The 447,265-nt window shown below is 40.3% G+C and overlaps 6 protein-coding genes and 2 long non-coding RNA genes across 32 annotated transcripts; 3 read left to right on the forward strand and 5 right to left on the reverse strand.

Annotated features, from left to right (window-relative positions):
- Positions 1–2,514: 2,514 nt before the first annotated feature.
- On the reverse strand, positions 2,515–92,831 carry ARHGAP25 (Rho GTPase activating protein 25). 4 transcript variants are annotated; one of them, XM_035272393.3, is made up of 11 exons: positions 92,409–92,831; positions 58,581–58,780; positions 51,577–51,664; positions 45,973–46,089; positions 21,047–21,251; positions 16,086–16,218; positions 13,221–13,294; positions 11,561–11,682; positions 10,228–10,424; positions 6,328–6,860; positions 2,515–3,371 (listed from the first exon to the last, which is right to left on the reverse strand). In XM_035272393.3, exons 1-11 carry the CDS (start codon positions 92,464–92,466, stop codon positions 3,161–3,163), a joined length of 1,938 nt encoding a protein of 645 aa, XP_035128284.3. In that variant the 5' UTR covers positions 92,467–92,831; the 3' UTR covers positions 2,515–3,160. The 4 variants fall into 4 exon arrangements, with proteins under 4 accessions (XP_035128284.3, XP_017819748.4, XP_035128286.3 ...); XM_017964259.4 differs by having other exon boundaries at positions 21,047–21,254; XM_035272395.3 differs by lacking the exon at positions 45,973–46,089 and having other exon boundaries at positions 21,047–21,254.
- Positions 92,832–144,190: 51,359 nt separating this feature from the next.
- On the reverse strand, positions 144,191–160,034 carry PROKR1 (prokineticin receptor 1). The gene is made up of 3 exons (XM_017964037.4): positions 159,472–160,034; positions 157,018–157,660; positions 144,191–147,862 (listed from the first exon to the last, which is right to left on the reverse strand). The coding sequence occupies exons 2-3, from the start codon at positions 157,500–157,502 to the stop codon at positions 147,169–147,171; spliced, it is 1,179 nt and encodes a 392-aa protein (XP_017819526.1). The 5' UTR covers positions 157,503–157,660; positions 159,472–160,034; the 3' UTR covers positions 144,191–147,168.
- On the forward strand, positions 158,699–171,761 carry LOC118147171 (uncharacterized). Its single transcript, XM_078348362.1, has 6 exons — positions 158,699–158,818; positions 158,908–159,060; positions 159,188–159,359; positions 159,478–160,401; positions 167,907–168,051; positions 171,635–171,761. The coding sequence occupies exons 1-5, from the start codon at positions 158,699–158,701 to the stop codon at positions 167,933–167,935; spliced, it is 1,398 nt and encodes a 465-aa protein (XP_078204488.1). The 3' UTR covers positions 167,936–168,051; positions 171,635–171,761.
- Positions 170,354–197,939, reverse strand: LOC144579276 (uncharacterized). 8 transcript variants are annotated; one of them, XR_013526533.1, is made up of 6 exons: positions 197,860–197,939; positions 195,198–195,301; positions 187,138–187,221; positions 183,991–184,077; positions 179,750–179,798; positions 170,354–174,394 (listed from the first exon to the last, which is right to left on the reverse strand). It is a non-coding gene; the product is annotated as an uncharacterized LOC144579276 (long non-coding RNA). The 8 variants fall into 8 exon arrangements; XR_013526532.1 differs by having other exon boundaries at positions 170,354–176,922; XR_013526537.1 differs by having other exon boundaries at positions 170,354–176,922; positions 197,580–197,939.
- Positions 197,940–198,348: 409 nt separating this feature from the next.
- On the forward strand, positions 198,349–237,122 carry LOC144579277 (uncharacterized). Its single transcript, XR_013526540.1, has 3 exons — positions 198,349–198,566; positions 232,434–232,633; positions 233,145–237,122. It is a non-coding gene; the product is annotated as an uncharacterized LOC144579277 (long non-coding RNA).
- A 6,758-nt stretch (positions 237,123–243,880) lies between these two features.
- APLF (aprataxin and PNKP like factor) lies at positions 243,881–365,558 on the reverse strand. Of its 10 annotated transcripts, none has more exons than XM_054244880.2 (12): positions 365,100–365,558; positions 309,010–309,081; positions 304,252–304,383; positions 298,241–298,413; positions 289,134–289,217; positions 287,607–287,754; positions 287,159–287,291; positions 277,068–277,249; positions 269,870–270,195; positions 264,388–264,513; positions 247,775–247,821; positions 243,881–247,059 (listed from the first exon to the last, which is right to left on the reverse strand). In XM_054244880.2, the coding sequence occupies exons 3-12, from the start codon at positions 304,330–304,332 to the stop codon at positions 246,839–246,841; spliced, it is 1,521 nt and encodes a 506-aa protein (XP_054100855.1). In that variant the 5' UTR covers positions 304,333–304,383; positions 309,010–309,081; positions 365,100–365,558; the 3' UTR covers positions 243,881–246,838. The 10 variants fall into 10 exon arrangements, with proteins under 10 accessions (XP_054100855.1, XP_054100854.1, XP_054100853.1 ...); XM_054244879.2 differs by lacking the exon at positions 365,100–365,558 and adding an exon at positions 326,850–326,925; XM_054244878.2 differs by lacking the exon at positions 365,100–365,558 and adding an exon at positions 326,473–326,525.
- FBXO48 (F-box protein 48) lies at positions 326,996–335,907 on the forward strand. Of its 5 annotated transcripts, none has more exons than XM_035272401.3 (4): positions 326,996–327,646; positions 327,853–328,098; positions 329,173–329,514; positions 330,013–335,907. In XM_035272401.3, exons 3-4 carry the CDS (start codon positions 329,209–329,211, stop codon positions 330,172–330,174), a joined length of 468 nt encoding a protein of 155 aa, XP_035128292.1. In that variant the 5' UTR covers positions 326,996–327,646; positions 327,853–328,098; positions 329,173–329,208; the 3' UTR covers positions 330,175–335,907. The 5 variants fall into 5 exon arrangements, with proteins under 5 accessions (XP_035128292.1, XP_035128290.1, XP_078205294.1 ...); XM_035272399.3 differs by having other exon boundaries at positions 326,996–327,087; positions 327,820–328,098; XM_078349168.1 differs by having other exon boundaries at positions 326,996–327,087.
- Positions 365,559–375,566: 10,008 nt separating the features above from the next.
- On the reverse strand, positions 375,567–446,467 carry PLEK (pleckstrin). Of its 2 annotated transcripts, none has more exons than XM_035272403.3 (9): positions 446,370–446,467; positions 394,899–395,054; positions 394,480–394,661; positions 392,302–392,393; positions 386,215–386,399; positions 384,446–384,550; positions 379,723–379,806; positions 378,793–378,862; positions 375,567–377,333 (listed from the first exon to the last, which is right to left on the reverse strand). In XM_035272403.3, the coding sequence occupies exons 1-9, from the start codon at positions 446,370–446,372 to the stop codon at positions 377,197–377,199; spliced, it is 1,014 nt and encodes a 337-aa protein (XP_035128294.1). In that variant the 5' UTR covers positions 446,373–446,467; the 3' UTR covers positions 375,567–377,196. The 2 variants fall into 2 exon arrangements, with proteins under 2 accessions (XP_035128294.1, XP_035128293.1); XM_035272402.3 differs by lacking the exon at positions 446,370–446,467 and adding an exon at positions 410,477–410,588.
- Positions 446,468–447,265: the final 798 nt, after the last annotated feature.

Genomic DNA, 447,265 nt, shown 5'->3' on the forward strand with positions numbered 1-447,265 from the left:
GTGTACATGCATCTTCTGGTCCAGAGCCTGTGGAATCCAGCCAGCAGTTGCTGTGCCACTGTGTTCTCTGGCCTCCCCCTCTCAGCAGCCTTGAGCAGCCTGGGAGGGAGTCTTCTGCTTCATTCTTTTCTGAGGGGACAGGACTTTGAGCAGTTTTAGGAAGTTGGTCAAAACAACAACATATTTTTAGTTTACATCCTATGCAGCTGTCTCTGCACTAGGAGTGCTGCACATAGTCTCTCCAGACTGCAGACTCTGACCAGAACCCCCTGGAAGGGAATCATCCCAGCCAATCCTCTAGTACGAATCGTCCTATCCAGTGTACAGTCTTACTGGAAAACCATCATATCTGCCCCAAACTTAAGATAAGAGTACCCTGATAAGGGGCAGGCTTGAGGTTCTAACAGAAAAGGAGTTTGAAGGGAAGAGGGCAAGGGGTTTTCAAATGCACTTTGAAGACCTTTCTAGGTTCTTAGCCCATGAGCAGAGAGAAGAGTGGGTAACTTAGAGGTAAGGGTGTGGCTGGGAAAAAGGCAGATTTGATAGAGTCCTGTCCATGGAAATACAGGTAGGAGCTGCAGAGTCCAATAGCACACCTGACACAGGTCAGTCTCCAGGTTTTGCCTTCTAGAACCTGGCCCTTTTGTTCAGGTGAGGCCTGGAGCTACCCTGTCATGCAATCATATGCATGCCTTCTGAGGGCATTAAAACAGTGCCATCAGATCCCGGATCTTCTTTTCTGGCCCTCAGGGACTCCTTCCTCCCAGCCTTTCCCAGCAGGATGGAGGGGTTCTCATGTGACTCTTGGACTCATAAGGTCCCAGGGTCCTAGAAAACCCCTGTTTCTTGTGTTCTCCTTGTATGCAAGGTGGCATAGGAGCAACTAGTGGCAACTTAAGCGAGCCAGACTCTTCTCTTGATTGTGAAGAGAGACTGACACTTGCAGTGCTTCCAAGGCCAACAGCTCATAATAATAATACCGGTGAAAAAAATAGAATGAGAGACACTGGCAAACCAGGAGGTAGTTGGGATCCAAAGGTTCCCACTCAGCGTGAGCTCTGGCTCCTGGACCCAGCAAGGTCCAATGACAGGGACCTCAAAACAGACTTGAGAACCTCCTCTTTGTACCTTCAGACAAATGCTTCCTTTGGAAATTGTGACAGCAGCCACTTCCTTGTTCAACTCTGTTTTAGCCCACAAAGAGCCAGTGTGAGGAATCTGTGGGAGAACACAAGGATATGTGCCTCGCAGAAATGCAGGCACTCACAAACGTAAATCGGGTGGTCAGTAAGTGTTTCCATGTTTGCTATTCTGTAATTTAAAAACACTGAAAACTTAGGAAACCAAGTTTTTTATTGCTTTTCTTATGAATATTCAGGTTAATTTCCCCTCAATCTTCTGCAAGCAGGCCTAGATGGGAATACTGTTAAGAGTCACCCTCCCTCTCCATCAATCTGGTCCTCAAAAAGGCTGTTGCGTTGGTGGAGCAGGGCCTGAGTATAAGAAACACGGACGCTCCTGTCCGTATTTTCACTCTGTTGGTAATAAGTCATGGCCATAGGAAGGAAAGACTAACTAGAGTGAAGAAGAGAGAGAAAAAAAGGAATGACAGAGGAGGTGCATGTGCTGGGGAAGGCTAAACTCACTGCAGTAACCATAGATTCCAAACCACTATTTAAGCCTCGGGGCTTCAAGAGTTCAAGTACATTTGTGGGAGCAATAGGATGAACGATATGAATTTGGTACAGGTAATACTTGCTGGGGAACTGGGTCGGGGTCTCCAGAGCTGACAGTACACTTGGGAACATCTATCAGTCTTTGTTTTTAACTCATCATTATTCAGTTACTGTTCTGTGTGTTTTATAATAAAAATGTGGAGTACTATAGCAGTACATGTATATAATTTATAAATAAATAAATAAATATATTGGGGGTTGTATGCTCAAACATTTTCTGTTGACGAGGTACCCAGTCAAAAGAGCTGGGAGACCATCTAATTAGAATGGTAACAACAGCCTACCTACCTAGAGGTTTGGGATCTGACCAGGGCCTCTGCCAGGCTGGCTTGACATAGAAGGGGAAGAATCAGTTGTCCATTGGGAAAGCCCCTCTCCCACCTATGGTCTAGTGCCTGTTGCCCCTATAAAGGGTAAAATCACTTGCATTTTGGTGAAATAGGAAAAAAGAAACTACTATCATGACAATTACTACCTAAACCCACAACAAACCTATAAAGAGGTCATATCATAGTAGGAAGCCTTTGTTCCCAGGCCGTCCATAGACAATTAAAAGGCAAGTAGGGACTAGATTATATCTTCTCATATAAATCCCACAATAATTGTGTGAAACACAGAAAAAAATGGGGGCTCAGGAAGTACAGAAATACCTCTCCCTGAAAGGCAAGTCAGGACCGAAATCCAGCCCATGTCCTGGTGACCAACTCATCTGCTCCAAGGAAGGAGTGTCTTCTGCTAATTCTCACAAAAGTGCTGTGTGGATGAGCAATAGCCTTGCTTTTTTTTTTTTTTTTTTTTTTTTGCTTTATTCTAACATAATTTTCTCATCATTTTGCTTTTATAAATACAGTTTGTTGCTTGTTCTGGTTTAGTCTAATAATAAGTTGGAGAACCCTGGAGAATGGGCATCATGGTGGGGTAGCCGAATGGGGTTCTGGCTTCAGCAGATGCAGCCCCCAACAACACGGTATTACACAGATGAGGACTCAAAAGCTGAATGTCATTTTCTGCCCCTGTGTCTCAGAGATGCCCTGAGGCTGTCTGACAAGGTGAGCTGTTCCATACAAAAAACAAAGAATTAATCACACCTCAGCTCAGCCCTTGTTGGGGCCAGTCTATCGCCTGGGTCCTGAGATGTGACCTGCTTCAAACGTCTTTGCTGGACATGGTCATGCCTGAGACCAGAATGAAATAACACGATCCCTTTGAACATAGCAATGGACGGTCAGAGATGTCCGCACACATCTTTGCTCACCCTCCCCTTCCTGCAAACTCCATTCTTTTATTTATGAGGAAAGTTGACGTCTCCTTCAAAATGTCCCTTCCCTCTTAGAGAGTAATTTTGTTTCCCCATCATCAGGTAGCACTGAGAAAGGAGTCAGAGATGGGTCTCTCAGGCTATCCTTGCGGTACTCTTGAGACCCTTAAGCCTCCTCAGTCTTGGATTCCTTCATGGATTTGACAAATTCCTTGACTTCTTCTTCCAAGGCCTTGTTCCTCTTCTCAACATCCTCCCGGGAGCGCTCCACGTTGTGGAGGCTGATCTCTAAGGCTGCAAACTTCTTCTTTTCCTTCTCCAGTTCTTCATTGAGCCTCACCACCTTAGCCCAAACTTCATAATTCTCCTTCTCAAGGCTACAGGGAAGGAAAGAAAAGAATGAAAGAATATGGCATTCATTCTAGGCTCTTCCTTCACCCTTGCTCACAACCTTCTGCTCATTTTCCTTTTCAAATCATAAGACCCTTATCCAACCTCTCAGATATGTCCCTCTTCCCACATGAAGATGTCCCAAGAAACCTGAATTCCCACAGCACTTCTGAGCCCCTCCTTTGTCATTTAACACTATCTTGTGACATGTATTCTGTTTTTTTTAATATCATTTTGTTTTGTATCTTCTACCAGGTAACAAAGTCTTTGAAAGAAGAGACCAGTTCTAATAGATCAGTATATTCACTCCCACAGCACCTTGTATCAGTCCTGGAAGCCCATCTGTATTCCAGATTTCTCACACTCTGTGCTCTTGAGTGCCTCCTCATCCTGTGTCCATGGAGAGCATAGACTGGCACCCTCTCTTATTAAGGATTTCCTGAGAACCAAGATTTGGAGAAACAGAGGGACCTGCCCTTAGGGGAGCAGTGGTCCTGGCAGTCTCACTCGCATTTCTGAATTCCATGCCAGATGAAGAATCTGTGGGATTCCTGCATTGCCAGGATTTTTGTTGGTATTTGCCCAAATCCTAATGTAGTGCCAGGTACCGCCCTACCAGAGTGTGCTGAATTGACCCTTAGGAATGAGTGTACATATGCTGATTGTGTGACTGAAAATTTGTTTCAGAATTTCATTCGGTAGAGTGTGCCTCCCTTCTCCCCCAGTGGCCTACCCATTTGCACAAGGGAAACTTGAGCCTTCATGTGAGCTCATAACTTGGTTCTATCTTCAAAGGCCTTGGCCTATTCTGTGGGTAAAAATTCATCTTCAGAACTTTGCCTACCCCCGCCTATCTCTTCTTTTTTTTTTTTTGAGACAGAGTCTCATTCTGTCGCCAGGCGCCAGGCTGGAGTGCAGTGGCACAATCTCGGCTCACTGCAACCTCCGCTTCCTGGGTTCAAGCAATTCTCCTGCCTCAGCCTCCCAAGTAGCTGGGACTACAGGCGCATGTCACCGTACCCAGCTAATTTTTGTATTTTTAGTAGAGACGGGGTTTCACCATGGTAGCCAGGATGCTCTCGATCTCTTGACCTTGCGATCAGCCCACCTCAGCCTCCCAAAGTGCTGGGATTACAGGCTTGAGCCACCATGCCCAGCCCTCTTCTTAAAGCTAAATTGATCTCATTCCTTTGGCCCTCTCATTACAAATCTACTTTTTTCCTCCAAGTTTTCTGTACCCCTCTGGCTCTGGAAGAAATTCCATGTAAGGCATTGTGCTAGGTCCTGTTGATGGGTTCCAGTGGGGAGGCAGAATCTCTGTAGGCTCAGAAGCCTGGGATGGGAGGCTTCCCCAACAGCTGGATTCAGAAGACTCTGTTCCATTCAGGAGGAGCAGCCACCTCTGTGGCAGCCAGTTCTTTTCCTATCTTGTTGAAGATACTCATGTCTTCAACAGGGTAGGAAACTGGCTACCTCTGTGACAGCCAGTTCTTTTCCTACCCCATTGAAGATACCCACTTTATTTTTCTCCACAGCACTTGCCATCATGTCTGAGTATCTTCAACAGGGTATCAGAGAAGTGTGAGACTTCTCTGGTCTCACACTGCTTCAATCCCTGCCAAGGCGTCACAGAAATCTTTAATTCTACAAAAAATTGGTTTCAGGTTCTTAGACAAAAAAGTTACATTTTGCTTCTAGATGGCAGCTTTCTATGTGGAACAGTGAATGAGGGTTCACAGAAGCCTTCCCTTCAGATACCTGAATCTGCTGGACTAAGATGTATCCATAAATCTAAGAGCCCACTAATTCACATTTCACTGCCTCATGACTAGTGCTGATATGAGCACAGCTAGATCAAGGTTTTCTTTCCTGAAAACAAATTTGCCAGCCAATCAGTAGTGTGAAAAAGATTTCAAGAAAATACTTTACCTAACCAGGAGAACAAATTGTGTGCATGGATCTTGGGAATTTGCATGTGACAGTGGCAACAGCTGCCTAACTGGCCTCCCATTTCTGTTTGCCCCCCTGTAGCTGGTGCTCAGGAAGCCAGGGACCCAGTGAAGAATAAACCAGGTTGAAACCACCCAGAAGCTTCCGTCTTACTCAGGCTTTCCAGTGGCTGACAAAACCCTCCTGTGTCCTGGCCTCCTGTACTTCTCCACCTCATCTCCTTCTAATCATTCTCCCTAGCCCCAGGCAGCTTCCACTCTTCCTGGGTGGAACCATGGGGGCCTGCTCCTTTCTCACAGCCTCAGCACCAGCCATGATCATCTCCTATCTAGGCACCTGACTCACTCCTCATCTCCTTCAGGCCTTTACTTACCTGCTGCCTTTCTCAGGGAGGCCTTCCCTGACCCCCTTCCCTGACCAGAACTCATTTTACACTGGAACCCATTCCTTGAAATTTCCAACCTCCTGACCCACTTAATTTTTCTCCTGCCATCAGCTGACATAACATATATTTCATTATATATTTGTATTGTCCATCTGTCCCCACTAGAAAAAAGTTCTGAAAGTACAGGGAATTTTGTCTCTTTCGTTCATTGCTATTCCCTAATAACCGGAATGTGGCTTGCACAGAGGAGGGGCTCAAGGAATGTTTGCAGAATCAATGAATGAACTTAACATAAAAAATTATTTTTAAGTTTCTTTAAATTAATTAACACATGTTGATTCTTAAAGAACCACTGTTTGGAAATTGTTGATTAGGCTACTTAAGCTAGATATTTATATTTCCCAAATCTAGTCTAAAATTTAGAGTATTCACCCATTTAGTTGTCTCACTGTTTCCTTTGCTCTTTCCTTCCTAGGCATGTTATAGATTACTGTTTTTCCAAAAATGGAAGCTCTATGATGTGACTTCTCTGGCGGATGAGAACAATCCCTCTTGTCTCTAAAGATGGAAGTCAAGTGCCTACCAGTGCCCCTCTGTCTGTGACTTACTTTTTAATCTGTTCCTCATACATTTGCTTCTGTGTTTCTATTTCCTTCTGTAAGTCCTGGACCGTCCTCTGCAAAGAATCAAGCTCCTCTTCTCCAGAGTTCTTTTTTCCAGGCCCAGTTTCAGAGTTTGGACTGGCAAGAGTATCTCCCTTGGAGTCACAGGCTTGGGAAGAGAGTGCATTGGCTTCCTCCCCAGGGGACCCTGGCAGGGAAGGGACGTTATCATAGGTAGAAGTCCGCTGGGAGTCAGAAAGTTGGTGCAAGTCTTGAGACATCGTTCTCCTGTGCCCTTCCCCTGCCTTTGCCTCTGAAGAAGGTGACCAGAACTCATTTTTAAAGATTTCCATTTTGCTGCTGTTGGCACCTTGAAAAGCTGATGTCAAGAAACATTTCCGGTTAGGGAGTGTTTGTGTCCTTTTTCGAGACTGCATCTTCCAATCTCCTGGCTTCTCCCTGGGTGCTCTGCTGCTGTCCTCCAGAAACCCATCCCTTGGCTGCTGTCCGGTGGGGCTGGTTGTGTCAGAGTCACTTGTCTAGAAAAGAAATGGCCACGGATGTCACATGGGGTTTTCACCTCTGTGTGTCATGCTCCCAAGAAGGATTAGAGACCCCAAAACCAATGTTTCCTGGTAGCATACCGATGAAACTCTTAATATACCACATTAGTTGATTATCTGCATTGGCATTTTTTCCAAAACGATACTGCACTAAAGGAACCATGTTCTAGAGATGAAGTGCTGACCAAAATCAAGTGTTTGTTTGTGGTTAAAGAGTCCTAAAGTGGGATCTTTGGGTAATCTTAGAATGGGTGGTCTGTGTAAATATGACTGAAAACCCAGAAGCCGTAAAAGTTTGATAAATTTGACCTTTGATTTCCATGACCTAAAAAATTAAAAGGAACAAAAATAAAACAAAGAAACAAATCACCACATACCAAACTAAAAAAGCAAATAACTGGCAAAAAATATTTGCAATGCATATCAGACAACTGGTTACTCTCCTTAATAGATAAAGTTCATAAAAATTGAGAAGAAAAAGATTAAAAACCAATATAATTATGGTCAAAGGACAAGATTAGGCAGCTCACAGTGGAAAAAATAAAACTGGCCCTTGTACCTAAGAAAAGGTGTTCAGCCTCTCTCATAATACGAGAAACTCAAAATTAAAATTAAAACTACTGAAAGGCCAGTTCTCACTTATCACATGAGCAAACTCCTAAAATTTGACAACATGCTGTGCTGGTGGAAGTGTGGGAAAACAGTTCTTTCATGCATTGCTTCTGGAAGCATAAAATGACACAAACTCCAACAATAATTTATTTTAAAATCACACAGTCAAATCGATTTACCCTCTGACCCATCAAGCCCACTTCTGAAAATGTATGTGAGAGGTACATCTACCTGAGTACAAAAGAAGGTCTGTTCAAGGTTATTTATTACAGCTTGATTTGTAGTCTAAGGAACTGAAAGTCTGGGTGCAGGGGCTGATGCCTATAATCCCAGCACTTTGGGAAGCCGAGGAGGGTGGATTGCTTGAGCTCAGGAGTTTGAGGCCAGCCTGGACAACATGGTGAAACCCTGTCTCTACAAAAAATACACAAAAATATTTAGCTCAGCATGGTAGTATGCACTCACAGTCCCAGCTACTTGGGAGGCTGAGGCCATAGAATCACTTCAGCAGGAGGTCTAGGCTGCAGTGAGCTGTGATCACACCACTGCACTCCAGTTTAGGTGATAAAGTGAGACCTTGTCTCAAAAAAAAAAAAAAAAAAAACCACAAAGAACTGAAGGCAGTCTGTTTATCTATAGGGATTGGTACAACTACAGAATGGGACACTATGTACCTCTTGAAAAGATGAGGTCATATGAGGTAGTTGTCTGGGCATTGACATGAAAAAGTCTCCAGGATATACTGCTAAGTACAAAAATTCAAGATACAAAGTTATATGTGAGAGTGCATGTGTGAATGTGTGTGTATGTATGTGACTGGAGAGAGAGAGAGAGAATTATACTACATTTGTGTAAAAAAGGAGGTAAATTACACTCATGTTTTCTTGTATTTTGAAAAATGAACAATGAACATTGGAAGGATAAGAAGATAATGAAGGCAATGAAGGATGGGGTGGGTGAGAATACGGGAGGGAGTAGAACTTCTCAATGTATACTTTTTTCTATCTTTTTGATTATTTGAATCATGTGCATATATTATATATTTTTTAATGAAATCATAAAGAAAAAGGAGAGAGAATATGAGACCTAAACATAAAATCAATTGCTTCTTAGCTCCTCTTGGCTAAGATCAAGTGAGACCTAAACATAAAATCAGACAATCGGGTTCGAGCCCTCCCTTTGACCTTGGTAGCCAATCATTTGCTTCAGAAACCCCATCTGGAGTTAGAAGCACCTGGGTCCTGAAGGAAGAACTGGATCTGAGTCCTCCTCTATAACAAGTTAGTGCAACTATGTTGGGCCAGCTGCTCAACCTCTCTGAGTTTCTGCTCCTCAATAACATAATACAAATGCTAAATTCTGCCCTACAATGTTATGTAATTTGAGGACCCTAGAAGTGATCAGTATAAATTTCCCAGCATAGTTCCTGCCCACAGAAATCTATAAACACCAGAAATCTGTTAAATGAGTACAATAATGGCTATTCTCAAGGACTCTGGGATGATCTTGTTACATGAAGCATGAGCATTTTAAAATTTTATTTTAGTGTTAGAGTGTTAGTAAAATGCATTGCAGCCAGAAATACCTATCCTAAGAAAAATCACAACCACTACTCATTATCTGCCTTTTAAAAAAATCTTTAGGGTTCACAGTACGGTAGGTAACTTGAATCATCTGGTCAACTAGAAATCTTAAATCCATTTTTTTGCCACACGTAAAGACCAAGCTATTATATAAAGTCCACATGTTATTTGTAAAAATATTTGTTCCTATAAATATATAAAAATATTTGACCTTTGTAAATTATTGCCCTCACATAGTCTACATTTCAGAGTCAGCAGAGCTTTTGGACACTGGGAACGTGAGTTTCAACCCTTCAGCACAAACGTGGGGGCTGACACGGCTGAGACAGCTTATCGAGGAATGAGAAATATTACACAAACACATCACATACTCTGAGAAAGGAATCACGTTTCATGGGTTAGCAGGAAACCAGTTTTCTTTGGACGTTCACCCAGAATTTTCAACGATTCTCATAAAAACATTTGCAATGTGATATACATTTTTTCCATTGAACTTCTCTGGGCTTCATTTGAGTCTCTCTTTTAGAGTAGGCTTCAGTGAGGACTCTCATTGCTCAGTCACTGGGCAATTGGCACACTTGTCACTCACACCCCTCAAGAACACCAATAGAAACTAGATTTGGAGGCCAGGCATGGTGGCTCATGCCTATAATCCCAGCACTTTGGGAGGCTGAGACAGGCAGATCACAAGGTCAGGAGATCGAGACCATCCTGGCTAACATGGTGAAACCCTGTTTCTATTAAAAATACAAAAAATTAGCTGGGTGTGGTGGCATGTGCCTGTAGTCCCAGCTACGCAGGAGGCTGAGGCAGGAGAGTTGCTTGAACCTGGGAGGCAGAGGTTGCAGTGAGCCAAGACTGTTACACTCCAGCCTGGGCGACAGAGTGATACTCCATCTCAAAAAAAAAAAAAAAAAGAAGAAGAAAGAAAGAAAGAAAAGAAAGAAAGAAATAAAGAAAGAAAGAAAGAACTAGATTTGGAAAGAGGCCAGGCTTTCTAGGTATGTTCAGATGAGTCTGTATCAGTTGTGTCCACTGCCACTGCCTCATCTAAAACTCCCCAAATTGCTACCCCAGAGCAGGCCTTACATGGAATCGCCTGGACTAAAGGAAAAACCCAATGAAAGCAGACGGTTCTCTGCACTTACCATGCTACTGAAGCTGTCTGTCCTAGAAATTCGGGGGTCTTCAGTGGCATCCCAGCCCACAGAGCTTCGGGCCACTGGAGCTTTCTTGGGGTCATTTTTCTGGGCAGGGGGTGACAGGGGTACATCCTTGGACTTGGGGAAAAGGACTGCATGATCTCTAATCATCATAGTCATCACTCTTTGGATCTGAGGAGTCCCTGAAAGAAGAAAAAGATATGTAGTGTAGTGTAGGAGGCAGGTAGTCAGTCCTCAAGGATCTCCACTTGTGGATGTCCCCAGACTCGGTTCTACAACTACAGGGCCCAGAAGGGCCTAATTTACCTTGTCAAAAGACCCTTTTTAATTGCTTGGAGTTGGAGATTATGTTGAAAGGGATGGAATAAAAGGACATGGGAGTAGAATGAAAGAGGGAGCTGTTTTAGAGGGAGCCAATAGTCCACTGGATTAGTTTTTGATCAGGAAAGTAGGCAATAAAACAGAAGAAAAAATGAAAACAGCTTTCTCTCATGATGTGGTCCTCATTATGACATCTGGTTCTTATCAGACACACAGCAAATACGTGCCAGGCTTACTGCCCCTGGCCCACATCCATGGCAGATATCAGTACTCTATGCCAGGACTTTTGTTCATTGAACCAAAACACAACCTCAGAAGCCTGCCCAGCACAGTTTCATATGCAGCCTCTTTGTGAGCTGGCTTATAAAATAAAACCTGGCATGGCACGGTGGCTCATGCCTGTAATCCCAGCACTTTGGGAGGCTGAGGCAGGAAGATCACTTCAGGTCAGGAGTTCGAGACCAGCCTGGCTACATGGGGAAACCCTGTCTCTGTTAAAATCACAAAGATTATCCAGGTGTTGAGGTATGTGCCTGTAGTCCCAATTACTCAGGAGGCTGAGGCAGGAGAATCACTTGAACCCAGGAGAGGGAGGTTGCAGTGAGCTGAGGTCGCACCACTGCACTCCAGCCTCAGCAACAGAGTGAGGCTCCATCTCGGTAAATAAATAAGTAAATACAATGAAACCTGCTTGCTTGATCTGGCTAAGGGTATTTAAAAGTAATGAAAGACTAAGAAATACAAGCTAGCTATTTTTGTGCTAGCCTACTGTACTCTGGGACCACTGGGCAAACCCTTGACCTCTGTCTTTTGTTGTGATCTGGAAAATGGACACAATTCCTGCCCTGCCTACCTCACAAGGCTACTGCATAATTCAGATGAGAAAGATAGCCAGCTGAAAATGCTTGACAAACTGTAGAGCAATACACAAATATCAGGGGGAGTGCTATATTTGTTACTTCCTGTGCACCTGCTTTCATTACGCGACCAGCCATACCTCTCATGATCACAGCAGGGTCTTCAACCTTCGACCTGATGAGATTCACACCAATCACAGTAGCCAGGTTGTCCACGCTCATCTTATTAACAGCACAGTTCAGCTGTATTTCATGCAGGAACCTGGAGGCAGCCAAAAAATCCCATGGCAGAAAGCAGGTAGTAGCCAGGAGGAAGCACCACACAGTTCCAATGAGAACTCTGGGTTCGATCTCAATGCTTTCCTCCTAGTCTCAGGAATGAGACCAGCCTGCTCTGCCCACAAGAATTTAGACTCATCCTGAAAGATCCAAGACCAAGGAAGGAAGAGAAACCAGGAGAGTCCTGCCCACCTGCTGGGATGTTGTATTGGGGAGTTGGGTGGAATCATATAAGCAGGAGGTAAGAGCCACTTCAGGAGCTAAGAGTGGACTAGAAAAGGTAAAATGGATATCTGACCATATCCACGTCTTGCCTTGATAGGCTTATAACCCAGCTCTCAGCACCCATCCCACCCAAGTCTCCAGAGAGAAACACTTTATCAGTAAGAATGTCTCAGGGCTAGGGAATCCATGGTACCTCCTTGCTCTCATCCTCTGATTAGAGCATAAGCATTGCTAATTCTCAGCAGGTGCTCCATAACACTGAATTTTTACTAAAATTCCACCCCTTTGAGGCACAAAGCTCTTAGATTCACTGTAAAAGTAGGGAATTTCTAAATACTCTAAGAACCATTTAAAAATTGATAGAATGAAGCAATAAAATTTCAACTACAGAGCAATTATTAAATAAATGGTAATGTGTCCAAATGATGGAACATTATGAAATACTATGAAGTTATTTATAATCTAATTCTGTGACAAAGGGAAATGCTCACAATAAAAAATTAAACCAAAAAAGCAGGATACAATCTTTTATATATATATATATATATATATACACATATATAAAAATACATATGGTATAATTTTGATTTAGTATAGAATATTGTTACCCTATATTTATACTGAGGTATGAAAAGATCTATCATGAAGGAGGAAACACCCAGAAGGAAAAACGCAAGTGTTAATAGTACTTATTGCTAGGTGAGGGGATTGTGGGTCCTTTTTATTTCTCATTAACCATTTGCTATATCTTCCTGGTTTCCAAGTCAAGCAAGTATGACTTTTATAATTTAGGAACTACAACAAACTATTAAAAAAAAATAAAAGACATAATTCAGGTCTGTCTGGGATGAATATCCTAGTTCCCAGCCCAGCCAGATCTGGGTCAATCCACAGCTAGAGTTGCCACAGGGATGGTGCACAGCAGGTCTCCAGAAAGTGCTGAAGGAGAATAACAAGGGCGACCCAGAATGAATGTCTCCCCGGCACACAGTCACGAAGATGGGAGATCATTCTGGAAACATTATAAGGATTCTGGGTTCTCTTGCATGTCCCAGTACTCTGGGCAGTGCTGAGGCAGGCCTAAAGTGGGGAGCATGTTCATTTAATTGGTCAACCAGGTTTTCAGAATCCTGGAAATTATACAGGAAGCTACTTTAGTGTTATGTGAATGGAGCTGATATTCCAAAGTGCTGGACCAGAATCTCTGTGTTCATAAAAGTAGTCCCTCCTCTTCTAACTAGGAGCTTCTTTCTGATGGGGTTGAAAACCATAGAGTTGATACCAGGGGCCTCTCACCTGCAGATGTAGCTCAGGAGACTATAGTTGTCACGAGGAAGGATGGAGAGCTGCTTCATCAACTCCTGCTGAGCCTGGGAAGAGATGTACACAAGCAAATCATTTACCGGTAAATGACCCTGCCCACGTGCCAGCAAGAAGACCCTGGAACGGAATTGCTGTATCTGTGTAGAAACGGCACTTTGGCAGTCATTCCTGCCCCTGTAGTTTTACGGATTAAAAAAAATGAAAATAGCTCTAAATTATCATAGAATTTCAAAAAAAAGGTTCATAGTTTTTGTTAAGCATATTTTTTATTTATCTGTGATTATGCCACTGCACCCTACCCTTGACCCTGAGCTACTCTAAGGAAGGACCGTTTAACAACTCATACGATAATTGTTTGCTTAATGAATGCTTGAGATGTAACAACTCAATAAAGAAAAAGAGCATAATAAGCTATCTCAGAATTACTTTAAGACTGGTGAGAAAAGGAGGATACTTCTGAGAAGGATTTCAAGCACTATGGCCTAGCTGAGACCTGCTGGGAGACAGACAGGCAGAAGATGCTGGAGGGCAGTGCACGGTGAGACTGTTCATGCTCTGCAGTGGATGGCTGTGGATGTCAGGCAAGGTCTACAAGGAATGCATGTGCCAGAGAGATGAGGGAAGGGAGCTTTTCTGTATTATCAACCACAGCTGCCTACAGAGTCTGTAATCACCATCTGCAACGTGGTGCTTGTGAGAGTACATGATTCGCTAGCTGAGTGTGGTGGTGTGCACCTGTAATCCCAGCTACTCGGGAGGCTGAGGCAGGAGAATCGCTTGAAACCATGAGGCGGAGGTTGCAGTAAGCTGAGATCAAGCCATTGCATGCCAGCCTGGATGAAAAAGCAAAACTCTGTCTCCAAAACAAAACAAAAAGAGGGTACACAATTTCCATGCGGCATGCAGGCACTCCTCAAACCTGAGCAGCTCTCCTGCAGAAAACGCACCCTCCAGCCTTGTCAGCCCACAGGTGGCACCTCCTGTAGATGTAGACCTTCTTAGTGCAGTGTCAGCTTCATGCTGAGATCCCTTCTTCAGCTGAGTCAAGTAAAAGGTTGCAAAGGTTGCTACAGACTCACCCCTCCCAGCTGCCACCTCTGCCATGTTTTCACCATTGAGAAAGACCTTGGTCCCTGTGTGTAGACATGCACTGCCACAGAGGTGGAAACTCTCAGAGACCCTGAGATTGAAAAAAGCTGGGAGAAGCAGGTCTAAAGTGAGTGCAGGGGTGGGAATCTTATTGTCAGAACAGTATCTAGGTGCCTCCTTTACTTTCCCCAGAACCCAGGGATGAGATGCCATCTGAAACATTTACCTTTTTAGCTGCCTTTTAAACCTTACTCCATACAATGTTATTACTTTCACAATGTTGAGCAGATATACCATATAAGTTAAGATTTTTCATATCCCTTTCTCCCTCCCCCAATAAAATTCGTAAGTTATGCACAAAATATCATACCTCAGATCATGCAACCTAATTTTTGTTTGGAAAAGAGCTACAAAACCTGTATCATGTTAGCCGTATCATTATTGTTCTCTTCCTTTCTTAATTCTGAAATATAAAGTCAGCTTTTCTCTTATGTCAGGACCTATTCAAATCATGATGCTCCCCGTACTGTCTGTCAGGGATGGAAGTTCTCACAGTTGTGTTTTCTTACAGGGCTAGGGTGCTATTTCTTCATTCATTTTAAGTGAATATATTCTATGGAGCAGACTATCTAATAAATTCTGAAGCATGGAAGATAATAAACCTCCCCTTATATTGAAAACATTTTTAAGTCACCCACTGTTATCATATTCCTGAGTCCTCAAAACAATCCTAGGCATGGCTGATATTATTATGAAAATTATCTAAGTTTGTGCTGTCCAATAGAGCAGTTACTTCCCACAGGTAGCTACTCAAATTTAACTAAATCAAAATTAAATAAAATTAGGAATTTGGCTTCTTCTCAGGTGCACTAGCCACATTTTAGATGCCCAAAAAATCAAAGTTAAATCTAGGTCTTCATTATAGATTTTTTCTGTGCACCACTTTGCCAGAGAGGGCTTTTAACATAGTCATTGATATTAACCAACCTACTTGAAGAGGCTAAACCCTCATATGAACAGTGTGACATAAACTTCTTCTTGGATCACTTGGATTTGAAAATCTTGTTTAAAAATCATCAAGAATTGTTGTTGTTGGTTGGGTTTCATCAGTTTCCTTCGTTGGTTGGTTGGCTCTTTATAGTAACATGACTATAGTGTGGCCATTGTTGACTATGAGGCCTTTCTAGAAATAATTTATACAGGATCAGAAATCCTGCTGGTCAGCTTGTATACTCTCACAAGCACGATGTTGCAGATGGTGATAACAGACTCTACACGTAGCTGTGGCCGAAAAGAATGACAATCAAAAAACCTTCCCTGTCCTTCTTCTCCCTAGCACATGCATTCCTTGAACGACCATGCCTGACACCCAAAGCTGCTGTAGAGCTGGAACTATGTGACCTCACACTTGCCTTCCAGCCTGTCCTTGTGTCCCAGCAAGTCTCAGCAGGGCCATAGTGCTTGAAATCCTCCTTCAATGTATCCTCCTTTTCTTACTACTTTTAATATGACCCAGTAGTATTTGATTATGGGCCAATTCTTTATTGGATTCTTACATCTCATGAAGGCTGTGGTTTGCCAGTCATTATGATTGAGTTCATATGACTTTTGTTACTGAGGAAGTTTCATTTGGACTATCTTACCAAAAAGTATGGGCCCCTTGACCCACTGTTGCCTAGTGGAATCCTGTCCAGAAAACCAATCACTTGCTTCTAAAGCAGGACAACTAACTCTTAAGAAGATGCAAACCTTTGCCTCGTCCGCATTCATGAGCTGCCCACAGAGCAGGAACCCTTCATACTGGCTCCAGGGAACCACGGGCTCTGGGAGGTCTCGGAGGTAGAGCTTTAACAGGGAAGCCACAGTGTGCACATCTGTGTCTCTGGAAGAAAATAAGCAACACTCTTTGAAACTCTTTGGAAAAAAAGAAAAAATTAGGATGTTCCTCACTTCCATCCTGGTGATTCAGTGACTAGAACCATAAATTACAAAGGGGAATTCTGCAGGAGTTGAGTCTGATAAAGAAGAATCAGAGCAAAACATTTTTGCTAATTCACCCTTCTGGAACAACAATACTAATACATTTTCCTCTGTCCCTTTCACCCAACTACCTCAAAGGTAAGTTCAAGGTCCACATTTTTACTAAACCTTCCTTAATGATTTTAGTCTTTATTGCATTCTTCTTTCTTCAACTCATTAAGTGCCTCACAGTTAGCATTGTCTAATTAGTGTATAATTTTGTATGTGTTAACTCCTTTATATCCTTGGTCCATTCATCTCTTTAATCTTCCAGAGTGCCTAAAATAGTGCTGAGATTCATTAATGCAATCAATCAATAAGCATTGAGAAAACCTGCCAGGTGCAAGATACTTGTCAAGCACTGGGATTTCAGTAACCAATCCGAGGGACATGCAGGAGCCCTGACCCCATTGAGCCACAGAGCTATGGGGACTCAAGCATTACAAGGTCCTTACAATACTGTATGGCTAATGCCATGTTATGGAAAACCCAGGATTCAGGATCCTATGGAAGTGTGGAAAAAGAACACCCAAGGCAGAGATGGGAACACATAAGTGACTTCTCAGACGAAAGAGTACCCCAAATGAGCTCTGAAAAGTGGTAAGGAGTTAGGGCATGAGGCAGGCAGCAAGTGTGTCAGCCTGGAACATAAGGAGAGGAGGCCTCACCATGGGCCTGATTGACTGAAAGAGGCACTGCTTTTCAGTTCAGCTTCTCCATCTATAGGAGGGCTTCACAAGCACGGGCCAGGAGGCAGATTTGTCCCACTGCCTCTACTTGTACAGCCTGTCAACAAATAATGATCTTTACATTTTTAATAGCTGAGGGTAAAATCATAAGAACAAGAGTGTTTCCTGATGTAAAAATTATAGGACATTCAGATGTCAGCATCCGTAAGCAAAATTATGGAAGAACACCACCACGTTTGTTCATTTATGTGCTGAGCAGCGTATTGTGGTTGCAGCAGAGACCACCTGGCCTGCAAAGCCTAAATATTTAATATGTGGCCCATTAAATTTGCTGACCCCGGCTTACAAGGCGATCGCATTGATTCTGCAATGCTACAAGAGAAAATAAGATTCACTACCATATTCCTGAAGCTAATTACTGAAGAAATGTTTATTTCATACTTATAAAACCTGGTGTTCTTAGGCAGCAGCCATGGTAGCATCATGAAAAGGATGTGACAAGAGGTCCAGAACAACCTGGGAATCTTCTTTATTTCAGTGATGAGAAATATAGAATAGGCTGGAGGACATGCCTCCTGGTCCTAGGAGGGAAGGGAGGGGTGGATCTGGACAAGAGGAGGGGAAGGAAAGCATCTGAGGCAACAGAAACAAGAACACTGGGCCTTGATTGTAAAGCTCTGTCTTGGTGCTTTGTGTGCGTTTGGTTTTGGTTTTGACAGCCATTTGTTGGAGCTGTCTTCTGAAAAGTCTCCCGCTTTGCAGCCTGTGAACTTTACCTGAATAGGAAAACACAGGCTGGCACGGAGCCCTCTCTATGGTCCATGGCTTGCCCTCAGGAAATCTGGGGTGAGAACCACTCATTTAACATGAGGATTCTGGAAAATCCTTCTCTGCTGAGTCACTGCCTAAAAATACCCAAGGCAAAGCCAGACTAGGAAAAGTACTCTTGTCAAAATACATTAGAAGAAATTCCTGAGAAGTGGCAGAAAGACAGTCAGCTGACAATTTGCAGGGGCAGAATCCTCCCAAAGTCCAAAAGTTGCATCCCCCAAAAGTCCCCCCACTTGTCTCTATCAGCATCCTGGGACTCCCATCTGATTGGGGCCTCTCCTTCCACACTCCATCCACTTGGCCTTCCAAATTTCTTCAATTCTATTATCCTAAAGTGAGGCTGATCCCTGTAATCCCCTCCCCTCCTTTCACTACCCTATGCCTCCAGTATTCTATGCTTTGTCCACTGCAGGGCACAGCTCTCAACACTGAAACACACCAATGGAATGAGTGAAGAAAACACGGTTTGAAATGGAAAAAACAGCATAAATGATTAAGTCAAGAAATTGGATCCTGGCTGGGAGCAGTGGCTCACGGCTGTAGTCCCAGCACTTTGGGAGGCTGAGGCGGGTAGATTACTTGAGGTCAGGAGTTTGAGACCAGCCTGGCCAACCTTGCAAATCCCCATCTCTACTAAAAATACGAAAACATGGTGGCAGATGCCTGTAATCCCAGCTACTCAGGAGGCTGAGGCAGGAGAATCACTTGAACCCCAAGGCAGAGGCTGCAGTGAGCCAAGATTGCAGCACTGCACTCCAGCCTAGGTGACAGAGTGAGACCCCATCTCAAGAAAGAAAGAAAAGAAAGAAAGAAAGAAAGAAAGAAAGAAAGAAAGAAAGAAAGAAAGAAAGAAAGAAACTGGATCTTTTGAAGAGAAACAATAAAAAAGACAGCTAGACAGTTTAATCAGGAGAAATTTAGACAGCAAAAACATCCATCATTAGAAAAGAGAAAGGGGTTATAAACACAGCTACTGAATGGACACCAGTTATGCCCACTGCTGGGCCTAGCTAATTTCTCATTCTTGTTTATTGGGTCTCAAGTTTAAATGTCATTTTCTTGGGGACCTCCCTAAATCCATCAGACAATGTGAAAAGCCCCTGTTCTAAGTTTTCAGAGTACTGAGTTTCCTTTTTAGCACTTAACACCATGTAACTTGTACAATTATTTCTATAAATTTTTGTTTTAATGTAAGCACCCCATTCTACTAGGGCTAATTCAGATGTCTATTTTATGGTCTAAATTTGTAGCATTATTTTTTTCTGAGTTTGCTGTTCTTCTAACCCAATAGAACAACTTTAAATCATTCTTTTTTTAAAAAAAAAAAAATCAAGGGCTAAGAGTAAGTCAGGAGCCAAGCGGCTTCTGAGTTCAACGGCTAATGTGCTAGGGATTACCCAAGACTCCTCAGATGGCTCTGATGCTTGTAATGTGGCATGCCTGTAAGTACATTTCTCACAGACACATAGGGGTAAGAAGCACATTGGCTTTGTAGCCAGGCAGTGTCCATCCAGGTAGAAACTTGGCAAGAGATTTTAAAATTCACATTTATGTATCTAAGGACACCAGGTACACCTGCACTAGCCTCGCCAAACAGCAACTCCTTTGCTCACCTTTATTCTAGTGTGGTAATGGGTAGGGCATCTTGGGGTGGAACCCAGCACATGACCAATGCAGGGGATCTGGATCTGGGTGAGTTCCCATAGGTGTGAAGTTGGGGACACCAGTAGGGGACTCCTTGCTCTCCCAAATATCCCTTCTTCTACCCACTGACTCCTAAAATTCCTTTAATAGGAGGCAGAAAAGCTACAACCATAGCTTCTCTCTCCTGGTCCACTCATGACCCTGAAAACCCTGCCTTAACCTTCAACACCAAAACACACCCATGGAATGAGAAGTGGGGAATAAGACAAGGTGTGGAGAGAGGGCAGGAAAAGGAGAAAAAGAGGGTTTTCAGAATCATGAGTGAAACCAGAGAGAGAGAGAAGACCTGGTCACTCCTAAACATGCTCAAATGTAACTAAATAATAATCAAATAAGAGCCAGTCACACCTCCCAAATCAGACTTGTCCTCTCAAGGGTTATGTGGACCTAAGAGCTGCCCCTGGGAAGCCCCTGAAAAGCCCCTGATGACCTTCCTATTTCTGGATGTGTAAATTTTACCCTTCAGTTCTAGGGGTGGAGCTGTCATGACAAGATAAGGTAATTTTCCTCCTTCCAGCCCCAAATATTCCAAAATAATCAAAGATTCCCACACTACCACCCATGCCGACTCTATAGTGCATAGGATAAAGCCTAAGGCAGTTATTTGGCAAATCCCAGCAATCGCATCTATTTGTTTTGGCACACCATATGTCATTGCTCTAGCAAGCACCCACCTGTATCTTTCATCAGGTCAAGGCTAACAAAAACATAAAAAGAAACTGAATATAAAGGTGGTGAGCATAATGAAACAGGTGCCTGATAACAAAATGCATTTGTGGCTGCTGAAAGGTCCCTGTGCTTGATGTCCATAACCTGCTATTGTTCCAGTAACAACTGTATCTCTTGCTTCCCTCGGAGATCCTAGGGTGCTAAAATATAGCACCCTTGGGAAATTAACTTATTACTTATTAAGGGCAGGAAAGATGCCCATATGGTGGTCCAAACTACGACTGTGGCCATAAGGGATCTCAGAGAGGCTTGGAGGAAAAATGGGCAGCACTGGTGATTAGTCCTAATTCTGGCCACTCCTGGAATGCTAACGAAGGCTGCTGGTGCCCTTGGATATAGATCTGGTGCACTCTCCACCACACCGAGTGTTTTTACAGTCAGTTCAGCTCTTCCATGTTCCTCATCTGACCTGAAGGGTGAGCCTCAGGCTAGGACCCATCTTTCTCCCCTCCTCTGCATGTCCTCTTCTCCTGTGTCCTAAACATCACCTGAATCTGCCCAGCAGGGTTCCAGTTCTGGTTCACATCATCACTCACATAAACTATCTGCACACTCTCTTAACTGCTCCAGTCTCCCAAACTCCCAATCAGGAGCAAAACAAAGGCTTTTTCTGTTGCAAGCCAGGGCTCTTAGAAGTGTCTATGCAAGTCCCATGGCTCCACTGGAATGTAGAGGCCCTCCCAGCCAAGCCAGGCTGAGGGGTGGGCAGAGGCAGGACACTGCAGTGGGGCAATGTACCTGTCAAAGGAGGGCCGCTCCCCGGCATCGAAGGCATCTCTCAGCTGCTTCACCAGGTTGTCCTGCCCAGGCAGACGGAAGATGCCCTCTTCATTCCGACCGTGCTCCAGGATGAAGTCTGCACATTTCTCCACCAGGATGGGCACCAGATGGGGGCCAAATTTCTGTTCATAGGCCACAGTCTCATCCAAGCGCTGGCCAAACACTGCTGAGGAGAGAGCAAACAGAGCCTGCCCGTCATTCTGTCGTTCATTGGACGAACTATTTCTTGACTTTCTGTGTCACCTATGACTTCACAGGTTTTATTGCAATGATACTAGACAAAATGTGGGAGACAAATCACACATAATATTTCCTGAAGCTATAAATAGGGGCCTGTAAATTTGAGGCAGTTTTTGCCAGTCTTTTCATATTGACCCACATTTCATACATATTTAAAACAACGATTGGCTTTTACTGAGTACTTTTTGCTAGGAATCACACACTCTTTGTCCTCTAATCTTGACAGCAACCCCATGAGGTGGTATTAATGTCACACCCACCTTACTGTTAAAGACACTGAGCCTTAGACACTTGCCAAGGTCAGGCAGCTGGGAGCATGGCCCAGGTGGGATTCAAGCCCAGGCAGGGAACTCCTGAGAATGTGCCCTAACCATGGCAGCAAGCGGGCTATCTGAGTTCCACTCGTAACACAGAGTAGTAAAGCAGAATGCAATATGGCACCCCCCTTATCCATGGTCAACTGCAGTCTGAAAACATTAAATGCAAAATTCCAGAAACAAACAATTCATAAGTTTTAAATTGCGTGTCATTCTGAGTAGCATGATGAAACCTCTCGTGGTCCCGCTTGGTGCAGCCTGAGATATGAATCATCCCTTTGTTTAAAGTATCCACGTTGTATATACTACTTGCCCAGGAGTCACTTAGTAGTTGCATCGGTTATAAGACTGAAAAGACATAGTATATATAAGGCTCAGTACTATCTGAGGTCTCAGGCATCCACTGCTATCTTGAAATATGTCCCCTAAGGATAAAGAGGGACTACTGTGGTCTATCACATAGATGTCTCATAGTACGAAAACCTTGTAGCATTTAAAATAATTTGGATTGTTTACTATTATAAATAAATCGTTTACTATTATAAATAATTTACTATTTAAAATAATTTGGATTGTCCTGATTATAAACATTGCCACAGCAAACATGTTCATTGACCTGGCAGAGATCCTGGAATGTATGCAGTACAATGCATAATTTCTAATTAATTGTTTAATTAATGAATTAACATTTGGATTGTTAACAAAAAGCGTTTCAGTCTTTTGAACTATTTCCTTATAACGATTTCCTTCCCATGTGTAAAATTACTGGGCCAAGAAGTTTGAACATTTTTATAGCTTGATGGTATGCAAATTGCTTTCCAAAAATATTTCCCCAAATTACCCTGCCTCCAGCAAAGCAAGTGTGGGCCAGCTCTACCCCAGCTCTGTCCACGTGGACAAATTTGTGTCTCCACAGTTTCCCTGCTCCGGCAGTGTGACAAGACAAGTTTACAAATCAGGGCAACCACTGCCTACCCATTCTCCCACCAGGCTTCCATGCCCTGGAGTTTCAGAAAACAAGCCATGGCTTCCATCCTGTTCTGCCTGACTTTCCCTCTGCCATCATCAGGGCTCTGCTGCACCCAGCACTTCAATCCTTAGGACACCGTTTGCAAAGTCACTTGACTCTCCCCATGACTCTCTCGGGTTGCTGTGGATTCCACCCTTATTGAGCTCTGCCACCTTTCATCGAGGATGATGCCTTCCTGAACTGTGGGTTCCATTTCTTCCATCTCTTCCAGTACTTACACTTTCTCTTTGTATCTTAAAAGTTTCTTTTAATTGAAAGATCCCACGTGAGTCTATGTCTTTGCCATTGTTGAAAGATTAATCTCCCACCTCAGCTCTCATGTTCTTTCCACTCCCACCCACTATCCAGGCTAGGCCAGCCTCCTCTCTCACCTGTAACCGCTGCAGTCTCTTCTCTCTACCATGTTCGAAACCCTCCTGCCACTTGCCTTTCTAAAGCACCACTCTGCATAACCCCCAGCATAAGGCAGAGAGTCAACACATTTTGCTGAAGCATTTAGGGAATGAATTTGTCTTTAAGCAAGTATTTTCCATGACTAATGGTTATTTCGGCATTTCTTAAGTGTAAAAACTAGTAGGAGTCTCCTTGGTATATGAATTCAGCTTCACACTAGCATGCATTAAGTGCCCTGCCATGTGCCAGCAGCAGGCCCCATGGGATGGGCTGTGCAGACAAGGGGCATGGAAGACCTGGTTCCTGCTTTTAATGAGTTTATCATCAAGTTATGAAAATAACAGTACCACACAAAACACGGTGAGAAACAATTAAAAACCTTCAATAACCATATGGAATTAGGTTTCTATTTGTCTATAAAAGGAGCTGGACAGATCTTTTCACTAAACTGATAGAACATGATTGAAACAGTCTGACTTAAAGCGGACCACACAGCATCTGGAAAATTCTCTTTGAGAGGTCCAGAGAGGGGCCCCTCAATGGGAGAGGCAGATGTCTGTTGAAGCAGTTGAAACTCAGGCTACAGAGGTCCACTGGACTTGATGGGGAAAGATACCCCAAATACAAGGTAAGGATATGTACAGAGAAGTCAAAGCTTTCAAATTCAGGCTCCATATCTGAGGTCTCAAAGCAGATGCTCCATTTTACATCTCTCTGTATATCTAGTCCTCTAGCTTTTTCCATCATCCTGGTCTATCAGCCTTGTCCTGCCTTCATCCTCTGTGCCTCTCATGCCTTAAATGCAGCCCTTTCAATATTAATCTCACCCATGCCCTGCTGCTTCCTACTACCCTCTGCATGCCTTCAACACACCACTAAGAGACACAAGAGACCAGGCATAACCACATTGTGAAAATCTATCCTTCCAATCTCTGCAAGACATTAGTTCCAAATTTTCACCACTCCTCTTGAGTTCCCCACCCATTCCCTCCCTTCTCTGTCTCAACAGGTGATCTTGGCTCCTCTTTCCCTCCATTACCAAATGGAAGGCTATAAGTGAACTCCCTCATCTCCAGTCCCTTCCTTTCCCATCCTTCTTCCTCTGTGATCCTGTTTTCTCCCAGAGGAAGTAAAGGGCCCTACCTTTCATCTAGGATGATGCCTTCCTGAAGTGTGGGTTTCATTTTTCCCATCTCTTCCAGTACATCTCTTCCATCTCTTTCTCTTAGTATTTTAAAATTTTCTCTTTCAACTGAAAGATCCCACATGAGTCTAGGTCTTTGCCATTTTTGAAAGAATTGTCTCCCACCTCAGCTCTCATGCAAACGACCAACATTTGCCTTCCTTCTTTTCGCCACATACTTGTAGAAAAATGTGTCTACTTCTAGAGAGATGTCTGCCCCACTTCCTCATTTGTCAGTCACTACTCAGCCTCTCAACTCATCACAATCTTGTTTCATTAGCCTGCACCTTTTCACTTAATCTGCTCACTAAGATTTCTAGTGCCCTCCTAATGTTCATTCCACACCCTGCTTACTGGTCTCCTCTGAAGACTGATGTTGTTAATTCTCCTTCCTTTTCAATACATTCTCCCTACATTGCAATAAATCCAACCACTCTTGTTCTATTCCTGTCTCACTGATGACTCCTTTCAGCCTCTTTGACTGTGCTCCATCTTTCACCTGCTCCTTTGGTGCATCATTTCCTGTGATTCCAACTCAGACTTGTTTTCTTCTCACTCTAGTATTCTCCTTAGGAAAGTGCATATGATTCCACACATTTAGATATCTCCTATAAACTTATAACTTATTAATCTGCATATCTGGTCTGGATCTCTCTCTCTTTTTCTATATATGTATACACACACACAGACACACACACACACACTACATGCACACATACATGCATACATATGGATAGATAGATATAATTTATGAAAGAATAATCCCCCACCTCAGCTCTCATGCAAATGACCAACATTTGCTTTATTATATGATTATATGTAATTATTCCATACCTATTTCCATCTTCTCTCTTTCTTTCCTCTATTCCCATAAGTTTAGTGTCTATTGGCAATTCTCCCAGTATTTTTTCTAATCTCAGTCTCATCCCACTCTTAAATCACTGCTTCTCCTGTAGCTTTCCTTAAAGGCAATAGCATTCATTCCATCAGTCAAGAAAAGGTACTCTCCTAGGCACTGAGAATACAAAGCCATTAGCACAAGTACCTTCACTTAACTAACACAGTTAGCAAAACTGTGAGCATTAGGATTATCTGTAACACCCTTCACTCTCTCCAAATAGTTTGGTACATTCTAAGCATGCTTTAAACCAGCTCTCTATTCTCACTGCTGCTGCCTATATCATTATAATGGCTTGCTTTGCAACTCTATTTCTCGCAAATTCCTTCTACCAGAATTCACAAAGTCATTCAACAAATGTAGGCTGAGCATTTGCTGTGGGTCAGGCTCTTCGATAGCTGGAGAGTATGATAGAATTAATGAAAAATGGCCTTTGCTCTTAAAACTTCTCAAGAGAATGCCTTTCCTCCTACTCTCCTCCTGGAAACCCAGTCTTCCTGAATTTGGATGTCTTCTCAGAGAAAACTGGGCACTCTTCACTCTTTCCTCTATTTACAGAGCTCCCTGTGTGTTCCTCAATGTTATCACTTCTCATGTAACTTTATGATGATTTTTAAACATCCCTCTCTTCCACTGGACTGTGGACCCCTCAAAGGCAGACAGTCCATCTGGCTCTGCATCTATTTTCAAAGCCTGGTACATGATGGACTAGCCCTCAGAGAGCTGTCACTATCTGCTGCCTCCCATTCCTCCCATTCTTTGCCCCTTTTCTGTGCTCAGTACTTCCCCAAACCTGCTCTTATCAAGGAGATCAATGGCCTCTACATTTTAAAACCTGGGGTTACATACTCTGTCTTCATTTTAACTGCTCTATCAGCAGCATGTGACACAGCAAACCACCCTCTCCTTCTTGGGACACTTTCTCACATGGCTTTTGGTACACCAGACTCTCTTGGTTCTCCATGTGTCTCATGAGATGCTCTTAACCTCCTCTGAGGATTCTTGCTTTTCTTGCTGTCCTCTAAATGTTGGAGGGTCCCAGGGCCTCCCTTTCTCATCTGTACACACTTTCTCATAGTCTCACCACTTGAAATTACACCTGTATGATGAAGACTCCGAACTTGACATCTGCAGCCTAGAAATCAGTCAAAGCTATTCTCTCAACAAGAACCAACCACTGGATGCTCTGGAGACATTAGAACCAACAGTGTCCCTTCTTACATGAGAGAAAAATCATCTTTGTTTATTGTTGTTGTTGTTTTTATTGTTTTAAGACAGTCTTGCTCTGTCACCCAGGCTGGAGTGCAGTGGCACAATCTCGGCTCACTGCAACCTCCTCTTCCGGGGTTCAAAGATTCTCCTGCCTTAGCCTCCTGAGTAGCTGGAACTACAGGCATGCACCACCACATCTGGCTAATTTTTTTGTATTTTCAGTAGAAATGGGGTTTCACTATGGTAGCCAGGCTGGTCTAGAAATCCTGACTGCAGGTGATCCACCTACTTGAGCCCATCTTTGTTTTTTGTTTGTTTGTTTTAGCTTGGCTAGGTCAGGTTTTGTCACTCTTAATCTCAGATCACACAAGGAGTCTGTAATCAGAAACATCCTTGGAATCTCCAAAACCCTGGTCCTGAGTTCTACCAGTGTCTAACCTCTGGGTCCTAATTGTCACGCCTTGGGCCATTAGCAGAGCATTTCCATCTTAATAGTATAAATTTTCATAAACTAATTTTAATAATTATATGAAATATAATTACCATAATGTAATTATAATAGATGTAATATAATAATTATAACTATTAACCAATGGAATTAATTATGCTGAGAACTGACCCCAGAGACTTTCACAAGTGTTATCTCATTTCGTTCTCATAAGAACTTTACAAAGTAAATATTATTCCATTTTACAGGTGAGAAAACAGATTTGGATCAGGAATTTTTCCAAGGTCATATTTACCCTGTGATTCTATATCAGAGCTTTAATTCCTTCTAAAGTTTAAAGACAATGTAATAAAAGTTCAGAGATCAAGTCTCAAGGGGAAGGACTAGGGGGTAAGGGTCCTCTAATGCCAGCCCCGCCTTCCCTCATATCACGTCTGCCTTGTCTCCAGCACCCAGACCTAAAGTTCTGGACCCCATCCTGAGCAACCACAGAAAGGTGAGACCTCACTACCAAACTGGTAACTGCCCTACCTCTTCCCACAGTTCATCCTCTACCTCTTACCCTTCAACCCCTTCCTTAGATTTGCTGGAAAACTCCAGGACACTGGGTTGATTTGGGGAAGTAGAAATAGAAAGAGCAGCTGTCACCTCCCTCTCCAACTTGTTACTCCTTTGTCAGCACTGGAACGCTCCTAGGATCAGGACAAGAGCCCCTCCCACCCCGCCTCTAGCCCAGCCCAAGTCTCCGGGAGAGCACCCCACCCCCATACACGCTTCGCAGGCCAGCCCAGCACTGATACCTGCTTCCCAGGGGCTCAGTTCCAGAAGCGCTGCCCACTCCTGACAGGAGAGCGCATAGGCACTGGGAAACGTGTCTTTTAGTGGAAGAAGTCAATCACAAAATAAGGAAGAAATACCTTTCTTTCGGAGCTTGGGGGTTTTCCTCCTGAAATCCCAGCAAACAAGCAGTGCCAGGGCAGGAAAGCCACAGCCCAGTTCCCACCGCGGCATCCTGGGGATGTGAGGCATGGCAGGCCGAAGACTCACGCTTCCGATAAGCCAGCCTCAGCCCTTCCCTCCTCCCCAGGCTGGAATAACCCTCTTCTCTCACTTCCAGGTCAACACATGCTTGCAACTGCTCAGGTTCTGACTCCAAAAAGGAAACCGTGGATCTGTCCGTACCTGCCCCAGCCCTCTGGGCCCTCCTTCCCCCAGCACTTCCCCTCCCCACTCACCTTTACACACAGGACTCTTGGCTTTTAAACAGTGAACATAAAGCTGTCAAGGCCCGCAATAAAAATAAGTGCCTCCTTTTACTTAGCAGCTAATTGTCAACTGCCATTCAGGGGATACCTCCGAGGTGGGTTGAAAAAAAAATTCCACACGGGAACCCTTACCAGCACTGCTCCATATATCAAAGTGTCTGGCAGAAACACAGAATTTCACTTAGTGTTTATGAAGCCAGCCCACCATTCCCTAGAAATGCTTTCAGAGTTGCACATGGCTCCGTGGGGGCCTTCAGAGATAATGATCTTGAAGGTAGGTTGCTGGGTACACTGAGATGATTTTGTCCTACTGATGAGCAGATACAGTAAATAGTGCAGCAACCCTATGAGACATGCTCAGGAGAAGGCAAATGGGCTCTCAGCAGTCAGGAGAGACAGGCAGGAGCAAGGTTGTCAGGAAGGGCCCTGGGGCAGTCTCATGCTGCCAACCCAGTGTTCATTCTCCTTTCACTCATAGGCCAAGAATCACAGACTCCTCTGACTCCACATTTTCTCTGCATGTCAAATTCACTCCCACACCCTGAACATCCAGAACATTTTGCAAACCTGTTTGCTTTTCTGCATCTCTACTGGGGATCTCTACCACCCACCATCTGTCCTCTCTGCCTGGACAATGGCTTGAGTTTCATATCTGGTCTCCTGCTTTCATTCTGATCTACCACCTCCAGCCCAATCCTTTTTCCATACAGCAACTAGAATAATCTTTTAAATAGAATCTGCTCTTTTTTCACCTTCTTGCTTGAAATCCCCAATGATTACCTATTGCTGTTAGAATGAAGATCAACATCCTTAACAAAGCTATCTCCTCTGTTATTAACCTCCCCTCACTCCAGAGCCTGTTCTTTCTGTCTCAGGATCTTTGCACATGCTATTCCCTGTGACTGAGACACCATTCTGCTCCCCCGTTCTCTGTCTAGTTAGCTTCTGCTGGGCTTTCAGAGTTAAGCTCAATCATCATTAGTTCAAGGAAGCCTTCCTTGACCTACTTGACAAAGATATTTTTCCCCATATGGAATCATGTGTTTTCCTACATGGCTCTTTTCACAGTTGTAACTATGTTTTTCCTTGGCTCTTTAAAAGTAATTTCTGTGTCTTCTCCTAGTTTGTGAGCTCCTTGAGAAAAAGGACTTTGGCCTCTCTCTCTCTCTCTCTCTCTCTCTCTCTCTCTCTCTCTCTCTCTCTCTTTCTCACTGTTGAGGCCCTGTGTTAGCATAGAACTGGGCACATGCCACATACTCAAGAAAGAGTTGTTGACCAAATGAATAAATAAGTATCTGTCTGTTGTCAGCAGCTGGGGGCAGGGGAGATGAAGGAATTTATGGAAATAAGTAAAAATAATCTCTTTTAATATCCAGTGTAGCTGGTGAGAAAGACCAGAGCACATGGAATAATAATGACTGCACACTCCATCAGACTAAATTATGCTGTGGATTATGAAATTATGCTCAGAAGGGTGCAGAGAACTTAAAAGAAGGAAAGGAAAAAAGAAATCCAAGGTATATAGCAATTCAATATTTACATACTGTATGTCTCCTGTTGGCAAACACACAATGATGCTTAAAACACAGAATGTTCTTTTCCACGATGGCTGACTACAAGCATTTCCAATAATCTCATCGACTTAGAGGAATCAAACTAGTGTGCAGACAACCACACCTTAAACACAGTATTCAAGAAGGAACTTGGGAGTACAACAAAAAAGCGAGAGGAAGCTTTGAAATCGAGGAAGAAGGAAAACAGGAAGGCTGTGTGGCTGAGGCCAGCTGGGAACGGGGAGCGAATCCCCCACATGGGAGATGGTGAGTGAGTGCCTTTCTGCTCTCCACTTTCCCTGTGGGGAATCATGCAATCCAGGCCATGAGAGAGCACCTTGACTTCCCCACACCATGAATCTAACTTGAGGAGTGGCAAGAAGACTGTGATAAGGAAGTGCTCCAAGGAACGTCCTATACCCTCTTTGAAACCTAGCTGGCTGCTGTGGGACAACATTCTGGATCAGAGTTCTTAGCAGACTGTGCATGGGGATCGTGGGTGGTGCTTGCAGGACTGGGGCTTGAGTGGGGGATAAACTCCTGCAGCCAATCCTGAGAAGCAAGTGAGGAGTAGGCTCCAGCCACTGGCATTGGAACTGGGCACACCACCGTCCCAGGTCCTAAGCAAGCAGAGAGTTGCTGGGGAGGCTTGGTCTTAAGCTGAGTGGCATCTCCTATGGCTTAGAGCTAAGTTGTGGATTAGGTACAGCCTGCCAGGACTGACTGGGTGGCAAGGTTGGCTTCCATAGTCAGAATGGAGGAGGGAACCCTGCTGGGACTGGGGTGTGAGACAAATGCAAGTCTTATTCCCATGGGCCAAAGCGGTGGGCACTGGGACAGCCCCAACCTATGCTAAGACTTCAGGACAGCAATAGTTGCCCCTCACCAAGGGGCCTAAGGACTTCCTCTACCCCCAGTCAAGGCTGATGTATACATATGCCATTGGAGAGCCTCAGTACAAGCTTGCTTGGTCCTCCACCCAACTTTGCCCCCTCCTCCAAGACTGAGTGTGGGATCCAGGCTCCTGGGTGTTCCAACGACCACCTGGGCCACCCAAATACCTCTCCTGGGGAACAGAGGTCAGGCATAAATTGCCATGCTACCCCCACAGCTGGTTCTTACTTGCAAGCACCATCTACTAGCCTGGAGGCTGGCCCGTACAGCCAATTGCAACAACTGCTAACACAAAAGCATGGTGGTTGAGAACTAGAAGAACATTTCATGACCACTACTATGGTCACTGCCCCCACCATCCCAGTCGCCCAAAAGGTCAAAAGCTCACTTACTACTACAATCAGCATCCAAAAAAGCCCCCACAGGCCTGCCTGGAACTGCCAAACAGGTGCCAGCATATGCTTGCTGCCTGAAGTCACAAGGAGAAGCACACTTGGCCCCCCACTGCTACCACTGAAACCTGAAAAAGTAACCAATAACTTCACCCTAACACACTAAGGAATCAACAGATACCACTAAGGCTATTTATGACCAAGGAAATCATACAGAGTCTTCACCACTGCATACACTAAGAAGCAAAGCCAAATGACCCTACCCAACAAACATCGTAGTCACATCTTCAAGAAAAAAGTACCCCCACCCCACAATGAATGTAAATTCAAAAATAAGAGGAAGTGACTGTTGCTTCAGATGTGCAGAAATCAATGTAACAATACAGGAAGCATGAAAAAGCAATGCAATATGACACCCTCAAGGAAGACAATAATTCTCTAGCAATAGCTTCTAACAACAACAAAAAAATCTTCAAAATGCCAGATAAAGAAATCAAAATATCGATTTTTAAGGAAGCCTAATTAGATGCAAAAGAAATCTAAAATCAATACAAAGAAATCAGAAAATCAATTCAGGATATGAATGAGAAATTTACCAAGAAGATAGATATCTTTTAAAACATCCAAACAGAAATGGTGGAACAAAAAAAATTTATTGAAGTGATTACAAAAAACATTCGAAAGCTACAGCTTTCTCCCATTAGACCACGCAAAAGGTCAGAACTTCGGAGCTTGAATAAAAGTATTTTGAAATAATCAGTACCCAGATCATCTAGACAGAAGATCAATTTAAAAATTGGTCTTAAATTAGACTTTACACCAAATGGGCTGAACAGATATTTACGGAACATTCTATACAACAATTGCAGAATAATACATTCTTCTCAACAACACAAGGAACATTCTCCAAGACAGATCATATATCAAGCTACAAAACAAGTCTCAACAAATATTTAAAAACTGCAATCATATCAAGTATTTTCTCAGACTACAATGGAATAAAACTAGAATTCAATACCAAGAGGTGCTTCAAAAACGACACAAATACATGGAAAATAAACAGCATGCTACTACTGAGTGATCATTGGGTCAATGAAGAAATTAAGATGGAAATCTAAAAATTTTTTAAACAAATGAAAATATAAACGCAACATACCCAAACCTGTAGGATACATCAAAAGCAAAGAGGGATGTTAATAGCATTAAATACCAACATCAAAAGGTAGAAAGAGTACAAATTAACAACCTAACTTCACACCTCAAGGAACTAGAAAAGCAAGAACAAACCAAACTCAAAATTAGCAGAAGAAAAGAAAAAACAAAGATCAGAGCAGAACTAAATAAAATAGAAACCAAAGAAACAATACAAGGATTCAACAAAAAGCTGGCTTTTTGAAAAGATAAACATAAGTGTTAAACTTCTAGTTAGACTAACCAAGAAAAAGAAAAAAAGAGATCCAAATAAATCAAATCAGAAATGAAAAATGAAACATTACAACTGATACCATCCAGATACAAAAGATCATCAGAGATTATTACTAACAACTAACTGCTCACAAACTAGAAAACCTAGAGGAAATGGATAATTTCCTTGAAAATATACCTCCCAAGATTGAAGCAGGAAGAAATAGAAAGCCTGAAATGACCAACAAAGAGTAGTGAGATTGCATCAGTAATAATAAATCTCCCAAAAAAGAAAAGCCCAGGACCAGGTGGATTTACAGTTGAATTCTACCAAACATACAAAGAAGATCTAATACAAATCCTCCTGAAACTGTCCCCAAAAAATGAAAAGGAGAGAATTCTCCCTAACTCATTCTACAGGGCCAGTATCACTCTGATACCAAAACCAGACAAGTACATAACAACAACCAAAAATAAAACTAATATCCCTGATGAATATACACTCAAAAATTCTCAACAAAATACTAACAAACCAAATCCAACAGCACATCAAAAAGATAATACACCATGATCAAACAGGTTTTATATCAGGAATGTAAGGATGATTCAATATACACAAATCAATAAATGTGATACATCAAACAAACAGAATTAAGGCAAAAACCACATGATCATCTCAACAGACATAGAAAAAGCATATGATAAAATTCAGCATCTGTTCATAATAAAAACTTTCAACAAACTGGGCATAGGAGAAACGTGCCTCAAAATAATATGGGTCATATGCAACAAATGCACAGCCAACATCACACTGAATAGGAGAAAGTTGATAGTACTCCCTCTAAGAACTAGAACAAAACAAGTATGTCAACTTCACCATTCCTGCTCAATAGAAGTCATACTCAGAGTAATCAGGCAAGAGAAAGGAATAAATGGCATCTAAACTGGAAAAGAGAAGGTCAAATTATCCCTATTTGCTGATGATGTGATCTTATATCTAGAAAAACCTAAGGACTCCACCAAAAAACTCTTAGATTTGATACATGTATTTAGTAAAGTTTCAGGATACAAAATCAACATACAAAAATCAATAGCATTTCTATACACCACTAATGATCTAGCTGAAAACAAAATCAAGAAGGCATTCTGATTTACAATAGCTATAAAAAAATAAAATACCTAGGAATAGGATGACTCAAGATGGCGCTGTGAGAACAACCCAGGATTGAGGCTCTCGCTGGATGCGCGGAGTAGGTGAGTCAGGGACGCATTTCCAGACGGACCTTTGTTGCCCACAGAACGGGGAAATTCCCAGATATAAAACAAAGGCGGGACGCCAGCTAGAGATCTTGACTGGTGTAGCCAGCAGCCGTTGCGGCTGAGGCCCGCGCTGGAGCGCAGAGGCGCTCCACAGAGGTCCGCACAAAAGCGCACTGTTCCGGGTGCCCTGTTGAACTGGCAACCTGAGACCTGAGAGGGCTGAACTTGAGACTGAACGGGACTTGAACAGTGAGCCAGCCCAGGACAAAGCGTTAGGGGTAGCGCAGTGCGACAAACAAAACGGGATTCCAAACGCTCCCTGTTAGGAGGTTACCTTAAGGCGCAGCTCCGTGCGGGAGGGGCGTCCGCCATTACCGAGGCAATCAGCCCCTACTGAGGTACACGCCCATTGCTGACGCAGCCTGCCGTTGCCGAGGCAACCCAGTACAACTGAGAGACTCCGCCGCAGGGCGGAGCCCGCGGCTGCAGGGCGGAGACCACAGAAACAGGGTAAACCTCACACCAGCAGGGCGGAGCCCCGGCAGGACAAGACTGCCTCCTAGCTGGGCAGGACAACCCGGCAGACACTCAAAGATAAAGCACCAACCCCTTCAGAAAGAGCTGCCGAGAAAAAAAGGGCTTTTTTTGAGTTCTGTTGCAGCAGAACTAAACATAGCAGCCTAACAGCCCTGAATGAACATCAGAGCTCACAGCTCAGCACTTGAGCTACTATAAAGTACGGACTGTCTCCTCAAGCAGCTCCCTGACCCCTCTATATCCAAAAGGCTGACATTTGGCAGACATCATTCTGGGACAAAGATAGCAGTAAAAGAAACTGGTAGCATCCCTACTGTTCCGCAGCTGCTATAGGTGTACCCCAGACAAGCAGGGCCTGGAATGGACCTCTGCAGTCGTACAGCAAAGGGGCTAGACTGGTAGAAGGAAAACCAAGTAACAGAAATACTTCATCATCAACAATCTGGGGGTCCACCCAGAGACCCAATCGAAAAGTCAGCAACTACACAGACGACAGGTGGATAAATCCACAAAGATGGGAAGAAACCAGCACAAAAAGGAGGAAAACACCCGAAACCAGAACACCTCACCTCCTAGAAAGGAACAAAACTCCTCACCAGCAAGGGAACAAAGCTGGATGGAGAATGACTGTGACGAAATGACGGAATTAGACTTCAGAAGGTGGATAGTGAGAAACTTTTGTGAGCTAAAAGAACATGTTTCAAATCAATGCAAAGAAACTAAGAACCTTGAAAAAAGATTCGAGGAAATGATAACAAGAATGGATAACTTAGAGAGGAATATGAATGAATTAAAGGAGATGAAAAACACAATACGAGAACTTCGCGAAGCATGCACAAGCTTCAATAGCCGAATTGACCAAGCAGAAGAAAGAATTTCAGAAGTCGAAGATCAACTCAATGAAATAAAACAAGAAACCAAGATCAGAGAAAAAAGCGCAAAAAGGAATGAACAAAGTCTCCGAGAAATGTGGGACTATGTGAAGAGACCTAACCTACGTTTGATAGGTGTACCAGAATGTGACAAAGAGAATGAATCCAAGTTGGAAAATACTCTTCAGGACATTATCCAGGAAAATTTCCCCCACCTAGCAAGACAGGCCAACACTCAACTGCAGGAAATACAGAGAACACCACGAAGATATTCCGCAAGAAGAGCAACCCCAAGGCACATAATCGTCAGATTCAACAAGGTTGAAATGAAGGAGAAAATACTAAGGGCAGCCAGAGAGAAAGGTCGGGTCACCCACAAAGGAAAGCCCATCAGACTCACAGCAGATCTCTCGGCAGAAACTCTGCAAGCCAGAAGAGAGTGGGGGCCAATATTCAACATCCTTAAAGAAAAGAACTTTCAACCCAGAATTTCATATCCAGCCAAACTGAGCTTCAGAAGTGAAGGAAAAATAAAATCCTTTGTGAACAAGCAAGTACTCAGAGATTTTTGTCACCACCAGGCCTCCTTTACAAGAGCTCCTGAAAGAGGCACTACACATAGAAAGGAACAGCCAGTACCAGCCATTCCAAAATCACACTAAATGCTAAAGAGCATCAACATAATGAAGAATCTACAACTAACAGGCAAAACAGCCAGCTAGCATCAAAATGGCAGTATCAAATTCACACATAACAATACTAACCCTAAATGTAAATGGACTAAATGCACCAATCAAAAGACACAGACTGGCAAATTGGATAAAAATCCAAAACCCATCAGTGTGCTATATCCAGGAAACCCATCTCGCATGCAAGGATACACAAAGGCTCAAAATAAAGGGATGGAGGAAGATTTACCAAGCAAATGGAGAGCAAAAAAAAGCAGGAGTTGCAATTCTCATCTCTGATAAAATAGACTTTAAAGCAACAAAGATCAAAAGAGACAAAGAAGGCCATTACATAATGGTAAAAGGATCGATACAACAAGAAGAGCTAACGATCCTAAACATATATGGACCCAACACAGGAGCACCCAGATACATAAGGCAAGTTCTTAACGACTTACAAAGAGACTTAGACTCCCACACAATTATAGAGGGAGACTTTAACACCCCACTGTCAATATTAAACAGATCAACCAGACAGAAAATAACAAGGATATCCAGGGCTTGAACTCAGACCTGGAGCAAGCAAACCTGATAGACATTTACAGAACTCTCCACCCCAAATCCACAGAATATACGTTCTTCTCAGCACCACATCACACCTACTCTAAAATTGACCACATAATTGGAAGTAAAGCACTGCTCAGCAAATGCAAAACAACTGAAATCATAACAAACAGCCTCTCAGACCATAGTGCAATCAAGTTAGAACTCAGAATTCAGAAACCAACCCAGAACCGCACAGCTTCATGGAAACTGAACAACTGGCTCTTGAATGTTGACTGGATAAACAACGAAATGAAGGCAGAAATAAAGAAGTTCTTCGAAACCAAGGAGAACGAAGACACAACATGCCAGAATCTCTGGGACACATTTAAAGCAGTCTCTAGAGGAAAGTATATAGCAATAAGTGCCCATATGAGAAGAATGGAGAGATCCAAAATTGACACCCTATCATCAAAATTGAAAGAGCTAGAGGAGCAAGATCAAAAAAACTCAAAACCCAGCAGAAGACAAGAAATAACTAAGATCAGAGCTGAACTGAAGGAGATTGAGACACGAAAAACCCTCCAAAAAATCAATAAATCCAAGAGCTGGTTTTTTGAAAAGATCAACAAAATAGACAGACCACTAGCCAGATTGATTAAAAAGAAAAGAGAGAACAACCAAATAGATGCAATAAAAAATGATAAAGGGGAAATCACCACAGATTCCACAGAAATTCAAACCATCGTAAGAGAATATTACAAACAACTCTACGCACATAAGCTAGCAAACCTGGAAGAAATGAATAAATTCCTGGACTCCTGTGTCCTCCCAAGCCTAAACCAGGAGGAAGCTGAAACTATGAATAGACCAATAACAAGGGCAGAAGTCAAGGCAGCAATTAAGAGTCTACCACACAAAAAAAGCCCAGGTCAAGACGGATTCACAGCCGAATTCTACCAGACACACAAAGAGGAGCTGGTACCATTCCTTCTGAAACTATTCCAAATAATCCAAAAAGAAGGAATCCTTCCCAAATCATTCTATGAGACCAATATCATCCTGATACCAAAACCCGGCAGAGACCCAACAAGAAAAGAAAACTTCAGGCCAATATCCATGATGAACATAGATGCGAAAATCTTCAATAAAATATTGGCAAGCCGATTGCAACAGCAAATCAAGAAACTTATCCATCATGATCAAGTAGGATTCATCCTGGGGATGCAAGGCTGGTTCAACATACGCAAGTCTATAAATGTAATTCACCACATAAACAGAACCATAAACAAAAACCACATGATTATCTCAATTGACGCAGAGAAGGCATTCGACAAAATTCAACAGCCCTTTATGCTAAAAACCCTCAATAAACTCGGTATTGATGGAACATATCTCAAAGTAATAAAAGCTATTTATGACAAACCAACAGCCAATATCATACTGAATGGGCAAAAACTGGAAGCATTCCTTTTGAAATCCGGCACTAGACAAGGATGCCCTCTTTCACCACTCCTATTCAATATAGTACTGGAAGTTCTAGCCAGAGCAATCAGGCAAGAAAAAGAAATAAAGGGTATTCAAATAGGAAAGGAGGAAACCAAATTGTCTCTCTTTGCAGACAACATGATAGTATACCTAGAAGACCCCATCGCCTCAGCCCAAAAACTCCTGAAACTGATAAGCAACTTCAGCAAAGTCTCAGGATATAAAATCAATGTGCAAAAATCACAAGCCTTCCTCTATACCAATAACAGACTTAAAGAAAGCCAAATCAAGAACGAACTGCCATTCACAATTGCTAAAAAAAGAATAAAATACCTTGGAATACAACTCACAAGGAACGTAAGGGACCTCTTCAAGGAAAACTACAAATCACTGCTCAACGAAGTCAGAGAGGACACAAACAGATGGAGAAACATTCCATGTTCATGGTTAGGAAGAATTAATATCGTGAAAATGGCTATACTGCCCAAAGTAATTTACAGAATCAATGCTATCCCCATCAAGCTACCATTGACTTTCTTCACAGAACTGGAGAAAACCACCACGAACTTCATATGGAACCAAAAGAGAGCCCGCATAGCCAAGTCAATTCTAAGCAAAAAGAATACAGCGGGGGGCATCACACTACCGGATTTCAAACTATACTACAAGGCTACAGTAATCAAAACAGCATGGTACTGGTACCAAAACAGAGATATAGACCAATGGAACAGAACAGAGGCAACACAGCATATCTACAACCACACAATCTTTGATAAACCTGTCAAAAACAAGCAATGGGGAAAGGATTCCCTGTTCAACAAATGGTGTTGGGAAAACTGGCTAGCCATGTGCAGAAAGCAGAAACTGGACCCCTTCCTGACACCTTACACTAAAATTAACTCCAGATGGATTAAAGACTTAAACATAAGACCTGGCACCATAAAAACCCTAGAAGGAAATCTAGGCAAAACTATCCAGGACATAGGAGCAGGCAAGGACTTCATGAACAAAACACCAAAAGCATTGGCAACAAAAGCCAAAATAGACAAATGGGACCTAATGAAACTCCACAGCTTCTGCACGGCAAAAGAAACAGTCAATAGAGTGGATCGGCAACCAACAGAATGGGAAAAAATTTTTGCAGTTTACCCATCTGACCAAGGACTGATATCCAGAATTTACAAAGAACTCAAACAGATTTACAGGAAAAAAACAAACAAGCCCATTCAAAAGTGGGCAAAGGATATGAACAGACACTTTATGAAAGAAGACATATATGAGGCCAACAATCATATGAAAAAATGCTCATCGTCACTGGTCATTAGAGAGATGCAAATCAAAACCACATTGAGATACCATCTCACGCCAGTTAGAATGGCGATCATTAAAAAATCTGGAGACAACAGATGCTGGAGAGGATGTGGAGAAAAAGGAACACTTTTACACTGTTGGTGGGAGTGTAAATTAGTTCAACCACTGTGGAAGTCAGTGTGGCGATTCCTCAAGGCCTTAGACATAGAAATTCCATTTGACCCAGCAATCCCATTACTGGGTATATATCCAAAAGGCTATAAGTCGTTCTACTATAAGGACACATGTACACGAATGTTCATTGCAGCACTGTTTACAATAGCAAAGACTTGGAATCAACCCAAATGCCCATTGATGATAGACTGGATTGGAAAAATGTGGCACATATACACCATGGAATATTATGCAGCAATCAGAAATGATGAGTTTGTGTCATTTGTAGGGACATGGATGAATCTGGAGAACATCATCCTCAGCAAACTGACACAAGAACAGAAAACGAAACACCGCATATTCTCACTCATAGGTGGGTGATGAAAAATGACAAAGCATGGACACAGAGAGAAGAGTACTAAACACTGGGGTCTATTGGGGGGAAATGGGGAGGGCCAGTGGGAGGGGGAGGTGGGGAGGGATAGCCTGGGGAGAAATGCCAAATGTGGGTGAAGGGGAGAAAGAAAGCAAAACACACTGCCATGTGTGTACCTATGCAACTGTCTTGCATGTTCTGCACATGTACCCCCAAACCTAAAATGCAATAAAAATTAAAAAAAAAAATACCTAGGAATATATTTAACCGAGGAGGTGAAAGATCTCATTAGGGAAAACTACAAAACACTGGCAAAAGAAATTATAAATGACACAAACAAATACAAAAAAATCTCATACTCATGCATCAGAAAAATCAATATCATTAAAATGATCATGTTGCCCAAAGCAATCTACAGATTCAGTACAATTCCTATTAAAATACCAATGTCAGTCATTTCTTCACAGAACTAGGAAAAGAATCCTAAAATTTATATATAACCGAAAAGAGCTGAAATAGGCAAAGTAACCCTCTGAAAAAAACAAACAAAAAACAAGCCTGGAGGCATCATATTACTTGACTTCAAATTATACTACAAGGCTATGATAAGCAAAACAGCATGTTACAGGTATAAAAACAGACACATAGATCAAGGGAACAGAACAGATAGCCTAGAAATACAGCCACATATTTACAGCCAATTGATCTTTGACAAAGTCTATAAGAACATACCCTGGAGAAAAGACACCCTTTTCAATAAGTGGTGCTGGGAAAATCTGATTGCCAAATGCTGAAGAATGAAACTGGAGCCCTATCTCTCACCATATATAAAAATCATTCAAGATGATTAAAAACTTAAATGTAAGATCTGAAACTATAAAAATGCTAGAATAGAACCAAGGGAAAAGTCTTCTGGACATTGGTCTAGGCAAAGAATTCATGACTAAGGCCTCAAAAGCACAGGCCACAAAAATAAAAATAAACAAATAGGACTTAATTAAGCTAATAAGTTCCTGTACAGCAAAAGAAATGATCAACAGAGTGAACAGACAACCTACTGAATGGGAGAAAATAGTTACAAACTATGCAGATGATAAAGGACTAATTTATCCAGAATCTACAAGGAGCTCAAATAATTAAACAACAATAAAAAATCCTGAACATTACTAATCATCAGAGAAATGCAAATGAAAACCTTAATGAGATAGCATCTTACACCAGTCTGACTGGCTATTATCAAATAGTAAAAACATAACAGATGTTGGTCAAGACGCAGAGAAAACACTTACACTGTTGGCTGGAATGTAAATTAGTTCAACCTCTATGGAAGGCAGTATGGAGATTTCTCAGAAAACTAAAAATAAAACTATTATTTGATCCAGCAATCCCACTATTGGGTAACTACCCAAAGGAAAGGAAATCATTATGACAAGAAGATTATTTCACTTGTATGTTTCTCATAGGATTATTCACAATAACAAAGACATGGAATCAACCTAACTGTCCATCAACAGATGATTGGATAAAGAAAATATGGTATATAGACACAGTGGAATACTTACTATTCAGCCAAAGACTAGTAAATATGAAATTTCTAAGTAAATATGAAATTTGCAGCAACGTCGATGGAACTAGAAGCCATTTTTAAGTGAAACGAGTCAGACACAGAAAGACAGATATCACACGTTCTGACTTACAAGTGGAAGCTAAATAATGTGTACACGCAGACATAGAGTATGGAATTACGGAAAACAGAAACTTGGAAGGATGAGGGGATGGAAGAGGAAGTATTATGAGAAATTACCTAATTAGTACAATGTGTGTTATCTGGAAGATGGTACCCTAAAAGCCCTGGCCACTACTACACAATCTATGCATGTAACAAAATTGCACCTGTACTCCAAAATTTGTAGAAATTAATAATAATTTCAAAAACATAGGACTTGCTTCAGGACCTTAAATTTGGGTTGGGTAGAGCAGGACAATGTAATGCATTGTTTCCTCATTCAGCAATGGCCTGAGCAAAACCTCAGGTGGCTCATCTCTGGAGGAAGAGGACAAAAGCAGGTCTGGACAGAGTGACGATTTGCAATTTGAACTGCTTGCTCCCTGGAGATGGGACAGGGACCTAGTTTCAGTGTGGAGATCCAGAGAAGGCATGGATGTCTTACTAAAAGCAAGGAGTAGTTTAGAGAAAATGGGCAGGAGTAAGCTGAGAGTGAGTTGTCAGAAGTCACAAGCCCTTAGGAAAGGGTTGTAAGAAATTAGCCCACTGAGAACAAAAAGACTGAAATACCAATGTGCTGCTTCTAAGGTGAGAGGAATGCTCAGAGCCAATTACAGGCAGGAGAAGCCCTGAGGAAGGAGTGAGGAAGGAGTTAGGAATGTTGTGAAAACCATGTGGGTCATCTCTCCAGTAAAGGGAGAAAAGGAGCCCAAAAGGGGACTGTGGGCCAAAAGAGGTATCAGCTCTGCAGAATTGTCATCAGAATAACTTCTAAAATTGAAAATTGAGATTCATTCCCTAGGGTGTATCGATGGGCTACAGGTGTCTGAAAATATTTTGCTGTTGAAAGAAAAATTGCTTTTGTCTAGGTATTTTTTTCTGGGGAGAGTTTCTATAGCTTTCATCGGATTCTCCAAGAGGGTCTTTGCACCAGCAAGAGCTTCACCAAGATTCACCACTGACATACTTGAAGGAAGACAGTATACTTCTAGAGGACACAAGCCATTTACTGAACAATCTCTCAAATAATCTGATCATCATCTAACCAAGAAAAGCTTATTGAGGGAGCAGAACATAGTGCTACTATGGGAAAATGAGGTCATTCTTTCACCCATTCTATTAATAAATCTTCGTTAAGTACTGTTTAGATTCTTGGATATGGTACAAGAAAAAAAAAAGAGAAAAACAATTCCTGCCAAGTAGATTGAAACTTTTGTTGCAGTAAGGGGAGTCTAGTTAGAAACAAAACAAATGAATAAAATACTTAGCATGTTAGAGGGGTTCAATGTTAAACTGAATGATACAGGAAGGCTTACAGGAAGGCTTACTGAAGTGATGTTTGAGCAAAGACCTGAAGATAGTTAAGGGACCAAGCCATGCAGCTACCTGGGGATAAAGGATTCCAAGCAGAGGAAACAGCAAGTGCAAGGGCCTGAAGGCAGGAACAAGGCTAGGATGTCTGAAGAGGCTGGTGAAGCTAGTGAAATGAACATGGGAGAGGGTTCTAGAAAACAAATTCAGAGGGCAAATGCGGGGAAGGGGGACAGACTGTGTGCTATAAGATTATTATAAGGCTTTTGACTTTTACTCTGAGTGAGGAAGGAAGCTACTGGAGGATAATGAGCTGAGAAGAATCTTGGTATGACAGGTTTACCCAGCTCACTCCGGCTGCTCTGTTGAAAACAGACTGTAAGATGGCAGGGGTGAATGTGTGGAGATGAGTTTGAAGGCTAGTACTGTAATTTGACAAGAAAGGATTCCGATTGCATCAGGGTGGTAGTGAAGGTGGTGGCAAGGGTACAGGCTCTGGGTGGAAAAACCACAGAAAGTTTCATAAAGGGCAAGAAAGAGGTGGCAGCAACACGTCTCAGTGACTTCACAATAATTGGGAGGCAGACTTTGCTGTGGAAAGAGAAAAGTTCCTCTTCAAAGTTTCCTTGCTTGTTAAATAACAAATCCTTCTTGCTTTTCGCTAATAACTCTTTGTTAAGTCCTATCCTATATAGTTGTTAAACATGTTTACACATGTTTACAGGCACGTAGTACATTCTATGTCCTTGTACTTTAACCAAGATTATCTGTGCTGGATGCGCTCACAGGCATGTCCCAGCTTATAGCCTATGCCCCTTCCTTATTTGGACTTCCTTTTTGTTCTCCATTGCTTTTACTTGTTTAGAAAAGTTTTGAGTTCTTAGCCATTTAGGTTTTAGTTTAGATTGTGAGGTCTGGCTCCAGCCGACACTGGAGATCAAACATGGCAGTAAGGACAGTCCCCAAATATGTAAGGGATAAATACGTCTGCTTTTCCTTTGTTCATAGTACTCTCGTGGCAAGATGGCTGGTGAGGGTACCCTTCCTGCAGAAAGTAAACATTGCTTTGCTGAGTGATCCTTTGTTTCAGTGCTAATTTTTTTTTGTGGCACTGAGCACCTGTTTCCAACACTTGCCCATCTAGTCAACCCATGTTAGAAGTGCTTTCCAAGTGGTAATGTGCTGTGGTAAAGCCCTGGCCTTGCCCCTCACCTGCTGGGCCCGTAGGACAGGTCATTTGTCCCTTTAAGACCAACATTCCCTAACGTACAAACAGTAAGAACAAATTTCTGATTAGCCCAGTGGCCTAAAATGAGACTCTATACTGTCTTAAAAATTCCCTCACATTCTGGAATCTATGATTTTGGTTAGTAACTTTAAAAATGTCTGCACATGGGGCTCATGCCTGTAATCCCAGCACTTTGGGAAGCCGAGGCAGGTGGATCAGCTGAAATCAGGAGTTCGAGACCAGCCTGGCCAACAAGGCGAAACCCAGTCTTTATTAAAAATTAGCTGGGTGTGGTGGCACACGCCTGTAATCCCAACTACTTGGGAAGCTGAAGTAGGAGAATCGCCTAAACCCAGGAAGCCAAGGTTGCAGTGAGCCGAGATTGCACCACTACACTCCAGTGTGAGAGACAGACTGAGACTCCATCTCAAAAAAAAAAAAAAAAATTCTGAGATACCCTATCAGAGGCAACAGTTTTTTGAATACGTAAGTGGTATTGCACTCTGATTTTCCCTCCCCTGGACTTTCCACCGCCTACAGCACTTATGCTTGACTTGCTTCTCAGGGTGGTGGTCTTGGGGAGTGGTAAAATCCCCATGTGTATCATGACAGAGTACAACAGTTCACTATGGCAAGGCTCAGCCAAGCATCACAGCAGCCACAGAACCTAGTGAAAGTACACGGATACCATTTTGACTCAGAGCAGGTGCATGATTAGGCAACATCCACTACCCTTGTCTATACAGATAACTTAAAGCACTGAACTTTTTTGGAGAAAACAAAAAAGGGTGGCTCACAATCTCAAAATCCAGCACAATAAAGAATGTCACAGCTAAGATTTTCCGGCATGTTGCCTAATTATGTACCTGCTGGTCATTTGCTCCCTGAGAAAAAGACAGGGTAAAATCAATGCTGATGTCCCCTTTCTTGGTCCCAGACTCTTGTAAGACCTCTTGGCAGTTCCTGCTCTTAGTTTCTTTGAGAAGCTAATCTATCTAACCAGCAAATTTCTCTTGATTGCTTGATGTTATTCGATATGATTTCTATTTGTAACCAAATAAACTCTGAAATGTATCAATTAAGATTCCATAGCAACTTGGGGGAAATGCTTAAGCCATAAAATTTTTTTTTAAGTGTGTAGATGTAAACAGCAGATGAAAGAAAAACACAAAAGTGCCTCTGGTGGAGTATTTTTTCTTTACTTTTCGTAAAATTATTGTGCTATTCTTGGAATTTCTGAAAGAAGCTGTTGGGCAGCCAATAAATATCTAACATTCAAACTATGAAAGCCTCCCTAAATGATATCCAAAATAATGTGCCACACAGTCAATACATAATTATATATTTAAGGTTGTCTGGAGTTGACCCAAGTAGGCCTGCTCCTAAAAAGTTGAAGGAAAATGTTAGCTTGAGAACTCATATATGTCAGTTCTTTCATACTTTTATAAAAGGAGAGAAACATACTAGATTCACGTGTTTGTTAATTTCAGATGGTTTTTGCATCCGTTTTCTTTAGTCAGGACCCTCTGCAAATGTAGAAACATCACCAGGATTCCCAGAGAGTTCAAATTCTTAAGCTGTGAAACCCAGAAAAGTGTTGAATGCTTGCAGGTGTACAGAAATCAGCATTTCACTGTATACCTGCAAGATGCCAGACACAATTCCTGAGCCCTCCCCAGTCTGACCATCCCTCTTTTGGACAGCAGCTTTATTTTCCTGTGCTGACTTATGCAGCCTAACTCATGCTTTCAACATAGCTCTTCCCATAAGCTCCCAGAACTAGGCAGACTCACGGTGCTGCATGAGCCAGTGCTGCTGGGGACCCAGGGTCAGCTCATCCAACCCATTCATTTTACAGACGATAGTACTTTGGCCCAGAGCGGAGAAAAAACTGCTCCCAGATATCATGCACATTTACTCAGTGCAAAGGACTTGCTTTCCCTCCAGTTAATTTGGAGATGGATCTTTGAGATGACCTGGGTGGGGCAGGGGGTGGGAAGCTAGAAGCTCTGAGTCCACTTTTTCTCCACATTTGACAGAGGACTTGGCCATAGGCATGCCCAGAACTGTTTTCTGGTTGTCTCTCTTGAGCACTGCTGAAGGAGCTATCACATCTGGAGCTACTTCCTACTCCCTGAGATGTCATAGGTGCCTGCCCACGAAAGCCTACAGGGGTCCTTACCTCCAGAGGGTGCGCCAGCAACTCTCCTGAGGAATTTAACCCACTCCTCCATCTCCGCCTGGGAGCTGGCCATGAGGACATAGGAGTCCTGTCCCATGCGATTCTGGTCCCATGAGGCTGGAGGAAGAAGTAGCACTTGTGAAGGTCTTAGAGCAATAAGAGCATGAAAGCAAGGGGAAGGGAACCAGACCTGAACTGATTTCTTGGTTCAGTGAAGCACTACCAGGCAAACAACACAATGCATTGTCTAATTATCCTCAGTAGAACTGGATATTTGGGCACTCCTACTGTTTTTGCTGAAGCTGTAACTCTACAGACAAATCATTGAACATAATGGATTGTAATTGGGATGGCTTGGGCTGAGAGTTGCTTTCATTAAGAGGACAGAAGTCACTTCTTACCAAAAGGAAAAGGAGGTTTGTGGTGCAGTTTCAGCACAGATGAGTCACGGTGAGCACATAAAAGTTAGAATACTTTAGATCATCACGCCAATCATTGATACTTTCCTAAGCTAGCCCTGAGCTCAGTTGTGGGGGTAGCGAAGGGATGAAAACCTCAGGTGGGAGTGAGAGTGAGCACATATGTGCTCTTTTCACAAAACTGGTGCTTGATGACCATATTTCCACTCTCCTGACCACACATGACCTTGCAAATGAAGGTTCTCAATACTCAGGTAATGGATACATGAAACTTGTTAGAACTTTCTTTACCATTTCAGATAGGTGAACTGTTTCCTTGGTTGGTGTTCTCAAATGTACAAAAAGTGTAGGTGAAATCGAAGGGGACAGGGAGCAGGGAGGAGATCAAGAGAAAGAATGTGGGAAAGTGAAAAATAGGGAGAAAGAAGCAAGAGAGGAGAAAAGAGAGTATCAAACACAGGTCTTAGACCATGCAGTTAGTATCAGATCTGAGACTTGAACTCTAACTTCATCCGTGGACCTCCTTGCAAATGGAAATCCTCAAAGTTGGGATTTTCTTTAGTTGATCAAAATAAAAAGTTCTTAAAGGGGACAAGAAAATAATAGCTATCCATTTCCATTATGGGATACTATAAATATCAAAGTGCCTTTGTAAGCATCAATCCATTCTCCTCACAATGGCAGGCCAACTCCCTCAGAGAGCTTGCTCTAGCTGAGCAGTTGTGCCTAACCCTGTATTTTCCTGCAGGGTAGCAAAAGAGTTTCACGTCCCCCTTGGTTCTGGTCTCTTGAACCTATCTTAGTATCACCAAGCCTCACCTCCTTTCACCCTTTGGGATGACCTGATTCTGAATCCATCTTGTCATTGGGTCATCATCAGCTTTTCTGACCAGAAGGGTCAGTTCATTAAGGCCCTGGCCATTAGGAGTATCCTGAGACCTGTATGTTTTCAGAAGTAAAATGATAAGTTAAAAATACTCAGGGAAGGATGAAAAGACCCTATAGGAATTACAATATCCCTTTGAAATAGAATAAGGAGTTAGTATTACTGCCATTTTATACATAATAGAACTGAATCCCAGAGACGCAAAAGCACCAATCCATCAGTATCCAGTGAGTTGCTGCCAAACGCAGGGCAAGACCTTCGGTCTCCTTACTCCCACAAAAGATTCCACTGGCCTATACTGGTTCTAAATTTGACCTTGGGACAGAATGTATCTGGTGTCCTTCCCCTTCCTTCTCTATCACGCCTGAACTCCAGTCTACTATGTTGTTAAAACATGCCTTCTCAGTTTACCCTGATTCCTGGGAGGTCCTTTTGTTCTATTATGAGCAACCCCACTGGGAAACACCAAAGTCTCAAGATATTTCTGAATGAGGAGGACTTCCATGAACTAACTCTTCTGGTTGGAAGAGCTGATGGCCTGATGACAGGATGATTGAGAAACAGGTTGTCCCAACAGGTAAAAGGTGAAGCTTAATGACATTAAGATAAATCCAAGAGACCAGAACTAAAGGAGACTTAAAAGTCTTCTGTTTTCCTACAAAAAAAGTAAATATTTGGGCATGATTGGGTTGTAGGACAGACTTTCACTAAGAGAAAGTGCCTGACATAAATGCAAAGGTCATGAAAAGCTACTCTGACCTCAGACACATCATTTCTCTGACTTAAACATAGTCTATTCAACATGTGTTACCCACTGGGCTGTTTCTCTTGTTGAAAATGGACCTCTCTTCTTTTCTTAATCTGTCTAGGGAACTCCTATCCATTCTTTAAAACCCAGCTGAAATGTTATCTTTTCTAGGGACCTTTTCTTTCCCCTACTCCAAATTGAGTGGGGAGTCCTTATTCTATAATCCCCTGATATCTTGTCCTTACCTCTATCATTGCAGTAGCTAAATTATCTTGAGCAACAGTTTTCTTATCAGTACAATGGAGATGTTACTTAATATGTCCAAAACTAATGCTCTTATCCTCAACCCTAGAAAAACTTGCTACATGCACAAATCTCAGCAAAGCTTAGCAAATCCATGTTTTCCATTGTTTAGGCCAAAACCTTGGAGTCAACGTTGATTTCTCTTTCCCACATCCAATTCACTAGCAAATGAATCCCTCTATACCTTCAAAATGTAATCAGAAATTGCTTACTTCTCAAACCCTTCATCATTGCTATCTCTGACTTGGATTCTTGCAAAAGCCTCCTCACTGGTCTCCTTGCTCTCTCCTTGCCCCTGCTACTTACTTTTATTTTCAATTCAAAAGAATTTTAAAACATGAGTCATGTCATGTCACACCTCTGCTCAAAACTTTTCAGTGGCTTCCCATCGTTCTAGCAGAAAAGCTAAAATTCTCACATTGCCTGCAAGTGCTTGTGAAATCTGTGCCTCTTCTTATTCTTGTCTCCCGCCATCATTTCACTCTAATCACACTGGCCTCCTTGACCTTCCTTGAACATATGAAATAGGCTCAGAGACTTTGCACTGGTCACTTCCACTTCCTGGAATGCTCTTTCTCCAGCTGTGCTCTTGGCTGACTCCCTCACTGCCTTCAGATCTGTGCCCCAAAATCACCTTCTCAATGACACAAACTCTGCTGGCTCTGTTCACAATAACCAATCAACCACCTCAGCCAGCACCTTCTCTCTCTTTGGTTTAATTTTCCCCATAATTGTTATCCTATCAAAAAAAACTATATAATTTGCCCATGTATTTGGTTTGCTGCTAGTCTCTTCCCACTAGACTGCAAGGTGCATACAGGCTGCTTTGTTCTTTGCTACATTCCCAGTCCTACAATAGGACTTGGCTCACAGGAGGTGGTCAGTGAATTTGTTGTATAAATGAGTGACAAGAGATCATAAAGTGGTATGAGGACTAAATAAGACAACATATGCAACAGAAGGAAAAACCCCTTATCCAGGTGATTTCCTGGGAATCAGGGAGGAGAATAGTTACTCTATGAGAGGTCAGTAGGGATAGGGATGCCTACCCTAAATTGTCACCTGCCCCCAATTAAAAAAAGTCGAGCATGACTACAATTAAAGGTTTCCGAGTGGCCTTTGTTCAGCTAAAACTGGTGATCACAAAGAGAGAATCCTACCTAGGAAGCCCATTTCTTATACCAACACTAGCTCCTGAGAATCATCTTGCAAAAGAGGATGATAAAAAGAGGAACTAAAAATTCTCTATGTTATAACGTGAAGGATGTCTCACTTTAGGGTTGGGTAGAACCTTGGAAGATGATGGTACCTTTAGGAAAATTCTTACTATTACTTTAGAATTATTTGTCTTTATAAGATGCATTTGTGTGGGGGTGGGGTGAGGGAGAGACAGGAGAGAAAGAATTTGTTTGAGAATTCCTCTAGCAGCCCAGGAGACTGCTGCAAACATGAGTGATAATAAGAGAAAAAACTTTCCTCCTGCACTGGTATAGCAATGTTGAAGAGTAGGTATTTTTGGTGCAAAGCCCACAGTGAATTTTCAGCTGGATTTCTCAGTAGGATTTCTTTAGGTTGAAAATCCAGACTTTAGGATACACATGTTACCGTGGATGGATGTGTCCCATGAATTGCACTGGGAGAGGAATCCTAAGAATAAAACAACCATTGTGGAAAGGGAGAGAGATTTTCCTAGCTAGGAGAGACTGAAGAAGCAGACTTTCCTGATTTTCCTCTGAAGAGAAAGAGAGGAAGATAGACTTTCAGATAAAAAAGGAAGGGAGGCTGGGCACGGTGGCTCACACCTGTAATCCCAGCACTTCAGGAGACTGATGCAGGTGGATAACCTGAGGTCAGAAGTTTGAGAACAGCCTGGCCAACATGTGAAACCCCGTCTCTACTAAAAATACAAAAATTAGCTGGGCATGGTGGCACACACCTGTAGTCCCAGCTGCTCAGGATGCTGAGGCACGAGAATTGCTTGAACTGGGGAGACAGAGACTGCAGTAAACCCAGATCGAACCATTGCACTCCAGCCTGGGTGACAGAGCCAGTCTCCATCTCAAAAAAAAAAAATTAAAAAAAGCAAGCAAGAGAGTGCCCTGAGGGAACCATCTAGGAACTTCAAAACTTTTTTATTTGTATTCTATAAATAGTCATAGCCAAGTTTGGGATTTTTCTGCATTATAATTATCTCTAGATTATTCCCAAATTTCAAACACTGATATGATATGCACTGTACCAAGTTTCATATCAATTTATTTATTTAATCCTCACTATCATCATTATTGTCCCCATTTTATAGACAAAAAATCAGAGGCAGGGAGATATTAAGTACCTCTTACACAAATAGTAAGTGCCAGGATCAGAGCAGGCTGGCTCCAGACTGGAGACTGCTAACCTCTATGCTACGCTGCCTTCTCCATCAACCTTCTTATGTACATAGTCACCTTGTGTGAGTTAGGAGTGAGTGAAGAAAAGGGGCACTCAGGGGCCATGTGGCCTCCTCTGCTGTGGTCAGTATAGTAGTAGCAGCAAGGCGACACAGACAGATCAGTCACTAGTTCTGGAGCCCCTGGCAGGGCTAGGGCTAGCACAGGAGCAAGAGACAGGGAGAAGGGTAGAAGCATCTCGGTGTGGAAGATCCAGGAGCATGACCCAAACTCCCCTTGGTCCAAATGCATTCGAGGAAGGAAACTCTTGATTTGGAAGAACACCCTCCAATGTGCCAGTCATGTATGCAATAGGTGGCATGCAGCACCTGACATGTGCTGAGTGCTCAGGAAGTTGGAGCTGTCATTTCTCATTAGGTCCATGGAACCACCTGAGGCTGCTGACTTTTTACAATTTTTGACCCACAGAATGGCAATTTCACATGGTCCCATTTATATTTTAACTGAAATCTAATGACCTACTCACCATCTAGACTGAGTTCATTTTAGTGAGTAGAGAAAGTGCACTTTTCAAGTGAGTGGCTCAGTTCCTGGTACAGTACTTGGCTCCTAGCACACAGCGTTGAACAAAATGCTCACCTATTTATTTCATGGACATTATTCAAGCACTTTATACTAGTTGATAAATGAGGATAGCTTCATTAACTGTATACAGAACCACTGTATGCTCTTAATGACTCTCCTAGTATAGCTTTGACTTCTAGGATCCAGAAGTAAAGTTTTACTTCTGTAAAGAATTTTACTTCCGTAAGACTTTTACTTCTGTACTGTTCCTGTGTCCTACCTGTTATGGCCTACCTGGAATGATTTCAAAGACAAACTTCCCAGCTTCTTCTGGGTTTGTGGCGATCTCCTTGATTGTACTTCCTGGAAGATATATGCAGCCCTGAAAGATGAAAAGTCAGGCTTTAAGAATAAGCAGAAATTTAACACCGATGAACTAAAATTGAGTTGGAGCACAGATAGGATAATGATGGGATGTGGAGGAGAGAAGGAGGAGAGGGACATGGGAAGCTAGCCTCTCAGTTTTAAAGGGGCCCCTTCATCTACTCAGGCATTGGGCAACTTAAAGGGCAGCTATTCGAGAGCAAAGCAGGTTCCCAGAGAGAAAAGACAGGGTTCTGATATAAGAATGAGCTAAGAGGCTGCCATCACCAATACTTGCCTCTTCCCACTTTTCCAAGGACCCAAATTCATGGCCAAATGAGACACTTGGTCTTTGTGAAGGCAATGCTGAGGCTAGGGAGACCATATTATCTGCCAGCCTGCCAGAGGGGTTTGGTGAGGACTGAACTACTCAGGCCATCATTTGAGGCGATGGGGTATTGAGTAGCAAGTGCCCGTACCTTTGCTAGCCACCTTGAATGTTTGATTCATTTAGTCCTTCCAGCAGTCCTCCAAGCAAAGTATCATGCACACTTTACAGGCGAGGAAAAGAGATCAGAAAGCATCTGTAATCTACCCAAAGTCATAGAACTAGTGAGTGTCAGAATGGTAGTTCATCTCAGAAGTCAGTCCAAAGCCAGTGATCCTCACCATCACAGCTAAGGTGGTGGGAAACGGTCAGATGACCCTAACTCCAAGCCCAGATCCATGGAGGGGGACTGAGGGTTTAGTAGGATTTGTTATCCCTTATACACAGATTTGTTATCAGAAAAACAAGCTGCTTCCATCATGTGTCTGCATGGTGCTTGATCACTTGTGCATTTCACTTGAGATAATTCTTTTTTTTTTTTTTTGAAACAGAGTCTTACTCTGTTGCCCAGGCTAGAGTGCAGTGGCGTGATCTTAGCTCACTGCAACCTCTGCCTCCCGGGTTCAAGCAACTCTCCAGTCTCAGGCTCTGGAACAGCTGGGACTACAGGCTCACACCACCATGCCTGGCTAATTTTTGTATTTTTAGTAGAGACAGGGTTTCACCATATTGGTCAGGCTGAACTCATGGCCTCAGGTGATCCACCCACCTCAGCCTCCCAAAGTGTTGAGATTACAGTCATGAGCCACCGCGCCTGGCCCACTTAAGATAATTCATTAGACCCCATACAACAGTTCCATATCTAGAGAACAGCAAGATTTCTCACTACTCCTTTGCAGAAGAGGAAATTGACACTTCGAATGTGTAAATGACTGCACAAAGTGACATCGTTAATTTGCACTGGAGATAGTTATTTGTAATTTACACCTCGCTGGCTGTTGAAGGTAGCAGGTCTGATTCTGAGTTGAATAAACACGTGTTTTTATTTCAAAACGAAGTGTGGATGGAGATGACGTGGCAGAGAACACTATAAAGGCAAAAAAGTCTTAAGGAAATCTCAGAAGTAAGATCTAGTCAAGAGCCTAAGAAAATAAATGTTTCCTGAGGGCCTAGAAATAAAAATGCCTAAGGCTGAGGGAGAACAAGACAAGAAAAGGAGGAGGAGGAGAAGGAACAGAATGGGCAGGAGAAGGAGGAGGAGAAAGAACAAATGGAGGAAGAGAATGAGAAAGAAAGGCAAGGAAAGGGAGAAAATGGAAGTGGAAGGAGGAGAAGAAAATCAGTCTAGAAAATGGAATTCTGCAATTCCTCTACATTCCTCTAATTTTATTATTTAAAAATAACCTCCACCTACACAGTCCTCACCATCTTCAATAAATCACATCAATGCCTTCGGAAAAAACGACCCTGAGGTTGTACTGCTGAGCTACTTTGAATGAGTTATGGCACCAGAATAAAAGGCCATGTTTCTTTTAGACAGGGCAGAGCACTGTCTGGTAAGAGAAGGAAAGGGAAATTGCAGAGGTGTCTGCCTCCTCTAAGTACCTCTCTAAACTGTCATTTGATACTCAAAATCATTTCCTCAGAAACTGTAGCAATAAAATACTAAAAGTATATACGCCATTTATTGAGCAGTTCCTAGGTGTCCGACTCTATGTTAATTGCCCTGAATATATCAGCACATCTAATCTTCATAAGAAGTCTAGGAGGGAAGGACCATTATTGTCCCCCATTGGAGAAACGAAGAAGTAAATCTCAAAGAAGTTAATTAGCTGACCCAGGATCGCAAAAGCTAGATAAGAAATCTACGATTCCAGCCTCTGTCGATGTGATTCCAGAATTACAAATAAGGCTTTACTTACAAGTCCCACTTGCTGAAAGAACTTAACAATCATGGAATGATTGATGGAAGGATGGAAATATTTATGCAGGAGGCCATAAGTTTTTCAGCAGTAAAGCAGTGGAGATAGCTATGACAGTGAGGTGCCAGAATATCTAGAATTCTCTAGCTGTTAACTTTTAAATCCAATTATAAGTTCATTTAGAACTAAATTTCAGCCCAATTCCTTGTTAAGGCATTTTTCAAAATGCTTATATTCGCTCATGAAAACTTAACTATTGCATTTTAAGCCAGTTAAACATAGCTATTACTAAAACTGAGATTCTATAAGCTTACAACGAAGTACTTTCTATTAAAAAGGTAAAGATACTCAAAACTGACAACTTTCTGATTCTTTGCTATATTTTGCTATCATTTCTGCTGTTGTGGTTACTTCCATCTATTCTATCTGTGTGGTGGAAATCCTATATAATGTGGTGTTATTGCATGTCTCTTCTCAATTCTGAGTTCAGTGTTCAAGCTATCATGTTGGTAGCTTGCATCAGTCATGACCAGAGTATCTGCAGCACAGAAATTAGCAAATGTTGCACTTCAATCAACTGTCCCATCAGAGGGTTGATTGTTAACTAATTACCAGTGCACCGCTGGTAGACAATCACTGTGGCAAAGTCTCAGAAAACAGATGGGACCATGGGTCGACCTTACTACTAGGATTGTCTGACACCATCATTGTAACAGAAACTTGAGGGCGATAAGGTGAGATTCTGTTTGAAACAACTTCCCTGACAAAGAACTTTTTAGAATGGTTTATATAAAGCTAGTTCACTGACTTACACAGCCTTATCATGTTGAAACTGGACAGGATCTTTCTGAGATCTCAGAGAAAAAAATGCACAGACTGTCTTCTATAGGGCCACAAGATTCCCCAAAAGCGCATACAGAAAAGTCTATCATACACGGTTCCATAATTTATTTACATTCTCCTTTGTCAGATGCTAGGTTCGATGTTTCTCATTATGAATATCAGTAAGGCTAGGCGTGGTGGCTTACGCCTGTAATCCCAGCACTTTGGGAGGTCAAGGTGGGCCAATTGCCTGAACTCAGGAGTTTGAGACCAGTCTGGGCAATATGGTGAAACCCATCTCTACTAAAAATACGAAAAATTAGCCGGGTGTGGCAGCATGCCCCTGTAGTCCCAGCCACTTAGGAGGCTGTGGTAGAAGAATTGCTTGAACCTAGGAGGCGAAGGTTGCAGTGAGCCAAGATCGTGCCACTGCACTCCAGCCTGGTTGATATAATGAGACTCTGTCTCCTTAAAAAAAAGTTTTAAAAAGCACTGAATATTCTTATTATTTCTTTTGGAACTTTGTAGACCCATAATCACTGTGTCTAAGGGTATGACAATTTTTTCATGTTTAGTAAATCTAGCCAAATGACTTTCTAGAAAGCTTGTACAATGGACACACACATCATCACTGTATGTGAGGGCTCTTACACCTGATTGCTCCAAGATTATTGTGCTGTTTCTGTGTTTTGGTATCTTGGGGGATATATTGGATGATTGTGTGCATTCCTTTTAAATTTATAACTATTATCCTTTAATTATAAAAATATTTTAAAAGAAACATTAAAACTTGTATGTGTAACCCCAGTATTCAGAGATAACCATGGTTAATACTTCTGTGTATGTCTTTCTAGGCTTTTTTCCATAAATACAAATTCATAATTTTTTTTCAAGAATGGGATTAGTATATACATCATATTCTGTTGTAAACTGCTTTTTAAAGACAATAATACTATGGACATATTTCCTTTTCAAAAAGTATTAATTAGGATCATCAATGTCTGAATTGTGTTCTACATATAGACATATAAACGTAGCCTAATATAAGTTAACCCCTACCAGTGGTCATTGTTTTTACATCACTAATATAAACAATGCTGTAGGGAATCTACTTAATTGTTATTTGTGATAATAGTATGAACATCAGCCCAAATTCCCTAAAGTGGAAAATTTAAATAAATTATAGAAAGTTCTTGATTGATTTGACATAATTAGAAATTACATTGTAGAATAATATTTAATGTTAGGAGGCAAAATTCATGATATATTGTTAATTTTTTCATTAAATAATATTTATTATACTTATTTTGCATTTATAATAGATGAGTTCCTAAACACATATGTATAGGGAAGGCTGAACGTGGAGGGGATATAGGTGGCTATTTCTTACTGATGGGATTGTGAATGATTTTTATTTTCTACTTTGTGCTTTTCTGCTTCTTCCAAATTTCCTACCATGCAAAAGCTTTTGTAATCAAAATATATATGTCAACATGCAGTAAAATAGACTATTCTTTCTAAGGAATTATGATTTATTCCTAAAAGTTTTATTTTTCTCTTTTTCATAACTGAAATAAGTGTTGGTTTTTATCAACACGTTTTTCAGCCATCTATTGAAGGGTTGTGTGGTTTTGCTTACTTGACCTATTGATCCGAAATCAATAGATTTCCCCAAAATAAATTACCCTGTCATCCTAGAAGTGCTACCTAATTATCTCAGGCTAATTTAGTCCTGAGAAGGCTTTGGCTTTCTTTCCCCCAGAAGTAAAGAGGAGAAGCAAGAACCTTTAGGTATTTATTTTACTCTTTGACATTAGCTTATATTTTTATAAAACAGTTTTTTATACCTGCTTCATATCATTTGATCCTGTGACAAATGAGGGCCAGGTAGTATTGTCTGATTTTATAAAAGAATAAATAGGAGTCCAGAAAAATTAAATAATTACAGGGCCAAACAGTGGTGGAACCAGGGAAAGAGCACATGATCTGATATAAAGTAGCTCTGACCCTCTATACTTCATACAAACACACTCAGCTGCCCCTTTCATTGATTTGGGGTGGCCAAATAAAGCCTTTTTGCCATCTTCCTTACACTCTACAGATAGGAAGGTTTCCTCTATTGTCTTAACACGTCAACCACCACCTTAGCCTGGATTGCTTGGCTTTAATAAGGTCTGGGGTGTTTATAAAGAGAAGGAAGTCTGGTTACCATGCACAGAACAGTAGGCAAGAGTCAAGTCTGTGGTGGGGTTCCTGTGATCTCTCCCTGGCCTCTGCAGTGACAAACACTCAGAGTTCAGAGCTCCTAAGTAGAGAAACTGATTAACTAAGTCCCACTGATATGTAATGGATCCTCAAGCCTGCCCTTGAAGAAAACTGTCTTCTTCCAAAATGACCTTTTCATTTTGGTCCCATCTACCCCCAATATCTACACACTTCTTGTCCTTACCTTTCTTGGGATTTTGTTCTGGCTACAGAAGGTTCTAAAGTCTGTCTTCCTGAATAAGCTCCTTCTGGCCAAGCCCACCCTTCCATCTCCACAGGCATGAGTTCTAGGTGGGTGACCAGCTGTGCTGGATGCCCTGAGACATCCAGTTTGCACCTGAGGTCCTGGGGTAACTGTTCACCATGTCCTCTTTGATTCTCGCATACCACAATGGCCAAAAAAGCTATGCGGTCGGGTGGGTGAAGAGACCTAGGCCCAAGATTTAGGGTGAAAGCCCATTCTCACAGGCTTAGCCACTGCATCAGGAAGTCTCATTTCGTCTACTTTCAAAGTATATCCAGAAGCTGACCATTTTCCTCCAGACCACAACTCCCACTGAGATCCTAAACATCATAACTCCTTACCTAGATTACTTGCGTCTTCCCCCGCCAATCTATTTTTCAGTACAGGAGCCAGAGCTGTCTTTTCACAGTGTAAACAAGACTGTCAGTCTCTGCGCAGAGCCCTGCAATGCCTCCCTGTGGCCCTCAGTGTGAATGCTCAAGTCCTTACAGCAGCCTGCAGTGCCCCAGCAGTCTGCGCCCTGACCCCTGACTGCCCTCTAGCTTCTCAGACCTCATTCCCTCTGATTCCTACCCGCTAGCTCTGCTCCCACCACAGTGCCCTCCTTGCTATTCCCCACTCAGGCTAGACGTGCTCCCTTAGGAGCCTCAGCACCGGCTGTTCTCTCTGCCTGGAACAGTCTTCCCCAGAGATCTAACCAGCTTGTTTCCTCTCCTCTTCAGTCTTGGCCCCAGTGTCACCCCCTTCCTGAGTTCACTTGACCTTCCTTTTTAAAATTGCATCTTCCCTTAACTCTTGATACCTGTTAGCTTATCCTGCTTTTTTTCTAATAGAACTAATCTTTTTCCTACAAACTACATACTTTTCTTATTTGTTATGTTTATGTGTCTTTTCCTCCATTCCAAGCTCCATATGATAGAGAATTTTATCTATTTTGCTCATAGTTTATTTCAAGTACCTAGAACAGTGTCTGGCATATAATTAATGCTCAAAAAATACTTACTGAACAAACAAATCAATGTGCCCCAGAATCGGTTTTCCTGAACCCAAATCCACTCTCTCTAAGCCCTTAGCTGAGTGTCACCACCATCGCCGCCCTTTGCCAGTCTTGACTTAGAGCCCTGAGTAGGAAATGCCACAGTGACCGTCCTGGTGCTCCCTGAAGGGCCACCCTGTCATCTTTGCAACTCAGTTTATGTATCTAGGAAATGGTGTAAAGGAAAAAGCAATCTCCTCTCCAATGGGTGTGTCTAGTCCTAATGAGAAGGCCCCTGTGAGTTTAAGTGCAATCCCAGCGGGCTCCAGGCCCACCTCCTCTGCACCTCATGAACGGGACAAACGGCCTGGCTGGTACCTGGGGCTTCGTGTCCTCTTCGTCCTTGTAGTAGTAGAGCTGCTGCGCCCTCAGCACAAAGTACCTCTGCTGCCAGTTCTTCACGATGGACCTTTGCTTCTTCAGCCAGCCCATCTTGATGGGCCTCTCCAGCGGGTTGGGGGTGGACGATGAATGTAAGGCCGCCATCTGCTCGCCGGTCATCACGCTCCTTGACCGAGCTATAGAGAGGAAGAGACAGGCGGACTGACTGAGGGACATGTGGCAGTGAGCAAAGAGGCGGAGAGGAACCCAGAGAGGGCTGAGAAGCGGGGGAGACCACAGCCAGGTCCAGTTCAGGGGTCCAGATCTGAATCACAGAAAATCCCCCCTGAGCCAGAGAAGCAGCCGAGGGCCCAGCTCCCGGTCAGGGCCAGGCCGGGAACAAAACCCTGGCGGCCTGTGGCTCGCTGCACAGGCAGTCCGGCAGCGCCGCGGGCCCCGTCATTCTGCAAAGCGAAAGGTTGGCTGGAGACTTCTGAAGAGGAAGTGGCCGCAGCATCTGACAAAGGTGCTTCCTTTTTCCTGCGTGGGAGTTAGTATCTGTCAAGAGAGAGGAGAAAATAATGCCTCCGTCTGAGGGCTCGGGGTGAGTCCACGCAGCTGCAGAGGCCGCCGGAAGCCGCCTGGGCACTCTTCCACAGCGGCCGGCTAGAGGAGGGGCCGCGCGCCGCACGCTGTGTGAGCTCCGGCCTTGCTGTGGAAAGCAGGCCTCCTGCAGCCGGCCCGACTCAAACCCCAGCCCCGGGCCACAGGGCCAGCCTGCAGGGAGATGGCACCTTCTGAATTCTCCCACCCAGTGTCATTAGTGCAGTTCCGGCCCGGGGAGAGTAACCCAGCCCTTTCTGCTGTGCGAGGACCTCACCGCAGCTGCCTTCCTATTACCTTTACAGTTAGGTTGTCGCTGCCAATAGAACTCAGAAGCCGGATTTGAAGCCAGAGCCCCTTGAACCTGCTACTTGGTTATAAACTGGCTTTTGTTTTCACACAGTTCTGCCCGCCACTGGATTAAGTGAGGCCTGTACCACACATCTTTTCTCCACGGTAACTCCCACCCAGGACCACTCTCCCCTTTCCTTGCCTCCACAGCACTCTGTCAATCACCCTGGTCCCCAGTCAACACCTCCTTCTGAGCCCCATTTTCCTTCTTTCCCAGCCAGTTCAATGATGCCCTTGTCCCCTTGGCCTGTGCTGCTGTCCACACTTGCTAATACCCAGTGTCTGCATTCCTCTCCTTCTGCCAAGTGTTGCTGGAGGGACCCCAGAGAAGGCTGAGAAGGCGAAGGCGGGGCAGGAGTACAATGGGGAGGGAGGAATTTGAGGACTGTATGCAGCTCTGTTTCTCTCTAAGTTAGAGACTGTACCTTGCAAGGACTCTTATCTGTCCTAGAAAGAGGGCAGAGAGTAGGCAAAAATGAAAAGGATAGTTTACACACAAAACTTTTGAAGAAAATGGAAGAGTGAGGCATCCCAGCAGATGCAGAGACATTCTTTCCCACCTCAGTAGCCTCAGTGAAGTCCATCCCCATGTGGCTTTTGTGACCATTCAACTGAAGCAACATCAGACATGAGAGGGAGGACCCCCTTCTAGCAGTGGCATATGAGGAACCTTTACTTGGCTTCTGGGGTGATGCCACCAAATGGAGCCAACTCTAGAGAGGGGGAAATCAGGGAGGTGCCACATGGTGGCTAGAAGGGCTCAGGCCCCTTGGGCCACCCCTAGAGGCCCATAGACATCGTTAGGACCACTGTGGGAGACAGAAGAAACTGAAGGTCTCCAACAGCATTGAAGAAGTGGGAAGGAGGGAGCAGAAGTCAAAAAGATACTGTAGACTGGAGAGAATTTGCTCAGCATAGAAGAAATTACTTGCTAGTATTTTGTTCATAGTTCTGTGAGATTTTTCATGCTTTGTTGCAGCAAAAACAACAATAAGAAAAACAAACAAACAAAAAACCCTCCTAGGAGCATGTGTGCATGGCAGAATGATCTGACAAAGGCAGGAGTAAGAGTGAGCATCTTATGTTCTTAGACCTGGCCAAGAGGACCTTTGACGCTCTTGTGGCAGAAAGGCAACCACCTTGTCTGCCTATATCTCATCAAGGCTCTGCCTGGTCATGTTTTATATCCATAAATGATACCACTCACTTTATATACAGCCAATGTTTCTTTAGTGCCTGTTAATATCCCACCATAATTGGTGTGACTATGGGCACTGGGCCACCCGTTACAAGCTAGAGAGTGGGGATGGCTCAGTACAGACTTCCACACTGCTGGAAATAGGCCCAAACCCTGGAGGAGGGAGACAGCTGGGGTCTCAGATGAACTAGGTATTAAGCAGGGGCACTTTCTAGCCCATGTGCAGAGCCATCTCCCTCCTTAGCCCACAGTGTTGCTCACCAGCCAGGCCTAGCATGAGATGATTAAAATATCTAAGAAGAAAGTCTGGGGGCCTTGAGTTTGTCTTGGTTTTGATTAACTTTCCTTGTTAGGTTCTTTGAACAGTCTCTCTTCTTTGTGGGTGTGACTTGTTCCAGATAAAGTAAACAAAGAGATCTGTTACTATTAATGGAGCTGTTTCTCATAATGAAAATAATAACCATGATAAACTTCACTTGTAAGCCAGTCATTGTACCCTGAGTGCATGTTCCCAGCCCTTTAGGAAGGAGATCTGAACCAGACTGAGGGTTGGAGAGGGGGCTGCAGGCAGACCAGGGGCGAAAGGTAGGAAAACAGAACACTTTGGGGCAAGTGAGAAATGAGGGCCTCAATGAGGTTAGAAACCTCACCTTACCATAGTAGAGAGATGAGCACACCCCTAGCACTGCACTGTTCAGTACAGTAGCTACTAACCATGAGTGGCTGTATATATGTAAATGAATTAAACAGATTAAGTTTAAATTGAGTTCCTCTGTCATACTAGCCATGTTTTAAGTACTCAGTAACCCTATGTGTTTTGTGGCTACAGTACTGGTCAACACAGATAGAGAACATTTCCACTATCACAGAAAGTTCTGCTGGTCCGCACTTCCTAGAACCGGAGTGCTGTCATTACAAAGTGTGGGATGGAAATGGGCCATAAAGGTAAGGTAGCATTTTACCAAACAGAGAAATCAAGCTGGAGAACCCAGAGAAGAAGATGCTTTAGGTGAGTGAGGCATTCAACCTTGATTAGAGAGGTAGTATGGAGCTATTTCATATTACTGAGCAAGGGAGGATCATGATAAAATATAGTTGTATGCTTGGACTGTCCATGCTGAATTGTAGTCTGCAGGCGAGAGAGAGTACTGGAAGGTAAAGAAGAGAAACAGAAGTGCCGCATGCCTAGGGATGTTGTTTCTGCAAGAGAAGTTAGCAGCTTTTTGCCCCAAGAAGGAAATATGAACAGAGAAGTCAGCTGAGAAATATTATCACTTCCTTTCTTCATCTTCTCATCTTCTGCCCTCTAACCCTTAAAATAATCTGCTCTCAGTCTAGATTCTACTTTGGATGGCTGTAAATGTGTGGGTGAGGTGTGAATAGTTCTTTCAGAGCTGGGGAAACAATTTCAGATATTTCCTCAGTATGTTGATATGAGACATGCATTTGTTTGGGAACCATGTTTAAATGGATTTGAAAAGGGTGGAGAATTTACATGACTTCCCCCCAACCCTCTCTTCTGAGCTATAGACCCATCCATCCAGCTTCTGAATGCACCTCCGTGAGAATGTCAAGCTCATCTTGCTTACCACTTCATCAAACTTACCACCTTCCTCCTTCTCACCTCTATAATTCCCCTGGCTAGCACTGACACACACACCCAAACCTGCTTTACCTCTGCTGGTCTCTCTGCTGTACTTGAGTGACATTCTCCCAGCCAACCAATCAATACAGAAAGCAGCCTGTTCCTTATATTGAGCAAAGACAACATTGCTTATGACATGAGCCTTCTAAAACACAAGTCTGATCATGTTACTCCCCTGCCTAAAAGCCTCTGATGACCCCCAACACCTCCTTCCTAAAAGGTAAAGGCTAAACTGCCATGGAGCTGGAGTCCTTTGTGGCTTTTTCTACTACATTTCCTGCTCTTTCTCCATACCCATCCTGTACTTTCTCCAGGACAGTATGTTAGTCTCTTTGCTAGAATGTCCTCCCTACCCACCCCCACCTACATTTAATTCCACCTCTTGGAAAACTCTTACTTACCCTTCAAGAGTCCCTTCAGGCCCCACTTCCTGTGAGAAGTGCCAAACTTAGTTGCTCCATGGCTCTGGACCCTTGTCAGTGGGGACATATGTTCATCATAGCCCACATCACCTTGCTTGGTACTTTTTTCTTACCTTATTTTCCCCCTCCACTTGCACTCTAAGAAGACAGGGGTACTGCCTTGATGTTTTGGCCTTGCTCATCCTTGTATCCTGCATCTAACACAGTGCCTAACACAGAGAAGGAAGGAGAAAGTAGCAGAAGCTCACAGGCTTCTACATACACAGCCTTGGGTAAGCCACGTCCTATCTCTGAGGGCCAGTTTCCTCCTCTGTAAAACTGTGATAATCACAGGTATCTTGTGGGGTGATTAATCCACAGGGATTAGTAAGGTTAGGTGTACAGGTCCCAGCCAGTGCCTGCTTCTTAAAACATGGACATTAAATGAAAGCAATTATTACCATAGTATGGACATAATTTTATACTAAATGAGAGAAAAGAAAGAAGATATTAAGGAGGGGAGGGACGAAAAGAGGGCGAGAGATGGAATAGAGAAAGAGTAGCTAGACATTGCACAATAACCCAGGTGCAAAGCCAGGGGCCTGGATTAGAATGGAAGAGGAAACTATATGAGAGGCTAATACCAACAGGACTCAGCCACCTGCTGAACAAGGAGGATCAGAGGACAAAGATTTTTGTGAGATTTGGGGTTTGAGTGGCTCAAGTAAAATAGCCTTCCCCATTCGTTTGTTTCATTCATTCATTCATTCATTCATTCATTCATTCATGGTTGAGCACTTGACATGCACCAGAACCATTTTGGATCCTAAGGATATGAAATCAGCCAGACATAGCCCTGACAGATCTGGGAGACCCATTCATGGAAGCAAGGAAGGAAATCAGAGAACAAGGCCAGTCTGAAGAGGCAGGTGAGTCCAGGTCTGGACATGATAAAGTGTGAGCATGGACTGAGAGCTTCAAACTTCTGATGAGTTTTGGTTTTGATAAGTAAGGCTTATGAATTAAGAAAGAGATTAGGGGGAGAAAAGAGGTACAAGTGAAAGCCAGGAGATTTGAATGACACGAAAATCTCCCACCAGAAAAATATTTGCATAGATGATCAGAAACCAAAGAAAAGACAGCACAGAGGAAGACATTACTGAGGGAAGCATTTCTAACTCAAGGCTATGGGGATAGACCGAGATGCAAGACAGAAAAGGGTGCTGTTTTCCTCAGGATTTTTAGTAGAGCTCCATGCCACCTCGAAAAGCATCTGGCAATTGAAGTATCTTGATAAATATTTGCTGAGTTAATAAAATAAATCTTTTAGAATGAAATGTGAGACACCATGCAGGCATTTTGCATTTGCAAGAAATATTGGCCAATTTACCTACTCGTGGGATTTCTGGACATGTTCACTATACCCACTCGAGCAAAGTGGCCAATGGAAGGTATAATCCCTGATCTAACAGTAAGGAATACCAATAGTTACTTATGTATTGAGTACTTACCATGAGCCAGCCACAGTGCAGACACTTTTTACTGCTGTGTCATTTAATGCTCATGCTCTTCATGGTAAGCACCATGTTGTCACCCTCATTTTTCAGACAAGGAATTGAAGCTCACAGGGGTGAAATGATCTGATTAAGTTAATAGTTGGAAATCTTATTTCAAAGCCCAATATCCATACCTAAGCCACAACTCAGAAAGGAGCATGTGTTTTTGTGGTAAAGAGAGGCATTCACATTGGAGATGGAATCCATGTCTAGTCATTAATTCACAGTGTTAAAGAATACATAGTAACGAGAACAGGAGAGATCATGCCACCCTTCACTGATCTGGGAACAAAGCCACTATTTCTTTTTTTTTTTTTTGAGATGGAGTTTCGCTCTTGTTACCCAGGTTGGAGTGCAATGGTGCGATCTCGGCTCACCGCAACCTCCGCCTCCTGGGTTCAGGCAATTCTCCTGCCTCAGCCTCCTGAGTAGCTGGGATTACAGGCACGCACCACCATGCCCAGCTAATTTTTTGTATTTTTAGTAGAGACAGGGTTTCACCATGTTGACCAGGATGGTCTCGATCTCTTAACCTCGTGATCCACCTGCCTCGGCCCCCCAAAGTGCTGGGATTACAGGCTGGAGCCACCACGCCCAGCCCCAAAGCCACTATTTCTAACCTATCATGTGAAGCAGCTGCCTTGGCCCCACCCATTTTACCTCTATATTGTGCATAAAAAACTTTGTGCCACTATTTCCGCCAGCGTATGCTTTGCAAGGCTCAGCAGGCCTTGAAAAAACAGTGACAGAAAAAACAGCCTCAGGCCCACCACTGAGGCTGTGCTGACACCCCAACAAGAAAACGGACATATTAGGTAATCCTGCCACGTCTTACCAGCTGCTACCCAAGCTCACGTGACGAGACCTAGGGATTCTGAGCAAGACCTAGTGTGGCCGAGGCATCGGGGGCAGGGAGACTGAGCTAAGCTGCTGTGGGCTGGCAGTCAGGCCCACATCGCAGCTGAGGAGGGAACCTGCCGGGGAGACCTCTGAAACAGCAGACTTGGCATGGCTGCCACCTGAAAATTATAAAAAGATTCATATGTCCTTGCCCACACCTTGCACACACACACACACACACACACACACACATGCAATGCCTCCACCACATTCACACACACATACATGCGGTCCCTCCACCTATCCTGTTATCAGACTGTGGGATGGTAGCTCTCAGTTTCCACCCAGAAGGAAATTAGGATGTTTGACTTCGGAGACTTCAGGCTCACTTTCTGCATCCCTTTTCTGTCTTCAAAGGAAACAACCCTCCATTGAAAAGCACCCATCATTCAGGGATTAGGAGGACTTGTACAACTTTTCCACTTTTAAAACCAGGCATTGAGACTAAGGATGAATTTATCCTGTGACTCCTTTTCTGGATTTTTCTTTTAATTCTGAGTTTCATTTTTAACTTTGGTATGAAAAGCACTGCCCCTTCAAAAGGCATCTTTACTGTGAGACTGATGACAGCAAACGAGCTTTCTCTCTGTACCCTGAAATTAAACCACACGGGTCTTCCCAGGGCACTCTGCTTTGGAAAAAGGCTTGGCACCAATAGCTATGTCTTCTACAGGAAGAGGTAAAAATGCTGTCTCAGTAGCAATATGAGACAGAGAGAAATTATCTCTGTGTGTGAGAGAGAGAGAGAGAAAGAGAGAGGGAGAGAGAATGCCACAGAACGAGAGCAAGAGAGAGAGAGAGAGAAAGGGTCGGGGGTGGAGAACTGGCTTTCTGTTTCTTCTTTCTCATCAGCAGCTCTGGAAACCTGAGCCAGCAACAAGTCTTGCAAGGTTTTTCTGTACTCCAACAAATTTGTTTGAGGGTGCTTCTCCAGGGCCACCCCACCAGTGTTCATGTTGTGTGGCTTTTGTGTTTCTTAGGAATTTCTAATGCAGTTGCCTCTTGTGAGTCTGTGTGTGTCCATCAGTTGCAACACCTTACCCCGCCCTCTCTGCCTATCTCTGCATAACAGGAAGCCACGTGTAATAACAAGAAGCTTGCAGAATTATGAACATTTCCTACTGAACACTGCCCCAGAGCTGCCTTTTCCTCAGCACAAGGCAAAATGGAGATTTGGCAATCAGATGGTGACTTTTCTGTGTGGCGACACTGTAGTTAGTTAACTGCATATGCAAGTTACCTGCTTTCCCAGGCATGAATGTAAGGAAGAGCAATTCTCATCAGGTAGGACTGCAGGATAATTAGTGCAGTAAGCACTGCCCAGCACCCAGTAGTGTGTTAAATTAGGAAGAGCAATCGAAGTACTGACCCCTCCTTTGTCAAAACTAGTCATTCATTTTTGAAGCAAAAGGTAAGAGCTTTTGCTTCACTGGTCACTAGCATTCATAAATAAATAAGTGCATTAGGATGCTTGAAATATTTGTATTGCATAAGCATGGATGAATTATATGCCCTGAGTATAATGACCCTTCCAGTACAATGCTTAAGTACTAGCACTGGTCCTTGGGGAGGCTACAAGCCTTTACAGCCTAACAGACATCACTCCAGTCAGTTTCTGGGCCACTACAGGTCTTAGGGAACAGTGATTTTAAAGTTTAACTCTACTGAGAGTTAAAGTGACCAATGAATAATGCTAGCAGTGGGGTGGGACCAGGAAACAAGTCATAATATGTTTCTCCTATTCGACAACCTGATAAAAAGATTCCATTAAAAACTGAGACAATTTTATCACGGATAGAGGATAGATGATACCAATGAATTATTGATTAGTTTTGTTAGTTATGATCAGGACTGTGTGGTTAGAAAATAAAATTTCTGGCTGGGCGCGGTTGCTCAAGCCTGTAATCCCAGCACTTTGGGAGGCCGAGGCTGGTGGATCACGAGGTTAAGAGATCGAGACCATCCTGGTCAACATGGTGAAACCCCGTCTCTATAAAAATACAAAAAATTAGCTGGGCATGGTGGCACGTGCCTGTAATCCCAGCTACTCAGGAGGCTGAGGTAGGAGAATTGCCTGAACCCAGGAGGCGGAGGTTGCGGTGAGCCGAGATCGCGCCATTGCACTCCAGCCTGGGTAACAAGAGCGAAAATCTGTCTCAAAAAAAAAAAAAAAAAGAAAAGAAAATTTCCATATTTTTAAGCATGCATACTTAAGCATGGGGAAAAATGTGTCTGGGATTTGTTTTTAAAAATCTTAGCAAAAAAAGGGAATAAAAGAAAAAGAAACGGATAGATAAAGCAATGTGACAAAATCTTTTGTTGAATTTCAGTAGTGAAGGGTTCATTCTATTTTCTCTGTTGATGTTTGGAATGTTGATATAATAAATAATCTTTTTCAAGATTCTATTAGGCTTAAAAATAAATTCTATAAGCTTGTTGGGTTTTTTTTCACATGTCAGCTATTGCTCTGAACTTCAACTTGTCCATTTTCCAAGGCCTGCATTTCAGACCCGTTACTCCTCAGAGCACAGTGGAATGACACTGCACAGATGTTACACCACTCACGTACACATTCCCTCACAGACAGATCCGCCCTCCATGCCCCTGCACTGTCACTTTATCAGCTGATGAATGGTGAATGGGAAGAACTGAGGGACTCCCGAGGCTTCCAGTATGGGTAGTATTTCCTGCTAAGTCTGCCTTTACCCCAACACTTAGCAGAGTGGGAGAAAGGACAGCAGGAACTGGAGGGAGTCAAGGGTGGCCTGTGAGGGAACTCAGGAAGGAATGACTACCTAGAATTCTAGGTGACCTCATGGCAAGAGCTTCCATTTCCAAATTTCCATGAAAATGACAAAGGGACTAGCTCAGTAATAGAGGGGAAATCTGAAATGAAAGTAAAAGTAAAGAAGGATGCTGTCTACATGCCATTTTGGGGGAGGAACGATTTCTATAAGATGTAGGATAGGCAAGGCTAAACTGAAGAGAGCTGATGGTCCCATAACTCAATGCACACAGAACAGCCTGCCACAGAGGGAATGGAAAGGGCCCAAGAAAAATCTGCACTAACAATGCCTAGAGAGGAACAGTAGCAGTACTGGAGGCAGGGAACAGATAAAGACCTGAGAGCTACTTCCAAGTGCTCACAGAGGCCTGGCTGAGGCGTGTTATTTTCAGTTTACCCTGGGTGCCTAAAGTCAGGCCAGGCAAAAACTAACAGCTCTGTCCTGCTGGTTCCTCAATCAGGTCACAATACCAGTGAGAACAGAGGGTGACTTTCCAACTAACCTGGAGCTACACAAGAAGAAAACAAACTCTCTATCAACAGAGAGGGGGGCTACCCTCCCTTAGCCCCTTAACTGGATGCTTCTTAAAAAGCTACGCATAAGCTTACTGTACCACCTAGCAATTCCACTCCCGGAAATCTGTTCAGGGGATGTGAAAGCACATGTCCATAACATTTTTCGTATGTGAATGTCTCTAGCAGCATTATGGATGATGATCAAAACTGAAAACAATCCAGAAGCCATCAACAGGTAACTGGATAAACAAATCGTGGGAAAGCCAAACAATGTAATACTACTCGGCAACACCAAGGAGCAAAGGACTGATTCATGCCATACAATGAACCTCAGAAACATTCAGCTAAGTGAAAGAACGCAAATGCAAAAGACAACACATTATATGAGTCCATGTACAAGAAATACCCAGAAAAAGCAACTCTATAGAGACAGTGGTTGCCAGGACTGAGGGTGAGAGCAGGGATTGATTGCAAAAGGGCTGGAGAGAAATTTTTGGGGTAATGAAAATGTTCTAAAACTGGATTGTGGTAATCATCATGCAACCTTATAAATTTACTAAAAATCATTGAATTGTACACTTACAATGAAGGAATTTTATGGCATATAAATTATACCTCAATAAAGTTTTAAAAAGAAAGATTAAGAACTAACTGATATATATAGCTGCCATACACACAAAAATCTCACCATGAAAACAGTGAAGAGTAAAACAGTCTCTGCATAGAAAACATGAGAATAATTCCCTACACCTTTCATACAGTGAAGCATGCCAGAAACTCCACAGAGTTAGAGATTTTTGCCTGTTTTGTCACTCAGATGTCTAGAATATTCCAAGAATGCAAGGATACTTCAATATTTAAAAAACTAGTAAATGGTTTAGCCCATCAATAATTTAAAAAGTCATATTTTTTTCAAAGATTGTGAACTTGCTTTTGGTAAATTCAACATTAGTTAATATTAAATGTTAATTATGAAGAGCAGAACACTACATTCTTAGATGTTAAAAAGTATCTCAAACCAAAAAAAAACAAAGGGTGGGAGAGAATTGAAAGAATACTCTATATTGCCAAAAATTGAAAGAATTAAACATTTTTAGGATTCAGGCCAAATATTTGCTTTGTGTTTTAGCTGTATAGAAATTTTAGCAGAAAATTTCTAATACTTCTATGTGTCGTATAACTGAGAGCTGTGGAGTTTATGACATTTTCACTGCTCTGACACTTTCAATTCCACTAAAGATTTTTCAGAGTTTGATAAAGCATTCTAAAATTCATGAAAGGTAATCAAATACAACAAACAAACAAACAGTGTCTTGGTTACAGCTAGTGACTTGTGAAAAATTATCAAGATTTTACTTTTTCATAAAATTCTATTATTTACCAGCATTTCTATCAATTTTGGGCTACACTTCATCGTACTTGAGTAAGGCTTTGCAGAATGCAGTTTTCTCCCTGATTCTGCCACTGACATCCAGCAGTTCTGTTTCCTCTTCAAAGCTGTCAAACATTATCAGCTCCCTGAAAAATGCTTGAGGGGGATTCTCTTTTATCACCCAAGGTCCTCACAAAAAAGTCAGGACCTATTTTGTATGTAACTGTGAGCAACCGTAGTGCCTCTGTTTGACCTGGACTTTCTGGGCCCACACACTAGCCTCTGCTTGACATTTCTTTTTGGCTGGCCACTCCTTCACAGTTCTTATAGAAGAACTAGAAGTGCACCATTTTTGTTTCTTTTTGTGGTTGTTTTTAGCCAGTTGTCATTGAAGGACCAACTAAGCTTTTGTGCAGAGGCTGAAGAAGCAAGAACCAGAGATGCACAAACAGGAGGTAAAAGAAAGTGAACCATGAGTGGGTGACACAGCAGGCAAACACCAGAACAGCAGGACGCACTCCCAATTCCAAATCCCTCTGACTTAGCACATCTCATAGCATATGAGATCTTTTGAAGATGAAAAATGAGTTGTAATATTTGATTTGGGCTATTTTTCTCCAGTTATGACTTGAAATGTTTAATTTGATTTATGTTTTTCCCATTTATTGAAACATAAAAAAAAATTAAAGCAAACAACAAAAAATTAAAAAATCAAACAAAACATTTATTGAAATTTATTGACACTGATTTTTAAAATTTTTATTGTTTGGTTTGATTTAATTATTTGTATTGCAGCAAAACAAATGTAAAATTTACTATCTTAACTATTTTTGAGTGTACAGTTCAATAGTATTAAGTACATTTGCATTATTGTGCAACCATCACCATCCATTTTCAGAACTCTTTTCATCTTGAAAAACTGATATTCTGTACCCATTAAAGAGTAATTCCCTATTCCTTCTTCCCCTAGTCCCTAGTAACCGTCATTCTACTTTGTCTCTATGAATTTGTCTACTCTAACACCTCGTATACGTGGAATTATACAGTGTTTGTCTTTTTTCGATCAGTTTCTTAGTATAATGTCCTCAAGATTCATCCATGTTATAGCATGTTGCAGAATGTCCTTCCTTTTTAAGGCTGAATAATATTCCATTGAATGTATATACTACATTCTGTTTGTCCATTTATTTGTCAATGGACACCTGGGTTACCTTCATGCTTTAGTTACTACAAATAATGCTGCTATGAACTTGATATACAAATATCTCTTCAAGACTCTTTTTTCAATTATTTGAATGTATATTTTGAAATGGAATTGTGGGATCATATGGTAATTCTATTTTTAATTTTTTGAGGAACTGCTACACTGTTTTCCATAGCAGCTGTAACATTTAACATTTCCACCAACAGTGCAAAAGGGTTTCAATACCTCCACATCCTCACCGACATTTGTTATCTTCCAGTTTTTTAACAGCACCCATCAGAATGGGTGTGAGGTGCTATCTCACTGTACCTCCGGTTTGCATTTCCCTAATGATTACTAATATCGATAGCATCTTTTCATGTGTTTATTGTCCATTTGCATATCTTCTTTGGAGAAGTGTCAATTAAAGTCATTTGTTCATTTGTGAACTAAGTTGTTTGTGGGGTTTTGTTTTGTTTTGTAGAGTTTAGGAGTTCTTTATATATTCTGCATATCCATCCCCTGTTAGATATATGATTTGCAAATATTTTCTCCCATTCTGTTTTTGTTTTACTTTATTGGTAGTGTCTTTTGATACATAATTTTTAAAATTTTCATGAGGTTTAATCTGACTATTTTTTCTTCTGTTTCCTGTGCCTTTGGTGTTGAAACCAAGAAATCACTGCCAAATTCAATGTTGTGAAGTTTTTACCCTGTGTCTTCTTCCAAGCGTTTTATAGTTTTAGGTCTTAAATCCAGTTCATGGGTTCATTTGAAGTTAATTTTTGTATATATTATTAGGTAAGGGCCTAACTTTATTATTTTGCACGTGGATATCCAGTTTTCCTAGCACCATTTTTGAAAGACAATCTTTTCTCCATTAAATTATTTTGGCACCCTGTTGAAAATCATTCAACCATACACACATATGTGAGGGTTTATTTCTAGACACTGTATTCTATTCCATTGATCTACTTCTGTCTTTATGCCATTACTACACTGTTTTGGTTGACTGTAAGTTTTGTAAGTAATCACATAGTTTTTGAAATCAGGAAATGTGAGTTATCTAGCAACGTTCTTTTTCTTTCTTTTCTATCCAGGATCCCTTGAGACTCCATATAAAATCTAGGACGAGTTTTTCCATTTCTACCCCCCCAAAAAGTCACTGGTGTTTTGACAGGAATTGCATTAAATCTGCAGATTGCTTTGGATAGTATTAAGTCTTCCAACCTAGGGAGCCTGGAATGTCTTCCCATTATCTTGTTCTTTAATTTCTTTCAGAAATGTTTTGTAGTTTTTGTAGTTTTGTAGTACAAGTATTTCACCTCCTGGTTAGGTGAATTCCTAGTTAATTTATTCTTTTTGCTGGTATTTTAAATGGAATTGTTCTCTTAATTTTCTTTTCAAATTGATCACTGTTAGTGTATAGAAGTGCAACTAATTTTTGAGCTTTGACTTTGTATCTACTACTTTGCTGGAGTTATTAGTTCTAACAGCAATTTGGTCAAATCTTGAGGATTTTCTACATAAAGATTATATTATCTCTAAACAGAGTTAAGTGTATCTTTTCCTTTCTAATCTGGATACTCTCCCTTTCCTAGTTGCTCTGTCTAGGGCTTCAAGTATTATATACCACAGAGAAGTTGCAAAAGTCAGCATCTTTGCCTTGTTCCTGATCTCAGAGTAAAAGATTGGAGTCTTTCAATATTGAGTTTGATGTTCACTGTGAGTTATTACTTTCATTGCATTAAGGTAGATTCCTTCTATTCTTGGTTTGTTGAGTTTTTTCATAAAAGAATGTTGAATCTTGTCAGACACATGATTATCATTTGAGATGATCATATGTTTTTCCCCTTCATTCTGTTAATGAGATGTATTAATGACATTGATTAATTTTTGTATGTTGAATCACCCTTGCATTCCAGGAATAAATCCCATTTGGTCTGGATGTATAATCTTTTAATGTGTGGTTGCAGTCAGTTTTCCATTGCAGCATTTTACTGAGGATTTTTGCATCAGTGTTATAAGGGATATTGGTCTGCACTTTTCTTGTAATGTTGTTTTCTGGCTTTAATATCAAAGTAATGTAAAATGAGTTAGGAAGTTTTCCTTCTTTTTCAATTCTTTTAAAAAGTTTCGAAGAGACTGGTATTCTTCTTTAGATACTGGTATATCTTCTTTAGTTGAAGATATCAGGTCTTTATTTCATTAGGTGATTTTTTATTATTGACTGAATTGCCTTGGTTAGAGGTATATTTAGATTTTATTCTTTTTTAAACTAAAACTATTCTTCAATTTAGGCTTGATAGGTTTTGCGTTTCTAAGATTTTTTCCACTGAATCTAGATGATCAAATTTGTTGGTGTACAATTGCTCATTGTACTATTGTTAACTCTTTTTATTTCTGTAGAATAGGTAGTAATACCCCAATTTCATTTCTGAATTTAGTAATTTGAATCTTCTTTGTTTTCTCCGTGTTCCATCTACCTAAAGGTTTATAAATTTTGTTGAACTTTTTGAAAAACCAACTTTTGGGTTTGTTGACTCTCTTTTATTTTTATATTCCATGTTTCATTTATCTCTGTTCTAATCTTTATTATTTTCTTCTTTCTGCTAACTTCGGATTTAGTTTATCCTTTTTTTTTTCTAGTTCCTTAAATTATAAAGTCCGGTTGTTGATTTGGGATCTTTCTTCATTTTAATGTTAAGTATTTAAATCCATCAATTTCCCTCTTATTCCTGCTTTCTCTGTTTTCCACAGTTTTGACATGTAATGTTTTTAAAAAACACCTTTGTCTAGTAGATGTGCCATCAAGTCTTTGTGAGAAACAGTTTCTGTTGGTCTTAGTTTTCCCCTTCGAGTGGGTCACACTTTTTTGTTTCTTTTTGTGCCTCATATTTTTTTGCTAAAAACTAGATATCTGAACCTAATGATATGGCGACTCTATAAATCAGATTGTCCCCCTTCCTCCAGGATTTGCTGGATTTTGTTTGTTTGTTGTAATTGGTGTAGGTTGTCTCTGTGCTAAGGATCAGCCTGAGCTGCAAACTTAGGGTCTTCTTAGGTCTTTTCTAAGGCTGCAACTTCCCCTGGGGATGGTCAATATCTTTCTAACTTACCTCATATATGTGGTTACTTTTGAAGGTCTTAGCCTTCAATATCTGGCTCCCAAAAAGGGAAAAGGAGAAAAATAAAGGAGACAGGAAAAGGCACAAGCTCTTTAAATCCCCTGGAAGTCACTACAGCCAAAGTGGGAGGTGCTTGCAACAACAGGGAGCGGTACAAACACATGGTTGCCATTTCTTTGTCTGTACCTCTGTGATCAGAGGCAGCAATTAGTGACCATAACATAGATCCCTGTTATTTGTAGGACAGGGTTCATTTTTCCCACCTTGGCTCCTGCAAGTTGGGCACAAGCTGCTCCTGGAATGTATGCACATCTGGAAAGCCTGCCACAGGGCTAGGGGTAGAAGATGGGTATCCACTATTGTGTTAAGAGCTGAAATTCATTGAAATTAAGTACAACTCACTGTCCAAGCCTTCTTCTGGAAGTTGCCAGTTTTGATTAGACACCAGGGTTGCCAAATAGTTACAACAGACAGACTTGGAAAGAGTAATTGTTGTCTAGGTGGGGCGGGGGGAGGGGATAGATTCTGCCATCTTCACATAATCCTCTATGGGCTATGTTTTAAGGGTATAATTTTATTAAATTTGAGCATTTAATAAAGCATTTATATATTGAGCACTTCACATAATTTCCCTATGTCTTTATTTTCTCATTGTCTTAGTTAATATTTTGGTATATGTGCATATACCTTATAGAGATTCATCAAACATAAAATAACCTGTTTTATAATAAGCTGGTTTAAGATACATTTAGAAAAGAAATAGTAAATATCTTAAGGTAAAAGTGTAGAAATGGAAGAAAGGTATTTGCTTTGTGTGCTCAAGAACAAATAAAATTTTTCCTCTTTCAACTTTTTAAGTCAACCATTACACCCACTCCTCTTTCTTGGCATTTCCTTATTGTATCAGTTGTGAAGTGAGCCAACTTAACATCAGACCCAAGAGAAGTAGGTAGAAGTTGTACTCAGACACAAGAAAAAGCATACAAAATTTTCTGCTCCTTTTAACATATGGGAATATGTTTTAAAATACAAATAGATAAATGTAACTAATTAATGGACTTTAACATTAAATTCAATTAATACATAGCATGCATATGTTGTACCCGGGATAGATGTATTGGCAGGGGGTGGGGGCGAATTTTCAGAATGCCATTTTGAATTACCTTGCATAATTTTGAAAAAAGAGGATCCAGTATGATATTTTGGAGTGTTCTGCCATAAAAATAGCACTGCTCATTACAATCTTCCAGCACTTTTCTCTGAGTGATAAAAGATATTTCGGAAAATGTGGCTTTTATGATCTGTGGGAGGAGGCCTGGAAAAGGAGGGTTGAGGGTTCAGAGTAACACAGGAAATCTGTGTTTATAATGCTTAAGTGTGTGGGTGTGTTCACGTGGGAGGACTGGAGAGAAAAAAGAAAAGAAAATGTTTGCAAGTCATTGCAGGCAGGAGTTAAACAAAAGATTCAAAGAGCCTATAATATTTATGAAATGTATTCAATATTTACAGAATATACTGGATTGAGATTATCAAGAACAACTCTTGACACCAAAAGCACAATCCATAAAATAAATATTTGATATTTGACTTCATCAAAATTAAAACTAAGAGAATGAAAAGCAGGCACTGAGAGAGTGAAAAGCAAACCACGGACTGGAAGAAAACATTTGCAGGTCAGATGTCCGAAAAGGACAAAACTCAACAATAAGAAAACAAGAAAATGTTTTAACAAACAAAATATTTGTTCTGAGACTTTATCAAATGAAATTATGCCAAACAACATTAGTCATTAAGAAAATGTAAATTAAAACCACATTAAGATACTACTACAAATATATTAGAATAATGTAAAATTTTAAAAAACTAACAATATCAAGGATCAATGAGAATCAGAAACAGCTGGAACTTCTATACCTGGCAGGTAGGAACGTAAAATGATACAGCCCCTTTGGGAAACAAGTTGGTAGCGTCTCATAAAGTTAAATATATACTGCCATATGATCCAGCAGTAGCACTCCTCAATATTTACTCAAAAGAGATAAAACATTATGTTCACACAAAGTTATAAGCAAATATTTACAGTAGTTTATTCACAATCTCTAAAAATTAGAGACAAGCCCAGTATCTTTCAAGTGATGAATAAATACATCCATACAATGGAATACCACTCGACAATAAAAAGGACAAAACTGCCAATCCGAGTAATAACACAGATGAATCTCAAATGCATTAAGCTGAATAAAAGAGATGAAGCTTCAAAAACTACACATTGTAGTTTCATTTATATGGCATTTTGGAGAAAAGCAAAACCATAGGAACAGAGAACAGATAACTCATTGTCCACGTTTGGGTTGGGTGACAGGGGCTGACTAGAATAGATGGGCAGAGGAAACTTTTTACAGTGATGGAACTCTTGATTGTAGAGGTTGCTATGTGGTTCTATGTATTTAACAAAACCCATCTAGTTGCAGATTAAGATGAATACATTTTACTGAAAGACGATTTTAAAATATTGTTTTCATTTGCTCACATTTGTTGCACATTTGTTACATAGAGCTGACATTCTCACCTCTTCCTGACCTTCAAATGTTTCCACAGATCATGCAAGTTCTGAATTAAAAAAAACAAGTGATGTTTCTTACTCCACAGCCACTTGGTGGGGTAAGTAACCTGAAAAAACATGACGTGGGGAAGACTACATTCAAGTGAGACATCGAGCTAAATCTACCCCATTGATCTGGGAGTAACACCTCAGAGTGGACTGATAGCACCCCTTCATTTAGCTTGCGCTTTTAACAGGCGCTAGGGAAATCCATATGATGCCATCCCTGCTTCAGCTTCCTGTGAAGAAAGCCCTACCATGATCCTCAACCACATTACTTATTTTGGTCTCCTGAACAAATAAGAAAATGCAACCAGTAGTGTTTCCTTCCATAAGCCAAGTAGTACTGGGTTTTCATATAAAGGAAAGCCAGCTGCTGTGGTTAAAGACCCTATACAGGAGTTCCCTTGTGGAAAGTAGCAGAAAGCCCACTAATGTTCAGGAGCTCTGCTATCTAGTCTTGATTCTGCTACTAACTTGCTGTGTTACTATACGAGCATTTCACATAATTTCTCTATGTCTGTATCTTCTCATTGTCTTAGTTAATATTTTGGTTGCAAGAAACACATACGAAATCAAGTTGGTTTGATCTAGATACAGATAAATAGAAAGATAGATAGCTAATAGTTCTCAACTGGGGGATGGTTTTATCACCCACCCATCCACCCCAAGGGGACATTTGGCTATGTCTGGAGATACTTTTGGTTGTCATAACAGGGGGGACTGCTACTGTCATCAATTGAGTAAAGTCCAGGGACTGCCCTACAATGAATGGCCCCCAACAATAAAGAATTATCTGTGGCCGGTCGTGGTGTCTCACACCTGTAATCCCAGCACTTTGGGAGGCTGAGGTGGGTGGATCACCTGAGGTCGGGAGTTCGAGATCAGCCTGACCAACAAACCCTATCTCTACTAAAAATACAAAAAAAAAAAAAAAAAAAAAAAAACTAGCTGGGCATGGTGGTTCATGCCTGTAATCCAAGCTACTGGAGAGGCTGAGGCAGAAGAATCACTTAAACCTAGGAGACGGAGGTTGTGGTGAACCGAGATCTTGCAATTATACTCCAGCCTGGGCAACATGAGCAAAACTCTGTCTCAAAAAAAAAAAAAAAAGAATTATCTGAATTATCTGGATCAAAATAGTGATGAGATTGGGAAACCCCAATATCTATCTTTCTATCTATCTATCTATCTATCTATCTATCTATCTATCTGCTATCTCTTTATATATGTATTATATATAATATTTATGTATATGTAATTTTTGAAGCATAGTATATTATTTCACAATATCTAGGGAAATTTGGGGGGGTGGAAATCATGGCTCAGGAGGAGTAGAAATCAAGGCAGATTTTGCAGGTTTTGAGTTCTCAGCAGTTCAAAGGCCTTCCTCTTAGTGCCCTCTGATTTCCAGGACTCACTTACAAATGCCCATTCTCTGTGAATCTCAGACTGAGGGGGGAAATGAGACAGACACAGCTTGAGTCAGCTGTTTACTCTGCTCTAGTTGGCTATGTCCAAGGCGAAATGTTCAAGTCAAAGTTCAAGCCGGTGACTCTCCTTGGAGACTGGGTCAGGAGCCCTTAGAGAGGTGGAGTTGGGAAAACAGCCCTAAGGAGGCCTATTACATTTATCTGTAAAGTAGCAATAATGCCGCCTCTCCTCTGGAAGCCCACTACTAAATAAAAGGCTATGGGCCCCAGGGGAACTTGGAAACAGAAATGGCAGGTGTCTCCTTTACATGGAATTCATATTTCTGGGTTTTTTTTTTTTTCTTTCTTGAAGAACAGATTTCATTTTTCACAGTTCTATAAAACAAATGGAATCATGACTTATGTTCCACAATTTCCACAGCTGACTTCATGAACTTTAACAAGTTTTCCTTATTTATAGCAGTCCCAAGCTTTATTCCCTTGGAGATGTCAGGACGTGGAGGGTAATTTTGTTGCTTCCCCTCTGTGTTTTAAAGACCGAGTGAATTGAAAGGACAGTAAATCCCTACCCTACACAATAAGTGGGGTCCGAAGGATTTTACGTGGGGTCTAAAATTCAATCAACTATTCATGATCGCGTTATTTTGAAGCGAATGAAATGGCTGCCAGGAGCCTATGCAGCTGGCCAGTGGGTAGCGCCAACTGAAATCCGTCCCCTATCTTGGCTGAGTTTTGCCGCCATCTAGTGGCCACTTCCAGCTTCAGTTTGCACATCGCCGTGAACAGGATGCGGGTCCACAGCTGGCTGGCCAGGACCAGTGTTCAGCAGGCCATTCTAGGGATTTCCCCGTTAGTTGTCGCTCTTGGATCGGCCCAGACAGGGAAGACTAACATTACAGGATTACTGATAGAGGTGCTTTTCTGTACTTGGAAACACAAAGCAACAGTTTTAACCTTTGTGAGGTAACAGGCCCCTTTGAGAATCTGCCTATATACATATAATTTTTCATACAATTTTTAGAATATAGGCCTGACACAGATGTCAGCTAGGTATAATTTTAAGTCATTCTGAAGTTGTTTGGAACAGAAAGGAAAATGGCAAGGGCAGGTGTGAGAAAAAGGAGGAGGAATTCTACTGCTAACCGGAGGATTATAATCTTACTGTCCTCTAAAATGTGCCAAATGCCCGTGGCTCCTAAGTTGTGTTTATATATGCTGTGTATTTCCACCTTAGCTTTCCACTGTTAAAACTGGTTCCTGAGTTTTTCCTGGCCCCTTCTTTTCTCCTCTGGTTTCCATTCAAAGTCGCTGGCCGACCAACAATAGGTTTGGGTTGGGAGTGAGAAGACTGACTGGGATTAGGCCAGCACCTCCAATTGGCTGGGTGAGTGAGCAAGTCCTCCACCCTTCCTGGGGTCCACGTGAGGAGGAGCATCCCTTAACCCCTCTTAAGATGGAATGAGACTCTGTGTATAAGTGAAAAACACTGAAAGAGTCAGAAGCAGTATACAATTTCTGGAGTCTGCAATGTTATTCTAAACACAAGTCCTTCTAGGATACTCCACAGGCAATTCATGCTTAAAGCAGGTGAAATAAATGTCAGCTGGACTTGCTGGAAGAGAAAGGATGTCTTGTTCTAATTTCCATGGGCCTGTTGACAAGTGACATCAGTAACTATTATTCGTGCCTCCTCCCCACTACTTAAAAGCAAAAAACTTTCACCTTTGGTTTCAGTAACCTCCTAACACATCACTTTTATCTCATGGGCTGTTAATACCTTACTCAAAGCTGTACTCTAGAATATTAAATAATGTTTTAATGTATATTTTTGGAGAAGGAAGTTTTGCAAAACTCAAAACCACTACCATAAAGTAGCACAATTGCAAACATTTTGGGGATGTGCTGCCATTGTGCGGTGACTCTGGGTCTTAGCAACACTTATGGCAGCAGATCACAAACTTTGCTGTATATCCAGTCACTTGGGAGCTTAGAAAAGTTCGAATACCTAGACCACAGCCCCTGTTACTTAAATTGGTATCTCTTGAGTGGAACCTGAAGAGAGAGTTTTTTTAAACCTCCCCAGGACAGCCAAGTTTGGTAACCACTAACTTAGTGGAGGAGTTGAGAATGTTCAGCTCAAGAGCTGAGGCTGCCTTTGCACGATTCCCTTTTGCCTCCGGGTGACTACTGTGATCAACGAAACTATCGACACTTGCAGGCACTGCGGTGCTCGCAGAGAATAAAGGCCATGAAAAGTGCAAGATTGGAAATGGTTAAGAGGCTTACAGCGTAATCTAGGCTTGAAAGATGTGGGTGGGAAACCCTGTGGGAGATCCCGCAAGTGCCAAGGCAAGGGTCTGAAGCCTCAGCCGGTTCGCATATGAATATAGAATTAGAAAAGAATTAGAGATATAGTTACATAGTTATTCCTACATATAACCATGAAAAAAATCACATCGTTCTTCATATGTAATCACAGAAATATATATATACTCAATATAATCTTTTAATCTTACTAATGACTGTCAGGTTATGAAGCATGGAACTGAGGTGACATTGTAAACGAAGTGATCCTAAGGCAAGATGCTCTAAGCCCTCTGTCCCGCCTGCATAAGGGCTGCTGGAGGGCGCCTCGGCTGTGCGGCAGCGCCGGTGATGGGAAAGCGCCCGCTGTTTAGCCAGCTAGGGAAGGACATGTCCAAAACTTCTGAGACATCTCCTTCCTCAGGGGAGTTAGGAGACAACTCCGCTTCTCCAAGTTCTTGTGGTAGGCCTGATGGCTGTAAGGTAGGCCTGCAGACATCTGGGGGCTTAACTGTCTCTGTGTGATGCTGCGCCTCAGTGGTCATGTTCCAGATCTACTTTCATGCTCCGCTTCTGCACCTGGTCCCTCCCTTTCTTAAAAGATAAAATCAGTAATAGTAACATAAATCTTAATGTTTTTGTTCTTTCTTGACAAGTATGAGAAAAGTGCTGACACATTAGGTTTTCTCCTTGCCTCGGCTACTTGGAAGACCTGGGCCCCTATCTCCAAGGTATGTGATTTACCTCACCCTGTCACTGCCCACCATTACCTCACCCTACCTACCCTGCCCCCTGCGTTGTAGTCCAGGCACTCGGGGCCACTGCCAGACTCTGTGCTTTGCTTGACAGGGGGTCCCTGGGCCTAAACTCTCTTTTCTCTGTCTCTGTGTCTTGTGTCTTTTGTTCTTAGAGTTTCTCACCTCCACACCTGTAGAGAGGGGCTCACAGCTCTGCTCTGATGGATGGCAGGGAGGGGTAGAGTTGAAAGAGAAAAAAAAATCCAGAAAGCCAATATATAGGACCCACAGGGTAGGAATTCTTGTGCGATCCTAGAAGGAAGCACCTTGCAACACACTGACAGATGTGGCTCCTAATCTTTCTGGAGAAAAAGTGAGCAAAACTAAAAGATTAGGATCCTCTTAAAAGGGCTTGAGGGAGTGGGTTCGCCTTCTTCTGCTCTTTCATCATGTGATGGCACGGCACTCATCCCTTTTGCCCTTCCATCCCTTTCTGCCATGTGAGACCACTGAGAGAGCATCATCTACAAGGAATGAGCCTTCACCAGACACTAATCCTGTCAGCACCTTGATCTTGGACTTGCCAGCCTCCAGAACTGTAATAAATAAATGTTCCGTATAAATTGTCCAGTCTCAGGTATTTAGTTACAGCAGCACTGGTGGACTAAGACAGTAGGTGTAGTACGTTTGTCTGGCTCTGTTGAGTGCCCACCTCAGATGACTGGTCATAAATTCAAAGTGAATCCAGGCAGCTCAGGGGTGATTTTCTCCAGTGATGTTCAGCTGTCCAGGCACAGGCACCAAGAAGGTAGATTACTGGGTTTAAACAGGGTTAGGGGTTATGATGGGGAGAAATGGCCAGAGAAGTTAAGCGTGCATGTTCAGTAGTAGATTTAATGCGAGTTATGAATCTGTGGTAAGGAGGACTAATGGGGTAACTGATAGTGAAAAAATGGTGAGACCAGTGGATTGCTGGCTCACTGAGGTCATGTAAGAGAGTTGCTGGAGTGGGTGAGCTGGGCACATAGGATGTGGTGGGCATAGAGTGGGAAGTCTGAAAGTGAGATTTCAGAGATGGTACAATTATAGGGGGTGATGTGGTTTATTTATGACTATGAGTGAATGAGCTGGTTGGAGGAAGTATTATCTAACAACTCTTTACAGGGGGCAGAACTACTGGCCCCATTTTTCAGATGAGAAAACTGAGACACATAGACATTAAACTGACTTGCCCAAAGTCAAAGAAATGAGAAAAGACTGAGCTGGAAATCAAACCCAGGCTCATCTGCCTTCAAGGGCCTCATTCTCAAAGACTTCCTACCACATTCAGGTATGGCTTCCTAGTTAAGTCAAGTGTCTTTATTTTGTTTCTCTTTCAGGAAATGCTTTTTATCTGGAATCTTACTTTTTATCTGTGAAGACACAAAGTTGACTACATTATCAATCACTTTCATTACCATGCTGGGCATTTAAGGTCACAGAAGGATGAGACTGGGATAATTTTGTGCTGACCAGAAAACTGGTTAAATCCAGGGTTTCCTGGGGAGAAAATGAAAACACATCATATTTACTGGTGGAAATGCAACTGCGTTCTCTGCGGGCACTCTCTGTTGACTCTAAATCAGAATAACAATGTGGGATTAGAAGCTTGATTTGCGGCTTTTTGGAAGGAGAATATAGACTTGAATGAACATGTAAAAAACTTGCCCCTTCTAGATATCTAGGCTCAAATGGGCCAAGAAAAGCTTTTCTTACAGAACAAACTCTGTGTCAGCTTTTTAAATGTCACAGTCACAGTCACGCTGCATATGTCTAATTCCCTTCAGTGCGACAGCGCCACTTCCTCAGAGTGTCTCCAGTGAGACGGTTAGAATCTTAATCTTTTTCATTATCTTTCATTCTGAGCCTCGTAAACTGTCCAGCACATAGTAAGTGTCCAATAAATGTGTGTCAATTAGAATAGAAGAAAAAATGAGTAAAACAGAACAATCTCATGGAAGGGAGAGGGACTAACCATACCTGGGTAATTCAGGAAGCCTTCCCAGGAGATGGGTGGTGGCCATGGTAATGGGCGGGGAGGGGTAGAGTTGAAAGAGAAAAAAAAAAATCCAGAAAGCCTATATATAGAACCCATAGGGTAGGAATTTTTGTGTGATCCTAGAAAGAAGTACCTTGCAACACACTGACAGATGTGGCTCCTAATCTTTCTGGAGAAAAGGTGAGCAAAACTAAAAGATTTCATAAAAACAGATGGAGGAAGCTAGCATGACAGTTTCAATGAGGCTGAAAAAATGAACTTGGAAGGACTTCTAACCATGAGTACTAAAAAGAAAGAATAATGACTCCAGATTTGAAGATATTTTCTCCTAAATCAACTGTTACCACACATTGTGTGGCTTCTCAGGAAATTCAGTTCAAGAAATATACAGGGCACCTATCACAATTACAGCTTTGTTTTCCCGAGCCTAGAGAACTAACTCTAGGGTGACTTTCCTGGTTTTTACACTGAGTTCCATGTCCCAGGAACCCCCCAAGTCCCAGACAAACCAGGCCAGCTGTCACTCTACCTGGGAAGGAGAATGAGGAATGCTCGGAGAAAGAAGATCAGTGCCAAGATCAATATCAAACATGTTGGTCTCAAGACAGAGCACAAAGGCTGGGCTGAGAATGGACTGGAGGTGACAACTCTATATCTGCTATCATCCTAACTCTGAGTTGTCTGCATAAGAAGATTCCTCACCCACTAGCAAAGTGGATTTCTGGCTTCCATGAATGACCAGGTGCATGGAATCAAATGCAGAAGGACAGTCAAACGGGAAGAATGCATGCAAGGGAGTCCTTGGGTAGCAACAACAGAATTGAGGACAAGAAAGACAGGAGCCTCATTTTGAAGGTCCTGCTCTTCCCCCACAATTATATCTACAAATAATGATCTGAAAGAGAATGTTAGGCTGTTAGACTCTTACAGCAAATAGGAAACACTGCTCTGCCGCTGCTGTAACCCATATGTAAGTGATCACAAGCAGGTAAACACTGAGCCCCTGAAGCCCAAACTACAACTTCCAACCTCACTACAGCAGCCAGAGATACACATGACAGTAGGAGAGGGTCGGCAGCTCTAGGGGAGGAAGCACTAAGTCATGGAGGATAGTCTTCCATGCAGCAAACAACCCACAGTCACTCTTTGCCTACCAAAAGCAAGGAACGTTTGAGGAACTGCTCCTGCCATAGCACAGAGACAATGACATTTCTACAGCAGGAAACTTACCAGAAACTGTCATTATCCTTATTAAAAAGTCACAACTCAGGCCTTTTACTGATTTGGAAAAGAACTGGCAAAATCAGGCAAACAAAACAAAGCAAAAAGGAAGAAAACAAGAATAGTCATGCAGACAAAATTGATACAATTCATGCAAATTGAGACGGAAGTGAATATATGGCATTTGGAAGCATAAAGGGTAAGAAACAGAACATGACAAGTCAACTGCAGACCAGCATGTGTGCTGTGAGCCAGGGACAGACACCGGGCAGGAAAGGAGATGTGCAGATGTTGTAAAAACCGTATGTCTAGAAAAAAGAAAGAAGAACTAAACTTAACTGAGACAAACAAAACCCTGGCACTGCTGACCGTGGTTTTCACCAACAACTTGAGTCAAAGGAGTTGATATCAGACCTCCATTGTAGCTAATGTCCATGACAATAATGATAATTACTAGTGTTTATAAAGCACTTACCATATACCAGATCTTATGCTAAAGTTTGACATAGATCATCTTTTCTTCTCACAATAACCGCATGAGTTAGCACTGGGATTGCACTTATTTTACAGTTGGAAAAACCTAAGGACCAACGTCACACAGTGACCAATTGGTGATACTGGATTCAAATTCAGGCCATCTGGCCCCAGAGCCAGCTTTGCTTTTCTTTCTCTCTCTCTCTTTTCTTCTCTCTCTCTCTCTCTCCTTTCCTTCTTCCTTCCTTCCTTTCTTTCTTTCTTCCTTCCTTCCTTTCTTCCTTCCTTCCTTCCTTCCTTCCTTCCTTCCTTCCTTCCTTCCTTCCTTCCTTTCTTTCTTTCTTTCTTTCTTTCTTTCTTTCTTTCTTCTCTCTCTCTCTCTCTCCTTTCTTCTTTTTCTTTCTCTCTTTCTTTCTCTCGGCATGAAGTCTTGCTCTGTTTCCAGGCCTGGAGTGCACAGGCACAATCTCTGCTCACTGTAACTTCTGCCTCCTGGGTTCAAGCGGTTCTCTTGCCTCAGTCTCCCGAGTAGCTGGGACTACAGGTTCACACCACCACACCCAGCTAATTTTTGTATTTTTAACAGAGATGGGGTTTCACCATGTTGGCCAGGATGTATGATAGCTGGCTCATTCCATCATGGTTAGTTTATACTTTGTCAGAAAATTCTTTTTGTAAACTTTACAAAATTATTTTAAAATATTAAAAAGTATTTACATCAGACTCAGGAACTCTATCTCGTACTACTTCCTCTTTCACTTTGAAACTCCAAACCAACAAGGAAGCAAATGGTTCAGCAGACATAGGCCAGATTTCCAGCAGTGGGTATTGCCAGCCCCATCCAGAGCTGAGGTCCGTGTGTGCATGTTTTGCGGGTGAATGAGTAGTACAGGAAGGAAAGGAGAGAGTGCAGCAGCTCTCACCTTAGTCAGTCACAGCTCAAGGAGAGTAGATGGTGGTAGCAAAGTTGAGCATCACTTTCTTTAGAAAGATGAAAGGGCGGTGAGGGGTGCTCACAGGATGAGAGGCACAGCAGGGCAATGCTGCTTAAGTACCTATCACACACAGGTGAGCAAATACATGTTTTATGATGAGGTGAATCAATGAGTGAATAAATTAAATGACCAGTCTGAATGTACTGAAGATTTCATAATTTTATGTAACTCTAGGGAAGGAATATGTGTGGTCATAGAATTGCGTTTTACTTTATGAACTAAAGGAAATAACTTTCAGCATTTTAATGTTCCTTGAACTCTTCTTAGATAAATTGTAATGTTCAGTCACTACTAAAAACTATGAAATCTAAAGCTGAGTGTGGTGTTTTATGCCTGTAATCCCAGCACTTTGGGAGGATGAGACAGGTGGACTGCTTGAGCTCAGGAGTTCGAGATCAGCCTGGGCAACATAGTGACACCCACAGCCATCTGTATTTTTAAAAAATAAAATTTTTTAAAAGTATGGAAATGATTTGCAATGAACATATAGACTCTTATCAAATACAAAGACTAAAAATTTGCTAATCGAATGGGTGTTAGAAGTTGTGACTGAGCTTCAAATTTAGCTCAGCTTTCTGGCAGCCAAGACAAAGTGGAAAACACAGTAAATTGCACTCCTGTCTTACTAGAAAGGAGGAAGCACTGCAGTCCCTCAAAGAAGACAAAGTTATTTTCTGAGCACTGAATTCCCAAGTAACTTTCTCACGTAAAGGTATACATAGAAGTCTCCGGCATTGTTCATTCTTCATTCTAATTTTTTTTCAGTGCAATTAGGAGCAGATTTCATGAAATCATTACTTGCAGGAAAGATATAAACTGAGGATGTACCATTAAAGGACAACTTATGAGCCCTATTCTGTGAGGGTTGCGAGATGAAGTAGTCCAAGTACAGCCTCTAATCTGATCTGGGGTTGGAAATGAGACTTTCTACAAAGAAAGGAAACAGATGTTTGCTGAGCACCTAACATATGTAATATGCATGAAATATTTTCTTCCTCTCAGCATATGTGTTACTAGTCTCATCTGTAGAAGCTAAGCAACTTGCCCCAGATTCACTGCTGTTTAGAGAAGAGTCCCAAGCTCATGCCCACTTTCTTATACCACACCTCCTCTTCTGTTTCCCATTTTTATCAAGAAGAGGGAGTGGACAATTTAGCTCCTTTCTTCAGGCAATTTAAGGTTATTCTCCCCAATGAGGGCCTAGAGTGCTGGTGTTACATACTTTATTAAGAACAATTCATTTTGTTCAAAAGCCAAAGAATCAGTGGGTTGTGGGGTTGACTCATATCTGCATGTCCAGAAATGTTCATGTCTCTTATCTCAAAGGAAGTCCATAGTGTTGAGAGCTGTAAACTTCTCTGTTTAAATGACCTGGGAAAGAATTACTATACTTTCTCTTTAGTGATCAGAAGACCTAGAGACTCCCCATGGACAAGATGTTTACACTGTGATCAAACTTTGAGTAGGAACTGGGTGGTGGTAAGGGAGCCCCAGGTGGAGAAAGGGCTCCAGGCTGATGAGAAAGAGCTGGAAGCTGCAGAAGGGAGGACGTGGCTGAAGTCTCCAATGTGCATCAGGTGAAGGGGAGGTGGCAAGAGAGAGGTGGGCAGGTAAGCAGGGCCAGATCATAAAGACCTTCCATTTAATTCCATCATGCAGAGGAGCTATACATAGTACAAAGCGTTCTGCTTCTCCAAAAATGTAGACACAATGTGCAGGAAAATCACTGTGAGAAAGATGTGGGGCCCACTGGAGAACATCTGCACCTGTATCTTAAAGCTGAATGGCAGTAATGGGAGCAGGGGTGGCAGGGCCAGAATTCCTCTTAGGTACTATCTGGGGCTCCCATAGCTGTTCTCATCACAGCACCTCTCTCACCGCTTTGCAGTTTTATTTCCTTGTCTCTGCCCCCACTGAACCGTACGCCCAGCAGGACTGTCTTCATATTTGGCTGCCAGACCTATAATTTTTTTTTTGCAAAATGACTTTTGGTTTTTAAATAAGCTTTCAAAGAGAAAAAGGATGATGAGTAAAGCATAACACAAGAAATGTAAATTATTTTATCTCCTTGTAACTTTTGTATCTCGGTTCCTGTCTGGGGACTCTACAAAATTTCCATGCCATCCTCTGTGACAGAATCCCCACGATCTGCCTGGGCCTCACTGTGGCTCTCCCTGGCTCTTCCCAGGTACTATTAGATCTCAATTGCTGTGGTCACAACTGTGACTTTCTTCTGCTTTGTACTCCCTCCCATCTCTTGTATTTGAACACAAGTTCAAACAACTCAACCAGGGTGCACCCTCATACAACCTTCTTTCCTCAAGTGGCCTTGTGTGTGATAGGACCATTGTCATCAACTTGTTTCTCTCAACTGGTCCTAGCATCTTTCCAACACCCCTATAGTGGGCCTTACTCAAAAGGACTACACAGCTGGCAGAGTCTGCATAGAATTCTCCTATTGGATGCTATGTGAAGATGGTTCATAATTGTGAGTTGTGAGACAGGGCAGCACTACCACTACCGAAGCAACTTATAGTGATGTATACCCATGCCAGGGCCACAGGGCATTTCAACCTAGGACTAGTTTCAGACACATAGGCACCAAGAACCACCGAACTAGCCTCTGCCAATCCAAGTGCCCAGTCTCAGACAAAGTACAAAATCTAAGTTGAACTTGTCTAGCATGTACAGGGAGAATTTTGTGCATCAGTGGGTAGAAGACCAGGTCCTGTCTTCCCATCACCTCTTAACTTGCTCCCCACTCTGCTGCTGCTGCAGAAAGTCCGGAGGTGATATCAGTCCTTTTTCCCCCAAATGCCAGAAGTCTGTTGGCCTGGCTAGCAGGAAGCATGCACTTTGTGGAGATAATTTAATTTATGCCTAAATATTAAGTCAATAGCATCAGTGGGCAGATATTTTTACTTAAACAAGCAATAACAATGTAACCTCTGCATAAAAACAGAGTGAGCCCTGGAAGGAGCAGCTCCCTTGTGTAGCTATTCACTTTCTAAGAGAGGCATGTTCGTATTCTCTTTTTGAGAAGAAGTCTTGCTCTGTTGCCCAGGCTGGAGTGCAGTGGCATGATCTCGGCTTACTACAACCTCCACCTCCTGGGGTTCAAGCAATTCTTCTTCCTCAGTCTCCCAAGTAGCTGGGATTACAGGTGCCTGCCACCAAGCCCAGCTAATTTTTTTTTTTTTTGTATTTTTAGTAGAGACTCTACCTGCATATGTGGGGAAAGTTTATCAGGGACTAGGAACCACTCATGGAAAGCAAAGACTGTGGGCACAGCAAACAGACTACATTCAGTCTATAACCCAGGCTGGTCTGGTTAGCACACAGCAAGTTTGGTCATGAATTGTAAAGAAAGCTCTCGTCGCTTTCTTATGTTCAGAAAGCTGAACATCAAACAAGCACAGATCGATTCACCACGGGCTACATGGCTTCAGGATTCCCCAACCTGGGGAACCAGCATTTCGGTGTTCAAATAAGGTACAAAATGTGCTCATGTAGGCTGGCCTGGTCATTGGAAGCCATGTAGCTTTTTCAAGGAAGCCCTGTAACTTGGGACTGAAGGTCCAGACTTTCTGGACCTGTCCTCCAGTGATGACAGTTCAGTTAAAAGGATACATAAATTAAAGAGCAAAATATTGAGTAACGGCGTGAAGGCAGTGAAAGGCTGTCATGATTCTAAAACTGAAGATGATAAAGAACCAAAGGAAGAAGTGTGCGCTCTTGACTCCACCACAAGTCAAGACTATTTGCTCTGCGTTTTCCTTTTTCTTCCAATCCCTATTCTCATCAGGATCGATAGGTCAGATGCAGGAAGGTCCAAGACATTTTTTTATCACTTCATGAAAATCTGTCAGGCTCATAGTAGTGGATGCAGCAAGACCCCCTTCAGCTCTGAGATGGAAGTACAGTGGAGAATCCTTCCTGTAGCTCTCAGAGACTTTTGCTTTCACTCCAGCTCACAAGATTCTAGGGAAACTGGAAGCATAGTTCATCAAAAAAACCTAGGGCCCCCCTCCTGGGCCACATTCTGGGTCAGTGTCTTGCTGTTTTATCAAGTGCCCATTCTAGTGTCTTTCCTAAGCTATGGCCTGGCTCCCTGAGGACAGATCTCAATAAAAGCCTCCAAAAAATTGAGCTAGAGAGTGAATCATGGGTTAATATTTGGGTTCTATTCCCAAGTGACCTTATAATCCATCCTTTTGGTTATCATCTACTCCAAAAGTTCTCAATTCAAGAAGATAACACCATCATCCCCATCCCCAAGGAACACTTGGCTATGCCTAAAGACAGTTTTATTTGTCACAACTGGTAGTGGAAGCGGGTGTTACCACCATGTAGTGGGTAGAGGCCAAGGATTCTGCTAAACATCCTACAATGCACAGGACAGACCCCACAACAAAAAACTATCCAACCCAAAACATTAATGGGATCTAGGTTGAGAAAACATTAAAAACACAGATTGTCAACTTCCCTGACATAACTCCCAGTTGGGAAGAGCCCAATAGAGGTAGGTTTCTCTCATATATTGGTAAGCCAGTTCCTGTAGTTACACCTGGACACAGGAAGCTGAAGAGAGGACTGGAAGTCCTGTGACTGAGTCAGGGGCTCTCTCTCATCAGAGGACTCGGCTCATGATCCAAATTCTAGTTCACATGACACTTACAAATGTATTCTACTGTAGCCCAGTCCTTCAGGGTGACGAACTTGTAGACAGCATGGATAATGACAAGGGTTCTTGTGTATTTCATTATGTCCTTATTATTGTTTTTTCATTAAGTAATACTCAATAACATCATCTGCTTGTAGTTAAACATTCATTCAGCCAACAGATATTTATTGTGTGCCCAGTTAAGTCCAAGTCCTATGCTCTGTACTAGCTGGGTGGTAACTGTCTGAGGCTAGTGAACATAGACCTCAGTACCTACGGCAGGAGTTCCTCATCAGGTGGGGATGGAAGTTGGGGGTGTTTGTTGAGATGCAGGATCCTGGGCCTTCCTCTAGAGATTCTGATTTTGTAAGGATGTTGCCCAGAAATCTGCATTTTTAGCCAGCACTTGATGTGAGTCTGATGTAGGTTATCTATGGGAACACGCTTTAAGAAACATTGGTAAAAATCGTGAAATTCACCCAATCAAATCCTAGACCTGAATATATGCAGTCGTGAGCTCTAGTGTGGTAATTTCCTATATCTGTAAAAAAAAAAATCATTTAACTATGAATTGTCTCAATTTTTTTTGTTTTTTAAACCAAAGGAGAGTAAGACCTTAATAATCTGTGTTCCAACACAGGTGGAAAGAGGCTAGAATTACTTCATTTATATAGAAGCAGGACACTTTCAAAGGAACATAACCTTTGAATTTGTATGACATAAATTGAGCATTAGCCAAGCACATATACATCGGTGATAGTTAGGAGGAAAATCTCTTGCTTATGTAAGAGGTATGGACACTATCTTTTCTCTGAACTGACCTCAGCATACAATCATTCATCGCTTGATTAGGGAATGCTAATCTCCCCTGGCTATCAAGATAAATGACTTTTCTGATTACTCTGTTTTCTTTCCAATCCTTTCTCAGACCTACGTCATTAATGCTCTGCTTGTGACTTTTCAATGCAGCACTTATTTTAGTAGCACACTTAACCCCATTAGAGATTCAAATCTAAATAAACTTTGCTCCAAACAAAATTCCTCCAAGCTGTTAGAAACACCTTAATACTTATCTATGTCTAATATCAAGGAAATTATCTTATAATATGGGCAAGATACATAAATGTAGGCAATAGTTTTCAGCCCAATTGCTCTGCCGTAAATTACTGTGACCAATTTAATAATAGAAGAAATCTATATAAAGAACTTCTTAACAACTATATAGATTAAACTTAATGTATCACTGTCATCATTAGAAGGAAAGGGTAGGGATTAAAGGTCAGACTATCTCAGAAAATATGCCAGTCTCCCTTAAAATAATAAAAATTATGTCTCTTTTCCAACTCATCTAAGAATACCCTCCCATTCTGTCCCTTTAATTATATCTTTATTATGTAAGGTTTTTATTATCCTTTAATACTTTTAATGCTAATAACTCACAGTTCTGTTTGTGATCTGTAGCCTTAAATCATCCAAAGTACCCCAGATCATGCACACCAAGGAGTTCCATCCCACTGTTTCGTCCAAATGAAAGAGAACCTCCTCCCAACATTTTAGAACTTGGAGCTGGCATGCCAAGTTAAATGCAAATGGTCCCTCAAACTCAGGTTTGCTGCAAGATCCATTTTTAAGTAGACTGTGCTCCCTGCAGACCAACATGCAAATGGTGCTCGAAGTAAACGTAAGAATCACAGAAGCAACGAAAAGACACCAACCGTACCTATTTTCGCCTCCACTTTCAGGTTGAAATCCCAGGTCCTTGGCAATTTTAGGGACATTTTGCTTCCAGTTTAGGTGAGTAGTTAGTGAAGCAGTGAGTCTGTCACAGTTTGCGTCCTTCTTGCCTTTTCACTCTTTCCCTCTGTTTTTGTGTCTGTTTTTGTTCCTCCTTATGATTGCTTCACAAGCAATCTTAGGCTTGAGGTTGATTTGCCAACGTGTCTCCTCTCTTCTCTTAGATGAAAGGTCCATCCATCTATCACTTAAGGATGGCACCCAAACTCCCCCAGCCTGCACCCTTAGTCCCACAGGGGCTGGCACCCTGCTTTTCTTGCTTTCAGTTTTACCAGAAATGTCCCAGTTGACACTTCCCTCTGCGTCATGGGAAGCAAAACTCCTTTTCGAAAGAATCTCAGGCCTCACTGAGTTGAGGTTGTGATAAACAACTGCTGCCTCTCGGGTTTTTTTTTTTTTTAACTGTCTGCTTCCTTGCATTGGAGGAAGTGGGTGGCTCTTCAGTGAGGATGATACATTATGAGCACTCTGTTTTGAGAAAATAGTTTTTGGAAATGCTTGAAAAACTAGAATGGGTGCTTCTGTTATAAAATGCTACAGTTTTAATTAAAAGAAAATGTCAGACTCCCATCATATACCTCAACTCTAAGCTCTCCACTTCCTCACCTAATGGATCAAGAATCTAAAAATGGTCAGAAAAAAAACTAGCATTCCCCAAAAGTTATCTTCTTTTACATTCTTTCTGCTGTAAGGACCATGTCCCAAGCTCTCCAGCTGCTCAGGATGAAGTTTGCAAGTGATCTCAGCCTGATGTAGGGAGGGTTTTGATGTATTTGACTTAATGAATCAACCTAAGCTAGGTGTACCCACTCACATATGGTAAGCATTCTTTGGCATTGCACACAGGGCATGGGCTTTAGAATCAGGGTGTGTGGGCTGTATACAGCATGTGGGCTTCCATTTGCTAGCTCTTCAACTTTTAGCAAGCAACTGAATCTTTTGGGGCCTTAATGTCCTCATCAGTAAAATGGGGTTGATAATAACCACAACTCTAAGGGTTTTTGCTAAAGAATCTAGTGCAGAGCTTGACACAGAGTGGTTGCACCACAAACATTAATTCAACCTTTATTCTATTCTATTTAGTTCAGCTCCATGACAAGCTTTCACATGTTTAACTGGATCACCCTAACCTAGTGATTAAGGATTTGGGCCCTGGAAACAGATCACTGGTAGTCAAATCCTGGCTTTCTTGCTGTGGGACTATGGACAAGTTTTGTGACCACTTTGTGTTTCAATTCTTATCTGTAGGTGGGGTAAATAATAGCACTTACTTCATAGGCTGTCATGAGACTATTAGAAAAGCCAGTACAAAGTGCTCAGAACAGTCACTGCTAGCCAGCATCTAAGCCGCACACCTTGCTCCATTCATTCTCCAACTCTCCTAGATGACTCTGGCATACTTTCTTCATCACCTCCCACTTTCTTACTCTTGCTGATGACCTTGACTTCCTGTTTCATTGAGAAAATTGATGTAACTGGGAAAGAATGTCCCTAAGCTTCCCTCACTCTACCTGCTCACCTAGCTGCATGCAAGCTGTACCCCTGACCTTCTTCTTGGTACAGTGGGTGAACAGGCTGTTACCACTCTCCCATCCCTATTGCATCAGCAATTTTTTCTCTCTCTTGGATCCTTCCTGTCAGCATTCAAACTTATTACTTTTTTATTCCACATAAAATCTCTCTGGATGCCACCTCCCCCTTGGGTTAGAGCCCCATTTCTCTTCTTAGTTTCTGAAGCAAGCTTTGGTAAGAATTGTCTGACTTGCAAATATCTCTCCTCTTATTCTCTCCTGAATCCTTTAGTTGATGTTTTTGCCCCTATGACTCTCCACAAAATATATTCTTATCAAGGATACCAATGACTTCCCTGTTACTAAACTCACAGGTGAGTGCTCCATCCTCATTTCAAGGGCCCATCCGCAGTGTTGGACACATGTGATAGCTCTATCCAACTCTGAGCCCTCTGTTCATGAGGCTGCTGCGGCCCATGATTGGCCTTGGCTGTCTGCCTGTGGGCCTTTCTGGCTGTTCCATGTCTGTTTTCTTGCTAATTCTTTCTCATCTCTCTGACCTCTAAATATTGGAGAAAACTAAGACTCAACTCACACTCACACCTTGGTGAGCTCTTCTGTCTCAAGGATTTAAATGCCACGTAACTGCAGATGATTCCAAGGTGTATTTCCAGCCCAAAAGCCCTGGACTCCAAATCTCATGGATCTCTGCTTAGATCTATAGTAGCCATCTTAAACGTGTCCAAACTGTATATCCAGAGAAGGAGGCTGAAGGAACAGTGGTAACCTCTTTAGGAATGTGTACTCCCCTCTTTAGGAATGAAAGGAACCTAAGCAGGAAGAAACTAGCAAGTACATTCAACGCCTCTGCGCACATGCTGTCTGCTCGCATTCCATTGGCCAACACAGGTCACATGGCCACGCCCAAAGTCAGTGAGGCCGCAAGTACACCCAGCCGTCAGTGGAAGTGGGAGGGACAAGGGCCAGAGGGTTTGCTGATCGAGACTCCAATCCACCACGCCCGCCGGTTTACCAAGCTACCCAGCTCCAGCCCCCACCCCCACCCCCATCCCCCCCCCCCACCCCCGCCCAGGGAGCTGGATTCCACTGAACTTGACTTAGCCACTTGGAGACTTGGTACTACTGCCTGCCTGACCCAAACACTGCTGCTCTTTTTCGTATCCCGATTTCATGAAGTGGATGTGGCAGGGGTAGCCCTCTGGCCCTGGCCCAGCAGCATCTCCATGGGGAAATTCGACACCCATCTAAAATTTCAGTCCTGGGACCTTTAAACTCAAGAACTTTGAAAACATTTTGAATGTGGCATTAAGAAACACGCAGGGAACTTAAGGGTAGGTTCCTGTCAGCCTTGGAAAAGCTCGTGACCCATGGGGGAAGTTGGTCGTGCATATGTGGAAAGGCAGTCAGATGAAAAGCACACTCCCCACAAGAGCCCAACACAGAAGCCTTCCCCCACCACAAAGCTCTTTCTCGGGCAGGCAGCTGGGTACTGCTGCTCCCCCTCTCTGATCTTCATAAAACGAAGAGCCAGATGCCGTGCCTGGTCCCATAGTTTGAATTAGCATCTGTAGTAGTGTAAGCAAACATTCATCCATCTGTTGGCTTGTTGAATGCTGAGTGGTTTTATTAAGGACCAAATTTTTGCTGGACATTGGAGGAATGTTCATAAACAAGCAGACCTGGTTTCTGCTTCCTCACCTCACTGCCCTGCCACTCACTGTTGCCCCTTACAGCTGATGGGGGAGAAGAACAATTAAGTAAACAAATACAGTGTGAGAAGAGCTATGTTGGGAAAAGTGTAGGGAGCTATGGGGGTACATATGGGAGGGGTCTAACTGGACTTGGGAAGTAAAGGAAGGCTTCCTGGAAGAAGTCTTTTAAAGTACAGCTTGAGGAATGAGTTAGGGAGGCAAGAGAGTTGGAAAAAGGATTCCAGACAAAACAATATGAATGAGGCACAGCAGCAAGAAAGCTCTTCAGGTCACCCCTAAGAAAGATGAAAGGGATGGGGTTGAGGAGAGACGAAGCTGGAGAGATAGGCAGGGCTGAGGGGGGCTGCATCACACAGGGCAGGTAAGCCTTGGCAAAGAGTTCTGACTTTACCCTGGGAAAAGTGGAGGTCACTGGGGTATTTCAGCAGGGTAGAGGTGAGGAGGCTGTGGCAGATATCTAAGAGAGAGGAAGAGTGTGGGAGAGAGGTTGGCCGCATGGAAAGAAAGGAAAACAACACAGGAGTCATGTGAGAATTATTATGGCAGAAAAAAGAGACACCCATGACCCTGGCTCGTTACTGGAAGGGTGTAAGTTCCAGTCACAGAGATGGGGCACACACAAAAACAGTGAGGACTGGTAATGAGGGACAAGGAGAAAATGGAGGGCTTAGTTTGGGGCATGTTGATTTAGGGACCCAAGGGGTACTTGAGTGTGGATCTTCTGTACTCAAGGCTCATGTGAACCTAGAGCCCAGACTGACTCATTCATTCATTCACTCGTTTACTCCATAAACATTTATACAGGCCTGCGTTGGATCCTGAGTAAACAAGCATGATTAAGAACCTGGCCAAATCCTCAAATGACTCATGAGAGAGAAGTGTAAACATAACAGCAGTACCAGGAAAAATAGTGCACTCCTGGGATGAAGTGGGAGCAGGAAATGGTTAGCTCTGCTTGGGCAGCTTCCCAGGAAAGGTGACCCATGAGAGACAATAGTCAGGAAGCCAGGTTGGGGAGTGAGAGGAGAACGCCCCAGGCAAATGAAATGGCAGATCGCTGTTAAAACACAAATATGGCCCCCATTGAGGGAAGTATCAGAAATGATATATGGCCCCCAAAGAAGCCCCATGCCCAGTAATAGAAGTTGCAGGCGCTGCTGCAGTCAGGGTCTGATGCACTTGCTGGAAGGTTGGACTCTAGCCTGAGGAGAACTTATTTTGTTTTTTTTTTTAGATAGAGTCTCACTCTTGTTACCCAGGCTGGAATGCAGTGGCACTATCATGGCTCACTGCAGCCTTAACATCCTGGGCTTAAGCAATCCTCTCACCTTGGCCTACGGAGCAGGTGGGACTACAAGCACCAACTACCATGACTGGCTACTTTTTTTAGAAAATTGTTTTGTAGAGATGGGAGTCTCACTATGTTGCCCAGACTGGTCTCAAGCTCCTGGGTTCAGGTGATCCTTCTGCCTTGGCCTGCAAAGTGCTGAGATTACGAACATGAGCCACTGTGCCCGGCCTGGAGAACTTTTAAAACATCTTTCACTATTATTTTTACCATTATGAAAGTCTATGCATAATCACCATACAAGTTTTTAAAAGCATAAAGAAAATAAAAATTATTGTTACCATTTTATGTGTAGTAAGAACTTTTCCCATTCTTAGTTTCCTTCTTCTTTCTCACTTTCTACTCGTGTACATGTCATGTATGCATGCATGTCTTTTAAATTTTCTAAATGGTGCATATGCTGTTTTATAAACTATTGTCTTCCCTTGACAAAAAAATAAAAACATGAAAAAGTATCTTTCATTAAGCATTTTTTCATAACATCATCAATGGTCTCATGATTTTTAATTATATGATGAGAGCAAAATTAATTTTGCATATCCCTGTGTGATCAAGATTTGAGATGTGTATAAATTTTCATAATATACTTGTGGCTAAAAATCTGGATAAATCTAGTCTTTTTCCCCCCCTCAGGGGGAATTCTTAGAGGTGGAAATGCTGGGAAAGGGATTAAGAATATACTAAGATTTGCTATGTGCTCTCAAATTACCCTCCCAAAAGTTCTACAATTTATGTTTCCATTAACAATATATGGAGGGCCCAATTCCCTTATAGCCTCACTAACAATTGGTGTTATCATTGCTTTTATTATAAACCATTTTTGATTGAATAAGCAAATAATTTTTTATTAAATAGTGAAACTAAAGTTACTTTTTAAATGTGCTTATTGGTCATTTGTAGGGGTCAGACGTGTCTAAGTGTCAATGTGTCTGAGTGATTTTGCAAGGAATCAGTGCAGGGGGAGTTTCTATATCTTTATTTCTGATTTTCATCCCACTTGTTCCAGGATCTTCTTCAGGAGCTGAAGTTATCTGCCTGTTAGCTGTCTACTTTATCACCTCCTTGTCTTCCATTTCGTCATCTCTGTTACTGTCATCTGCATTTGGAGAGAGTTTCTCATGTTTCTTCTTCACCTGACTGCTCAGTTTTTACTACCTTTATTGATACATAATTCACATACCATGCAATTCACCCATTGAAATGTACAATTCAGTGATTTAGTATATTCACAGAGTTGTGCAACTATCACTACAATCAACTGTAGAACATTTTCATCTTCCACAGAAGAAACTCCATACCCATTAGCAGACCCTCCTTATTTTCCCCAATGCTAGGCAACCACTTTATGTCTCTATAGATTTGTCTATAGACAAAGGTGTCTATTGCGGACATTTCACATAATGGAATCACATACTGTAATATGTGATCTTTTGTGATGGGCTTTCCTACCTCTGCATGTTTTGAAATTTCATTCATATTGTAGCATGTATCAGAACTTTATCTCTTTTCATGGCCAATAATATTCCATGTAGGTATGGTTAGACCACACTTTACCTGTTCATTAGTTGGTGGACATTTGGATTGTTTCCACCTTTTGGCTATCATGAAAAATGATGCTATAAACATTTGTGCACAAGTTTTTAAAATTCTATTTATTTATTTTTATAAAGATGGGGTTCTCACTATGTTGTCCCTGCTGGTCTCAAACTACTGGGCTCAAGTGATTCTCCTGTCTTAACCTCTTGAAGTGCTGGAATTACAGGTGTGAGCCACCATGCCTGGCCTTGTGCACAAGTTTTTGTGTGAATCCATGCTTTCATCTCTCATGGGTATGGACACAGCAGTGGAGTTTCTGGGTTATAGAGTAACTTTATGTTTAAACTTTTGAGGAACTGCTAAAATGTTTTACAAAGTAGCTGCACCCCCATTTTACATTTCTACCAGAAATGTGTGAGGTTTTCCTTTTCTTCCACATATTCCCCAACACTTATTATTATCAGTCTTTTTTATTTTAGCCATCCTAGTGGATGGCTAGGATGAAATGTTGTTATCTCACTGGGGTTTTGATTTGCATTGCCCTGATGGCTAGTGATGTTGAGCATCTTTTCATTTGCTTGTTGGCTGGTTTGGTTTTCCAAAGCAGAATTCCTGCTTCGTGAAACATCCAGTGATGGAGTCCCACGGAACCTGCATCTTCTCAAGACCATATCAGCCAAAACTCAAGCCTTCAACTTTGACTGAAGCTCTCCTACTTTTGTCTTATTTCCATTTAATCCTTCTGATGTACCTAGTGCTCAGTGTCATTTCAAATTTCCAGCAGACTTTTTTCTATGTACTTCAGCTGCGTTTCCCCTCCCCCGTGCCTGGTTCTCTAGAACGTTTAAGTGGTGCTGTGCATAAAAAGGCATTCACATTTTCCTGGGAGTGATTAGATCTGCTGAAGACAGTTACTTGTCACCAGATCTCTCCCTCTCCTCCATCGAGCACTCCAGGTAGTGGTTGCCACAGTCATTCCTTATCACCATGAAGGTTGTAGCTGTTGTTTTCTGCAAGGATTTAAAACAATGCCTGGGGAGGGGATGGAGGACTCCTATTCCAACGGCCTCATATCAGAGAACTGAATGGAGGGAAAAGCAGAGTTCGGTTTTCTGAACTTGAGGCAATTTGAATCAGAGTGAAGAACAGACTCCAGGAAAGTCAGAATGTGGTGGTCTGGAGGCCTTTGTCAGGAGGTCCCTAGGCACAGAACGAAGCTAGGGGAGGTTTCTCTGAACCCAGGCCTTTGTGCAGTAGGGTGATACCCTGTTAATCAGCAGGCGGAGGCTCAGCAGAGGCAGATCTCCTGAGGCAGATCAGGTGCCCTAAATTGACGTAAGACTTTACATTCCTGGGAAACTGTGCCCGGTGCCATTGCAATCACACTTGCATTGTTATTTTCCTTCTAATAGATTTAAGAAGAAAAGCATGAGACTTTTTGTACCCACATCTTATCCAAAAGTGGGGAGGAAAAAATGTGGCCTGAGGTCAAGCAGGTTGGGAGGAAACACATTTCTTTGTGGCCATGAGTCAGCCAGTTTCACTCGCTTGCATTTCCCACCTGGCTCGTGCAGGCATTTGAATGTGGGGCCCCGTGTTGCAGGTGCACTCAACCAGTAATCATGCTTTTAGCAAATACTAAATGCATAGGCTGGATGGCTGCATCTTGTGGTCTTGACTGACAGATGCCTCAGCATGTATGTCCTGGAATGTGGCATTGGAGACACCAAATGTAAAAATGTTTTCTGTTTGGATTTTAATAGTCTATATCTTTTTTAAAGCTATTTTTACAAGGCACAAGATCAAGGTTTTATTCCCATTCCCTTGGCTATATCGAAAAAACAGAAAGAAAAAGGGGGGGAAAAGCTTTGTGCAATAGGAGGATGCCCTGTTGGAAGCTCAGCAGAGGCAGACCTGGCAGAGGAAGAGATTTCTGTGCTCTGAACACTCTGTGTGAGCCCAGTGGATGGGGTGCAGGCTCCTGAGCTCAAATCACAGAGCCTTGCTCCTCCCAGCCCTGAGCAGTGAGTTGGAGGCACCCCTTCTCATTACTGATGTCACCTTTGCCAACGTGACATTGGTCCCTGGCATTGAACCTAATGTCTAGCCACAGTTTGATAGTCTATTGATCTTCATTTTTTCTAAGTGATCCCATAGCCAAATTGTCCCATAGTCAGAAAATTTATATCTAGATGCCTTAAGGCCAAGACTGGCATTACCGCTGCTGAGCTCTGCCTGGAAGAAGGCTGCTCTGTGAATCGTGGGGTCAGGAAGGGAAATGTCTATTTAAATGGGAAATCAGTTACTGAGGGATTATAAACAGAACCTCGTGTTTTCCTATGGGAGCAGACTGAGCAAATCAGGAGCAAATATCCCTCACATAATACCTCCTTTTGGTCACTGTTCTGGATTATATTACATTAATTTGAACCACATGAAGCTGCCAATATTGACAGCTTTTGACTGGCAAGAGCAATTTCATATATTTCCATATAATGGGCCCACTCTGCTTCCCGCCACTCATTCATTCAGTAAGTATAAAATGAACCATTCAAACGTTAGGGATAGGCAGTGCTCTAGGTGCTGAGAACACAGCCAATAGCAGGACAGAAGGAAATGCCTGCTTTTGTGGAGTTTGTTCTAATAAGGAAAGACGGACAAGAAAATAAATACGTGAAATAAATGTAATAGTAATAAATAATATAGATGGTGGTAAGTGCTGTGAAGAAAAAGAAAAAGTGCTGTGGGAAGGGGTGAAAGACATGTCAGGTTGAGGGGGAGAGGGGAGGGAGATTGCAGTTTTAAATAGTTGGCCAGTGAAGGTGACATTTCACAGAGTAGGTGACATTTGAGTAAAGACCTGAGCCAGGCTGATGATGAGTCAGGTAAACCTGTGTGGAAGAACCTTCCAACGGAGGGAGGAGTGAGTGCAAGAGCTTGCCAGAGGTGAGAGGAAGCCTAACACTTCAAGAGACAGCAGGGAGGTCTTGCGTTCATAGCAAAGGGAGGAAGAGGAAGAGTTTGAGAGATGGAGCCGGCAAGGTAATACGGGACGAATTGTATGGGGCTTCATAGGACCTTGCTGGGACATTGGCTTTTGCTTAGAGTGAGGTTTATAGCAGAGGAGTGCCTTGATTTAATGTATACTTTTAAGTGATCAGGCTGGGTATGGTGGCTCATGCCTGTTATCCCAGCACTTTGGGAGGCTGAGGCAGGAGGATCACTTGAGCCCAGGACTTCTAAACCAGCCTGGTCAACATAATTTTGGCCCTATCTCTGAAAAAGAAAAGAAAAGAAAACAATTGGCCAGGCAGGATGGCACACACCTGTAATCCCAGCTACTCAGGAGGCTGAGATGGGAGGAATGCGTGAATCCAAGAGTTTGAGGCTACAGTGAGCCACAGTCGCACCACTGCACTCCAGCCTGGGTGGCAGAGAGAGACTCTGTTTCAATTATAATAATTATTATTATTGTAATTATAAAATAATCAAAGATCACTGTGGCCTCTGCATTGAGAACAGACTGGGAAGTGGCAGGGCAAGGGCAAAAGCAGAGACCTTGGAGCTGCCTGCAATGGTCTGGGTGAGTGAGGACAGCAGCTCCGCACCAGCAGGGCCGGCTCCGCACACTGCATGTGGTTGTGTGGGTGATGCACTGTGCAAGGCACCAGCCTCCTGGGTAAGTGGGGCTGGAATCCAGTCAGGGCACTGAACACCAACCCAGAGTCTAACTGTGGCACTTCAGCCATCCAAGGAAGGAGTACCATTCTCTACGCAAAGACTCTGCCACCTATTCAGTCATGGGGGTGATATCTTTCTAAATTGTACAAAAGCTGCACAATATAGACCAGCAAAGACTCTGCTGGTAGCCAGGGAGGTGGTGAGAAGTGGCTGAGACTTCACATGAATCCTGGATCGATCCTATCTGCTTTACCAATGGGTTGTATGACAGGCGTGATAGAAAAAGAGGAGTCAAGGGAAATGACAAGGTCAAGCATGGCCTGAGAAAATGGAAGGAAGAAGGTCCAATTTGCTGAGATGGGAAAGACAGGGAAGGAGCCGAGGGCTGGAGATTGGCCCATGTTAGGCCAAAGATGCCCAGTAAACATCTCCAAACAGAGATCCTACTGCCACTGGATCTGAGTCTGGTGTTTAGGGCGCAGGTCCATTGGAGTATAGTTAAATAATGTCAAAAGACTTCTTTCATTGACCTTAAATACTTTTTGACACTCAGAGTGGCTCAGGAAGAACATCAGCAAGTGCAATTGGTAATGGCCTGAGGGTCAGTAGGTGGCTATGGCTCCATCCTCAGCATCCCACAGAGGTCATGCATTGCAGAGCTTCCCTTCCCCAGTGAGGCAGCTGCCTGCCTTTGCAGGAGGGGCTAGAATGAGAGATGTTTTGCTCAGGATAAATAAACATTATGGATTTAGGTGTTGGGTAGCCTAAGCTTTGAGACAAGGTGTTTAGAGAGTTGGGGGAAAATATCAGCTCCCTAACACCTAGAGAGTTTGGGGCCCAGTCCGGTGTGAACTGTGGAGAGTTTAAGGCCCAGTCTAGAAGGGACTGAGGCTTTCTCCCTGGGAGAAAAGAAGCCACCCTTCCAGGCTGCCCAGAGAGCTCCAGGGGTCACTCATCTGATGGTTCTGCTCAGCTGCATGGTTCTGCTCTCTGGCCCAGTGTCTCATCAGTTGAGGCCATGGCTCTGTCATACTCGGGCCTTGAAGAAGGGAGACATTCTACAAAAATTAGCCGGGCATGGTGGTGCACACCTATAGTCCCAACTACTCAGGTAGCTGAGGTGGGAGAATCACTTGAGCCCGAAGGTCCAGGCTGCAGTGAGCTGAGATGGTGCTATTGCACTCCAGCCTGGTGACTGAGTGATGAGACCCTGCCGAGAGACAGAGAGAGAGAGAGAGAGAGAGAGAGAGAGAGAGAGAGATTGATTTACTCCCACTCCACCCATTTCCCAGTATCAGATGTATCTATACCTGAACAATTAGGGTCTCTCCTCTTCCTTCCAAAATGAAATAAGTTATTTATTCCTTTCTTTGGAGCAACAAGCTCTGCGGGGATCTGGGAGTCTCCATCTTGCCACAAGAGGTGACATCCAGGAACCAGGCAGTGTGTTGGCAAAACCACCCAGGGCATGCTCATATGTCCAATTTGAGTCTATTACAGACTGACTGGCCATATTACAGAGTGACAGAGCCTCCTTCCTCATTTCTACCCACGAGGCCTAGAGCCCTGGTGTCCTGTAGCAGAGGATGCCGCTGAGTGCTAACCCCCCCAGGATGGGAAGTCAGGACGGCCTGGCTGAGGAGGCCAGGTGAGCAAGGAGGTAGAGGGATAGCTTCTTGAGGCTCCCATCCCTCCACTCTCAGTGGTTCAGGAGTCTTCCTACTGTAGAGGAGTTCCTCATGGAGCCCTCTTTACAATCATTTCACAAGCACTCAGGTCATACCAGCCCCAAAAGATGGATGTCAGTGGCCAAGATGCCAAGAGTCAGTGCCCTTTTCTAACTGAAAGTCCCCTGAACGTAGTAGACTTGTTGCTAATCTCTGGAGAGAGCACCCTTCCTCCTCCTTGACTACTGTTTTGATGGCCACTTTCCTTCCAACAGCTGCTGTAGGTTTTCATCTGCCTCCCCTTATTCTGTCCCAGCCATTACAAAGAGCTGCAAGAGTTACAAATAGCTCCCTCTTCAAGTGAGCTATTTTGCAGCTGGTCCCCAAATAGGTCTACCAGCCTGGGCAGATTAGCTGAGGAGCCCTGCATGGGGGGATCCCCCAGAAGGCCCCTGTCTATCTCTGGATGACCACTCTACCTCCCTCATCTTGGCTCCACTGAGCCCTTTTTGCTCTCAGCTATCAGCTGCAGTGCATCACCTGGGTGGCTTCCCATAGGTCTCATAAGCCCGGATTTTTCCTCCTAGCCTTGAGCACTGTGCAGGCCAACCAAGACAAGTGCCAAGACAGCTTCCCATGCATTTGCCCTGGTTCTCACAGGATTGTGCTGAGCCTGCCTTTCCCTTTCAGGCTTTCAGTATTTTCCCTACTATTTATGAATTAGCAACTACTCTATTTCCCGTCTAACAAAAACATAGTTAGCCATCTTGCTTCAGACAGCTCCCACGGCAGATTTATCCTATCTACTTTTTCCTTTCTAGGCTCCTTCAAGGCTTTCTCTCCTAACTCTTTCCTGGGTGGGGACCCTGGGAGTTGTACTCATCCTGCCTGGGATCTTTCAGTTCATGGGGACAGAGCAAGCTGTGTCCAGGTGCCTTTGGACTTGGCAGGGGTGTTGGACTTTGCATCTGAGGTCCCTAGGAAGTCACGTACCTCACACAGGTGTGTCAGCTTATTTACTGTGAGTCCAGTTCAAGACTGAGGCAGGTGTGTCTGATCCCTTATGTCAGCCAGACTAGACACCTCATTCTGCAATAAAAGGCCCTCTATTAACCCCCTACTATCTGGCATGTGACTTCTTCAACTGCAAAGAGATTCCATCTAGAGTTTCTTGAGGAATGAGCCTTAGGAAACCCAGTTCTCTTTCCCCTGCAGGCCACAAGGGCATATATATACAGTAATTACTCCATCTTGGGACTCATCTTTGGTCCTATTATTCTCCTAGTCCTTTGTGCTATGAAAAAGAGCAAAATAATTGAATGCAGCAGTTTCCACGGCCCAGTTCCTCCCACCCCCACGTGGCTAATCTACCATGCCAGGGATCAGGAGGGACTTTCTTCTCAGGGCTTTCTTGGCCCACAGCTGACAGCATGGCCATCAGGCCACCATCCCTCCTTAGGGTCAGTAATCTGCCTTCTCAGGGTTTTATTGGCTCATATACAATGTGGCCAACCTGGTTACTGCTCTCCCCACCCTGCTAGCACCCTTGGGGTAGGGAGAGATGTCTTCCACCCTGAAGGGCCTCGTTGACCCCTTCTACAGGCCTAGTCAGGCATCGTTCATTCCACATTGGTATACTCTGCCAGGGAAAATACCAGCGCCATCATATCCACAGGCTGGGACCAGGGGAAGAAGAGTCAGCAGGTGTCTGCAATCCCCATCCTCTCAGCTAGCAGCTGAGTGGGACTGTGCTGCACAAAAGAGACCACTACAGAGCAAAGCATTTGGAATGAAGAAGGCCAAGAAGCCTCTGGATGCAGGAGTCATAATATTATATCTACAACAGATCACAGAGGCCTGCAGGACTCAGCATAGTCATAAAACAGCCACTAAGGACTGGGAAGCCCAAAGGTAATCTATGTGACATACAGAAGGACTGTTGGCAGCTAAGTGTCATGTGGTTGAGTGAGCTGGGCTCAATCCCACCAGGATTTGCATGGCCCACAACGAGAAGGCTAACTTTACAGGCTCCCTGCCCCTGAGGAAGGGTCTTCATTTTCTTGAACATGTTCTCAGGGCATGAAATTGTCTGTCTCTTCCAAGGGAATGATCACAGACTGCTATAATCATAGATGACTTCCTTGTCACGTTCTAGATTCCTGATTCCCTGACAATCCCATGGCAAGAACTTCATTTATGACCACTGCCTCCCATGACCACACCCAGCATTGTGGAATTTGCTGGATATTCCACACTCTTTACCAACCATCACCAGTGAACCTAAATGAGCACTGGAATGGCCAGTTCAAGAAGTAAAACAGAGGCACTGTCACTTTTGCCTTATAAGAAAAAAAGAGCAGAGAGGTGGTGGTAGCCATCTGCTGGAACACAGGCCCATGTGTTTCTAGCTGAATTCCAGAACAAGCACGCCTCTCCCCAGTTTGGAGAGTGGGAAGCATATGTGCCTGTTGACCTTGGCCTGAGGATGTCTGCACCAAGTGACACTCATGTTTGTCTCAGGTCCTTTGCATGATGCTTTGCAAAGCTGTCCTTGAGGGCTCATGTGCCCCCGCTTGATGGGGAAAGATGGGGAGGTTCAGGAGCCTGAGCTAGGGTGAGACAAGGGTCCTAGAGCCAGATTGGGTTCAAATCCTACCTACTCAGCTCACTGCCTGGGTGACGCTGAGCATGTTGCTTAACCTCTCTAAGCTTTATTTCTGATATATAAAAAGCACTCAATATAGTGCCTGGAATGTATCAAATTCTTTTTTCTTGTTGAGACAGGGTCTCAACAGGCTGGAGTGTCACCCAGGCTGGAGTGCAGTGGTACAATCTCGGCCCACTGCAGCCTCTGCCTCCCTGGTTCAAGCGATTCTCCTGCCTCAGCCTCCCGAATAGCTGGGATTACAGGCACGTGCCACCATGCCTGGCTAATTTTTGTATTTTTAGTAGAGTCAGGGTTTCAACATGTTGGCCAGGCTGGTCTTGAACCCCTGACCTCAAGTGATCCACCTGCCTTGACCTCCCAAAGTGCTGGGATTACAGACGTGAGCCATGGCGCCCGGCTGCAAATTCTTAATAAAGAGAAGAAAATAACTTCCACTGTTGAAGTTATGAGTTCCGAAGAGCCCTTAGAGCTCAATTCCATGTGACTTATTAAGAAAATAAGCTCAATAACTAGTAAGTTAAGATGTGCTGAGAGACCTTCCCTTCCTTGTTTAAAAGGCCTATCAGGCTGCAAGGCCAACTTACGCCAGTTGGGGAGAGTCACCCAAAGGAGTGAGAAAGGACATTGTTCTGTCCACAAAGCACTGCACGCTGAGATGCTGAGGGTGATGATGAATTCTGGACCACAAATGACTGATGTGGTTTAAGGAGCCCCTCCTTGCCTGCCCAGTGGCCCAGCAAGTGTGTGAACAACGACACACCCAGTTTGATCAGCTTGATTACAGTGGGTGGGAGGAAGTGGTGTCTTAGGAAGGGGCAGGTAGCAAAGGAGAGAGTTCTAATCCTGACACCTATTGAAGAGAAAGGAATCCAAGTTATGGAAAGGCAAACTTGTAATCCTCTGTTGACCTTAGGTTTCACTGAGAGGAAATCCAATGCAACAGTTGAACTGTATTTTTTATTTTTTTGAGATGGAGTCTAACTCTGTTGCCCTGGCTGGAGTGGTGCAATCTCAGCTCATGGCAACCTCCACCTCCCAGGTTCAAGTAATTCTCCTGCCTCAGCCTCCTGAGTAGCTGGGATTAGCAGTATGCGCCATCATGCCCAGCTAATTTTTGTATTTTCAGTAGAGATGGGGTTTCACCATGTTGGTCAGGCTGGTCTCGAACCCCTGACCTCACGACTCGCCCACCTTGGCCTATCAAATTGCTAGGATTACAGGCATGAGCCACCCTGCCTGGCCCTGAGAACTGTATTTTTAAGCCAAACCTGGACTGCTGTACCAGCCAGCTTCTATTCTCCTGAAATCATGAGATGCTTAGCAGGGTGCTGCCAGAAGAGGAAATGACTAAGGCAGCTGATTTCACTACTGATATGAAAGTCATGGTTCACCTTGAGTGATTACACATAGAACACCCAGACCTGCTGCGGGAGAGGAGGAGCTGGTGGGAATGTGTCACTTTGCTGTAAACTAAGTCCACACACAGGCAAAAAGAACACTGACTTTCATCGCCATTTCAAATCCACTTCCTTCTCATGACTCCCATCATGACTATGTATGTAAATAGGGCAGAAATTAAGTCATCCCATTTTACAGAAAAGAGGTGTGGAATGGAGGAATAATTTGCTTACTGGTCAGGTCAGAAATCCATACTTTATCCACGAGTTGTTGCAAACTGTAATGGTCAGAAAATATACAATATAATCATTAAAATAAAGTGTAGAATTCAAAATAAAACAAGGAGTTAATTTTTGATTGCTAGTTCTGATGGTACAAAGAGGAAATGAGTTTGGACCAGTTTCATAAAAGGTGTCACCATCCTTATGCAAAAAAGTTTTGTTTAGGAAATTGGAAGTAGCTAGTGCAATTAAGATTTGTGTATATTTTTCTTTGAAACATAACTATTTCCAGTGTTAATCTAGTTGGCATTAGTTGAAGTTGCCCCCAAGAAGTTTCATGTGTAGCTTCAGGTATATAAGGAGAGAAAAAGCAATGAGGATATGATGCCACAATAAGGCCTTGGAATCTGGGGGTGCCTTGAGTGTTTCTGCATTCAGCCACATCTGTGAATACCGCTGGATTTCAGTCTACAAAGCACTGGATGCTGAGATGCTGAGGGTGGTGACCAATCTGGACCAAAAACCATTGGTGTGGTTTAAAGAGCCTCTCTTTGCCTGCCCAGTGGCCCAGTACATATGCAAACAATGGTACACCCAGTTTGATCAGCTTGGACACATCGGGTGAAAGGTAGGGCGCACCAAGTGAAGGGGTAGGTAAGAAAGAGGAGAGTTATAAACCTGACACTGGATAAAAATATATGTCAGTTTTTAAAGATAATATTAATCAAGTAGAGGAGTCTACGGGGATCAACTTCAAATGTCCCAAATCAAAGTCTATTAGAAACTACATACCACATACTATTAAAAACTACATAGACTTTTGCCCACCTTACTGCAGGATTTTAGGGATGAGGGAGGTGAAGAAAAGGCAAAAAGCAGACTGTGACCATTATGCATCCAGAACTTGTCCTTTTGGATGATACTAACAACAGAGTGTTTATGGCTACATAATGGAGAGGAATTTAATCTTTGTAAAAAAGCAAGTATAGGTGTGTTTTTTTAAAAAAAACTGAAATGTTTCTATGTCTGTGATCCCTGTTTTTTCCCAGTTTCATCCCTCAGCTTCACTAAATCGTTAAGGCACAGTTTATCATGGAAGCCCATTAGAGTGGCATCTCTAAAGCCACTTCCTGCCAAGGGACAGCATTTCTGTCTAGCTCCTGTAATTTTAAACATGGGGACGTTCCTTGACTGGGTGTGTGATTTCCAGAAAACACCCTGATTGCTCAGCTGACAGCACACAGGAAGTTGCCCTGGCTTTTCACCAAAACCATCAATTTGGTCTTTATATAACATTAAAGATTCCTTTTCAAAAGAAGCATGGGCTTTAGATCAATGGACATGACAGTTCAAACAAACCTGGACCATAGACGTCACTTATTCTGAGTTTGGGAATAAAGCAGGTGATTATGATGGTGATTATCTGGCATGAGCCAGATACCAAAAAAGAAGGTCAGAGGCTTGGACCCATGGGGTTCTGGGTGCCAACCTCTGCTCGGTCATTACTCGCTGTGATTTCTGAACCCCGGACTTCTCATCTACATGGATAGGGTGATAACATCTAGTGTGGGGCATTCTTATAAGAGGTAGGTTTTATGTAAGCAGTAGTGTTAATAATCATTAAGTTACCTTAAAACAGTATCTGACAGCAAACCTGTGGTAGGCTGAATAATGGCCCCTGAGGATATCCACATCCTAATCGTTAGAACTTGAGAATGTGTTCCTTTACATGTATATAGAAAAAAAAAAAAAAAAAGCTGTTTTTTTCTCTTCATTTTCAACATTTTACATCCGGTCACCAAAATGTGTGGGGTTTTGTGTTGCCACATTGACCAGCTGGGTGTCTTACAAGTCAACTTGGCTCTGACACTGTCTACCTGGAGTTAGCATCAGGTCCCACAGGTTAAGGGCTCAGTCTTTCAAGACTGCTCTCACTTCAGACACCAGTCAAAAGTCCAGGGTTCTCACTTGTGCTTCTAACAGACCAGCTACGAACTGGGCTTCCCATGACCCTCTCCTTGGGGTTGATAATTTGCTAGAGTAGTTTTTAGAACTCAGGGAGACACTTGTGTTTGCCAGTTCCTTTTATAAGAAAGGGTGAGGTCTGGAAGGGCTCTAAGTGCAGGAGCTTCTATCCCTGTGGTGTTGGGGTGCACCACACTTCTGGGACACGGATGTGTTCACCAACCCCAGGGCTCTCCAAATCCCATTTTTTTGTGGGGGAGGCTTTATCACGTAGACTTGATCTATCACTAACTCAGTCTCTAGGTCCTCTCCCCTCCCCAGAAAATGAGGATTGGGATAAAAAGTGCTAAGCTTCTAATCATGGCTTGGTCTTTCTGAGACAATCCCCCATCCTAAAGCTCTCCAGGGGCTCATCAAGAGTTGCTTCATTTGAACAAAAGACACTCTTATCACCCAGAAAATACCAAGAAATTTAGGAGCTCCATGTCAGGAACCGCACTCAAAGACCAAATGTTAGAACAAAGGATGCTGCTAGTACCCATATCATTTAGGGAATTACAAAAGCATAAGAGCTGTACATCAGGAACCAGGGGCAAAGACAAATATCTCTATGTATCTATCTATCCATCTATCTGTCTATCTATGTATCTATCTATCTACACACACACACACACACACACACACACACACATTTCTTATTATTTCACAACATGGTAAAAGTACTTTGCAGATGCAGTTAAGTCAAGGATCTTGAGATGGGGATGCCACCCTGGATTATCCAAGTGTCGCTTTATAGGAGGGAGGTAGGAAGAGATTTGACTGTAGAAGTGGGAAACGTGAGTTCAAAACAAAGGTCAGAAGGATGCAAGAAAGAGGCCACAAGGCAAAGAATGCAGGAAGCCTCTAGAAGCTGGGAAAGGTAAGAAAATGATTCTCCCCTAGATCCTCCAGAAAAAGAAAATGTGATATGATGCTGCCGGTCCTTGGATCAGACTGTGAGTAGCCAGGCTCCAGAGGACCATTCTGAAGGAACACATTTGATTAGCAAAGAAGAAACTTTTTTTAAAAAACAAATCTGCCCTTAACTAAGTTCCCAATTCTCTGCAACCCTTCATAATATTCTTTGATGAGTGCATAGTAGCCGCTAAGTGTTCGCAGCTGGTCGTACACCGTTTACTTCTACTCCCACCAAGTGAATTATCTGTCGCCCAGCTAACACATTCCAAGGTAATATCAACTCTACTTACTATTCTAATTATATGATTAACTAGGTTACTTAAACCAATGAAATATGAGTGCAAAAGAAAAAACAGAGCTCCATGAATATTAAGTTAATGGCTTTGAAAAGATAGAATAAATTTATATTGGCATAAAATATGTCAATTCATATGTGGGTAAGTGGAAGAGGGACTCATAAAAACCTCTAGACTTGGAATGCCTCAAAATACGTTGTAGTTTTCACTCCCACTTTAAAGAAACCAGAACTTTTCTGCCATTGTTTTATGGACAGGGTTTATTGAAGAAAAGCCATAGGAATATGCATCTGCTTTTTAAGTTGGAATCTGAAAGGCTGAGTTACTGCTGTCACTCAATAGCAGTGATGATAGGTTTGCTCACAGCTCAGACCTTTAGCTTCACAACTGCAAGACTGCAGTTATTAACTAACACCCTTGTCAAGCCTCAGCTCCACAAATCTGTCGGAGGCTGTGATTAGTTTATCATCTTTTGCAGAGGAAGTGTCTCAAGCTTAAAAGGAAAGAGTGAATTGACTCAGTTTTAGAGCCAGTAAAAGCCTCAACATCCTGATCCTGGGCCAGATTATGATGCTTCTGCCATACCGTGCCTTTTAACGTAGGGGTTCCTGATTCACACAGCAACAAACCTAAGGTTTAATGTGTTCAGTCATGTGCCACGTGACGACATTTCTCTTGATGAAAGATCCCATATACAATAGTGATTTCATAGGATTATAATACTGTGTTTTACTGTTCCTTTTCTATGTTTAGATATATTTAGATGTACAAATACTTACCATTGTGTTAAAATAGCCTACAGTACAGTAACACACTGTACAGATTTGTAGTCCAGGATCGACAGCCTATACCATATGGCCTAGGTGTGTACCACGTAGTTTTGTGTAAGTTTTGTATTCCATGATGTTTGCACAACAATGAAATCACCTGAAATCACCTAACGTATTTCTCAGAATGTATCTTCATTGTTAAATGATGTGTGACTGTACTTAACTAAAAGAGAAACATTAAGGAATACACATAAAAGAAATACGCCAAAAATACTGAATGTCACATTCTGATATTTAAAGAGAGAATCTACATGCATTCTTCAACCGGGATCAAAGAGTAAAGAGAAAGATCAGCTGTGGCAAAACCACATCACAACGAAGGAAGTTTGGGTCAGAAAACTTATACAGTAGAATAAGGACGCCTGTCTGAGATGACCTTCTCACAGTGGTTTGTCACCAATGTAAGTGCTACCTCAAGATTTCATCGTGTGGTTAAAGGTTTGAATATAACAATGTATATACATTCTCTGCTTGTGCTGGACAATTAAAATTTCAGTTTCACAAACTTATGAAGGCAAAGAGACTCATATTCTTCATCTTGTTAGAGGGAAGGATGTCCACTCAAGCTCCAGAGAAGGATAGACGTAATCTAGGGCAAACTCAGGAGGCCTGAGAGCCCCTCCCTATCAAGTTGATTCACCACAGTGTCCCCATCTATCTTGAATAGTCTGCATTTTGGAAAAAGCAACAAAATGTGAGACTTAAGAATCACTTCCATAGCATTAGCATATGTTCCAAGAGGGTTACATGGATGTCCCTGAGGGAAGGGGAAATACTAACCAAGTCTCAATGAAAGTGAAAAATGAAGCAATCTGGGCCTTCCCATTCAAGTTGGCAAGCCCAACACTCCTTTATCTCTCTGCTCTCCCCAAATCCCATCTAGATGGCAGCAAGGAAGGATAGGAGCAATGGTGGGCACCTGAAAGGATGGGCAGGCCAAGGATTTTCACAAAATTCTGGAAACTAGTCAGTGAGTGGATTTACACTGAGGGAGTAACATTAGCAGAAGGAACAACAGCTCAGAACATGTCCGGGAAAAGGCTGAAAGAGGGCAGGGCGCCGGAAGGGCCCTGGACTCCGAAATGGCAGGTATTAAAATGACTGAAAACACTTACGGAATACAGTGAGGTCCGTTCATTTCGCCTCCTGTCTCCCCTCACCTGTTCATGTAATAGTGGCTTTTATGACCCATGCTACCCAGAGAGCTGTTCTTGGCAGCCACTTACCATACGTCTGGGAGGAGATACAGTTCCATAATGGAACTGCGTCAGGGCACCTGACTGCTAAACCAAACTCAACCTGCTTTTAACTTTAGAAAATAATACATATCACACAAGAAGTCTACAGTACGGTGGCTCCGAGATGGTTACTCTCGGGCTCTGGCATTCATTCATTAGGCATCCAGGTTCTTCCCTTGATTCAGCTCCTCCACTCAGTGTGTGCACAAGATGGCAGTAGCAGCCCCACGCCTCTCACCTACATGGGAAAGGACCCAGTGCAAGGTCTCATTCCTCAAGCATCTCTTTCAAGAGCAAGACTTTTCCTAGGAAGCCCCTAAACAAGCCTCCCATTGCACTACATTAGCCAGAGCAGGGTCACGTGCCCACCTCAAATCACTGGAAGGAGAAATCAGTTTTGTTTCTTTGTTGTTGTTGGTGGTGGTGTTTGGTTGTTTGATTGGCTATCTTAGAATGGGGCTTCAGGCATCAAAATCACCTGGAGAACTTGTCAAAATAGCACATGGATTGCTGGGCACCTCCAGAGGTTCTGATTCCATAAGTCTGGGTTAGGGCCCGAGAATTCGCATTTCTACCAACTTTTCAGGCAGTGCTGAGGGTTCTAGTTCGAGAACCACTGGATTTGAGGAAGCAACCAACAGTGAAAAGGCTCATCTTCCCCAGGCACTTTAGGAGGGGTTCTAGCCTGACTTCCTGCCCACAAGGTTTGAGTTAAGCCTTCCAGCGCACAAGCCCCACCCTCATGCTCAGGGTTAGTCATGCCTCTCGGTCAGGGAAGCTATGATTCTAAACACCAGAAGAACTAAAAGCAGAAATGTCCAAAAGTGGCAACCTCAGGGGAGTGCTAGCAGGGAGAGAAGAGGAGGAAGGGAAGTGAGACATTTTGTTATTGTCACATGCCCATCTGAATGCTTTGGATTTTTCTCTTCTTCTGTGTTACTGCTTTAATAAAAAATACTTTTAGTGTACATTTTTTTCCACTAAAGAATATTCTCAACTTTCTGCCCTTCTCCAACCAGGCATTTCTGTGTATCAAGATGAAGGTTGTGAATGGAGCCTAATGGATATGGGAATAGCTATTCTTTCAAGAATACTAATAATTGAAATAAAATAATCATAATGAGGTTGGCAAAATATTAACCTGTAGCTTACAGAAAAATTTGTCTTAGCAAAGTCACTCTTCCCCTTTGGAAATGTTTTGAGAAAGACTTAGGGGAAAAGTTCACCTCCATTCCTCCCCATCCACCACAACCAGCACCATGGATGCCCATGAAGGTCAGTACCAAGGCTGAAGAGAAAGGAGCTGAATGCACTACAAATAAAAAGAGAAGCCATTGGATTTCCTCAGCAAATCCAGCAGAGAAAAGAAGGTGGGAGAAATGGGTGCCATTGAGAGGGAAGGGGCTGCATTCTGTATGAATTATTTTGTTGCAGTGGAAACTAAAAAGGCCAAGTTCAAGTCTGACATTGGATGACCTAGACAACTCGGGAGGAAGTGGAAGTCCAAGGAGGCAGAAAAGACTCTGAGAACCATATAAGGTGAGTTCACACTAGAGAGATGTAACAGAGATCTTGGCTTTCACTTTCCACAGGCCCACTTAGAGAGTTGAAGGCAATTTTACCTCCATCTCACGGGACAGGTCAGCCCCCCTAGCTGACTCACGTTATATAAGAACTAGAAAAAGCCACCAAGTTTATGTCAGGGATCAAGTATTTGAGCCCTGTGAATTGCCAGATGACTGAGGACTCTGGCCTTCTGAGAAGGAGATGTCACTTACCTGCTGCAGAGACATATTTATGGAGGGAGATGGAGCCGGGTCCACAGCCACTTAGGGTGGAAGTCTCTGTAGACCAAAAGCTGAGTATATCTTTCAGCTGGAACAGCTCTGAGCATTCCTAGGCTGGTGCTTATCTATGGAAGAAGCCAGAAAAGCCAAGTCTGAATCATTGCAGGAGACTCTGTAAGTAAATATATAAAAGTTCTAGAGTTATTTTAGCCCAATTCATTCCATAATCATTATTTCACTGACATCTGAAGAACAAAGACTGATTCAAACAATACTTATGTTCCATTTGGTTCATCATTCCCCACTAATGCCCAGGAAATAATCTGAAGGTCTTCCATTAGTTCAAAATTATTGTTATTATTCCATTTGCTTGGAGATCTAATGGATTCTGTTCATCAATGAATTTCTTCTAGAGTTCAAATGTATGATCTTTTTTAAAAGCATTTTTTTTTTATCTTTACAATTGCAATTCTGGGTTGAACTATTATCATTTTTTTCCTTCCTTTTTGTGGCCATTTTTTTTAACTTATAAATTACCTAATTGGTCCATTTGCTGAACTAACATAAAGCCAACCTCATGCTATCTATCCTGGGTACTTGGCTGCTTCCTTTATGAAGGACTTGTCATCAGACTCTTCTATAAAGCATCTCTCAGAAGGGTTAACACTATTACCGTAAGGAAAGCCATTCTTTACTTTATTAGAACAAAACAAAATTGAGGAGAAATGTATCGGCCAGATAATCTCATAAACCAAAATGTGATTGGGTTCTGCTCTCTTTGCCTCCACCTCGGGAGGATCATAAAGCAGTGCAGACATCCACATGGGCTGGCCTGTGCTGCATTTGTGCTCCTAGCACTCAGAGATAAAGACCACATGGCTGGCTCAGGGAGGCACAGTGGAGCCGATACACTAGGCACACTCACTTGCCAAATTAGGGAGTCTTGATCTTGGTTTAATATGTTCCCGATCATAACCTGGTAGAGAAAATTCTCTTTTTCCACATTGGTAACCACTGGGAATAGTTGACAAGAGGTTATTAAAAAAAAAAAAAAAAAAAATCTTGTTTCTTAGCTCCCTCTGCTGGCCTTTCAGAAAACCACCGGTCCCCCTAGGATCGCATCCTGAGCTTTGCGACATCGAGGGCTATCTTCCTGCCAAATGTGAGCTGGTAGGGAAGTCCAGTCCACATCAACTAAGAAGATAGACAGGTCTTAGCTTCTCAAGGAACCTGGTGCTCCACAAGATGAAAATGGAAGAGGGGCCTCCCCGTGGCAAGTCCAAATTCAAACACAGATTCTCCAGCCCACCTCACAAAGAAATAAGACCGAGGTGATACCCAGGCGTTTTTACTCTGGTCCTGAAGCTATGTGTTATGTTTAAAGCAAACTCTGATTGCCATAGTTTAAAGCTGTATCACTTCTTAGGGCTTAGTAGGGGAAGAAATGGAGAATGGTTGATCAATAATTGGACTCAATATGCTTGGTTATTTAAATGGCACCTATAGCTTTGCTTCCTTGAGCAAACAACAAAAATGTTATTAATTCTATTATCTTTTCTTCATGGTTACTATCCTCCTGAAAGATTTTCAGGGACCAATAACAGCAATTCCGAGAGATTTTCAGCAATATACCCAAATTTCCATAGACCTTGCTGCTTTCTCATCTTGAGCTTTCTTATTTCTCATCCCTAAAGATTTTCCTAGTTTCATTGCACTCTTTCTGAAGCTGGTGAGCAGCCAACTACCCAGCTATCCAGTGACAAAAGTGTAACAACTCCCAACCTGTTCACAGTCATTCATTGTGCATGATGCCAGGGAAGCCAGGGAACAGTGCTGAATGACACACACCGCTCACTGAGCCCATAGCCCTGAGGTCTATGAATCAAACCTACCCCTGGCAAAAGAAGAGATTATGTCATGTCGGTTCAGAGACTAAAAGATTGGTTGTCACTGGCCAGGGCACTATTTATACCCAAATTCCATTTACGCCAGTTAGAGCTCCCCAAGAAAAAAATGATTTCAAGGCTCTAGGCTACGTCTAAGACCTTGGCCAGATAGATGCCTTACATATGTATGGTCTTGGCTATTTCCTACCAAGGGAAACAGTTCAAAATTTGTCCAAATAGTCATGGATCAGTCAAAGCACACTTAGGACAAGGGAACTAAATGTTTATATAGCTTTTTCTACCCAGGAAAATATTATGAACACATAATATAATACCTTCCTACCCCCTTCATTATTTACAAAGGATGTTAATACTATTTTACAATCAAGTGTCACAACTACAAGACCATGCTGATTTGTTACACTGGTTGGTTATAAATTTGTTACTATGTGTCTGTGTCTATATATGGACACATACACATATATTTATATACATGCCTATAATTTTTAAATCAGGGAGTTTTTTGAAAAATGAATTCACATTTGTATTAGTCTGTTCTCACACTGTTAATAAAGACATACCTGAGATTTGGTAATTTATAAAGGAAAGAGGTTTAATGGACTCACAGTTCCACATGGCTGGGGAGGCCTCACAATCATGGCAGAAGTTGAAAGAGGAGCAAAGTCATGTTCTACGTGGCAGCATGCACGAGGGCGTGTGCAGAGGGACTGCCCTTTGTAAAACCATCAGATCTCATGAGACTTATTCACTGTTAGGAGAAAAGCATGGGAAAAATCCACCCCCATGATTCAGTTACCTAACACAGCATTCCTCCCATGACACGTGGGAATTATGGGAGCCACAACTCAAGATGATATTTGGGTGGGGACATAGCCAAACTATATCAGTATTTTTAAGATAAATTCCTTGATTATTAAAAATAAGGTTTGATTTTTGGTAAATATTAACTCAAAATATCTGTAAGGTTTCAATTAATGACACAATACACAAACACTCAAATTTAATCCCCTGTGAGTAGATGTCTGAAAAATACCAATGGTAACATATTGAGATTATCTAGCTTCAATAAGTGGAAGAAGTCTAGGCATGGTGGCTCACACCTGTAATCCCAGCACTGTGGGAGGCCAAGGTGGACAGATCATTTGAAGTCAGGAGTTCCAGACCAGACTGGCCAACATGGTGAAACCCTGTCTTCTAGAAATACAAAAATTAGCTGAGTGTGGTGGTGCACCCCTGTAGTCCCAGCTACTTGGGAGGCTGAGGGAGAAGAACATCATGAGCCTCGAAGATGGAGGTTGCAGTGAGCCAAGATCATGCCACTGAACTCCAGACTGGGTGACAGAGCAAGACTCCATCTAAAAGCAAGCAAGCAAACAATAAGTGGAAGGAAGAAACCTAAGCTAAATGTAGGTAAAGCTCTCTGGGATTTTCAGAAGCATGCCTGTTTTTAAAAATATTTTTATTGCTGGGTGCAGTGGGTCACACCTGAAATCCCAGCACTTTGGGAAGCCAAGGCAAGTGGATTTTTTGAGACCAGCTGAGCAAAATGGCAAAACTCCAACTCTACAATAGAGAGATTCAAAAATTAGCCAGGCATGGTGGCACACATTGGTAGTCCCAGCTGCTTGGGAGGCTGGTGTGGGAGGATTGCTTGAGCCAGGGAGGCGGAGGCTGCAATGAGAAGAAATCACACCACTGCACTCCAGCGTGAGTGACAGAGCAAGACTCTCTCTCAAAAAATAAATTATTAAAGATATAATAAATGTTCACCATGCACCAGAAGTAGGAGACTCACACCTTTATAATGTCAACAATGCTTTACACATCATCTGTGACTCTCCCTGGTGAAAACTGATACATACCCTTAAATATGCACTGGTGATGCTCTATATTTACTCATTTGCATGCTCATTCTTGCACTCACTTCATATTTCACTTAAAATAGTTAAAAGATGAAATGCAAAGAATGCAACACACAAAGCTGCTAAAATGCAAACACACTGGATACTAAGTAGAAGTTCAGCAGAGACACTCTGGATCATTTCCTTTGCTCTTCCTAGAGCACAAAGTGGAGCTGGGTAAAGAAAGGCTGAATCTCCAAATGTTTAGGGCTTAATTGGTAATTAATGCAAACTTATTTTCTAGTGTTCTTCACAGCAATTTCATTTTGGATTTTAACATTACCTTCCCTGGCTTTCTACATTCATGCATTCAACACATGTCTATGAAGTATCACTATGTTCTAAGCGCTACTTTCAGTGTTGGAGATAAAGGAATGAACAAAGCCACTGCCTTCATGGAGCTCATATTCCTTAGGGGAATATATAAAATAAGTCACATAATGAAAGCTTACCTAAGGGTAAAGAGACCTATGGGTGAGTGTGATGGGAAGGTCTCTTGGAGGAGGTGACTGGGGAGAAGAGCCCAGGGAACTGATATGAAGGAGCAAATGGTGTGAAGATGTAGAGGAAGAGTACTTCAGAAGAGAAAACACAGACATGAAGGCCTTGAGGTTATTATTAAACACTTCTAGGTTTCAGGCATTGTATTAGAACTAGATATATAATGGTAAACAACATGGGCATGAACTCCCACTGTCATGCACTTATAAACTCTGTGGGGAAGAGGTCAACAGGGGTATCTGTGGGTGGGAATGGAGCTGACTTAGTTAAAATGGAAAAGAGAAGGGTATTCTCAGAAACCTTGGAAGATGAGTTGATGTACTCCAGGAAGAGAGAAGAAGGTGTGATATGGTTTGGCTCAGTGGCCCCACCCAAATCTCATGTTGAATTGTAATCCCCATGTGTCAGGGTAGGGACACGGTGGGAGTTGATTGGATCATGGGGCCCGATTTCCCCCTTGCTAGTTCTCAGGATAGTGAGTGAGTTTTCTCAAGATCTGATGCTAAGTGTGGCTTTCTTCACTCTCTGTCTCTCTTTCCACCCTGTGAAGAAGGTGTTTGCTTTTCCTTTGCCATCCGTCATGATTGTAAGTTTCCTGAGGCCTCCCCAGCCATGCAGAACTGTGAGTCAATTAAACCTCTTTTCTTTATAAACTACTCACTCTTATAGCATGTGAAAATGGCCTAATACAGAAGGCCAGTAATGCTAGACTCCAGTTGGCCCGAGGCAACAGGTTAAGACAGATTTGTAGGGATAGGCAAATATCAGATTATTTAGGTATTTAGGAGTTTGAAGTTTATTTCAAGTGTATTGTATAGCCATGAAGGGATTTAAGCAGAGAGTAGCATTACCTGAGTTGTATGTTCGAATGATTACTCTGATTGCTGTGAAGGAAATACACTGGGAGAAGACAAGAAGGGGTATAAAAAGTCCACTGAGGAAGCTACTGCAGTGGCTCAGGGGAGAGATCCTGGAGGCTGGGACCACAGTGGCAGCAATAGGAATGGAGGGACAGATTCCAGATCTATTTTTAAAAATAGGAGTCATAGGTCTTGCTGTTGGATTAAAAGAGAAAGATGAGGAAGAAGGAGAACCAGATGCTTGCCCCTTTCTTGCCATTTACTGAGAGGATGAAGACTGGGAAGAGGAACATATTTTGGGGGCAGCAGTAGAGGCCCAGAGTTGCATTCTGAATATGTTCAGTTTGAAATGTCTATAAGGTCATTGATAGAATATCAAATAGACAGATTTTACACATTTTTATTTAAAAGGAAGTCATCAAGTTTGGATGTTTGGTAACTTCTAAAGGTACCTACTTAATATGAGCATTTAGGGCTATCCTTCAGGTGGATAAAGAGGCTAAGCTTCACCAGTGTCTGACTTTGCTTGGTTGGTATCATGCAAGGATGCTGATATTAAATTGACTGGCACACAGAGAAAAGAAATAGCCTCCCAACAACTAAATTAGTTGCACTTGGTGTGATAGATACCTTAGATACAGAATGTGAAAGAAGATTAGTAACAAAATGAATTGTCTTTGAAGGTCTACTTGTAATAGACACATATAAATCAGAGTCTAAGTGAGTCTGTGCCTATTCACAGCATAAGGGCAATTAATATGTGTAAACAGTAATACAAGTGGAAAAATGGACAAATAGGTGGGTGGATGGATGGATGGATGGATGGAAGGACAGATGGATGGACAGACGAATGGATGATTTATACTGAGGTCAGGAAGAATTTTTAGGAAGAAAAACGTCTTGTATTTTCTATTGAAAATAGAATACAGGCATAATCTATCTTCAATCTTTGCCTTTAAACTTTGGCAGACGCTGTGTGTTGTCTATCTAACCTCTTAATCCTTCTTTCTTCCTTCCTAACAACCCTAATCATATGCAGTTCACCGTCCCTTCTACAACCTATCATGCATTTCAGGGAAAACCGTTCCTACCACAAGCCTCAGGGAATATACCCTGGTTCTAGTAATTCAGTTATAGTAATCTCATTTCTCTGTCTTGTTATTGGTTTAGAGATGGGCATGTGATTCAATTCTGGCCAACAGTACCCAATTAGAAGCCTTCTGGAAATATTCTGAAAGCATTTCCTCAACCCTAAGAAGATGATGCAGAAATAATCCATCTAGAAACAATCCCTGGAACTGCTGCAGCCTCTTGGAAGCATGAAAGGTCCGGTCTGAGATAAAATCTGATCCAATGAGAATGAGGGAAGCAGAATGAAAAAATTGTTGGCCAACTCAGCGTGGAGCCCTAACAACTCCACTGAGGCACAACTCAAAACCATCTTGCCTCGTGACCACAGATTTCTTCGTGTGTCCCAGAGCTTGCCTGTTGGCAATAAGAGAGACATTGTGACTGCTCTCGTATTTATGCATGTGCAATGCAGAAAAATGGGTGAATTAACATCCTGTGAGGCAAAAATTTTAGTGGAGGGAGACAGAAATCAGCTAATAAATTCTCCCTTTCTACCTCAGTTGGAGAGTTCTAAGAAATAGTCATGTACATGGCTTCTTGAAAGAGAGTTTCATGCTATCAAGCAATCAGCCAGCTTGATTACAAGTAATGGCTACCCAGGTAATGCACCCTCATTTCGACTCTCATTTCCTGTCTCATTAACTTCACTCTTATTCCCTGGGACTGGAGTCCTTAATAAAATATTGACACATAAGCCTTCACCAAAGGCTTCCCTTTAGGGGAACCAGACTAAGACATGAGTCAGTTTTTGTTTTTTACAAGCTCTAACTTGTAGCTATCTTAACTAATTTATCATCTTTCTATTTATCAATCACAGCTGCTTAGCCTCCATCCACAGGCTCATCTCTGAAACTGGATTTGGCTTTCTTTAAGAGAGAGCTCTAGGTCAGCACGCAGGGACTGGCTCCCTTTTAATAGAGGACTTTCTGTTAGCAATGTTTTATAGATTTCTTTACACAGGTATTACACGTTTTAAAATATTTTATGTTTTGTGCTATTGTAAGTGGTACCTTTTTGAATTTCAATTTCCAATTTTTCTTTCTTCTTAAAATATTTTTCTTTTTTGAGACAGGGTCTGGCTCTGCTGCCCAGGCTGGAGTCCAGTGGCACAACCTCGGCTCACTGCAACTTCTGCATCCCAGGCTTAAGAGATCCTCCCACCCCAGCCTCCCAAGTAGCTGGGACTATAGGCATGTGCTACCACATTTGGCTAATTTTTATATTTCTTTTTTGTAGAGATAGGGTTTTGCTATGTTGCCCAAGTTGGTCTCAAACTCCTGGGCTCAAGCGATCTGCTTGCCTTGGCTTCCCAAAGTGCTGGAATTATAGGCATGAGCCACTGTGCCCAGCCAGTTTCTAATTTTTCATTGCTACCATATAGAATTATAACTTTTATATATTGGCCATGTATCCTGAGACATTGATAAACTCATTTATTAATTATGCTAATATTTTTTAGATTCCTTAGGATTTTCTACACAGATGATCACATCTGAGAATAAAAATGCCTTTTGCTTTCCCCTTTCTAACCTTTACACCTTTTATTTCTTTTCCTTGACTATTGCACTGACTCAGACCTTCAGTACAATGTTGAAAACAAGTGGTGAAATTCACTGGGCAGCAGTGGTTCTCACCTGTAATCCCAGAGCTTTGGGAGACTAAGCCAGGAGGATAACTTGAGTCCAGGAGTTTGAGACCAGCCTGGGCAGCATAGTGAGACTGTCTCTTTCTACATATACTTTTTAAAAGTGGTGAAATTGGACATCCCTGACATCTTCCCAGTCATTAGGGAAAAACATTCAAATTTTCATCACAATTTAGATGTATCTTTTGTTTATTTGTTTGTTTTTGCAGATGCCTTATATCAAGTTGAGAAACTTTCCTTTTGGCCTGGTTTTCTTACCGTTTTGATCACGAATGAATGTTAAATTTTGTCAGACACCTTTTTGGTATCTATCGAGATGATCATGAGATTTTTCTTTTCTATTCCATTGATAGAGTTAATTATAGTGATTTAGTTTTGAATGCTCAACCAACTTTGTGCTCTTGAGATAAACTCCATTTGATCATGTTATGTTTTCTTTATTACTTATTGCTTAATTTGATTTGCTAATATTTTACTAAAGATTTCGTGTCTAACTTCATGACAGTTACTTTCACCAATAGTGTATAGATGTTCCCTTTTCTCTGCAGCCTCATCAGCATCTGTCGTTTTTTGATTTTTAAGTAAGAGCCATTGTGATTTGTGTGCGATGGTATCACACTGTGGTTTCGGTTTGCATTTCTCTGATGGTTACTGATGTCCAGCATTTTTTCATGTTTGTTGCCTGCTTGTCTGTATTCTTTGGAGAAATGTCTGTTTATATATTTTGCACACTTTTTAATGGGTTGTCTTTCACTTGTTCAGTTGTTTAAGTTCCTTATAAATTCTGGATATTAAAACTTTGATGGATGCATGTATTAAAGGGCTATTCATTATATATATTGTGTATCTTGAAGAAAGATGGATATACACTTGAAAAGAATGTGTATTCTACTGTTGTAAGTGAATTTTTCTACAATTGTAAATTAGATAAAACTTGTTGATGGCTTTGTTCTGATTTCTATATCCTTACTTTCCCTCTACTGGTTCTGCTTATTTCTAAGGGTAAAGTATTAAAATCTTCAGCTATAATTTTGAATTTGCCTTTGTCTGTTTTCTGTTTTATCAGGTTGGGTTTTTTAAAAATATATTTTGAAATACTCTTATTAGGGTCTTTGCTCCTTTTTCCTGGCTTTTAAAATAAATTTGCTATTTCTGTAAATCTATTTTATTTTATTTATTGGATTATTAGCTATAACACCTTTGTTTATTGATTTATTTATTGGTTAGTAGTTGCTACAGGACTACAGTACTTAAACTTATCACTGTCTACCTTCAAGTAATATTATGCCACTTCACATGTAGCACAAACTCCTTTCAACAGTAGACTCGTATTTTCCCTTGCTCTGTCCCTGTGCTATCACTGTCATACATTTGAATTTATGTATATTATAAACACCACAAAAAGTTATAATTTTTGCTTTAAGCAGTTCATTTTTTTCAGTAAATTTAGAAAAATAAGCCATTTAAGATTTCCTACCGTTTTTGCCATTTCTATCACCCTTCAATCCTCTGTGTATATCCAAATTTTATTTCCATCTAGTATTATACTCTGCTACCCCCCCAAAAAAAAGTTTTAATGTCTCTCATAGTGCTTGTATGCTGGCAATGAATTCTCTCAGGATTTGTTCACCTAAAAAATATTCACTTCACTTTTATTGTTGAAATATATTTTCACTGGGTATACAATTCTAGGAAGATGGGTTTTGTTTTTTTTTTTTGCTTGTTTACTTGTTTTTTTATTGTTGTTGTTTTGTTTTGCTTTGTTTTTGAGATGGAGTCTTGCTGTTGTCACACCCAGGTTGGAGTGCAATGGTGCAATCTCAGCTCACTGCAACCTCTGCCTCCTGGGTTCCAGTGATTCTCATGCCTTAGTCTCCTGTGTAGCTGAGATTACAGATGCCCACCACCACACCCAGCTAAGTTTTACATCTTTATTAGAGACAGGGTTTTGCCATGTTACCCAGGCTGGTCTCAAACTCCTGACCTCAGGTGATCCACCTGCCTCAGCCTCCCAAGGTGCTGGGATTGCAGACTTGAGCTCACCGCACCCAGCCATAGTTTTTTGTTGTTGTTTTTTTTCCTTTAAGACAATGTCCATTGTCTTCTGGCTTGCATTGTTTCCAAAGAGAAGTTGGCTGTTATTTTTATATTTGTTTTTCTGTATATGATGGGTTTTCCCCTCTCTCTATCTTCTCTTTAGGACTTTCTATTTAGTTTTCAAAAGTTTGACTTTTTCATTGTATTGTTTTCTGAGCTGTTTGGATCTGTGGTTTGTTACATTTTATTAATTTTGAAAACATTTTGACCCTATCTTTTCCAATAATTCTTCTGCTATGTTGTTTTTCTCTTCTCCTAAGCAGACTCAAACTGCCTTTGTTAGATGTTTGATCTTGTTCAGAAATCTGGAGTTCTTTAATTGTTTATTTTCTGTTGCTTTATTTTCTTTGTATTTGAGTAATTTCTAATGACATATCTTCAAGTTTACTGGTTATTTTCTCTGCAGCTTCTCCATGATAATCTAACCAAAAGAATGATATTTCTTTAGCATTATGGGTTTTAAAATCTGTAACATTTGATGTGACACCTTTTTTTGAGACAGGGTCTTGCTCTGTCACTCAGGCTGGAGTGCAGTGGTGTGAGCACAGCTCACTGCAGCCTCAGTCTCCTGGGCTCAATCAATCCTCCTGCCTCAGCTTCTTGATTAGCTGGGATTATAGGCACATGCCACTATGCCCAGCTAAATTTTTTTAAATTGTAGAAATAGGGTTTTGCATGTCTCCCAGGCGTCTCTAAAACTTTTAGAGGAGTCCAGGCTTCTCTAAACTTCCAGCACTCTGAGATGATGATCTCTTGCCTCATCCTCCCAAAGTGCTGGAATTACAGGCATGAGCTGCTGTGCCCAACTGACACATTTTTATAGTTTTCTTTTTTTCTGCTGAAATTTCTCATCTGCTCATACAAGCTGACCACCTTGTTTACTATATTCCTTATTAGATTAATCATAGTTATTTAAAAACCTTTGACTGATAGTTTCAACGTCTTGGCCATTTCCGAGTCTAGTTCTGTTCTTTTTTTTTTTTTTTTTTGAGACGGAGTTTCGCTCTTGTTACCCAGGCTGGAGTGGAATGGCACAATCTCGGCTCACCGCAACCTCCGCCTCCTGGGTTCAGGCAATTCTCCTGCCTCAGCCTCCTGAGTAGCTGGGATTACAGGCACACGCCACCATGCCCAGCTAATTTTTTTTGTATTTTTAGTAGAGACAGGGTTTCACCATGTTGACCAGGATGGTCTTGATCTGTTGACCTCGCGATCCACCCGCCTCTGCCTCCCAAAGTGCTGGGATTACAGGCGTGAGCCACCGCACCTGGCCGTTCTGTTCTCTTTATCTCTTGATGATGATTTTCCTTTTTTTCTCTGTCTTATAATATTTAATTGAATGTCAAACAATGAATGTAAAAGAACAGTAGAGAGTAAATTAAATAATGTTTATGTTGGAAGACTGAGTTATTTTTTCAAACTCTGTGTGTGCGTGTGCGTGTGTGTGAGTGTGCGTGTGTGTGTAAAGGAATGAGTTGATCTAGCCAATAATTGAGCTTAGCTTGGATTTTCTTTTTCTCTTCTTTTTTTATGGACAGGGAGGGGTGCTGTAGTTACCTTTAGTGTACCACTGGCTTCATATTCCTTCAGTGGTAGATTGTAGCTACCTTGTGCTAAGGGGTCTTGAGTTCCAGATGATTTTTGTTAATAATCCCACTGTGCCTTCAGTTTTCAGCCAGGCCTGCCCTCTTGTGTCACAGAAGTGGTCTCTGTACTCACTTTTACTCAGTGGTAGCTGCTGATTCCTCAGGTGAGGCTCATGGCAGCAGCAGGGGAGGTTTCTCTGTTCTGCTTCAGCCTCAGTTTGAGGCAGTCTCTGTCTTCCTAAATCACAGAATATGGTTTTCTCTTTGTTTCTGTCCTCCTCCAGGTCCAGATAACCTTTGTCTTCTACTAAGTGCATGGCCTAACACACAGGTAGGTTCCTGCTACTCCTCCTTATAGCAACAAAACTCTGGCTTGTATTGACAGAGAGGTTTTGTGGAAACCAGTTTCTTGCCTCTCCTCATTGGCAGCATACTTCAGCTTTTGTATTAGTGAATGATGTCACCCCAGGAAAACTTTCCGTTCGTTCCCCAGGAGGAGAAATATTTTTTTCCAAGTGTACAGGCAAGGCGGAAGAGCAGGGTTTTTTTTTTTAACCCCCTTCAGCATCAGCCAACTTAGGCCTGGGATGAGCTAGCCAGCTAGGGGATGTAGGGAGAAAGAGGTTTCGTAAGTGAGAGTAACAGGGATGGGGGAGATGTAACTCTGGAAGCAGATGACTTCACATCAAATAAAGTGAGTCCAGGGTATAGGCAGTTTTCTTTCCCTCCCTATTCTCAGAAGCAGATGGGTTTTGTTTCTTATTGTGAAAGCGTACAGGTATCTTGGCTATCTGAGTGGCAGATAATTACCACCTTGTATTCACACAGGGACAAGAGCTTAGATAAGCTTCTCTAGGTACTCCTGCTTTTCCCTCAAGCCTTGGCAAACTCTGTACACCTGCACCATTAAAATAAGCAGTATCGCTAAGGTTAAATGAAGCAATGCTCTGCCTTCTTTTCTTAGCTCTCATATCCTTTCTATGATTTATTTAATGTTATGTTTTTGCATTTTTATTGGTGTATCATTTTTTTAAAATGATTCCCAAGTGTAGTTCTGAAATGCTACCTATCCATAAGCACAAAAAGGCTGTGATTGTGAGAAAATATTTTAAATTGCCCATTTTCAAGGCATGATAAATCTAAGCACTGGTAACCAGCCTGCTGATGGAACAAACCACATGGCTCGTGCTCCTAGAAAGTTATGATAAGTGAATGGAATGTAGAGGAGGGGTCATCCCATAAAAGGGAAGAAAGTTTCGTTATTGGAAAGTCGAAACTCAAGCAGGGAAGGGGATGGGGTATAATCTTATAAGGGGCATAATAAAAGTTAGGCAGCATCCAGGAAGATTGTAACCCCATGGCACTTGACCAGTGAGGAACTGGGGGAGGGACTTGCATGCTAGGAGATAAATTACCTGCTGTAGCTGCCCCAGGTGTGCCTGCCTACCAGACACTTGATCTTGCAAGACCACCATTAAAATTCTTACTTCTGCTGTTCTTCGTGCCTCTGGGTCCCTTCTTTGGGCTTGGAAGGGTGAGTGTGTTTCTCACAGTAATGAAACCACCTTGGCCAAAATTGTAACAGAAAACTTTGACAGTGAAAGAGATCTGATGTATCTGACTCCATCTTGCTTCTCTAACCTCCAAGATGTCCTTGTTCATTCCTGAGCATAGGCTGAACTAATTTAAGAGAAATTTAGTTTATAGTTTAACTTTGAATCATAGATGATAATAGCCCTTTCCCAAAACAAACCCCTTTCTTGCTGCGAGATCAGACTGCCTTTGCGGGGACTGACATATTAGCCACAAGGTTAGAAATTATGGTTTAGGAGTCATGCAGCAGAAGGCTCCAAGATCCTAAATCTCACCACGTTGCTCCTGGGGATAACGTCACTATTGTTAAACCTAAGACCAGTGCTTGAGAGATTTTACAGGCCCTGTACTCAATGGTTCAGCTTAGCACCACCCAGATCCATAAGCTGCTTTATCTGGTCTGTGGCCCCACCTGGAAACTGATTCAGTGCAAGAGGAAAACTTCAACTTTCATCTCTGAAAGATCATTTCATCTCTGACCCAACCAATCAGCACTCTCCCCTTCCTGACCCCATACCCACCAAATTATTCTTTAAAAACCCTATTCCCAAGTTTTCAGGGAGAGTTGTTTGAGTAATAATAAAACTCCAGGTTTCCATACAGCTGGCTCTGTGTGAATTTGATGCTTTCTCTATTGCAATTCCCCTATCTTGAGAAATCAGCCCTGTCTAGGCAGCAGGCGAGGATTCATTGGGCGGTTACAGTAATGTGCCTTGTGGAGAAAATAGGTGTTAAAAATGCTTTGTTTGGGCATGAGTTATAGTGCTGTTGACTATGAATTTAAAGTTAAAATAACAATTTATATTAAATAAGATGTCTTTAAATAGAAACACATATAAAATCAGGTTATATATTCATCAGTTGACAAACATTTTATAGCCAGAGACTCATAGGAACCTAACTGTGTATTTCCCCTAGGAGCAATGGTTCTTTATTCCCTAACTCAGTGTTTACAATGACTTAATAGACAATAATTACCATGAATAATGAGAATTGACTGTATATGTATATGCACATTGAAGGAAATTAAAACATTTTACCCCAAAATATATTTCTTTGGCATTTTAAAATGGCTGCCACTTGGCCATCCTGACAGAAGTGGTCTTGCAAAACTTCTCAAGTGGGGAAGTTTTGCATGGGTAGAGAATCTCTACTAATGCAACCAAGCCCCTCCTCTTTCTATTTCTTTCCCCATACCCAGCAGAGATTGAGAGTCTGACACCATTTACCATCTATTCTCTCTGAAGGAGACTTCATCTACATAAGTCCACTTTTGCCAGCTAAGCCCCTTTCCCCTTCTCTCATAATATGTTTTAGCAGAATCTAAGCCCCCATTCTTTCTGTAGCCTCAAAATGGATTCACCTTGCTCACTGCCCAGATACAGCCAACTTATCAAGATGGGAGAATTGCAGTAGCAAAATAATTTAATTCATGCAGAGCTAGCAGAATAGGAGACCAGAGTTTTATTACTCAAATCAGTTTCCTCAAAAATTTGGAGACTGGTGGTGTATTTTTAATAATAATGTGGAGTTTAGGGGGCCAGGGAATGGAGAGTGCTGATTAGCCAGGTCAAAGATTAAATTGTAGGGGGTCAAAGTGGGTTCTTCTGGCTATCTTCTGTTCCTGAGTGCTATCACAGAACTGACTGAGCCAGCTAACCAGTCTGGGTGGCACCGGGTTTTATAGCAGAATGAGAGGTCTGAAAAATCTCTCCAGCACTGTTAGATTTTATAATAGTGATGTTATCCTTAGGAGCAATTGGGGAGATTCAGAATCTTGTGGCTTCTAGCTGCATGACTCCTAAATCATAATTTCTAATTTTATGGCTAATTTGTTTGTTCTCACAAAGGTAGGCTGGTCCTCCAGCAAGAAGTGAGTTTGTTTGGGGAAAGGGCTGTTATCATCTTTGATTCAAAGTTAAATTATATGCTAACTTCCTCCCAAAGTTAATTTGTCCTATACCTAGGAATGAACAAAGGAAGCCTGGAGATTAGAAGCAAGATGGAGTCAGCTTGGTCATATCTCTTTCATTGTCATAATTTTCTCACTGTTACGATTTTCACAAAGATGGTTTCAGTCAAATTCATAGAGACAGAAAGTAGAATGGCGAGTCAGGGGCTGGAGGGTCGGGAAGAATGGGGAATCATTGTTTAATGAGTACAATTTGAGTCTGGGATGATGAAAACGTACTGGAAATGGATGGTGGTGATGGTTGCACATCAATGTGAATGTACTGAATGCTACAGAATTGCACATTTTTAAATGGTTAAAATGGTAACTGTTATGTTGTATACAGTTTACCACAATAAAAAGAGTGGAGGGGGTATCTCTTAGGTCTCCTTGCCTGGCCTGATGTTTCTCCCGAGCCCCCAGTGGAGGCTTATGGAAAAAGCTGGTAAATGAATGCATGCTCTTTTGTGCCTGGGCTCCCAGGATACTAAACTGTCATGCTGTCATCATCTTTGGCCTTTAAGAATTCTTTAAAATTCCAGTTTTCTTCTCATCTGCCTTCAAGGTTCCTTCCACTTCCTTCCATGCTATTCCCATGCTAAAACCCAATTTGTATGTCTTATCTCTCCTCACTGGAATCTGTTATCCTTTCAAATTCATGTCACCTAATTATTTTACAACCTTAGCTCTTGATGGATTTAAGAATTCTGTACATTATCTGCCTTTTTCTCAGTTAGTAGACTGATATTCCCTTTCTGCTTTCTATATTCTAAACAGAAGCAGAACTTTTGCCTTGATGTTTTACTGTTATTAGATCCTGAATTCCCTGAGGATCTCAATCAAGGTGACCTGATACCTAAAAATAAAACTCAGTACCCAATATTCTGAATTTATTCATATTTCTAATATCATGTATCTTCACATTTTAGCTTTAAGCTATTCTAATATTAATTTCAGTTAAATTGTATATAAAAACAAATAGCTTGGTTCTTACCTGCCTACACTATTACTCTAGCCTAAGTATTTCTGGAGTAACAGTGTGAGCAGGTAAGAGCAGGTAGTATCCATGGGCTGTGTACATAGGGGAGTTTCACTCTCATGGGATCTGCATAGATCCACAGACACTGCCACTGGCTGTATTGTCCTTCAAATCTCTACTGCACACAGTGTAACTGCCCAACAGGTTCTCACTGCCCACTGTCCAGATGCAGCGGAGTTATCAAGATGGAGGAGGAAATTGCAATAGAGAAAGAGTTTAATTTATCAACAGGAGACTGGAGTTTTATTACTCAAATCAGTGTCTCTGAAAATTCAGAGGCTAGGTTTTCTCAAAGATAGTTGGTGGGCAGGGAAATGGGTGCTGCTGATTGGTTGAGGATGCAATCTGAGGGGTGTGGAAAACAGTCCCTGTGCACTGGATCTGGTTCTGGGTGGGGCCACAGGGCCAGATGAGTCAAGAGTATCTGGTTTGGATAGGGCCATCTGGTCATCAGAAATGCAAAAACCTGAAAAGACATCTCAAAGGCCAGTAGGCTCTGTAACAGTGATGTTATCTTCAGGAGTAATTAGGGAAGTTGCAGATATTGTGACTGTGGGATAATGGCTGGTAATCATGTATGCCTACGTCTTAGCAGAATTCAGCCTCCTCTCATCCTCCTAACCTGGTGGCCTTTCATTAGTTTTGCTACAGTGGTTTAGTTTTAGGGAAGGGCTATTATTGTTTGAACTATAAACTAAATTTCTCCCCAAGTTAGCCCAAGCCCAGGAATGACCAAGGAAACTGTGGAGGTTATGGGCAAGATGGGAGTTGGTTAGATCAGATGTATTTCACTGTCATAATTTTCTCACTGATATAATTTTTGCAAGGGCAATTTCAACAGCAGTTTTTTGACTTGGGGTCACCATCACACTGCCAAGAAGATCCTGCCTCTGTTCTGGCACAGCTCATTCAAGTTCACCATCTCTGCTGCTCTGGGCTATCCTGCTGCAAACAGTGAGCCACAGGGCACCCATCTGTGCAATGTTCTGAAGAGGAATGATTAAGAACGGTTCACTTCATTTTGTGTTATGTGCTGAACAAGGGATCCCAAAGCAGGATTGCTGGATCCTGGGGTATTACAGAATTTCCAATTTTCCCTTCAATCCTGTCCCTGCATATGGGGATCTAAGCTAAGCGAAGATTTAAGGAATAGTCATTAGGTTCTCTGAATCCCTAATTCCCCTGGGAAATACACCCTTTCACTGGTTCAAACTCTTTATGCCTGGCTCCTTCTTCCCTCAGGCTATGACTCGACACAGCAGAGTTCTTCCAGGCCATCCCATCAGCCCATCAGAAATACCCAGTTGCATCTGAACTCCAGCAGAGTGTGCAGCTTGAATCCCACACAGAGATACACAACACCAATTAGAAGACTCCTTTGCTCCCAGTGCAAATAGCCATCTGTCAAATCTGCTCACCAATTAACCAAGTATGTCTGAACTCTTCACAGTAGGCTGTGCTTCTAGTTGCAGTTTCCATACTGAAAATACGTTTTTCATTAGCAAAGGTGCTTTTCCCCTTAAGGAACTTAGAAAAATGCAAAGCAGCCTCAAGTTCACAGTGCAATTGAAATTGCTGCATTTTAATCATGCAACCTGACATTTTATAGGTTCTTTTTTTTTTTTTTTTTTGAGACGGAGTTTCGCTCTTGTTACCTGGGCTGGAGTGCAATGGCGCGACCTCATTCTTATCTTTGGGAGCAGTGAGATGGTGGAGGGCCATATGTATCCCATGTCAAGAACAGAAAAGGTCAAAAAATTTAACTAAGAAATTACTTTTTTTTTGAAGTGATTTAATGAACCTGAAAGAAAATAAAAACATTTTTACAACAAAATATGTTAATTTTTATGGATACAATGTTAAAAATGAAAAAGAAACAACAAAGACAAAAGTGAAAATGAGTATGAGTTTCATAATGTGCATACTGTAACAGATTACAAAATTTCAAGTTCTCACACCTGATTGCTGTTTTAGGTCATTAGAAACAAAAGATGGAGTAATATGTATATTATCTCATATCACTGAGATTGAGCAACAGAATTTAAGACCCTTTTTGAATGTTTCCCTTAAATTTACAACTTAACAATACAGAAAAATTAATACTCATTATTCATATGATTATTCCCCCGACTCCTATACATGCTGCACATTTTAATTGGCCCAGTTGCAGATACGCCTTCCTTCTCACCACCCATACCAGCATCTCTTCTCTTTCTCTCTTCTACTTTCTCTGGATTCCTATTACCCTCCCACATGTACTTTTGGATAAGCTCTTTGAATGCCATGGGTTCTTTATACCTCAGTGTGCATTTTTCCCAGTCATCTCCCTCAGGGATACTTGGATTCTAAAGTTTTATTTCCAACTGTGTGCTGAAAAATCTTCTTTTAAATGAATATCCAATATCAGCTGTCCTGGAGATACACAAAAACCTTGAAATTCAAAGCCCTTCTTATCATTTTTGTGCATTTCCAGGAGTTATTCTCCTGGTATTCTCCACAAATGTCTCCTGAATCTGTGTGTGCTGTCTCTGTCATGCATTCACTTGGGCTCAGAAGTCAGCATCATTTTTGTTTAGGTTCATAAACTTTGCTGAAGATTTGGAGTTACACTGAACGTCCCTCTACCATCTCACATGTTCCATTCTACCTTTTTCTTTCTTTCAACAGGAGTTGTTGGGAAGGCTGCTGGAAGATAGCCAGCTTTAGTAGTTGACTAAAGACTAGAGTTCCAGCCATCTTTGAAGCACCACCAGGAGAGGAGTTGAATGAGGAGGGGTACCGGTGGCAATGGCATGGTGGTGGTTCTTGGAAAGGGACTGTACCTCTGCACACTCAGCAAAGTGCTGTCAGCAGCAAAAAAGTGTAGTGTTACTGCAGCAAAAAGGAGCAACTAAAATAGTCAATTCACCCAGCTCCCAAAGATGAGAGACTTGGAAGAATGAGATGAAGTCAGCCCACATTGGCACTGGTCACACATCTGACTGTTTATTGGAAGAACTGCACCTTCTCTTTTACTGCAGGATTTTGGCATAGGTGAAAAGATAGCTTCACTGTTTTTATTTTTTGAAGAACATGAATATTATAGTTGCCTCTCCTCTATGGCATAAACTCTAAATAATGCCTCCTGACTTAAAGAAAAACAGACAACTTAATAGTCATTAAAAACAATTTAAGATAATTCAAATATGTTCCACCTCTTAAGGATTCACCTACTAGACCCATAGTCAAATGTCTTGTCCTCTCTTCTAGCTCATTCCTTCTCAATATCTTCCATGTAGATGGAAGTTACTTGAGACTATTCTCTTTCCCATAGTCAAATCCTGAAACTTATGCTACTGGGTTCTTCTGGCACTCCATCTCATTCCTAGATTTAATATAATTTTCTCTTTCATTTCAAGTATAAATTCTCTAGCTGACACTTCTCCGATTGTCTAATAAAAGTAGACCTCGAAATAATAAAAATGACCTCCAGGGAGAGGAGAATAGAGGAAGTAGAAGGAAGGTAGGAAGAATAAGACAGTCAAAGGGAAGTACCAGAATTTCCAGAATGTTCTTTATGGGCAAAGGGAGAGTCAGAGATTATGAGTGCTTATGCATTGTTTGATTTTGTGTAAGGAAAATATCTTGAAAAAAATGAAATTTCTTAGAAATTTTTTGATAGGGAGGAAATACTTCTCTATCACCTTTGTATCTAGGTAAGGAGCTCCACTGAAAAAATAAAAAATATGACAGAAACTTATAGTGAGATTTTCTGAGGCTGGCACTAACAGGTATTTGTGGCCCCTATCCACTAGATGTATTTGAGAAGACCCTTTCTGCCAGAAGAGACTACCATAATGAAAGCCTTGATCAGTCCTCCTGAAATTATGGGGACTAAAGTGAAATCACTGAGCAAGGGATCCAGTGACTTTGAGTGAACTTATGACTCCAAGGAGGGTCTGGCTTCCTGTCATTTGCTGGACCCCTCAACTGCCCAGAGCTACTTTGAGTGAACTTATGACTCCAAGGAAGGTCTGGCTTCCTGTCATTTGCTGGACCCCTCAACTGTCCAGAGCTACTACTCCCTCCTGGATAAGAATTTTGCATGCCAGGTACCGGTGAAAAATGAGGATGAGACCTCTGACCCCAGCTATTGGCAGAGAGTCAGGCTCATTGGTGTACTCCTGCTGGCTAGAGCATGACTGAGAGCTCTCAGACCAGGTACAGAGAGAACATCCCCCTCAGCAGTACATTTGTCAGAAAGCTGTTCTTACCTGGACACCTGAATCCATTAGAGGCTTTCCCCAAACCCAGCAACACTGAGACCTTGCTTCTCTCCACAAATACTCTACCCTTGGAGATCTCAGTCTAGTGAACAAACCTTTTTCTCCATGCAGAGTCCAGGCCAGGTGTGTTGGGAACAACATAAGCCCCTGTCAAACACCTCATTGTACCTCTCCATCTGCTGAAGAGAAGCATGTTTTCCTGACCTTCCACTGGTAATCACCATGTTTTAGGATGCATGGTTTTTCATTTTAGACATTGATGTCAATTCCAAACAAGTTATATTCTTATCATACTCCTAATTAATCATATTTGGAATGAACGTGCAAAATTCAGATTTTAAAGCAAAAGTACAAGCTAAAACATTAACCAGTTTATTGGTTAATAGTTATAAGGCCTCATGACACCTTTGAATCTAAAGATATGCTGTATTCTGCTTCATATTGCAACAATACTAGGAGGTAGCAAACATTGACTATTTCCTGGGTGTCAGGTACATAGTACATTATTTCATCTAATCCATGGTCAGCTTCTCTTTGACTGTCCATACTGAGGATGGGTTCTGGCCCCAGAGAACAGAGACAGCATAGAAGACACAAAGTAACCACAGGCTTTGTTCCAGTTCAGTTGGTAATACACCTCTTCATTATAAGAGTTAATGCAAATGAGCACAATTTAAGTGAAGCCCCCGCTGAATTACTCAGAAAGGGGAAGGCAATGCAAAATTTTCAAAGGAGGCTTGCAGAGAGAAACAGGAGAGCCCTGGGTGATAACAGCGATCTCATTTCCTGCCAGCACTTTATCACCACACCACACCACTTCTCTGTTTTTCTGCTTTATCAATCAGTAAAATGAAAGTCTCAAGACAATAAGACCCACAGCCCAGAGACCAAGATTAACTGCAAGATGCAAAATCAGCTGCAAGAGAACTAAGCTGTCACCTGGGTTTCTAAAGAATATTTGCCTTTTTCACTAAAGGGAGAATGAAAAAGGTTGCTTAACCTCTCTGTGAAATGAGTTGTAGTTTCTCTTCCATGAATGACTGGCTGAACTTCATTTTCTCTAAGACTCCCTAGTATTCAGTTCTCTTCCCACCTGCCTGGCTTAATACTGCATGAGAGGTGATGATTGGCAGCAGGGAAAAAAGATAAACTAAAGATAGTTTAGTTTCTGAGGAACAAGGCTTCTAAAAAGCTTTGTAATTAACCTATTTTCCCTAAAACTGATTCTCTGTAGCCCTAGGACCCTGACAATAAGCCATGGCCATGATTTATCTTCCTACCTACTTGCAGTAAAGAATAATGAACCAAGAGTTGCAAGACTAGATTCTTATCCCAAATCTCAAATAACTGTGTGATTTTTGCATAAGTAGCGAACCACCTTGGAGTGTTTTCTTAATTGAAAAATAAGAAGGATCCAGGTGTGATGGTACACACCTATAGTCTGTAAACCAAAAATAAAATTCTAAGGCCTCCAAGGCCCCACAACCATCTGAATGGGCCTCTTCTCTTGGCCAAGGGCATTCCAAAGTTAACCTGAAAAACTAGTTTAGTCCATGATGGGAAGGGGGTGCTGGACATGCCCCATTATACACTCCTCCCTTTTGGAATTACTCATAGAAAAGACTTTTTGAGTCTGAAAAGAAACATTTGCAATCTATTCTCTCTAAAGCCTACTACCCAGAGGCTTCACCTGCATAATAAAACCTTAGTCTCCACAGCCCCCATCTTTACCCAGACATTCCTTTCTACATCTTTAGATAATAACTCTTTCAATCAATTGCCGATCAGAAAAATCTTTGATCTACCTATGACCCCCAGTTTCCAGTTATCCTGTCTTTCTGAATCAAACCAATGTACATCTTACATGTATTGATTGATGCCGTATGCCTCCCTAAAATGTGTGAAACCAAGTTATGGCTCAACCACCTTAGACACATATCCTCAGGATCTCCTGAAGGCTGTGTCATGGGTTATGGGTCACTCATACCTTGCTTAGAATACTTTTTTCCCAAATATTTTACACAGTTTGACTCTTTTCATTCATAAGTCTCAGCTGTGTGGGAGGCTGACATGGCAGGATTGCTCAAACCAGGAGTTCAAGGCTGCAGTGAGCCAAGATCATGCCACTGCACTCCAGCCTGGGCTGCAGAGCAAGACTCCGTCAAAAAAAAAAAAAAAAAAAGTGGTACCGTGAAGAAAGGGAGTAAATAAAATTCTGAAAAAATCATCTAAATACCCCTCACAGTGATAGAAGCACACTGGTTGTGGGAGGTAGACATCTTAGAGGAATAAACTAAAGTTTCCCTTATGGATTAAAAGTTTGTCCCACCACAGTGGATAATAACATACCAGAGATGGGAGAAATTGCCAGAATTTGCCATTTTGTTTTCACTGACTGGAAAGAAGACAAGAGAAGGTTTGAAAAAATAACCACCTAAAGCTAATATTTCTAAAAAGAAAGAATGATTTTGAGACAAGAATAATACAGAGTAGTTGCAGAAGAACAGAAAATTCCAGGCAGCAGTTTCACATGACTAGCAAAAGAAAACTATTGAAACAGCTGCAGAAGGTAGGGGCTAATAAATCCCTGAAAAACAGGATGTGAACCAAGCCTGCTAAGACTGACTGGGCCCAACATGGTGCTGGATTTGACCTAGGCTTCACCTGGGACCTCATTATATGTTCCTTAACATACTCAATCACACACTCATCAGCATGATGACATTTCCAGGAGCACCCATATTTGGTGTAAAAATGGGTGGCACCATAGTTCATAGAAATCTCTACTTTTTTCCCCAAGAGTTTTCATGAATATTCCACCTCTTGGTTAGAGAAACCCATAAAGGCAGAAGCTCAAACCCCTCGTGCACGGCACTTGAGTATGCCTGCTCTCCCCTTTCTCGAGTGTGTATTTTTCACTGTGCAATAAATATCCATTCTTTCTCTATTTTCTGGCTCATCCTTGAATTCCTTCTCGTGACGGTATAAAGAGCCTGTACACTGCCTGGGTTTGAGGTGCCACTAGCGTTCGGGAACCTCCCCCAGCCTGCTGGCATTAATTTACCAAAACTGAAAGAGAAAACTTAGACAGGAACTTGGTTTTGCCTTTGTGGGATGAGTGACCCATAAGAGATATATGTGGGGAGTTCCAGATCACCCTCTTCTACTGCAATGTATAGTGCTATGACCAATACTATACCAGTCTGGGAGTTATCAAGAAACAGAAGGAATGAGTAGGCTTGAATAAAAGAGAGGTTTACAATGGTATGGCCAGAGCTAAGATGTACCAACAAGAGATAGGAAAGAGCTCTGAAGCCAGTAAAAAGAGAGTTCACTAGTTCCAGGCCTTAGGGCAAAGGGAAGGAACAGCTACCAAGACCCAAAGGGACCAACAGCTACAGCAGATAGTTGCCCAATGGTGGTGGGAGGCTGCCAGCCCTCATGATCTGGAAAGCTGGGACTCAACTGGACAAATTCTCACCTCACTCTGCTTTACCTTCTAACATCCCATTAGTGCCTGCCATTGACCTAATCCAGCAAGAAACTAGAGGGAAATGTTGCTCAATGATATAGTCCAAAAGGTTAGTCTCTAGGTGATACAGCAGGGTAGAGAGGGAATCTAGACAGACAAGTGTAAAATACTCTACCCAGAAGCCTTCCAATTTTCTTACCAAATGAGTGGGAGAATAAAAAGAGAGGTAGACAGGGACAAAAAGCAGATAAAACTAAGAGTAACTCATCTAGAGCAGATTATCACTGAGGAAAGTGAAGGCTCTGTAGTTCTGAGTCAAAAAAAAAAAAAAATCCAAAACCCTAAGCATCACCCCCAAGGATGGGATATGCAGTGCCAGCAAAACTGAATTCCAGAATAGAACTTTAATAAAATAACACAATAAAGACACGGCCCACCAATTATGGCTACAAAGAGTTCTCTCACCCCCATCCCCAGCAATATGAACTGTGGAGCACCAACTATCTAACTGAAGCCATAAACAGAGGAAGCAAGCAGATAAAGAGGAAGTCGAAAAAGGAAAATTCAGTCACCCTGATTTGGTCAGCACACTGGGGAATAGAGTGGTTCTAAGATGAATAAAATAAAAATAATCACAACAGGAAAACTATGCACAACTATGAGAAAGGAAAAGAAGTGAAATAATGAGAGAGAAGAATCAAAGGAATAGAGAGAAAAATGACCAGCCTACCCTGGAAGAAAAAAATATCGTGACAAACAAAAGGTAATAATAAACAAATGAAAATGTTTCAACTCTTAAATACATAAAAAATATAGAAAGCATGAACTATGTTATACATATATCAAATATAACGGAATAAAAAGGGCTACATCAGAACTAGAGATTCTACATAACAAACCAAAGGTAAAACTCTGCTCAAAGGAAAACTTACTCTCTTAATTGCTTAAGACACAAGAAAAAATAAAAATAAAAGAAGTGTATCACTCTACTCAAAAATATGTAAAACAACCAACAAAAATGAAATGAGGCCAGCAGAAGCAAAATAATTCATGTAAGAACAAAAAGCAATAAGTAAGAGAGTAAAGCAATAGTCTTGGTAAGAAAATGTGCGATGCTGCTTTCACAGGGTGTTTCTTTGTGTCTCCTGGCAACCAAAATACCCTCTCTTCTTAAAGGCAATCATTCAGGGACAGGAGCTGGAATCGCGTCATTCACCTTTGTAACATCTGAGCCTAGGACAAGAAATGTCTGTTAAATAATTGTGTGAAAGAGTCCTGGAACTCCAGCTTACCAGGAGAAACCCTCCCTAGCTTCTTGGATGAATCTTTGTCATGTAGATCAAACTGGGGCCACTGAGAAGGCACAGAGATAGAAAGTCAGTGAACCACAATGCCCACTGGCATCTTTACATGAAAAGCATCCAGTGAAGATCTATTGATTTAATCCCATTTAAATGTGTGGGCCTCCTCTTTCCTGCCATCTCCATTTCTCCCAGTGCTCCCTCCACTGTTTTGGTCTCTCCTGGGGCAGGGTATCCCCAAGTTCAGGGGACTGTGAACTTGGATGGGAAAAATAATGTATTGTTATTCTCACTAACCTGTAACTGAACTTTACATTTCCCGCCATTAAGAAGCAGCCAACAAACCCCAGCAGTATTAGCAGTCCCTGAGGCTGTCATCAAGAGAAATCATAGATATTTTACATCTCACTGGAGTTTGGAGAGATCTCAAAATATCATTTACATTCATTGCTACTTCAAAATCATGGTAGTTGTTAGCCCTGATGCTACATCTTATTGTGAAAGATATTAAAGATTTAATATAAAGAAATGAAATATAAATATTTATATAATTATACCACAAACTTAAACTAATTTGAGAATTGCATTTTAATATAATTGATTTCTTCTATATTCCTATGTATTTTATTGAATAAATTTGAAAGCATTATTTTGAGAAGAAACTATAAATGTCACCGGATGCCAGAAGCTCCCAAGACATTCAAAAGTTAAGGACCTCTGCATTAGTTGTTACAGGTGAATAGAACTTCTTGGAGAAGGAAAAATAAAGATGGCAGTGGTGTTATTCTCAGTTTTTGAGAACATCTGGTTAATTTAGATGATGATTTATCACTTAATGATTGGGCTTAAGGGGAGAGGTGTTTATTTGATTTACTAGAAAGCCTAAAGAAGGCCTAAAACATCATAGGAAGGCGGCAGCACAGAGTGATGAAAAGCCTGAGCTCTGGAATTGAACTACTGGGCTTCAAATTTCAGCGCACCATTCACTACTTATGTGACCTTGAGCAACTTCTGTGAGTTAAGGCTGTCTCCTCATCTGTCGAGTGGGAGTGATACTTGCCCCTGACTCAAAGGACTATATGAGGACTGACTGAAACAATTCCTGTAACATACTCAGCTCAGCCCAATACCTGGCAGATTCTCCTTGCTGTTAGCATTAAAGTCAGCCAAATTTGTTTCCAATAATCTTTCCCTCCATATCCTTTTTTTCCTCATTATGAAATGCCTCCCTCAGCCCATCACATAGACCTGTTTCATACAGCCAGTGTCTCTCTGTCCTTGGCCCCCTGCCTCAATCCCATCAAAACCCATTCTCAGATAAGGCTCTGGTATTCCTTTCTTATGACTCTATGTGTTTTCCAATTTTTGAGATACCTCTCCCAAGAATGACAATCCCATCATTGTGTGAGAGGCCCTCCCCTCCAGTGAACTGCAATTTCGGCCTCCAAAAGCAGATAAAAGAAGTGTTTCAGGCCGGGTGCAGTGGTTTACTCCTGTAATCCCAGCACTTTGGGAGTCCAAGGCGGTTGGATCACTTCAGGTCAGGAGTTTGAGACCAGCCTGGCCAACATGGTGGAACCCTGTCTCTACTAAAAATACAAAAATTAGTTGGGTGTGGTGGCAGGCACCTGTAATCCCAGCTACTCCAGAAGCTGAGGCAGAAGGATCACTTGAAGAGTGATCACCTGTGGGGAAGAGGTTGCAGGGAGCAGAGATGGCACCACTGCACTGTAGCCTGGGCAACAGAGTGAGACTTTGAGAAAGAGAGAGAGAGAGAGAGAGAGAGAGAGAGAGAAGGGAGAGAGGAAAATGTTTCTCTTGCCTGGGCAACAGAGCAAGACTTTGAGAAAGAGAAAAGAGAGAGAGAGAGAGAGAGAGAGAGAGAGAGAGAGAGAGAGAGAGAGAGAGAGAGGGAGTGAAGGGAGAGAGGGAAATGTTTCTCTTGCCTGGGCAACAGACAAAGAAAGAAAGAAGAAAAAAAGAAAAGAAAGAAAGAGAGAGAAGGAAGGGAGGGAAGGAAGGAAGGAGAGAAAGAAGGAAGGAAAGAGAAAAAGAAAGAAAGAAAGAAAGAGAAATATTTCTTTTGCTAGATGGTATTGTCATCCTTTTGTTTCTCTGCACGTTTTGCTTCTGTCCAGCTCGAGTCTCACCTTGTTCCAAAAGCCTTCCCGCCTCTCTTGTCCTCACCGGCAGAAGCAGGAGGCGGCCTTCAGTGTGACTAAACTCTGAGCACACAGGGTCTGCCCACCCATCTGGACATTCAGCCAAATATGGCTTCTTTATTTCTCTCCTCTGCTTTCCTGGGGAGGGCAGCTGTTCTCATGAACAGGGGCTTAGGGTTTTCCTTTTAGATTCCTAGGGGTGCCCAATTAGGCAAGGTAAAGAAAGAGTGTCTTTAAACATTTTTTAGCAGTTCTTCCTTAAATTCTCCTGGCCTCTATGCCTATGCTGTGAGTTCCCAGGGGTAGAATGAGCTAAACTTGGCATGCAAAAGAAACCAGGAATGTCTCTGCTAAACTTCTTAAGTAAGGGGTCTCTAGAGAAGGCCAGACAGGGGTTGAACAGTCACCTCAAGGATTCTTGAAAAGGATCCTGACCTTTCTAAGACTCTGATGCTCCCTGCATCCAGGAACGCTGTGGTAGAAAAGCCCGGGACTTTAGGAGTCTTGGGGTCTGACCCTGGCTCTCATAGTCACCAGATGTGTGACCGTTAACAAATATATTCCCCGTTCTGGACTTCAGTTTCATCAGCTGTGAAATGACTGGTTTGAATTTGATATTCTCACTTCGACCCTAGGAAGGAGAATTGGACTCATTGTATGTGGATATATTCCAAAATATATCATATTTTTCAAGAATAGAACTCATTTATAATTTCCTGATCATCTCACAAATTCTTTGGCATTCTTTTTCATAAGAAGCATGGAACTTGTTTCACGCTTCGGGAATTGCTGGAGTGATCACTACATTGCCTTGCTTAATGTCATTCCAATTATTTTTAAAACTGTAGTTAGTAGGCACAATCTCCAAAAGCTTTACTGTAAATCTGCCCTTATACTTTAGTTATGGAAACAGTTTGATTTTACAAAACCACATCTTTATCCTTCTGCAAAAGACAATGTGTGTATCTGTTTGCATACTGAAAGTATTTAGAGAACAGAATAGATACACATGGGCACAAGCGCCGTTTTCTGGGGCTTACCACCGGTTTTTGGAGAAGCCATCAAGTGGGCAGCTAGTTGGATGAATCTGAACATGGCATGTATTTCACAGGTTTGTCTCTTACTCACTTTGCAAGTGTGGATATTAAGCATGTTCAGGTTTAGCCTTAGCTTATGTAATAGACATAAACAGGTCCTCAGATTTCAAATCTTGGCACTCAGATACTAAAAAGTATTAATGGTTTTACCAGAGCAGACTTCTAGGAAGAGGATCTATAAATCAGTTAAATCTCTTTAGGATGGAGAGGGGAAGTCTGCAGGCAGCAGCAGCATGAGTTAGCACCGATCTCACAAATCACATGATCATGGAAACTACTTAGTGTTCACTCAAAGAACCGTCTCACTACAACTAGGAAAAAAACAGGAAAGGTGGTGGAATTCACAGGACATGGCGCTCCATGATTTTCTACACATACAGGTATTTTCATTTCACTTGATAACAACACAGCACTCTCATTCACTATAAAATTACAAGCAGACACTAATATCGGGAAGTATTACAGATAGTTGAGTGAAAAATTGACACACTTTAGGCTGAAAAGCAGAGGGGGGTTGGTTGTCGAATATAAAGAGCTCCTATTTAATACAATCAACTCTTGTTTTGCACTCTTAATGAAAGGGGTGAACATAATGACAATAAATTATATCATTGTTAACTTTTTAATCCAAATGCTAACCTTCCAGATTTAAGAATGTAATATATGATTTTATATGAAAAAAATTTAAATGGCCTTCCAATGCCTGTTTGGTTCAAGCTAATATTTTAATTAATTTTATTCTCCAAGAGCATTCAGAGTAAATTGTAGGGTAAGTCTGTTGGGTGATAAATGGGAAGAAATAAGTAGGTTTTTGAAATGCATCTTTCAGGGAAATAAAGTTACTCTACAAAGTAAATTTTGCTGCCAAAAATAAGGCATTGACTATATTTGGAGGGAACATGCCACACAGGGGCTACTTAAATAAACTTGTAAGTGTGCTGCTCTCAGATAAGAAAAAGACAACTCCACGCTATAGCTCTGCACACTCGTGAGAATAAAAACAGATTGAGAAAAAAACTATCCCATTGCCCAGATTCATGCTAGCTGGGAACAGGCATGGGAAAATAATCAGTACTTCCAGGATCACAAAGATGCTCCAATTATGGAGTTTCCAAAACCCTAAACTCATCTTCTGACTGAAGACTCAGCCACCCTTTCCTTCATGCATCTACCAGCAAATCTCATGGCCTTGTTTGTATAACCATGTTATTAGGCACATAATGCATACAGCACTGTAAGAAGTACCAAGCAATAATTCACACAAAGGAAAATGAAAGTGGAGACAGCCAGGTTTCTGGATACACAAGTCAAAGAAAGAGGTTTTTCTTGTCCAGGCAGACTAAGCACAGTTCCTAGTCCATCCTTTTGGCAACTTGTGTGGTTGAAAGCATCTTCCATGAATTGTCTCATTGGCTTCTCACAGCCACTCTGTTGGAAGGAATCACAGGTGTTACTTTTGTCCCCTCAGAGAGGATTTGCTCAGGGTTACATAGGTGACAGAGTCAAGGCTGGCTCTCAGATCTTTCAGTTCCAAAATACCAAACTCCAAAACTCAAAACATCAAACAAAGGAGGTAGGTTAGAAAGTGGGATGAGTCTTCAATAAGCCTTTAGGGTCACTGAAGCTCACTGTTTGGTTTGACACTACCCATCTGTATGTCCCCTTCTTTCTTGGGTGCCAAGGTTTCCACGGTCTTCTGGAAGATACATCTGACCTGCATCCCCTGCCAGTGGATCACATGACTTCATTCACAGTGAGGACTAGGAATGTGTGGCTTATCCCTCCCAAGAGGACCCCTATTTTAGAAGCAAAGCAAGTCTTTTTTTGAGACAGAGTTTCACTTTTGTTACCCAGGCTTGAGTGCAATGGCGCGATCTCGGCTCACTGCAACCTCCGCCTCCTGTGTTCAGGCAATTCTCTTGCCTCAGCCTCCTGAGTAGCTGGGATTACAGGCATGCACCACCATGCCCAGCTAATTTTTTGTATTTTTAGTAAAGACCGGGTTTCATCATGTTGATCAGGATGATCTCGATCTCTTGACCTCGTGATCCACCCGCCTCAGTCTCCCAAAGTGCTGGAATTACAGGCTTGAGCCACCGTGCCCGGCCCGCAAGTCTTAATCCAAAGAAACAATGACTAGGATGGGGTTCAGGCACCAGTAACAAGGATATCTTGCCCTCGAATCATATCAATGAGGATTCCTTATCACACTCTCTGGTTAGGAGAGAACTCTTCATCACTTACATTTGAGAGCTGGTGAAAATAGAAAAATGAATAAAGGCCACATCCAGGAGGTACTGTGACCACTTTCAAAGATCCTATGCTTCACAAACATGGAGGCATGAGAGGGAAGGGAAGGACTTAAGGGGAACCTAATTGGCCCAAACTGAAATAACAGGTGGGAACAGTATTATCAGTATACTGGAGAGCCTGAGCCCCTGCCCTGAGCTGCATTGAGCCCCACATGCTTCCACTTTTGCCTTCCTGTTTTGACTCTCTCCCAACTGCACCTCCCTCCCCATTGAAGGCAAAAGGTCCATGGAACCAGGGCACATGACTACCCTGAATCCAGGCTAACCCCTCTGGACTTTCTCCAGGTACCCAGAACCCCATAATTCCCTGTCCAAATGGCATCCAGGGTCTATGTGTCTTCTTCCCCAAGTCAGTCCTTCTGAACAAGAGCCTTATCACCTATGTGCAGAGCTCTGGGCCTGAGGGTGGCCATAGAGCAGCATGGGAGGAAGCGTTTGCACAGAACTTGGCCATGAATACTGTGATGTCAATGCATATGCATGTAAGGCTCCTTGCCATGAGAAATGAGAGAAGGTCTTCAGAAGGAGCCTAGTGTCTCTTCTGTATTCTTGCTCCAGCCTTGCAAAGGTTAGGCGTGACCTCCAGCTGAAGAGCATTCCCAGAGGTGAGCTAGATCTGTGTCTGATGAGTAGCTGGATGGCTCAGAGATAACCTCACACTATGAACACATGTACTGCAGTCCTAGATAACTACTCCGTTCTTTGGTGGAAACTCCCTTATTTATATCTACAGCACACATTTTCCTTGGTTTAATTTAAATTTCATTTTGCCAACTAAATGTCATCAACATACATAGGTCTTACCAGTACCTACTGGTGTACAAATTAGACATTCAACAAATGCCACTGGCGATAGTGTCTGGTCACGTGCATTTTAGAAATGCTGAGCTCCATGAACACTGTTCACAGAGTGGTCCATTTATTTTGCCCTCTGTAGCAAAAAAAAGTTTCAGGTTGATGTGCATCCAAGCACACTGGTCAGTGTCCCCAGGATGCTGCCTTGTGTTTAAACTAGGCCAAGTCCAGGGGGTTATTTCAGTCTGATGCAGTCCACCTCTTCAGTGGCAGGCATCCCGATTGTCTTGAGGTCCAGGTCTGCGCTGGACTTACCATTGTAAGAAGACTTCCAGTGGAGCCACATGATCTTTTTGAAGTACTTGACTGTGTTGTTCTTGACAGTCACGAAGCACAGGGTGTTGATCATGCTGTTGCTCATGGCGATGCACTCGACGATGTAGAAGGCGGTGAGGTAGTGCTTCTCCTTCACGAACACGGTGGGGAAGAAGTCGCGCACGATGGTGAAGCCGTAGAAGGGGGCCCAGCACAGCACGTAGGCGGTGAGGATGCACATGAGCACCAGGACCGTCTTCCTGCGGCAGCGCAGCCGCTTGCGGATCTGCTCGGTCTGAAACCCAGGGACCGCCTTGAACCAGAGCTCCCGGGAGATCCTGGCATAGCACAGGGTCATGGTGACCACGGGGCCCACGAACTCGATGGCAAAGATAAACAAGAAGTAGGACTTGTAGTAGAGCTGCTGGTCCACAGGCCAGATCTGGCCACAGAAGATCTTTTCCTGGCTCTTGACAATGACGAGGACCGTCTCGGTGGTGAAGTAGGCGGAAGGAATGGCAATCAGGATGGACACCGTCCACACCAAGGCAATCAGGCCAGTGGCTGTCTGGCACTTCATCCGTGGTCTCAGCGGGTGGACAATAGCCAGATACCTAGGGCAAGAACACAAGTGGAGGCAGCCACTGTGAGGAAGAAGCGCTGGATGGTATTTTTTTTTTTTTTTTTAAACAGGGTTTTGCTTTGTCCCCCAGGCTGGAGTGCAGTGAGTGCAGTGGCATGATCATAGCTCACAGCAGCCTCAAACTCCTAGGCCCGAGCAATCCTTCCACCTCAGCCTCCCAGGTAGCTGGGACTAGAGGTACAATGCACCACACGTGCTAATTTTTTTTTTTTTGTAGAGGCAGAGTCTCTGTATGCTGCCCAGCATAGTCTCAGACTTTTGTCTCAAGCAAACCTGCCATTTCATTTTGCAACATTCTAAGGAGCAACCAAATGGTATGCGTGGAGAAAATTCCCAATGGTATGTGGGCTTCTGCAAAAGGCCTACTTGAAGCTAACCCCAGCCTCTTCTCTAACTAGCTGTGCAACCTCAGGCAAGTTTGGAAACTGACCCTTAGTTTCCTTATCTGCAAAAGTTTTGTTGGCAGTTAAATGTGATAATGTATGCACTATGCCTGGCACAGTTTTAAACCTAATATGTACTAAAAAATGATAACAATTAGTATTAAATGTAATAATTCCTCCCATTGGTTTCTAGCCTGGCACTGTTCCTAGCTGCTTCCTGTTCTTGGGCTTTTCATTATAATTACCTCGCAGTTTAAAGCTAAAAGGGCAGGATAATTCAAAGATTCAGGAGAATCTGCCCTTTACAATGGAAACACTGGGCAAAGGTTTTTCTTCATTCCACATTCTAAAAATTGTTGCTTTGCATGCAAAGGAGGAGGAAAAGCATTCAGCCAAATACCTCATTTTCCAGGTGGAAAAATGGATGGCAGTGAGAGATGAGTGACTTTCTCAAGGTCACAGACCACAGGACCCTTCCTTGATAGAAAACATTTAACCCTACCTCACAGGGTTGATGTGAAAATCAATTGAGAATATACATGAATGTATTTTTTTTAACCGCAAAGCAGCAGAATGTAAAAGATACTGCTTTTGTTCTTTTAAAAAAAAGTCAAAACCTGCATTGCTGTTACCACAGTGGTACAGGAACACAAACAGAGAGCACTTTCTGGGGGGATGTGAGTCATTGTGCGGCATGACAGCTGATAGCCTCCTTCCCAGAGAGAATGCACACAACTTATGCAGAGAGCTCCGGTTTCCTGGAAGACATCCTGTGGCTGGCAGCGGGTGGAAGTTAGAGAAGGAGAGAGATGGGGAGTGAAGTGGGAGGGGACTGACTGGCCAACATTGGAAACAAACATGGTCTCACGTGTCCAGAGCTTATCCCAGGTAGAGCCCAGAGCAAGTGTGACAGGGGTCTGAAGGAAAGCCAAGCCAAACCAACTCTGTTTCCTTTGAAACAAATCCCTATGAAGTCATCCTTCTTGGAATTTTGATTTGAAGAGAGGTTCATTCTTTTTTTTTTTTTTCCTGATTGTATTTCTGCTCTTTCTGTTCCTCCCTAACAGCCTGGGCAGTTAAGCCCTTTATAGAGTTCACGGGAGTGAGCCTCCAGCTCTCTTCTAGCCCCCAGATGTTAAATGAAGTAGGGGCTGGGCACAGTGGCTCATGCCTGTAATCCCAGCACGTTGGGAGGCTGAGGCAGGTGGATCACCTGAGGTCAGGAGTTTGAGACCAGCCTGGTCAACGTGGTGAAACCCTGTCTCTACTAAAAATGCAAAAATTAGCTGGGTATGGTGACCGGTGCCTGTAATCCCAGCTACTTGGGAGGCTGATGTAGGAGAATTGCTTAAACCAAGGAGATAGAGGTTGCAGTGAGCCGAGAATATGCCACTGCACTCCAGCCTGTGTGACAAAGCAAGACTCCATCTTAAAAAAAAATGAAGTAGGCTGGGTTGCGCCCACTCTGGACACTCAGCCGACTACCATCGCAGGCACTCTAGCCAATCTCTCCAGTGCCAGAGGATAAAAAGGGAAATGTCTGCAAGGCGTTGGCAATGCCATTGTCAACGCATGAGTGTGGGCCCTTCATAAAGACCATGGTGCTCCTGATGCAACCAGAGCCTCCAATTTCCCCGACTCACAATGAAAACAGAGTTTAGACCTTCTGCTCTCATTGGCGCCATTGCTCTCTGTCCACCCCACTACGATCTGCTGATTACTCTGACAAAGAAATTTCCTATATTCATATTCATTCACTATAAGAATTTTCACCACATAATTCTTTTTCCTGATAGTAGCTACCTAAGCCTTTATGATATTTCAAACTTAGAGTGTGTTTTCAATAAACATATGGGAAAGAACGCCGACCTAGGACTCAGAAGACCACAAGTCGAATCCCAGCTTTGCCAGAAAGTTGCTCTATGAATCTGAGTCATTTTTCTTATCCCTGTAGGTTCATTTCCCTCATCTGTAAAATGGGAATATTACCTAGATACTATGAGGCTCCAATGAGACACTGCACATAAGAAACAGTAAACTATTAATATACAAAGAACTGTTAGCATCTTAAAACGTACTTTTTCCCAGAGCTATTCTGTATACAGATATTTTTCTTTACATGTTATTAGCAAATACTTGATTGTAAGTCTTCTCTGACTTTCTGTTTTATAGGATAAACTCTACATGTCAAATCTAATCCTCAGAGTAATCTGTGATTACCTGTCAGATAGTTATTTCATTCTGACATCACCCCAACTCCATTCCCAGAATTAGTGCCGTGAGCCATGCAAGAGGTCTTCCTGATACATTTACCAACAGGCAAATTGCAGAAAACTGTTTCAAGGACTTCTGTCAACTTTGTCAATGCTAGGACCAGAACTCCAGAACTCTAGCATTCATAATGTTTGCTTAATGTTTGTAAAGAAGTTTGCAATTTACAAAGCATCTTCAAATCCACTTTTTCACTAGGTAATTCCAACTCTATTAAATAGGTAAGACAGTGATGATGTCCACTTTACAGATGAGAAAACTGAGGCTTTGAGAAGTTAAATAACCTGTCAAAAAGCCACACAGCTAGATATCAACAGAGTGATGACTTGCTGCAAATCCAGTGGCATCTCTGAATGCCATCTACCCCCTCTTTTTTTAGCCAAGAGAAGATGATGCCCTTCCTCTTGCCTTCCTAGCATCCCAGCAGCCCTTCTCCTCTTTCCTCTCCATCACAGTTGGCTTCTACCTATTGATGTTCCAAGAAGGGGTATGACATCTGGCAGCTGCTTTTCTCTGCTTATGAGTATGCCCTTGGCTTGCCCTGTGTGTCTGCCACTACAGTGGCTTAGGTCCAGATTCATGTAGAGCTAACAGTTCCCAGTGAACAAGGAATGAAGGCTGCTAGACAAAAATGGTCCAGGCAATAACTGTGATAATAGTGGGCTGGAAAAGACATATTGGGCTCTGCCTGTGTTCTCGGGACCCAGCCCCAGATCAAATCATGGTAACAGTGGTCCCAGCTGCTATTAGGCTAGTCATGGGATGGGCCAAGATAACACGGCCCGATCTTCAGGCCAGTGGCCCTGACTAATGGTCAGGAAGCACCAGGAGGCATCTGTGCTTCCTAAAGCTGGGCGAGATTACTCAGGCCTTAGCCTCATCAAGACAGAAGAAGAGAGCTTCTTCAAAGGTACATACACTGGCCAGTTTCCTCAGGATTCTGGGTAAAAGGGAAGTTCCCTGGAGCCCCCACATGCTGAAGGATCTTAGTGTCTCCACATGAAAGAGGAAACCCAGACCTCTGGCTGGGGCAGAGGTCTCTCATGATCCTTTTTTTTTTTTTTTTTTTTTTTGTAAAGATGGGCTGGCTGGAGTGCAGTGGGTGATAACAGCTCACTGTAGCTTCTATCTTCTAAGTTCAAGGATTCCTCCCACCCCAGCCTCCCGAATAGCGGGGACTAGAGGCATATGCCATCATGCCTGGTAATTTTTTTTTTTTTTTTTTTTTGTAGAGACAGGATCTCCCTATGTTGCCCAGGGTGATCTTGAACTCCTGAGCTTAAAAGATTTTCCCGCCTAGGCCTCCCAAAGTGCTAGGATTACAGGCGTGAGTCACTGCACCTGGTCTCAGGATCTTTAGTTTCCTCCTGCCCTCAGGTTTCACTCCCTCTGCCTGGCTGCTGAGACCTTCTGGAATAGATCCTAGTCTTTCTGATCTCTACTCTCCTTGTGTTTCTTACCCATGCCGGACATCCCTCTCTAAGGTACCTCACTCTCACCTCAGGCATTCCCACCTCTAGACTTTTCCAAACACTGTTCTACTCACTCTCTTGGGAAAACTTCCTGCTCCTTTGCTGATCTTCCTTTGTTGAAGGCCAGTTAGAAGTCCAACTCCTCCATGAAGCCTCCTCTGACTACTCTAGTACATAACGATCTCACCCTTCTCTAAATTTACTTATTCTTTAACTGTTTTGTGTTAGTTCTCCCTGGTCCCACCCTACCCCCAATTCTAGATGGTCAGCCCTGCAAGAGCTGTGATTGTGTCTTATTTCTTTCACAACCTTTTACTGTCTGTGAATTCTGGGCACCTAATAGGATTTTCATGCCACTTCACCCTCATCAAGTGCCTGGAACTGGATGAATAAACATGTAAAAAGAGCTGGCTGGTCACTGGCTCACACCTGCAATCCCAACACTTTTGGAGGTCAGGGCACAAGAATTACTTAAGACCAGTTCAAGACTAGCCTGGCAACATAGCAAGATCCCATCTCTTAAAAAAAATTAATATAAAAGGCCATGGTGAAGATTGCAACCTTTTTTGGGAAAACAGGACATAAATGTGTTTATCCATGAGACCGGGAAGCAGTCTGGGGCTAGATAATTAAAATTTGGAAGAACAGGTGAAAGGGTTTGAGCCATACTTTGTAGACAATGGAGCCAGTAGAGGTCTTTTAAGCAAGAGAGGGGAGACATGTACAAGACAGAAGATTAATTTGGCTGCAGCCTTGCTTATTTCCCTCAGGCCACATGGGGCCTTCTCTCTGTTCCTCTGTTCCTAGAACTCAACTGGTTTGTTCCTGTCTCCCAGCCTCTGCACTTAGAATCCCCCTTGTCTGGGATGCTTGACCCCTGTCTTCCCAAGGCAGGCTCTTTCCTCTGCATCATTCAGAAGCCAGATCAAAGGCCTCTCCTCAGAGACACTCCTCTTGACTGCTCACCTAAGTAGGTCCCACCTGCAGTCACTCTGGCCATTTTATGTGTGTGCTTGTTTTTGTTCAGAATATTTCTTGCTTCTGAAATTACCTTCCTTTTTTGTTTGCTGACTGTGACCTCTCTCTATCCTTTGCGTATAAGCTCCAGGAAAGCAAGGAGTTCTTTTTTGTCTTATTCACAGTCGTGTCTCCAGTGCTTGCAATAACATCTGCCATATCGCAGTTACTCTATAAAAATGCATGGTTTAAATGAATGAATAAATGAAAACTTAGGATGGATTGTCAGGAGAGTAGGATTGACAGATGGGCAGATCCAAGAAACACTGAAGGCAGAAAGACCAAGAGGAGACTAGATACCAGCCCTGGATGAACGAATGGGTATTGCCAAGATCTGGAAGTTGAATGAATGCTGGTGACGAAGGGAGAGCAGCTGGGACAAAGGAGATTTTCTTCTAGTTTAGATGCCTTAGAGAACAATGGAAACAATAATAGAAACAGAAATACAAGCTACCAGATGATAAATATTTCTGTTCTGCCATTTCATAGAAATCTTGTATTTTTTAAAATCACATCCTAAAAACAATAACTTTTTTTTTTTTTTTTTTGAGATGGAGTCTCGTTCTGTCGCCAAGCTGGAGTGCAGTGGCGCGATCTTGGCTCACTGCAACCTCCATCTCCTGGGTTCAAGCAATTCTCCTACCTCAGCCTCCCAAGTAGCTGGGACTACAGGCATGTGCCACCACGCCCAGCTAATTTTTGTACTTTTTGGTAGAGACAGGGTTTCACCATGTTGGCCAGGATTGTCTCAATCTCTTGACCTCGTGATCTACCCGCCTCGGCCTCCCAAAGTGCTGAGATTACAGGCGTGAGCCACCATGCCCAGCCAAAAACAATAATTTCAATGAAAACAAAGAGGTTAGTGTGTCAGAAATATTTATTAATTTATCTGCTTTTTTTGTGGTAGACCTTCCTATAAGGGTTAATTTAAGAATTATCATATCCACTGTTTATTTAGTGCTTACTGTTTTAAATATTGTTCTAGGCGATTAAATATATTATTTCATTTAATCCTCAAAGCAACCTAATACAATAGGCTTTCTTTTTCTTTTTTTTTTTTTTTTTTTTTTTGAGACGGGAGTTTCGCTCTTGTTACCCAGGCTGGAGTGCAATGGTGTGATCTCGGCTCACCGCAACCTCCGCCTCCTGGGTTCAGGCAATTCTCCTGCCTCAGCCTCCTGAGTAGCTGGGATTACAAGCACGCGCCACCATGCCCAGCTAATTTTTTATATTTTTAGTAGAGACGGGGTTTCACCATGTTGACCAGGATGGTCTAGATCTCTTGACCTCGTGATCCACCCGCCTCAGGCTCCCAAAGTCCTGGGATTACAGGCTTTCTTTTTACTCTCATTTCATAAGTGAGAAAACTGAGGCAGAGAGGTCAAATAACTAACACAAGACCCAACACAAAATACAGCTGGAATTTAAACCCAGGCAGAATAGCCGCTAACATTGCTGCAGAAATTTCATTAAACGAACATAAAGGCATTTTTACAACTAAGTGTATTTGTTATAAACCAAGATAAAAATTAGTTGCTCCCAACTGATCAAATCCTGAACAACACATAAGACCAGAGAAAAATTAATGATTCCTAGACGACAATTAGATGGTAACACTGCAGACAAATAAAAATAATTGAAAGATTATTTTTCAATTCAAAGATCACAAACATCACTAAAAGAACTCCATGCACTGGAGCAGCCGTTCATCCACCAAGACCATTGAGTAGCCCTGTGAAGGCACGTGGTGCTTTCCTCAAGGTCTGGGTACAAGCTTTCAATCATAACCCCACTCAACCATAGCAGCCCCATGGTGCAAAGCCCCGTGTTTTTTAATTCAACTTTTTTTTAAATTGCATTTTAGGTTTTGGGGTACATGTGCAGACATGCAAGATAGTTGCATAGGTATTCATTCAACTTTCTTATTGCATCTAATTTGCTTTGTGTAAACTCACACTGCAAGAGAAATGCTTGCAATATTTCAGACAAGCTGTTTGGTATGAAACAAGGATATAAGCTTAAAAAAGTTCAGAAGATGGAGACTGACTGACTGATATAGATATCACTCTTACATGTTCCAAATAAAACAATGCCTCTGAGTGTATCCTGGCTTCCTTTCCCCTCGAAGCTACTCCCTCCTACCATTGTCACTTTTTTCAAGTGGTAGAATGGAGCTAAGCTGGGGAGTAGGGTCCCACTCCGTAGGAGGCACCCTACCCTGCATTTAGTAGCTGAGTACATGTAGTTTCTTGCTAGTATGAAACTTTAGGAAATGACTCTGTATGCTTTGTCTTCTTCATGGGCTAAGAGAGAAGGTGGCAGCTTCTATTTTCAGAAACGTTCAGAGACAAATTCCCTGGAGCTCTTTTTAGGCAGCTCTGAAGGGAACCTAAGAGTTAGATACTCTACTTGACTGCTCCTCTCCTGCTCTTTCTGTGGGTTCACCCAGGGTCCTTGCCCAGGTAAATTAAAAGCTGCGGGGCTGTGACTCAGTGGAGGGAACCTGGCCAAGGAGAAGTATCTTTCTGCAAGGATGACACCTTTTCAATGTGGGACAGAACAAGGGCTAGGTAAGCTGCTAACTCCCTAATGTCCTTCCCTGGAGAAGGGAGGCTGAGGCCCCACCTCTCAGCGGTTTTAAAGACAGAGACTCCTTCGTAACCTCCTTTTCTCAGGTTATCCTTTTCAGTTATCCCAGCCCTGGTCACCCTGCCTATGATCTCAGAAAACAAGCTCTCTCAGCTGTGCTCCTCCCCAGAACACTGTCCTGACTGTGAGGGCCAGGTCAAACCTCCTCAGATCCCTGAGGCCAGAGAACAGGTAGAGCATGTATGCCTCAGGCTCTCTGGGTTAAGGGAGAGAGTCAGGCTGTTCAAATCCAAGTACACAGAGGCCTGATTTGACCCTCAGGGTAACTCTCTCTAGACTGTAACCAGGTGCTTTGTAATGACAGTCCAACTGTGGGCAGAGGAGTTAGCAAAGATTATCCCTGGGGGAACAAAGACCAGCCTGGCCCATTAGCAGGGGTTTATACTAAAGGAAGAGTTTATACTAAAGGAAGAGACTACCTTGAAGAAAGATACGCAGAGGCTGCTCGTCCTGATTTTATCTGTGGTCACCAGAAACAGGTCTTCTGCACTGTCTGTGCAAATGGACTAAAAGATGCAAAGTGATTAATGCAACAACAAAAAGTAAATAAACATATGTTCTCCTTTTTTTTCCAAAACAAATCCCTCAATCTTTTTGTTTTTATTTACTTTTTACAGACAAGGTCTCCCTCTGTCCCCGAGGCTGGAATGCAATGGCATGATCATAGCTCACTGCAGCCTTGAACTCCTGGGCTCAAGTGATTCTCCTGCCTCAGCCTCCCAACTAGCTAGGACTACAGACACACACCACCACATCCAGCTGATTTCTTTTCTAAAGATGAGGTCTGGATATGTTGCCCATGCTGGTCTTGAACTCTTAGCCTCAAATACTCCTCCTTTCTCAGCTTCCCAAAGTGCTGGGATTATAGGCTTGAACTACCTACCACAGCCAGCCACAAATCCTTGAATCTTATTTTAAAACAGCTGGTGCTAGAAGATCATATTTTAGTAGAGGAAGTCCTGATGAGATAGAAACCTCCTTCAAGATTTCCAAGTTGACTCAAGAAATAACTGCCTGGAGCTTAAACTGTCCCTCAATATCTCCTCTTAGCTGTCTACTCTAGACCTTGGAAGGTGTAACATCTAGGAAAACATCCATAGCAGGGGAGATCAAAAACTTCCCATCACCCAACTCTAGAGGGCTCTGCTGAACAAAGCTGGAAAAAGAGAACTCTTCCGTCAGTCAATGGTCAAGCTTTTGAATCCCCCAGGCATCTACCTCTAGGAGAAATACAGACATCTCTCATCAATCTGCAACTGCAGCACAAGAGGAGGCAATTCCAATGACTCTTCCTCCCTGACTGCCTTTGTTGCCCCCACTGCTGCTGCACTCACCTGTCAATGGCGATGGCCAGCAGGGCATTGGTGGAGACGTAGAGAGAGACAGTGCGCAGGTAGTTGACAGAGGTGCACAGGATGTGGCCATGCTCCCAGGAGAGCTGGCGCACCACGTAGTAGTCCATCTCAAAGGGGCAGCAGACAATAGCCACCAGGAAGTCAGAGATGGCCAGGTTGGCAATAAGCAGGTTGGTGAGATTGCGCAGCTTCTTGTAGCGTACCAGGGCAGCAATAAAGATGAAGTTGCCAATGCCGCAGACCAGCATGATGCCCACCAGGGCCATGCCAATGACAATCTTAGCAGCAAAGAATGTCCGGGAATTGGTCACATCCTCGTCTTCATCCAAAGGCATATCATAGTCGCCATAGCTGAAGTTGAATGGAAAGGAAGCAGCATGGGCTCCACGAGGGTTGAGTGCAGAAAGGAAACTGCTGGAGGTGTTGGTGACATTGTCATCCATGAACCCCATGGTGGTCTCCATATGGCCAGGCGGTGCTGTGAGCAACAGTGCTCGGAATTCCTCAGGGCAGTGTCTGCAAGGCTGATGTCACCCCTCTGCTATCACTCAGCTCTCCCTTAATGAGTCAGAATGTCTCTGCCAGCATCTTTGGGGTCTGGTATCTGAGCTCCATTCTGAACCTATGAAAGGCATACAAACAGTTGGCTACATGTTGGAGTAAAGCTGGTCAAATTTAAAACCATCTTGTAACCTAAGCAGACCTATTAGCCACCTGCCCAGTGAGAATACAGGGTTGTGGAATGGAAATGAACCAATGAGAAAATGAATGAAAACCACATACTCAATTTAGGGACGGGTGGATTGCTATAGAGACAATCAAGCACTGGCTCGGCTTATTTCTGTTCCACTGAAGATTCAGAAATGTTTTACCTTTTCTCAAGGACAAAAGTTGGGAGTGTAGGGAGGCTGAAGGGAAAGAAATTACTTTAAATGCTACTGAAGAGGGAGGGCTTTCAGACGAGCCTGTCTGCTCTCCTTGCTCTTCTGGCAAAACAAGGCTCTAAAATCATGGAGCCATAGAGCAGCCACCTTCCTCTCTCTTCGCTGGCCTTCCTGTTCCCACATCAGAACCTCCTGTGATCCTAGAAGCTGGAAACAGCATTTACAAAGGCCTGTCCCCAGGCAGAGGCTGTAGGGTCAAGTCACAGTTTGTGACTAACGAAGTGGTGAGAATGGGAACTCTAGAGCATATTTTTTCCTTGGCTGGTTGAGTGTCCAGAGGTAAGTAGCTTAAACACTCAGAGGTTCAACATCTGCCAGGCAGGAGATCAATAATGTCTGCGCAGCCCAGAGCTCCCCAGAGGAGAGTGTTATACCCTAGAACTGCAGGAATTTACTACTAAGCTCTCAGGCCTCCTTGGTCAGCTGCAAGGAAGGGGAGTGAAATTCTGATACAGAAAGTCCACCACACCACATAATGGGGCAGGGATGAGGGGTCGGGGGGTTGGTGTCAGCTGCCCTGCTGGGGACAGGGAGGAAGCCAGAGTCCCCCTGTCCCCTGCCCTCTCCCTGCAGTCCTTCCCAAACCCTGAAGACATCAGACCAGGGACTGGGACATAGAAGGAGGGCTGAGGTCTGGAGAGCACCCTAAAACAAATGTCAGGAGAACAGAGGGAAGAAGGCAAGCCTGAGCTTCCTGGGAAAGGGAGATGAGGAACATGCCAAGGACACCCCCCACCCCCCACCGGCCCCAGAAAAGCCTGCTCTGCATATTCCTCCAAGACAAGACATCTGGAGCCGTCTTTCTGAAGCCAGGGTTAAAGTCCCTCTGCTCCCCAGTGGGGCTCAGACCCACTGCTGCCTCTCTATCCCAACCCCTCACCCTGATTTTTTCCTTCCACTGAGCTCTCAGTTCTGTCTGGCTCAGCCCTTGTCTTCTGCCCCTGTCAAGAAGAAGCAGAACTCAGATGAAAAGAAGAAACGGGGCAAGCTTGGAACCAAGGCGGGACAGGCCCCACTCCTTGCAGGCCCCGTGGGTCGCAGTGATATGGCACTCTGGGGGGAGTACCCCTACCAGCATGTTACCTGAAGGCTCAAAGTAGGTTTCAAAAACAAAGAATATAGAAACTTCGGGGATGGAAAGGAGGGCGTCACGAGATTAAGGATGACTATCCATTGGTCTTTTCTCCTTTATTCTCACCTTTCAGACGGGAACCCCAATCCGACCCCACCTGGTGACCTCTCGATCGCTGGGAGCCTCTCTCACAAACCCCTACAGATCAGTCCCTCGCCTGCTCCCAACTTTCTCCCTGGAACCTGGGCGGCTTCTCCTAAGGACAGCGGAGGGGAAGCCTGGCTCTCCTGAAGAAACGCACAGGAGTGAATCCCTTGCAAAGCTCCCTCTTCACTCAGAAGCCACCGCACCCCTCGGCCGCAACCGGTGCTGCGTGGGGCCCCTGGAGCATCCTCCCCGGGAGGGCGCGCTAGGTACCTGCAGCATCGCGGAGTCGGGCGGACGAGGTACGGGTTTCTTATTCCAGGGCCGGAACAGGAGACGCTTCTTCCAGAAGCCGGCAGGCGGAGGGCAGGTCCCCGCTCCCTTCTTCCTCGGCTCGGGGCTCTTTCCCGGCTCTGGCGGGAGTTAAGCTCGCGCCGCCGCCGCAGATCCCCCGGCCCGGCCTGCCCCGGACTCCCTGTCCCCGCCTCCGGTGGCCGTGGGGCGCCGAGGTGTGGGCTCGAGGCTGGGAGCGTTGGGGGTCGTCCGGGCCCGTGGGGCTGGAGAGGCCGGGATCGCCCTGGGCAGGAGCGTTCAGGACGCCCGGGCGGCCGCTGGCGGCGAGGACGCGCGGGAGGGATCCGAGCCAGGCGGGCGGCGCGTTCCCCGGTTCAGGCTTCAGAACGGCCACCCCGGGCGCGAACGGGGGCGCTGGGGCTCCCGGCAGGGCTCTGCGCCGACCCTGCACCGGGGGCACCCAGGCGGGGAGGCTATGCCCGCCTCGGGGCACGGGGCTCCTCAGCGGTTCACCTTGGCAGCCCGGCGCCGTCGGAGTGGGCGGAGACGGCCCCGCTCAGCCACGAACGTGCAAAGGACCGAGGAGCCTCCCCCGCTGCCCACACACTCAATCTCAGGGACACGCCTGGGGCAGCCTCCAACTTCGTCCCCTGGGCCAGCCCGACCGGACACCAGGGCCACCTTCGGTGCCAGCTGCCGTACCTCCGGGTAAAAGAGGCGCAGAGAAGTGCTTTCTAGAGAGAAACAAGGGGGCGGGGCAGCACACTGGAGAAAGGAAGGACCCCCGCCCAGGGATGTCTGCTCAGAAGGCTGGGATGGACAACGCTGACTCACAGAGCACAGTCTTCCTTTACCAGCCCATAGATTACTCAAAAAATGGGGCCTATAGTTCTGCAATCCCAATCCAAGGTATGTAACCCCAAAGTATTGAAAGTAGGGACAACATACACCAATGTTTATGGCAGCACTATTCACAGTAGCCAAAAGACAGAAACAACCCAAATGTCCGTAAATGTATTAACAAAATACATATAGTATATACATACAATAAAATATTATTCAACTATAAAAAGAAATGATGACAAGTGTTGGTGAGAATGTGGAGAAACTGGAACCCTGTGCACTGTTGGTAAGAAAGTACAATGGCACAGCCACTGTAGAAAACAGTATAGTGTTTCCTCAAAAAATTAAAAATTACAATTACCATATGATTTAGTGTTTCCACTTCTGGGTGTCTAAACAAAAAAATTAAAAGCAGGATGATGATAGGGTTTGGCTGTGTCCCCACTCAAATCTCCACTTGAATTGTATCTCCCAGAATTTCCACCTGTTGTGGGAGGGACCCCAGGGAAGGTAATTGAATCACAGGGGACCTGTTTTTCACATGCTATTCTTGTGATAGTAAATAAGTCTCATGAGATCTGATGGGTTTTCAGGGGTTTCCACTTTTGCTTCTTCGTTATTTTTCTCTTGTTGCCACCATGTAAGAAGCGCCTTTACCTGTCACCCTGAGGCCTCTCCAGCTATGTGGAACTGTAGGTCCAATTAAACCTCTTTTTGTTCCCAGTTTCAAGCATGTCTTTATCAACTTGGTGAAAATAATGCACAGGGTATCAAAGGCATGTTTGTACATCCATGTTCGTGGAAGCATTATTAGCTATGATTCACTTTAATAGTGAAAACATGGAAACAGTCCAAATGTCCATCAGTGATGAAGGGATAAACAAACTGTTCCGCATACACACATGCACTCACATGGGAACTTCCAAAAGTTTCTGGGAAAATTGAATTAAAAGATAAAAATTTAAAAATATAAACTTTAGCTTCATCATGTTCAAGATGATTTTGTAGTGATGCCAGCCATTTAGTCCATCTCTAAAGAATGGAAGGTCCTGGGAACTTTTCTATTTTATTTACGTATTTTTAATTTTTTGTTAAGACAAAAGTCTGGATAGGTTGCCCAGGCTAGTCTCAAACTCATGGCCTCAAGTGATTTTTCTACCTCAGCCTCCCAAAGTGCTGTGATTACAGGTGTGAGCCACCAGACCTGGCATGGGTCCTGGGAACTTAACCATGTCAATGAAGTCTTTTTCATATTGTTAACTTAAGAAAAATGGGTGCCAGCTAAAGACTCTTTAAGATTAGGAAATGAAGTCAGAAAGAGCCAAATCAGGACTGTAAGATGGGTGCCTAATGATTTCCCATTGAAACTCTTGCAAAATTGCCCTTGTTTGATGAGAAGAATGAGCAGGAGTATTGTCATGGTGGAGAAGGACTCTTTGGTGGAGCTTTTTCAGGCATGTTTTCTGCTACAGCTTTATCTAATTTCTCCAAATACTCTCATAATAAGCAGATATTATCATTCTTTGGCCTTCTACCAAAAACCACATGCAAAATTCTGTGAGCGTCCCCTGAAAAATCTATTGCCGTGACTTTTGCTCTTGATGGATCTGCTTTTGCTTTGACCAGACTGCTCCCACATCCTGGTAATCACTGCTTTGATTGTGCTTAGTCTTTAGGATTACACTGGCAAAGTCTTGTTTTTTCTCCTGTTATTACAGTTCTTCAAAGAAATCTTTCATAATCTTGATCCCACCTGTTTTGTATTTTCACTGAAAGCTCTACTCTTTTTTTTTTTTTTTTAATTTTTTATTGGATTATAGGTTTTGGGGTACATGAACAGAGCATGCAAGACAGTTGCGTAGGTAAACACATGGCAGTGTGCTTTGCTTTTCTTCTCCCCTTCACCATTGATAATAGACTGGATTGGAAAGCTCTACTCTTATCTACAGCTGATCTGGGCACAACAATTTTAGCACCCATCAAGTGGAAAGTTTGCTCAACTTTAATTTGCCAATCAGAAATGGGTAAATTCAACCAGTTGAGGTGCCTGTGGTGTTGGTTATTGTTTCTGCTGTTAATCATCTGTCTTCTTCAATTAGGGCATGAATAAGATTGATTTTTTTCTCACAAATGATGTGGATGGTCTGCTGTTGCAGACTTCATCTTCAACATCCTCTTGTCCCTTCCTGAAATGAGTGTCTGTTTGTAAACCACCTATATCTTTGGGTCATTGCCCACAAAAAACTTTTCATAAGGTATCAGTGATTTCACCACTCTTCCCCACAAGCTTCACCATACATTTCATGTTTGCCCTTGCTTCGATTTTTCAGAATTCATGTTGCTCTGATAGGGGCTCTTTTCTTTTTTTTTTTTGAGACAGAGTTTCGCTCTTGTTACCCAGGCTGGAGTGCAATGGCGCGATCTCGGCTCACCGCAACCTCCGCCTCCTGGGTTCAGGCAATTCTCCTGCCACAGCTTCCTGAGTAGCTGGGATTACAGGCACGCACCACCATGCCCAGATAGTTTTTTGTGTGTTTGTATTAGAGACGGGGTTTCACAATTTTGACCAGGATGGTCTTGATCTCTTGACCTCATGATCCACTCGCCTTGGCTGATATCTTATCCTTCTTAGTGCCGCAAACTAGATCCTATTCATTTTGGTGTAAAAAATATTTGAAATCCATGCATACTTTTTTCATAATATGCATTTTCCAAAATTTTAAAGCCCTCTCGTGTGTATGTGTGTGTGTATACACACAGAATGGAATATTATTCAGCTTTAAAATGGAAGGAAATTCTGACATATGCTACAACATGGATATACCTTGAAGACATTGTGCTAAGTGAAATAAGCCAGCCATGAAGGAACAAATACTGTATGATTCCACTTACGTGAGGTAGCTAGAGTAGTCAAATTCATAGAGACAGAAAGTAGAATGGTGGTTGCCTGGGTCTTGAGGAAGGAGGAATGGGGAGCTATTGTTTAATTGGTACAGAGTTTCAGTTTTGCAAAATGAAAAGAATTACAAAGATGGATAGTGGTAATGGTTGCACAACAATCTGAACGTACTTAATACCACTGGACTGTATACTTAAAAACTGTTAAGATGGCAAATATTTTTTTTCACTTTACCATAATGAGAAAATGGGAGGAAAAGGAATGATGTACTGACACATGCTACAACATGGGTGAATCCTGAAAACATCATGCTAAGTTAAATTAAGCCTATCACAAAAACAAATATTGAATGATTCCACACATATAAGATACCTAAAATAGGCAAGTTCATAAAGTCAGAAGGTAGAAAGGGGAAATAGCAGATTATTATCTAATGGGCTCGGAGTTTCTGTTTGGGATGATGAAAAAGTTCTGGCAATGGTAGGGGTGATGATTGCACAACATTGTCAATGCATTAATGTCACTGAATTGTACACTTAAACATTTAACATGGTGAATTTTATGTTATATATATTTTACATATACAGCCATGCATCACTTAATGATGAGGATACATTCTGAGAAATGCATCATTAGGCAATTTCATTGTGTGAATATCAGAGAGTGCACTTAACACAAACCTAGATGGCATAGCCTACTACACACCTAGTCTGTATGGTATAGCCTAGTTCTCTTAGGCTACAAATTGGAACAGGATGCTACTATACTGAATACTATAGGCAATGGGAACACAATGGTAAGCATATCTAAACATAGAAAAAGTACAGTGAAAATATGATAGTCTTTTGGCACCACCATCATATATGTGGTTCACCTTTGATCAAAACATCATTATGCGGCCCCTGACTGTATGTATCTCCTATACTATAGCTCAACCCTCCTTAGCAAGGCATCCACCATGGCCTGTGTGATATTGGCCTCCAACTTTCTGTAATGGAAAGAGAGTGCTGCCTGTGATCTGGATCTTTAGTACATTTTGCCACTATCAAAATGTACTAAATGTACAAAATGTATATGACTTTAGGCAAGTCATATACCCTCTGTGGGGTTCTCTTTCCTCATTTACAAAATGAATGAGGTGAGCTTGCAGTAGGAAATCACTGCCAAGTTCCAATACATCATGTAGTATCTTCCCCTGGCCCACATGCCTCCCTGGACACTTTCTCCTGCCGTTTGCAAAAATGTCACAGCACTTTCACATCCCTGAGACTCATGTCACCTGGAAGGTGGAAGAGGACAGTGGTAAAGAGTATGAGATAAGGAGTTCACTGCCTCCTCTCTACCTAGCTCTGCATATGTGAACGGTGTCACCTTGGGCAGTGTGGTAACCAAAACCTTGCCTTCCTCATTTGAAATTGGGAATGACAATAGCTTCTACTAAGGTTGCAGTGAGGATTAAATAAAATAAGGTGGGTTTGATGCTTAGCACAATGCCTGGCATTTAGCAGGCACCTGAGAAATACAAGCTATCACTATTTCTTAGTGATTCTTTCTATATCTGGCTTTGTGTGAGGTCATAACTAATCTTAAGACTTTGCTCACATGTCATTTCTTCCAGAAAGCACACTGCTCAATTCCTCCAATGGTTTTCATGTCTTCCTTACCTCTTGGTGGTTCTCCTTAAATGCACTTTTGTCACCAATTTGCTTTCCATCTTGCACTCTTTCTGAGAAGGGGCTATGTCTCTTTCATTTTTGCATCCTATTCTGCAACATTTTTCAAAGTTGACTGATTATATGAATTATTTGGAGTGGTAGTGAGCCTACTGATTCCTAAGTCCCACTTAAAACCAAGGGAAGGAGACTAGAAATCTAAATGTTTAATCAGCACCCCAAGTGATTTTTTTTTCTTTAGAGTCAAGGTCTCACTCTGTCACCCAGGTTGGAGTGTAGTGGCACAATCATAGTTCACTGCAGCCTCAACCTCCTGGGCTGAAGCCATCCTCCCACCACAGTCTTTCAGTGTAGCTCTGACTGCAGGTACATGCCATTATGTCCAGCTAAGTTTTTCAGGTTTTTTGGTAGAGACATGGTCTCATTATGTTGCTCAGGCTGGTCTTGAACCCTGGCAAAAGCAATCCTCCCACCCTGGCCTCCTAAAATGCTGGGATTGCAGGTGTGAGCCACTGCACCCAGCTCCAGGTGATTTTTATTATCATGTGGATTTGGGAATCTAAGAACTTACAACAGAGCTTGGCACAAGATATATAAATGTTCACTTGTCGTTTAATGTAGCATATGTCTTCCTGACTGCATTTGTCTCTACTCAAAAATTAAAAACAAAACTTACGTTACATGAATGACTGTTGTGAAAATTGATAGCCCCTCGAACTGGTGAGGCACCACAGGATGCACTTGTCTAACACTGCATAACAAATCACTCCAAAACATAGCAACTTAAATATATTATCTCATAGATTCTGAGGGTTAAGCATCTCGGAGTGGCTGAGTTGGGGGATTACAATCTCTAGGTCTGTCATGAGGTTGGAGTCAAGCTGTCAGCCAGGGCTGTGGCCTCATCTGAGTGTTCGAGTGAGGGGGCTGCACCTCAAAACTCACTTATGTGGTTGTTGTCAGGCCTTAGTTTTTTACCAGCTATTGCTGGAGGCTTTAGCTCCTCATCATGTGGCATAGCTCTAGGTTTGCTGGGTGACCTCACAACTTGGCAATGAAACTCTCCTACACATGCTATGTGCTGTTCATCACAAAACAAACCCTGGTACAATGTGGGAGGGGAGCCATACAGGGTGTGTGAATGCCAAGAGGTGGAACCACTGGAGGTCAGCATGAAGGTCACCTTGGAGGCCGGCTGCCACACAGAACCTGGAATTTTCCTTTTCCATTTCAAAGACCTGGCAGGAAATGGCAGTTGAGGCTAGCAATGAGTTTAGCCACAGTGAAGATACGCTGGACCTTCGGTGTAGGGAGGTGGTGGGTAACTTCTTGGGACAGAGTCAGGAGGGCATAACTGGGGTGACTGATTGGCCTAGCCCCTCCTTAGGGAAGTAATGCAGTCTGGCATGCCCTATGCACTGCAAGCCTTGCTGACGGCTCCTTAGAAGGGTTTGGGTGATTGAATGTTATTTTCTCCCCCCATCTCCCGCCTGCTCTATCTGAGAAACAAGCATCTGTCTGAATCCCTCTGAGGAGTTAATCCAATTAGAATTTTAATAGTCTGTCTCTGTGACAGAGTTAAACCAGACTAACTTGGCTTAAAGCAAAATCTGGAACTCAATCTTTTTTTAAGAAAGGAAAAGAATTAAAAACAAAATCTGGGCCTGGCACAGTGGCTCATATCTAATCTCAACATTTTGGGAGGTCACGGCAGGAGAATCGCCTGAGCCCAGGAATTTGAGACCAGCCTGGGCAACATAGTAGGGTCTGTCTCTACAAAAAAATACAGAAGTTAGTAAGGTGTGGTGGTGTCCGCCTTTAGTCCCAGCTACTCGGGAAGCTCAGGTAGGAGAATCACTTGAGCCTGGGAGGTCGACGCTGCAGTGAGCTGTGATGGCAGGACTGTGCTCCTGCCTGGGTGACTGAGAAAGGCTCCCTCTCTCTTTCACACACACACACACACACACACACACACACACACACACACACACACACTGGAACCCCATTGATAAAATTGTTTAACTTGCTGCCCTAAGGATGCCAAAAGCCTGCAAATTTTGTCTGTGATTAGAGGCCATGGGCACAGGAGTCAGAAGTGCCTTGCCTCACCCTGCCCACAAAGAGATCCATGATATCTGAGAGAATTTGCTATCCCAGGGAGTCCTGGCCACACATGATCAAAATAATAACCAGTTTGAGAAGCACCTCCTTTACAGAGTTTCATCCACTCTAAATGATGTCCATGAGCTACTTTGGATTTTTTTTCTTTTCTATTTCACTGGCAAGAATTATCCCAAAAGCCTTTTGAGTTCTTGCTGTTTTTTTTTTTATCATTTTATTCTATAATTATACCCCTTGGGTTCAGACATGGAAGTTTTTAACATCTTAGGGATTTTCTTCAGCCATGCAATTCCTGTTGCATGTTTCAACTGTAATACCTCAGAGAAACCTGATTCAGGGAGGGCCTTAGAGGTCACTCAGTGAACATGCACGTTAAGAAAGAAGCCAACAGGTTTTTTTTTTAATTGCATTTTAGGTTTTGGGGTACATGTGCAGAACATGCAAGATAGTTGCATAGGTACACATGTGGCAGTGTGTTTTGCTGCCTTCCTCCTGTTCACCCACATTTGGCATTTCTCCCCATGCTATCCCTCCCCAGCTCCCCCCCCGTCCCTCCCCTATTCCCCCCAATAGACCCCAGTGTGTAGTGCTCCCTTCCCTGTGTCCATGTGTTCTCATTGTTCAAATGGGGAAACTACTGGCCCAATATACTGGCAGATTTCAGAGCTCACTTAAGAATCCAAGTCTCCCGACTCAGAGCCCAGCACCCCCCACCCCAACCCCATCCCACCCTGCACTCTTCTGGCCCACCACACTCACAATGTCTATCTACCTGTCCTCAATTTGCCCCCCTTTCCATAATCCTTGGCTCCAGAATCCAGCCACAATTTCTCCTGTCTGACACATTTACTAAATCAGCTTATTTTCTGCTTCCATAGGATTTGTTCTCCAGCATACACTCATCTAATGCTATGAAAGAAATAAAGGAATCCTGAAAGATGCCAGAGCTGGCTTAGAACTCATCCTGCTTCCTTTTCCAATTACCTCTCCAGCGTGTGAGCCAGTGAAGGAAGACTCAGGTAGGTAAAGAGACACGCCCCTCCTTCCTGATGGGGGCCCAAACACCTGAATAATGTTAACTCTTTCATTAGTTTCACTCACCTAATTCCGCCACAAACACATTTTTCATGGGATTATTTTGGAAGCTGGCAAACTATTCATATGTTTATCTACAAAAATAAACAGGTAATAGCATACAAGAATGTTTTGAAAAAGAAAAGCAGTAGGAGGAAATTTGCCCTATTAATATCAAAATATACGAAAGAATGAGTGTAACTATAAGATGTACCTGCTCTCAAGATCTGGGTATGCATGTGCATGAAGTCTGATAGCTCAGTGTCATCACCATTCTGGAGTAGTTTACATGGGGACAGTTGAGGAGACAGGTGAAGGTGTCAGAGCCCACACATGGTATCTGCCTCAGATTCTGGTCTTCCTAAGCCCCATGGTGACAGGGCCATGGGCAGTGGGACTCTGGGAAACAGGAGAACACAGGTAGTGTTGCTTGGGGCTTCTGGTGCAGAGGAGGAAGGAAAGGCATCTCCTTGTTAGAGAAATATGGCCTGAATTTAATGCAGTGAGTGCCATGTGAAATGCCACAGTGCCCTGGCACCTTGCGGCCACAGCTTCTGAAGGCATGAAATGGGTCTTTGCTACTGACTTGGTGCAATCTTAGGGGAAGTAGCACAGGCAGGCCCCCAAAAGTCTTTATAGGAGGATGTGTTGAGGGGTTGGGCGGGAAGGAAAGAATGTAACAGAATTATTTAAAAACATGCATATAAACTCCCCAGAGACTCCCAGGTGATAAGGGGCTGGGATTTTCTGCATGGTGTAGATGGAAGCAGGAGTCAGTTATCTCTGTATGTAGGCCCATGGTACCCTCAGTCCAGGAAATACTGGTGAGACTGGAGTTACAGGAGAATGCCTTAAAGAGGAAGCAGTCTATACCACCTGTATCACAGAGGGCAACACTTAAAGGTAGTAATCTGGTGATTCGTATTTATTGTCTTAAAAGTAATATTTCCTACTATCATTCTTTGATACAGATAGTCCACACTTAGTTTCTTCTAAGTAAAAAAGTTAAAGACGTATTCGAATATAAGACTATACATTTTAGAAAAAAAGCAAAACATTCTAAATTGGGTTAGTGTGTGTTTCCTAGAGCTGCCATAACAAGGGAGTGACTTAAAACAACAGAAATTTATTCTTGCACATTTTTGGAGGCTGAAATTCAAAATCAAGGTATCAGCAAAGGCATGCTTCTTCTCACCTCTTGTCTCTTCCTAGCTCCTGGGGGTGCCGTCAACCTGCTGCCTTCCTTGGCTTGCAGCTGCCTCCCCCAAGTCCCTGCCTCTGCCATCATGTGGTGCTCTCCCAGTGTCTCTGTCTTCAGATGGCCTCTTTCTCTTACAAGGATACCAGTCATATATGATTACAACCCACTCTAATGACCTCATCTTCAGCCAATTACATTTGCAAATACCCTATTTCTAAATAAGGTTATATTCACAGATACTGGGGTTAGGATTTTAACTTACTTTTTTTGGAGAACGCAATTTAACTTATGCCAAGTATGTTATGATACATATATGTGTGATGGAACACCACATAGCTATCAAAAATGGGGCTGTGATGCTGGGCAGGTGACTCGCACCTCTAATCCCAGAACCTTAGGAGCCCAAAGTGGGAGGACTGCTTGAGCAGGAGTTCAAGACCAGCTTGGGCAACATAGCAAGAGCCCATCTCTACAAATTTCTTTCTAAAAAATGGGATCTGTGCTATTAAATATCAGGATAGGAGTAGAATGGTTACCCTTGTGGGAGAAAGGTGACTAGAAACAGCTATTCAGGGGGCTTCTGAGGTACTAACAATATTCCATTTTTTGATCTGGTAGCTCATGACAAGGATGTGTTCAGCTAGCAAAAATTCATCCTGCTGTATATTTATGAAATGTGTACTTTTCTGAATGTTCAGTATATCTCAAGGAAACATTTATTAGGACATGGTGCTATAAAGGTATATTGATTGACATGAAAAGATAGTCATGATATATTACCAGATGGAAAAACATCAGGCTGCAAACCCATATTGCAATATGATTCCATTTGGAGGGGAATTGTATCCACAGAAGAAAACATCTAGAGGGACACAGCAAACTGCTAACATTCAACTCAGAGTGGAAAGAAAATGCAAGTGTTTTTCTCTTCCTTTCAATTATCTGCATTTTCTGATTCTTCAAATGAACATATTTTATTTGTGTAATGCTTTAAATGTCATAAATGAACAAAGGATGAAATCACTAATAACATTAAGTAGAGGACTCAACTTTTAGGGAAAATTATTTATTTAGATTTTCTCTCACACTATAGTCCAAAATGCAATATGGAATGATTAAAGGGTTAAATTCCAAAAGTCAAAAGCTGGGGAGCTAAACAATGGGTACTGATGGCCATAAAGATGACAACAATAGACACTGGGGACTACTGGGGGAAAGGGAGAGGGGGGACAAGAGTTGAAAAACTAACTGTTGGATACTATACTCAGTACCTGGGTGATGGGATCATTCATACTCCAAACCTCAGCATCACACGAAATACCCAGGTAACAAACCTGCCCATGCACCCCCTGAATCTAAAATAAAAATGGAAAAAGAGAGAAAGTAGAGCATGTAACAGCTTTGCACTATGTCAATATAGATAATAACTATTTAAAAACTGAGAGACAATGAAGAGGGCATATTCAAAAATATTTCAGACTGTTTTCAATAATAAAATGGGGATTGATAGTATTAATATTTATATTTCAGGAGTATTGTATATGTATTTTTGAATAAAGCAAATGAATCATTATAATATTTCCTATTATTATCTATACTTTGAATCCAAGAGTCTTACTATGGAAGAAAGGAAATAAGCAGTTAACAAAACAGCCAAAAACAGAAAGAAAATATTGATAAACATTTATCTGATTTCAGAGTGGTGAAGGCTTTACTATGCAAAAAAAAAAAAAAGCAATAGATTATATCCCAAAGGAGAAGACTGATAGATATTTCTGCATTAAAATGCAAACATTTGGAAGTCAGTAAATAGATATTTCTGCATTAAAATGCAAACATTTGGAAGTCAGCAAAATCATAAACAAAACTAAAAGATAAATGTCAAACCAGAAAAAATATTTATGACGGATATAGCAAACAAAAGGTCAACATCCTTCATATATGAAGTACTATTACGTCTAATAAGGAAAACACTCGTATCTCAAAAGACAATGGGCAAAATACACAAACAGGCAATTAACACCAAATAAATATGAATAACAATACAATGTATTTTAAAATGCTTATCTTTACCAGTAATCAAAATAATGCCACCTAAAAACAGTGAGATGCCATTTTGTCTATCAAGTTAACCAAGAACATACACTGTAAACATGGAAATTGGATTAGCAAATTCAAATAAGAATTCAAATAAACAGTATAACTTTGGAAGAATCTTGAGCTTTTTCAGATTCTTCAACCTTTACTCTATTCTGCCCAGAGTTGCTCTGTAATAAATCTAGGTTGATGAAGTTGATTCCACACAACCATTTTCCCCCGTTCTGATTTTAGATCTGCCTGACATTTGTTTGAGCTGCCGCCAGGAAAACAGTCAGAGGCAACAGGCCAAGAAGATGACATCATTTGAAGTCAAGTCAAGTGTCTGAGTTCTGTGCTGACCACCTGTACTTGAAAACAGACATGCCCAGGAGAAGCGTGAACTCAAATTACACCTAAAAAATTTTAGTTTAAAATGTGCAATTAGTCTTTCATGTGGTGTATTGAATAAATTTCAACACTTGTCTTATATTCGGATTATTTTCAAGTTGCACACCTGTGTGTATGCGTGTGTGAGTGTGTGCATGTGTATGTTGGGAAGGAGTGAAATAAATGGCAAAGTCCCTTTTATCACTGGCCAAAAGCCAGGCTATAGCATTACAGTTGGCCTAATGAAACTATCTTTAGTGTTTACTAACCAGTAATTACAGAGCACTACGGAAATGAGAGGACTGGCAATATTGAGTCAAAAAGGACTAAGACTTTCTATAAAGTATGTAAAGTAGAATGAAAGCCACCACTTAGTAAGAAGTGTTTGAAAAGAGTTGAAGTTGCAAAGACAAAAATGCCACTTTGTTCAGGGCACCTTGCCCCGAACTCCTTGGCCTTTTCATCAGCTTTGTCCCTCGTGATGCTGTCATCTTATCCAAGCTCAGGTGTGTCCAGAGCTCCTGATCACCTGTGCCTGTTTTCTCTCTTTCTCTCTGTCACTGCATCAAATACTATCTTCATGAACAAGGATGTGTGTGTGTAATGTTTAACTCCGCATAGTACATCATGTATGTATTTTCAATGTGATATAATTTGGATATGTGTACCTCTAAATCTCATGTCAAATTGTAATCCCCAGTGTTGAAGGTGGGGCCTGGAGGGAGGAAATTGAATCATGGGGGTGACTTTCTCATGAATGGTTTAGCACCATCCTCTTGGTGCTGTTCTTGTGAGATCTGGTCCTTTAAAAGTGTATGTCAGGCAGGGCACGGTAGCTCACGCCTGTAATCCCAGCACTCTGGGAGGCTAGGGCGGGTGGATCATGAGGTCAGGAGTTCGAGACCAGCCTGGCCAACATGGTGAAACCCATCTCTACTAAAAATACAAATAAATTAGCTGGGCATGGTGGTGCATCCTGTAATTCCAGCTACTCAGGGAGCTGAGGCAGGAGAACCGCTTGAATCCAGGAAGTGGAGGTTGTAGTGAGCTGAGATCACACCATTGCACTCCAGCCTGGGCGACAGACCAAGACTCTGTCTTGGGGGAAAAAAAAGCGTGTGTCATCTCCCTGCTCCCTCTTGCTCTTGCTTTTACCATCTGATGTGCCAGAGTGCTCCCTCTTTGCCTTCTGCCATGATTGAGGTTCCTGAGCCACTGCCGCCACCGCCCCCCCCCAGGAGCATGAGCCGCTGTGCTCCCTATAAAGCCTGCAGAACTGTCAGCCAATTAAACATCTTTTCTTATTACCCAGTCTCAGGTATTTATTTATAGCAATGCAACAATGGCCTAACACAAACACACACAATGTCTTCAAGTTTTGTCTATAGTCACAAAAGTCATATGTATTGTAAAAACAATATCAAACCATGCAAAGTATAAAATCCAAAAATTCTCATGCTTACTTTTATCGCTAATTCCACTATTAGCAGTTTTTGTATAGATATTTTCCTACTTAGTGTCTTAACCTTTTACAGAATTCATTAATATGATATTAGCATATGTTCATATATATTTTAACCAATACAGAGAATAGACTGTAAAGTCACAAATGCTCAAAATACCCACCTCAGTGCCAGAACATTAGTTTAACATTCTAGTGACATACATGGTTAGTTAGAATACTCTCTATGGGCTGGGTGTGGTAGCTCGCGCCTGTAATCCCAGCACTTTGGGAGGCCGATGCAGGTGGATCACCTGAGGCCAGGAGTTCAAGACCAGTCTGGGCAACATAGTGAAACTCCATCTCTACTAAAATTATAAAAATTAGCCAGGTGTGGTGGCAGGCACCTATAATCTCAGCTACTCAGGAGGTTGAGGTGGGAGAATCACTTGAGCCTGGGAGGCAGAGATTGCAGTGAGCCGAGATTGTGCCACTGCAGTCCAGCCTGTGCAACAGAGCAAGACTTTGTCTCAAAAAGAAAAAAAGTATACTCTCTATGTATATGTACCAAAGAAACCAAGTAGAAGACGGAACAATCCATGCTTTGAGGTAACTCCAAGCTCAGATAATTTTCTCCAGCAGGATTGTCTGTTGGAACCCATGGGGACAAGACAGTGGTTATTCTGAGTCTCAGTCATATTTAGGCAGGAAATGGTGGGCCTTGGGTCTGCAGGAGGAAAAAATCTTCTAGTGTTACGTGACAGGGAGGGATGAAGAGGCTAGATGGAAAAGCAGGTCGGGGGAGTGAACTGCTATGGCCTTAGTGAGGCAAGATGGTTGCATGGCCAGACTTTTCTCCTCTTTCCTGACTAAGAAAACAAAACAAAAAAAGCTTTGGCAGCACGTTGGAACCCCAGGTTTCTGGCAGCAGTGTCAGTGCCAACTCTAGCCAGAAAATCAGCCAGAATGGTCCCTTTGCACACACTCAGTACAGAGGAAAAATGCAGTCTGGTATTAGAGGCAACCTCAGAGAGGAGAGGCTTCTAATGAGAGTCTCTGAGTTTTGTGGTTTAAGCAGTGACAGCCACAGAGCCTAGCTATACATCATGGAGGAACCAGGTAACATAGCAGAGGTGAAGTTTTCCAGGTTCAAGGTGGTGCCTCTGAGTTCCAACTCCTATTTACTATACAAGAACAAACAGAACAAGGTTTAGGATACAAAAGTGTCTGGGAGAATCTTGGTGTTTTCCTGGGAGGATATTGTAAAAACAAGAAGGCAGTTCTTATAAGGGATTGACTTACAGGCTCAGTGTCATTTACACCGAACGGTAAAAGAAATGTGATCTCATATTTTACTTCAGTGAAGTGAACAAATCAGGGGGATTTCATATATATGTATATATCTATCAGGAGATTGTATATACTTTTATTAAACAAAATGATAGGTTGGGCACAGTGGCTCACACCTATAATACCAGCACCTTGGGAGGTCAAGGCTGGAGGATTGCTTTAGCCCAGGAGTTTGAGAACAGCCTGGGTAACATAGAAAAGACCTTGTCTCTACTAAAAATAAAAACTAGCTACTTGGGAGTCTAAGGTGGAAGGATTGCTTGAGCCTGGGAGGTTGGGACTGCAGTGAGCCTTGATCATGCCACTGCACTCCAGCCCAAGCAACAGAGCAAGACCATGTTTTAAATAAATATATATGTTATATCATTTTCTGCAGTTGCTTTACCTACTTATCAGTGTGATATTCTGTCTATACCATTGCATATATAATGGATTTACCTCATCCTTTTTAGTTGCTCAATTTAGTATTCCATTATATGGATATACCACAATTTCTTACCTACTGGTAAATATTTATTTGCTGCCAGTTTTTAAAGATTGTAGACTGTGACTCCACATCTGTTCTTCTCTAACACTGGTTAGAGAAGATTACCAGTTGTTTTACAAAACATGTTTTTCATTTATTATGGTGATAAAGCTATAAGCCCTAGGATTGACCCATAGTAGAATTTTAGCAGCCTGATGGTGAGTGGGAGAGATATTTGGGGAAGAGACTGATCTTTTCCTGGAGTCACAGAAATTGGAAAACTAGTTAATTCCTTGCTAATGAACTACTCTGCACTCTCCTCCAATCTGCTCAGGCTTCCCTGAAACAACTCATCACTTCACCAGTCTGCTGAGTGAGGCAGTGCAAAGTGTAGTCCACATAAAACCCAGACAAGGAGATGAGTGGGGACTGAAGCTCAGCCCATGTGCCTCCTGCCACACTGATAGCCTTTCTGTGGCCTGAGTCCACGTAGTAGAAGGGGCATCTTTTCTAGTTTGTGTGGAGGAATATTAAGCACTAGCAGTGGCCCATATTTTGTCCACTGGATCAATCCTCGGCCTTATTTTAAAGTCTTTGCTTTATCAATTCAGCTTGCCAGTTGATCGTTTACATCTCATTTTAGAGTCCACCATTCTGTATTCAGTTAAAAGGCTAGAATACACAGTTCATATTTCTACTCTGCTCTTATCTGTATGATGGTGTGAAACTTGCTTATTTTCTCTTGGATTCAGCTTTGGCATCATCTCTAAGGTCCCTTCCAGCTCTAAAGCTGCATGATTCTTTGTGACATCAGGTTAGAGCTGTCTCCTGCACTGCCAAATGTGCTCCAAATCAATGGAATGTGCTCCCCAGGGTTTGAGACCACAGCCCATATCACTGAATGAGTGGCCCAGGAGAAGCCAAAAAGTCTACTCTGACATCATCAACCACACTCTCACTGAAGCCAATCAGCTTTGCTCCCATAGCCTTCAGACCCTGGTGCATATCCCTGAAGATGTCCTTTGGTTGCTGCTCCACCTTCTGGAACTTCCAATCATAGTCCTCAAGCTTGTTTTGTAGCTGAAAGATGGTTTGGGAAGATTTCGGGTTCTTCTCAGAGACCTGTTTAATGTGGACCACCTGTTGCTTGCCAGCACTGTTGGCAAGCTTCAAGTACTTGTCAACATCATCCTTTGGGCTGTTGGTACAATGTCAGTCTATTCTGTAAGCTTCAGGATCTCCTCTTGCAGGGCAGAACTAGCAGTTTTTGTTCACTGAGCATCTGGTGTTCCACCAATCAGGTCTGTGTGGATGTTGCCATCAGTGTTGGTGGATACTGCACTAGAGGTCTGAGCAGGAGTGCTTACTTTCAAACGCTCCATCTGTTCTGCAGTTGCCTCCTCTCCTGGTTGACATGTAGGAGCAGCACAAGCTATTTCCACCACAGCTGAGCTGGTAGGAACATTAGTCACAGATGAAGAAGACCAAGGCTGGCTTGACTGCTTGATAGCTGCTGTCTCCTGGCTGTATTGCCTACTGATTTGGGGACTTTCCTTTCAGGCCTCTGGCTTGCTCTGCCTGTCATAAAAATTGGTCTTGTCTTCATCTTGAATCGTACTTGGATTTGTTGCAGGAACTGATTCAGAGCTGTGGGGTGAGGGGTGGGGCTACTCTCAATTTCAGCACATGTGTTCTGGTTTCCCAAATCTATTTCAGGTTCTAGATCTGCCTGAGTTTTCTGCACATCATGTGGAGATATGGATGACTTCCTGGGGTGCTGCCAGAAGAGATGCTTCAAGCCTTGGCCAATCTCATTAAAGTACTCCAGAGCACTGTGGGTCATTCTAGACAATTTGTTTTCTGACTTTGTCTGCTTCCTGGCCTTTGCATCTGCAACTAGAAAATGCGGCATTTTCTACTTTGAAAACTTACTGTTTTCTTGATGATATTTGCCCTTATCTCTCCTCTAATGAAGGAAGGATTGCAACCAAACCATCCCTCCCTGATACAAGACACTGTACCAATAGAGCAATGCCTCCATCCTACCCCAACTGCAGTAGTTATCTCATGAACAAAGGAGGACTGATGCAGAATTGAAGACAAAGACAAAAGGTTCTGTTTAAAAGAATGGTTCAGGGGACTGTTTGCTTCTAGTGAACAAAGGCCCTGAGCTTTTACAGCCCTTTTAATTTATTAAGTACAGTGAATAGGGAGGAGGAAGTGATTGTCAGTCAGCTACTTGATTTATCACAGGTTCATAGGACTGCTTTCCTTGTTCAACAGGTTCCAGATGTCAGGTAGATAACCTCAAGGAGCACAGATACAAGGAGCACAGGACCTGGGAAGTGACTGCCTTCTGGCGGCAAACACAGTTTGTCAATTTGCTTTCCTGAGAAGTTTGCTGTTTACTCATATAGCCTCCAAAGGTATATTGAGTTGGTCACGTCTCACATTCTTGGGGTCTCCAGCACCCAATCACACCCCGTGGTTCTTTACAACACAGTATATCTTTGATGATAACTGTCACCAGGAAACTTTTCTCCTTAGCCCAATGAAACAATAAGCAGTCTTTCACTAATGTGTTACCTGTGTGATTGTATGAATAGATTATACTTGGAGTCAGTAACAGAAAATGAGGCACATACACTAATTGTAAAATTCTTTGGATCGTTTTTGATTCCATGCTACCGATGTGGTAAAGTGGCAGAAGATGAGCTAAAAATAGATCTGGCTTTGGTTCTGTCAGTATCTGCATAGCATTAAAAATGCTACTTGGCCTTTCTGGGTCTCAATTTTCTCACTTATTCAGAAAAATACCATTTGAGTACCCTCTATATGCCAGGTCCTATGTTAATCACAGGTAAAGAAGACATGATCCAGACTCTGTTGGTGGGGAAGATGAACAAAAGGAAAGAAAAGAACATGAGGGAGGGAGAAAGGGAGGAAAAGAAGAAGGAAAGAAGGAAGGGAGGGAGGGAGGGAGGGAAAGTGAGAGGGGGGAAGGAAGGAGCAAGTAAATATATAATAAATTTTAACATAAAATCTGTATTTTTCAAACTTTTACTTTAGCCAAAACATGATTTGTTTAGCATAAAAATAATGTAGCAGCACTGACCTGCAAAACACAGCATGGCCCAACCCTGGGGATCTCTACCACTCTGTCCTGGGATCTCTACCACTCTGTTCTGGGGATCTCTACCACTCCGTCCTGGGGATCTCTACCACTCTGTCCTGGGGATCTCTACCACTCTGTCCTGGGATCTCTGCCACTCTGTCCTGGGGATCTCTACCACTCTGTCCTGGGATCTCTGCCACTCTGTCCTGGGGATCTCTACCACTCTGTCCTGGGGATCTCTGCCACTCTGTCCTGGGATCTCTGCCACTCTGTCCTGGGGATCTCTACCACTCTGTCCTGGGGATCTCTGCCACTCTGTCCTGGGGATCTCTACCACTCTGTCCTGGGATCTCTGCCACTCTGTCCTGGGATCTCTACCACTCTGTGCTGGGGATCTCTACCACTCTGTCCTGGGGATCTCTACCACTCTGTCCTGGGATCTCTACCACTCTGTCCTGGGGATCTCTACCACTCTGTCCTGGGATCTCTACCACTCTGTCCTGGGATCTCTGCCACTCTGTCCTGGGATCTCTACCACTCTGTCCTGGGGATCTCTACCACTCTGTCCTGGGGATCTCTGCCACTCTGTCCTGGGATCTCTGCCACTCTGTCCTGGGATCTCTACCACTCTGTCCTGGGGATCTCTGCCACTCTGTCCTGGGATCTCTGCCACTCTGTCCTGGGATCTCTACCACTCTGTCCTGGGATCTCTACCATTCTGTCCTGGGGATCTCTGCCACTCTGTCCTGGGATCTCTGCCACTCTGTCCTGGGATCTCTACCACTCTGTCCTATGGCACTCTGCCCTTGTTCATCCCACCTCTGCCACTGTGGTCTTGTCATTCTTCCTGAATCATGCTAACCTCGCTCCCAACTCAGGGTCTTGCTACCTGCTGCTCCCTCTGCTTGGGACATTTCCCCTGTATCTTCAGATGACTTGACCTTCATTTCATTCATCTCTTTGCCTAAATATCATCTCAGAGAAGACATCTCTGATAACCCTATCTAAAATCATTTTGTGTTCTCCAGTGCTTTCCTACCTTGTTCTGCTGTCTTTTTCTTTTTTAGCATTTATTTCCACTTGAAATTATATGTTTTTTCATTTTTATTTTCTGTCTCATCATTGTAAATTCCATCACAAGAACTCTGTTTTCCTGATTTCCCTTTGTAACTCCTTTTATCAGGCCAGACTTATAGTAGGAGCTCCTTTAATATTTGTTAAGTGAACATTAGGAAGAGGAAACTAAAGGGGGAATGGTTCTGTTGAAACACTGGGACAGGAAGCTAAGTCCTGTGCAATCTATTTCCTCCTCATGTAGCCCCTGAGGACACTTCCAGGTCTAACACAGCAGGACACAAATTAATTCATCAGGAAAGTCGTCTGAAACATTAAACTTTATTCTTCATTCATTTTTAAATTTCAAAACATCTACTTTGTTCTATGACAAAAGCTATGCTATGTGCTTGGATTCAAGGACATAATAACATTATCTATTCTGTCTTGGAGTTTATTGTCTAGCTATAAAAAATTAATCTAAATTAATGAGATGATATGACAGAGAAGCTGGGGCACACAGAAGACAGAGTGATTGCCTGCAGGACACCTTACCTTTCTCCTCCATAAAAAGGATGTTCACTTCTCAGCTCTAAAGTTTATTCTGAGAATAAAATGAGAAGATAGATATGAAAGTGTTTGAAATACTGCAGAACATCCTCAAAACTCCAGTGTGGGTATGATTATTCAAGATTAAACAGAACATCAGGAAAAGTGGCAGAGGAAGAAACTCAGAAGTTTTGCTTCTCTATGAAAGCAACGAAAAGTAAACTGTCAAAATATTTCAAAATTAACTTTTTTGGAACTCTGGAAATTAACCAGAAATTGAATGATATAAGAACTTATTCAAAAAAACAATGTAAGAACAATGAACATTGTGGTGTTTCAATTTACTCTAGTGCAATCCCTTCTTTTGAGCTCAGCAGTAGTCTTGAAAACAACAGCATATATTCCCAGCACCAGGGGAAGTGGATAAACTTCATTCACAGAAAAATTGTCATTATTTAACCTATCGGGTGGATTCCTAGAAGACTGCTTGAAAGGCTTCTCTTCACCTTACTTAACTCAATACTTACCCACTGTTAAAGCTGCTCACCAGGGGGGTCATTTGTCAAAAATATTTAGACAAACATTTTCTTTTTTGGGGGGGGCAAATAAAGCAGTTAATCATTTCAGCATTTTCCTCTTTATTATTTTCATGAGCGGAGACTGTATTAGTTCAACACACTTTGCTGTAACTTTTTTTTATGGTTTAGAAGGGCTCTAATTTTTGTTTTTTTCCAAAAGAAAGAAAGAGAAAGGGGGAGAGAGAACAGGAGTCTTGTTCTACTGCCCAGGCTGGAATGCAATCTAAAAATAGGTATTAAAAACCTCTTTTATGCCGATAATTGTGCTTAACAGCAGAGACAGGAAGGAATAAGGGAAGAAAATAACAAACAAACAGCCAACCAATATTTCATTTAAGTCTGTGAAATGCTATGCAAATGTTGAAGAGTGATTTACTTCCACTTATGTGGTCACTTTCAAAATAGATGTAATGTGATACTGAGAAAAATGTATGTTCTGTAGACCTGGGGTGAAGAATTCTATAAGTACTCGCTGAGTTACTTGTTCCAGGTCTGAGTTCAAATCATAGATGTTCCTGTTAATTTCTATCTCGTTGATCCATCGAATATTAACAATGTGGTGTCAATGTCTCCTGCTATTATTGTACGGGAGTCCAAGTCTCCTGATAAGTCATTAAGAACTTGTCTTATGTATCTGGGTGTTCCAATATTGGGTGCATATATATTTATGATCATTGACTCCTGTTGTTGCATTGGTCCTTTTACCATTATGTAATGTCCTTCTTTGTTTCTTATAGTCTTTGTTACTATTAAAGTCTATTTTGTCAGAGATGAAAGTTACAACTCCTGTTTTTGTTGTTCTCCATTTCATTGGTAAGTCTTCCACCCACACTTTGTTTTGAGTCTTTGTGTGTCCTTGCTTATGAGACGAATCTAGATACAGCGTACCGATGGGTTTTGACTTTTTATTCAATTTGTCTGTCTGTGTCTTTGATTGGGGCATTTAATCCATTTAAATTTAGGATTAATATTGATATTCCTGAGTTTAATATTGTTGTTAATGCTAGCTGGCTATTTTGCCCATTAGTTGATACAGATTCTTCATTATGGAGATAGTCTTTACCTTTTGGTAAGTTTTTGGGATGACTGATACTGGTTGTTCCTTTCTGTGTATAGTGCTTCTTTCAGAAGCTCTTGTAAAGCAAGCCTGGTGGTGATGAAATCTCTGAGTGCTTGCTTGTTCACAAAAAAATTTATTTTTCCTTCATTTGTGAAGCTTAGTTTGGCTGGATATGAGATCCTGGGTTGAAAATTCTTTTCTTTGAGGATATTGAATATTGACCCCTGCTCTCTTCTAGTTTGTAGGGTTTCTGCTGAGAGATCTGCTGTGAGTCTGATAGGCTTCCCTTTATGGGTAAGCTGACCTTTCTCTCTAGCTGCCCTTAGAATTTTCTCCTTTATTTCAACCCTGGCGAATCTAATGATTATGTGTCTTGGGGTTGCTCTACTTGAGGAATATCTTTGTGGTGTTCTCTGTATTACCTGAAGTTGAGTATTGTCCTGCCTTACTAGGTTAGGAAAGTTTTCCTGAATAATATCCTGAAGAATATTTTCCAGCTTGGATTCATTCTCTTCATGACATTCAGGCACACCTATCAAAATGTAAATTAGGTCTTTTCACACAGTCCCATATTTCTTGGAGACTTTGATCATTCCTTTTTACTCCTTCTTCACTAATCTTGTCTTTTCATTTCATTTCATTAAGTTGGTATCCTGTCTTCTGCTTGATCAATGCGACTGTTAAAACCTGTGCATACTTCGCAGCATTCTCGTATTGTATTCTTCAGTTCCATTAATTCACTTATATTCCTCTCTAAATTGTCTATTCCTGTTAGGATTTCGTCAAACCTTTTTTCAAGGTTCTTAGTTTCTTTACATCGGGCTAGAACATGTTCTTTTAACTCACAGAAGTTTCTTATTATCCACCTTCTGAAGTGTGATTCTGTTAATGGAAAGCACTCATTCTCCATCAGCCCTCAATCCCTTGTTGATGAGGAACTGTGATCCCCTATAGAGGGACAGGCATTCTGATTTTGGGTATTCTCAGCCTTTTTAGACTGGTTTCTTCCCATTATTGTAAATTTATCCACCTGTCATCCTTGTAATTACCGATTTTCAAATTAGGTCTCTGAGTGGACATCCAACTTGTTGATTATCAGCGCCGGAATCTGAGCAACCCACTGTGCCAGCTAAAACAGCAGCATTAAGATTCATGGTGCTTTTCTGCCCGGGAATCTCTGGTCTGGCTTCCTTCTTGAGTCCCTTTTTTAATCAGCTGAATAGGTGACTCTGCCTTCCCAGAGCTCCAAACATCAACCAAAAGGGGACACAGTCCCGTTTACTCTGCACCAAGAACCACAGTGCCGGCCACAAGAATCGCGCTGGTGACCCGTGGGGCTCCTCTGCTGGGAATCTCCTGGTCCGTGAACAACAAAAATTCGTCTAAAAGTGTGGCGTCCTCTCATTCTTTGCGCTTTCACTGGGAGCTACAATCCTGAGCTGCTAGTAATCAGCCATCTTGGATCTCTGCTCTAGACAAACATTTTCATCACTATTGCCCAAGACAATGAATAATAGTTAGGCAAACCGCAGACTAGTCTCACAACTTGAAAAGAAAGAATTGGGAATGAAAACTTTAAAAAGCTTCTAGGTATTTTTAGGAATCTAGAAAGCCACATGTTTTCCCAGAGCTGTGCACATGCTCGAGAAAGATGCTGAACTTTTGGCTGACCTTGAGACCCCGTACAAAAAGAAAGCGAAGCCCAAGGCAGAGTTGTAAAGCTGCTAGGCTGAGTTTTGAAGGCATGCCTCAACACACACAGAGTTCCTTAGAAAAAAATGGAAGAATTTTTAGTTCTAGGTGTTTAAGAAAATCTCTGTCCAATCATTAGGTGACCATTAGGCTCATAGAACAGAAACTTTAGTTACCACACATAAAGAATACAGACATTACAGAATTAGTTCAGAAAAGTCACTTAAAAAGCCCAAAGTACAACAAGAAGCAAAAGCAAGTCATCTAAGCAACCAAAGAAAAAATACACATAGGTTGGACTTTATCAAATTAAAAGCTTTTGTACATCAAAGGGTACTATCTAAGAAAGTGAAAAGACAACCCACAGAATGGGGACAAACATTTGCAAATCATATCTAACAGGGGTCTAGCATCCAAAATATTTTGAGCCAGGCACAGTGACTCACACATGTAATCCCAGCATTATGGGAGACCAAGTCAGAAGGATCACTTTAGGCCAGGAGTTTCAGACTAGCCTGGACAACATAGCAAGGTCTTATATCTACAAAAAAATTAAAAATTAGTTGGGTATGTAGTAACATGTACCTGCACTCCTAGCTACTCAGGAAGCTGAGGTGGGACAATCCTTTGAGTCCAGGAGTTTGAGGCTTCAGTGAGCTATAATCGTGCCACTGCTCTTGAGCCTGGTGACAGAATGAGGCCCTGTCTCTAAAAAAAAAAATTTTATAAAAGTAAAATAAAATATAGAGAGAATTCTTCAGCGACGAGATGACAAAAAAAAAGCCTATTTTTAAATCCCCCTATGATTTGAATAGACATTTCTCCAAAGGAGATATACAAATGGCCAATAATCACATAAAAACATACTTAACACCATTAGCTAAAGGGAAATGCAGAGTGGGCACAATGCCTCATACCTGTAATCCCAGCTTTTTGGGAGGCCATGGCAGGAGGTTTGCTTGAGACCTGGAGTTCAAGACCAGCCTGGGCAACAGAGCAAGACCCTATCTCATAAAAGAAAAACAAAGGCAAGGAAATGCAAATCGAAACCTCAAAGAGATACCACTTTATATGCGTGAGAATAGCTATACATTTTTTTTTTTAAGAGACTAACAACAATTGGTGAGGATGCAAAGAAACTGAACTCTTTATAATACACTGATGGCAAGAATGTAAAATGGTGCAGCCATTTTGGCATTGAGGAAAACAGTTTGGCAGTTTCTCAACTAGTTAAATATAGAGTTATATGACCCAGAAATTTCATTTCTACATATATACCCAAGAGAAATAAAAATATATGTACACTCAATTTGTGCATGAATATTCATAACTACATTATTCACAATAGCCAAAAACATCAAAGTGCCTATCAACTAATGATGAATGGAGGAACTGAAGGAATGGAATATTATTTGGCAATAAAAAAGTATGAACTATTGATACATGCTACAACATGGATAAACCTTAAAAACATTATGCTAAGTGAAAGAAGCCAGTCACAAAGGCCATATAGTGTATGATTCCTTTTTTATTAAATATCCAGAGTAGGAAAATCCATAGATGCAAAAAAGCAAATGGTGGTTTCTGGGGTAAGGGAGAATGGGGAATAACTGTTTGCTATATACTGAATGTCTGTGTCCCCCTAAAATCCATATGTTGAAGCCTTAGCCCCCTATGTGATGGTATTTGGAGATGGGGCCTTTCAGAAATAATGAGATTTAGATGAGGACATGAGGGCAGTCCTTTCTTAATTACTAGGATGGCTATAACAAATTATCATAGACTGAGTGGCTTAAACTACCAACCGTTCTGGAGGTTGTGAAGTGCAAGGTAAAGGTGCTGGCATATTTAGTGTCTGGTGCAGATGGTTCTCTTAGAGTATCCTCACATGGTAGAGATAGAGATCATTTCTCTTGTGTTTCTTCTTCTAAGGGCGCTAATCTCATCCATGAGGGCTCCACCTTGATGACCTAATTACCTCCTCCGCCTCCAAATATCATCATTGAGTGTACACATTGGGAATTGGGGTTTCAACATATGAATTTTGGAAGTACACAAACATTCAGTCTAGAGCAGGCCCTTATGATTGGCTTAGTGTCCCTGTAAGATTAGGAAGAGACTGGTGTTTGCTTTCCCTTTGCCATATGAAGACATAGCAATATGGGGTTCAGGACGTGCCATCCCACAATATGACTGCAGAATATAGGAATATGTACTTTTGGCGTAGGATTATATGGACTGGTTATTTTGAGAAACTAGAGGCAAGAGAAGTTCTGAAAAGTTGCCCTTTTGTAAGAAGTTTACATGTATAAAGGAAATCTCCATTGATAAGGGTATTTCCCTCTTTGTATCAGGAAAAAGATAACTAGACTAAACAATTAGAGACTCAATCAATGGAGAAGGCATTGATTAAATCTGAGTAAGAAACCTTTTGTTTTAAGATGCTTTTTTGGCCATCTCTTAATGAGGAATTCCTCCTTCCCTCCCTCCCTTCCTTCCTTCTCTCCTTTCTTCTTTTCATTGAGACAAGGTCTCATTCTGTTGCCCAGACTGGAGATGATCATGGCTCACTGCAGCTTCAAACTCCTGGACACAAGCAATTCTCTCACCTCAGCCTCCTGAGTAGCTGGGACCACAAGCATGTGCCACCAAGCCTGGCTAATATATTTTTAAAATTTTTTTGTAGAAACAGGGTCTCCCTATGTTGCCCAGGCTGATCCCAAACTCCTCATCTCAAGCAGTCCTCCAGCTTCAGCCTCCCAAAATGTTGAGATTACAGACATGAGCCACTGCACCCAGCCCCATGTCCTTTCTTTATCTCAGAGAAGGATGGCATTTAGGCCTAAAGTCTAATACAACTTTTTGAGATATTCTCTAGAGATTTACTCATCATTCTGGGTCAATTCGAAAGTATACAGGAGGTACACATGTTATTAAACTTTGTTTTTCTCCTGTTAATCTATCTTTTTACAGATTCCAGCTAAGAACTCAAAAAAGGGTGGAGGAGAAAATTATTTTTCCTCCCGTACAGCAAGAAGGCAGCCATCTGCAAGCCAGGAATACAGCCTTCAGCAGGAACCTTACCACACCAGCACCCTGATCTTGAACTTCCCAATCTCCAAAACTGTAAAAAATAAATGCCTGTCATCTACATCACCCGGTCTATGGTATTTTGTTACAGCAGTGAAAGGTGACTAAGACACTGCTTAACGAGTGCAGGGTTTTTTGGGGGGGATGATGAAAATGTTTTGGAACTTGATATAATTGGTGGTTGCACAACATTGTGAATGTACTAAATGCCACTGAATTATTTATTTTATAGTGGCTGATTTTATGTTATGTGGATTATACATCTATTTTATTTTATTTTTAAGATAAAGATGGAATTCCCATCTGAAATTTATTTATTTATATTTACTTATTTATTTATTTCATAGGTTATGGGGTGGAAATTGGTTACATGAGTAAATTCTTTAGTGATGCTTTGTGAGACTTTGGTGCGCCCATCACTTGAGTAGTACATGCTATACCCAATTTGTGCTCTTTTGTCCCTCATCCCCTTCCCACCACCCTCTCCCCTTGAGCTCCCAAAGTCCATTGCATCATTCTCATGCCATTGCATCCTCGTAGCTTTGCTTCCATGTATCAGCGAGAACATTATTTTCTAATGTTTCTAATCAGTGAGAAGATTATTATTCTAAGTGAAGTAACTCAGAAATGGAAAACTAAATATTGTGTCTCTGAAAACACAATATTTAGTTTTCCATTTCTGAGTTACTTCACTTAGAATAACAATCTCCAATCTCATCCACGTTGCTGCAAATGCCATTAATTCATTCCTTTCTATGGCTAAGTAGTATTCCATCATATATATATACACCACAGTTTCTTTTTATTTATTTATTTTATTTTACTTTAGGTATATACTATATCCAGCATTTCTCCCCATGTTATCCCTCCCCACACTCCCCACCCTCTGCTTGCCCTCTTCTACTCCCCCAACTGTCCCCAGTGTGTGATCCTCCTCTCCCTAAGTCCACATGTTCTCATTGTTCAACACCCACCTATGAGTGAGGACATTCAGTGTTTGATCTTCTGTTCTTGTGTCAGTTTGCTGAGAATGATGGCTTCCAGATTCATCCAAGTCCCTACAAAAGACAAAAACTCATCATTTTTTATGGCTGCTTAGTATTCCATGGTGTATATGTGCCACATTTTCTTTGTCCAGTCTATCATTGATGGGCATTTGGGTTGGTTCCAGGTCTTTGCTATTGTACACAGGGCTGCAATGAACATACATATAGTACAGTTTCTTTATCCACTCTTTGGTTGATGGGCATTTGGGTTGGTTCCACAATTTTGCAATTGCTAATTGTGCTGCTAGAAACGTATGTATAAGTATCTTTTTTACATAATAACTTTTTTTTTTCTGGGTACTCAGTAGTGGGATTGCTGGATCAAATGGTAGTTCTACTTTTAAATTCTTTAAGGAATCTCCACACTGTTTTCTGAAGTGGTTGTACTAATTTACATTTCCACCAGCAGTGTAGAAGTGTTCCCTGATCACCACATTCACACCAACATCTGCTGTTTTTTTATTTTTTTGATTATCGTCGTTCTTGCAGGAGTAAAGTGGTATCTCACTGAGGTTTTGGTTAGCATTTCCCTGATCATTAGTGATGTTCAGCATTTTTTCATGTATTTGTTGGCCATTTGTGTATCTTCTTTTAAGAATTCATACATCAATTTTAAAATTGCAAAATAAAGATTAAACAGAAGCCTCCACATAATTTGAAAAATTGGTTTGTTTAAAATTAAAACTGAGCTTAAACATGAAAAAACAAAAGTGTAGGGCACGACATCTTACTAAACTCTCTGGTCTAGACTATTGATTATGTCGCTTCTGTTTTTTAGAAACAAATTATTCCCTAATACTATATTCCCCATATTCATAGATCTTTATAGTCCTGCTTCTCCTGTGAAAAACAAGGGTTTATATCTTGAGTTACACAGTTGTACCTTGGTATCCATAGAGGATTGGTTCCAGGACCCTCACAGGTACCAAACTTTACAGATGCTCAAGTCTCCAATATAAAATAATATAGTATTTGCATATAACTTATATACATCCTCCCATATACCTTAAACAATCTCTAGATTGCTTATAATACTTAATGCGATGTAAATGCTATGTAAATACTTGCTATACTATATTATTTAGGGAATATGACAAGAAAAAGTTTGTACATTTTCAGGACAGATAAAATAGTCCTTTTTTTTTTCTCAACTATTTTTAATCCAAAGTCAGTTGAATCCCTGGATGTAGATGTGGATTCAGAGCCCACACATGTAGAGGTCCAATTGTATTTGAATTCCCAATAATTCATAGGGTGCAGTGGTTTACTCCAGCCTAGGCAACAATGAGACTTGGTCTCAAAAAAAAGAAAAGAAAAAGAAATTAGCATGTTGCACCATTTGTTATTTCCTTTCCTGTGTTCTTACTTCTCAGAAAATGAACACTTAGATTCTATCATGCACGCCAAATCCTGTCCAGACCCTGGGTAGGGGTTTTGGTTACAGAGCATGGCTGGGCTCCCTAGTATTTTCATGGGACACAAAGGCCTGCTCCATGTAACCTTTATGGAAAGGAGTGAGACCCAGCTCAAAGGTCAGCAATTTCAGAAAAATCTCCAGCAAGAGTAGCTAGTGGTTTTAAAAAAACCAACCCTAGGTAATTGTCAAAGGCATTTAAGCCAGAGTAACTCCATCTTGTATAGAGGCTGGGTTAAAAAAGGCTGAGACCTACTGGGCAGCTTTTCCAGGAGGTTAGGCATTCAAAGTCACAGAGTGAAAGAGGAGGTCAATGAAACATCAATGAAAGTGACCTCTGTCATCCTCATGACTTATTATAAACTAATTATAATGCACTGGCTGCTAAAAGACACTCCAACCAGCACAATGACAGTTACAAATGCCATGGCAATGTCAGGAAGTTACTCTACATGGTCTAAAAATGGAAGGAACCCTCAGTTCTGGAAATTTCCCATCCCTTTCCTGGAAAACGCATTAATCCACTGTCATTTAGCATGTAATCAAGAAGTATCTGCCTTCACTTAGAAGCCCTGATAATGCCACTTAGATGACTGAGTATTAGACAACTTAGCTCAAGCTCTCCCTCTCTGTTGTGGGTGATGATGAAGTCTCACTCTGTCACCCAGGCTGGAGTGCAGAGATGCAATCTCAGCTCACAGCAGCCTTTGCCTCCCTAGTTCAAGAGATTCTCGTGCCTCAACTTCCTGAGTAGATAGGATTACAGGTGCCCATCACAATGCCTGGCTAATTTTTTGAATTTTTAGTACAGAAGGGGTTTTACCATGTTGGCCAGGCTGGTCTTGAACTTCTGGCCTCAGGTGATCTGCTCACATTGGTCTCCCAAAGTGCTGAGATTACAGACATGAGCCGCCATGCCCAGCCGCCATTATTTTATTTCTCTACCTTTTTAATAAGCTTGCTTTCACTTTACTGTATGAATTTGCCTCAAATTCTTTCTTGTGTGAGATCCAAGAACCCTATTTTGGGGTCTTGATTGGAACCTGTTACCAGTAACATAATCTTAATCAGTCAGTGTCACACCCTCTGCCTCATAGGCTTTACAGATTTTAAAAACAGTCAACATTAAATATTTTGCATTGAGCTGGAGCATAGTCAAAATTTATCTATGCACAGTGGCTTTACCTAACGTGTTCAAGTTATTTCTGGATATAGAAGGAACAACTAACTACCAATGGGGAGAATCCATGTTCTTCTAAAGATTTATCATCCTTCCTTCAAAACCTAGTTATTCTCTGAGTCCAGACACTGTTCCCTGCCAAAGAACAAGAAAAGGAGCAAATGTTACTGAGCACCTGCTATGTGCTGGCACTGTATGTACATCATTCATTTCATACTCATCACGACTTTAGGAGATAGATCCTTGATATAGTTGGATGCTTGTTCCTTTTATATCTCATGTTGAAATGTGATCCCCAGTGTTGGAGGTAGGGCCTACTGGGAGGTGTTTGGGTCATGAGGGCAGATCCCTCATGAATGGTTTGGTACCCTCCCTATGCTAATGGTGAGTTCTCATTCTATTAGTTCAAGAGAGAATGATATTTTACAGGAGGCTGGCATTTCCCACCCTGCTCTCTCTCACCATGTGACACCCTTGCTCCCCCTTCACCCTCTGCCATGAGTGAAAGCTTCCTGTGGCCTCACCAGAAGCTGAGCAGATGCTGGTGCCATGCTTGTTACAGCCCAGAGAACCATGAGCCAGATAAACCTCTTTTCTTTATTAATTACCCAGTCTCAGGCATTCCTTTATAGCAATGCAAAATGGACTAACACAACCTTTCATTAGCTCCAGTTTATCCTAAAAAGAGAGTAATGTCTCAAAGTCACAAAAGTAGTAAACGTCAGTACCAAAATCTGAACTCAAGGTTCTATAACTTGAAACTTGCACCCTTTTCATTTTGGTGAGGTAAATGAAGCAGGAATTTAAAAAACAGGATTAAAACAGGACTAAAGGTGGCTTCCCAATTCTCAGCTTTGTTATGGGAAACTGCTGGGACTTAAGACACACCACCCCAAAATATGACTATAGGCGACCAGAATAAGCCACCTGAAAATATACTACTTTGACATATTTCAAAGTGGTTATTCTGAGAAACTGTAGTCACAGGAGCCCTTGAAAAGCTGTTCTTTTGCAAAATAAATTTACTTCTACGAAGGAAATCTACATTAATAAAGTACCTGAATCAGAAAGAGGGATGCTCAAAAACAACTTTTATTACCTGAGAGCAGGAAATGCCATCTCAAAAAATGCCACTTTCATATGCTGATTACTTCAGACTGAGGGTACTTAGAGAACAGCAAATGCAAGGAGGGGCTGTTTCTAAACTCCCTTTATCTGCTCTCCTTACCTGCCTACAGACAGATCCTCCAGAAGGAACTCAGTTGTCATCAACCAGGGAAGACTGGTCACAGCAGAGGAGACTGGAATTCACAAACTATGCCCAGACAAACTCTGTCACAGACTGCACCTATGTTTCTGATGGCCCATTCACCTTCCTCAAAACTCATTTACTCCCGTCTAAGTTGCCTACATCCCCTCACCCCTCTGAAGAGGGTATATAAGCTTCCAGATCCCGCTGAGTTTTGGGTATTCTTTTTTCTTTCGTGTGATGCCTCCACCCCACCTCTGCCCATAATGAATTTTTGTACGTTTTCTCCTGTGCATCTGTCTTATGTCAATTTACTTCACAGTTCAGCCAAAGTACCAAGAAGGATGATGGAAGCCATCTTTCACTTCCCTACAGGACCAACAGTGTCCCCGAGGGTTTATTTTGTTACATCTAGAAATGTGGTTTTTAATGAGTTGTGCCTCAGAATCACCTGAGGAATGTTTTCATTATGCATATGCCTGGGATTCACCACCTGGTAGTTCTGGTAGCAAGAAAATAAACATATTTCTTTTTTTAATTTCTAGAAAAGATACCAAATACCAAATAAAAAGTGAGAAGATTAATTAAGCTCAAAAGAAATACATTGAATAAGAAAAAGAAATATATTGAATAAAAAAAGATAGGTGCTAATTTAGGACTAAGTTATCGGATCTTGAAGATGTTAGAACATATCAATGGGATGTCTTTTCTTATTTTGTTCATAATTTCTTGAATCAGGAATGGTTGTCTAGGTGTCAATCAACAGTTACATTTAAAGAGCTGTGTTTTTTTTCCCATCGTCAATTCAATTCAATCAGTCTTTTGAAGGCCTGCCATTTGAAAAGCTGCGGTTTTTAAAAGTCAAATCAAGAAGAAAGGTTAAATTCAACCAAAAATTTAACAATTTATTGACTGCTTGACATATGTAAAGCCCCATGCTAGGCAGTGTAAGTCTTGAAAGAAGGAAAAGGGAGACAGAGGCAGGGAGGGCATTTCAGGAAAAGAAAATAGCTTTTTTTTTTCACTACAGAAAAACAAAGTGATTGCTCAGAAAGGTTCTACTAGATTGAAATTAGGTCATTTATTTATTTATTTATTCCAAATATAGTTATTAAGTACATTTTTATTTCTGTTTTCCTATCTCCTGGGGTAAATTGACTTTTTAAAAAATAAATTTTATTTATTTTGTTTATTTTTATTTATTTTTTTCCATAAGTTTATTGGAGTACAGGCAGTATTTGGTTTCATGAGTAAGTTCTTTAGTGGTGATTTGTGAGGTTTTGGTGCACCCATCACCTGAGCAGTATGCACTGCACCATGTTTGTCATCTTCTATCCCTCACTTCCCTCCGACTCTTCCCACCTAGTCCCATAAACTTAATGTCCCCCTTTGCTTTAAGTTTATGTGAGTTCATATGTGCTAGGTGAGTCTCCTGAAGACAGCAGACAGTTGGTGTGTTCTTATATATTCTATGGTTCTGTATCTTTTAAGTGGAGCATTTAGACCATTTACATTCAATGTTAGCATTGAAATGTGAGGTACCCTTGCATTCATCATGCTCTTTGTTGCCTGTGTACTTTTTTTGCCTGTTTGTTTTTTGTTTGATTTTTTATTTTTTAACTTGTATTTTTGTTTTATAGGTCCTGTGTGATTTATGATTCAAGGAGTTTCTGTTTTGATGTTTCCAGGATTTGTTTCAAGATTTAGAGCTCTGTTTAGCAGTTGTTATAGTGGTGGCTTGGTAATGGGGAACTCTCTTGGCATTTGTTTGTCTGAAAACGATTGCATCTTTCCTTCATATATGATGCTTAGTTTCACTGCATACAAAATTACTGGCTGATCATTGTTTTGCTTGAAGAGGTTGAAGATAGAGCCCCACTGTCTTCTAGTTTTCACTGTTTCTGCTGAGAAATCTGCTGTTAATCTGATAGGTTTTCCCTTATAGGTTACCTGGAACTTCTGTCTCATAGCTCTTAAGATTCTTTCCTTTGTCTTAACTTTGGATACTCTGATGACAATGTGCCCAGGTGAAGATCTTTTTTTTTTTTGAGATGGAGTTTTGCTCTTGTTACCCAGGCTGGAGTACAATGGCACAATCTCAGCTCACCGCTACCTCCGCCTACTGGGTTCAGGCAATTCTCCTGCCTCAGCCTCCCGAGTAGCTGGTATTACAGGCGCACGCCACAATGCCCAGCTAATTTTTTGTATTTTTAGTAGAGATAGGGTTTTACCATGTTGACCAGGATGGTCTCGACCTCTTGACCTCGTGATCCACCTGCCTCGGCCTCCCAAAGCACTGGGATTACAGGTTTGAGCCACTGCGCCTGGCCGTGAAGATCTTTTTGTAATGAATATCCTGGATGTTCTTTGTGCTTCTTGTATTTGGATGTTTAGGTCTTTAGCAAGACCAGGGAAGTTTCCCTCAATTATTCCCCCAAATATGTTTTCCAAGCTTTTAGAATTCTTTTCTTCCTCAGGAACAGTGATTATTCTTAGGTTTGTTCATTTAACATAATCCCAGACTTCTTGGAGGCTTTGTTCATATTTTCTTTCTTTCTTTTTTTTTTTTTTTTTGTCTTTATCCTATTTGGTTAGAGGACCTTGTCTTTGAGCTCTGAACTTCTTTTTTCTACTTGTTCGATTCTATTGCTGAGACTTTTCAGAACATTTTGCATTTCTAAAAGTGTGTGCAGAGTTTCCTGAATTTTTTATTGTTTTTTATTTAAGCTATCTATTTTCTTGAATATTTCTTTCTTTACTTCTTATATCAGTTTTTTAAATTTCCTTGCATTGGGCTTCACCTTTCTCTGATCCCTCCCTGGTTAGCTTAATAATTAACCTCCTGAATTATTTTTCAGATAAATCAGATATTTCTTCTTGGTTTGGATCCACTGCTGGTGAACTAGTATGATTCTGGGGCGGAGTTGAAGAGCCTTGTTTTGTCATATTACCAGGGTTGGTTTTCTGGCTTCTTCTCATTTGGGTAGGCTCTGTCAGAGGGAAGGTCTAGGTCTAGGGCTGAAGGCTGTTGTTCAGATTCTTTTGTCCCTTGGGGTATTCCCTTGATGTAGTACTCTCCCTCTTTTCCTATGGATGTAGCTTTCTGTGAGCCGAACTGCAGTGATTGCTGTCTCTCTTCTGGGTCTAGCCACCTAGCAAGTCTACCTGGCTCTGGGCTGGTACTGGAGGTTGTCTGCACAGCATCCTGTGATGTGAACTGTCTGTGGGTGTCTCAGCCATGGATACCAGCACCTGTTCTGGTGGAGGTAAAGGGGGATGCAATGGACTCCATGAGGGTTCTTGGCTTTGGTGGTTTAATGTTCAATTTTTGGGCTGGTTGGCCTCCTGCCAGGAGGTGGTACTTTGCAGAAAGCATCAGCTGTGTTTTTATGGGGAGGAAACAGTGGTGGGTGGGGCCCTAGGACTTCCAAGTTTATATGCCCTTTGTCTTCTGCTACCAGGGTGGGTAGGGAAGGACGATCAGGTGGGGGCATGGGTAAGTGTGTCTGAACTCAGACTCTCCTTGAGCAGGTCTTGCTGCAGCTTCTGTGGGAGCTAGGGGTGAGATTGCCAGGTCACTGGAGTTGTGTACCTAGGATTATGGCTGCCTCTGCTGAGTCATGCAGGTTGTCAGGGAAGTCAGGGAAAGCCAGCAGGCACAGGCCTCACCCAGCTCCCACCCAAACCAAAGGGCCAGTCTCACTCCCACCAAGCTTGAAAACCTTCCCCAGGCTGTCCGCCTCCCAGCTGTGAAAGAAAAGGGCTTGGTTCTTCCCAGGCCTGTGGAGTCTGCACATTGGATTTGCACCCTTCCCTGAGTTCTGCTTAGGAGGCTTCTCACCCCATTCAAATTGTTACAAAGACCGACTAGAGATTTGCTTCTCCCTGTGTAGTTTTACCCACTGCTCCTTTCCCATTGGATCCCTGTGTTGCCAGGCAGGAACGGCCTGCTAGGGGACCCAGAGAGCTCCCAGGGCCTCTCTGCTGCTTCCTTTACTCCTGTATTTCACTTGGCTCTCCAAATTGACTCAGCTCCAGATAACATTGGAAACTTCTCCCAGAAACAGACCTTTGCTTCTCCAGTGGGGGAATATGTTCAGGAGAGAAGGGTCTCCCTTTCCCACTTGCACAGTTGGAGCACTCACAGTTTTGGGGAGGTCTCCTGGGTCTTGTAGGAGCAGTCCACTTTTTTCAGAGGCTCTGTGGGTCCTCTCAGGATTGCTGGTTTGTTCTTCCAGTTGATCTGGAGCTAAAATTCACAAGAAAAAAAAAATAAAAAAATCATTTGAAATAAATGAAAATAGAGATACAAGATACCAAAATATCTAGAATGCAGCAAAAGCAGTGCTAAGAGGGAATTATAGAGAGCTAAATGCTTACATCAAGAAGTTAGAAAAATCTCAAATTAATGATCTAACATCACACCTAGAAAAACTAGAAAATCAAGAACAGACTAACTCTAAATCTAGCAGAAGAAAAGGAAAAATTAAAATTAAAGTAGAACTGAATGAAATTGAGACCCAAAAATCCATACAAAGGAACAATGTAACCAAAAGGTGGTTCTTTGAAAGGATAAACCAGATCAATGGCTAGCTAGATTTAAAAAGGAAAAAAGAGAAAAGATGCAAATAAGCAGAATCAGAAATAAGCGTGACACTGCTGCCAGTCCCACAGAAATACAAAAGATCCTTGGAATCTATTATGAGCCTCTCTACGCACATAAACTAGGAAATCTAGAGGGAATAGAAAAATTCTGAGAAACGTACAACCTCCCAAGATTTAATCAGGGAGAAATGGAAACCCTGAACAGACCAATGTTGAGTACTGTACTTGTGTAAATTTTTTTTTAAGTACTAAGAAAAGCCCTTGCCCAGATAGATTCACAGCTGAATTCTACCAGAAATACAAAGAAGAGCTGGAGTAGAATAGTTTTCTACTAAAACTATTCCAAAAAATTGAATTGAAGGGATACCTCCCCAGCTTACTTTATGAAACCACTGTCACTCTGATATCAAAATCTGAAAAAACACAATGAAAAAGAAAACTACATGCCAATATCCCTGATGAACATAGATGCAAAAATCTTCAACAAAATACTAGCATATTGAATCCAGCAGCACATGAAAAAGTTAATTCACTATGATCAAGCAGGCTTTATTCCTGGGATGCCAGGTTGCTTTAACATGTGAAAACTAATAACTATGATTCATCACATAAAGAAAATTAAAAACAGAAAGCATATGATTATCTCAATAAATGCAGGAAAAGTTTTTGATAAAATCCAACATCCCTTCATAATAAGACATTACTTTCTCAGTTATTTTGTTAACTGTATCATCATATAGCCTATAACTCATTTGTGCTATTCCATTTTCCTCTGTTCCTTTTATTTTCACTTCTCTTGTAATGTTAGTCTCTTTTTACTGATATCTGAAGACTTCATTTATGATTAACGATGCTAATATTTTGTCTAGAATTGCAAATATGTTTTTTCTCATTCATTTTAGTGTGGTGGTTTATTTTTTGGTTATGCAGAAGTCATATATTGAAATATGAAATATAATCTTGTTCTGTTAAAAAAAAAGAATGCTCAACAAACTAGGCATCAAGGGAACATATCTTAAAATAATTGGAGCCATCTGTGATGAACCCACAGCCAACATCATACTGAATAGGCAAAAGCTGGAACAATTCCCCTTAAGAACAGGAGCAAGAGAAGGATGTCCACTCTTGCCACACCTATTCAACATAGTAACAGAAGTCCTAGCCAGAGCAGAAAGGTAAGAGAAAGAAATAAAAGCAACCAAATAGAAAAAGAAGTCAAAACTTGTCTCTTTGCTGATAATATGATTATATATCTAGAAACCCCTAGAGATTCCACTGAAAGGCTCCTAGAACTGATAAATGACTTCAGTAAAGTTTCAGGCTACAAAATCAATGTTTGACAATTATTAGCATTTCTAGACACCAAAAATGTTCAAGCTGAGAGACAAATAAAGAATGCAATCTCATTTACAATAGCCACACAAAAATAAAATACCTAGAAATACATCTAACCAAGGAGATAAAAGGTATCTACAAGAAGAACTACAAACCACTGCTGAAAGAAATCATAGACATTATCAAATTGAAAGACAGTCCATGCTCATGGATTGAAAGAATATCATTAAAATGGTCCAACTGCACAAAGCAATCTACAGATTCCTATCAAACTGCCAATGCTATTTTTCACAGAATTAGAGAAACTATCTAAAATTCACATGGAACCAAAAAAGAGACTCAATAGTCAAGACAATCTTAAGCAAAAATAACAAAGCTGAAGGCATCACATTACCCCACTTCAAAGTATATAAGGCTATAGAAACCAAAACAGCATGGTGCTGGTACAAAACAGACACATAAACTACCAAAATATCTGGAATGCAACAAAAACAGTGTTAAGAGAGAAGTTTATAGTGCTAAATGCTTACATTAAGTAGTAGAAAGATCTCAAATGAAATAGAGAACCCAATAATAAAGCTGCATACCTACAGCCATATAATCTTTGACAAAGCTGACAAAAATAAACAATGGGGAAAGTGTAAGGCTGGTTGCCTTGCCAGGAGTCAGACGGACACATTCATCACTCTCCATGCCTGATAACTGCGTCATCACCCGAGCTCATTATCTGGCTTCCTCACAAAGCTTCCCCACACCTGCCTCTGCATACCATGCCCAAGCCCACACTCAGCACTGAATTATCCATCCAACCTCCAGCCCACTGTTAAAAAACCCTGCAGAGAAATTTTTTTTTAAAAGAATCCCCACCGTTCCCTGCCCAGCAACAGCCTGCCCCTTACACCCCTGGCAGGCCCGCATACCCAAGGTCCTGCCCACCTACCAATGGCAGCTACTTTCATGTACTTCCTACTTTAACTCCATGTACTTCCTGCTCCTCAACAGCCAATAGAAATGCTTTCTCTTTGTTTCCCCAGTAGTCAATCAAGGCCCATTTACCCAAGGTCCCACCTACCAATAGTAGCTACTTTCATGTACTTCCTACTTTAACTCCATGTACTTCCTGCTCCTCAACAGCCAATAGAAATGCTTTCTCTTTGTTTCCCCAGTAGTCAATCAAGGCCCACTTACCCAAAGTTGCGACCGCCTACCAATGGCAGCTAGTTTCATGTACTTCCTACTTTAACTCCATGTACTTCCTACTCCTCAACAGCCAATAGAAATGCTTTCTCTTTGTTTCCCAGTAACCAATCAATTGCCTGCACACCCCATAAAACCCCACGCCCTGAACAGCTGAGTGTGACTTCTCTGGCCCCTCTTGGACCACTGAGGTTGCCCGGGAGCTGAATAAATTGGCTTCTCATCTTTTTTCATACCTGCCTCAGTTTCCTCATTTTACCTCGGCAATAAATCTTACATTTGGTGCCGAAACCTGGGACAAGTTGTGAGACCCCCCTCCTGAGGAGGGAAACCGACTCCTCCACTCATGGTTAGACCAGGAGCCACTCTGCCATGAGGTAAGATTTCTGTTGCCCATAACTTTTCCTGCTGCCTGCTCTCTGGACTCCCTGCTTGTAAACGTGGCTGCGTTGGGGACTCCTTCTCATTACTCGCCATGGGCCCAGGGCCCCAGCCTCGTCCCGAGGACCTGAGCATAGTGGAGACGTCCCTACACTCTTGTCTTCTCCCTGTAAGAGGTCTCTCAGGGCCAGGAATCTGAGGGAGACATCCCCACCTTCCTGAACCCTCTCATAATCTCCGGTGTTCAGGGGGACAGCTCAGGATGCTGAGCCGCCCTTCTGATCATCTCCACAGCAGCGGCTAAGGTTTGGGTGATAAGAAGCCTGTTCACAAGCCTGGGCTCTGCCCAGGACTAAAACAGACCTCTGGCTCTCAATCTCAAACCTGCTTTTTGGCAGGTCAGCTCCCGCTCAAGCACTTTTACTTTTTCTCTCTCTCTCAGGCACTTTTAGCTTCTCTCTCTCTCTCTCTCTCTCTCTCTCTCTCTCTCTCTCTCTCTTCCTGAGCGAGTGTGTGAGTGAGTGAGTCTATGTGTAGTCCCACAGCTTAACGGCTATGGGGCTTGCGTAAGCCTTCACCCGTGGTTCCACGGGGATGTCATAAGGCATAACGGTGATTCACCTCAGGACTAACAGTTCTGAAGTGACCATCAGACTGGTCTCCCATCTGGGCACCCACCCTTTTTTCATCAATTCTATATGTGGCCCTGTCTTTATTGTAGATTCGCCAGCTTTGTTAGGCTCTTACTTGCTGATATACACTGGTTCAGGCCTGCCTCCCTAGAGATACTGGATATTCTACAGTGGGTAACAGACCACTAGCTTCAGGGGAACTTTCTTGAGTTCCTGCCTCTACAAATAACTCTGTTTTCCCTTTTCCTTCTATTTTTCTTCTACCACTGAAACCCCACTTCCCACTTCCACTAGCTTCACTTCCTTTAACTCTACCATGTGGCAAATAGCTCTAGCCCTCCCTTTTTATTTTCCTCCTCATTGTTATCATTGCAGCCTGTAATTTCTCTCAGCCTCCCCCTCCAGGAAAGGAGCTTTTCTGCCCGTATTGGGTATAATTGCTTTTCGTGTCCACTTCTTGCGCTTAAGCAACAGAAGAAGATAAAATATGGGTAATCAGAACTCCCGCCCAGACCCCAAGACACCACTAGGATGCCTGGTCCAAAATCTACCTAAACTGAGTCTTTCTATAAAAAAGAAAAGACTACTCTTCCTCTCCTCTGTGGCCTGGCCACAATATCCTCTAGACAACCAGTCCAAGTGGCCTCCTGGGGGCACCCTCGACTTTAACATTCTAACAGATTTAGGCAACTTCTGCCAAAGAAATGGCAAGTGGGCAGAGGTTCCCTATATTCAGGCTTTCTGGCACCTCCGTTCCCACCCCAGCCTCTGCTCATCCTGCAGTACTGCCCAAGTACTCCTGGCAAAAAACGTCCCCCCACTGCCCTCAGCCCCTTTGCCGACCTCCTCCACTTCTTTTCTGACCCCAATATGCCTGAAAAACTCTCCTTACCCTCCACTCGATCCCCTAATCCTTTACCAAATGCAGACCCCCAACCTCCTGCTCCTCCTCCTCTTCCAAGTTTGGATGTGGACTCTCCTGTTAGTGCTCACACTCACACAGCACTCCCAGTGACAAAAACTCCCTCCTTTGTCCTCTCCACGAGGTAGCTGGAGCAGAGGGTGTTATCCGAGTGCACATTCCCTTCTCCCTTACTGATCTGTCCACCATTGAGAAGCGCTTAGGGTCATTCTCTGCCAACCCTACTGCTTACATTAAGGAATTTCATTATCTCACTCAGGCATATGACTTAACCTGGCATGACACTTATATAATCCTGTCCTCTACCCTTACTCCTAATGAGCATAACTGCAACCTCATGACAGCCAGGGCACATGCTGATCAAGTGCATCTCACTAATGATCAGATGCCAGTAGGCAGGCACAGTGGCAGTCCCTGAGGCCGATCCTAACTGGGACTATCAAACTGGCCAAAATGACCACCACCGCTGAGACCAAATGCTACAGTGCCTCCTAGCGGGCATGCAGGATGCAGCCCAAAAAGTAGTTAATTATGATAAACTGTGGGAAATAATTCAGGGTCCTGCTGAAAATCCAGCTGCCTTCCTAGACCAGCTAACAAACGCTATGGTCCTCCATGCCCAAGTAGATCCAGACTCTTTAGCCGGGGCTACCCTCCTAGCGGCCCATTTTATTTCCCAGTCAGCACCAGATATTAGAAAAAAACTAAAGAAGGCAGAGGAGGGCCCCCAAACTCCCATACGAGACCTGGTAAATATGGCATTTAAAGTTTTTAATGGCCAAGAAGAAAAGGCTGAGGCTGCTCGCCAGGCAGAGCTGCAGCAACAGGTGAGCCTCCAAGCCCAAGCTCTTGTAGTGGCTCTGAGGCCGGCAACTCACCAAGCATCTGGTGTAAGGGGCCTGTCAAAGACCTCCCGAAAGGGTTCCTCAGGACTCTCTGGACCCATCCAGACTGCTTCAAAAGTCCCACCTAAGCCCTGTTTCAAGTGCGGCCAGGAGGGGCACTGGGCCCGACAGTGCCCCTGTCTGTGTCCGGCCCTGGGACCATGCCCTATCTGCAAATGGACCAGACACTGAAAGGTAGACTGCCCATCCCAGACTACAGGCTCACCCCCTGCACCTCCATGTGAGAGGCAGGCCGGTCAGAAGGATACAGTCCCTTCATTTGAACACCTCGGCCTCCTGGATGACTGATGTAGCCCAGACTCAGAGACCCCATCACCCTTGCTGAGCCTCAAGTAACGATACATGGAGTGAGTAAATCCATTTCCTTTTTAGTGGACATGGAGGCTACCTATTCTGTATTGCCTTCCTACTCAGGACCTAGCACACCTTCCCAGGTGTTGGTTATGGAAATTGATGGAAAGCCCTCCTACCCTAACCAGACTCCTCCCTTAACTTGTAACCTTGAGGGGCACCCATTCTCTCACTCCTTCCTGATCATGCCGTCCTGCCCAGTTCCCCTACTAGGGTGAGACATCCTCCAAACTCTAGGGGCCACCCTTCAACTCACTGGCCCCTCACAGCCAACCTCATCCCCCACCCATCTTCTAGTACTAACTCTAACTGGTAAGGCACCCAGTCACAACCCTTCACCTCAACCCCCTATCCCTCCTGAAGTCATTAACCCCTTGGTATGGGACATCTCCAAGCCTGTAGTGGCCACACATCACACACCAGTTAAAATATTTCTCAAAAACCCTACCCACTTTCCCTCCCGTCCTCAGTTTCCCATCTCAAAAACCATCGTCAAGGCCTAAAACCAATCATTACTTGACTTTTGGCCCAGGGACAACTTATCCCCACCAGTTCCCCTTGTAATACTCCTATCTTACAGCCATCCAGCAACTACCACCTAATTCAAGACCTCCATCTAATCAATGAGGCGGTAATACCTCTCCACCCAGTAGTCCCCAACCCTTACACCCTACTATCCAATATTCCTTCCACTACCTCTCATTTTACAGTTCTGGACCTCAAAGACGCTTTCTTTACTATTCCCCTTCACCCAGAGTCTTACTTTCTCTTTGCCTTCGCCTAAACCAACAAGGTATCAACATGTTAAATTTAGCCAAATACACAAGTTTCACCAACTGCTTTTTATGTGCCTTCCTCAACAAACCCCCCTTTGCCGCAGTTCCCCTCCAGACCAGGTTCAACCTGTCACAATCGCCTACAGGGCAGCCTAGCCCCCCCCAACAGACATCCCCCTGTTTAAAGTACACTCTCAAAGACTCAGGAAAAAAAAAAAAAAGCCTTAAGCCACAGTTTCCTACTCACCAAATGCATGGCAACCTGCTGGCCCAAGACTAGCAAATTAATTTTACTCATATGCCCACCCACAAAAAACTACACTACCTCCTAACCTTTATAAATACTTTTTCTAGATAGATTAAAGCCTTTCCCTCCTCCAGGGAAACTGCAGACACTGCGGCCTCCCTCTTAATTCAAAAAAAATCATCCCTCTTATCATTATTTGTCTTTTGCTTAATGTTAGCCCCATTCTTTCTCAGGTTTTTACAAACTCGCATAAAGAAAATTTCCAGGGTAGCCATAAATCAAATGCTGCTTCACCCTCCAACCAACTCACAACTGAGACACCAACCAACTGACCCCCCCACTCTGCCCCTGTTCATCAGGAAGTAGTCAGAGAGAAATGGCATCCTATATCATCAAAAAGGTCAGAATGTAAGGCCGGTTGCATTGCCAGGAGTAAAATGGACACATTCATCACTCTCCGTGCCTGATAACTTCGTCATCACCCGAGCTCATTATCTGGCTTCCCCACAAAGCTTCCCCGCACCCACCTTTGCATAACATGCCCAAGCCCACACTCAGCACTGAATTATCCATCCAACCTCCAGTCTGCTGTTAAAAAAACCCTGCAGAGAATTTTTTTTAAAAGAAGCCCCACCTTTCCCTGCCCAGTAACAGCCTTCCCCATACACCCCCGGCAGACCCGCGTACCCAAGGTCCTGCCCACCTACCAATGGCAGCTACTTTCATGTACTTCCTACTTTAATTCCATGTACTTCCTGCTCCTCAACAGCCAATAGAAATGCTTTCTCTTTATTTCCCCAATAGTCAATCAAGGCCCACTTACCCAAAGTCCCTCCCACCTACCAATAGCAGCTAGTTTCATGTACTTCCTACTTTAACTCCATGTACTTCCTACTCCTCAACAGCCAATAGAAATGCCTTCTCTTTGTTTCCCAGTAAGCAATCAATTGCCTGCACACCCCATAAAACCCCACACCCTGAACAGCCGAGTGCGACTTCTCTGGCCCCTCTTGGACCACTGAGGTTGCCCAGGAGCTGAATAAATTGGCTTCTCATCTTTTTTCATACATGCCTCAGTTTCCTCATTTTACCTCAGCAATAAATCTTACAGAAAGGACTTCCCATTCAACAAATAGTGCTGGGATAGCTGGCTAGCCATATGCAGAAGAATGAAACTGAACACTTACTTTTCACCATATACAAAAATAAGCTCAAGATGGATTAATGGTGTAAGTGTAAGATCTCAAACTATAAAAATTCTAGAAGAAAACCTAGGAAACACCATTATGAGCATGGGCTTTGGAAAAGAATTTACAACTAAGTCCTCAAAAGCAGTTGCAACAAAACCAAAAATTGACAGTTAAACTAAAGAGCTTCTGTATAGCAAAAGAAACTATCAACAGAACAAATAGACAACATACATAATGGGAGAAATTATTTGCAAACTATGCATCTGACAAAGGTGGAAAATCCAGAATCTATAAGGAACTTAAATCATTCAACAAGCAAAAAACAACCCCATTTAAAAATGTGCAAAAGACATGAGCATTTACTTCTCATAGAAGACATACAAGTGGCCAAGAAATATATTTTAAGATGCTCATCATCACTAATCATCTGACAAATGCAAATTGAAAACACAATGAGATACCATCTCACACTAGTTGGAATGCCTATTATTAAAAAGTCAAAAAATAACATATGTGGTGAAGCTGTAGAGACAAGGGAACACTTACATACCATTGATGGGAATGTAAATGTTCAGTAGCTGTGGAAAGCAGCTTGAAGATTTCTTGAAGAGCTTAAAACAAAACTACCATTCAACCCAGCACTCCCATTACTGGGTATATACTCAAAAGAAAATAAATCATTCCACCAAACATACACATAGACTTGTGTGTCCACTGAAGCATTATTCACAATAGCAAAGATATGGGGTCGGCCTTGGTGCCCACCAACAGTGGATTTGATAAAGAAAATGTGGTACATATTTATTTCCATATATCATGAAATATACACAGCAATGAAAATCAAGGAGATTATGTTTTTTATAGAAACATGGATATAGCTGGAGGCCATATCCTAAGCAAATTAACACAGAAACCAAAATAAAAATGCCATATGTTCTCACTTGTAAGTGGCCCCTAAACATTGGCTCTACATGGACAAAACAACAGACACTGAGGACTATTAGAAGAGGGAGAGAGGGAAGGGAGCAAAGGTTGAAAAACTACATATTATACCAAGCTCACTACTTGAGTGACAGGATCATTCGCATCCCAGACCTCAGCATCACACAATACACAAATGAATAAATCCACACACATACCCCCAAATCTAAAACAAAAGCTGAAATTATAAAAAGGAAAAGTCTCTAATAATATATTGAAATGCATATTAAAATCTTAAGGCAGTTTATTTAATGGCCCGATAAAATGTCAGCATAGGAAAATTAATTGTTTTCTTATTCATAGCAAAAGCAATAACTAATTAGAAAACGCTTTATTTACAAAGGTAAAAATAATTATAAAGTGCTTAAAAATAGGTAAGAAATGTACAAGACAAGAACACCATGATGAGAATGGACATGAAAAAACAACTGAATAGGCCGGGTGCGGTGGCTCACGCCTGTAATCCCAGCACTTTGGGAGGCTGAGGCAGGTGGATCACGAGGTCAAGAGATCAAGACCATCCGGGTCAACATGGTGAAACCCTGTCTCTACTAAAAATACAAAAAATTAGCTGGGCATGGTGGCGCGTGCCTGTAAACCCAGCTACTCAGGAGGCTGAGGCAGGAGAATTGCCTGAACCCAGGAGGCGGAGGTTGTGGTGAGCCGAGATTGCATCATTGCACTCCAGCCTGGCTAACAAGAGCGAAACTCCATCTCAAAAAAAAAAAAAAAAAAACTGAATAGATGGAAGGTCTCATGATCCTGGTTGAGATTAAATTTTATAAATATATGAGCACTTCCCAAATTAAATTGTACATTTAATTCATTCCCACTTAAAATTTGAATAGAATTTTTTATTAAATCTGATAAATTTATTCTAAAGATAATCTTTGAGAATAACCATGACAATTTTGAAAAAGATCAAGAGAGGTTAGAATAGGTAGTTTCTAAGAGGGTGTCTAATTATCTCTGCCTCCTACTATTCATGCCCTTGTGCAATCCCCTCCCTTTGAGATGGTTTGGCCCTACAAAACGATTTGTATTCCTATGATGAATACATATGACAAAAATGATATATCACTCCTGAGATTAGGTTACTAAAAGACTATGGCACCCAGAGACTTGGGCATCCTCTCTCATTTGATTTAGAGCCAGCAAGCTATCACGTGGTGAGCTACCTTATGGAAAGACCCGAATGGCAAGGACCACTCACAAGTGATCCTCACCCACTTGAGCCTTACATAAACTCAACCCTATATGACACCTTGATTGCAGTCTTGTGAGAGATCCGAAGCCAGAGGCCCTCTGCTAAAATATGCCCAGATTCCTGACCCATGGGATAATAAATGTTTGTTGTTTTAAGCTGCTAAGTTGAGATAATTTTTATGTAGCAATCAATAATTCACCCAACCATAAGCATTCAGTTCCTTTAACCAGCTATCCCTTCAACACTATCCAGCTTCCATTGTGGCCCAATAAATATAAACAGAGAATAAATCAGTCAGGGGGCTCTGCATATTCAAGATTCCATGAGGGCTTCTACTGTTACTTCCAGATAGCCATGTTGAGGACTTTAATGTGGAAAAATAGGTGAATTCACCGAAGAAGTCTCCAGACACTTGTCTTACTATCATGGGCAATCAATCATTAACTTCCTGTGCTCTACAACCACTTGGCCTTCAGCCTTGCAGGCTCAGCAACATGATTTTGTGGTCAAACAAGGACTGATCCATCTCCTAGAGTTGAACTCATATCAGTCAAGCACAAGACTTGGAAAATAAAACAAACATTTACAAATTTGAAGTAGAGTTAGAGAGAACTCTAACTTTCATGTGATCTTGAATACACAGATGCCCATGAATCATCGGTTCTCCCTGTGTAAGTTACTTGGGCAGCAATGGAAGCTGAATAAGGTTAGTGGGTTGATTGAAAAAATGAATGTTTATAATTATGTATTAATTATTGATTACTGCATAAAAATTATCCAACCCTAGTATCTCAAAACCACTTTGAAACTTTGAAGTGCTTCAGAACCTAAAATGCTTGCTACAGGACCTGGCAGCTCTTAATAAACAGCAACTCTTATTATTATCCATCATTTGTGTTTTCACCAGTGCTTAGGCACAAAAGGAAGATGTTTGGGGACTTTGGAGTCAGACAAATGTAGGTCCAAATTCTATGCTGTCATTTAGTACTTTCAGCTTCCACTGCAGGAAGCGGAGCATCACTTTGCTTTCATTACAGGTACTTGAGGAAGTGGGTATATATTAGAGGTATTTGAAATCACCTAGAGAAATACAAATACTAGAAACAAATATTCACCTTAACAAGTCTGGATGCCATAAAACATTTTAGAACTGGAAGTTGCAAGTGTCTGCCTAGAAGGAAATGTAAATAAGTTAAGCAGTAAGAGATAACTAGACTTGAGGTTTATCTAATGCCTCAGGTCGGCCAGTGAGGGTAGAAGTATTTAGTGTTAGTGTCTATGGTGATTACTTAATAAACCAGCCAGTTTTTCCATGGCCCATGCTGTGGCCTGCAAAATGCTCTAAGTAACTTATGGAAGTTGATGATAATTGATATTGAGGCCACAGTGACATCACTGACCACAGGAAAACAAGAAGATATACAAATCTGCTGGAAAAGCATTAGAATCTACTACCAGAGGGAAAAGTGATTTTAAGAAGACTGTGTTCAATTTGCCATAACCAATGATAGAAGATGCATTTACTTATTACTCTATGATGTATGAGTTTTAATTTAGATCAAATAACCATTCTTTTAAGTTAATTAAACTCTGCTTTAATTCAAAGTTTTTTTGGTGTGTGCAAAGAAAAGCAATAGCTATTGATGTATTGGCTCCATTTATAAAAGAAAAATTATATATAAACATTTTATATTGGTGTCTTCAAATGAGTCCATCTGAAATTCAACTGAGCTGATTCCAACACAGGTTTAATCTTTCTTTTTTATTTTTTCAACATTCAGAATGATAGTAAAGCTTTTGGAAGTTTATTCTAGCAAAGGAAAACAGCTGACATTACTGTAAATGTTATTATAAATCCAAGAAATAAATTCAACACTGAAAATAAAAGTACTATTGTGTGTGTGCATCTGAATTTTAATGAAGCATAGTATTATGGTAAAACAACGTTCTTATTAAGAAACTTATGAAGCAGAAACATACAAAATTAGGTTTTTACACACAAATTCATAATTATATTCAAACTTGCAATATTCTAAAAACCAAATTGAAGCCATGGTTGGCACCATTTATAAATATTACATATATACACAGAATAACATAAGTACAACATCTTTACATTGGTAATATCATTACATTTTTTAAAAACTCATAAGGTTGGCAGCAGGTACATTTTCTCTTTGCTTTCTGTTATTATTCAGATTTTAGACATGTTTGTGCCTTTGAAAAATTACTTTGTAAATCAATTTGTCTCAGAAATGTATTAGAATTTTTAATACTTTCTCTAAATTTTGATTGCATTTTGAACATAAGCAATTTAAAGTCTCTAATTATTAAATGATTACACCACCAAAACAACTTAAATTTTGAAACTTACAGAAAATTACAATTATTGAAAACAAAGCTCTTTTTTTTATTTTTTATTTTTTTTATTATTGCATTTTAGGTTTTGAGGTACATGTGCAGAGCATGCAATACAGTTGCATAGGTACACACATGGCAGTGTGCTTTGTTTGCTTTCTCCCCTTCACCCACATTTGGCATTTCTCCCCAGGCAATCCCTCCCCACCTCCCCCTCCCACTGGCCCTCCCCTTTTCCCCCCTATAGACTCCAGTGTTTAGTACTTCCCTCTCTGTGTCCATGTGTTCCCATTTTCCATCACCCGCCTATGAGTGAGAATATGCGGTGTTTCATTTTCTGTTCTTGTGTCAGTTTGCTGAGAATGATGTTCTCCAGATTCATCCATGTCCCTACAAACAACACGAACTCATCATTTCTGATTGCTGCATAATATTCCATGGTGTATATGTGCCACATTTTCCCAATCCAGTCTATCATCGATGGGCATTTGGGTTGATTCCAGGTCTTTGCTATTGTAAACAGTGCTGCAATGAACATTCGTGTGCATGTGTCCTTGTAGTAGAATGATTTATAGTCCTTTGGATATATACCCAGTAATGGGATTGCTGGGTCAAATGGAATTTCTATTTCTAAGGCCTTGAGAAATCGCCACACCGTCTTCCACAATGGTTGGACTAATTTACACTCCCACCAACAGTGTAAAAGTGTTCCTTTTTCTCCACATCCTCTCCAGCATCTGTTGTCTCCAGATTTTTTAATGATCGCCATTCTAACTGGCGTGAGATGGTATCTCAATGTGGTTTTGATTTGCATCTCTCTGATGACCAGTGACGATGAGCATTTTTTCATATGATTGTTGACCTCATATATGTCTTCTTTCGTAAAGTGTCTGTTCATATCCTTTGCCCACTTTTGAATGGGCTTGTTTGTTTTTTTCCTATAAATCTGTTTGAGTTCTTTGTAAATTCTGGATATCAGCCCTTGGTCAGATGGGTAAACTGCAAAAATTTTTTCCCATTCTGTTGGTTGCCGACTCACACTAGAGACTGTTTCTTTTGCTGTGCAGAAGCTGTGGAGTTTCATTAGGTCCCATTTGTCTATTTTGGCTTTTGTTGCCAATGCTTTTGGTGTTTTGTTCATGAAGTCCTTGCCTACTCCTATGTCCTGGATGGTTTTGCCTAGATTTCCTTCTAGGGTTTTTATGGTGCCAGGTCTTATGTTTAAGTCTTTAATCCATCTGGAGTTACTTTTGGTGTAAGGTGTCAGGAAGGGGTCCAGTTTCTGCTTTCTACACGTGGCTAGCCAGTTTTCCCAGCACCATTTGTTGAACAGGGAATCCTTTCCCCATAGCTTGTTTTTGTCATGTTTATCAAAGATTGTATGGTTGTAGCTATGTTGTGTTGCCTCTGATGCCTCTGTTCTGTTCCATTGATCTATATTTCTGTTTTGGTACCAGTACCATGCTGTTTTGATTACTGTAGCCTTGTAGTATAGTTTGAAATCCGGTAGTGTGATGCCCCCTGCTGTGTTCTTTTTGCTTAGAATTGACTTGGCTCTGCGGGCTCTCTTTTGGTTCCATATGAAGTTCATGGTGGTTTTTTCCAGTTCTGTGAAGAAAGTCAATGGTAGCTTGATGGGTATAGCATTGATTCTGTAAATTACTTTGGGCAGTATAGCCATTTTCACGATATTAATTCTTCCTAACCATGAACATGGAATGTTTCTCCATCTGTTTGTGTCCTCTCTGATTTCGTTGAGCAGTGGTTTGTAGTTTTCCCTGAAGAGGTCCCTTACGTTCCTTGTGAGTTGTATTCCAAGGTATTTTATTCTTTTTGTAGCAATTGTGAATGGCAGTTCATTCTTGATTTGGCTCTCTTTAAGTCTGTTATTGGTGTAGAGGAAGGCTTGTGATTTTTGCACATTGATTTTATATCCTGAGACTTTGCTGAAGTTGCTTATCAGCTTCAGGAGTTTTTGGGCTGAGGCAATGGGATCTTCTAGATATACTATCATGTCGTCTGCAAATAGAGACAATTTGGTTTCCACCTTTCCTATTTGAATACGCTTTATTTCTTTTTCTTGCCTGATTGCTGTGGCTAGAACTTCCAGTACTGTATTGAATAGGAGTGGTGAAAGAGGGCATCCTTGTCCAGTGCCGGATTTCAAAGGGAATGGTTCCAGTTTTTGCCCATTAAGTATGATATTGGCTGTTGGTTTGTCATAAATAGCTTATATTACTTTGAGATACGTTCCATCGATACCGAGTTTATTGAGGGTTTTTAGCATAAAGGGCTGTTGAATTTTGTCAAATGCCTTCTCTGCATCAATTGAGATAATCATGTGGTTTTTGGTTTTGGTTCTGTTTATGTGGTGAATTACATTTATAGACTTGCGTATGTTGAACCAGCCTTGCATCACTGGGATGAATCCTACTTGATCATGATGAATAAGTTTTCTGATTTGCTGTTGCAATCGGCTTGCCAATATTTTATTGAAGATTTTTGCATCTATGTTCATCATGGATATTGGCCTGAAGTTTTCTTTTCTCGTTAGGTCTCTGCCGGGTTTTGGTATCAGGATGATATTGGTCTCATAGAATGATTTGGGTAGGATTCCTTCTTTTTGGATTATTTGGAATAGTTTCAAAAGAAATGGTACCAGCTCCTCTTTGTGTGTCTGGTAGAATTCGGCTGTGAACCCGTCTGGACCTGGGCTTTTTTTGTGTGGTAGGCTCTTAATTGCTGCCTCGACTTCTGACCTTGTTATTGGTCTATTCATAGATTCAGCTTCCTCCTGGTTTAGGCTTGGGAGGACACAGGAGTCCAGGAATTTATCCATTTCTTCCAGGTTTACTAGTTTATGTGCATAGAGTTGTTTGTAATATTCTCTGATGATGGTTTGAATTTCTGTGGAATCTGTGGTGATTTCCCCTTTATCACTTTTTATTGCATCTATTTGGTTGTTCTCTCTTTTCTTTTTAATCAGTCTGGCTAGTGGTCTGTCTATTTTGTTGATCTTTTCAAAAAACCAGCTCTTGGATTTATTGATTTTTTGGAGGGTTTTTCATGTCTCAATCTCCTTCAGTTCAGCTCTGATCTTAGTTATTTCTTGTCTTCTACTTGGTTTGGAGTTTTTTTGATCTTGCTCCTCTAGCTCTTTCAATTTTGACAATAGGGTGTCAATTTTGGATCTCTCCATTCTCCTCATATGGGCACTTATTGCTATATACTTTCCTCTAGAGACTGCTTTAAATGTGTCCCAGAGATTCTGGCATGTTGTGTCTTTGTTCTCATTGGTTTCGAAGAACTTCTTTATTTCTGCCTTCATTTCGTTGTTTATCCAGTCAACGTTCAGGAGCCAGTTGTTCAGTTTCCATGAAGCCGTGCGGTTCTGGGTTGGTTTCTGTATTCTGAGTTCTAACTTGATTGCACTATGGTCTGAGAGGGTGTTTGTTATGATTTCAGTTGTTTTGCATTTGCTGAGCAGTGCTTTACTTCCAATTATGTGGTCAGTTTTAGAGTAGGTATGATGTGGTGCTGAGAAGAATGTATATTCTGTGGATTTGGGGTGGAGAGTTCTGTAAATGTCTATCAGGTTTGCTTGCTCCAGGTCTGAGTTCAAGCCCTGGATATCCTTGTTGATTTTCTGTCCGGTTGATCTGTCTAATATTGACAATGGAGTGTTAAAGTCTCCCACTATTATTGTGTGGGAGTCTAAGTCTCTTTGTAAGTCATTAAGAACTTGCCTTATGTATCTGGGTGCTCCTGTATTGGATCCATATATGTTTAGGATTGTTAGCTCTTCTTATTGTATCGATCCTTTTACCATTATGTAATGGCCTTCTTTGTCTCTTTTGATCTTTGTTGCTTTAAAGTCTATTTTATCAGAGATGAGAATTGCAACTCCTGCTTTCTTTTGCTCTCCATTTGCTTGGTAAATCTTCCTCCATCCCTTTATTTTGAGCCTTTGTGTATCCTTGCATGTGAGATGGGTTTCCTGGATACAGCACACTGATGGGTTTTGGATTTTTATCCAATTTGCCAGTCTGTGTCTTTTGATTGGTGCATTTAGTCCATTTACATTTAGGGTTAATATTGTTATGTGTGAATTTGATACTGCCATTTTGATGCTAGCTGGCTGTTTTGCCCGTTAGTTGTTGTAGATTCTTCATTATGTTGATGCTCTTTAACATTTAGTGTGATTTTGGAATGGCTGGTACTGTTTGTTCCTTTCTATGTGTAGTGCCTCTTTCAGGAGCTCTTGTAAAGCAGGGCTGGTGGTGACAAAATCTCTGAGTACTTGCTTGTTCGCAAAGGATTTTATTTTTCCTTCACTTCTGAAGCTCAGTTTGGCTGGATATGAAATTCTGGGTTGAAAGTTCTTTTCTTTAAGGATGTTGAATATTGGCCCCCACTCTCTTCTGGCTTGTAGAGTTTCCGCTGAGAGATCTGCTGTGAATCTGATGGGCTTCCCTTTGTGGGTGACCCGACCTTTCTCTCTGGGTGCCCTTAGTATTTTCTCCTTTATTTCAACCTTGTTGAATCTGACGATTATGTGCCTTGGGGTTGCTCTTCTTGAGGAATATCTTTGTGGTGTTCTCTGTATTTCCTGCAATAGAGTGTTGGCCTGTCTTGCTAGGTGGGGGAAATTTTCCTGGATAATGTCCTGAAGAGTATTTTCCAGCTTGGATTTATTCTTTTCCTCACATTCTGGTATGCCTATCAAACGTAGGTTAGGTCTCTTCACATAGTCCCACATTTCTTGGAGACTTTGTTCATTCCTTTTTGCGCTTTTTTCTCTGATTTGGTTTCTCATTTTATTTCATTGAGTTGATCCTCGACTTCTGATATTTTTTCTTCTGCTTGGTCAATTCGGCTATTGAAACTTGTGCATGTTTCACGAAGTTCTCGTATTGTGTTTTTCAGCTCCTTTAATTCATTCATATTCCTCTCTAAGGTATCCATTCTTGTTATCATTTCCTCAAATCTTTTTTCAAAGTTCTTAGTTTCTTTGCATTGATTTAAAACATTTTCTTTTAGCTCGTAAAAGTTTCTCATTATCCACCTTCTGAAGTCTAATTCCGTCATTTCATCACAGTCATTCTCCATCCAGCTTTGTTCCCTTGCTGGTGAGGAGTTTTGGTCCTTTCTAGGTGGTGAGGTGTTCTGGTTTCGGGTGTTTTCCTCCTTTTTGCGCTGGTTTCTTCCCATCTTTGTGGATTTATCCACCTGTAGTCTGTGTAGTTGCTGACTTTTCGATTGGATCTCTGAGTGGACACCCAGATTGTTGATGATGGAGTATTTCTGTTACTTGGTTTTCCTTCTACCAGTCTAGCCCCTTCGCTGTATGACTGCTGAGGTCCACTCCAGGCCCTGCTTGTCTGGGGTGTACCTATAGCGGCTGCGGAACAGCGAGGGATACTACCAGTTTCTTTTTCTGCTATCTTTGTCCCAGGATGGTGTCTGCCAAATGTCAGTCTTATGGATATAGAGGGGTCAGGGAGTTGCTTGAGGAGACAGTCTGTACTTTGTAGGAGCTCAAGTGCTGAGCTGTGAGCTCTGTTGTTCATTCAGGGCTGCTAGGCTGCTATGTTTAGTTCTGCTGCAACCTAACTCATAAGAAAACCCCTTTTTTTCTCAGATGCTCTGTCTGGGGGCGGGTTTGGGCTTTCCTTGTGAGTGTCTGCTTCGCTGTCCTGCCCAGCTAGGAGGCAGTCTAGTCACTTTTTGCCTGCCGAGGCTCCGCTCTTCTGGTGTGAGGTTCACCCTTTTGCTGCAGGCTCTGCCCTTCTGCTGTGGTCTCCGCCCTGTTGCCACGGGCTTTGCCCTGCGGTGGAGTCTCTCTGTTGTACCGGGTTGCCTCGGCAATGGCAGGCTGCATCAGCAATGGGCGTGTACCTCAGTAGGGGCTGATTGCCTCGGTAATGGCTGACGCCCCTCCCCCACGGAGCTGCGCTTTATAAAAAACCTTTTCACCAGGAGCGTTTGGAATCGCCGTTTTGTTTGTCTCACTGCGCTCCCCCAAATGCTGAGTCCCTGGGATTTCCTGGGCTGGGTCACAGTTCAAGACCCGTTCAGTCTCAAGTTCAGCCCTCTCGGGTCTCAGTTTGCTGGTTCAACAGGGCACCCGTAACAGTGTGCTTTTGTATGGAGTGCTGTGGAGCGCCTCTGCACTCCGGCGCAGGCTGGAGCCGCACCGGCTGCCGGTTGCACCAGCCGAGACCTCTGCCTGGCGTCCCGCATCTCTTTTATACCTGGGAATTTCCCCGTTCTGTGGGCAACTAAGATCTGTCTGGAAATGCTTCCCTGACTCACCCTCTCCGTGCATCCAGCAAGAGCTTCAATCCTGGCTTGTTCTCACAGCACCATCTTGAGTTCTCCGAAAACAAAGCTCTTAAACAAAAATATTGAAATTTATTTTTTTAAAAGCTGGAGAAATGGAAAAATTAAATGAAAGCTTTAACTCTAATAATGCTTTGGAATATCTCTACATGTGAGAAGAATCTATTTATTTTTAACTGTTGAAAAAACACAAAATAAAATTGACCATCTTAACAATGTTTAAGTGTACATTTCAGTAGTATTAAGTATATTCAAATTGTTTTGCATGTAATCTCTAGAACTGTTTCATCCTGCAAAATTGAAACTCCATACTCCTTAAATAGCTCCCCATTTTCCCAGTAGCCTCAGCCTTTGAAACCACCATTCTTTTTGAATTTGACTACATAAGTAGAATTATGCAATTGTTTTGTGACTGGCTTATTGTACATAGCATGATGTGTTCCAGGGTTATTTATATTGTAACATGTGTTAGAGTTCCTTTCGTTTCGAGGCTGAATATTCCATCAAATGTATATGTCATGTCGTTTATGCAATCATCTGTCAATGAACACAAGCTGCTTCCACTTCTTGGCTATAATGAGTAGTGACGCTATAAACATGAGTGTACAAATATCTCTTTGAGTTTCTTATTGCAATACTTTTGGAAATATGCCCAGTAGTGGTATTGTTGAATCATATAATAATTTCATTTTTAATTTTTTGAGAAACATTTTTTATAACATTTTCCACAGTGGTTGCACCATCTTCCTTTCCTATAAACAGTGCACAGGGGTTCTAATTTTTCCACATCCTCATAAGCACTTATTATTTTCTGTTTTATTTTGTTTTGATAGTAGCCATCCTAATAGATGCGAGGTTTTGATTTGCATTTCTCTAATGAGTAGTGATTCTAAGTATCTTTTTATATGCCCAATGTTCGTTTGTATATTTTCTCTAGTGAAGTGTTTATTCAAGTCAGTGGCCCACTTTTGAATGGTTATTTGTATTTTATTGTTGAGTTGTTGGCATCCTTTATATATTCTGGATATTAAACCTTTATCAGATATAAGATGTGCAAACATTTTCTACCATTCTATAGATTTCTGTTTTTGTTCTATTGCTTACACTCTTTCATGCACAGAAGTTTTTTATTTTGATGCAGTCCAACTTGTCTATTTTTACTTTTGTTGCCTATGCTTTGGTGTCAAATTCAAGAAATTATTCCCAAATCAAATGGCATGAAGTTTTGTCCTTATGTTTATAGTTGCAGGTTTTATGCTTAGGTTCCTTGAATCATTTTAATTTTTGAAATACGGTATAAAGTAGGCATCCTACTTCATTCTTTTGTATTTTCCCAGCACTATTTCTTGAAAAAAACTATTCTTTCTCCATTGAGTTGTCTTGACACTATTGTTGAAAATCATATGACCATATATACAAGAATTTATTTCTGAGCTCTCTAATCTAGTCCAGCGTTCTATATGTCTCTGTTATGCCAGTACCATGCTGTTTGGATTACTGTAGCTTTGTAATAAGTTTTGAAATAAGAAAGTGTGAGACCTCCAGTCTTGATCTTTCTCAAGATTGTTTTGGCTATTTGAGATGCTTTGAGAATTAAAGTATATTAATTTTAGGATGGATTTTCTATTTCTGCATAAAATGTCATTGGTATTTTGACAAGGATTGCACTAACTTTGTAGATCCCTTTGAGGGTATTGGCATCTTTGTGACATTAAGCCTTCCAATCCATGAACACAGAATATCTTCCCATTTGTATTTGTCTTCTTTCATTTTTCTCAGCAGTGTTTATAGTTTTCAGTGTGTAAGTCTTTTTCTTCCTTGTTTAACTTTATTCTTAAATATTTTACTCTTTTTGATACTATTGTAAATGAAATTGTTTTTTTAATTTTGTTTTCAGATTGTTTATTTTTCGTTTACGGAAATACAACTGACTTTTGTGTGTTGATTTTATATCCTACAACTTTGCTAAACTTACTTATTAATTCGAATAGCTTTTGTGGCATCTTTAGGGTTTCCTGTATGTAAGGTCATGTTGCCTGTAAACAGAGATAATTTTGCTTCTTTTTTCTTTCCAATTTTTATGCTTTTTAAAAAACTGGTTTGATTACTCAAGCTAGGACTTCCAGTACTATGCTACAGAAGTACTAAAAACAGGTATTTTTATTTTGTTCCTGTTCTTAGAGGAAAAGCTTTCAGTCTTTCACCACTGAGTATGATGTTAGCTGTGTAGTTTTCACTTACAATATTTATATTTTGAGGTAGTTTTCTTCTGTTCTTATTTTGTTGAGTGTTTTCTTCATTAAAGGGTGTTTAATTGTGTCAAATACTTTTTCTGCATCAGTCTTCATCAGGGATCTTAGACTATAGTTTCATTCTCTTGTAGTGTCTTTGTCTGGCTTTGGTATCAAAATGAGTTTGAAAGTGGCCCCTCCTCTTCAAAGCATTGGAAGAGATTGAGGAGAGTTGATGTCAATTCTTCTTTAAATGTTTGGTAGAATTCACCAGTGAAACCATCTGGTTCTGGGATTTTCTTTGTTGGTAGGTTTTTTTTTATTACTGACTCCTCAACGTTTTTACTAGTTATAAGTCAGTTCACAATTTCTGTTTCTTCATGATTCAGTCTTGGTAGGCTGTGTGCTTCTAGGAACTTACTCATTTCATCTAGGTTGCCAAACTTGTTTAAGTACAAGTGTTTATAGTATTATCCAATAATCCTTCTTCTTGTAAAATTGGCTGTAATCGCCCATTTTATTATTTTAGTTAAGTCTTCTCTCTTTTTGTCTTAGTTAGGCTGAAGTTTTGTCCTTCTGCTATTAATTTCTAACTTCGTTCCATTGTAATTGGAAAAGATACTTTGTATGACTTGCATTTTCTTAAATTTGTTAAGACTTATTTTGTGGACTAACATATGGTCTGTTGTGGGGAATGCATACCTGAGAAAAATGTGTATTTTACTCTTGTGGGTAGATGGTCTGTATATGTCTGTTAGTACCAACAGCCCTATAGTGTTGTTCATGTCCTTTAATTTGCTTATTGATCTTTAATAAGCTGTTCTATCTATTACTGAAAGTGAAGTATTGAAGTTTCCTACCATTATTATAGATCTATTTCTTTTTTCAATTCTTTCAATGTTTGTTTTATATATTTAGGAGTTCTAATGTTAGTGCACATATATTTATAATTGTTATATCCTCTTGGTAAATTAATCTTTTTATCATTAATAATGTTCTTTTCCTCTCATAACATCTTTGACTTAAAGCCTATTCTGTGTGATATTATTAGGATGCTATTCCATCACTCTTGGTTACAATTTGGATGGAATATCTTTTTCCATGTGTTTAATTTCAACCTATGCATGTCCTTAAATCTAAAATGTCTTTTTTTTTCTTTAAAGTGAGACAGCATATAGTAGAATCATGATTTGTTATTTATTCAGCAGCCAATCTATGTGTTTTGATTGGAGAGCTTAACCACTTACATTTACTTACATTCAATGTAATTATGGACAAAGAAAAATTTACTACTGCCATTTTGTTCATTGTTTTCTGTATGTCTTATAGTTTTTTGGTCCCTCAGAAAAGAATTTCCTGATGGAGTTCCTACTTATAATTAGATAATTGTATATTCAGTGCTGGAATGAAATGAAATTGAATAGGCCTATGATTTTCATAACATCTGAAAATCTGCTGAAAGACTCCAAAGGCTTATACAGACAACTTATATTTGATCTGTCTCTTATGTAAAAACATTCATTAAGATATCCTGAATAAAGATAAAAGACAGTACCTCTGTCTTTTAATGGGGTTGACATATTGTTTCATTTCAATATAAAACCAAATGGATTTGGTGATAGCCTCCAATTAGAAGAATTTGCTTTAAGTTGACTGGGTACCTCAGTACATAATAAGAGCATTTTTTCCATTAACAATATTATGTTCTGCAGAGAATAGACAAATGAAGGCACAAACAATTTCAAACTGATTAACCATAAATGATACCTGTGAACAAGACTTCAGATAATTTTATGAAAATAATAAAAATAAGACCACATTTTTAAAATACATTTTTTAGTAAAATACTAATGTCACAGAATTAGAGACAAATATGCTTAAGAAATTGATCCAAGTGCAAGAATATGTATGAATAATAAATATTCTTCTTATGTTATTTTTAAAAATTTTAAAACATAATAAAATTTTAAATTTTGGTTAAATATACACAGACGCATTTATGTTTTTGAATTCATTTTTGAAAAATAATTTGAATAAAACTATTTTGTAGGTCTAACACAATGAAAACAATTTTCAATTTTTTGTTTAATAAAAAAATACTTTTAAATCATTTTAAAAGATTTTAGTGTTATCTTTCATTTTCAGAAGTGTTCCAATGTAGTGTCAAATTATATGGTCACCCTCTCTATACATAACATATCTGGACATCCCTAAACATAGGCTAAACATAGGCTTGCCCTTACTTGTCCTTGGACTCAGAAATTTTATTTAAAGATGAGGCTGCCTCCAATAGGCAGCTGTATGCTTGAAGGTTGCACCCTCCACTAACATGGGAGGACTGGAGAAAATCCAAGGTAGGTACCAACCAGACAGAAAGAACCCCAGCATGTTCTGCAATAGCCAAACTTATCCTGATAAGGAAGGGAAGTTTTCTCCCAAGCAATTGGTTCTCTTTGAAAGATATGAGAAAAGAATGCTGGGATTTCAAAGAAGAGGGCAACCTGTAAGAGCCCACAAAGCAGGGGAAAGAAAGGTCACAAAGAGGTCTTTGGATACATAGGAAAAATAACAGCTGCACTATTCACAATAGCAAAGATATGGAATCAACCCAAATGCCCATCAATGATAGACTAGATAAAGAAAATGTGACATATATACACCATATAATACTATGCAGCCATAAAAAGGAATGAGATAATGTCCTTTGCAGGGCCATGGATGGAGCTGAAAGCTGTTATCCCCAGCAAACTACCACAGGAACAGAAAACCAAACACCACATGTTTTCACTTATAAGTGGGAGCTGAATGATGAGAACACATGGACACATGGAGTGGGCAAGGAACAACACATACTGGGGCCTGTCAAGAGGGAGAGCATCAGGAAGAACAGGGAATGGGTGCTGGGCTTAATATCTAGGTGACGGGTTAATGTGTGCAGCAAACCACCATGGCACACGTTTACCTATGTAACAAACCTGCACATCCCACACATGTACCCTAGAACTTAAAAGTTGAGAAATAAAAATAAATGCTGATGAACTTTGAAAAACAGAGCAAAAAAAAAAAAAAAAAAGCTGCAGTTTCACGTATTCAGTGCTTACCACACCATGTGCTAAGAACTCGATGAACACATTACATACATCTTTTCTCCTCATCCTTCAACACTTCTACAAGATGGGCGTGTTATCCCCGTTTTCCAGATAAAAATCTGAAGCTCACCCGGGACTGGGAGCTCTTTGCTGCTACACCACCCTGTCTGCCTCGGTAGAAGGCAATGGAGAGCACGTAAGAAAACAAAAGGAAAGAGAAAAGGTAAAGAAAGGCAAATAAATCCAGGATACAATTGGAGAAAAAGAAGTCATAAGCAAGAATGACTACAGACCTTAATTGACTATGAAAAACTTACATGTTCGAAATAAACTGGCTTTGAATAAGTTTGAGAACAGCGGGCTGCTAGAACCCTTATTACAACTACCAAAAATAAATATGCTTTCTTTTGGGTGACACATGTGCAGAGAGCCAAAGCTGGATATTAATTACTGAGTGACTTCAACTACCAGCCATCCTCTAGAAGTCTGCTATGAAGTGGAATGTGAAATAACACAGGTAATCACAGACATAGGTTACTGGAAATGATGCAAACACATTATTCTCCCCAAATTAAAACACTCTACTCATGTCCAGAGCTTGAAAAATTGTTTCTCAGTAAAGGTCAAGAAAACAAAACACTTCTTGAATTTAATTATTAAGCCAGTTGTCAGTCACTGGCAGCGACACAAGCAGGAAGAAATTTCAAGTCAGGAAAGCAGCTGCACTTAGCATGACAGGGTCCTTGCATCTTTAATCAGGAACTTGTCTGTCAGAATATTTTATTTATCACTGAAAAAATAATGCCAACTTGCTATCTATTTTCTTTCCTTACTGTATCTTTTTTTTTTTTAATAGTAAATCTGGCAAACAAGACCTTAGTTTACTAAGATTTGATGGATTTCAGTAGGGTTAATAATTGTATTAATTTGTCATGAACTGTCCACATTCTAAAGTAGTGCCCTGAAGCAAGATCAAAGTATGAGCTACCAATGGCAATTAATTTTGTTTATAAGTTTAGGCATGAGAGTGACTGATCCAGACAGAAGAACTGGGTTCTATCCCTTGACTCCACCACTGCCAACTATCAGTGACTTCAAAAATTAAAGGGGTGTGTGGTGAGAAATCAAGATTGGTAGATGGAAAGGGAGTAGTTGAATCGATTCAGTGAGTGAGGAAGAGGCCTCAATCACCTGCCATTGCCTCTAGAACCACGATTGCAACTAATTTTTCCTCTGTAACATTGGTGAATTCACTTAACTCTCGAATCTTTATTTTTCCAGTTGTAAAACAGGAATAGGATGCTCAAAAAGGAATTTGCTAGTAATGGTCTGAAGATGATGGTGGTTATGAGTGATTTTTATGCTGTTCTTTCTACTTGTCTGTTTTCTCTAGTTTTTCTGAAATGAAATTTAAAGCATGTTATGAAATTTAAATATTCTTTGATTTTTATATATCAAAGTTTCCTTAAGATTGAGTTATGCACTAGCTACTGATGAATTTTTTGATGAAAACCCCATTTTTACACATGGGTTTACAATAGGGGAAGTAATTCATCATTGACTCAAATTTTAGTGAATATCTGTCTACAGTCTACATTGCTTCTCAATGAATTATAAGGCTTCTTCCATCAGGAAAATGTTTCAGAATTTTCAGAATGTCCTAGAAAAAAAATTATGATTATGTATGTTTTAGAAACTACAGATTCTATAAACTCAGCTTTAAAGATTCACAGGACAAATTTGTTTATGCAAGGTTATATCAAGTCTCAAAGCAACAAACCCATTTAATTCCACATTTCAAAATTCATTTCATTGCTGTATCCTTTTTGAGCCTCACCTATAAATATCCATAGAATCAGAATTCCATTTGGGAAAGATTGCTGTTGGCAATTGAAAACTGTTGACGATAGTTTAGAGGAGAATGACATCTCTTGACCTCTGGACAATCCCCTACTTCCTTCCCTTTCTCCCTTCTCCGATTTCCTAATTTCTGTTGTAGGCCAGAACAGAATCCACTCTCAGGTGTCTGGGCACTGGGAATCTGGGGTTCACTTAAGAGAAGAGAAAGTCTATCTGCTGGTGGCCACTCAAAAGATTTTGTTACCAAAGAGCTACATTGAGGTGAGAAATGCATCACCCATGCTTGTCTCACATGGGTGTCAGGAACCTCCAGTACAGCAGTACCCAGTCATGCCCCAGTTCCAGCCTCTTCCAATATAAAACTCCCCTCCTCATAGTAAGATATAAGGGTTGGAGGCTATTGTTAGGAGAGTGAAGGTAAATCCCTTGCTTCTTCAACTTGCTACTTTTTACCATTTTCACTTGTATCCTGAGTTAGGTTTAAAGGCTTAATTAGATTCAGGTTAACATTTTTGGCAAGGGTGGAGTCAGATATTTCTTTACAGGAACTCTGATGGAAGTTATCTGTGATCTACCCCTCACTGGGAGCTGGCTGCACTCTCTTTAATATATGACCCATATTGAGTCTCAGGTCTGACATGGGATCAGAAGCTGATTCTGGTGGCCTCATGTGTTCATTGCCTCATAGCTCATACACCATTCTATACAGGATCAAATCCAGCTCTCAATCTTACCCAACAAAGGGGAAAGTCAGTTGTAAAATTCATAGGGTCCATAGTTTTAAAATAACAATATGTCTTATTTAGGAAAAGCCTTGTTTTAATTGGTAAAGAGAAAACAAAAATAACTATAGCCTATGCCTACAGAATACCAAGGAGACAGAGAATGCTGTTTACATGTAGCAGGCATGTGAATCTTTAAATGTGTCCCAGAGTTTCTGGTATGTTCTGTATTTGTTCTCATTGGTTTCAAAAAACATCTTTATTTCTGCCTTCATTTCTTTGTTTATTCAGCTATCATTCAGGAGCCAGTTGTTCAGTTTCCATGTAGTTGTGTGGTTTTGAGTGAGTGTCTTAATTCTGAGTTCTAATTTGATTGTACTGTGGTCTGAGAAACTGTTTATTATGATTTCCATTCTTTTGCATTTGCTGAGGAGTGATTTACTTCCAATTACGTGGTTAATTTTATAGTAAGTGTGATGTGGTTCTGAGAAGAATGTATATTCTGTGGATTTGGGGTGGAGAGTTCTGTAGATGTCTATTAGGTCCAATTGGTCCAGATCTGTATTCAATTCCTGGATATCCTTGTTGATTTTCTGTCTCTGATCTGTCTATTATTGAGAGTGGAGTGTTAAAGCCTCTCATTGTTATTGTGTGGAAGTCTAAGTCTCTTTGTAGGTTATTAAGAACTTGCTTTATGTATCTGGGTGCTCCTGCATTGGGTGCACATATATTTAGGATAGTTAGCTCTTCTGGTTGCATTGATCCTTTTACCCCTATGTAATGCCCTTCTTTGTCTCTTTTGATCTTTGTTGTTTTAAAGTCCATTTTCTCAGAGACTAGGATTGCAACCCCTGCTTTCTTTTGCTCTCCACTTGCTTGGTAAATCTTCAATCCCTTTGAGTCTATGTGTGTCATTGCACGTGAGATAGGTCTCTTGAATACTGCACACTGATGGGTCTTGACTTTTTACCCAGTTTGCCAGTCTGTGTCTTTTGATTGGGGCCATTTACATTTAATGTTAATATTGTTATGTGTGAATTTGATCCTGCCATTTTGTTACTGGCTGGCTGTTTTGCTCATTAGTTGATGCAGTTTCTTCATTATGACATTTGTCTTTACCACTTGGTACATTTTTGCAGTGGCTGGTACCAGTTGTTCCTCTCCATATTTAGTGCTTCCTACAGGACCTCTCCTAAGGCAGGTCTGATGGTGACAAAATCTCTCAGCAATTGCTTGTCCATAAATAATTTTACATCTCCTTCACTTATGAAGCTTAGTTTGGCTGAATATAAAATTCAGGGTTGAAAGTTTTTTTCTTTAAGGATGTTGAATATTGGCCCCACTCTTTTCTGGATTGTAGGGTTTCTGCTGAGACATCCACTGTGAGTCTGCTGGGCTTCCCTTTGTGGGTGATCCAACCTTTCTCTCTGGCTGCCCTTAGCATTTTTCCTTCATTTCAACCCTGGTGAATCTGATGATTATGTGCCTTGGGGTTGCTCTTTTTGAGGAGTATCTTTGTGGTGATCTCCATATTTCCTGTATTTGAATGTTGGCCTGCCTTGCTAGGTTAGGGAAGTTCTCCTGGATAATATCTTGAAGAGTGTTTTCCAGCTTGGATTCATTCTCCCTGTCACATTCAGGTACACTGATCAAGCATAGATTGATCTTTTCACATAATCCCAAATAGGTCTTTTCACATAATCCCATATTTCTTGGAGGCTTTGTTCATTTCTTTTCACTCTTTTTTCTCTATTCCTGCCTTCTCATTTTATTTCACTGACTTGATCTTCAACCTCTGATATCCTTTCTTCTGTTTGATCAATTCAGCTATTGAAACTTGTGTATGCTTTGTGAAGTTCTCATGCTGTGTTTTTCAGCTCCGTGGAGTCATTTATGTTCTTCTCTAAGCTGGTTATTCTCATTAGCATTTTGTCTAATCTTTTCTCAAGGTTTTTAGTTTCTTTGCATTGGGTTAGAACATGTTCCTTTAGCTCAGAGAAGTTTGTTATTACCCACCTTCTTAAGCCTGCTTCTGTCAACTTGTCAAACTCATTCTCAAATCTATTTTGTTCCCCTGCTGGTGAGGAGTTGTGATCCCTTGGAGAAGGATAGACATTCTGGTCTTTGATGATTTCATCCTTTTTGTGCTGGTTTCCTCCCATCTTTGTGAATTTATCTACCTTTGATCTTTGAAGTTGGTGATTTCAGATGGGGTCTCTGAGTGGACATCCTTTCTGTTGATGTTGAAGTGATTTCTTTTTCCTTTTTAGTTTTCCTTCTCTCAGGCCCCTCTGCTGTATGAGAGGGGTTTTTTTTTTTTTTTTTTAATTTTTATTTTTTGGTTAGGGGTCAGGGAGCCACTTAAGGAGGCAGTCTCTCCCTTGTCTGCCTGTAGAGGTGCTGCTGGACTGCCTCAGACTCAGCCCGGCTGCTGTGTGGGCTTCCTCTAGCTTTTGTTTATGCAGGTGAGATTAGACCTGCTTTCACAATGGTGGATGCCCTTCCCCTCACCGAGCTCGATTGTCCTGGGTCAAGCTCGAACTGATGTGCTGGCTGCAAAACTCTCAAGTAAGAGGGATTCAGTTTGCTGGTCTTTGTGGGGGTGGGACCTGCCAAGCCATATCACCTGTGTCCCTGCTTTCAGCTCTCCCTTTTTCTGGGGGGTGGGTAGATCCATCCGCAGGCACTGTAGTTGCTAGCCAAAACCTCCACCCAGTTCTGTGCTGACAACTTGCAGCACCAGGCTGGCCAGAGCTGTTGCTCAGATATGCACTGGCAACTCATGGTGTTTCTCAGCCTGGCGGTGTTTTCCCAGACTGTGGGTTCAAAGGGAATGAGAGAAGCACAGTATCTGAACCAGAGTGCTGAGGGGGGTAAAGTCCCTGATCCTCCAGTCAGTTGCACTTCCTGGGTGGGACAGCACCCCATCCTGTCTCGATTTGCCCTCCCTGGGCTACACCCACTGTCCAACCAGTCCCATTGAAATGAACGTGGTACCTAGGTTGGAAATGCAAGTTCACTCATTTTCTGCATCTCTCTCCCTGGGAGCTGTATTCCAGAGCTGTTCCTATTCAGCCATCTTGGTGGAAGTCTCTGATTTCCTTTTTTTAAAAAATGTGTATCTTGCCAATCTTTTCTCATCAGCCTATAAGTCAACCTCATTTTTCTTCAGGATGGCACAATATTCCACAGTATGGATGCAATATATTTAACTACTTCCCCATGAAGAAAATCTGGGTTATTTTCTTTGGTCTGTTTTTTATATTTCTTTCTCCTCTTATTACAGGTAGAGCTGGACTTCCAATATATGCAGCTTCACACTGATTCACAAATGTTTCTATAGGACAGTTTCCTAAAATAGAAACAACCAAGTCAAAGGGCATACATCTTCAATATTGATAGCTGTGTTTCAGTTACTTTCCAGAAAGTCTTGACCAATGAACACTTCCTTGTTATCACTGAAAATCATAAATATTTTAGATTTCTGAACTTGGTCAAGAAATATTTCTTCATTTTAATTCTTACCTATGGTTACAAGAGTGGCTGAACATTTATATATACATTGGCAAACCGTTTATCTTCTATGAATTGTTCTACAAAAAGAGAAAAATTACCTCTCATCCATTTTTCTTTTACATTTTTAGGAGCTTTTTATATGTGTATATATATTATATGTGCTGCAAATATTTTTGCCCCATCTGTTGCTTCATTAAAACAAAAGTTTCTTAATTTTTACAAATGAAATAAGTTCCTTTCCTTCTTCTTCTTCTTGTTTTTTGAGACAGGGTCTCACTCTGTCACCCAGGCTAAAGAGAAGTGGCACAATAATATTTCACTGCAGCCTCAACCCCTCAGGCTTAAGTGATCCTCCAGCATCAGCTACCCAAGTAGTTAAAACTACAGGTGTACGCTGCCATGCCTGGATAATGTTTTTTCTTTTAATTTTTATTCTATGGAGAGGAGATCTCACTGTATTGCCCAGGCTGGTCTGAAACTCCTGGGCTCAAGGTATGCATCACCTTGGGCCTCCCAAAGTACTAGGATTGCAGGTGTGATTCGCCACATCTGGCCAATTTTTTTCGTTATAGATTTTGAGGTGCAGGCATTACTTAAAAGCACTTTCCTCAACATAAGTTTAGGGAGCACTTTACATTTCCTTCCTATATTTTAATTTTTCCCCATGTTTGCTTTTCAATTCACCTAAATTTTATTTTTCAGAGCATGAGGCAAGAGTATAATTTCATTATTTTTGAATTGTTCCAATTGGTTTAAAATTGCATTTTTATCATTAAATTCCTATATAGACCTGGATGTTTCTGGAGTCTCTTCTGTTTTATTTATTTAATTGTCTTTTTCTGCACCAATATCACTTAAAAAAAAAAAAAACACACATGTAACTCTATTGTTTTGATGTAGACATTTTAACATGGTAGGCAAGTCTCCCCACTGTTCTTATTCAAAAATTGATTCACCTACTGCAATTTTCTTTAAAATGAACTTTAGAATTAGATTGTAAAACTTCATATATAAACAATCCATTTGGACTTTATAAAATTTACAATTTGGGGAGAACTTATATCTTTCAACATTTCATTTTTCTATCTAGAAATATGGTGTGTGCATCTCCATTTGTGTCAGGCCCTCATGTCCCTTAAACTTTTGAAGTTTTAATTGTATAGATATTGTACAATTGAGGCAGGAGAATAGGGTCTGGAGGCAGGGAACCTAAGGCTAATTCACATTGATTTCCTAGAACTAAATCAAAAGAAAAATCCCAACTTTCCATGTCTAAGTAACAAAAGGACCAGAGGCTACACCCTTTGCAAACCCCCACCTTTTCTGGCAGCAAATGGAAAATTGAAAGAATCTGATTGGTTGCATAAAGCAATTGTCTTTTTCTGCATAAAGCAACCAATCTGATATTTGCATAGGAGTGTAACATTGTAATTTCACTGTCTGCAATCAGTCTGATTGATTGTGGACAGCAGGTATCAGTCTGATTGGTTGCCAGACTAATCAGACTGATGCCTGCTGTCCACAATCAATCAGACTGATTGCTAGCCAAGTCTTTGTTTGCATAGAAGTGCAACTTTTTAACTTCACTTTAGCCTCTGATTGGTTGCGGGAATCAATCAGTGTTTGCATAGCAGTTTGCAAAGGAGTATGATCTTCGTAACTTTACCTTAGCTTCTGATTGGTTGCTTTCCACAGCCAATCAGACTAATTGCAGGCCCACCATTTCATTTGCATGAGGTGAACACCAAGGGGCCAATGGTAAACCTCTAGGGGAGTATTTGGACCAAAGAAGATTCTGTATCTGGGGCCCTTGAGCCTGCTGCTCAGCCAGCTCCCACACTGTGGAGCATACTTTCATTTTCAACTAATCTCTGCTTTTGTTGCTTCATTATTTCCTTGCTTTGTTTATGGATTTGCTCCAATTCTTTGTTCAAAATGCCAAGAAACTGGACACCCTCCACTGGTAATGCAATTATGTTAGGTTTATTACTAGGTAGTTTGGGTTGTTAATCTTCTATATAAGATCTTTATTCTTTACATTTTTTCTGACTGTTTACTACTGATATGTAGGGAAACTTAATTTTGGCTGACCTTGTTTTTAGCCAATTTTTTTAAAAAATCATGTTTTAATAATTTTTCAGTTGATATTCTTGTGTTTCTTAAATAGTTAAACATGTTATATATAGTACCAGGTTCTTTTTTTGTTTTCCTATTCAATACATAATTTCTTAAGAAAGGGTTTTAGAAGAACACAAAAGAGTAGAGGTGATAGTGGACACCTGTGTCTTGTGTCAGACTTCACTGGGAACACTACTAATGTTTCCCTGTTAACTTAGAAGCTTACTGTGGGTTTCTAACAGGTACTCATCAAGTCAAAACAGTTTCATTCTACTCCTATCTTACCACTAATTTTCTTTTTATTAGTTTGTATTTTGAAGGGAGACAATGCAGAATTATCAGTACTTTTTTCAGCCTTTCATAAGATCATTAAGTTATTCCTTTAATTTGCTGATGTGATGAACTGTAGCAATAGATTTACTGATACAGAACTACCCTTAAATTCTCAGCAGAAAACCCTCCAGGTCAGGATATATTAATGCACTGTTAAAGTCAATTGAGTAGTTATTTAGAATTTTAATATCTATGTTTATATTGAGGTTACTTTATAAGTTTTATTTGGCTAATGTAAAGAATTGGAAAGTTTCCATGTTTTTTAATCTTCTATAAGAATTCTCATAACAGGCAAATTATTTGCTGAATAAAAGTCAGATATAATTAACCTATAATACACAATATTTAGTACTAAATAGGAGTAGAAATGTGAATACTTTCAATTTCCTTTGTGGCTATTAATCTGTTCACATTTTTTTTTTTTTTTTTTTTGAGATGGAGTCTCACTCTGTTACCAGACTGGAGTGCAGTGGTGTAATCTCGGCTCACTGCAACCTCTGCCTCCTGGGTTCAAGTGATTCTCCTGCCTCAGCTTCCCCAGTAGCTGGGACTACAGATGCATGCCATCACACCCAGCTAATTTTTGTATTTTTAGTATAGATGGGTTTTCACCATGTTGGCCAGGATGGTCTCAATCTCTTGACCTTGTGATCTGCCCACCTCAGCCTCCAAAAGTGCTGGGATTATAAGCATGAGCCACAGTGCCCGGTCTGTTCACACTTTTTAATATCTTTTAAAGTGCACTTTGGAAAGTTATTTTTTTTTAGAAAATCATATATATTTCTAGATTTACAAAATGACATGAAGTTATACATGCTCTTTTACAAAATTTTAAAACATCCATATTTATAGTTCTAACCCTTTTCATTTTTAATGTTTGTCTTTTTTTGCTAAGAGTTGTCTCTACTGTTGTCTTATTGATCAAGTCTGCTGGGTTTTCCTTTTTTAGTCTTTTATCTCAAGATTTTACTTTATTAATTAATTCTGTCCTGTTTTTGGCTAATTTTGATGCTCTGCTTTTGTCTAGCTCTAAAATACTTAGTTGATTATTATTCATCTTTTTTCTAATATATACATTTAAGGCAATATTATTTTTCTTCAAATATCTTACTTGCTACATAATAGTAACATAATACTCTAATTGTTGCTTATTTTTAAACAGTTTACAAGTTCTACGTGATGTATTTTTTTTTCAGAAGTATGATTTTAATCTATTCAGAAGGATTGATTAAAACATCACATCTGTTAGATTTATTTTTCCTGTTCTTTGGTTGTTTCTAATTTCATTACACCATAGGAGGTTTCCACTGTGGGCTCCAAAGACAAAATGACATTCATGGCACATACAAGGAAGTTTTCTGACAGTGTAGTTAGCACCAATATGAGCTGCTAAACTCACAGCTAATGAACTTTAAAATCTCAAGAATAATGTGTGACACTGATGCAATTACTGTGTATAATTTTAGAGTTTCAAAAAGTATTGGCTACTCATATTCTTGACTTTCCATCTTTTATGCTTTATGAAAAATGAAAGTCTCATAGATTAATACCAGACTTCAGAATGATTAATTTTCTTTTGAGGTATCAAAAACTCTGCTTGCTTTTCATTGCTGGGGCTGGACTGAACTTCTCATTAGAGATATATATGGAAGTAGGCTTATACTGCTTGCTTTCCAAAGGTGGCCTTCAATAGCATCTTATCCATGAACCAGAAAGTACAGTGTGTGTGTGTTTAATACTAATACTAGTGCCCCATCTGTGAGATTCTGACATAGTAGGTCTCTCATGGAACCCAGCACCTATTTTTTTTTAAAAGAACTTCACAGAAGATTCTAATGAACAGCTAGGGTAAGGATCACTATTAATAAATTTAACTAAATACAAAAATGCTAACAGAAGTACAAGTACCTATTTCTTAATTTCCACAACATTGTTACCTCTCTCTCTGTAGATTCCTTCTTTCTGCCTGGAAAGCATGCTGTGTTCCCACTGTAAAAACAATGCCACATAAAACAAACCTCCACTGATTTTATCATTTCTAAACTTCCCCAGAGTGACTGCAATCAATACATTTATTTCCTTTCCACCATTTCTTCCCGAACACCCTGACATCTGGCTTCTGCCCATGCTACTTTTTTGGTCATCATTGCTAATATCCAAACAGTCATTTATCCATTGAACAAATATATATTGAGTGCCAGTTATGTTCTAGACACTGTTCTTAATGCTGGAAATTTGGCAGTGAAAGCAATGGACAAATACCCTTGTTTTGATGGAGCTTACATTCTAATAAAGTGAGGAAAAAAATTAACAGAGATAAATTACACAGCACTTTGAGAAATGTATATTATGAAAAAAATAGAGCTACATATGGGAGATCAGAAGTGTGTATGTGGGGATGGAGTGGAGGAAGCAGAAATGTCAAACAGGTGACCAAGAAAGGCTTAGTCATTTCCCTCAAGGGGAAAACCTTTGAAGGAGGTGATGATCTGATCCATGTGATTATCTTAGGAATGAGCATTTGAGGCAGAATGAACAGCCAGGCCATAGACCTGAAGTCAGGAACACATGTGAGAAAAAAATTAGGAGGCCAATCCAGTTAGATCGGGGAAAGTGAAAAATAGTAGTAGGTGAGATTGGGGAGATAATAAAGACTCTGGCTTTGGCTTGAGTGAGGGACCACTGGAGGGTTTGGGGCAAGGATATAATATGATTTGACCTAAGCTATAATAGGATTACTCTGACTGCTGTGCTTTGAATAAACTTACAGGGGACCAAAGGTTGGATCAGGAAGCCCAAGTTGATAGCAGGTGGCACGCAGAAATATATCAGATTCTAGATATATTTTGAAAGTAGAATCAACAAGATTTTGCTGACTATAGAAGGAAGTGGTACTGAAGAATAAATATTTTTAAAGGTTTTGTGGCCTGAGCTAGGGCAGTTTTAGAAGAACAATTAGAATTCAGCATTAAATATGATGTGAAGGTTGAGGTGTTTATCCCATATTCAAGTGAAAATGTTGGGGAGGCAGTTTGGATATTTAAAAGCCTGGAGCTTAGGGAAAAGGTCTGTGCTTCAGATCCAAATTTAGGCATTATTAGCATATAGCAAAGAGCCACATGATTGCATAAAATCACCAAGGAAATGAGAGAGGAAAAGGAACTGAGGACCAAGAACTCTGCCCTGGAACACTCTACGTGTTAATGGAAAAAAATACCAATCAAAGAACACTGGGAATAAGGTGGGTAGAAGACTCAAGATATTCTAATTTCCTGGAAGTCAATGAAGGAAATGTTCCAGAAAGGTGTGAGTGACCTCTTGTTTCAAATGTTGCAGCAAGGTTGAGAAGGATGAGAGCTAAGAATTGACCATAGGATTCAGGAGAGTGGAAATCATCAATGCACCTGAAAAAAGCAGTTTCAGTGTAAAGGTGGTGGGAAAAGCTTGATTTTGTAACCAAGTTCAAAATCGTCCTGCTCACCACACAACAGCCAATGAGTAGAGAGACAAGGAGTTGGAGCAAGGAAGACAAATGTCGCAAAGCCAGTAAACTGAAAAGATGGCAGATTAATGTCCTAAAGTACCATCTTAAATCAGAACAAATTTCAGGCTGTTTTTATGTTAAGGAAAAAAGGAAGAGGAAGGGGTTGGGACCAAGAGGTGACCAATTAGTACAAATATCTAGATACCAGCAAGGGTCCAAGGAGGTTGGAAACTTCTTTGTCCTTGTTCAGGTCACAGTGCAGCTATAAATCTTTAATAAAACATAGTAGTTTACATACTTCCTCTATAATCCCAGAATTAGTTTCAAAAACTACATGATTCAAGTTTTTGCATTTAATTTCAGTGCTCTAAAATTATCCTAGCCCATGTGTAGCAATGGGTAAAGGCCCCTTAAACAAAAGTGGAATTCGTTATGTTAGTTCTTTTGAAGGATCTAAAGGAGAGGCATCGGTGACAGCAAGAATAGACAACCACACTTTTAAGGAATTTTGCCATTAAGGGGAGAAGATAAATAGGGTAGTAAAGCTGTTGCAGCAAGTGAATTAAGGAAAGTTTTTTTTTTGTTTGTTTCTCTTTAAGATCGAAGAAGTTTACATGGTGAAGGAAATGAATCAATACATCGGAAAAAAACTGATGAGATGAGAGAGGGAGAGAAATTACCAGTTTAACGTCCTTGAGCATGTAATGGATGACTGGATCTAGGGAAACAGTTTTAAATAAAATTATAAACAGTTTATCTATAATACCAGTGGAGAAGATAAGAAATTTGAGAAAAGCTGGTAAGTGGGTAGATGCAGGTGAGTGTTTGTAAAAGTTCTCATCCAATAGCTTCAATTATCTCGGTGACATCAGAAGCCAAATCTAATCTCAGTTCTTAGGTGTGTAACCATTCTGTAGCAACTGACAATATTGACTACTTCTTCCTTCTGAATATTTATTGTACTTTTAGCTCCTGTGACACAGAAAGTTCCTAAATTCCTCTTCTTGCAATTCCTCTGCAGAATCTTTTTATTTATCTTCCTATCCCTTAAATAATGACACTTAAGATCTTGTCCTCAACTCTCTTCTACCACTAACTCCTTTAGCGACTGTGATAGACATTACTAGTGTTCACTCTGTTTCTTATCTTTTCCGGACACCCGTTAAGTCTGTACTTCCCAAGCCTCTTCTAGTGGATAAAGCCATGTAACTTCTTCTGGCCAATGGGCTGCAACCAAGAGTGATGTCACTTCAGCCTGAAGCCTTTAATTACCACACTATAACCCTCTACTTTCTCTCTTCCCTTTGCAGTCATGATTAAGAAGGTCTCATGATCCAGATACCACAACTACAAGAAGATGGAGACTCTAAAAAGCTGGAATGCTGAGTTGCTACATGGAAGACCATGTCCTAGAGAGTCACCCAACACAGAAAATCTTGGTATAAGAAAACTTCCCTTGTGTTAAGGCACTGAGATTTTGGGCTTATCTTAGCATAACTAGTCTAACTGAATGGTACAGTGACCTACTGGGGTGGTTCTCAAAATGTAGAGCCTCAGGACTCTTTTCACTAAAAAATTACTGAGAAACCCAAAAAGCTTTTGTTTATGAGGGTCATATTTGTATACAGTTACCATCCTGGAGATTATAATTGGAAATTTTAAAAAATATTTATTCACTTAAAAGGAACAGTAAACCTATTACACATTAACACAAACATATGTTTTATACAAAATAATTATATATTTTAAAAAATTTAGTGAGATGAGTGGCATTGTTTTACATTTTTGAAAACCTCTTTAATGTCTGTCTTCTGTAGAAGACAGGCAGATTCCCCTATCTGCTCTCATATGTTGTTTTGCTTGAAGTACATGGAGAAAATCAGGCCTTACACTGATATGTAGTTGAAAAGGAGTGAGTATTTTAATAGGCTTTTCAGATCATGGTGGATATTCTTCTTAATATGTCACAAAAATAGACAAATGGCAGTTTCTGAAAAATTCGTTGAAATATGGAATCTGAAACCATATTAATAAACTTTACAGATTCTGTTACATTAAGCTCCATTGCTTCATCTTACACTTTGACTGGATCTCTTACCCATGCCTGTTTTTATAACATCATACACTGGTTATGTGGAAAATGTTGGCTCACTGAGTTTTGCAGATCTTCCAAATATTGATGCATTTTATTATATCATATCACCAACAATATCATTGAGTTTTGAAAAGCTATCAAGCTAATGATAGTGAATCCAAGTTTTTCCAAAATTCTGACTTTTGCTTAAAAGCTCAAATTTCAGCATTACAGCTAATACCATTGGTCGTTTTCCTTGAAAAAAGAGGCTCATTAGTTTATGTTTGATAAAATGTCTGCCAAATACTCAAGTTTGAATAACCATAGTATGTCTGCCAGTCATTCTTTCAAGTAAAAATTTTGTTCCATAAAAAAATCTGTTAGTTCATTGCAACTCAATCACACAAATATTTTTCTCATGACTGAGACTATACTTCAGGATAGAGCCAGAGGATTATTTCAATTATACTCTAGCATCCCCTTCTCTGACTGGCCCTATTCTATCCACTACATTATTTGAATGCTTGCCTCACTGCCTTTGTGAAATCTTTTATTGTAGATACCATTTCTTTTTCTTCCTTGTATCTTTCATGGTATTTAGTAGTCACTATTACCAAATGAGTAAATATCCTATTGTCCAGAATAGATAGTAAGCACATTGAACACAGGGACTCTATGTTATTCTTTGTATTGCAGATACATAAGGCAGTATCTTGAGCATAATAGAGTATAACTGTGGTTGTTTATGATGGTAGTTTATTTCGTACATTATATTAGGGTGGTCAATAATCATCTCAATCACAATTATTCTTTATCACTTTACTTTCAGTACATATTGTAGAGGTGCAGCTTTGTAGGCTGGGTTTGCAGATTGGCAGGAAAAGATCCCCCTCCCTGATATGCATATACCATTATGGACTCCTGGCCAACAGAGAACTAAATGGGAATGAAGTGGTCTCACAAAGCAGGGCTGGATGCAGCATGTTGGTGGACAGTTTCCCCCTCAGTGAGGTGTGTTGGTGACACTGAATAATTAGTTGTAAGAAACTATCCATTTATTATCAGCTTTACATCAACATTCTAGAAGAGTTATACTCACAATCTATCTGCTTTCATTACAATGAATGCTTAGAATCCTCTCATTCTAGAAACTCAGTATCAATAGGGTCATCCTCAACCTGGGGAAAAAAAACCAAAGTCAGTGTTTAAGTGTCCTGAAACTCTTCAGGTGTCCAGTTTCCCAGGGTCCTAGAAAACCCAGTACCCCTCAAAAGTTAAGTATTTTATTCTCTTTGTAGCAATCGTGAATGGAAGTTCCCTCATGATTTGGTTCTCTATTATTTGTGTATAGGAAAGCTTATAATTTTTGCACATTGATTTTGTATCCTGAGACTTTGCTAAATTTGCTTATCAGCTTTAGGATATTTTGGGCTGAGATGATGGGGTTTTCTAAATATACAATCATGTCATCTGCAAACAGAGGCAATTTGATTTCCTCCCTTATATTTCAATACACTTTCTTTCTTTCTCTTGCCTGATTGCCCTGGCCAGAGCTTCCAGTACTATGTTGAATAGGAGTGGTGAGAGAGGGCATCCTTGTCTTGTGCTGGTTTTCAAAGGGAATGCTTCCAGCTTTTGCCCATTCAGTATGATATTGGCTGTGGGTTTGTTGTAAATAACTTTTATTATTTTGAGATATATTCCATCAATACCTAGTTTACTGAGAGTTTTGGTAGAAGTCGTGTTGAATTTTCCAAAGGACTTTTCTGCATCTATTGAAATAATTGTGGGTTTTGTCATTGGTTTTGTTTATGTAATGGATTATGTTTTTTTTTGTTTGTTTGTTTGTTTGTTTTTTGAGATGGGGTTTCACTCTTGTTACCCAGGCTGGAGTGCAATGGTGCGATCTCAGCTCACTGCAACCTCTGCCTCCTGGGTTCAGGCAATTCTCCTGCCTCAGCCTTCCGAGTAGCCAGGATTACAAGCACGCGCCACCATGCCCAGCTAATTTTTTGTATTTTTAGTAGAGACGGGGTTTCACCATGTTGACCAGGATGGTCTCGATCTCTTGACCTCATGATCCACCCATCTCGGCCTCCCAAAGTGCTGGGATTACAGGCTTGAGCCACCGCGCCCGGCTGATTGATTTGCATATGTTGAACCAGCCTTGTCTCCCAGGGATGAAGCCAACTTGATCGTGGTGGATAAGATTTTAGATGTGCTGCTGGATTCGATTTGCCAGTATTTTATTGAGAATTTTTGCATCAATATTCATCAGGAATATTGGCTTGAAATGTTTTTTGTTGTGTCTCTGCCAAGTTTTGATATCACGATGATGCTGGCCTCATAAAATGAGTTAGGAAGGAGTCCCTCTTTTTCTATTGTTTGGAATAGTTTCAGAAGGAATGGTACCAGCTCCTCTTTGCACCTCTGGCAGAATTCAGCTGTGAATCTGTCTGGTCCTGGGCTTTTTTTGGTAGGTAGGCCATTAATTACTGCCTCAATTTCAGAACTTCTTATATTCAGAAATTTGTCTTTCCGGTTTAGATTTGGGAGAATGTATGTGTCCAGAAATGTAACCGTTTCTCTAGATTTTCTAGTTTGTTTGAGTAGAGGTGTTTATAGTATTCTGTTGGTAGTTTGTATCTCTGTGGGATCAGTGGTAATCCCTTTTATCATTTTTTATTGTTATCTATTTGATTCTTCTCTCTTTTCTTCTTTATTATTCTGACTACCAATCTATCTATTTTGTTAATCTTTTCAAAAACCAGCTCCTGGATCCTTAATTTTGTTATTTACCCAGTAGTCATTCAGGAGCAGGTTGTTCAGTTTCCATGTAGTTGTGCAGTTTTGAGTGAGTTTCTTAATTCTGAGTTCTAATCTGACTACACTGTGGTCTGAGAAACTGTTTGTTATGATTTCCATTCTTTTGCATTTGCAGAGGAGTGTTTTACTTCCAATATGTGGGCAATTTTAGAATAAGTACAATGTGGTGCTGAGAAGAATGCATATTCAGTTGATTTGGGATGGAGAGTTCTATAGATGTTTATTAGGTCTGCTTGGCCCAGAACTGAGTTTAAGTCCTGAATATCCTTGTTAATGTTCTGTGTCATTGATCTAATAGTGACAGTGGGATGTTAAAGTCTCCCCCTATTATTGTGTGGGAGTCCAAGTCTCTTTTTAGGTCTCTAAGAACTTGTTTTATGAATCTGGGTGCTCCTGTATTGGATGCATACAGATTTAGGAGAGTTAGCTCTTCTCGTTGCATTGATACCTTTACCATTATGTAATGCCCTTGTCTTTTTTTTTTTTATCTTTGTTGATACAAAGTCTGTTTTACCAGAGACTAGGATTGCCACCTAGCTTTTTTTCCTTTCCATTTGCTTAGTAAATATTCCTCCATCCCTTTATTTTGAGCCTATTGTGTCTTTGCATGTGAGGTGGGTCTCTTGAATACAACACACCAATGGGTCTTGACTCTATGCAATTTGCCAGTCTGTATTTTAACTGGGGCATTTAGCCCATTTACATGTAAGGTTAATATTGTTATGTGTGTATCTAATCCTGTCATTATGATGCTAGCTGGTTATTTTGCCTGTTAGTTGATGCAGTTTCTTCATAGTGTCAATGGTCTTTACAATTTGGTATGTTTTTGCAGTGGCTGGTATCAGTTTTTCCTTTCCATATTTAGTCCTTCCCTCAGAAGCTCTTGTAAGGCAGGCCTGATGGTGACAAAATCTCTCAGAATTTGTCAGTAAAGGATTTTATTTCTCCTTTGCTTATAAATCTTAGTTTGGCTGAATATGAAAATGTGGGTTGAAAATTCTTTCTTTAAGAATGTTGAATATTGGCCCCCACTCCCTTCTGGCTTCTAGAGTTTCTGCAGAGAGATCTGATATTAGTCTGATGGGCTTCCTTTTGTGGGTAACCTGACCTTGTCTCTGGCTGCCCTTCATATTTTTTTCTTCATTTCAACCTTGGTGAATCTGAAAATCATGTGTTTGGGGTTGCTCTTCTCAAGTAGTATCTTTGTGGTGTTCTATTTCCTAAATGTGAATGTTGGCCAGTCTTGCTAGGTTGGGGAAGTTCTCTTAGATAATATCCTAAGAGAGTATTTTCCAACTTGGTTCCATTTTCCCTGTCACATTCAGGTACACCAATGAAATGTAGGTTTGGTCTTTTCACATAGTCCCATATTTCATGGAGGCTTTGTTCTTTTCTTTTCATTCTTTTTTCTCTAATCTTGTCTTCATGCTTTATTTCATTAAGTTGATCTTCAATCTCTGATATCCTTTCTTCCACTTCATTGATTTGGCTATTGATATATGTGTATGCTTCATGAAGTTTTCATGCTGTGTTTTTCAGCTCCATGAGCTTATTTATATTCTTTTCTAAACTGGTTATTCTAGTTAGCAATTCATCTAACCTTTTTTCAAGGTTCTTAGCTTTCTTGCATTGGGTTACAACATGCTCGTGTAGCTTGGAAGAATTTGTTATTACTCACCTTCTGAAGCTTCTGTCAACTTGTCAAACTCAGTCTCTGCCAGTTTTGTTCTTGTTGGGGAGTTGTGATTCTTTGGAGGAGAAGATGCCTTCTGGTTTTTGGAATTTTCAGCCTTTTTGCACTGGTTTTTCCTCATCTTCATGGATTTATCTACGTTTGGTCTTTGATATTGGTGACCTTCATATGCGGTTTCTGTGTAAACATCCTCTTTGTTGATGTTGATGCTATTCCTTTCTGTTTGTTAGTTTTCCTTCTAACAGTCAAGCCCCTCTGCTGCAGGTCTGCTGGAGCCTGCCAGAGGTCCACTCTGGATGACCCTGTTTGCCTGGGTATCACCAGCAGATGCTGCAGAACTGCAAAGATTGCTACTTGCTCCTTCCTCTGGAAGCTTTGTCCCAGAGGGGCACTCACCAGATGCCAGCTGGAGCTCTCCTGTATGAGGTGTCTGTTGACCTCCGCTGGAGGGTATCTCCCAGTCAGGAGGAACAGGGGGTAGGGACCCATTGAGAAGGCAGTCTCACCCTTAGCAGAGCTTGAGTGCTGTGCTAGGAGATCCATTGCTCTCTTCAGAGCTGGCAGGCAGGAACATTTAAGTCTGCTGAAACTGTGCCCACAGCCACCCCTTCCCCAGGTGCTCTGTCCCAGGAGGATAGGAGTTTTATCTATAAGCCCCTGACTGGGGTTGCTGCCTTTCTTTCAGAGATGCCCAGCCCAGAGAGAAGAAATCCAGAGAGGCAGTCTAGCTATAGGGGCTTTGTCACGCTGTGGTGGGCTCTGCCAAGTTTGAACTTCCCAGTGGTTTTGTTTAAACTGTGGGAGGAAAAATGCCTACACAAGCCTGAGTAATGGTGGATGCCCCTCCCTGCAAACTCGAGTGTCCCAGGTTGACTTCAGACTGCTGTGCTGGCAGTGAGAATTTCAAGCCAGTGGATCTTAGCTTGCTGGGCTCTGTTGGGATGGGATCTGCTGAGCTAGGCCACTTGGCTCCCTAGTTTCAGCCCTCTTTCCAGGGGAGTCAATAGTTCTGTCTTGCTGGCATTCCAGGCGCCACTGGGGTAAGAAAAAAATCTTCTGCAGCTAGCTCAGTGTCTGCCCAAATGGCTGCCCAGTTTTGTGCCTGAAATCCTGGGCCCTGGTGGTGTAGGCACCTGAGGGAATCTCCTGGTCTGCGGGTTACAAAGACCATGGGAAAAGCGTAGTATCTGGGCCACAGTGCACCATTTCTTGTGGCATAGTCCCTCACGGCTTCCCTTGACTAAGGAAGGGAGTTCACCAACCCCTTGTGCTTCCCAGGTGAGGCAACATCCTACCCTGTTTCAGCAAACCTTCTGTGGGCTGCACTCACTGTCTAACCAGTCCCAATAAGATGAGAAAGGTACCTCAGTTGAAAATGCAGAAATCAACCACCTTCTGAATTGATCTTGCTGGGAGCTGCAGACAAGAGCTGTTCCCATTCAGCCATCTTGCCAGTCACAACTTCCCAAGTTTTGAAAGATAAAAGTAGTAAGTGAAATTGCAAAGCTCACATCTAGGATACTAGAAAAAAATAGCCATTATGTAATGGCTACATTTTTATTAATTTTTTTTGTTTCTCAAGGCACATTATTTTTATTTTCTTTTTTTTCTTTTCCTCCCAACCCCTCCCCACCTCCAAGGCACATTATTATTATTTTGTGTGTGTGTGTGTGTGTGTGTGTGTGTATAAAATTGCATTTTAAGTTCTGCAGTACATGTGAAGAACATGCTGGATTGTTGCATAGGTACACACATGGCAATGTGGTTTGCTGCCTCCATCCCCTTCACCTATATCTGGCATTTCTCCCCATGTTATCTGTCCCCAACTCCCTACCCCCCACTGTCCCTTCCCTAGTCCCCCCCACATACCTCAGTGTGTGATGCTCTGAGCCTCCCTGTGTCCATATGTTCTCATTGTTCAACACCCACCTATGAGTGAGAACATGTGGTGTTTGATTTTCTGTTCTTGTGTCAGTTTGCTGAGAATGGTTTCCAGGTTTACCCATGTCCCTACAAAGGACATGAACTCATCGTTTTTTTATGGCTGCATAGTATTCCATGGTGTATATGTACCACGTTTTCCCTGTCCAGTCTATCATCAATGGGCATTTGGGTAGGTTCCAATTCTTTGCTATGTAAACAGTGCTACAATGAACATACGTGTGCATTTGTCTTTATAACAGAATGATTTAGAATCCTTTGGGTATATACCCAGTAATGGGATTGCTGGGTCAAATGGAATTTCTATTTCTAGGTCCTTGAGGAATTGCCACACTGTCATCTACAATGGTTAAACCAATTTAGACTCCCATCAACAGTGTAAATGTGTTCCTATTTCTCCACATCCTCTCCAGCATCTGTTGTCTCCAGATTTTTTGATGATTGCCATTCTAACTGGCATGAGATGGCATCTCAATGTAGTTTTGATTTTCATTTCTCTAATGACCAGTGATGATGAGCATTTTTTCAGGTTTGCTGGCCTCATATATGTCTTCTTTTGAATAGTGTCTGTTCATATCCTTCACCCAGTTTTGAATGGGTTTGTTTGTTTCTTGTAAATCTGTTTTAGTTCTTTGTAGATTCTGAATAGAATTCCTCTGTCAGATAAGTAGATTGCAAAAACTTTTTCCCATTCTGTTGGTTGCTGGTTCACACTAATGATTGTTTCTTTTGCCATGCAGAAGCTCTGGAATTTAATTAGATCCCATTTGTCTATTTTGGCTTTTGTTGCCAATGCTTTTAGTGTTTTATTCATGAAGTCCTTGCCTATACCTATGTCCTGAATGGTTTTGCCTAGGTTTTCTTCTAGGGTTTTTATGCTGTTAGGTCTTATGTTTAAGTCTTTCATCCATCTGGAGTTAACTTTAGTGTAAGGTGTCAGGAAGGGGTCCAGTTTCTGGTTTCTGCACATGGCTAGCCAGTTTTCCCAACACCATTTATTAAACAGGGAATCCTTTCCCCATTGCTTTTGTCAGGTTTATCAAAGATTGTATGGTTGTAGATATGTTGTGTTGCCTCTGATGCCTCTGTTCTGTTCCATTGGTCTATATCTCTGTTTTGGTACCAGTACCATGCTCTTTTGATTACTGTAGCCTTGTAGTATAGTTTGAAGTCAGGTAGCGTGATAACTCCAGCTTTGTTCTTTTTGCTTAGAATTGACTTGCCTATGTAGGCTCTCTTTTGGTTCCATATGAAGTTAAAGGTGGTTTTTTCCAGTTCTGTGAAGGTCATTGGTAGCTGGATGGGGTAGCATTGAATCTATAAATTACTTTGGGCAGTGTGGCGATTTTCACAATATTGATTCTTCCTAACCATGAGCATGTAATGTTTCTCCATCTGTTTGTGTTCTCTCTTATTTCATTGAGCAATGGTTTGCAGTTCTCCTTGAAGAGGTCCTTTACATCCTTTGTTAGTTGTATTCCTAGGTATTTTATTCTCCTTGTAGCAGTTGTGAATGACAGTTCATTCTTGATTTGGCTCTCTTTAAGCCTGTTATTGGTATATAGAAATGCTTGTGATTTTTTCACATTGATTTTATATACTGACTTTGCTGAAGTTGCTTATCAATTTCAGGAGATTTTGGGCTGAGATGATGGGGGTCTTCTAAACATACAATCATGTCATCTGCAAATGGAGACAATTTGACTTCCTCCTTTCCTAACTAAATACCCTTTATTTCTTTTTCTTGCCTGATTGCTCTGGCTAGAATTTCCAATACTATATTGAATAGGAGTGGTGAGAGAGGGCACCCTTGTCTAGTGCCAGATTTCAAAGGGAATGCTTCCAGTTTTTGCCCATTCAGTATGATATTGGCTGTGGGTTTGTTGTAAATAGCTTTTATTATTTTGAGATATGTTCCATCAATACCTAGTTTATTGTGAATTTTTAGCATAAAGCACTGTTGAATTTTGTCGAAGGCCTTCTCTGCATCTATTGAGATAATCATGTGGTTTTTGCCTTTGGTTCTGTTTATCTGGTGAATTACACTTATAGACTTGCGTATGTTGAACCAGTCTTGCATCCCTGGGATGAAGCCTACTTGACCGTAATGGATAAAGTTTTTTGATGTGTTGTTGCAATCAGTTTGTCAGTATTGTGCTGAAGATTTTTGCATCTATGTTCATCATGGATATTGGCCTGATGTTTTCTTTTCTTGTTGAGTCTCTGCCAGGTTTTGGTATCAGGATGATGTTGGCCTCATAAATGATTTGGGAAGGATTCCCTCTTTTTGGATTGTTTGGAACAGTTTCAGAAAGAGTAGTACCAGCTCATCTTTGTATGTCTGGTAGAATTCGGCTGTGAACTCCTCTGTACCTGGGCTTTTTTTTGATTAGTAGGCTTTTAATTTCTCCCTCAACTTCAGCCCTTGTAATTGGTCTATTTAGGATTTAGACTTCTTCCTGGTTTAGGCTTGGGAGGGTGCAAGTGTCTAAGAATTTATCCATTTCTTCTAGGTTTACTTGCTTATGTTCATAGAGTTGTTTGTAGTAATCTCTGATGGTGGTTTGTATTTCTGTGGAATCTGTGGTGATATCCCCTTTATCATTTTTTATTGCATCTATTTGGTTATTCTCTCTTTTTTATTACTCTGGCTAGTGGTCTATTTTGTTGATCTTTTCAAAAAAACAAGCTCCTGGATTTATTGATGTTTTGAAGGGGGTTTTGTGTCTCCATCTTTTTCAGTTCTGCTCTGATCTCAGTTATTTCTTGTCTTCTGCTAGCTTTTGAGTTGTTTTGATCATGCTCCTCTAGCTCTTTCAATTGTGACAATAGGGTGTCAATTTTAGATCTTTCCTTGCTTCTCATGTGGGCACTTATTGCTATAAATTGTCCTCTAGACACTGATTTAAATGTGTCCCAGAGATTCTGATATGTTGTGTCTTTGTTCTCATTGGTTTCAAAGAACATCTTTATTTCTGCCCTCATTTCATTATTTAGTCAACATTCAAGTGCCAGTTGTTCAGTTTCCATGAAGCTGTGCGGTTCTGAGTTAGTTTCTGAATTCCGAGTTCTAACTTGATTGCACTGTGGTCTGAGAGACTGTTTGTTATAATTTCTGTTCTTTTGCATTTGCTGAGGAGTTATTTACTTCCAATTATGTGGTCAATTTTCGAGTAGGTGTGATTTGGTGCTGAGAAGATGTGTATTCTGTCGATTTGGTGTGGAGAGTTCTGTACATGTCTATTAGGTTAGCTTGGTCCAAGTCTGAGTCCAAGTCCTAGATATCCTTGGTAATTTTCTGTCTTGTTGATCTGTCTAATATTGATGGTGGAGTGTTAAAGTCTCCCACTATTATTGTGTGGGAGTCTTAGTCTCTTCGTAGATCATTTAGAACTTGTTTTATGTAACTGGGTGCTCCTGTATTGGGTGCGTATATATTTAGGATCATTAGCTCTTCTTGTTGCATTGATCCTTTTACAATTATGTAATGCCCTTCATTGTCTCTTTTGATCTTTGTTGGTTTAAAATTTATTTTATCAAAGACTAGGATTCCAACTCATGCTTTATTTTGCTATTTCTTTGGTAAATCTTCCTCCATCCCTTTATTTTGAGCCTATGCGTTTCCTTGCATGTGAGATGGGTTTTGACTTTTTATCCAATTTGACAGTCTGTGTCTTTCGATTGGGGCATTTAGCCCATTTATATTTAATGTTGACATTGTTATGTATGAATTTGACCCTGCCACTTTGATGCTAGCTGGTAGTTTTGCCTATTAGTTGACACAGTTTCTTCATTGTGTTGATGCTCTTTACTATTTGGTACATTTTTGGAGTAGCTGGTACTGATTTTTCCTTTCTATGTTTAGTGCTTATTTCAGGAGCTCTTGTAAAGCAGGCCTGGTGGTGATAAAATCTCTGAGCAACTGCTTGTTTGTAAAGGATTTTATTTCTCCTTCGCTTATGAAGAAGACTGGATATGAAATTCTAGGTTGAAAGTTCTTTTCTTTAATGATGTTGAATATTGGCCCCCACTCTTTTCTGGCTTGTAGGGTTTATGCTAAGAGATCCACAGTTAAGTCTGATGGGCTTCCCTTTGTGGGTAACCAAACCTTTCTCTCTGGCTGCCCTTGGCATCTTTTCCTTCATTTCAACTCTGGTCAATCTGACTATTACATGCCTTGGGGTTGCTCTTGTTGAGGAATAACTTTGTGGTGTTCTGTATTTCCTGGACTTGAATATTGGCCTGCCTTGCTAGGTTTGCAAAGTTCTCCTGGATAACCTGAAGAGTGTTTGCCAGCTTGGATTCATTCTCTCTCTCACATTCAAGTACACCTATCAAACACAGATTAGGTCTTTCCACATAATCTCATATTTCTTGGAGGCTTTGTTCATTTCTTTTTACCCTTTCTTCTCTAATCTTGCCTTTCCATTTTATTTCATTGAGTTGATCTTCAATCTCTGATATCCTTTCTTCTGCTTGGTCAATTTGGCTACTGAAACTTGTGTATGCTTCACAAAGTTCTCATGTTGTGTTTTTCAGCTCCATCAATTCATTTATATTCCTCTCTAAGCTGTTTATTCTTGTTATCATTTCATCAAACCTTTTTCAAGTCTTAGTTTCTTTGCATTCAGTTAGAACATACTCTTTTGGCTCAGAGAACTGTGTTATTAGCCACCTTTTGAAGCCTCTTTCTGTCAATTCATCTGACTCATTCTCCATCCAGCCTTGTTCCCTTGCTGGTGAGGAGTTGGGATACTTTGGAAGAGGAGAGGCATTCTGGTTTTGAGTGTTTTCATCCTTTTTGTGCTGGTTTCTTCCCATCTTTGTGGATTTATCTACCTATGGTCTTTGTAATTGGTGACTTTCAGATGGGGTCTCTGAGTGGACATCCTTTTTGTTGATGATGAAGTTATTTCTTTCTGTTTCTTCATTTTCCTTCTAACAGGCCCCTCTGCTGTAGGACTCCTGGAGGTCCACTCCAGAGCCTACATGCCTGGGGATCACCTGCAGTGGCTGCAGAATAGTAAGGGTTGCTGCCAGTTTCTTTTTCTGTTATCTTTGTCCCAGAAGGATACCCACCAGATGTCAGCCTGAGCTCTCCTTTATGAGGTATCTCTTTGGATATATGGGACACTGGGGAGCTGTCTGAGGAGACAGTCTTTCCCTTATAGGAGCTCAAGTGCTGAGCTGTGAGCTCCATTGTTTTGTTCAGAGCTGCTGGGCAGGTATGTTTCTAAGTCTGCTGCAGTGGAACTCATAACTGCCTTTTTTTCCCAGGTGCTCTGTCCCAGGAAGGTGGGGCTTTATTTATAAGTTCCTGTCGTGCTGCTGCCTTTTTTCAGAGATGTCCTACCCAGCGATGAGGTAGCCTAGTCACAGTCTGCCAGCAGAGGCGTTGCTGAGCTGCCATGGGCTCTGCCCAGCTACTGTGTGAACTTCCTTGCAGTTTTGTTTATAGGGGTATAGTTAGAACTGCCTCAGTAATGGTAATCTCCCTCAGTAATGGTCTGCCTCAGTAATGGCAGAGTGTCTCTGTAATGGTAGACTGCCTCAGTAATGGCAGACTGCCTTAGTAGTGGTAGACTATCTCGGTAATAGTGGATGATCTTCCCCCCACAGAGCTGGACTGTCCTGGGACCAGCTGTGCTTGCTCTGAAACTCTCAGTCCAGAGCATTTCAGATTGCTGGTCTTTGTGGGGGTCGGACCAGCAAAGCCAGTTCATCTGGCTCCCTGTTTCGGCCCCCTTTTATTCAGTTGAATGAGTAACTCTGTCTCCCAGGTGTTCCAGTCACCTGTTGTAACAGCACCCAGATTTGTGTGAGTTTTTGTGCAGAGACCGACTGCACCAGCTGTGCCACACTGGAGACTGATTGCGCATTTCCACCCGGGAATCTCCTGGTCTGTGGGCAGTAAAAATTTATTTGGAAATGCAGTGATCACTCACCCTCAGCATTTTCACTGGGAACTGCAATCCAGAGCTGTTCCTATTCGGCCATCATGGATCCTGCCTCCTGGCTGCATTTTTAAAAGCCTGGTTCTGTTTAAAGAATTACTTTAGTGACAATGAAAGACATATGTTTTCACGTAATTTGCCTGGTTATACTTGCAGAGTACTCCATAAAGATAATCTTTGGAAAAAATTTTAAAATGAACAAAGTTTTGTACAACCTATGGCTTTTACTTATTATCAATATGTAAAAGCACATTAAAAATATCCATTTTTACTCTACCTTTTCTGTCTTCCTATTTCCATATGCTTTAAGTGGGAAAAAAAAAAGGCAAGGCAACAAAATAAATTCCATCCACTATACTGAAGGCTGACATTTCAATGTCTTATTTGTAAACAGTCAGTAGTAAAAATCATTATCAAAAGAAGAAAAATAACTGTCACTTAAGTACCTCCTTAGTTCATAAATGTTTTCCGACAAAGAAGAAGTAAATGTACAGTATATATGACTACAGAAGTGAGTTATTTTTTTCTTTTCATAAACTTTTTTGCTTCTTTCAAAAGCTCTTCCACATCTTCCTTCTCTTCATCTTCTCTTCCTGGTTCCCAGTCAGAATCTTCATCTGTTGGCTCATAGTCTTCTTCCTCATCATCTAGAAAGCTGTCATTGAGGTCATACTCATTGGGTTGCTCAACATTATCATTATCTTCATCTAAAACATTTCTCACTGAAAAACAGAAGACTGTACACAACACAGCAATCACTACTCAACTTGGGATGATAGACATTTAACTATAAAATGTTTTCTTGCATCCAGAGAATTAATTTTACTAATGTATAGCTTACCACTACAAATTTCTGAAGGGCACCAAAATGATGCATTATTTATTATTCTAACTTTACCTACCATGAGGCTCCTGAAACTAAAATGGCCCATGAGATTAATAACAATGTTTTTTTAATACCATAATCATATTCACAACATCCCATCTTCCCATGTGGCCCCTCATTGGAAGAGGAAACAGCCTTAGGATGATAATGACCCCTCTACAGACAGAATGAGGAAAATAAATTGGGGACACTATCGACATTATTAATGAGCCAAAGCAATATAGCTTATCTAAATCCAGCCCTAGGTCTGGACATTTTAGTTATAGAAGCCAATTATCATTTAGGCCAGTTTGAGATTTTGTTTTCAGGCACTTGCAAACAAAAGAATCCTAAGAGATATAAGGGCAAATATATATTGTGGACAATGGGGAAAGCATTTACTATATAAAAGGTTCACAGTTGTGTGTTTTTTTAATATAAGAAAAATTATTAAAATCAGCAATTCAACAAATTCACAGCAGAGATTTAAAAAAAATTTTTTCATAAGAACTGGAAACTGTATCTATGTTTAATGGGAGAATCATTTAAAGTTTTCATTTTGAGTATCCTGAAGTAAAATTACTTACCTGGAAGCATACTATGTCTGTATTCTATCTTGTGCTGGGGATTCTTCCTGAAAGAAGAATGCAAAAATAAGAGCTAGTCTTCCAATTACTAAAAATTGATGACTGTTTACCCTAAACTACAATACTGACTAATTTACAAATAAACTTAGGACCCAATAGGCCTCTTCTGAAAAAGCATTTTTTTGTTTAATTACAATATTTCCTTTGTGCCTATGCCATGCCAAGTGTATTTCTAGATGCAAAGATAGAGTGATGAACAAGACAAAGTTCTTACCTCAAGAACTTACACTCTAGAAAGATGGAAAAGACAAAATATGCATTTCCAAAATATATACTTTTAAACTGATGTATCACACATATAAAAATATAAAATAGAATCCAAAATTCATGACACAAATATCAAATATGTATATAAGTATGTGTGTGTATACAGTATTTAAAAATTCTAAGGCTCTCCTTGAATCTCAAGAAAACAGTATTCTCTCAAAAGAACACCAATCATTTGTTATGAAAAAACACAAAAGTTAATTTTGTTGAGAAATTCAGATAACATATTCTGAAGTCAAACAGGTATTAGTGTTTAAAGATCTATTTTTAATTATATGTACTTATGATACCTTCAGTTATTTTGTTAAACAAATGCTTCGGCACCCTATATGTAAAAGACATTCTCCAAATGTCCCAGCAGTAAAATCTAAGTCAACAGTTCATCATGACCGAACTGACTGATATCCCTCCCTCAGGGAACTGACAATGCAGGGCTGGGGGGTACACTAACAATAGATATGTGCTGAGGTGACAACTTTCAAATATGCCTGTGTCAGAAGTGATTATTTTTACATAACAAATATTCACTTGTTCATTCAGCAAATATTGGCTGAATATTTCACTATATTCTGGCTCTAAACAGGCACTGCGGATAAAATATTTAACCAGATACACATTCTTGCCCCTAAAGAGACAGTCTTGGGGCAGGAGCAAGACACACATTAAATAAGCATTTTCTTCATTGAAAAATAAGAATATCTTCTGTGAAGATAGGAAATACTCATTATAACATATCTTTTAGGACACAGAAACTAAGTCAAGCCTTAAATCTTCTCTTTCTCAGGCTAAATAACATTTGTTCTTTTTTTTTTTTTTCTTTTCAATAGGGCAAATAAAGCAATTTTTTAAAAAATTACATAACTTAGGTAAAATATCACTTTAACTTTTTCTGTAAGTCCTCCCATTCAACTTTATAATTCCACATCTACTGCAACAGAGAAAAATGGCCAGTCTCAGGAAGTGGCTCTCGAGCTCCGAACCTAGTCTCTGAGTCATTGAATGTATACATGTACTAGGAATGATCTCAGAGTAGCTACTCCACCTCCTCCAGGTGACAGATGAGCAATGTGAGCCTAAGGAGATGAAGTTCATGCCCAGGGTTGTGCTTTCCAACTTGGGTAATGATCATATTAAGGCAGAGGTCCAGGCAAAATTATCAACTAAATTCTTAAAATATCTCTGCAATAATCAGGGGATTAAATGTTCCACTTATAAATTCCTTTATGAGTCTATTGTAAAAATAAAGTATCCAACTGCTCTTTTTTTCATCATTTAAAAAAATATACACTGTTTTAAAAATATTTTATAATAAAAATTATATTTTAAAAATATTGTATATTTTTCTCTGTGCCTTTGACACTATTGTGATATTAAAAACAAAGGAAAATAAATACTTTCTAATCACATAGAACCATCTTCTTGAAAAATAATTGTTTTCTTGTTTCCAGCATTGCCTACTATCTTATATACTTCCTCCCAATACTGACCTATCTATCTATCCATCCATCCATCCATCTATCTTAGAGACAGGTCTCACTCTATTACTCAGGCTAGAGTGCAGGGCACAATTATAGCTCACTGCAGCCTCAAACTCTTGAGCTCAGGTGATCCTCCCACCTCAGCCTCTTGAGTACAGCTAGGACTGCAGGTTTGAGTCACTGAGCCCATCCTAATTTGCTGTATCTCCATCATAATTTGTTGGGCAATAGGAAGTAATTATAAATACATAAATTTAAATTACTTGACAAAACCAAGAAAAATAGTGTTACTGCTTTTAAAAGTTGTGGTAATCATGAAATCTATTTTCCAAGATAGGTTTTAACTAGTGTTACTTTCAAGAGTTTCAACTGATAACCCTGGAATCTGTAATGCTATCTGGCAATTTTTTATAATGAGGGAAATTTGCTCTGTGTTGTCCAATATCGAGTCACTAACTGTATGTGACTGTTAAGGCCTTGAAATATGGGTAATAAAGCTGAGGAACAGAATTCCAAATTTTATTTACTCAATTCAGATTTAAATGTAAACAGCCACATGTAGCTAGTGGCTATCATACTGGACAACCGTTTATTTCAAAAATCAAGAAAAGGGAGATCCTTTCTCCCCAGCCAAGATTAATTACAATTAATCATCTCAAAACCAACAAACAAACATCCTCTTTCTTATGAAGTAACTCTCAAACATGGTAAACATTTTATAGGTAGAAATGGCATTACTGAAAATATAAGGTCAGTGACTACAGTCAGAAAGACATTAGAATCCTAACTCAGCCACCTCCCTGTATGTTGTCTAAGCTTCAGTTTTCCCATTTGTAATAGGGGGATAACAACAGAACGCATACTCACATGAAGCTGTTTTGAGGATTCATGAGATAATGCACAATAAGTCTTTAATCTAAAGGCTCAGCAGGTGGTAAATAAATAACGTTAGCCTTTGATCCATTCATTATTAGTTTAAGAAACAGTCACAGAATACTTATTACATGTCAGGCCTTGTGTCAGGTGTGACACTCATACCTAATCTCTCTTCTTTTCCTACAATGTGAGCATTAAACACAGTGCAAAAGTGTAACTGCACAGTTAATTAAGGTTCTAATTCATCAGCTTTGAAAAGTGGAAAAAAGATTCTATATGAGATTCTGTGTTTAGCATAATTAACCCAAATTTGACCTTTTGATGAAAAAGAAATTCAAACTTAAAACAAAACAAAACTAAACAAAAACTGGACAGTTTAGCTGTGATGAAGACAGTTGCTAATGAACAAAGCTATGGTGATGATTTGTGGGAAAATCTTTCCTACTGACCATGCTAGTGCAGGTCACTGACTTAAGTTCAGTCTTTATTAAAGTATAATTAATGCTGAGCATCAGGAACAGAGAAAGATAAAAATGGGGAACACTAATACCAAAGATATTCTTTATCTTTACTTTAGAAAAAAATTACTGGCTGGGCATGGTGGCTTGTGCCTGTAATCCCAGCACTTTGGGAAGCCAAGGTGGGTGGATTATTTGAGGTCAGGAGTTCAAGACCAGCCTAACCAACATGGTGAAACCCCATCTCTACTAAAAATACAAAACAGTTAGCCAGGCGTGGTGGCGTATGCCTGTAATCCCAGCTACTCAGGAGGCTGAGGCAGGAGATTCATTTGAACTCAGGAAGAGGAGGTTGCAGTGAGCCGAGATCACGCCACTGCACTCCAACCTGGGTGACAGAGCGAGACTCCATCTCAAAAAAACAAAAAAAAAAGGTTACTAGTCATTTGGAATTCTTTTCAGAAACATTTTATTTTGAAAAATTTTTACACCTACTTTAAAAAGCAGGTAAGACTAGTACACTGAAATTCCATATAACTTCATCAAAATTTTTCAAGTGTTAACATTCTACATTGGTATCTTATTGTTATTATCTATCTATAATTATTTCAGATTAAGGCTTTTTCTCCTTCTTCTAATATATGTATGCTTCAGGTACCAAGCAGTCCTCTTTTCCTGCTTTGCCCTTAAGAGTTAAGTAGGATTATTGAAAAGTTAAATACGGCCTTAATTGTTTGCTACTAGAGCCTCCTTCAACACTGCTTTAGAAATGCTCAATTAACTAAATGTCAGGCTTTTAAAAAAAAAGTACAGTAATGAAACCTAGGGAGTTAGAGACTCAAGTATGGTTTAAGCACCAAATACTGATTGAAAGACTGCTGACATCAGTTGTCAGGCTAGAAAAATTAAAAAGGAGAGCAACTTTTTAAAAAGAGAAAGTAAAGACAGGGTATCGAAAAGTGGGGGAGTGGGGTTCAACCTTAAAGTTTCAGAAGATAGTTCCTCATTCTCTATTATCTTGGAACACATTCACAGTTGCACTCACATGCACCATCTACATGCTCCAACCTCCTACTTAGGAAACAGCAAGCCATTTCAGAATAAATGAACAAATAACTATGAAAGAAGTGTTACATTTAATTATTCCAAAAAGGAAGAGCAGAAAATGTAATGTGAAATTTTATATTTAAAAATGGTAAAAAAAAAATTCAGACCCACAAACAGGTTTTCATCTGCCTTAGAAGGTAAAAGTTGTTTCTTTGAGGATCTTCCATCCTTTCCTAGAACTTGCTCTTTTCATAAAGACAGGTAAAAGACTGTAATGCAGAACAGAAGAAACTGAGGTGGTGTTTATCAATTGGACACTGACCTTCCAACCTAAAGCAAAAGAATTATTATCAATAAAATTTTGCTAGATATTTCACTGAAAATGAAGGAAAAGAATATCTATGATAGGCCCAAAAGTTTCCTGCTGGGGTATATATTCTCTTTGATGATAAACAGAACTCACAGAATAGATGGACTTTAACAAGAGAATGAGCCCAAACAGAGAAGATAGTTTATCACATGCAAAAGCACACACTCAAAAACAAATTTTAGATATGTTTGGTTCACATAAAAATTTAAATGCTAAATTGAGTCTTCTGAATGCTAAATTCTTAAATTATCTTTTCCTTCAAGGTCCTTCATGATCTCAGTGTCACTCTTTATTAGCAGCTCAATCTTTTGTTTCCACTCTTAGGGGGTACATCGTGATTTTTCCCCATCGATAGAAATTTGTTCATAGCTTTTTTACGAAGTACATTCTTCTAACTCTGTACTACTACCTAAGTTAAAATCATATCTCTCTCATGAAAGTAGCTTTGATAATACTGGAAAATAGCTCCAGAATGCATTGTCTATATTTACCACTTGGTACCTACCACGTCCTTTCTTGTCCTGTCATCTAAATTTTCAGCACACACACAAACATAGACTTGCACATATATGCATTATCTCGATCGTCTGTCAAATAAGTGGCTGGAGAGCATGAGCTCTCCATAGAACCTACAAAATATTTATAACTTTGTCATAACAGAAAAATTAATAAACTACTGTTCCTTACAGTATTATCTACACTTTTTGTTATTTATGCAACTGCATCATTAAAACCAGAATATTATTTTTGAAAATACATATTTTAAAATGTAACTTCATAGAACCTACAAAAGCGCCTCTCTCCAGCTGGTTTTCAATTACATTTTTCATAGATCATCTACTAGAATATAATCGACCTTTTTTCTTCAAGAATGTATTTTTTTAAGTTAAGCTTACACATGAGTTTTCAAAATGAGTTTTGTATCCTTTGACCAATACCTCTCCAACCCACGCCCCCTCCCAGCCTTTAGTAACTACCATTCTACTCTCTGCTTCTATGAGTAGGAAGTTCTTAGATTCCACATGTAAGTGATACCATGTGGTATTTGCTTTTCTGTACCTGGCATCTTTCATTTAACATAATGTTCTCTAGGTTCATCTACCTTGTCACAAACAATATCATTTCCTTCTTTTTTAAGGCTGAATTGTATTCCATTGTGTATATATATACATTTTCTTTATCCCTTTATCCACTGATGGACACTTACATGGATTCCATCATTTGCAACACAAAGTAGAAGTTTAAAATTCTCATTGGTTAAAGTACAAAAAAGAGTATCTAATAGTTTCTGGACTAAAACTTTCTTGAGTTAATGCTAACACTTCTAATTTTTTATTTTTAATAAAACCAAATCTATAGATTCTAATGATTTTCAGAAATCTACCCTTTGAAAAACAGTTTTTCTGTGGGATATATTCCAGAGAATGGCTATTCTCATTAGGTCGAAGAGACTGTCAATGTGCTGAAATTGCTCTGCACTCACACTTACAAAGTTAATAATCAAAGTATTCATTGAATCTTGTTACACAAACCCAAGACTAAAATATGTCAGAATTTCCTGCCATTAACAATGCATATCACTTCCTTGGGAAACAATAAAAATCTGACACTCATATTAATCAGATTCTATTGTAATCAGGTTCCTGAGATACAGACTGCTCAGCACTGTAATACACTTAGCTCTAGTCAATCAATCACTCAGGTCAACCAGAAACACTTAAGACATAAGATGCCACAGTGCCTTGGGCCTGTTCTCATCTGGCAATTTAAACTTTGGATCACTAGCATTATGTTGTGGAAGGAGCTCAGATTTTAGGATCAGAAGAGCTGAGCCTAAATTCAAACTACACTTTTTATTGGTTGTACAAGTTAGGGCAACTCCTTTGAACCAACTCTCTTTCTTCATCTGAAAAGGAGGGATAACACTGTCTACCTCATATAAGATTGTTTCAAGGGTTAGATAAAGCAGTGTGTATAAAAATAGGTAGGCTAGGCTGGGCGCGGTGGCTCAAGCCTGTAATCCCAGCACTTTGGGAGGCCGAGGCAGGTGGATCACGAGGTCAAGAGATCGAGACCATCCTGGTCAACATGGTGAAACCCCATCTCCACTAAAAAGACAAAAATATTAGCTGGGCATGGTGGCGCATGCCTGTAATCCCAGCTACTCAGGAGGCTGAGGCAGGAGAATTGCCTGAACCCAGGAGGCGGAGGTTGCGGTGAGCCGAGATCGTGCCATTGCACTCCAGCCTGGCTAACAAGAGTGAAACTCCGTCTCAAAAAAAAAAGTAGGCTATTAAGCATTTTACAGATATCAGTTATTCAGATAGACATAAAAATCAATTTTACTTTAAGATATTCAACAATGGCTAGACATCCTACATGCTAGTAAAAGTCACTGTTCAAATTAAATAGCTGAATTTTTCCTTCAATAATAAAATTCCCTACTGAATATTTTTCCGTGTCATATCTCACACCTTTATATAAGATTTTCTAACATCTGACTATGCATATTCCATTTTCAGAAATCAGTTATTTCATAATAAGGAAAAACATCTTTTGCATGTAACCCTAAGTCACAGCTAAATGGCAACTCTGTACAACTCTTTGGGAAAATGTGAGCATTTGAAATAACTTTCAAGGGCAATGCCAAATTCCACCAGATCTTTTTCCTAAGAATGAAGGGGATTACTTAATCAGAGCTCATTCATAAAAGATTTAAATGCCTTTTTCTCAAATGGCATTTTCTGTAACTCAGCTGGTCTCAAAATCCTTTTTGTTTTTTTCACTGTTGTTAATTATTAACAGTTTGAGATCTAAATATAAAGCTATACGACCATATCACATCAGATTTTTGTGAGCTGTTACATTTTAAAATATGTATTTTCAAAAATAATATTCTGGTTTTAATGATGCAGTTGCATAAATAACAAAAAGTGTAGATAATACTGTAAGGAACAGTAGTTTATTAATTTTTCTGTTATGACAAAGTTATAAATATTTGTAATTATAATAAACCATGGAAAATTTGACCTTTTCTAATATTTCCTACAATGTTCAAATAGAAATAAATAAAATGGTTCTATTACTATCCATTTCACTCAAACTGTCTATCAATAAAAATTCACTGAATATCTATTATATGCCAAGCACTGTTCTAGGTTCCAGAGACTCAGTCAGCAGTAAACAAGCAGACAGCATCTGCTTTCATGAGGTTTATAAGATGGGGGATAAGACAGGGAAACAAATATATATTTATAATTTCAGGAAGTGACTGTTAGGAAGAAAAATAAAGCAAGGGATATAGTGACTGAACGTATTTAGGTAGAGAGGTCAGAGAAGGGCATTTCCAAGGAAGTATATCACATACATACCTAAAGGAAGAATACTCTAGGAAGAGGAAACAGCAAATGTCTTTACATTTGCTAAGGCACCTAACAAGCTAGGGTGTTGGGTTAAAAAAAAAAATCATAATGAAAATTGATATACTTTAAGGGGAATGAGAAAAAAGGAAAATAGTAGAAAATGAAGTCAAAGAACTTGTAAGCCTTGATAAAGTTTATTTTAGGAAGCCACTGGAAAGTTATGAGTAAGAAGATAACATGAAATGACTTATATTTAAAGAAGTGCTCTGGTTGCTAAAACAGAGATATTGGGAAACTACTACAGTATTCCAGACAAGAGAGGATGGTAGCTATGACTGAGGTGGTAGAGGGCAAAGGTAGAGGGCAAGTGATCAGGTTCCTAATATATTTTAAAGGTTGAAATGGCAAGAAATATTGATAGACTGAATGAGTGATATGAAGGAAAGAGAAGAATCAAAGGTAGTTCCTGCTAGTGTGCCTGAATACTAAGCAAATGGTGGAGTCATTCATTTACAGCGGTAAAGAACACTTGAGAAAGAGTTGTTTTCATGATAAAAATCAAGAGTTCTGACTTAGAGGTGGTAAGTTTGAGCTACCTATTATACAGTCAAGTGGAGGCATTTAAACATATGAATCTGGAACCATTAAATTGAATTAGCTCACCTAAGAAATAAAAACAGAAAAGAAAGAGATCTGACAACCGAGCCCTGTGGCTCTATAATATTTACAAACAGGAAAGAAGAGACAGCAAAGGCGGTTAAGGAAGGGTAGCCAGGCATATAACTGAGCTGACTTTATAAATATGAAGATACAGCTCTCTGCTCTAGATTTCTCCATAGTGAATCAAGATCCCTAGAGCAATCCAACTCAGTGCTTTTTATGTTTTCACAAGAAACTGAAACCCAGGAAAAACAACTAGCTGATGCAAAGTCATGCTACAGAATTAGCATAACCATAACTAGAACCTAAGTCTGCTAATTTAAAAACACTTTATTATTTCATCGTAAAGAAGTACCTAAAGATTAACTAGACAGTGGTAACAATAACAGAATAATAGTTTTTAGTTTTATTTACTTCCAAAGATTTGCTAACTTAACACCATGGTTTTAAATGAACCTAAAAAACTGTTTGAAAACCAAACACCATATGTTCTCACAAGTGGGAGCTGAACAATGAGAACACATGGACACATTGGGGGGAACAACAAACACTGGGTCTTGTCGGTGGGGCTGGTAGGGGTACAGACAGAGGGAGAGCATCAGGAGGAAGAGCTAATGGATGCTGGGCTTAATACCTAGGTGATGGGTTAATCTGTATAGCAAACCATCATGGCAAATGTTTACCTATGTAACAAACCTGCACATCCTGCACACGTACCCCAGAACTTAAAATAAAAGCTGAAGAGAAAAAAAAAGAGCTGTTTTACATCAGCTCCTAGATCAGTGAATAGCACATTTGATATGCTCAATATTTACCCAGTGAAGAAATGAGCATACCATATTTTTGTCCTATCAAAACAAAATAGGCTATCTTGCATTTTTGAAATTCAATTTCTATTTTAAAACGTGAAACAAAACCACAAATCCCATATTATCAAATATCTAGGCCTCAAAATTTAGGAGAAAAAGAAAAATGTTTAAATATTGTCTTTATTAATATTAAACAAGTAAACCAGCATAAAATAGTAAAAAGTACTCACTTTGTTACCTGATAATCATTACAATTTACTAAGTATGCCAAAAGAACTGTGAAAATTTTTATGTATGTATAATTAACAGTAAATATAACAAAGAACAAATTTATTATGATGAAAATAATTGCTCATTTAAATAAATGAAAAAGAAAAGCAAAACCACAGAAGACATTCCAGTATATTTTGTCAAGGCTACATGAATATAATTGATGCTCTTACAGTAATTTCTAAATGGAGTTTTAAAACCATTATATCCAAGTCTTATAAAAACTGTGAAGCAAGTCATTAATATTTAAGATAATTTTTTCCAAGATCATATTCTTATACACAATTAAAGAACTGTAAGCATGGCAAATGATGGTAAGTTACTTTCTATATATGCAGAACCTATAAAAATGGATTAAGGTGCTACTAACTTTGACTATTTTTTTTTTTTTAGATGGAGCCTTGTTTTGTTGCCCAGGCTGGAGTGCAGTGGTGCAATCTCAGCTCACTCTAACCTCCGCCTCCTGGGTTCAAGTGATTCTCCTGCCTCAGCCTCCCAAGTAGTTGGTACTGCAGGGGTGCATCACCACACTGATTAATTTTTGTATTTTTTTTCTTTTTTTTTTTTGACAGAGTCTCACTCTGTCACCAGGTGACAGGCTGGAGTGCAGTGGCGCGACCTCAGCTCACTGCAACCTCCACCTCTCGGGTTCAAGCAATTCTCCTGCCTCAGTCTCCTGAGTAGCTGGGACTACAGGTGTGCGTCACCACCCCCAGCTAATTTTTTTGTATTTTTAGTAGAGACAGGGTTTCACCATGTTGGCCAGGACAGTCTCCATCTCTTGACCTCGGGATCCGCCCGCCTCGGACTCCCAAAGTGCTGGGATTATAGGTGTGAGCCACCGCACCCAGCCAACCTTGACTATTCTCAACTATAAATAAATTGATAGCATCACATGACTGATTCTGAAAATCTTAACTACCTGACAACTAGAGGTCTCCTTATGAAGATCTATCTATTTTTGCTAATGAAATATAATGTGGATTTACACTAAACAACACATGTTCTTATTTTTTGTTAAGCGGTTTCTAAAAATCATTATCTTGCAGCTTGAAGTGTATATCTACAGATATAGTCAGCCCTCATAGCGGGATTCAGCACCTGCAGATTCAACCAACTGCAGATTAAAAATGTAGTTAGGCCTACAATGATGGCATCCTTACTGAACATGTATAGACTTTTGCTTCTTGTTATTATTTCCTAAACAATACAGTACAATAACTATTCACATAGTATTTATATTTTGTTAAGAATTATAAGGAATCTAGGGATTATTTAAAGTACATGGAAGGATGTATGTAGGATATATGCAAATATTATACTATTGTACATAAGAGACTTGAGCATCCCCAGATTTTGGTATGCCCTGGGGTCCTGGAACCAATCCCCCAAAGATACCAAAGACAGTCTGTACTTTCTACCAATTAAGATAACATTACAACAATTTGGAAAACTTTTCAAAAATAAAAGATGAACTAGCAAAAAATTTTAGATCATACCAGGATCAGCAAATAACAAAAAATAGTTAATTTACTCACTATCATTTATATGTGCTTGTGGCAAAACATTGTGTTTTTCACACAATACAGGCCACATTACAGATTTAGTATTACACTGAGAGCACTTATAGCTGATAACTGACACACCTCCTTAAGTCATCCCTCTTAGAAGACATTATAATTAAAAAATATATAAGACACTAGCCTCTGAAAGACATCAAGACACCAACATTTTATTTGCATGACACATGGCAGCCTAAGGTTTTGTAATCCAAGGCAATGTACATGAGTTTGACTTTACATTCTTACTCCAAGTTGGTTGAAAACAGACTCTATTCATATCAGTGTGTTTATATTCTAAGGTAAGTGCTTACTTCAACAAATAAGAACAGGAATACACATAAAATCCTATTATTCATCAGAGGAACTAAATGAGTCAGAGGTAGGAAGAGCAATCACTAGACATTAAGTATCTAATGTTCTAATTCAGACAAGTGCCTTAAACTAATGAAATCCATTAAACTGAGTGAGTATTCTGACAAACAGCAGTGGACAGCACAAAAAGAATAAATTAGTTGACAGGCAAGATACTTCATTTTTTAAGTAAATTTTTTTATTTCCATAGGTTATTGTGGAACAAGTAGTATTCAGTTATATTAGTAGGTTCTTTAGTGGTGATTCGTGAGATTTTGGTGTACCCATCACCCAAGCAGTATACACTGCACCTAATTTGTGGTATTTTATCCCCCACACCCTTCCCGCCCTCTCTCCCTGAGAACCCAAAGCCCATTGTGTCTTTCTTATGCCTTTGCATCCTCATAGCTTAGCTCCCACATATGAGTGAGAACATACAATGTTTGGTTTTCCATTCCTGAGTTACTTCACTTAGAATAATAGTCTCCAATCTCATCCAGGTCGCTGCAAATGCCATTAATTCATTCCTTTTTATGGCTGAGTAGTATTCATACATATATATACACACGCACATATATACACACACATACATATACATATATATTCACACACACAAACACACACACACACACACGTATATATGTGACAGGCAGATCACGAGGTCAGGAGTTTGAGACCAGCTTGACCAACATGTGAAACCCCATCTCTACTAAAAATACAAAAATTAACCAGGCATGGTGGTGCATGACTGTAATCCCAGCTACTCAGGAGGCTGAGGGAGGAGAATCACTTGAACCCAGGAAGTGGAGGCTGCAGTGAGCTGAGATTGCAACACCGCACTCCAGCCTGGGCAACAGAGCAAAACTTCATCTCAAAAAAAATGTAAATGGACTAAGTACTCCACCTAAAAAGCAAAGACTACCAGACTGGATTAAAAAGAAAAACCAGTGAACCAACTATATGCTCTTTATAAGAGACATGTTTTAAATATAAGAACACATGTCAAAACTAAAAGGATTAAAAAGGGTATTACACAAACACTAACCATATAACCTGGGGTAGTTATATTATAAACAATTTAGAACTGATATCTGATCAACCCTCTAGTTCAAACTATAAATTCTTAGAAAATACAGGAGAACCTGAATGCATCCCGAAAATACAATCAACGAAGTGCGAATGATGGAATCCTCTTCAGAACAAATGATAAGCTTTCTTCAACAAATATATAGTGAGGAAAAAAATAAAGAGAAACCTATTGATTAAATAAATTACGAGACATGGCTACCTTTTGCCATATAGAACTTAAGCAGATGCTAATTCAGATAAACTGTAAAAAAAAAAAAAAGACACTATAGGGAAATGTAGATATCTGACAGGATACTGAATAATATTAAAGATTTATTTAATAACAGTGTTATGGTATGTTTTTAGACAGTATTTTTTACAGGTACACACTAAGATACTCATAGATAAAATGGGATAAAAAGATACAAGTTAGGTATTTGCTTCAAAAAAATACAGGAATGGGGTAGCAAGTAGTTTGGGGGGGTAGATGAAACAATATTGGCCATGAGTTGGTAACTGCACAAACTAGGTGGTGGCTTCACTGAAGCTTATTCTACATTCTCTTTACTTGTATTTATGGACAAAATTCTCCATTACAAAAGTTTTTTTTCTAAACAAATGAAAAGGCACATCACCATGGTGCCATGAATTATGTACATGAACTATCAAAGGTGGCTTTGTTCCAAATATACAAAAAATATATACAAATATGTTTGTTCTACAAGTACCTCTCAACATTGTTTCATCAATACTTGGCACTTGATTCTTTGGAAAATATTTTTTGAATAAATAAATAGGAGAAAACAGTTACTTCAAGGTGATATGTTTACGTGTGTGTGGATGTGTGTGTAATTTCCCTGATTACTAATGACACTGAGTACTTTTTCATATGTTATTAGTATTTGGATTTCCTTTTGGGCAAAAAGCCTATGTATATTACTAAGCAAAAGCAATAGCAAGTTAAAATATTGTTTCATTGTTCTAGATATATGCTACTGTCAGTTATGTGGGTTGTAAATATATTTTTTTCTTACTCTGTGCTTTGTTTTTACTCTCAATGTCTACTGATGCATTAAAAACGCCTTACTTTTGGCCGGGCGTGGTGGCTCAAGCCTGTAATCCCAGCACTTTGGGAGGCCGAGGCGGGTGGATCATGAGGTCAACAGATCGAGACCATCTTGGTCAACATGGTGAAACCCCGTCTCTACTAAAATTACAAAAAATTAGCTGGGCACGGTGGTGCGTGCCTGTGATCCCAGCTGCTCGGGAGGCTGAGGCAGGAGAATTGCCTGAACCCAGGAGGCGGAGATTGTGGTGAGCCGAGATCGAGCCATTGCACTCCAGCCTGGGTAACAAGAGCGAAACTCCGTCTCAAAAAAAAAAAAAAAAAAAAAAACAAAACGCCTTACTTTTAATGTAATCAAATAAATAAATGTTTTCCATTTTAATTACTTTTTTTTGTTTCTTATTTTAGAAAATAATCCGAACTTCTCTGAGATCACGAAACAATTCCCTTCTATTTATTTTTAAAGCTTTATTATTTTGCTTTTTACATTTAGTACTATGAGTCATTTGAAATTCAGTTTTTGACTATGATGTGATATAAGCGTCCAGTTTTATTTTTTCTTCAGATGAGTATTACTTACCCCCTCGTAATTAATTGAAAAAATTCATTTTTCTCAATACCTGCAAGGTCCCTTTTCATAAATATGTCACCTTATATGTATAAGCCTATTTTGAATTACCATTCTGTTCTGGTCATGTTACTTGATCTTTGTGCCCATACCACACTGCCTTAGTAACTATAAAGTATAACACATCCTGCCACCTATTCTTCATTATGTATGATTGTCACAGCTATTTTTATCCTTTGTAATCCATATAAATTTAAGAATCACATTATGAATTTCTATATAAAAGCTATTATGATTTGGAATCAGTTTATATACAAATCCATTGATGAAAATTGGTATTTTGATACTAGTGGATAATTCAATCATGAACATTTTGATCTTCATAATTATTTAGCTCTTTCTAAAAAATATTTTCTCATTTTACATTTAAAGTTTTATAGTTTTCTTCATACAGAACTCTATACCTTTTATATTTATTCCTAAGGACTTCTTACTTTTTGATGTTGTTATAATCTTTTAAAATTTTTATTTTCTTACTGGTTACTGATGGACTATAGAAACATAATTGGTTTTGTATATCGATTTTTCTATCCAATAACCTTCCTAAGCACTTATTAAGTTTATAATTCATCGGTGGGCCAGTTTATCTTTACTGTATATACAATAATGCCATCTGTTAACACAAAATTTTATTTCTTCCTTTGCAATCCTTATACATTTTCCTTTTCTTATTTTAGTATACTGTCTTGAATCTCCATATAATGATGAACAGAAGTGGTAATAATAGGCGTCCTGTATCATTTCTGATTTCAGAAGGGAAATTTTTAATATTTTACTTTATAACATTTGCTGTAAGTTTTTTGTAGATATTCTTTTTGATATTAAAGAAGTTCCCTTCTATTCCTACTTTGTAAAAAGCTTTTTAAATAAATGAATGCTAATTTTGGTTTGTCAGGTTTTTTCTTTCCAATCATCTATGGAGATGACTTTTCTACTTACTCTGATGACATGGTAAATGATATTACTTTTTAATGTTAAAATATGCATTCCTTAGATAAACCACAGTTGGTCATATTATATTTTCCTTTTTATTTATTGCTTGATTCTCATAACATTTCTCCCCCCCTCAGGATACTTAGAACTATGTTCAAAAGTAAGCTCATCCTGCAATTTTTTATTCTTATATTATTCTTGCTAGGTTTTGGTATCAAGCTTATACTGGTCTCACATCATGAACTGGGAAATACACACTCTTTTAATTTCTTTGGAGTAGTTTGTATAAAAATGAAGTGCTTCTTCTTTAAACGTTTGTTAGAACTTGCCATTAAAACCAAACAGATCTATCATTTCTTTGGTAGGAAGCTTTAAATCATGTATTTAATTTCTCTTACATTAACTCCATTTTCAATTTTTTCTTGTATATGTTTCTTGAAGTTGTACTTTTCTAAGAATTTGTTAATTTCTCCAAAAATTTTCAAGTTTATTAGTAAAGCTGATCATAATGAACACGTTTCTTTCTAAAAAAAGTGTAAGCCTTTTTCCTTTCTGGTCCCAGAAACTTACTTTGTCTTCTCATTGAATACCACATCATAGAAATAGCAACAACTTCAAATAGCCCAGTAGGTTCAGCAATCTGTATTTAAAAATATCTAAGAAATATGACTGTCTGGAATTAAAGCTCTCTAAAGCTGAAATCACTAATTCTTTCTTTGGTAGTCTGTTTCATTTCAAGTTCATTCATTTATTAAGCAAAGTTGCAAGATACAAGGATAAGAGTCCTTGCTGTCAAGATACTAGCTACCTGTAGGAAGAGATGTTTCTGATAAAGAATCAAACATAATCTCATGAAATAAATCCTACTCTGTGCATGATAAAGACACGGACAAGATGCCATGAAAACTGAGAGGGGAGGTATTCTTACTCGTCTTTCAGAATTGTTATTTTATGTGTTGGCAAGAATAGTGGAGTAGTAAAAGTTAAGGAAGCAGAGGGATGCAGAGATAACATCCAAAATGGATTTATATGTCACACCTAGGACACGTAGAGTGAATAGAGTCTATGTTGGGATAGCATCAACAGCTCTTAAGTGATCTAATTTGCATTTTAGAAAGTAAGAAATAAGAAAAAATTTCAGGCACTTCTAAGACGTGTAACTTAAGTAATTTAGAATTATCCAAAAGAAAGATAATCCTACCTATTACCAGTATGAAAATCTGTAATCTACAGAAGTTTAAAAATTAAAATTAAAAGGCTTGACATAACAAGCTGCTGTCAGTTTCTCCCAGATAAATAACAGAGATAAGAAAGAAAAGGAGTATAGGCAAAATTTCAGTTTCTATACCTATAACAGGATGGTCCATAGGGACATTCAGGCCGGTCATCAGTCTTATCTTGGCCCACAATTTGTACACCTCCATAATCACTATCACCAGGATGACTAAAACATTGAAAATGAACAGGATTCTTCCTAGGAGGGCAAAAAATAAACTCTCAGAAAAAAATAAATGGAACAGTCTAGATTTATAGTGGATATAGCAGAAAACCAGGCAATCCACATCTGGCTATTCCTGAACATAAACCAACATGCTACATTGATGACATAAGCATATGTTATAGCAACATATTAAATTGATGACATCAAGTTGATGATATCAGCTCAGTACAGGACTCTCACAGTAACATAACACATTTCTGGTGTCATGTGATAAGACATGAATATCAGTGGACAACTTGCAAACATTACTATTTAATATATATAGGACACATATGTATGTAGCATATAAAATAAATATCATAAGCATATGTAGCTTTTCAAAACTTTTAATAAAATGAACACATACATTGTACCCTTTGCTAAGATAAAAAACAGAACATTTCCAACATCCTAGAAAGGTCCCATGTCCCCTCTTCCAATCACTAAACCCATTTTACTACCCAAAGGTAACTATACTAACTTCTTTTTTTTTTTTATTTTTATTTTTTTAAATTTTTTTATTTCATTTTAGGTTTTGGGGTACATGAGCAGAACATGCAAGACAGTTGCGTAGGTACACACATGGCAGTGTGTTTTGCTTCCTTTCTCCCCTTCACCCACATTTGGCATTTCTCCCCAGGCTATCCCTCCCCACCTCCCCCTCCCACTGGCCCTCCCCTTTTCCCCCCAATAGACCCCAGTGTTTAGTACTCCCCTCCCTGTGTCCATGTGTTCTCATTTTTCATCACCCGCTTATGAGTGAGAATACGCGGTGTTTCATTTTCTGTTCTTGTGTCAGTTTGCTGAGGGTGATGTTCTCCAGATTCATCCATGTCCCTATGAGTGAGAATATGCGGTGTTTCATTTTCTGCTCTTGTGTCAGTTTGCTGAGGATGATGTTTTCCAGATTCATCCATGTCCCTACAAACGACACGAACTCATCATTTCTGATTGCTGCATAATATTCCATGGTGTATATGTGCCACATTTTTCCAATCCAGTCTATTATCAATGGGCATTTGGGTTGATTCCAGGTCTTTGCTATTGTAAACAGTGCTGCAATGAACATTCGTGTACATGTGTCCTTATAGTAAAACGTTTTATAGTCTTTTGGATATATACCCAGTAATGGGATTGCTGGGTCAAATGGAATTTCTATTTCTAAGGCCTTGAGGAATCGCCACACTGTCTTCCACAATGGTTGAACTAATTTACACTCCCACCAACAGCAGAGCCTATACTAACTTCTAAATGTGCTTTTCAAACTTTTCAGACTTAAGACTCTTTTATACTCAAAAAATGATTAAAACTCCAGAGAGCCTTTGTTTACAAAGGATATTTACCCTATTAGAAATTAAAAATGAGAAATTGAAAAAAATACACCTATTGACTTAAATAGAACAATAACATACTATCATAATAACATATCTTAACATAAATAATTCTTAATTTTCAAGAAAAAATTCATGGCAATGTTGTTTTATATTATGGAAATTTATTTAATCTCTGCTCTAGAGAAGACATTTGGCTTCTCATGCCTGCTTCTGCATTCAATCCATTAACAACAACACACACCATGTGGCCTCTGGGAAACATCACTGTATGACTGTGAAAGAGTAAATGACAGTAAAAAAAGGCATTCACGAAAAGTCACAGTACTATTATGAAAATATGTTTGTGTCAGTTGTGGTGGCTCACACCTATAATCCTGGCACTTTGGGAGGCCAAGGCGGGTAGATCACTTGAGGTCAGGAGTTCAAGACCAGCCTGGTCAACATAGTGAAACCCCATCTCTACTAAAAATACAACAACTAGCTGGTGTGGTGGCACATGCCTGTAATTCTAGCTACTCGGGAGGCTAAGAAAGGAGAATCGCTTGAACTTGGGAGGCAGAGGTTGCAGTGAGCCAAGATTGTGCCACTGCACTCCAGCCTGGGCAATGGAGCAAGACTCCATCTCAAAAAAACGAAAAAGAAAAAGAAAAGAAAATACTTTGACCTAACAGATTTCTTAAAAGTGTTCTGGGGACTTCCAGGGCTCTCTGGATCATACTTTAAGAAGTGATATAATAAAACAACAGATCAGTATTGTCTGCCTTTGAACTTAAATGAAAATATATACTAGTATGCATTTCTTTGAACCTGCCCTTTTATGTTTATATGATTTATTTGTGTTGTTACATGTAGCAGTAAGTACACTTTCATTACTATGTAGTAATATCATCATGCATTTGACGATGCTGTTATACTTCATCCATTTTACTACTGATAAACTTTTGAGTTCATTTCAGGTAATGACTTTTATAAATAATACTGCAATGAGCATTTTAGTATAAGCCTTTTGATGCACATCTATATGCATTTTCCTGGGGATATTTGTTACTAGGATACAGAAATTTATTTATTTTTGAATGTTCATTTTGAGTTGAATGACTGTCTTAACTTCATTTATTAATTCAGTTTATCTTAAGATTATTTTGAATTTTCTCTTATTTCATGTCCATGGATGGGAAGAATCAATATTGTGAAAATGGCCATACTGCCCAAGGTAATTTATAGATTCAATGCTATTCCCATCAAGCTACCACTGGCTTCACAGAATTAGAAAAAAACTACTTTAAATTTCATATGAAACCAAAAACAGAGCCTATATAGGCAAGACAATCTAAGCAAAAAGAGCAAAGCTAGAGGCATCACACTACTCGACTTCAAACTATACCACAAGGCTAATGTAACCAAAACAGAATGGTACTGTTACCAAAACAGATATATAGACCAATGGAACAGAAGAGAGGCCTCAGAAATAACACCACACATCTACAACCATCTGATCTTTGACAAACCTGACAAAAACAAGCAATGGGGAAAGGATTCACTATTTAATAAATGGTGTTGGGAAAACTGGCTAGCCATATGCAGAAAACTGAAATTGGACCTCTTCCTTACACCTTATACAAAAATTAACTCGAGATGGATTAAAGACTTAAATTTAAGATCTAAAACCATAAAAACCCTAGAAGAAAACCTAGGCAATACCATTCAGGACACAGGCACGGGTAAAGACTTCATGACTAAAACACCAAAAGCAATGGCAACAAAAGCCAAAATTGACAAATGGGATCTCATTAAACTAAAGAGGTTCTGCACAGCAAAAGAAACTATCATCAGAGTGAACAGGCAACCTACAGAATGGGAGAAAGTTTTAGCAATCTATCCAACTGACAAAAGGCTAATATCCAGAATCTACAAGAAACTTAAACAAATACCATCTCACACCAGTTAGAATGGTGATCATTAAAAAGTTGGGAAACAGATGCTGGATAAGATGTGGAAAAACAGAAATGCTTTTACACTGTTGGTGGGAACATAAATTAGTTCAACCATTGTAGAAGACAGTGTGGCAATTCCTCAAGGATCTAGAATCAGAAACAGCATTTGACTCAGCAATCTTATAACTGGTATACACCCAAAGGATTATAAATCATTCCGCTATAAAGACACATGCACATGTATGTTTATTGAGGCACTGTTCACAATAGCAAAGACTTGGAACCAACCCAAATGCCCATCAATGATAGACTAAATAAAGAAAATGGGACACACATATACCACAGAATACTATGCAGCCATAAAGAAAAATGAGTTCATGTCCTTTGCAAGGACATGGATGAAGCTGAAAACCATCATTCTCAGAGACTAGCACAGAGCAGAAAACCAAATACTGCATGTTCTCACTCATAAGTGGGAGTTGAACAATGAAAACACATGGACACAGGGAAGGGAGCATTATACACCAGGGCCTGTCGGGGTGGTGTGGGGCAAGGGGAAGTATAGCATAAGGAGAAATACCTAATGCATGTGGGGCTTAAAACCTAGATGGGTGCAGCACACCACCATAGCACATGTATACCTGTATAATACACCTGCATGTTCTGCACATGTATCCCAGAACTTGATGTATAATTTAAAAAGAGGTTATTCTGAATTTTCAAAATTATACAATCATGTAATCTGTACATAATTACAGTTTTACATCTTCCTTTCCACTCTACATTAGTTATTCCTTTTTCTTGCCTTAGTGTATGCTAACTATATGCTTAGTGGGGATATGATCTCTACTGCAATGCTGAATAGGAGTGGTAATAGTAGACATACTGGGTTAGTTCCAATAACATGGGAGAAACTTTAATATTTCGCTATTAAGTATGAAGTTAGCTGCTGGTTTCTGTAGATATTCTTTATTAAACTGAAGAAGTATTTTCTATTCTTACATTGTTAAGAATTTTTAAATAAATGGGATTTTGAACTTTATCAAATGACTTTTCTCCATTGAGATGATTATGAATTTTTTCTTTTAAACTGTGTTATGAACTGAATTGTTCCCTCCCAAAATTGAACTGAATCAGTCGCCTTTGCATGCAAAATTTCAGGATATAATATTTATGCATTTTAAAAGGCATAAATCAGAACTATTCAAGTTGAAAAATATGAGTTATTCAAGTGCTAAAATGGCAATACATTTTAAAGAGAAATAATATGAATGTGAAATTAACAGAATATGTTAAAATATACTATTGTAACAAAGATATCCATCTTCTAGAAAATCCTGCTATAGGCTTTTAAGATACAGTGGGGGAATTAAATGTTTTATATGTACACATGCTGACTAATGTCTTATTGACACAGAAGACAATAATCTACTAGAATGCATTGCTAGAATATTTTGGTTTGCCAAGTTAGAATGGCAAATAAATCTTTCTGAAATAGGGTTATATAATTATAACATGTTACTGTAAACACTATGGATGAAAGTATAGCTAAAACTAAGAGATCATAATTTGAATTCTCAAAATAAGGAATTAGAATATATAGGGCAATGTAAATAAATGAAGCAAGTATAGAAACAACCATCAATCCAGGATTATTATATTCAGTTGGTTTAGAGGGTACCATGATGATTCAAAGCACCATTAGAAAAATATAAAGAAAACTGCACATGTATGAGTAAGACACCTAAACACACCTAAAATTATAGTTATACTATATACAACAACTACTGAGGAAGCCATCTCTCTAATATCTAAGAAAGGATTAAATAACAGGTATTTAGGTCTGAGTGATTCAGTTTTTATATCTGGATTCCCCAGTATTCAGATCTTTACATTAGTCAGCATGTCTAGAAAATACACTGAGAAAGTACAAACAGTAGAAACATGACTAAAGCCCCTAACCTTTAGGCCAGTGGGTTTTATCAGATTTTTAATACACTGTAGCATGTAGCTACATAGTTACATGCTATCAAAATAATGGAATTAAATGCTACTAAAATGCTATTTAAAAACTCATTTTACCTATAGCAGTTTGCCCCATACATGCAGGACGTCCTCTTGACCATGTTTTCTTCAGAACCTTGTAGAACTGAATTGGAGGGATTAGAGCTGGACTCAGGATGAGACCCTTGAGACTCATCCCGGAATGACTCGCCCTGGGCACTCAAACAATTCTCAAAACAGCTCACTGCATCATCTTCTTCATGTGGTTTTCTTTTGGTGGCAATTTTACGTTTAGAAACTTTACCAAGTTCCTCTATTGGAAGTTTATTTCTCTGTGTATTAGTCTTAATATTATTCATCTCTGCATTACTTAATGTGACTGCAGAGAATGATTGTGGCATTTCCTATAAAACAAAAATGAAAAACATCAGAAATAAATGAAATATTTTAAAAAAGAAACTCAAGCATATCAGCACAAAACTACAAGATCCATGCAAAATGTAAACTTAAAACTTCAAGATTCACATTTTAAAGTTATTAAATGCCACTCTTTTCTGTTCTTAGTTTAATAACTTAAAACATTTTTAGTTATTAGAAAAGAAATTTACGGTTGTATTAAACCTTTACAATCAATATGGTTGTATTAAACCTTCAGTGAAAAATAACCAGAAAATACAATAAAATATAAGAGAAGACATCTGCTTTCATTAAACGTAATCTTTAATATCTCTTAAATGTCACTGTTTAACAATACGTCATGTTCAACAATGTGTCATGTTCTTAACATGCACTGTCCTTATAATTTCTTTTCTTTTTTTTTTGAGATGGAGTCTTGCTCTGTCCCACAGCCTGGAGTGTAGTGGCACGATCTCTGCTCATTGCAACCTCTGTCTCCAAGATTCAAGCTATTCTTCCACCTCAGCTTCCCAAGTAGTTGGGATTACAGGCACATGCCATCATGATGTCTAATTTTTGTATTTTTAGTAGAGCTAAAATACCAGGGTTTCACCATGTTGGCCAGGCTGGTCTCGAACTGCTTGCCTCAGGTGATCCACACACCTCAGCCTCCCAAAGTGCTGAGATTACAGGCATAAGCTACTGCCCCTGGCCCCTTATCATTTCTTATAAGCTACATTAATGTATAATACATTATTTCTGCCCTCTAAATATAATCATGATTTTAACATAGCCAAATAATAAAATTGTTTTGCCCTCACGGAAAATTTTGCAAGATCTGATTCTTTTTCCAAATTGGTCAGAACATAGCTTTATGCAAAATTTAAAGTCTTCAGACTTTAAATTTATCTAATAAAGGCTTGAGTTTAACCAAACTGAAAGTGCTTTTAACCAAATAAATATTCTCATTAAGCACTGCAGAAACTTTATAATTTGTACTTACTACCAGCGCAAACAATAAGCCTGGTCTTATTCTGTTAAAAATTATCTTTTAATTACTTATACTTCTTGTGGAGTAGAAACAATGCTCAGATAAACCCCAGTCCTCCTGGTAACCATTTGTAGGATGTGATAACAACATACCAGATACATATCAATGTTTGCTTCCATTTATAACTAAGGACTCATGTATGCTGGATGCCATCTGAAAAAAAAGCTGGTTTTACATTACCTAATATTTAATAGCTTAAATTTCTTAAGAAGATATTTCATTTTTTAAGAAACAGTATATAAATTTACAATGCTACTGAAACTGACTGACTGCCTTGAAAAAAGGAAACTATATCTTAACATGGTTCTTATAGTAACAGATAACCTATGGGAAAAATAATCCTTTGGATTATCTTGGGGCTGACCCTCACTGTAACATTCATATATATCTCTAAAACATATGCCCTTTGCTCTCAAGCTGCACAATTACACCCCAATCTCATCCCCCCAACTACAGGACTAACTGGCTGGTGCCAGCAACTGGAATTCTCGAGTGAGAATTGGGCAATCCTAACCCAACCCCCTACTTGGTAGTCCCTCACTGGGTCAGTTCTCCCCAGTTTTCTTTTTCCTTGTTCAGGTAGCACTGGCTAACAGAAGTTCAATAAAATGTATCTCTTGTTCCTGTTGGCATTTCCAAACTCCACAAGTAATTCTCTTAGAGTGTCCCTCTTCTCTTGATTTTAGAAAAGGTAGAAATAATGTCTCCCATAAACACTGCACTTCCCTTAACCTTAAAACCTTCTGGCCTCTCAATTCTCTTTGTATAAAGCCTAGGGGTTGGGATGGTGGCCACTTTCGCACCTTTAAATACACCATAAAGGGAAAAGGCTGTTTTTCACTGCTGAGAGCCCCTTAACATGGGATACTTTATTAGTACTTCTGCTCACAGCTTTGAGCCTTAGCAGCAGTTCTGGGACAACAGGGAAACAATTCCATTCAATATCATATCACATTTAAAAAAAAAAAAAGGTCAACTAGGGAAGTGGTTAAAAAAATTAGATTATATTCTTATTTTGAAACACTATGCAGACATTAAAATAAAAACATCTAAAGATGTTTTAAACTAAACAAGAACAATATCTATATTGTGATGCCATTTAGTTTTTTTTTTTAATTCCTTATATATCTGTGTGCCTTCACTGTGTAAATCCAAATGAAAAGAGTTAGAAGTATATAAACCAAAAATTAGTACGGCAATGATACTGAAGGATGAAGTAAATGGAGGTTTTCATTCTTCAAATGCTTCTGATACTTCCATTTTTGACGATAAACATGTATTATGTTGCCATTTAAAAATAAAAATAAAAAACCAACAAAATGAAATATAAGAAATGAAATGTAGAGTATCATATTTCAACTCTGTCAACTTCCACGAAAGATTAGAGTTTGTTTTATTTTTAAATCCTCATGAGGAGTATATGTTTAATATGCTAACTTATTCTAAAAGAGAAAGGACTGTTAAAGTCCCAAATATCAATACTATGGATCAGAGGTTCTCAAATATATTTTAAGAGGATCAAAAGCTGGAAATCACAATGCTCTTCATGAACTCCATGAAATACTGATTTATAGTACACCCTTGGCATTCAAGAATTTAACATTCATAGTTTAAATTATTTATAAATGGTCCAAAAATCCATTACATGCAGTAATTTGTAAGTTTGCTGAGACAGAAATTTGCACTGTGCCAATTACAAAGCTCAGGAGCTAGAGTAAGTCACTGAACTGGCAAGTGAGGGAATAGGAAAGATGGAAGGTGCTCTGTACTTAGAAGTAGGAGAAAAGCAGAGAGCTCTATATTTCCTAAGCATCCCACATTGTTTATTTCTTAGATTAGGTGAAAATGCACAGGATTAAATGTGGAAGGCTGGTAACTCAGAATAGAGTGGCCAGATCCCCTACAATGTAAATATACATGTTAGAGACCTGAGGGACTGAAGAGCATGGAGCTGATAGAGGGTGACCTGGGTGTCTGGAGGTTGTGGGAAGGTATTATTAAGGCTACTGAAATAGCCGTTTAACCTATCAAACAAGCCCTTCTCTTGCCTCTCAACCATCTGAGTGTTAATGTACTAGAAGGGAGAAGATAAAGAACTTCCACCTAGAACAAATTCAATAAAGTAATTTATTGTTCTTTCCAAACTGCTCCTGGCAAGAATGTCTGTGGTGATAAATTACCTTGAAAGTCCTGCATCAATTCCATTAATATTGACGTGCTACAAGACTAAAAACTCCTAACCTCCAGGCCCAACTTCACTCCTGAGCTTCAAACTCATACATTCAACCACTAGCTACACATTTCTTTCTCAATATTCCATGCTCCTCAAACTCTAAATGTCAATACTGACATTCTGCCTCTGTGTTCTCTGGCATAGTTTCTGCCAACACATTTCATTTATTCATGCTAGACAGAAATGTAGAAGTCTATCTTTTACTCCTTCTTGTCCTCTCTCCCCAGATTCAAGCAAGAAGTCCTACAATTTTATTCCTAAATATTTATATAATCCAATACTTCTTACCATCCTTAAAGTCACTGCCCTAGCTTAGATTCTCTATTATATCACTGTGTTAATTCCACAATCTCTTCCCTTACCTCCACATCTTTAATCTTGTTCTTTTCCAATCTCTCCTCTAGCAAGCTGCCAGGATTGTATCTGTGACTGAAAACATTTCAATAAACTTGTTGAACTGTTGTCTTCACCCTCATCTCACACTGCCATCTATCTGAGGCCTTGTAACTTACTCTGACCAAAAGAATTCAGCGTAAATGACAATTCCAGTTGTAGGCCTGAAAAGATCTAACAGCTTTGACATCACTTTTTTGGGGCCCAGCTGTCAGGTAAAGATGCTCAGTCTGGGCTACTTCATGGTACAAGGAGGGAGGTGGCCCCCAGCCATTCCACCAACCTTTGCTGAGGCACCATTCACATGAGTAAAGCTACCACAGATGCTCCATCTTCAGCTGAGTTCTCAGCCGAATGAAGCCCAGTTGATACCAAAAATGTGTCATAAAAGAATTGCCCAACTGAGGCCGGCCAACCCTCACAATGATAAGACAGAATATAATCATAATCACTGATATAATCATGTTGTGTTAAGCCACTAAGTGTTGGGGTAGCTTATTTCACAGCAATAGACAGCTAAAACACTTTGCCAAACTACTTTCACTTACGTTGTTTCAGTTAGGCTTCCATCATTTACAAGAGTTCTCATTAGATTGTGTAAAGGATAATACATTGTCTTAGTCTGTTTTGTAACTGCGATAACAATATCACAAATTGGGCAATTTATAAAGAACAGAAATTTATTCTCTTACAGTTCTGGGATCTGGAAAATCCAAGATCAAGGCACCAGCATCTGGTGTGGGCCTTTTACTGTGTTCTTATGTGAGGGAAGGTGGAAGAGCATGAAAGGATGAATGCTGTGTCATTCATGGCAGAAGAGTGAAAGCATAAACCCAATCCTACAAGCTAAGTCCACCTTGTTATAGAGATAAGGTCTCCTTATGTCGCCCAGGCTGACCTTAAGCTCCTGAGCTTAAGCAATCCTCCTGCTTCAGCTTCCCACGTAGCTGGGACTATAGGCACTGCATCCAGCTTTGCAAGCCCTTTTTACAGCAGCATTATCCATTCATGAGCATGGAGCATATAACCTAAACAGCCTCCCATTAGGCCCCCTCCCAGTTCTGTTGCACTGAGGATTAAGTTTCAACATAAATCTTTAGAGGAGACAAAAACACTCAAACCATGGCAACCATCCTTTTCACTAAAGTTCATCAATTCAAGTACCCTCACTTTCATTACTAGACAGTTACATAATTTTGTAGAAAGACATACAAGAACTGATGAAAAATACAGACTATTTCTGAAAATGAAGAGAAGTTACTAGAGTCACAAAACTCTTTTCATAGTCTAATATGTATGGTAGAAAAGTTCATTATACCCAAAATGAAAAGACCTATGTTTGAAGCCAAGGTTCCTAACAATGTGAACTTGGGCCTTAGTTTCCTCTGAGGTGCTCAATGATGGTACATCGGTAGGTCTCAACTTTGAAGGGACGCTAAAATTGGGAGAGTTTAGGATACCACCGATGCACAGGCTCCACACACCAAATGAATCAGAATCTCAGAAACAAGGTCTAGTTGGGCAAAAGTGATTTTTGTCCCTTCTTTCCACTGCTTCTCCTACTTTTCCAAAAGAGAATGTAATTAATTCTAAGTACACTGATCCAAATGTAGGCCTGGCTAAACTGTTATTGGTTTTTTTGTAGCTGGCAACCTCCTGTCATTAGACTAGATAGGTGAGCCTAACCTTTTGTTTCCTCTCACCTGCTCTGCACTATAGCCATCCCTTTAGGACTAGCTGTTCTAAAGGTTCAGTGTTCAGACTCAAACTAGTCAGAGATGGAGGGTGGGGTTTGGAAAGGCCCTGTTGGGATCTTCAGTTTAAGTCATGTTCTCTGCCTCAGCTTTACCTGCATAAAGAATCATGAAAACTTAAGCCTTATTTTTCCTGTGCTAGAAGAGGTAAATCTCCCTCAGAAGGAAGGAGAGAAAAAGCAATTGGCCAAATAGAACTTGGGCATTTTGGGGACCTGTCTGTAATACTCCCCTGATGTCATCAAAACCTCACAATACCTTGAATATTTTAAATCTGCTCCTCTCTATAATCTAACAATTAAGATGTTTCTCAAAGTTTTTCTTGTGATTATCAAACTTTATGGGTTGGGATAAATAGAGGAAAACATGTATACTATAGATTTTCTTATGAATACAATAATTTCTATTTAAAAAGGCAAACAATTGTCATATTCGGAGTTCAGAGAATAGAGTATATGAGGGCTCAGTGTTTATACAAAAAAAATTTATTTTACTAAGTTTTATGGCAAATATATGTGAAGCAGAAAACATTTTGTTTTCATGTATTAAGCTCGCCTCCATAAGTAAAGCAAAGGAATTGAGTGCATAGTGACCAGGCCCCACTTCTCTAGCTGGAAGACAGACTCCAGTGAGAAGCTGGAGCGACAGGGGAAGAGTAAGAAGAATGTATTCAAAGACTGATCTCTAAGGTAGATGCTGGCATTTCAATCATTTTAGTACACAGTCTTCTATGACCAATCCTCTTCCTTTGGTTTTCCCTGAGACTAAGACAGGGATCCATCCACAGAGCTCACCCACAAGACTACAAGGATCATGAAAACTGTCATCATAAGCCACCTTTCACTAGAGAGGAAGCATGCCTGAACTTTTTCTCCAGGGGCCATCTCTACCTTTCTCTCTCTTTTTAAGTACTTCTAATAAGCAGTCCTCATTTTATTTAAGTACCCAGTATTACAGAATGCTTATTTCAGTCAAACCATTCTAGTGAGTCAGCAAAAAACTGAAAGAGGAAATAAGGTCTAGAAATATACTGTGAGTCAGCCCAGAAGTGATCCTGCAACAGGTAATTAAGAAATATCCCATCATTTGTTTTTCTCATCACACTCAGCAAGAAAATGGTGGCTAAATGCAATCTGAGAACAACCAATGGAATAAGAGAAGCCAGGTTTCATAATGGAGGTGCCAAATTATGACCAGAGTCAGGTGGCCTCCACTTTTTTTTTTCCCAGTCTGTAAATTTCTAAATGTCATGGTTTTATTTTCTACAAAGGAAACAAATACTATATTAAAGATTTGTTTCAGTAAGTCTGAAAAAATTGGGCTAGTTTTTGTCTTCATAGACTCAACAAAAAAAGGCAGTTTTGGCTTCTCCTTGTACCACATATGATCAATTTCTATCTAAAATACCTAACAAAGAAACAATCAAATAATGAATTTTTTAAAAATCACCTTTGTTGAAATGACAGACTCTTCCTGATCAGCATTTTTGCACTTTTCTCCTGTGTCTTGTTCTGCTGATATATTTTCTGAACTTCCTGCAGAAATTAATTGCCTTCTTCCTTGCTGTGTTATGTTTAGTTGGGTGTTATCTTTGCAGATTTCTTCTTTTCCACTTCCCTGGGTTATGTTACCTTAAACACACATAAAGAAAAAGAAGAAGAAAATCATCTTCTGTATTTTCAAATGTCAATAATCCATACTAAAAAAAGAAAAAGGATTCGAGACTAGCCTGGCCAACATGGTGAAACCTGGCCTCTACTCAAAATACAAAAGATAGCCAGGTGTGGTGGCATGCATCTGTAATCCTAACTTCTCAGGAGCCAGAGGCATGAGAATCACTTGAACTCAGGCGGTGGAGGTTGCAGTGAGCTGAGCTCATGCCACTGCATTCCAGCCTGGGCAACAGAGTGAGCCTCTGTCAAAAAAAAAGCGGGGGGAAGGGGGGAAAAAGGATAAAAGGGTAAATAAAATTAAAGTTCCATTTATAGTAATGCTAACTTGAAAACACTTATGTGCAAATCTCAGAAAGTATTAGGCAGCAAAATGGCCAAGGGCTCCAGTCCTGGATTCTACCAGGCTGAGATGCCAATGGGGGCTCCATCCATTAACTATTTTATCTTACCTTTCTCAACTTTGGTTTCATAACATGGATAATGGGAATTATGATTCATGGAATTATTAGGAGAAGTAAATGAAGACATATAAACTAGCAGAGTACCTGATACACGTTATTTTTATAATTGTAGAATTGAATTTCTCTGACAGAAAATCTGACTCACAGCTATCCAATGAACTTTACATATACTTATTAAACTGTAACACACACACAGTGAGAAATTAAGCTCATTTTTTTTTTTATGACATGGAGTCTTGCTCTGTCACCCAGGCTGGAGTGCAGTGGCACAACCTCGGCTCACTGGAACCTTCGCCTCCCAAGTTCAAGCAATTCTCTTGCCTCAGCCTCCCAAGTAGCTGGGATTACAGGTGCGAGCCACCACACCTAGCTGAATTTTGTATTTTTAATAGAGACGGGGTTTCACCACATTAGCCAGGCTAGTCTCAAACTCCTGACCTCAGATGATCCTCCTGTCTGGGCCTCCCAAAGTGCTGGGATAATAGGCAAACCCAACATAACCCAAACAGGAGAGTGATTTCTACCAACTTTGCCCATGAAGTAAATAAATCTCAATAACAATGGACATTGTTACTTACTTAGGTAAGTATCCCATAAAATACTTACCTAAAGTTTAATGCAGTTGGCAAACCTAAGTCACTATCATATTTTGTTAACAAATTCATAATTGTCCATGGCAAATTATCCTTCTCCTCTACTTGAGAGTGATATCTTCATGAAGGCAAAAACTTTACATGCCTTGTTCACTGTTCCTCCCTTGTGTCTCTAGTATCTGCAACTATGCCTAGCACAAAACTGGTGTTCAATAAATATTTCTGACTAAATGAATTCTGAACGTAAACAATTTGTCCAAAGATTCTCTTAAGAGCCAGGATATAGGTATGTAAAGCAATATGTAGTCATTATTCCAATATTCTAAAGCAGGGATTAGCAGACATTTTCTGTAAAAAGCCAGAGAGTAAATACATTAAGCTCTGTGGGCCATACAGTGTCTGTCATTACTACCCAACTCAGCCCTTGTAACATGAAAGCAGTCACAGACAACACATATATGGCTGACCGTGGCCATGTTCCAATAAAACTTTATTTATAAAAGCAGGCAGTGGGCCAAATTAGGCACATGGGCTGTAGTTTGCTTAGTCCAGTTCCAAAGGACATTCAAGTAGCCTGAAATAACATTCCCTCTTTAAGTTGAGGAAAGAACTGCCAATAGAATACTGTCCTGTCCTTATTATCAAATAGGAATATCAGTTGAATCAATGTAAAAATAACATATTTATCACAGGAAACTTGTGAATAAACTATTCTAAAAACTAAACTTTAAATTATTTAAATATTCATCATGAATCTAAATTAGAAAATATTTCGTATCATTTCTGGAAACTGTCATAAATATGACTTAATAGGTCTGTGTAGCTTGGTACACCAAATGACCAAATGCCAAGTGAAATACTGAACTAATGGTATTGCTGATTATGCTAAGAACTATAGTAAATTAAACAAGACACAGCTTCCACTCAAATGGTAGTCCATATATTCCAAGTGTCACACATGTACCCCAAATTCTAAAATTAAAAATATATATATTTTAAACACTCAAAACTCCAAATTCTTTACTACAAACCCCCTCTAGGGACTAGGGCTAATTTTTGTTTTTTGCATAAGAAGCCATTTTGATATTATTAAAATGCTCTTCACAAAGAGTATATAAAAAATGAATAGCTTAAAATGGCTCAAAAGAGTCTTTATATCTGGTATGACAAATATTCTTCTGAAATCTAAAATAGGTACAGTTAAATGATAGAAATATAAAAGAAATTAACTATTAATATAAAACAGCTTAATTTTCACTATTAATAATGGCACTTACATGAGCTGTTATACTAACACTACATGAACAAGAGCTCAACTATATATATGTATCATTAAAAATACATCCATTCAATCTTACCCTCTAGAGGAACTACTCCCAGCTATATTAACTATTACATGTATATACTTCTCAATTTTTTCCTGTTTTTAAGCAAATATATCTACAAATACATATGCATAAACATATACAGGACTTAAAGTACAAATGTTATTATTTCTGTGGTTTAAATACCTAGGATTACAATTTCTGGACCAAAGTGTATTGTATATGTAAAAATTTAAGAGATATTACAAGTGATTTTGAAAGGTTATACTAATTTATACCTCTACAAGTAATTTTTGATAATACTCCTTTCTGCCAACACTGGATATTATCAATTGCTTAAATGTTGATGAGTTAATGAACAAAAAATGGTAACAAGTTGTCTTCAATTTACATTTTCCTACTTGATCGTAAAGTCATACATTTACTATTTGTATTTATTCTTCTGTAGCATGTCATATATAATGTTCAAAATTTCTACTGAGTTTTATCATTTTTGTTACTAAATAGACAATGTTTAAAAAACCTTCTTTTATAAATGTGGTAGATATATCTCAGTATATCATTTACCAGTCTGTTATTTACCTCTGACTTTATTTATAGTATCTTTTGCATACAAGTATTTTTCCTTTTTATTTAGGTGAATCTATCAGGTTTTCTCTTAGGATTTCAGGCTCTCTATGATCTAAAGAAAGTGTACAGAAGTAATCAAAATATTTTTCCCATACTTTCTTCAAATGCCTTAATTGTTTTAATTTTTATATTAAGACTATTAATTCAATAGAAATTTGTTTCTGAATGTAGTATAAAGTAGTATTTTAATACTATTTTCTTCCAAATGGAGAGCCAATTTTCTCAATGTCATTTGCTGTATAATGTATCTTTTCTCTATCAGTTTGAACTGATATGTATTTATATATTAAATGTATGTTTTTTAAATCTGTTTCTGGGTGCTTCATTCTTTTTTTAACTGGTCTAACTAACTTACCTATTCCTCCACCAGAATTATCAACTACTAAAAACAGGCATCATGCCCAGATCAGGAGAGTTCCATGAAGAAACATAATTTTTCAATTATTCAAATTGTCCCTGACTATATATGGAAAACCTCTCAATTCAGTGCTCCAAGATTAAAATCTCACATAGAAGGCTTACATAAAGAAAAAGACAGACTAACCATAACTATAAATAGAGATATCCTAAATCAAACATTAGCAAATTTAATCTAACAGAGTATAAAAATAATAAGTTATCATGACTGAACTTATTCCAGGAACGTTAGCATAGTATATATGGATATCTACTAATATCATTAATTACATTAACACATGAAAACGCAGAACTATTTCTATACCAAAACATTTTAAAAATAATTCAACAGTTATTCCTGAAAAAACAGTAAAAATAAAATGAACCATACTAAACATGAGATCACTATTCATCAGAATCTAATACCAACCATATAAAATGCCAAAATACTAAGAGAATTTCTATTAAAATCAGGAACAAGAATAGACCAATTTTAAGCATTTTTATTTAAAGTAGATCAGAAGAGCAAAAATTACCCTAATTCTATAGATAATATGATTATACAGCTAGAAAATATGAGGTTCAAAAACTATTAAAATTAGATAACTTGGCAAAGTTGCTGGAAACAAAGTAAACAGAATAGCACTTTATATAAATGTAAGTACATTTTGAACTGTAGTCCAATTAAAATAATGCTAGCTCAATATTTATAATCGGCATCAAATTGCCATACTGAAAATATTCACAGTATAAAATTAAATGCAAACCAAACAGTATGAGGACCAGTTCAATCTTCACCAGCATGTGCCATGTTTTACAACTTCATGTTGGAAGCTTGGAAGATGGAGGAAGAAGAGCTCTATGGAATAGCATGATACCAGTGAAAATATAAAAGCTCCTTTTTCAATCTACCAAGAGTATCCTAACCTAAGAGTTATGGTTAGTCTGCAGCCTGGAAGGCTGAAGGAACAGAGATAAATGGAGTTCAAGAAAGGGGAGGTTCTGAAAGCCTTTCCCTAAATATAGTTAGTTCTCAATCACTAAGGACATGTAAAAAAAATTTAGCCCAGGCCTGAGAAACTCATGACAACATCCAAGAGCTAATACCTGAGACATAAAAAATAAAATTAACTAGAACTATATTGGCTGTCCACTTTCAACACTTCCATTCAACATAGCACTGGAAGTCCTAGTCAGAGCAACCAGACAAGAAAAAAAAATAAAGCGCATCCAAATCAGTGAAGAGTCAAGAAGTCAAACTGTCATTGTTTGCTGATGATATGACTGTACACCTAGAGACACATCCAAAAAGCTCCTAGAACTGATAAATTCAGTAAAGTTTCAGGATACAAAACCAGTGTGCACAAATCCTTAGTACTGCTATGCACCAACAGTTCTTGAGAATCAAATCAAGAACTCAACCCCTTTTACAATTGTTGCAAAAAAAAATTAAAAAGCAAAGCAAAACTTAGGAATACTCTTAACCCAGGAGGTAAAATACCTCTACAAGGAAAACTATAAAACACTGCTAAAAGAAATCACAAATGACACAAACAAATGGAAACATATCCCATGTTCATGGATCAGTAGAATTAATATTGTGAAAATGAACATACTGCCAAAAGTAATTTACAAATTCAATAAAATTCTCATCAAAATACTATCATCATTCTTCAGAGAACTAGAAAACACAATCCCAAAATTCATGTGAAACCAAAAGACAGCCCCAAGCAAGTCTAGCCAAAGCAACACTAAGCAAAAAGAACAAATCTGGAGGCATCACATTACCCAGCTTCAAACTACACTACAAGGCTACAGCCAGTAAAATAGTATGGTACGGGTACAAAAACAGGCACATAGACCAATGGAACAGAATAGATAACCCAAAAATAAAGCCAAATAATTATAGCCAACTGATTATCGACAAAGCAAACAGAAATACAAAGCAGAGAAAAGACACCCTATTCAACAAATGGTGCTGGGATAATTGGCAAGCCACATGTAAAAGAATGAAACTGGATCCTCATCTCTCACCTTATACAAAAATCAACTCAATATGGATTAAAGACTTAAATCTAAGACCTCATACCATAAAAATTCTGGAATATCAGAAACTTCCTGGGCATTGGCTTAGGCAAAGACTTCATGACTGGGAACTCAAAAGCAAAATGCAATAAAAACAAAGATAAATAGATGGGACTTAATTAAACTAAAAAGCTCCTGTTCAGCAAAAGAGATAATCAGCAGTGTAGAAAATCTTCACAAACTAAGCATCTGACAAAGGACTAATATCCAGAATCTACAAGAAAAAACAAATCAGCAAGAAAAAAAAAAATTCCATCAAGAAGTAAGCTAAGGGCATGAATAGACAATTCTCAAAAGAAGATATACAAACGGGCAACAAACATACAAAAATAAATGCTCAACGTCACTAATTATCAGGGAAATGTAAATCAAAACCACAATGCAATGACACCTTACTCCTGCAAGAATGGTCATAATTTAAAAATCAAAAAAATAATAGATGTTGATATGACTGTGGTGAAAAGGGAACACTTTTACACTGCTGGTGGGAATGTAAACTAGTACAACCTTTACGGAAGATGGTATGGAGAGTCCTTAAACAACTAAAAGTAGATCTAACATTTGATCCAGCAATCCCACTACTGGGGATATACCCAGGAGAAAAGAAGTCATTATATGAAAAAACACTTGGATACACATGTTTATAAAAGCACAATTCACAGTTGTAAAAATATGGAGCCCCAAATGCCAATCAATGAGTAAAGAAACTGATATATATAAAATATATTTAATCCGTGTGTGTGTGTGTATACACACCATGGAATACACACACACTATGGTACACACACCATGGAATACTACTCAGCCACAAAAAGGAATGAAATAATGGCAGTTGCAGCAAACTGTATGGAATTGGAGACCATTATTCTAAGTGAAGTAACTCAGGAATGGAAAACCAAACATTGTATGTTCTCATTTATAAGTGGGAGCTAAGCTATGAGGATGCAAAGGCATGAGAATAACACAATGGACTTTGGGGACTTGGGAGGAAAGGTCAGGGAGTGAGGAATAAAAGACTATACATTGGGTACAGTGTACACTGCTCAGGCAGTAGGTGCACCAAAATCTTAGAAATCATCACCAAAGAAGTTATCCATGTAACCAAACACCACCTGTTTCACAAAAACCTACTGAAATAAAATAATAATAATAAAACAAATATAGTAATGATGATAACAATAAAAAACTGTATTGGCTGAAAAAATGAAAAAGCCTAACAGCAAAAATTCCCCTACGTATAAAGAATTAAACAAAGAGTTAAACTGAGAGACAATCCAGGATAGATTTCAAGGGCATATCAAAAAAGGCAAACAAACAAAAACCAAACATATAAAGAGTAAATTTAGGCGGCTGTACAATGATATGCCTTTGGATATGGGCTTTAAAGTTAGTCAGAGCTAGGTCTTAATTATAGCTCTGGCATTTATTATATGCTCTTGAATAAGTCAAATAACATCAATTAATGCTATTTGTTCTGTTCCTAATGATTCCAAAGGTTCCAACAATCAAGTTAGTTTCAGATAATCTACATAAAGACCAAAACCATAGTTATAGTCCTAAAGCTGCAAAAGACATATGAAAGTTAACCATATCTGAACAAGCTGCAATGCATCCTGCAAATTGATTTTTTAAAATCTCTCACATTGGCCTATTGATCTCCGTCATTTATTAAACAAACAAAATAATTTTTTTTTTTTTTTTGAGATGGAGTTTCGCTCTTGTTCCCAGGCTGGAGTGCAATGGCGCAATCTCGGCTTACTGCAACCTCCACCTCCTGGGTTCAGGCAATTCTCCTGCCTCAGCCTCCTGAGTAGCTGGGATTACAGGCACGCACCACCATGCCCAGCTAAATTTTTGTATTTTTAGTAGAGACGGGGTTTTACCATGTCGACCAGGATGGCCTCGATCTGTTGACCTCGTGATCCACCCGCCTCGGCCTCCCAAAGTGCTGGGATTACAGGCTTGAGCCACCGCACCCGGCCAATTTTTTAAAAAATTAACAGCACCACAGAAGAAGTCTAATTGTTTTAACTTTTAATTAGCAGCATTCAGCTACTGAACTGTTTTAAAATACTAAACTGTCTTTAAAGGAGTACAAAGCAGGCTGGTTGGCATGATATGTAATTTGGAAAATAAAGTCTTATCTTGCAGCACCAATCAGTATGTTAAATTTATTATGTATATTACTTCTAATGTCTGAAACTAGATACTTGATTTTTTATGTGTGTTTATTTTATGATATTGCTATTAAATTTTTATTATTTACCTGAAAAAAAAAAAAAAGGAATTAGGTAACCTAATCTTGCTCTTATACTGTACTTCTCCCACAGTCTTAGTTTATAAAAAGATTACCTGAATCCAAAGACTTTTCTATCTTATTTTGAAGCTTTAGCATTTTAAGTACGTTGTACACATGTAATATTCCAGACCAAGGTCAAATTACTCTCATTATGTATTTTCAAAGTGAAGTGCCCAAAAAGATGCTTCATATTTTATATGGAACATCTATCAAGTGAAAGAAAATGTATCTGAAACAAAATACATGTTGAACTACTATAAGTGGTAGCACAGAAGCAGTTGCAGTGTAAAACAACTCGGAAAGAAAAGGAGTTGTTTGCAGAGACCAGGTCACATTGGTCCAATTTTTGGTCAAGTCTTTCTTTTATCAGAGAAACTGTCCTACTGAGGGAAAGTGCCTGCACCTCCCCACTATCATTCCCCACATCCTTCCTACAAATTGAGGATCAACACATACAGCCAGAGATGTTACTGATAAAAATACATATATATATTAAACATGAATTGTGGGGGTGGGGAGAACTGAAAACAACTGTACTTGAATAAAACTTACTGCAAATCTCCAGATTAAACCACGTCCCCTTTAACACATAACGTATACTATACTTTTCCCATGAGAACACTTTGATCCTAGTATAATCCAAACTAGCGTTAAATAAGATAAATTCTGTGAATAAAATATTTAATCCGAAATGTTAGAAGAATTCTATGACCACTATGCAAAATACACAAAGCACCAAGAGTATAACTTTCCAACTAAAATGTGTATTCATTTGTGCTGTTAATTTTTTTAAAATAATGTTTAAGGTAAAATGGCAAAATAGCATAACTAAACTAATTACTGCAAATAAAATCATTATAAATTCAGGATAAAAAAATATTTAAACTATCTGTAGGCACTGGAGATTGACCAAAGAGGCAGAGTTGAAGAAGCGTCGATGATGAAATTAACTATAACCTATGAGGTTTGTGAACTTGTGACTTTTTTCCTGAGGGCATTCTCCAATTCACTTGTGGCAGAAACCTTACTGGTTTAAATGGTCAGAGCAGAGAGTTTAAGGCTAGAAGAGAGAGAGAGGGGTGAGGGATAAAATCCTGGAGGGAAGGCAGCCTCAGAAGGGGCAAGAGCAAAAAACCTACCTATAAACTTGACCCAAATTCTTGGTTGACTGCTAGACTACATTTGCATGGGGCCAACCCCAGTGACTCAGAGAAAAATGCAGCAGCTAGAAAGTGAAAGAACTACATAGAGACTGCAGCTGTCATCCATAACAGGTGAAACAGTGTAGACTCTGAATCCAGCCAAATTAATTGCTATTACAACAAAAATACTTCTTCTGAGGAATATAACATAATTAAGAGCAATGTATCATCCACAATATCCAATATCGACAGAAAATCACAAGGCACAGAATACACAGGAAATGTGACCCCTATAAAAAACAAGCAGTCAATAAAAAATAAGTCTGAAATGACAAAGTTGTGCACAGATGCAGACTTTAATGCAGCTATTATAAATATGATCAAAGACTTCCAGAAAAATATACAAAAGATTGAATAAATAGAGAATCTTATCAGAGAAACATAAACTATACAAAAAAAACCCAAATAGGAATTTTAGAACTAAAAAGTACAGTAACTAAAATTAATAATTTGCTAAATAGACTTAACAGCAAATTAGAGATGGCAGAAAAAACAATCAGTAAACTTGAAGGTATATCAATTCATCTGGCATTTTTAAACATTAATTTTAAACATTCTTCTTGTGCTGGCCTTTTATCCCAGACATAGCACCAAGAGGTTTCTTTGAAAGTCTTTATTAATATAATTCTAGCACATAATAGCACTTGTTAAATGAAAACAAGTGTTTTAATAAATAGTATAAATGGTATTTGATAAATGGTAATAGCTTATGTTTTAAATTAGACTTCATGTTCACATCTAAAAAACACTAGGCTAAGCTATACACTTATAAAACTCTATCGCTATAGAGACAGTTCATAGATTTTCTTCAGAAAAACTTTCAAATTCTGTTTAATATTTTCTTGAAAGGCAGCATTAGTAGAAACAAAAACCTACCTCCACTGATTGCTGGTACTGAAAGGTTTTGATCACTTAAATGTTCTGCTAACATCCAAGCTGGAAGGATTCTTTTCCTCTCAGCAAGGACTGGCTGCTGCTTACTGAAGTCTCTACATTCACCTAGGAAAGACTAAAAAGACACCTATAAATTACTAAAAATAATCATACATCCTTAATGAATTTGTAAAATATTTGGTTTACCGAATGCTACCATTAAAACACCCATATGCAACTGTATACTGAGTTCATCAAATTTCTTAAAGAAATTAATTATTTCTATTAAATGCTGGACTACTGCCATATTCTCTAGAGCTTAACTTAAAATCAGCAAAAGTTGATAAATGCTAGCAATACTGTCATAATAGATCTAATTTCAGTTGTCTTTTCTGCCTTTATAATAACTTGAAGAACATGTTATCAATGAATGAGATCTCAAATTTCTCACCACACTATTTGTGGTAGTCATCTGGGTCCTGGCTATTTCTGCACTTCCTTCCAGTTGTGAGGCACCAGTAGTCTCATGAGATAAATTAATAACAGGGGATTTTGGTGTTTCATTCAATACATTATCTTCATCAAGCATTTGACTGTTTCTATAAGATAAAATAGAAACTTGTCTTAAATTTTAATACATTTCTGCTGCTTTCAGACTACATCTGAGTTACATCCCTTTTCTCAGACTTAGCAAAAACAAAAAAAAGCAGATTATAGTATACTAGAATCAAAGATATAGACTACAGTATGTTCTTTATTTCCTACCTGCTAGCCATGAAATTCATCAATCTTTCCAAATCATGGGTCTAGAAACCCCAATTACTTATGAGATGTGTGGCAGCCTTCTCTCTCAAGGCTTACAAGCTCTTTATTTGATATTTGTGCAGATAGTCCATAAAAATTAAGACCACCATCCAGCCTTCAGAGAGATCATGTAAACTGCAATGGTGTCAGTTAAGCTAGTTAGACTCTTAGAGAAAAAAATAAATAAAATCCTGAGTTTCAGTTGACACACAGCTGCTACCGAAGTTCAGGCAAGTATTAATAGGGCTACTTATGAAGTATCCCCAAACTGCAGTATAGCTACAAGCCAAATGTTCTGGCACAGGAACATCCATGGTCACATGTGGGACATACTAGGAGAACCAATTACCTCATACTCTCTGCAATATGCAGTAAGGTCATCCAAAGTTGTTGGGTCATTATTATTTATGTGGTATGCATAGACATGATCCAACAAATTTGCCTTTTTGAAAATTTGAAACTATAGACGAACTACTACTCAGAAATAACAAGGAATGAACTATTGATGTGTGTATGAATGCATATGCACCCCAAAGGCATTTTGCTAAGTGAAAGAAGCCAGACACAAAAGACATATTGTATTACTCCATTTATATAACATCCTGAAATGCAAAGCTACAAGGACAGAAACCATATTAATGGTTGCCAGGGATTTGTAGTGGAATGAAGGGACACACTACAGAGAGCCATGAGAGAATATGTGGGGAAATGGAAATGTTCTATATCTCACTCTGGTAGTATTTTAAATGACTATATTATCATTTTTAGTGTATTGAATTGCACTTTCAAAAGGGTTGAATTCTACTGTGTGTAAATTGTCCTCATTAAAAGTGAATTTTTAAAAACTAAGATATAAGATTTTAGAAGTGCATCTAGCTGAGAGGAATCTAATTAATATGCGTTTGTTTTAGTATTTCTTCTTTTTTTTTTTTTAATTTTTTATTGGATTATAGGTTTTGGGGTACATGATCAGAGCATGCAAGACAGTTGCGTAGGTACACACATGGCAGTGTGCTTTGCTTTTCTTCTCCCCTTCACCCACATTTGGCATTTCTCCCCAGGCTATCCCTCCCCACCTCCCCCTCCCACTGGCCCTCCCCTTTTCCCCCCAATAGACCCCAGTGTTTAGTACTCCCCTTTCTGTGTCCATGTATTCTCATTTTTCATCACCCACCTATGAGTGAGAATATGCGGTGTTTCATTTTCTGTTCTTGTGTCAGTTTGCTGAGGATGATGTTTTCCAGATTCATCCATGTCCCTACAAACGACAAGAACTCATCATTTCTGATTGCTGCATAATATTCCATGGTGTATATGTGCCACATTTTTCCAATCCAGTCTATTATCAATGGGCATTTGGGTTGATTCCAGGTCTTTGCTATTGTAAACAGTGCTGCAATGAACATTCGTGTACATGTGTCCTTATAGTAGAACGATTTATAGTCTTTTGGATATATACCCAGTAATGGGATTGCTGGGTCAAATGCAATTTCTATTTCTAAGGCCTTGAGAAATCGCCACACTGTCTTCCACAATGGTTGAACTAATTTACACTCCCACCAACAGTGTAAAAGTGTTCCTTTTTCTCCACATCCTCTCCAGCATCTGTTGTCTCCAGATTTTTTAATGATCGCCATTCTAACTGGCGTGAGATGGTATCTCAATGTGGTTTTGATTTGCATCTCTCTGATGACCAGTGACGATGAGCATTTTTTCATATGATTGTTGGCCTCATATATGTCTTCTTTCGTAAAGTATCTGTTCATATCCTTTGCCCACTTTTGAATGGGCTTGTTTGTTTTTTTCCTGTAAATCTGCTTGAGTTGTTTGTAAATTCTGGATATCAGCCCTTTGTCAGATGGGTAGACTGCGAAAATTTTTTCCCATTCTGTTGGTTGCTGATCCACTCTAGTGACTGTTTCTTTTGCCGTGCAGAAGCTGTGGAGTTTCATTAGGTCCCATTTGTCTATTTTGGCTTTTGTTGCCAATGCTCTTGGTGTTTTGTTCATGAAGTCCTTGCCTACTCCTATGTCCTGGATAGTTTTGCCTAGATTTCCTTCTAGGGTTTTTATGGTGCCAGGTCTTATGTTTAAGTCTTTAATCCATCTGGAGTTAATTTTAGTGTAAGGTGTCAGGAAGGGGTCCAGTTTCTGCTTTCTGCACATGGCTAGCCAGTTTTCCCAACACCATTTGTTAAACATGGAATCCTTGCCCCAACAGAGGCACCGGAGGCAACACAACATACATACAACTATACAATCTTTGATAAACCTGTTTTAGTATTTCTTATACAGTGAATAATTTCCTTCAAAGGCAGCCTTGAATTTCAATGGCAGGAATCAGCCAAAAGAGAAGATTTACTTAGAGTAAATTACTATGCAGCATCACATTTTTTGTTCATTCAGTCAATATTTTTAAAACTTCTACTGTGTGTCACACACTGTGCCAGGTGCTGGAGACAAATGCTTGGAAATGTACGATTGTCAAATCTATAAAAGTTCACTCCACTACGATACCAGGTCCATTTTACTCATAAGTTACAGGTGTACTTCCAAATTATAATTTTTTTCTCAAGTTTTCTTAATATTTAACATGAAAAATATTAAGAAACATTTAAGAGTAGTGTGATAATTTTTCACTTTTCACAAGTGATAGGAATTAAGTAACATCATCAATTCCATTTCTAGTTTATTTTCTATTCCGGCATAAGTCTGAGATGAATTCATACACTCTATAGTCCATATGTAACTTTTATTAACAGTTATCCAGAATAAATGTAATAACAACCTCAGAACAAAATTCTATTTAACATTTTGTTCAAAAAAAGCACAAGTACAAATTGTTCTATTATACCTTTATTTAAATATCAAACACTGTCACTGTGATACATATTTTTATGTTCAAATACTTCTAGGAGCAATCAACTATCACAGGATGTATAAAGCATTATTACAGGATATTTTAAATAAAAAATAAAAACTTGGAAAGTTAAATGTGGTTTAATAAAGGTAATTATCTTTTTTATAATAGCTTTATTGAAAAATAATCCATATAATGATAAATTCATCCTGTTCAAGTGTACTATCCAGTGGTTATTAGTAATGTTAACAGAGTTGTGCAGCCATCATCAATATCTAATTTTAGAACACGTTCATCACCTCATAAAGAAATTCCATATGCATTAGCAGTCTCTTCCCATTGCCTCTTCCTCCTGCTCCTGGCAACCATGAATCTACCTTCTGTCCCTATGAATTTGCATTTTCTAGATATTTCATATCAATGAAATACAGTATGGGGTTTTTCATATCTAGCTTTTTCACTTAGCACGATGTTTTAAGATTCATCTGTATTGTTGCATATATAAGTATTTCATTCCTCTTTATGGCCAGATAATATTCTACTGTATGACTACACAATATTTGTTTATCTATTCAACAGTTGCTGGACAGCTGGGCTATTTCCACTTTTTGGCTATTATGAGTAATGTTGCTGAACATATATGTACAAGTTTTTATGTGGACATAGGTTTTCAATTCTTTTGGGTATATACATAGGAGTGGAAATGCTGAGCCACACAGTAATTCCATGTTTAAACTTTTGAGGAACTGCCAGAGTATGTTCCAAAGGGGCTATACCATTTTTTTTTTTTGAGACGGAGTTTCGCTCGTTACCCAGGCTGGAGTGCAATGGTGCGATCTCGGCTCACCGCAACCTCCGCCTCCCGGGTTCAGGCAATTCTCCTGCCTCAGCCTCCCAAGTAGCTGGGATTACGGGCACGCGCCACCATGCCCAGCTAATTTTTTGTATTTTTAGTAGAGACGGGGTTTCACCATGTTGACCAGGATGGTCTCGATCTCTTGACCTCGTGATCCACCCGCCTCGGCCTCCCAAAGTGCTGGGATTACAGGCTTGAGCCACCGAGCCCGGCCGGGGCTATACCATTTTACAATCCCACCAGAATGTATAATAGTTCAGTTTCTCCACAACCTCACCAATGCTTGTTATTATCTTTTTGATTGTAGCTTTCCTAGTAGATGTGCAGTGGTAGCTCATTGTGGTTTTGATTTGCATTTCCCTGTGACTAATGATGTTGAACATTTTTTCATGTTCTATTGACCATTTGTATACCTTCTTTGTAAAAATGTCTATTCAAATCAGTTATGCATTTTAAATTTGGGTTGTTTGCCTTTGTGTTGTTGAGAATTCTTTAAATATTCTGAATATAAGTCTGTTATGAGATATGTGATTTACAAATATTTTCTCTCATTCTGTGGTTGTCTTTTCACTTTCTTAACTGTGTCCAATTTATCTACTTTATCTTTGTTTGCTTGTGTTTCTGGTGTTATATCCATTGCCTAATGTAAGGTCACAAAGATTTACACCTGTTTTTTTCTAAGAGTTTCATAGTTTTAGTGCTTATATTATATTTAGGCCTCTGATCATTTTAAGATAATTTTTAATATGGTGTACAGCAGGAATCTAATTTCATTCTTTTTCATGGGGCTATCCAGTTGTCCCAGCACCATTTGTTGAAAAGACTATTCTTTCTCCCATTTAATTGTCTTGACGTATTTGTCAAAAACCAACTGACCCTAAATGTAATGGTTTACTTCTGAACCCTCAATTCTATTTATTTGATCTATATGTCTTTCCTTATACCAGGACTGTCTTGATTACTGTAGCTTCATAGTAGGTTTTGAAGTCAAGAAGTGTGAACCATCCAACTTTTTTCTTCTTTTCTAAGATTGTTTTGGCAATTAAGTTACTCTTAAAGTCTTTCAAATATATTCCAAATGTTGTTTAAATATAAGTTATGTATTTTCATATCTTGTATATAAAATATGCTATTACAAATGATCTGGATCTAAAAATACATTTTTAAATAATGATAAATGAATTTGAAATGCATATTATCATACTATCACAACATTTTTCGTCAACATTTTATTGTTTCTTCAATAACAGTAATCAAAATTAGTAGTTATTTATATGGAATCTACGTACATAGATTTTCAACAATTTGAAAAAAAAAGTAATTCAGTATGACAAAGGATTTACTTTACTTTCCTCATAAGTGTCTTAAAATAAATAATCTCCCGAGAGAGGACGTCATACTTCCTTATCAGCAATGAAAATAAGCTACGAAAACAAAATGTTATACTTATCACATTATCACTCAATTTAATATCCTCAGACATTTCATTAATGTATTCAAAAAACCAACACTTACTAAGCACCTACTATTGGGGAGGAAGAATTAATACTAGTGCTTCTATGTGAAATGTGCTATAATTTAATTTACTAAAATATAAAAACAAGCATTCTTTTTATTTGGCTTTCTCTTTGACTTCTCATAAAAGCATGGGTTTTGATACTCCAGGCAGAATAATTTCATAGTTACATATATAGAGAAAAGAGTGCAGAATGAACAACCTAGAACTGACAAGTACAGACTTATATATTCCTTCAAAGTAGGCAATGAGTAGGACTAATTATGCAGAATCTAACTTCTGTATGTAAAAGACATTTTAATATGAGTAAAAGGAAAATCTAAAGAAATGACAAGCTTTTCTGTCGTTGGTTTGTGGTTCAGATCCCTTTCTTAAATTTACAACTGGTTGAAAGAAAAGAATTATCATGGCAAGAGAGTCCTAACAACTTCTACAAAGGATGTAAACTTTCTTCTATTCTTTTTAAATTTCTTAAATATTTCAACATGCAAAAATACATAGAGAATATATGTAGTCTCTCTACATATCTAAGAATATAAATATTTGTGTATCCACCACCCCAATAGAAACATTTTCTCATATTTGCTCCAGATTAATTACAAATATAATTCAAGCCCTCTCCCTGCCGAGCCTCAGTCTTGTTTCTCTCTCCCATTCCTTCTTCAAAAGTAAACATTAGGCTGAATTTGATTTTATTGTTCCCATGCATGTCTTTGTACTTTTATTATTTGTATGTATGTATCCACTATTTTATAGAAATTATATATGTTTTATATGTTTATAACCTTTTTGGGGTTTTTCCCTCAACATTACAGTGGGGAGATTTAGCCATGTTTTAACCTGAGCTCTCTCTTAGTTCATTCTCTTTCACATAATTATAGGACTATTCCAAATTTATTTAGCCTTTCTACAGGTGTTTTCACAATTCAAATGAGTGCTATAGTAAGCATTCTCATACAGAATGAGGTAGTCAGTAAAAGCATCAACTCTGGAAACAGGCTTGAGTTTGGATCCCACCTCTGCCATGTATTAAGTTGTGACCTTGGGCAAGCCTTAAACCTACTATGTCTCAATTTCTTCATCTGTAATATAAGGATATTAACAATACTTAGTCCTCATAGAGATTATTATAAAGATTAAAAAGTTCATACATGTAAAGCTTGTACAACAGTAAGCAGTGTTTTTATGTGACTGACACTGCAAAACAGAGCTAGTTAAAAAACATGAAAATCCCAATGATATCAAGAAATGTCTAAAGTGTATTTCAATGCTTCCAACCTAAGACATAGTCCACTTCTTCTTGCTAGACAGTGGATTCTCCCTCTCTGGAAATCAGGCAGCTGCCTCCTCCAGATAGACATCTCTTATGATGATACTCGAATTCAAAATCTGCCCCCACCTCCCCTCATGGCTTCTAATCTAATATCAGAGTTAACTCATCATTACCTGACTAGAGAAGTACTGTCCTTACTTCAATAGAAAACTAAATATTCACTAAAGAGCTACATGTCCTGGCTACTGGCAAAAACCACAAGAATGTACCTGCGATGGTGTGATATAGTAAGAAACACATATGTTGGTCTTCACTTCTGGTTCCTGGCTGGAACTCCAAAACAGGTGAAAGGACCATCTTTTGTTATTCACAACACGCCCCTTTCAACCACACCTGAATTTATGTTAATGAGGTGACTTTTGGAAAGCCTCTAAAGATGAAGGGCTAGTTTTCAGAAAATCCAATCATATGATTAGAGGGTAGGAACTCCCAAACCACCACCCACCACCTCCAAGGAGGGAACAGGGGCTGGAGACTGACTTAATCTCATTGGCCAATGATTTACTCAATCATGCCTTTGTAATGAAGGCTCCATAAAAATCCAAAAAGACAAAGTTCAGAGGGCTTCCAGGTTGGTGAATAAGAACATGTCCAAGTGCTGGGAGAATGGTATACCCCAACACTCCACTGGAAGAGAAGCTCCTGTGCTGGGGACCCTTCCAGACCTTACCCTATGTATCTCCTCATCTGGCCATTAATTTGTATACTGTAATATAGCATTTATAATAAACCTAGTAGTAAGTAAACTGTTCCTGAGTTCTGTGAGCCCTTCCAGCAAATGACAGAACCCAAGTTTTAAATAGCCTGAGAAAAGTACAGTGCTGTGAAAGTGGGTTTATTTTCAGTTTCATCAACATGAAAAAATTCAAAATTCACTAATCCCATAACCTGCTAACACTTTAAATAAAGTGTGACACTGGCCTTAAAGACACTAGTCTTTCACACTAAGGGAATAAGCTAATTTGAATTAATATAAATAAAATTTAAATAGACATATAATACTTCAAATAAGTTATCAGGCAATGACCATACTTTGTTTCATAAGGATGCATATTTTCCTAATTTTTGAAAAAAGTATGTAATTCTATTATGAAAGTTTATTACAACAAAAAAATCAGTTCTTTACATGTCTCATTTTGACAGCTATTTTAAAACAGCATGCTTCATACATGTATGATAAGAGAAAAAGACTTGAACTTTAAAGTAGTAAGCATTTGGGAGGCAAGGCGGGTAGATCACAAGGTCAGGAGTTTGTGGTCAGCCTGGCTAATATGGTGACACCCAGTCTCTCTACTAAAAATACAAAAATTAGCTGGGTGTGGTGACACATGCCTGTGGTCCCAGCTACTTGGGAGGCTGAGGCAGGAGAATCACTTGAACCCAGGAAGTGGAGTTTGCAGTGAGCCAAGATCCTGTCACTGCACTCCAGTCTTGGCAACAGAGTGAGACTACATCTCTAAATAAATAAATAAAGTAGTAAGCAATAATGAATTTCATTTAACTAAAACGCAACTTCCTGTTTTATTCACTTACATTTAAGCATTTTTAGATATAATTTATATACAAAATGCACATATCTGAAGTGTGAAATTTGATCAGTTTTGACAAATGCATACACCCACATAAGCTGCACCCTTAACAAGACACAGAATAAGTCCATATTTGTTTAAAAGCTGAAACAAAGCCAAACAAAAAGCTCCCTTGTAGCTTCTTCCTAGTCAATCCCCTTGGAAATAACCATTGATTAAATTTCTATTTAACAGATTAGTTTACTTATTACAGAATTTAATATAAATGTAATACTATAATAGATACTGTTTGTGACTTGCTTTTCTTTTTGGTAGATTACCAGGATTTTCTAAATATACAATCATGTCATCTCCAAACAAATACAGTTTTACTTCTTCCTTTCAAATCTGATATATATTATCTTTGTTGTAGTCCCAATCTTAGGCAGAGAACTTTCAACATTTCACTAACAGGTTTTTTGTAGGGAAAAATGTTTCCCTCTTTTCCTTGTTTTCACAAAAATTTTAAAAATCATGAACTGGTGTTGAATTTTGTCAAAATTATTCTTGAGCATCTATTAAAATGATAGTCCTTTAGTCTATTATGCTGAATTGCTTTGATTTTTATATAATAAACTAACCTTATATTCCTTGAACAAGTCCCACTTTGTAATAGAGTATTATCCTTTTTACTCAATTTGTAAATACTTTATTATAAAGAATATTGGTCTGTAGTCTGGGGATTTTTTTTTGTAAAATCTTTTTTGATTTTAGTATCTGAATTACAAAAGCTCCATAAAATGAGTTAGAAAGTATATCCTCTTCTATTTTTGAGAAAAAGGAATAATATTGGCATTTATTTCTTCCTTGTAATTTTAACAGAATTCATTAGTGAAGATCCTTGTGGGAAATCCTTAAATTGTGAATTCAATTTTTTAAATGGATAAGGAATTCATCAGATTTCTATTTTTTCCTGAATCAGTTTTTTTTTAAAAGAAATATGCCCATTTATTTTAGCTGCCAAATTTATTGGCATAAAGTTTTACATAATATTTCCTTATTTTTCTTCTAAGGTCTGTAGTATCAGTAATGATATCATCCCCTCTCCTACTGTTGATATTGATAATTCATGTTTTCTCACTTTTTTCTTGGTAAGCCTTACTAAGTAAAGTACTTACTTTACTGTAGTAAAGGCTGCTTTTCACCAAACCACCCTATAGCTTTACTGATTTTCTTTTCATCTATTTTTTATTTCATTGACTTGTAGTTTTAATTTTCTTTCTTTTTTTTCTATTTTCTTTGGGATTAATTAGTTTTTTGTCTATCCTCCTAAAGTAGAAGCACAGATCACTGGTTTTATAGCTTTCTTCTCTTCTAATACAGGCATTCAACTATAAACTTCCCCCTAAGGACTAATTTACTTGCATCTCACAATATTTTATGCTGTTTTCAATATCACTCTGTTTAAAATGCTTTCTGATTTCCCTATGACTTCTCCTTGACCCAAGGGTAATTTAGAAGTGTGTTATTTAATTTCAAAGTATTTGTAGATTTGTATAGCTATTTTATAGTTAATGATTTACTGACTTAATACCATTGCAATCAGAGAACATACTCTGCATAATTCTGTCCATCTACTTCTATAAGTCTAGTTTATGCATTCTATAATTTAAAAGCAGAAACAAAGCCAAATAATCTTCTAAGACTGACTAAAAAAACCTAGTGTATGAATTTTAACTGTAAGCCAGATATCAGTATATTTATTCTAATATCTCATGTCCTCAGTTTCCCTGTTCTATATTTTCTATTTTTATAAGAAAGAGGAGTTATACAGGTGTAATATACATCAGAAATTAATACCTTAATAAAATTTAAAAAGCTAAAAAAAATGAGGAAAAGGTAGTCAATTTCAAATTAACTAACTGAATACTGTTCGATAGAAAATACATTCTGAATACAATGGTAAAAGACACCACATATGGGAGCAACTGCTATCAAGGCATAGTAAGTTTCGAAAGTCAAATGTTTTCTAGAAACAGATACACATGTGCATGTGCACAAAACACACACATGCACACACACACATTACACACCTAATCTATCTCCAGTTGAGTTTAATGGTTTCTATTGGTTCCTACCAAAGGATTTGTGAGGTCTGAGGAATTAGATTAAAAATAGCATCCTCATTCTCATTTCATCAAGCACTTACCTTAAGGTACATTCCATTTTCACTTCAGTGGGTATAGCGAGAACGCGGAATGTGTATTTGTCAACTAACAAAGAAAAACTATCTCCAGGATTCAAACAGCACCATAGATTTGTCTTCAATGGTACAAGCTGACTCTTCTCTGAAGACTGATAAAAACATGGATTTGTGTGTACCTTAAAAATTTTAAAAGAATATAATTAAATTAAAAAAGAATACAATACAATAATGTCGTAACTCAAAATTATGACAAAAATACAATTAAAAATTTCAGCATAAACTTAGACTAATAAATCTAACTCTTATAAGTACCATAATTATTATTTATATAAGAGAAAATAAGCTATGGTAAACCTCCCATTTCTCCAGGAATCAAAGAAAAAAAGCAAAGTTATCACTTAATTGTTAAAAGAGTCTTCTATTCTGCTTAATAGATACAACTGGATATCACAAGGCGAAACATGAAAAATAATTCTTAGTATGGAAAAACTGAGTCCCTCAACTTCTAGATCCAAAATGCACTAATTCCCTGACAATGGATAGTTTCTTTACCATTTATTTTCTCCTACTAATTTCTTACTACAACTAAAAAATCAGAAACTACAATGCTATGGTTTGAATGTATCCCCCAAAGTCCATGTGTTGGAAATGCCAATCCTAATGCAACAATGTTGACAAGTAGGACCTTTAAAGTGTAATTAGGTCATAAGGAAAATGCCCTCATGAATTTATTAACGGCATTATCACCAGAGTGGATTCATTATCTCAGGAGCAAGTCTGCTATCTTGAGTGGGTTTGTCATAAATGCAAGTTTGGCTCTCTCTTGCTCACTCTCTCATGCATGCTCTCTCTCCATGTAATGCCTTTCACCACATTATAATGCAGCAAAAAGGCTCTGACCAGATGCAGCCCCTGCATTTTAGACTTCCCAACTTCCAGAATGGTGAGCCAAATAAATGTCTGTTCATTATAAATTACCCAGCCTCAGGTATTCTGTTATAGCAGCACAAAATGAACTAAGACATACAGGAAGGAAGATTCTAATCAAGTCTCTCAAGCAAACAATACAGCTTTCTTTCTACCTGAAAGAGGAATCAGCTTACTTGTTTAAATAAAACTCCCACTATGAGGATCATCCTCATTCAAATCACAAGTAGTAAGCAGATCTCAAAGTTAAAACGATTGCAATATCCACTATTTTACATTATGTTTGCCACTATTTCCATGTTAGCAAAGGTAAAAAGAGTTGCTTCCAAAAAAAAAAAGACTTATTAAGAAGTGCCTTAAAAATTCTAACAAGATTCAAGCTAAAATTGGCTATTTCCATAAGTCAAATAGCATTTTTGTCATCAATATCACTGGGTTTTTTAAATAATAAGCTTTAGGATATGACAAAGCAATCTACATAATGCAGATCTTTGGGTTTGTTTTTTTTTAGTACAATCTTATATAGAGCACCTATCTTTATTCCCCTTCCATCTATTTCATCAGTTTAAATGGCACTTTTTCTGGAGACATCACAGCAAAGTAATTACCACCCTGGGAATGGACATATGCCGAGTAATAACAATAACAAAAACTAGAAAGGAGACCGAATGGGACCTGTAACATTTCAAAAGAACAATAAATAATTAAAAATCTTTTCAATCCCTCCCAAAACCAGACCACAGTGAATTTAAAGATTTTTCTGAATATTCAAACTCTTCTTGACACCAAAAAGGGTTAAGGATCCCCAATTGCTTCAATGAGACAATTTTTCTCATTTGCTTTGATTCTAAAAGCAAACAAGGGCAGACAAAATATTTGCAAACCCAAACCCACAGTGATGAAAAGATATAACTACCTACATGAGAGACACATTATTGGTGTGTCCCTTTTAACAAATCCACGGGATTATAAATTCAAACAAATAGAAAATGCTATAACTTTAGAAGAGATGCAAAGGATGCATTTTCCTTGCAAAAAATGGAACTAAAATACAAATAAATTTCCTATAGCTTTCTTTTACAGTTATCATTAAATTTTAAAGAATGATAGATGTATACCCCCCAAAAAACACCTTATTTTTGTGGTTTTTTTAATTTGGAAAACTTTTTTTTTTAAACAAAGTAAGTTGAGAAAAGGCTATTACAGGATTCCAGATATTTCACAAGTATACTTTTAATCTCATGCAAAGAAAAACAATCTCAACTTGGGAACCTTGTGCAATAAAACAAACACAACCACCCAAAGACATACACTTGAGGGTTGATAACAAAAGAAAAAAAGAAAAACAGCAATTTATATGCAGTTATAGAGCTACTGTCTCAATCATCCAAGACCCCAAATGAGTAAGATTTTATTAAAATGAAATAAAAGCACTGACAGCTATGAATTCACCCTGAGGGCATAACCAATCACTGGTGATGCAGTCATTTACAAAGAACATCATCCTCAGGTTGCCTTTATGATGTCTTTCTCCCTGCTGATGCTAGATTGTAGATTAAAGTTAAATGACACATAAAAAAGCTAACATCATCTCCTCAAGAGGTAGCAACATCTCCTCATGCACCATTTCCAAAAACTACTGGAGAAGCAGAGCATTTTTTGTAGGAGAAATATTAGAGGGAAAAAAGACAGAAAGTCATTCAACTCAAAAGTACAAATTAGTAATTGCCCTAATTGCATTCAATTCTCTTTGTCAAAGCTATTTTTTTTATTTGGTGGTAAGTTTATAAGGTAGTTTTCCAAGTTAAAGAAAAGCAAAAAAATATTTAATCACTTATATATAATTTGGGTTATGCAGTATACAGAAGGGACCATCATAAAAAATTTGCTATATTCATTTATGTAATTTTATAAAGATTTTTAACTAAAGTTTCCCTCTCAACATTTTATTACAGTTGTATATATAATTTGCTTTAGTATATCAAAGAATTTGTGATTGATGAGGGAACAGAAAATAAGTGATATTTAACAAACATTAAGATAAAATGAATGAACTAGAAGTCACTTGTCCATCTTTCTGATTTTCAAGATCTTTAAACTTCCATAAACAATTAAAATCAGTTACAGAATTTATCTAAATTTATTTAAATTGCACCTTATAGGTGCAGCTACAATAAGCTGCTGAATAAATAAATCAATCTATTTCAAGATAATGGGCATTTTTATTAAAACTATAATAATATAAACATGTTTATTAGCCAGTCAGGTTTCTAATGTGCAACTCAAGTCTTCAGACCATTTTTCTACTGGATTTTTTATTTTTTTCTAATTGATTAAAGGCATCTGTGATACATTTTGGATAGCACTCCTGATAGAGCTTGAATATTTGTCACTGCCCAAATCTCATGGTGAATTGCAATCCGCAATGCTAGAAGTGGGGCCTGGCAGGAGGTGCTTGGATTATAGGGGCAGATGCCTCATGGCTTGGTGCTGCCTTCAAGATAGTTGAGTTCTCATGAGATCTGGGCATTTAAAGGTATGTGGCACCTCCCACTCTGTATTAGTCTGTTTTCACATTGCTATAAACAACTACCTAAGACTGTGTAATTTATAAAGAAAAAAGGTTTCATTGACTCACAGTTCCATAGCCTGTACAGAAAGCATGGCTGGGGAGGCCTCAGGAAACTTTCATTCATGGTAGAAGGCAAAGGGGAAGCAGGCAAGTTTGATATTGCTGGAGCAGGAGAAAGAGAGAGAAGGGGAAGGGGCTACACACTTTTAAACAACCATATCTCACCAGAACTCACTCACTATCATGAGAACAGCAAGGGGAAAAGTCAATGCCCCCATGATCTAATCACCACCCACCAGGCCCCTCCTCCAACACTAGGGATTACAATTTGACATGAGATTTGGACAGGGACACAAATCCAAACCGTATCACCCTCCCACTCTCTCTCACTTGCTCCTGCTTTCAACATGTGATGTGCAGGTTCCCCCTTAGCCTTTTTCCATGATTGTAAGCTTCCTGGGGCCTCCCTGGAAGCCAAACAGATGCCGGCACCATGCTTCATGTAAAGCCTGCAAAACTGTAGGCCAATTAAACCTCTTTTTATAAATTACCCTGTCTTGGGTATTTCTTCATAGCAACACAAGAATGGCATAATACAGAAAATTGGGAATAGAAGCGGGGCATTGCTATGAAGATACTTAAAAGAGTGGAAGTGACTTCAGAACTGACTAACAGGCAGAAGTTAGAAGAGTTTGGAAGGCTGAGAAGAAGACAGGAAGATGAGAGAAAGTTTGGAATTTCTCAGACTGATTAAATGACCAAATGATCGGCAAATTTGTGACCAAAATGCTGATAGTGATGTGGACAATGTAGTCCAGGCTGAGGAGATCTAAGATGGAAATGAGGAAATTATCGGGAACTAAAGCAAAGGTCAAGCATGTTAAGCCTTAGCAAAGAGCTTGGCTGCATTCAGTTGATGTCCTAGGGATATGTGGAAGTTTGACCTAAAGAATAATGATTTAGAGGATCTGGCAGAGGAAACCTCTAAGCAGCAGTGTTCAAGCTGTGGCCTGGCTGCTTCTAACAACCTGCACTCAAATGCATAAGTGAAGAAATGACTTAAAGTTGCAACACATATTTAAATAGGAAGCAGAGTGCAAAAGCTTGATAAATTTGTAGCCTAGTCATATGGCAGAGAAAAAAAAACTTTTTCAGGAGAGGAATTCAAATAGGCTGTGAAGCAACCACTTGCTAGAGATATATGCACATCTTAAAATAAGCCAGGCTGAGTGCAGTGGCTCATGTCTGTAATCCCAATACTTTGGGAAGCTGAGACACGCTGATCACCTGAGGTCAATAGTTCGAGACCAGCCTGGCCAACATGGCAAAACCCCACCTCTACTAGAAATACAAAAAGTTAGCCAGGTGTGGTGGCACATCCCTGTAATCCCAGTTACTTGGGAGGCTGAAGGAGGAGAATTGCTTGAACCCAGGAGGCAGAGGTTGCAGTGAGCCAAGATCATGCCACTACTCCAGCTTGGGCAACAAAGCAAGACTCCATCTCAAAAAGAAAAAAAAAGCCAAGCTCTAATATCCAAGACAATGGTGAAAAGGCCTCAAATGCATTTCAGAGAACTTCATGGCAACGCCTCTTATCATAGGCCCAGAGGCCTAGGAGAGGAGAATGATCTCATGGGACAGTCCCAGGGCCCTGTTGCCCTGCATGGTCTTGGGACAATATTATCCACATTTCCATTGTTCTGGCTCCAGTTACGGCTCAAAGGACCCCATATAGAGCTTAAACCACCACCTTGGAGGATGCAAAACATAAGCCTTGACAACTTCCATATGGTGCTAAACGTGTGGGTGCACAGAGTGCAAGAGTGGTGGATTCTTGGCAGCCTCCACCTAGATTTCAGAGAATGTATGGAAAAGCCTGGGTATCCAGGCAGAAGCCTGCTGTAGCGGCAAATCCCTCACAAGAGAACTTCTACTAGAGCAGTGCAGAGAGGAAATGTGGGGTGGGAGGCCTCAAACAGATCCCCACTGCGGCACTGCCTAGTAGAGCTATGAGAAGAGAGCCACCAACATCCAGACCCGAACATAGTAATCTACCAATTCCAGTCTGTGACAGCAGCCTCAGGGGATGAACCCTGTAAAGCCAGAGGGGTGTAGCTGCCAAAGATCTTGGGAGCCCCCCCTTTGCATCAGTGTGCCCCAGGATAAGGACATGGAGTCAAAGATTACTTTGGAGCTTTGAGACTTACTGACTGCCCTGATGGGTTTTGAACTTGTGCTGGTCCTGCACACCCTTTGTTTTGAAACTGGGATGTTTACCATATGCCTATATCCCCATTGTTTCTTGAAAATAAATAACTTTTGATTTTATAGGCTCATAAATGAAAGAGATTTGCCCTGTCTCAGCTGAGACTTTGGGCTTCTGAGGTAATGCTGGAATGAGTTAAGACTTTGGAAGATTATTGGAAAGGCATGATTGTATCTTGCAATGTGAGAAGGACATGAGATTTGGGAGGGGCCAGGGACAGAATGACATAGCTTGGATATTTGTCCTCACCTGAAATTCATGTTGAATTGTAATCCACAAATGCTGGAAGCAGGGCCTGGTGGGATGTATTTTAATCATGGGGGTGGGCATCCCTCATGGCTTGGTGCTATCTTCGGAATAGTGAGTGAGTTCTTGTGAGACCTGGTAGTTTAAAAGTGTGTGGTTTATTCACAATAGCAAAGACATGGAGTCAAACTAAATGCCCATCAATGCTAGACTGGAAAGAAAATGTGGTATATATACACCATGAATTACTATGCAGCCATAAAAAGGAATAAGATCATGTCCTTTGAAGGGACACGGATGGAGTTGAAAGCCATTATCTTCAGCAATCTAATGCAGAAACAGAAAACCAAACACCACATGTTCTCACTTATAAGTGGGAGCTGAATGATCAGAACACATAGACACACGGTGGGGAAAAACATACGTTAGGGCCTATTGAAGAGTGGAGGGTGGGAACAGCTAATTGATCCTGGGCTTATCAGCTGGAGAATGGAATGATCTGTGCAGCAAACCACCATGACACACAATTACCTATGTAATAAACCGGCACATCCTGCACACGTATCCCTGAACTTAAAAGTCGAAGAAAAAAAAAGTGTGTGACACCTTCCCCTCACTCTCTCTCTCTTGCTCCTTCTTTCGACATGTGACATGCCTGTTCCTCCTTTGCCTTTGGCTATGACTGAAAGCTACCTAAGGCTTCATCAGAAATGTAGCAGATGATAGCACCATGCTTCCTGTAAAGTCTGCAGAACCATGAGGCAATTAAATTTTTTTTTTTTTTTGAGACGGGGTCTCACTCTATCTCCCAGGCTGGAGTGTAATTGTGCAATCTCAGTTCCCTGCAATCTCCGTCCCTCTCGGGTTCAAGAAATTCTCCTGCCTCGGCCTCCCAAGTAACCAAGATACAGGCAATACCTACTTTTCTCCCATGTCTAAACATTGCACCACTACACCTGGCTAATTTTTGTATACTAAGTAGAGACAGGGTTTCATCATGTTGGCTAGGCTGGTCTCAAACTCCTGACCTTAAGTGATCTGCCTGCCTCCGTCTCCCAAAATGCTGAGATTACAGACATAAGCCACTGCATCCAGCCTAAGTGTCTCTTCTTTATAAATTACCCAGTCTCAGGTATTTCTTTATACCAATGTAAGAATGGCCTAATACAACTCATCTGCCAATTACATGTGTTTTAAATATCTTCTCCCTGCTGTAGTTATTATTTTCATTACAGTGTCTTTTGATACATAAAATTTCTTAATTTTAATTTAATTGGCTTTTTACAACTGTTTTTATGGTTCATGCCTTCCCTGCCGTACAGTCATAAGGGGTTTCCCCTATATTATATTCTGAGAGTTTTATAGTTGGACTCTCACATTTAATCCACTTGGAGTAGATTTTTGGGTCTTCAGTAGGGGTCTAATTTTTTTTTTCCAAACAGATAACTGTCCCAGGACCAACTACTGATAAAAACTCCTCTTCCCCACTGATATATAATGCTAGCCCTGGCCCAATCAAATTTCCACATATGTAAGTCTAAATCTAAGGCTGCTCTCAGTTCAAAAATGTTATTCAACTGAAGGCACTAAAACTTCTCGTTAAGATCATCAATTAGTTTTAACTTGAAGAAATTTTTTTAAGGAAGAGACACGCAATGCCAAGAGAATCCTGATTTCAGAAACATAGCAACAACAAAATATTACACAGAGTTCAAAAAGCCTGGGTTCTAATTCCCTGTCTAGAATTTGCAGACTATTTAAGATCAGACATTCTCCAGAAGAGTGTGACATTCTAAGTTGTCACAAAAAAAAAAAAGGTACTCAAAAAAGGATAAAAAATATCCACCTTTCTCCAATGTCTAAACATTACATTTATGGGAAAGTTTACAAAATTACACTAAATAATATTTAAAAGATCATAAACAGAGATATAACTTAAATAAATCATTCCAAATTTTAGTTTTATATCTATAGTCTCATGAAGAATTTTTGCTCTAGCTTCTAGTATTATTTCTACTACAGTTTTGGGCTCGAAAGACACTTGCTAATGTCATACACAGTTGTTTTACAATCTGAGTACCATCTAATTAAAGATACAGTAAAAGTGAAGAGTATTTTCAAAAAGGAAGCTTTTTTTTAACTGAACACTGCCAAAATCCCACATAGAAATTTGGCTCACTACATACTGGATACAATTTAACTCAAGATAAGATCTTCAACTAATGAAATCACCTTTAATTTGGGCATAGTTATTTTACATTATTAGTACTATTTTGAATAGCCACAGAAGTACAAAATATATCTGAATAATTTTCAGCCAAGTATAGACACAAATCCAACTAAGTCCCTTCATTAAAGCCAATCTATAAAACACTCTAGTTTCTAAAATATAAACTTCCTTGATTAACACTGACTTATTTTTGATATCCAAAAATTTAATGCCATGTCAATCTTGTTACAAGAAGAGTTTCTTCTTATCACTAAGTAAATAGTGTAAAGAAAAACCCTGATATCTATTGAGTTGTTCACAATTCCACTGCTTAACTTGCTCCCAAAATAAATGTGCTGACATGGACACAGTGGAATAACGACACTAGAGACTCAGAAAAGTGGTAGTGTGAGAGGTGAGTGACGGTTGAGAAATTATCTAATGGGTACAATGTGCACTATTCAGGTGATGGTTACACTAAAAGCCCAAACTTTACCATTTCGCAATATGACCATGTAACAAAACTGCATTGTACCCCCTAAATCTATAAAAATAAAATACAATCATTTCTAAATATGCCGAATTCCTAAAATGAGTTATTCACCATTTATAAATACTATGTTACCATATATTTTCAGATATCAGTGGAGCGAAAACAGAGCTGAAAAAAAAAAGCTGTAACAGGAGTTACAGGTGTTAATCAAGAGCTTGCCTTCACAATAAAGTAAAAAGTAAACTTTCTCACAAATGTGATGTTTAGACATGGGAGAAAGGTAGATCTTTTTTATGCTTTTTCAAGTACCTCTTTTTGACAACTTAGAATTGCTATTTTGAAAAAAGTAAATCTACTGATAACATGTTCTGTTAGAAAAGCAGGATAAAGCCAGGTGCCATGGCTCAGGCCTGTAATCCCAGCACTTTGGAAGGCCAAGGCAGGCAGATCACAAGGTAGGTCAGGAGTTCAAGACCAGCCTAACCAATATGATGAAACCCCATCTCTACTAAAATACAAAAATTAGCCAGGCATTGTGTGCACACCTGTAGTCCTAGCTACTCGGGAGGCTGAAGCAGGAGAATCACTTCAACCCGGGAACCGGAGGTTGCAGTGAGCCGAGATTGCACCACTGCACTCCAGCCTAGGTGACAGAGACTCATCTCGACAAAACAAAAAAAAAGAAAAGGCAGGATACGAATTTCAAGATCTCTCTCTATTCTTTCCTTTAATGTGCTTCAGTAACAACAAAAAACTTATTTTAGGCCATGGTAGTTTATTGGCAGGGTGTTAGAAACTGGGCACCAGAGAACAACATACTTTTGTAAAAATCTATCGTGTTCTCACACCTAGAAATGCCATAAATAATTCTCACCACAGCACTTACTCATGCATTCAACAAATATTAATTAAATACCTACTATGTCTTAGACATTACACTAAACATTAGGGATACAAAGATTAGTCAGATTACTCAAGGACCATATGATCCATTATGTCATCTCAGAAGAATAAGATAGCTGGAGAGAATACAGAGATGAATAACTGATGGTAAATAAAGTGGCTCCCTCCTTCAGGAGTGTTGACTCAGATATTTATTAACACTCTTTCAAGACACTAAGACAATGCAGAATGAAGATGAGATATAAACCTTTTTAAAGATTATTTATTCAAGGTTGAGATAAGGTGAATACAACGTTTTTCAAAAAATTTCCAAATACTAAAATTAAAAAGATGCTTTCCAAATTTGGAAACAGTTCAATATAGGATAATAAATGCAAGTACTAGCTATGTAAAAGAAAGAACTAATAATACAACAGGAGTTGTATAGAACAGATGAAAATATAAATTGGTTTAAAGAGGTTATAAATTAATGAATTTAATTCCATAAAACGTTACCACCGTACTATCTAGTCTAAAATAAATGGACCCTCATACACATATTTCATTCTCCTACACAATAGACTCTGCAAATGAAAAGGAATAATCACATTGTATATTCTTAGAAACTGGCTGTCCGTGCATATCATCAGTGATTTTGCAGCAGTAAACTATAAAGCAAACAATTAAAATTCAGGCCCTCAACAAAAACGTTCAAATTAAAATCATTTTCAAAACCTCAAAGTTGAACAAGGTCTAAATTTTAGAAATATTCAACTCTACACAGAGTGATACAGAATGTGTTAAAACATTACCCTATAACATTTAAGTGACTTTGGTCACTATCCCAGCTCAAAACACCAACCATTACATAGTTATGAGCTTTCTTATTGGATATTATTTGGAATATTCAATTTTAAACCAAATTATAACATATACATGAACTGGCAGTTATCTTTCATCAAAATTCTAATTATGTAAATGCAGCATTGTCATATGAGAAAATACATAATTTTTCTCATAGTTTAGACCTTTATCTCCTAATTATTTTCTGGCAATGAGAAGGATACATTCTAACATTAATTCCCTATTCCCATAACCTTAGAAAATAGACACCTCTGCTTGGGAACTGAAAGAGGAAGAGACAAAAGTAAAAATAAATAATTAATAACATATTTACCGGTTTGATTCGCAGCTGACCATCTGCCACCTCAAGAATGGCATGTCTTCTGGACACTCTCTTGTCTGTTATCTATAGAGTAAAAAAAATTTTAAAGATCATGTTAAGCACCAACTTCACTAACACCAACTTTACTACCTGATCCATCATCTGTTGGTAACCTTGGTATCTAGCACTTGAATTTTGGCATTATCTGCATGAGGACCAAAATTACCGGTAAAAACAGACCAAGCCAACACAAAAATTCAATTAAACCTATTAGTTCCACACAAAAAAATGTAGAACTGCCAGGAGTCAGTACTCACTTTTTTAACCAGACAGCAGTTCCACACTTAAGGCTGTGACATACAGAGAGTAACATCAAGCATTGGAATGAGTATCACGTGAATGAATTTTTCGCAATCTATTGTTAGCCACAATGGCTATCCAAGAAGCAAGTACAAACTAATAACCTATTCTATCAGAAAAAAAAAGATGCTAAAAATTTAAAGATTCCTTTCTTTTTCCCAGAACGTACCTTAGTAGGCTAAAAACAACAGCAGTTATCTGATGACTCATTTCATCATTTACATAGAACCTTCCCTTAAATGTTGTGATTCAACATAACATTGCCACAGCTATTACTCACACTTTACAAAGAAACTGAAAGTCCAGAGAATTTAAGTAACTTGGGTAGGTCACTTTCCAAGTAGGCAGTACTCCAAATCCATAATCTTTTTAATAAAAATAGGTAATAGGCAGTGTGCAGTGGCTGCAATCCCAGCACTTTGGGAGGCTAAAGTGGGAGGACTGCTTGAGCCCAGGAGTTCAAGACCAGCCTGGGCAACATAGTGAGACTCCCATCTTTACATAAAATAAAAAATTAGTTGGACAGGGTAGCATGTGCCTATAGTTCCAACTATTAATACTTGGGAGGCTGAGGTAGGAGGATTGGTTGAGCCCAGGAGGTAAAGCTTGCAGTGAGCCATGATCATGCCACTGCACTCCAGCCTGGGGGACAGGGTGAAACCCTGTTTCAAAAAAAAAAAAAGTAATAATAATAAATGTGAGAACACATTTATATATGACTATACTTACATGTAATCATTCAAAAATTTCAAAAAAAAGCACATTATTCTGTGACTGAGAGTAAAATGTTCCTACTTCTGGCTTGGGTACCAAAATCTCATTGTTACTTCAATACTGCAAACCAATTTTCTAATCAACAGAGTAATGAGCTATCAAATATCAAACTATGGCATATAAAGATGGTTCCTGTAACAGTCTATCTTAAATTTCTTTCTTTTCTTTTTAAAACTGTATTTTTGCAGGAAGCAATAAATGAACTTTTCCTATCTCTTTCTTTCTTTGAAGTAGGCTTCACTGACATTACGAAGATAAAAGACATTTTAAGTAATATAAAAGTATAATGTGACCTCTAGTGGACACATAACTCTACAACAGTGTAATTTCATTACAAGCTATGTGTCTCTACAGAATACAAAAAGAATGCTATCAAGAGTCTTTGGAATTAACATCACTCAGACATTTATAGTGTTCCTTTTAAAGTAAACCCCTAAATAGTGAATATGCTATAAAATAACCATTGCACTTTCTCAATGGGAAATGTAAAGGTTTAATAAATTATTAAAACGTTTTAATTTCAGGACTGATATACAGAGAGGGGGAGGGGAGCAAGTAACATACAGATTATTCTAAAGGTCTGGTGATCTGCTTTATTTAACAGCCTATCACTGCTCCTTGTGCAGAATGAATATCCAACACATTTTTATTATTTATTAATATATCAACTGCAATAACAATTATCAACACCCAGGCACCATTCTAGACTTGTCATGTATCATCTTTTTCAGTCTTCACAAAATCTATGAAGAAGACACTATTATTATACTTCACTTCGTAGGTGAGAAAATGAAAGTACAGAGAGTTTAAGCAACTACTCAGTTATATAACCAATAAGTAGTTGGGCCAGGAACTGAACCTAAGGAATCAGATTCCAGAACCATCCATGCTTTTAACATTGTATTGCATCCCTCAATATTATTACACAAAACCTAAATTAAAACCTCAGTTTTTAAGATTATTTATCCAGTGTAACTGTCTAAACTAGAACATAGTAAATTACTGAAAACAAGGCAGAAATAGCTATTTAATAATCAAATAGACATTCAGAGGAGATTCAGATCCTAAATAAAGCTCCAGGAGGCCCTCAGGCTTTCATTTGGTCCTGCTGATCCTAATGGCATAGCTAAGTCTAACAAGATATGTCATCCAAATTCCCAATTCTCTATTCATAAAGTGGATAGGGCTTAGAAGGCAGCACACTAACAAAAGGAGAAAATGGCTGATGTTGGTCTGCAAGTGGAAAGAAAAAGGCTACTAAAAAGCAAAGAAACCCAAGGACTCAGAATACACTGGCTAGAGGCCATTTAGGGTAGGACAAATGGCATAACATACTTCAAAATATACTGTACACTTGCCCAAGTTTACCAAGAGTCAACAAGTCTAAATCAAAACTTCAACTCAAAGTCAGACATTTCACATCTTAGAAAGCCATAAAAATAGTTAAATTGAGGAATTCCAATTTTTATAGAATAACTATAGCCACCTAAATTCTAATCACAACATATATTTTTCAAAGAAATCAACAAATAGAACAAATAAAACAATACATATCCCATCCCATATCTAATGCAAAACTAGGAGACGGAGATTACTAGAAGTTTTAACTTATATGTAAGAGAGATGAGAAATATCAATTCAGAAGATCAAGCCCCAGAACCTATGCTGGAGCAGAGAAAAGCAAGTGGCAACTGAAAGAAAAAGAGGATAGAGGGAGTGGGGATTTAGGGGTGCTGAAGCACTGGTATCGCTCCCAGAAAAATTAAGTCACACTGCTGGTGGGAAATACTAAAAACACATTTCAGATCCACCATTGCAGAAGCCAAGCTAATAGAGAATCCAAAATAGTGGCATAAAAATATGTGGAACCAAGTCTAGCAAGCTCAGAAAAGGCAGCATTTCTCAGGGAGAAGAAGGACACTTGGAAAAAAAAATAAATCCAATAGTACAGATCTTAACTTCTAAATACCATTCCCCACTAAATGCTCAAAAATGGATGGGTGCATGTCAGAAGGACAGAGAAACCATAGAGAGAAAAACTCTCACTGACCAAATTTAGAACCATTTGAGCATCAAAATAAATAGTGATAATACTGGAATACAGCATATTGAATCCCAAAATAATCCATGAGTCTGAATCATAGACTGGTTTTGGGATTCAATGTGCTGTATTTCAGTATTATGGGAGGATAAGGCTGGGGAAGATGCTTTTATTTATAAAAGAATGCCAGCTTAAGTAGAAGAAATGGTAGAACCAGAAAAATCACTATTTTCTAACTATCAATGTAAAAATTAAGTTAGGAAAGGATAAAAGGATGTTAACTGTCAGAAAAAGGCTTGTTGGGAAAAAATACTTATGAAATCTCAGCATCACTCCACAGATTACTGACAAAGGAAATGATATCTTAACTGGGAAATCTGGCAAATACCACCTTACCCAGGCAATCACACTTACCACATCACCACAACAGGACAAACTGATAGATATGCTTCCTAACGTGGTACTCTGAATTCACATTACCTACTTAATATTTTCACCAAAAATGTTTAATGTGCATCAAATTACGTGCAAGCAATCAGACAAATCAAAATTGTGGGACACTCTATAAATAATTGGCCTGGACCCACAGAAGCATTGATTTATTAAAGACAAAAGGCAAGAAAACCATTCTAGATTAAATTAAAACATATTTAACTGGATCCTGATTTTTTTAAAAAATGCAAATGGTGCACTGTTGAATAAAACTGAGTATAGAATACTCAGTTACACATTCCTAGAATATAACAACAGAATATAGCTATGAAGAAATGTCCTTGTTTTTAGGTGACACAAGTTGACATATTTAGTGATGAAGTGCCATAATACTTGCAGTGTACTTAGTTCAACTGTGTTCAGGGGAAAGAAAAAAATGCGCACACACACGCATAGACATTTTATAGAAGAAAAATCAATGCCTTATTTGATTAAATTGCTGTTTGTCTAATTTCTGTTACTTGTAGTCAAAAGCAACTGTGATTAATACATATTCCTCTAACAATTGTTACATCGATATGATTGATATGAGCCTTTTTTTTTAGAGATGGTATTTTGCCATGTTGGCCAGCTGGTCTCAAACTCCTGGCCCCAAGTGATCCGCCCACCTGGGCCTCCCAAGGTGCTGAGATTTACAGGCATGAGTCACTGCGCCTGGCCTTAAACTCAATTCTCCTTCTTCTTTGTTTTTTTTTTTTTTTTTTTTGAGATGGAGTTTCGCTCTATTTCCCAGGCTGAAGTGCAATGGCACAATCTCGGCTCACTGCAACCCGCCTCCCAGATTCAAGTGATTCTCCTGACTCAGCCTCCCCAGTAGCTGGGATCACAGGCATGTGCCACCACACCTGGCTAATTATTTTTGTATTTAGTAGAGACAGGGTTTCAACACATTGGTCAGGCTGGTCTCAAACTTCTGACTTCAAATGATCCACCTGCCTCGGCCTCCGAAAGTGCTGGGATTACAGGCATGAGCCACCATGGCTGGTGTTAAACAGAATTCTTAATATTGTTTCTTGAATGAGAACAGATCTCTCTATTCTAATAACACTTTTGTATTGATACCTTGTGGATCCCTTATATTTGATTTTCTGGTTTTAAATATCAATAGGATACTTCATCCACTATAATATACATACAGGTGCCTTCTCTGGTTTTAAGATAAGAAGATTATACCAGAAGAAAAGATAAAGACATGAAAAAATAAAAGAACTGCTTATGATCTATTTGTTACCAAATACTTATTTTTGATATTTATTGAAGTCAAACAAAATGGAGATTTTCTTGACTGCAATTCTCAAAATTCTAAAAATGAAAGGAACAAACCTGAATAAAGTAAAAGCAGAAAAGCTACTGGATCCTGAAATAGAAGAGGGTGGTACCTTTCATTTCATTTTTTGCCTATATATATATGCGCAACACAAGTTAACAGGTATAATACATCACATTAATTCAATGTTCTCATGTAACTTGGTTCCTGTAAATAATAAGAAAATAGGCAAGATTTTTTTGTTTTTCAGTATACACTATATTACAAAGGAAAAGTTAAGATAAAAATTATATAATACTTTATACATTAATTTAATTTTATAAAAATTATCTTATACAAATAAAATCAGAAAGATGGCTGACTAGAGGTGCCTGATGTATGCCCTTGCCCAACAAAAAGGGACCAAAACACAGAATCAACAACTACAATTCAACTGGAGTGGCTGAGAAGGAGCACTGAAGTGCAGCAAGGGAGTGGCAAGATCCCTGTGGAGCACAAAAGCAGCATGAAAGGAGGTGCAAGGCACCCTGCCTCTGCTGTCCCATCTTCCCAATGACACTGGCTTGGAGCCAGGAGGTACAAGGCACCCTGCCTCTGCTGTCCCATCTTCCCAATGAGACTGGCTTGGAGCCAGGAGGTACATATTACAGCGCAATGGTAAACACAGGGCCCCAACGACATACACAGTCCTTACCACAGGAGAATCCCACAGTCCTTTCAAGCCTTGAGGTATTTGGAGAGCTACCTGTAATTTTCGCAGCAACATTACTCCAGAGTAGGAGCTCGTGTTATGCACTCCCCACCCTTGCATGACCTAAGCTGCTACAGCATGGCACCTTCTTGAAACCAGAGCCACTGTTGGAGGGTGTCCTGCTTTTGGGCCAGAAGCCACCATATCTCTCTAGCTTTGAGGCTCTGCCATCATTCCACAAAGACCACATGTAGGACTGCATTGCAATGACTCCAATTACTGAGAGGGACAGCTATGATGTCTTATTATTTTCTTATTACTGCATAATGGGGAAGTCAACCCCAGGCTGGCCAAACCACTACATGCCTGCACCCCCAGCTGCAGAAACAGCTCAGCAGCCCACCTCTGGTATGTCCTTCCCCAAACTAGCCAAACCACTGTGAGCTCACACGCCAGCCAGAAAAACAGCTGACCACCCCCAGTGGGCATGCCAACAAACTGGCCTAGGCATTGTGTGTCCATATCCCCAACTGAGCAAACAGTCTGGTGGAACCACCCCAGGCAGACATACTCCACAAACCAGCCAAACTGCTATGCACCTCTACCTGGATAAACAGCCTGGTGGCTCTTTCCTCAGTGAGCCAAACCCTGAGCAGCCAAAACATGACATATCCGCACCCTAAGTCTGATAAACAGCCCAGAAAGCCAGTCCCTGAGCTGGCCAACCAGCTGCACACCAGCACCCTCAGCCTGAGAAGTAGCCTAACAGCCCTGCCTCCAGTGACCCAGCTGACTCACTGTGTGTTCATGCATACCCCTGCCCCAATAACCAGCCTGGCGAACTCATCTCTGGCAAAGTCACACCACCACCTCCACAAATTCCATAGCCTAGGCCATTGAGGCACTTGCAAACATCACTAACATGGGTTACAGCTGAGGTAACTGCAGAGACCATACTACTGTGCTCACTCAGAACCTAGGTCAACACACTCTACCCATCAGACACCATAAGACCCATCTACAGGAATAGCTCTTTCCCTGTGAAAGCCACTCCATAAAATTAGAAGAGGTAACTATTCCACCAGATATTGAGCAGATATCAATACGGGAACAAAAGAAACATGTACCCGTGATGCTCTCTCTAGGGAGATTCTCTTCTGTACCACTGACAATCTTTTCCATAGAGTACTGTGTATAATGAGCCTTAAAAGTCCTTCTGACTCCCTCATCTAGTAACTAAATTAGAGATGCTGTGTTTGGGGGGAAGTAGACCACTTCAGCACCTTCGTTACTGAACTCTGGCCAGAGGCATTGTTCAAAAGAATTCTAAAAGGCAGTCTCTTACTGGCCCTGACTTCAGTGACAAAGCATTGATAGAATCAATTCAGAAAAAGGATTTTCATTTCTAAACATTCTCTTTGTACAACCAAAAGAATGGCTGTACAGAAAGGCAGCTCTGTACATCAGCTGTGAACCCATCTGGACCTGGGCTTTTTTTGGCTGGTAGGCTATTAATTGCTGCCTCAACTTCAGCCCTTGTTATTGGTCTATTCAGGGTTTCAACTTCTTCCTGGTTTAGGCTTGGGAGGGTGCAAATGTCCAGGAATTTATCCATTTCTTCCAGGTTTACTGTTTTATGTGCATAGAGTTGTTCGTAGTAATCTCTGATTGTAGTTTGTATTTCTGTGGAATCTGTGGTTATATCCCCTTTATTGTTTTTTATTGCATCTATTCGAGTCTTCTCTCTTTTCTTTTTTATTAATCGGGCTAGTGGTCTTTTTTGTTGATCTTTTCAAAAAGCAGCTCCTGGATTTATTGATTTTTGAAGGGTTTTTTAGTGTCTCTATCTCCTTCAGTTCTGCTCTGATCTTAGTTATTTCTTGTCTTCTGCTGGCTTTTGAGCTGTTTTGATCTTGCTCCTCTAGCTCTTTCAATTTTGATGATAGGGTATCAACTTTAGATCTTTCCTTGCTTCTCATGTGGGCATTTATTGCTATAATTTTCCTCTAGACACTGCTTTAAATGTGTCCCAGAGATTCTGGTACATTGTGCCATCGTTCTCGTTGGTTTCAAGGAACATCTTTATTTCTGCCTTCATTTCATTGTTCATCCAGTCAACATTCAAGAGCCAGTTGTTCAGTTTTCATGAAGTTGTGTGATTCTGAGTTAGTTTCTTAATCCTGAGTTCTAATTTGAATGCACTGTGGTCTGAGAGACTGTTTGCTGTGATTTCTGTTCTTTTGCATTTGCTGAGGAGTCATTTACTTACAATTATGTGGTCAATTTTAGAGTAGGTGTGATGTGGTGCTAAGAAGAATGTACACTCTGTGGATTTAGTGTGGAGAGTTCTGTAGATGTCTATTAGGTTTGCTTGGTCCAGATATGAGTTCAAGTCCTGGATATCCTTAGTAATTTTCTGTCTTGTTGATCTGTCTAATATTGACAGTGGAGTGTTAAAGTCTCCCACTATTATTGTATGGGAGTCTAAGTCTCTTCGCAGGTCGTTAAGAACTTGCTTCGTGTAATTGGGTGCATATATTTCGGATCATTAGCTCTTCTTGTTGCATTGATCCTTTCACCATTATGTAATGCCCTTCATTGTCTCTTTTTATCTTTGTTGGTTTAAAGTCTATTTTATCAGAGAGTAAGATTGCAACTCCTGCTTTTTTTTTTTTTTTCTGTCCATTTGCTTGGTAAATCTTCCTCCATCCTTTTATTTTGAGCCTATGTATATCCTTGCATGTGAGATGGGTTTCTTGGATACAGCACACCAATGGTTTTGACTTTTTATACCATTTGCCAGTCTGTGTCTTTTGATTGGGGCATTTAACCCATTTACATTTAAGGTTAATATTGTTATGTGTGAATTTGATCCTGCCATTTTGATGCTAGCTGGTTGCTCTGCCCATTAGTTGACGCAGTTTCTTCATTGTGTAGATGCTCTTTACCATTTGGTGTGTTTTTGGAGTGGCTGGTACTGATTGTTCCTTTCTATGTTTAGTGCTTCTTTCAAGAGCTCTTATAAGGCAGGCCTGGTGGTGATGAAATCTGAGCAATTGCTTGGAAGCTCTGCACCTCTTCCCATAGCTTATCTTATGCATCTCCTCATCTGTATCCTTTGTCATATCCCTTATAACAAACCAGTTTTAAGAGCTGCTCCAGCAAATTAACAGAGCCCAAGGAAAGGGTCATGGGATCCCCAGTTTATAGCCAGTGGTCCAGAAGCACAGGTAAAACAACTTGGGGCTTGCAATTAGCATCAGAATGGAATCTTGGGAATTGAGCCCTCAACCTGTGGGAGCTGATGCTATCTCCAGAGAGATGGTGCCAGAATTAAACTGAATTAGAGGACATCCAATTGTGTCTGCTGCAAAAGTGACTGCTTGCTTGTTGTTGGGGAGAAATCACCACATATTCAATCACAGGAGTCTTCTGTGTTTATTGATATATTTTTATTCACTCAGAATATATATTTTAAAAGTGATTCGGGGGAATGATCCAAGATGGCCGATCGCTAACATCTTGGGATTGCAGCTCTCAGGGAAAGCGCAGAGAACTAGAGGACGCCACACTTTCAGACAAATTCTGGTTGCTTACAGAGCAGAAGATCCCCAGTGGAGGAGTCACACGGGTCGCCAGCGTGACTCATGTGACCGGCCCAGCAGTTTCGCCAGCACCTCGGCGCAGCAGCTCTTGGAGCAGAGTAAACAGGGCTGGCTCCCCTTCTGACTGAGGTTTGGAGGACCGACACGGGTCCCCAGCATGACTCCTGAGGCCAGCGCAGCGGCTGTGATGGCATCTCAGCGCGGCAGCTCTCGGCGCAGAGTAAACGACACTGGTTCCCCTTCTGACCGAGGTTTGGAGCCCCAGGAAGGCAGAGTCGCCTATTACAGACACAAGAAGGAAGCCAGACAGGAGAATCCTGGGCAGAAAAGCACCATCAGTCTTAACGCCACTGTTCTGGCCCTGGGAACTAACAACTTGGACGTCCACTCAAGAGACCTAATCTGAAAGTTGGTAATTTCAAAGACGACAGGAGGATAAATTGACAATGATGGGAAGAAACCAGTGTAAAAAGGCTGAGAATACTCAAAATCAGAACGCCTCTCCCTCTAAAAATGATCACAGTTCCACGTCAACAATGGAACAAGGCTTGATGGAGAATGAGCGCATCCTGATGACAGAATCATGCTTCAGGGAATGGATAATAAGAAACTTCTATGAGTTAAAAGAACATGCTGTAGCCCAACGTAAAGAAACTAAGAACTTTGAAAAAAGGTTTGATGAAATCCTATTGAGAATAGACAACTTAGAGAGGAATATAAGTGAATTAATGGAACTGAAGAATACAATACAGGAACTCCAAGAAGTATGCACAGGTTTAAACACTCAAATTGTTCAAGCAGAAGAAAGGATATCAGAGGTCAAAGTCCAACTTAATGAAATAAAACAAGAAGACAAGATTAGAGAAAAAAGGATAAAAAGGAATGAGCAAAGTCTCCAAGAAATGTGGGACTATGTGAAAAGACCAAATTTATGTTTGATAGGTGTACCTGAATGCGACAGAGAGAATGAATCCAAGCTGGAAAATACCCTTCAGGATATTATTCAGGAAATTTTCCTAAACTAGCAAATCAGGTCAATATTCAACCCCAGGTAATACAGAGAACACCACAAAGATATTCCTCAAGAAGAGCAACCCCAAGGCACATAATCGTTAGATTCACCAGGGTTGAAACGAAGGAGAAAATCCTAAGGGCAGCCAGAGAGAAAGGTCAGGTTACCCACAAAGGCAAGCCTATCAGACTTACAGCAGATCTCTCAGCAGAAACTCTACAAGCCAGAAGAGAGTGGGGGCCAATATTCAACATCCTCAAAGAACAGAACCTTCAGCCCAGAATTTCATATCCAGCCAAACTAAGCTTCACAACTGAAGGAAAAATAAAATCTTTAATGAACAAGCAAGTACTCAGAGATTTTATTACTACCAGGCCTTCTTTACAAGAGCTTCTGAAAGAAGCATTACACACAGAAAGAAACAACCAGTACTTTCTAAAAATATACCAAAAAGTAAAGAGCACCAACATAAAGAAGAATTTACATCAACGAATGGATAAAACAGCCAGTTAACATCAAATGGCAGTAACCCTAAATTTAAATCAACTAAATGCCCCAATCAAAAGACACAGCCAAAACCCAACAGCATGTTACATCCAGACCTGTTTCACATGCAAGGATACACAAAGACTCAAAACAAACGGATGGAGAAAGATTTACCAACCAAATGGAGAGCAAAAATAAATAAATAAATAAATAAAAAGCAGGAGTTGCAATTCTCACATTGGATAAAATAGATTTTAAAGCAACAAAGATATAGTGGTAAAAGGATCAATGCAACAACAAGAGCTAACGATCCCAACACCCAGATACATAGAGACTTAGATTCAATGAGACAGAAAATTAATAAGGATATCAAGGACTTGAACTCAGATCCGGAACAAGTAAACTTAATAAATATTTATAGAGCTCTCCACTTCAAGTACACAAAATATACATTCTTGTCAATACCACATCACACCTACTCATAGGTTTAAATGAAACATTGATTGGCCATTATTAATATCCTTTTTTTTTTTTCAGAATAAAGCAATATTTCCGTTCACCCTCCCTCTTTCTCTTCCTCTTTCTTCCTCTCCTTTACTCATTTTTTTTTCTTTCCTTCTCTCAAAAAAAAGAGAAAAAAAAAAAAAGAAATCAACTTGTAAACCTCTAGATCCAGGTAGGCAATGTCTCTCTCATTGCTTGATTTCCTTCCTTCCCTTCCCTCCTTCCCTCCCTCCCTCCCCCCCTTCCTCCCTTCCTTCCTTCCTTCCTTCATCCCTTCCTTCCTCCCTCCCTTCCTCCTTCCCTCCCTTCCTGCCTTCCTCTCTTCCTCCTTCCCTCCCTTCCTGCCTTCCTCCCTTCCTCCCAAAGAAAAAAATAAAATAAAATAAAAATAAAAGTGATTCATCTCACATCTATTAGAATGATCAAAATTTAAAACACTGATAACACCAAATGTTGACAAGGATGTCCAGTGACAAGAACTATTATTCATTGCTGGTGGGAATGCAAATAGCACAGCCACTCTGGAAGGCAGTTTGGCAGTTTCTTATAACACTAAACATTCTATTACTACACAACTTCACTATCCAATCCAGCAACTGTGCTCCTTAGTATTTACCTAAATGAGTTGAAGACCTATGTCCACACAAAAATCTGCACACAAATATTTATAGTAGTATTATCCACAATCAATAAAACTTGAAAGCAACCAAGATGACCTTTAGTAAGTAAATGGATAAACTGGTACATCCAGACAATGGAATATTATTCATCACGAAAGAGAAATGAACTATCAAGCCATCAAAAGACATGGAAGAACCTTAAATGCATATTACTAAGTGAAACCTGAAAAGGCTATGTACTTTATGACTCCAACTGTATGACATTCTGAAAAAGGCAAAACTATGGAGAAAATAAAAGAGTCCAGTAGTTGCCGGGGGTCCCAGGGTACCTCTGGGGGATGAATAGGCAGAGCATAGAAAATTTTAGGGCAGTGGAACAATTCTGTATTATACTGCAGTGGTAGATACATGTCATTACACATTTGTCAAAACCCATAGGATATACAATACCAAGAGTTAACCCTAGTGTAAACTACGAACTTTGGATAATAATGACATGTCAATGGGGATTCATCGATTGTAACAAACATACCACATTGGTGTAGAATGTTGATAGCGGGGGAAGCTGTACATGTATGAGGGCAGAGTATATATGAGAACTCTCTGTACTTTCCACTGTTTTGCTGTGAACCTAAAACTGCTCCATAAAATAAAGTCTACTTTAAAAACTAATATATTAAAAACAGTGTTTGTAAAAGATAAACAGGATCACGGACATAATGTGATCATCCCACAAGTCTGGTCAACACTTACCCAATTGTCCAACATGCAACATCTTAGAGCCTTAAACCACACAGGCCCTTCCCTACACCACTCACTCTTCACCTACCAAAATTCCAACTGTTCCAACACACACAGTCAAGCTCAATATGCTAACAAGTTCATGACGCTTTCTTTCCCTGATCCCACCTCTTAAATGCAGGTTCCTTCTTATACCTCTCTGTTCCATGTTGACATCATTCTTTCTGCTTGAGGACTAAGCTCTGATTTTGTTTTATCTTGCCCAAATTCCTTTCTAAGGGAGCTGGGGAGTCATGCCCAACAAATCATAAATTCTCATCAGGTGAGTTTTATTTAACCCTGTATATCGTGACTTACTTTCCAATCTGACTCTGGCATAACAAGGAAGAAAATCGAAATGTTTTAACCCAAAATATATTTCCTTGCCATACCTTGGAATTGCCCCGCAAAGTCCCTTGTGAAAAAAAGTCCACATTCTACAGAGAATCCCATTTCCCCCTTGTTTCCCTTCCTTCCTTTCCAGATCCAGGAGATAATCAACTAAGAGCCAGGTACCCTTTCAAGTCTGATAAGCAACTTTTACAACCTGCTTTCTCTAAAGTTTGCTATCTGAAAGCTCTGCATAACAAAACTTGGTCTCCATAATCCTTTATCTTAACCTAAACATTTCCTTTGACCTCAGGTCTTCAGATAAACTCAACCTCAACCAGAAAATGTTTAAATTTACCTATAGCCTGGAAGCTCCCCGCACCAGCCCCATCCCCCATATTAAGTTGTCCCACCTTTCTGAACAAAACCAATATATTTCCTAAATGTCTGTCTCATGCCTTCCTAAAATATAGAAAACCAAGCTGTACCCTAACCACCTTGGACACATGTTTTCAGGACTCCTGAGGGGTGTGTCACGGCCCATGGTCACTCATATTTGCCTCAGAATAAATCTCTTGAAATAGTTTATAGAATTTAACTCTTTTTGTCAACAGGCTCATGGTATTTAACCAAAACTTTTCATTAAATGTGACATTTTAAAAATCAGGAATTATATCTAAAAATTCAAATTTCTTACTATTCTTAAAAAAACGATATGACACTTACCAGATGGGAATAGGAGAAGTAGCAGGGATTGCACAGAGACCCTCGCTGTGTGGCTTTCCCAACACTGAGGTAGAACTGCTGTCATTTATTATTGTCCCTGTGCTATTTCTCTTCTTAGCTCCCACTTCACTCACTCCGAGTGTCAGCCTGGCTCCAGTCCCCATTGAGAGGCTGTAGCTTTGTTTAGTTATTAATTCTTATTTGTCTCTCAAACCCAAAACTGTAAGTTTTTGAGAGTAAAGATTTGTTTCTCATTCATCTTTATTTCTCCTATACTTCCTCCCACCCAACCATAGTACATGTTCATCAACTATTTCCTGAATTTGGTGAATTATCAATCAACAAATAGAAAAAATGTTAACACTTAATTCATTATGAATGTTACTCCCTAAGGTTAGAAGTTGGTAAGACTTCATCTTTACTATATTTAAATTCACTTTGAAACCCAATGAAACCCTTTTTCATATCTAAGTCACAAGTAGGTTCCTTTTGAGGGTAGAGTGAATGAGAGGCTGAGATGCAGGAATGGAAAGAAGAAATCATGTGTTAAAGGCCTACTATGTACTAGGCACTGGTTGTAGGCTAAATAATTAAAACGAGTTAAGGACAAATCTAGAAATAAAAGAAATGTCAGGGAAAAAACTTGTGTTGGAGCAGGTAGGAAGAGCATTCCAGGCCAGCCAGGAGGACTCTGCAATAAGCAGTTAAACTCTTGGGCTGCCAGGTCCGGGAATGGTTACTTTGCGTGAACTTTGTAGAACGTTTATAACATTTTTGGAAGTGGCAAACTGATGTCACCTGAAGAGTCTATATGAAGTCTATGACCTTCTCTGTTCCCTCAACTGGGGTTTCTTCTCTTTTTAATCGAAGCAGTCAATTTAATTACATCAACATTGAGAAAGTCTCACTACATATCTTGCGTTATCTTGTTCCCTAGAAGAAAAATCGATCATAAAGAAATGTGTCATATAATCCCTGTTGTCAAAACAAAATAAGAAAAATTTGAAATCAGAAATAGTATATTTCATTTAAGAGTGTAATAGCTTTAATCAAAGAAAACCATAAAGGAAATTATTTGCCCTAACAGTGCTTGACGTGCTGTACTGTAAAACCATTTTAAATTAAATTTCTTAAGATAATGGTAGATTCACACATAGTTGAAAGATACAATATAGAAAGATCGCTTGTACCATTTATCCAGTTTCCCCAGTGGTAACATGTTACAAAACTATAGTACAATATATCAACCAAAGATATTGATATTGACACAGTGCAGACAAAGCACATTTCCATCACCACAAATATCCCTCATGTTGTTATTTCATAGCCATATTTATTCCCTTCTGCCCTGCTGCCTAATTTTTTAACCTTTGGCAACCACTAATCTGTTCTCCATTTTTGTAACTTTGCAATTTTAATAACGCTATATAAATGGAATCATACAATATGTAATCTTTTGGATTGGTTAACTCTGAAGTTCTCTGAAGATTAATCCTGCTGTAAACCTTCTGATGCCAATCTTAGAGCAAAATCAAAATCTAGTAAACAAAGACCTGGGGTTCGCTGATGACTCACATGAAAGCAAAGGGCACAAGAAAGATTAAATCTCACTGTGCTTTGTTCTCTGTGACAGGTTTCTCTGCTGTGTTTTCCTATTATATTATATGTAATAATATAAAAACATTCTCATTGTCAAACCGTTTTACTACCAAGACTGTTTTACACAGTGGGATTATAAACCTTTATGTTTGTGTGACCATCAAGGTTTACAAAGCTTGTCTCAGAAAAACATGGCCAATTAAGTAAGAAAGTTCAAAACCATCCTAATTCATACTAATCGTTTCCAACGTATACCAATTTACAGCGAACTTCCTGAGTTTTCCACTTAGAATTCAGTCTTCACTCTCTCACAATATAAAAATGAATCTCACTGGAATTGCTGTTGTTGGAAACAGAAGCCCTTATGTTGTGTTTTAACTATTAAAGAGAAGAAATGAGTGCATCTGTTAGCTCGAAAATCAAAAAACCACAAGGTTATTTCTTTGTTTTCCAAATTTTCCTTCAATACACTTAGGATGTCATTCATAACCACTTCTGATATCTGCCAACCTTGACAACAGAATCTCATCACTGAATATTATTTCAAATGGAAAAGCAAAATCTTGACCAGATAATTGCCCAGCTTTTACTCCTTACCATTTTTAAAAACAGATACCAAATACGCTCATCTCACATTAGCAAGTAGACAATCCAAAGAACAAGCTACAAATAATGAAAGGGTTCGCCATCTGTTGCCATGTTTCTAAAACAGGGGCCTAAATCCATCCATCTTTTAATCTGACTCACAGTAGTCTACTGGTGACAACTTCTTAAGCAAGTCAAAACTCATTAGTCATCAGACATATGATTACTAGACAAAGCACATACTCTAAGTTTCTAACTTATGCATTCAAAAGAAAAAAAGAAAAAAAAAGCCTCCAGACAGTTCCTTCTGGTGTTTGTATAGGCTAATTAACGGGAAAAAAGTAGAAATGATGTTACTTAAACATTTAAATAATCACTTGTCCAGTTAAAAAAACAAAAAAAAAAAGAACAGCAAGGGACCATCTACTTCCTCAATAACCTTGCTACATACACATGTGCATGTTCAGGTACATGTACACACACACACACACACCCCTTTAGTACCAACTTCCATAATACAGTCTTAAACTACCACTCCTTTCCCTGCTCTCAGAAGGGACCTAAGGCAAGTGCCAATGGCTCCATATAGATTCTGGAAGTTAACCAGGATAACAGTACACACTCCTTACTGGTTGGTGTTAACTCACTGACACATATCTGTCTCTCCAGTCCCAAGAGAAAACTCCTAGGGTAAAGATCCACGTTCCAATCGTCTTTGTGTGCCCCACAGTGCTAGGATCTAAAAAATGTTCTACGGAGTGAGCACTAAATAAGAAATGCTGAATGTTAAAGAAAAAAAACACACACACAAAAAACTAGATGTTCTTAAGAAGAGATCTACAGAATTCCAGAATGCAATACGCAAATGTTCTCATTCCTAAACCTCCCAAAGAAGGTAGAGCATATTTAGCTTTGTGGGATTATGTGTCCAAAATGTTATGTACGGACTTTAACGCATGTACGGCTGAATTTTCTCAACTGAACAATGAGAATAATAAAAACACTTAACTGATAGAGTTTTGAAACAGAGATGTTGGTATAGGTAGGTGAAGTCTCCTTTACCTAGATCAATGACTTGAATGCTATACACATTACTTATTAAGGGTTACTCATTTTACTGTAAATAATAAATAATATAAATAAACAAGTTAAGATCCACACAGCCCTGCAAAGGAGACCAAAGCTTAAAAGAAATTAGCCTGGAGGACATAATATCACAGTTCGGTAAACTTCTCTGTAAAGGGCCAGACACTACTGTAAATATTTTAGGCTTTGCAGGACACGTCGCAATATCCTCAACCCTTGGAGCAACTATTCTCCCTGAAAAATTAGTAGGTTTCTTGTTTACATTTTACATTTTAGAATTTAAGAATCATTCTTAGTTCATGGGGTCATGCAAAAACAGGCTGGATGTGGCCCCCAGACTCTAGTTTGCCAACCCCTGGTGTTTTAAAAGCAACATAAAGAAACGTTTATGAATTGCTTAAAGGTGACTGAAAAACGTGCGGCCCCAAACTTTTTAAAATGAAGACAGGGGGACCGGTGCTGTGGGGAATCGGGCCAAGACTGGAAGCAGTCCTCAGGAGCCCCTGACCACACTTACTCCTAGCAGCGGCCCGCGGCCAACCACAGTCTCCCCGGACGCCAGGGCCACCCGGGGACCGCCGTCCAGCGGCTGCAGCTCGAAGCCCCCAGACATGGTAGGCGAGGATTAGGCCTCTTCTCCAGGAGTCTGACCCGTCCGCTGTTTCCGCCCTCCACAGACACGCGCGGGGCAAACCCAGGCCTCGGGAAAAACACCGCAGGAGTAGCGCAAAGGCTCCGGCGGCTACGCCTGTCCTCTAAGAGCCCGGCCCCAGCCTACGGAGTCCCGCCTCTCACGCCTACTGATGACGCAATTGGGGGATTCCCCCATCACACCGCCTCAGAATTATTATTTAAAAACCCGGCTTATTCCCCACCACCCTTCTCACCGCCTACCCAACTTGGAGGACGCCGGGCCTTGTAGTCCCTGGAGCCTTTCTTTCCTTCCTTTCCTGAGCTGAGACGCCCTGGCAAAAACTACCAATCCCCAAAGGCACTTCGCGCCCCTCTCAGCGCCTGCGCGAGTTTCGAGTCAGCAGGGCGGGGCCCAGGTGGGCGGGATGTGGAGAGCCATGGGGAAGGATTCGAATTCCGGAGAATTTAAATCGCGGCAGAAGCCACAGTCATCTAGTAGGTAGGAAGGTCTTCCATTGGCTTAGGTGGCTTAGGTGTCTACTCGCTGGCTTAGGTGTTTACGAGCTCGGGGGCGCGGCCCCGACGCAAGCTGAGCCTCCCCTCCGCAGCCTGGAGCCGCGGTGACAGCGCTGACGGTTGTTGTTTTTCACTTGTCTGTGTCCGGTGTTCTTGGGCTCCAGCACCTGCAGCCCGCGCGGGACACAAGGAGGGTGGCCCAGATGGGACGTGGGGTGATTAGCTCAGACCCACGGGATCTGGACCAAATGTGGCTCCCAGCTCCTTCGACTGCGCTGCCTCCGATCCATCCCTCCGAGTGACAGTTGAAAGGGGAACGAGATTTTTACCTCCCTTGAGAGAGAATTCAGCAAAGCTCGGTTCGTAAAGGAGAAAGGGGGAAAAAAAAAAGGAGTCGCTTCCAGGCATCCAGGGAACCTGGACATAGAAGAAAGATTCCTGGTGGGATTTTAGAACTTCGCCAAGGCACCTTCTGCTATGAAATTCAAAAGCCTTCATTCCCGTTAAGGGAATTCCACAAGGGGAGGCATTTGATTCCCCTGGTAAGATCCTGGAAGAAGTGGATAAACACACTGTAACGTTTAAATACACTGTAACTTCTTCCTAATGTGAGATTTTCAAGAACCTGGTGGTTTGGCTTTGGTTTGTATTGAAGGTGGGAGGGGCCAAAGTATGTGGCAAAAACTTGCTCTTGACTCACACTTGTTTTTACCAGTTTGCTTTCTTCCTTCCCCAAACCCTCAAAAAGAAGACCTCTGTTGAACACAGACAACAGTTCCAGCCACCACAGCTAATCTGGATCATAAATCAACCTCATGAATGGGAGCCATCATGGTCTTGACAAGTCCAGAAACATATAGCTGAGTAGTTCATCTACAAAAGAGATTTGTGTTATTGAATTAAAAGAAGTATTTAGCTCTATCTCAAACCCCTCCTGTTGCACAACCAACCCCCATTATAAAAGGAAGTGCAAAATGGAATAAACTGATTTTAAGTGAGTACAAGCTGTCTTTGTATACAAAAGTAACTCAATGATGACGTACCCAGTCATGCTTTCAACTGATTTGAGAAAACTGCACCGTTCACCTTAGGTACATTAGCTGAAACTGAGCTTTAAATCTGGGCTTCAAATAGTCACGGGCTACACCTAGCTGAATTCTAAACATTGTTTACAGTTGTCACTCACTGTTGCTTGATGGCTTCAGTGACTGTTATGCTTAACTCTTAATTAACTATGCATGTAGAATAGCCTAAAGGGGTCATTTCTAAAATACTAATAATTGAGTTGGATATTTGAGACTTTGCGTGACTTTGCGTCCTAACCCAGATCTCATCTTCTAGTCCATTTCAGATAGTATTTGTGTCAAATGTAAGCACCTACCTACCCATTACATACAAGTAGATAACATTATTATATAAACAACTAGAAGTCCAGCAGGTTTATGATTAAGTCACAAATTGCAAATCAAAAATTTAATGACAAGGCATCAGTTCCCATATACAACAAGTATTTAGAAGTTCAATAGGATTGACTCATATACATTTTCAAAGATACAAAAGTACTGGGTGTGGTGGCTCCTGCCTGTCATCCTAGCACTTTGGGAGGCCGAGGCAGGAGGATCGCTTGAGGATGAGAGTTCTAGACCAGCCTAGGCAACATAGCAAGAACAATTTCTCAAAAAGTTTTTGGTGGTTTGTTTTGTTTTGTTCAAAAAAAAAAAAAAAGGTGTGGGGGACACTAAGTTGAGAGAACCACTTGAGGCTGGAGGTTGAGGCTGCAGTGAGCTATGCTGACACAGCTGCACTCCAGCCTGGGTGAGAGTGAAACTAACATGTTGAGTGCCGCCCAGATGCACTAAAGATGTAGCAAGACTAGATGTTTTACACATTATCCCTGTTAATCCTTGCAAGAACTTTCAGGAGAGGAGCAGCATTGGCCCATTTTATAGATTGAGACACTAAAGTCAAGAAAGTTAGAGTTCTTAAATTATACCCAAAAAGCATCTGGCTCAAAGTAGGATTTATAGCCCTATTTGGAGACTAAGAATGATTAAATTTTGCCTTTTAGGTTACATGCGAGGATAATTTACTAAAACATTAAGCTATGCAGAAAAACTCCAAGAGAAGCAATAATTCAAGAGTTTCTCTCACAGACACAAACTCTGTGGATGCTGAGAAGGAAAATCATGAGAGTCAAAACAACTTTGTTGACCTGCTGCCTGAAGAAATCAGTTTAAAAATTTTCAGTCAGCTGGACATGCGGAGTTTGTGCAGGGCTTCCTTGACATGCAGGAGCTGGAATGACACAGTAAGAAACAATGACTCTTTATGGAAACCTCACTGCATGACTCTAAGAGCTGTGTGCCGGAGAGAAATAGATGATGATCTAGAAAGTGGTTATTCTTGGAGGGTAAGTTCAATCTTTGCAATCTGCAGTGTTTTTGACAGTATCATGATAGCAGTGTCATGATTTTGAACCAATTATAACTTCTGCTGCTTGGAGGACACAGAATTGCATATGCAGAATAACATAGAGACTGTATTGACTTTCGGAAACCAGTTAAAGTTAATAGTCTTTTCCTGCTAACCACACTGTTTCCACAGTATCTTTCATTTATCCTTTTGCATTTTTTACATTCTAAATTCAGGAATTTTCCTCTGTTGACCAGAAGGGAATTAGCTCCTTCTTTTCACTTCTCCTTATCCCAAACCCCCAGTAAACAGTGTGGCCCACTCTATAAATACACATATGCATGCACACAAGTATGCACATACACAAATTTATTAGTATATATGTATATCAATGTAGAGGCTTATTCTTTTTTTTTCAGCCCTGTCAATCCCCTTGTCTAGCTTTAAACACAACCACCTACTATAGTCTTTTTTAATGGTAATTTATCTCTTTCAGGTAATACTCCTGAGGAATTACCAGAAGAGTAAAGTGAAACACGAATGGCTAAGTGGCAGATACAGCAACATTTGTTCTTCCATTAGCCTACCAGAAAAAATCATGTACCCAATGGATGCAGATACATGGGGGGAAATTCTAGAAGCAGAACTGGAAAGATAAGGGGGAAAAATTCACAAACAGATCTCAGGTCTTTGAGAGTTTAAAACTCAAATGACTCTTAGGTTGCAAAAGTAATATCTTTATTTGTTCATTTTGTTGTTGTTCGCCTTTTTAAAAGAAGAGGAAATAGAAAATATTATAAAAGTAAAGCTTTATTTTTGTTTTGCACTTTAGTAAAAAATATTTTTCTGGTTTTACTGTAATGTGGAAAAATCATGCAATGTTATTTTTTAATATTTAAATATTTTTAAATTATACTTTAAGTTCTGGGATACATGTACAGAACGTGCAAGTTTATTACATAGATATATACATGCTGTGGTGGTTTGCTGTATCCATCAACCCGTCATCTACATTAAGTATTTCTCCTAACACTATCCCTCCCCTAGGCCCCCACCCCAACAAGCCCCAGTGTGTGATATTCCCCTTCCTGTGTCAATGTGTTCTCATTGTTCAACTCCCACTTATGAGTGAGAACAAGCAGTGTTTGGTATTCTGTTCCTGTGTTAGTTTGCTGAGAATGATGGTTTCCAGCATCATCCACGCCCCTGCAAAGAACATGAACTCATCCTTTTTTATGACTGCATAGTATTCCTTGGTGTATATGTGCCACTTTTTCTTTATCCAGTTTATCATTGATGGGCATTTTGGTTGGTTCCAAGTCTTTGCTATTGTGAATAGTGCCACAGCAAACATATGTGTGCATGTGTATTTATAGTGGAATGATTTATAATCCTTTGGATATATACTCAGTAATGGGATTGCTGGGTCAAATAATATTTCTAGTTCTAGATCCTTGAGGAATTGCTACACTGTCTTCCACAATTGTTGAACTAATTTATTCTCCCACCAACAATGTAAAAGCATTCCTGTTTCTCCACATCCTCTCCAGCATCTCTTGTTTCCTGACTTTTTAATGATTGCCATTCTAACTGGCATGAGATGGTATCTCATTCTGGTTTTGATTTGCATTTCTCTAATGTCTAGTGATGATGAGCCCTTTTTCTTATGGTTGTTGACCACATAAATGTCTTCTTTTGAAAAATGTCTGTTCATATCCTCCACCCACTTTTTGATGGGTTTTTCTTTTCTTGTAAATTTATTTAGGTTCTTCATAGATTCTGGATCGATTGCAAACTTTGTCAGATGGATAGATTGCAAAATTTTCCTCCCATTTTGTAGGTTGCTTGTTCACTCTGGTGATAGTTTCTTTTGCTGTGCAGAAGTTCTTTAGTTTAATTAGATCCCATTTGTCAATTTTGGCTTTTCTTGCCTTTGTTTTTGCTGTTTTAGTGATGAAGTCTTTGCCCATGCCTATGTCCTGTATGATACTGCCTAGGTTTTCTTCTAGGGTTTTTATGGTTTTAGGTCTGACATTTAAGCCATTATTCCGTCTTGAATTAATTTCTGTATAAGGTGTAAGGAAGGAGTCCAGTTTCAGTTTTCTGCATATGGCTAGCCAGTTTTCCCAACACCATCTATTAAATAAAGGAATCATTTCCCCATTGCTTGTTTTGGTCAGGTTTGTCAAAGATCAGATGGTTGTAGATGTGTGGCGTTACTTGTGAGGCCTCTCTTCTGTTCCATTGGTCTCTATATCTGTTTTGGTATCAGTAACATGCTGTTTTGGTTACTGTAGCCTGTAGCCTCATAGTATACTTTGAAGTCAGGTAGTGTGATGCCTCCCACTTTATTCTTTTAGCTTAGGATTGTCTTGGCTATATGGTCTTTTTTTTTTCTTTTTTCGGTTCCACATGAGATTTAAAGTAGTATTTTCTAATTCTGTAAGGAAAGTCAGTGGTAGCTTGATGGGGATAGCATTGAATCTATTAATTACTTTGGGCAGTATGGCAAAATGTTATTTTTATAAAATAATATACTAATAGAATGATTTCAAAATATAATATTTCATGCATTTATGATAATATATTCACAATACTAAATGAAAGAGTGACTGGTATGTTCAGCTTAATGATAATTCAGAATTTCAGGAAGCCACTTGAAACTTAAGATTCATTAAGTGGTAGATATAACTAGGGGATGCTCATGGGAAGAATAGCTAAGTAAAAATAATAGCAATACATTTAAATTAATACATTGGCATTTTAACCACTTTAACATTTCCATTTCAGTGGAATCAGATTGCAATGTTCAATAGGGAAACTATTTTAAATGTGTTAAGCCTGTGGTTTTGTTTTAAGTTAATGTGATCTTAGAGCTTATGTAAACCTGGAATGGCTCTCAGGAGCTGAAAGTATGTGGAAAGTTTCCAGAACACATAACTACCATCAGAGCTGCCACACTAGCCTGGTAAAACTCGTTCTGACAGCCTTATAGCACCATCTAGTGTGCTATTCTTAGATGCTCTGACAAAGGAGTTTTTGCTCCTTTTTGTTTTCTCCATAATAAAAAGAAAGAAAACTGTTATTCTAAAGAATCCTTAACACTAGTCTTTGTTAAAGTTTATAACTTTTTAGGAACCTTTAACTTTATATTTTTTATTTTTACTTTTTAAATTTTTTTTTTTTTGAGATGGAGCCTCACTCTGTCGTTCAGGCTATAGTACAGTGAAAAGATCTTGGCTCACTGCAACCTCTGCCTCCCAGGTTCAAGCGATTCTCCTGCCTCAGCCTCCCAAGTAGCTGGGACAACAAGCGCATGCTACCACACATGGCTTATTTTTTATTTTTAGTAGAGACAGGGTGTCACCATGTTGGTCAGGCTGGTCTCAAACTCCTGACCTCAGATGATCTGCCCGCCTTGGCCTCTCAAAGTGCTGGGATTACAGGCATGAGCCACCGTGCCCAGCTAACTTTTTTCATTTTAACTTTTGTTTCTCTTTTTCATAAAAACAGATAATATACTATTCACTATACAAATTGTTTATTCTGAATCTGTATTCAACACCATGTAAAAAGTGTCTACAAAATGCTTTAGTTAGTATGGCATTTTCTTTTTAAAAAGCGTTCTCTATAGCATTAAATATAAGAATGCAGAAAACCAGTATTTAACAGATAGGCAAATATTAGAAAGATGCCCCATTATATGCAAATTTCCTATGTTGAATCAAGCAGTAGATAATTAATTGTCTCCTACTATCTTCTCAGAGTTGGAAGAGGCCGTGAAAATGAGGCAGTCAAGTCTCCAGGATTATCTAGTAATTTTCTCAATAGGAACACTGTCAGTCAGCCAGCCCAACCTCAAATCCTGTACTTCTAATAGAACCTCCAATATGTCACAGAATAAATAGTACAGTTGTAGTCTAGGCTTGCTCTGAGCATTAGAATTTCTTCCTCATTGAGCTGAATACCACTTCTCTGTAATGTTTGCCTTCTAGCCCCACATCTACCCTCTAGAACCAGGCTGATTCAGTCCTCCTCCTTTACGATTGCCAGATATTTGAAGACTGCTAGCCTGTCTCTTCCTAGATCTTCTTCCTAATTCCACTGATAGTCATAGAATATAATTTCTAGACTCAACAGCATTCTCTTCCATCCATCTTCTCTTAACAAAAGAAAGATATCCTACTAATTTTATTTCATAAAAGATAAGAAAGCACTTTGAAATTTTCAAAATATGGGAAAAAATTAAAGCTATAAGCATCTTGCTGAATAGCATCTGTGTACAATAGTATATGCACACATATTTTTAGCTGTTTTATTTGTAATGGATGTGGGTTATTTTTGTCCAACCCCCTTACTATCTATCACCATCATCTGTTAATAGAAGTTACCCTAATTAGAGAGATTCACCCATCTCACTTCCAACCACCTACTACACATGTGGGCTTTTTTTTTTTAACATTATCCTGTCTTTCACAGCCTCTGTGTTTAGCCTCAGGGTGGAAACATGATCCAGTCCACCCTTTCCATAAGTTGGAAGAAAGAAGCCCTTTCCTCTTTGCCAATGAAACTGTTCCCTGCCATGCAAAGAAAATGGATCTTAGGTAAGAGAATATGGAGCCACCAGGAGAGAGAACAGTTGCAGGGAAAGAGGTCTCATTTTATTCCACACCCTGGTTCCAGCCATTCCTCATCTGCTTACCTAAACTAATTCAAATTGAGTTTTGGCATCATACTGGGAGCCCTACCTGATGTGATTTCTTTGCCTATGTTTAAAATGTAGTACTTGTGACTTACATTAGTATCTTGGATTTTACTCTTGACTTCCTCACCAGTCATTCATTTACCAACCTGCTATCATATGGCCATCACTCCATGTGGTTGAAACTGTTGTTATCCAAATTACAAGTGACTTAATGGTTAAATCCATTGGATGCATTTCAGTCGTTAATATATTTGACACACATAAACACTCACACTGACACTCACAAGTACTTCTAAAAAACTCTCCTCCATGGTTTGGGACTACAGTCTCTTGGACTTTTCTTTCCCTTCTCTAACCAGACTTTGCAGTTTCCTCCAAAGGCTCACTTTTGTTCATCTACTTATTACATATTAGTGTTCCCCAAGGTTCTGACTGTTGTCCTCTCGTCTCTATATTCTGACATCTTTGGTGATCCCATCTACTACTCCTGGGTCAGCTACCATTGTTGGTGCTGATGATGTCCATGTTCGTGTCCCAACATCAGATCTCCTGGAGACGTTCCAGAAATACATATGCTACTGTCTTTTGGATTTTTAGCAAAGTTATAAACACCTGAATTAAAACTTGTCATCTTATAAAAGTAGTTCTTCCTCTAGTTCCTATCTCAGTGAATGGTAAGTCCTGTTAAAAAAATCAACATATTTTACTTTCCTCCATCATTCTCCATGTCCAGTCAAGTCAGTTCTTACTGATTTTATCATCTGAATATCTAAGTAATTCACCCCATCTCCATCTTTATCTCTGCCTCATTACTTAATTCTTGTCCTTATTCAAAATTGGGATTTCTAAAATAACCTCTTAACTGGTGTTCCTGCCTCCAGTTCCTTCCTTTTACTGTTAGCAGTATAATCTTTGTTAAACCCCAAATTAGCATGTCACCCCTAACTTAAACACCTGACTACATTCAGGTAGACATCAAAATTCTCTAGTAAAGCCTGTGGGACCTTTAATGATGTGGACTGACTTACCTCTCAAGCCTCTTCTCTAACAACTGTCCCACCCTATATCTTTCAGTTCAGTCTTACAAAACTATTTCATAAAAATTTATCACTTCTCTGCCTTTGCACAGGCTGTTTTATGTACCTGGTATAATACCCATTGTTGATTCCTTTCTTCACAAGATCTATTGTAAAACTTACCATCTTGGCTTGGAAGCGATCTAGAACTACTACTGTTCTGGATTAAATGACTTATTAAATGTTCCTGTGGTTCTTTGTATAGACCTCTCTCAAAGCTGTCATATTACATTAAATTGTCTATTTTATTTGTGTGTCTGCCCCTTTACACTGTGACTTTCTTAATGGCAGGGACCATTTTTTATTTATTTTTGTGTCTTAAAAACCTGGGACACCGTAGGTGTTTTATAAAGATTTGTTAAATTATTTCTGTTGTTATTTATTTTAATCCTACCCAGAATGTATAAAAATAATTTACTATATTGTTAGTGAATAAGATCATATCAAAATACAGTGTATAATCCTTGAGTTATATGGGATGCTTGATAGTAATACAAATATATGAATAATTGTTCCAGTCTTCTCCAAACCTGTAAGAGGGAAATAGGAAAATGAAAATGTTTTGTTTTATTTTTTTTTGAACACTTGAAAATAAACTTAATCTCAAAAATATCACTTATTATTTTGAATTATTGAATCACTTCCATCAGTTTTAAGTATTACATTTGCAAGTTATATGAATGAACAGTAGCTTCGATTTTTAAGTACTATTGAACTAAAATAATTCTTTATTTAATAAATTATGTGCTATGATCACAGTCTACACTGAAAGGAAACCTTTGGAACTTACTGGAAAATTTTATGGTATGGGCTTAGAATGAACCATGCCTTTATCAGGCCAAGCCATTAGCATCTGAAGACATGAGTGGGTAGAGCGGCATGGAAGGAAGGAGGGTTCTTACTCACAGATAAAATAACATGTTAAATGTGCACTCTGTGTACAAGAAGCAAGATTCTTGGGGAAGAGTCTTAAGAATCTTCCAGTGTTTTTAATCAGTTTAAGATCTAGTATTTAGAAAAATAAATTCAGAAATCTTTTTTTAGTTTCTTGTAGTTTATAACCCAATCTTAAACCAGAACATAATCATCAATAAAATCTCTGTGAATATATACTTTTGACCTAAGGATACTTGCATATATACAAACCTAATTTTAAAAATATGGCTGGGAGCAATAGCTCATACGTGTAATCTCAACATTTTGGGAGGCTGAGGCAGATGGATTACTGGAGCTCCGAAGTTGAAGACCAACCTGGGCAACATAGTGAGACCTTGTCTGCACTAAAAATTTTTAAAATCAGCCAGTTGATGGTGCATGCCTGTAGTCCAAGCTACTGGGGAGGCTAAGGTGGGAGGATTGCTTGAGTTCAGGAGACTGAGGCTGCAATGAGTTGTGATCACACCACTGCACTCCAGCCTGGGTGACAGAGTGAGACCCTGTCTCAAGAGAAACGAAAAGAAAAATGTAACATACCCCTGATCACTTTAACTTCACCTTCGATTTGACTTCATATCATACATTCTCTCCAAGACTTCAAATGACCTAATAATATTAACAAAAGTAAGATGAGTAGTAACTTCAGGAAATGGATTGGGAAGAATACATAAGATAGAATATCATACATCTTTATTTAGTTCAAGACTGAAAATATCGAATTGATGAAATAAGATCAACAATGGACAAAGTTGATTAATTATAACTGTGAACATTCATTGAATGCCTTCTTGTGCTTATATGGTGTATGCTTACTCTGTATCTATTTTATGGATGAGGGAAACTGAAAGAGAATGATCTTATCCATCTATTTCATCACCACTTCCCAGCACCTACAAAATATATTCATACATAGTAGGTATTCAATAAATGTTTACGGTATGAATTCAGAAACTTAGAATAAATAACTTAGATGGAACAGCCAAGCATTTTCCTCCAAGTTTTTCATTTGAAAAATTTCAACCCACAGAAAAGTAAAAACATTTGACAAACCACTATTTTGTACACCTTCTACCTAGAAATACAAGTTGTTAACAACATGTTTCCATGGTTTGTTTTATTTGTTATTTATTTTTGCTGAAACACTGAAAACAAGTTGCAGACTTGATTATGCTTCCTCCCTACATACTTCAGCATGTGTCTCCTAAGGATACACTCCCGTATGCCATATCATTATCACATCAAAAATTTCTTATATCAATTCAATAATACCAGGTAATTTACAATCCATATTTAAATTCCCCAGTGGCCCCCAGATATCTTTTATGTATTCTTTTTTTGAATGCAGGCAGCAAAAAAAGATTTATACATGCATCTGAGTTTTTCTTGTCTCTTTAATTTCTTTTAACCAGACATATCCCTTGGCTTTGGTTTTATTTTTTAGGATATTGACTATTTTTCTAAGGATTGAGACTGGTTATCTTATAGAAAATTCTGTGGTTTATTTATCTGATTCTGTCTTCATAATTTGATTCAGAAGGTAAGGCACACTGGCTCACACCTGTAATCCCAATATTTTAGGAGATCAATGTGGGAGGATCACTTGAGCCCAGGAGTTTAAGACCAGCCCAGGCAACGTAGCAAGATCCCATTTCTACAAAAAAATTTTTAAAAATAAATTGGCTGGGCATGGTGGTGGGTGCCTGTAGTACCAGCTACCTGGGAAGCTGAGGTGGGAGGATTGCTTGAGCCCAGGAGGTCAAGACTTCAGTGAGCTATGATCACAACACTGCATTCCAGCCTGCACGACAGAGTAAGACTATCTCAAAAAAAAAAAAAAAGTTTTAGGTAAAACATATTTAGCAATTATACTACGTAGCATTTATACTGCAAGTGATGAAATACACTTCTCATTGTATCACATAAGAAGCTCATAATGTCTGATTGTTCTACTATACAAGATGGTTAAGTCTGACCTTTTGGTTGAGGTGGTAATCAGCAAATCTCTTCACTGAAAGAGACATTTTTCCATATAGCCTATGTTTGTTTCTTTCAACAACCCATTTCTAGCATACTCTCCTATTGCCAACACTATGCTAAGTGCTTTATAGACATTATCTGACATATGGCTGGTTTTCTCCTCAAGATATTTACTAAATTCCGAAGCTCTGAGGGATTGGTGGCTAAGAGCTAAGCGAGAGCCTCTAAGAAGCAAAGGAGTTTTTGCCCGGTCTCAAACTACTGAGGACACACTGAGTACAGTTGATGATCCAGCAGAGGAAAGGAACTTGGCAAACAACTCAGGCTCTCAGTTGAAACCTTTGGTGGGCTCCATATAAAAGGGTCCAGCCTCAATTCAGGCAAATCCCCAATTTGATTAAAGTGAGCAACCCCCACTGCCTAACAGAGGATAAAGTGAATTCACTCTAGAGGAAGATGACATCATCTGGAGCCTCTACAGTTTTTCATATACAATGTCTGCACTCAAAACATTATCAGGCATCCTCAAGGACAGAACTAAATGACTGGAAGTCAAGGTTGGATGATTTCCCACACTGTTGGATGTCACAGTGCTGGGGGCCAAAGGTTTCAGAACAGAGGGGCCGTGCCAGACCATTGCCCTCCTCTCCCAGCAGCCTGACCTCCTTGACATTTCTGGGTCATCTGGCACAGGGCATGCTCTTGATAATAGTCCGCTTTGAAAGTCTTGGTTTTAGGAGAAGTTAGGGTTGGCCCCGTTGGTACCTTCACTTAGGATAGGGTTGGCAAAATGGCCTGTGTCTGAGTCCCGTCCACTGCCCGACATATGACCTGTGAATGATTTTTACATTTAAAAGTGGCTGAAAACAAATTAGAAATGTATTTTGTGACATGAAAATCATGAAGTTCAAATTTCAATGTCTGTGAATAAACTTTTATTGAGATAGTCAAAAAAATAAAAGAAATAAATTTGAAAATGAATAAAAAACCACACACACTTTTGTCAAGCTGTTGTATTTGGAAGTAGGTTTGTGGACTTCATGACATTTTGCCCCAAATATCATAGCATGTATTTCTTAAGGACATGTATACATGCCTGCATAACCATAGTCAGACCCAAGAAATTTAACTTTCATACAATAATGAAATCATCTAATACCCAGTTGAGATTGCATTTCCCTCAGCTGATCACAGAAAGATGTGTTTTCAAGCTTCAGAATGTGTGCCAAGCTGATAATGAGAAATATATTAATTTTTTCTCAGTAATTTATTATGAGCTTTTCCAGACATACACTAAAGTTGAAAACAACTTCCTCATTGTAAATTTAATTTGAATTTCTCTGCCATAAACATGAAGTTCATATGTTTAAGGGCACCTGTGGGTTTTGGTGTGTCTGAATCTGTTTCTCAATTTTTGAGTGTTTTGTCAATTGGGAAGTTTAGTTCTTTATGACATGTGTTGCAATTATATTTCTCCCAATTTGTCACTTGTCTTTTGACTTTGCTTGTAGTTCATATATATATATATATATAGGAAATATATATATATATATAGTGCTTATATTTTATTTTATTTTCTTTATATTTTTAGAGATGGGGTCTTGTTCTGTTGCCCATGCTGAAGTGCAGTGGTACAATCATGGCTCCCTGCAGCTTTGACCCCCTAGGCTCAAGTGATCTTCCCACCTCAGCTTCCCAAGTAGCTGGGACTACAGTCAGTGCACCACCATACCCAAATAATAATTGTGTGTGTGTGTGTGTGTGTGTGTGTGTGTGTGTGTGTGTGTGTGTAGAGACAGTCTCCCCATGTTGCCCAGACTGGTCTCAAACTTCTGGACTCAAGCAATCCTCCTGTCAGCCTCCCAACGTGCTGGGACCACATTCTACAACATAACAATAGTTTCTTAAATTGATACAATATATGTACGTTTTCTTATCTCCAGAGAACCAATAACATTGAATATCATATTTTAGAACCATGAAAAAACTTGATAAACAGGCTGGCTTTCTTCTCCAAAACTGTCTTATAATAGTATCTTTCAATGATTAGGTACCTTTCACATAGCCATTTATGTACTCATCAAAGAGCCTTGAAAGGTAGTTTCTAACATTAATATTTTTAAGATACAAAAATGCAGACTTATAGAAGTAACATTACTTAAGCAAGGCAAAACAGCTTGCGTGTGGAAGAGAAAGACCTTGACTCCAGGACTGGCTCTGAAATGCTTTATGTCACATCGTCCTTGAGAGCTGGTCAATGCTAATCCTCTGCCAGAAGAGGGCGCAATATTTCTATCAAAGCCCAGTCAAAGCGCTTGAATGGGAGCAGCTAGTTCCTCATTGCAGCTGTGTTTGCCGATTGCAAAACCTCAAAAGTCAGAATTTGTCTGAACCCTTTCGGCTTCAAATGAAAGAACTGAAACTAGTCCTGCCCAAAACAGATGGGAGGGTTGGACTGAAAGTGGAGTAGGGTGTTTCCCCAAAGAGAACATAGAGTATGGCCCCAAAATGACAAAAAGCCTCTACCGCTAGAAATAGATTATCAGGGAACATAATACTCCAGTGCATAGACTTCACCCCACTCCACCCTTTAGACCTGGCCTGGCCAACAGGCAACCCCATAGGTTTCCATCTTAACCTCTAAAGGCCCAATTAAGGTCATTTAAATTCAGCTTTTACATGTTTTATCCACAAAGGTCCAAGTCATTATTCTGTGTGAATGTTTTGCCACAGAGATATTATTTCATTTGGATTTGTTTTCCAAAGCTTCAGCCTGGAATCTCCACTGAGTGTAGCTCTGTGAAGCCGGGCTGTAGGTGTGAGCATGTTCTGCTGACATAGCAGATATGAGCTCTGAGTTTGGGTTCCCCTTTTACTAATATCGTGAATAAATTCTAGTCTCGTATACGAAAAGACTATAAAAGGAGTTGTTCACCTAGGGATGAAACATTTCTAAGATTATGTTTTTATTCTTTCCCTCTGAAAACTCGCATAGGCAGAAAGAACAAGCCAGAGGCCTTGGGGAGTTAAGCAAAGTAATCAAAATTCACATGCAAGATTCAGTTTCATTTAAAAATAAACCTATCACATGGAAATTTTGAAATTCGTCTCCTGGCTTATGTGCTTTAGTACACACACACACACACACACACACACAAAATATCCACACCTCAAAATGGAAAGTAAAATGTGTCTTAAGTATATAATTTTATCTCAATATGACTTACTTTTGCATTCTACTTTCCTGACCCTGCCCAAAGTACAGTGTATTTTTTATTCAAAAGTCAACACTCAAGATTAATGTCCATAGATAACAATAATAGTTGAGTGCTTACTGTAAAGAAGCTATCCTGCCAACAACTCTTGTAGGAATTCCTTTCCTGCCAACTGCACCTTATTATCTGTGCCTTGGATTTTTACCTTTAAAATGAAGATTATGAAAGTATCCACCTTATGGAACTCATAGGAAGATTAGCAGTCACATCCCATGTGCATATCCCCTAACTCAGGGGTCCTCAATCCATGGGCTGTGGACTGGTACTGGTTGATGGTCTGTTAGGAGCCGGAGCTCCACCTGCTGTCAGATCAGCGGTGGCATTAGATTCTCATAGGAGTGTGACCCCTATTGTGAACTGTGCGTGCGAGGGATCTGGGTTGTGCACTCCTGTGAGAATCTAATGCCTGATGATCTGAAGTGGAACAGCTTCATCCTGAAACCACCCCGACCCTGCCCCTCACTCCTGCATGTGGAAAAATTATCTTCCACAAAACTGGTCCCTGGTCCAAAATGTTTGGGGACCACTGCCACCTCAGCCACTACTAACCTACTTCCTGTCTATAGATTTGCTCATCGTGGACATTTCATTTGGGGTTAATTTTTGCATGTGGTATGAGATAGAGAGCTTCATTTTCTTATACATGGCTCTCCAGTTGTCTCAGCCCCCTTTGTTGAAAAACTGTTCTTCCCACACTGAATGGTCTTGTTGAACATCAATTGGCCTATAGATGAATGAGTTCATTTTGGGGCTCTCAATTCTATTCCAAGTCTTCAACTTGGTTCTTTTTAATGATTGTGTTGGCTATTCTGAGTCCCAGGAAGGAAGTCTTTATAATTTTACCTTAGCTAGAGGAATGTTTCATAAGGAGGAGAGAGAAAAACTGCCCCAGAAGAAAGGACTTCTGAGTTATTGGGCTGTCTTCCCTGCCAATCTCAGCCTAGAATAATCTTTTGTCATTAAGTTTCAGAAGGAATGTACAGTACATTCACACTCAAGGACTATTGTTGCTCTGGCATTTTCTGTATTGCACAGTTTTGTGCAGTAACAAATAGGAACCGAGATACAGCAGAAACACTGTTGACTCGAGCTAGCAGCAACCTCCCAGGCTGAGTACCTGCTGTTGGCACTAAAGGTGCACTTGAGGGGTCACACGCTGATATGGATGGGCTCTGAATCCCCACCCAAATCTCACCTTGTAGCTTCTATGATTCCCACATCTTGTCGGAGGGACCCAGTGAGAGATGACTGAATTATAGAGGCAGGTCTTTCCCATGCTGTTCTCTTGATAGTGAATGAGAGCTAATGGTTTTAAAAATGGGAGTTGACCTGCACAAGCTCTTTTTACCTGCTGCCATCCACATAAGATGTGACCTTCTCCTCTTTGCCTTACACCATGTTTGTGAGGCCTCCCCAGCCATGTGGAAATATAAATCCATGAAATGCTTTTTTCTGAATAAATTACCCAGTCTCAGGTACGTTTTTATGAGCAGCATGAGAACACACTAATGCACATTCAGGTCTTCTGCAATTCAGGCCTTCTGCACTGCCCTCAAGAAGCCGGACTGGAGCCCCCAACCCCTGAGGTTTGTGTCAGCTCAGAGGCTGCTCTTAGTAACTCATGTGGCTTGTCAGTTTTGTTTCTTTTTAAGTAACGGGAGCGTATTTTTCCAGACCTTTATTCCATAAATGCTTGGGGATTTAGAGTTAAATTTTAGCAAGTCTTAATATTTTGATTGTATGCAATTCCTCCTTTACTCTTTTGCCATCTATCTATTTTTGTTCTCTCTGTTTATCCTTCAGCTTGTTTTAACTTTGTCATGATTTTACCTTTCTAAATCATAGGGGTCTAGCATTTTTACTTTTCACCCTTTCTATTCTTGACTTCACAATGTATATTTCATCCTTTTAATCTTTTTTTACTTAGCTGTAATTTTTTACCTTAGTCTTTTACTTTAACTTTTTAGCTATCTCTCTTTTGATATTTCCTTCATTTATTTTTAACCAAATCTATTACTTTAATTTCTGAATCATTCTTGGCTCAATCATTTCACTTATGGTTCCATTTTTATTCTTTTAACTTAAATTTTTGTTTGCAAGCTTTTCTTTTTAAATGTGTTCTCTTTTGCTCATAGTATTTTAAAAATATTTTATTCTTTTTTTTTAACTCTCAAGCTAGCGCTGGGTGGGATTTATGGTCTAGAAGTAACACAGTTGTGGTGAGTGCACACATGTGGAACATTGGATACTTTTGTTTCCTTCTAGCCATCTCTGCATTTATCTTTCTGACTGCTTAGCAAATCATTCATTATCTTCAGTGTTTTTCTCCAAAAATAAGTAAGTGGGCTAAGACAGAGACGGAGGAATGACAACCCCTTCCCAGGGCCCTAAGCTTCCTGCTTATGCAGGCACCATATTTGAAATACTAGCAAGAATGTCTTTTTGTAAAGAGTTACATCTTCTAAAAACTTATGGTCTCTGACATATAACTCATCTGTAGAAAGGGTGGAGATTGGGCAGAAAATGCCTCTTCTTCCTCCAATTTTCTCCATTGCTTTAAACCATGAATCCCATTGCTTGAACCAGAAACCCATGAGACATCCACGCAAGTTTTGTGCATTCCACCTCCGAACTATGGCCCATATTTTTCCTCTTCTCATCAATTTCACTTCTCACCTAGGCTATTCCCACATCATCCCAACTTTGCTTCTAATCTTGATTCCTTCTATCTATTCTCCATATAGCACCCAATGGGATCACATCGCTCCCTGCATGAAAACTGTCAATGATTTCTCAATGCATCTCAAATAAAACCAGAGCTATTTACTGAAGCCTCCACCATGTGGCATAGTCCTCACCTGTCTCTTCCGCCTCAGCTTGTTTCCTCAACCTCCTCCCTCACACCAATCCTTCGGTTCCTTGGCCATGCCAAGGTCTCTCTCACCCCCAAACCTTCATACATGTGAGTCCCTCTTTCTGGGGTACTTGCTCCCCTACTCTGTGCAATGCTGGTTTTTTCTCATCTTTCAAGTAGGGTGACCAACCATCCTGGTTTGCCTGGGACTAAAGAGACTCCTGGGATGCAGGAGTTTGAATTTAAAAACCAGAAAAGTCCTGATCAAAGTGGGTCAAGTTGATCACCTACGTTCACGTCTCTCCTACTGTACCAGTTCCTCAGCAAGACTTTCCTGGCCTGCTGTATCCAAAGCGACTGCTCCCCTGACCACCCTCCCAAGATCCCGTTATTTCTCATTTCAACATCCTGTTTCCCTTGTAAGCAGGACTTAGTGCACTTGGAAATTATTTTACTTTATGTATGTCTTTACTGGCTTTTCTCCTTCTCCTTCCCTGCTGACTAAAATTGCGGGGTGCCATCACACCTGTCTCATCCCTTGTGAGATCCCAGTGCCTAGCTCTGAACCCGGATAGAAAATACAAGAAAGGAAAGACAAAGGAGCTCCCCTAGTGTAGTGCAGGCTTACTTTTGTGAGGAACTATATAGTGTTTGTCCGTTCTACAAACTGCCATAGAATGCAGCAGTGCATTCCTTACAACCCTACTTCTATGCATATTTTTTTTCCGGGATTCATGTCCACTTTCTATGAAATTACTAACAAATCCTTTTGCTGAGTGAGTTTTGTGTGTGAATTTTCTTTGCTGTCCTCCCTTTGTGTTCCCTTCACAGTGTCAAGGAGTTCCTGAAGAGGTATTGATTTCTTTTAATGCAGAAATGCGTAAACCCCAAAATGGCTCCGGAGGCCAAGGCAGTGACATACAGGAATAAAACAGGCTCAATGAAAGAAAAATCACCTGATGGAAGTCATAACCAGACTTGCCTTATTTTTACTGAACTTATGGCAAAAGCACATAATCCACACACATTTGTATGACATTGCAAATTTTATTTTGCAAGTGAAATGGATCACAGATAGAAAAATTAAATATTTAGTTATCCTGAATGCTGCCAGAGGTTTTTTTGTTTTGTTTTTTGAGACAGAGTTTTGCTCTTGTTGCCCTGGCTGGAGTGCATGCAATGGCATGGTCTTGGCTCACTGCTACCTCCACCTCCCAGGTTCAAGTGATTTTCCTACCTCAACTTCCCAAGTAGTTGGGATTATAGGCATGTGCCACCATGCCCGGCTAACTTTATTTACTTATTTATATTTTAGTAGAGATGGGTTTCACCATGTCGGTCAGGCTGGTCTTGAACTCCTAACCTCAGGTGATCTGCCTGCCTCAGCCTCACGTAATGCTGGGATTATAGGCATGAGCCTCTGTGCCCGGCCAAGAGGTTTTTTTTTACACAATCTATGTACATATAGAAAAGTGTTGTTTCTTTTTTTAACTGATATAAGAGAGCAGTTGTTCCTCCCAAGACCCCAACCTTTGGGTTTCAGCAGAGGAAAAAGATTTAACATTTAATCCATTTCAAACCTTAGGCCAATGCAATAACAATGATTAAATATCATATTTTTGAAGAAAATGCTCATTGCCCTGTTTATCTGCCACCTTCTATGCTATTCCCATTCATAGTGGCACCTGGAGACAGAAGGATTCATGTGATTTTGTGCCAGGAGAAGTCACGTAACATCTATTTTTCCATCATTGCTATACCAAGCAGCCAGTATTGAGGGAATGTGTTCTCTTTCCGGGTCCACGAGGGGGTGGACTGTTTCTTTCCTTTTTTTTTTTTTTTTGTGTGTGTGTGTGTGTGTGTGTTTGTGTGTGTGTGTTGTTGTTGTTGTTGTTGTTTGTTGTTTTTTTTTTCTTTTTTTATTGCATTTTGGGTCCTGGGGTACATATGAAGAACATGCAAGATAGTTGCATAGGTACACACGTGGCAGTGTGATTTGCTGCCTTCCTCCCCTTCACCTATATCTGGCATTTCTCCCCATGCTATCTCTTCCCAACTCCCCACCCCCTGCTGTCCCTCCCCTATTCCCCCTAACAGACCCCAGTGTGTAGTTCTCCCCTTCCTGTGCCCATGTGTTCTCATTGTTCAACACCCGCCTATGAGTGAGAACATGCAATATTTCGTTTTCTGTTCCTGTGTCAGTTTGCTGAGAATGATGTTCTCCAGGTTCATCCATGTCCCTACAGAGGACATGAACTCATCATTTTTGATGGCTGCATAATATTTCATGGCGTATATGTGCCACATTTTCCCTGTCCACTCTATCATTGATGGGCATTTGGGTTGGTTCTAGGTCTTTGCTATTGTAAACAGTGCTGCAAAGAACATTCATGTGCATGTGTCCTTATAGTAGAATGATTTCTAGTCCTTTGGATATATACCCAGTAATGGGATTGCTGGGTCAAATGGAATTTCTATGTCTAGGTCCTTGAGGAATCGCCACACTGTCTTCCACAATGGTTGAACTAATTTACACTCCCACCAACAGTGTAAAAGTGTTCCTTTTTCTCCACATCCTCTCCAGCATCTGTTGTCTCCAGATTTTTTAATGATTGCCATTCTAACTGGCGTGAGATGGTATCTCAATGTGGTTTTGATTTGCATCTCTCTGATGACCAGTGACGAGCATTTTTTCATATGATTGTTGGCCTCATATATGTCTTCTTTTGTAAAGTGTCTGTTCATATCCTTTGCCCACTTTTGAATGGGCTTGTTTGTTTTATTCTTGTAAATCTGTTTTAGTTCTTTGTAAATTCTGGATATCAGTGCTTGTCAGATGGGTAAACTGCAAAAATTTTTTCCCATTCTGTTGGTTGACGATTCACTCTAATGACTGTTTCTTTTGCCGTGGCAAAGCTGTGGAGAAATAAAGATGTTCTTCGAAACCAATGAGAACGAAGACACAACATACCAGAATCTCTGGGACACATTTAAAGCAGTCTCTAGAGGGAAATAAATAGTAATAAGTGCCCACATGAGAAGCAAGAAGAGATCCAAAATTGACACGCTATCATCAAAATTGAAAGAGCTAGAGGAGCAAGATCAAAAAAACCCTAAACCTAGCAGACGACAAGAAATAACTAAGATCAGAGTAGAACTGAAGGAGATAGAAACACAAAAAATCCTTCAAAAAATCAATAAATCCAGGAGCTGGTTTTTTGAAAAGATCAAAAAAATAGACCACTAGCCAGATTAATGAAAAAAAAGAGAGAGAATAACCAAATAGATGCAATAAAAAACAATAAAGGGGATGTCACCACTGTTTCAAGTCCCCCTGCTGGGAATTCTTGCCCTTGAAACTAAGCAGCGTTGCTTAGTTTCAAGGGCAAGAATTCCCAGCACCATGCCCCCCTCCCATCTCTCTCCATCCGGGAAATTTAACAGTCTCAGTTTTAATTTTTGAAGGTGCAGGAAGAATCAAAAAGTCAATCACTCCAGTGGAAGTTCTAAGGAACTCCTTTCATTAGCCAGAGATCCTGGAGAAGGTAAGGGTTCCTCCCAGGTTAAAAGTCCCCTTCTTCCACACCCCTTTGGATTCCTTGTTTGGATCCCCTTCCACGCACTTTTTCTCTCTTGTGTGGAAGTTTTCTTTCTTCTCTTGTCTCTTTCTCTCTCTAAATAAATAAATAACTTTTCTGCCACATTTTTTGTTGGGTCCCGTATTTACTTTACAAGCTTACCGCGCAGCTGCCATGGTTCCCTCATTCTTGAGAGGGTGAGAGACCAAGAACCTACAACATTCTCTCGGGGGAGCTGTGCCTCCCATGCACCCCAAAACCTGGTTACAGTATCTGATGTTAGGTCTGCTGGAGTATAACTGGCTGATAGTGTCCCTGGGCTTTTTGCTGGTGTCTACTCCTGATTTATAGGTGATGCATGCGTGGCCTCTTCTCTATGAAACAGTAAGTGGAAGGGGAGGGGAGAGGAGGGCGTGGGAGGGACTGGCATCTCATGTTAATCAGGCCTACCCTTAGCTCTTGCCTGGCTATAGACCCAAATCTCTTCCAAGTCCATGTAGACCCACACAGCCAGTCAGTCTCCCTCTGATATCTGCTGTGGGGCAACCCGACCCTCCCAATGGCAGGGGTGATGACAAACCCCCTGCCTTTCCATCTGAAGCAGAGAGGCTTGGAGTTTAAATCAGAGCTACTCTCTTCCTGGTCACACCCAGCAACTGTCTTGGCTGTGCTGGTTCACCATACTTTGGCATGGAGCCTCGTCTCCTCCACAATCTCAATCTGTAAGAGGGAAAGCCATTCTGTCTCCAAGTTATCTAGCCTCCCACTCTCCATGGCTCAGAGGCTTGAGCACGACATATTGTTAGTGGATTGACCTAAGATTTTTTCTGTCCCTCCTGATTCTCTCTCCCTGACTTTCCCACAGCACCAGAACTGGGAGGGTCAGGTTTCTATCACCACCACCCTCTTCCGGCCCCATCATCTGGCAACCCAGCTGAAGCATCTTCTTTCCATGAGCTCCACCATCTGAATTTCCAGGTCTGAAAACAGGAAGCCCCTTCCCTCTCACCAATGACTGGATTGTAAGCCTTGCTGTCAAGCCCAAAGAATGTCAGAGTTGGAATGTTACCTTATTCTCTCTTACGTGGCTTCTGTAAGATCTGACTCTCCCCCAAGGCTAAGGGAGATTGTTGTGTACCTGAAAAGGCACAGAAATACTTCTCTGTTAGATGACATTTTCTCTTTAAGATTTCTTATTCCTTCAATTTGAAGCTAAAACCTCACACATTTTCTTCCTCACCAGCCCATCAGTGTTAGGTCTCGTGTTTCTTATTCAGTTTACAACACAAAATTTAGCCCTAAGTCCTCTATGTAGGAGAGAGATTTATTTTTATACATAGTGAAAACAGCTGATAACAAGTATAGGTACTTCCAAATATGGATACAATCTTTGCACAATGATTTTCATATCTAGGCTAACCACTCTTAAGATATTTATGAAATTCTGCTCTTCTAAAATAACTTTTTCTTTTTTATGATCTCGTTTAACAACTGTTTAGTAACTTCTGCTTTTTTGGTAGCAATTTTTCCACACTGTCAATATTAAGTTAGATGATAAAAAGAGTAGTCTTAACTAATTTTCATAAAGTTTGAAATCAGGCTTTTTTTTTTTAATTTAGCCCACAGCTTCACAAATATACTTCATACCATGATTTCTATTTTTGGAAACTGACTTCAGTGTAGCAAAGTGGGCCAAATTATTTGCCAGTTGATTTCCCTCAAGACACAATTTCACTAGGAATGAGTGGATTACACAATGTGTTTGTATAACCCCCTACGAATACCCATGAAGGGGTATAGTCAAAATGTGATGTGTTAAAATGTCAATCAAAAAACCAAGTCTGATTCAATCTTCCTGGTTATCTAAGGGAGGTTTAAAAAAATTATTTTTTTTAAATTAACATTTCAAGAAATCTCTTTAACATTTGGCAGAACTACGTCAATTGCTTCGACCACTTGTGCAGCCAATTTATTAAGGAGTGCATAAAACTGTGCAGGGACTGAGCAATGTGGCCATATTTAGTTTATAGTGATACATTCATAGTGTTCTCCATTTTTTTATTTTAAGGAGAGATCATTCCTGGTCACTGTAACAAACACGCATTATATTCTTGCAAAATATTTTGTTTTTGAATTTAAGTTTTATAACAAGTCCAGCATCGACACCAATCATTGCAGGAGAATCATCGTTTTCATTGATTTATATTAAAAAGCTTGAGACTTTTTCAAACACAGTATTAAGTAAATTAAAAAGAGGTCCAAAGACTGAGCCCTGGGTCACTCTATCTCCACGAGGCGGAGGGAAACTGGGAAGTAAAGAGAAATGCTGTAAGGAGGAAGGTAGGGACTAATGACATCAAGGGTTGCTCATAGGTCAAAGGATGGAACCATTATGCCAATTGGCTCTGATGGCTCACTACTCCACCATGCCACTGCTGCTTTCATCTCACCCTCAGGCCCTTTTTCTTCACATCTCCCACACACGCTTTGCTTTTGCCATACTGATCTTGATGCTCCTGGAGCAGACTACTGCTTCAGGGCCTTGCACTTGCTGTTTCCTCTGTCTAGAATGCTTTTTCCCCAGATGTCAGCATGGCCCACTCTCTTCCTTTAGGTTTCGGCTCCAGTGTCATTTTATTAGCAAGGACTTTCCTGACTAGCCTTGCTAAAAGAACACCACTAGCCACTGACCCGTGACCCTATTTCTATTATCTCACATATTAATGTCATAACTATCACCACATTATAGATTTATGTATTTATAATGTGATAGGCATTATCATTATTATTATAGTTGTGGGAGGGACTCACAGGGCTGCCCCTGGAGTGTCGTGTTCATTTGTGCAGGGGTTGGCTGGGGCTGCTGTGCCACCTGCCCCTCATCCACTGCTGCTATAGGGAAAATGCAGAAAGGAGGCGTGGCCAGGGGGTGCACTCCATGGAGCCCACAGAAGCGGGGGAACAAGCAAGAGCCCTGCCCTTTTCGAGTTGGCAGGACAGAGAGCTCTCCAGAGGCAACTGCAGTCACCCAAGCTGCAGCTGCAACCAGGGCACTCCTGTGCTCTTGGGCGTCAGGAGCAGGCAGGAACCCCACCATCCCAGGCACAGCTACAGCTACCCAAGCTGCGGCTGCAGATCCAGGCATCTCTGCACTCTTGGATGCCTGAGAAGCCACCCCCTCCTTCCGCTGCTGGCTAAGAAGTGCCGCTTCCACTGCCTGGCTTCTCCCAGCTGTCAGCATCTGCTCCAATCTAGGATCAAAGGTGGGGCCAAGCCCAGGTGCCATCACAGCCCAGCCAGGTGTGCACACACATGGGGAAGCATCAACACACCAGCCCCATGCTGCCTTGGCCCCCTCTGGACTTTGGACATTGACAGGCACAGGAGGGAGGCTGAGTGAGGGGCTGAAAAAAGCCCAATGCCAGCCTGCAGGTGTTCCTTGGCATGAACAGACTGAGCGCCATGAACAGTGGCAGGAGGCACACAGGATCCTGGGTAGGAGGGGGTAGGTCCCTGGCGAAGCCCCACTTTTAAGCCAGGGATGGCCTGAAGCCTGGGGGGAATTTGTGGTGCTTTTCCCTGGGCCTGCCAATGGCTGCCCATGGACCAATCAGCAGACACTTCATCCTCTCTGAGACCCATAAAAACTCCAGACTTAGCCAGAGTCAAAGAGAGGACAGAGAGAATGGAAAGACAATGGGGAGATGACGGGAGGACAAAGAGATGACCTCCCTGCAGAGAGGATCCACCCACTCCAGGGCCTTCTCTGTGCCGAGAGCGCAGAGATGACAGAACAACCTGCCAGCAGAGAGGTGGTACCTCTGTGCTGAATGCTAAAGACATGACAGGATGACCTGCCTGCAGAGAGGAGCTACCCTCCCTGCTGAGAGCTGAACACTCACGGGACTGACCTGTCTGCAGAGGGGAGCTACCCTCTCTGCTGAGAGCTGAACACTCATGGGACTGACCTGCCTGCAGAGGGGAGCTACCCTCCCTGCTGAGAGCTGAATACACTCACTGGGTTACCTGGCTATGGAGAGGAGCTACCCAATGTGGGGCTCCTCGGAGCTGCTCTGTTGCTTAATAAAACTCCTCTTCATCTCACTCACCCTCTACTTGTCTGTATACCTCATTCTTCCTGAACATAGGACAAGAACTTGGGACCTACCAAATGGTGGGGCTAAAAGAGCTGTAACACAAATAGGGCTGAAACATGCCCCTGCTCACCACATTGCAGGCAAAAAGAAGGAGAAAAGAGCTACAGCCCTTCAGGGAGCCCAGACCTGTGAGTTCCCTGAGCCAGGGCTGTGATTCCCTCTTTGGAGCACTGCAGCTCCTGGAGTCTCCAAGCTTCTAGGCCCCAGAGAGTTCTCCAGTGCCAGCTGTGGAAGCAGCTTGTGATGCACCTAGTCCAGATGCAGCCTCACAGGGAGCCAGCACCCACACCAGCACCTGAAGCTGCCCACCCTACAGCAGCAGCTGGCATGCCTGGCTATGTGTAGTGGCTGGACCCCATGCTCACTCACACACCCCTCATTACTCCATGCCTGGTTCTCCCTTGGCAGGCATGGGATCCAGGCCAGTAGCATGAGCTAAGTGCAGTCTGCCAGGCCAACTGGGTGGAACAAGCCCAGCGGGCCAGAGCAAAACTCAGGCAAAGGTGCCACTGGCCACAGAGGTTTCCAGCTGGTGAAGTGACACCCCAAGGATCCTGTAATACAGTGAGCATTTGTAGCCATCACCCCAGTGTGCGGATTGAGTGGAAAAGAGAAATAGTATGCCCTCACTAGAGCTTCTATATGCACAGACCATAGACTTTGGAACAGCATCGCTGGCATCTTTGTTTCAGAATGACATTAAAACACTGAACCAAGTCAAATAAGGGGACATTTGCAACTTTGCTGACTCATTTGTCAAGAATAAAAGAGTATACAGGCAAATTTGAATGAAGGCTGGTCACAGTGGCTCACACCTGTAATCTCAACAATTTGGGAAGACAAAATGGGAGAATCACTTGAGCCCAGGAGTTCAAGAGCAGTCTGGCTAATATACCAAGATGCCTGTAGTCCAGATACTTGGGAGGCTGAGGTTGGAAAATTGCTTGAGGCCCAGGAGGTTGAGGGTGCAGTGAGACTTGATTATACCACTGAATTCCAGACTGGGTAATATTGTAAGACCCTGTCTCAAAAAATATATTAAAAAAGCAAATGGAGAGAATGTGAGGAGAATTATCTGTGAAGGGAATTGGAAGGTCTTTTTACAATTTCTAACAAGACAGAGGGCCCTGGGAAAACATCTTTATAGAGAGAGAATGATTAGAACATCCTCTCTAATAATAATAATAGTCATAGGAATGTGTGTAAATATACAGGCAACAAGATAGTATCAATAAGTTGAATATGCCTGTAACGAGTTGAATGAGCCTTATTCTTAAGGCTTCCTGAAAATAAAAGCCTAACATAGTCATCCACCTGCATGGGGAGAATAGGGTGGAATTAGAAGTGCGTATAGGTTGTAATTAGAGGTTTTTAGTGGCTGACAATCACTAAGCATCTGTTGAAAGATTAAGTGAATGGTAAAATTAGAAAATTACAGCCTCCATCAAGGAATGCAGCCCTGCCAAGATCTTGAGACCCATTTCAGACTTATAACCTCCAGAACCGTGAGCTAATAAATGTGTGTTGTTTTAAGCTGCTAAATGTGTGGTTGTTTGTTACCACAATAGGAAACACACAATAATTTTTATTAGAAAGAATATACAATTAAGTGCAAAAAGTACATTCATCTTAAGTGTACAGCTTGAAGAGTTGTCTTCCACATGTCCCAAACTGTGACCTGTCCATCTGGCTGACTAGTTAGACATTGGGTGTTGCCATGTCTTCTCCTTAAGTTTGATAATTTGCTAGAATGGCTCACAGAACTCAAGAAAGGGCTTTACTTACAATTACCAGTTTATTTTAAAGGATACCACTTAAGACCAACCAGATGAAGACACACAGGACAAAGTATGAGGGTGGAGCTCAGAGGTTCCGTCCTGCTCCAGGCACTCTGCCCTCCCAGCATACCCATGTGTCCACCAACCCAGAAGTCCTCCAAGTCCTATCAGTTAGGTATTTTATGGAGGTTCTATCAGGTAGGCATGATTGACTAATCAGTGGTCCCCATCCTTTTTGGCACCAGGGACCGGTTTTGTGGAAGACAGTCTTTCCACAGATGGGGGTATGGTTTCAGGATGATTCAAGTACATTACATTTATCATTCGGCTCTTATAAGGACGATGCAACCTGGATCCCTTGTATGCTTGCTTCACAACAGGGTTCACACTCCTGTGAGAATCTAATGCTGCTGATGATCTGACGGGAGGTAAAGCTCAGGAGGGAGTGCTTGCTTGCCCGCAGCTCACCTCCTGCTTTGCAGCCCACTTCCTAACAGGCCACAGACTGGTACTGGTCCACAACCCCGGGGGCTGGACTAAATCACAGGCCATTGGTGACTGAACTCAATCTCCAGCCCTTCTTTCCTCTCCAGAGGTTGAGGGAGGGAGGGAGTGCTGAAAGTTCCAACCCTGTAATCAGCCATGTGATTCCTCTGCTAACCACCAGCCTCTGAGAGTTGCCTCATGAAAACAAATTCAGATATGATTAAATAACATACATTAATTAATATAAATAACAAAAGACATTTCTCCAGCCTTTATCATCCAGGATTTTACAAGGGTTTAGGAGCTATGTGCCAGGAACTGGAGATGAAGACCTAATACATGTTTCTTCTATTCTTTATATGTCGCAATATCACAGCCTCAAAAAGTAATCTCTATTCTGACTTTTATAAATGTTGCTTAATTTTGCCTTACTTTACACTTCAAATAAGTAAAATCATATGATTAATTTCTGCAAGTAGTAATTTGAAATAAGTCAGAAGTAGTTTTTATTCCTGGCAATCTTTCTTACTCCCTTAGCCCCTTCAGAGAAGAGTGAAGACCCCAGCTGTAAAAAAAAATTGATGTCTACTTTAGAGATAATAATTATGAAAGCCAATGTTTTTGTTATCAAGTGCCAGGTTTTACTGGGAGAAGAGAGGAATGTTGAGTTTAGCTGAGCCAAAGCTAGAGGAGTATGCCAAGCTTGTCTGACCCATGGCCTCTGGGCTGCAGATGGCCCAGGACAGCTTTGAATGCCACCCAACACAAATTAATGAGCTTCCTTAGAACACTGAGAGTTTTTCATGATTTTTTAAAGCTCATCAGCTATCGTTAGTGTTATTATATTTTATTTGTGGCCCGAGACAATTCTTCATCTTCCATTATGGCCAAAAGATTAGAATATAGCTTTGAGCTCATTTTCAAAGTTGACTAGACTTCCTGTGTCTGAACTTCTGATCTTTTCCTTACAGGCTGCTGAATAACTGCACAGACCGTTCGTCACTGTGTATGAGTCCATACACATATTATCACCAGGTGTCCTACCCAAACTCTGTCTATAGGAAAGACTGCCCTTTGCCACTGTCTTTCAAGGCCAATCCTGGTTTCAGATTTGCATTGCATTCCAACGGCTTTTCCTACCCAAATTCTGCTTCCTTCCTCCTCTATCTCTCATGAGGACTCCTTCCCCTTCTCATCAAACCTCTTCCACTCTTACCTCTGTCTCAGCACCTGCTTTCCAGAGAAACCGCTGACCTCTTTACCTTTTTGGAGGAGTCATGTTTAGAGGAATGGAAAAAGAGCTATGTGCATGTGCAGGGTGAGGCTGTATGCAGAGAATTACAGTAACTACTTTATGTCATGGGGTAGGCGATGAGAACTAATACAAGAGGAAGAATTCAGAATGAGAACAGATAAAACAATGTAAGTCTTCTCCTCTACTCTCAAGAATTTGGGGGAAAATTGGTAAGGCCAGAAGCTTTTCCACAGAAAGTTGTACAAGACTGGAGTTACTTTATTTGGATGCCAAAGCAAAGGGCAACCCAGAAGGCTGGAGAATTCCTGATACGGTGCATGCTAAATGCAGCCATAAGTTAGAATGATACATCTGGGAGGAGTATGAGTAGGAAGGAAAGAAAACAGCATGGATTAGAAGTGCAGACTTTGGGTTTGAATCCCATCTCTGCTATCCTACTTGGTTGTGTCACCCTGGCTAATTTACTTCACCTTTTTGAGCCTCAGTGTCTTCGTCTGTAAAGTGGTGATAACAAAATGAACTATCTCATAGGGTTAGGGTGAGGTTGAAATCAAACAATTCTTGAAAAGTACTTAACCAAGTTCCTGGCCTAGACTACATATTCTGAAAATGGTTGTTATTTTATTAAATTCTAGGAGACTCACATGTGTGTCACTTCCCCAGGAATAATGATAGTGGGCATTTTCACAGAAGACTTGCGAGCAGGTGGTTAAAAACCATGCCCACCCAAACTGTACCCTCTTGCCCCTTATAAACAAGTTTACAAGTCCACAAAATACTCCAGTATGCTATTCATCTGTCAGGGAAGGCAGATGGTATTAAAGAAGCAAGACCGGGGTTTTTTATTACTCTCTCACACATAGATGTGGTGTTGCTGTAGGCCAAGCAGAGCTTGCAGTTATAAGAACTTTCAAAAAGGGCTTAGTTAGTAAATGCATTAGAAATAATGTACTATTTCTACCCTGCCGGTACCACGTGGCATATTAAGCAATTTATATAACCTTACTCGTGGTTATACTGAACTCTTAACACAGTGTTTCATCAATGGTTATTTAGACTTGTGAATATGCTGCAATCAGAAACAGGGACTTCCAAATTGCTTAACCCCTATTCAAGGATAGTTGGGGGAAGCTCAGATTTTTTTTCTGGGTTTTTATGTTTTTTTATTTGCAGCTGCGTTATTGCAACAACAATCTTATTGGTGCTGTGAACTTATGTAACTAAGAGAAAAGGTATAACACCAAGTGAAATGTATGAGAGGCCCCCTGAGAACCTGCATTCCATTCCAATACCCCAGCTTCTGCTCTGTTGCTTCTCATCTCAAATCAAAGTCTGCACATCGTGTTCCCCTTTACCTAGGCCTCAGCTTCCGTTCCCTGATGAGCAACTTCAGATAAGGGGTGTATCTCCTTTCCTCAGTCCTCCAGGGTTCTCTTCCTGAACTGTCAGGAATGGTGAGTACCTTGAAGACAATAGTCCTATACCTGAAGTGGGTCAAAGACCTCCAAGCAGGAGCAACCCTTACACGGTGTTAACAGTTTGCTTAATTTAGTGATTTCTCACCCTGGTACGGTCCTAATACACAAGTATAACTGTTTTTGAGGTTTCATTATGAACCAGGAACTGTCCTAAATTGAAATATGTAAATTTTCACATAGGATTTTGAATATGCAAATTTTCATCATGATTGAATGTAATGTAATCCTTTTTTTTTTTTTGAGACAGAGTTTTGCTCTTGTTACCCAGGCTGGAGTGCAATGGTGCAATCTCGGCTCACGGCAACTTCCGCCTCCTGGGTTCAGGCAATTCTCCTGCCTCAGCCTCCTGAGTAGTTGGGATTACAGGCACCCGCCACCATGCCCAGATAATTTTTTGTATTTTTAGTAGAGATGGGGTTTCACCATGTTGACCAGGATGGTCTCGATCTCTTGACCTCGAGATCCACCCTCCTCGGCCTCCCAAAGTGCTGGGATTACAGGCTTGAGCCACCGTGCCTGGCCAATGTCATCCTTATATTTACCCTATGTACTATATTATTCACATGCCCATTTTACTGATAAAGAAATGGAGGCTATGCTAAGTAACTGGCTGAAGGTCATCTAACCAGGAAGGAGTCACTCTGCAGCTAACCTGCCTCTCAGTAATAACTCCCTCGAAGAGATGAAACTTCTGGGAGACACCCACAGCCATTATTCTGCTCCTTCTAGTATCATAACAGACCCTAAGAATGTGGCTGAACGTTGGTCTCTTTTTCATATTTGTCCTTAGTTTGTACTTCTGAAACAAGTGTGCAGTCTTTTTTAAAATCAAATAAAAATAAATATATATTAAAAAGTAAAATATATCAAATTAATCTACAAGTAAGATTTTCCGGTCAGTTTTTTTATTCCCAAAAGCACTTAAGGCCAGATGTGGTGGCTCATGCCTGCAATCTTTGGGAGGCTGAGGCAGGAGAATAGCTTGAGCTCAGGAGTCTGAGACCAGCCTGCCAACATGCTGAAACTCAACACTCACAGTGTACCAGCTGAATCTAAACCACATTTATTCCTTGAATGAATTATCAGCATCTTCCCATCATATTTTCAATTTCAACTCTTGCCCTTTACAGTCCTCTCTTCACAAAGCAGCCTAAGAGAATTTAAAAGTTGTCAATCTAACCATGTTACTTCTCTGTTTATAATCTGCTGATAGCATCCCCTTGCACTTAGAGTAAAACACAGACTCCTTCTCTGCCTCTGTGATGTCTTCTACCACTTTCCCCACAGTTTATCAAGCACCAGACATACTTTGCTCAATCTATGCACTTTCTCTTTGTATAGACTGGAATACACTTATTTTGTGCCTTGTTTCATTTTCATCATAGCACTTTTAATATCTGCAATTGTGTTCATCATTTACAGACTCTCTGTCGCACACTAGAATGCAATCTCCATAATAGCGGGGATCTTACCTGCCTTACTCACCTAGCAGTGAACAAACACCTAGTGGGATCTAATAAATACAGGCCTCTTGAACCAGTAAATGAATGAGTTAACTTATTACTCCTGGAAGCTACAAGCCAATTCTCTACTATATAATTCACTATAACAAACTTCCGGAATGAATAATTTATGACCATTGCTTTCCTTTTTTCACCATTCTTCCCCATTTTCTCTGCAGTGTAAGTTCTCCCTTCATCATTCTTTTGAAACTGCTGCCCTGAAGGTCGCCATGGTGCTTTAATGACCAAACAAAACCATCTTTTTTAATATCTCAGCTACCTTAACCTTTGTGCATTTGATGTTGCTGACCACTTCCCTTTTCTTGCAGAATCTCTCATCTCTCTAGGATTCTGAGTCACTTATTCTGCAGACCAAATCTTTACTAATTCTTTTGCTGGCTACTCTTTCTACTCCTGATCTCCATTCACAAGTCTTCCCAGGTGTCCTGACACAAAGCTGTATCAATTTATCAATTCTCCATATTGGTTTTTGGTGAACACATCCCCTAGGACTTCAGCTGTTACTTCTTCGCTTATGAGTCTAAATCAATCTGTGCATCGTCACTCTCTCCCTTTACCTTCAAACTCATGTTCCAAACCCATCCTCGTGCTATGACTTTCCCTTTTCTGTTAAGAAACTGCTCTTCCCAAAGAATGGAGACCACCTCTTAACTCTCACCATCTTATTGCAATCTGTAGATTCTTCCTTTGAAATGGTTCTGTTCATCCTTCTTTCTACTGCTGACACTCTTGTTACCTCCTGTAGAGATCTACTACAGAAGTCTACTAATTAATTTCCCCATCTCTTGAGTCACCTTTTGATATGGTTTGGCTGTGTCCCCACACAAATCTCATCTTGAATTGTAGTTCCCATAATCCTCACTTGTCATAGGAGGGACCCAGTGAGAGGTAATTGAATCACGGGTCAATTACCCCATGCTACTGCCATAATAGTTAAGTTCTCGTAAAATCTGATGGTTTTATAAGGGACATCCCCCTTTTCTTGACTCTCATTTTTCTTCTTCCTGCAGAAATGTGAAGGAGGATGTGCTTGTCTCCCCTTCTGCCAAGATTGTAAGTTTTCTGAGGCCTCTCTATCCCGGCAGAACTTTTAAGCCTCTTTTCTTTGTAAATTACCAGTCTTGGGAAGTTCTTTTGTTAGTTTTTGCTTTTTATTATGCAAATTTTCAAATAGAGAAAAGTGAAAAGAATAGTACCATGAACAATCATATCTACCTAGGTTCAACAATTGTTAATAGTTTGCTTTTTCTCTTTTTCTATTTTGCAAAGCCATCTTAAAGTAAATTATGGACATTTAAACCTTTCACTCTTAAACATATCCCCAATTATCACAACTAAAAAAATTAGCAATAAAACCTGAAGAACACTCCTACCTGGTTCTTTCAATTAAGGCCTGGCAGGAAGCAGGTGGTGTGCTGGAGCCAGGTAACCGGGGAGAGATGAGTAAAGAACAATTGACAAGGATGGACAATTAGGGAAACAGCTGTCACCAGCTATTGGCTTGCAGGGCAGAAGAAAAAGTTGGCCAGAATTCACAGAAGCAGCTGGATGGAGGTTTCTGGCCACCTGCCTGGAAGAGTGACTTGGGGTGGAGGCACAAAATCCACCTGAGCACCTGCAAGTATAAGAGAAATAAACCCCAACCTCTCCCTCTCCCAGGGGCTGCCTTCCTCCAGGTGCACCCATCAGCCAACCCATTGGAAACAAGGCTTCTGCTAACTAAGGTTGAACAATGGTGCCAATATCTCAGAGTCCAATGTTCAAGAGCAGGAAGCATCCAGCATAGAAGAAAGATGTAGGCTGGGAGGCTAGGCCAGTCTCACATTTCACGTTTTTCTGCCTGCTTTATATCTGCTGGCAGATGATTAGAGGGTGCACATTCAGCTTGAGGGTAGGGCTGCCTTCTGTAGCCCACTGACTCAAATTTTAGTCTTCTGTGGTAATACCCTCACAGACACATCCAGGATTTACTTTGCGTCCTTCAATCCAATCAAGTTGACACTCAGTATTAACCATCACAAGTCCACCCCTTATAAACTTGAACCCATACACATCTTCTGAGTTCATATATAATCTTCAAATAAAGACAATAATAAGGTCATAGTTGTACCTAACATAATACAACTGTCCTTTGTGCAACTGGAAATGCACCAATCCCCAACCCAAATACAATTACATAAAGTTAACAGTACTTAAATGTTGATGTGAAGTCAATAAGCCTTATGTCACACGAAAAAGGTAAAGGAAAAAAATGAAGGTATTTTCTAACTACAAGTGTACACATACACAAACATGTTTCAACAAAAGAAGGAGGAAATACTTAGGACAGTTATACAGTCCTCGTTTTGCAGCTGGTCACAAGGTCGTAGCTGGTATTGATGACCACCTTCTTTTACTACCCATTCTGTATCCTCTTTGCCTTCAGCAAGCACCTTAGCAGGTCATGGTTTTTTTCCTAGTGGAGTGACCCAAACCTTCATTCCTAAAGAGTCAGGTCTATTTGTAGTCCTGCCTGGATTGGGCTGTTGTTGTTTCCCATTGACCTTAATCACAGGCTGTGATAACACTAAGAGATGAAAAAAAAAAAAAAAAAAAAAATACTAAGAGATGCCCTAATGGAGCTCCTGTATTCCACGCACACTCTTCCTTACTTTTGTTGTGAAGTAGTAGACTGATTTCATCTTGATAGTCTGGGTCAATCACCCCAGGCAACACTAAACTGGAGGTTAAGATTGCCACCTGGAAACTTTGGGATCCTCCTACCTTTAAGTCAACAGGCTAAGAAGGGAAGTTCTTTATAGCAGCATGAGAATGGACTGATAAACCTTTCTCCAAGCTAGTTACACCCAGGCTCCTTTTAATAAATGGCTCCTCATTGCCTACAAAAAAAAAAGGCAAAGCTCAGGTCCTTTAGTTATTTTTTCAGCACAAATAGTGCCTAAAGCCAGTTTTCTAGACTTTCCTCAATATTTTCACTTTCTTACTTTTTACAGTATTTTCTAGAAGTGAAGGCATAATTCCATAACAGTGATCATCCATGAGGTTCAGTGGCATTAATCTTTATAAACAGATGCTAAGCCCCAGAGGGCAGGATGGGGTCTTCACTTTTCTGCACCTGTGTAACACAGCCAGCTCAGGAGATGTTCAATTAACATTTGTTTTATCGATTTCTTTTGACACAAAAATCTTCTACATCCATTATTTGCAGAGAAGAAGAATCAGAAAATAGAAGTGAACAATTACATTAATAAATGTGATGGAATCACTGCAAATTCTAACAATATTAACAGTTATGTGTATGATCAACTGAAAATGTTTCTTTTTTCTCTTTCTTGCTGACCAAAAAGTTTTTTTCAAGTGTAGATTAAAAATTCAACTAAATTTTCAACTGCAAAATGTTTCTTTTATCCTTAAGTACTCCCTTGGTTTCCCGTTTCATCTAATTATTACCTATTTGTTTCTTTCCCCACACAATCAGGTTTCTTGAAAGAAGAGTCTACACTCCTGTTTGCCTTTGAGGAATACACTCTACAGGTTGCTCTCACATTTCTTCAATCACCACACAGTGGACTTTCAATGTATACTGAACACATGAGAGAATGGATGCATAAGCCCTTGTTTCCCTGGGAATTCTCACCTGTTGTTACCACTTCACACCCACAGGCATGACTCTTCATGCAAAATTCCATTGTGACCTTTCTCCTTTGCTCCAGTCCTGTAGATCTCTAACTGCTACTGGGCATTCACTCCTGGATTCCTAACTGGAACTTTCAATTCAGTATTTCCCTATCTAAATGCATCATCCTTTCCCCTAACAAAGTTGTTCATTTTGTATTTGCTACACTCATCAATGAAATGACCGCCATCCAGGTCACTAAGTCCTAAACTGGCAGTCTTCTAGAATCTTTCCTCTCTTGCTGGCTTTTCCTGTTAAGTGGCTTTTGAATCTCTCTTACCTTTTTCATCCTATTCATCCCTTAAAGCTGTGCTCTGTTACCATCATTTCCAGGAAGCCCTCTCTGAACAGTCCATTTGTCCTCACTCATCTGCCCATCACAGCAGTTAGCAACCAGGGGATGCTGAAATCATTAATTTAGGAGCTCTCTTCTCCCCAAGAAGGATGGGTTCTTGAGGGCAGAGAGTAAGGCTTGGTTACCTTCCATCTTAGCACAGTTCTGACATAGGGTGGAGCTCTAAACATTTGTGGAGCTGTCAATCGAACTTAACTCCCACCTGCCTTACCTTCCCTGCTGTGATTCAAACCTAATCATCTCTCACCTGAATTATGACAACAGGTGTGATTGCTGTTATTCTCCCAGGGATGCCTAGCTCCAAACCACCTGCACAATGTGAAGGTCAGAATGAGCTTAGAAAACTCTAATATGAATATGTCATGGAGAGGCCCAAAGAGCAAGAGACTTGCCAAGAGCACACAGCTAATTAATAACACTAGGAAACTCTACTGATTGCCTATCACCAAGCCTTAAATGCAACCAAGGACCCCAATCCGGCCAATTCTATCCATAACTATCCATCAAAGATTTTTCAGAGTCAGAAGTTTGCAAAACTGACTGTTTATACTAAATTCCTTAAGCAGCAAAATAAAAGTTAGATGCTGCCATCCCTAGTATCTTCAAATGTGCATTGTTTCCCTACTGAAACACTGTTCACTTAAGAATCAAAGGAGAACTCCCTATGAATGTTCTCAAAGAAAATATGAACAAGTTCAAATCTCCTCAAGTGAAGTTACACCTGCTGTGGCGATCCCAGCACCTTACAACTTTGCAGGAAATGGGAAAGGAGGCACAGCAGAAAGCATGTGCTATTTATCCAACTGCATCACTCACTAACAGGAAACACATGGCCTACCTAAGGCAGGGAGTCTTCTGGCCTTACGACGGCCTCAGTAGCCCAAAGACAAGACAAACAGAAAGTTATTTCCCTTGTGTGTCCAGACATTGATGATAAAGGAAAACCCACACAACGATATTAGATTTGCTAATCTCCTGAATTACTACTCAACAGAGTCCAATGCAGAGAATGTGGAAAATTCTAAAAAGATTCTGACATATCCAGTTGTTGGGCATGGAGATGAGGGGTCCAAAGAAGAAAGGTAGATATTCATGAAGATTTCAGAGGATAGGATGGTGAATGAGTTCACTTCTGCTGCCTTTCTTCTCCTTGCTAAGTCAACTGGGATAGTGAGGGTATGCATAATGCAATAACAAGCAACCTCAAGCCCCAGTGCTTTAAAATAGCAAAAACTTATTCTTGCTCCATTATGCATCCATTTGCTGTTGTCTGTGATATCTACTCCATGCTTTTGACAGCCTCAGTTTAGGAAACCAGGCAGACTGAAAAAGGGACAACTGTCAGGAACCACATTGTCCACTAAAAACATAATGCAAGCCACAAATGTGAGCCACCTGTGTGAGTCTGAATTTCTCATAGCCATATTTTAAACAGCAAAAACAAGCACACAAAATTAATTTCAATAATATTTTTAATTTAACCTACTAGATTCAAAAATAGTATCTTTTCAACAAGTAATGACATACAAAAATTATTGCTATTTTACACACTTTTTTGTACTAAGTCTTTGAAATCCAATATGTCTTTTTTCACTTATGGCACATCTCAATTTGCACTAGCCACTTTCAAGTGCCCAGTGGCTACATGTGGCTACACAGTGGCTGTAGGGTGGGTCTGTATGTTTATAGAAAAAAAGAGAGCTCCAGAGGAACTTACACCTCAATGAAATGCTCAACACCAAACTGATTGTACTTCCCAAAACCAAGGGCTGGGAAGTACAGCCCTACCATGTCCCTGGAAGACAGAGACCTTGGGAATATGCAGTGAGCAAAACTTCAAGATGGCCACATTTGTCTTTGTGAATAATATCTCCCTATAACAACAGCTACTATAACAATTATGTTGAACAAGCCAGGCTCCTAGGAGGACATCAGATAAGCCTTTAATTGTTTTCCTCCCATAACCCATTCAAATCAGTTCTTTCCCCACCCCAGCATGGACTCTCAGGAAGCTTCTATCATATTTCCTGTCTCTCTTAGAAAATAAAAAGACTCCCAGCCACTTCAAGTCACAACACCATCTCGACCCAGTAATTAAAATATAACATTCCATCCAATACTCTGAATCTCATTTAGGGTTAAGGAGTCTGCCTTTTTCAAGTTGGGACTGCAAGTCTGAAGAAGCCTGTTGTGGGAGGGGTGGCTAATGTGGTGAGGTCCTCTCTATTTCCCTGTCCTGTGCCTGTCCCTGCTTCCTTCAGCTCTTCTAGAAATGAGGTAGGGGCAAATGGGAGCCAAGGGCAGGAAAGGTCATACTTTCTTGGTGCCAACCTAACCTAGTATTGGTCTCGTCAGTTTGTGGATGTTCAAAGCTGCCTTTCAGAGGAGGGTTTAGAAACATCCCTTCCACCCCCCGCCCCACCTCCACCCTCACCCCAGAAGCATTCAGATTCACTTCCCATGACACAGGCTACCTGTGTTCCTGTAGCTGGCTGCCTACGTTTCCTCCTTCAGCCTCTGAGGATAGGGTGGTCATCCCTTTTGTTGAGATCATACCACTGCTGTGCAGGCGATCCTCTTCTGCAGTATTTTCACAAGCCCCACAGGGCCTTATCCTGCTTGTCTGCGATGGGAAGCACTCACTTGGGCATCCTTTGCCCTGGCAAGACAGGAGCACAGACAGATTCCAGTGCAGTCATCTCCTCGGCCACCAGGGCACCAGTCAGCCACAGCCTCTGGCCTTTAGGCTGTTTCCAGGCATGATCTGCCACCAGCCTCCAGGCTACACAGATTGCAGTTGACACAGGTCAAGGTCAGAGTCCTTTTGAAGCACCTCACAGTCTGCTCGGGGTAAAGGGAAGCACCCTCCCACCATTCCCATGGAGGGGAAAGAAAAATTCCATTGCACTGCAACTGTTTTCCCCAAAGAAACTATTTCTCTAATTTTTAAGAAGCCTCTCACGGTTCTTCAGCCTTTTTAGATCTTCCAGATGGGAGAAGAGCTAAGAGTTGCAGAACTGGCTTTTGGCCATCCCTTTGCAAGTCCCACATTGCTTTGATGTGGGAGTATTTGCCACCTACAATTTGGTTCTGGTTCTTTTGAGAGCTTTAGCTGAATAGAGACAAAAAGAATCTCCTTTTAACATCTTGTTAAACTACCATGTATTGGATATCCACATTAGTGTCATTTTATTTACACTATCTTATTTAATTTTCACATGAACAGTGCAAGCTAGGTGTCAATATGTCAAATGAGGACATATCACAGACGCATATGCAAGGCTCAGAGAGGTTAGATAGGAATTGATGAAGCAGGTCTGGTATTTAACCTGCCTACAGATTATTAGATATTAAACCCTTCTGTAGAAGTAATAGAACAATCCAGAATCATTTAAAATTATTCAACTCCAGCAGATGATCATCTGTTAGTGTCTTCTACAGGCTCCCTGTCTGAACAGAAAGCAAATAGTGTTTCTGTCTTAGGGTCGGCTCTCCACCTCTGGGCTCACCACCTCTGTGTCACTCTGGCCATGTTTGGGAAGCAGCTTGGCTTTATGGGTTTGCACACATCAGAAACTCTATTTCCTCTGAGCTGCCTTTCATGCTGCTTCCCTCACCAGAGATGAGGGATGGCGCTTTAAATCCTGCTGACTTCTCCTGGGCCAGCCCCTGAAGAGTGCTGAAAGCAGCATGCATTTTCCCATTCTAAGGCCATCAAAGGGAACTTTTGTTTAGTTGAAAGTTACGAGAAACTTTCAACTAAACAAAACCCACTGATCAGAACTCCAAAATAACAGACATTGTCTTCTATATTTCATTTTTAAAAGAAAAGAGGCAAGTTACAACAAAGGAGGTCAATGTGAGAGCTTTGAGGGTGGGGAGTGTTTAGGAAAACAACTTCCTGGTGATGTCCTGACTCTGCTCAGACATGCCTCACTCCCTTCCACATTCCCCCATTTCCTCTTCATTCCCTGCGCAAGTGAAATTTGGATACGCCAGAATGCTTTGCAGATGTAAAGTTCAGGCTGAGATTTTTCACTCTTTGAGTATTAATCAGGCACTCTCCTAATATTAAGTCTTTAGCTTGACAACCTTCCAAAAGCTGTAAGGCCAGGCCATCATAAGAACTGGAGGGAAGCTTCCTGAAACTCCCTCTGCTGACCGGGGATCTTGCTGCGCTCAGATGCTGCTCCCCTCACCAGAAATGAGGGATGGTGTTTAAATCATGCTGACTTCTCCTGGGCCAGCCCTTGAAGAGTCCTAAGAGCAGGAAAACTCAGCCAAGAAAGTCATGGGCAGCTACTCACACTACAGGGCGCTGTGTCTGCCAAACCCCAGATTCACAGGCTTCTATGTGCAAAGCATGGCTTTATTGGGATAAAACTGACAAACAGTAAACTATATATATTTAAATTGTACAATTTGGCAAGTTTTGATATACATATCTACCTGTAAAAACCATTACCACAATCAAGATATATGGACAAATCTATTCCTCTCAAAAATTTTCTTTTCCCTTTTTAATTACTTCCACCAATTATTCCTCTCTTCTCTCCCCTCATCCTCATGAAAGCAACCGGTGACAGACAAATTCCTAGGTAAACAGGGACAGTTCCCCAGTAAAACCCAACCTTCAAGCCAAAGACTGCCTGAAACCTGAAAAACCAAGCTGCCTGTTCCAGATAGAGTCCATGACCAGAGTGAGGACTCCTATCCCCATCTTACCCTATATCTCTTGATTGGTTCCTTCTGGATGATGCTTTTAACCAATCAAATGGTGCTTTTTCCACCTATGGACCAATCAGCATGGATTCTCCCATTCTAAGGCCATAAAAACCCCAAACTCAGCAACACAGGCAGCCACCCACTCAGGATTGAGTTTTCCTTATGTTGCTCAATAAAATTCTTCTTTGCTTTACTCACTCTCCAGTGTCCATGTATGTCATTCCTTTTGGTTGTGGGACAAGAACCCAGAACCTGCTGAATGGCAGGAGCAAAAAGAGCTACTGGTGCTGCACCCTCCCATTAACCTAACTGCAGGCAGCAGGAACAAATGGGCTCTAACCCTCCTGTTCACCAAGCTGCAGGTGATGGGAATGAATTAGCTGTAACCCTCCTTTCTGCCCACTGAGCTGCAGGCAGTGGGAATAAAAGGATTTGTAACCCACACTCCTGCTCACCAGACTATAGGAGAAAGAGAGCTATGACTCCCAGTTGCCAAGCTAGGGGAGTGAAGATCTGCAACATCTCTTAGGGGCTCAGACCTTGGGACTCCTCCAGGAAGAGCTGTAACACCCCTTGGGGTTCCGCGATTGCTGGCATCTCCAAGTGTTCAGGCATCACCACATTCCCCTTGTCTAGATACTGATGCCCAAGGCAGAAGCCACTTGTGGCACACCCTATTCAGCCATGGGCTGAGTGTGGAGCCACAGTGGGAACAGGACCCCAGCCAGGGAAGGAGCTGAGCCCAGCCTGCTGGGTTGAGCGACAGAGCGAGCCCAGAGGGCCCCAAGCAAGACCTGAGCAGAGGCAAAAGCAGCCACAGAGATTTCTGGTTGGCAAAGCAGCACCAGAGGAATTCTGTAACACCCAGGCAACCACTGATCTGTTTTCTGTCATTATAGACTAGTTTGCATTTTCTAGAAATTTTTATCAAAGACACACAGCATGTACTCTTTTTTATATGGCCTTTCTTACTCAGCATACTTATTTTGCAATTCATCCATGCATGTTGCACATAGTAGCAATAGTTCATTTCTTTTTATTGCTGAGAAGTATACCATTGCATGAACATACAGAATTTATCTATTAACCTTTTGCTTGACATTTAGGTTGTTTCAATTACAAGGAAAGCTGCAATGAACATTAATGTATACTTTCTGTATGGACATAGGCTTTCATTTCTCTTGGATATGTATCTAGGAGTAGAGTGAATCATGTGTGTTTAGCTTTTTAAGAAACTGTCAAGCTGTTCTCCAAAGTGGTTGTACCATTTTACTTTCCCACCAGCACCATATGAGAATTTCAATTCTTTTTTTTTTTTTTTTTTTTTTTATTTTTTATTGGATTATAGGTTTTGGGGTACATGAGCAGAGCATGCAAGACAATTGTGTAGGTACACACATGGCAGTGTGCTTTGCTTTTCTTCTCCCCTTCACCCACATTTGGCATTTCTCCCCAGGCTATCCCTCCCCACCTCCCCCTCCCACTGGCCCTCCCCTTTTCACACTCTTGTCAACACTTGGAGTTGTCAGTCCTTATAATTTTGGACATCCTAATAAGTACACAATAGTATCTCATTATAGTGTTAATTTGCATTTCCCTGAAGACTAATGGCAATGAGCATATTTTCATGTGTTTATTTGCCATTCACATATATTTGGTAAAGCATCCCTCCTTTTTATTATTTTCATATTATTGACAAAACATGACTTTTGATCATACATCAGTTTTTTTCTCTTGGATATATATCTATGAGTAGAGTGAATGGTGTGTGTTTGGCTTTTAAAGAAACTGTCAAGCTGTTCTTCAAAGTGCTTATCATCAGTAGACTTAGGCTTAAAAAGTTTTAAGTGCATACCCACATGTTCAAGTATGTATATATAAATAGACACACACATGCTAATCAGGAAAATGTTTTGTGACATGATATTAGAGAATAAAATCCCCAGAAGCCTCAAAACCAGTATCAGCAGGGCAGAGCTACTTGTGTAGCTGTATCTGACCATAGGGGATTTCCTATGAAGAAAATGAAGAAAAGCCTAGAACCCAATGTCATGGCTGGCTGTGGCCTAAGGGGAAATGTTGCTGCAGCTGATAGGACTTGAGTGGTGGGCACAATATGCCAGGGGTTCCTATGGCAACAAGATAGCTAGCCAAAAAGTGTTGTGAACCAAATAGACTCGTGACAGCCAAGAGCTTAAGTGCATAGATTCAGAAGCCAGGTGGACCTGGATTTGAATCTTTTTCCACTACTGGCCTAGGGCTTTGAGCAAGCTTATCAACCTCATTTTCTTCATTTGTAAAATGGGAATGAAGCTGCCTCACCTTGAAGCTACACTTGGTTGTTGGGCAAGTTAAGTGAGAAATTTGTGTGGTATATAGCAAAGACCCTGGTGCTCATAATGAGCACTAATAAACTCTAGCTGATATAATGAAGGGAAATTTTAAAACGAGAGTGAACAGCATGAATTCTGGGACCAGCCAGAATGGGTTAGAACACTGACTCTTTCTATTCTTAGCTGTGTGATCTGGGACAAATATCTTCACCTTTCTGTGCCACAATAACCTCATCTGTAAAATGGGAATAATATGGTAAAACCTGAGGTTGTTATGAAAGTTAACTGAGGTAGCGTAAAGTACACAGGATGGCGGTAGCAGACAAGATGGACATGCTATGACAGCTCAGTGATCTTTCTAAGCTCACATCAATACACAGGCATATCTTGGAGATAGTACAGGTTCAGTTCCAAACACTGAAATATCAAAATAAAGGGAGTCACACAATTTTTTTGGTTTCCCAGTGCATATAAAAGTTATGTTTACCCTACACTGTAGTCTATGAAGTATATAATAGCATTATGTTTAGGAAAACAATGTACATACCTTCATTTAAAAATACTTTATTGCTAAAAAATACGAACAATCATTTGAGCCTTCAGTGAGTCATAATTTTTTTGCTGGTGGAGAGTCTTACCTCGATGTTGAGGGCCTTGGTCTGGATTAGGCTTTAGCTTAAGGGAATATCATGACTGGTTTGATTTTCTTTTCTTTTTTTTTTTTTTTTTTGAGACGGAGTTTCGCTCTTGTTACCCAGGCTGGAGTGCAATGGCGCAATCTCGGCTCACCGCAACCTCCACCTCCTGGGTTCAGGCAATTCTCCTGCCTCAGCCTCCCGAGTAGCTGGGATTACAGGCACGCACCACCGTGCCCAGCTAATTTTTTGTATTTTTAGTAGAGACGGGGTTTCACCATGTTGACCAGGATGGTCCCGATCTGCTGACCTCGTGATCCACCCGCCTCGGCCTCCCAAAGTGCTGGGATTACAGGCTTGAGCCACCGCGCCCGGCCTTGATTTTCTTTTTTGAGACAGGGTCTCCCTCTGTCACCCAGGCTGGAGTGCAGTGGCACAATCTTGGCTTACTGCAGCTTCGACCTCCCAGGCTGGAGCGATCCTCCCACCTCAGCCTTCCAAGTAGCTGGGACCACAAACTCATGCCACCATGCCCGGCTAATTTTTTTGTATTTTCGGTAGAGATGGGGTTTTGCCTTGTTGTCCAGGCTGGTCTCAAACTCCTGAGCTCAGGCCATAAGCCCACCTTGGCCTCCCAAAATGCTGGGATTACAGGCATGAGCCACTGCGCCCAGCCTGATTTTCTATCCAGACCACTAAAACTTTCTGCATATCAGCAAAAAGCCTGCTTCACTTTCTTATTATTAATGTGTAACCTAGAGCTACACTTTTAATTTTCCCAGAACTTCTCTGAATTCACAACTCGGCTAACTGTCTGGCACGAGAATCCTAGCTTTCAGCCTGTCTCAGCTGTCAACACAGCTTCCTCACTAAGAGTAATCACCTCTAGCGTTTGATTTTAGGTGACAGATATGTGACTCTTTCATTAACTTGAACACTTAGAGGCCATTGTACGGTTATTAATTGTCCTTATTTCAATATTTGAAATTCTGTTTCAGAGAATAGTGAGGTCCGAGGAAAGGGAGAGAGATAGGGAAACAGCCAGTCAGTGGAACAGTCACTGTTTATTGATTAAGTTTGCACACTTAAGTGGGCATGGTTCCTGGTGTCCCAAAACAATAACAATAATAACTTCAAAGATTACTGATCACAGATGACTGTAACAGACATAACAAGCATGAAAAAGTTTGAAATATTGCAAGAATTACCCAAATTGCCACAGAGACGTGAAGTGAGCACGTGCTGTTGAAAAAATGGCGCCGATAGACTTACTCCGTGCAGGATTGCCAGAAACTTTTAATTGGCAAAAAATGCAATCTCTGAGGAGCACAATAAAGCAATATGCAGTAAAACATGGGATGCCGCTACAAGGAGCCTCCTCACGATGACAGTAATTACTTCATTCCAATAGCTGTTGACAGTGCACCGCTATGCACAAGCGCCGAAGTAAGCATTAGAAAGGATGGAAGAAATGGTGAAGCACAAACACTTTTCTGACCCCAAAAAACACAAACCCTAAAACAGACAACATGTTATGTGACTGTTTGTAAATGCCTGGTGCAAATAGATAGTAGAGCAATTCTGTAGCAGTGGGTCTATTATGGAAGTGGGGGAAAGTACAGTGAATAACAGGGAGGGCTAAGCCTTCAAGAAAAAAGAAGAATGAAAGAAACAGAGCGCTGGAGCAGAGAATGTTCTAGGCCATGGGGTTGCATAGGCAAGACAAGGTTGCAAAAGCTGATAATCCTCCAAGGACCATCGAGAGGCCAGTATGTCTGGAGTGAAAGGAAAGCAGAGGGAAAGGGAAGTCAGGGCCAGTTTGTGAAGGGCCTTACATGCTAGGCTGTTGCATCAGTGTCTGAACTGTAAGCAGTGGAGAGTCAAGCAATTCATTGGTAGTTTTTAACTTTAATTTTGGTAAAAATTACTGATGTATTTTTTTTAAAAGCAGCAGTGCAAGTATATAGACCCAACCACATGCATGGGAAATCAGAATCCCTGAAGTTGGGCCTCAGGCATATGTTCCATGAAAAAAATTGCCCTGGTAATTGTGACATAAACCAAAAGTTGCAAGCCACTGCTAGAGTGATTGCCACTAGTGCCTTCCACAGCAGAGGGGTCAGAGGAAAGGAAACGAGAAGTCGCTGAGTGACTTACAGATATTATTTCACTTAGTCCTAACAACAACACTATCAGAAGAATATTATTTTTAATTATTTTTATTTTAGATACAAAGAAGCTGATACTCAAAAGATGTCACAAATGCAGTCAAACCAGGGATTCAGTCTGAGGCTCCAGGCTCCAAGACCACTGCCTTTCCCACTCTGTCACTTGGCCTCCCATGAACAGCCCAGTGCATTTTCCCCTTCAAACTTACTGAAGCTCAAATTAAGTCGCAAATGTGGTGTTAAAAAACTCTCCTCTCCTCGCATCCTCTTTTCTCTCCCTCAGTGACAGCTAAATTTTACCTTCCCTTTACCCTGAAACTGACCAAAACCACTGAGGGCTATAATTACACTGTTTATTTTTTTAAAGCAGCTAAATAAACTTCCTCATAACTTTGTTTCTCTTTCTTCTACCCTTTCCTCTATGACATTTCCCAATACACCCTGCAGTTCTCAAATTCCTTATTCAGAAAGGAACACACAATAAAATCTGAAATATTAAGGAATCACTTTGGTGATTTTCTTTTTACCCTAAGGCTGATGAGGACTGTGTGTCAGGCTTTACACAACATCCAAAAGAAATGATGTTGACACACTGTTTAGCTTGCTACGAACAAACATGAAGAGACTGGGGTTTTGTTTGTCTGTTTGTTTTTTAGTGATAGGGTCTAACTATGTTGCATGAGCTGGAGTGCAGTGTCTATTCATAGGCATGATGGTTGCGTACTACAGCCTTGAACTTCTGGTCTCAAGGGATCCATCTATCTCAGCCTCTCAAGTAGCTGACAAGGATATACCACCTCATCTGGCTCACTGTTGCTATTTTAACCCAAGCAAGTTCCTCATTCTGCTTTTCTAAACCATTCTCTGTGTGTAGAATTTTAGCCACTGTGTGTGTGTATGTTTCTGTGTGTATCTACAAGAGACACTTAATATCTCTCCTTAACTCAGTACTGTATTTTCAACCATGTGTAAGATTCTCACCTTACATTCCTAATTATATTTTTCCCAAGGGATGTTAAAATTTTCAGATTGAATTCTTAATTTTTCTGACTATGGGAAGTAGAAAAGTTCCTCTTCAAAGTTTTCTTTCTTGTTAAAGAATAATAATAAATGTTAGAAATAATAGTCTCTTTTAAAGGCTTTCTTCGAAACCTTCTTGCTTTTTACTCATGACTCTTTGTTAAGCTTTATCCTATGTAGCTGTTAGATATAAAGGAATAAGTACATTCCATGTCCTTGTACTTTAAACAAGATATTTGTGTTAGACATGCTCACAGGCAGGTAGCACATTCTGTGTCCTTGTACTTTAACCAAGATATCTGTGCTAGATGTGCTCACAGAGCTGTCCCAGCTCACAGCCTATGCGCCTTCCTTATTTGGACTTCCTTTTGTTCTCCATTGCTTTTACCTGTTTAGAAAAGTTTTAAGTTGTTAGCCAATCAGGTTTTAGTTTAGATTGTGAGTTCTGGCTCCAACCAACAGAGATCAGACACAGCAGTAAGGACAACCCAAAAGGATAAGGATATGTATGTCTGCTTTTCCTTTTTTCATTGTACTCTTGTAATCAAGATCTTGTAAATTAAAAATCAGTGATACAGCATGTCCATATATTTTGGCAAGATGACTAACAGGAGCACCCTTTCTGCAGAAAGTAAAATTGCCTTGCTGAGAGATTCTTTGTCTCAGTGCTGATTTTTCTTTGTGGCACCAAGCATCTGTTCCAAAGGTGACTTATGATCAGTCACATGATACAAAAGACATTTTCCTCTCTTACACCTACTTTATTAATTGCTCCACAGTTGATTATAATTTGTTTTCTTCCTTCTTCAAACTAGAATCCTGAGTAAATGCTAACCACCCTTTCTTTTCTTTCTTTTTTTTTTTTTTTGAGACGGAGTCTCACTCTGTCACCCAGGCTGGAGTGCAGTGGCATGATCTCAGTTTACTGCAACTTCTGACTCCCAGGTTCAAGCTTCAGCCTCCTGAGTAGCTGGGATTAGAGGCATGCAACACTACACTCAGCTAATTTTGCATTTTTAGTAGAGACAGGATTTAACCATGTTGGTCAGGCTGGTCTCGAACTCCTGACCTTGTGATCCTCTCACCTTGGCCTCCCAAAGTATTGGGACATGAGCCACTATGGCCAGCCTCTAACCACCCTTTCTTTTCAGCTTTAAGTGTTCTTCAAATGCAATTTGCAGTTTGTGTACACCTTCCTCCACATCACTGGGGGTAAAGTCTGTCACTCTGAGGTTCAAACCCATGTGGATTATCCTAGTACTATGTCTGAGAGGGTCTAAGCTTGATTTCTTAGCCAAAGAGGTTCAGACATAAACATCTATACCTATCCTTTAAATATCCACTTTGACAAGTGACAATTTCATTCTACCAGGAAGAGTCAATTGTCCATGTTAGGAAGCCTTGATGATGCTCTCCATACTCATCAGGCCACTGTGTATAAACATGCAACCTGTGTAATGCAAGCCCCAGGGGGCAACAGTTAACTAGACTACAATGTGAATATTGCCCTCTGGACTTCTGCAATACATATTCTGCTCAACCACACCTGGCAGCCCTTCAGTAGGAATCTTCTTTTCTCCTAATGTTAATAGTTTTTATCTCTTTAGTGGATTCTTTTTCTTGCCTAACCACTGTAATCAAGATCTTGTAAATTAAAAATCAGTGGTACAGACTGTCCATATATTTTCCTATTTCTTAAGCCTACTTTCTTAAGAAAGTAAAGATACTCTTTTCCTATATTTTTATTACCCCTTAGAATAGATTTTAGTTAAAAAAAAATAAAGCTATTGAGATGATGAAAAATAAAAGGTAGTGTTATCCTCAGGAAATAAAAGTGAGCTGTAAGAAAGGAGACTTATTTCTTTGTTTTGTTTTGTTTTGTTTTGTTTTGTTTTGTTTTGTTTTAGTAGAGATGCGGTTTCACCATGTTGGCCAGGCTGATCTCAAGTGATCCACCCGCCTCAGCTTCTCAAAGTGCTGAGATTACAGGTGTGAGCCACAGTGTCCAGCCAGAAGGGAGATTATCAGTGGGAGGCAAAACAGAGTCATCACACCAAAAATTCATTAAACAGAGTAATATATTTATTTCAAAACATTAAGTTGACTTCCTTTTAATAAATATTTTAACACTGAGTATAGAAGAACTTGTGCATATTCCATAAAGACAATTTATTTAAAAATCAGAGAAAAAGTTCTTTACCTCTAGGCTATTGATTTAAAAAATCTGGAAGTAGGAACAGCCTCAGGAATGTTACAGGGGAATTGAAGGAGGGCAAGAGAGGAGTTGATAAAATCAGGAAAAGTGTTCTACTCTCCTTTTCTTCCCGGGGCCTTAAAATTAAAACTCTGGAATGGAAAAATATGTTTTCACATACATCTCTGGTTCAAGGGGTGCTGTCTTTCTCAATTTTGGAAAAGAATCACTAGTTAGTGGTCAGGGTCAAAAATTGCAAACAAGTTCCCAATTTCAGTCTAGGTTAGCTCACTCTGGTTACTCATAGGGTCATGACACCCTCAGAACTCAAGCAGGAGCTGCTACTCCTTGTGCTTAAAGCTCAGGCACAAACACAATATCATTCTGGAGAACTGAAGGTGCTGTGCGATGTTAACAGCTCCTCTCAGAAGTTCTGTGTGGCTCAGAGTCCTTTCAGTGCAGTTGTGATATTAACCCCTCCCAGCAGTGGAAGGGCCAGTAGTTTAGCCCCTCCACTTCCTGCAGCTGCGGTGAGACACACTCACCAGACAGTTGCCCAGGACACTTACCCATGGTGGGGAACCCATCTGGCCACTTTTTTTTTCTGTAAACCTCAAATGAAACAGACTCTCACAGATGTGGAGGTTCTCTCTAATTGTAATAAATGTTAGAGAAATGCTCCAGAAAGGAACAAAAGGAGACCCTCTCAGATCATCCTCAAATCAGAGTGGAATAGGGCTTCTCTGGGTGGCTTCAGGGCACAGAAAGGACCCTCAGCTACTCCTGACCTCCCCGGGTCTCTTTCCAGAAGACACAACTTTCCAGGCTGTGAAAAGTAATAGAAGGCAAAACCCTCAAAGCCACCACTGCTCATGGGACATTTTTGAGTAGGACGAGGAAGACAGAGAGAGCTCTCCTTCATTTGGTTACAGGATCTCAAGCCAAGAGCAAGTAGAAGATGACTAAAGAGAACAAAAGAGGTTTCTTTCTGGCACTATACCACAGATCAGCAACAGTTTCACACAGTGTCAGAGGGAAGTGCTGGCTCAGGTTCTGGTACATTTGAAGACAGCTGAAGGCCAAGACTTAGCCAAGGAAGGACACCAGCAGAACAACTAGATACACTTTCACTTCTGCAAGTGTTAGAATCACAGGGAAGTTTTTTTAATTTTTATTTTTTAAGTTATGGGGGACCTCCAGAATCTGCTAGTTGAATTTCTTCATTTTCCAGAAGCAGCCCTGAGGCCTAGGAGAGGGCGAGCAGACTACTGAGGCTGCACAGCTTGTTCTATCTGCATAGGGGCTACAGAGAGGGACAAAGGGGCTACCAGGGAACCTTGTACACCATGCGGCGAGTTACGTTCAGAATCCCCTGCAGATGAAAACTTCCCACCCCTCGGCCCTTTCCTGTTGATTTGTCACAGAAATGGACAGGTCCTGGGCTGAGCTTGTCCATGAGCTTCCCTCAGGAGGGGATGAGGAGTGCAGATGTGTCTTTACTTCCCAGTTCGGGAGGCCACCTGAATGGCTTTGATCCACTCTGTACGCTCCTTGGGGGTGGCTGCTTGCAAGAAATAGTGCACTTCATCTGCTGTGATGATCTCAAAAAGGTTCTCTTCCTCACTCTTTCTGCCTGGGGAAAAAGAAGGGAAATGGCAGCACGCACAGGAAAGACCACTTGGTCTACCCTCCTGTGCAAGCCATGAAATCTCTTTTCTTAGTGTTCTAAGGAAATTATGTGGCTTGTAAACATACAAACAATGTATGATTACAGAATAATTCATTGCACAATTCTATATATAGTATTGATACAGTAGATACATAGTATGGTTGTGTGTATATATATATATATTTTTTTTTTAAGAAACAGGTAAAACACTCAAAGAGAAACATTTTCTTTCATAGTTTACAGGTTTATAGAAACTAAATTTCTCACCTTTGTACAGCAACAGTGTTTAATGAGTAACCTCTAATAGTTTCTAATGGGTACCATTCCTCTGCTCATAATCAAAACCAAGGGTTGCTCTTGATAATCTATCTACCTGTCTTTCTATCAATATAGATTTATGTTTATAATGTATGTGTATATGTATAGGTTTAAATACATACACAAAGCAGACCTACCACCAGTACCACAAGTATAGTCTGAACTGTTTTTTATCCAGGGCCAAGTCAGAGCTCTGCGGAAGACTAAAAGGCAATAACCTGGCCAACACTGTGACAAGACTTAAAACATCACAAACCAAATAAAAACAAACATGCTTCCTGCCCTGAAACCAAAGTACAATTCTAGGTGGTGGGGGTGGAGGTGGGCAAATTCAGGCATAGCAAAACTCTAGGCATTTGCAGTTCATATGTTTTCCTGTCAGCCTTGATCATACTACAAACTGAAAATGGCAGGACAAAACCAGGGTTTGGGATGTCAAAACCACATCTCCCCAGTGATGCCATTTGTCCTCAGCACCTGAGAAGCTGAACTATACCCATATGGTTATTCCATGTACTAAATCACAGCCTTGTGGTCTGGGGTCCTCTAGTGCAACCCCCTCATTGCTCTTCTTCTAAGCCATTTTGAAGTGGAATTTTCCCAGCATTGCTCATGGACTTGCTCAAGGCATCCACAAAAGCCATCCAACTCCCCTAGGCCTGGAAAGCCTAGAGAGCAGTTGGGGGACAAAAAATAACTCTTGATTTCTCCAAGGTTTTCAGACAGTAAATTCATTCCTGCTTTTTTTTTTTAAATAGAGTATTGTTCTGTCACTCAGGGTGGAGTGCAGTGGCACAATCTTGGCTCACTGAAACCTGCCAAATTCAAGCAATTCACAGGCACATGGCACCATGCCCAGTTAATTTTTGTATTTTTAGTAGAGACGAGGTTTCACCATGTTGGCCAGGCTAGTCTTGAACTCCTGACCACAAGTGATCTACCCACCTTGGCCTCTCAACATGCTGGGATTACAGACGTGAGCCACCATGCCTGACCTATTCATGGTTATCCTGATTAATTGATTGATTAATGTTGACCCAGGAGGTCCAGGTATGGAAGGGGAGTCTGAGCACACACATCTCTCTCACACAAAAATTCATCTTACCATCTGAGTTGCTCTCTACTGAAGTCACCACACAGCCTCTCAAGTGAATTGCTCCCAGGGGATCTTCTCCCTAAAGAAGAAAGGACTTGTTCATTATATTTCCAAAATACAGCGTATCATAGACCTCATCCTGTTGGTGAAAAAGCCAGACTCACTCTTGCATAGATCAGGGCCCCCAGAGTAAGTAAGAGCAGAAGGAGACTAAAGAAAACTCTTTCCAGATCTAGGGTTCTTCCAGATCCTCCACACCCAGCTTTGGTGGGGCCAGGAGGCTGGATGAGAAAATGCAAGTCAATCTGGACTTCAGTCTGAAGAAAAGCAGCAGGGGGGGTAGAGAGGCTCAGGTCACCATATCCCACTAGAGAAGAGCTACATGTTTCCAGAGCTCTTTGGTCCCATGCACCTGATGCAGCAATACACCCATCAAGGGGGAGTCAAAGAGCCCAGTGCTGCAAGCAGAAGCTGAGCACCCAACCCAGAGTTGTCTTCATGCTTTAAGGGTGGTTCATTTTATGGTGGAAAAAGCCCTCTTTGACAATTAATGGCCCAAATTACTGGACTTAAACAGTGCCCTCATCCAAGGTGACCTAGATGAGGGATTATTACGTTTATGCATATTAAACCATGGACTGATTGAATTCCCCTGAAAATATCAGATTGGGGAAAAAAATTATGCTGAGTTGACCAAATAAATTATAATATAGTGAGATTTGGTCCATCCCTAAGCTTATGCTGACCTCAGAGGCCCAAAGTCTCAGAGCTTTGAATTGAAAGGGGATAGAAAAAGATAGAGGAGAATAGGAGAAAAAAAAGTGGGCCAGTGAAGAGAAAAAGGGGATATCAACGAGCAGAGAAGAGGAATGGGAAGCCCAGATTGTAAATGCAATGGTTTTATTTATTTGAATGGGTTTATCAACCACAGGATCTCACCCCAGCAGGGTCATAGTAGTGCAGGTAGGCAGGGTCTTCTCTCAGGATGAACTTCCTCACTTTCCAGTTTTTCCTCCTATGCCCCTGTATCCAGGATCGACATTAAAAGAAAGGAATGATGAGTTTCCAGCATCACTCAGTACATACAATACCTACAGAATAAGTCTTTGCTGAATTGAGAAAAGAAAGAAAAATTGAAATACTAACTCCAGGATAACAATATCCCAGCCTAGGTTTTTGTCAGGGAGATGGCGCGAAAGCCAATTAATAAGTTGGAAGTTATTAGATGAAATAGGTGGATTAAATTATTTCTAATTATTGTCTTCCAGCTTTAGTGTGATATAAGGCAGTACTAAGTACGATGTACTATGTTAGGTAATGTAGGCAGAATAAGGAGGCTTAAGATGCCCTGATCTTTAAAGAGTTTATGACCTATGTAGAAATATAAAGTAGCAAATGCCTAAGTCAAATAGTTGGTTTAAATAATGGATTTCCAAGGCATTAAATGAGGAATATATAATTGTTGGCTTTGGATATCAAAGAAAGCCTCATAAAGACCTGCACTTATCCATAAAGGACACAGGATTTAGATGGGCAAGACAAAGGTGGGCGGGAGGACAATTGGCAACACAAGAGCAGAAGTGGGAATGCAAGAGATATACTCAGGTGTTGACAAATAAGACCATTCTGGCTAGAATGTAGGCTTTGTGAAGAGTAGCAGAGGCAAGGTGGGAAAAGTGGACAGGGATTTAATACAAATAAAAGGCTGGGTTTGTTGCTGATGGCTTTTGAGTAGGAAGTGAAAGGATTACCATTACATTTTAAGAAGATTAATATGGTGACGAAGTGCAGGATAGACCAGTCAGCTAGATTAAAGGAAAGCCAGGGAAAAGATGTTAAGTAAAAAGGAATTTATTAGGGAAGGATTACAACAATCCAGGCATAAAATTATTAGAAACTAAATCTTAGATAGCAGCAGTGGAATGAAATTGTGTGTTCCTGTAACAGACATGAGGAAAAAGGAAGAAGAGGAAGGAAGAGGAGGAGGAGGTGATGGAGGAGGAGGAGGAGGAGGAAAGGAAGAAAGAAGAAGAAAGAAGGTGATGACTTGGTCTTTCCCAATAGAATTAAACATTGACATTGTCTAGACTTTTTTGGTCGAGACATTGTCTAGTTTTAAGGGTGGGATTTGTGTCTTGCTTGTCTTTGTTCCCCAGCGCCACACTGCCTAGCACACAGCAGCTGCTTCATATCTGTACTTGCCATGAGTTACCAAGTTATTTCCATTAGTGTATAGCAGATTTTAAAATGTCATGGTAAACCTGACTCTATGATTTCCCACAGGGAATTCAAATGAATTAACTCCAGAAGCCAAAAATAATATTAGATTAAAAGATATGTAGTTTCTATCTTGCCAATACAAGAAATATTATTTGTAATTTCTAAAGCACCACATATTGGCAAGCATGTATACAAATTTTCCAACATTTTTCATTGTACTTGTACTGAAAGCAATAAAACCTGTGCAGTTTTAGCAAACAGTGCCTCCTTCATAAATCCAGAGGAGTTTCAAGAAAGCTTTCAGAAATGGGCCTAAGTTTTTTGGCCAAACATTTGGTGAAGAAACTCATTTCCAAAGAACTTTCTACTTCCTGAAGGATGGAGCTGGAACCCCTGTAGAGTCATATGCAAGGACAGAAAATATTTCTACCTGCTGTATCATGTCCAAAATGGCTTTTGCAAAGCATAGACTTCCAAAAGTGTACATTCCTGCTTGTCACCTTAACTAATGTTGCCCTTCAAAATAACAACACTCAGGTTGCCCCCCCACACACCATTTCCTCTTCACTAACAGACCCACATACTGTCTTATGCAATTCTGGGCAATCACCAACTTACTATGAGTCAATGGAAGAGGGAGGTAACAAGAAGTTGTGAAATCAACCAGTGCTGCCCAACCATCATATTCCCTTTAATCCCTCAATGACATCACAGTGTGGTGTGCTGAAGCGGTGAAGGTTAGTAGGTACATGTCTGGTCATCTTCCACTTAATGAGCATTTTCTAAGGAATATTAAGAACTACATGCATGCCTCAGGTTTCTAAGAACTGTTGCTGAACTGTCAAAGTCATCTACTTATATTTGACTTAATTCCCTCCACAAGTGTTCATTGCCTATTAAAGATCAAGAATGACGCTGAACTCTGCAGCAGATACAAGAAAAACATTTATAACACATTGTCCCTCTCCCTCAAGGAATTTACATGTAGTTGAGAATTAAACAAGCAGATACTTTATTCATAGCCAAAACAGAAAGAATTATATAAAAAGGGATCATATTGAATATAATCCAAGATCATTCATCCTAAAACTTGCTGCCAAGAAATAGGATTATTTCTTCTGGGATGAGAAAAGTGGAAATAATAGGGTAGGGGTGATGGCCTCCAGTTGGCCACAGCTATTTCTCATCTGTGAGGTGTGGAGCAAGTTGTCCTTCTTCATTATATTAAGCCTTCTATGAGGTTAATCCTGGCTAACTCCCAGCAGCGGACACAAGGGAGGTTTACTTTTAGAACTTTAAGAAAAAGTTTTTTAAATTCTTAAAATTCCCTTGGGTGATTTTGATGTAAACCACAGTTAAGTTAGTAACCACTGAGCTAAGAGATTGGAAACATTAAGGGGAAGTGTCAATTTAAATTAAAGAGGTTTTTGCTCCTCACCCCCTGAAAAAAAAAGTTCAGAGCAAAGAATATTATAAAAGAACAAAATTCCTGAATGCACATAGATGTCTGTTTTCTTCACATAAAAAGGAAGTTTCTAAGAAAGTCTATTTAACTTGTATATTGATAATAGAATAGATTAGCTCTTAAGAAAAAGGTTGACTCAGTGGTTCTCAGCCTTGCCTGCACGTCAGAATCACTTGGGAACTGTAAAAATCCAGAGACTGATTTAATTGGCCTGGCGTGCAGTTTTAACAGTTCCCTGGGAGATTCAAATGTGCACCAGCTGAGCTAGCTGAGCTAAATTGTACCTATCAAAGGCCAGGCAAAGGAAAACACATAAGTAAGTTCAATCCTTGTCCCTATTGTATTCAAAACACATGCAGGCACCCATTACCACACACAATTTTTGGCCATCCCAGGACACCTACTGGGCCGCTTCACTACGACATGACTCCAGTCCAGTCCCAACTTTACCCTTTGTTAACCTTCATCCTTGGCTTTCCAAGAGCTCCATTCTAGACTAGGGCTTGTCCAGTCAACTAATTCAAGAAATAGCTAATAAACAGATAGAATTATGGAAAAAACCAACAAAATAAGAAAACTCCCTCCCAAGTTACTCTGCTTAATGGCCACATTCCAGCACCTACAACTGAAGATCCAGGAACATAGGAATGTTTGGCAGAACCAACGGAAAGCAGCAGCAGGCAAACTCTGTCCACGGGCAAACGCCCAAGCCTCCCCTCGATAAGGCTGGCCCTGCCCTATGCCTTTCCTTTACGCTAACCGGTTGGTCACCCTATATAAAAAGATATTATAATAGTCCATGAATTCTTTATAAATCCTTGCCATATATTTCTTAGGACAGTGTTCTCTTAAAACCTGATATGAAGGTAAGTTTTCCATTCTAATGTCCCACTTCCCCCAGTGAAACTCAAGATTCATACCTATACCTACTCTCAGCTAGCACAGCCCAAAGTTTCTCTTTGTAAATGTAAATATAGGCTCTTCTCCGGTTCTTCCCTCCTTGCCATTCCATTAATCACTAAGATGTATACTCAGGGTCCTAACATGAAGTCAAATCCCCCGGTCCCATGGAGCCTAGAGACAATACATGAAAATCTCCTGATGACAACCGATTCTCTCCATGATATACCTAGCAGACAATTCACAGTGCAGCCAGGAAGGCAAGACATTGGCCCTGTAAAGCCGCCTTGGCCTCTGCGACGCCTTGTACTGGTATCAACTAGCTTCCCCCTGAACGTTCTCATGTCTTCCTGCAACTTCCTCCACCAAGTGCTGGCCCTGGCTTCCTCAGTCATCTCCGCCCCTGTCCATCTCTTACCTGTTGGCATCATATGCCTTGGCACCTGGTAACTGACTAGAGCTCTTCAGCACTCCCCAGCCCTTGCCTCCAAGACTGATGGTGGCCTGTACCTGTGGACACCTGGACATCCCGCCAGGACTCGGTCTACGTCCTCAGTCTGCATTTGACTTTCACCTGCTGTTCCTGTGAACTGGCTTCCGCATTCCCGGGTTTTGGTCTTGCCGTGCCCTACCCATAGACTGGAATGACACTTCTTTGTGCTCAGTGGTATACTATGTTCCTTTTCTGGGTGTGGCCTCTTCCTGTTTACCTGGTTACTTTGAAGGGAGAAGGGACAGGCAAAATGGTAGTAGTTGTACCATGAGACGTCTTTGTCTTTTGGATAGCATCTCATTGACAATTTATCTCCTCTGGCCATATTTTTCTTGAAACATCTTTTTTTTTCCTGTGCTATTGATAAAAGAGGCATTTTCCTACTTCTGGGGGCATCTTCTGCCTTGTCTGACTCAATCTTCCTGATCTAAAGCCACTTTGATATCTACATAGCTATTCATCTATCTTCCACTTTGTGGGTTTCATTTTCTGCTTGACTATTAACAAAACAAACCAAATGTCATAGGATAACTTAGAAATAAAAAAAGTTATAAGGCAAGATGGAAGCAGTAATGGCCACTTACCTGCTTCAGCAAACATCCCTGCTTGATAATGACCCCTCTGAATTCTTCTTTCAGAATCACATCATCATCACTGGAATTCTCTTCACAGAAGAACCCACTGTCTGGCTGTTGGGAAATCAAACAGCAAGCTGACATCACCAGTCTTAGGCACTTTGCAACTTGTGCCATCTCCATCTCCCCTTCCCTTCCAGCCACTAGGGCAGCCACCTCCTTTTCCCTCCATTCCTGTGTACATCCCAATCTGAACTTCAAAGGTCACCCTTGGTGAGCGAGTTTCTCCTCCTCCTTTTACTTCCTTTGGGACTGTTCCTTTCTTGTCACCTCCACTCAAGTGTGCTCTTGTCCATATCCTTTTATTCTGGAGGGTCTCCAAGCTGTATTCTAACTTCAGCTCCATCTTCCTAACCAGGCACATGTGTGCCTTCAAAGCCTTCCTTCTCTTGGGATGTCATGGTCACATCCCTGAAAGCAGGGCTACTATCACCAGCTCAACATCTGCCAATGAGCCCCCTCTTGGAGAAAACTGATAGCACATGTCCAGCCTTTTCCCGTGAGGTTATGAGGTAATTAGGACTTGCTCAGCAAAAGTGGATGATGAATCAAACCAAGGAAGAGAAGCCACGGTGACGGGTTATTTTTAGACTCCTGCACTGAAATGGCTATAAGCAACCAGATCAAAGGACTGAAGGAAAACAAAAAAACCAGACTGTGGAACTTCCCCCAAAATGAAATGAAACTCTCTAGGGTATTCACTTCATGTTTATAACAAGAATGCTTCTCTTAAGTAACTTCCTAACTTCTGTGCTCTGATCCAAAACAGAAACAAAACTACCAAAATCCCCCAAGAAATCCACCATTCCTGGATTTCTCACATGGCCTAAGAATAGGTTCACATTGTGTAATATAGTGTTTCCCAATCCTAGGTAAGCATACCACGGGACTTACACAAGATGACTGCAGGAAGTGACATCGATGGACACATTGTATATTGAGAGTCATGTATTTTAATGTACATTTGGAACAATGCACCTAACACATCACACCTGTGATTTATGGATTCCCCTCTGGAAAGGAAGCTCCAGGAGGGTGGGATTTTGCCTGTTCCTCCAGCATGCTTGTCTGGGTGGCTGCATCTCCTTGTCTAAGAGAGTGCTTGCCATAGACTAGGGCCTAAGACATTTTTACAAATGAATTATTGCTTAGAATAAGATAGTTGGGAAGCCAAGGCAGGTGGATCACTTGAGGTCAGAGGCTCAAGACCAGCCTGGCCAACATGGTGAAACACGATCTCTACTAAAAATACAAAAATTAGGTGGGCATGGTGGCGAATTGCTCGAACCCAGGAGGTGGAGGTTGCAGTGAGCCGAGATGGCACCACTGCACTCCAGCTTGGATGACAGAGCAAGGCTCTGTCTAAAAAAATAAAAATAAAATAAAATAAAGGAAACAATACATTTTTTAAGTCCATTTAAAAAAATTTTTCAAGTAAACAGTATCCTTTTATAATAACGAATTTATTTGGACCGGACAAGTGTTGTGGAGAGGGCAGCTGTCGAGCTGTGAAACACTGGTATAACAGAAGCTCTAAATGGGCCTGGAAGCTTCAGGTATTCCCTTGTTCTTCCCAGCTGACCTCCCTACCCCCCGCCTAACAGCCCCTGTAGGGCTGGGGCCTTTATTTTGCATATGTGTCTATGAACTGAAATCAACCTAGAATCTGCTCAGGGCAGCCTTTCTTACAGGAGGAAGAGATGGGTAGCTTTTCTTACAAAGTAGTAGAAGGCATCAGGGTTGTCCAGGAAAGGGTTTTCAGCGGTTCCATCCACTGCACTCTTGGACATATCTCCAGCAGGCTGCAGATACCCCTCATTGAGCAGTGATGAAGCAATCATAAGGCCTTCCTGGCGATTCCTAACTGACTGGTTGGATACCAGCCAATCAATGACGCAGTTACCTAGATGGGATCAGCACAGGGAAGGTTAACTCTCCTTACTAAAGAACAAGCCCCTGACACTCACCCCTGAACTGACTCCAGAGCACCCACAGGTCTGACTTGTCTCCCCTGTTATTTCAAACAAAATCAATGGGATAGAAACCCAGTTAAAAAAAAAATTTGCAAAGGGTTTTTAAGACTGACCACATGCTGCTTAAGAAGCAACACGTGGCCAGGTGTGGTTGAACACCTCTTGTCCCAGCTACTCTGGAAGCTGAGGCAGGAGGATCACTTGAGCCCAGGAGTTCAAGACCAGCCTAAGCAACATAGCAAGATTCCATCTCAAAAAATAATAACTTTAAAAATTAAAAAATAAAGTCATTGTCTTTAAAAAAAAAAAAAAGAAAAAAGCAACACATGCATCAAAGAAATGGGTTTTACTAACCCACTCACTTATCCCATTAATGAACAAACATTTACTGAGCACCTACGAGATGCTGGGTACTCTACTGGGTGTTGGAGAAATTCCCTCAGGGACTGTAAAAGGGCATGATGGGTGTAATAAGTAAGTCTTGTAACAAGTGCTCTGCTATATAAGTCAATTTCGAGACTACTGGGTCAAATCTGAAGGTGTAAAGAGGTGGAGGAGGTGAGAGAAGGGGGCTGTGTGTGCACCATCAGGAATAGAGGAAGTGACACTGGGCAGAGGCTTAAAACATGAGTAGGTGTTTACCAAGCATGTGAAGCAGGATGCAGAGGAACCAGCACAGGCTGAGGGGGCAGCAGTGTGAACAGATGCACGCAGGCATAAAGCAACCCCATGGGGCAGGGAAGGAGTTGGTGGAAAGAAGGCAAAAGGAAACAAGAGGAGGAGGAAGGTGAAGGGTGGGTGGGGAGAACTTTGATGGCACAGAAAGAAATTTGGCAATGGGAAATCATTGCAAGTTTTTAAACAGGAAGTAATGTGATGAATATATGTCCTAAATTAAAATGTGATGACATCACCTGCACTGATTGTCATGCCTTTGCAGAGTCTAGCAGGAACCTTGAGAAGTCATGTAAGCATGCTTCTGCCTCAAGAGATGATTGCAAGAAGAAAATGAAATTGACCCATACATTGGATTATTAGCAGGTTAATAATTAGCAGGATTATTAGCAAGAAAAACAGCATGTTTATTCTTACAACAAAAAAATAAATCTTTGAGGTGATGGATACCCTAATTACCATGATTTGATCATTGCACAATGTATATGTATATCAGAACATTAACTGTGCCCCATAACTATGTACCATTATGTGTCAATTTAAAAAATTAATAAAAATAAAAAGCAGTGTGTTCCTTACATATGTAGCCAACAAGAGAGTCGACACAATAGCCTGCCTGTCCTGTGTTATTCAGGCAAAAGCAGTAGGGATGCCGCCCTCAAAACAGGAGTGACAGAAATTGAGTAGCGAGCCTTCCGTGAATTGCATATATGAAAGGCTTAGTGCTCACGTTTCTTTCTCCACAAGGATAAACTAATTGACACTGCATTTCTTCTTTTTGTCCTCATAGCAACCTTGTCAAAGAGGTAGGGCAGTAATTGTAGTACTCATTTTAAGGATGAAAAAATTAAGGCTAAGGGAATTTCAGTGACCTTAAGCCAAAGTTACAACTACTCCAGGCTGTCACTTTTAAGTGTTCTAACCCTTGCATCCAGGCTCACTCAGCGAGGCATACTGAAGCTTGAAAAACAAGTTTGGGAATGATCCAAGATGGCCGATCACTAACATCTCGGGATTGCAGCTCCCAGCAAAAGCTCAGACAACGAGAGGATGCCACACTTTCAGACAAATTTTGGTCGCTCACGGAGCAGAAGATTCCCAGTGGAGGAGCTCCACGGGTCGCCAGAGCGACTCTTGTGGCCGGCGCAGCGGTTTCATCGGCACCTCGGCAGGGCAGCTCTTGGTGCAGAGTAAACGGGACTGGTTCCCCTTCTGACTGAGGTTTGGAGCTCCGGGAAGGCAGAGTCGCCTATTACAGACTCAAGAAGGAAGCCAGACTGGAGATTCCCGGGCAGAAAAGCACCATCAGTCTTAACACCGCTGTTTTGGCCAGCGCAGTGGGTTGCTCATATTTTGGCCCTGGGAATTAACAACTTGGATGTTCACTCAGAGACCTAATTTGAAAGTTGGTAATTACAAAGACGACAGGTGGAAAAATTTACAATGATGGGAAGAAACCAGTGTAAAAAGGCTGAGTATACTCAAAATCAGAACACCTCTCCCTCTAAAGAGGATCACAGTTCCTCATCAACAAGGGAACAAGAGTTGATCGAGAATGAGCGCATCCCATTAACAGAATCAGGCTTCCAAAGATGGATAATAAGAAACTTCTGTGAGTTAAAAGAACATGATGCAGCCCAATGTAAAGAAACTAAGAACTTTGAAAAAAGGTTTGACAAAATCCTAATGAGAATAGACAACTTAGAGAGGAATATAAGTGAATTAATGGAACTGAAGAATACAATGCCGGAACTCCGAGAAGTATGCACAGGTTTAAACACTCGAATTGTTGAAGCAGAAGAAAGGATATCATAGGTAGAAGTCCAACTTAATGAAATAAAACGAGAAGACAAGATTAGAGAAAAAAGGATAAAAAGGAATGATCAAAGTCTCCAAGAAATGTGGGACTATGTGAAAAGACCAAATTTACGTTTGATAGGTGTACATGAATGTGACGGAGAGAATGAATCCAAGCTGGAAAATATTCTTCAGGATATTATTCAGGAAAATTTTCCTAAACTAGCAAAGCAGAACAATATTCAACCCCAGGTAATACAGAGAACACCACAAAGATATTCCTCAAGAAGAGCAACCCCAAGGCACATAATCGTTAGATTCATCAGGGTTGAAACGAAGGAGAAATTACTAAGGGCAGTCAGAAAGGTCATGTTAATTACAAAGGGAAGCCTATCAGACTTACAGCAGATCTCTCAGCAGAAATCTACAAGCCAGAAGAGAGTGGGGGCCAATATTCAACATCCTTAAAGAACAGAACTTTCAGCCCAGAATTTCATATCCAGCCAAACTAAGCTTCACAACTGAAGGAAAAATAAAAACTTTTATGAACAAGCAAGTACTCAGAGATTTTATTACCACCAGGCCTGCTTTACAAGAGCTTCTGGAAGAAGCATTACACATAGAAAGAAACAACCAGTATTAGCCTTTCTAAAAATATACCAAAAAGTAAAGAGCATCAACATAAAGAAGAATTTACATCAACAAATGGATAAAACAGCCAGTTAACATCAAATGGCAGTAATCCTAAATTTAAATCTACTAAATCCCCCAATCAAAAGATAAAGCCAAAACCCAAAGGCATGTTACATCCAGACCCATTTCACTTGCAAGGATACACAAAGACTCAAAACAAAGGGATGGAGAAAGATTTACCAACCAAATGGAGAGCAAAAATAAATGAATAAATAAAAAGCAGGAGTTGCAATTCTCGTATCTGATAAAATAGATCTTAAAGCAACAAAGATATAGTGGTAAAAGGATTAATGCAACAGGAAGAGCTAATGATCCTAACACCCAGATACATAAGACCCATAAAGAGACTTAGACTCAATGAGACAGAAAATTAATAAGGATATCAAGGACTCGAACTCAGCTCTGGAACAAGTAAACTTAATAAATATTTACAGAGCTCTCCACTTTAAATACACAAAATATACATTCTTGTCAATACCACATCACACCTACTCATAGGTTTAAAGGAAACATTGATTGGCCATTATTAATACCCATTTTTTTTTTAGAATAAAGCAACATTTCCCTTCTCTCTCCCTCTTTCTCTTCCTCTTTCTTCCTCTCCTTCACTCCTTTTTTTTCTTTCCTTCTCTCAAAAAAAGAAAAAAAATAAATCAACTTGTAGACCTCTAGATCCAAGTCGGCAATGTCTCTCTCATTGCTCGATTTCCTTCCTTCCCTTCTCTCCCTCCCTCCCTCCCTTCCTCCTTTCCTCCCTTCCTGCCTTCCTCCCTTCCTCCCTAAAAAAAAAAAAAAAAAAACAAGTTTGGTCTAATCTGCCAGTCATCGGACATTTAAGCTCCTCCATCATGTGTCAGCACTGCTGGGTCTCAGTCTCTGCTGCAGCCTTCACCTCCCAGCTGAGGCCACCTGACTCCTCCATGAAGTCTTCACCATAGAAATCTCAAGAATCCACCATGACCTTCAGCAAGAAGGATTTAAGAGGTACTAGCCTACCTGTAATCTTTGGGATTACAGGACATGCTGAGAGGCCAGGGTGGGCAGATCACCTGAGTTCAAGAGTTTGAGACCAGCCTAGCCAACATGGTGAAACCCCATCTCTACTAAAACTACAAAAATTAGCCAGGGATCGTGGCACACATCTGTAATCCCAGCTACTCAGGAGGCTGAAGCACAGGAATCTCTTGAACCCGGGTGGTGGAGGTTGCAGTGAGCCGAGATTGCGCCACTGCACTCCAGCATGAGCAACAAAAGTGAAACTCCATCTCGGAAAAAAAAAAAAAAAGGAAGAAGTACCACCTCAATACTCTGGGACTCAGTAACACATTACACAGAAATCAGTCTGACCTGGATCTTGTGCCCAAGTCTACCTTGAAACCCCCTCCTGTTCCCTTTGCCCAAGGTTGTTGCAGTGACATCAGTCCTGCTAGAGTTAGGTTGTTAGTTTCTCATACCACCACCCATAGCCTAGTGTCTTGATCCCAAATCTCTCCCCTGCCTTGTCTGATGCTCATTGGTGGCTGCCTGGACTCTCTGAGATTCATTCCCAAAGGGGACTGCCTCATCGCCACTGATCATAGCCTTTTCCTCTTAGCCTTGCTGATCCTGACCTAGACCAATTTCATGGATTATCTATTGACAGCACAATATCTTAAATTCCACATCTGTTGTATTCTCTCAGAGTTTCCTTCCTTTGTTCTCTCTTGTCACCATAAGAAAGCCATGGCTTGCATCTGCCAAAGTTAGTACTAAATTGTACATCCCATTTTGTGCCTCCTGATGAACCATTTGCCCAACCAGGCTGGTCAGTTTCTTTTCCTAGATGCATATTCTGTGCATGTCTGCCCCATAACTTTGTCCTCACCATCCTCTGCCCATCCTCTGTCCTACCTCCTCATCAAAAATCCTCCCCATAAATACTTAATGAAATTCTACCCATTCTTCAGGGTCAAACCTAGGTGCCACCTCCTATTCACCCCATCAACCCCTGAGCTCTTTCTCTTTTCTGGACCCCTGGATTGGTTGTACAGACATATGACCCCTTAAAACACAATAATCACTTGAGCTTACACCATGTGCATGCCAGGCACTGCTCTACACACATAATGGCAAGCCTGTGAAGTAGGTGCACTGTGATTATCCCCACTTTATAGACAGAGCTAAGTTATTGACCCAAGGTTTTATAGCTAGTTAAGTTGCAGAGCCAGGATTTGAACCAAGGTAGTCTGGCTCTAAAGAACATGTTTTTAACCACTACACCATACTACCTAAACTCATAACACTCAATACCTGACCCTGTGCCGCTCTGATATCCTTAATATTGTCATTTAAATCTTACATTATATGCCTTGATGCCTGTTTATTGTAGTAAGGGTTGCATCCTATCCAATTCTGTGTCTATTTCTAGCAACTCTCAACATAATGCCATTTATTGAGGAAAAAAATCCTTTGTTCAAGCCAACAGGGCTTGAACAAAAACATTAGCTTGAACAATAAAAGTTCTTTCTATTTTCATTCTGCAGAAGCTCCACTCTTAGGCTCACCAGGCTGCATTCTGGGACCCTTTCCAACCCTCACACTTTACACCCCCACCTCACACATGAAGCTGAAGGAGGACTCCATATCACCTTCCCGGTTGCCCTGTTTCAGGCCTGCAAGTGCTTTTACCTGTGAAGCAGTGATTAAAAATCTTCTTGTCTTTCTCTAGGTTCAGTTCTTTTATTCCTTTTTCAGGGTCTTTCATGGACAAATATAAGGCACTGCACAGAAATTAAAAAAAAAACAAAACAGTTGGATGAGTGGGGAACATTTTAGAATGGTAAGCTCTCTCTGGGAGTTGTCACCTTGAAGAGGCTGGGTACCACCTCCTATTCACCCCATCATCCCCTGAGCTCTTTCTCATTTCTGAAACCCTGGAATTGGTTGTACAGGCATGTGACCCCTTAAAACACAATAACCACTTGAGCTTGCACCATATAGCACTTAGTGTGTGTCAGGCACTGCTCTACACACATGATGGCAAGCCTGTGAAGTAGGTGCACTGTGATTGTCCCCACTTTATAGACAGAGAAAGTGAAGCACAGAGAGGCTAAGTTATTGACCCAAGATTTTATAGCTAGTAAGTTGCAGAGCCAGGATTGTGCCTGGGATAGAAACATTCAGGAAGGAAGAAACTTCATTCCCAACCTCTGTCAGGAGTTGGATTTACCTGTTGGCCTCTGACCAACTTTAGGCTACAACTATCACCTGAAATTTTAAGCAGCCAATATCAGAGGCCATTAATCTGGGTTAGGGCATAAGTGAACACAAGTTCCCCCACCCCAGGTATCCCCCGAGCTTAATCTTCCTCCATCAGGTCATGGGTAGTGGAGGGGCAGCACTCATATCTACATAACTGTGTAGCCTGCACAGCATTTAGCAATGCAGGGAGGTACTTAAAGTCTCCAAAATTCTCTTTATTCATTCAGCTTTTTGTTGATTTAATTATTGGTGGCTGGGATGCAAAGTTGACCCACTTTGGAGGTCAAAGATGAAAGGTTCTCAGGGTCCATTTTCTACACATTCTAGATCTTTCATATCCCTCAATTTTCATATCCCAGTTCTTTAATGCTCTTCAAGGGACCATCCGTGGTAGACATTTTCCTTTAAGGAACTGAATGCTTCCACTAAGCATATGTCTTATCCTTAAAATGATGAGATATAAGGCAAAATAGTGAGAAGTTCTCATTTTTGTCCTTGAAGAATGCACCAAAGATAGCCTTACAAGTGAAGTTTTAAGCAACAAAACAGAAGGCCCCTTCCATGTAGCCTGTGGCTCCCTCTAGTCTGAGCATCCTTCCCACTTAGTTCTGACAGCCCTGGCCATGGCTGTGGTCACTCGATGGCCCCCATCAGCAGCTGTGGCTACACTGGGTTCCTCCTCGGAGCTCTTTGCCAAAAAGCTTTTGTGGTGAGGGGGACTGCTAAGTTTCACTCAGCTCAGTTCACAAACTTTGTCAAACGCCTGTGCCATGCCAAGTCATGTGTTCATCATGCAGAAGTGCAGAAGGGGTGTCTTTAGGCTTCTCTCAGTGCCTCTCCCCGCCGCACTCTCCATAAAAATAAAATTCTTGTTGGACATTTTAAGCAGCCAGCATGGGATTCTTCTCAACAGGGTTGCTGCTTCAGGGAATGCTCAAGAAAAAAGCAAAACTACTAAGAAGGAACGGACTCCTAGAAAGGGGTTCATACGACAAAGATGTGAAATATTCGGGAAGGAAGAAGGCCCATTCCCAACCTGTCAGGAGCTAGATTTACCTGTTGACCTCTGACCACCTTTAGGCTACAACTGTCATCTGCAATTCCAAGCAGCCAACATGAGAGGCCATTAAACCAGGTCAAGGCATAAATGGTGTTTACCCTGGCTGGTTCTTCCTGACGGTGTGATGCATGAAATTGAACTTCAAACCTTGCTTGTTAGGATGCATAGCCCCTGCCTTTTCCTTTCTACCGAAAGATCCTCAAGATTTATTTCAAGACTGACTTATGGCTACTTTTTAAATGCAATGATGAGGTTTCTCTCTCTCTCTCTTTCTCTCTCTCTCTCTCTCTCTCTCTCTCTCTCTCTCTCTCTCTCGACCTCAACCTCTTATCAGGGAATTTGTACTCCATTGGCCTCCTCTCCTTAGCTAGAAGGCCTTGGATCACTCCTTCAGAACCAGGTAAACATCTTAGTACACTAAGTGCCAAGACTGACCTGGCAGAGTGGATACGTCAGAGGTGGCCAAAGCAAGCCTTAGAGCAGGATCTGCTGTGTTTGTGTCTATCAGAAGGAAGGGGTAAAGAGAAGTAAACACAGAAAATCACCCTAAGTCAATGGTTTCTGGCAGTCGAATGGACCTCCTGGTAGATTTCCTGGCAAACTTCTGGCCTCCTTCAATGCATTTAATGGCCTTCTTGATATCCCGAACCCAGGCATCTCTCTCTTCCAGGAAGGCTGCCTGGAAGAAGTGGTCCTGCTGTTTGGTTGTAGTGATCTTAAACACAAACTGAAAATCAAGACACATCCTATTAGGAATGACATTTCAAGGGACTGGGGCCCCTCATGAAGCAGAGGCCATTGGTCTAAACCTGTTCTGGCCAAGAGACACCCAAATGCCAGGGTTGGCTGTGGGTGGTGGTGAGAGGGACAAGCCCAAGGAGCACCACCCACATTGAGGGTGATGCTTGCACCAAAAGGTGAGTGCCTGACCAGGGGTTCACAGCAGCTCATGATGTCAACTCACCATCCTTTTGCCAAAGTCCTGACAAGGGCTAGTCAGAGTGCTCCCTTTCAGTGGGATCATTCCTTTGGGGCTGTTGTCACTTTTCTTCTTGTAGAATTCAATTCCATCTTCTAACAACACAACCCACATGGGTTTCCAGGTATTGAACATGCTCCCCTGTAATGACAACCAAAAGAGCTGAGATGGGCAGGCTCTTCGCAAACTGTGTTTTCTTCCTAATAGGAAAGATCCTATATTTACTTACAGTTGGCTTTAAAAATGTTTTGTGACATCGTCTTTGTTCCTTCAACCTAAGTCCTCTCAAATCAGTGACTTCTTGGGGAGTCATTCTCATTTCTACCCCCGGCTCTTTACTCAGGCTGACCCCACTCTCTGGAACACTCTTTCCCAACTCTGCCCTCTCTTCTTTCTCCCTTTGCCTAACCTCTCCCCATCCTTCAAGGCTCAGCTTGCCCACCTCATGGATGAGGCTTCCCAAACTGCACAGACCCACACTGATCTCAGGGACCCTCCTGCTTTTCTCACTGATTATGCCACACATCCCAGAACTTTGTCATATATTTCCTCAGATAGTTCTTTAATTGTCTTCAGTATGGTTATCTTTCCTTCTCCATGGCAATTACATCATCAGGTACTTTCCTTGGCTCATGATATTGAGCACACAGGGGATGTTCATTAAAATAATAGAAAATAAGATAATCTCCCAAACTGCCAAGTGCTAGCAGCTGTCACACCTCATTGAGAAGAGCAACCAATCCTTCTTACCCTCTACTTCATCCCCACCCAAACCCTTTTCTGCTATAATTTCCCCTGCACCTCCCTTTTCATGCCTGGTTCACTCATGAAGAACCACAAAGGAGCCACCTCACAGAAACATTCTCACTCCCACTGGGTTCCTCCTCAGAGCTCTTTGCCAAAAAGCTTTTGTGGTGAGGGGGACTGCTAAGTCTCACTCAGCTCAGTTCACAAACTTTGTCAAATGCCTGTGCCATGCCAGTGGCACATCTTGTGTATGAACTGCCGGCACTATGTGTAAGAACTGCCGGCACATCTTGCTTCTGAAACTACATCTTACACATGATCTCACAGTTCTTTTTTTTTTTTTTTTTGAGGTCTTCATTTATTTTTATATGTTTAAATGACTATATTGAGGAGAAAAAAATATAAAAATGATAATTATTGATGTTTGGTTGGAAGGGTTTTTATTTTTAAGGGTTTTAGAACATTTTAACTCTTGGAGGGTTAGTCAGAATTGGAGAAAGAATTAAATATCCTAAAGTCAAAATGTAGAAAGTTCTTTTCCTAGTGCTTTCCAAAATATGCTCTGCAAACCAATTAATCTGACTCACTGAAGATGGGTGTATATAAAAGCTGGTTTTACCCCAAATTTGCCTTCACTTATAAGCTCTAGTAACACTGCTGAGATGGCTGGCTGAATCTTTGATGATACAGCTCAAGTGTTCTCTTTTTTTTTTTTTTTAGACAGGGCCTCTCTCTGTTGCCCTGGCTGGAGTGCAATGGCATGATCTCGGCTCACTGCAACCTCCGCCTCCTGGGTTCAAGCAATTCTCCCACCTCAGCCTCCCAGGTAGCTGGGATTACAGGTGCACATAACCACACCCAGCTAATTTTTGTGCTTTCTTTTTTCCAGTAGAGACAGGGTTTCACAATGTTGGCCAGGCTGTTGAACTCCAGACCTCAAGTGCCTCGGCCTCCCAGACTTCTGGGATTACAAGTGTGAGCCACCATGCCCAGCCAGCTCTATTGCTTCCTTAGTTCCCACACTTGGGCAAGCCACTTACCCTCTCTAGGGCTCAGTTCCCAACACTAAATGATAAGAATGACTACCTTAGAGATTCCTGGTACATATGAAGTGAAATAATTTGGATAAGACTTTATAAGTTTAAATGTGCTCTACAAACAAGAGGTTATATTATTAAATATCTTGAGAGATGGTCATGTATAAATGTCTTCCATGCTTTGAGTTTCCAACACAATAAACAGCTGCTCCTTCATCCTCTCTATTCTTGGAAAATGATAATGAACTGGCATCACTATCGTCCTAATGAGGGGAGAGTCAAAAGTATTTAGCCAGTTGCCATTTGGAGTAATGAATGGGAAAGCTGAAGGCTCTGAGGCTCTGTATGAATGTATTTGTGAGGAACCACACCTCCCTTTGGTTTCTCTTCAGGTAGAATGAGGTTTGGGTTTGGAAAGAATCTGGCCTACCTCACACTTGCAGGCCTCCATTGTTGAATGACATGTCATACAATGATGCTTGAAGTATTTAGGATGCCTAAATGTATGCTATGATTTGGGGTCAAACCTTGAACCTATATGTGAGCCTCATGTCAACCATTTATTAGTTGTACATGTCTTTTGGTAAAATGTTTAATTTCCTGAGCCACGGTTTTTTATTTTATTTTATTTTATTTTTTATGAGACGAAGTCTTGCTCTGTCACCCAGGCTGGAGTGCAGTGGCACAATCTCTGCTCTCTACAACCTCTGCCTCCTGGGTTCAAGTGATTCTCCTGCCTTAGTCCCCTGAGTAGCTGGGATTACAGGCCCGTGTCACCACATCTGGATAAATTTTTCTATTTTTAAAGAGATGGGGTTTTACCCTGTTGGCCAGGCTGGTCTCGAACTTCTGACTTCGTGATCTATCTGCCTCGACCTCCCAAAGTGCTAGGATTACAGGCATGAGCCACTGTGCCTGGCCTTTTTTTTTTTCTAAGAGGGAGATAATAATTCCATCTTAAAGCATAATAAGTATAATGAGATTTAGATCACATATAAAATATGCATATGCAAGTACATAATGCATGCAATATGCTTATATGTGAACAATGTACATATGCATTATACAATGTATATATATTTTTAAGTATGTATAAATATGTTTTATATGTAAAGTGTGTAAAAACACTTTGTCAACTATTGCCACCCAACTATATGTTCCAGGGGGGCAAGAACTTACTTCACCATGATATTGCCATGTGTTCAATCAATAACTTGTGGAATGAATGGTTGTAATTAAAATCACATCATGACTATAAGAAAATATTGGGGAAAATCTCCAGGACATTGGTCTGACCACAGATTTCCTGAGTAACACCCTACAAGCACAGACTACCAAAGCAAAAGTAAGCAAATGGGATCACATCAAGGTAAAAAGCTTTTGCACAGCAAAGGAAACAGTCAACTAAGTGAAGAGACAACCCACAGAATGACAGAAAATATTTGCGAACTACCCATTTGACAAAGGATTGGTAGCCAGAATATATCAGGAGTTCAAACAACTCTAGAGGAAAAAAACATCTAATAATCCATTCAAGAAATGGGCAACAGATTTGAATAGACATTTCACAAAAGCAGACATACAAATGGCAAGTGGGCATATGAAAAGGTTCTCAAAATCACTGATCATCAGAGAAATGCAAATCAAAACTACAATGAGATATCAGCTCATCTCAGTTAAAATGGCTTTTAACCAAAAGACAGGCAATAAGAAATGTTGATGAAGATGTGGAGAAAGGCAATACTTGTGTACTACTGGTGGGAATGTAAATTAGTACAACCACTATGGAAAACAGTTTGGAGGTTCCTCAAAAAATTAAAAACAGAACTACTGTTTGATCCAGCAATCTCACTGCTGGGTATATACTGAAAAGAAAGGAAATCAGTAGATGGCAGAGATATCTCCACTCCCATGTTTGTTGCAGCACTGTTCACAATAAATAAGATTTGGAAGCAGCCTAAGTGTCCCTCAACAGATGAATGGGTAAAGAAAGTGTGAGATACATACACAATGGAGTGCTATCCAGCCATAAGAAAGAATGAGATCCTGTGATTTGCAATAACATGGATGGACTCAAAGATTATTATGTTAAGTGAAATAAGCCAGGCACAGAAACACAGACATCACATGTTCTCACTTATCTGTGGGATCTAAAAATCAAAACAGCTGAACTCATGGGCACAGAGAGTAGAAGGATGGTTACCAGAGGCCAGGAAGGGAAGTAGGGGAGTGCGGGAAGGTGAGGATGGTTAATGGGTACCAAAAAATAGAAAACAGAAGGAATAAATGAGACCTACAATTTGATAGCACAACAGCATGACTATTGCCAACTTAATCGTACATTTAAAAATAACTAAAAGAGGGTAACTGGATTGCTTGTAACACAATGGGTAAATGCTTAGTGGTGACAGATACCCCATTCTCCATGATGTTATTACTATGCATTGCATACCTGTTTCAAAACATCTCATGTACCCTATAAATATACCTACCTACTATGCACCCACAAAAATTAAAATGTTTAAAATAAATAAAAATTAAATCACATTATGTATTAATGAATAGATAAGACTGAATAAAGAAGACATAATTAGATAATTAACATAAGAATAGACACAATAAATGTGACAATATTTCCTAAAATGATTCTATAGAACTCTGCAGGACAGTATGTAGCACAGCTTTGGCCAGGGTGGAGGAAGGTGGTCCACGTTTGCACAACCGGGCTGCGGAGGAAAGATGACTTCAGGGGAGAGGAGAACTGACATTCTATGGAATTTTTTTTAATTAAGATAAAATGTATATATATTCACAGTCAGCCCATAAGGTCGTCATGAATCTCTACTTTCCATCTGACATATTTCAGGCTGATTCTCTGTGGTTTGTTTGTTTACTGCTCCCAAACCTGCCCACTGAGTTCAGTTCAAGAATGGCAAGTAGAATCTATCTCAAGTGTCAATTCAGACTGAGTAGTAGTGGATGTCTGAGGCTGGTCTCAGTGGAAAAGCGTCCCACAGCCGTGTCTCCCATGGGCAAAGCAGCCATAAGTGGTGGCATGAACCCTGAATTTGCTGCCATCCCTTGGGCTAATCAGATTTTATCTGAATATGAATGTCAAAAAGAAACTCAGGCAGCAGCCTTGTGTGCAGGCATGGCTAAGCTGTATGAAAATCACTTGCAAAAGACCTATAATGCCAGAATGAGGCGATCAACATCAATGTCGCCCTTAAGAAAATCCTTGCTTAAAATGTTTTCAATTTGTGTTCATGCCAGCTGCCCCTTTAGCAATGAATTGGCCATTCTGATTAAAACAGGGAAGTCTCTATTTCTGGTCTATATTTTGGGAGAATTTTGGCAAAGGTCTATTTTTTAACCCATGATGTCACCTTGTCACGACTACCACAAAACAGAATTATCATCCAGTTCCCAAGATACCCTGCTGCTTATCTCAAAATACAAAGGGCCTCTTTATAAAGCTCCAGTTGCCCAAAAGGAAGACTATTTATGCAAAGATAAATACTTGTGGGACTATCACTTCACTTGTCCAAACATTTCCTTTGTTCTAGTTACTAAAATAATTTTCTAAATTAAAACACCCTATCTCTTTTCTGCATGGGCAGAATAACTATTCCAGACTAACACTGGATTATTTTCCTTTTTTAAAATGAGCAAGATAAGACACTATGCCAACACATGAAATTATTCCAGTCAAATGCCTTTCTGTTTTACATTTGAAGGAAACATATCTAGAACACAAAGAGCTCCTGCAAATCAATAAGAAGAGTACAAACAATCCAATTTTAAAATGGGCAAAGTATTGAGCAGGCAAATTAGTAAAGAAAACATCCAAAAGCTTATGAAAAAGTGTTCAACATCATTATTAATCAGGAAAATGCAGATTCAAATCACAATAAGATACCTCTACGCACCTGCTAGAGTACTTAACATTTTAAAAGACAGAGAAGAATGAGACTTGACAAGGAGAGAGAATAACTGGAACTCCCGTACATAGCTGGCAGGAGTGCAGAAGATCACATCCTACTCAGAAAAAAATATCTGGAGGTTTTATGCTAAAGCTAAACACATACGTGTCCTTTGCACCAGCAATTTCACTCCCGGGCAAAGTTCTGAGATAAATGAATGCATATCGCCACAAAGGTTACACGTAAGAATGTTCATGGCACCTTCATTCATAGTAGCCAAAAACAGAGACTAACCCAAATGTCCATCAACAAGAGAATGAATAAGTAAAGTGTATAATATAATATAATACATAAATTCATTATTAATACAGTAAGTGTATACTATGGAAAAACAACTTAGCAGTTTGAAAAAAAATGAATCGCTAATACCTGGAACATTATAAATAAATGTCATAGGTGTTGAGTGAAAAGCAAACAAGCAAAACATGTACTTAGAGTATGATTGCATTCATATGAAGTTCAACAACAGGCATAGCTTATGAGAAAATGTTACAATAATCGTTACTGAGAATGGAAGGAGAGACTAGGAAGAGAACAATGGAATTTTATGGTATACTAGAAATGTCTCCATCTTTATCTGTGTGTTGCTTACATGAGGCAAAGGTGTGTAAAAATTATGACACACTTTGTGCACCTTATTGTATGTAAGTTATCCCTCAATTAAAAAACAAAGTTGTTGCCTACAGGTCCTGTTAGTTAACTTCATGGAGGGGTATTCAGTGATTATAATAACACCACCCTTCAAGTTGCTTCTATAGAAGGAAACTATTCCACATGAGTTACTTCTCTCACTTAATCACTGGAAAAAAAGCATATTCATGCAATGATTGTCCTTGATTGAATCGTGGCTTCTCTTAAAATCCGCCATGCAGAATATTACTGAGTGATCTGGCATTAGCTGAATGTAAAAGGTGTATTAGATAAAGGCATTTTATCAGTAATAAATTTCTTAGGTGTGATAATGGCATTGTGATTATATAGAAAAATGTCCTTTTTCTTAGAATATGTATGCTGAAGTATTTGGGAGTGAGGTAGCAGGATGTCTGCAAATTACTCTCAACTAACTCAATCTAAAATGATATGTGTGTATATTTATATAGAAATATAGAGACTGGGAGAGACGAAGTAAATATGCCCATCCATTACCAATTGGTTAATCTAGGCATAGGGTATATGAATAATGGTACTAGTTTCCCCATTTTTCTGTGGGTTTGACTTTTTAAAATAACTTGGGAAAGTTATTAAATGAGTGAATATCATATGACTCTGCTATGTATTACAATTTAGAATATACTTTTAGGGAAATACATAGACACAGCTACTTAATAAAGAATTTTTAAAATAACTGGAAATAAGAATGACATGTTCTCAGAGCTAGAAATGAAAAGTTGGACTAGATGATTGCCAGAATCGCTTCTAAACCTAAAATTTAGTATTCAGCCTCAGCACTAGCTGAGATTACTAACTGTCATCATCGCTCAGGGCTTTTGACCCTGAAGTTGGGATGCATCGGTAGAGCTAAGCCAGCACTGCATACCTTCAGTAGACAAAGCCTCCGGAGCCAACTGTCCAAAACCAGTTTATGTTTTTCTAATTCAAGTGCAGCCTCAGGGGTCTGACTCTGAAAAGGATGTGTCATTTGGGATTCAGGGTCATTATACACAATGAAGAGGACTGTACTTTATGAAACAAGAGAAATCTGACCACTTAGAAAGCTTAAACACTCTTCCAGGCCTGATAGTGCTGAGTTAGGTCAGGGTGATGAAATCTGAGGTTTCTCTCTCCTCTTTGCCATTACTGCAGCTACCAATTTCTATTGGACAACCTGGCAGCACCTCTCCTCGACCATCCCTACATTTTTCCCTTTCTGGCCTCAATCCACTTGATGCTCACCCAAACCTGGAAGTGTGATTATGAAATGTCCAAATGACAGAGGAATTTAGGATCATCTACCAGCTCTGTCATCATATTGATAGAAAAGTGGAGGCCCAGTTAAGTGATTGGCCTAGTACATCTGATGAATTAATGTAAAACTAAGACTAGAATCCAGGTCTCCTGATTCTCAATTTTATGCTCTTTCCCTTCCCTCAGATGCAATCTTCATTTTGGTTCTTGCATAACATTAAGTCATTCTGGAATCTGGATCAGTTCCTTTAGACCACTTAGCTAGCTATTTCATTTTAACAGAGATATATATATATTTACACACACATATATATATATCTCCATATGCTATGTTTGTGTGTGTGTGTGTGTGTGTGTGTGTGTGTGTGTGTGTGTGTAGTATATGTGTGTTTTCATCTATTATATGCCAAAACCTCTACATGTCCACAATGGGATGCTGAGTCAGTTTTAAAGTTTTCTGGTAAATAGCTGTTCATCATCATGGGACTGGTATATCCTGGCACCTAAGAGTCTGACATTGCATGACACCAAAAGAAGAAATCATAGAGAATGGGAGATTTAACCATATTAGGAATGAACTTCTCAGCTGGGTACAGTGGCTCATGCCTATAATCCCAGCACTTTGGGAGCCTGAGATGGGTGGATCACTTGAGGCCAGGAGTCCGAGACCAGCCTGAACAACATGGTGAAACCCCATCTCTACTAAAAATATACAAAAATTAGCTGGGTGTGGTGGTGCATACCTGTAGTCCCAGATACTTGGGAGGCTGAGGCAGGAGAATAGTTTGAACCCAGGATGTGGAAGTTGCAATGAGCATAGCTCATGCCATTGCACTCCAGCCTGAGCAACTGAGTAAGACTTCATCTCAAGAAAAAAAATAAAATAAACTTCTCTATATTTAAAAAACTGCAACAACTGAAAAGCAAATGAAAATGCATAGATATTTGTATCATCATATGATTAAGAGTTAATATCTAATTTTTTAAAACATTTTAGAATAAAAAACATGTAAACTCTCACAATTTTTTACATGGGAAAACAATATAAGCAAGCAATTCTCAAAAGAATAAATACCTGGGTCCAATAAAACATAATTGATTGCTTCAACAGCAATAAAAAATGAAAATTAAAATTAAATAAGATACAGTCTTTCTCTTTAATAATTTTTTTAAAAAACTTGTAAGGTGTGGAAAAATGAGCATGAGGGGAAAAAGGGGCTCTATGAGTCAGCAGTGTGATGTGTGCTGTCAAAAAAAACCTAAGCTCATTGTGGTCATATAAATAGAAGTGTAATATCCAAAGCAATGAAAATGATAATTCTGTCTTTAAACAGAACATAGCCTGCAGCTGACCACAGGCTCTGGCGCTGGATGGCTCAGACTCAAATCCCAACTCTGCCACTTTCTAGTAATATGGCTTTGAGCAAGTTTTTAAACCTCATTTTCTCCATCTAGCAAGCGGATACGATGATATCTGCGTCTTAAGGTTGTTGGGCAATGAAAACAATTCGTGTAAATTGCTTAAATTAATATCTGGCATATAGTAATTCATTAAATAGTACCTATTCCTTACAGTTTTATGCTTATCAGGTGCCCCTGGAGAACTACATTGAGTTCAAGAGACCTCAAAGCTGCAGAGAAACCAGAGCCTGTTTGAAACAGAGCACCAAGATAGTATCATCTCTCTAACTATTGGAGAAACTGTCTAGGTTTTAGCCCATAAAGGAACAGGCAGAGCAAGTGTAAACATCTGGATTGTTTTGAAGTCCCAGCAGGTAGAGGTTTTAGGAAAACTGTTTTCTGTATAACTTAAGGAAGAAAATTTAATTGGTGAGTTCCCTAACAAGAGAAGCATTCAAGCATGCTTGTTAACAAATGAATAAAAGAAATGCAAGCCACAGATGAAAAGTTGGATTAAATCTGTAACGTCTCTTTCTACCCTGAGATCCTACACATCTACTCCAAGGAGCCCACTGTCCCTCCTTTCCCCCTTTAGTCTTCTATTTCCACGTGTCCCTGCCAATCCTTAGCTTCCTTGAAAGCCAAAAAATATAAATTTTGAAATATATTCTACATGATCATCTAAAAATGACTACTCCCTTGAAATTACTTTGCTTAAGACTTAAAAAAGTTACTCTAATGTAGAATCCTGATTCTTTGGTCTCTATGAGTCTATTTTCGGCAAGTTTCTTTATTTGGGACGTGTTCGTTTAACAAATAATGATAGAATAGCTACTATGCTTCCAACACTGGCCTGGTTGTTGGGGTATAAAAATAATCAAGTCCAGGAGCAGTGACTCATACCTGGAATCCCAGCACTTTGGGAGGCCAATGCAAGTGGATCACTTGACTTAAGGTCAAGAGTTCAAGACCAGCCTGGCCAACATGGTGAAACCCCATCTCTACTAAAAATATAAAAATTAGCTGGGCATGGTGGCACATGCCTGTAGTCTCAGCTTCTTGAGAGGCTGAGGTAAGAGAATCACTTGAACCCTGGAGGTGGAGGTTCCAGTGAGCCAAGATTGCACCATTGCATTCTAGCCTGGACTACAGAGCAAGACTCTGTCTCAAAATACATAACTAAAATAAAATAAATAAAAACAAAAATAAACAAGACTCTATCTTTGCTCTCAAATAGTTCACAATCTCACATAAAAGAGAGTGACCTCCAGGTCAGTGTGATGAATGCACAGATTGAGGTGTGCCTTTCTGTGTACACCCAGCATCACGGAAAGAAGCCACAACGAGTGGCTGAGGGTTGGGGTAATAGGATATTTGTGTTTAGAACTCCTCTCAAATACTCCCCACAAAGTGAAAATATCTCTTTTAACTTCCCCTTTCCCTCAAATTTCTCTTTTCACATACTGATGTATGGCTAGAATTCAAAGGAAAAATACACTGTGATCAAAACTACATATCTAAAGCAGAACTGTCAGCTACTATTATCTATTCTCACATGGGACATGTTATTTTAAGTCGATGTTGCATCAATTAAGCCCTTATGTCAGCTACAGCATAAATCATATCATCTAGTTTTCCAACCTGATCCATCAAATCACTGACATAACGTCCCAAACAAATGGTTGTTTTGTGCCTATATAAACTCACTGAAGGCAAAGGAACTAGTCTGTTTAGCAGCATATCTTTTACATAAGTGAACTCTTCCAGGTTGGAAAATTTCTCAGTAAAAACATATTAAATAAGCAATACAGAAATGGCACAGAGAATGCTTAACAGCATGATTTCTGGAGCCTTAGATTTAAGTTCAGATCTCAACTTTGCCCCTTCCAGGCTCTGTAATCTTAAGCAAGTTACTTAATTTTTCCAAGCATTAGTCTCCTCACCTGTAAAATGAAAGTAACAGGGTACCTGCTCCCCATTATTGTGAAGATTGAACAAGACAATATACATAAAGCATTCAGCACAGTGGCCAGCACGTAGTAGACATTTGAAAAATGGTGATCATGGAGACAGGGAAGAGTATGGCTCTGCAGGCAACACTGTAGAGTCATTCTGGCATAAGGTTCTCCTGGGTACCACCCATCATTGTGACAGTGCTTTGGAAAAGAAAGTCACTGCTATACAAGCCTGCGAGGGCCACTTAGAAAGTGGTTAGGCTCTGCGTGATGCTGGGTTCTACACTGGGTTCCTACCCTGCTGGATTCCAAACCAGCTCTGCCACTTATTAACCACGTGACTTTGGACAAGGTCCTTTGCCTCTCTGTACCTCAGTTTCCTCATCTGTTAAGTAAGAATAATTGTCCCTATTTTGCAGAGTTGTCATAAGCATGTTGGATAAATGCATTAAGGCATGAAATGCTTGGAACTGTTCCTGCTTCAGAGTAAACACCACATCTGTTAGCTATTGCAATGATGATGAACCAGTAGGTGTAAATCACTTGAGATGATTTCATCCCACCTAGAAGATAAGGTAGATGCAGGAGATAACTCCTGGGCCAGTACCCTGACTCTCCTGGTCTCTCTCTTGCCCCTGGTTTTCTGCTTCTACCACAGCTTTCTGCAGCCCTTTTCTTTCCTGTCCCTGCTGCTTGCCCTTCTTTTTCCCATCACCCCGAGTACTCTACGCTTTCTCCTAGACTTACAGGACATCCAAATCCCTCAGCCACTTTCTGAGTCAGTCCTGCTGTGCCAAGTGCTTGTGGGGTTGGTTGTCCTGGAAACAACATAAACCTCTCAGAATGAGGCTGGTTTGAGACATGGCTTGGAGGAGTCTAGGTTATGCAGAGCATATAATTTTCTCTTCTCTCTTTTTTTTTTTCCAGCTATGATGATGAACATATCTAATTCAGTATTAAGTATTCAAGGACCTTCCAAACATGTTTATTGCCCAGAAAGAAACCCCCTGAACAGAGAGGAAGGGAGGCTGAGGTTATTAAACCCAATCTTGCCCACAATACAATTTGTTCATGCCTCACTCTGTCTCTAGTGAGTTCATCTGACCTTTATTTTGCAGGCTGGGTAAGCCTCCCTTTCAGAATGCTGCCTGGGATCAATGAGATGGTAGGCTTTGCTCTTAGGAAGGCCTGGATTTGAATCCTAGGTCATCCTCTTGCCAGCTGTTGGACTGTGAGTGAGTCACTTACTCTCTGTGAGCCTCAGTTTTCTTATCTATAAGATGGGGATCACCTAGGGTGGTTAGGATTAAATGAGGTCATATTTGTATAGCAGCTCACTGTTCCATGGTTGGCTAGATGTGCTCTTTTTTAAAACAAAAAAGTAAGGAGAAAGACTCTGAGGCAAAGAGACATGGGTGTTACTTGGAATAAAAAAGGTTGGAAAATGACAGAATCGTGTATTTTCCCTCCCCCTCTTAACAACTGTCTTTATTAAGAGATCTTAATCGGGAAGCAAAAGAGGAAATCTGGATTATGAAATGTCAACAGTTATCTTACACAGAAGAAAAGCAGAAACGTTTTACACTTCACATTATTGACTCCAAGATTTCTGACTGGACAAAATTCCTGCACCAGCATTTTCTAATGCTGTATTTTTCCCACCCAAAATATCTTATCTGCAATAAAATTATTCCATAAAACAAGACACAGGAAAAAGATGTTCTCTGTTACTACCCAGGTATCTTGAACTGCATAAGAGAAAAAGGTGAATGGAGGGAGATTCGTTTTTTTCTTTTTTTTTTTAACGCTCTAACATCAAAAACCATAGCCAAGGCTTCTAACAGTCTTTTCAGAGAGTTTTATGGCCCTTCCTTCATGATTAATTTGGCAGCCAACCCAGGAACCAGTACATACTCCCATTAACATCTAGGAGAGGCCCCACTAACTACTGAAATGTATATTGATGCTGATACGAATAATTAGTGTCTTATGCAACTAATGTGACACCAGCTATGTGTCGGGTTCCTGACATATACAGTTTTTAACCCATGCATGAGGTAACTGAAGGACATTTGATGCCTAAAGAAGTAAAGAACTTTAATACCTTCTTGGGAAATTCTGTTTTTAGGTTTAGTTCTGCAGCTGACAAAGGGAATATTTCTGGACCAAACATTTCTCAAAAATCTCAAATGAGACACTGGGAGCTTTGTGAGAGTGGAGGGTGGGAGGAGGGAGAGGATCAGAAAAAATGACTATTGGATACTAGGCTTAGTACTTGGGTGACAAAATAATCTGTACAACAAACGCATGTCACAGGAGTTTACCTCTGTAACACACCTGAACATATACCCCTGAACCTAAAATACAAGTTTTAGAAGAATAGAAAAATAAAAAGAGAATCTTAATGCATTATATCAGGGAGTGTTCAAAAGGTCCCAGAGAAAAATGCAAAAATTATGGAAGATGTAATTTGTAAGCATGAAAATTATGGAGATATAAAAAATTTCGGCCGGGCGCGGTGGCTCAAGCCTGTAATCCCAGCACTTTGGGAGGCCGAGACGGGTGGATCACGAAGTCGAGAGATCGAGACCATCCTGGTCAACATGGTGAAACCCCGTCTCTACTAAAAATACAAAAAATTAGCTGGGCATGGTGGCACGTGCCTGTAATCCCAGCTACTCGGGAGGCTGAGGCAGGAGAATTGCCTGAACCCAGGAGGCGGAGGTTGCGGTGAGCCGAGATCGCGCCATTGCACTCCAGCCTGGGTAACAAGAGCGAAACTCCGTCTCAAAAAAAAAAAAAAAAAAATTTCACTGTTTAATTCCAGGTACATTTTCTAGATTGGCTTTTATAATCTGAGAGAACTACTCTCACTAATTAAAAACCGTTTTTTAATTTAAATCCAGGTGCTTGGCAACCCTGACTTTATCATCCCCATTTTTTAGTGAGACAGCCTCACCTATTAGAAATTTAGTCTTCATATTTTTGTAATTTAGGGAGATTAAAATATGAGCATACAAGTTTTATAACAGCAATTTTCATTGCAAGATATTTTTAATTGTTTAAAAAATAAAAACTTGCAGAAATGTTTCCATTCACTTGCTCTTCTCAGGATATTAGCACAAGGGATCAGGAAAGGAATAAGTCAACATTCTTTATTACTAGTCTCATCAATTATTATTGGTGGCTGTTGCAAGGAATCTTTTATGCCTCTACGTATATGTGTGTCTTTTCCAAAGGATGTTTCAAAGTACAGCTGGCTAGAGAGATTAGCAGCTGAGGGCCCACTTATTCTCCAGTACCAATTCAGAACTTTCACCATCAAAAATACACTTCAAATCCTAACTTAGAATAAATTTGCCTTAAGAAAATGCCGGAGTAATGAACAAAGGTCAGTGCCATGAGTCAGAAACCTAGGCGTCAGAGAAGGAGTTACTCGTCCCGACTATCACACCCGTGTGACTTGGGCAATCTCGGAGCCTTCTGGGTCTGTCTCTCTTCTACAAATGAAGAAATTGGGCCAGATGACCTAAGGTCCCTCCAGCCTGAAGTCAAAATGGAAGCAGGCAGCAATGTGTGCTCTTTTACCCCTCTTACAGGTAGAATATTGCAGGCTAAAACGTGAAACCAATGAATGGCCTAAAACAAACTCACATTTGCTGTTCATTCAATTAAAAAGCTAGTCATCTGAAGGAAGCCACTACATTCAGCTCAGTTCTGAAACAATCCACTTACTAAGGTTACTGTGAGCATATCTGTGTGTACAGATGTGGCCCACGGGATGCCAAGTACTATGTGTGAATTCATATCTCGGGGAGCTTCCACAACAACACAGCACACACTCATCATCTGAATAAAGACCAACCGTGCTAAGAAAATTCAATTTTCCTGATACCACACCAGGAAGGCTAAGCTTTTTTCAGTACACTAATCTTTAAAATGGTGCATCTACCACCTCGGTGTCACATTATGCAAATTTACTAAGAATTGTGAGTGAAGAGATTTCAGCCCAATTAAAAAAAACAGATGAGGTTTTTTAAAATGTCAATTCCAAGAAGATGGCCCCAGAAATAAGCTGTAATTACTGTATTATTATATCAATTCTTTAATCACTTTTTTTCCCTTCCCTCCCAAAACAAAATAACTGAGGGGAAGGGGGATTTAAATAAAAAAATTAATAGTCTCTCCACATAACCTCTATTGGAGAGGAGTATATCTTTTGACAGAACACATTTGTGTGGCTCTTAAAAAAGATATTTCAAATCTGGAGGGAGTTAGCCTAGACCCCCACCTTCCAGACCCTGACATCTGGAATTCTCAGTCCATGAAATCAAACTGTAAGGAAGCTGGGGCTGAATAAGTATCTCCACTTTCCTAACCCCATTCCAATATTCTATGTGCTACCATGCTCTCCTATTTCAACCCAATGGATGAGCAGGAAACATTCCTAAGATGAGCAGGTAGCCAGTGGAGCTGGACCCAAGCCTCCCCAGCCCGTGGCCAGTGACACCCTTGTAAACGGCATCTCTGCTCACCTTCTTCACAAGGTAGCCCTCTCTGATCCGCTTTGGTTCCATGCTAGCTGGACAGGCAGATGCAAAGGTCACTCTCAGGCACCTCCTCTCCGCAGCTGGGCCTCCTCTGAGTGCTGAGGTGGCTGTGGGCTGCCTTTTGTACCTCGGATCGCTTTCACAATTTCCCTTCTGCTGGCGGTCGCATGATCACATCCTCTTCCCCTCACTTGGGTGGAAGATCAGAATAAGGAACTGCAGAGTAAACCACCCATTCTTTGCTAATGCTGGAGAAGACTTATTAAAACCACAGTTGGGTTGAATAGTTACCTAAGGTAAATTCTTACTACCATACAGAAAATAACTCTTTCAAAGGGAAAAAGAAGGGATTAAAGGAAGAGGAAGATGAACAAGAAAAACTTGTTGGTGGAAATTGTCCTGATTAGGGATTATTCCTGAGATCCTGGAAATGCCTAATAAAAATGCCAAGAAATTTAGAACCATCTGGTTAACATAACATAGTTAACTCCTAATTGAGTGCTGGCCAGGAGCGATGGCTCACGCCTATAATCCCAGTACTTTGGGAGGCCGAGGCAGGTGAACCACAAGGTCAGGAGTTCGAGACCAGCCTGGCCAACATGGTGAAACCCTATCTCTACTAAAAATACAAAAACTTAGTTGGGCATGGTGGTGGACACCTGTAATTCCAGCTATTTGGGAGGCTGAGGCAGAAGGATTGCTTGAACCCGAGAGGTGAAGATTGCAGTGAGCCAAGATCGTGCCACTGCACTCCAGCCCAAGTGACAGTGAGAGACTCCATCTCAAAATAGTAATTTTAATTTAAAAAATTTTTTTAAATTAATGAATGCCTACTTCTCTCTATGTCAAGCCCTGTACTATGTGTTTCTCAGCCTACCTATTTTAAATTGCATTAGGCTGCACATAGGCTGTGCATGGTAGCTCACACTTGTACTCCCAGCACTTTGGGAGGTCCAGGCAAATGGATCACTTGGGGTCAGGAGTTCAAGATTAGCCTGGCCAACGTGGTAAAACCCTATCTCTACCAAAAATACAAAAATTAGCCGGACGTGGTGGTGTGTGTCTATAATCCCAGCTGCTTGGAAGGCTGAAGCAGGAGAACTGTTTGAACCCAGGAGGTGGAGGTTGCAGTGAGCCGAAATGGTGCCACTGCACTCCAGCCTGGGGGACAGAGCAAGAATTCATCTCAAAACCAACAACAAAAATGAATCTGCATGTGAAACCCATAGGGAAAGTATATTATTTTCCTTATCTTAGGGATAAGGAAACTCAGGCTCAGAGAAGAAAAACTTGTCTTAAGTTGATGTTGCAAGTCACAGGGGAAAGCAGAAGACCAGGGAGGAACGTGCTAGGGTGCCACTGCCTCACATCAGGAATGAGAACAGGTGTTCCACACTGATGGCTGATCCCACAGTCAGCCTGTAAAAAGAAGTCCATTGTCAAACACGTTTTTAAGAAACAGTACATAATAGTCCCAGGTTGGCAACTCTTCTCAAGAACGAATTAAAGACCCTCGCCCTGCCAAAGTACTACAGCAAACAATCCTATAATGGTGTTTCCCAACACCATTTTGTTTACTTGGCCATAGAATTCTTTTTTGAATAATTTCTATGAACATTTTTTGTCATAGATTGAATTTGATCTCCCAAAAAAGAAGTCCTAACCCACAGCACCTCAGAATGCATCCTTATTTGGAAATAGGGTCATTACAGATATAATTAGTTAAGATGAGGTCATACTGGAGCAAGTGGGCCCTTACTCCAATGTGACTGCTGTCCTTATAAGAAAAGAGCACACGGAAAACAGCCATGTGACAACAGAGTGATGCGTTTACAAGCCAAGGAATGCCAAGGATGGCCAGCAACCCCCAGAAGCTGGAAGAGGCATGCAACGATTCTCTCCTAGAGCTGCCATAGAGAACATGTCACTGCTGACACCGTGATTTCAGACTTACGGCCTCCAGAACTGTGAGACAATACATTTCTGTTGTTTTACCACACCAGTTTGTGGTACTTTGTTATGGAAGCCCCAGAAAACCAATACAATTCTGAAAAGCTAATATCCCATAAAACAAATTTTGAGACACGTTAATCTGGCCATGTGAAAATGAGCAAGTTTGTTAATTACTTTGCGCCTCCGTTTTCTCATCTGCAAAATGGGAATAACACCTCTCCAATGAGGTCATTCTGAAGATTAAACAAGATACATGTGGAAGTATTTAGAAGAGTGTCTGAAACATAACAAGTGACCATAAATAACAGTTATTCCTCATCTTCAAGGCAAGTCTCCATTGTCCTAGAGCTGATGTTTTTCAATGATAAGTTCAACAGAGATGATAAAAGCAACAGTAGGGCCAGATTTTCCTCATTACACCAGTCAGTGTTCTTTCACTGCAATCAACAGATAACAACTCCGGCTAATAGAGGCAAATAGGAATTTACTGGAAGAGAATGGGGTGGACCACAGACTGAAGGAAAAATGAAGACTGGGGTCTTTGAAAGAACAAGAATCAAGGCAGTTGTGGGGCTCCAGGAAGCAAGACACCAAGATCAAAGTTTCAGACTCTGTGGTAGTCTCCAGGGATCAGGCCTCTGATTGGCATAACTTGGCCTAGTGCTCCTCTCTCAGGTGTCTGAAGGGAGAACATGTGAACCAACAGCCCCAGGAGGACCATGCTCAATGCAGGAAGGGAGGTGTCCTCTAAAGTAAAACCAAGTTGCTATTAATAGTAGAAGAGAAATGGCCCCTAGGAAGGCAAAACTGACAGACATCCACAACAGCATCGAGGAGCCAGAAAATTTAGGGGAAAGAAGAAGTTCTGTTCTTGGGGTTTCCTGAGAGCTTCCTGATTACCTCTCCTCTTCCCACCAGCTTTGTTTCTAGCCAACAGTCACTGCCCCTTATTTCCCACTTTACATTTTACACTAACATACATTACATAAACTTGTTGATGGTTTCTCATCGGTTTCTCATTGCACCAAAATTAATTAGAAATTATTATAAAGTATTGGGGACTGAGAGTAGAGGAATCAACATTTGACGGCATCTGAGCAAAACAGGAAAAAATAAAAGGGTAATTTTCTGTATCTGCATTCAAACAAGCATTTTGCTATGTCTGTACAGACAATGGAAACCACTCATAGATTTACCAAGTCTGATTTCATGGCTAAACCTATCTCCCTTTGTTTAACTGACCAAGTGACTTCTAATTTGGAATGTTTTCGTTTTCTCCGTTTTTCTTATCCTAGCATGATCAGAAGGCTTTAAATAATCCTCATTCAGAAACCTCATATTACTTTTGAATGCCTACCGTGTAAAAGCACCCCCTGCGTTCTGGATAACTCATTTCAAGAAACATAGTATTAAGTGCTTAATATGTGCCAGGCGCCGGAATAGGTGCAAGGGTAAAAATGTCTTGCCACCAAGGAACCTCCCGCATTTGTGAATCTGCGGAACGGCACCACTGATGGATTAGATGTTGCCGCCTTTACCCTTCTCCCTCCTGCCACGTGTCATGACGCCTGCTTAGCGACACCTAGTGGTCAGTGAAGAGAACTGTCTGAATCAATGACGCCGGTTAGGACTTCCTCTCAACAGTTTCAGCAAATGTTTTTCTGCTGTGTCAGATCCTCCCCCTAGATCAGATCATTAGAACCTCTTCCAATATCTTTCTTATGGATGTGTGTCTAGAATTACCTTTTTGTTTTTTTGAGACAGCGTCTTGCTCGGTTGCCCAGACTGGAGTGCAACTCACTGCACCACTCACTGCAACCTCAAGCGATCCTCCCACCTCAGCCTCCTGAGTGGCTGGGATTACATGGACGCGCCATCACGCCTAATTTTTGTACTTTTAGTAGTTTCACTATGTTGGCCAGCTGGTCTTGAACTCCTGACCTCAGGTCATCTGCTGCCTTGGCCTCCTAAAGTTCTGAGATTGTGAGTATAAGCCATCGCACTGAGCCTAGAATTACTTTTTAAAATCTCTTTCTGTACACATTTGATCAATAACCTTGGAAACATTATACTTATAGTATGTTTTATTGCTGTAAGGGAAAGTTAAGGCTTTTGAATTAGCAAAAATGATTACTGAGCATCTCCAGTGGAAAACTATCCATTCTTTACAGCACATCTTTCTAACTTACTTGTTTCTATGGAGTTTGTGCCTTTTCTTGTCTTGGAGTTATTTCAGAACTCTAGATTTTAAATAAATACAAATAATTCTTGTCTATAAACGTGCAAATAAATTCTGACTTATGGAAGTTCAGTAGACTCCACCTCACCCCACACCTTCACTCCACCCCACCTCCCGTGGAAAGAGCCAATTTTGTGTCCATTGGTAAATTAAGTTCAAAGTTACCTTACTCTATATAAATTGTTCTTTGATCTTTCCTTTGAACCAGTTGTGACCTCTGGCTAGTTTCCCCTCTAATTCATGAGTTAAATAAAATTTTGAGATGTTTTCATTCTATTATATATGAGTCATAGTTTTATTTTTTTAAAAATTATTCTTTAGCATTGGTAACTCAAAAGAGACATTAAATTTAGCTGAGAAATATCAGAACATCTCTAGTGCTAAATATAAATTAAGTAAAAGGTATCAAAACCTGTGAGAACAGTCTGAGATATTACCCTACTTGCAAGCTAACAAGTCAGACTGCCAGTTTCCTGGATGCTCACAGAAGATGCAAGACTTCTGGAGTTTTGGATGAGAAGGAACTTTGCTACTCACAGCACTGTGTAGTTTGTTTGTTAACAGTGATGGCCATGAAGGCAACTGAAGGCTGGGATCCAAGCTGTGTCTAGCAAGTCCCCAATGCTGCACTCCAGCACAAGTGAAGGCTGCCCCGGGGAAGAGGTACCTTTTTCTTGTGTACAATAGTACCCTCCTCCAGTTAAACCCTGTGCTCATGGAGTTGCACCCACCCACATATAATGAATCTAAATTTTACTCTACTTTTTATTGGGACTCAAATGATAGTGGGACAGTGAGAAAAAGGGCTCTCCAGAGAATCTCTGATCAGCCTATGCACTGGGAGGACAGGGTGGGGCCATGGGAACTTCATGCCATTTGCAGCAGAGAGAAGCCTGGTCTCCCCTATTTCTGGGTGGTAACCTGGGATTCAATCTATGAGATGGGGACCTGTTAACAGGAACCCCTCTTGCTTTGCTGAGAGAGTCTTTTTTCCTTTTTGGCCCAATAATTTCTGTAGCCCCTCACCCTTCAAAGTGTCCACATACCTGATCTTTCCTGGTTGTGTGACAAGAATCTAGTTTTTTCCTACAACAATAGGAACAGGAACAGAAGTTAACGTCAATTCTAACATTGAAATACAGAGATCTGCCTCTAGAAGGACAAGGAGTAAACAACAATAAAACTAGCCCCATGAAAAGTTGACAGCTGCAAATGCAACACATTCATAAAGGAGCTGGACCCCATATGGGACAATCATAACATCGTATTTTTCTCTCAAAATACTCCCCATTCTGACAATTAGGTTTTTCTTCTGTCCCTTGGATGAAATCTTAGGCAGGTTTCCCAGATTTCCTAATACCTTATAGCTTTAATAAAATCCAGATCAATCTAATTTCCATATAACTCTAGTTACAACACTGACCAGGCTCCAGAGAAATCCTCTCCTCAGTCTTCCCAATCTCAGTATGCAGCGGTAGCCCAGCAGTTGGCTGACCTAGTAGAACCTCTTTACCCCGTTAGCAAGTCCTATGTGAATGGTGAATGGTTTAACACAGGGGTCAGCAAATCACAGCCCACAGATGATATTCCCCTCTACCCTTTCTTTCTTGTTCATTCTTTGTCCATGAGCAAAGACTGGTTTTTCCATTATTAAATGGTTTTAAAAGTCAACAGAAGAATAACATTTTGTGACACATGAAAGTTATATGAAACTCACATTTCAGTGCCATAAATAAAGTGTTCCTGGCCGAGTATGGTGGACCATATATGGAATCCCAGCACTTTAGGAGGTCAAGGCAGGCGGATCACTTGAGGTCAGGAGACCAAGACCAGCCTGGTCAACATGGTGAAACCTCGTCTTTACTAAAAATACAAAATTTTGTCAGGCATGGTGGCACACACCTGTAATCCCAGCTACTTGGGAGGCCAAGACAGGAGAATCACTTGAACCCATGAGGCAGAGGCTGCAATGAGCTGAAATCACATCACTGCACTTTAGCCTGGGCAACAGATCAAGACCTTGTCTCTAAATAAATAAATAAGATGTGTTCTTGGAACACAGCCGTGCTTATTTGTCTCCATATTATCTATGGCCATTTTCACACTACAAAAGCAGAGTTGAGAAGTGTGAGTTGTGACAGCAATTATATGACCCACAAAGCCTAAAATACTTACTATTATGCCTTTCACAGAAAAACTGTGCTGACCCCTGGTCTAGAAACTTATTCAGAATGTAAAAGCGTTTGACAGTAGTGAGTTCCTTTCTGGTGTGGAGTTCCGGCCAAACTCCAAGATTTGGTCCGACATATGGCTACAAATTCAATAGTTCAGAAGGAGAGCAGAATGGAGATGCAGAAAACCAAACTGATAAATCAGAAAACTAGCAACAAAATTTTCACAGACTCACAGTCAGTCTATCATATATGTTTGAAGACTTTTCTAAAAGACATTTTCACGTGTTTAAGGGCTTGGAAAGTATACATGCATATACCTTTTGCACTTTTTAGAAAAAGAACTTGATGAACTAAATGAGCTAACCAAAAAATTAAGTACTCAAACTAAGCCTAATCATTTGCAGGAAGAAACGTCAGTAAGAAGCCTGTTCCCTCACACCCAGAGAATGGGATCTGGCAAAATATATATATATATATTTGGAAGTCCTTTTACAGAAGAGTTAAGTTGATTCCTACTCTTTCACGACCAGCACAGCCCAATGACTGGCCCACTCCTGTTGTAATACAAGAGGAAAGGTTTACTTCATAGAGCAATGGTTCTCAAATTCAAACATTATTGGTCTCAGAACCCTTTTATAGTTTTTTTTATTTTTATTTATTTATTATTATTTTTTTTTTTTGAGGCAGGGTCTCCCTCTGTCACCCAGCCTGGAGTGCAGTGGTGTGAGCTCGGCTCACTGCAACCTCTGCTTCCCAGGTTCAAGTGATCCTCCTGCCTCAGCCTCCTGAATAGCTGGGATTACAGGAGCCCACCACCATGCCCAGCTAATTTTTGTATTTTTAGTAGAGACGGGGTTGGTCTCAAACTCTTGACCTCAGGCAATTGGCCTGCCTCAGCCTCCCAAAATTCTGGGATTATAGGCATGAGCCACTGTGCCCAGCCTATACTCTTAAAAATTGTTGAGGGCTCCCAAGGAGCTTTGGTTTATATGAATCCTACTTATTGACATTTACCAATTAGAAATTTAAAACTGAGAAGTTTTAAAACATTCACTCATTCATTTAAAAATAACAATAACAGCCCATTACAAGTTAACACAAATAACATTTCTTGATCAAAATTGTTTTGTTTTCTAAAATAAAAATAATTGATGATGAGTTATATTGTCTTACATTTTTATAAAGCATGTTAATGTCTGTCTCAATGAATCGTAGCTGGATTCTCATAGCTGCTTCTGCGTTGGGACAGTTGTAATATGTTGCTATGGTTGAAGTAAATGAAGAAAATTTGACCTCACACAGATACGAAAAAGTAAACAGGATTTTAATAGTCTTTTGAGGTAATTGTGTATATTCTTCTTACAAACACACCAAAATTCAATGTTTCTAAAGGTTTGTCATGATGTAAATTTTAAAGCCATATCAATAAACTTTTGGTATGCTGTTATCTAAGTTATTGCTATGCCTTGCACTTGGAATAGATTTATGTTATCCCTGCACCACTTAGTAGGATCATGCATTGATCATTTGAAAAATATTGGCTCACCAAGTTATACGGATCTTCTAAATATTGATGGCTTATTCCACAATATTTTTTAATCACATTTTTAAAAATATCATCCCCAATATCATCATAATAATATTAAATTATTGGGAAACTGTCGAGATTATGGTAGCAAATACAAATTTTCAAAATTCTAATTTTCATTTGAAAGTTTGAATCATATCATTGGCAACCAACACCATTTGGCTGAATTGATGGAGTCATTTTATTTATTTTCAAGAAAATGTCTACCAAATACCCAAGTCTGAATAGCTAGATTGCCATTTCTTTTAAGCAAAAATTGTGTTTCTACAAAAAAAGTGGCTAGTTCAGTTCATGGCTTCAAGAATCACACATGTATGTTTTTCCTTTGGATATTATAATAACAGAGAGTATTATAAAGACATGCACCCAAGGGTAAAGATTTCATAAAACTAATAACTTTTGCTGCATCTTCAAGGACATTTCAAAGTTTACTTGCTTTTTTTTCCTCTCTGACTGAATCACAGTGAAAATCACACAATTTCTGCCTTGATTTGTGCTAAGGTGTCAGCAATTTTGCTCACTATTTTTTTTGCACTGTTGGTGCAAATGTTGACATCATTAAAAAATCAAATAACATCTTGGTATTATTTATGAAAATAGTTTTGACCTCTTAGACTCTTGAGTCTCAGAGCTCCTCAGGATACTTTGAAAACTGCTCATTTCAGAGATATTGAACAAGAAAGACAAGAGAGGATTCTGAGGAAACCATCACAGCTAAAAGTGAAGATAAAGTACATATTAAAACAGAGAAAGTTTGCACACCAGACAGTGAGACGGTCAGCTCACCCCCTCTTATTGGGTGGGGCATGTTGGAAGCCAGGCCAGCCTCCATCCAGCAGATGATTGGGGTACACCTTCCTCAGGAAACAACTATCAGATACAAACATTGAGAAGGTCTCCAACAAACGATCAGGTCTCTGCCCCATCAGCCACTGGGAGCAAGATAAGTTGAAAAATACCACCCAAGCACAAGTAAGACTTTTAGTGCCTTATTTCAGAACATGAATGGCACCAAAAATAACTAGGCACAAGAAGAAAACCATTAAGATGAAGCTAGAAATGAAAACAAACAAGCAAATCACAAAGAACTGTGTGAGAAGAACATTGCAAGGAGCAAAAGAAAAAAATTCATTTATTATAATTAATAACCACAGAGAGTTAACAGCATATATTGCACAGGAACTGGAAACATAATATTATATACATTCTTCTGTAATTTGTTTTTCTTACTCAATATTACATTCCTAAATTTCAAACATCACAGTTTGAACATATAGCTGTATATGTATTCACTCATTTACACCTCTGTATAGCATTCTGTTCTGTGAATATACCCAAAATTATTTATAGTTCTCCTGTGAATAGATGTCTGAGTTATTTCCAGTTCTTTGTTTTTACAAATGCTCATCCTATGAGCATTGTCCTCTTGTGCCTATGTTTTCTCATTTGTGTTGGAGATATAGTGAGGACTGGAATCATAGCGTCTTTATTTTATTTTACTTTATTTTTGAGATGGAGTTTTGCTCTTGTTGCCCAGGCTGAAGTACAAATGACACGATCTCAGCTCACTGCAACCTCCACCTGACAGGTTCAAGTGATTCTCCTGCCTCAGGCTTTCCAGTAGCTGGGATTACAGATGCCTGCCACCATGCCTGGCTAAATTTTTGTATTTTTAGTAGAGACAGGTTTTCACCATGTTGGCCAGGTTGGTCTTGAACTTCTGATCTCAGGTCATCTACCTGCCTCGGCCTCCCAAAGTGCTGGGATTACAGTTGGGAGCCATTGCGCCCAGACCATGACATCATATTTTACAAGGTAACAACCACCAAATTGTTCTACAAAATTAACACATTTATTCTCGCATTAGTAGGATTCTTGTTGTTCCACATTTCTAACAATTAGTATTGTCAGACTTTTAAATTTGTGCCAATCTGGTGGAAATAAAATGGTATCTCATGGTTTTAATTTCTATTTTCTCTAATTACCAATAATTATTTGCTTATTAGCTGTCTCAGCATGAAAGTGGGTATTTGTTAAATAAAACACAAGCTTATCCAAAACACATATATTCCTCTGTCATGCAACAAACTATCTAAGGCCAGAGCCACTGTACAATCTGTGGAGCCAGGCCCCTCAACCTGGATGCCTGGTTCCCACCATAAGGTAAATTTTCTTGAAGGGTGCCCATGATACAGACCCTGAAATCTCATTTCACGGAGATGATGTATTCTAGCACCACCTTCCCCCACATTCTCAACTCATGTTTTCCAAAGTAGAAGAGGGTAGGGGGCAAGCTGTGGTCTAGAGCAAAGGAAAGAGGTTCTGTTAGATGCAAGTGACTTACAGACTCAAATGTCCCATTAGACACTGACCAGTGCAGTGATGGCATATTGTTCTAGGATGCTCACTCAGGTTTAGGATAGAGAAAGGAAGTATTCTAAACCAGCGCAGTCAGAAAACTGGTCAGGTCTGTAAAGAAGCCTAGAAGTCCTGATCAATAAGCTCTGTGACTCCATCAGTTCCTAGCAAGGTCTTCCCAAGCCCACCTCGACTTTTACCTTTCTTTTATCTTTCAAGAAAGGCCCTCAAGGTTAAAAAAAGATGCCTTAGAGAGGCCGGGCGCGGTGGCTCAAGCCTGTAATCCCAGCACTTTGGGAGGCCGAGACGGGTGGATCACGAAGTCGAGAGATCGAGACCATCCTGGTCAACATGGTGAAACCCCGTCTCTACTAAAAATACAAAAAATTAGCTGGGCATGGTGGCGCGTGCCTGTAATCCCAGCTACTCAGGAGGTTGAGGCAGGAGAATTGCCTGAATCCAGGAGGCAGAGGTTGCGGTGAGCCGAGATCGCGCCATTGCACTCCAGCCTGGGTAACGAGCGAAACTCCGTCTCAAAAAAAAAAAAAAAGATGCCTTAGAATTGTAACATGGAGAAACATCACGGGCTTTAGACTCAGACAGACTTGCATTCAAATTCCAGCCCTACCTCTTATCCTGGGCAAAGGACTTTCACCTCTTTGAGCCTCAGTTTCCTCATCTGTGAAATGAGATCTATTGCAGAGAGCAATCGTTGCTACCTCTAGGGTCATTGTGAAGATTAAATGAGATCTTGAGTAATGCCTGTGGTGGGAGCAGTATGGAGGACTGGTGAAGATCTTGCCTGGGTTCTAACCCCAGCCCTGATATTTCCTAGCCATTTGACCTTGGGGAAGTTACTTGGCTTTTTTGTTACTCAGTTTTCTTGTTTGTAACAACAGGGTAATAATAGTTCCCCTCCTCATAAATTTACAATGAGAAGTATATGAGGTAGGCTGGGTGTGGTGGCTCACATCTGTAATCCAAGCACTTTGGAGGCAGAGACAGGAGAATCACCTGAGGTCAGGAGTTTGAGATTAGCCTGGCCAACATGGTAAAACCCCGTTTCTACCAAAAATACAGATATTAGCTGGGTGTGGTGGCACACAGCTATAATTCTATCTACCCGGGAGGCAGAGTGAGGCAAGAGAATCACTCAAACTCAGGAGGCAGCAGTTGCAGTGAGCTGATACTGCACCACTGAGCTCCAGCCTGGGCAGCAAGGTGAGTCTCTGTCCCCTCCACCCGAAAAAAAAGAAGAAGAAGTAAATGAGTTCGTACATGTACAACTCTTAGCTGAATGTCTGGTAGATAGTATTTTGTTAATATTAGCTATTTTTTTAAGTTAAAACACAAATGACAGCCTAGAAAAATATTCGAAATAAGTACAAAATACAAAAAGTTACTATTTATAACACAGGAAAATCTCCTACTACAAGTGATATGTGGAAAGAAAATCTAAGAGAAAAAAATGGACAAAAGACAAGAAAATTTATTTTACGAAAGAAATATAGATGGCCAATAATGATGAAAAAATGTCCATCTAACCAGTGATTCTTTTTTTTTTACTTTAAGTTCCAGGATACATGTGCAGAACATGCAGGTTTGTTGCATAGATATACAGCTGGTTTGCTGCACCTACTGACCCGTTCTCTAAGTTCCCTCCCCTCATTCCCCACTCCCTACAGGCCCTGGTGTGTGTTGTTCCCCTCCCTGTGTCTGTATGTTTTCATTGTTCATCTCCCACTTATGAATGAGAATATGCAGTGTTCGGTTTTCCATTCCTGTGTTAGTTTGCTAAGGATGATGGCTTTCAGCTTCATCCATGTCATTGCAAAGGACATGATCTCTTTCCTTTTTATGTCTGTATAGTATTCCATGGTGCATATGTACCACATTTTCTTTATCCAGTCTCTCATAGATGGGCATTTGAGTTGGTTCCATGACTTTGCTATTGTAAATAGTGTGGCAATAAACATACGTGTGCATGTGTCTTTATAGTAGAATGATTTATATTCCCTTGTAGACTCTGGATATTAGACCTTTGTCAGATGGATAGATTGCAAAAAATTTCTTCCATTCTGTAAGTTGCCTGTTTACTCCAATGATAGTTTCTTTTGCTGTACAGGAGCTCTTTAGTTCAATTAGATCTCATTTGTCAATTCTGAATTTTGTTGCAATTGCTTTTGGCATTTTTGTCATGAAGTCTTTGCCCATGCCTACGTCCTGAATGGTATTTCCTAGGGTTTTTATGGTTTGGAGTTTTACATTTAAGTCTTTAATCATTCTTGAGTTAATTTTTCTATAAGGTGTAAGGAAGGGGTCCAGTTTGAGTTTTCTGCATATGGCTAGCCAGTTTCCCCAACATCATTTATTGAATAGGAGATCATTTTCCCATTGCTTGTTTTTGCCAGGTTTCTCCAGGAGCAGATGGTTGTGGATGTGTGATGTTATTTCTGAGGTCTCTGTTCTGTTCCGTTGGTTTATATGTCTGTTTCGGTACCAGTACCATGCTGTTTTGGTACTGTAGCCTTGTAGTATAGTTTGACGTCACATAGCATGATGCCTCCAGCTTTGCTGTTTTTGCTTAGGATTGTCTTGGTTATACAGGGTTTTCTTTGATGCTATAAAGTGTTTTTTTTTCTCCTAATTCTGTGAAACATGTCAATGGCAATTTGATGGGGATAGCACTGAATTTACAAATCAAATTACTTTGGGCAGTATGGTCATTTTCAAGATATTGATTCTTCCTATCCATTAGGATGCAATGTTTTTCCATTTGTTTGTATGCTTTCTTATTTCCTTGAGCAGTGGTTTGCAGTTCTCCTTGAAGAGGTTCTTCACATCCCTTGTTAGCTGTATTTCTAGGTTTTTAATTCTCTTTCTAGCAATTGTAAATGGGAATTAATTCATGATTTGGCTCTCTGCTTGTATATTGTTGACGTAAAGGAATGTTTGTGATTTTTGCACATTGATTTTGTATCCTGAGACTTTGCTGAAGTTGCTTATCCGCTTCCGGAGTTTTGGGGCTGAGATGATGGGGTTTTCGAAATACAGAACCATGTTGTTTGCAAACAAAGGCAATTTGACTTTCTCTCTTCCTATTAGAATACATTTCATTTCTTTCTCTTGCCTGATTGCCCTAGTCGGAACTTCCAATACTATACTGAATAGGAGTGGTGAGAGAGGGCATCTTTGTCTTAATACCAGTTTTCAAAGGGAGTGCTTCAAGCTTTTGCCCATTCAGTATTATATTCACTGTAGGCTTGTCATAAAGAGCTCTTATTATTTTGAGATATGTTCCATCAGTACCTGCTTTATTGAGAGTTTTTAACATGAAGTGATGTTGAATTTTATCAAAGGCCTTTTCTGCATCTATTGAGATAATTGTGTGTTTTTTTCTTTGATTCTGTTTATGTGATGGATTACATTTATTGATTTGCATATGTTGAACCAGCCTTGGATTCCAGGGATGAAGCTGACTTGATCTTGGTAGATAAGTTTTTTGATGTGCTGCTGGATTCAGTATGCCAGAATTTTATGAGTACTTTTGCATCAATATTCACCATTGGCCTCAAGTTTTCTTTTGTTGTTGTGTCACTGCCAGGTTTTGGTATCAGGATGATCCTGGCTTCATAAAATGAGTTAGGGAGGGGTGCCTCCTTTTCAATTGTTTGGCATAGTTTCAGAAGGAATTGTGTCAGCTCCTCTTTGTTCCTCTGGTAGAATTCGGCTGTGAATTGGTCTAGTCCCAGGCTTTTTTTGGTTGGTAGGCTATTAATTGCTGCCTCAAATTCAAAACTTGTTATTGGTCTATTCAGGGATTTGACTTCTGGTTTAGTCTTATGAGAGTGTATGTGTCCAGGAATTTATCCATTTCTTCTAGATTTTCTAGTTTATTGGCATGCAGGTGTTTATAGTATTCTCTGATGGTAGTTTGTATTTCTGTGGGGTCAGTGTTGATATCCCCTTTATCATTTTTATCGTGTCTGTTTGATTCTTCTCTTTCCTTCTTCATTAGTCTAGCCAGCAGTCTGTTTTGTTAATTTTTTCAAAAAACCAGTTCCTGAATTCATTGATTTTTTTTGCAGGATATCTCTATCTCCTTCAGTTCTGCTCTGATCTTAGTTATTTCTTGTCTTCTGCCAGGTTTTGGGTTAGTTTGCTCTTGCCGCTCTAGCTCTTCTAACTGTGATGTTAGAGAGTCAACTTGAGATCTTTCTAGCTTTCTGATGTGGGCATTTAGTGCTGTAAATTTCCCTCTTAACACTGTTTCAGCTGTCCCAGAGATTCCGGTATGTTGTCTTTTTGTTCTCATTGGTTTCAAAACACCTCTTGATTTTTGCCTTTATTTCATTATTAACCCAGGAGTCATTCAGGATCAGGTTGTTCAATTTCCATGTAATTGTGTGGTTTTGAGTGAATCTTAATCCTAAGTTCTAATTTGATTGCACTGTGGTCTCAGAGACTGCTATGATTTCACTAACTCGTAATTTTTTAATGCAACGTAAAACAACGAGGATGTGCTATTTGTTGCTCTTCAGACTTGGAAATTTTTTCATATTGGTAAGAGCCTACAGACACTCTAATAGATTATAGTGAGAATATGAATTAGTAAAAATCTCTTTGGAGAACAATGTGTTAGTACCTTTCAAAATTTTAAATGCATACTGAGACAGATCAACTCTATGTCTCAAGATTCATATACTTCCCACATTTGCTTATCCCTGAAAGAATGACTGCATCGATTCTTCTAAGAAAAATCCACTCGTTCTTCAAGATTTCACTTGTGATCTGCAGCTCAAATGTAATACTCTAATTCCTCTTCAAAATCCACCATGGAATTGTTCACCTTCTTTAAATTTATTTTCAATAGTGGAACTTAATCTATTTTTTCCTTTGAAAATCTAAATCAAGGGTTGGAGGATTACTTACCCATCCATCTTCCCTCAACATGTTCCTTTGCCCTTTATCTCTCTTCCATTTGGCTGTTCCTGAGTTATACCATTTACAATAAACTGGTAAAGAGGTAGTATTTTGCTGAGTTCAAAAAATTATTAATAAAAATAAAGGATTGGTACACCTTTTCTGTAAAAGCCAGACAGTAAGTCTGGTCATGGAGGCTCACACCTGTAATCCCAGCACTTTGGGAGGCCAAGTCAGGTGGATCACTTGAGGTCAGAAGTTCCAGACCAGCCTGACCAACATGGTGAAACCCCATCTCTAATAAAAATATAAAAATAGCCAGATGTGGTGGCATGTGTCTGTAATCCCAGCTACTCAGGAATGTTGAGGTATGAGAATCACTTGAACCTGGGAGGTGGAGGTTGCAGTGAGCTGAGATCATGCCACTGCACCCCAGCCTGGGCAACAGAGTGTGACTCCATTAAAAAAAAAAAAAACAGACAGTAAATATTTCAGGTGCTAAGAGCCATAGGTCTCTGTTGATAGGACTCAGCTCTATTGTGGCATAAAAGCCACCATAGACAATACATAAATGAGTGAGTGTGGCTCTGTTCCAATAAACATTATTTATAGACACTAAAATTGAGTGTCCTATAATTCTCATGAGTCACAAAATATTATTCTTCTTTTGATTTTTCGACTATTAAAAAATGTAAAAGACATTCTTAGCTCACAGGCCATACAAAAAGAGGTGGCAGGCTAGGTTTAGCCAATGGGCCATAGTTTGTCCACCTCTAATCTAATGGTTGGAATTCCTGCTTTGATCAAATTAAACAAATGGGGTATAGAACAATCCTTCATTTTCAACTCTAGACAGCAACAGAAAAATCCTCAGCTAAATTTATAACCATTTTCTCAGTATTTCATATGCAATATGCATATATTACAGTAAATACAACAAATGTTGTTTTGTGGCTTAGGGAAACAGCTGGTATCCCTTAGAGGTTAATCCAATTCCAACATATTTGTAAGTATATTTGTATATTTTGGAGTTGTTTTGGATTATCAAAATGATACAAACGTGTGAACATTTCAAATAGTACAAAAATGAATAAATTAATATGGAAATGAAAGAGGGCGAATTAATGTCTTCTGTTAAAACTGGTGATTTTATATTTCAAGAGAGTAATTTTCATCATACCAGAAGAGGTAAATGCCAAAATATTAGAATTACCTCCTTCCATCTGCATGTGCACAGAAGTTTGCCTGGAAGGACGCACACAAAGCCATTACCCTGATACCAAATGTTTCAAGATATGGGAGGAGAAAGGGGGTAAGGCTTTCACTTTATACTTTAATCACTTCTATATTGTTTAAATGTCTTAAAACATGTATCACTTCAATACTTTTTTAAATTTAATAAACATTCATTTTAGTGATTCACCCCAATTTGTCAAGCACGTGGTAGGAATGCAAATTCAACCCATCATTTCAGAGGGCAACTAAAAAAAGCACATACCAAATGCCTTAAAAACTACAAACCCCTTTGTGAAGCAATCAGAACTTTGCCTCCTAAGAAAATAATTGTTGCTGTGAAAACAACATAGCCATGAGGATGTTCCTCACAGTATAGTTTATAATAACAAGAAGTTGGAGGGAAAATCTAAATATACAAGAACAGATGATTGGTAAATGAATTATTATATATCTAGAATAAAATAAAAGGCATTCAGTAGAAGTGAAAAAATAGGACATGAGCTCATTGATGGCTTTGATGTGCTGATTTTTACAAAGCAAACTCATAATTTTTATTATGCTGAAAAGGTGTTTCTAGTCCTGTGATGATTTAGGTGCTGTGGAATAAATGGTCAAATTTTTAATAAGAGCATGTTTAATAATGGACCATAAGCATTTCAATAGTAACACTATATAATGTGGGTGATTTTGTGGCATAGCTTTGGTGTTCAATTAACAGACTGTCGAACTAATAAGAAAGTGCCTTCTGCTTTGGTGTGGCTTCAACATACTGAAGGCTCCAGAGGACCAAAAACACTTTGTAGGAGCCTGGCCCATCAGCACTTCTGCTGGGGGCAGCACCATCAACCTGGACTCTGCAGTTGGAAGATGTGCTCTTGGTGCAGACATCAGCACCCAAGAGCATCAGCCATCTGGCATCTGCAGCCTGGATGCAGCAGAATCCAGACATCACCGGCTGCAGTGGCCACACGGCTGCAGGAGAGAATCGTAAGGAAGGGCATTGGGGAAACACATAGAGACTGATAGAATTAAGTTCATGAGTCCATGTGAGTTATCCACAGAGACTCCAAAACACATAGGAGACCCAGAAAGGTCACCAGAGTTGCCATCACAGAAGATATGGGCAGAGCTCTAGAAAAACCATGTGTAACTGTTCTTGTGATGCTAGATTTTCCGCAGACTTGCATGGCCAGGGACACACTGGATCTATATCTACATCATGGTCACCAGATACTGATGGTATCTTCAATCTCCAACTTGTTCAGACAAGTTATTTCCTAAAATGGGCTTCTTAGGATACAGCTGCTTGGAGTTCCAGTTGTCACCCATCCTTCTTACATTTCCTACCCATGTCCAGATGAGCTAACTAGCATTAAGTGTAGCTGAGGTCACTGAAAAGATTTTTAAATAAGCTATTTTAAAAGTTACTGACATCATCAGCTCAGAGCTGTTATTCCTGGGTCAGCACAACCTCCTCTCTGCAGCAGTGGCAGTCCTTGCTGGTTACTGCCTGGCTGCGCTGCGCAGGGCATGGAGCTAGATGTGATGCCCCCAGCACGGAGGGCTCTCACGCCCTGCAGCTTCCCATCTCCCTTAAAAAGTGGAGGAAACTGCTTCCCAATGACATTTAGACCAAATGAAATGTCAGATTACAATTCAATTCTGAGAATATTTTGACACTCTAGAGTTTAGAAATAATATGAATAATGTGTATATATTTTATTCTGATTCAAGTAGGCTTCACATTTCTTTAAAAGACACTTTAGTCTCATGCGTAGGGGAAAAAGGTAAAATCTGAATTTATTTACATATTTACCAAATAGCTTTGGAAAGGGAGATTAGACTAGATAATATCTAAGTTCCAACCCAACACCTAGATTCTGAAATTCTATAAAATAAATAGGATTCATTCACATTTTGTTTATTTTTGGATAGTTTAATCTTGTTCAAGTTCATAGTTTATAGGCTATTCAGAACAATAACAAAAGAGAAATAATTCACTTTTTCATGGGAGGGACAGATGTTAATGCATCTAAAGCTCTTGTTAATCTTCCAAATGCTATCAACCTTTCCAAAAATTATGTGATTCTTAACACCTCAATCAAAATGAATCCACAGTAACAGCAAGAGCTAATGTGTATTGCTTACTATGTGTTGGCATTATGCTAAACCTTTTACTTATTTTTAATCTCATTGAATCCTCCCAATTTAATGAGACAGCTATCATTGTTACTATTCCTGTCTTACACATAAGGCAGCTAGAACAGAGAAGTTAAATAACTTGCTCAGAGCAACTCAGCTTATTTGAGTAACAGTATGCCCTTGATCCAGATCTGCCCCACTCCAGAGCCTGCAAGCTCCAAACAACACCCAGCATGCCTAGACCCCTAGGCTGTGTTGCTTGGCAGCACAAGAAATCAATCATTAAATTAACATCAACTCCGCAAAAGAGCAGCATTTCCATAGGATAAACAAAGGTATAATGCAGCACCTTCCATCATCCTCTACCTTTTTCTATTTTATTGACATCATAACATTTATGATTACTGTCTTTATGATATACTTGGCTTTGTTGGTATCCCCATCAAAAGTATGCAGGACCCCCTCTCCCCTTCTTTTCTCTCCCCTCCCTTTTCTTTCTGTCCCCACCTCCCCACCCCCCACTCCCCCCCACACAACCCCAAAGTTTCTCCTTGAACCTTATATAAAAAAAAAGAAAGAAATGTAGGCACATAGTTATTCCTTTATATAATCATATATAATCTTATAGTTACTTGTAAAGATACATACCCAATATAACCTTTAAAAAAAAAAAGTATGCAGGTGACTAAAGGGTAAACTGCAGGCCTGCTTGGAGAGATGACCCTGGGATTTCCTTCTCAAAGCACAATTTCCTTGCATAAATGTCAAATAGTATATACCGTGAGTTGGCTATCTGTCTTGTTTACTGGGGGAGCTGCAAAGAGGCACTTAAGTCTTGGGCCTAGGTAACTGAAAGCATATCAAAAGACAGGTTGAGTATTAGGGAAGTACATTTCTGTTTCGAAATGAGTTACACATACCCTGACCTGGTTCATGGTAACTGCATTTCCAGCAAGCAGTTTTTGGATCACTGATGAGACCAAAGATGTTTGCATGCTGTTTCCATTCAATAGAGTAAACTTAGTGTTAGACTCAGTCCCATCGTGTCTTACTGGTCGGATGGCCAGTCTGAAACCAAAACTACCGCTAATGATGGACAATATATCATTAGGCAGGCTGCAACGCCAGCGTCTAGAATGGGACCTGGCACATATGAGGAACTCTCAAAATCATGTTTAAATGATGAATGAATTAATGAATACACCATTATGTGAAAAATGACAAGGTCCCTGCCTCTGCCACTCCCTCCTCACTGATAGCTGCCCTGCAAATCCTAGCCAGGCTCCCCTAACTCTGATTGCTGCCTCCTTAACTTGGTGAGTCAGCCAGGCTCTGTCTCAGTTCTCCTTCCTGCTCGGTGGCCCTGAGTTGGTTTCTGACTGTGAGCTGCAACCATCACAGGGCTTGTTGTATTGATTTCCCTCCTCTCAGGTTTCATAGTCCTATGTTGCCTGTTGTCCACTGTCTGAAAACAGTTGTTATACTCTTCATCAATTTTCTAGTTGTTTGTTACAGGAGGGAAGTTCTAGCAGCCATTAAACCTTCACTGGAGGAAGCACAAGAAAATAATTTCTTTCTTCAAAACTTCTCCAAGAGTGACAAAGAGCATCTCCAAGGTCAATTTAAATAGTATCGTGGTCATGTTAAAAACATACATGTGCACACACACACCTAACTTTCATCTTTTAGGGATTCTATTGAAATATTCATGAACCAAGTAATAATAATTTTGGGGATTTGCTCAAAAATATAGCCCAGGGTGATGGTAATTCTTGAAGTTGAGTGATGAGTTCAGTCTACTTTTTCATGTTTGCAATTTTCCATAATAAAAACTTTTCCTAATTTATAGGAACCTCTGTTTATTGCCCATTAAATGACTTCTACTGTGTCCACTTGGTAAGAATGAATGATCTGAGAGCAGGTGTTTGACGCTAGAAAGGGGCGGAACATGCAGGCACGAGGTGTGAAAAAGAAAATGAAAGGAAGGAAACTGAAAAACTAACAGTGATCTTTAACTGCTATAATTTACCAGTCAGTTGACTATTCCTCAGATAAACTCAGAGATCCAGAATCCAGTGGTATGCCAAGCCCACAATAGATTCCTCACTACTACCTTGTAGCTGGGAGGTGGCAGAAACTCTACCCAACACCACGTTGTTACTGCCACCCTGGCTGCCTGGTCCTTATTTTTAGAGAGTGAGATTTTTCCAAATTACAAAAACCAATCTGTCCTGTCACAGACTCCTTCTAAAATGAACCTGGATCACCATGGTAACAGCAGAGGCAGGCAGGCAGTAAGGGAGGAACTCATAGTTTGTCACAGCTACAAAAAAGCAGGTGAAAAGCAAAAGTCAGATCCATCCCTTAGGATTCACTCTAAAATGCTCTTCAGTAAATGCCCTTAAGAGTGCAAATTCCATCTCTTCTCAACCCCCCCCGTACTCCTCTATAGAGTTATATTTATAGAGCACCTAATCTGTGCATCCCAGGAAGGTATCATTATCTCCATTTTGCAGAAGGGTAAATTGAGGCATAAAGAGGCTAAGAACCTCTGTAAAATCTAATAAATGTCAAAGCTGGGATTGAAACCCATGTCCATCTAGTACCAAGGCTTATGTTCTCTCATCTCTGATCCTATGGTAGCATTTGCAAGTACTCATTCAGAAATTATTCATAGAAATCCTTGTGTCACTACTAATAAAATAAATACAATGCACGATATAATAAAGGCAAAGGTAAACATAAAAATTAAGTGTATGCATTTAGAGGTCCAGAATGTTTTAAGAACTCATATTTAATTCTCTCTCAAATTTCCACCAAATAATAACTTAATATTAGAATATGGTTATAAGGGAAAGATCTCTTTCCATTATGATGGAAAGGCATGGATCCAAGACACATAAACAAGGAATGGGCCCAACAAACAATATTCTAGGACATTAGCTGGGCGCAGTTGCTCACGCCTGTAATCCCAGCACTTTGAGAGGCCGAGGCAGGCAAATCACCTGAGGTCAGGAGTTCAAGATCAGCCTGACTGACATGGTGAAACTCAATCTCTACTAAAAATACAAACATTAGCCTGGTGTGGTGGCAAGTCCCTGTAATCCCAGCTAATCAGGAGGCTGAGGCAGGAGAATCGCTTGAGCCTGGGAGGCCGAGGTTGCAGTGAGCCAAGACTGTTCCACTGAACCAAGACTGTTCCACTGAACTCCAGCCTGGGCAACAGAGCAAGACTCCATATAAAAAAAAAACATATATATATATGTATGTATATATTCCATGTATATATTTATGTCCATGTATGTATTTATACATATATATATTTTATATATATATATGTATATATTCCAGGACATTAATCTACCTGACCTAATCATAAGGATAAATAAAAATCATACTATTCAGCTCAAGTTTTCTCAAATAACTCCTCAAATGAGCAGTACAATGTCAATTAGTCAAAATTCTTTTGACTATAACAAATCTTTTAATTTACAATGTTTAAATGTGGTAGAGAAATGCATATTTATCATCTCATACTGGTTTCTAGGGGAGATGCTTTTGTTTGTTGCTATTATTCAAGGATTTGTTTGCTTAGGGATTTTTTTGTTTTGTTGAACATAAAATTGCTATCTTCAGTATAGTTGCCTTGAGTATCAGAGAAACTAAGCATGTCTTTTTTTCTTACCAGTCAACACAGATCACTGTAAACTTCACCTCTGGTTGCCAGAATGTAGGAGGGCAGGGGTGGGGGGTTGTCCCCACACACCAAGCAATCCTTCAGCAGACACCAGCTAGTGTCCCATAATTTAATTCAACTCTGACACTATCTGCCTGAGAGTCAGATCCCACAAATTAAGGGCTCATTCCCACAAGACTGCACCCCACTTCACAGGCCAATCACAAGTCTAGTTATCCACAATTTCTGTCCAATTTGGCTACAAATTCGGGATTCCAAGTTGCACCTCCTCCTCGGGTTCGATTAATTTTTTAGAATGGCTCACAGAACTCAGGGAAACACTTACATTTATAGGTATATCATATAGGATATCACAAAAGATTCAAATGAACAGCCAGGTGGAAGAGATGCATAGGGCAGGGTATATGGGAAGGGGAGTGGAGCATCCAGACCCTCTCTGGGCATGGCACCCTCTAGGCACCTCCACCCGCTTAGCTCCAAACCCAATCATTTAGAGATTTTTATGGAAGCTTCATGACACAGGCGTGATCAATCATTAACTCAATCTCTAGCCTCTTTCTCCTTCCTGGAGAGTAGGGGAAGAGGGTTAAAAATTCCAAGTGTCTAATCATGGCTTGATCCTTCTGGTGACCACCCCCAACATCCAGGAGCCCACTAAGAGTTAGCTTACTAGAACAAAAGATGTTTCTATCACCCAGGAAATTCCAATGGACTTAGGAGCTCTATGTCAGACACGATTGTTACTCTGGAACTTGCAAAGGTCTTAGAAGCTCTGTGCCAGAAACTGGGGATAAAAATCAAAATGTATATTTCTTATTAAAAATCACAATATGATATCTTATCATACTTAAAGACAGAAATTCAAGGAGCTGTGGAAAAAACAATATGGCTAGGAGGCTGCCGCTACAGGATATTCACCACGAACTACCACTGCGGCTGATGATTTTTTTTTTTTTTGAGACGGGGTCTGACTCTGTCACCCAGACTAGAGTGCACTGGCATGATCATAGCTCACTGCAGCCTCTACCTCCTGGACTCAAGCAATCCTCCTGCCTCAGCCTCCCTACTAACTGGGACCACAGGTGTGCACTACCATGCCCAGCTAATTTTTGTAATTTTTCTAGAGACAATGTTTCACCTCGTTGCCCAGGCTGGTCTCGAACACCTGGGATCAAGTGATCTGCCGACCTCAGCCTCCCAACGTGCTGAGATTAAAAGAGTGAGCCACCATGCCTGGCTTAATGAATTCTAACTATGTTTTAGCCTTTATATCATTTATTCAAGATTTAAATTCCTAGAAAATATCCATGCCTTACATCATACACAAAAATTAACTAAAAATGAATAATAGCTCTAAATATAAACATTAAAACTAGAAAACTTGCAGAAGAAATAGGAAAAAATCATTGCAACCTTAGGTTAGCAAAGGTTTGTCAGATACAACAAACTCATGATCAATAAGAAAGACAAACTAAAATGCTGAAATCCTTCAAAATGAACAACTTCTGCTCATTGAAAAGCATCATCAAGAAGAAAAAACAAGGCATAAATTGGGAGAAAATAGCTGCAAATCACATTCTGTGTTGAATCTAGAATATATGAAGAACTCTCAAAACTATATAATAAAACACAAACAACCCAGTACAAAACTGGGCAAAATAAATTAAACAAACACATTATGTAGATTGTATGATGCCTCTCCATCTCCAGGGATGTCCACATCTTAACCCTGGAACTTGTGAAGCTGTTATCATTCAAAAAGGCCTTTGTAAATGTAACTAAGTTAAGGATCTTGAGACAGTGATTATCCAGGTGGGTCTAATGTAGTCATGAGTGTTCTCATCAAAGAGAGGAAGGAGGGTCAAGGTCAGGAAAAGGCAATGTGATGATGGAAGCAGAAAGGGATGGGAAGATAATATGCTGCTGACTCATTCCATCAGCCAAAGAATGCAGGTGGCCTCTGGAGGCTAGAAAAAGGCAAAGAAATTGATTTTCACTTCAAGCCTTTAGAATGAACACAGCCCTGCCAACACTTTGTTTTAGGACTTCCAACCTCCAAACTGTATGATACTACATTTATGTTTTTTTGAGCCACTAACTCTGTGGTTATTTGTTACAGCAGCAATGGGAAACGAGTAAATACTACACCAAAGAAGATATATATGTTACAAAATAAGCACACGCAAAGATGTTCAACATTGTTAGTCATTAGAAAAATGCAAATTAAAGCTATGAGATTCCATTGCACATCTACTAGCATAGCTAAAATTTTTAAACTGATAATGCCAAGTACTGGTGAGGATGTATTTGAGATTTCCACAATTGGAAATCTCATATATTGCTGGTTAAAATATGAAATGGCACAGAAATTTTAAGAAATAATTTGGTAATTTCTTATAAACATGTACTTATCACATTACCCAAGAATTCCATAATTTACTTATCATTCCACTTAAATAATAAGTAAAGCTAACTTGAATTCTATGAATAAACATGAATGTTTAGAGTGCCTTTATTTATAATTGTCCAAAACTGAAAACAATTCAAATGGTAATTCAATTGGTAAATGATATATCCACACTATGGAATACTATCCAGCAATAAAAAAGGTACGCACTAACATAGATGACTCTCAATTGCATTATGCAAAGTGAAAAAGCCTCAAAGGCTCATGCTGTATGATTCCACTTATATGACATTCTGGATGAGAAAAAATATAAAGACAGTAAAAATGTCTATGGTTATTTGGACCTGAGAATAGGGGAAACATTTGACTACAAGGCATGAATGAGTGTATTTGGGGAGGTGATAGAGATGGTCTATATCTCAACTGTGGTAGTAGTTATATAACCACATGTGTTTGTTAAAACTCACTGTTGAGTATCTCACTGCAGTATATTTTACTGTTTAAAAATTATACTTTATTTTTTAGTGGAGGGAAGTGAGATTAAAACCAATTCTGAATGTGTATAGATCTAAATGTGAAAGGGAAAACGAAAGCTTTAATGAATAAATATGGGGAAAGATATTTAAGAACTTAGGTTAAGCAAAAAGAAATATATAAAATTAAGAAATAAAATTATATTAACATTAGGAACTTCTGTTTATCAAAATACATCACTGGGGAGAATGAAAATACAAGTTACAGAGTGGGAACAGGTAGTGGGAATATATTTAGCCAACAAAGGAATCATATCCAGAATATGCAAATAATTCTTACAAATAAATAAGAAAAGATAGACTTTTTAATTTGCAAAAGACACAAACAGGTACTTTTTACAAAACAGAATATTTTAAAGTCCCACTAAATTTATGGGGGAAACAATCCCATTAGTCCCTATAGAAATGTAATTTAAAAACTAGACATAAAACCACAGTGAAATACCATTACTCACCCACCAAAATGGCTAACATTTCAAAGATTAGCAATCACAAATGTTGACAACAATGTTGAGGAACTGGAAATTCTTGTACACTGATGGGGAGGTGTACAAGATTAGCAAAACAATTTTGGAAAGCTATTTGGCAATATTTGCTAAAGTTGAACATTTGCAAATGCACCCATATGTTCACCAGAAGAAGAAAAAAAACCTGTATAGAGTTCATCACTGTAGTCTTTGTACTAACTAAAAGGTAGAAACAGCTTACTTTCCCTCAACAGTAAATAAATATACCAAATAAATCATGGTATTGTTATTCAACGAAAAGGCTAATAACATGCATGGACAGACAGCTGCCAAATACGGCAACAGGAATGAATCTCACAAATACACTTATCAAAAGAAGCCAGACAAAAGAATTCACGGATTTCATTCACACAAAGTTCAAAAACAGGAAAAACTAATTCATGATGTTAGACATCAGGTTGGTGGTTATTTTGGGGAAGGAATACGTGAGTAATGATTAGGGGAGTTTGGGGGACACTATTTTATTTCTTGATGTTAGTGATACTTACATAGTGAGAATTCATCAGCCTATACCCTTACAATTTTTTTATTCTTTGGATGCATTGTATATTTCAATATAAAAGCCAAAAATAATTCTAAGGGAATCCTTAAAGACATAGAAATATTGAGAAATATTGTGTTTTAAAATACGCGGTGGCTCACGCCTGTAAACCCAGCACTTTGGGAGGCCGAGGTGGGTGGATCATGAGGTCAAGAGATCAAGACCATCCTGGTCAACATGGTGAAACCCCGTCTCTACTAAAAATACAAAAATTAGCTGGGCATGGTGGCGCATGCCTGTAATCCCAGCTACTCAGGAGGCTGAGGCAGGAAAATTGCCTGATCCCAGGAGGCGGAGGTTGTGGTGAGCCAAGATCGTGCCATTGCACTCCAGCCTGGGTCAAGAGTGAAACTCTGTCTCAAAATAAATAAATAAATAAAATACTACCTTAAGGCCAGGTGCGGTGGCTCATGCTTCTAATCCCAGCTCTTTGGGAGGCTGAGGTGGGTGGATCACCTGAGGTCAGGAGTTCAAGACCAGCATTGCCAAAATGGTGACACCCTGTCTCTCCTAAAAATAAATAAATAAATAAAATAGCCGGGCATGGTGACATGCTCCTGTAATCCCAGCTACTTGGGAGGCTGAGGCAGGAGAATCTTGAACCTGGGAGGCAAGGGTTGCAGTGAGCCGAGATCATGTCATTGCACGCCAGTCTGGGCAACAGAATGAAATTCTGTCTCAAAAAAATGAAAAATAAAAATAATGAAAATTAAAACACTGCCTTAAAACAATATGTAGAGGATGGTCTTACTCTTGTTGTTTTGCATGGTTCATCATTTTTACCTTGTTTTCATGGGAAAAAAACTGTTCCCTTACAACCTCCCCCCACCCCCTGGCAAATATAAACATACTCCTTTGGTCCGGGTGCCTGCCCTTGTCACATTCCATGTATTCATGGGATTTCCTAATACAGTGCTCCATGCCCACTAATAAGCACCTTTCCTGGGATTTTACATCTGGAGTGTAGCCATTCAGGAACAAAGGTTGTTTAAAGATAAAACAACCCTAGGAGGGGTCCTAGGGAGATTGTCTTTGATTTCTGTTGCTGACAGCAGAGGGCCACCAGGGTTCCTGTGTATTCTGTGGCCTGAGCGTTCTGCTTGATTTGCACAAACCTCTGTAGTATTCTTCTAATAAATACTTTTCTGGTGGGGGTCACCTGTGATCCCAGCTACTCAGGAGGCTGAGGCAGAAGAATTGCTTTAACCCAGGAGGTGGAGGATGTGATGAGCCAAGATTGTGCCACTGTACTCCAGCCTGGGCAACAGAGCGAAACTCCAGCTTAAAATATGTATATATATATACACTTAAAATATATATACTTAAAATATACTTTAAGTATATATATATATATATATACATAATTTATATATATATATACTTTTTATTGCTTAGGTAAGTCAGAGTCAATTTTCCTTACTGGCAACCAAATAACAATAATACAGTTGGGGCATGGCAGTAGGATATAGAATTATAGAATCAGATAATATACAATAAGATTTTTAAAGTAACAGTTGCTTTTCTTTCACTTTCCTTGACTATATTTCCTACAACAAAAAATCAATATGCATTATTTTTATAATATGAAAGGATAATAAATCTATTTTTACAAGCAAAATTAGAGACAGAGATGGCAACAGGCATCTAGAATGAGGTAGTTACCCCAGATGAGCCCTTAGTGTATATCTGACTTTTCTGGAATTTTTATAAATATCTCCTCACACTCTTTAGATTGTCTTTTCTCTCCTTCATGGCGTCTTTGATGAACAAGCATTCTTAATTGTAGCACAATCCATTTTAATAATTTTTTCTACTTTTTGATTGGGTTTTTTTGGGATTGTTGGGTTTTTTTGTTTTTGTTTTTATTTTTTTGAGAGGCAGCTCTGATATGTTGCCTACTGATGGATTGTGGTCAGATAAGAACAACATAATCGTCCTCTTTGGTGGGAGTGTAGGTCCCTGTATGGCTTTTTTCTTTGCTTTTATCATGTAATGCATATACAGTGTAGGGCATAAAATGTGTAGTTTAAAGAAAAATGGTGAAATGAATATGTGTGTAACCACTCAAGTCAAGAAACAGAATAGTTCCAGCGTCCCAGAAACCCCATGTGCCTCTCTCCGTATATCCCTCCTTCACTCACTCCTAGGGATTATAGCTATCTTGATTGCATGATAATCATTTTCTTGATTTCCTTTATCATTTATGTGCACATATAAACACACAAATGAAAGTATACTCTAACCGGTATAATAATTTACTTGTTTTTGAAATATATGGGATCCTATTATTTTTATTCTTGAAGATCTTCTTTCTTTTGTTTAGTATTGAGAGATGCATTCATATTATTACATGTAGGTCTAGTTGGTTCGTTTTCATTAATGCATGGTATTCTATTACCCATAATGTATCCATTCTACTGCTGGTGGATAGTTGATTCTTTCCCCAGCTCTATAAAGTTATTTGGAAATGAGTCACTGCTACCTGGTCTCATTGAATTTTAAATTATTTTTCATAGCTACCTTAGCATATTTTATAGTCTCATGACCGAGCTCATCTTTGGTGCTTCATCTTTTATTGCTTTAAGCATTTCATCCAAAGCTATTTTATATTTCCTATCTTGTGTTCCAGTAACTGACGTCATTAATGGTCTAAGTGCATTGCTTATTTTTTTGTGTGTGAAATCTTATTCTTTTTTCTTCCATATGGTTTTGGTGATCTTTGATGACGAGCTGATATTTTGTTGACATTTATCTGTTGAAAAATGTATAGGCTTAAATTAAGAATTATTCCTCCAGAGATGATTTTTATTCACTTTGTCAAGGAGTTGGGAGCTGTTAACAAACCTGCAAACACTTTTAATCTATATTTGCAGCATCTGGGGTTTCAAACTTGTCCCTTCCCCCAACTTCCCTCATCTTACCACTGGGCATCAGCTGAGTTATGAACTGCAGGACTGATCTCTTAGTTTTGTTTGCCCCCTCTTCAACTCTGCCTTCTCAGAGGCACTCAAGACTCACTGGATGTCTGTTGTTATTGTTGTTGTTGTTTTCCTTTGGAAAGCTTCCTGTTTTCTGTGATACAAGCAACATCATAAAAATTAGGTTTTGTGTTGGTTCAAGTTGTTTGGTAAGAGGAGAGCTCTTTAAGGCTGTGTGGTTCACCATCGTGTCAAAAGCAGAAGTCCCAAGAGAATATCTTTTGGTAGGTTGGTAAGGCATTAAAGGCCTCGTTTAAGAACAATAAATGAAAATTATTCTACTAACTAAACCATACTTTTTTTTATTGAGTAAGGTAGGCAAAACCTTGAATCTCCTTAGTTGAGGACAAGAGGTGAACTTGGATCAGAGAGGATGTATGGAAATTTGAGGATGTGAAAGAAGTTAAAAGAGATAACTGGAAAGAAGAGCAAATTCAACTGGATCAGTTTGACTAAATTTCTGCTGTTCAGTGAGGAATGTGTGCAAACTAACCACAAATATATCCACTCGTTAAGAATAATGTTGTGAATTGGATCTATGTTGGAAGAAGTGATGCTTTTAGGTAAGTGAAAGGAAGAGCTGGGATTTCCCTATATTAGGTTGATACCTAAAGAATGAAATTTATCTGGCCTTATTATTTTGGTATCTTGCATAGATATCTTCATTATGTTATGATTTACTCTGAGTCTCTTAGTTTTTATACCATACTAATATAAAAATCCATTTGAAGAACATTTTGTCTTTTGTAAAACCACATTTCAAGATAATAGCCATTAAGTTACTCTATGTACCTTACACAAGAGCCCACACATGTACAAGATTTCTCCTTAAATACAGTGCCAGGAAAACCCTCGTCTCTTTAGCAAAATATGTTTTCTTCTTTTCGTCAAACTAAATAACCCATATGTTTCCTGTTTCAACTTTCCTCCTTAACTCCCGGAAACCTTAGAGCTAAATTCAGGCTCAATTGTGGTAATCAACAAATCCCAGGTACCCGGTTGTGTGTCTGTCTTTGATCCTTGTAAAAGTAGCTTTATTATACATTCATTTGATATTATGAAAATAATACATATTCATTATTCATTGTAGAAAATACAACAAGAAAAATTTTAGAAAGTAACTGTTACTGTTAAAATCTTAGTATGTATTCTCTGATTATACTGCACCCTGACCCCAACTCTACTGTAATTATTTGACTGCCAGAAAGGAAAATTGGCTCTGAATTACTAAACAATAAAAGTATTTATTAGAAGAATACTGAGCTCGATAGAATAGTGTGTGCCTGTAGTTCCAGCTACTTGGGAGGCTGGAGGATCACTTGAGCTGGGGAGTTGGAGTCCAGTCTGGGCAACATAGTGAAACCTCATCTCCAAAAATGAAAGAAAGAAAGAAACAAAGAAACAAAGAGAAGGAGAGAGAGAAAGAAGAAAGAAAGGAAGGAAGGATGGATATTGGAAAGCTGGCATTATTCAAATAGAATGCCCAGACCTCAGAATGCACAGGAACCTTGATGACCCACAGCTCCCAGCTCCCCTCATGAAAATCATAGACAATCTCCTTACAACCCTATCAATGGCTGACTCATCTCCATACTACATTTTTCCCTGAGTGACAGCCAGCACAAACACTGTATTCAGCATTTCCACTAAGACCACATGAAATAGGGCAAGGCCAGACAGTACAAATGAGTAAGAATGGTTCTGCCACCATAATAGTGGGGTGAATAAAAGGGGATATTTCAAACCCCCTCTCTGAGCTGGGAAACATCTTGGGTTTGTCATATGCCTATTTCTTTCTTCTTCCTTTCTGGTCATGACCAGGGTTAATGAATTTATGTTGCTTCAAGAAAGTACTGAGGGGCTCATTGTCTTGGTGGATTTCCTGAGTGAGCCTCAGTTGCTGAGGACTGTAGCTGTCTGTTGCTTCCACTGTTCTTCCTGCCCTCATCCCACCAAAAATGGCTGGGTCTTCAGAGAAAGGAAAACAAAGAGTTCACAATGAGCAGAGGCCATGATACCTCTAAGTTCATTACACATAATTACAGCAAGATCCAGGTTGATTATATTTATTTTAAAGATTAATAGTAGATGCATCTGTTCTATACTCTTAACAAGTGGCACATAACAGGAAATATGTATGGTATGTATCTAATGCAACATTTCTCAATACTTACGGGAACAGTAATTGATGGAACACTAGTGCCCTCAGTGAAAATTAACATCAGTTTGGAGGAAAGAGTTTTGGCAGTTGAAAAACATTTAGAAAACATTGCATACTAAATTATATTTTCAAAAATTTAGTATAAATATATATTTGGCAAATATATATTTAATTTAAAATATAATTTAGTATAATTTTTGGAAATATAATTTAGTATGTTTACCATATCAAACTAAAGCCTTTAGAAAGTTCTAGTGTTGTGCGTGTGTGTGTGTGTGTGTACACATACATATGTATATTCACATATATGTTAATATTTTTAAATTTTGGATTTCCTACTATTACTTGACCACAGATCATTTGTCATGGAACATCTAATAATTCTTTTAAGATCAATAAAAAGATCTGTTTAAATAGTTCTGTTTAAGTAGTTTATAAAACATTGGTTTAATATTTTAGAGATACTTAATATTACAAAATGTGTCCAAAATTTGAATGTGTTTCAATAAAACTTTATTTGTGGACACTGAAACTTGAACCATGTAGTTTTCCCATGTCATTAGTATAGTTATTGCTTTGACTTTTAACCAAGCATTTAAAAATGTGAGGCCAGCTGTGGTGGCTAGACAAGGTGCAGTGGCTTACACCTGTAATCCCAGCACTTTGGGAGGCCAAGGCAGGTGATCGCTTGAGCTCAGGAGTTTGAGACTAGCCTGGGCAACATGGCAAAACCCAGTCTCTACCAAAAATGCAAAAAAATGAGCCAGATGTGGTGGTGTGCATGTGGTCCCAGCTGCTTGTGGGGCTGAAGTCGAAGCAAAAATTGCTTGAACCTGGGAGGCAGAGGTTGCAGTGAGCTGAGATGGTGCCACTGCACTCCAGCCTGAGTGACAGAGTGAGACTCCATATCAACAAACAAATAAATAAATAAATAAAGTGTGAAACTATTCTTATTTCATGGGCCATCCAAAAATAGGCAGCCTTATTTGGCCCAAAGGCTATAGTTGGCTGACCCCTGTTTTGAGTATTTGTAGAGTGATGATCGCATACACACACACACACACACACACACACACACAATGCTATTTATTCAAACCAAAATATGTCTATTCTCTTGGGCTTTCCTAGTAATATTATGGATTTGACCTGGCATTTCTGAGGAAGAACAATCTTAGTGAATGCTTTTGTGCCTGTGGTACCCAGGCTCCAAATTGGCCCCCAACAATCCCTGCTTGCTGGTCATCAGTGTAGTCCCTTGCATAGTCAGTCCTCTCCCACATTGCAACAGCCTACAGTAGAAATGGTAACATGCCACTTCTGAGATGAGCTTCTAAAGACTGCAGCTTCTGTCGTGAGTGCATGCTCTTCCTCTCTTTCCAACTCTGCCATGTCATGTGGTAAGGCCCACATGGCAAAAAACTAAAGACTCCAGCCAACAAACAGAGAGAAACTGAGACCTGCCATCACCTATGTGAGTGAACTTGGAAGCAGATGCACCAGCCCCAGTGGAGCCTTCAGAAACTGCCATCCCAGCTAACAGCCTAAATGCAACTTCATGAAAGACCCTGAGCCAAAATCACCCAACTGAACGCCCCTGGACTCTTGAACACCCAGAAATTGTAGGATAATAAATGTTTGTTGTTTTAAGCTGCTAAGTTATGGGGCCACTTTTTATGCATCCATAGCTAATGGTGCCTATGTTAGAACATGATCTATTGGATTCCTAACTATTGGCAAATTGCTAATCTCAAGAGCCTTCTACTCCACCTCATAGTCCAGTCCCTTGTCTGGACACCCAGTCTGTGAACACTGCTGTATCAGACATTCCCTGAAACTGAATCTTTGGAGTGTCTATGTGTAACCTATGGAACTAGCAAAGGAAGAGGGGGGAATTCCCTGCACATTATTTTCCATAAAACACTGGTCAGATTTTCTGAATCTTGTAATACAATAGCATCATTTCCCTCAAGAAAAAAAAGTAAGTTTATTCACTGCTTCCTAACCTATTTATGTAACTGCCCATACTCTCCTTATTCACACTTTTCAGTATGTTCTCAAACATTAGTTTTAGGCCAGCTCCAGTAGCAAGACCAGGTGCAGTGGCTTACACCTGTAATCCACAGATAACAGTGCATAAAGTGCAATAACAGTATATTGCACTTCACTTTAAGTGACAATTTGATCTTTAGGAATTGTGCTTTGTTTTCCGACCAGTTCTCTGATTTTCCTCTAGAGTACACAGTCTATTCCACTGTTTATTACTTCTTACTTGTCATATTATAAGTTCTGTGATTATTCAAGAATGACATTTTATAAAACATAAGGCAGGACAAGCAAGAAAATAGTCACTCTGCCAAGCTAACCACATGATCTCAACAGCAGCTTAAAGCCAGACCAGTCATCATTAGTAGGAAATCTGATTATATTTTGTAATTTAAGGGCATTGGGGTTTCTTAATGTCAACAAATACCTCCCATACATTTAGACAAGTGATGGGGATTGTGTATGCTACTTCAGCGTGAGGGGGTTCCAGGCACCTAAGCATGTGGCCACACATGTGGATGTCGGGAGAAGAGGTTGGATATGGGAAGTGGGAATATCCAGATTCCCTAACTTCCCTTATTCAGTTTGTTTCTTAGTTAATCACAGGACTCTACATGTAGAACAAACTTCAAGAGACTGTTAAAAACTCCCATCTTGTCTTTGAACACCATAACTATGTCTTCTGTAAGATTAGACAGGGTTACAGTTAATTGACTAATACAATAAGGGTTATCAGTGATGGTGGGTTTGGCAGGCACTGTGCAGAGTTCAAGCACTGGAGTTGGACCATCTCAGCTCAAATCCCACCTCTGTCATTTATTACTGTTTTTATTTTTAATTTTGTCTTCCTAGAATCTTCACTGGTTCCTTCCTTGGGAGATAGTACCCCCTTTTATAGATCCATGATTCTCCCCTTCTACCCATTTGGTTCTAAAGTTTCTAGTTCTGGTTATTCCTGAGGTCCAGCTGATCCTTTCCGTCTCTTGTGTATTGCTTCATCAATTCTTTCTTTTGTCACATAATACACCCACGTAATCATCCCCTAAGCTAGTTAGAATTGAATTTTTATATTTGAAACCACTTGCAAAAGAATACTGACTAATTCAGCTGTGCTAGGTTTTGTGACCTAAATAAAAGAAGAGGAAATGATAGTCTGATTGAAACATAAGACACACATAGAAGAAAAAATAAGAGAATCATGTAAGATAGTATATAAATATAATTGTTAGAGTAATTAATTACTAATTATCTGGTGGTATACTAACTGGTTTGCAACATAATTGCATTTAAAAAGCAATATTGCATCTGTGGAAAAATATTAAAATTGCTATAACACCTGCAATATTTTAAAACATCTGTTAGTTAACACCATCTGTTAAGCACTAAACCCCTCACCAATCACATACAACCTACTGTGCCACAGCCTGACATTCGGCCACTGTTCTCTAGAAATCTAAGCTATATGCTGCTGTTGAACATCTAAAAGTTTATGTGTCATTAAAATAACCTTAGTAATCAAAATGTTAGCATCTTAACAATGTTTGAAATACTTAAACATATTTGAAATATTTGGACAATTAGTAAAATGGGGGAGAGGCACACATTAAGCAACCTGAATCACTGTCATTTGCATTTGAGTTAAAAAAAAAAGTGAAAGCATTATGGAAAACTGTTTTTCTTGGAAAAGAAAAGGATGTAACAGATTGGATCCATTGCAGGAGACTCAGGAAATGGCCCTTGTTTGATTTGACCTACACTAAACAAAAAATATTTGCAGCCTTAAGAACAGAAGATAACTTTAATGTATTATTTTGCTCAGTAACCATATTCATACAATATCATTAGTTTTTCAGAGAACACACTGAAGAAAATGGCAGTGACTGGTGGCTTGGTCCAATACATGGAAACCTTGTTTGCAAAGACTGACAAATGACAGCTTTGTGAAGTTGCTCAGTGTGAAAATGGGAAATGATGGTGTTGGAGAAGCAGAGAGCAAAAATAAAATTGAGATCAATATTTCAGACCATGGCTGGAAAATACAGAACTTAAAAAGACAGTTTGTTCATTGGCACATTCTTATGACATAGACTTCACTATATTATTTGAAAACCAAAGAAAACTTTGCTATTTTTTTGGTTGAGCAATTTTTGTAACATTTTGCGTTCCTAAAGGTAGCTGTATCATTTTTACCTTTGAAAAAAATCTACACAATGAAAATATACCCTAAATATTAGGTATATTATAAATATTATATTTATTTTATACTGGGTATTTTACTAATTCTATTTTTATCATGAATTTGGATTATCCAGGCCACCTTCTCTTCTCCCAGTCCCCCAAGACCCCCAGTATTTTGATTAATTGAAAGTTGCCCATACCATGATTGCTGTAGGACTTCAAAGGAAGTGAGCATTGTTGGGGGCTGGTCCAGTCAGTGATAGCTTCAAAGAGAAGGAAGAACTTGACTTGGGCCTTGGTGAAGGAGAAAATGACAAATAATCTTGAATAATTAATGTATCTGTTCATTCACTGAACCAATATTAGGCACCCCTATGCACTGGGATCACTTCTAAGTGCTGAGAATATAGTTATAAACAGAATAGAATCTCTGTCTTAAAACTATTTTTATACACTGGGGTTGCAGAGGGAGGCAGGGGTGGGGAGCACAATATACAAGTAGGCAAGTTTCTTTTGTAATTACAGTTGGTGACAAGTGCTCTGAAGAAAAATAAAGGGAGTGAGGACCTGGAGTGTGATACAGGTAGAGAAATACTCACAATAGACTGTAAGGGGAAGAGTGGGAGAGGGATGGACAGCAGGATGCCATGTGCAGTGTTCTGCATGGGAGTGATAGTGGCCTGCACCACCGTGGTAACAGTGGGAATGGTGAGAAGTGCCTGGAAACAGCTTGCTTGTGAAGAACTGATGGGACTTCCTGATTGGTTGGATGCAAAGGGTTAGAAAGACAGGTATCTGACCAGGTGCAGTGGCTCACACCTGTAATCCCAGCACTTTGGGAGGCTGAGGTGGTGGATCACGAGGTCTGGTGTTCAAGTCCAGCCTGACCGTGATGTTGAAACACAGTCTCTACTAAAAAATATAAAGAAATTCGCTGGGCGTTGTGGCATGCACCTGTAATCTCAGCTACTCTGGAGACTGAGGCAGAGAATTGCTTAAACCCGGGAGACAGAGGTTGCAGTGAGTCAAGATCGAGCCACTGCACTCCAGCCTGGGTGACAGAGCAAGTCTCCGTCTCAAAAAAGAAAGAAAGAAA

Source organism: Callithrix jacchus, chromosome 14, assembly GCF_049354715.1.
Source record: "Callithrix jacchus isolate 240 chromosome 14, calJac240_pri, whole genome shotgun sequence".
NCBI classification, from domain to species: domain Eukaryota; kingdom Metazoa; phylum Chordata; class Mammalia; order Primates; family Cebidae; genus Callithrix; species Callithrix jacchus.

Coding starts and splice junctions, on each gene's coding strand:
- APLF (XM_054244877.2), bottom strand. CDS start 326,568: ATGTCTGGGGGCTTCGAGCTGCAGCCGCTGGACGGCGGTCCCCGGGTG. Junction 264,514..269,869: donor TATGGGGCAAACTGCTATAG/GTAAAATGAGTT, acceptor TTGCCCTCCTAG/GAAGAATCCTGTTCATTTTC. Junction 247,060..247,774: donor CAGACATAGTATGCTTCCAG/GTAAGTAATTTT, acceptor TGTTGTGTACAG/TCTTCTGTTTTTCAGTGAGA.
- FBXO48 (XM_035272401.3), top strand. CDS start 329,209: ATGCAGAAAAACTCCAAGAGAAGCAATAATTCAAGAGTTTCTCTCACA. Junction 329,515..330,012: donor AAAGTGGTTATTCTTGGAGG/GTAAGTTCAATC, acceptor TATCTCTTTCAG/GTAATACTCCTGAGGAATTA.
- PROKR1 (XM_017964037.4), bottom strand. CDS start 157,502: ATGGAGACCACCATGGGGTTCATGGATGACAATGTCACCAACACCTCC. Junction 147,863..157,017: donor CTGGCCATCGCCATTGACAG/GTGAGTGCAGCA, acceptor TTCTTGCCCTAG/GTATCTGGCTATTGTCCACC.
- ARHGAP25 (XM_017964259.4), bottom strand. CDS start 92,466: ATGTCCCTAAAATTGCCAAGGACCTGGGATTTCAACCTGAAAGTGGAG. Junction 10,425..11,560: donor CCCTGCTGTGATCATGAGAG/GTATGGCTGGTC, acceptor TTCTTCTTTCAG/GGACTCCTCAGATCCAAAGA. Junction 6,861..10,227: donor CAGACAGCTTCAGTAGCATG/GTAAGTGCAGAG, acceptor TTTCTTTTCTAG/ACAAGTGACTCTGACACAAC.
- PLEK (XM_035272402.3), bottom strand. CDS start 410,518: ATGGAACCAAAGCGGATCAGAGAGGGCTACCTTGTGAAGAAG. Junction 384,551..386,214: donor CTGATGCCTTCTACTACTTT/GTAAGAAAAGCT, acceptor ATTTCCCAACAG/CCAGACAGTGGGTTCTTCTG. Junction 377,334..378,792: donor AGTAGAGAGCAACTCAGATG/GTAAGATGAATT, acceptor CTTTTTCCCCAG/GCAGAAAGAGTGAGGAAGAG.
- LOC118147171 (XM_078348362.1), top strand. CDS start 158,699: ATGCCAAGGACACCCCCCACCCCCCACCGGCCCCAGAAAAGCCTGCTC. Junction 159,061..159,187: donor GGGAGTACCCCTACCAGCAT/GTTACCTGAAGG, acceptor CTCACCTTTCAG/ACGGGAACCCCAATCCGACC. Junction 159,360..159,477: donor TCCTGAAGAAACGCACAGGA/GTGAATCCCTTG, acceptor AGGTACCTGCAG/CATCGCGGAGTCGGGCGGAC.